The following is a 576716-nucleotide window of genomic DNA, read 5'->3' as shown; positions in this document are numbered from 1 at the left end:
ATATGAGACTGTTCAAATTCCAGCTATAAAACAAATTAGACAAAGCGTCACATTACTCGCTCTCACCTCTTGATAGATCACTAAGTATCTGAATATTTTAATTATTTGAAATAGCCCATGATTTATTCTTTGGCCCTTGAATCCTGCTTTGAATCTGTTTTTTTGCCTTTGTGCCTTGCAAACTGCATTAGAGTATAAAGGGACTGGGATACTAAAGAGATATTGAACCCTTTGCCAACCTGCCTCTGGGGGAGGCAGCCAGGTGCTCATACCCACACTGCATACTCAACTCCACCTGAAAGATTATTTAAAGCTCTTAAAGTTAAGAAAGCAGATGAATAAGGATTAATAATAATAATAAATAAACGTAGGTGAACAGAGATATTGCTTCTTGAAAGCTCCAGGTACACGTGGTTTGCTCATCCCCAAGCAGGCTGCCAGGCTCTTAAAAAACTCCAGAAGCTCCCTGTGTCTTGAATCAGAGTTACTTTTCCACTTCTGCTCTCATCTAGAGTGGGGTTTCTTATTTCTACGAACAGCTTCTAGTCTGCCACTCCTTTTCTGTGCCACCTGAGATGCCCCCAGCCATTTGAAGACAGTTCCTGTGGGTCTCTGTCCCGTTCGAAAGTGGCAGGGACAGCATCTACATGGCCATGTCTTCACGAGACTGGCAGCGCGTGCACATATGCAGCCCATGACCCACCCTGAGTTTATCTGGCTCCTAACGCAGCCACGCAATGCTGCATAGCCATCGTCTTTCCACACAGCTGGCTGCAAGCCAAAGATAAACATTTACGGCAGATACAGTAGGGGAGAAGTGAAGTAATTTTTATTAGAAAAACTGAGCCTCCTTAGACAGATCACTTTCCTGTGAGACACAGCCTCTGAGATCTGAAAGCAAGGAAAATGCTCTGATCTCCCTGATGGGTCCCTGGGTGATATACACTTGCCAAACTTTAGGCAACCGTTTCACCCAATTAGATGAAAAATAATAAATTATAATATCCCTGCCAAGGCACAGCTAATCTGAAGGCTGTCTTGAAAATTAAAAACACTGCTTTGACTTGACAGATGTGAGCATCTAATCGCGTTGTGATTCTTAACCCTACTTGAGCTGGCTTCTGAAACTTCTTCTGTTTTTACCAATTAAACTTTCCCAGCTCACCTTTTCTCAGCTTTGATTGTTTCATTAACATTCTCCTAGGTACCTGAGCAGCCAGAGCTAATTTATAGCATTCTGTGATTTCTGGCAAGCACTGAATCCATTAATGCTAGCCTGAGCAATCAAGGGTGGCAAAAACTGGACAGCACTGTGTTACGCCAAGTGACTGCTCAGCCAGGTAGAAGTTCCCAGAACAGCAAATTACTGGCTCCACTGCTTACCCTCCAAACACACTTACTTAGGTCACTGAACCTGGCAGCAAGAAAACAAGCCTCTACCAAAATGCTGTCTGTAAGGGTGGCTCTCTTGACACATCTGTTCTTCTGGAAGCCATAAATTTGATAAAGTTCAGGATTTCCCTTGTTAGCCCAGGCATTTTAGTGAGCTGGGCCAACCGTACTTTTTGCTTGTACTAGTACTAGAAGAAGCACTGAAAAAAGAAAAAGAAAAAAAAAAAGAAACAAAAAAAACCCAACCCTGGATTCACGAGAGCCTCTTTTTCTTCTTCTGCCAATATCCCAACACGTGAATGCAGCCTCCCTATCCCCCACTGGCCAGAAAAATGCTGCTTTTATGCAGCGAGAAATAGGGCAGATGGCTTCACCTTGCAGATGCCTCTTGTCTGGTAGGCAGCTGTCGACAGGCCGTGTCTCCAATCTATGAGTGGAGGACAGGAGGTAAAAAGTCTTAGAGAAATTAACTTTATGCTGATTGCCTTAATGACTCTGATTCAGTTACCACGAGTCTCCTTCTGCAATCGTGTACATGATCTGTCCAATCTCAGTGCAATCTCACACTGTCCTATCTCTGCTGCCAACACATGGCCTGAATCTTCACTGTTGTCATTTCAAAGCTTATACAATATTTTATTTCCTCTATGAAGTGTGAGCCAAACAAGGGAAGCCCAAACTTTAGCATGGTGAAGCAGTAAGTTTTCTGTGTTCATGTAAGCTTTGCACCAGTGCTTGAGTTCACCTTTTGTAGGATGCTGCATGAGGCTTTCTTCAGAAAACACAGTGCAAGGAGTTTAACCAAGTTTCTGACAAGCGTGTGCTAGATTAGGGATTGCTGTTCTGGCATTGCAAGTTCCTGAGGAAGACAAACACCAGGGCGTTCACAGGTTCCGTTTCAAATTCCCTTTATCCCAGCTCAAGAATTTTCTCATGGCCATTTGTGGGGACAGAATATAAGGTTGCTTTGAGGAAATGAAATTAATCATCTATGTCCGCTAAGTATCAGTGTGAGAGCACTTTGACGTATACAGGCTGGAGAAGGACCGCAAGCTTTTGGATGCTCTTGCTTTCACCAATGTCATACATTTGATGAGTGTCATTTCCAGGCACAGGCAGACCACACTCTCCACCCTCAACTTACATCCATCAGCCCTGTGCTGATACCACAAAGAAATGGGCCCTGGTGGGACCAGCTCGTGGGCTTGTCCTCTGTGCTCACTGCAAGGGCTTTGGGCAGAAGGCAGTTCTGCTGGAGAGCAGCTGGAGGAAGGAAAGCAAAAGTGATGCCTACAGACACAGGATCCAGACACACAAACTCGCTCCTCTGTCTGCTGCCTCTTTCCATTTCTGCACAGATGCAAACAGCATGCTTGGAATTGCCATCTTGGCACAGGTGAACTTGATAGTTACCCAACTTGGAATATGTTATAAAGCACTTCAGAACAGGGAAGATTTTGACCAAAACTTAACAAGAAACCAACACATCTCAATGCTGTTTAAGCTGCAGTTTCTAAGGAAAGAAGTTTCAGTTTTAAGAAGCTTCCAAGCAGCTCTGCCGGGTGCCTTCCAGCAGCGCTGAGCAGAGGGGAAGGCTCACCACCCTCGGCCTGCTGGCAGTGCCTAAGGCAGCCCCGGTGCCGCCAGCCCTCTTGGTGCCCAGGGCACGCTGCTGGCCCGTGCTCAGCGCGGTGCCCACCAGGCCCCCAGGGCCCTTCCTGCAGAGCTGCTTCCCAGCTGGGTGCCCCAGCGTGTCCCGGGGCCTGGGGCTGCTCCTCCCCGGGGGCAGCACTCGGCACCTCTCCTGCCTGGGTTCCCCAAGGCTCCTGCCAGCCCAGCTCTGTCCCTGTCCCTGTCCCTCGGGGTGGCCGCACGGCCCTCTGCTCGCTCCTCCTGGCTGGGTCCCCACTGCCACGTCAGCAATGAAGATGCTAAACAGCTAATTCCAGTGCTCCATACTGATGATTCATCAAATCATGACCTTCAGGACTTTTTGTTGCAGTGATTACTCCACTAAGATGCTCAAAAATACCTTATGGATTCACACAGCATTGTAATTGTTCTGGAACAAGATAACTGCTGGAAAAGGAACAACGTAGGTTATTTTGTAGCATGTTTTTTCTTCATGCAAAAGCATCACTTTTGCAGATAATTACACTCTGCTGGCAGAACAAATTTCAGTGAACAGTTGATAAAATTCATTATTAATGAGCTTTGGCTACCACAATGCTGATTCTGTTCAAAATACGCTTGCATTCCACTCTTGCTTTTCTAAATACTAACGAGTCTGCCACTAATAGAATCAAATGCCATTTAGACATCTATAGCCTAAGGGGGAAGCACGTTCTTCAGCTGTTTAGTCTCTGTCCCAGTCTGTTTTCAAGGATATGTAGAATTTGGCCTTCTGGGCACAAAATAGGAAGAACTTTCTCCTCTCTTCCAGCTTATCTACAATGCCATCTGGAGAGCAAGACAAATTTATGACAGGTGATACCCAAAGCATAAAATAGATGGCGGTCCCTATGTGAACTGTCTGTCTTCTCTGACATCAGTAGTTTGTCTCCCTCCCATGACTTGTCCCTCCTGGAGGAAATACCTACAGACCTTTGCCGTGGCTTGTCTGGAGACAAGCCCTGTCCCAGCCACGTAGCAGTGTGAGCTAAGAGAATTAGGAAGGCTTTGAGTTCTTCATGTAATGGGGGAGAGTAATTGTGAAGAACCTTCACCATAAAAGCCTTGATGGATGCCCACAGAAACACCAAGGTAATGACCTAAGGAAGGGAAGCTCAGCAGTGCAGGAAACAACATAGGAAAGAAATGGCACCTTCTGGGCCACCTTCACTGTCAGCAGCAGGGAAAGACCATCATCTCTCCTCTTTCTACTGTGGGGATGAGGGGAGAGCATTGGATAATGTCTACCTGGACTTCTGTAAGACTGTTGACTCCATCCCCCTTAAGATCCTCATAGACAAGCTGAGGAGGTAGACAGTGTCATGGGCTGAAAACTGGCTGGAGAGCCAAGCCCAGAGGGTGGTGATCAGCAGCACAAAACACTAGTTGAGAGCAAGTTACTAGCAGCCCTGTTCAACATCTTCATTAACTATATGGTTGAAATTACCTGAGAGAACATCACAAGAATGAAAGGTAACTTCAGGAGTAGACTGTCATGATTCGTTAAAAGGCAGGTGAAAAGAATAATCACACCAGTTAACACTTGATTTAAAAAAAGGCATGGGGGGATTCAAAGTGGAGGAAAGGTGTGATCAAAATTGTCTGAGAAATTGTCTTAGATAGAAAAGCATGAAGAAAAATTATGCATTGTCCAAGGCTGTTAAATGACCACAAAGCCATGACTTGAGAGAAGTTGCCTGTAGCCAAATGGGAAGTAGATAATGATATAAGTGATAAAAATTAGTTAGAAACACGGACGAAAGGGGTTTCACAGCTTCTATTTACATCTCTTGAGAGAAGACATGAGGGGGAAAAAAAGATCTATGCATGGAAAGACTAGTAAGAAAAATAACTTTCCCCATATATCGAATACAGAAAACTCCAACAATATTTCATACCACCCACCATCCAGTGTGCTAGGAATACCAGCAATGTGTTACATCTTGGATTGTACTGGGTTAGACAAGCAAGACTGTGTGGTGTGCTGACACCAACAGATGCCCAGAGGCTCTCACTGCCACTCTTCAACAGGACAGGGGGAGAAAAGAAGATGAAAAAGTTCATGGGCTGAGACAAACACAGGGAGACCTCCCCCTAGGTACTGTTACAGGTAAAACAGACTCAATTCAGGGAAAATTAACTTAATTTCCAATTAAAATAGATTTGGATAGTGAGAAACAAAGACAAAAAAAATAAAACACCACCTTCTCCCAACTCCTATTGCCCAAACCTAACTTCACTCCTTCATTCCCAACTCCTCAACCTCTTCCCCATCCACAAGTGCAGCCCCCCATCACCAACATCTTGGCACCTACACCTGGTACGAATTGCTTGTCACAAAACTGATCAGTAGGTGAGTTGTCTGTATTCAAAGAGAAGCTGTTGGGCTAAAAAAAACCCTACCTTCTTCTGAGAAGTAATAAAAGATATTAAGTGTTATTCCAGCAGTTAAAACTGGGTAACTGTGTTTTGGGAGTCCTGGAGATACTGGTTGAGAAGGTCTTTGTTTTCCACTTGGGGTTTTAACACTGAAAACATCAAGGGCCTGGCTGATGTTACAGACCCATTCAGATTAGGCAACTGAGATGACCTTCAGTTACATTTCTGTTAGACAGATAACACTGAAAAATGAGCTGTAAGATTTGTCTTCCCTTAATTTTTGTCTTCCCCTTGTTGTACTCTAATGAGAGCATAAACAAAATTGATTATTACGGAGTCTTTACTCAGCTAGGTTAATGACTACTGATAAAAACAACAGAAAGAACAACAGTATTTCTAGGATCCTTTCCAGCTGCAAAGATGTTAAAGAACGTTTTCACCGACGATGAACATTGCTTCCTAATCAAGTTCCCTGTGATATTGTGATTGAATGATATTGCAAGGAGATAAAGAAGCATTACTCAAGCTGAAGGACAGCTATTTCTCTTGTTAAGTGGAGCTCCTTCAAATAAAATACATTTTAGAGACGTGAGATGCTGGTCAAAAGGACTTGTATCATACCCCAACATGGGAGAGAAGCACAGTGGAGAATCAAATCTGAGCTGCCTGTCACAGTAGAGGAGAACTATGGCTATCCTTGCCTGGTAAGAGCATAAAACATAAACATAAAACAACAGCAGGAGAAGCAACCTCCAATTCTTAAACCCACTAAGTGGGACCTTTACCTGTTCCCAGAGGGACTGGCCTTCTAAACCTGCTAAAATGGCACTGATTCACCAAACGCGCTACAAGTTTGCACTTGAAGGGAGGGCTGCAGAACGGGCAGCAGCCATCTGTGGTTGGCTTCAACCACGCAGCCTGCCAAGGGCTGTGATTAACGCTGTCCAGACAGAGCTTCTGCCTGCTGTCAGCAGCGCTGCGTGTTGCACAGCCTGCCCAGGGCACTAACAACAGATGTCTCTAGCAGTTCAAAAGCTTGCACGAAGCTCTGAGTTTACATTTCAATTTCTGTGGCGTAAGCACTACCGCAGGAAGAGACTGCTAAAAATATTTCATAAGTCCTCTTCCCTGTGTTCTAACAAGCAACCTAAAAGCGTCCGCTTGGCATCTTCTTGACACTGGAAGAAACCTCAGCAGACTTACGACCAGATAGGACACTGAGGAAAACACACAGAAAAGCAGAGACATGGCTAGAGCTGAGCTGCCAACTCGAAGCAAGGGCCTGACACGAGCTGGATCCTCCCTCACAGACAGCTCACAGCAGAGCTCCCTGCTATTTTGGTAAGATTACAAAGCTTTTGCCTGTAATTTTCAATCTACGGTTTGGGGTTTCTTGCAGTTATTCCTATGAGTTACCATAGATCCCATTGGCATTCTCTTCCCTGTTGCTTAAATATAGGCAGCATACTGAGAATCTCTCATGAGACAGCTTTTTAATTATACTGGAAAGCGCTGTATTTGTTGGCACAGCTTGAAGTCCAGCCAGGGTCCATGACGTGTTCAAGCCAATATCAAGCCAGTGATGGTCAGAACTGAGATTCATCTGTGCTCTCCACTTGGACTTTTCTGGTGAGGATCTCACAACCCAAATGAAGAAATTAAAATGAAAACAAAGGAAAACCCGACCACAAAATAGGAAGTAAATAGCCCATGAGAACGGCAATGGCTCATGCATATTTGAAATACCAGCTGGCTCCAGGATCTGAGCTGTGCGAACAGGTCTCAGCAAAACCTTCAGGGAACGTGCTGGGTTGTACTATTTCAGAGCAATCATCACTCCTCACAAACAAACATTCCTATGACAAAGCCTCTGTGAAAACACCAATAACTGTCAAGTTTGAAAGAAAGCAGCAGGAAAGCCATGGGCAAGCTGGGGCTGATGTAAAAGTTGAGAGTTCCTGGAATGCACTTTGCTCGTCTGCAATGTAATTACCTTATGGTGCAATTGGTTATTGCTGTTAGCTAATACTAAATAAGGAGGGTATTTAACATAGTGTAAAGCTCTAATTTGAGAAGCAAAATCAGGGCTTTAAACAATCATTGGACAAGTGCAAAAAAATCTCTAGCTACATGTGTTACAGAAGGTCATTCTTCAGGTACACAGGTAGCCAAGTTAATCTCATCCCACCTAGGTCCCCAGCCAACAATACAATTTTGATGCCATTTTGGAAGGACGCACAGCGTGCCACATATGCTGGCTAGCTGAAAGGAAGTTTTGCTCTTGCCAAGTGATGTCGCTCAGAAACTGGGTGCAAACCACACCAAAATCCTGGTTGCTGTCTGCCAAAACACCCACAAATCACACAAAACACCTTCCCACCCTTTGCAAGATATCACACTAGAAGACAACCGTAGAAGATAAAGGCCTCAATATTGAATGACACGAAGGAAAATCAAACATCTCCAACAATCTGTGGGAAAAATACAGCTGTACATGGACAGGGATTAGGTATGTTGTTCAGATGATTTTACTCAGAGTGTTTTTCCTAGTTAGCAAAGAAGGATTGTGGGCCCTGAGTTGATTGTGTTCAATGCTCTTTGGGGATCCATACCTTAAGCACGCAGCTCCCACTGGCATTTATTACAGCCTACACAAAGTGACAAGAGTATAAAGCCTCTGTCCTGCTTGCCAAGTTCCTCTTGGAAAAACTGCAGTGCAAATGCAGCCTTAAAGACAGGCACCGCAGCTTTATAAAGCAAGGGGTGTTTTTTTAAGCAATCTTTAAAAAAAAAAAAAAAAAAAAAAAAAAAAAAGTGGAGAAAAGGCTGATCTCAGGCAGATTTTACAACCTCTTCATTCATGTGGAAGGAGACCCAGCAAATCATAGATGATTTCAAGATTCCTTGTAGGCTACTCTGCATTCAAGTCCTGCAGAATACAAGATCTCATAATTACTGCTGCAAAGAGGGCTTTAGAAATTCTGTCCAAGTGGATTTTGTCACCTTGGCTCAAAAGCGACAGGCAGCAAGCTGACACTGATTTTAGAACTGCCAGTTGAGTTTGAACTGTAGAATGTTATTTATTTATTTTTATTTTTTTTATTGTCACTTACTGGAAATTCAGCATTCAGTCACATAACTCAAAATAGAGAGCTTAAGTCTGATACAAAGTGGTTTGCTTTAAGGAAGCTGATGTGGAACTGGGACTGTGAGTGCAACAGGATATTTGACAGTCACTCCTCAACACCATTTCCAGATAAGAGTAATGATGGGTTTTATGGCTTGTTAGAGCTTGGCCTGACTTGTCCTTCAGAGTTAGATAGGAGGCCAGGAGTGTCAGCATAGGACAGTACCGGTTTTGTCCATAGGAATTGCTACCACCATTACAGCATTACTGGCTTGCATTCAGAATTCCTAACAATTCTTATTTTATGTAGAGGGAAACAAGTTTGGCTTTAGTAAATTGTAACTGGTACATAACTGGGTGGTAGAACAGTGTTTTTGTCACATAATGGTTTTAATTCCTCTAGTGCTCAGGCCAGGGCATACAGCTCCCAGCAGAGACAAAGGCATTGGTTCCTAACTTCTGGATGAGCTACCTCTTTCCTTGCAGTGCAGGTGAGAGATCAGGGCAGACCCTTTCCTCACACGTATTGGCCTTACAAGCAGATGACTGAAAAGAAAGAGCAATGACTCAGATTTGGTGGGTTTGCTTACTTATTTAAGGATGCAACTGATTCATGCTACATGATAAAAATTTATCTTGGGGCAGAAAAAGCTGAAGGTTGTTGAAGACAACATGTATACTTGATAACTGTAGTGATAATTTTGTGCTGAATCCTTGTCCCAGCTATTCACTGAAGTCACACCATTTACAGCCATTGTCCCTAACTCTTGGGGTTGAATGATAAACACTATATAAAGATGGTTAATGCTATGAAGAATTTGGAGAACATTACTGAGGGAAACATCCAGGGGCTCCTTATGACATGTTTTGGGGAAAGAAGGGAAGTCTGAAAGGCCTGGTTCAGGTGGAAGGATCTGCTCCCACTAGAAGAAAATGCTTGGATGCAGCTTCTGATTCTAAAAATGCCTGAGTGTTTTATTCTGAGCCTACACTTTTTTTTTTTTTTTTTTTTCTAGCCTACCTGATAAAAACAGCCAGGTGGGCTGTCAGAAGGGGATTTTTTTGCCAGAGCTATTGACAGCTGGGGTACAGGTCTCATACTGAACCAGTGCTGGGCATCCCCATGCTACAGTCCCAGTGACTTGGCCACAGCACTTCTAGTAGTACACAGCATGTTCAGTGCTTTGTGTTTTCCTTCCCCCATCAGCAACGGAGCATTGCACACGTGGTGAATGAGTTCTAGGAAAACAGCATGAAAAATAAATGACAACAATGCTGCAGATGACTTTCCAGGGCCTGAACTGGACCATTTCCACTTTCCTGCAGAGAACATTCAGATTTTAGCTCTGATGAATTTCCATAAGAACACTGGTCATTAGAAAAAAGAAAAGAAAAAAAAAAAAAAAAAAGCAAAACCAGAAGGAAGGTAAACAGGTTCTCTGCTCCAGGTATCCAACTGTTCAATGAGCCCAATTTGGTGTGATGTGGCATGGGGGCATTTAGCAGAGATGATGAACCAGGCCCAGCCTTTTCTTTTCTGAAGCAAGATCCCAGCTGCCTAGGCTGAAGAAGCAGCTCTTACAGTGGAGGCCCATAAGCAGCTGTTACTGCTGTAGTATCTGCCAGGAAAGAAGGGAAGTGGGAGGACCACAGACTCGAGTTTGCTTCGGATTCACTACCCTGGCTGAACGAGAAGCAGCCTATTTTTACCAGCATGGAGAACATTCCTGCCCACCTCACAGGAAAGTCAACCCTGCTACAAATTTCTCTTGCAGTCTACCCCCATCGCTGCCTTCAGTCACTGGGTGAGGCAAGGAAGTACAAATTCTGCAGTGACTTCGGGTTAAGTGCTAAAATCATGAATGCAGTTATGCAAATGCCAAAGTAACACGTATTTGAAGTGACAACCCATTAAGCTGTTTTAATTCTCAGCATCATAAAGGATTTAATAAACATAGCAATGCAAGACCAGAATGAACAGGGAAATACAGATTTTAAATAATTTCCAATATCACTGTGCCCTCACCTAGGACAGGTATCAATGGAAACACGAGGGAAGGTCAGGATGGACTTAGAAATTAAAGCCCCAAGACGAAATTTGTGAGCCCATGGTCCCTTGGCCAGACAAGCTTCTTATGCCTCAGACCATGTTCCCTACCACTATAGCAGCTCCGCTGTCTCTGTCCAGTACCCAGGAGGTTCTGGATGCTGCAAGTGAAATTGTATAACACATTGCCTGGATCAGCGAAGCAACAATATTTTTTCATCCTTCACTTTGCTCAAATTGCAAGCACAGTTTGGCATCCAAAATCAAACTCAGCAACAGTCAGCATTTCCCATGGCCTGAGATATGCATTTCACATCCAGCAGAATTAAAGCAGCATATAGGCAAGGAAGGAGCATGAAGTGCAGCTGCGCTACCGACTCGTTCTTAGCATCACAGTGAACTTGCAATGTGTACTCTTGCAGAAGCTTGGAAACGGTTTCAGATGAGTCTGTGAAGAAGAAAGGGGGCTACAACAATTACCAAATTCTTTAAGAATTTTGAGGACATTCTCAACATTTTCTCTTCTTCCCCCTCCCCCCCCAAGATCTCAGCAGGTACCATCCATAGTGCACTTGGCTTCTGCTGTACTGCTCTTTTGTCTCTGACTCCTGATGATGATACATCCTAGAGATCTTTGCTCTCAAGTGCTTTCCAGCCTATTCATCAGGGCGAGACAACAATCTAACGTTACATGGTTGATCGTGATTGCATGGCACTTAGCAGTTTTCCATGTCCAGGAGGTTTCAGTTTAATCCCTAGAGGTGTTCAAGACCAGGCTGGACAAGGCCCCAGAGCAACCTGATCTAGTGGATGCGAGTTGGAAAAAGATGGTCTTTAGGTCCCTTCCAACCTGAGCCATTCTGTGATTCTATGATAACGCTGACACCGTGAGCCTCATTCCTACATTTTCATATTTTCTACAGCACTGCTACTCAAGACTAAACCCAGGACTGCTTAAAAATCTACCTCCTAGTCCTTTGAGAATGCATTCCATACAACTTTATTGTCTTGGGAGATATAACCCTGGGAATGACCTTCCTCTGGGAATACAGTGCTGATTTTATGTGCAGCTCTTGGAGGCGATACAGGGCTGCAAAGCTAGCTGCCTCTTTCTCTAGCAGCAAAAGCAGGAACACAACCTAGTCCCATATTTCTCAGAACACTGCCTCAGGTACCAGGCCACAATGAAGTGTGTCATGTCAGAAAGGAAAAAGTGAAGGTATCTGACATTGCTGTATTGTGTGGTTTCTAGACAGTAGTGTCCTTCTAATCAATGACAGCTGAAGAACTCGAGAGCAAAAGGGAAGAAGAAAATCTTCTGGGTATTGGAGAGACATATTTATACCTATATGCATATATGTGTATATTAACATACACACTTAGTCTCCAGGTGTCCCTCTCAGCTGCAATTTCTTAGAGACACCATCTTTGTGGTGCAATTCAAGTAGCTTTTGCTATAAGCTTGCACAGTAGGAGGTAACCACTCGTTAGGACATGCTGGCTGCAGAAAGCCAATGCATGTGTCTGCAGTTCTGAAAGCAAGTCATTTGATGGGAATGAAGAGACTGGTTCTTTGAACTAAATCCTCATCAACAAGAGTTTGATTTTTGTATGAGTATTTTGTACTGTAAACATTTGGACCCGATCAACAGTGCTGTATTTGCATACTTACTTAGGGAAAAACTAACAAAAACCAAAAGACCCTTAAGGGCAGAGTTAGGTCATTCCAAAGACTGAACCTACTAATCTAACAGCAGATACAACAAATTCTCACAAAGTAGTCTCCAGGCTCTGAAATCTTCCCTCTCCAAGTTGATGGCAGGTGTACACAGATTGATCTCTTATTGAGACTGCAACAACACTGCTTGCAGCATTAGCTGTTATTTGAACAACTCACACCAACTTTCTGCTTTACTGAAGTAAGAATCAGCTAGGAAAAAGCAAAACAAGACCTGAACCCCAAGGTTCCAGAAAGCAGTAGGTAGCCAAGGAGACCCAAGGTTCCTGATACACCAAAATTTCTGCTCCGCTTAGGTGTTTGATAGACAGCAGTGAAGGCAAGAGCAAATACCAATGCATAAAATGACATACCTCCTTTGTTTCCTGAGCCTCCTAAACTGAGAAAGGACAGCTTTGCAGATGGTAAATCCCAATATCAGCTGATGAATCAATCCACTGGTAGTGAAGGGCATATTTTAGACTACATGGTGCAGTAAAACAAACATGAGGTTGCCTTAAGGGATCTACTTGCCTTCTGGGAAACTGTTCTTGAGCTTTCTTCTACAGTACATCATTCACACCCACACAGCTTCTCTCAATTTCAGTCTTCAGGATTCAAACAGAATTGCAATCCCATGATAGGCTAATAACACCAATTCATTAATCATTTTGAGCCCTTTCCCTAGGGCAATTCCACCTTGCCTACAGCTGCCAAGTATCAGGCTCGTTTAATCTCTAACCTAGTTTCAGAACTGCCTCATCTCCCTGCCTTTCAGCTTGTATTTTACTTGCACATTTGAACTGGCTGTCCCTAATCAGTGAAGACCAGGATGAGGGGAGGGGAAAAAAAAAAAAAAAAAAAAAAAAAAAAAAAAGGGAGACAGACTTTTATTATTGTTTTTGTTAAACTTAGTGTCTTGGAACCAGATGGTGTCTGACTTGTTTAATTCTACTCTAAAAGTGGGCTCAAAAGAATGAATAACCACAAACCGGGCAGAGCTCTGTGCCAGCAAGTATATATGTCTCTCTGATAATTGCAAAGCATTTGTTTACTGTATGAAGCAGTATCTCCATACAACTGCATATCCTGTAGTTGCATTATATGGGATTATATAGACCCAGCCACTCAGAGCACCCTTTAGCAATTCACATTCTATGATTCTGTGACTTGGTGCCCTGGCATCAAGTACCCCAGACAAAGAGATTAAAAATCCAGAGTTCTAAAATCCAGGGCCAAGTCTTTCAGTTTCTCTGGGAGCTCAGACGTGCCTATTGAGGTCACACTCCACTCCTACAAGCCAGGCTCTGGGACACAGTGGCCTCTTAAACCCCTGCAGGGCCAGGCCGAAAGCCCTGCAGTATAAACAGAGCATGGATACGAATACAAAACAGATGGAGTTTCCTGAATCACTGGCAGCATTCACATTCAAACCATGGCCGACTGCAGCCTACCAGTATGTCCCAGTGGAACTCCAATCCTCTGCTCCAAGCTGCTGTTCTCCAGCAGAGAGAATGCAGATGTCACTGCAAATGTCAACTGATGACAGGCAAGAGCGACACGCTGAATGTCTGTGCTTTTGTTCACAGTGGGACCGTGCAACATTTTCAGTAAATAGTAAGTTCTCCTAAAAATAGGGTTTTTAGGAAAACTAGATCACTGGCAACTTTTAGCAGAGTTGTTTCAGCCAGAGAAGGATGAGAAATTCAGAAGTGTCAGAACATAGTCTGTTATACAATCACAGATAGCAATGAAATAGACATTTCACTATGAAATAGTCATAATGAATAGTTATTTTAAAGAAGATTCAGTAATGTATCGGGGCAGAAAGCCAAGGTCCAGTATTTTAGCCAGAGGCTTTTTCTCTAATGTCTTGCAGTGAACCTACTAAATCTGTGACACTCTTCAAACTACAGGTTTAACAGCAACAGCACCCAAGAATCCCTTGAATGTATTCACACCTGCCTCCTGGAAATCCTCTCTTCTTCCTACTTTACTGACCAGATAGGGTTCAAAATAGGTCCCCCTTGCCTAGCTCACAGGGGTTATGCTCACATGCTGAAAAGAGGTCGCTGCCTTGCTCCAATGGCAGGAGGTAAATGGCACCACTCTATTGAATCTGCATGGTCTCTGGAACTGGAGTCACCTCCCCATTCACTTCTGGTCTTTCCCCATACACCCAGGTACATTTTCAGGCTTTGACACATAAGCTTTCTGGAAAAGAAACCCTTGTTCTGGTTCACTGAACACATTGCACATCTACAGATCCCTTTGAAAGATGCAAGCTTGGAACACTGCTCTTGTGACAGTCTTTCTTGATGCAATAACCTCATCTATTTGGAACATTTTCTCTCTGATAGGAAAGAGGGTGTGAGGTCTGGGTTATTTTTTGATACTGCCTGTTCCAACCAGAAAATTCACCATCAGGACTGGTAAATCTTTTAAAAACATTTAGGAGCTCAAGATGCTGAAATGATAAAAGGTTTGCAATTCACCAGTTTTTAGCTATCTTGGAAAACCAATCCATTCAAAAACTTACTATCAATTTTAGCATTTCATACATTCAGTGCTACTTCCCCTCAAAATAATCTGGAAGACCATTGCACTGTGCAGGAATGGTATAAAATAATCTTTAGTGGCCCCTGCATCAGAAACCATCCTAGAGGTGTTTTTTCTTTTTTTTCCCCTTATTTTTGCTCCTCTTCACAAAATACCTAGCAAACACTCTTGATGGCATTTTCTCACTGTTGTACAAAACTGCCTTCAGTATTCAAATCCCACAGACAATTAAAAACCTTCCAAACACATAAAGGAAAAAAAAAAAAAAAAAAGGGGGTTGGTACTGAGGCTTTCCCTGCCCCAGCTTGCTAACCCACAGGTGTCAAGTAGCTCTTTTTAAAAGAAATACACTTGTAAGGCCCCAAGAGAACTATTCACTGCAACCTCAGAGGTTGTCTACAACCACCACCTCTGCACTAGATGCACTTCTGAAGTGCTGCCCACTCACTTCATAATTTTGTCCATGCCAGTTTTTGAGCTGTGACTCTCCTTCACCTTGTACCTGTATCATGACTATTTCACTTCTCTAGTATTCTCCCTCATTACGGAGATATTTCTATACTCCAGGTGTACTCCCAAGAAAATTTCAGTCAAGATGCTTGCTGTGGATGCAAGGACTCCTGCTTAAATTCCAGGTTCAAATGTTTCTGACTGCCAATTCTCTGCTCAGTGCCTATTTTCAATTAGATTATGTTTTGTTGTTTTTTTCTTCCTTTTTTTTTTTCTTTTTTTTTTTTTTTTCTTCTCTCCATTTAAATCAACAGCCTCCAATTTTGGAGGCACTTTTCCCCCCCCTCCATTACCTATTCCAGACCCAGAGGCTCAGCTAGCAACAGCACCTACCCTCCTGCCTAGAACAAGATTCAGTCTCCAAAAGCACATAAGATCCTCTTTAAACTTACATTAATCATTGCCTGTAATCCCTGGGATCCTGCCAGACTCTGTGGTTTTCCGGGTGGTCTCCTGCTTCAACCCCAAGTCTCTGAGCTAGCTAATGCCCTGAACCGGTTTGGTCTCTGGAGGCCAACAAAAAATCCCAGTTTCCATCTTACTCTCTGTTTGTTCCAGTTCAGCCTCCCCATGACTTAATCTGCAATGAACGTCCAGATGAACTCCAGGAGCTTAAATTCCTTGAAAGAATAAGGCCCATGTTTCAGGCCTCCTTTTTCAGCACCGGTTTCCAACAGTGGCCTAATAGCAGTTTTGTAATGCAGACGGTCACAAAGAACAGGCAACACCCACCAAAGATTCAGAATTAAAGCTCAGTGAGGAAGCAGTAACAAAGTCAGGGCTGGAGTTTTACGTTCTGTGAAGATCGCTGGTTGTAAGTTCTTGTTTCACCAAGAAAGTGACACAGAAACAGCATGAAGAAAACTTGAACAGGTTTTCCAGAACATCACGTTCTGGAAAGAGAAGAACCAGCCCAGGCCAGGTCAGCAAAGTGCCTCCTTCCCTGAGAGTCCTCTTGGACCTTGCCTGAGGCCAACAGCCAGCAAGGCATATGAGAACATCATAAAGGAGAAGCTCACTCCTTCATGCCACTGGAAAAAACGAGAACAGCTCTCCTTAGCCAAGATCCAGCTGGGAGACCTTCTTGGGCCTTCACATGGCAGCTCTTTCAGCTGAGCCCCCAAAATCCCCTCAGCAATGGGCACAGAAGCTCCTTCAGAAAAACTGGTCTGAGGTTCAAGAATCCAGTGGTTGCTAGAGATCTCTGCTTCCTGCAGAGGACACGAGGTCTGAATGCACCATGACAGACACGACAAGCTGCCAGGACCAAGCATTTGTACTGGAGCCACCAGAAAACAGAAAATACAGTGGCAGCTGCCAAACGTGAGGTAGCAGCAATTTCTTTCCAGGTTGGGTAAGCATTAACTGGTGCACCTGAGCTTTAAAAGCCATCATGGTTGCCCTTGTTGATGTTAATCAGCTGCAGGGAATAAGCTGAGATCTTGAACTAGAGGGCCTAGAGGTAGGAGCAGGGGTGAGGAGAGGTGGGTGAGCAGCTCAGTGGTGTCACAGCAGCAATACGAATAGCTCCAGGTCAGGAGTAAATACGTAGGAATGCCTTTACTTAGATCTAAGCAGAAAGCAGGCCCTTATGCCTCCTTTTTTATTTTGTTTTTCAGTACAGACCACGCTCTACCCAGTTGGAGAAACCTCCACCCAGCTGTGCAAGAAAAACTTCAAGTCCCACTGCCCTATGTTGAACTTGTTTCTCTAGAAACTGCAACTCCAAAATTAAACCCTCTCCACAACCACTGTTTCAGTAGCTCCCCTCTTACCAAAGGTATCTTATAGCCCACAGCCCGATGCAAGGGATGGATGGGAAATCTGATTAAAAGCCATTTTACCAAAAAGCATCAGCTATCATGCAGGAAAGGAAAGCATTTTCTGTCCTTGGAGATAAAAACAAGCAAAACTACCTTTGTGCCTGGAGCAGAATTTAAACTCAGGGCTCCCACATGTAAAACAAACGCTCTAGACAGGCCAGGATTTTTTCATTTGTAATTTCTCCTCTTCTTCCTCCTCCCCCATTCTCTTCACCATCTAAACAAACAGGTCCTCCTTCCCCAAAAGTCATTTTATGGCACAGCAGGACAGAAACCACAAAGAAATGAAAAAACAAAAAAACAAAACTCAAAAGAATTTGAAAACTCATAGCCTTTCTCCCCTCTGTCAGCCTTGCATTTATTCAATTCTGACACCTAGTGGGCACCACTACCAGCGGGGAGCAGAAGTGGCCATCCGTGCTCACCAACAGCCTTATCAGTAATGCTGATGCCGCCGTGAGGGATGTGCTCCATCCTTAGCACAGCTGTGTTTCCTTAGGCCCTCCCAGGCCTCTGTGCTGAATTTGCACTTGCAGACGCATTGAGAGCTGCACGTTCTGTGGTAGATTCAAGGCTGGAAAAGGCTCGAGTGCTGATCCCAACGTCTCACTGCCCTGAGTCAGGAAACAGGCTTGGCGATTAAGGCTTATCCTTCATTTCAGAGGGATCATCCAGGGGTCAGTCTGTTTTGTCACCCACCTGAGATTAAGTTGCTGACAGTGAAGCGTGTGCCAGGAAATCTCCACATTCTTTCAGGATGAGCAGTAAGCTGCTTTTGAACAAGGGCTTGGTTCCATTCAGCTTTTGCTCAAGATGATCTCTGCCCTCGGGAAATTTTCTAGACTAGTTTCACGCAGCACTGAACCCCCGTGGTTGCTGGTAATTCTATCCATTCCCAGCCAGCCCAAGTGAACAAATTTGCTGTGGGGCTACCACAGCACCAGCACGCTTTCCATAATGGTAGAAACCAAACTAGTGTAAGGCACAACATGCACTCTGTGCAGCTATAATCACTGAGCATCTGCGGTGTGATGGCAAAGAGAGGGTCTAGGACATGAAATGCTGTGCCAGCTGGGAGTGCAAATCCCACTGTGTTTCCCCAAGCGTTGATAGAAGGGCAGGTAGGGAACCGAGAACAGGTTTTTTGCAGCACCGTATGGTGTTGCCCTTCATCAATACCACACCATGGGGATTCTTGCTTAGACACTGCCAGCATAAGAACTATTGGGGTGTACACACACACCAAAAAAAAAAAAAAAAAAAAAAAAAAAAGAAAAAGAGAGAGAGAGAGAGAAAAAATGCATGTCAAAGGAGTGATTCTGTTGTGAGTGCAGCTTTTATTAGCTTTTCACAGAAAGTAAAAATTCAATAGGTTTCCTCCTCCCACAGGGGCAAACTGAGATGCTGAAGGTCTGCATAGGACATGCTTGTTCACTGTTATGTGCAGGAACAGTTACCCTGATGCTGTCCCAGCCACAGCAGGGAGCTTTGGTTGTTCCTACTCATTCCTCAAATTATTGCACTATTCTCAGACCACATGCTAAGCCTTTTCTTCTGACTTCAGGCACTCCAAGCAAATTAATCAATAAAGCAACTTAAAATATAACTTTGAGGGGAGAAAAGTCCAAATCATCACAAACCCTCGCTTCTTTCCTTGTCCTACAATTACTGCTGCTCTGCATCGAAAGGGTGACCGCATTTTCACCTTTTGGTGAGGCAAGGCTCAGACAAACTGCCACAGAGTCTCTGCATGGAGCAAGCTCCGGTCTGATTGCTCCAGTGTCCCTTTACAGTATAGGAGAAAGGCAGCATCTTACCTTACTTACTTTCAAAGCTAGCAAACTCCCACGTAACACCCTGGCTTTCACTTAGCAAAGTTACTGTAATGAACAGCTTGGAGAGAGGGGCCACGGAGAGCCAAATGCACAGATGGACAGTATGTCAAAATATTTCGTGGTGCGGGAGTGCAAAAAGGGCTCGATGATAAACTTCTCCATTTAAGCTGTCTCCCTCCAAGGTAGGCATCTTTGGAGTCTGTCAGTGCAGTTGGAGGTGAGGAGCTGACAGCAGTGAGGATGGGACTGAATACGAACAGAACCAGGACCCCAGTATGATTTCATGCCTCAGTCCCATATTTGCTCTTGGACATGGTTATGGTATTCCAGACCAGACTCTCAGACATGGGACTTGGAAGGAAACACCCATAGCAACTATCATTAGTGTGTTGGAGTAACAAGTGCTTGAGCCAGTGATCTGAGACCACGAAAGACTTCAGTAATTCAGACAAAAAATTACTCCGCAGCCCCAGAGAAACATCTGCACAGCAGATGTCACATCAGCTTCTCGATGTGAAGGTATTTGCATACATACAGCAGGGACCTTCAAGTACCTGTAATCCATTTTGTTGGGAAAGAAGCATCAAACCATTCACTTCACAAACACTGCAGAGAAATGCACGTAGCTTATACATGGCTCTTGTATGCTGGAGAGGGCTGCTCTTTCGTTGCTGTTGTTACATCAGGGAGCAGGAGATGTGACAGCCCATGCTACCATGATGCTCACCTGCAGGTCTTGCCCCTGTTCCCAAGGGGCATGGCTGCAAAGTCCTGCCTTCTGTGATGTTTTTGCTCACGGGACGTCTGTGTTATCAATGCTAAGAGACCAGAAGACCTTTTCCACTGATTTAGCACAAGGGTTGTTTCTGGAGGCCAGAGGCAACCCCACTGTACTGGCAATGTTTCCCATGAGTGATGGACCCCACTGACCTTTTGTCCTCGGAAGGCAGATAATGGTGTTGAAGGTAGCTTCCTGAAAGAAATTGGTGCTCCCCTCTTGTTTGCTTACAGACGGTTATTTCTCCAAACACACTGTACCTTAAAGAGCAATGGTCAGGCTCTGTTCATCGTTCTGACATCCACTGGCCAGCCCTTAGCTCAAAGACAAGCTTTCTACACCAGGTCTCGAAAGATCCACTGTCAAACCCTGTGGTCTCTTCTGTCTCTTTGTCCAGGCATACAGTGCCATGACATCAGGATGTTGTAGCAACCACACTCCCCTCCTCTTCCCCAGTGCATTGGCCTGCCACTGCTCTCAGGCAGCAAAATACAGAGATTGTTTTTAGGCCAGGAAAACTGTCTGTTGGGAGCAGTGAAAAACAAGAGTGAAATAGGGAAAAGTACAAGCACAGCTGAAGCTGGCTCGTGTGTTAATACACCCATCCCTTCCAGGCAACAAAGAACAGCTCTGACTTAGAAGAACAGCTCAGGAAGTCCTTCTTCCCACCCATGCTTTTGCCTGATGGGAAGACATATATGACTGTTGCCATCCCAGAAAATTCACCTATTATTCTGATCCAGATTTGCACAGAGCCAGTATGAGCATTGCAGAAAACACCTAGCTGGAACTCCAGAGGCCTGCCTCCCATTAATTGCATCTTTCAAGCTATCAGAACAAATGGTCTAATCAACCCTATGCTTATACCAGGCAATTCAAAAGCGTTAAGCCCTGACAAGGCCTGTAATTATAAAAAGGAACAGAGTCACAGGACTCTGCCAGAAGGGAGCATTTTAAACATGAGCTGAGCTCAGTGGTCTATGTTGGTGGCTTAGGGAGCTTGATCGTGGGAAGCAGAGTGCACCTGCAGCACCTGGGGAGGTTTGGGTTGCATGGCAGGAAGAATTTCTTCATGGAGAGGGAGCTCAGGCATCAGAAAGGGCTGCCCAGGGAGGTGGTGGAGTCCCCATCCCTGGAGGTGTTTAAGAGAGGTGTGGACGTGGTACTGAGGGACACAGCTTGGTAGTGGGACTGGGTAGGTCAACAGCCAAACCAAAACACACACCACACACAAAAAAAACCACAAACAAACCCAGAACAGACAAAGCTATTTTGGCTATATCTAGCCATTAAAGCTAGATGCCTGATGGGCTAAAACTCATGCCTTTGGATTTGTGGCAGGATACCTTGTCCACAGCTGTTGCACCCTGGAGAAAAAGGAATTAAGTGCCTTTATTAGTATGAAGGAATCAATAATTAGCTACAAGCATTACAGAAAATTACAAGCAACTGGCGATACAGAACACAGAGATAGAACAGTGATCCTTTAATAGCATTGTTATGAGATGACAACATGTACTGGACACAGTTACACGAGGTGGCTGAGACTGTCCTCATACCGAGCTGTAACACACCAGAATGGTATCGGCGGACCGGTGTACCCATATAGCATCTTAGGAACTCATCCGACGACCATTTGACTTTAAAGTGATTGTAAGGAAAGACTCACTTCATTACAGAATAGATTTTCCTGCAAAAGAAAAGGAAATTTGTGTCAGGTTTGTTCTTCAACATGCTGGATCTTTGAGGCTTGGTTCATCATATTCTCCAATCTCCTTCAAAAAAAAAAAAAAAAGAAAGAAAGAAGGGGGGGGGGAAATGTCATAGCTCATAGTTTGTCTCAACAGAACTAAGCAAACGTACCCAGCCCAAGAAAAATATATTTAACTTCGCAGAATTGCTTATTAATTTCTGTAGCATCAGAACCATATCGCAAGGAATCTGTACAGAGAAATCTGCGTATGCAAAACACCACATGTGCAAAAATGTCGTGTTAATTGCTAATTAGTGGGGGGAAAAAGAAAGAATCAAACTGCTAGAAAAAAGTACAGACAGTGGAATAAGCAACATATTGCTTATACAATACAAACCAGCTCATACTGGCGAGTCTCTGAAGCAGAGGTGGTTGAGGTTATAAGCAGATATATGGTCTCCTGAGAAATGCAGTTGAATTAAGAGCTACAACATGCACAAATTTGAGATCAGTTTTTCAAGAGAACACATGACTGCCTCTACAGCAGTCTGTAGCCTACACTGTGTTTTCATCAAGTTTGTCGCCATGGCAATATGAAAATTCTCTGTAAATCAGTTTTGTTTGTAAAATTTTAGGGATGGATTTGGGCCAGAAATGAATGCCCACAGGTGGTAACGGCAACCACAGCGACCCCCTGAGAGTGGCTTGAGCAGGAGCAGGACTGGGGAAGGACCCAGGTAGAGCTGGGGGAACGAGGAGGATTTCAAGCCTGGAGCATAGGACATGGAGCTGAGCTGCGTTTGCTCAGCCTGAAGATGAAGCTGCAAGAAGACAGACCTTAGTGCTGTCTGCTACCTGGTGGGAGGATTTAGAGAAGGCCAGGCTCCTCTCAGGGGTGTGCTTAGGTAGGACGAGAAGAAACAGGAACAAGTTGGAACATGGGAAATTCCAGCTCATTATAAGAAGAATCTTCCCCCAAGAGAGCTCCAGCACTGAACCAGGAGCCTAGAGAGGATGAGGGATTCTTGAATATCCAGGGACATTCAAACCTCAGCTACGCAGCCAGATGTAACTGGCTCTGCCCTGAGCAGGAGCTGGACTTCCAGAGGGCTTTTCCAGCTTGCCAAATTCTTTGACAAGCTCATTACCAGTGCTTGCAACATGCAGTATTGCACAAGGCTAGCAGACAGCCGAGGGCCTTTTTTGTTCCTCCACTGCAGTCCTGTTGGTTTTCTTTAGCAATAAAGTTAAGGGACTTGCAATCAGGTCTTAAAGACACTGTAAAGTCTAAGGAATCCTCCAAGCTCTGTATCCTCCAGAAGCAGGAACAATTTCCTCAGTGCAGCTGTGTGTCTAATCCTTGAAAACAGATCTAAAGGAGGTGAGCAAAGGGCAAGACAAAAATCACTGCCACTGAGAACAGCAACAAAAGACTGTCACAGCGATTCTTTCTGCCATTAGATGTCTGCTTCATCCCTGCACTGTGATCTGACCTAAGCATCAGAAAAGGTCCTGCCCAGGTCTGTATCAGTTTCAGTCCTTCACCTCTGAACACACGAGGGCATGCTGCTTCTCTGCTATAGCATGTCACGAATGCCAGGTGACTCTGATGGCTTAGCTATCACAGACTCCAAGGCAAGAGGAATATAATGGTAGCCTGTCATTTCTTCCTTGCTACTAACGAGGTAAATTGCTCTAGCTCTCACTCAGAGCTGATCTGGATGTGGAGCTCATGCATTACACAGCAGATCCCATTCTGCAGGAATGTTCCTTCTTTCTGCTGCGTCACTTTTTTCCTCAGAAAGCAACAGGCTGCTTTCTGGGAACTAGATAAAGTGGGGTGGATGAATGAAGAGGAAAAAGACAGAAAAAAGTCTAATACAAACCACGACAATTAAAAAAATAAATAAATAAAAATAAAAATCAGACAGCTTCTTACTGAGAACACTGGGGATAAAAGCTCTTCTTTCTATGCCCCAGGAGGGTTATGCACGCTGCCCCACTGTTACTTTTCTGGATGAAGGACAAACGGGCATCCAAGTCTACTTGGAAGCTTTGATCCTGGATTTCTTGGGTACGAGCAGAAGAACATTACCAGTTATTCTTCCATTAGGAAAAAAAAAAAAAAAAAAAAACAAAACTCAAGAATAACAACCTATTGACTTCAGCTTCTGCAAGGCTGCTAATCAGCTAGTAACAATCACACTAGCTGCCATCATCACATCCCAGCCAGCAGCAAGCTATGCCAGGTGAGAATTCAGCCAGAGGGTCATTTTATGGAAAGACAGAAAAAGCAAGCAGGAAATCACAGCCCTTTGGCTTTATGCAGAAGGAATCTGATTATCTATTAAAAGCAAAACAAACACATTCCCTGTGTGATTAATGACAGCAAAAGAAAAATCAGTCTTTACAACCTACACATATATTGCAAGCAAAAACAAGAGCTGTCTTCTTTATTTTCCTGTTTGCAGCAATGAAGCACTGCTGGTGACCCCAGACAAGTCATAGGTCAGACTCCACCCTGCACTTATGGCAACTGCCTTAGGTGGTTGATTTTGGAAAAGCAGAGTGCTGGGGCCCTTTTCTTTCTGGAGTTCGAGGTATTAGGTGAGTTGAGCCATTTTTTAGGCTCCTCTTTGTGATTCAGAGCTGCAAACACCATTAAGCGGATTCCAGCTCAATGGAAACTGGAATTCCACACACCCCTGCACACTCAAAAAGCCTTTCATCACAGGGTGTGCAAAGCAGCCTCCTTTCAGAGCAGGCTATCAATGGGGGACAGGCTGCATTACTAACATGCCATTTGCTGACACTGTGGCAACTGACACAGCTTCGACGGGCTCTGCACATACCTTGCAGCCAGGCTAAGGAAGGACCTTAATACTTGTTGCAGGCTAAGGATCAGCTGTCTGTACAGCAGCTGGCTCTCCTGCTGTCCCCTGCTCATGTGCCTGAGTTATCTGTTGGAAAGGCCAGTCCACAGCTAGGACGTGTTATATTCACAATCCCCCCAGTTCCAGAGATGCACCAGGAAATAAATCCAGAAAATCTGATTAGCACTTGTCAATGAAGTAAGCTCATTATTCATTGATGTGGTTCTTTTATATGCAACTTGGTAACTCCTGCAGGCATCGGCAGACCAGTGGGTCTGAAGACTGCAGACCTGAAAGAGTTCGTTATGTAACAATTGCATTGATTTCTTCCTCTTGAATATTTAGTACATTCTAATTAAAAGAGACAGAAAGAGAGAGAGACAGAAAGCACCAATGAGATCATTTAGCCTAGCTTTCTGCATAGACTGGGGAAGGATTCAGGCACAGGATTCTCCTGAAATAATTCCTGTTGCCAAAAAGAAGAGAAGAGCTAGTTCATAAAATGAAAAATCCAGCATGAAAAATTCTTTCAACAACTCGCCTTCGTGATTTTTGCAGCAGTTACGCATTCTGTTGCATAAAAAAAAAAATAAAAATAATCACATTTGTTACCTGAACGTGTCTAGCTTTTCCTGTCAACAACAGGTCCTTTGAATAAAAGATAAAAGTCTTCTATTATTAAATTGCTGTTTCCCCAGCCTCCTCCTAAATATGCTCAGCTGAGGGAATATGTCAGCTGAGCTACTGCCATCGCAAAACACAGCAGGTATTTCCCATAACCCAACAAATGCCTTCATCACAGAAGGGCTTGTAGTAATGCCAGCCAGGATCACACAGTTGCAAAAACACAGGAGGAAAAAAAAAAAAAAAGTCATGAATGACCCTCCTTCTCCTGAAGCACACGGAATAATTTGGGTACAAGTGGCTCCCCAAATTTAACCTGCATATAAAACCCTTTAATTCTAGGTACACATGAAATAGAGAAACAAGCACAGCTCCAGACTTTGCAGCTTTTTATTATAAAAATAAAGAAAACTAGGAGATCTTCAAACCTGCTTAAGTATATGCCTCTGAACTGTTGTTGGGCCAAACAACTAGAACTCTGGCTGGAAACACAGCTCCACAATTGACACTGGCAACCTATCTTCAGGTTAGAACAGAAATATTAACAGAAAGTATTAAAACTGGAGCTGCACAGGGCTTCAAGAGCCATCAGTTTATGCCCATTTGTTTCATGGTCTCTTTCAAGAGGATTTCACAACTTGCTTCTGATTTAGAGATTCATTAGGTCCAGGAACAAAAATATTTGTGATTACTGCTTAATGGGGGTGGCTCCTCTTGAGTAAGGAAGAATTAACTTAAGACAGCTGGCATTTTGCAAATGCAAAGAAAAGGACGTCAGCCCATTTTGAGGACACAGACCAGCTTCCCAACAACTTTTCTGCAAGATTAGCTGAGGAAGGTATGACTCAAATTCATCCAGCCAGACTGAGACTGTTTGCTTCTCAGAAGCCAATGATAGGCACACGTTGACAAAATTTGTCCCAGAACAGAATTTGGAATAGAAAGTCAATTTTATGCTACTCTTCAGTAAGCCTCAGTCTTTCCACACTGTCTCCTTGGATTAAAGCTACCCGGAAGGACACAGAATGCACACCAGAATGCCACTGCATATGCTAGGGACGTTCAAAGGCAGTTAGAAAAGTTAAGAGATTCCTGTAAGAGGCACAAGAACAGCATATCACCTTTACTGGCTCATGGATAAACTAAGCTAACATATGGATTTAATGAAAGCATTTATAGGAAGACCTGACCTAGCAGAATGACTGCATTTTCCTTTCATGTCTGTTTTGTATGAGAGTAGGGGCATGTCTCCTTCAGCACATATAGATTAGCCACAGATATGTTTATGAGAAACATGTGTTAGTTTTGGGTGAGTCATCACTGCTAAATAACATCTAAAACTTTCCTGTTGCAAATGCAACGGGCCTGAACTGAGCTCCACACACATTCAGCATTCAGTTCTGTCCCTCTGCAGGGACGAAGGCCTGCTAACAATATGTACCCAAGCAAGTGTGTGAAGCCTTTTTAATCACACAGACATAGTGCTAAGTAGTTCAGTAGGATAGGTTTTGCCAGCTCCAGGGAATTGTGAGTGCCTTTCACTATCATTCCCTTTAACTAAGCTCCAAACACCTCCCTCACAGCTTCCCTGCAACAAACACTTGCCCTGGACAAGCTTCTTTGTTCTCTCAGATACCTTACCGCTACATTTACTTTATGTTTGCTGAACCTCATGGCCTCTTGCTTTAGATTCAGCAGGAAGACGTGGCCATTCCTGAAAGCATAAATAGATAGAACAAGCTGTGGGCTGGAGGATAGCACTGGCACAAAGGTGGCAGGTGACTTGCTGGAGCCCACAGTACAGGACTCTAAAAACTCATCTGCGTCCCTGTGAGTACACAGACAGGGCACACTCCAGGTCCCACGGTCAAGTGATGCACCCCTGCTAAGGGCAACCAGACTGGGAAAAGGACAAAGCATCCACATGAAACATGGCTCTGCCAGTCAGAACAGGCAGAGACAAAAAGACATCATAATAGCTGAAAGCTTGAGCCCCACACCAAATTCAGGCCAGCAGATTGACTTTGTTGCACAGCGTTCAGGCTACCTGCACAACCAGAACGCTGGGGTTTGCTAGAGGAGAGTGAGCAACAGCCAGGTGCAACAACAAGAGAAAGCCAAAAACATCTGCTGCCTCAACAACCGGTCAGAGCCCTAATCTGTGAGCCCTCACAGAGGCATGAGGGATGGCCACCCCAAAACACAGCTCCTGCCTGTGAGACCAGTGAGGGCATTCAGACCTCTGGGTGCTTTTGATGACATGGAACAGGGTAACTCCCACAAGAGTGCCATGGCACTAACAGCTTTCATTCCCAAAACAGGCAGTTCAGACCTGACTGGATCTCAATCCACAAAGACTACAAACCCAAAGCTCCTGCACATTTAACCCAGCCTCACTGAATAAAACGCCTCTTTTTAACCACTCTCAGAACCATATAAAAGAGAGAATTGAGGGAGCAGAATTATAATCCCTCACATATGCCTAGGGTACTGTGGATTTTAAGATGCTTGCATCCAAGAAGCACCTTCCCAAAGAGGTCCTTTATCCTGAGCAGCCACTTTATACCACTCTGGTCCGAAACCTGCAAACCTAGTGTGCATAGAAACTACACTTTGAACTGTACTCACCTAAACCGTATTATTCGATCTTGCCAGAGCTGATACGGTTGGGTTTATGCCAGTCTCCATGGATGCTGCCTCTTCCTCTTGAAGAGAAGGCTTCAGAAACAAATATACAAAGAACATTGAGACATAGATGGGTGTTACGTGCTGTCAGATGTGTGTTACATGCATTCATTCTGCACAACATTATAAGAACCTCGATGCACAGATCTGGCAATTCAGAAAAGGACTTCATAGTGTTTATAAACCACAGAATTACCCTATTTTGCAGCGTAATGCCCTCGCTGCATGCTCACTGAGAAAACCCATACACAGTATAAAAAAAAAAAAAGATTGGACGTGATTTGAGCAAACTACTAGTCTTCAATATTTTCTTCTCCCTCCATTGGATGACCTTCAGATGGCCAATCAAATGATCCAAAAGGCAAACCAACGTGTGCCAGGAATGTCCAGCATGGCAGAAATGGCTTACCTTCTCTGCGACTGCTGTCCCACTTGCCACGGTTCATTATCTGTGTAAACATCATCTGCAAATTAAATAAATTTATTTTGAAAGCTCAGTCAAGAAGTCAGGCTCACCTTCATTTCTTCAGGTACTATGTGATCACTGAAGTAATTCCAGACTTCATTATAAACTTATCTGAAAACGAGGTTACTGCTGACACTATTGCAAAGCAGTTACACTGCTATGGAAGTCTTGTGCAGGGCAGACTCTCAGGTCAACATCTTTGGTACGTTAATACTTTACCTGACTTTACTGTAGTGCAGGTACAGACAAGAAAGCAGAACTTGGAGAGCTGCATTAGTTTGTTGCACTCACACATGGCTTTAACTTATTTACCCCAAATTACTCTTTTAAAGGCTGTCTATAATCTTCTTTTGTAGGTTCCTGTCCCAGTAATATAATCCCAGCCTCAAAGATTCACAATTCCTCTCCTATCCAAATACCCATGGCACTACAGGTGTTACACTAACACCATTCACAGCTAGCCAAGCTGAGATCCTTTGAACTGAGTTACAACCTCCAGAGCAAGAGCTGCAGCCCTCTGCAGAAATGCTTTCTTTTTGATGTGCAGTAATTCTCTTTAGCATTTATTCCATGCTAAGTTTGTAGGAAATGTATTCCCCAGCATGAATATTGGCAGCAGAACAGAATTTTAAGAGATGGTTAAAGGAAGAACTCTGCTTGTAAAAGCAAGTGTTTATACTCAGTGCCCAATTAAACAAGAGTTATGCTTAACCCACAGAGGACAGACCGAACATCCAAGACTACCTTACGGATTCCAGTATTTCACAGTCTTTTTGCTCTGCAAATCAAGAATTCCTGTGATGTATTCACTACCTTACTCTGAGCAGAGGTTCTGAACAACATTTGGCAATTCAAATCAAGAGGACGCAACACAAAATCCTTTGGTACTTGAAGCTTCCAAAAATAAAAGCTGTCCATATCCTCTGGCACCTTGGTTGTGAAACTAGTTTCATTCCCTGAACATGATTCTCAAGCACAATACCCACTGCAGATATGAGTTGTAAGTGCAGGCATCCAATTTCATGGAAAAAATGGCATTGTCTGAAAACAGCTAGCAGGAATTCACAAGTTGGGTCAGCATTTAATCACACCATATAAAGCGAATTAGAGCTTAAAAATAAAGATGAATGGAACATAAATCTCAGCAGAGCAAACCCTCTTCACCTATCCTATGATTACATGCTCAGCTGAGGGATATGATAACAGAGCCAGGATCATCAATATTTGTTTCTGTCTCTAAGATGTGCCAATCACTGTTCTCCAGGCACAGACATGCTATATTTCAGTGGAGAACGAGTGTCAGATTTGGTGGATGTGCCAGACTGTCACAGAGATTCACACTCTCCCCAGGCATCCATCAAACAAGGTCAAACCTCTCATATGATGGGAAGTGAAGCATTATAGGAGACAGCTGGATTTCAAATCACATACGGTTTCCTGACAAAAACCTCCAACTGCCCCTAAATAGATGCCAGAAGCTTCCACAGCACAGAAAGCACAAAACAAGGAGGTGACTAGAAGTCTGAGTAAGGACAGAAAAAGGACACCATCCCATGTGCCACCATTGGGATGGAGAGGCCTATGGCAACATGGCCACGTGCAGAAAAAACACCCCAGACTTCAGTGACTGTTGCATTTAGGGTGGAGGAAGTGGGGCGTGGTGATGTGATGAATCATGGCCAAAATCCATGTCCCCTTGTACCTCAGTTTCTCCACTAACAACATGGGAACACTGAAGTGAGATGATACATAAAAAACCCTGAATTGCCATTCACAGTTTCAGAGGATCAGAGCCAGTTGTGAAGCCTGCCTTCACACTTATATACACGACCTCTCCTTGAAAGAGAATGAGCAGAATTTTATGGTCCTCAAACAGCAAAAAACAGTTCCTTACCTCCTCGCTGCTCATCGATTCAGAGCTGGACGTGCCCTGATGGCACTGCACAGTGACATTCCCAATCACCTCACCAGAGACTTCCACAACACTTCTGCAGAAAGCAGTTCGCTGCAACAGATAAAAACAGAGCATCTCTGGTGGAGCAAAGCTACAGCACAAACTATCTCATGGGATTTTCACTTGGGGAAGGAAATTTTTACAGGCAGTTATTAATCAAATTCCAAAAGGACAAAACTCAAGGAAGGCTCTACACCTCATGAATATTTGGAGCAGCCTGCAGCCAGGCCATTTTATTCTGGTGGCATATGACTGCACATGAGTTATTGCTCCACAACTGCATACCAGCTGTATGAAGCCTTGAACCTGCTACTGTTAGCAAAATAAATAAATAAATAAATAAAATTAAAAAAATCCAAAACCTTTTTGCAGTTGTAGCATCACAAACAGGAGAGTTATTCAGGGATATGGTGATGGCAGCTCCAGCTCTAGAGGTTGAGCTACCTTTGAAGAATTTGTCTCTATAATTTGACAGAAGCTCCAGCTGAGCCTACACCAAAGTTTGGAAGACAAACATCCTCACATTATCTTTCATTCTATATTGCACCAACAAGAAGAGAAACGGGGTGTGTCTTCTCAACAACCAAACTGTCAAGACTAAGGTGGAGATTTCTCTCTTTACAATCAATCTGTGATTAATATATTCAGTACACACATCAAGATGAATCTATACATTCACTCAAAAAGTCAGGTCGATCTAATTAGACGCCCTCTGATTGGGATGACCTGTGGGATTGGGACTTACTTCACAGCAGCCAACTCTTGTGCTTTGAAAGAAAACTTGGCAACTTTCATCAGTTCTGTGTTGTCCCAACTACACACACACAAGCTGCTTAGCTCAAGAGCAGTGATACCCAAAGAGACCTTTGCCTCTCTCTATAGGACATAAACTACCTCCTGAGGTAGTAGCACGACTCACAATCTACTAGAAAAGGCTTTGCACCGTCTGTTCCACTGCCTTTCCAGAATCCCTCCTCTTCCCTAAACTCTGTGCCCAGGAAGGACAAACTTGGCAGTCGCAGAGGAAAATGAGACAAGAACTCAGAAGAGCAAAAGAACTATGCTTAGGCTCTCTAGGAGTCTAATACTGTACATAGTATAGCAATATTGGGCACAGGGACACAAGAGCTACCCCACATGTTCTGTAATATTTGTGTTAGCAGTCAGCACACAACCACTCAGAAGCTGGCAATGGAAGCCATATTTCAAAAACATGGGCACAGATTCAAAGATGATGTATTTGCACTAAAGCTGGTCATCTAAGAATCAGCGTCCAGCAGGAGCTATATCAAAAGCCTGATCTGCCTTTATTTCAGGTTGAAAAGAGAGATGAAAACTAAAAATAAATTAAAAATTAAAAAAAATATATAAATAGCACTATTGGCACAAGGTGGGAATCAGCACTAGATAGGAAACTAAGTCTTTACATGGTACTTTCACAGCCTCATCAAAGAGCACTCCAAGCCAACAGTAAAGCATCTGTTGACTTCAAGGACACTTAAGTGGGGACAAGTGAGCCCTGTTTTCTTTTGAAAACTATACAAAATTCTCACTACGTTCATAAATGAACACGCTATCAAGGCCTAGTAGAGAAAAAGCATTTGGTCTGAATTTAGGCTTCAGCCACCCCTTAGCACTAAGTTAGAGCTGAAAATCAGCAGAGCTCTTCCTTCTTGGATATATCACCTCTGCTGTGAAAGTACTGATAATGCTGCTTTCCCCTTAGACTTCCTGGAAACCCTGGCTCCGAGAGCAGGGAGGTAAGGCTGCCAAAATCCTTCCTCATTCCTACTGTGCAGTCAACACATCATCTTCACCTCACATACAGCTCCCGGCCTTACTACTTACTGCAGCACAAAGCTGTGCCTGTGAGGATGCCCCACATCATCCTGTACAGAGAGCCAGCTCTGTTCTTGTCTCCTGCTTTCCTGACTTCTTACCTAGATGCGTGATAGACAAAAGCAGGTCAAATATCATTTTTTCTACCCCTTAACTTGGAAAAGAAGGATTCGGCCCCAAAGCACACAGACACTTTCACTACATGCTGTTCCAAGGCACACATGCTCTCTTGTCAGCTCAGAGCAGCTCCTGTATTCCCCACCGGCCAGGAAGATTTCCCAACACTGCCCCTTCCCACGTGATACCCCCTCTGTTTGGCAGGTTGTATTTGTTTGTGTTTGTTTTTGTTTTGAGACGGCCAACCACTTTTCAGTACCAGGAGTGTTTCAACATGTCCTGAGAACATCCTGCACCGAGGGGGGGTTCTCATTCGCACCAGATGCACTTACCGCAAAGGGCCCTATTTTGAAGTCACACGTGAACGGGTCTCTTCCTGAAGCTTTTGTGCACACGGTTTCACGAATGCTGAGCTGCAGCTCTAGTCTATAATCATTGCTGTTCCACATATCAACCTGGTAAAAGAAAGGTCAAGACAACTAGCACCTCACATCTTTGTCAAGCAGAAGCTGGATATAAGGGCGTTATGGGTCAGTGTCTAATTTAGAGCAGATTATGGTGTGTGACAAAGGGTATTTGCATGTGCTCAGGAATTACTCTCTTAGGCAGATTTGGTAAATGTAACACAGAAGAGCTTTTCACAGAGCTTTCACTAAAAATCCCACAGCCCGTTGCAGGAGTCACTGTAACTGTAAACAGCAGATGAGCATAGATAGCACCAGCCCTACATGCTGCTGCCCACCAATGCCACTGCAGCCCAGCACTTCTGCTGCTCCTCCTTCTTTTGTGGGAACCAGGGGCTAACCCAATTAGATATCTAGACTGCTAGGAAGTCTATTGAAAATACATGGCTTGGAAAGTAAAACACACAACTGCAAATGGTTGAGTTACTGCACCTTGTACAGACACTCCTTGTCAGCTCGTGTGCCCTAATGGGCAATGTGCACGCCACACTGCAAGCCTTAGATTTTGATTGCTTTTGTTGACATGCCAGGTTTTTCTTTTCTCCTTCTCACAGCCTAATCAATGTTTTAGCTCAAGACAGGACAATCAATCAAGCAAGCAACAACAAATCCACAGTGCTTTCAGCAATTGCTTTTGAGAACGTTTTTTTTTCCAAACTAGATCACTATAAAAGTTATCTCACCATTCACTTTTGCAGAGGACTTGATACACACCATCTATAGAAGCAGAATGATTCTAAGGATGTCCAAGCACGTGGGCATGCCATCTTCACATCAGGAAGATCTAACTCCTTAACTCTGCTCCAGTACAATATATTTAAACCAGGTGTTTTGGTGTGTGGAGACAGGTGATGTAAATGAAGATTGGCGAAAAAAATCCTGGATGTGTTTCTGGTGCTGTTTAATTAGCAGTGCAGACATTCAGCTGAGACCCTCAGATGTCAATTAGATGTAAAGCAGATTGCTTTATGCCCAAAGCAAAGCAAAGCTGTCAGCTGGAGGTATTTGAAAACATCAGCTCTTTTCTGAATGAATTTTTGAATAAAATCTTACAAGACATCTCTCAAAGGCTTCTACTCAAGAGGTAGACAATTTGAACTCCAAAAATATTTTTAATTAAAACCCAACGTACAAACAATATTTAAAGCCATAAGTTTGAACAATGCCCCCGGACCACCCTCTTCCAAGAAACATTAGAAAAGTCCAACTAAATCTGGGTTTCCAAGATCAGGTGAAAAATGGTTTTCCAACAAAGTAAAACATATTTAAAGTAAAGGACCTCAGCTGTCAGCACACTTACATTTCGAACATGGCTCCTGAAAATTCCATACAGGTTTGGCCCCCATGACTGAGAATTGATCCTTGCGATGGATGCATTGAGAGCCTCTTCTGTGATGGGGAGTTCATAATCGTACACTGGAAACCCTGAGACAGACACACACATCCATTAGGAGTTCGGTGTCACCTCGTGATTTTCCTGCCTGAACCATACGAAAAAGGACTGAGCAACTTACCTGAACACAAGGAAATGCTCAGCGTGAGGACAAAAATTAAGATCCTCATAGTGTGCCTTTCAAAATCCTCTGGTCTTTTCCCTCTCCAAGCAAGGGTTTCCACTGCATGTTCCTGTCTTTATATAAATGCAGCCTTGATACTATACCTGACCTTCCTGTGTCCAAGCTCTGCTACAAACATTGCACTTTAAACAGAATTGATCCGAGAGTAAATATTTGCTGTCAGCTTTTCTCCATTTAGCAGTATTCTCTGATAAGAGATGGACTGCTGTGCTTTTTCCTTAGCACCGTGATTAAAAAGAACCACTGGATTCCTGACGCCTCCATGGCCAAAGGCAGAGTCGAGTTATTTTGTTCGCTTTTAGCCACTCATTTTTGATTTAAGGCTGGTGAGTCAACGTTTTCCTGATCACCTTACCAGCACCTTTGTGTCCCAGCCACAACTGAAAGCACTTACAAGCTGGAACTCCCTGATTCCCTGGGACCAGAATGGGAATCCACCCACATGGACTTGTCTGAGACCACAGCACACCGGGCCAAATCATCAAACTGAGCCTCTCTGACACAAGGCCCATGGCAGACCCTTGGGACACCCAGGTCCATTTGCCCTGTAAGCTCCTGGGACCTTTGCTGTTGAGCTGTGCCCGAGGAACTCTCTCATGGCTCTGACTCTTTGCCAAGAGTGAGCCCAGGTAACCAAACAAGTAAGAGTCCGTGACCATTTAGTTTCCCCTGTCAGATCCTCCTGATGTTCAGGCCTCAGTTCCAGTGCAGAAATTAATGGGATTTTTGAAAAATGAAGACCTTATTTCAGTACTGAAAACATCATCAAGAAGTACAGGGACAAGGAAGACGTGGCACCTTAGCTTTTAGCTATCTGAAGCCAGACTGCACCTGGGCAAGGTGTTCTCTATCCCCTCTCCAGCACAAGGCATTCAGCATTTGCTAGACTTGCTTTCCAAATGCAGGCAACACATCATATGACTCTGCCACTACTACCCCATCTGCAGCACGTTTCGGGGAAGCACCTGGGTTTTAAGTGCTAAAGGCTGTCTATGGGAGTTGGGGAAGCAGGGGAGGAAACTGCTGCCTTCAAACAAGTTCACCCATTGCTGTCTGTTCATAAGGCAGAGATGTGTCTAACCATATTCATTTTGAAGATCCCGCGTGTGAAATTCCTCCATTAACCTTCAAATTCCAGTTCCACTTACATTATATGGTACTGAGCCATTGTCAGAACTTCCCAAATGACAAGCACTCAGGAAAGACATGGGAGCACACAAAGTCCTGGGACTCAGATTTTATAAAGGAGAGGATAAAGTCATTTCTGGTTCTTAGGCCTTAGGATTAAGATAGCCTAACAATACTCAGCAATGGCAATATCATGCCTCCTTGCCATTTCTCATTGCTACATCCATAACTTGTGCTAGAGGGATGGCTACAGATTCTCATCCATAGCAAAAACCTCTACATTCTTGCAACCAGAAGGGAAAGACACCCCCATCTTTATTCAAAGTAAGTCTCATCCTTGGAAATGGTGAAAGAACAAGCAGCTATGCTCCTGCTCAGCCTGGGCTTTGCACTCCAAAAGTGACAAATAAAGATGTTGCAAAGCTAAGTCAAGCAAAATCATCAGAAGAATCTCCCTTGTCCCTGGCTTTGAGCAGGGACATCTTCCAGATGAGACAAATACACAGCCAAGCACCTCAGGGCAGGAGGGACGGAGCTGGACCCAACTTAATTTACACAGCAAACAGTTAGACACCATTTAAGAAAAGAGAAAATTAGAGTTTAATAGCTTCTGTTATGTGGCTATTTTCAGACCACTCACACTCCCAGTAATCAAGTCAGCTGTTCCCAGACTACTGGGAGAAGAATAATTTATCTTTGTGAGTGAAATTTTAATTATTTCAAGATACATTTTCATTAAAAATGTAAATTGTGCAGCAATGGCACAGTCCAAACACCATCCCAGGCACTGAGGAACAATTTCTGATCACATTTTCCGAGCAGATTAAAGTAAATGATGTCCCTTTAGACAGATGAAAACCCAAATAAATTCAAAACAACAGTTGATTTTTTTTTTTTCTTTTCCTAGCTCTGGCATTGGCAAATCCAAAGGCTCTCTAAAAGTTCTCTGTGGGTAACTTCTTCCTCACAAATGCAGAAGCCTAGTTGTTGTATTGGTTTTCACTGATAGAGATAGGAAAAAAGCTTCCTGATTTTGCTCAGACTAACAAAGACTTTGAGACCTGATCCATTGTTCATTGACGCCAACAGAGACTCAGCTGCGACTCCCTTTGGATCCTGTCTGCATGTCCCTTGAGAAACTAGCCCTTGACCACCTGGGGCAGCTGGGATGGAGAACAAGTCTTGGTTCTTCCCATTTCTCTACCTGCTGTCATAAGATGGCACCCTGTGCCACGCTGGCTGCAATTCTCAGTGCCACATAGAGCTTTCTGCTAAAGCACTAGCAAGACTCTTAAAGATTTGATAGTCAACAGGGGAGTAGAGTGAAAACAAATGAATATAGTCACACCTCAGCTTCCCACGCCTACACTTGTAAGGATGAAAACAGATGGATTTCATAGGTCTGGACTTTATACCATCCAGCTTCATTTTCTACAAGATTTACTGATGCTCCAGAGAACCCACGTAGTTCTGTGTCAACACTGAAAACTACAGAACTGATGTCTTAGCAGTAATTTTACAAAGATTAAAGGCAACATTTCAGTGTGTACAGGCAGCGCCAAGCCCCTTTGTCACTGCACTTCTGAGGTGCACCATACATGCTGGTCTGAGAGACACAACCTAAACCTACAGTTTCCACTGCTGTTGCTGTGGACTTTGAGAGTGAAGCAATAGAAAGCACACATTACAGCAAACAAAACCTCAACAATGCATACCGGATGGTTATTCGGAAACATCATAGGCTGCAGCAGAACCTCAGAGATCTCTCTTCATTCCTTTGAGCCTTTGAAACTTTAAATATTTATGTTTCCTGTTTCTGCTAAGTCAGCAGTAACAGTTCTTATGGGGTCACTGGCATAACTTTGTAGTTGATGCAAGACAAATAGTACCTGCAGACTCAAAGAGTGTTACCTGAAAAGCCAAAGAGAGAGATGTCTTTTTTTTTTTTTTTTTTTTTTTTTTTAACATTTTGCTGGCCATACTGATAATTTTCAAGGTTTTCTCCCTCTTCCAAACATTGTATGCATAGGGCACATTGTCAGCTAGTTCTGCTCTTATATCCTTTTGCATTTTTAGTTACAGTTAGTTGCAACCACTGGTCAAACCAAGGCCTGGTAAAATTTGAAATCCTAGGTGAAACCAGGCAAAACATTCACCTCCCTCTTCAGAAGCCATTTTCTGTACAGTGCAGCCACCTGTGTCATATGTTCTCCATCGTGAGTCTCAGGATGTCATTTACTGGAAGTGGCTTGCACTGCACTTTCTGGTATTCAGACATGTTACCAGCATTTATTTTTAATGGTATTTCAACCCTATCCCTCAGAATCAGTGTAACTCGGCACACAAAGGGTTGTATCTGGCAGTCAGTCATGAGAAGGTGCTCATTCAGAGGAACATGAGTCATGAATTTTTAGCTTGAATTAATAAAAAAAATACAGTATTTTCTCATTTGAAAAAAGTAATATATTTTTAAATTTCCTACAGGGGTTAAGATCCATAACCTGAAAAATCAGAAACCTAAACTTCAAGGATCCTTAAACAACAAAGCTGACATTCTCATCTCTGATCTTTGGAGCCTCTGGCCAGCTACACCAGGTTTTAGACATTCGTGAGAGTCACTGGAGGTGAGATCAAGCTTTAAATCAGCATATATTTTAAATAATGACTTCAGTCATGAGTAGCAAAACCAGGAATTTGCCAGCCACGCTACTCCAGGCACTGTTTTGTCTCATGCTCTGCACAGCGGCAGTCTGCCATTTGGATTTAAAAGTCTGAGGGCACACGTGGAAGCTCAAAGCTCAAAATACGTGGGGTGAAAAGATGGAGGTGAATTGGACCACTTCTTCCTCAAACTGAGCACAAGACCAGGATTCTACACAAGTTCTCAGCTGCTACGCAAGCACTGCAGCATCAACAGAGGCTTAAACCTCCAGTTTAGCCTTCTGTAACCATAACACCAAAAGCTCAGCCACAAGTTCAGCATCTTAATTGCCACTCTAGGCCGTGAAATTGGTGCCTGGTCCTGACATTAGATGATCCATAGGCAGTAGAACAGGCACTGGCAGAGCCAGAGGCTTACTCTTCTGCTGAAGAAAGCCACCTATGAAGGCATGATTGTCATAATGAGCTCCTCCTGGCACATCTCAGCACAGAATGAGCCCAGGAGAAGTTCTCAGAAACAAACAAAACCCAACCAAACAAAACAAATTAAAACCAAACCAAAACAAAAAGCACTTGCAGGCAGCTCTTGTGCTCATTGAGACACTCCTAGAAACAGCTGTGTTCACACCAAGAGGCAGAGGTGCTGACTGCAGGAGTTGCTAACCTGAGACAAAATCCCTGGAGCAGAACCTGCTCATGCTCTTCAGCCTAGCAATAACTTTTTCTTCTTCAGTACTACTGCATGAGCAGAGAGCAAGGGAGGAGAGGGAGTACAGACACATTAGAGCTGACCACCAGCACCACCAGGTGAGGGACTTTTCTGCTCACACTGATTTATAGATATCCCATAGGAGCAGACTGAAAAATAATCACCCTAATAATGCCATGTAAATAACTATCCATTGTTTTAATTCCTTTGATGCCTTATGAGAGACAGTTGCTTTACAACTGTGATCTGCTCATACTGCTCGAAGGAGAAGGCTGATGCAGGACATTTCCTCAGGAACGAATCTTGTATGATAAGATGTGGAAGACAACCATCAGGTCAAGGGACACCCAGCAGGAACAGTACATTCTGAAGGATATCTGAATAAACATCTTTGTGCTTGATGTGTAGGTACCCAAGCAAGCTTAAATCACGTCTCAATTTCAAGGACAGTTCAGTCTTGACCAGCCATCCACCTGTGGATGGAAGCTTGCTAGGAAGTTTTGCTGAGACCTAGGATGACAGGAGTGGCTGTCTAGAGGACAACTTGTGTGCACGTAATACTATTGTCCCCTGGTTTTGTTTGTCCCCTCAAAGGAGGGACAATGCTCAAGTGTCATCCTCAAAGCAGACAAACCTTCACATGGCAACAGAAAAGAGCAAAAACCAGCCATCTCCTTTCAGGATATCTAAACTGTGTTTGTTCAAGAACATGCCCTGACTTTAAGGTCTTCTAATGAAGAGCTTATGAAAGCTTATGAAAATGTGTGCCTCATTCTCCACAAGATGCAAGTGCCAAGCTTTGGGAGCCAAAACTTCCAACCCTTACCTGAGGCCAGGGACACATCAGGATGATGTGGTGCCATACAGAGGACTCTCCTAGGTGCAGGGCCTCTGCATCTCAGTTCTGTGCTGGCTTTGGGCCAGAGCAGCTTCCACCAGGGAAGAGGCTGTGACTCATTCTCCATCTGTGTGCAGCCATCTCTGTACAGAAGAAGCAGATGGCCTAGAGAGATCAGAGAGAATATCATGACACTAAAATTATGCTCACTGAAGCTGGGGATGCAGAGGAAGTGAAAAGCAGGATAGATCCATCACCTCCTGGGGTACAGCAGCAAAAGCCAGGCAAACACATATTGTCATGGATTTAAAAAGTCTAAATATATAAGGTGTGCTTAAGTGTGTGGGTAAAGGCCATTTAATTCAGAGCTCTCACTGCTACGCTATACTGACCATGCCACAGGAGCTAGCCAGCCACCCTTAGAGTGCGTTTAATGTAGAAAAATGATTTGTGGCACAGCCCTGTCAATCGTGTAAACAGCTATGACCTGAGGCAGCACCAGGGGTGTGGGCAATGCTTTGCCTCTGAAAAGCAGCAGAGATGCTTATCATGGTGCCCCACTGAGATGGGCCACTGCTGTCTGTAACTGGGCTGGGCATGACTGCCTGGGGAAGCCCCCTGCCTCTGCAAAGGGGTAGGGGGCTTTTGGGGTGCCCTGTACACGAGCAAGGCCCCGGTCTTGAATATGGAGAGGTGTTTTCTCAACATCATCTGGGACAAAATGGTCCCATACAGCAATTACCTGGAAGGTGAGCAGCCAGGCTGCAAAATCTGCAGCGCTTTAGGAGTCGCTCGGGTCAGCTCTGGGAAAAGGGCAGGCCAGTGGGGAGAGCTGTGGTCTGAGAAAAACCATCCCCATGCAGGGACATGTGCCTGCTGTGCCACACAGATGGGAGCTCATGAGCACAACATCTCCAGCACATCACCTGCCTGGCAGAGCTCAGCTCCTCCATCTCCCCAGCACAGGGGCATCCAGGCAGGGAAGATGGGGAGCCCTGCTCCTCTGCCCAGCATCACCTTCCCCTTCCAGCGCCGCCTGCTCCAGCCCTGCTGCTGGGGATGTTTCACTGTCTCTGCTTGCCATCGTGTGGTAGAGGCATGCACTGGCCTTGTCTGGGGAGAGCAGTCCTGCGGGAAGTGTGTCAGCCAGGGACGGGCAGGACAGTGACAGCACCCAGGGAGGGAAGTGCTCCTGTGGCAGGGAGCAGAGCTGCTCCCCTCCTGCATGGTGGGCACAGAGTTGCAGCAGTGCTGCTGAGAGAACAGAGCTGACCGGAGGGTGCATGTGGGGAAACGGGGTTGGTCGGAGTTCAAGTACAGGTGGAGGTCTGCGCTACGGCTGTGTAGATGGGAACTGAACTGATGTAAGGACACACAGAGAGAAAACGAACTGTCTGGGGAGAGAACAGATGAGGATGGAGCTGCTGGATGGCTACAGAAAGGAACTGAGCTCCTGCAAGTGTGCAGGAGGAGAGCAGCAGATCTGAGGGCACACAGTTCAGTTTCACATGTGGCTGATAAGCAGAAGGGTCTGTCTTAGCTCCCAGCTTGTCCCTCCCTGTGGGGCAGCCCCCTTCTTGCTGCATCTTGCTATCAGACTCCATCTGCCCGTGCTAACCGCACCAGTCTCTGGAAGTGTGCCCAGATATTTTTCTGCCACCTCCATCTCCTTCTGCAGAGCTGAAGCGAGCTAGGCACACTCCTTCATTCCCCTAGTCATGGTTTCACCTACGATAGAGTTAATTTTCTTTACAGTTGCTGGTATGGTGCTGTGTTTTGGATTTAGGATGATAATACTGATAACACACCGATGTTTTAGTTGTTGCAGAGTAGTGCTTACTCTGAGCCAAGGACTTTTCAGCTCCTCAGACCACTTGCCAGCCTGGGGGTGCACTACAAGCTTGGAGGGGACAGAACCAGGACAGCTGACCCCAACTGGGCAAAGGTGTACTATATGGCTCCGTGATGAACAATTAATATGGGGTGGCTGGCCGGAGTGGGAGGAGACCAGTGCTCAGATACAGGTTGAGCATCAGTCAGTGAGTGGTAAGCAATTGCACTGTGTGTCACAGAATCATAGAAAAGAGTCACAGATTTAATTAGGACCTTTTATTAAGACCTTTAAGATTAGCTAGATTGCCCATTGTGCGTGCATTACTGTAGATGCACTTCGGCTGGGCTAGCAATCCCATCACCTTTTCTAGGGAGAGATCCCTAATTTCTGCATTACCTTTCCCAGGCACTTCTGTGATTTCTCATCTGCCAATGCCCCTTGTGCCTCTGCTGCCACGTGGCTCTCCATCCCCTACCTCAACTGGGATGGCAGACCGGTGGACCTTGCCAACATACCATCCCATAACCATTATCATACCAATCCAATCTTGTCTCTGTCAAGCCTGGTTTTACCCTTTCCCCCCTTCCAATCTAGTTTAAAGCCCCACCAAAGAGCCCTGCTCCTCAATATGGCTCAGATCCACCTGCAAACCTTCCTACCTCCTGCCCACCCACACCTGGGAAGGCAGGGACGTCCCTAAGGGGACACACCTGCTAGCCCAGGCAGGCACTTGTTGCCACTGCCCCTCACGCTAGCGCGCTCAGCCGGCTGAAAAGAGCACAGGTCATCCTCCATATCGTGTGTCCCTCACCAGCTGCCCTCAAGAGGGCGGCAGGAGGCTCCCTCGAGGGGCCTGGAAGCAGGAAGCCCCGTGCAAGCCATGTTCCCCCCAGCTGGGCTGCAGAAGATGGCTGCCCCCGCGACAGGGACGGTTAAATGGTGTAACCGCCATGTTCAGCGGCTTGCCACTGCTCCTGGCCCTCCCTGAGCCTCATCAGCTGCCCCCTAGGCATTGCTTTGTACATTTTATTATTATCATCGTTATAAATTCTCTCCCTTTTCGGGCCAATTAAATTGTCTTTGTCTTAACCCACGAGCTTTTACTTTTTTATTTTTTTCCCCCTTCTGATTCTCTTCCTGGTCCCACAGGGGATCAGGGAGGGAGGCAAAGCAAACAGCTGTGTGGTGCTGGGTTAAACCACAGAAGTCCTTTTAGCACCCAACGTGAGGCAAAAAGGGTTGAGATAACAACAGAACTGACCAAAAAACTTTGAAACAAAATTGTTATAGGCACTAGATCAGTTTAATAGTTGCTGATCACAATGTTTTTGATCTCTGGTCTGTGGTGTTTGTTTTTGGAATTGTGCTGTATGGCACATTACTTACCGTATGTGTTCCCTGTTGTGCTGTTTTTCATTTCTGGGGGCTGGTTTAAGATTATTATTTTGCTGGACTGTATAACATTGGCTTACGATATGAAAAATTACTGGTCATAAGACTAATCTGGTATTTGAACTCAGCAGTGCCATCACCTGTACTTTGTGAATCATCTCTTGGAAACTGTTAAAAACTACACACTTTACCTTTTCTCCTCAGGAGAACAATCTGTTGGGGGGGGACAAGGGGAAACACTTCACTTCTTCCCTACTTCTTACTCTCCCTTTCTCCTTCACCTCCCCCTTCTCCTCCAGGCTAGTTACAATAGCTCTTTAAAACTCTGAATATCTTTGGGGTGTTCTAACCTTAGTGTTCCTATTGTTATGCCTTCTGAATGTATTTCAGGTTTTGTTTAATGTTAAACAACTACTTAAGAATGCCACCCAGAGATCTGGCCTGAGGCAGGATAGTTATGAGCAGCAGGTAGTGTGGGAGGATATGGGCAGGCACCTAGATCAGTGGGCACCTCCAGTGCTTTGGAACTTCACCCCTGAACAAGTGCAGAATCCTAAACGAAAAATAGTAAAATGCTTGGAAAAGGTGTGTCATTACTCCGGCAAGTCCAAAGAGACACAAATCACTGTAATGTGCTGGGGCTTGGCCACAGTCAATGCCACTCCAACTCCTGTGACAGGCCCTGCAGCCACTCCGATCCCTGCGATGGGCCCTGCAGCAATTCCAACCCCTGTGATGGGCCCCATGGCTGGGCCAGAGAACCATTCTGAGTATCAGTCGCCTCAATACGCAAGGTGAAACAATGGATGAGAAAGTCAGGTTGTTTAGAAAGGAAAGGAAGTCTACTCAGACAACAAAGGAGGAAGATGAGGAGGAGGAGGTCCACATCTTTCTTGTGCTTTCTTGATGCAGTACTCCAGGTGGGGGCCTCGCAAAGGAAATACAGAGGAGGACAATCACCTTCCTAAATCTGCTGGTCATGCCTTCTTTGATGCAGCTCAGGATGCAGTTGGCCTTCTGGGCTGCAAACGAGCACTGGTGGCTCATGTTGAGCCTTTCATCCACTAGAAACGTCAATTCTCTCTACACAGGACTGCTCTCAATGAGTTCTTCTTCCAGTCTGTACTCCTGTTTGGGATTGCCCCAACCCCGGTGCAGCACCTTGCACTTGGACTTGTTGAACCTCATATGGTTCAGATGGACCCACTTCTCCAGCCTGTCCAGGCCCCTTTGAATGGCATCTCTTCCTTCATTCGTATCAGCTGCACCACTCAGTTTTGGTGCACTCAATCCCATCATCCATGTCATTGATGAAGATATCCGAAGACAGACCCCGTGAGGGATGGCTGCACACTGCATCAAGGCAGTGCGGCCAGCCATATTCCAGAGGGTCTCAGTCACCTCAGGACCAGAGTCACCCACGGTTTCATTGACACAAAAAAAAATAAAAAAAAAAAGACAGACAAGGTTAAGAAGCAGACCTGTTTCTTTGTGGAAGGCCAAGCAGAGGGGTGATCTGGGAGTCAGTGAAGAGTTGGGCCGAACCAAGAGCTGGATGTGCTGTACAAGCTGGCAGCCATGCAGCCTTCCATGAATATTCTGGTGGAAGGTGAAGATCACACCCCATGGGATCACAGCACCTTTGCAGGCCCACAATGCTCAGTCAGAGGGATCTCAGCCACTGTACCGTAGCCTGGGAAATCCCAGCAGGGCCCAAGCCAGCCACCAGTCCTGCCTCTGCCCCCTGCCCCTCACAGGCAGCCCCCGGTGGGCCCGGCCCTACAGGCAGCTGAGCTACAGTCTGGTGTGGGGCAGGGAGGGATTGTGGCGGCAGGCTCTGGGGCTGATGGGCCAGGGCTGGGAAATGGGGCGATGCAGGGCTCGGCCTCTGCAGAGCATCCTGAAAACTGCCATCTGCCTGGCAGCTGGCGCTGGATGGGCTCGAAAGGCTGGTGGGCCCTGAGCCATCAGGGCAGACGGGCCCCATACCTGTTGCACGCTGGGGAGCAGTTCAGAGAATCCTCACGAGCTGGAGCCGATTGAAAAACGGCACGTGTGGCCAGAAGTGCGGAAGTGCCTGGTCCCACTGTTCTGCCACCTGGACGACGATGTGAAGGAGGTGGCTGAGGTGACGATTGCTAGCCCAACCGGCTGTTTTGGGAGGGCGATGCCCTGTAGGAGAAAACCCCTGGGTGGGACTGAGCACCCAGAGCAAGGGCTGCAGGAGGGCGCAGAGCCCCCTCCCTGCGCGCCCAGGCCACCCCCCACCTTCCTCTGCCTGCCATGCCTCCATCTGCCCAGAGGGACGGGGCGGTGGACACAGGTCCTGTCTCCTGGGCAGTGGTGGCATCTCTCTATCTCTGTTGCTCTGCAGGTCGCTCTGAAAACCTTGATTTTTGCTGCCAAGTTCCTGAAGAAGAGCAAGCTCAAGAGATTGCTGAGGGCAAGACACATATATTGGGCTGCCGAGCACGTGGTAAGGACAGCCCCGAAGCCCCAGCCCTTGCCTGGACAGGCCCCCAGCTCCCCTGCGCCCAGTGTGCAGAGCAGGCAGCTGTGCCCCTGCCCATGGCTGCAGCCTGGAGCCACCAGCCTGCGCTGCGCACACGCTGCCTTTCCTCAGGCACGCAGCTCCAAAGTCTCTTCAGGCTCCTCTCACTTCTGGAGCCTGGGAATGCCGATGGGGCCCTGGCCCAGCAGGGCCTGGGCATCAGAGCGGCACCTCAGCCCTCTGGGGAGCACCCTGTCCCCCGCTCCCTCCAGAGCCCGGCCCCAGCACCAGCCAGCTGCCGGTTGGGGGTGTCCCAGCAGGGGGGCCAGCGTGGTGGTTTTACTCGGGTAAAAGCAGCCAAGCTCCACCACAGCCACCCTCTCACTCCTCCTCCCCAAAGGGGAAGGGGGAGAAAACACAATGCACAGGGCTCGGGGGTTGGCATAAGGACGGGGAGATCGCTCAACAATTATCGTGATGGGCAAAACAGATTCAGAGTAGGGAGATAGTAAGATTTATTGCCTATTGCTAACAAGCTAGAGAAGTGAGAAACAAAGGAAAGAAACCAAAAACGCCTTTCCCCCACCCACCCTCTTCCACCTCCTCTCCCCAAGTGGTGCAGGGGAACGGGGGCTGCGGTCAGTCTATGGCACGTTGTCTCTACGGCTCCTTCACAGTCACTCCCTGCCCATGCTCCACACGGGGTCCCTCCCATGGGATGCCATCCCTCCCAAACTGATCCTGCGTGGGCTTCTCACAGGCAGCAGCTCTTCAAGAACTGCTCCAAATATGGGTCCGTACCACGGGGTCCATCCCTTTCTTAAGGACGCTCTCACAAAGGTGCAAACAGCATCGCTTACTGGCTCGACTCTGACCAGCGGTGGGGCCCTCATCTAACATGGGGCAACTTCTGGGTTCTTCTTGCAGAAGCCATCCCTATGGCCACCCTGCTAACAAAACCTTGCCACGTTAACCCACTACAGCCAGTCCCGTGTCTCCTGCACCAGCCCCATGCCCATATTGTGCTTTCTGCTCTCTGCAGGCCAGGGAAGGTGGCCGGGTAGCAAACGTCTACATGCAACAGGGCATGCGCTATCTGAACAGCGAACACGAGTTTGCGCGATTGGCGGCAGTCAGGTTCCTTGGTAAGCCAGAGCCTCGGGGTCCCTCTCTGCCCAGGGGGAGGTGGGTGCGTGGCCAGGCCAGCAGGGCCTGGGGCAGGCTGGGGTAGGGTTTGTGACGGGTTTTGTGTGCCTAGGGCTCCTTGGGCGGCACATTATGGACTGGCGTGAGGAGAAGCTCCCGATCATCTGTGAGGGTGAGTGAGGGCAGTGGAGTGTGGGTGGGGAGAGGGAAAGAGCCTGGGTTGGGAGCTGCAACCCCCGTCCTGGCAAGGAGGGGCTCTGCTGCCTGGGCAGGAGAGGGGTGGTGTGGGCAGAAGAGAGCGATATTTCAGGGGCTTGTGGAGCACTCAGGGCCAGCCCCTTCCTGCTGGTCTCATTGCCCCCTGCTCCTGCCTGGCCATGGGAAGAGCTGGGTGGGACTGGCCCCAGCAGCAGTGGTTCCTGGGGTCACAACAGACATAGGCTCATAAGTCGTCTCTGTTCCTCTTTCCTAGCCCTGAAAGGCATGGCAGACGACCCCAATCCATCCATCGCCAACCTGGCCAGCCAGAACGCTTTCATTCTAGAGACTGTGGCAGAAAGGCGTAGAGGCACAATTGGAAAGCACACAGTCTATTCTCAGGTCCGGAAGGTCTGGAAGGCAATGCCCCCCTGGCTGAGCATGTGGTGCTGGTGCTGAACCAGCCAATAAAAGAGTAATATAAATTAAATCAATAGACTACTATTCAAAGTTATTTCATAAACGTTGCTAACTATGCATGTGTCTCATGTTTTTCTGGTTTCTCCTCCTGGGCGTTCTTCCTGGCACCCACCACGCTGGAGCACACCAGTGCCTGTACATACCCTCTAAACACACCTGTGCGTGCCCGGAGCCGAGGGCCCAGACGTTGTCACCTCAAGTTTGGTAACGCTGGGCTGGGCCCTGTGTGGGAAGGGGGTGAGGAGGCAGCCCCAGGGGTCCCTTCCCACTACCCGCTTGGTGGCCCTGTGGCTTGGAGAGCTGTGGGGATGGGAAGCTGTGAGGGGACAGGGTGGCGAGAGGGCTGTGGAGAAGGGGTGTGAGGCAGCGGGTCATGGGGCTCTTTGTGACCCGGCATGATGTGGGTGCTGCCCAGGTGAGGTGGCAGCGTGTCACAGAGCCCATTGCGACCCTCTCAAGGGGTCTCTATTTAAGGAGGGTAACAGCAAGCAGCAAGCTCACTTTGCCTGGAGGACATAACGGGACGGGACAGGAGGGAGTGGGACTGTGAGGAGCCCCTGCACAGTGCCCTCATTCCCTGCTGCCCCTGTTCGTGGCACTTCGCCAAGGCGTTTGCCATCCCTGTGGCCAAGAGCCTTTGAGTCAGGGCCTTGTTGAGATGGAGGGGAAATTCCCCGGCAAGCCCAGGATGGCCTGGGAGGAGGTGGAGGATGAAAGCGCCAGGTTCATGCTGTCACGGCGGCAAGGCACGGACCTGGTGGTGGTGCCGGGAGGAGAAGCTGGGGCAGGATTTGTCCCTGGAATATGTCCATGACTTTTTGGACAAGAAAAACTATGCCTCCCTTAGGCATATGGGGATAACTTGAAGCCAAACTTGAAGGTTCATATCATCCTAAATGCCACTGAGGAGGCAGCAGCCTCAGGCCACCTCAACACAGAAGAGGTCGCTATGCTGTTGCATGGCCTCGTGAAACTCCACATCTCCCTTTCAGAGCACGTAAGTAACCTGTGGTGGGGCTTGAGCCCTCTGGAGCTCATGTCTGCCCTGAAGCTGCGCTGGCAACCGCACATGCATTTAGGGCAGCCCAGGGTGTGTAAGGGTAAGAAGTGCTTGGTAGGATCAGGGGAAATGGGTCACGCTGGCAGCAGCCCCCCTCTCAGCCATTTCTCTACCACGTGCCAAAGATGGTGAAGAGCATCTACCAGTGGCTTGTGTCCAACACAGAACAGTCTGCCCAGCACCGTCTGGACAAGAGCCTTCTGGAACTGGCCGAGGAGCACCCCCACGACGTGGTGGTGACGCTGCTGAACTGCTCCCCATCATGCGACAGGTATGGGGCCCGCCTGCCCTGATGGCTCAGGGCCTGCCAGCCTTTCGAGCCCATCCAGCGCCAGCTGCCAGGCAGTTTTCAGGGTGCTCTGCAGGGGCCGAGCCCTGCATCTCCCTGTAGCTCGGCTGCCTGCAGGGCCGAGCCCACCGGGTGTTGTCTGTGAGGGGCAGGGGCCAGAGGCAGGACTGGTGGCTGGCTTGGGCTCCACCATGGCTGCCCAGGCTACAGTACAGTGGCTGAGATCCCTCTGACTGAGTGTTGTGGGTTTGCAGAACTGCTGTGGTCCTGTGGGGTGTGATATTCTCCAATGTCGAGACTTCGAAGCTGGTGATGAACGAGCTGATCCGTGTGCTGGACGACTGGCCCCTGCACAAGACGTCCACCGCCGACGGAAACAACACGTGTGTCTGTCCACTGGCGGTGAGTTTCTGGATGAGGCCTTGCTCGCCCCCTGTGTTGCCTCTGTGGATGTCCTCCCCCATCGCTACATCTCTCTGTCTCGTGGTGGGCTGCAAACCTGGCTTTGGGGCAGGTTTTGGGACGGGCCAAGTTTAGGGGTCAAGGCACAGCCCAGAAGGCTGCAGCGGCTGAGACGGGGAGGCTGGCATGGCTGCAGGACACAGGGGGTCCCCCGGGGTACCTTCCCTCCACGCCCGGGGAAGCTGCTTGTGGCCATCACAAACGAGAGCTGAGCCCAAAGAGCTCTGGTGGCTCGGCTCTGCCTGGGCAGCCTGGCTGGGTGCTCTCTCCACCAGTGTCTCCTGTGGCCCAGGGCTGTGCTTGAACCTCAGCCTTCCGCAGTGGCGCCGTGCCATGAGGACCTCTCAGCAACGAGCACTGTCTTTGGCTGTTTCTTTCAGGCAACCAGAGCAGAGTGTAAAGGTGGCCCTGGCCTTTGTGGCAGGCTTCAGGCTATCCCCATACTCCTAAGAGAGAAGGGAGAGCAGGGATGAGAGATGCCACACACCAAGAGTCCTAAGGGCAGCGCTCGGCTAGCAGGCCCTGCCCAAGGTGGTAACGGTGCAGGTACCTTTTCTTTCTTCTCCAGGATGTCACGGATGCGCTCCAGGGCCAGCTCCTGCCACAGCTCCTCCTCCGCTGCCTCTTTTGACAGGGCTGCATCTGGATTTGGTGAAGACCAGGCACACACACAGATGAGGGTCTGCCAGAGAGGCTGGGGGACCCAACTGAGTCCCCCACCCCCTGGGGAGGACGACCCCTCAGCTAGGGACTGGGGGGGGCACTGAGCCCCATCCCTCTGTCCACGCATCGGGGCTGGGGATGTCCAGTAGGTGAGGCACGGTGGGAGCATGGCCATGAGGGAGAGCCCTACGCCCCACAAGGAGCTTGCTGCCCAAGAGCAGAAGTCCCTTACACAGGATGGCTGCCTGCCACCTTGCCTGTCCAATGGAGCAGGAACAGTCCCCCTGCCCCTCTCCCCCTAGGGTCACCCAGTGGGGCAGGCCCTGGACAGTGCAGGATCCCCCATAGACAATGGGAAGTGGCAGAGCTGGTTGCCAGCTCCTGCCCCGCTGGCCAGCATAGCCACTCACCTGCCCATGTTGGCGGAACCACCAGGCGTCCCCGATGTGACAGCATGAACCTGGTGCTTTCATCCCCCACCTCCTCCCAGGCCATCCTGGGCTCGCTGGGGAATTTCCCCTCCATCCCAACAAGGCCCTGCCTCAAAGGCTCTTGGCCACAGGGATGGCAAACGCCTTGGCGAAGTGCCACGAACAGGGGCAGCAGAGAATGAGGGCACTGTGCAGGGGCTCCTCACAGTCCCACTCCCTCCTGTCCTGTCCCGTCACGTCCTCCAGGCAAAGTGAGCTTGCTGCTTGCTGTTACCCTCCTTAAATAGAGACCCCTTGAGAGGGTCACAATGGGCTTTGTGACACGCTGCCACCTCACCTGCCACATCACGCCGGGTCATAATGAGCCTTTGTGACCTCACACCCCTTCTCCACAGCCCTCTCGCCACCCTGTCCCCTCACAGCTTCCCATCCCCACAGCTCTCCAAGCCACAGGGCCACCAAGCGGGTAGTGGGAAGGGACCCCTGGGGCTGCCTCCTCACCCCCTTCCCACACAGGGCCCAGCCCAGCGTTACCAAACTTGAGGTGACAACGTCTGGGCCCTCGGCTCCGGGCACGCACAGGTGTGTTTAGAGGGTATGTACAGGCACTGGTGTGCTCCAGCGTGGTGGGTGCCAGGAAGAACGCCCAGGAGGAGAAACCAGAAAAACATGAGACACATGCATAGTTAGCAACGTTTATGAAATAACTTTGAATAGTAGTCTATTGATTTAATTTATATTACTCTTTTATTGGCTGGTTCAGCACCAGCACCACATGCTCAGCCAGGGGGGCATTGCCTTCCAGACCTTCCGGACCTGAGAATAGACTGTGTGCTTTCCAATTGTGCCTCTACGCCTTTCTGCCACAGTCTCTAGAATGAAAGCGTTCTGGCTGGCCAGGTTGGCGATGGATGGATTGGGGTCGTCTGCCATGCCTTTCAGGGCTAGGAAAGAGGAACAGAGATGACTTATGAGCCTATGTCTGTTGTGACCCCAGGAACCACTGCTGCTGGGGCCAGTCCCACCCAGCTCTTCCCATGGCCAGGCAGGAGCAGGGGGCAATGAGACCAGCAGGAAGGGGCTGGCCCTGAGTGCTCCACAAGCCCCTGAAATATCGCTCTCTTCTGCCCACACCACCCCTCTCCTGCCCAGGCAGCAGAGCCCCTCCTTGCCAGGACGGGGGTTGCAGCTCCCAACCCAGGCTCTTTCCCTCTCCCCACCCACACTCCACTGCCCTCACTCACCCTCACAGATGATCGGGAGCTTCTCCTCACGCCAGTCCATAATGTGCCGCCCAAGGAGCCCTAGGCACACAAAACCCGTCACAAACCCTACCCCAGCCTGCCCCAGGCCCTGCTGGCCTGGCCACGCACCCACCTCCCCCTGGGCAGAGAGGGACCCCGAGGCTCTGGCTTACCAAGGAACCTGACTGCCGCCAATCGCGCAAACTCGTGTTCGCTGTTCAGATAGCGCATGCCCTGTTGCATGTAGACGTTTGCTACCCGGCCACTTTCCCTGGCCTGCAGAGAGCAGAAAGCACAATATGGGCATGGGGCTGGTGCAGGAGACACGGGACTGGCTGTAGTGGGTTAACGTGGCAAGGTTTTGTTAGCAGGGTGGCCATAGGGATGGCTTCTGCAAGAAGAACCCAGAAGTTGCCCCATGTTAGATGAGGGCCCCACCGCTGGTCAGAGTCGAGCCAGTAAGCGATGCTGTTTGCACCTTTGTGAGAGCGTCCTTAAGAAAGGGATGGACCCCGTGGTACGGACCCATATTTGGAGCAGTTCTTGAAGAGCTGCTGCCTGTGAGAAGCCCACGCAGGATCAGTTTGGGAGGGATGGCATCCCATGGGAGGGACCCCGTGTGGAGCATGGGCAGGGAGTGACTGTGAAGGAGCCGTAGAGACAACGTGCCATAGACTGACCGCAGCCCCCGTTCCCCTGCACCACTTGGGGAGAGGAGGTGGAAGAGGGTGGGTGGGGGAAAGGCGTTTTTGGTTTCTTTCCTTTGTTTCTCACTTCTCTAGCTTGTTAGCAATAGGCAATAAATCTTACTATCTCCCTACTCTGAATCTGTTTTGCCCATCACGATAATTGTTGAGCGATCTCCCCGTCCTTATGCCAACCCCCGAGCCCTGTGCATTGTGTTTTCTCCCCCTTCCCCTTTGGGGAGGAGGAGTGAGAGGGTGGCTGTGGTGGAGCTTGGCTGCTTTTACCCGAGTAAAACCACCACGCTGGCCCCCCTGCTGGGACACCCCCAGCTGGCAGCTGGCTGGTGCTGGGGCCGGGCTCTGGAGGGAGCGGGGGACAGGGTGCTCCCCAGAGGGCTGAGGTGCCACTCTGATGCCCAGGCCCTGCTGGGCCAGGGCCCCGTCGGCATTCCCAGGCTCCAGAAGTGAGAGGAGCCTGAAGAGACTTTGGAGCTGCGTGCCTGAGGAAAGGCAGCGTGTGCGCAGCGCAGGCTGGTGGCTCCAGGCTGCAGCCATGGGCAGGGGCACAGCTGCCTGCTCTGCACACTGGGCGCAGGGGAGCTGGGGGCCTGTCCAGGCAAGGGCTGGGGCTTCGGGGCTGTCCTTACCACGTGCTCGGCAGCCCAATATATGTGTCTTGCCCTCAGCAATCTCTTGAGCTTGCTCTTCTTCAGGAACTTGGCAGCAAAAATCAAGGTTTTCAGAGCGACCTGCAGAGCAACAGAGATAGAGAGATGCCACCACTGCCCAGGAGACAGGACCTGTGTCCACCGCCCCGTCCCTCTGGGCAGATGGAGGCATGGCAGGCAGAGGAAGGTGGGGGGTGGCCTGGGCGCGCAGGGAGGTGGCTCTGCGCCCTCCTGCAGCCCTTGCTCTGGGTGCTCAGTCCCACCCAGGGGTTTTCTCCTACAGGGCATCGCCCTCCCAAAACAGCCGGTTGGGCTAGCAATCGTCACCTCAGCCACCTCCTTCACATCGTCGTCCAGGTGGCAGAACAGTGGGACCAGGCACTTCCGCACTTCTGGCCACACGTGCCGTTTTTCAATCGGCTCCGTGAAGTCCATCACGTCCATGTAGAACTGGATGGCCAGAAACCGCACTTTGGGGTCCCGCTGGTGGGAAGGAAGAGGGAAAGCCATCAGTGCTGGCTGCTCCAGCCCCACCTGGGCAAGGGGCTGAAAATCCATCTGCGGGGCACAAAGCTTCCCAACAGCGCCCAGCACTCACAGGGCATCAGACACACAAAGTCCCCTGCCCATGGGGAGCACACCACAGCCTCAACCCCATGCCCCCACCCACAAAGATGCCAGTCAGGCCCCATCCCATGCCTTACATGTGGGAAGAGCGGCAGCAGACTCGCAGCCATGTTCCAGGCGGTACGCCTGTCGAGCAACCTGTCGATGCGCTGGAGAATCCTCACGAGCAAAACCAGGACTAAGTACACCAAATCAGTTTCCTTGTGCTTCAGGACAGACAAGATGTCTGGCAGCACGTACGCAATTTTCCTTGCCTGTGTGGAACACAGCACCACGTTGTGAAGCTGGCAAAAACGCTCAGGCTGTTAAAGCCCATGCTGCTTCCTCGGGGCATAGAAGCCACAGGACTGCCCCCGAGGACTCAGGCAAAGACTCGGGGAGGCAGGAGAGCTGTGAGCAGCTCCCAACAGCTCCCGCTGCTCAGTAAAGCCCAAGCTGTTTGTGTTATCCAGCACCCCCTTGCCCAGCCCCGTGCTGCCAGCATGGCCTAAAACATCTGCCCCCTGCTCACCCTCCTGCGTCCATCGCACATCTTCAGGAGGCCCCTGATCAGCAGCTCCACCATCATGTCGTCCTCACTGCGCAGGTACCTCGGGAGGAGCCTCACGATGAAGTCATCCTGTTCTCTTAGGTCTTCGCAGGTCAGGAACTGAAACAAACACAGCAGTTACAGGTGGGCATGGCCGACAGGACCCCTGCACCATGCAGGGCTGGGCCCAGCCGCTAGTGCAGGGCACGAGCGGCAGCCCAGGCAGCCTGGGGTTCCCCAGACTTGAACAGCAAGAGCTGGCGCAAGGGAGGCACAGAAGACCGCTGGGGACGGGTGTCCTCCTGGCAGCAATGGGATGAACCGGAGCCTGCTCCTGCCCCAGCTCCACTGCCTGGTGTCTGCCCGCAGCTGTGGCTACGAGAGAGTGCAGCGGCCAGCGGCAGCTCAGAGAGGCACCTCTTGCCATCAGGCTCACCTCAAGGATGAACGCCATGGCAGCGATCTTCCAGTGAGGCTCTTCCCTGCTGAGACGCCTTTTCATAGCGTGCAGGATCCAGAGACGAAACTCGAATGTGGTATTTTTCAGTTCTCTGCAAGAAGGAAGAAGCCATCATCAGTGCAAAGCAGGACGGGCAAACCGCTCCCCAGACTGACCGCCCCCCTCATCCCGCTGCTACGCCACAGGCCAGGCCAGGGCCACCTTCACACTCTGCTCCTGCAACCACCAGTAGTTAAGCTCACGGAGACCTGGTCTTTCCCCAGCACCCCTTGCCAGAAGAAAGCCAGTGCTCAGCACCAGCAGGATCCTCTTGGGGTGGAGAGTACTCAACGGGCCTTCATGCCACGAAGCCTGCCTTTCTGAGGAGACTCCTGACCCACCCATGGCAGATTCGTGTCCCTTGGACGCTGCCCTCCTCAGGGGAACCCTGCTCCTCGCTCTGTGCCATTCAGCTCAAGCCCCACGGGAGAGGATACTGATGCCGCGGGAGGTGACTCACAAGCACCGATGCTTTGGCCCCTTCCAGCCCCAAGAAATGAGCCCCCCACTCCCTACCCCACCCGCAGACGAGGGCGTTGCGTGGGGCGCTGCACTGCATGGGAAAGAGCCCGGGGGAAGCAGGAAGACGGTGGCGCTCACCCAGCCAGTAGAGTCAGCCCCAAGTGGTGGACGTCAGGGCTGATGAGTAGCTCCCAGCCATTCCCCCTCTGGAAGGCCGCCTGCTGCTCCAAGCAGTCCACAAGGATGAGCAGCTCGGACAGTATGTACGCTGCAAATCTGCGTGCAAGAACAAAGCTCGGGTCATAATGGGAGCCCTTGCCCTGGCTCCGGGGCTGCGGGAGGGATGGGAAGACTGCGATGGAGCACCTGTTGTACTCGTGGCGCTGCTTGTCCTCACGCGTGCATTCCTTCCAGAAGGCTTGGAGGTCCTCTGTCATGTGCCGTGTGCTGAAGGAAATTTGGAAGAGCACAGCCAGGAAGAGATGTGGGAAACGCTTCTTCACGGCCACTTTGCAGGTGCCCATCTTGAGGATCTCCCACAGCGCCCTGGTTGCCTGAAAGAAACAGCCAAAGACAGTGCTCGTTGCTGAGAGGTCCTCATGGCACGGCGCCACTGCGGAAGGCTGAGGTTCAAGCACAGCCCTGGGCCACAGGAGACACTGGTGGAGAGAGCACCCAGCCAGGCTGCCCAGGCAGAGCCGAGCCACCAGAGCTCTTTGGGCTCAGCTCTCGTTTGTGATGGCCACAAGCAGCTTCCCCGGGCGTGGAGGGAAGGTACCCCGGGGGACCCCCTGTGTCCTGCAGCCATGCCAGCCTCCCCGTCTCAGCCGCTGCAGCCTTCTGGGCTGTGCCTTGACCCCTAAACTTGGCCCGTCCCAAAACCTGCCCCAAAGCCAGGTTTGCAGCCCACCACGAGACAGAGAGATGTAGCGATGGGGGAGGACATCCACAGAGGCAACACAGGGGGCGAGCAAGGCCTCATCCAGAAACTCACCGCCAGCGGACAGACACACGTGTTGTTTCCGTCGGCGGTGGACGTCTTGTGCAGGGGCCAGTCGTCCAGCACACGGATCAGCTCGTTCATCACCAGCTTCGAAGTCTCGACATTGGAGAATATCACACCCCACAGGACCACAGCAGTTCTGCAAACCCACAACACTCAGTCAGAGGGATCTCAGCCACTGTACTGTAGCCTGGGCAGCCATGGTGGAGCCCAAGCCAGCCACCAGTCCTGCCTCTGGCCCCTGCCCCTCACAGACAACACCCGGTGGGCTCGGCCCTGCAGGCAGCCGAGCTACAGGGAGATGCAGGGCTCGGCCCCTGCAGAGCACCCTGAAAACTGCCTGGCAGCTGGCGCTGGATGGGCTCGAAAGGCTGGCAGGCCCTGAGCCATCAGGGCAGGCGGGCCCCATACCTGTCGCATGATGGGGAGCAGTTCAGCAGCGTCACCACCACGTCGTGGGGGTGCTCCCTGGCCAGAGGCCCAATGCTCTTGGCCAGCCTGTGCTTGGGTTTCCTGACGGATGCGAGCCACTCGTAGATGCTCCTCACCATCTTCGGCACCTGGTAGAGACATGGTTGAGTGGGGCGGCTGCCAGTGTGACCCATTTCCCCTGATCCCACCAAGCTGTTCTTAGCCTCCCACCACTGTGGACTGGCCTAAATGCATGTGCAGTTGCCAGCAGACCCAGCTTCAGGGCAGACATGATCCCCGAAGGGCTCAAGCCCCACCATAGGTTACTTACGTGCTCAGAAAGGGAGACGTGGATTTCCACAAGGCCATGCAACATCATAGCGACCTCTTCTGTGTTGAACCGGCCTGAAGCTGCTGCCTCCTCGATGGCATTCAGGATGATCTGACATTTTGTGGCAGGCTTCAGGCTATCCCCATACTCCTAAGAGAGAAGGGAGAGCAGGGATGAGAGATGCCACACACCGAGAGTCCTAAGGGCAGCGCTCGGCTGAGCAGGCCCTGCCCAAGGTGGTAACGGTGCAGGTACCTTTTCTTTCTTCTCCAGGATGTCACGGATGCGCTCCAGGGCCAGCTCCTGCCACAGCTCCTCCTCCGCTGCCTCTTTTGACAGGGCTGCATCTGGATTTGGTGAAGACCAGGCACACACACAGATGAGGGTCTGCCAGAGAGGCTGGGGGACCCAACTGAGTCCCCCACCCCCTGGGGAGGACGACCCCTCAGCTAGGGACTGGGGGGGGCACTGAGCCCCATCCCTCTGTCCATGCATCGGGGCTGGGGATGTCCAGTAGGTGAGGCACGGTGGGAGCATGGCCATGAGGGAGAGCCCTACGCCCCACAAGGAGCTTGCTGCCCAAGAGCAGAAGTCCCTTACACAGGATGGCTGCCTGCCACCTTGCCTGTCCAATGGAGCAGGAACAGTCCCCCTGCCCCTCTCCCCCTAGGGACACCCAGTGGGGCAGGCCCTGGACAGTGCAGGATCCCCCATAGACAATGGGAAGTGGCAGAGCTGGTTGCCAGCTCCTGCCCCGCTGGCCAGCATAGCCACTCACCTGCCCATGTTGGCGGAACCACCAGGCGTCCCCGATGTGACAGCATGAACCTGGTGCTTTCATCCCCCACCTCCTCCCAGGCCATCCTGGGCTCGCTGGGGAATTTCCCCTCCATCCCAACAAGGCCCTGCCTCAAAGGCTCTTGGCCACAGGGATGGCAAACGCCTTGGCGAAGTGCCACGAACAGGGGCAGCAGGGAATGAGGGCACTGTGCAGGGGCTCCTCACAGTCCCACTCCCTCCTGTCCTGTCCCGTTATGTCCTCCAGGCAAAGTGAGCTTGCTGCTTGCTGTTACCCTCCTTAAATAGAGACCCCTTGAGCGGGTCACAATGGGCTTTGTGACACGCTGCCACCTCACCTGCCACATCACGCCGGGTCATAAAGAGCCTTTGTGACCTCACACCCCTTCTCCACAGCCCTCTCGCCACCCTGTCCCCTCACAGCTTCCCATCCCCACAGCTCTCCAAGCCACAGGGCCACCAAGCGGGTAGTGGGAAGGGACCCCTGGGGCTGCCTCCTCACCCCCTTCCCACACAGGGCCCAGCCCAGCGTTACCAAACTTGAGGTGACAACGTCTGGGCCCTCGGCTCCGGGCACGCACAGGTGTGTTTAGAGGGTATGTACAGGCACTGGTGTGCTCCAGCGTGGTGGGTGCCGGGAAGCACGCCCAGGAGGAGAAACCAGAAGAACATGAGACAAAGGGGAAAGAAACAATATTTATGAAATAATTTTGTATACTAGTTTATTGATTGGGGACAGTAAAACCCATTTTGCTCTCACTACAGTTGATAACTACTGTCAAGCAGTGAGTATTATGAGTATTATGGCTAGCATGTTCTTCATAGTGATGTTTCATTGACTTATTACCTTTGAGCATCTTGGCTTCACACCCTGCCAGAGAGCGATTTGCAGGCTCCATTTGAGCTTCAGGCAGGTTCACTGTAAATCAGCATACCTGGCTTTATGGCTGCCGTCGCAGAGAACGAGACCTACCATACACACGAAGCTGCAAGGGAGGCACACTGCTCGGTAGTTCTGGCAAACTAACTGGCAAGTGGTGAAGCCTTTTTATATTTTTAACAAAAAGCTTCCAATTTCCACTTCCATTCCTCTGTCTCAGAGATCGCTGAGCAGGTTACAGAAGTCTAGGTCCAGGCTTTGGAAGCCTACAGACACGATGGTTTTAAGGGCCATTTGCTTATGTCATTCTCGGCAGCCAAATCGTTGAACGATGGAAACGTCTCCAAAATCTTTTGCAAAATGATCTGTCCACAGCACACTTCCTTCCCCGAAGCAGCCACTTTCTCACTCCATGTTCACACATCACCATCACCTCAATGGGACAGATCTTCTAGGCATTTCTTTCTTCCGAAACAGCTGCCTGGTTTCCTACTCCTGACAGACCCTCGTGCTCACAGAAATGACAGCAAAGCTGGCGCACGTGCCTTTTAGTACAGGAAGATGCCCAACTCACCATTACGTTCCCCAGATCTTTCAAAAGCTTTGCCACGAGATAACCATAGAGCAAACATCTGTGTGGCAAAATAGATGTCCATGGTCACTCCTCATCTCATGACCAAACATTGTAGAGACTCCCTTGCTTAAAGGTTTCAGTTGTGTATGATGAGCTATGTCAAGGCAGCACTTTGTGGACGCCTGGTTCCAAAACTTCTGTGTGAGGGACCCAGCCAGGCTCCCCCAGACATGGGCAGGGCTGTGACAAGGTGCCAGGGAGCCCCCTGGGCACCTTGGGCCCATGTTGGGCACTCAGGGCTCTGTAGCCATGGGGCCAATTCCTGCTGCTGGTGCAGCAGCTGGGGCTGGGACAAGCTGCTGCAGGGTTTTGATTTTTCATGCCATGTCTCAAAGCTACTTTCATCGTTTTACATAGGAGCACATCACTGCATCACTGTATCTTCTGGCAAGTACACTACAGGTTTTATACGTGAAAGAAATGCACTGAAAGCACAACTTTCACTTTGAGGCATCCAAGTGACATTGAAGAAAGTTTCCAGAAAGGAGGCTTATCTTAAGGCTTAACTTATGATGTGAGCTATGTGCCACAGAAATAAGCAAAGGTCTTATCGAGGACTTTGCAATCTTTTTTACAGGAAAAGACTGAAATACTTCATATATAAGTTACTAACACTGCTATTGGCAATGCTCTAGACCCCAGCTTTGGGTAAAACGCACACATGTACTGGCCTCTTTGGTCAGTCAGTTGCACCTCAGTTGGTTGCATCTCAGAAGCAGAAACATTTCCCCACACATCCATGCTTTGTAGCCCTGTCCTGTCCTGGTTGTCTTCATCTTATGGGTCAACATGCTTTCATAGCACACAGGGACTGGAACGTAATACTACTGTGTACAGAAACAGGCTTTGTACATAGGCTTTGGTTTCTAGCCAGGCAGTAAATGGCTCTATTGGCACAAGCCAAGTTGACTAGCCTGGGGAGTGTTCTGCTACCACAGAAGTTCCCTTTCCACCACCACCAACTAGTCACTTGGAGATCTCACATATCATCTGCATAAGCACTCATATATTTTGCCTGACAGCCCTCAGACTAGCTGTAAATCATGGTAAAGCGTATGGATTAAGATAGCCATTGCCAGCAAGAGGAAAATATCAAAGTCTCCAGAATCAAACATGTTGAGAGATTGTTCCTAGTCATTGGGGATGAAGATGGATACAGTATTTTCCAAGGCATATGCATGCCATGCAGAGTAGTCTTCCTTCAGCTGGTAATGCACCATTTATACCACACAAACCACCACAAGATTGCACGGCTATTTCACAAAAGACAACAGCAACCTCACCACAGCAAGTATAAGAAGATGTAAAGCTTGCCAATCTTTGCAATTTTATATCCATTATACAAACACATGCAAACAGATGTTTGAAAAATTTAAAACAAATTACAATGCTCCAAGTATAAAAATTACCCCCATAGAAACAACCAAAGATTACACTCAAGGCCTTTCAAAACTACTTCAATAAGAATTGTATCCCTTCCATGCAAGACTGCAAGAGTTGAGCTTCTGCATTGCTGCACAGTTCCAGGTAGAGCAGGAGTAAGTTTACACTGTTCTAGTGAAGTCCAAGATGTTGATGTTGGACCAAAGATTATCTTTCCCCAGGGGGATGATGCCACAATACGCTTCGTTCTGGCATACCAGCATTACAAGCTTCAGCAGGTCTTACAGACAGACTGTATAATTAACAAGCTAGATCTGGTTACTGCATGAAGAGGGAAGGGAGATTTATTAAGACAAGCAATTAATGTGTAAAGAGTCCCATGAACAAACCCTTTTGAGTGAAATTCAAAAGCAGAGTGATTTTGGCAGCAGCAGCACAGCACTTGGAATTAACAGTACATTTTAACAGAAGCTGATAAGGACTACCTTCTGACATTGAACATCTGGGGAGATGAGGAAACAGGAAAGCTTGGGTAACCTGGGAGTTCTGACAGAAGAGAAACAGTCTTTATGTTTTAATGTCATCATCCAACAAGCAGAACATGTTGTCTTATCAAAACCAAATAATAAAAGAAATCCTATTGTCTCCATTTATTTGGTGGTAACTGCCAGCTCCAAAATTCTAGATGAATTGGTACCTGGGTGAGTAAAAGAAAAAAATTAGAGTTTGCAACCCAGCACCACATTTTGTTGTCATCCTGAAGACATCCACTTGGAGCCTTGGATGTCTTGCACAGCACTTCAGATCATGGAGCTGTCTGCATTACCTATCCAGAATATCATGTCCATAACGTTTGCCAGCTTCCTGTCAATTGGGACCTCTCCAGATTCCCAAGACCATTGGAAAATAATTGAGAGAGGTCCTGTGATAATGTCAGCCAGCTCTCTGAGCATCCTGGGATGAATCCATCATCAGTGTTGAAGACAGAGGCAAAGAAGGCATTAAACGTCTCAACGTCTCTGCTTTGCCTATGTCCTTGGTTTTGAAGTGACCATCCCCATCAAGTAGTGGACCTGTTTTCTCTGGTCTTCCTTTTACTGTTCACATACTTTAAAAAGCCCTTTTTATTGTCTCCCACAGACCTGGCCAGCTTCAACTCTAATTGGGCTTTGGCAGCACAAATTTTCTCCCTACAAAGGTGAACAGAGTCTCTGTAGTCCTTCCATAATGCCTGGCCCTACTGCCAGCAGCCATACACTTTATTTTTCTGCCTAAGCTCCACAAGAAGATCCCTGGTCAGCCAAGCCAACCTTCTGCCCTGCCTTCATGACTTCCAATATTTTGCATTTGACTGATCTTGTGATTTTAGGAGGTGGTGCTTAAAGAATGACCAGTGCTGATGGACACCAATGCCTTCAAAACCAGTGGAAACCTGGAGACCTTGCTAACTAGTTCCCTGAGCAGCCTGAGGTCTGCTCTCCCCATACCCAGGGCTGAAGTTTTGGTGGCAGTTTTCCTTCTGTCACCAAAAATTTTAAACTCAACTGCTTTATGGTCACTATGACCAAGATGGCTGCCCACTGCCACATTACCACAAGATCCTCTCAGTTCTCAAGCAACAGGAGGCTCCACCTGTGCTTCATCAGCCTCCATTGGGAGGGTTGCCAGGTCTTGGCGGCTCCCTCAGCTGCCTCAAATGGCCTCAATGCAGAAGAAAAGCCCTGTCTGCCTTGATCCCCTGCTCTGCTGCAGCACATGTCTGCACCGGAGGATTGCCTTGGCGAGTGACTGCAAAATGGCGGCCGTGCCTGATTTCAATGCCCTGCCTGTAGTCCTTCATGATACACCCTGGACTGCTCCTGAGAATGTCACTGGTATCCATATGAAATAACAGCAGTGGGCAGTAGTCTCCTGGAAATGTCCCAAGTCTCTGGTAGGCACGTACTTCTCTTGAAAGTAGTTCAGGTTGGCAAATGGGCACCTCTGTTCCCCACAGAAGAGAGACCCCTACTACTATCACAGTCACTGCTTCTTGGTTGGACTGGTCATTCTACAGGGAACAGGCTGAGCTGGCTTTGTCAACACCTGTATCTCCCCAGTGCGACAGGTCTTCTGCAGTCCCTGTTACCTACAAAGAGGTTCTACAAGGGCACCTCAAGCAACAGGGGAAGTCTCTTCCTCCAGTAGTCCTTGCCAAAGCAAGCTGCCATTCCCTCTGTTTTCGGTATCACTCCCTTCTGCGTTGTCTCGAGGCTGTGGGTTGTGGGTCTTTCTGGCTGTGGGTCCACTGCAGACTTCACATAGAACCAACTGTCTAACTCCTCAGCCTTCCGAATATTGCAGCCAGAAGGACCAACAGCACTCCGAGGTGCATCAAGCACGGCGTTGCTAGCCAGTCAAGGGAAGGGACTGACCCACTCTGCTCTGCTTTGGTGCGGCCTTACTTCTAGTGCTTTGTGCAGTTTTGGGCACCATAGGACATAAGGACATAAAACTATTGGAAGTGCCCACAGGAGGGCTTACGAGGATGGGGAAGGGTCTAGAGGGGAAGGCGTATAAGAAGTGACTGAGGCCCCTTGCTCTGTTCAGTCCAGAGCAGAGCAGGCCGAGGGGAGGCCTCATGGCGGCCTGCAGCTCCCTCACGAGGGGAGCAGAGGGGCAGGCGCTGAGCTCTGCTCTCTAGTGACATGTGGCCACAACACAGTTCTTCCACAGACCATAATGGAAAAGGACACATGGCTTATGACCAGACATTGGATGGTAGCTTGAGAGATTTGGAGTCAATTCTTCACTCTAAAGTTTATTGTATAAGACTCAGAAAGCCTATAGTGATCTGCCATAACGCCCAACTTTGATAGTGAGAAAGTAAGTGTTACTCCTACCCACACATCTGTCTCTATTTGGCTTTTATGTTCTTCAGAGTTAAAATGAGTCAACTATAAGGGATTCAGCATAGCAGCTCCTAATTTTCCAGAGGGCCTCCAGCACAAAGACAACTAAAGTAACTTTGGTCCATTCACAGTTTTTCAAAGACAAGGGAGCAGAATAAGGTATTTTACGCCTTGACAAAACATGTTAGAAACACCACATGGAAAATTATATTTTTCAGGAAAAAAAAGCAAACATGAGGAAGAGAATTTAATTATGTCTCTTCTAATATTAGACAACACCTATACAAGCATCAATAATTAATACCAATTGTTCTTCCAGAAACATATGATTTAACATCACAGATGATGGTTAATCATTCAAGCCAGAGAATGAGTTTAAAGAGGACTTACCCTGCTCACGTAGTTACTTTAGGATTTCAGCTGCAATCATTTGATTTTGCTTGAAATCTCTTTTAGGAGGCCTTTCAAATCAGAAAGCTTAAGAATAAAAAAAAAAAAAAAAGTTTGTTTGTATACAAAGTCAATCTAACTCACTCATTCCAACAGATGATCGCAGCTCAGGATAAAGTGAAGAGAGCAAAATAAGCAAACAGTTGTAAATACCTTAAAATACTCTAGAACATACGTACTCTAGAAAATACCATGCATTAGCTGATCAGCAGCAACAGGCATAAAAACCCTTATCTGGACTCCTGCTTACCTGGCTACCCTGCAGACTCTAGCAAGTTGAGAAAGCAATAACTGACTTCTCTTTGTATTCAGTAGTCACACCATGGTGGCAAATGAAGTAATGTTAATATTACTTTTCACAGGAAAGCAATACTAACAAGTAATATGATTAACAAATAATTGCCTCTCCAAACATTATCGTAAATACAATAGTACTTGAAAAGATATAACCCATTACCATTTTCAGCAACGCAATTAATGCAGTGAGACCTAATAAATATGTAATCCAGACAGTTAACAAGCAGGCATCATGACAGCTACAGGTGCCAATCTATATTCTATCTCCTTTTGCTCCTTCAAAGCAAAGGTTGCAGATCAGTGTAGTTTTGTGGAGCCAATCTATCATAAAAGTACATTTTTGTGAGTTGTTTTTTAAACACTTGTTTCATTTATTACCTGTTACACATATGTCCAGAGATGCCAAACCAAGGAACAGTTTCTAGCACTGTGATTCACATAGAACAAGACCTTATTCTTTTGGGAAGTCACTACAATTTTTCAGAAAAAAACGCTTCAGAGAAATAATTCTCGTAGATGGAACAGCCTCCAAAATCTAGGTAGAGCAGTATGGATGCTCTGTCACAAAAACGACGACATAAAGGGCTGGAGTGAACTTCAAAAGGCCATCTGGAGCAGCCCCCAGAGGCAGTATTCACTAGAAAATCCTGATCAAGGCCTTTAGCAGAGATCCCTGTTGCTCTAATCTCACAACTGCTCCAAGTTCTTCTCGAAGTCTAACCTTACCTTCCCATGCTGTAACCAATGCCCATTATACCTTGAGACATTCACAACAGCTTTAAAGAGAAGTTTATCCCATCATCAGGGCTTATGCCTAGGACTCGGTTATGTCCTCAGACTTGTTTTTTTAGATCATCATCTCAAATGAGAATCAGTGAGATATCCCTGGAGGTCTTGCTCTCAAGGACTCTACTCTTAAGCACTGGCCTCAGTACATTTCCATTATTAAAGCTGAAGGTATGAAGAGAAAAAACAGCTTGCTGCAATGCAGCTCTAAAGTATTCCATCACAGGAGAGGTACTGTTTGGGTATTGCTTTTCAGCAGAAAATTAAGGTTATCATATTTCCTCTGTTTTAAGAGCATTGTTATACACATACTCAGCCACTCACCATTTCCATTTCAGTCTTGAGAGAAAGCTATGATTTTGCAATCTAAACTATCAAAAGACGTATTTTGAACGGTATGTGGGCCTTTTCACCCTTGGACTTCTTCACACGAGTGCAACTGCTAGCCACTTCAGAGGCAAAAGTCACAAAACAGCCACTCTCTCAAATATAATACCCATTGTAAAGGTCTTTTCAGTTTCACAGTCATAAAAAGTATACTTGCATGACAACTTTGATAATGATAGGGTCTCTATTAGATTGGCAGCTTTATATAGGTTCAACACAATATGTCTCTGTGAACCAGATGAGAACTGGTCATTTTAACCATAATTACAGATCTTCCCACCCTGAAATACATACAGAACCTTCTCTATTTACCTAGGTGTTGCCTGTGCTGTCTGAAGTATCACCAGGTTTGCCACAATATCTGAACTGCCATTCCATTTTAAAAGCAGAGCTTAATTTAAAAAAAACATAGAATTACCATGTGCCTTCAGCACCAGAGGCTAAAGTTGACAGAACATGCGCTTGAGAAGGGTATAATCTGTGTAATGCCTCTTCTTCCTTTCAGTGTTTCAAAGGCCATATACACAGCGAAATACTACAGATTTATAGATAGAAGTTCTTTTTAATGCTTTCCATCCAATAAAGAGTACTGAAAAACACTTCTCAAATAGTAAGTAAGCATCTTTCTACTTCATTTTCCAGCACAATATGAAGCTACACATGGAATCAAAGGTACAAAGGAGCCCATAAAAAAGCACAATGAAGATGGGGTCCTGGCGACAGCAACAAAGACCACAAAGGGCTCTTGGTGCTCGTTTTCCAGGTGGATTGCTACCTGCTTTACCAGACAGAGGCACATCCCCCAATATGAGCAGTATGAAACAAGTACCTTTGCATCCAGCTGCCTGAATCGATGCACCATCCTGAAAACAGAAAGAAGACACAGAAAAGAGTGGCTGAGTCCAGGAATTAAAGTCTTGGCTAACCACCCTCCCATTGCAAAACTGCAGAACTGCCTTACAGAAGTCTCTGTAGCTAAGACATCTAGTCCTCAATGGCCAAAGAGTTTATGTAAGGCAACTACTGAATTGGAAGGTTTCAGAAGACTTTCTTCTTTGCATGTTGACAGAGGTCAGTTAAAAATAGAATGCCTGCAGATGCCCCTAGTCAGGAACAGTTTGGTTATTTACATTTTTTTTTATGTATTTATTTATTTTCTTACACCTGCATTAACATATGAATTACTGTTAGTGCTAACACTTTTCCATTTTTCTTGTCAAGACTTTTCTGCTTCAAATTTTAAACACGTATTCTGGGGGTATTTAACTTATTATCCAATGCTCAGTGCCTCTGTGTGGTCTTAACATAAATAAGTATTTGTGAATGGCAATGTCCACTGCATGGGCAAAGGAGCATAGAAGTCTCTGGCTTTTTCGACCCATTCTTATCAGCTCTTCCCTTACATCTGATTTAGGGAAATTCTGAAGTTCTTGGAAGCTAGCTACAAAATTAAGCCATCATACACAGCAGGCAACTGTTGCTGTTTTCTAGCTTTCTTTACTTTCTCTTTCCACTTATACTATTATTCTGAAAGTGCTGGAACAGATCCCAGAGATAATCAAAGCGTCATGATGTGGTAGTCTTCGCATTTTACCAGCTCAATCAACTATTTCTGAAGCCAGTCTACAGCAACAGATTAAAAGAAGCAGAAATCATTTTTCGTAAAAAATAAAAAGGCAAGTTAATGCTGAGTTTACTTATGTATGCATTAGTTTGTAAACATGGAGAGCTGCTGAAAACTTGGTTTCACTAAAAACATTCAAGAGAAAGTTAAGAGATTGAAGACAAAGAAGTGCAGACATACTCTTCCGATGAATCGCTTGCTTTGGTATTGATTTTGACAAGGTAGTTTTCCTTCATGACAGCTTCCCATGACAGAGTTTCATTGTCCTCATTTTTTGAGCCTGGGGAATGTACATGAAAAAAAAAACACAAACACCACCACACTAGATTCAGCTCATCTGTGTCTCCGGTGTCAAGATGCCTAAAAGGTGGGTTAACACTTGCATCCAGAGGCTAATGATTACCTCCTCTACATACAGAACATTCAGCCCCACTTCCCACCTGTGATACAGCTCTGATAAATATGACATGGATGCATGTTACTGTATGCTCCTGGCAATCAGAGTTGGTTTAAAAAACACATATGTACACACACAAAAAACAACAAATTGCAGATTTTTGTTTTTGAATCTTTGTTAGCACAAGTGTTTTGTGAAACGGAAGCCATTTCATCAAAGCATGGGACATTACAGAAAGTTGCTTTGTGGTTTTCAGCTTTGTTTGCACTTACTATTTCTACATTATCCCATATTAGAGTGTTAAGAGTAACATCTGTTAAGAATGTGTATGACTTTTCATTGAATATAAACATTTCAAAACGCTGAAATATGGTCTTCTCTAAAAAGCATCTCCTGTTGATGCTGTAAATTAAAGAATGACACAGAGCAAGACATCAAAGTCCTCTAGGATAATAATTCTGCATTTTGTCCCGTTCCAACCAGACTAGCACAAACCACATGGGTAGTAATAAAAAAAGTTAGCTACATTTTTCTCATCAATCATCAGCACAAGGCCTGTATATCAATTTTAGATTCTTATCTGTTGGCAACTCCAAACCAACTGCTGCCCTCTAGAGAGGCACTGGTGTATGTGTACCTTCAGGAGCAGTTAATTCAATTCAAGAAAAAGCTTTGGCTCAAAAACTGTAGGAGTGGGCATGGAACTGAGGCAGTCTCATGAGGACTAACACTGAAATGGTATTAAATTCTCCAGTGCTTTCTTTGGGTTCAATAAATCTACGCTGCACATGGCTTGTTGCTGTAGGACAAACATCCCTCTTCAGCATCACATAGTACAGAGTGTGACAATAATGCCTCTTTGGGAATGGGAGCTCTGAGCTGTGTTTCTCCTATGCATATGCACATTTCACACTGGGAAACCCACAACAAAAGCATTTTGTGCTAGAGGCAAGGGAGCTAGGAAAGCTCCAAAGCCTAGATTTTCTGTCAGTCATCGCTCTGCAACCCCCAAATACCCTTTCCTGAAACAAAAGAAGCCAACAGCTGACAAATGATTTAAGTTTTGATTCCTCCACGCACTGCTCCTCTGACCTCACAGAGCATCATCCGTTGTCCCAGACACCAACGGCCATTTATTCACCCAAATCCCAACCAGAACACTTTTACAAGAGTTTAGTGGGGAAGCCAGGATTTTGCAAGTCAGTGCATTAGTCTGCTTTCTCCATACAGTTCTCAGTACCCATCAGCAGCTAAACCAAAGTGATATTCTGGCTTAAATTAATTCTTTCATTTGCTTTCACTGGAAGATCAACTGTGCATCATCTGACAGAAATATCTGCAGTTAAACAACCTCCCCAGAAAGGGAAGTGCTTTGGACAGCCACGATGATTTAGTCAATGGTAAGGAATTTTATAGCCCAAAGCAGGCGTCTTTCTCCTAAATGAGTCACAAATCCTGTCTGTGCTGCAGGGCAACAGTCAGGATGCTGATGGAGAGGAATAAGTCTGTCAATTAACTCAACTTATTGTCTTTCATCTGCTTCTGAATAGCACTTAAAAATTGAAAATATTCAATTTCTTGGGGGTAAAAAAGCTTATTAATGCAATTCATATCTGTGCCCTCTGACAGAGGAATTAAGGAAGGAATAACTAGAGGGCTGAGCCACTTCTGTGCTTCTGAGTTGGTTTGCCTGCTTGTCCATCCACCAAGGCCCAGAAAAGTCTCTGCATTCTCTTTCACTCACTCACAGGCAGAATAGCCTCTGAAGAAAACTGCTCTACCAGGCTGCCCTTGCAGCTACCAGCTGTATTAGCTGGTAGATTGCAATGGAACGAAAAAAAGAAATGAAGTTTCAGAAGGTAGAGTAGCAATCAGAGACTAAGGTCACCACCTCTTTTACAAGTTACCTCAACATTTAGAGCATGCAAGATGAGGGCTCAGTGCGCTTGGGAACAGCACAAGAGGAATACGCTACCATGTGCTGATGAGAAGCTGGAGATTTTAGATTTTTCGTGCAGAACATGCAGATGACTTTCAGCTGCTGCTGAAATGGCTCTGAATTAATTTATTCAGTGCTCTTATTCTAAAAACTTTGAAAGCTACAAGCACCAAAGGCAGCCCTAATGCAATTAAATCAAAGACTTAATAGATTTACGTATTTGAGGTAAATCTGCCTCAAAACAGCTTGGACAGGAAAGCACTGGATAACTCTGCACAGTATTCAAGTGGAGCAGATCTCGTGGTAGAATACTAAAGCTCTCTGACCAGACCAAAGCCAAAGCTGATGGGGGGTGGGAGATGGGAATCTCAACACGAGCAACATTTTTTCCAATACAGAATAATCCTACTCACAACAAATAGATGGCTCTTTACTTTCATTCTTACAGCAGCATTTAAAACATTTCCTCATCACCATGAATATGTAGGCAAAGATGACAAAAGGGAAGGGGATAGTCAAGCGACTGCAGTATTCTTGGACCAAGAAATAACGCTGGAACTTCCACACCTGGTCATTGTTCTCTTGCACTGATCCCACGGTGTAACTAACAGGCAAAGAAAGAGAAAATGCATATAGCATTAGTTATTCGCCAAAGAACTGCATCAGAGGCAAGTTACACAGTGTTTCTCTTTATTATACTAGGCTAAGTTTTTGAAAAGTCATCCTGGAGCTGTTCATTTCTACTGGTTGGAAGGTTATTGAGTTTGTACGCCTTTTTAGAGAGCAATCTGAAAAGGGAAGGAACTAAAACAGTAGGAAAAAAAAGTTAGAAATAAACTGGGAAAATAAGGAACAGGAAGAAAATATTCCACACACTTTCACTACCTTAGCTGTAGGCAATTTTCTTCCAGCGTAAACATGAGAACAGAATGCTTCCTTGCAAGATACTGTCTCATTATTTCACCAGCTGACTTATTTCTTTCTAAGCAAAAAAATAAAAATAGGCTATTTCCAGAAAAAAAAAAAAAAAAAGCTCCTGAGATTTTTTAGTAGCAGTATTAATGAGAGCTTCAGGCATGGATCAAACCTACTGTACCTAAGCACTGTACAAACCCAGCAAAGCAACAGCCACAAGAGGAAGCAACTCACAGACTGGCTGACCTTTTATTGCTGTCACTAAATGGCAGGTGGATGTTTTCAAAATGTCTGTGCTGAGATCCTAATGGACCTTCACACAAGATAACCAAAGACCTTCACCTGCAAGTCTTCTGGTGGAAATTATCTATTGTTTTAGATGATAAATATAATCCTGAATTTCAGAAGTATCTAAAACATGTGAAATGTAATATGCATCCTTTTCAGTTAATGCATACTAGACATAAATAAGTTGGATTCTCTGTCATAATTACTACCAGTGATATATTAATTTTAACAACAGATAGAGACTGATTGGACTGGTGTCTCACAGACATCAGCATTATTAGAGATTGACAAATACGATGTACACACTGGTCTCTGGAGGAACCATTTCAGATTCAGACATTTCTAACTGCATCAAGAAGACATGCTGGGTTCTTGTTTGCCCACAAACCTTCCTGAGTTCAGTACTCCTGCTTGATTAAATTGTTCAGTCTACTGTTAATGTGAACTAAGGGAACTCCTATAAGGTCCATCCACAAAATTAGCTGAACTGGAAAAAGTAAGTTTTTATTGGCGTAACTGTATAACTTTTACATGCTGTTAAAATAAGTGTTCTAACAAATATCAGAGGCTTCTAAGGTACAGCTGGCTTACTGCTATGCTTTCCTTTATTAATGTGAATTGCTTTCACCCTTTCTAGGGAGTATAAACATTATCTTATGTTCCCAGGTCCTGCACAGGTTAGGAAAACACAGGTATAATAGGCAGATAGGCTTCAACACTTTCCTGGCACTCATTCTAGATGCCTTGCCAAAAATCACATTTCTGACCTTCTTTGGAGTCCAGGTCAGCATGGGAATAATGTTCAGAGCAGAGGGAGGAGCAGATCCTGAAGCTGAGGGGTTCTCAACTCATGGCATGGACCACAGCCTAGCTCTGCCCTACCCTACTAACTGCTCCAAGCTGATTAAAACAAAAAAAAAACAAAACAAAACAAAACAAAAAAAAACCTTGAGCGTCTCTGCCAAAGAGAACAGCTGTGTTAGGTTCATGAGGGCAAACAGATGAAGTAGCTCTATGTACTTCCTACCTAATCGTAGGGTAGGATTCTATGGAGCAGTACTTACAGTCAGGAAACCCTCCCACCACAGGAGCAAGCAGGGGCACAAGGAGGAAGGCTTTCCTAAACACAGGAGTCACACACCCTAAATTTTTCCACAGCATGAACTGTGGCAACACATGAAACTACAGACCTGTTAGAAACTCCGAATATAACACCAACTCTGTCTTATAGGATCCAGCTGACAGCTCTTCCCTCCAGGTGGTGATGGCTAAGAGCTGTTTAATTGTTTCCAGTTTTAAAAATATTAACGCTGTACAATACCTAAGCAGATAACATGGCATGCACTCCAAAAACTCGTGGGAAACTCAAATATTCCTGTCATAACACCAAAATCTAAGAAATCTGCTTTTCTTCCATGATACAAAGACAGTAGGTTTAATATAAAAGGCTGAACAAACCTTTTGAGGCAAACCTCATTTATTTCACTGTCCTCTTTGATAACTGCATGCCAAGAATACTTACAGAAGTAGCAAAAGGACAGACAGCAACCCATCCCCAGAACATTGTACCAGCTTCAGGCAGACTGCTGTGAGAAATGCTGAATAACCTTGCCTTTGGTCACCTTCCCACACCACCCTTAACTCGTGAGGTCTCTTGAGTTGGGAACCCTGTTCCAGACTAGTCCCAGCAGTTCGTCTGCAAAAGCGACGTGCAGACTCCAAGGCATGGCTTCCTGCCATTTTCCAGGGCTTTATTCCTTTTCCCAGAGGGATATCGATGCAGTGATCACAAGCAAATGGTCACTCCTTTATTACATACCCAAACATGGCCACAAGCAGGTTCACGAGGAGGATGTTAGTTGAGAGCATGTATATGCACACCAGGGGAATGGTAATCCACTCTGGGAAGCGGGGCTGGTTGTTGGCATCCAGTTCCACACACAAGGGCTTGGACTCATTTCCAGAAAAGGTGCAGCGGTCAAAATTGTAGGTGGTACCTCAGGGGGCAAGAGTGGAGAGCAAACAGTGAGCCCTCTCCCCTTCTTTCTGCTGTGCCTAGCCCCAGATACTGCAACTGAACACAACACACATGGCCTCTTTCCCCCCTCCCCGTCAGACACAAAACCTTGCTTTGATGCTCTTTGGAGAAAAGGGAACAAAAGGGCAGATGCTGTGCATCAGAAATATGGACAGTGGGGGAACTGATTTCACATGGCAGGCCTTGCTCCAAAGGCATTAGCCAGGGCCACCAGTCAGCTGCTGACCCCCTGAAAACCACAGACAAAGGAATTCCTCTCCCACTTGAACACAGGACTGGACAGCCACTGAAAGGGCAGAGCATTCCACCACCCACAGAAGATAGTTACCATCAACATCATCAGGGTACTGCCCGAACATAGCCAGGTACGGCTCATAGATGACAGATCGAAATATCCACTCCCAGCGATGCTCATTCTTCCTCAGGATGCCTTGCCTGGCCACACCAAAGGCCACCATCCACACAGCAAAGAGGAAGAGAAAGAAGAAGACATCTATCATCTGAAAAAGGACAACAAGCAAATACATCAGTATGCCTTTTGCAAGCCATACATGGCTTTTTTTCTGCCCGATTTGATATGAGGGTGGAGAACAAGCATCCGAAAAGCCTACATGGCTTGCATTTGAGACAAGCAAGACAAAAGCCACCAGGAAGAAAAATTTCTTATCTCCTCTTCAGCTTGATCTTTTTTCAGACTAAAATTCAACCTTGTACAGAGGAAGAGGAAAAGGCCATGCTCTTAATTAGCTCCTATTTAAATCTTAATTAATTCTGTTTAGCAGATTTAAGAGAAGGGGTGAACTTGCTGCCATCAGCAGAACAGTGGTGATGTGGCGCCTTGTCACATCATTTATTTGAACTCTTGAAGAGCTGCCAGAACCTTACCATCCTCTGCAGCATAATAATTTTGGGTCCTAGATTCCTGCTAACGGTGAAAATATGGATCAGTCTCAGAGTAAAAACTATGTAGTCCAAACAGAAAATGACTCTCCCAGAATACCAAGAGCTTTCATCAGATGAGTGCAGCCTGATGGAGACAGCAAAAGAAAATGAAGAGAAGCATTGGGTAAAGCATGCGGAAGTCACATAAAAATACACTGAAACATTGAAATGTTTTGTATAACCAGTCATTGTAATGAAATCTACGCCCATTTCAACCATTTTCTTGTAAACATGCTCACACAAATCTAGAGATTAAGAAGGGCTGTCTGATGGCCCAGAAGGATCTGAGTTTAGGGAAGCCATCTTTGAATCCAGGGATAGACTCACCTTCCATTAAACCAAAGAGAAAATATTGCATGCAGGTGGTTTATCGGATCAACTTATTTTATTTCCTTAATTGCCATTAAAAATTTAGAGTCAAGATTTGGCAGTATGCCTGGCCCTCGTAAAGAACAGGGTGTTTCAGGAACATGTTTTTTCTCAAACTCTAGTTAGGGGTTGTAGTCAAAACCTGGAAAGAAAGGAAGGCCATAGTACGGCCACAAGAAAAGGTGCTACTCACCTGAACACAATTCCTGCTATGAAGTAGAAGATGGCTAGAGTATCCATAACATTCCACAGATCTAAGAAATACTTACTGCCGTTCATGTACCACTGGAAAGGAAAAAAGATCAGAAAGTAGCCACCGCAGTTACTTGGAGAGCTCATACATCACTACATCCTCCCCTGGTCTCTCCCAGGGGATGTCCTCATGGGTAAATATTCCAACGACTGCGACATTAAGGGTTGTTCCCTTGCCCAAGTAATCTTTTATCACACACAACGGGCACAACAAAGGTCAGGTTGTTTTTAATTTCCCCCAGGAGATTTGTTTTTAGTATACACAGCAATACCAGACATTACTGACATCATTTTTTTTTTTTTTTTTGTTAACTTTATTAGGACGATAGATTGGGATTTTCTGCATTTAGGGATCACTAACACATTTTTTTCCTGCAGCCCAGGTGGCCTAGGCTAATGCTCTTGCACTGGGACCAGTTAGGCACGTCGGTGACACAAGCGCTGTGTCACAATGAGGGTTTCTGTGCTCACAGGACACAACCAGCTCACACGGATGCTTGTGCATGGGGAGAGGAAGGAGTGCTCCTGACATGGGCTGAGGCTGATGTGCTGAGCGATCACATACGTACACACATGCTGCTAGGGGAGCTTCAGAGTAGGTGACGGTATGCTCCAGCAAAACTGCTGCCAAATGGGTCAAAGGAGACTTGCTTTTGCCCCCTGGGAGCAGATAAAGCACTGGGGGGAGGCAGGAGGGTTGCTGTTTCAGGGCTTCTCTTTCTTCACATAGCTCATTCAGGGACCTGTCTCTGGCTACACACGTTTTTGATCAAAGATACACATTTAATTTATTTTTCTAACTCCTTAACTCTAATTCTGAATTGCAAGGCTAATGAGAATCTCTACACTGCTCCAGATCAAATAACTGGCAGTGCATCCTGGATCTAAAGCATGTGCAACAAACTTCTGGGTCTAAGTCAGAACTAGTTTAATCAGGAGAAACCTCCACTGGGCCTGAAGAAACAGACCAAGCCCTGATTATAAAAAACAAATCCACTGCAAAGCCTCTGCTGAAAGTCAGCTGCCCACATTCACTCCCTAATTTCATTCATGTCTGTGATGATCTGACTTGTGTGATCAACAAAATCAACTCCAACCCCTTAATTCATGTGCAGTTGTTGAAAGCAATTTCATGCACTGGCAGATAATTGGAGGTTCAACAAGCCATTACAGTGCTGCAGCCTGTGTTGGGTGCAGTCTCCTGGGAAAGCACCAGCATTCAGGAGGCAAAATGCTGGCTCATTATATCAATTTCCAGATTTTTCCCTGCATATCCCAGAGCTGTAAATTGCTACAAAGCAGAATTTTATTTTCTTCTTAATTTACATTGAAATAACCAAGGCTTAAATAATTCTCAATCAGCAGAGTACTGATCACTGAATCTCTTTATAACTAACATATCCATGGCAATTTTCTTCTCGGTACTTTAGAGGGATACACACAGATCAAAGGGAATTTTCTTCCAAATGCAGAAGTTATGAGAGCAACACTTTGCTATTCAAGCAAGTCTGTGTTTCAATCAAGTCTGTGTTTTAGCTGCCTCCACTCCCAGAGTCGAATTGGCACAGTCTGGCCACTAGCTATTAATGCAATGACTGGGATCTGAAACTGTTCTACCTGCTCAGATAAGTGGGAAAAAAATGGCATAGGAAAAAAGGTTTCTATCCCTAAGGCTTCCCCCTGGATCTCTGCTGGGTACACACAGGAAGTGCAATGACAGGTCCAGAGACACCAGAACCTAAATCAGCAAAAATAAACACTCCATTAGTGTTTTAATTGCAACAGTCTTTTACTTTTCCCCCATTTTCCTTAGCAAGTAAATTTGGCTTAAACTGGGTGCTGCCTTGACTATTCCAAAAAGGAAAAAGACTGCACAGAAATCTAAGCATAGCAACATCAACACTCAGTAATGTCATTGAAGCTCACATAAGAAATGTGATTGCAGGGTAGCCTGATTCAGCAGGTCACCCAGAAACAGTCATTTGGAGACTAACGCCTCACAGGACAAGCAGAAGGCAGCACTGCACTGAAACCACACATCCATTTCTCTTCTGATGGCCCCAGCACTTTTTGACTCATGTCTCCACTATCCTGAGCACAGTCTGGCTTGCCTGAAAAGCCTGATCCTGAAATCTTCAGAAACAGGCCAAATCCACCGTACTTAGGGGAAGGAGAAAAAACAAAACAACCAAACAAAATCCCCCAAACTCATCTAGAATACTCATCTAACCTGGAAAGTATTTCTTTTTTTAGTAGATGCCAAGCCTTCTTCATTAAGGTGGTCTTATGAAGTGAGAAGAGTATCAGCTATGGCATTGGCTATAAAGGCAGTCCTGCACACTGTTCCCACACCACATCAGTACAAAAACGTAGGCAGTCCCAGGCTGGTACTTGGGACTATGTAAAACTAGCAAAAACTGTATTTATGACTAAGAGATAAACATAAATACATAAAGATACGTTGCTCATTGAAAAGAAAGGGAGATGTGGAGAAGCAAGGGCAAGGATCACTTGACCTACAGGCATGTATCTAAGCATATATTCTGCTAAACCTAACCTCTCTAATCTCAACTGCTTTAGCAACCTCAGCCAAGCAGTCCTAAGAAGCATCTCCAGCGGCATCAGCATATCCATACAGCCTCAATAGCTGTGTGGATCACAGCTCAACAGCCTGCAGTTATTGGGACATATCTAGGAATTAAACATCGGGAAGTCCCAGGAGGTGGTTCCCCTGTAACTTAGAAGTGGCCTGCACTGCCTTAAGCTACAGGCAGCTGCCAACATAAAGCTTCTATTCTAGCATTAAACATTTTTGGTTTGCAAGCGCTGCCTACTTGTCTCACTTCATCACAAAGCAGGATGAAGACCAGCACGTAAAGGATCATCTCCAGGACAGTAGGTTCCTTCTGGAAATCCATAAGCAACACGTAGGCGAAGAGCAACAGGAAAGCAATGTAGAAGATAACATTCCAGGAGAAGACCACAAAGGGTGAGGTGAAGAAAGACACATAATACAGGAAGAGTTTCTTACTCTTCTCCACGGGTTTTTTCCTGAGAAATTAGAAGAGGGAAAAGGTATCAAAGCACAGCCTTATGCCTGGAAATATCTGTGTTTTGTCAAAGTGAAAACTAGAAAGGTACAAAGACTAGTATAGGACTAGCACTTTAAAGGCAATGCCATTCTGCATCTGGCATCAGGCATACAAGTAAATTGGCATATATTAACTCCAGATCAGAGTGAGAAAACAATCTGTTAAAAGACCTTTGAGCCATTAAATATCTTTATCTGAAAGTGACTGAACACTGGAAGAGGTTCAGTCAGAGGTTGTGGAGTGCCCATCCATGGAGATACTCAAAACCCGACTGGACATAGTCCTGGTCAATCTGCTCGAGCAGGGGGATGATCTTGAGAGGTCCCTTTCAGCCTGAATTGCTGTATGATCCTATGATTAATTTATTTGTTTTACTTCTGTTAATGAGAAGCCAGCTGATTACCTGAATGAGATGAAACCACAGCCTATTAAAGGGAAAAAGAAGAGACACAGTATAATCTTCCAATTCTTAGTATCTCTTGAAATCTCTCCATACCACTGCTTGGAAAGGAAATTCTGCAGGGAAGAAGAAAATACCCTTGTTTGTTGTAACAGCAACAAAATAACTTTGGAATGCTATTAGAGGACATTCGATTTAGGAGGGAAAAAAAAGAAGAAGAAGAAAAAAGCTTTGAGATTTAAAATAAAATAACTGGGATTCCTATTTCAGTAATAGAGAATGTTTTCTGCATCAGTAACAGTGTGCTGGTTCTTTAGTCCAGCCATCCCCTAGCCTGTCTGAGAAGGAGTTGAATGTGAGGCTAAACAGGAGCTGACCTGATTTATAAGGCACTTCACACTGGGCAGTACATCCACACTGTGTACACATATGACTTGTGCCAAGGGGGAAGTCACTTTAGGCAGTCTTCATCATCTAGGTTTTTATGATTTACAGTTCTAAATTGTCTTCCCCTCTTGACTTAGTATTTGTGGGCAAATCAGCCATCAGCTGTTAGCCACACGTTGTCCCCCACCGGGCACAATCCGTGCTCTCTGGGATGCATTTCACAGCACTGCAGAAGTTGGTTCTGTGAGCACCCTGTGGGAGAGGGCTTTGCTACAGCCACACAAAGCTCTGCATTCACACGGCTGGGAAACATCACCCCTAGGTTCTGACCTCCATGAGGGCAGTGTCTGAGCTGTGGCCTCGCACGGGCTAGTCCCATGGATGCAGCATTTTGGCAGGAAGAATATTTGCTTTTCTTATTTTAGAAGTCACCCAGATCACATGAGTTACAGCAATCCATGCACCTTCTTGTCATTGATATTACCTGCACCCCTGGCTGCGCAATGAATTGCTGGTCTTTTGCTTCCACTGCTAGTTCCAGGCAATTGCTCCCTCCCCAGGCTTCACAGGAATAGGTCAGCAGCTGCTCAGCCAGATCTTCATCATTGCTGTAGCACTCGGTGAACAGCTCTGGAGGAAAGAGGCCACCCAATAAGGAGAGAAAGCAACTCTATCAAATCTGTCCCCGACTCTGTCCCTGTTTGACAACAGCTGCACAGCCCAAAGGGCAGGAATTACCCAGCCCAGCCCTGCAGCATTAGTACTCATTCATATTGTACCTGCTGCATATTTCTACATACACTTTCCAACACACTCGCACACTGAGCTCCAAATTCCCACTCAGTTTTCCACTAACTGGGATGCAACTGCCTTTAGTGACTAAAAAAAAAAATATTAAAGCATACAGATTCAAGAACTCTTCATCATGCTGAACATTTGGAAAAAAAACAAGTATTCTTAATTCTCTATTCTTAACACACTTGCATGTATTAAGCTTTCATACAGAATTCATGTCTGGATGAAAAATTGTAATATCAAATCAGCTTGCACAGAGATAATATTAAGATGAGTTCTGCACTGAAAATCGAACAAAAATGTGAACTACTCAAATGATTCAGTACTTTTGCTAGTATCATTTTCTTTTCATTCATTTAGCACTGATATGAGTTATAGTAAGTGTCAGCAGTCCCATACTAACAGAATTAAACAATGTGGGCAGAATTTGATAGTTTTTCATTGAGAAAAATGCATTGCAAACATGGTTGTTGAAGAAGAGCTATACGCATCTTATCCTGCCCCTAGATTTTTGCCACCAACCATATGTATGGTGTGAAAAACAAAGTCTGAATTGCAGGACAATTCTGTACGGAAAGTAGCTAGACCAATGACCCAGGTAACACGTCTGGGTTTTGTGTTGTACACATACTAGGCCAGGATGAAAACTCAGGCCACCGTTTCACTACAAAGACATTTAATTGCAATAAAAAGTAATTTCTGTTTCCAGCTTTGGCCACTTCCCACTCAACGGCAGTGCTGTTGGTATATCTATGACAGGGCACAGCATGCCACTGCCTGAAGAGCAGTCCAGCCACTCAGAAAACAAACCAGCCTTTGCTAGAAGTGCTTCTCTCCAACAGGAGATTTTCCCAGGCATTTTCCTGACCAGCTTTGTTACCATAACTGCAAAGATGCACACAAACAGCAATACCTTCAGTGGTGTTACCATATACACTGCAATATGCAGATCAGTCTTGATAACAGACTTCAATGGAGCCTGTGCACTTCTCAACATCAGGCCCAGTGGATCTAGATACCTATAGGAAAGCCTAAGCTTCACCTTGTGAAGCAGGACAAGCAAGAATTTTTCAATGCATGCACTCCTTAGCAGACAATGAAATAGCTCTGTAATCATTCTGATACAGATATAAATAAATATAAGGCTAGAAGTTCAACAGGTCAATCTAGGCTCCATTAGACCTAGAGCAAGGACAAACACGGTCTGCTTTTAGGAGCAATAAAACACTATCAGTCTGTGGAGATTTTCAAGATTTGGCTAAGCAAAACCATGACAGAAGAGATTTAGTCTTGGTAAGAGCTCTACCTCAACACGAAGGTGGGACTTAAGGCCTCCAGAGGCCCTTTCCAGCAACATTTCCATGGTTTCCCTACTCAACCTGCAGGGCTATTACACCTTAACCATCACCTAATGGGACTCACGATTATGACAGCAAATTGCTTGACAGAAATGGAGTTACAGATTGACCATTTTCCATATCCAGATCAGTCAAGAGAACAAGGCCATAACCCATAATAAAGCCCCCAGAGGCAACACTATGGTATTTCCCTCCAAGTTAAGGAACTACAATCCTGCACTACAGTACGGATCACAGACAATTTGTAAACTGTGGGTGCTACAAATTAATCTGCCATCTGCCACCTGCATTGGCTTTCATTTGTGTATTTCTCTGAATGTTTTGCAGGATATCTAAGCATTAAGAAAATATGAGCATTATTGTTCCAGAAAATGGTAGTCTTAAAAAAATAAATAAAGAGCACCCACCACATCCTGTCACCAATTAGTCTTTAAATAAGAAATATTTGTTATTCTGGCACATGAGATGCAGGGCTCAGTTCTGGATCACTGACAACCTTTTGTAACAGGAGAAACTGAAGGCCATACAAAGAAAGAAAAAGGACTGAGATAGATCTGCATTCTCAGTAAGCGACAGTATCGCTTGTCTTTGGGGAACAAGGAGAGGCATGTGATTTTGTAGTTCAGAATTTAGGTATTCAATACACTTTTCAACTGTAATTTATTCTCACTCCTACTTTGCAGTACTACTACAAATTTGAAGGCGGACACTTCTCAACTTGAACGTTACTGGTACTCATGAAGAAAGTTTCTCTTATTCTGTATTCTCTATTTCTGGGCACCCTTCTTCAGCCTTGCCATTACAAGAGGCAACTCTTCTTCCCAATGAAAGAAGATCTCTACAAAAAAATGCCCGAACTCTTGCTTTTGGAGGCAAGCTGTTCAGACAGGAAACATGGATTTTAATGGGAACAGACAGTGTAGAAGCATTAAAAACATATTTTGATATTACTGGCACAGGCTGCCCAGAGAAGCTGTGGATGCCCCATCCCTGGAAGTGTTCAAGGCTAGGTTGGAGGGGGCTTTGGGCAACCTCGTCTAGTGAAAGCTGTCCCTGCCCATGGCAGGGGGTTGGAAACAGATGGTCGTTAAAGTCCCTTCCAACCCAAACCATTCTATCTTTCTATGATTTGATGATAGATATCTAGTTTTCTAAATGGAAGTTTATTTCTACTCCCTTTTGAGATGTCATTCTCTTCTTTCCAAATCAGGCTGAATTTTTGGGCAGCATTTCAGGCAAATTTAATGAACTCTCTTGCCTTGCATTCTGCTAAACAAAACCAGCATGGTTTTCAGTTTGCATTATCTGCACAAAATAAAAACATCACTGTGCGATCATCACTATACATCAGATCTGGAGATCATTAAAACAAGTAACATTCCAAGAAATGAAACAGCATCCTGATCTCTGACACGTCTGTTAAATTTCTAAAGGACTCACTGAAGGCACTTACCTACTGCTCTTGTCTCATACTCATTAGCGAGTTCCTCAGACTCACCAGCAGCATTTATGTCATTCTTCACCTTTGCCATGCTTTTCAGAAGCTTACTGGCCCCGAGGGCTGCCAAAGTGCAACCTCTGGTCTATGGAGAGAGTAAAGTCATGTAAACCCTTCTGGAAAGGGAATGTGATATATTCTTTAAAAGTTATCCTGCTCTTTTTCCAGCTGCTCAGTTCCTAGTCAAGACTGGCCAATGAAGAACCAGTTCTACAAAACGAATGATAATTATCACTGTACTGGTTTGGTAACATCTTTGTGACCAGTCTGAAAAGTTCTCCTGTTTAACAGTTAGATACCAGCTTTTTATCTCTGACAGAAGATTCACAGAAGAGGGTCTGCTCTGCTATGAGCTACGCTACCATATTTATTGTCCACCAGCCTGGACCAAATGTACTATTTTTAGTACATACCAGGGAAGACGTGCTCAATTTTGGAGATAGACCGATATGAGCAGGAGCATCCATCAGCTTTGCTTTTATTTAGCCTCACATTTGCAGCCTGTGAATTATGTATTTGATGAAATCATAACTAAAGATATTGTCTAATGAAAATTAGAAATGGATTTAAATCAAATAGCCAGAATCACAACACATCCATGTTACAAAACGGTGGGGGGAACTCGGTGGAATAGAGGGGTTAGCAGAACTGCCACCATGGACTTCCAGAGGGCAGACTTCAGGTCTGCTAGGTTAGACTAGAAGATCCTAGAGGTCTATTCCAACCTGAGTGATTCTATGAACTCAGCCTTCAAACTTGAAAACAGATAAGAAAATGTAACTATCTGTAAATGCTAGTTTGGACTGCTGACACATACCTGACATTATAAAAGGAAGATATGAAACCCATAACCAAGCACAAAATGGGTAATATTCAACCTACTTACAGAGCCACGTAACAATTATCTGTTGTGGTTTTGTGTTTGACAATGGATCGGGAGCCTTCAAAGGCCTACAGCCCAAAGACAAGGAACACCACTGTGATGTGTGTGGAGGAACAAAGAAGAACTCAACTTACTTGCTCCCAAATGACTTTGGACAACTCTTTCTTGTTCTGAAGAACTGACCAAATAAACAGAGCTTGCAATGGATGCCTTGTGATAGGGCACTCATTCTGAAAGGAAGAGCAAGGACTCCTCAGACCTAAGCTCCTGGAACAAGTCCTTAGCCTGTCATTCTCCATTCTCTGTTTTCTTCCTTTTAAAGCCATCCCACTTATTCCCTTTCCACATGTTCCCTTTCTTGGCCATCTGGCACTTGTCACACACTACTCTAAGTTACAGCAGCCTTATATTTTCCTGTTTTGTTTGGAAGACTTAGCCCCACTGCTTTTCCTAAATGTGCATTAAAGGACATTTGGGTCAAAATCACTTTCTGCTTTAACCCATGCAGTTCAGACAGTCTCATTCACAGCTTGACTTTGTGTTTAAATAACACAGATTAGGATCCTCTAAAAGGAATGCTAATTTTACACCAATAGGCGTTTTGTATTCGAGCAAGACCCTGAACTTGACAAAATCTGAAACAGACACAAAGTTCTACACTACCAACTGCTTTGCATTAGGGCAGTTTGCACCAGCAGATTGCAAAGCGGTTGTGAAATAACTCCTGAGCGACAAAACTTTTAAGAAGCAAAAAGCTTCAGTGGAAACTCTCAAAGCTAACTAGCAGTTTTAAACCAAATTTCCCCTAATTGTCACACAAGTTGCATTATGTCTCTGAAGTCCACAACTGATTTCAGACACTTAATATCTGATCCCTAGGCTCTGGTTTTGCGATTTGGACCTGGATCTTAGTGATAACTAAGAAATGCGGTTCTATCTGACGATGAAATAAGGTCCAGAAGGTGCTTGACACTCTTGCAATAAGCAAGGTTTAGAGCACAAAATACAATACTCTGTACCCAGATATGAGTCCAAATTACTCATGCCCAGCTGGTACTTCAGTACTGGGCTCTGAATTTATATTGGTGTAAAATACAAGCATCACAGCACTGATTGCTCTAATAGAAAATCTTACAACTCAACATCCAAATAAACCAGCCACTTTTCTCATAGCTAAACAATCCTTACAAGTATTTGTAATATGAGGAAACATGTTAAGTATAAAATAAGGCCTACTGTTAAAAGCAAATCCTACTATACCAGAAACAAAACATATTTTTTGCATTTTTCCCTTTTCAGGGATGCGTAGTGGAATGCAACTGTTCATCACTTACTGAAATATGTATCTCCATCTCATCCTTGCTATTTTTATCATCTTTTTTGAGACCTCTTCGGAAGTCTTCAACCATCTTCCACACAAATGTGAGAAGTGCATCATTATAGGAGTTCTTTGCAATCTGCAGGTTCTTGAACACCAAGCTACTGAAGTTGTTGGTGTACAGTTCCTTAAGGACCTCTGTGGTAAGGAATTTCCTCAGGTTCAGGCCATTTTCCAAGAAGAGACGAACAAATTTGGGCCTGTCTTTCACTAAGGCTGTGAACATGACATCCTGCAGGTCAGCAGACTAGGAAGAAATGGAAGAACAAATATTAGGAGGCATGTGAGGTGTGAAAAGATGAATTAAAGGCCAGACACAAGTAACTAACTGCCACATTTTCCTTCATGCTGGCACACTTTCATCAGAATCAGCTTTTTCCATATGCAATTGCATTTGTTAGGTGGTGTGGACTACTTCCAGCATGGGCAGATCACCTTTGCAAGCAGTGCAAGGAGGAAAAGGTGGTCTTACTTAACACAGAGGATAGGATATTGAGACAGTGGCTGCTGCTACATCTCTCTGCTCTGTTACATCACTGCTCCCCTGGCTCATGCCACTGCCCTCAGACAGAAGCCATCTGTACCTCCCAGTTTCGGTCATTGGTGAAGATCTCATCACTGGCCAGGTCCAGTTGGTTCCACTCCAGCAGCAGCTTCAGCTGCCCATTCCAGTTATCTCTGTCATGTTCATTTGTGCTGAAAGCTGCAGAGGAAGAGCAATCCTCTAGGTAAAAGACCAGACACAGAAGAGCTTCCTGGTGTACTTACTCATCTCTGCTTTTCACGCGCTACTCAACAAGACCCCTACCAAGCATCTTTCCCCAGATTCATGCACATCTTCCTGATTGGGTTTTAGGGGCCTCTGGAAACTTAGAAACACATCTAGTGCCCAACGCATGTGTATATCTTCCCTTTCATGCAGCATGCAGGAAATGGGAATGTCACCTTCCCAGAATGCTTCAAGTAACATGCCCATGTGCTCCGCACAGAGCAGGGTATAGGAATCATCTGAGAAAAAAGAAGCAAGCACGCCTCAAAGCACAACAGAGGATATACATGCCTAGGGCTGAAACTTGCTATTCAAAATCCCAGAGTAACCCATCTTTATCCATCTATTTAACATACACAAAGAAAAAACAAACAAACAAACAAAAAAACACAACAGAACAGAACAACGACTTGCCTTTGTAGAGAGCAAAAGAAATGGCATTGCTCACAATTTCATCTCCAGCTTCTTCTATTTTGATAACTGTCAGTAAATGAGGGTTCTCGAGGACTTCTTTGATCTACAAAAAGAAGAACCATTCCAAAGCACTCTAGACCGTTTAGCAGTTGATCTCCTAGAGCATCTTGAACAAAAATTTCCCATTCATATTGTAGCAATCATCAGTCCTATTTCCAAATACAGTTAAAACTTATACAAGTCCAGATAGAAGCAGATGAGATTTAAAGTCACCAAGATTAATTATCCTCTGAATATATAGCAAGTGACTGTGATTCCTCCCTATGCAGATTGTTGCTACCAAAAAGATATAATCTCAGTAATTAGAAACCACTCATAAAGAAAAACAGATTGTGACAGGCCACGTTTCAACAAATGCCTGGCAGTTTATTATAAACCACTGCTTCTACCTCCTTGTGTTTTGTCGAAACCAGATAATTTCTCACATAACTGAGCTTTCATTCTAGTGTACAGAAAACAAAAAATCTTAGTCATTCATAACTGAAGGACAAGACATCCCAGCAGAAACTAAAAGTGGCTTATCTGTGAAAGCTGCCTGCAGCAGCTCCACACTCTCCAGTGCAGGTCTTTGTGGAAACCAGAGGCTTGTGATCTGCTCAGAGTGCAGCTCTTTCTCCTCAGCATGAGATAGCACAGCCCCCAGGCTCAAAATACAAGTTCAGATTTATTTTCTGCAGGCCTGTCTCTGCAAAAGACCACAACCTACTTTTTCCTGTAAGCTTGTTAATACAGAATCAGGAAAAGGTACCTCTGGAGGTCTAGTCTAACCCTGCTGCTCAAAACTGGGGAAAGCACAGCACGTTGCCCAGCAGAACTTGTAGGATGTCCCATGGACTCGTTTTGCCAAGTTCTCACTGAGTTTTGACTCAGGATTTATCAGAAAAAAAATAGTTCCTTAAACTTCAACACCAGAAGCTTTGTTTGGTTCATATCCAAGGAAATACATGTGGAAATATGAGCGTCTGAATTCCCCTCCAGGGTTTGCGAACAACTTGCAATGCTACATCCATTAAGAATAAATAATAATAAGTTAAAGGTGGGAAGAAAAGCTGAGTGAAAGAGACATAAATGTACAGGATGGAACATACCATTTTCCATCCCCCATTATGAACATGCAATCACTCTCCACTGCCAGCTCCCTGCTGTGAACACGCGTAGGAGATAATTAAGTAAGAGAGGAAAACAGAATCAGACCCCAGGATAAAGCATTGGGCTTTTAATTGAGAAAGTCAATTAGCTTAAGTTAATGTATTGTTGAGTGGGCTGAAGTGTTGTTGGAACTAAGACTTCTGAAAAATAACAGAATAAGATTTTTTGGAGATCCATTTTTTCTGTCCATGTCATGGAGGGCAGAAATATGTCTAAAAACAGGTCACTCTGGTGGGCAAGTAACTGGAGAGTTAAAACAGTTTCCTAAGTCAGGCCCAACCAACCCAAATGAGCAAATGCTCTCCTCAGTCCTCCAGTTTCCCCAGTCTCCAGAAAATACTTAGGATCACAACAGTAACTAAATTCTGAGGGCTCTGTGGTCAAAGATAGAGAGGCAAAAGAAGATTTTGCTGGTGTATGTACAATGTTCTACCTTCAGCTGCATCCCATGTACACACTACTGGTAAGTCCACAGTCTATTTAGCAAGTGTCCTACTTGAGATGATGTAGGGATGCTACTGTGGTGAAATCGTGACCAACTAAGCCTCTAGAACTAAAGATCTTGTCCCTGGTCTGTAAGGGAAATCTGTCCACCCTGGTATCTTAAAGGATGCAGGAAGAAAGGCAAAATCTTGTTGAACTTGTTGAAATGTGAGAATCCTGGAGTAGAATTGCTACCGTTTGAACACCTGCAGGGCAGCAGCAATACCTCTCTGCCTCTGAGCGATCCAGCAGGATCTAGCAGTGTGAGGCCTGATTCAACATATCCAATTTCACTCCTTCACAAAGCACACAAGGGAGTCAGGACACCAACCAGCACATCTGCCAAGAGACACATCCAGCAACCAGTGCTCCAGAGGAATCACAAGCACCCAGAAAGCAGACAACAACCTGGCTTTAGCAATCCTGTACCCAGAACTAAACCCAAACTCAAGCTGTCTTTCCCCAGACTAGCTGCTCCTGACCTCCCATTTATTTTCTACCCTTCTGCCACGTTCAGCCTCTCTACAATAGCAAGCACTTACCCATTTGATCCAGCTTTCAGTCTCCTCTTCTGAGAGCCTTGAAATAGTGCGAGGCAGATACCTGAGCAAGCTCTCTTTGACGCATGAAGAAGCCAGAGTGCCTTCTGCCTCCATCAAGCTAGCTATAACATCAGCAATCCGTCCAGAGCCTTCCACGACAACGCAGGGAATTTTACTCTTGATGGCCACATGGATAGACTAGGGAGCCACAGAGGGAGAAATGATGTGCTGAAATGTGCTGAAAAATGTGCTGAAGTAATGACAGAAGAACCTCTAGCCCCCCTGTTATAAAGACCACAGTAAGAGATACCTATTTCATTTGCATCATTGCCACTGAGAACACCACCAGAATATAAGCTGCCTGCCAGAAAACTGTACAAACAGAGCAAAGAGAATTTATGATCAACCACAGAGCACCTATTAGCTATCAGAACAGACTCAGAGACAGCTTCACAAAGCAAAAAATCATTCTGGAACTGTCAAAACTGTGAGCAGGTTACTTACTCTTTTCAATTGGACAACGGGTTCATGACAAAAGCAAATCATTTTTTCTTGCCAGCTAGATCAAAGTGGTTTTCTTAAGAAGGGTCCAACTAAAGTGCATGTTTTATATCACAGGGAGTTTAAAACAGAAGCTTGAAACAGTTTTACCACTCCTCTGCTAAAGCAGATTCCTGTCATGATACAGGCACAGAAGATGAGTAATAGGGAGCTTTCCTGGCCAACACCACCAGGAGTAAGGCATGGCAAGGACAGACACCCACACCATGGAACCTACCGTGTCACCTTGGGCTGATCAGTCTATTCCTTGTGAATACAGGCTTAATAAATGATCAAGATCATTTACCAAAGATAAATGATCAAGAAGGCAGACACAGATGTCTCAGTGTACTTGTAACCTTGATAAATAACCCTTAATTGAACTATCATCCAGTAACTTTTCAGAGGAAGCTCTTTTCAGGAATTATGCATTCAATTTAACAAGGCTTTTATTCATACTGATTAGATAGCTGGTAAGTCTGTTATGTGTCATTTCTCAACAGTGGGCTTGTTGTCTCTCCATGCATGTAATCATAAGGCTTCTCATGTTGCTATACTGCATGCTGTGTAGAAACAACTCCTTCAGCGATGACAAAATCCTCTCTTAAAAGCTGGCAATGTGGAACTAAAAGAAGATAACACTTTCAGCAAAGCTTCACTCTAAAACCTAAATGGATGCTTTTACCTCATCTTAGGACTTCATATTAGTCCATTGAACTGTGCATCTGTATTCATCTACAGTCTACTTGTGGGCAAAGCTAGAATTAATCACGTGCATGAAACCAAAACACCAGAAAACACACAGAGGCTGGGGTAATGACCTGAAATTTCACAGAGTGATTTAGATTAATTGATTAATGTTAGTAAAGAAGAGATAACAGAAACTGTGCTTAGAATTGTTAGAAACACATTCTTTCTCATCCTGACAGCAAATTAGTTTGATTAGCCTCAACATTAAAACTACAGTTCTAGTCAGAACGGGTAGTATCAAGATCAGCTCTTCAAGTTAGGCAATTATAAATATCACCTCTACTTCAATTTTACTGCCACAAATACTAACATACTCTTTCCATTGTACCCTACCTTCTTGCAAAACCCAGGCCTTTTCTCAGATCTTTCTCAAGGTTCTTCAACCCAGGCTACGTCAGCTCTTCTATTTGCATGCTATTCAAAACCATCTCATCCTCACTCACTGTTTGTTTCCTTTCCACACATCCTGATTTCACATCTTTTTATTCTTACCCTAGCCCCAGGTCCCTTTGCTCTTTCAATCTCATATTCCTCACTCAGGTCACTCATGTTCATTCCTGCAAGGGTGCATTCTGTTCATCCTCTTCCTACCTGCCTTCTATTTGAAGATGATGCCTAATCCCTCCCCTTCTACAGGATCAGAATCAGCAGAGCCTTCCTGCCTTGTTCAGCTGTCTATATTTAAACTATGTGTGGCCCACAGTTCTCAGAAGCAGATATCAAGTCAGCTCAAGCAAGCTCTGAACTGGAGAATCTCCAACACAAACTCACCTTCCTTGCATATTGGATGAAAACACTAATCTCCACAAAGCAAGTATAGCTGAATTTTGCCAAACCAAAAAATAAGACAACCTCATAAAAAGAGGATCAAAGCTACATGGCTGACGACAATGACGACTCTGATTGCTGCTCAAATTAACTTGTTATAGAAGAACAAAGAACTGAACTGTTCCACCTAAAAGTTTTTCAGAATGTCAGCCTAAGGTAGAAACTTTGCACAGAAAATGTCAACTGAAACAAACTTCATACACTTAAAAACAGTTGCATGCCAGCATTCTTGCAAGTAAGCATTCTTCAGTGAATAATTGGACGGGATACTTTATCATGTTGCTCATGGAGTAGTATCTAATCTCTCTTAAAGATTAGATCAGTGCCCCTATTGTCAAAAAGTGAAAGAAAAAAATGAAAGAAATAAACTTACTTTCAAAGTCTCTTTCCCTCCACCTTGGGCAAAACATACAATTGGAATCTTCCCACCATAATTCGATTCTGTGGAACATGCCAAAAGAAAAACGGGAAAACTTTCAACCCATTACTGCAATTTGATCAATCCATTTCTTCTCAGTATAATGATAGTTTCCAAGCTGCTCATTTTGATACTAGTTTACTGTTGGTTTTGCTAAATTTATCAACAAATTTACTTTTTTTTTTTTTTTAAATGAAAGCTCTATTTTGGCTAGCAGTCTGACTAGGCTGGCATCAGACAGCCTTCTCCAATAGATACTTTCTTCCTCCTAGCAATCAGAGTTTTTATTAGTTCCAATGTCCCCCATACATTTGATTTTATTCTATTTACCTACTGCTTTGACCATTTTGAGCCTATATACAAGGTCCTTATAAAAAGCTGAAGGTTCAGAACTGCTGACTCTTCACAGTTTCAATTGTAAAGGATAGCTAAGACTCCCATGACTCTAGCAGCTAGTGTTTAAGAGATATATCAAGTTTCATAATAATCCTGGATGCTTCATCATGACTAATAGCACGTATGCTTCTAGCTGAGGTACACAGTTAAATATATATATATATGTATGTGTGCGTATATACACACACACAAAATATTTAATTAAGAACTTCCTGTCAATTCCTTTGTTTTTTTTTTTCCCTTCTTGGCAAAGGAACCAAAAGACAAATGAGCAGGTTACAGATGAATCAATCACCTTCAGAAATGAATATTTTTGGAAAAGCCTAATTTCAGCTCCTGTGTACCTGTGCTTCAGCTACCTGGAATTCATTGCCAGGTGGGATATATGCAGAACCAAGGATATATCCATAGGATATATCCAAGCCTCCCACAGATAGCTCAGAAGGAAGAGAAGGAAGGGCTGCATTGCTGAAACATTATTTGCTGTGTCCTACAAAGGACTATTGTCACATGCAGAAAGGAAGATGAGAGGAGATTGCACTGAGGAAGTCTGGCTGTTCCTGAAAGAGCATTCACATAATGCAGACAACACATCCCTTCCAGCCTAGCATTCACAGGACGCTACTACTACTCTTTTGTTCTCAGAAAAAAACTTTGTTAATGAGCCCCAAAGCATGCAAGGTATAAGGAGGAGGTTTGCAACCTGACGTCCACACCTACCTGGGATAACCCGCTCTGAAATGTATTTTTCTAACTGAGTTCGTACTTTTGCCTCTATCGTTGGGTGCCCATGGGTGCCATTGTCAACCAGTAAGAGATGGGTGTGATTATTATCCAGGCAATAGAGGGGGTCTCTCTTGAGATCGTCCATTATGTAATGGGCCAAGTAGTACCCCTGGAATCACAAATACAGTGTTTAACAGAGATGCATGCACAAGCCTTCAAGGACAAGACAGTGACAGCCAAACTCTGAGCCACCAACAATTCCTCATTATTTAGGAGTCTGAATTTCCTGATTCAAGACACTGCTCACTGACAGCCCCAACACACACAAAAGACAGTGGGATAAACCCCATGAAAGAGCACAATATAAATATTTGTGGAGAAAGTTTTTCTTTACAAGAGCAGCCTGATTTGAGACAATTCTCTCAGAACTGTACCTCAGGTAATGGAATAGAATGAAATTGTGACAGTTTAGTCCTTTCAGAAATCCTATTAAGCAATGCAAAAGGAAAGTAAGCTTTCTTCAGCCACCAGAAACATTAAAACTGTGGAAAACTTACTTTCAACACCTCAAAACTTACTTTCAGCACCTCAGAGAACTGTAGAAATACTGAGGTTGGAAGGGACCTCTTGAGATCATCTAGTCCAAGCCTCAAATCTCCTCAGAGCCCTCAGTAAATTAAAACTGTTTTTCCTTACCTAGCCAGATAGATTTCAGACAAGCTTTGTAACAGCTGGCAGACACAAGATAAGGGGAGTTATGCCAGTGCATCTGAGTGATGGGATGACAGTACCCTGACAGCAACAGCTGGCACAATGTGTCTTAGTACATGGGGATCCCCACTGTGGACTACTGCCGTGTAAGGATTTCACAGCAGCTAGAGTAACTGTGGAAGAGGTTATTCCCTAACCCTCTGCCATATGTGAAATTAGAGCAGCTGAACATCCACACAGGTGTGCTATGCATACAGCTGAGATCCCTTGCTGGTCCCCCCACCAGGCCTGATGTGTGACCACCTTAGACACTTGAGTTCCCTCCTGCTCTGGGAAGAGCATCTGGTAGTTCATCTCACTGCTACGTATGCTGAGGAAAAGCTGGCCCCAGACTGAATTGTTTAGGACATGCAAAGTCAGGCTAAGCAGACAGATGTGTTTCTACACAAAAACTGCACTGGAAAAAAGTCTGGCAAGCTCTGCTTTACCAGAACTTACGAGCAGAAGAGCTTGACTGACTCAAGTCAGTCACTACATGACTGATAGCATCAGCCTAGACATTGTTCTTGCTGAAAGCACCACTTGGTTAGAGACAATCTGTACAATTTACAGCAGAGCCTTGTCTCCATTTCCCCACTGACTGAACAAGTTTCTTACGTCGTTATCACCACTGCGAATCAGGCTTTCTCGGTTGGAAATCATGCCCCAGGCTGCTATGCCGATAGCCACCACGTTCTCCTCCGAGCTCCGACTGATGGTGTTGTCTCTGACCACTTCCCCGATGTACTTCATCAGCCCGTAATGTGTGCCTCCTGTGAAAATCCAGGCCCCTGGGGATAGCACGGGGGGATAACCTGGGAGAATGCAGTGGAATACCCACTCTCATAACAACCACCCTTTAAAACATCACAACCCAACTCCCTCTCAAGACCTTACCTTAAAGGAGACATTTATTCTTCAGTTAAACACAAAAGATAGAGTACACAACTTACATTACCACAGGCAGCCTGATGGCTCGTTCTCAGCCCTGTTACTTACAAACTATTCGGCAACATTTGCCCCAAGTGCATCAGCCAAGCAGAAACAAACTGAAGGCACTGCTTCCCTTCCGACCCTTTGAGATGCTTCCTCTCCAAAACCCCAATAAAATAACAAAGACCCATTTGCAGGTCTTTACCTTTGGACTGGGCAATGTAGATCAGCCTGCTGAATATCTTGCGCATCCGGGGCTTGAGTGCAAAGTTCTTTGCACCTCCAGTGACAGAGATGACAAGGTTAGGGGTTTTCAGGTGCCAGTGCTGTGTCATGAGATCATAGAGTGTTTCAGAGTCTGTGTCACACGACAAACGGATGTACTTTGGAGAGAAAAAATAAGAGAAACAAATAACAAGAGATAAATAGTGTTAGCTGGGAACAGACCAGGAATTGTATTTTATTCTCTAGTCTACACTCTCATTCCAATAGCTGGCAGAGGATGAAGTGATGAAGAACTGGAGCTTAAGTATTCATTTCTTCCTCTAAAGTATTTTAATATTCCCACTACAAGCAGGCACCATTGCTAGGACTTCCAAGGTACTTTTGTCTCCTGACAGCTCAGTGACCAGGTCTAGAGATAAGGCACAGTCTTAAAGCGGAACATTAAATGGTAATTTCAGACCAGCAGCACAGTAAGGAATGTGACTGCAGGCCTTACAATCTCCAGCTCCACCTTTTCTGGGTTCAGTCCCAAAACTTCAACCTGTCAGGAGTTTGCAACTCAAATAGTTGCAGTGCTGAAACTGCACTACCAGCTTCTGCCACATACAACTTTAACAGGGCAGAAGATAAACTGTGTAGTCCACAAAATACGATTTTTGCCACTACTACTAAATGTCCACAGTCTTTGTACAGAACCAAGAGTAGATTCTCAGAATCTACTTGCCCTCAGCTGCTTATAGATGTGAAGGCAAGAACACTGACCATGGGATGCACAGGATGAACCAAGGAAGTTTGCAATATAACAATTTTAAATTTAACAAAGCTATGTATAGCGCTTTTTTTTATGGATTAATGGTAGTATTCTTGTAAGTGAACAAAAATAATTAGAATTGTATTTTGAGTACACCGTGAAAGTCTTAATTTGACAAACTAGAAATTCTAGACTCCATATATATGGTGTTCCTATCATAACATATATATATATATATATATATATATATATATATATATATATATAAAACACATCATGAAAACTTTATCAAGTTTGAAGCAAATCTGGAATACTCAATGAGGGTGCCATAAAGAACATAAGATAGATAATCTGTCCTCAGATAGACCTACCATCTCTCCATTTATGTAAAAGCTCTGGGCTTTTTTTGATTGTTTTCTCTGCTAAAAAAAAAAATAATAAAAAAATAAAAAAAAATTAAAACTTAAGAGGCAGTTAACTTAAACTGAAGAACATACTCATCTGTTCTAGGAAGGGTTCCCAGGGCTAGTTATTGCATCTGGCTCAGAACAGCACATCACAGAGAAAGCCTAAAAGGTTCAAGGTGCTACACGAGAGCTGATGGCATCTCACAACATCTACTCCAAGGATGATCAAATGCATGGAGAACTGGGTGTTCTGCAGGAGAGGGGAAGCTGCCAGAAACAACTGCTCCACAGAGCTGCTAAACAATCCCCAATGCAAACCTTGTTAGCTCTATAGTTAGAAGGAATTTCTCCTGTACAAGGCTCTGTACTGATAACACAAAGTCCTTTATGTCTTTATGAATACAGCTTTGTTTCATCTGCAGATAAAGGTTTCCAGCTGAATAACTTGTTTTCATCTATATAAAGCAATAATAATAATAAAAAAAAAACACAACAGGTACTGAAGCTGACCTGCCCACGCAGTTCATCTTGTTCTCTCGTATATCATCAGGATGTATAATCGTAAACACACCTCAGCTGTATTCTATGCACCACCAACTATTCATCTGGCACTTCCCACCTCTAGAGTCCTTGCTGAGGCTGTACTCGGTCAGGTGAATGCCTCGGGTTAGCCACTTGCTTTCTCCAAGATACAACAGTGCCATCTGCCTGGTACACCCAAATAGTGCACTCCAACTGCTCCCGCTCACACTCATCCACTCCTCAAACACAGGCAATGAAACGTCTCAGGAGCTGAATTCAGAAAGGCATTCAAGTGCAGCACAGAATAAAACATCTTTTCCTTCACTGAAAACAGTTTTTGATTACCTTGGATTTGAAGGGAGGGGGCTGCAAGGTGAGGAGGAAAAGAGAGAGGAGGAGGAAAAACAATAAAGCCTCTGAAGTTCCACTGATATCTTATATTTTCTATGAATTTACCCTCATTGTAGGTTCTCCACCCCAGGGAATACTCAGACTTCAACTGGGCAGGGGCCTGAGCCCTGACACACAAACTGGGTGTGCTTTGAGCAGGAGTTTTTACCAGAAAAATTCAGAAAGAGTTCTAAACAAAGTTACTCTATTATTCTCCGTGCAGCACAAAAGGCCTCATTCCAACATCCCAAAGCACCTTTCAGAGTGCCCAGTACAGGGCATACGATAGTAATGTATGTAAAGAAAAGCTCTACATCCACAGACTGTGCACACAGAACCGTTAGGGAGGAAGGCAATACACATGAGTGACCAGCAAGCTCTGTTGGCAGGTGCTGAATGACATTGCACACGATTCTGAAGCCATTATAAAGCATCAATAATGATTTTGTGTCAAGCAGGCATGACAACTTGTGTACTGAAGAACACCAGTCCTCAGAAGATAGGTCTTACATCCTTACAGATTAAAGCCCTATGGTTACCTCATGGATCCTGTTGCACTTTCAAAGGTAAAACATGCTACACGTCCCAAGAGTTACATTAGTGTACATCCTCACACCATTTTCTTTCTAAAGCATAGGTTAGTCCATAGTGGAAAGGAGGAGGAAAACAATCAAGCAAACAATCTCGCCTTGGTGTTAAAGTCAGGCAGTCAGGAACAAAGTATCTTTATTAGCAACCTGATTGTTCAGGCATTGGAACTCGGCATGTTGGGTTCACTACTAAAGGTAGGTTAAAAAGTGCTGAGTTGTTCTTCAATCCCACCACATTTCAGTATAGATGAGGACCACAAAATGCTACTGCAAATGGACATTGATACACTTGGGGTACAAGAGTCCCTGTGACAGACATCACAGGTCTAGTTGAAGTTATTTCCTCCAAACTCCAGGCCTTCAGAATTGTATTAACATGCAAATTACAATAAAACTAGGTACATGAAGAGAAGAAAAAAATAAAGAAATAAATGAGCATCACCTTCATTCTTTTGCCACACTTGGAAAAAGATAACCTCTTTTCACCCCACCAACACCACCTGCCTATAAAAACTATTAAAACAAAAGAAATTATTCTTTATTATAGCTATCATGGCTTGATATCTTGTCTCCTTTGTAGCCTAAATCTTTCTATTTCCTTGAAAATAAAATATACTCCAGCTGCACCCTCTCTGCTTTTAGAAGTTTTTGCTGGCATTGGATTAAGGACTCCTAATGTGGTGCACCCAATAGGGGCCTAACACATACCTTTAATATTATCTCTTACCTTGCCTCTTTTTCCCATGTTTTCAAAGTGAATGTCCCCAAAGGCATCAGTGGGAAGTTCCTTAGTGTGCTTTTTATAATTCCATTTTTCATTGTTATTAATCTGAGTGCCCTCTATGTGTTGATTTTCAGGGTATCCACACTTACACAAGTTGCCCCTGAAAGAAGAGTGAACAGGCACCAAACCCCAGTTATTGTTCTGAGTACAGAAAAGTAAGCCCTCAATTCTTTCAGTAACTATTTTTATTAACAAGAGACAGGAATTTTTCACAATTGACACCACCTTCAAAACTTCTCCTCTACCAGGACATTTCCAAGAAGTATTGTTCTGCAACAAATCTGGAGCTTGTGAAACACAGCGTAACTACAGTAGCAGTCCCAAATGAAAAGTCTGGGAGCAGGATAGTACAAATAAAACAAACCAAGCAGCAGGAGGAGTTGTGGCACCAGTCGTGCATGGGACTCAAGTCTGCTCCTTGACTGGCCTCTGACACATGGCCTAGCAGGAAGAAAATACCCTCAGCTCCCAGCCTCCCTGATGTCTGCAAAACAAGAGAAAAATCTCTACTTACTCTGACTTGGTGTCCTTTGTAAAAAAGACACATTCTCTCTTCTTGAAGTTTTCTTGAATGAAGTTGACCAAATCCTTGGGGTGAAAAAAGAAATATTACTTCCAATAGCTCATGAAACAGCACAGACCTCAGTAACAGCATAGTCAGCTCAAGCACAAAGTGAAACTGGTGCAACTTTTCAGGTCTGCTTTCTCAACATGGATGGCTGGGGGAACATAGAAAGCACTGAGGGAAATTGACATGACACAGAAGACTACAAAAAATCACAAATGGGCATTCCCCCCCCCCCCCCCCCCCCCCCCCCCAAAAAAAATACACTAAAGAGGTAAAAAGTGGGGCTTCCTCTCATAAAAAATCCTAAACAGCAAAGCAGATTTGATACCGTTGCTAGACAGCCTACCTGAATTTCAGCAGTTGTAATCCAAAAAGACCCCAAAGAAAACTTCTTGCTTGTATCCAATAACACAATAGAGTCAGCTATAGGCTAGAGAGATTTCTATGTGCATTTATTGGCAACTTTCCAAACAACTTTCAGCACTTAAAACTGAAAATACTTTCCAAACAGTGATTAACTGTGGTCCAGATAGTTCTTAAATCACTGTAACCAACACTTTTTCTGAAAAGCAGACATGAATATCCTCTTGGGTTGGGGCTATTTCAATTCAACACAGAGACCCCAGTAGGAGACCTGAATTGAAGTCATGCTTTATGTGAGCTCAGTGGAACACAAAGTTTCTCCAGCTTGTTTAACCACATGAAACCGTCACATTAACCTTTAAACTCCAGAAGTTCAGGGGAAGCTTTCAAACTTTTGAGCTACAAATTCTTTCCTAATCTGCCTTTGCAGGCCAGGAAAACAAAACAAAACAAAACAAAAAAAAAAAAAAAAAAAAAAAAAAAAAGTTTCTCACAGACAATGGCTTGAGGTTGTTTTTGTTTGTTTGTTTGTTTGTTTATGAAGCACAGCTTAGATTTGCAATCCAAGATTTTCCTTGAGATCAAAAGCACAAGAATACAGTTACAGCTTAGTTTACCAGTTTGACAGACTTCATAGTTAAACAGAAGTTAAAGAAAGTTCTTTCAAGTGGAAAAGCATTCAAAATGAGTGTAATATCCAAAACATGAGTATAATATCCAAAGGAAAGGAAATGGAAAAGAACATAATTAGCAAGTGGTTCCCTCCACTTTTTTTCTTTTTTTTTTTTTCTCTTTTTTCATTTTTGTGGTTTTTACAGGCTAAAGACATAAGAGCTAATCATTACAGCACTTTCAAGCCTAGCAGAAGCAAGAACACTGCCAGACTGTGATCAGCAAATGACTGAGGCTTGAAAGGGATTTTAATGTAATTATCTGTTGTCAGCCTTTGCCATCAAATGAAGAGGTGGAAGTTCCTCTCTATAGAAGCAGAGGATTTGTCTCTAACCAAAACGTGAAAAAGGATTTTAAACCAGAAATGACTAACAATGAACAATAAAAATTTATACAGATCAAAAGGAATACATACACCTTTAGACTTCCAGCAAGTCAGCAAAGTACCATTATTGCCTGAAGGTTCACTTGCCTGGGAAAACTCCGTGAAAGGAAAACTGACAAATCAGTCAAACTTCTCCTGACGTGACCTATTTCATAACCACCTTGTCCCACTCCCAAGACAGTACCCAAGCTTATCAAGGATGTACCTGATACTCACACTGTCATTGTATGACACGTCCATGCTGCGAGACATGCTGGAACAGAGAAGTCTGGAACTCTCGAAATTGCCGTTTCTTCGGTGTCGCATGGTGCCTGTGGAAACCTGAAGGAGTGCAGCAGAGGTGGAAAGGCTCACTGCAATGATCACTGCTTCCAACAGGTAAAATCAACAAGGACACTCAGCGCCCTGGAAAGGCAAACGAAGACTTATTTAAATCCAGCAGAGAGATTTTAAAAGTAAATTGACTCCTCAGATGTGAAACTACCATTCAGAGATCTTCTCTCCTATTTCATTCCACAAAAAGACTTTCCCCCTTCTTTCCCCACTTCAGAAAGAAGTCCAAGTCAACATGCTCTGAGGAAGGAGTGTATGTGCCACCCTGCACCACTCAATTCACTGCAGTATCTTAGCTCTCTTTGCCTTCCCGTCTCTGATGGGCATGCTGAGGATTTGGGCTATTGTTTCAATACAATGAGCAGTTCCTAGTTCAGTGTGTTTACAAATTAAATGGAATATTAATAAGACACATTTCAACCACAGAAAATGGACTGCAGTGTAAAAAGAAGCACACCAGAAGAGCAGACGCAGCACTGCAGCACCTGAACTCAGGTCCCTCATGTCTCCATCCACTGCTTTAGCAACGATGCAGCCTGAAGAGTAGGTGGATTTAAAGTTTATTGCATCTGAAAGTTAACGAGCCAGCCCTGGAGCCGAACACACATCAGTCACCCTCTAGAGCAGACACCTGCACTGACTTCACTGCCTTTGAAGGAGGATCACTTCATTTGCATGACATCCCAAAGCACAGAACAAATTTATTTTTATGCCAACAGCAAGTGCTTCAATTCCCTTTACATTACATTTACAAGGAACAAGGGAGGGATGGGCAGAAAAGGGTATAAAAGGAGCTGGTTGCATACAAACCAGTGCTGGTTACCAGGCTTGCTTGGCTGACCACTGGAGCCTGTGCTGTTTTCCTAATTTACTCTTTCCGAAATACCTCTGTTCTGAACCACATGCCTGCTGCTGAGTGAGACTGGAGGGGGGCCGCAGCCCCTGCACCCGGTGGGTTTGTGTTTGTGTGTGCCACTGCAAATGTGCACCCCCTTGCAAACTCCTGGCAGGACCAGCCCCTTCTTAGGGTGAACCTCAGGTCTGGGCTACAGAGCTTTGCTACAGAGCACTAGAAGATTGCAAAAAGCATTCGAACTAATTCTGGTATCAGCCAAGAAGGTGATGACTGGGAGGGTGTTGTCCCTAAAATTCACTAGATTGCTTAAAACAAAAGCAAGCGTTCTCCACCACATCGCTTATGCACAGGGAGACAGTTCCAGCTAACCCAGCAAGCAGTTCTCATCATTTCACATCATTGACTTTTGATGTAGAAAAGTGTTTGTAAAAGGTATAATTTGAGATAAAAGTTGTGCAGGAAGAAATATGTGTTGGTCTGATTTTATGCAACACTTATTGGCTGAGTTTTACTTTACCTGTTGATTTGTTTAGTAAGTTAACACCAGAAAAGTGGCCATGGACATAACTGTATAGAGATAAGATTAAATGGAAACAAGGGCATTACGTTATTCTTTCAAAATACTAAAGAAATTCAAAGGTTGTCTCCCTGCATTTTTAAATAATTGCTAAGAATGAATAGACTGCAAACAAATTGAAAAAAGTTAGCAGGAGTGCAAAGGAACACTGAAAATCTTAGACTTAAATTTCAATTCAAGTTTTGATAGAACAATTTCAATTTCAAGTTTTTGATACCACAGTGCTTAGCAGATATTTAGGAGAGAAACTCATTAACACTACAAGTGTTAGGAATAATAGCAGTTGTACACACTTTAATAGATGTGACAGCTTCAGTCTATGTAACAGGCAAAAGCAATTCATTTTCGATCAGATTTCAAACCCATTAAATATATAGGAAGGCACTGTTTAAAGCACAGACCATTGCATTAAAATGTAAGCTTTTCAAACTGACAAGTTTTTGAGAACACTAAACAGTAGATAAAAGCAGGAATAATCCTATAAAGTGTAAGACTAAGTATGTGATTTCCATAGCACTTAGAGGAGCATATTCCAAGGAAATCTCCATCCTGAAAGAGTCTAATGGGGGAAAAAATAGAAGTCATAAACAATACCTTTTAATAAAGGAAACCTTAATAAATAGGCTTTTAAAAATCTCGTCTGCATCTGAAAATCAAAACCAACTTCCACTTCCAGAAAGGTTTCAGATAAATCCAACCACTATTTACATCGACATAGTTCTAGCAACTGGCTTTAAGTGTCAGCTTCTAAAAAGGAAAGGACAGTGCCCAACTTCAGAGGTACAGCTACCTCAGCCTCAGCATATGAACAGTATTTACTCCTGAGCACAGATAAAAACAAAGGCTAATCATGTACCAGTGTGGAGCACTTACCAAAGTCTCCAGAATATGCCCCAGCAATCCTACTGAAATCATTACTCAAAGAGGAAGGTTTTGATATAGTTCGGCTTGCAAAGCCCCACCTTTTTCAATCCATGTCATGCTTTCCTTTTAAGGGAGGGCACGGAGGAAGAGAAAATGCACAGGAGCAAGCACCGGCAGGATTATTCACCAATTAATGATGGAGAAAGATGTAACGGCAGCAGGACCTGGGAAATAAATGACTGTTGCAGGTTATTTGCAGGAGGTGGAGAACAGCAAAGTTTCTGCTCCACCTGCTTCCAGTGTGCTGTAGAATCTGATAACAATACTGCAGCTCATTTATCTCATCAGCAGCTCTGTTAAAAAGCTAGAAAATACAACAAAGTGCTTATGGGAATAAAGAAATAGATTTTAATGTTTACAGTTCCAAAATGAACAGCCATGTATCTCTACGCTTTGATGAAAGTAATTTCTATTGCCATGAAATTCACAGCACCTCCTTGGAGAGCCACGTTGTTCCCAGCCCACTCCTCCTGTAGAAAGCAGAGTTATCCCATGTGCTGCTGAACTACCTCCTACACCCCTCTAGTCAACCACTTGGGACAGATGTCACCCCGTGTCCAGCTCAACCACTCCCCACAACCCTATTTGACTTTGCACTGCCACGGATGAGCACGCAAAGGACAAACTGCATCCAGCTGTGGAGGACAGAAGTGGTAACCCGACAGGAACCCCAGAACCACAGGAGGAAAAGAACAAAAGCCATATTGCCCAAAAGGCCCAAGGCAAAACCAGTCTGTGGTGCAATTAAAGACCTGCTGTTGAAAACACAACTATAAAAAACAAGTAGAGGCTCACAGTGCTAGGTCCTGCTGATCAGGGGTGTCACTAAGCTGTGCAAAGGCAGTCTGAATTATGATCCCAAATCATTCAAGTTCAAAAGCCCCCTGGTGTGTGCCGGGCTCCCTCCACACACCCCGTTCCAGGCTTTTCTCCTCTCAGAAACTGAGGGAATGATGCTCCCAGATATCTGTTCCCAGCATGCAGTCCAAGTGGGCCCAGACACATATGTGGATAACCACCAGAAAGTCTCAGCAAATGTACCTCTGTTGCTTTTGCAGCAGGAGGAGTAAGGAGGTTCAGAAGCATTTTTGCCTCCTGGCACACCAAGGACTGGCAGCATGAAGATCCTGACGCCAAGCAGCACCAGCAAGAAAGAGAATGGATCCAGATTTCCCCATCCTCAGAGCAATCTTTCCTTCTGTGACAGAGACAGCTTTACTTACCCTAAATCTCACATTACCTTGTCGTACACACATCTGCATTTGCAGAAGATTTCATTTAACTCACTCTGCAGTTTCTAACGGTGACGTGCCTGCCCCTGCTAGACATACTGCACGTTAGTAATTGATAGCTTACAAAAAGGCAGCTACCATACGCTTCATTCCTTCATTTTCTTTCCCTCTTAGCTTGGTTATCCAGTTGGTTCAACTATGAAATAAGGAGCAAAAGGGCAGAAGGAACTTAGACTCTAAACGTTGCTCATTTTAATCACAGAATGATTACCGTGCAGAACTTTAAGTCCTCGCTAAAGCCAGTGCCTGTAAGCATTACACACACATCCCACTTCACCTGCTCTGTAAGAGCTATCCCATGAAGCCTACCTTAAGCTGCAGTAAAAACTGGTTGAGTCCAAAACCACTGGAAGCTATTAACGGTTTGTATTTTATTTCTTGTGCTCTGCCAAACTGAAGGAAAACTTTTCCTTTATTTAGTTTCCTCGCTCAACCTGTACCCAGCAACGTGGGATGCCATTTCACCATCCAGGAGACAAACCTGCACTAGAACAGCACATGCCAGTGACCTTTTTTTCCATCGTGAGGGATTTTAGCCTGCTTCTGCCACGTGTGTTCAGCCCAAAGACATAATTCACCTGTAATCCACTAGTTTCCAGGAACATAAGGAAACATATCAAAGATGTGCAGCTAAGGCTCAGAGGTTGCTAAAAAAACTTCTGTTCACAGGAACAGAGTTTTCAGAGGCAGACGTTAGCAATGTGGTCATGCACCAAAACCACTGAGGCACTGAAAAATGAATCTTTACCTGGGGTTTATATCTGCAGTAAGTGCCCTAGCCACATAAAAGTGGGTCTCAAACATTCTTTTGAAAAAGCAACTGCAGAATTCTGCCTGGTCCTGGGCATAGCAAAAATGGTCTTTGGGAACACTTTGTGTCTCTCAAATGTAGCAAGTCCATCTGTACCTCTGGTGAGGGAGTTTGCACCCCACGCTAAGTCAGAAATGATCTCTGAACATGCTAGGAGTTCTTTAATCTCCCTGGGAAAAGATGATCCACAGTTTCCAAAGACAAGAACTCCCCCATTGGCACTAATTCACACTTTCCAGCACATCTGCATTCTTGATTTAAGAATACATATGTAAGATGTAATTGCTATCATTTGTATTCCAAACCTACATCAAATACATGAATATCTCCTGTAGTCCAGCAAAATCAGGTCTCTACTTCCACTGGAGAAATTTCAGTGAGAATTGGCCAAACGCCACAGAACTTGCTGTCTTTCTTAATTCACAGAGAATACTAAGGAGTATTTTGACTTGACCTCCGCTGAAGCCAACTGCATGAAGTTCAACAAGGCCAAGTGCCGGGTCCTGCACCTGGGGCACAACAACCCCAAGCAGAGCTACAGGCTGGGAGATGAGTGGTTGGAGAGCTGCCAGGCGGAGAAGGACCTGGGAGTGATGGTGGATAGTCGGCTGAATATGAGCCAGCAGTGTGCTTAGGTGGCCAAGAAGGCCAACGGCATCCTGGCTTGTGTAAGAAGCAGTGTGGCCAGCAGGGCTAGGGAGGTGATCATCCCCCTGTACTTGGAGTTGATGAGGCTGCACCTCAAGTTCTGTGTTCAGTTTTGGGCCCCTCGCTACAAGAAGGGCATGTTGGTGCTCGAGTGGGTCCAGAGAAGGGCGACGAAGCTGGTGAGGGGCCTGGAGAACAAGTCCTACGAGGAGCGGCTGAGGGAGCTGGGCTTGTTCAGCCTGGAGAAGAGGAGGCTCAGGGGTGACCTTATTGCTCTCTACAGATACCTTAAAGGAGGCTGTAGTGAGGTGGGGGTTGGTCTGTTCTCCCACGTGCCTGGTGACAGGATGAGGAGGAACAGGCTAAAGTTGCACCAGAGGTGTTTTATGTTGGATATTAGGAAGAACTTCTTTACTGTGAGGGTTGTGAGGCATTGGAACAGGCTGCCCAGGGAAGTGGTGGAGTCACCATCCCTGGAGGTCTTTAAAAGATGTTTAGATGTTGAACTTAGTGATGTGGTTTAGTGGAGTACTTGTTAGTGTTAGGTCAGAGGTTGGACTTGATGATCTTAAGGTCTCTTCTAAGCTATACAATTCTGTGATATATTTTATAGTAATTGTATATTTTACCAGATCACCAGAGAGAACAAGACGTCAAATCCTGCTGTGGAACAGCCAGGGTACTTAGTAATTACAGAAACAAAAGTGAAGTGTTCCATGGAGATGCACAAAAAAAAAACAAGCAAACAAACAAACAAAAAACAAACCACCACCTATTTCTATTACTGAAATGCCTTTGGATTTATTTTACTTCGGCTATGGTCTACTAACAGTCTTGAGGAAACATTTCTACAGCTGCAGTTTCACATAGGAGCTCATTTGCTGTGCATGACTTGCCCTCTGCACCCCTTGCCCAGTGCATCCCGCCCCCTTTTATGTTTTCCTATAATGACCCACTTCTTCCCTTTTCATCCAAACTGCAGAAATTCACCTTGGGCAGGCATAACAGCTCGTATGACTCTTTATCCTGTTATGTTGTGATTTTGGAGGAGGAGACGGTACGATCCATTCTCCCCTGGGGAAAACAAATCCTTTTCATTCTGTCTCCAGCTCAGCTCAACTGTATTTCTGAAGCATTACAAGAGAGGGAGAGGAAAGCAATTAAAATTGTTTAATGTGAACTATGAGATAGGACATTAGCACTTCTCCCCAAAAGCACCTTGAACATAGTTGGCATGGACTCCACAACAGACCTGTGAAGAAATAAGAATAATTGCCTGTCATTTCATCCCATCCCCACTGTCCCTCCCATCAGTGGCTGAGGAGAACATCAGAAGATGCTGCAGGAAGGACAAATCAATATTATAGCAGCAAGGAACCCACAAATGCACTGAAATGAAGTAAGCTCTTCAGGTTAAGTAAAAGGCCAAGGGTAGACTTATACACACACACCTTTTGTGACAAAGTAATCACAAGAATCACAGGCTGAGCGTTGAGTTAGGCACCAGCTCCATCAGTGTTACAGGGCTGTGCATGAAACTAAGCATGGGTGAAGAGCATCAGCTCCTTCCCCTCACACAGACCAACCTGAAGGAGAGCAGAGAGCAATCTCTTTCATGTGGCTTGCCACCACGGAGTCATTTCAGTGCCCAAAACAAATGGAAAGGAACTACGCCAAGGCTAAAAGAGGAAAGGAGGGTCCCTCCTCAGGTTTGTACTTGGAACTTGGTTTGGTTTCTGCCTCTATTCTCTATTACCTATGCTGTAATGCTGGAAGATCTGTCCTTCTCCATGCTAAGACGCCAACTTACTCATTTCTCCCAGCAGAAAGAACTGTACATGAAGTACTGGGATGCTCTGTGCACCTACCAGCCACCACAAGAAGTCTCTTTCCTTTCGGACAATACAATTTGTTGGCTTCACTTCTTGTTTATAACCAGAAGTTACAATTACCTTAACTGAGCCTACTTACACAGCTGAAGTTTTAATTAATGTATTAAGATTACATAAAATGAGCAGCTTCAGAAGGTATTTTTCATTCCAAGAAAGGTCAGTGAAACTACTGAAACTATACCAGAGTCCTACCTAAAGCGTAGGCATGATAAATCCTGTTCCGGTGTAAGTCTGGCAATGAAAATACAAACAGTAGAGCTTTTTTGAGGTTAAGCTCTTTATGGATCTTGGAAAACCCAAAAGAGCTAAAATTGTGTCCGTGGAAACAACTGCTCAGAAGATATGGTTCTGTGAAGAAACAACACTTTGTGCCTACTCACTTCTCCCTATATTCGGGCAGGCAGGTGCACTGCTGGAGATCAATCAAAGTTGTATAAAGGTACCAGCTCCTGTGATTCTTACTCCTTTTCTGTGGAAAACCATGTAGAATGTCATTCCCAGCTGGCTGCTCCAGTCACAAGGATTTAATAGGAAATACTGAAAGCAATTTTGTTATTTTTAACCAACTGTTTTTCCAAGATGTAACACACTTCTCCATCAAGTCTACAATGACATGCTAAATGGCACACTAAAAAGAAAATAACCTGGTGTGAAATTGCTATACTATAGCAATTACGGATATTTGAACTGTTCAAAAAGGAATTACTAACATTGTCCAAATTTATTAGAATCACCTCTTACTAGTCTGAGTGTCCTGCTATGCTCACTTAAAGAAGACAAGTCTCCTAGACAAGTTTAAGTGTTACCTTGCAAGGATATAAAGACCTATTGTTATGGGAAGTTGAAAACTGGGTTATGACAGGACAGAAAGTTGTAGTCCTACCCTCTTATTACTTATTCTGCTGTTTCACTAGCATTTAAAATCCTTTTTAACAATTTAAATTCCTAAATGCAGACACTTGTATTTATAATGTGAGAGTACATCGCACTGGGAAAAAAAATGGGTGAAATCACTGATATGCATGTTAGCCCAGAAAGCTTTAAAAGCACATTTTTGTGTGAAATATTAATAGGTATGAACAGAAGAACACTGTCAGATTCTTTCTGTAAAAGCCTTAAAAAGTGAAATAAATCCACAAAAAATAATGTCATGGGAGGAGAGGGATCTTAGAAGCGCTGAACTGAAAGGAAGGATCGCTTTTCTGGACCTGATGGCTATGTTGCTGCTGACACAGCCCAAGATGTCACTGGCTCTTTTGGTGCCATGGAACACGACTGGCTCATGTTCAGCTTCACTTCCAGCAGGACCCTCAGATCATTTGGCAAAGCTGCTTTCTAGCCAACCTGTTCAAACTGTTGGGTTGGTGAGACTATATAAACTAGGGAGAGAGAAGTAACATTTTTCCCTTCCCTAAAGAAGGATCAGAGATATTTTTTCATTTCTGATGGATGGCTCATGAATCTATCCTTAAAAACATTTATTTGTGGAGATTTCATACTCTTCCTTTTAACATAGACTGCTTTCCACATTAGACCTCTCTTCCATGCTGAGATTTTCCCAATTACTATTTGTGACATAGAATATTTCTTTCTTTTTCCTGAGAATGGACCAGAGCACATGCCATCTACATAGATACTGATCAACAAGTGGAGACAGCCTTGTCTTTATACACTGTTTTGTGACATTGACCCTCAGAATCCAGCAAATGAGAGGGAAGCTCTGCAGTGCAGGGTGTTTGTCAAGTATCTTCACTATGACTTTGTTTCACTCAATAAGTATTATGTTAAAAAAAGAGAAAAGAAAAAAGGTGTTGTTCCATCACAGAGAACTAAGTCTACCTCAGGTCATGGGCTCACTTAAGTAATAATTCCAAGAGCAGGAGGGGCACTATAAACCTTTTCCCAGGCCAACCATATTTACATCCCAGCTGTCATCAACAAAATACAGTCATCTGTCCTACTCCTGGTTCCCTGTCGGATGCAGCTAGTGACACTTTTATTAAACTAGGATGGGATTTACTAGGGAATGGGCCAAAAGCAGACATAGGCAATTAATTACTCGTGCCCAGCTAACCAACGTATAAGTCAAGTTTGCTTTGCACATCCCATCAGCTTGTAGATAAATGGATGTTTTTCCATTTTCGAACTCCCCACAACTGGCAGTCCTGCTCCCATCTGTGTCAGAGCACTGATTTCAACGTCTTCAAGCTTGACTTCTGCCTTCAATAAATTCTAGATTGTATTAGACTTCATTTCATCTCGATGTGAAACTTAAGTGCAACATTTCTGGAGTGCTTTGAACATACAAGATGCTCAACATGGGGCTTCTTCTCTTAATCCAGACAAATCTGTACCCAGAAATCAAAGGTTTTTTCAAAAGAAGTGTTACCAGAAGGGACGCTTTTAGGAACATGCTGCTTACCATCAACCCCTGAATAGCAGTCAGAGATAACTCATCCAAGTCCTATTGCTTTCTGTTTTTATTTTCCTACTGCCATAAACCAAAATGGGACAGCAAGCATCCAACCCAAGGAGCTAATGTGAAGGGTGTACCAGGAGCATTGTTCAGTTGGAAAGCACAGTCAAAAATGCAGGTCATCCAGAGCAATACATTAGGGTGTCCCAGCTTTGTGAAAACAGCATTTCTGGCAGCGGATACTGCACTATTGCTTTAGCAGCTCAGAACAGATGTGGACTCAAGCTAAATTCACTTACCAGTTCTGTCAGAAATTGTACAGGTGCAAATGTAGCTGTTGTACAAGACTGAGTGGGACTGCCAGAGTCAGTGTGATAGTTCTTAGTTATTTCTCATCAGTCCAGCCACTACCTCACCTGCATACTTCCCAAGTCCTTCCTCATAATAATACAACTCCATTGTACATGTTGTGAGAAGCTAGTTAACTGGCCCAAGATGCTCCAGGATTCTGATAATTGAAGAGACAACATTAGAAAGAAGATGGGTTCATTTTTAACTTCAGGCTGACATGCATAGGAAAGAGATCAACATTAGGTGCTCAGAGACAGAGAAACAAATGCCTTCAATGCTGGTGAACTCCTGTTACAGCTGCCCATGTAGCCACAGCTAGCCTCCCCTGCATTGCAATAGCCTGACTGTGGCATCACACATTGCCCTGTGCCATTCCCTTTGAGACTCCCTGGGATACTTCCCAGTAGGTAATACAATGACAAACAGAAAAAGCTCATCCCTTACAGTCCTATAGTGACGAGTGTTGGCACCTCACTTGCCAGTGACTCGGCTTCTAGTGTGGTGACTTCTGAGCATATGATGAAAGAAGTCAGATGAACTCCCTCCTCATTAGCCTGCCAAGCTTTATGTTTCAAAAAAAAAAAAAAAAAAAAAAAAAAAAGGAAGAAATGACTTCACAAACTGCCTATCACACGTGCATTGGGTTAGTTATGTCCTCCTTGTTTTGTTTTGTTTTTGTAGGAGAGCTCTTGCCAAGTCCACATTAAAAAATAATAGTCACCCTCCAGGTTTGAGGTGGGAAAACATGACTGAATTACCTGGTTTGAGTGGCCACATAGAGGAGCTGACTCTGAGCCCTCTAAAATACACAGTACTTTGTTCTCAGCACAGCTGCCGCTGGAAAGTCAGTTTGAGAAAAGTAGGACTGATTCTTCCTCCCCAGCGATGGGAGGAAACTGTTTCCAAGAAAATTAACTAAGGTCAAATTCAGCATGAACTCTCCACCTAGACGAGACTGTTCAGAACAGTTTTGAGCTAAGGACAGTCTTAAAATAAGAAGCATTAAAGGCAACATTAGTAGACAGAGCTGCCAGCTTTGCCAAGAATTTCAGCACACAGGGAGAGGCAAGGAGAGAGATACAGTCAAAGGAACAAAATTCCCTGGAGGCTGTCAGACTGATCAAGTCACTGTTTCAGTCAATATCTGCTGAAAACCATAGCTGAAAGCAAACAAAACACTAAATACACTTCTTCAGAGTCCTGCAAGGAAAAGACACTCATGGAAAATGTAAAATGTATGCAGAAGCTTCCGAGTAATTAGCAAATATATATTTCTTTCAGTGACCATTATTTCCTGTTAATTATTAGTCAGCTGCCACTGTCAAGCCTATGTGCTTAAAAACACTAAGCAGCACTGAAGTCTTTATAGGGGGAGTTTATAAGTTCAACTTTATGTACAATAGGCAGCACTACAGTGAAAGAGAAGCAATTTAAAGTAAACCTTGAATTCAATCCACTCGTTGATATATTTCACTGTTTTCCCAAGACCAAAAAGAGTTTGGGGCCTGGGAATGTGTTTGCCATGAGGCCCTTGTCCTTAAAGGGGACTTCAAGAAGATACATAGATAGCTGAAGGAACAACACAGCAGGGCATAATAATCCAGGAGATTCTTGGTGCACATCAATAACAACTACCTGACCCAAGTAATGGAGAAGCCAACACGAAGAGGTGATCTGCTGGACCTGACACTCACCAACAAGGAGGGCCTTGTTGGGTCCCTAGTGAAAGGCTGCTTTAGCTGCAGTGACCATGTGGAGCTCAGGATCCTAAGAGGAAGGAGCAGGGTGAAAGCAAGATCACAACCCCAGACCGTGGTCTCCTGGATTCAGAAGAGCAGACTTCAAAGAGCCCTAATAGGGTAAGGCCCTGGCTGTAAGCAGGAACAAAAAAGGCTGATTACTACTCAAGGAGCACCTCCTCCAAGCTCAAGAGTGGTCCACCCAATGGATAGAGTGGAAGTCAGGCAAAATATGCCAGGAGACCCGCGTGGATGAACGAAGAGGTCCTGGCAAAACTCAGACCCAAAAGTAAGCCCACAAGGGGTAGAAGCAAGGTCAGGGAACCTGGGAGGAATACAGAGACATTGTCAGAGTATCCAGGGATGAAGTTAGGAAAGCTCAAGTCCTAAAGGAGTTGAATTTGGCCAAGGTTGTCAAAGACAAGAAGAGTTCTGTAAGCACATATGTGACAAAAGGAAGACTAGGGAAAATCAGGGCCCACTGCTGAACAAATCAGAAGACTTGGTTACATAAGACAGGGAAAAGGCCAGTACTAAAGGAAAAGCCAAACTAACCAAACTGGACTTTCATTTTTATTTTTTTAATTATTTCTGTTGAGTCAGAACCACTGTTAACTAGAGTGAAGCTGGTATCACAACCAAAAAGATACACCAAAGATGTGGCCCCAGTACTTCTGAATCTGATGAACAACTACTGTTACTGGTAATTAATAAGCCTTTAGGAATAAGAAAGGCTGCAAAGTACTGACATGCAAAGAACAATAAGACATCCCATACAGAGCTGGGGAAATGAGAAGGGTAAGAAATACTGTTAAAATCTGGAAGCATTTTAAAGAGAACTTCAAATACCTAGATAATAAATACAGCTGCTAGCAGTTGCTTTTTTTTTTTTTTCTTCTCAAATAAGAGTCTCAATCAAGACAGCATCATTCAATTTTTCACACTGCAAATGGAAGTATTAGAAAGATTTGTTCTAAACTTTCACATCAGCTTCAACTCCCCAGCTTCTCCAGTCTCCCAGATAGCTGAAACCACAAACACAAAGCATGTGTTTGGAGCTGCCACTCCCTCATTTGTGAGAGAACACATTCTTGATCAATCGAAAAAATAATGAAAGCATTTATGATTTCCAGTTTCTCTGGAACTGCTGAGAAAGGTTTTCACCATTAACAACTTGTATTAGCTAGCCTGGAATCTGCAACCAGCAGCATTTAAAAAGTAATTTGAAACTGAAAGCGTACTTTTGGAGAAAGTGTCTCAAATGTCAGACAGATCTATTAAAACAGCTTTTGACAGACCAATCTATAAACCCTTCTTTTTTTAGTGTGATATCTGTATTGATTTTTTAAAATAGCAATCCCATTACTACACATTAACAGCATGGATAAGCATCTCTCGGAGAGTATTTAGTATTGTAACAGAACAAAGCGAGAACATGAGGGCAATAATTTTCCACCACATAGAAAGCAAGGTTAAATGGTGAAAGGGTTAGATCAACACTTGGTATCTGAAAATCTCATCTCTGAAGCAAGTCTTCTGACCTCTGTTATTCAAATCCACTCTACGCATGCTACTCCACTCCCTTCCCAGCAGCCCGCTCTTAGGTCCCTCTTAATCTCTCTGCCACTGCCAGCCATGGAAATTCCCTTCCTAATTCATCTAACCCTAAGCAGGCTCCCACTGTCACAATTTTAAGGGCAAGGGAGAAAAGCCAAGAACAAATGTACATATACACGGGGCTGATTCACCACAAATGCAGGAAAAGAGACACCCTGGGAGAAGCCAAACAGGAGAGGCAGGCATTTATTTTCACTGGAGTTTGGATTTCCAGGGACCAAAAAGACTACTTCCTCCTCTCACAGAGCCCTTAGGATGCTCCACAGACTTGTCCCCATCATCACAAGCATAGGACGGAATAGATGTTCAACAGCATCATTGTCACAGGGAAAATAAATTTATGCTGTTCCATCAAATCTAGCTGTTCTCTAGAGCAGAGATTTCTTGAGCCAGCCCTGAGCACACGGGTATAATGTAGCCTCACAGAAGATGCACACTTGTATCTACCAGTTGCCAGAGGTGTGTAAGGACAAGTTACTGTGCCCTGATTTCCAGACATTTTTGCATGATATACCTGTCACATGCACTGTTGGCAAAACCAGTCCAGTAGCTGTGACAAAATTGAAGAAGTCAACCTTTGAAATTTTAGTTCAGAAACATTTGCCTAAGTTCTACAGCATGAGCAATACCAGTCATACTAATAAAAACCATTCAAGTCAACTTAGCTACCACTCTTGACCTAGAAAGTTACTTCCATTACAAATTATTCCTCTCTAGCCAAGTAATAAATCACCCTGTGAGTCCATTGCAGCCTCAATCTCAGTATTTTTTCCTCCTACAGTTTTGTGCAACCCTGTATAGCATGAAAAAGGCAACTACATAAGTGACAGTGAGACACCAGCAACACAGGGAGGGTGCTTAAAGTTTCATGGGACTTTCATTTTCCATTCGTGAAGAAGATTCAGCAGACCAAATAAGAGCTGCTATTCAGAACCACACTTCAAATGCAGCTTCTCTCTGAAAGCTGTTAGATGGCAAGCAGGAGATGCTGCTAGCAGAGATATGCATGGCTAGTCTTGGTAAGCTACCGGCATTTCAAGGTTTCAAAAGCCCACTCTCAAAAAACACTGTTCAGGTTATTATGCCACTCATACAGGCTTCTGCCATGAATATACATCTAGCTATATAGCTGCATCCAGTGCTCATTTGCAAACAAGGCTTTACAACAGTTTGGATGATCTTAAAATGCAGACCAGCACCAGGTCTGGGGAATAAAGCTCACAGAAATACAGATGTTCCTGGAAAGAGGGATGGATGTTGAGCTGAAACTAGCCTACAGTACTTTGCTGTTTGTGACTGCAAATCTTAAACTCCCTAGAGTGAAAAAGGACATGCATTTGCATACAAAATCTCTTTAAGTGCCTCAAACTCCCCTGCTGCAGAGAAAAAGGTGTCCCATCTGCCCCAACCTAAAGTTTATCTGACCTGTGGGTATAGAGAGATTGCAACAGCAGGTTAATAGGATTCCAGCATACAGGAGGAGATGGAGGCTTTACTTCCTAATAATTTGTTTACTCCAGATTACCACAAATCAGCACAAGCAAGTAAACTGTGGTTAATATAGTAAATATATAAAACATGTAGATACTAAGCTATTACAGATATTACCAGAATAGCATATATATAGTAGATATTGAGAGAATGGTGCTAATTACTAGCATCAGCAATTAGAGCTAGTAGGAAGACAATTAGAGGTAGTTAAAATCAGCAACATAGCAGCCAACATAGATTGGTATTATATATTCAACAAACCTAGGAATATTATGGCAGTGCACATACTAATTACCAATTACAAACTTGTCGATACTTTAACAGCAATATCAATACTATGCATATGACAGATTATGTACATAGATATATTATGTACATAGATATATTTCATAAAATTACCAGTACCAAATGCATCAAATCAATCCCAGAAATGAGGGGTCAAGGTCAAACTGACCTCAACGTCTAATCTAAACTAATAGTAGTCTAAACTAATCTAAATCTAGTCTCTCCTGGTTTAAAGCCATTAAGCCATTGAAGACAAAACTTCTGCATCACTTGTTCTCTTTATCACTGTTGGCTTGTGTTTCTTTGGCCCTTTTTTTTTTTTTTTTTTTTCTTCTTTCATCTTTTGGTTAATAACCCATCTTTAATGTTGCTTACTGAGGTACTTTTAACTCAACCCACAAGTCTTCTTGCTTTTGCTCTTCCAATTTTCTACCCCATTGTGCTGGGAGGGAGCAGGCAGCCGTGAAGTACATCACTGCCTAACCAGCCACAACAGAGCCTCACTGGGCTCCCACCCTCTCAGAAGAGGCTGCCTAGCACATAAATGTCCATCAGCCCACGTTCGGTGCTGTTATCATGTGGCAGGTGTGGGCTGCAAGGGGAAGAAGCGTACACTTCAGAATTTCAAGTGCAGACACCCACTGACAGGGCTCAGAGTGCTTACAGATTTCTCAGCTAATCTTTCCATTACAGGATCCTGTTACCTAAACCCCCCAAACCTTAGGGCCAAAGGGATATCAATTTACTTTCTAAATGGATGCTGTGCCGTTAGGGCTACAGGACATAATTGAAAAAAAACTCAGACAAGGTCACGTACCAGAAAGGTGATATAAACCACACCATTAGAGCAGAGATTTAAAGCCAGTCACGTTATTCCGCATCTCTGATTCTGCTATGAAATACCTGAGGCTGCTATGGCACTGGAAATTCAGGTTAGCCATGCCAACTCCAACAAAAAAGATTGCTTGCATAGGCTTTTACTCACCTAAGTAAGAAAAAGAGGCCCTACAGAGCCATGGGAAAGAAGTGAAGATGCCTGGCCATTTCTGCCTCTTGCAGCCAGCACAGGGCAGCCACCTACATCAAGGCACATCCACAGAGAAACACAGGGACCTAGCAGGATGCAGAGCAGCACCAGTGTCTGTTCCTTGTCCCTCGCGCTTATCTCTAGGTGCACACCAGGGCTTTTTTTTAAATTGCCTTTCCTCATTGACCACTGGCCTCCAATTTTCTTTTAGGGCCCACGGTGGGTCTTCTGATGCCACCAGTTGCAACCCACAACCCTCCAGCTGCCTTTTCATACACTCCAGAAGTCTCCAGTTCCTTTAAGATGTCTCAATTTCCCTTTTTTCTCCCCACTCCCAGGCCCAAGCCACTCACTCACATAATCAGCCATGTCCCCAGCTCCAGCTACCCGACATGGAGCCAAGCACATCGGGTCTGGGGAATGGCAGTGCCACTGTCCAGGAAGGAAACTTTTCAGTCCTGCCAGGCTGGCAAGGGTGGAACATACACAGCCCCTATCTACATTTGAGAAGAGACTTCGATGATTGTCAAACTGGAATATCATCTTAACTCTAAGAAGGCAACCAAGGAAGTGAGCTTTGGGCCAGGACTTGGCCAACAGATGACAAATTACATAGGACATATCAGTTGGCAAGCCTGGATTTGTTTCAGCAAAGGAATTATTCTTGGCCAATAAGGACTACAGGACAGACATAGCACCCTCAAAAGACTATCTGCTGCTAAACCACCAGTTTAGATCAGAGCAACCTTAGACTTCACTAAATCAGGGTGCAGACTGATGCTGACCTATTTAAGCAACAGAAAAGGTTGCCTGATACATTTTGTCCTTGCTTTTCTAAGTGATACTGGGAACCTTGTTTGAATGTGGAAAGTCATAAATCAGGACTTCATTGCCTAATCAATATTTGTCTGTGAAAACATTTCCCATTCTTACAAAGCCTGGGGAGCAGCGAGCTTTCCAGGTAGCATCAGCACAGGGAAAAAATCAATGAAGACACCGCTGGAAGAAAGAGAGAGCTAAGTACACAACCACAAAGATCAGCACACTGCAAACTATCAGGACCCTGAGTGTAAATAGGCTTTAATTGCCCTGAGCATATGTACCAGGAGCCTCTATCTGCAGTCCAGCCCATAGCCATGGTGGCCTGAGCCTTGCCTTGGACTGTGGCTGCAACCTTGCCTACAGCCTCAACTTCTCTGCTGCTGCTGGACCATCTGGATGGATCCTGGCCCTGCTCCATCCCCTCCTGGGCTCCAACAGCCCCAGCTCCCTGCAGGCAGCTCCAGCGTTCTGTCCTGCCTGGGCACTGCTCACAGGGGCAGCCCTCAGCTCAGGAATCCCATTTCACTCTATTCACAGCACACACAGCATCCTCCAAGGCATGGTGTGATCAAAGAATTCACAGAGTGAACCAGTCCATCACATCCCGAGGCAGAGACACAGCAGGAGGACCTTTGCTTTTACTGTTCCAAAGTTGATGTGTCTGTGACAGCTGGACACAAACCCCAGCTCCAGCAGCTTGTTGCAAGTACTAGATCAACGCCTGCCTTGCAGACAGAATAAAAGCACAGTATTGGGTAATAAGAACAGATCGAGCACATATTTCAATTTCTCTTCTCCAGATATATGCCAGCTCTGCAAGGTGTATGGAGAATTACGCAATGCATATGTCAAATATTCCAGGGATTGGTACCAACACAATCTGATGAAACATTTAAACAGGAAAAATATACTTTGCATTATTGCATCTTTATGAATTAGTACAATAACAGAGCCACAGATTAGCTAGTTGAATTCTTTTGAATAGCATTATTTAATCAAATGCTTTGGTTGAAGTTCCAAAGCTTGTAATCTTGTATACGTTTAGCTCTTTGCCTACATGCACAGACTTAGTATTTTAACAAAAGCTGTAATGTCTTCAGTGGATTAGTTTACCTTCAAAGATAGTACAGTGTGTCAGGGAAGGTCACTGTTTGGCAGTCCTTAAACTTATTTCAATTTAACCCACATGGCCCAAACCTTATTTTTCTGATTTGTCCAACATTTGACCTGGCTGGCAGTAAAACTATTTGGGGACATGTGCCAGCTTCCCTGTGGGGCAGAAGGCAGTTTTAAAATCAGCTGAGACAAAAAACGTTCACCTTCCCAGAACAGTAAACGCAAAACCTCCCACTCTGCCACCTTCTGGCAAAAAATGCATTTGCAATGTAGCTACTGGATACAGCTGTGTTTGTCCTAGATAGCTGTATATGTCCTAGAAGGGCAGTGTAAATCTTTTCATACTTATTGGAAATCTTTTCTCTGTAGTTGTTATAAAGCTGCCATGAGCTAAGGAGAAGATGGAGTAAGTTAGGCCAAAATACCAAGAGGGAGGGATGTTCTGACTTCCCTGCTCCCAAGCTTCATATTTCTTCCATAAAGCTCATATAGTTATCTACACAGCAGTAACATGTATTTATAACAGGCTATGGCCAGCGTTATTAGGGCACGTGCTTTGCAAGCTCAGAAATTAGAGAAAATCAGTGAAAGCAGAAAGCTCAGCAAGTAAGGAGATTGCTTTGGGGACCAGAGCCAGTTACAGCACGTGTGTGTATGACTGCTCTGCCTGGGGGTCCCTGTCCTGCACTGAAAGAACCAATTTGGTCACAGACAATTAAGCAGCAGGGTTTTCTGTAAAGCCTGCTACAGTAAACATGCACTGAGTAATACACAACTGCACTCAACCACCCCATGAGCTTTTAAGGAACCAAAACGAGAGCTTAAATACATGAACCAGCAGTGGGGTGAACAGCTGACAAACACGACACCGCACAGACGTTGTGTCAGCAGAAAAAGAGTCCTCCCAGCTGAAGAGTGACTGCAGGGCACAGTGTGACAGCACAGCCTCACACAGGAGTCCCCCAGCAGCCCCTCTCAGCCCAGAGCTATTCTGAGGAGTGATGGAGAGATGGTTGTGTTTTATAAGTGACTGTGTTATACCCCAAAGTTGCTTTGTCTCCAGACATTTCCAGCTCATGGGCTCCTCGGGGGCTGGAAGATCCGTGTTCCTTGATGCTCTGTGGTCCTCAAGAGCCCCATGCTGCACAAGGAGCGGTGGTGACAAACACAACCTCCAGGTTGGGAGAAGAGGCAATGTAACAGATGCAGAGATGCAAAAAGAGCATGATTTTAATATATATATTTATTTTTTAGAAAACTCATTCTAAAGCAAGGTTTAACTTTGTCCCACCAGAGGCAGCTACAGCTTCAGCAATAAACACTGTGTCCATACAGAGCCACAACTTGGTCCTTTCAATTCTTCCAGCTTGCACTGTGAGGAAGTACTTCTTATAACAAGGCTTAATATGGTCATATACAGGGCTCTGAAAATGCTACAAAGTCCTTTCTGAGCCAGCCCAACAAGCACCCTGGCAGGGATGTGTTTCCAAAGCACAAAATCAGTTTGACAACTGCTTCCCCTTTACATTTCTTATAAATTTATGAGGGAATTTTCATGCATGTAGAACAATGATAATAAAAGTAGTGGGGGGAAAAAAACACATGGAAAGGAACTATATAGTATCACATCTTCTACAATATCACATCAAGGTGGTAAGGGGTTTTCTGCTTTATTTTTTTTTAATTTACTTTGCTCAGGATTATGGGAATATGAATATTTAGGTATACACAGCCATATTCTTTCCTTATTAAAATTTCAAAAATCCAGTGTTAATATAATGTTATCCAAAAGGAAAAGTAACTGCCAGTCACACCTATTTTCCTGGACACCAATGTTACAGCTGCTCCCATTAGGAGCCCGACAGCCTGAGACCAACGAAACCAGACCCTCGAGCTGGAAACCTGCATCCAGCATTAAGGGTACAGGGAAAAGGGTAAAGTGATCCTATAGAAACAGGGGCAAAGCCAATTTCAGACACCCAGCAGGAGACACCACTGCATTTGGGCTCTGAATCAGCACTCCCTGGCCAGCCCCAGTGGCATTAAGCAGGTGTAGTTTCTTTTGGGTGTCCCAAAGATGGAGGATACAGAAGAAATACAGTATTTCCAATCCCAAAAAACAGGCTCTCTTTCCACAGAGGGAATCCTCTTGTGCATACCTGAGCACAGAGCTCCTCCCCTCTGTCAGAGGAGGCTTTGCACAATCAGCACAAAATAATCCAGAGCCCCAAGCAGCTGAGCTAGTAATCGCACACAAAATGCATGGCATGCAACACTGAACCCAACAAAAAATGTCATTGCAATTGCATGAACCCATACATAAGATCCCTGATGATAGCCTGAGATAAACTTGCAAGTATTTCCTGGAATTATAAGGACTAGATGGGCAGCAAAACTAGCTGTTGTTGCTAGCCTGCTTTATTACTGTTTCCATTGCATCTTTATTTTTTTTCCCCCATATATAATTCAGAAATATCTGCACATATATTCTGTTTAACTAAAACATGAGCTATGTCTGTCTTGCATTCGAGTGAAGTTTCATTTTGAAGGATTTGAGCTACCAACTCATGTCAGCTTCAATTTACCTGGATTAAATCTGCTGTATCCAAAGCCCACAGGAGCCTGCAATGATAAATATCCCCTGGTGCCTACAGAAAAGCAATGGGGACATTCAGAATTACCATAGCTATTGTCTCCAAATGACAAGATGCTTTATTGTTTTCATTCAAAATGTTTTGGTGCCTGTTTCACTGCAATGCCACTGACATATGAACCTCAATTCTAATGCATGTTCCACTGCTAGCTTGCCCGAGACATTTTAGCAATTCAATTCAAGTCCTATTTAATTCATCCTTTAACTTTCATTACAGATATGTAATGCAGAAGAGACATTCCACTGTGAAGCCCTCATGCTTCGAAACGCTGGCAGGCATTGCTGTAATGAAAGTAAGTTTACTCCAGGACAATGTCCAGGCAATTCTCTCTGCTATGGATCTCAGCCACACAGTGAAAGATGCGCCTGTATCACTGAATGAGAAATTAGACCCGTGCCATGACTGCATAAGCCAAATAAACCCCGACAGATAACAGCGAGCACACACTGAGACCTCACTCGAGGACTGAAAGCTCTAACACCTGCTAGGCTTCAGTAGCATGTAAGAAGTAATAACCCAAGTGTGACAGGTTGGAGAAACATGCATAAATCAGAGGTGACACGGTCCAAAAAGTTATGCAAAGAGGTGCAGCAATTGCTTTCTCATTAACCCCCGGGTCTCACAAGCTGCAAAACCTCAGGAGCTGTTTGTTGGCACTCCTCCTGACATTTCAAGGCTGCGAACCTTGGAAAATTGCATGAATGAACCAAGAGTAGCTCCAGGAGCCTGGGTCAGCTGAAAGCCACAAGAAGTGTAATTTACAAATCTACAGTGATAATGCAGCAGCAATATGGAGAGAAGAGTCGAGGGGACAGAAAAAAAATCCTAGCTTTTACTATCTGTCATTACTTGAAGACCAAGGAATGTTTTCCCAATAGGGAAAACACAAATGCCACATGTGGCGTAAAAGTCTAGTAACCAGTAATGGCAATGTCATTACGGACTGTGGACGTGAACCTAAAGCACAGCAAATGGAAGATGAATTTGAACATACTGGCGTGTTAACCATAGCGATCTCAAGAGCATGGTTTGACAGCCACATCTGACTTCAAGGTTTGTTAAAAACCTAGTACAAACTGCTCTGGTCCCCCAGGAGAAACCAGTGATCCTGAGTGCTCCTGCTCAGCCTCTCCAAACCCGTCGAATCAGATAAACCACCGTCTGCTCTTATTTGCAGGGAGAAGCACTGGTGTTGCACTCGCACTCAAGTGCCCATTGGGCTGGATCCGACCTGGCTGCCCACTTCTGCTCAGGTGGGACGCAGGGGGAGCAGCTCACCTCCTCCTTGGGGGAGAGCAAGAATCCAGAAACATGCCACCAAATCTCAGCGCAAAGCCTAATTATATCCTTTTTATATGCTTCCTGGCTTACGCATGAACCCAGCTGCAAAGACACTTTTCATACAAGGGCTGCACGCACTAGATAAAACTAGGGGATTATTCAGTGAACTGTGGACCCCACGCTCACAGTGTGCAGCATCAACATGCAAATTTAGTTTCATTCAAGAGCTCAGACCTTAATTTGGCATTTAACGGCCTGCTGCATTTGCTTTGGTAGTTTTCCTATTACTGTTGTGAATGTTGTCTGTGCTTCCACATAATTAAGAGCAGCATAATGCCTACTGAGTGCTTCTAATTTACCAGGCTGCTTTTCCATGCAATTGAAAAAAATGTAAGCAGACATTAGCAAGAGGCAGCAACAACACTGCTGGTGCTAGCAAACTTTGCCTTCTGCTTTAAGCAAAAGACCTGGAAGGACTAGCAAAGTGCTTCACTATTCAGCTGTGAAGTACCGTCAGTAATCAACTTATATTACTTCTTGTGCCTTGCACAGTTGTAATGCAGCATCAAGAAGAGACCAGCTAGCTGGTTCAGTGTGCAAGGCCTGTTCAAAACACACACCTTACTCTCCTCCAAAATACTCCGTGGAGCAAGAACCCATTGATATCAAATTCAGAAAAGCACATACACAGAAGTATATATTCTCTGCCTACAGTTAATGAAATTTGTTTAAATTAAGGGATTTCTTTGCTCTGAAAGATGAGAGATTCCCCAAGGTAAAAGACCATGAGTTGCACCCTTCAGATCTGAGGCTGGGTAAAAACAGTATTTGTCCCCTAAGAGCCATGGAAGTTACAGATGGCTATCATTTATAATGAAGTTACCTACAGCATGATGTCCCACGCTTTTGCCATTCCCCCACAAGTTTCTCTGTCACTGCCCACCATCTAACACTGGTTAAACCACTGCAGCCCTTCCTGCCCCTCCGCGTGGAAGAAGCCTCCACCTCGCTGCCCCAGGACTGCTCTTTCCACCCAGGTGGCAATGGCAGTGCCCCAAGTCCTCTGCATGCCCATTGTCCCATGTGGCAATCCCTCCTCTCCATGTTCTCCTTTCTGCTTGAACATCTTCAGTAGGCTTCTCATAGAAGGGAAGTGCTTTTCTCCACATCTCTTCTCCCTTTCTCTTCCCTTTAATTGTCAAAAGAGAAGGGGAAAAACACAGCAAGTTTTCACATTGAGTTGCTAATGGTCCAATAGTGCAGCTCCATTTAACTAAGGCAGTTTAATTCTGCATGATGTCCTGCATTACAGTGGCCAGCATAACAAACTAAACCTTGAGCAACCTAAAAGCAGGATGTTGACAGTTCTATAAATTCAGAGCCAGGCATGTAGATCCTATAAACACACACAGCATCCAATAATTCACATGCAGCTCGTATAGCTAATGTTTTGATCAAGCTGTGAGGTTTTACCTTCGCTGACGAAGGGAAAGCAGCTACTGCTGTGTGTTTATGTTTTGGGAAATGTTCATTCCCTTCAGAATCAGGCATGCCATTTTTTCTTTTTAACTCCCCTGATTAAGAAGCACATTGTTTACAGCAAACATTTGCAGAGGGTTTAGTCTGCAGCTGAGGCCAGGCTCTAGTAGATGTTTTTAGCACAGCTAAAACCAGATGAAGGGACATAGTGCAGGTTGTGCTCATGCTTCATGTTACTCCTTGTAAAACTGAGTTGTACCTGTGAAATTAAAACACAACTGATTCCAGCTTCATTTGTTCTACCAAGGAAATAAATCTTGCAGAAAATGAAATAAACCTGGCACAAGCCTAATTAGCACAGCTGCTTGGGGAAAACCTGCCTCTTGTGGCCTCACACAGCAGCCTGACAAGCAGCTCTTGTCCTGGGATGGAAACCCAGAGCTCACGAATGGAGCTGAGCACAGGGTCATGCAGCAAGTACATGCCCTGGGTCATCCAGGGCAGCTGTCCTGGCTGTGTCCCCACCAGCTTCTTGCCCAACCCAGGCTCCTCGCTGTCAGCGCTGAGCAGAAGCAAGAGGAAGCCTCACCACAGTGCAAGCACTGCTCAGCAGCAGCCAAAATGCTGGCGTGGCATCAGCACTGCATTAGTCACAAATCCGACATGCAGCACCACCCAGGATGCCATAAAAAAAAAAATTAACTCCATCCCAACCAGACCCAGTAGAGCAAAACAGCCTCATCCCCTTCCTTTTATCCATCTCACTTCTAAATCAAAAAGTCACAATTTAAAACCCTATCAGAGTGAAGGACTTGGACCGTCCTTCCATACATGTTTCCTTATTTTTCTTTTTTAAAGCAAAGAAACTGTTCTCGCCCTTACTTTCATACCGAACCCCTGAGCTTCCCAAATGAATTCCAGTATCACAAGGCTCTGAAAAAAAATCCAGCTCTTTTTTTTTTTTAAATTAGACATTAAGTTTCTTTAGCATTTATTTTCCAGATCACTCTAGTTGCAATAGAGATCCTCCCTGCTAGAATCCACCAGCCCAGCAGGGATCTGCTTTAATACCTCCCCATCCCACTAACATAATGGTTGTGGAGCAAGAGGCACCAGTGCCAGGGCTGGCCCAATAGACTGAGTGCAAAGCTTGTGAAAGCACATCTGACAGCAGGCAAAGGAAGGGTTTTGTATCAACAGAGCAAAGTAGAGCTCACTTCAGTTTGATTTCTTTAGACATCATTAAATCAGTTCTTGAACTACAGAGAAAACCATACAGTCCCCTCTTCTGACAGGCTGCATCCTTCTCTGCACCACGGACTGAATCTAGGCACAGTTAAATCATGTTAGAGCGAAAGCAGCCACAAAACCATCCTCCTCCCGTGAACAGCATCACCATTCAACGTGTGCATTGCAGCCCTGAGAGCAGCTTTGTCTATGGGTGGCAATGTGCTTCCTTCACTGTCCCGTCTTCAACAGGCATACAGGATTCGTGCACATTTGAAGCAAAGACTGCACAGCACCCACCCCTGGGAAGAAGATGAAAGCACAACCAGCATGTGACAGACATCACCCACATCACCTCGCACATTGCTGGGAGAGTGCTGGGACACCGCAGAAGCCAGCGCAGCCCAGGAATGTGTGAAACAAGCAGTTCTGCTTTCCCTTTCCTTCCCACGCTGCAGAAAAGGCACTGGGACCTCCAGGACCTGAACATTTCCCTGGAACAAAAGGTGACAAGATCAGGTAATTCGCTGCCCACGTTACACGGACCCCCCAAAGGGAAATTACGCTTTCAGCCAATGCATTCAGTCACTCAGCAGGCACAACACCAAACATTCAGGTAGGTAATTAGGAATCAGGCTTTTAAATTACAGGGGAAAAAATCCCCCTCCCCTGCCAAGCTAACAAGCTTCCTCAGCCGAACATGCCTGAAGTCTTATTTATGGCTCGAAAGCACTGAGGACAGGTTTAGATAGCCCTCTTCAGGCTCTAAAGCATACTTGTTTTCACCATTAAGTGTCTGCATCTGCAAACAATTCCAGTGGAGAGCTTAGGAGCCTGCTGTTTTAAGCCTTTCACATATAGTCAAACAGATGAATCAAAGAGCATTAGTGCCTTGGTTTAACGAAGCCCAGCTAAAAACCAGCTGACAACGCTGCTGTCAGAGCCATCCAGCCCATCACACTCAGCTCTGGAGGAAGAGATGCTATTCCTGTGGAATACAGGTACATGTAACAGATAGGCTTGAGAGAGGACTAAGAGACAAAAAGAGGATTGCAGCTTAAGGGAAGCTGTCACTCCAGCCCAGTACTTCCCACGAGAGACATTATATTTGCATGGATGATCTCATTTCTTTGGAAAGGCTAAAAGCTGAGGCCTCCTGTTTTAACACATTCCAAGAGCAAATGCAGGTTGCAGAAGAGATGCTTTTAAGCCCAGGTTTCATGCCAGTTGCATGTCTGTACAGATGGAAATTTTGTCTGTGCTGTTCTGCTGTCCTCACAGGGCAAAGCAGGGCACACTGCAAGGGCACCTCAAGAGGCCGTGTCCCTCCAGGTGCCTCTGCCCTTCGATTTGTCCTCATTTTCTTCCTGGCAAGTCATTAGCATCCTCCTATTAATGTGTTCAGTAGCTTAAGCTCAACCCAAAAGAGCCTACATCTACAGAGTACTTGCACTTCCCTGGGGTCATAGGCTTTCCTACACCATTTACCCACCAAAGCTGGGGCAGGACATTCCTGGCAGAGTATGGCCTCTCAATCAAAACAAAACAAAACAACAACAACAAAAAAAAAAAACACAAGTTTTAGGCTCAGAGCTCATCTTCGTGAATGTGTTACAAATTCAGAGCCTGCAGTAAGTGAGCCCAGCACATTCTGGACAGATATTTGCTCACATACCATCACACCCCAGTGGCAGGCTCTTCAGAAAGGCTGAATTCCTCATGCAGACCAGTCTGTGCTCGTTCTCACTTCCTTTCATGCAGTTGCCATTGTCTTTGCTTTCCTTCACTGAGCTGCTGATATTTTGGACAGTCAATGCTTTGGATATACTGTGTCACGTCTGCCTTCAGGAACAAGTAGTCATCGCCTGTGCCAACATGCTTACTGCTCGGAGAAAGGACCTGCCAAAGCAGCATCGCCAGAAGCCACTTCAGAAAGTTTGAGGTATTTTCTTCTCCACTGAGATTGGTCAAATCATTTCTGGTCTGGAACAACAATTCCCACTGAGAAGGATGCTTACCTTCTAGATGCCAAATCTTGAATCAAGGCTAACTAGTCTTGAAACAGAATTAGACCTTTTGTGTCTTCACCTGGACTGCCTCCAGTTCCCCTTGCATTGTAACTCTCCCAGACAGGCTTCCTTTGGATTTACACAGAAGGCAGAGGATAAGGCAAGCAATTACATTTTTCTTTGTAAATCATCCTGGTAACACCAAACTAGAAAGCCATAGTAAATCTGGATGAAAATACACTTGGATTTCTAATTCTCTTATTCTTAGCATTTTGGAAGACGTGCTACAGATAGACAGACGTTTCATTGGCTGCCCACCGCTCTGGCCAAGCAGCCCAGATTATCCAGTTGGAAGCAGGGTCTCCCTTCTCACAATTCACCAAGAAGGAAGCATCCATGCTTCATTACTACATGATTTCTTGATGGTGTAGCCTTCCAGCTATCCAGGATACACACTCCAAGGAAAGTGCTCAGAGGCACTGGCTGAGAGGACTTCCCTTATACACAGTCAAGAGTTATTCCAGCTGTAAACATACGGCTCAAAGAGAAGCACCTTACCAGGTCCTGGTGCTACCTAACTGCCTCTGTAGGTAAGAATAGAAACATTCTGTGTCTCTCCCATTTCAGCAAGTTTAAGCTCTCTGCTCTAACTACTAAACATCTACACTCAAATGCTGGCAGTCACAGTGGGAATCATGCACAAGTATAGAAAAGCAAGCCCGCTATTTCAGCCACCAGCTCAAGAAGCAGCTCGCATGAAAGTACAAGACCAAAAGGCAGAGAACCTGCAAGACAGAGGTGGGCTGTCACATTTTGCTACTCAAAACTAAAACGGATGGAACACAGCAGGGCACCAGCTCCCACAGGATGCCATTGATTCATACACATCTGCAAAGAAAAAGACAATCCCTGACCTAATCTCTTCACCCAAAAAAAGTTTGTGCTTAGCCACACTATTGGAGTGTGCCAAAGCTAAGAAGTTTGATGGAAGTTGTCACAGGCAGTATGCTTTGGTTGAAACAAGGAGTTACTCAGTCTCTCCTCCTGTAGAAAAACACAGACAGTCCATTCCCATTTAGAGAAAAAAAAAAAAAAAAAGATCCACCTTAAATCACAGGAAGTGAATTAATTCAGAGGACAAGGTAGTTCCAGCTAACCTATTGCCTGGGCTGAAGTGCAACAAACTCCATTGGTTACGATCAGTGCAGAGCACAGGGTTGCCAGTAAATGTTCAATGGAGCTTCTCCCTCTTTTTTTCCCCCCTTCTTTTATGTTAAAGCCCTGTATTAGTCACACTGAGCACTACTGCATAGCTGCAGGATAAAGGATTAAGTGTCTAACATACACCAGAGAAAAAAAGGTTAGCAATTTTTTTTTGAACAGCCAGATTAACATCTGCTTTTCATAGCCAAAAGCAGGTTAAAACTTTCATCCTCCCTCTGGTTTGGGCAGCAATACTCAGAGCTCACATTTTCCCCCCCAACCTCCTTCATATTACCCATTAGCACAGGAGAAAAACGCTCGCCTTCCCCACCAGTATTGATAACTATTCAAGCCCATAAAAGATAAGGGAGTGGATTTATGGCTGCCTGGGTACAGAGGTTAAGTGATATAGTACTGAGCCCTACCCAAAACATGTGTCAGTCAGTTCTTAAAACGCTTCTTACTGCTGAACTCCAAATGAGAGCTGTGCCGGAGTTGTCAAAATCCTTCTAAGCCATTTGACCCTTAGGAGAAATCAGTCTGTAGGTTCAGCACAGGGAGAAAAAGTTGACCCAGTAAGGAATTTCAGACACACTGCAGCCACAGAAGTACCTTCATCTGACCTGGTCCAGACACTGTTAAAAATGCCATCTGGTTGAATATCAGATGCACATTTAAGTCTTCAAGCATCTCTGTGCAGGAAGATGCAAGCTAGGGAGACAGGGTTAGGCAGTGCCCTCACCTCTGCCACCCTGGGGCTCGAGCCTCTGCTCCCAGTATGCTTTTTTTCTGCATTACATCAGATCAGTCACCAATCTCCTTATTTTCCATGTGCTTTAGCAGAGTTTCCAGGCGGATCTGCTCCAGGCACAGAGGTGAGATAGCCAGCACATAGCAGCTCCCTTCTTCAACACAGGGCACTCCTACTGCAGGCTGTCATTTTAGCTGTTCAACCAGCTAGGCCTTCTCTTATGAGAAAAAGAAAATTCCCAGAGACCACGAAGTCACGAGTGGCTGAAAAAGCCCACAAACTTGTGGCCAGGAATTCAAGTGAACAACCCAGATGAATTCAAGAGAATAAACACAACCACCAAGTAGCTACATCCCAGCAGGGAAAGCTCCGAGGTTAGTGCTGTTTGTGCTGCTGAACTATAAGAACTCAGCTTTTCCTGCAGATCTGCTGATATTGATTTAAAATCCACTTACATCAATACAATTGAGACTACTGGGCAGACAGAGGTTTGACTGATATTTGCAACTTGCATTTATTAAATAAAGTTCTCCTATCCATTTGTACCCAACAGCTTGTTCAAGCCACTCACACTGCCAGGTAAGCTACATTATGCTGGTTATTTTTAAAAACAGAATAAAGCCCAGTGCAGAGCCTCCTGGTGCTGGCCCTGCATCAAACCACTGGTCCAGGACCAGTCCAGCCCAGAGGTAAGGAACTGCACGCTGTACAGGCTGAGCAAGGTGCAGCTCTCTTGCTGACAAACCCTATGCACCAGCTCATAAGTATAAAACAAAAAATCTACAGTGCATCACTTGTCTAGATATATAGCATAAAGATAATGCTTTTTCATTAAAGGATCTATTCTGAGCTCATCCTCTGTCTTCTCAGGTAAAGAAGAAAATATTTCCAGAAGACAAATTGAGCTGTATTAACCTCAAACTGCTTCAGATCACTGCTTTTCTGCAGGCATTTCTGTAGATGTCATCAATAAAGAGTTATAGTTAAGATTTTTTGATCTCTGCAAGCCTGCAGAAAACCCTACTCCGTTGAGTTAGATTAATAATGCTTCCTGAGTAGATTTACATTAATTATTTTCCAAGACAAGGAGAAACAAACAACAGAACCACCACATTTTAGCATCAGATGTTTCTTCAAAACCAACTCACCTCCAGTGAGCAAATCCTTGCGAACATGGCAAGACCTAGTTCAATCAGCAGCTTACGTTCTGAGCTCATAAAACAAAATATTTGGGAGCGAAATAGGCACCCAGAGTCTCCTTTAGAATTCCAATGATTTCTGAATAACACTTGCAGACTCAGTTTGGTGTCAGACCACTTTCAAATGCCTGGAGGGGAGCAAGAGGGGGATCAATAAGAAGCCTGGCTTCTTATTTCAAAGGTGTGCAACTTCAAAACACACTGAAGGCTTATCAAATTTTGATTCAGCTGCACATGACCTATTTGGTGTACCGTATTTCAGTATTTGGGACATGAAAGGAGAAGACTTCAGAGCTGATGGAGACATCCCTATCCAAAAACCTGGAGGGGTTTCTTCAGATGGTCAAAAAAAATGTTTTTCATGTATTTGTTTATATACTTCAAAAAAAAAAAAGAGTGGCAATTACAGCAGAAGCAAGGCCAAGGTGTTCTCTCTGGCCGAACCTCCCAGAGGACGAGCTGATGGAAGGATGATCCTTAGCTGCAAAAGGAGCTCAGAGTCAAATCAATCCCGGCTGCTTTTCCTGGAAAAACAACCACGGAGCAAAAACTTCCGTAGCACAAAGCACCAGGAAAGGCAAAAAAAAAAATCTGAAGCTACTGCTGCAGCAAATCCACCTTCAGGTGGAGTTAGGCTTTGAAGTTTCACCTCCTTGCTGCAGGGATGCGGACAGACAAATGTGCGAGGGAGCATTGCAGAGCACGTCAGGAAAAAAGGAGTCTCACAAAGAGACTCCATGTGCAAGCACGGACATGGAAGAGATGCTCCACACCCCAGTGAAACCTCTGCCTGCTCAACAACCAGAGAGGACTTGTAGAAGTTCCCCACAGCCAACACCGCAGATAAACAGGTCTGGGACATCCATGAGAACCAGGCCACTCATGTTCTCGTTTTGCTGCTGAACTCTCCACGGAGCCTTACCCTCCCTGATCATTTCACTCCAAGGCTACCACACTTAATTTCCAAGGGCTAGATGTTTAAGTTATGCCTACACAGACCATATTGGACCACCAGCTACTTTTTAAAAGGCTGTTTCAGGAACTTGCAGACACTAAGAAAGCAACCAAGCCAGGCAGGCAACTCTGCTACTGTGGAGATAAAACTGTGTTGCTTAGCACATGGGAGACTGCAGCTAAGAATAATTTCACAAGGTCAGAAAGGTGCTCTGAGGTCTTAAATTCTACAGTTGCATACTTAATGGTATAAACTACAAAAAAACAAGGAATTGCAACTTGGATTTCTGCAAAAGGAGTAGAGCCAGGACTCCAGCTTGACTCCAACATGAACAAATACCTGCAAACCAGGTGGGAAATTTATGGAAACAACCTGAATGAGCAAGTTTCACAAAGCTTGATATTTGTTTGGAGGGTGGGCAGGGGTGGGTTTGAATCATGAACAGCAGGATACAAGGATCAAAACGAGCACAAAAGGGCAAGTGTAAAGCCAACAGCTGTTTCTTTCCTGCTCCTCTCAGCTCTATTTTTGTTTCTATGGCAGATGATTGAGATCATACCGTAAGCAGAAGATTAAGGCTGCTAGTGAGGAGCAGTATAGGCTGGAGTCTCATTTAAAGACAGCTGACCAGAACGGTCAAGTCCCTGCAATCACAACAGCATTAGCAATCATGTCTGAAGGCATTGGATTTCATAGCATAGTATTTACTACATCAAGCATGTTGTGGGAGGGATGCTATTTACGCCAAGTCTTCAGCTTCTAAAGGGAACAGACAAATGATTATTTGGAAAATGCTATCTACCCCCAATCTTCCTACCACTTTCATCTCCCTCTGAAAATCCCCTTTTTCATCAACTCGAGCCCACCACTAGGACTTCTTGACTCTGCAGCTGAATGGATCATCTCATGTTAAATAGCTGTTGTTTTCCACCCCTCCTACACAAACTGACATAATCACAGCACAGAAAACAGCCATTAGGCAAGCCGTGACTGTCTGTCCCAGCATCGACAAAACATCCCCTCTGCAGAAACAGAGATGTCTGTGGAATAGAATCACTTTTCAGATAGAAGCACATATAACTACAGCTACAAGCTACACAAAACTACAGCTACTCTTCACCTCAAAGGCATTGTTTTAAAGTCACTTACGGTAGCAAGTCATAATTAACTGTGGCCAGCACAGACCCTAGTTAGTGTAATTGAGCCTTCTTAGCAGGACTTCACCCTCTTCAGACCACTGGCTTAGCATCAGAGGTAAGAGATGAGTAACATGTTGGATTGGATAAGTGGTTTAATTCATATCTTAGGGTGGAGCCTCAGGTTTCCTGGCTTTTATTATTGAAGAAAAAAGAAATAAATGTTTCCCATAGCTTCTGATCAAGGACACGAACAACATCCTTGCCTGTCCAGATGTTGCTGTTAATACAAGCTCAGGTGATGTTCTGGGTTTACGTGGCAAGGTTTTGGTAGCAGGGGGCTGCAGCAGAGCCCGGGGCTGCCCCCATAACAGTCCCAGCCGGCTCCAAACCAGAGCCACTGCTGGCCAAAGCTGAGCCCACTAGCAACCCTGCTGTCACCTCCAGAATAACATTTTTAAAAGAGTAAAAAGCACTGTGCAGCAGCTCCCGTGAGAGGGAGAAAAGTGCGAGGGAACGAACTCTGCAGACACAAGGTCACTGAAGGAGGAGGAGAAGGTGCTCTCGGCATGGATCCATGCAGCCCACGGAGATGGATCAGAGCAGATATCCATGCTGCAGCCCACAGGGGATCCCACACCAGAGCCTGATGGCAGCTGGTGTGGGTCAAGGTAAGGACAGGGAGACCACTCAAGCTTTTCCATCTTATTTTTTCCCCCATCCTGCTGAGGAGAGGGATTGTGAGAGCAGTTGGTGGCTCCTGGCAAGCAGCCACGGTTAACACACCACAGGTGAAAACAGCTTTCTAGCCAGAAATGGAAAAGGCAAATATTTTTACATGATGAACAGCTTGACAGAAAGCTGCTCTCCCCAGGGAAGAAGGATTGCTAAAGGATTTTAAGGACTGACGTACTTTTACGGATTACCTTAAAAATAAGACATTTACCAGGAGCAATTGCTGCTCTGGGGTTTTGTTCTGGACTCTGCTTAGGAGAGGAGCAGTGACACTGCATGCATATTGAGTACAGCCACAACAGGTAGCTGGCAGATCAGTGATGTGGGGATTGCTCCTACATCGGCCAGAGGCTACCTGCTCTTGTCTTGAAGGCGAGCACATCACACAGGGAAGTGGTCTGGCTAACCACAGAAAAGCAGCTAGTCCTCAGCTGTGCTACTTGGCCGCACTGGCAGCTCAGCATCCTACAGGGCTTGGTTCACCTCCACCATGAAACCTCTGCAAGAGGTGCTGGCTTAGCAGGGTGTGGGGTTGCTCTGTGCCAAGGACAAGCTGTGCATGTGTGTCCTGGGGCAGAATCCCAGAGATAAAGAAACACAAGTCTCAAAAAAAAAAAAAGGGACTAAAACAAAAGATTAACATTAATCAAACTTTGATGTCTCATTGCCAATGGAAGATGAAATCACACTACAGGGGAGATGCAAACCAAAACATAGCTGGCCTTAAAGTGTGAGAGGCAGGAAAAGAGCAACCATGCTGCCAAGGATCCTTTCTATATTCTGCCCTGCTGTGAACAAGCACACAGCTGTGTGCAGCCACCAGGACAACAAGCATCTGACCTGCATGTCATTATCTGCCCTGTCCCTGAGCTGTAACTGAGAAACTATAAGAACAGCAGGACAATTGCATGAAGGCTTATAACAAATGATACTAGCTCCACGTTTGCAGAAAAGTTCATTGTGCAGCTGCCTGACCAAGTTTCACCAAAGCCACTGCCCTTGCTGTGCAGCACAGCAAAGCAATTACATGAGTTTGTGACAAGCTCTTTGCCCTCCTCATAGCCAGTTTCTCTGTCTGCGTGGCAGTGAACCAAAGCCTGCATGCAAACATTTAAATCCAGGATAAAAAGTCATTTGCCTACATGGTTCAATCACATTTCGTTTCATTAGGTTTGGCTCTGTGCAAAACAGAAACAAATGAGGTTGTTTTGCCCAGTCACTTCAGTTTAGCTGAATTCAGGAATATATGGCAGGAGTAACACTTTTGCATTAGTGCAAACACAGAACTGAAGCTTTATTTTTCCCCTGTACAAGTTTCATTCACTCAAGATATGACACAGAAATTCTGAAGGATGGAAGTAAGGCGGTACAGATCTTAATTGCAGGAAACGTTCTGCTCATGAAGCCTTTCCCAGGCAACTTATAACCAGTCATCATATAGTATTTGCTGCAAAAGGTCTTGCCAAGGGGGTGCCTCTCCTTGTGACTTATTTAATCAGAAACGGATCTCTGGGACTCAGAGAGGACAGGACAGCAAGATCCAGAAGTCCTGTTTCAATGGTTAGCATTTAGACACAGACTGCAGGTTTTAGTCATCTCTTTGACTTGCTGGACCACTGCATTGTAAAGCACCTCCACAGAAATGCAAACCCTATTATGAACTAGAGGTTCCGTGTTTCCTGTTTTCTGCAATACCTTTCCTTCCGTGTTGCACTGAATAAAACTCATCCCATCCTCTGAAAAACCTCTGAAGGGCTTTGTTGGTCCTGCACTGCCAGACTGCTTATTTCTTCTCCCAGGTGCAAAGAGGCACAGGCCTTCATCACGGAGCTGTACTAACGTGAGCAAACAGGACATGAAAATGCATAACTGCAGAAGCTCAAATAAGTAAGGATCGCATCTGGCTCCACATCTGCACCAAAAGGATGGTGACATACTGACAAGGAGACATTGAAAAAGAACATACATGGGAAAAAGGTAATCCATTCACCAGAAACATAGTAAAATAGGGCAGATGTACAATGTATGTTCAGACCAGGGAAGTCACATAATAGGTTACAAATAATCATCCTAGAAAGAGGAAAAAATGAAAAAATGAAAAACTCCTTTAAATCCTGAACCAAAGCTAGCAACACAAACACTACATTTAAAGTTTCTGATGCCACATGTATTCATTACAGTAAAGGATTCAAGGGCTTTTCTGTTGCCCCTCTGGGGTCACAGCCTATTTATGAAAGTAATCCACACAAAGGCAATCTCCAGAGTTGCTTCATCCTTTTAGGCTAGATTTAATTTTTTGAAGTGCCCTGGTGAAGCTACCGTGTAAGCCTAACAGAAGGGAGGGATTACATGGAGAGCTGCTGCTCCTGTGTGCACAAGTGGAGTGCTAACGCATTTAATTCAACCTCCACCATCACTGCAGTGGGATTACTGACAAGTCCTTCTTTTAAGGAAGACGCACCAAGCACCTCGAAGCATACACTGGTACCAGAATACCTCTGTCAGAAGTTCTTCAACCTGTTTATTAGCACGCTTGACTTGTTTATGTTATTTTGCAAGCATGACGACAATCATTAGATACCTCAGCAGCCAGCGTAATTTCCAGAAAATTAACAAGCTGATGATTATTACAGACCTTAAACACAGGAGAGTTAAAACATTGGATGGCTGTGAAAGACTACCATCATTAAAGGGATTAGCAATTCTGTGTGAAGAACATATACAGCACTTTCTAATTTAATGTAATACACTTACATCCCATAAATCACTGCCTCACAATAAGGCATGCACATTATAAATATAACAGTGTAATTACATGGCAATTACCATACAACAGGGAAGGGAAAACCCACTACACCATCCAACACAGCTCCTTTGAAATGGACCGAGCATACATCAAAAATAGAATTAAGCAGCAGAAGGTGAGTTGTTTCCTGATGGTAATTACATGACTTGGTGTATTTGCAAGTAGGTCATTTCTAAAACAGCAGCCTAGTTCAAGGGAAACTAAACTCAACTACAATTCCGATGTCTCTGTAAATCTTACTGCACAGCATTTGTGCCCGTGGAAGCCCAATTTGTCATGGACTTACCTCCCAGTCTATTTGGTTAAAGAGCTTTAATGCCAAGAAGTAGGTTTGCTCCTTGGTAAGCTTTTGGGCAGCTGCCTAATTTTTGTTTTAAAATACATGTAACACAGACTTCAGTCAAAAGCAGGACTCGCAGTTTTTGCAACTGAAGCAAAAACTCGCAAAGGTGAGCTGCAGCTGGTTACACTCCTATACATCTTGAAGAGCTCTGCCAAATGAAATGCAAACCACAGACAAGAGTAGCTGCAACTACCACATCTAAGCCACCAGGTGCTAAAAGAGGAGAGGCCGTAGGAGAGGGTACACAGTGCTCCTGGCTACTCAGTAGTCCCTGGAGCCAAAGCCAGGTTTACACACACAGCTCAAGCTGTGAAGGACTCACCTGAGGACACAAAACTGGCCTGGGAACCACACCTGAGCTCTCCCACACTGGCATCTGATGTGCAGAAGAATTTAAGGACTCCATTTATGACAACTCATTTAAACAACTCAGGCTTCAAGCACCAAGCTGGTGGTGGGGGAACACAGCAATGAACTTGGTTTCTCACTGTTGTCTTCCCAAGAAACCATTACGTGTGATGAGCTCTGCCTTCCTGGAAGTGGCTGAGATCTGCCTGCTGGTGGGAAGGAGTGAATGAATTCCTTGTTTTGCTTTGCTTGTGTGTGCAGCTTTTGCTTTACCTAATAAACTGTCCTTACCTCAACCCACGAGCTTTCTCACTTTCCTTTCCCATTTCTCTCCACCATCCCACTGTGGGGGAGCGAGCTGCTGCGTGGTGCTGAGCTGCCTGCCAGGTTAAACCACAGCAGCAGCCTGTCCCCGTTTGCTTTTTACAGCATCACAGAAATACAATGCCACAAGAGATATCAAAAACACCTGATCCAGACACATATGATCCAGTGACTCCTGAATCCTCATCAGAGGAGCTGAATTATTCCATTTCCCACTTGGTATCCCTGTCCTAGGAAGGCCATTCTATTGTCTTAAAATAGAATTTCCACATTTATTTCAGGTCCTTGCAACTTGAAGGCTCACTTTGAATTTTCACCTGGGATCCACAACATTTTGCATGCCATTTAGGCCACAGAGACTGGTGCATGCTAAGTAAGAAAAGAGGTGAAAGGTCAGAGTGCAGATTTCAGCAAAGAACACAGCCTTTTCTGAACAAAAAGCCCGGATAAAATCCAAAATCTGATTATGCAGATTACTCTCCCACGTCACATTCTGATACTCTTATGGTGCATGAAGGTTTCTAACATGCCTTTCAGAGAGCAGGGCTTTCACGGCTTGCTCAAGGAGAGCTAGGAAGGAAAAAGAGTAGATTTATTCTGCAATTCCAAAAGCCACCACAACCACAGCAGGAATCTGGGAGGGCATGGCATTCTGCCACAAGACAAAGCAGAAAGAGAACTGTGCTGCTTTTAAACCAGCCACACCAAAATTAAGCCTACAATTTCACTATGTTGAAAGCAGCTCTTACAGCTTAGTTACTGTACTCCTAGAGACCTACACTACCCAGGCTCCAAAATCAAGGGAGTAGTATGTGTTGGCTCATTCTGTCTACTACCCATCCAAAAAGATAAATCATGAGAAACGGCAAGTTTTTTTTTCTGAAAATACAACCCGTTGTCAAAAAGGGAAAAACATCAAGCTCCCCAGCCTACTCATGGCCTGCTAGTAACAGCAGAAAAGCTCGTGCCCCTCTTCCAAAAGGACAAGAAACTCAGTGGCTTCATGAGCACTGCCTATTTTTTAAAGCTTATTGTTTTTGACTTCTCAACACTAACCTCCTCTTTCTCCACTCCTCAGTAAACATCAGCAGGACAGGAACAGGCAGGTCTAGCCTCTTCCCATTAACACCTTAACCGTACTCACCTGACAGAACAAACTCAATCAGAGGCATGCGGAATTCAGAAAAATTTCCCTAAAGAAAAGTTTTGTATTTTCTCCCAGTGAGTCACTGGTCTGTTGCCATTGCCAAAGGAAAGGAAGGGTAAGCAGAGCACTGTGGTTACCCAAGACTACCAAAACAGTTGTGGGTTTGGTAACCGCTGCTGGATCCAGCTGAACTGGAGGGGCTGTGCTCTTGTCTGCTCAGCAGCATGGCAAGAAAATGGCCCCAAGAAAATGACCACCCCTCAACCCAACCCTGCTACTTGCCTTGCAGGTCTCAGATTAAAGCCATCATCTTTTTGGTAAGATGCTGGCTGGGACACCGGGCCCCGCATGAAGTACCTACATCACCACCATGGAGAAGCTGAGCAAGGCACTTGTGTGCTCTGCCTTCCCCCAGTGCCCAGGGGGGCAGTACTGGAAGGTAAGCACGAGCTGTTAGCAACTGCAGGGGACCAGTTACACACAGAGCAGCAGCACTTCAGACAAAATGGGGTTGCAGACTGGCTATGGCATTACCCTAGAAGGTATCAACAAGATTGCCCCCCGATTTTGTTTACTTTTGTACAAACTTTCAACTCCCTCTGAGACTTCCAGACAAAAAGCTGCAGTCAAGTCACTTGCAGCAGTTCAAAGTGGATAGGGCTATTTTTAGTCCATGTATTTAAGAGCTGGTTCTGATTTATTTACCTCGAGCTGCCTAAAATCTGCAGAGTTGAACCTGAATCTGTTAGACTTGGCTAACAGCCACGCTTCTCTATGGAAGCCTGTAGTGCTATCAGAAGTAAATGCCACCTACTCGTCTCCAGGTTTCTGCTAAATTTGTTAAAGAAAAAACAGGTAAGAAAGCAGAAATGGTTGCATTTGCCTGTTACTTTTATACTCCGCAAGACCATAACGCTTGACAATGCACTAATACTGCACTAAGGGTTCAGGAAAGTAATGCCAGTGACAGCTTAAGAGCACAGTTACACAAAAATTAGGAATATCACATAATAGGAGTACCGTGCCTCATATTGCTCTTTGCTTCCTGCATTACGCTGAAGAGATTGTAGGGTTTCTTCCCATTTCACAGCCCCTTTTTGTTCAAGGGACTTATTTTACCTGGAATTTGGCATTGATTGCACTCACTTCCTCCTTGTCCCCCTTACCCTTTTCCTTTGATTGATATTCCAGAAATAAAAAGGAATCTAATCCCTGCCTTTTCACTGTATTCAGTCTTTAAACTCCTTGGTCCTCCCCTCTATTCAGCCCTTGCTCCTCAGAGCTCACCCACACAGAGATTCAAGCATCTCTCTCTTTGCTTCTGCTTTCTCATCTTCCCATGCTGCAGGCTGCTATTGCTAACTCCACCTCTCTTCTCACTCTCTCCTCTTTAGATTCACTTCAAGGCCAAATTCTCTTCCTTGCTGCTGGGCTGACACAGCTGGTAGTGTAGAAAAAGCAGGGGGAGGGTAGCAGAGCAGGGAGCTTTTATTCAGCAGCACTTCCTTAAGCAAGCAGCTGCTTTGAAGCTCTGGGGTCCAATTTCAACTGCTGAAGTTGCTAGCAGTAAAAAAACAGCTACATATAACACTGCTTTCAACTGCAGTTTTGAGATAGCGGGCTCTACCTTTACAGCTCTTTGTCTGAAACACGATCAGAAGCTGTAAATACACAAAAGCGCTTGCAAGGACACATTAGAAGGAGGAATTCGAGCTGCAGTCCTCAGTCCACAAGACCTCACCTTACCCTGCTCACTCCATGGCATGCACAAGGTGCTCCCACCACGTGTGTTGTTAGCTGCTCACTTGCACACAGGTCTGCAGAAGAGAGAGAAGCGTGACAGAAATCACTGCAATGTTCAGCAGTGCACATATGCCCTCCTAAGGGCTAACGTGGTGTGATTTAAGCTTCAGTCCTCCACCTGAGGGGGATTTACGCTTAACCTCCCTACAGACTTGGACATCAGCCTCCCAGCTGGTTTGGCACTATGCTAATCAGATCAATATATTATTGGGTTTACAGTCCATAATCTTGGCACAAATGTGCTGGTCATGGAGGCAGCACTGTAGTAACATGGTTCTCTGGTACTGTCACAAATATTGCAGGTCATTAGACATTTTATCTTGCTTTTTGTCTGTGTTTTCCAGGGCCACCTGGTAGTTAACAAAGGGAGAGCTAACAGGCAAGCTGAAAACCATGAACTCAGCTGTCAGTGGAGGACTTGAAAGGTTTCATCAGAAGCCATGAATTTCACAAGGAAGTATAACATTTGTCACTGCACAACCATGTCAACACACATTGCGAAGTAGAAATTAAAGCCTTGAGGGATGCCAATTTACAACAGTGCTGCAGAGACCATAGGCTAAGTTGATGAGAGAACAGATCAGGAGTGGAGAGCCTTGTCAGGCAGGAAAGCAAGGTTGCTGTTCCCTGCATTAAAAAAATGTGGATGGTCATCCCTTGATCTTGTATCCTGCAGCGGTTTTGTTTGGGTAACATGGAGATACAATGGAGAAGGCTGGCTAGTTTGCAATGGTAGGCTCAGACACGAGGAAGGTGAATCCCACAGGCCTTCTGCCTTTAATTCACAGGATCAGCACAACACCTCTGCTCGGTACCACACAAGCAGATGACTGTTATTAGTAAAGACAGACAAGAGCTCTGCTTTACACTACAAAAGCATTACTCACCCACACTGCTACATCTCCCTGAAGCATGACCACGTTCATTACCCAGCGTATGTTTAACATTAGCAGGAGCTGCCAGTACTCAGCCTCTTCGTAAGACATTTCAGCATCGCCTCCCAAGAGCACAGGATTATCCATAGGGTTGAGTTAGCAAAGCTAAGAGCTAATGAAGACAAACTGCAGTTTTCTGCCTTTTTTTTTTTTTTTTACCTTCACAGATATAATTTTGATGGGAAAAACAGAGCTAACAACACCTCCAGGGTTTGTGTTTTTTTTTTTTTTTTCCTTTTCAAATCTACCTTCTGCTTGTCTAAGACTTGTGAGATCTCAGGTGCCACAGGTATGTGTGTGATTAGTCATCTCGGAGCAATACCAGCCAGAGGCTTACCTTCACATAAAGCTTCTGTAGGGAGCCCTTGCAAGAAGAAGAGCGAGGAGGATTACATTACAGAAAATGGGCTGTATTAAATGAATGTCCTTCACTTGGATGTATTATTCAGCAAGGACCAAGTTAAGCCTTCATACAGAGGCCTCAAATTCAAAGTCATACTAGTTAAGCTCAAATATTCTACAGCTAAAACTGTACCCTTAGCATCATGACATTGTTATTTTGCTGGAAAAGGATAGAAAGACAGCTTTTTTTTTTTCCCTCCACATTGCAAAGAAGTAGCCAGTCTTAAAGCCCTGATACTTTGCTGAGGCTAGAAATAGGAAAGTCATCTTGCCTTCCGTTCTGTCCCAGTTTCTCCAAGGAGCTCTGAAGATTTACTCAATGCAATAATGAATACGAACACAGTCCATCGTTGCTCCTTGGCAGTTATATTAAAACACCGCATTGCTTGATTAGGTTAACAATTTAATTTCAATATCTACATAAACCCTAAAATGAGCCAATTATGTAGAAGTTTTTCTACTAGGCTTGAGTGAAATGTTCTCTAATCTCTAAACACTACTGAAGTTAAGAGCTCATTGCTCTTTTTCTCTGAAAAGCAAAGTCTTCTAACCCCTCAAAGAGAAAAGATGATGTGTTATGAGAACACGTTAGATGACTGCACTGCCAATCAGTTGGGTTTCTATCTGGTTATATCACAAGCTATTGTATAAAAAAAAAAAAGAAGGTTGTACAAGCTATTTACACACAAGGGTAATGACAAGACAGGCAGCAATAACTCTGAAACCAAACAGAGTGGCGTAGACTCAGTATGAGGAAATCACTTGTTTTCTTAAGCAATTTTTAAAGGTATATTTCACCTCTTGCAAGTGCCTTTTCCCTCGCTGTGAAATACTCCCTGCTGTTCAGAAGCTGAAGCTGCATTTGCACAGCTTGCATGTGTCTTGCTCAGACCTTTCAGGATACTTCACACATAGCAAGATTTTGCCTCTTCCATAAAACACACACCTAGCAGCTTTGAAATTACAGGTGAAAACATAAGTTAGAGACACACCTGCCATTTCACTGAGAAAACAATCTTACAACAAGGAAAGCAATAACCACAAATTAAGTCAATGATTAACTTAAGCCAAATACAAAGGAGTGTTGTTTGCCAGTGGAGCATCTTCCAAACACGAACTGCGAGGCCAACGTTATTCCACTTTCACTGCAGAAAGTAGAAGTCACGCAAACAAAGCTGAAGCCCCTCTTACCTTCACATCCAAATTATCCACATTGTAAAGCTACAAGCCCTCGGCAGCCATTCAACCTCAGGTCAAAAATGGAAAGCCCGCTGCAGTATCTACACCCAGCTCTCTGCCTTTGCACACCAGTTCAATAGCTGAGACTTGCTTCCATCCTCTGCATGGAGGATGCCTTTGGGCAGTGCTACACTCTCAGCACACAAGCAGAAGGTGGCAAGGCTGCACAGTCAGAGGAGGAAAACATCATGGCTCCTGGTCCTGTGGTTGAGTTTCTCTGATTCAAACACTGCAGGAGGTGTGGTGCCTCTCCCAGGAGCATGTTCCTGGCCAAAAAATATCACAGGCTTCAACAAAACAGGAGGTATGGTAGTCAGGTCCCTGTTTGAGGTCCAGGAACTCCAAACCCACTCCCCCTCCTGCAGCAAGCTACCCTCTTTCAGCCTCATTTATAGCCTCCATGATAAATGTAATGCACCTGGGGGCAAAGCCTGAATCATCACAGCTGCCTTAACCCAAATTCCTGCAACTGAAGGATCTTTCCAGTAGCAAAAATGGCCACTGTGGTCAGTTTTTCTCTAGTAGGGAAGTATCGGGAGATAAGGAGAGCTTAACAATCATTGCGCCCACCACAACTATTGCAAGGAGACCTAGGGTAACCCGGGACTGGTTATTTCACCTGAGCCTCTGTTCCTGAGCTTTGTGAAAACAACAAAGCTCAGTGCCCAGCTCCCAGATTCAATCTTAAAAAAAAGAAAAAAAAAGAAAAAAAAAGAAAAGATTATTCTGCCTTTCAGGTCTAACATGCTATTCACACAACTTCCCAGCTTAACTTCCTTGACAGCTTGGTTTCCAAGAGGAGTAGATGAGGTGGCCTCCTTGGGATTACACGGAGCTATGGTAGTAACTTCTCTTTACTAAATTTCCAATGAGCAGCCCTACTGCAAGTTTCTTTTTATAGCTGTTCAAATTAAACTTGTATGACCTGTCTCTTCTGCAGTCAGCATCAGTGTTATCTCTGCAGAGAAATACAATGGAGAACAACAACGTTCTCTTTTCTGCAGCCAAATAATTTTTAATCACATTAGACATAGGAACCCTATTGGTAATCTTTCCTCTGGGCCCTCCCGGTTCTTAGAGCTGAGGCTTACAGAGAATTCAATTAATATTCCCCCCAAGGATATCACATTCAATCACAGTAAGTGACAAAAACCATGCTCAGATTGAAAATAAAAATAAAAATCCCAGCCCCAAACTTCCAGTAGGAAGCTTTTGTCCCGGCAGGCTGAATACCATTAGTCTCATGCGGTAGGGAACGGCTTTGGGTCTGTGCCTTGTCAACAAAAAAAGCTGTTTTCGCAAGTCTTTGTTGTTGCTGAGGGTTTTTCCCTCCAGGACGACTTCCATCTTAATCCAGGGAAGCCTGAAGGAGTTCCCAGGGTCAAAGCTTCAAAAGATCAGTGCTGGCTCTGTTGCACTGACTCAGTTTCCACCCTCTGCACAGCGACAGCTGAAGACCACGGAAATCCTGCGTCCCACCACCTCCACTGCTCAGGCTGCCAGAGCCCTGCCTGCACAGAACAAGAGTGGATTAAATGCCAACCCTTTCTGAAGGGCACCTAAACACGTTCTCAAGGGAAACCGGTATTCAGACTCAGGCTCCTTCCAGTCGGAATGCTCCACCACGAGCAAATGACAAGAGCTGGTCATGCAGACCTTGAACAAAAGTGGCATGAGGTCACTCCTGCAGAGGAGGGTGCCCAGCTTGAGCAGATGAGTGTTCAGAGTTGGATGCCACACATTAAGGGCAGAAATTAAACTGCCCTTAGCTAAGTGTTCAGATTGCACAGGCACAACATCAGGGAAGTTCCAGCAGCCGAAGCTGGTGGTTGCTTTGAAATCTCATCTGAAAGAAGAAATAGCCAAGCATTGACTACTTCGAGGAACAAATGTTACTATGCAATGGGCTGGGGACACAACACTATTCCAGCCATCAGGATCTGTGCTCTCCAGTTGCTGCAGCCTCCAAAGCTCCAGCAGCTCTTTGACCCTGCACTGACACGGCGCATTTTGCAGCGATTGCAGAAATGTCACTCTTCAGGGCTGACCTTTACTGAAGAATTTGCAACCTACCTTCATCCCTCACTCCCCACACACATTGAAAAACAACCCAGAGAGCAAATCTGCAGCTCTTGACAGATTTGCTCTCCACTTTATGCGGCCTAAATCATAAAGAGCAGCCTTATCTGTTTGTTTCCATTAGGGCAGAAGCCGTTCTGCAACTCTGAGGACTGTGGCTTTAATAACATATATTTAGAATAAGTTTCCCACATATCCTGTCACAGCAAGCTAAAATATGCAGGCGCTGGGTAGAAACACAGCTTCCTAAACCACTCCACGCTGCTGTCAGCAGCTTGAATGCTGCACAAACATACCGGCAGCAGCTGCTGAGTCACAGCAGCAGCGTCTCCCTGCTGCACAAGATTATCCGGGGTTTGAGAAATCTGGATTTCAGAACAGAAACCACTGCCATTACCGACAGCTAGCAATGAAACAGAACGCAGCATTGAGGGGAAGAAAAATTTAAAACAAAGCTAAACTGTTGGCTGTGTTGGGTAACTTTTCTAGTCTTACCAGCTTGTGACAGTGGCAGATGGCCCAGCTTGTAAATTAGCGACTACCAGATGGGCCCACTAAGTAGCTTACTGCAGCAAATTGATTTGGTCGTGGATTTGGTATTAAAATGTCCTTCTCTGTCTGGGTACCATTTGGCCATGGAGCTGCAGCTTCCAGTTGACTGTGATGAAAGCCCAAAGCCCAAGCATTCAAGCAGGGCAGTGACTTCTGCGACACGTGGGGACGACGGAGGCAGCCCCCATTCACACATCCGACAGGCATCCAGTGGATTTGTGGCTCCGACTGCCAGAGCCAGCAATAGGTAAGCAGAGAGAACAGATGAGGGGAATTAATTCTGGCTACAGATACAAAAACACTTTCCACTGAGCAGCTGGAGAAGGACACAGTGACCTAGGGAAATATCCATCTGGTTGACACAGCTCCTTCAGGACTCACCGTTGTGGCTGCAAATGTCAATAGGGAAGGGGTTGCAGCCTATCTGCTACTTCAGTGGCATCCCTCTGCTGCTCTCCTTCTTCCCTCATTCTTCCTTCTTCCACCCATTTTGGCCCCAGCTCTTCTGCAGGAGCTGCTTATTGCACTTGCAGAATTTAAACCCTTTCTTGTATACCTTGACCTTTGATGTGGAAAGGGCCCTGTGGCAATGCAATACACGCTACCTCGTTATTCAGGGTGAGGTTTGGCCTATGAATGGCCAAGGCACCTTTAGAACCAGGATTTCAGTATCTCAAAGATGATGGAATTACCAGAAAAAAAAAAAAAAAAAAAAAAGTAAACATTTTCCTCCATGTCATGGCAGAGGCTGAGAGCCAAATTTCCTAGCGTGGTTGTTGTCCTGCCAGACTTCTGCTCAGGTTAGAGGAAATTGTCTCAGCAGTTGAGAGCTGGAAGCTGGAGACTGACATTTATTGAAGTGAAATACTCCACATTCCTTACATTTCTTCATAAAACCACAAGCATTTTCATCTTCCTAGAGCTTCCTTGTCATGTCCTGGTGTGATATCCTTTAATCCTCAAACCCAGAAGCCTTTCCATGCATTTTAGCTTGTGTCGAAGTCTGGGAAATCATGACATAATACTCCCAAGTGACATGCCATGACTGCAAAGGTAATCAAGTCACCAAAGATGACTGGCAAAGAGAAATGACTCAAGATTTCTGTAAGAGCCCTGTCACATGATGTTTTTTTTATATATTTCCAATATGTAGATAGCTGGCAAAGCAAACCAAACAGCCCTCTGTCTAAAGGCTGGGTAGTTAAATAATTTGTCAGTCTGGAAGCTCAGATTTCCTTATTTTACATTGATGACAACCACCAAACGGGCAATGGAGGTTTTACCCACCATATGAGTTGTTCCATCTCCCCTTCTCCTCCAGAAAATCCTTTTGAGACAAAAAGACTGTCGCATACCAGGAAGTACAATGACCTTTTCAAGTTGTAGCTAACTTTTAGAGCCTTTAACTCTTGACCAGGATTTAAAAAAGAGTTTTTAAAAAAACTCCCCTTCTTTCAGAAGAACTGCAAGTTAGAACTCCTACTAGGAGCATCCATACATATTATTGCTCCTAAATATTATTAAACCCACCAAAACAAACAAACTTCAGTCCTTAATCCAACACTTAGTGATCCAAACCTAATCCTCATAACACATGGAAAGAGCATCAAAGGCTGACCATCCCAGTCTAGGAGAAAATATTTGTTGTCTTAGTACCTTTGGACAAAAGAAGGCATTTAGCACTAGGCCAGGCAGCATCTAAAATCACTGTTGTTCTATAAATCTTTACTGCTAAATCTTGTGTTTTCCTGCTGCAAGTGAGGTAACGAGGTCATTTCTGAAAAGTTTTTATGAGGGGAATGTGGGGTTTAGAGGGCTTTGTGCTCTAGCTGACAAGGCTGTTAAAATCCAGTGAACCGTAAATATTGTGTTATACACAAGCTAACACATAACTATTTATTCCCCAAAAAGGCATATGTTACACCAAAACCAGCCCAAGGAAACCACAGGGCTGCTACATCAAGAGAGGAAGCAAGGAAACCTCGGTCTCAAGGGAGCACTGGGAACTACAAGCAGCTCTCTTTCCCTCTTCTTCAGCTTCATGACTTTCTCTAGCACATTTTTTCCTTCTCAGTGCAGACAAGGAGAGTTCCTGCTGTAAGAATCACATCTGGGTGCAGCAAACTCTGTTCTCTACATCACAGTTCTGTTCTCTACATCACACATCAGGCCTACCTGAATTCACAGGCACGGGACAATGCATAGCGTGTGCCTTCCTCTGGTCTGCAGGGGTCATTTATCACCCCTGACCTTTAGCCTGAGAAATCTAAATTTCATGTATGCGAAATCTGACTGCAGCAGGAAGAGCACAGCACTTCACCCCGCATCTGGACATCTGGCACGTCCCATTTTCCCCAGTGAACTTGCTGTTTTCTCTGCGATCCCACCAAAAGGAGTCCTACCCTGAGAACCGAGGAGATATTTTTTTGGAATGAAAAACAATCTGGCATTTTTCAGGATAAGGTTTATTGTTGTAGCTTCATTTCCTGTTCGTCATTCTTCCTTCTGAAACTCTCCTCCGCTGAATCTCAGTTTGTCTTCAGATTTTACCCATGACCTGGTCTGACCTGCCTTCTAACCTCTGTCTCTCAAAGTGCTTTACTGTCATGTCCTCCCATCCAAAAGAAAAAAAAAAAAAAGAAAGACACCAAACAACCAAACAGCTCTGTTGGCAGTGAAGCATGCAAATTTGCATTTAGCAAATTAACCAGCAGCAACAGAAGTCCACAGTGCAGGAAATCTGTCTCTGCTGCTTGGGTCCCTGTCTGCCATTCTCCTGACTTTCTGCCTGCACTTACTCTCCAGCTACACCTCCTCTTTCTGCTGCCTTCCGTACCATCAATATCTTTTTCATGGAAGGCTAAACTGATTTTTCTGGATACTTCTGCCACTCAGGTGGCTTATTAGTGTGCTATTACCAACCAGCTCACCTGCTCTGGAGCTGCTCAGGATGAGCAGCAAAGGGACATGTTCCAGCCCCTCCTCACTGAAACAGATTTCTGTTTTTTAAATAAATAACTGAGAAATAAGTAATTTTATTTAAGTAACTTTAAATAAGCAATTTTCACTGCAGTGAAAATAATCATTTTCTGTTCAAAAAGGAGAATTTACCCTCTAAACCTGATCTGCTCACTGTACTGCTAGTCATGCTAACTCATTACTAACTACATATTTTTGCTTCCAGACACCAAAAGCACAGTACGCCCTTCCTAGATCTGAGTCATCAATACATCCCGATTCAAGTCCTTCTGGAAGAAACAGAAGCAAAAACTTGCTCATAAGATCACAGCCCAGCCTGAGCTCTGATCAGCTCAGTTTACAAATGCACACTGTTGGTCCCATATTACCTTATGGAAGCCATGTAGACTAACTACCCTTTTTAGGGGATAATAATTATCCAACAATTTCTCCCCATCTGTCATCATCATCCTCCACACTTCTAGTTCCTGGTCTTCCTTCCTTATTTCCTTTATTTTCCTTTTTTTAAGGAGTAATATCCACAGAGGGAAAAGTTTCGCAACACAACCTGGAAAATGTAAAGCTGTGGATACTGCAAGCAAGTGAAATCTGTAGAAGAAAACAGCATCTCTCCCACCATGCATGCAGAGAGCTTCCCAGTGAACATTTCTGCCCTAGTCTTGCCGTAAGGTGAATAGTACAAAAGGCTTCTCAAATTGTACCAAGAAGCTATGCATGGAAGTGTTGTCTTCATCCTCCTGCTGAGGATATTAAGTATAGGAGAATGGGCTTCAACTTTTGCCAGCTCTTGTGCATATTCTTTCCTCATGTAAGTAAAAGCAACATTTGTGCACCACACAAGTGTAAGGAAATACTTATTTAACATTTCTGAAATCACTTTTATCAACTCCAAGCTATCAAGCTATCAACAGCTACAATAAGCCTAAGTTAGTCCAATTCAGCAGCCAACAGCCCCTCAGCCCCTCCACATGGCTCGTTGCCCATCGGGTCAAACACAGGAGCAGCTTCTGCGCTGTTATTTATGTCAGCCCATGGAGGCTGTACAGGCTCGTGCAGTTGATATACTTGACTGATGAAATGCATCACTAGAGCACATTATCCAAGTATGCCCAGAAAGCTGCATACTTTGCACAGGTGGGTAATGAGATAAAAATAGGTTAAATGTTGGGATTATGAACTGCAACAATTTCTCATTTTAGGGTCACCTTAACCTCTGCTGTTCATGGCTTGATAGCTTCTTTGACCCCCTCCAGAGAGCTTGAGCTGTAACAAGAACCCCTCTGTGACACGGAGGCAGGCAGCAGTATTGTCTGTTCAGTGAGTGCCTTCCTGCAACGCAGATCATGACAGCCTGATACGTTACTTTAACTACAATCAGCTTTTATAGCTTCTCTTATGCAACCCGAACTGACAATAAAAGGCTTACTCTTCCAGGTCACAGCTCAAACTGCTTCAAAGTCAGGACAAACGACTTCTGCTCATACCTGCTATCAAACTGGTTGAAGCTGCTGATACCCATGAGAAAAGTGCCAGCCACTTTACACCTGTAGGAAGTCAAATTGCACACCGTGTCCTAACCTTCAGCACAGCCGTGTCCTATGTGTCCTATTAGCGTTCCTTGCGCTAGGAGAAGTAATGAAGCTTGTGCAGATTTGATCAAGTTTAGACATTCAGCATTCGTGAGCTCACAGTATCTAGGAGTCCTTAGCTGTCAGAGTATTTGAAAATAAGGAACAATAAGCAAGTAACTTCTTATTTTCCTGCAGTCTACGAATTGCTTGATTCTGTTAACACCAAAAAATAAATAAATAAATAAAAAATGTACACCAGCTTAACCTCTGCTGAGAGAAGGGACAAAACATGAATTATGAAATGAGTCAGGCCTGAACTTTGTCAGGCTATGGATGAAGCACTCCAGCTAAATGGTTCAACTGTTTACAGTCACACTTCAGCACAGTTTAGTGCACTTTTTTTTTTTTTTTCTTTTTTAACAGTGAAGCAATGAAGACTTGAATAAAGCCTGGTCCTCTGTTGAACTGATTCCCAGAGCAGAACTATTTAACTTCCCTCTTTAGCCAGGCATGAATTCAGCTCTGTTCTGCGATGTGGCATTCAGAGCTGTGTCTCAGACTCTAACTGTGGATGTTTAAACACCACACACCTGTGGTACACATACAGCCATGCAGAAATACATAAAACTTCTTCTATTCACGTATTGTTGTTTGACAATAGGGAAGGCCTTGTGGGAGAGGTGATGGTAGGCGGCTGTCTTGTTCAGAGTGACCATTGAAGAGCTTAATTCAATATGTTTGGTGTATGGAGAAAAAAGGCCAATAGTTTTTAATATTAATGATAGATCTTGGGCTGCCTTTGGGTGCTTGGCAGGACTGGGCAGGATGCTGAAAGTGGCTTGGGGCTGCCCCTCACCTTAGTGCCTGAAGCTGCCTTTGGGCTTTTTTTTGGCCTACATGTGCTGGGCACCCTCTGGCCCTACATCACAGCCAGACCCTAACCTCCTCCCCCCTTGTGCTTTCCACACTGCCCAGCCAGTGTTGACCCCCTGGGGCCTTGCAGCAGCACCAGCAGGACCTCCCAGCAGCCCATTTGGACCCACACGTGCCCAGCTGGCATAGCTGTACCCATTACTCCATGAAAAGGGACTGTAAAAAACTGCCCTGAGGACAGGGAATAAAGCAACTGTTTATTAATTCATGCACATAACTTCTGGGAGTGAGGATGCTGTAGTATCAGTATGCTCGTCTTTCCCCAGGTGCCCCCCTAGAGCAGTGATTGTCCATCCCATGGGGAACAGTCACCTCCTGTAGCTCTGGGCTGCAGGGCAGAGTTGGAGGGATTAAAAATACGGCTGGGGAGGAGGACAGAAGCACAGAGAGGAAAAATGGGAGAGCCAGCTGGAATGGGAATTATTAAGAGAGATTAAGGGATTGGTATTGGGAATGAGAGAGAGATGCCCCATGGCTGTCAGTGTTCGAGAGGCATTTGGACACTGCCCTCAGTAATGTGTGTCAGCTTTTGGTTAGCCCTGAAGTGGTCAGCCAGCGGGGCCTGATGAACTTTGTAGGCCCGTTTTCTAACTCAAGTACTCTAGTCTAAAAGTTGAGCTGAGATTCTTGGAAATTTAGAGCAGACAAGTGCAAATCCTGAGCCCTGAACACATGGCAAGTCCTGCCTCTACAAAGTAGCTCTGGGGCTTAGTTCTCAGCGGGCTCACAGGAAAGCATGCCTTTATGTGAGGATCAGAGAATCTGAGACAGGAGGCTAGTCTTTAAAAACTTCAAGACAGCAGTCCTGCGGTTAAATCAGTACTTCCAAGCCTGGTATACCGATAGTCACTTCTGTCAAGGAAATTATTCAAGTAAAGTACTGCAACAGAGTCTAATGTTAACCCTTGCAGAGTGATGCATACACTTTTGGGTTCACGTTACAGTCAGTTACAAGTCTGACATTTTTTTTCAAGGGCTCCCACTGGGTTAGCCCTACAGGACAAAGCTGCACAGCCAGGATTACAATAGGGTACTACTATAGGTTTATGCTGTTAAGTGCTTCCATTAGAGTAAAACACCCCGACTTCACCCAGCACCCTTTGCCACAGAGGCTGAGAAGGGGTCTTGATTCTTTTGGAGGATCTGGCCAGAAGAAGCAAGTAACTTTAGTTAGAGATTAGCTTTGCACCCACTAAACAGTTTATATTAATATTCTTTGTCCAATTTTACTTCCAGGCATTCTTAGGCAAAAGCTCTTATTGAAATACCAATTCCATCCCCTGCTAGTCACAAATATTCTTTCCCTTACTGTTTTCTTCCTGCCTACAAAGAGTTAAGATCCGCTTCTATTCAGTTGCCATTACCACCTGAAGTGTTGCTTTGGCTTTTGGAGAGCCCAGTTCCATTCCTCAAGCTGTCAGCTAAGCAAACAATTACCTTGCTTCCTCAAATTATTTCGAAAAGACTCTGGCAGTCCTCTGTTGCAGCGTACGCCATTTTCTTCAGTGTAATTAAAAGCTCAACAATTTCTGCAGGAAAACAAAAGGGACAAACCTCCAATTAATGTGCAGTTCCAGCCAGAAAAGGGGCAAAAGCACATGAAAGTGTGGAATAATACAAAAGAATATATTTTCCTGTCTAATAAAATTTGGACAAGAAAAAGTTCAACACCACTATTTATTTCTGGAGGCATCTGATTGTCTCTAATATCAACCATTCAACATCATAAAGCTAATAAATTGTTTAACCTCTCAGGCATTTAGAAGCAGCTTTTTAATCCATAGTTGGTAATAGTTACGGAAAATCAGCTGTTGGTACAAGCCTTCTCCTTGAGATTGACTGATAGCTAAGTAGTTCCTCTTTAGCCATACAGATATTTTTCTGTTGACAAGTAAGAGCATGCAAGAGAGCAGCACTTGACATTTGTGCCCTAACTCCTCCTGTTTTGCACAAACTGCTTTGCACTAATTAAAGGGTCATCAGCCTCTAGGTGATTTGACTGCACAGATCTCAGATACACACTTTTGCTTTAAGCTTAAACTTATCTGGGAAGAGAAAAATATTGGATTGTCTGATGTTGCCTACCCCAGGCTCCTCCACACACATCTCAACAGTGACTGAGCAAGGGAGCATTTCACAGCTTCCTCCTCAGAGGAAATAAATATCGTCGCAGTTCTGCATGTTTATATGGTCCGCCTCTATTTAGCTGAGGGTTAAATAGTTCTGTAAAGCTTACTCTGAGATGTCTCTCCTCTGCAGAAGACAACTAAGGGGTGGATTTACGTTTCATAATATTTTGTTTTTCACTAAAACCTGAATAAGTCTTAGTTTTCTCCTGTCAGATTGGGTAAGAAAAATACATTGCTTCTTGAACGCAAAGTATTCATTCTGCCAGACCTAAGCTTTTCTTAATCTTCTCAGAGAAGTAATTATGCTGAGGAACCACTTGAACTCCTCTGAAACTACAAGGTCCTGGAGTGGCAAGCAGCCAAATTCTATAAAAATTATTGGTATAAAGAAAAATGTATTTGATGAAGGCTCCTGCTGATGTCGACACGAGACACCAGCAAGACTGAGGGCTAAAAAACTGCATGTGCAGCTAGAATTAAAGCCAGCTCCATGCGGGATGAGTGTAATAAACTATGAAATACTGCCAGCTCCTGAGTCCTGTTTGCATCATTTTAATTTTCCACATAACACACTGACATGCTTCGTTTCAAAGGGGTTTATAGCAGCATTAAAAATTTGTCACTGCCTTGTTTTGTTTGGAGCTGTTGCCTCTTCGTTATCAGGATTGACACGGCACGGTTTTTTGCAGATTGACAGAGATCTCCCTCCCTTTAGGACATGGAAATGGAGATGTTTGGGAGCACACATTCACATGGAACCAGCTTTCTTCTGGTCCTGAAAGCAAGCAGCAGCAAGTAATTAAATGGAGTTTAGGAGTTTTATTGCTCAGGCTGACCATTGAAGCAATAGCATAGCAGATCAAGTTCTGTCTGGAGTCAGGGACTCATCAGGACAGACATCACTAAAAAGGTCTGCCTATGGCAAGGCAATCTGTGCTTCCAAGTGACATTTTAGCTGTGAAAACATCTGCAGTTCCAGTACTCCCTCTTGGTAAAAGGAGACTGATTCGCTCTCCATCCTCACAGACACCTAAGCTAGCTCATAGTCCTCAGTCTATGTCAAAACCAAAATAAATCTGTCAAGAACGGATGCTTTGCAGCCCAGCAGTCTGGCAGTGGGGGTTGCAAACTCCTGTGAACATTTCAAATTTATTGCAAATGGGAGATGTTAGCACCGGAGTATCTCAGGTTCATGAATCGCGACTCTTTTTGAGACATATGATGATATAAAATGGGGGCACTGCAGCGCAGGCTTTAGGTGAACTGCTGTGGTTATGTGAATCGCAGGGCTGCCTCACCAGCAAAGAACTCCAGCTAACCTCAGCTTCCTGAAGGGCGGCCTGGAATGCCATTTAGCCTATTTAATAAAAAGAAAAATACACCCTCAAGGGTCCTGAGCAACAGTTAATAACACCCAGCGACAGCAAACGAGTGACATTACAGAGGTTTTGGTAAGGGAGCTCGGCTAATGGCTTTAACACAGCAGACAGAGGCTGCGGTGAGCTGAGTTTGGGGGAGCCTGATCCTGCACTCTTTATTGATCCTGCAGTTGCTGAGGCAGCCTAGGCACTGTGTGACAAACTCTCTGAATGTGGAGGTACAACTGGTTGCAACTGGAGTCAAGTGGCTTGAAATCCTCTTGGGCCTGACCTGCAGCGAGTAGGAAGTCACAAATTGTGACATTACACCTTCTAAAAAGAGCAACTCGCTTCTGTTCTGCACAGCAGCTGGTGCTCAGTACAGGGTTACTGGTGCCCAAAATAAAACCTCCACTGCCTCCTTAGCTTGGTCCTGAAGTCCTGAAGCGTGCCCTCCAGGGGAGGTTTGCATTGTTTGGAGCCTGGAGCTTGGTGCTGAAGGATTCACAGCTGCTCTAGAAGCTGAGTTTTACCACCAAAGGCTGACATTTCTGGCTTGCTGCAGAAATGGGCACTTACGGGCACAGAGCTGAGCAGCTGCAGCTTTGTCAGGCTTGTTAACGAGTCAGAGGCCACATGTAATATTGCATTTCAAACACCACTCTGTTTCTCCTCTGTTTTAGTTCCTAGAACTGCTCTTCTGCTTATCTGCTGCTGGCTGGCAATGCTTGGCATGTCTCCTGCAGCCAGGCCTCCTCGAATCCCTTAATTAAGTCTGATATTTAATAGACGAGAGACAAATGGCTCCAAAACCTCTGTCAGTTGCAGGCTAAGTAGCCAAACATTTAGCCAACTGTGACAGCTCTGGGGATGCAGACTATAACTGCTCCTCCTCTGTGACTGGCAACTTCAGCATGCTTCCAGCCTTCACCTACCAGGCAGGCACTGGTCCTCCTTCTCAGGAGATGCTCTAGACAGGGAGGGTGTCACTTGCTCTCCTCCCTCCTCCTTTGCCAGCCCCTGCAGGGCCTTACCAGACTCTAAACATCTCTGCATGTTATGAACCCCCATTGCTTCGTCCCAGTAGAGCTATACCAGCCCCCCAGCAGGAGCCCCACTTGTGGCAAGGCTTACAGCTTCCTCACACACCATTTCTGCAGCAAGGTGCTCGCAACAGACCATCAGAAGGATCATGCGCAGGCTCTGTGGCAGTGGCAACAAAGAGGGAGCTCCTGCACTCACATAAACCCAGCCAAATCCATTTGTGTTTACCAGAGTGCACGGTCAACAATCGTATTCCATTTCCCTAATGACTATCAGGCTGCTGCATCTCGCTGATGCATAAGCTGGCTTTCTGCTGCTATTATAAAAACAAATTATTTCATGCATGAATGGCCTTAATATCAGTTCACGCTCCAAGCTGTTCTGCTGTGCTGACATATGTACACCCCGTTCGCCCTCACTGCAAAAGGAATATTTGCTCCGTGAACCACTGATCAGAAAAAGCCATAACTGGATGAAAAAATAACATCAGCATCGATACATTTCCCACTGTTCTGCTCCTTTGCCATGGGAACCCCTGCCTTACTGCTCAGCGTAAATACAGGGTGAGTGGGCAAGCGAGAGGGCTTCAGCATCTCTCCATCTTCACTTCCATCCCAGCCTCACAGAGCACGTATTTCTCTACCCATCACAGTTGCGTTGCTCTTTCCCCACTGAGACAGTTATGTAAAGGAATAAATTTTGACCTGAGCAGTACTGGCCACCTCAACTAGTAAACAACCATAAAAACCACCAGCTACTGACACGAGAATATTATAAATAGAAATATTCCCTATAAGCAGCTTGTGACTAAGCTCACTTTTGAGCTAATAACTTCCCATGGAGATAAACTCTGCAGGAAAGCTCGCAGAGCTATAAATACCCAGAATTCATTAACAGATCTTTTTGCTGCAAAAATTCTTTTCCGGCTGTGCCTCATGACACTGGTGCTCCCAACCCATTCTCTTTTCAAAAGCTGCAATTGTTTAACCTCCAGATCCAGCTGCTCGCAGAAATCCACAGGAAGAAAACATTGGGGCAGTTTCACATAATAAGACATTATTCTAGTGCCAAAAAAATAAAAGAAGGGAGAGAAAAAATGCTGCAAGGAACATATACTATGTCATGAACATTTCTTAAGTTTCATACCCTGGAAGTTTTAATGTTTTAGGAGTCAACCACTGGTTCCAATAAAAAATAATATATTTTAAGGACCTATTAATTTATTTTCTGGGTGCTGAGGTAATGAGAATTGAGTATTTATACTTAGTTCTGTATCTACTCTGCCCGGATCTGTTTCCCAGAATTGCTCTGCTCAGGAATGAATGCTGACCGATGGGGATCACTGGAGCGGCGCATGCTATGCTGAGATATTTCTGCTTCCATGTGGTTACCCAGCGTCAGAGCTGCACATCGCCATTTCACTTCTTAAAAGGCATTTGTGAATAATCACAGCACTACTTGCATCAAAATTATCTCTCCCTTAAAGGTCTTCTGTTGCATCCACATGGTTATGCTCCCTTGAGCAAGAGTCTATCGTGCCTAGCCCAGCTTAAATTCCTTTTATTTATTACGTAGGCAAAACCCACAAGAACCCATGACATTTTCCTATGTTGAAAGCCAAAACCAGAGCAGGCCATTATCTTTTCACCTAACTATCTGTACTGGTTTGGTTGGGATGGAGTTAATTTTCTTCACAGCAGCTGGTATGGTGCTGTGTTTTGGATTTGTGGTGGAAACTGTGCTGACAGCACCTGGATGGTTCAGTTGCTGCAGAGCAGCGCTTGCACAGAGCCAGGGCCTGCTCTGCTCCTCGTGCTGCCCCCACTGCGAGGGGACACAGCCAGGACAGCTGGCCCAGGCTGCCACAGGAACACCCCATAGCCACAGGACTGTTCAGAGCTGAGCTGCCTGCCGGGGTTAAACCACAGCACTAACCACCATTCAAAGTCACATCTGCTATGGGGCAGGTACGGGCTGCCCCTGCCATCGCCGTGTTCTCCCAGAGATGCAACTGGTGTTGATCCCAGCCCAGCAGTGGGTCCCTGCTGGCTGGAGCTGGCTGGAGCTGGCCCTGCACCTCCCTGCAGCCCCTGCCATCATAGCATCACCATGTAAGCACAATATAAATTACTTTTATATTCATTTTATATCCCTTCCTTAACAGCTTCCAAATGGTGGAATAACGTAATTGATTATCCTGATGTCTTACGGTGATCCTTTCAGCAAGTTTATTCCAAATACATTGCACCATCTCCAGACTCGCAGTAATGTGGACCACACAACCCCTCCGCGCATGAAGCATTGTGTTTGCGTTATTCCACCTGCTCAGCACACAGGCTGCAGTACAAAAACAGTGGGGAGCAGTAGAGAGTTGATTGTCCCAGCTTCTAAAGAAGCATTTTTCAAATACCTGATTGAGCACAGTTATGGGCAATTGCGAGTCCACCTGCAGCATCATGTTTTTTAGAAACAATGTCAGAAATAAACATCTGATACGTGCCCTACTGCCGCCTTTGGGTAAGACTTGTGGCTAAATTTCTACACACTGGCCTGGAACTATGAGGGTGGCAAGTCAGCCCAGCTGACTCCTACTCATCCTCTAGCAACCCATCTTGTTCTCTATTTTCTTTGGCCCTCGGATGAAGTTATTAAAGGGTCATTACGTGAACACTGATTTCACTGAAAATTACCTTCCAGTAGCTCTTCAATTCAGATGTAGTGCCTAGCTCCAGCTATTGGCAACTTCTCCATGTTAAATTCAATTTGGCTATGTCTTTCAGACAGTCGAGATTTTACTTCTCAACTCATGCTTGGCACCAGGGATAAGAGGATTTTGCAAATATTTCTTGTTGAAGGTTTAACAAATGCCCCAGATCGATCCATCTCTAATAAGGTTTTTGAAAACTATCTTTCAGGAGTTAGACACAGCTCCTTGAATGATCTTTTTACAGTATGAAATTAATGAAAGCCCAAAATGTTCCCACTTATTTCATTACAGAGGACTTCATTTACATTCCATTTAGCTGAATCATCTCTAAGCCTTCCACCCACACTGGGCACGCAGCCTACACAATTTACATATGTGTTGGTAAAAGGTGAAAAAAAGCTTTGCCAGACAAGTTTCCTAATTCGTTTCTCATAAACCCTTCCCCGAGTGCCCAGTTTTTATTATGACATTCTAAAGGTAAAGCCAAGTTTTGAACTGCATCTCCCAATGACTGAGGTAAATGAAGTCAAAATGTTCTTTTTATTATTATTGTTATTATGTTTTGGTTTGTTTTTCTGGGAAAATTAGCATCTTTACTCACTATAGTTCTTCAATAAAGTATGGAAACACTTGCAAAAAAGGTCCAGGTCTGACAGCACAAGTAAAATCAGGCAGCTTATGTTATTTATTTCTGGCCTCTGACTGTAGTCTGTCAATGGCCACTGTACTCACACAAGAGTGGTGTTTTGTTTCATCTCCAGTGGTTGCTGTGCAAGTAACCCAAACTGATGGATTTTACAGCTGGTAGATACCCAAGACAGAAGTGAGCTCATTGGGAAGTCCCAAACGACAACATCCTTTTCCAGGTAGGTATCTGAGGATACAGGAAAGCATTAATGGACAGCAATCCCACCCAAAGCAGGCATCGTGCACATTACCTGCTTTGCATTCTCACCAGTGGTTCCAGAGCTCTGCTCATGCCAGTTCAACGTAGGGTTTAATGCCTTACTCTTCATCCTAACCGAAGCCTTCCTTTGACCAAAGCCCTCCAAAGACCATTTTCTAACTGAGAGCAGCTGACAGTGAAGCTTGCACTGCATGCTGATGTGCACGAGCTAAAGCTCAGACACTTACACACTTACTCAGGTGTTTCTCCCAGGTATAATGCCAAGAGAGATGGGATGCAAGTCACAGCTAGTTCTAGTGCGTAGATTTAGAGACAAACATTCCTCCCTCAAATGCATAGAGTGTGCAAGCAAACTTGGTGCATCCAGGCAGTCTTTCATTCAGAAATATTTACAGGAGGCTGTGGAGCAGCCCCAGAGCACAGGAGATTCCTGGTTTGTGGAATGGGCTCCAGCCCATTATTTGGATTCAAGAATACCAATTTCATTAACACAAAACAGCCCTGCATGACAAAAAAATGGGACAGGTTAATACCAACAAAGTCCAATACTTTAGAAAGTGAGTTAGATTCTGTTACAAACTCATATTCTTCCCTCCTAAGTTTACAGTCTAAGAAACATTTGTAGCCAAGCACTGGCAGCTCAGAAGGAAATCCCTGAGCAGTCTTATCTGTTTCAGCACTTTGTTCTTACGGTTGATTTCTCTTCATCTTGCCATTCCAGCTTTTAGCTGTCATTTCACAGTAAAATGAAAGCTCAGACCCATCTGCTTCTGTTTTTTGCTCCTGTTTTGATCCTTTTCCTCTATTTTATAAGGGAAGGAGGGAATGTTCAGGTTGTCCTATACTGCTCTACTCACAGCATGCCGACCTTTTGTAATTTTCCTGTTTACTCCAGCTCTATACTTTTTCCCTTCTTCTTCCTGGTCTTGTCCCCTTCCACTCATGGGCACCTTCACAGTTGACTGACGATTGCACTGTACTCACTCACGGCTTTCAGCTGACAAAGTGCCACTCACACAGGCAAATTTAAATCTGGTTCAACAAAAATAATGACCGTGTACACCTGTGCCTTATCTGGACAGGACCACAAACTCTTTCACAAATTCCTGCCGTTGCAGAAGGCCAAACCCAAGTAGCAAACCAACCAGATGTGCTACTGGAGGCAGTGATGGAGACTTGGTAATCTTTATAAATGGCACCTACACTCATACAGTGAAGATCTGCTGCCTATAGGGTGACTACAAGATCAGAAAGCACTCAGAGCTCCAGAGCTGTAGCTGCTGTGGGTTGCCAAGGGGCATCACGCGCTGACACCGCTGCAGCCAGCACCCAGTTTGCTTCCCCGCAGGTCCATCTCCCCAAATCACTGCGATTTAAAGGGAGACTGGGTGAAAAAATCGAGCTCGAGTCAGCAAACAGATGGTCTAGCATAGATTGCCCAGTCGTATTCTGTTTTAACTAAAGAGGAGGTTGCACCACTATTGGTTCCTCAGAAAATTACCGGAAAATTTCACATCAGCCACTGGAAAGCAGTTTGGTTTTGGTACATTGCAACAACAAAAAAAGGCTTTTTTTTTTTTTTTTTTAATTATTATTTTTAATCTTTATTGCTTGTATTTTGACCTCTGTGGCAAAGCTGACCCTGGAAGTAGGCTATGTGTCTGAGCCGACAAGGATGTTATCCCACTGCCCTGTTATATGAACGGATAATAAGCGAGGTGAACCAGTTTAAAGATGTATTGGTTGCAGCACACTCTAAGAGAAACCTTTGAAGGTATCTCTGGAGATTTTACTCCTCCTGTTGTGTCACAGCAATGGTGTTTCTAATGTGTACAGCCTGAAGATCCCCTGACTTAGTGTGGGAAATGACAATTGTTGAAAATACGTTATCAGGAAGGATTGCAGTCTTTCACTTGTTGAGTTTAGTCACTCAAAGTCTGAAGTGCGTATAGAGAGAAATTTGTCACCAAATAAGCTGGACTTTCAGAGACTGTTGAGGATCTATTTATGAATCTGGATTAGAAACATGTGCCTGTCACACGTTACTTTGCACCCGATGCTTAAGTCACAGTGCAAATCACAACAGGTGAAATGTCCTTTTTGCGTTTACAAGTTCACCCTTTGGGAACCAGAAGGATGACCTTCACGTCACATCAGACAAGAAAACCAAGTAACCTGTGCATTATAGCTCCTATAAATATCCTCCATCTTCTTGTTAATGTGCAAATTAACAACCATTGGACCAAGGAGCTGCAAGATTTGGCTGTCAAGTACAGTTTAAAACTACCATCTTGCCCCTTGATTGCACAACATGGCTTTCTGCAGCCAGGTCTGGAAAACCCTTCCAGTCAGGGCTTGCTCTCTGGACCACTTCTTATTTACAAGCTGCCGATGGCTTGTGGAGAGGTTACTAAAGGCCATCTGTCTAAAGAATTCTTGTTTATATTCCTCTTGCTTTATCCTTAGGAAAAACAGTTGCATAAAGGCAGAGGTATTTAAAGCCTGACCCATCTTCCGTCATCCTGCTGGGAGCTATAATCTGTCTGTGCTATCTCAACTGATATTTGTGTAGCTCATTACGTTGTCCAAACAAGGGATTATGATTCTGATTTGGGGAATAAGCAGCATGAACAGAGGATGTCTGAAGGGACGAGCTTTTTATTTTTTATTTTTTTTTTCCCCAAGTAAGATTTCTTGAACAAAAGGGAGAGAGAGAAGAAATGCATCTTACATAAAGGGCAATTGTTTCCAAGTGGAACATTTCATGTTTTTCCATTAAGCACAAGCTGCTCTAGCTGTTACAGAATATTTTATTCACAGGTCTGGTAATGCAAAGCCCAGTTCCAGCACTGACTGCATGAGGAAAATAAAGCTAGCACAAGCCATCCTTCTGTCTTCTGATTTTCTCCTTTCATACACATAGGATGAATCACAATATTATCTTCTAGTTTTTATGAATATTGGATGAATATTCCTGTGTCTCTTGCATAAAAGACAATTCCTCATACTAACTTCTCAATTTCTTTGTGCAAATTTAGGGCAGGATGTGCCAGACTTGGCTTCCTGGGCATTGACCCAAGGAATACATTTGGTCTGTGACATAACCTTTGTCACACATCTTTAGAGTCTTTAGAAGACCAGACAGTCAGGGAAACAACTGCACAACATGTCTCACAGGACAATTAAGATAAAAGATAAACAAGCTCTGGACATTTTACCTGAGGATCTGGCCAATTGAAGAGAGCTATCATCATCCACGGCATGTTTTAAACCATTCAGTACGAGCAAGGACAAGCTGTGCTGTTCAGATAGCCAAGAACACCAAGCTACATTGGGCTGCACAACCCGAGCAAGGAGTCTGCCCATTTGTAGTGTGCCAGGCCTCTGAGGACAGTACATAGGGTCATATGTCTCTGCCCAAGGCCCAGCTTTCTCTTTCTAAAAGGTAGAAGAGTTTCAGATGGAGAAGTCCAAACCAAAAGCAAAGGTTGCTAAGATCTAGGATATTTATTTATTTATTTATTTATTTATTTATTTATTTATTTATTTATTTATTTATTTATTTATTTATCTGGCCCCACAAATAACAACCCTGCCTTGTCCAGACAAAAAAACAAAAACAACAACAAATGTACTGCAGATCTTGATAACTTCAGAACAAGCAGTCATTTTGGTTCATTTTTCAGAGTGACAAATTAATTCTACTGTAATTATAAGGACAAGGGCAGTAGCCATGTTGCCCCCTAAACAAATTACTTGGATGTTTGGGCTGTGCTATTAGAAAACTGAGCAAGTCATTTGTACAAGAGATCAAAGACATTGCAGCTGTGGAGACAAGCATCCAAAAGTGAACATTTGTCTGGAAATTTGGGATTCTGCCCAGCGCAGAGCACCCAGCATCAGCATAATCCACTTAAGCACAGTTAATCTCTCCAGCACAAGTATCAACTCTCCACCACAAAGTATTAAGTCAGTGCCTGAAAATCTGATGAAATGAATTGCAGATCTACTGCTACACAGCTCTGTTTCCTAATTTGTAGACTTTTCTGTGTTCTTGATTTCATGGATTGTCCAATATGTTTGTTTCATGCTTCATTCTTACAGAATTGCAACAGGAGAACTCATTGTCAGCCAGATCCAACCTTCCCAGTAATGTGCCAAGGGAACAGGAAGGTTTCTTTAGCAAACAATTTCTGTTGAAGAGTCTTGGCTCTGGTCAAGGCTTAAGTGTGTTCTCTTTGCTTTTTAAGAGCCAATTCTTTTTATTGTAGAACAAATGCTTTTATCATCTTTGAGCTCAAAGAACTATTTGACAGAGAGGCAGCAGTGGAGCAGAGGCCAGCGTTAGCACTTTGTGGAGATTCAGATACCACAGTCAATAATATTATGGAAAAATACGGTTCATGAGCTTGACCAAGGACAGTGCAGTGAGGTGGAAGGTATCTGCCCACACATAACACGGGCACCGGCATGACCACGTGGCTACTGGGCCATGATTTCCAGCATGTTTGAAAAAGCCAGGTTTAGGAAAAGCCAATGTCTTACCGTTGTAGCTGATAAATTAGAAAAGCAGCATGCAAAATTGTTGCCTGCTAAGGGGGAAGAGAAGACTGCAGGGAACACCAAAGGACACGTTGGCAGAGCATCGAGAAATCCTTCCTTGGCCTTCTGCCTCCCTGCAGCCCCCGCAACCACAACCTCACCACTTACACACAGTGGGGAAAAACTGGGGCAGAGGCAGGCTATTTTCTTTTAAATGGTCCCTTAGACTAACATGAGCAGTAGATTGGAAGATGTATGAATTGTTCGGATGCAACAGCTTTGAGTGAGAATCCCATCTCAGAGCTTAGAGGAGGGAAGGTAATCTGCTATCAGCAATTACTGAGCTGTGAGGATGCGCCTCTGTTGTTCCCAAGTTACTGTGAATCTCATTTATTGTGATGCCAAAAAATCTCGTCTGTCCTAAATGCCAGTATTAGGTAGCAAATGGTGGCAATGCCCTAGGCTTAATATGGGAAATATTCTTCCAAATATTCTTCCATAAGTTGGTTAGAGGCCATTAAGTTCTATCTCCTGCAACACCAGCAAAAAAAGACTTGTGTTAGTAGAGCTGATTAAGCAGTTTTCTGGAAGAGAAAGGTCATGAAAAGTCTGGTTTTGAAGTGATTACAACGTAGGATATAAAAATAAATGTATCGTGCACAACTGCCAGAAATTCATTGTTAATGATCTATGTTTTAGCTGTGTTTTTTCTGCAGATCCGCCTACAAGGGCAGTTATTCAACATTTTCATGATCTGTGTAGTATTAACAGAGGTACTAACACAATGAAATGCCAGTCTTGCTACTTTTGTACATGAATTTGACTAGTTGAAGACTAGCCTGCTATGATGAAATCGGAGCATGAATGTCTGAGGTCTCTGGGTCTGATGGACAAAGAGTTTCTTGCTCTGAGAACAAACAGGCTTCAAGCTCCTCAAGTGTTTGAAAGTTGTGGAAGAGACTTGGCAAATACTGCCATTAAAAAATTCTGATCTGCTCACACAGGAGAACACCAGGAAGGAGAGAAGCATCCTGTCAGTGTCATACCAGGACTGAGGACCAGCCCGAAAGGTCAGTTCTGATTCACCATGTGGACTCACCAGGTTATAATCCTCCTGCCTTGCTTCCACAGTCCTCAAGTGCTCTGGTCTGCTTGCTTTATGCTATATCAAATCGTATTTTTTCTCTCACCTAATTCTCCTTCTTCTTGCTCCCTTAATGTTAATGGACATAAGCCGTGTACCTTCCAGACTCATGCTTTGCCCTTGGAGTCCCAGGTTTTATTCTTCTCAGGAAGAACATGAGTGCAGATGGTGTGCTGCATCCTGTGTCACTTCAATGCTCTGGTACTCCTGAGGACCAAGAGAGCATGTGTGGCAGAGTCCAGCACTGTGCACACACACATCCTGGCCCCTAAAACATGTTCTTGTAAAGGCAGCAGCAGCTTGACCTTAATTTGGAGGGAGATACCACCTCAGCCCCAATTTCATTGCTTTGCTTGGTGCCATAAGGCATGTGTGTCTGGATGTACTGCAGCAGGAGCATAAGGAAGGTTGGAAAAAGCACACTCAGGAGGAGCTAACAGCAACATCCCACGAGCTCATGGGATCATCTCCCCTCCAGAAGGCAACAGGAAGGAGTGGGCAGAGGAATGCCTTTGCACTGACCGACTACACCGAACAACTTGCTGTTGCGGATATGCTCTCTATGCTCTCTTTCCAAGTCCATAAACTGAGGCTTTGCCTCCTGCAGCTTCCCAGGGCCATGAAGCTGAGATTCATGAGTTATCAGAAAGCATCAGTATTTATGATAATCAGCCATATTAAATAAAAGTGTGACACCTGGGTACAGCTGCTTTTTGAGCAACAATCAGTAACATCAAAGCAAACTGATGTTTCCAACACGCCATTATTTTCAAATGGAGATGGACAGTATAATTCTTTTTAATTAAGCCTCAGGAGAAAAGCCGGTAAGCAACTCCAAGCACAGCTGAAGAGCAGCACTGCTATTTCAATTCTAAAAATCATCATCCATCACGTTACCCCTTCTTGTAAAAGCATTATGCTTAGGCACATCTGAAGTCATAAAATCTTTAATGGAGTCAGCACAAAATGTTTTGTGCCTTTGGAGAGAATTTCTCTTTCAGTCTAATCAGTGTTGTTTGGTTATTCCTAAATTTAAGTTTCAATAACACGTTTATTTTATTTTGTCCTGTGTGTCTGAATCCTAATTGTGAGTCAGTTTCCAGCTGATACGAGTGACATTGGCACTGTGGTGTTGGTGTGATTCAAAGAGCAAATTGTGAAAAACTAGACGACATAAAGGAAGAATGGAAAATTACATTATTTTCTTGCAATGCTGGGACCCATGTTAATTAGTGAAGGTTGAATTCAAGTTATAATTACCAAAGAGCTTCTTGGTGTGATAAAATATGAAAAAAAAAAAAAAAAAAGGTCTATGTAAGCTGAGTTGATCTGTTTCCTAAGAAAGGCTCTTAAGTTTTCTGTCTGATCTTATTTGATAAAATTTTCCTTTTTATTAAGCATGGCACAGATCACTGGGACATTTGTATTTTGGCCTTTCTAGTATATATTTCACAAACCATTTTCTCTGCAAATGGCAGATCCTGCTGAACAGTACGAGTACCAACAAGCAGCTCTCAAAGCTGCACAAAGTCAACATGAAATCACTTGAACTAGTGCAGGTCCCCAGCACTGTAGCAACAGGAGCCCTGGAAGAGTTACATGGCACTATCAAAAAATGCATGAAGACATGCAGACGGATGTACACCTATACACACAGATGTGAATCCTAGCAGGGAAAGTAACTTACAACATAAAAAAAAAAAAAAAAAAAAAAAAAAAAAAAAAAAAAGCTAGATAAGTTCAAACATTACTTCAGTCTCTGACTCTCCAAAGGGTAGTAGAAAGTGTAAAAAAGAAAAAAAAAAGACAAAAAATCAAGTGTACGTGAATGTTATAGCTTTTCTCCTGTAAACATTTAAATTACTGTTCTTGCTGTCAGCTTCTGATGTGATGTCTAGTACCATCTCCTCACACTCAAGGCTAAAGCCCAATCAGCAAATAACTTCTGTTATCAGTAAATACACAATGAGCAAATATCACAGCTGATAGCTGAAATATGGCAGTCTCCAGGCGCACGCTATTCTCTTGCTCCTCCCAGCCCACATCAAGCATCCAGAACAAACAGAGCAGCTACTGGCATGTCACACCAGCACTTAGGCAAGTTTTTCTGTGCCTAAGCCCCAAAACTGTACAGCTTCTTTTACAACTCAGCTAAATGACACCACCACTAACAGTAGCTGCAAAATACCCCACCCAGAGCTTTGTAAAGCTCATTGGCTTCAAACGTTAAGTAAGAAATTTTATATAGAAGCTAAATGAGTGTTCCCTTTCCCAAATCAGTCGTAGCTTTGTGGGGGAACAGAGGTCTGTAATAGTTCAGTCCAGTGACAGCAGAGCCCAGAGAAGACATCAGCGGCACAACACCCCTGCTGTGCAATATATTCTTAGAAATTTTCTGCCGCCACCAAAGAGAAATGGGGAATATTCCCTTCCTGTGCACTTAACACCAACACTGAACCCTCCCAGCGTGGGGGTTACCTAACTAACATGTGCCTGATGAGATAAAAATATTAAGTGACTTATGTCTGCCTCAAGCCCCTGATACGGTGGCTAGAGCTTAGCCACAGCGCTTGGAGCAGTGTGATGATAATGCCTTTTAGAAATGAGAAGGAGCTGTAAGAAACTAGATAGCAGACAGCTATGATGCATTTGACTTCCTACATCTGAACCATCAGCAACAAGATTACCAAGCAGTTTCCACCACTTACTGAAGACAAGAGCCTTACTGCTTCTGCCAGGAGCTCGTTTCAGTTTTCTCCTGAAGTGTTTCTGCATTTCCCACGTGCTGGAGCCTTTTAGCCACTTTGTTACTCAGAAAGCAGCTTGCATCTTTTCTGGTGATGCAACCAGTCTGTGGTGGTTCCCTTTGCCTGGGCAGTAGATGGCAAGCCTCTCATCTGCCTGTGGAAATGAGAGCCCGACCGAGAATAGAGGTTACATCCTCATGACAGCCATAGGGTTGTGGGAAGCGAGTTGAAGAGCACCGGGGAGATATCACAGGCAGGGCTGTCAGCTGTGACGGCTCCACTCAGAGAAGAATCACCAATTCAAAGACAATTAAAAAGACAATACTCAGGATTTCAGGGGAAAAAAAGTGGAAAAGGCAGAGATTTTTTTTGCTCTGACGCCTAAGTCCGCGAAAACTCAGTATCAGTCTGTTTTGGTCCAAAAGCGTCCTTTTACTGCAGTCCAAAATGTCCAAGGGAAGTTATGACTAAATAACTGATCACCACGGATCGCTCTTTCTTAGACGGAAGCTGGCATGCCCCCTGAAACAGAGTTTGTTAGAAATTAGTATTGCCAAAATCCAGAAGAAAAAGGCAATTTCAGTTAGACAGACTGGCTCACCAATGTGGATAACAGATGTGTTCTTTAAACATGGTCATTTCTCAGAAAGTTTTGAGTGTTTTAATACACCCTTAGTAGTTTTACTCACTAATCCCTCTTTAAAAGAAGAGGAAACCAGTCATGTGGTTATGAGACAGGCCTGCCAGCCAGATTTAGGCTGTGCTGACTACCACCATAGCATTCCTGTGCAGTAGATGAGACTGTTCGCATCGCTCAAGTATCTTTATGGGAGATAAAGTTATTTCCTGACCAGAGCAATAAACGTTGCTTCCCTTAATATGCGTGAATTCCTGGCTCTCATTTAAGCCAGGCAGACTGCTAATCGGGGTATTCTCTATTCATGGGCTATTTGGGAACAAACTGCTGGGGTGCCCCCAAGAAAGAAAATCCCCTTTGCCAAAAGCGTACAGCTGCGCCACGAGTCAGCCCTTCCAGCACACGGCTATTATAACAGCTCAAGGAGTACAGCAGCAGTCAAAACTCGAGCTGAAATGCCAGCTGGGCACGCTGAGGAGCAGGGCAGCAAGCAGCAGGGTCAGGGGCTGAAGGAACGTTTGGCTGGATCTGGAGAGATGTGAGCACTCACTAGTGAAGCCAGCCGGCATCTCACGTAAAAGATATTTAGTGTGGAGCTCATGCAAGGAAACTGATAGAAAATTTTGAAGGAAACGTAGACAGAGGAGACTAGGCTTGCAGAGTAATGAGTGCTGGCTGCAGAGCAGACTGCAGGACAAGCTTCTCAGCCCGGTGTGTCATTTCATTCAGGTCAGGCCGCTATGTTCCTGTGCTGGCACTGCACTGTGCCAATAAAAAGTTGCATTCAGGGTTACTTTCTCTGCAGTAAAGTATGACTTTTCTTTTTGTGTAAGGCCAGGGGAGTGGTTTTACTAGAACAGTGAAAACACCTTTCTAATATAGCATAAAATCTGCTCATCTAATTATTTCCAGCAGACTGTACCCAGCTCCATCCTCCAGTCTGATGCTTCAGCAAGCCGTGCTCTCCCTCATACCAAGCCTGGGTTCAGTCATCATTTATGCTACTAAATGAGTAGAAGTTTGTGCTTTATTGCTTCCCCACTTAGATGATGTACCCAAGGGGTAGATCTTTTGATGCCAATCAAATCTCTAGTGTTCAAGATGCTCTGAGCCTTCCACATTAATTCTGGAAAGGGCACAGCACAGGACACATGAGAGCTGCGAGGCCATGAAGCATTTTCAGCTGTTACACCCAAAGGTTGGACAGCAAAACACTGGCAGAAGACACTTGATTTTGCTTACAGGCTCCGGCTATATCAGAGGAGTGTTGTCTTTGAGTGGCTACCTGCTAAATTGCAGGTCATGCCCCACATTAGGAATCCTGATGTGGCTCCATTGTGCTCTGTGTATGTTGGATGGCTTCACATGAAGTGCTAGATAGTTAGCTCTCTGTAAGAGCTCTCATTGTGAACCATTATAAGCTTTCCTCCCCTCTTTGTTAGCAGCTTTTTTCTTTTTTTTTAATATATATATTTTTTAAAGATTCCATTTGATAGCAAGCATTAATCACATCCTGTACGAGTTTCTGTAGGTCTCATGAGAGCTACTGCTCTGATCCAGTAGCCTGTTATCCATTGTATATCTACAGTGCCATTGCCTCCTGCTCCATGGTATTGCCCACATGCTCAGTCCAGACACAACCCTGTCAAGCGAAACAGCACTGACTACACTGTTTTATTGCCTGGAATGACTTTCCCTGGCAGTCATCTGCTGAATTTCACGTACTAATACTCCAGTCAGGGCCTGGCGGAGTCTGTCAGAGGCAAAAACATCAGACCTAAATAAGACGGTTGCCTTAGCTAGCTGTAAGCAGGGCATCAAAGCAACAGACACAAGGCAGAGACAAACATATTGGTGAAGTCTGGTGTTTGCTCTCACACCTAGAAAACACTTCTTCATGCACCAGATTGGAGAAGACTGACACGAACAGGGGAACTGGGAGGGAGAATGGCAAAACAAAGTTGTGCAGCTATAAGAATACGCTCGTGTTTATGCTGTCGTTCCAAGCACACTATGTGTATACCTTAATCTTGAGTATTACGAGTTTTCTGAACTCTCCTTCTGTTTCACTTCCAAGTTTTAAGTCCAAGAACATTTATATTAATAGAAATGGAATCCGCACTTACAGCTGTCATTCAAACAATCTGTTCAAGGGCTCCACTGCTCCTATTCTATTTTCAAAACCTCAATTGCCTTTCTACTTGATGCATCATTTTAGAAACATACCAAGCCCATTATAATCTTGCACATGGATATTTTTGACTTTATCAAGTGATATAACCTTGAAAAACCTTCAAGTGTGTTCGATATAGAATCATTCCCTACAAGACAATCCGGGCAGATTGCACCCCTGATAAAAGATAAGTGGTAAAACACCTTGCAGTCAGTGACTTGAAAAATTAACCTGGCATTTGTCTAGCTGTCTAGACAGCTGGAACAAACAAACAAACAAACAAAAAGGTTAGCCACTTAAATACAGCAATCTCGGGTGTCCTTTTTCCCAGTTTGCCTTCCTATGCCAGCTAATAATTGCCAGGGTGCTGGATAAGTTTTACCTTTATTAGTGCACCACTTTCCCACTTTGGCTGTTCGTCTTTCATAACTGTTAGCATAATGAAGCGTTTAACATCGCTGGAGTACAGTTAAAGCTACTTAGAAGCTGCATTAAGAGCTCGGTGGCTCAATCTGGTCTGCATACAGTGGGGTGACAGGGACATGCAACTGGATCTATCCATTACTGATTAGGTTTCTGCTCGCTCGATGCCATGCTTATTTAGAGATCACTTGAAGCTTCAGCTGGAGCATGGAGGACCTGTATCATCTAACAAGCTAAAGCTAAAGATGAATCCCTAGGCCAACTTCGAAAAGCATTTTGCACCATTCTTACATTAGTGTTGATCTCTTGCAAGCCAGGGTTATTACATTATCACACTTTTTGTCAGAGCCATGAGTGGCTGATTGCATTTGAGGACATCACTTGACTGCATTCATTCGCCCAGTTCCGATCATAATTATTTAGCTGTCCCAGGCAGGAAGAACAAGATAATTAGGGACCAGAGGCACAGTTCTTTAAGAAACTTGAAAAAAAAAAGCTAGTATGTTTCTCTGAAGGACACCCACTAATTAAACTCCTGTAGAGATCTTCATCTGCAGCTTACTGTTTCCTCAGGGACCTTTTCTAGAAGTAGGTTATTAAACTGAAGCATGCTCTCAGCGAGGCAGTGAGAGCCGATTACTGTTTCTTCTCGGGTTGTTGTTACCTGGACAGCACTAAACCTGGGCTGAGCCTCCTGCCTTCCTCAAGCCTGGCATCAGGCAGTCTCTCTAAATTAGATGCAGTATTTGGTTAAGCACAAAAGCCGCATGCCACTTTCCACATTCAGGGCACTGTTATTTAGCTAGGGAGCAAGTTGTACAGCCTTCTAGATAGCAACTGCATGATCTCGAGCTGCAGCAGCCCATGGCACATTAGGAGCCATCGGCTCCTGGTCTTGCTGTACAGGGGAAATCCTTGCTCTCTAGGGCCAAACCACAATACCTGCACCAGGTCACATTCAGGGAGCCATGCTGAGGTGTGGCAGATTGGCAGGCACTGGATACCAGTTTGGAAAGGCACTTGTGCTGGATCCAAGTACCAAGAAGCATTACACCTCCTGAAATGTTCAACAGAGGGAGATTTTTCTCTACAGATACCAGGTCATCCAGCAAACAGAAAGGATGAGCACTACTGACTTGCTACTCAGCATATTAAATATGTTCAGCTCAGAAATCTCATTTATTTTGTCCATTCACTCCTCCAGCTGACAAGGTCAGTCAAATATCCCTGTATGCTTAATCAGCCAGAATGAGTTTATCAGCATGCTAAAGACTAAGTATATCTATATTTTATATACTTTATTCTTGTCTCTTTGTACACGGTTAGAGGCCATCCCTCCTCTCCCATGATCTTTTTGCAGAAAATGATTATGTCCTGCTAACTAGTGATGGCAAGCTGCATCTTTCTGAGTTTTAAATAAGCATGACTGTCCTTTCCCTTGGCCAACACAAGTTAGTCAATGTCCAGCCTAACATCAGTACCAAGAATTACTGTCTTTAATGCTCAGAATTGCTCAGCAGTATTCCACTGCATCACTAACCACCCTACCAGATCACAGAAAAGGTTGGTCCAGTCCAACACCCTATTTCAGTACAGCCAGAAGCTGTTGCCTAAGGAAAAACATAAAAAGTCACAATATGACTCGGTCACAACCAGTTTCAGCTGAAATATGGTTTCCTGTACTTAGTAACTTACTTTAGAAGTCCTGATAAGAAAGCAAGAAAAAGAAAGAAGGAAAGAAGGAAAGGAGGAAAGAGAAAGAAAGAAAGAAAGAAGGAGAAAGAAAGGAAGAAAGAAAAAAGAAAAAAGAGAGAGAAAGAAAAAAGAGAGAAAGAAAGAAAGAGAGAAAGAAAAAGAAGGAAAGAAAGAAAGAAAGAAGGAAGGAAAACCATATCAAAGCAGATCTACAGCCTTGTTCATTCTGAGCAATTTCCTTTCCTGTCTTTAGATGCCATATGCAGTATTCAAATGCACATGTGCTATGAATTTATGCAAAGCAGCATAACGCTCTGCTCAATTCCTTTTTTGAGTTTGGTTGCCACAGAGCTGATGTTTCCATAGAACTAACCATAAACTCATCTCAAAATGCTAAATCATCTGACGAGAGCTCATTGCACATGAAAATTAAGAGGGGGTAAAGGAGGAAGGTGACCACACCGCTGTTTTTCTCTCCAGACTGCATTGCTGCAAACCTAGTCCTCCAACATGTTTTCACCTGGCGTGCAACCAGCCTAGTGGCCACCAGGCAGGGTCAAAGTGATAGTACAGCTCCAAGCTCAGGCCAGAAATTACTTTTTATTACAATCACTGGAGTCTATGGCCAGGTACACAGTTTAGCAGAGCCGGGGCTGAGCTGGGGAGCATCTCGCTGCCAGTTTTGCTCAGGAAGGGAGCGAAGTCCCTGGACTGAACTTAAATAGGCTCCTGCACAGCAACTAGTGCCCTTAGGGTCATTGCACAGCACAGCTGCCAGCTATAGGCAGATGCAACATAGTGCCCAAGCTTAAAACTAACAAGAACCTCCACTGCTGAGTTTCAGACACGTTCACAGAAAGCTTTATCTGGCAAAGGTTCATCATTCTCCAAATCTGTTGCTTTCAGGCTAAAAATTAGGTCTTCAAAATAGGCTTTGTTGCAATCAAATCTACCCATAAGAAAAGCTTCTAAGCATGTGGAACTCCAAAATGGCTTCTCCAGTTATTTTATTTCCTTTTTGAGCTTTTTGCATTAGACACCTGCAAGCAGTCTAAATGAGACAACAGAAATTGTTGGATCCAGAGCAGGAGCTCATATAAAGTGCTGGGACATTTTCTTTCTTCCAATTGAGAGAGATGAAGTCTGAAGTCTAATTCAGGGGGATAAAAATTCTCTTGCAAGAGTTCATCATTAGCTCGTCTAGAACCGATCCAGTCAATTTTTAACACATTTTTACTTTTTATTCCAATTAAACAAATGCTGGAATGAGTATCACCACCAGGACTCACTCTTCAGAAGGCAGCCTGCTGACTCGACACCCCAGTGAAGCTATGCCAGGACGGATCATGTCAGCTGGCACTGTGAACTCCGCTGTCTTCTTACCTCAAACAGCAGGTTGCAGCCACAGAAAAAGTCTGGCAAGACATAGGAGCTACTCTTCTATCATATGCATTATGGCAAATCATTACAACTCTTCAGATGATTAATAAAGTCTCAGATCTCTGACAAACTCATGATTTTATTAAAGCCCATTGCATCATGGACAAAAACAAGACTGAAAGTTGAACATTAACACTAGCCTTGATATCACTTATTAAAAAAAAAAGTTTTTTTTTTTTTTCTCCATGATGTTCTCATTACCAATCACAATTTGGCTATTGCTGGGGTGATTTTCTTTGCAGCAGTGCCCTATTTCTGTTGCTGTTACACAGGGATTTTGACACACCTGAGAGCAGCTTACAGAACTTTTGGCTGTTTCACAGTTCGTTTACTTCTTTTGTGTTACGTTGATTTACGACACCCATGCGCCATACAATTTGAATTTTGAGCCCTTTGTACATCTCTGAGCAAACATTTGATTAACCATTTCCAGACAGTTTGTCCTAGAAGACAGGTAGAAGGGGGAAGCAAGCCTGTAGGTATTCCCCCCCTTGGAAAAGACCCTGAGTTTCTTTCATTCCTCACATTGCCCACATCCGTGCCGCACGTTTCGATACAGATCAGGTATGATTAATGCTATTTAACCTGAGTACGCCTGCAGACTACACAGTTCAGCAACCAGTCAGATGCATTTTAAAACACTGTATGAGCAGTTTCAGTATTACCTTTTTACACAGAAAACAACTGCTGCCTGCTTTCTGTCACCCAGCTGTCTAGCAGCAGAAGCCAACTCTCCTTCCCAAGGCAAATGGTAGCCTAAGGCTCTGTGCAAGTGAGTGTGCTTTTTCCTTACAGGCCCAGGACTGATCCACGTATTACGTAGCTTTCACATCCATTTTGCTGTGAACACTTCCCACAGATAGCTAAACACTGAACCAGAATTTTGACTCGAGCTTAAAATGTCACTTCAAACCAGGCAGGATCTCAGCCAGGAGGTGGTCACACAACCCCTGGAGTCTCCTGAAGAAAGAGTGCTGCTGACTACCTGTTTTTAGTCCTGTTACAAAGGCAGCCATGGACAAGTGTCACCAGCTCTAGCGTTCAGCTTCCCCATTTCCCAATGAATGCTACATTTCCAAGTGAATTATGGTTTTGCTTTTAGCTTCAGAGGCAGTGGCAATTCCCCTACTGCAATACAATGAAAAATGCCTTTGAAATGTTTCTAAGCAAACAGTTTAGAGGAACCAACAGCAGTATATCTGTGTTTTGGTTACTGTGATAGGGGAAGCTCCAAGTCACTCCAAGATTACTCACTCTTGCCATAGTAAATGAAACAAGAGCTACAGAAGGAAATCTCTTCTGGGAACATGACTTCTCTCTATTTCTTTGCAATGCTGCTCCTGTTTTGGTTATGAAGTTGCTTTGCTTTACTCTGTCACTCCCAGCTATTTCCCCTATTTTCATTCCGAGCCCCACTTCCTCTTGGTATTGTTTTCACGAGATCAGAGATGCAGAGTCACTGCATCATGTTTTCTGCTTGAGGCTAGGCACCCAAGAAAGAACAGGCTGCCATGAGTACTGCACCAGTCGATACACCCCAGTCATGACCCGAGAGAAAAGACTAGGTCCTTGACTTGCCAGGAACAATCAATGCAAGCAAAGAGTGCAGCATACCATGCAGTTGTAATCTCTGCTGAAGCTGTGCTCTTCATTGTTTTTTCTATCCATTACCAGACCTTGATACCTTGCAGTGATCCCTGGGGGCTAGCTTTGCTCCTAGAGAAGTACTTCAAAAACGAAGGTATTTGCAGAACAGCGTGCCCCCAGAGCTTTATAGCACAAGAGGACACTGATCCTTGCCATGAACCCACTCCAGCTAGTTACACTGCTACTGAATTTAAGGATACAACCTTGACCTCTGTCCGCCATAGGTGGGGTATTGGACCATGAAATCCTTTCCATCCACATAAGTAATTCAGACTGGCATCAGACAACCAACTGTATGGGCAGGACTGGTAGATCTTCGGAGTACCTTCTTATCTGAAGCCGTGAGATTATTCAGATGTGAGAGCCATGAAGTTCCTGATATGTGCAATTTAGTTTGGCCTTGGTGACTTGTATCCTGAAGCCCTCGCTAGACATTTTATCTCAGTTAATTCCTGCAACCCTAACTTTCACCAGCAGGAGCAATGCTATTCCTAAAAAGCAATAACGTTTTTTATCCTTCTGTGCATGATACTACTAACAAAAGTATTAGCTGCCAATTAAACCTATTTCCCCTAAAGAACAGAGTAGAGAGCTGAAATTAGCTTTTGAGACTTCTGCCAAGTATTTCGTGTTAGATAAGCATTTGTCTTCCAGATTTCATGTTCTGCAAGACAACTGCAATTCCAAGTCTATTTAGCATGCACAGCTCCAGCAGATGTGCAAGTGTTTGTCAGCTGTATGAGTGTTGAGTTTCCCATCCCACCTTCCAGTCTAAAACCACTGCTGCAAAAATGTATCTCATCTTCAAGAGTACTTTATCCCAAGTCCCTTTCATTTAGCTTAACGCTCCCCTGCCAACACACACATCAAAAAAAAAAAAAAAAAAAAAAAAGGAAAAAAAAGGCTCAGGGAATATCCAAAGGTCTACTGTGCCTTTTCAAATCAAACAGTGAATCAATAGAGCTACAAGTAAGCGTTTACAGTTCTCAAGATAATATACCTGAAGCTATTGGAGACCACAGCAGAAATTTCTCACTTTATTAAATTTTATGATGGCAGAATTGACCTTAAATCTTTCTGATCCAAGAGTTTGCAGCCTTGTGTGGGGTACTGAGGAGTGTGTAGTGGCAGCTTCAACCATTTTCCATGCAGGTCATCAAAATTCAGCAGAGGGCCCAAGGATAACGACGTGGTCGTATTTGTAACAGCTGAGATGATTGAGAAAGGAACAAGTAACAACCCATGACATACTTTCATCTTTCTTCATTCAGCCAGCTATTCTGAAAACGAGTGCCAAAACTTCACTGCTTTTTTGGCCCTTAAGATCTGGGACAATAGCAGTCTGCTGCATTCTGTATTTGACTAAGGACAGGGTAGGGACAAGTCTGCATCCTAGCCCCTTGCCCGCAAAATACAGGTCCTTCATGTCTGTAGCTTCCTCAAGTCAGTTGAGTTCGAGGAGACCTATGTCTATATCTGGTTTTGCATTTCAAAGTAGTGACACCAGTTTAAAAACGTAGACAAGATAAGGTGAGGCTAAGCCTTGAGGCCTTTCAGCTTCATGTGCTGTCTGAAATCACTCCATCCCATACTGGGGATGCAGTCGTTTTTCCACCATAGGAACACTTCAAGGACAATAGAGCCCCAGGAGCTGTTCTAAAAGTAAGAGCTGAGCTTTCTTTGAAGGCTGTGATACTTGTTTTTTGACTTTAACTGAAGCACTGTGCCTAAAATACTCAAGACCCCTTTTGACAGCTATTGCGCTGCACTTGACCTCTCTTCTTAACACACTGTCCACCTTCAGATGTGAGCAAAGGAGACCAGCCCTTCCCTCTTCACGTGTCAGGAAAGCTAAGGCAAACTTTGCAAAAAAAACTCAAGGGCAGGAGAAGGGATCTAGTCAGCCTCTGAAGAGTAGAAGAAATGTTTTTCAGCAGAGAAAATCCATCCGAGTCTGTACATCTGAGTCCTCACAACTGATGTCAGCAGATTACTGCAGCACTTACAGAAACTGTGCCTATGAGCAATGTCCAGCTTTTGGAAGCTTTCCTTTTCAAATGTTTTGGTGTAAAGCTGATGGTAGGGGGTTTTGTTTGTTTGTTTGTTCTTCAATTGGTAACAGTGCCTCAAGGCCCTGATCCTACTTATTTTTCAAACTCTTCTATTCTTCTTCATTTCCAGTGAGTTGGTCTCCCTTTAACATGCATACAGTCCAAGCACAAGACCTTCCTTCCCCTCCTAAGCACACCAGTAAGGCCATCTGCATTATTTGCCCTTGCCACTAGCAGACATTTAGTAAGACAATTCCATTTTACACAGGGCATCTCTGGTGAAGGATGAATTTCTGATCCCTCGGGGCACTACGTAATGGAAGGCTGTGGGACCAGTGCTTAGACCCTCTCAGCAACAACAAAAAAAGCTATATTATAGTTAATATTTTGTAATATCAGGCTTTAAGAGTTCATCCTGCAGATTGTTTTATGGATTGTACAGGAGCTAATGAACAACAAAGAGAATTCTGTCACTGAGATACCAGAATTATGCATAAAAGAAATGATGCTATTTGTTTTGAAGAAAGGGATGTACACTATGCAGGGAAGGATTCATACTTCTCAAGTAGAGACTTGTGGTGGTTTTATTCAGGTAGGACACCTCGAACCTAGTCACTTCCATCCACATGAAGAAGCACTCTTTACACAAGATTTCTGGCACTTGGATGACTAAGAACTATGTTGACTGAGTTGGCCTTCCGTGGTATCAAACCTGTACCTCAGGTTGTGTGTCTTGACTTGGAGCAACTTACCTGCCCCAGAATGCAAACTTTCAGAAAACCCTTCCTCCTGGGCAGGTACCCAGCGGCTCCCAGACTGATTGTTGTACCAGCTCAGGGTGCTGGCTCCACGGCTGTCAGTAAGCTGCAACCAAGTGCAGCCGACGCAGTGCAGGTCTGGCAAGCCTGCAAGGACCCACCTCAGGACCTGCAAAGCCAGAAGAAGGTTCCTCTGCAATTCATGTAGCAATTCACCTAATCCAAGCACGTACTATTTGCTCCAGCAGAATCCTATCAGCAAACCTCTGTCTATTTATAAAGCAGCAGAATCAATAGGCTTTACAATAGTATCCTGCTCTGTCTGCTAAGGATGTGCACACTAAATGGCATACTGAGACAGAGTTCAGCTATTCAGGGAGATCAGGCACAACATTTTGAGCTGCAGGTTGAATATTCTTGACAGCAAGCACAACATGGAGACTTACTTTTAAACAGTAAGAGCTAGGGAAGCTTTCAAAGTTTAGGACCTGAGGTCCTTGGTGGGGTTTTAGTGTTCTGAAAGTGACCTGAAATTTGGACAAGTCCAAAGTATTTCAGGATTAAGCTAACTCCACACGGAACACAGAACTTTACCGTGTCCTTTACCTGATTTAGATCTAATGAGTATGATTTTGGCACCCTACGTTCAAGTAAAGGTTGCCTCCTTTCTAGAAGTTTAGTACTAATGAACCTCCCTATCTGTAATAACTGCTAAGCACTCTCCAGGAGTTCAAATTATTATTGTATCACATTTCAATTAATTACACTTTTTCCCAAATTCCTTTGTAGCAAATGATGGCAAGTTACTCTGGAATGAAAAATCTTCCCAGCTTAGCGAAAGCAATGCAAAGCTTCATTCTATTCTGCGATAACAGTTCTGTAACGGGTACACAGGAAAGAGATTTTCCAGTTCACTATGTTCTTAGCAGCAAGGAACTGATGAGCGGGGTCCCAGGGTACCATTGTGATATTGAACATAAGTCTCGCCAATGTAAGGAGTTTGTTTGAAGCTTAAAAATCACAGAGGACATGGTTTGTTTGGGTTTTTTTAATTGTTATTTTTTTAATGTTAATGTTATGATGCGTGGCTGGCGAAGGACTTTTGCACTGCAATTAATTACTGCAGAAGGAATAGCCTGACTTGAGCAGCTGGGAACATTTCCAGGACTCCACCATTAAGCCCAGTTAACGAACAGAACTAGGTCAGACAAACCTGGTCAAACCATAAGCAAAATGTGACAGTGGAAATGTGCCAAGAGCCCTTTCTTGTCTCTAGACAAATAGCCCACGGGATCTTATTACATCTTTGTGAGAAAGCTACGGCTGCTGAGAGGAGGGCATATAAGGCAACGCACACAAGCAGCGAGCACCAGCCCCTTCTCAGGGAATTCTGCCCAGGATCTCTGCACAGACCGCACCGCACTGCAGTGCAGGCAGGCCACAGGAGCCCTGTGTCTGCTAAGAAAGGTGATTTTGAGTCACGCTGACGTCAAAGGCAGACAGGAATAAAGGCTGTCAATAGAGCTGCTGCCGTTGGTACAAGCAGCAGGGCTCTCCTCCAGATGTTGCTGCTGGGAGTCCAGAGCCATCCTGCGAGTACAAGCACCAAAGTGGGCAACCCTGCTGGCCCACCAGGTCCTCCCACGGAATTTGGTGCTGCCTCTACCCCTCGGCCAGGAAGCCTTCTGCACAGCTACAGCCGAGTTCCTGCTGCTCCCTTCTCAAGTGACAGTTTGCTGCCCGCTGGTTTTCTGATACTAGCATTGAGAAGCAGGACTTCCAAGATCCCAGCGGCACACACACGTACCTAGGGCATTTAGGGGAGTACCATGACCCCCCTGATTACCATCCTCAGCTTCATTTCCATGCTCTTTCACACCCCTTCACTGTTTAATGATGGCTTGCCCTCTTCCCCAAAACAAGAAAGAAAGTTTTGCTTTCCTACCAGAGTAATGTGGAGATGATAGCTGTGCTCTGCAGCTGTGTGTCTCCAGTTACTATGTAAAATATGCAATCTGTCACCTGGGCTCCACATTAGGGGATGCTGAGTGAGCCGTTTTCGCAGCGTCATGCTCTGTGGGATAAGTTGCACACGATCTTCGCCGACAAGTGAGCACGTGGTTCTGATTTCTCTCTTGCCCTCAGACCAAAGGGAACATTTGTGGCAGCACAAAGCCTGTGAAAACTCCCGTGCTACCTTCTTTATCTGGAAAGGGACAGGGAAGTGCCAGCATAGATCATGACCTCTGTCACACCAGGAATATCCATACAGCTCTTTAGACCTTCAGAAGTGGAGTGCTCTTGGTGTCTCACCAACACGTCTCGATGTGACAGTCCTGGATCATCATCTTCCTTGATGGTCACCTACAGGTCCTTGTAGTATAGCATCCAGGTGACAATTCTGCCAGACCAAGTTGTTTTGATGCATTGTATCATTTTCTCATCCTGTTTCTCATTCCTTATCACACGATATTAGAGCACTATCCATGCAACATGCAAAATTAAGGTCATTGTTCTAGCAGATTAATTTGAACTAATCTAGAGTGTCCTCTCCTGTTTTTTCTGCATGAAATCAGGAGCACATTTGAAAGTTCAAAGGTGAGCCCACAGGTTTCCCTAATATTTAAAGCCCCGCCAGCATATACCACAGCTGAAGTGAGATCTGAGCTTAACACAGAATTATGTGATGGATCAGGCATTGATTCTCTGTCAACAAATGTGACAACAGGAACAAGCTCAGAGTCACTTCCAGTGTAATCACATTTAGCGATGATAAGGCTCAATAAAGTGCTGAGAGCTCAATGCAGTCCTGAGTATCCTGCATCTGGGATATGAGGCCGTCATTGAACCTGGGCTGGTATAAAATTCAAGATATTAACCTGGCTCAAGGGTACCAATATCACCAGGCACATAACCTACAATCAAACAAGTATTTTACTGTGTATTACTCAAGTCTTTGATGAAATGAAGCTGTCTAAGCTTTGGATAATGTGCGTAGAACTTTACATTTAAAACCATTGTTCTTTCATCATCTGAAGAAGCCATTTATTTTCACTGTGAACATTTCAAGTCCTTGCTTTAAGACTAAAACACAGGGCTTTATCAGCCTGAGCAAAGCTGCAGCACAGCTCCAGACCTGATAAGTGTTTTTGGTTTCATGCAGATGGTAGTTCCATAAATCTGTAAATACTGCAGATGTTTTTACAGAGAAACTTAGATTAATACGAATCATAGAATCATGGAATCGAAGTATCATGGAATCACAGGATCCCAGACTGGCCTCAGCCCCGCTCCAGCAGGGACACCCCGAGCAGGGTGTCCAGCCCCACATCCCAGCACCTCATGAAGCTCCCCAAGGAGCAGACCCCCCAGGCTCAAAAGGATATTCTTAGTTCATTGCTCTGCAGCAGAATGCTAGCATGTTGATCACTTCTAAGCAGAAGACACTTAAAGGAGGATTACTTGACATTGCAAGGAATTTGATTCATGCCCCCTCCTTCAGAAATGCAGGTTGCTTTTCTCATCCTATCTTTTTTTCTTTTCTTTCAAGCAGATTTAGTATAGAATAGCATTTTCCCAGTTATGACAGGAACACTGAGGAACGAGCTAGTGCTTCGAAAAATGCTTGTTGTTGCTACCCCATAATTAGTATTGTTTGAACTAGTTGGCATTTATCCTAGAATAGATTTCACACTCTGTGAATGAGGTTAATTCATTAGTTACATTTGTTTCAAAGCCTCTTGAGCGATATAATCACTCTGTAATAGTAACTGACTAACCCAAATCTTTACCCTGTAAAATAACATTGTTTATTATCAGAGGAAGCATAACCTACTTAAGTTCTATACTGACATTTCACTGCAGAATATGACCAAAAATTATTCAGGAACACCTGATGTTTCCATATTTGCTTTCCATATAGGTTTGATTTCCATTTTTATGGCAATGTCAGTATCAGCAGGCACAAAGATGCATCTCTAACACTCTATCACCTGTTTTTTTCCAGACATGCCCCGCATATTAAGCACAACACTGCTCATACCAAACATGAACAGTCAGGGTATAAGATAATGGACAAGCCACAAAGCAGGCCAAGTGAACTGAAATGTTTCTTATGACTATCAGCTAGAATTCTCTTATAACCATCCTCCCTTGGATGATCCAGGAGTTCTTACATTCTCCATTCTGTCACCTAATCCCCTTTCTGCTAGGTCTGGAAATGAGCCTCTGTGTCTATTTATCTGTGATGTTTGAGCATACTTACACCAAATCCTGTCACAGATCAGGACAGGATGCTTCGGCTCTTTTCAATCAACATTCCAGCTCCTGGTTTAGGAGCTGAAACTCAGAGCTAGTCCTGCCTAGTTCCTATTTCACCAGTCAGGAAAGCATGTTCCATCATGCAACAAAACAGCAGAGGATGGTAACAGTTCATGCTCAAAGGAAATTCCACGAGAGTTCCTCATTTCCAAGATCTGTACATAAACATCAGCTGCATGGATTGCGAACCCCATTTGTAACTTCTCGGTGGAGGTTTTCTACAATCACACTTTCATTAAGGTCTAACTGCTTCTTGTTTTTCCTGGCATGCTTGGGCTCAGTTCCAAAAGCAAAATTTAATTGTCCACATGCTTTAAGTCCAAGTTTACTAATTGCATATCCTCAAAATTTTTTCCCACACTTTCTGTAGAGTTAGGCCACTGGGAATAGCACAAAGTGCATAAACAGAGTCATCTGATAGGAGCTCGAGATGTTTGGGATGCTGATTCAATGCTGCTTTCCACTTGCTGAATACCTTCAAGGAATAACAGTACTGAAATCATAATGAAACATGTAATTTAGCTTTCTGTAGTCACGGCAATGAGTGGATTTGTCAGATAGGGAGGAGGAGTAGGAGGCTGGCGCAGATGGCACTTTGTTACTTACCTAACCACAAAGCCAACTCTGTGGGAGCGTGGTGTGATGGGAAGCTCATCTTTGGAAAGCTTTCACCTTCAGAAAGGAAAACTGGGCTGAGCTCCAGTGCCAGCACAGGATGCTAACCTGTCCTGGCAATGGGACCACTCTCTGTGCTTCACTTAAAGCCCATCAGCACTTCTATACTTGTAAAAAATAAATCTGGGTTTCTTGACCTCCCCAGATTCAGAGATGAGCACCAATTTCAGCAGGCATATCACCTTTGACAAACACAGGCCAAGAAAAGCTGCGAAGTGCCCCAGCTAGCCATGTCCCAGACCAAAGTAAAACTAGATTTGTGAATGCTCACAGCAGTGCTGCCAAAGCCATTCTCTTTCCCAATTTACATTAAAGGATGATGGAGCACTTCTGATGCCAGACTCCCTAAAGCCGAGTTTAATAGCTGAGAGATGTATCCAGCATCGCTCTGTGCATCACAAGCAGCATTTAAGGATAATCTCTACTACAAGCACAGGAAAATATTACTTATTGTTACAGCCTTCTCATGTGAGAAATCTGAGTAGGCTGCAGTAGTAGCTTATATTTTGCTTTTATTTTACACGGCTTGCATACAAACTGTAGCAGCAAAAAAAAATCAGAATAGCAAAAGCTTCATAGAAGGCCTAAGGATCATAGCATTAGAGAAGTATTATTAACACGGGGTTTTCATGCTCCAATTATTTGCATGTAGTAGTTGCGTTCATTTGCAGTTGACACTACTCTGGCTGGGAATTGTTTCCTGCATCTTAGCCTCCCACGAATTTTAGAGCTGGAAGAATACAAGGCATAAGGCTGCAGTGGAACTAGTCAGCCTCACATGCAGCAGAGGCTCCTGCCTAGCTCCCTGCTCTGCTCTTGCCTTAGGCATTTTCCAGAAGGACCAAGTAATGTGAGGTACTTCTGCTCCAGATCAGGACGGAGGGAAGAAAATGAGAGCGTTAGAGCTTACATTTACTAGCTTTCTACATACCATTGACTTATTCAAACAGTCTAAGGTAAATAAAAGCCAAAATCCTCTTATGCTTCACAAGTTATCCTCATTAATACCACGTGTAGTTCCCACTAGTTAAAGCAGTGACCATATTCCTCTTAAAATTTTTGCTGTCTACTCAAGAGTTTCCCAATAGGATTAGAAATTTAAAACAAGAAAGCTAATAAAAATACCAATCCCTATTGAGAAAGAAGATGGAAGAGAACACAGCCATCTATGAACATTATTTGTTCTCTCCCCCTCAACCATTTGAAAGAGCAGAAGACAACTCACACAGTAGTCAGCGATCAATACTGAGAAAGCTTTAGTCCTTCTGCTTGAATTAAAGACTTCCCCATTTGAGAATCGGAATGGGAAAATTGGCAGTAAGTGGTTCTCTGTGGAAAAATAAGGGTTCTTTGGTAACCACTGTTTGCTGCTTCCCCACCCACCCCAGGAAGCAGGGACAAGGGAAAGCCACCACAGGGATGCCCTGGCTGCACTGGGCCACTTACCCCCTGGTGACACGGGGATATCACTGAGGCTATCCCACACCGCTGGCACCCTGGAGATGTAGTGACAAGCCACAGTGTTGCAGTCTCCCTCTCCCCTACCAGGTCCCCAATGTGTGCCCATCTGCAGATAACATCCTTGGAAGTTTTCCTGTCAGAATTCATAGGCATAGACCCGATGAGTAGACTGGGTTTCAGAAGTCCCTCCTCTCCACTCCCATCCCTGTCCCCTCCACTGGTTGCTGACGGAAAGGCAGTTTATTTCATACACACGTGAGGGTGAAAGCTATTTGCTGTTAATTAGTCAATGTCAGTTCTCCAAGTAATATATTCAGTAGTACCCCAAAACTCCATCCCACTTCTCAGCTTCAGTTTTCACCTCTGTTGTGTAGTTTTGTTTGTTTGTTTTTGTATGTGTGAGCCATCACATTGAGAAGGTTAATGACCAAGTGTTACTGGGACTATTTGCAAGTGAGATACTAGTTAGTATGTTCATGGTACAAATTGGTAGCAACTGCTTACCTCAGGCATAATAGCTGATGTATTACGTGGCAGAATTCACTGAGAGGCAACTGACAGAAGCAGCACCACAGCCATTATCTGGAGGATCTTCATCATCCACTTACATTCCCAGATGGTTTAAAAGAAAAAAAGAAAACAAAGCAGTTTGACTATTATTTTATTTTATTTTTTTTTTAATGTGGCTCAATGAACTTGATATATATGTTAAATTTTCAAAATCTTTGCCTCCTCTGTCCTTAAGACCTAACATTACCAAATAACCAGCGGTCAAGACAAGGATTACACAAGAAGATATTTTTAAAGCCACAAAAAACGCTAGTTACAAGTATCATAGCAAAACAACTGCACTGAGAAAAGAGCTTAACAGCTCTGCGAGGCCAGAGCTGTATGCCCAAATAATGACAAACTGTTTAAGCATTTTGGCAAAAATAAGTAAGTTACTGAAATTATTCTATTCACTGCTGTGGTATATGTCCATAGAGCTAGTGGATACGTTTTTCCTGAGACTATCCCTTACCTCATGCTAAAATGTTTCTTCTGTTAAAGTTTGCTCCACATTTTACAGTTTTGGAGCTTAAATCCATAAAATAATGATCCTAAATATGAATTTTTTGAGGTGAATTCCCAGCTGTGTGTATAGCTGGTTAGAAAATATTTTTTTTTTACTTCATAATACTTGGTTTTTACCTCATAATACTTGTTTGGTCTGGTGACAGCAATGTTTCATCACAACATCATTTTCTACTTCTTTAACAGGGAGTGTAGGGATAGGACAAGAATAGTTTTAAATGGAAAGAGGGGAGGTTCAGATTAGATTTTAGAAGAAATTCTGTACTATGGGGGCGGCGAGGCCCTGTCCCAGGCTGCCCCGAGGAGCTGTGGGTGCCCCATCCCTGGCAGTGCCCAAGGCCAGGCTGGATGGGGCCTGCTCTGCTTGAGGGGTGGCACTGGGTGGGCTTTGAGGTCCCTCCCACCCCAAATCATTCTGTGATTTGTAACTTACGTTAAGTAGATTAGATATTTATTACAGAATCCCAGAGTGGATGAGGTTGGATGGGCCAACTGAAGATCACCCAGTCCAACCCCCTGCCAAGCAGGGTCACCCAGAGCACATTGTGCAGGGTGGCATCCAGGTGGGTTTGAGTATCTCCAGAGAAGGAGACTCCACAACATCCCTGCAGTGTGCTGTCACCTCGCAGCAAAGAACCGAGCAGTTATTACTGCTCTAGGTGTTTCTGAGTGAGAACGGTGGAGTTTTTAACACTCCTTTTTCTTTTACTGGCACCACGAACAAGTTTTCAGAGCGATTTTACACCCTTCATGACACATAGAACCCCAGAACCATTTGGGGAATGGGCTTAAGTTGGGCCAGGGGAGTTTTAGGTTGGATGTTAGGAAGAACTTCTTTACCGAAAGGGTTGTTAGACACTGGAACAGGCTGCCCAGGGAAGTGGTGGAGTCACCATCCCTGGAGGTCTTTAAAAGACGTTTAGATGTAGAGCTTAGGGATATGGTTTAGTGGGGACTGTTAGTGTTAGGTTGGAGGTTTTACTCGATGATCTTGAGGTCTCTTCCAACCTAGAAATTCTGTGATTCTGTGATTCTGTGATTAAGGCTGGGAAAGCCCTCCGAGACCACCTGCTCCACCCTGCCACCAATGTCACCACTATACTGGGAAGGGTGGGGGGGGCTTTCAGGACGGCGCTCCGCGGACTACATTTCCCAGCGCGCCCGGCGGCGGGCACGGCCGTGTGACGCAGGGGAGGGGGGCACGGCCTGCGTGTGCGTGAGGGAGGCAGAGGAGAAAGACGGGGGGCGGAGGGGAGGAGGAGGAGGAGTAGGGGGGGGGGGCAGCCCGGTCCCGGGGCGCGCGCGGAGCCGTTAGGACCGTTACGGCCGTTGGGAGCGTTGAGGGCGCTGAGGCGAAGGGAGAAGGAGATCAAGGGGAGAGGGAGAGGGAGAGGGACGAGGGGAGCCGGCCGCAGGCTGCCGGCGGGACCGGCCGCCGCCACGGAGCTGAGGGAGCGGGGCCGGCGGCCGGTCCGCAGCTGGCAGGGGGCCGCCGCCTCGCCCTGCCCCGCCGCCATGCAGTGAGGGCGGCCCCGGCGCTGCCCCCCCGGCCCGGTCCCTCTGTGGCGAGGCGCTGCCGGGGAGCGGGGGGGGGCCCGGCGGGGCGGGGAGAGGGGACGGGGACGGCGACGGCGACGAAGAGGAGGAGGAGGAGGAGGAGGAGGAGGGGAGCGGCCGCACCATGAACTACCAGCAGCAGCTGGCCAACTCGGCAGCCATCCGCGCCGAGATCCAGCGCTTCGAGTCGGTGCACCCCAACATCTACTCCATCTACGAGCTGCTGGAGCGCCTGGACGAGCCCGTGCTGCAGAGCCAGATCCGCGAGCATGTCATCGCCATCGAAGGTGAGCCTCTGCCCCCCCCACCCCCCTCCCCCGACGGCTGGACCCCGGACCCCGTGGGGGTTGTTTGTTTTTTGGGGGGGGGCTCGGTGCTGCTCTGAGAAGTTGCTCTGCTGGTGTGCAGGCGGAGCGGCGTCCTGCGAGCAGCGGGGTGAGGTGAGAAGGACGCTGCCTGCCTCGGAAGGGCTTGAGAAAAAGCGATATTTGCTGTTCCGTACAGCTCCCACCGAGACACTGAGTGCACGGGCTCCGTTTCGGTGTTTTATCGAGTAAACAAGATGCACAAGCGGATCACGGGGCAGCACTCCGTGCAATAGTGTAAAAAAAAAAAACAACAAACAAACCCACGGGTTCGATAGCAAGATGGAGTTAAGTCTTCTAAGCTTAGATTTATAGGTATCTGTCCTCAAAGCAGTGCTACAGATGCACATCCTAAGCACTTCAGGAGTGCAAAACGAGAAAAAAATCACGTTGGGAACTCTGTAGATATTTTTCTTTGCTACCACTGGAGTTAAAAAGAGCAAACAGCATTGGCTAAGAATGTGTCTTTAAGAAGAAATCTTTAAGTTATTTTGCCTAGTCGTTTAAAGCCTTGTGTTGTGTGCTTTTGCCATTGAATTAGTCTGCCGCTGTTTTGGAAGGGATTCAAGCAAGCAGAGTATGATGTATAGCATCTGAAATAGAGAGCTGGTTACAGCCGTCGGGTTTTGATGGCCTCTCTCCTCCTTAAAGCATATATCATAAAGAAAGTAACTGGGATTGTGACTTCAAAAGCTAACTGATTCATCTGACTGGAGCCATGCGGCTTGAACGAATGGGCAATGTGGCATTAAACGGGGTACCATCAACATTTTAGGGGGAGGGGGCAATAATCCTTGTTAGTGTCCTGCATAGCAAGCCGGGGAGCCTGGCAGCGCCTGTCACGTATTGAAGAAGGCAGTTTGATGAGCAGACTTGGCTGGGGACTGAGTATGCGGTGGAGGTTTCTGCGTGTTGCCTATTGTACTTGTCACTTGTTGAGATGATGATGAGTGGCTGTCAGCTTCTGCGCCCCTCCTGGGAGTCCTTCCATTTGCTCTCCTCTTTCATGGAAGAGATGGAAACTTAATATATGTTGTGGGAAGGGGACACAGGCACCACTGTTCCTTTTGCAGTACTGCTGGTGTTTGGATTTCTGTGGGATAGATGATGTCCTTCAGGGGGGAAAAAGAAGATATATATTTAGTGGTAATTAATGCATGTCTATGTGGTTCTAAATGTCATGTTTCTTGATGCTTAGTGATGCAGCCAAGCTTGTGCAGAAGTGGGAGGAGGATGTGAAGTGTTCTATGTAGTTATCTCGCTAGCATGTGACTCGCATTTGTCTTGTCAAGTATTAATGGCTTGTTACCTAACTGGAGCTCCGTTCCCTTGTCACTCACAAAAGCTCTAAAAACAAAACAGCAGCCTGCAAATGTCTTTCAAAGGCAAAGCTGATGAGTAAAATTTTTGGAGACAGTTTGCTGTCTAACTTGTGTTGGACACTGAGTCATGCAACCAGCACATCTGATTCATGGGAAAGATTTATCTAGAAAAAGTGCCTATTTTAGGTAATTTTTCATTTGGAGGGCTCTTGGAGTACATGTAACCCTGAATTTTACATATATGCAATTTTTAGTAACAACAGCAAAAAGAAGAAAGGCTAAGAAAATTCACCTCACTCCTGGGTTACAACTGCACCAGGTTGTGTATTTTGGTAAACCTCCTTTGACTATTTTTCTGTAAAATTAGCTCCTAGCTTTACATGGTAACTCCTTATTGCATGTTTGAGGGTCTCATCTGTTTTGCTGCTGTTGCAGTCTCGGAAGTCCTTACTGAGCTGAGTTGAGTGTAGTAATGATAGCTCCCTAACTCACATGAAGCCTTTTGAGTTCAAGGTATTCAGCTTTTTTTACTGATAGCGAGGAATTGTGGTGTTGGCACGTGGCTGAGATGAGAAAATATTAAGTAACTTTGTGCTGAAATAGTTTTTTCCAGTGGAAAAAGAAACCATACCCTTTAAAGAAAAGAATGTAGTCTCGTTAGTTCAGGCTGCTCTAAACCATAACTCCAACCAGCATGTGCGCCTTGATCAGCTCCGATAATTCATACTTGCTCGAGAGAGGTTTTTATGGATCTGGAGGAGAACACACTTGGAATCTAAAGCAGTTTGAGACTCAATTCAGCAAAGTTACACTATTAATTATTCTCAGAATTTCTTTTTTGTTATAGATGTCACTGACTTAGTCTACTTTTTTTTTTTTTTTTTTTTTTTTAAGGATTTTATTGGCAGTGTAAACTATTTTCTAGGCTTTGAGCTCTGTTAGAGGAGTGCCTGGGCACACTTGCTGGATCAATGACCGTTTCAATAATGTGAAATGAAGCTGGTCTTCCAGCAGCAACGATTCCTCGTATTCAAGGGCAGGAGTTGTATCTAGTCCTAAGAGAGCAACTGCTGACTGCTAATTGTGTCCTGAATTGACGCTTTGATTTGATTTTTTTTTTTTTTTTTTTTTTTTTTCAGAGACGTCTTTCCTTGTGTTGTCCTGAGTTTGGTGTGATAATTGCTAAAACATTTGTGTGATATTGGTTCGTTAGCTTTTCTACACAGGATGAAAGTGCTAAGAGCTGGTTACTTTCAGGTTCATGCATTTCACAGTTGCAGAGTTAAAATTGGAAAATTGAACAGAAGTATGGGTTTTGTTATGAAATTCATAAGTAGCCAAGGAACTTGAGGTGCTGTTACCGGTTCTGTGGCTCATGAGCTGAGCTCCATCAGTAGAGGCATCAGTACTTGATCAGCATTCAGCGGTTCTTGTATCAAATATATAGAGTACTTAGCAACAGAGAGAAGGAAACACAAGTAGACTTCAGCAGTCTTTAAACTGCTGGAAACACCTTAGGTTTTTGAGACATGATGCTCTCGAGGTGTGAATGTGGTTATGTAAGGGTAGGTAACAGCTGGGTGTATCAGTTCCCTTTTCTCTTGTCCAGAATGAGGCTAGTGCTGTGTTGCTATAAAATCTGAAGAGTGATGCGAAACCAAAGAAAGGGAGTCAAGCAATCTGAAAATTTCATTTCTAATCCTTCATGAAATAATTTTAAAACAACCAAACAGGGTCAATGTCGTCTTCTTGGCTGATAGTCCATAAAAATACTTTTGCTAGTGTACTTCACTTGGTACTAACAGGCACTAATGCAGCAGGCGTTGAACATCTGAAATAGTTTGCTATCCTTTTACGCAGTGGCAAGCCTGTCAAAACACTCTGCTTCAACATGGGCTTTGAGCAGATTTTTGTATCTATGGGGAAGACAAGAAGTATCTTCAATCCTCTGCTAATAAAACAAAGCCTAACAACCACACTTAAGATACTGGCTTCAGTGTGCCCTGACAGTGATTTGAAAATCTCTGTGGTCTGTGGTTTTTTTTTTTTTGAGAGTTTTTGGAGGTTGCTGCTTTGAATCTTACAGATGCTATACCAAACAGTGCTCGGCTATGAAGAGCTGTGCTCCAGAGCATCTTGTGATTTCTATTTTAATCTTTCTGTTAAAGAAGAAGGAAAAAAGAAGGCATTTCAAAATTGTTTTGTGAATGCTAGTTTGGGTTTTGAAATTATGATTAACTATTTCCTTTCAGTCTTGGGACTTCAGAAGTCATCTCAAGCTTACAGAAGAGACGAGATCTGTGTGCTTGGAAATAACATGTTCAGGGCAGTGCAGAGATCCTGGTGCATTGGGGAGTGGGTGCTAGAATGGGTAGGTTCTTTATTTTTTCTTCAGTCACTTTGAAACACATTTCTTGATAATAAAGAAGCCCGGGGTTGAGTGAAGGCTCTTGAAGTGCAGGTTAAGGGCACCTGTCATTGCTGTGGGTTTCCAGCTGTGTTTTTTTCCCTGCCATGGCCCTTCTTTCCTTGGAGCCCTCTGCTTCATGACTCCTTAAGTGGTGGTACTGAGGTTCTCTGTCTCCCAGGAGCTATGTTCGCTTCTGGGGTTGAGATAACAACAGTATTTTAACACATATTGAGACTGAGCAATGAGACAAACTGGGTTTATGTACAGTTTAAAAAAAAATCTGCTGTGCGATATGAGACTACAGGCAGAAATGACAAGGATGCCAGCGATGATCTTGTTTTGTCTCCCTGTTCTGGAAGGGAGGCTGCAGCGAGGAGCTGTGGATATCTTAGTGACAATGGACAGGATGTGAGCAAGGAGTCTCAGGTTGTGCCGGGGAGATTTAGATTAGATGTGGGAAAGGATTTTGTCACTGGCAGGGCGATGGAGCACTGGAAGGTGCTGCCCGGGGGTGGCAGAGTCCCCATCCCAGGAGGTGTTTGGGGCATGGGGCTTAGGAATGGGGCTTGGTGGTGGGACCCAGTGGGTCAGCCTGGTGGTTGGACTCGATGACCTTGAAAGTCTTTTCCAACCTATGATTGTTTGTTGAAAATAGGGGATTTGTCCTTAACGTGCCTGTTTGTGATGAGGCAGGGCTGAATCGTTGCGGTGAAGTAGACGCTCCTTGATAATGTACAGGGAGCTCGTGGGAGGCTGCCAAGGCTGTCCTGCAATCAGCTTGTGCTGAGAGTGATATCAAAGCTGCAACTTGAAAACGATTATAGCCGCTCTGAAAGCTGAATACCGGGCACCCCTTTTACTTAGCTCTTTGGTTGAAACAGACTTAGGAGATCAAGCATCTGTGGATCTCCCTGCAAGCAAATAATTAAGTCAAGCAACTGGGAAGGAGAGTTTGGGAGTACATGTATGTTGTAGTATTTAAATAAGTCAAAGGAATGATGGTGTAGTTCAGATATTTAAGTGTAAATGAGCAAAGCTGAAGAAATTAGTATTGATGAGACAGTGGCATCTTGAAACCTTAGTACTACTCACCCTATTCAAGCTGTCTTACTGCTGTGCTTTTTTAAACTGTGGATCAGTCCATGGGATTTGTAGCTTTATCACTACAGCTGATACTCCAAACGCTACAAACAATGATGCAAATCCATTTCGTATGGGTGCCAAAATGCTTTAAAATGGTTTTGGAGGCAGATTATGACATCTTAGCATGCAAAACAAGGCTACTTTTTGCTCACTTTGCTTTTCAGGTCTGCAAAATAAATAATTTAAGATGTAGTAATTTGTCTGGCAGGAGTCCGTAGTCTTGCACTGAATTTTACTTTGAGGAAAACTTTTAGAGGCCGTGCCTGGGGAACAGTTTTGTAGCGTGGCCATCTTGTTTCAGATTTGTGGGAGAGAGGGCAACAATAGAGCATGCCAGGAATGTGCTTTTTTTGTGTTTTGTTCCGGGGGATTCAATTCATGTGGTTCAGTCAGATGTAGGGAATCCAGTCAATCTGCACCTTGAATATCGTGCTCAGTTTGGGGCCCCTCACTACAGGAAGATGTAGAGATGCTCAAATGAGGATGCTGGGAAGGGCCTGGAAACAAGGCTGAGCTGGGGCTGCTTCATCTGGGGAGAAGGATGCCAAGGGGAGGCGTCGCGGCTCCCTACAGCTACTGAGAGGAGGCTGTGGCCTGGCAGTGCCCGTCTCTTCCCTCAGGTGGTGAGGAGATGGTCTCAAACATTGCAATGGGCAGCCTGGGGCAGTGGTGGAATCCCTGTCCTGGGAGGTATTTCCGAGCCGTGTGGATGTGGTGGCTGGGCTGGATGCTGGAGGTTTTTTCCAACCTAGGTGATCCCGTGAGTCTGTTACCCAGGCTGCGAGGTAGCTGCTCTCTGGCTGTGAACTCTACTGAGTGAAGCAAGGGGGTTGAGCCTTGCAGCAAGTGATAAAAACTGTGAAAATACCATGTATTCCATTAATTCCCAAATACTTATGGGGTATACTTAAAAGTAGCCCATCAGACTACAGTATACAATGGAAAAAAAAGCATACTTCTCTGGAGAATGGTGGAGTTTGGGAATGGTGCCAGGCAGATGAGGAGTGCCTCCACAGACCTCAGGAATACTTCGCTCTCTGCTGCATCACAACTGGGAACTTGTTTTGTCCTTACCGATGAGAAGGGTAAATGGCGCTGTTGGTATTTAAGATAACGCGAGTGCAAAATAACGTAGTAGCTGAAATAGAGAATTCATTTGCATCTTAACTGTGTGACCTTTTGCTTACAGCGCCTTTAAAGCATCGTTTCTGCAATTGTTGCTTTTTGTGTTAAGGTTACCCTTTCTGACTTTGATACATGCAGCTTTCTACCATTTGTGGAAAAAATCAAAAATGGTTTCATACAGTCAGTGAAAATTGCAGGGGATAAAGTTCCACTATTCTGAACAAGGAAACATTGCTTTAAATGTTTTTGGTAATCCTAACCTCCATGAAAATAGGAGATTTGTCTTCTGTAATATTAGTTTTTGTCCTTGACCAGCTTCAAGGACTGCTTGTGCTTCATGTTACCTGTACTGGTGGGGAGCTATGCTAAGCTTCTCTTTTGTGCTCTGGCTTGTCTTTATACCATGCGATAATCGAGCAAGGACTGCCGGATATGGATGGGCTGCAGGATGTTGCTTGCTTGTTTTAAGGGCTCCTGGGAATCAGGCACCATCAGGACTTAAATATGGCTTTGTGGAGAGAGACATCTCTGCACGGAGCCCTGTGGCGAGGGTGTGCAAGTGTTGCTGCCTGGGTGGAGGCAGGAGTACTGGGGGCCTTGGGACAAAGACCCCAAAGGGTCTGGGACCAAGTTGGAGCAGGGGGCAGTGACACAGATCCTGCAGCTGTCCCTCTACCCCCTGACTTCAGCAGCCCTTTGCACTGCAGGGCTTCCCGTGGTGCTGAGGCTTCCTGGGAGGCTGCAGCTGGCTGCAGACCCCTGAGCACCAGGCAGCACTGCTGGGCTGGGCGGGTGCCGCAGCCCTGGCACAGGCTGCCCAGAGCCTGGGGGGGCTCCTCCTTGGGGAGCTTCAGGAGGCGCCGGGACCTGGGGCTGGGCACCCTGTCTGAGCTGAGGCGGGATGGAGGAGGTGAAGCAGTTGCACTGAAGAGTTCCTCCCCGGGGGCAGCACTCTGCACCTCTCCTGGCTGGGCTTCCCCAAGCTCCTGCCAGCCCAGCTCAGCGGCCTGTCCCCCTGGGGGTGGCTGCATGGCCCTCTGCTGCCTCGGCTGCTCCACGTTGTCTGCAAACATGCTGCAGGTATGCTCTGCCCTGTCATCTGGGGCATTCATTAAGATGTTAGATGGGATCGGAGCCAATATTGACCTTTGGGGTGCACAGCTGGTTACTGGCCTCTGTGGTGGCAAAATTGTTAGTATTTCAAAGCAAGAGGTTTGGCTGAGAAGCTTATCCTAACTAAAAGAACATTCCTTTGAGCTCAAAGCCAACAGTCTGTGGTTTTCCCAGCTCCCTGCTTCTGAGCTAAGACAATACTGGGTGTGCCACTCCTGTGGGCTCCACCAGGAGCCATCTCTCCCTGTCCTGTTATCACTTGATTGATTCCCTAGACTTGTGGCAGTTAGCAAGCTTCTTAAGGAGTGCATCCCTCCCAGGGATGCATACCTGTCCTTGTTAACACCAAGATGATAGTTTTTCCTCACCTCTCTCTCCAATCACTTGGCAGAGAACAGGAGAGCAGAGGATGAGATGGAAAAGACAGCATTTACATGCAGTGAAGGGAGAGGGTTCAAGGGTGTTCATGAACTCCCCAGCATGAGGGTAGAGGGTGGCAAATAGTTTTTCGAGTGACAAGATTAAATTTCTTTTAAAAGGTTGTTATAAAGTCAAGAGTATTTCAGTTCCCTGTGTCTATATATCTGGAATGGCTTTTCAGGAACTTTTTAGTCATCTGTACAGCTTTTGATCCAAATTTGCAACTAACGTGTACTTCTGTTTCATTTTGATAAGGTTATAAATACTGCAGGAATTTTGTGATTAACCCTAGAAATTAGGTAACGATGTGGTCTCACTGTGGCGTGCTCAGGCAGCTGTGGAAATATGTCCTCATAGAAAGTTCCACCTTGTGATTACAAATGCAAGAGGAAGCAGGCATTGTTTGGATTCCCTCGTTCCTAGTGCATCCATTGTGGTGCAGCTAACAGCTCCAAATCTTCCTGGAAGTGTTTAGTGTTTCTTTCAGAAAGAAGATGGAAGCAGATGCATTATTTATCCGGTCTATACACATCCAATCTCATTAATGCTATTTCAGGGTTCTGACTAACATCATCTTTGGAGGCTGTGCAATGCCACAGATGAAGGGCTATTGAGATGACAGTGCATTTCCAACTCAGTGAGCGGCTTGGCTTTCTTTCCCCCCCCTGTTGCTTCAGTGAGCCACTTGAAGAAGCAAGCACAAAAATACAGGGTTGATGTGACCGAGGTGTATAATTTTTGTGTCTCGTGTAGCAGCTTTATTTGCTTACATACTTGGGCAATGAATGTAAGCCTAATGATTAGACAACTATTTTATTTGCTAATTTCCCCTTCTGTGCTTAAGGAAATAAATACAGGCAAGCAAAGTGACTCTTGCGAACACTGTAATTGAGTCCGTGGCTTTAGCTGTATTGCAGTACATCTGTGGCCTTTTTATTTGTTTACATATGAGAAACTTCGGACTTGTATTGGTTTTTATCTTTTTTTGTTTCATTTTGAGGGAATTGAAGGGCCATTTGTAGCCTAGATGAGAGCAATTGGACATAATTTAATATGAAACCTGGAGGAAAATTCTCCTGAACTTGAATTTGGTAGTGTTTACAGTTTCTATTAAACTAAAGCTGCAGATGATGTTCTTCCTGTTAGTAATTTTTCTATGAATTTATACCCCTATGTCTGTACTTCAGAGCTACAACTAAATGTGGGCTGGCAGTGTGCCCAGGTGTCCTAGAAGGCCAGTGGCATCCTGGCCTCCATCAGAAGTAACGTGGCCAGTGGGGCTAGGGAAGTGATCATCACCTTGTATGCAGCAGTGGTGAGCCTGGGGTCAGGGGTCTTGGTCTCTCCCCTCAGGTAACAAGTGATAGGACACAATGCAATGGCCACAAGTTGCGTCAGGAAGGTTTAGGTTGGGCATTAGGAAGAATTTCTTCATGGAGAAGGAGGTCAGGCACTGGAACAGGCTGCCTGGGGAAGTTGTGGAGTCACCATCCATGGCGGTGTTTAAGAGACGTGAGGACGTGGCATTGAGGGATGTGGTTTGGTGGTGGGAGGTGTTAGGTCAGGTTGATGGATGGACCTGGTGATCTTGCAGGTCTTTTCCAACCACATGACTCTGATTCTACATTTTTCAGTAGCAGAACCAGGAGGACACAGCAAGATGGGCACTACTGCAGGATATTTTAGCGTCCTGTAACCAGTAGTGTGAGAATGTGCAATTTCTATTATTTCACTACTTCACTTAGCATGCTCAGAAGAAAAGCCAGGAAGCCTGTCTTTTAGGTATCACAGCAACTGTGTTCTCTAGGGGAAATGTGCTAAAAGCATGCCACTGGCTGCCAAGGCAGCAGTCATTTAAATGTATCCCACTTAACTTTGCAAATGTTTGTGTATCAGAGTTAACTAATTGTGAACCAAAAGCAAGGCTTTTTGCATCACTTGGTCAATAACCCAAGAAAGATTTCCTGTTTTTAATCCAGCAGTGAATTTCCCCAGAGATACCAGCCGAACTCAGGAAAACACACCCAAACCAGAGATGTGGGGAAAAGGAGAGAGACGTTGAAGGCTGTGTATGGATTGATAAAGCACAGTTTAAATAAATCTCCAAATGGTCCCTCATTTTCCCTGTTTTCTAGAATGTCACCGCCAGAATTAGTCATTTGGTGAACCTACTTAAAGTGGTTTGAAGCTTTATAATCATTTCAATGTCACGGAGACAAAGATCCAGTCGTCTAGGCAGCCTTCCTGTGGCAGCTGTCCTAACATTACAGCTCGGTGAAGAGAGGGTGCCAACTATAGCAGTCATGACCTGCAGCATTTCTGGTTACGAGCTTGCCCTGCTAAATTACCTGTATTGCTTTAATGTTGAGCTGCCTGCACAGGATACAGAAGTTAAATTTTCTTACGCATTGTATGGAAAGCATTGTTGCGTAATATTGGACTCTAAATTTATCTGAACTACAAAGAAACAAGCCTTTGGTTTTATTACCTTGCTCTCCGCCTGTGAGATGAGATTACAGTATAATGGGGAAAAAGCATTCAAGAGTGTTCAACCCTTCCTGAATTGAAAGGAAGAAGCTTTCTTGGATTTCTTTGCAGAGTACTTGAGAGACAAGATTTGTACGTGGGTGTTTGGAAGGATATAGTAAGAACTGAGAAACTGGAATTGATGGAAAATAGAGCATGAGGACAGCAAGGAAGGCAAGGGAATGACAAGCATAGCACGGCAAGTGCTGAAGCAGTTGTGGCCTGGGTCATTTGCTGGAGTTTAGGTGCCTGCATGATGAAAGCCTGGTGTGTGTGTGTCACCTGGTACGTACACGTATGGCTTCCACTGCTGCAGCTGCAATCTTCTGTTCTGCACGCTTAATGCTTTCCTCTTGAGCAGCGTAACTGATGATACCAAGACTGATTCAGTTTGTAAGTTAGATACAAAGAGGCGTTTCAGTTATCAGCTCCAAGCGGCTGCCTTCTGGGAAGCCTATTTTTAATGCCGTGGGATTATCCTGACACAGGGGATAGATGCTCAGCTCCTCCCAGCACTTGTCCTGAAGGGTAGATGGATCTAACTGGAGACTTGATGCTGTCAGTGAGATATAAAATGTTCTAAAAAGGTAGTGAGTGACTATCCCTGGAGATGATCCTGGCTGATTTTCACTGTTAAAATGGGGGCTTTGCTGTTTTCACATTTCCATTCTTAGAATCATAAGAATGAAAAGAACTCAAAATCTATTGCAGAGAGGGAAGGAACAAAATCTCCTGAAAACTAAGCTGTTAGACATTTTGAAGGTGTACAAAGGAGCAGTTGAGCTGACATTTGATTTTCTACTTAGATTTGAATATTGCTCTCTCTTCTTTTTAAGCCTAATGTGATGAATGAGTTAGGCTTTAGTGTCTAAATGCTTCATGATAAGATGAGATAACCAATGCTTCTGTCATAGTAAGCTGTTACGGTCTTCGTAGTGCTCATGATCATCTGTAGCACTGGCAGGCTTTTATGATCAGGCACAGGTGGAGTGCTCTTGGAAAAAAACAACAGCTAGGGCCTAGAAAGTGGTAGCTGAAAGTCAGAGGCCTGCTGTTCAAGGTGCCAGCTCTCAGGTTCTTCAGAGAAAGATGGGCTATGTGCATCTCATTTGGATAACTTTTTGTTATCTAATTGTTAGAAATAGAATGAGAACAGTAGCTTGGAAAATGATAATAGATGTGGGCATTGGATAGTGAAAAAAGCAGTTAGTAATCATTTTGTTGCTAATTGCATGGTCCCTGTTTCTGGCTAGAAGGTGTTACTGGCTGTGTTTCCAAGGGTATGTGTGTCAGCTAGGAGAAAAACAACCTACTATATAACAGCAATGAAGGAAAATCATGTTCCTTTCCTTGTGTGAATATAAAATCAGTGATGTAGTAGAGGTTTGTTTTCCATTTTTTTAAGCCTTTATAAAGTATTTGCATAATTTCAGGTTTTTAAGTCTTTTTTTTTTTTTGGTATCATGAATAATGTTGAGTAACGGTGCTCCTAGTCCTCCTTCAAAATGTGTTCCTTGTGGAAAATTCATTTTAGGTTGTTGTTTGAGGTTGGAGTCGAAAGACTTTTGTGGGTCTCCGGGCAAGCTTCTGCTCCGTTTGCACAGGATGTTGACAGTGGTGGGTAGCAGCTTTGTATTACGTGAAATTGTTAGAATTGACAGTGCTGCTGATATGCTCCAAACATCAAAGCCAATAGCTGGAGCCTTATTGCATTTCCAACTCTTCCATAGTCATTGATCATCTTCCTAAGGCAATCCAGCTGCTCCAACATAAATCTGTAGGTTGGAGTTCAGTAAGAGAAGGCAGGCAGAAATAGAAGCAAGTTGTGCAAAGCTAGTTCTGTGCCCTGTCGGTAATGCATCCGTTTCCTTGCTTTCTGAATGCAGAAGGAGACTTTGATTTTAACCTGTGTTAGCTGGCCTTTTGAAGTATTTCGCTGTTGTGGGACTGCAGCGTTTAATAGTGTTCAGATGTATAACGGTGTTAGCTTCTGGATGGGGCTAAAGACGGAAAGGAGGTGTGGTAATCCTCTGGGGCCAGCAAGGTGGAGGCACGAGCATTGACAGCTGGCACCTGCCTTGGTAATGCTGAATGTGGTTGAAACCAGGATTTTAGCTGAAGTCAGGAAACCCAGATGACTCTTTTTTTGGGGCATTATGCATATATAAAAAGACAGTACTTCTCAGGGAATATTTTGCTAACTGGAACATCTTGCTTCCTGCATAATAGAGTGAACTCAGTTAGAGGATTGCTGGTTTGATTTATTATGCTAATTGATGAGGTAGTTGATGTGAACTGCATGTACTTATTACTCACTTGCCAGCAAACTCCAAATTATCTCAGAAAAGCTTTTAAAATGGAGCATTGCGTGTTTTTTAAACCTGGTCAGTGTACAAATACAAGCAAGCCAGAAGCCACCAGCTGTTTGTAAGTGCTCAATCGAAGTGTGACACATCTTAGTCACTGGAATGTTTCAGGGAAAGTGAAGTGGCTCGAATGTAGTCTCATACTTGCTCTTCACAGTATTTAAGCAATCCTGGAAGATTTTTTTTTTTTTTTTTTTTTACTTTCTTCAGCTGGATTGTTACTGTTACCCTATTTTTACTACACAGATATGTGAAACTTGATTGGGCATTTTTGGTAATAAAAGATCTGATGTACCATTTGAATTTGTATTCAGGCATATGTGCCAGTCAGTGCAGCAGAAATCCCAGATTCATAGGAATAAAACGGGGGTAACTCATGCAGTGGTGTTGAGGTACTATGAACATGCTGACAGTTGCCTGCCTGGTAAAGGAAGTGTTCATTAGGTATTCTACTTCTTGGGCAAACATTCAGCTGAAATGCAGGATGGAAAGGTTTTGTATTTCTGGGCTGATAGGGGAAATGTTAATGTCAGATTATGGAATGCAGGAGGCTGAAGGGATGGCTTATGGACATCTACATGAAGAAAAATCTGCTCGAGGAGAGCGCTGTGGTAGCCGAATTTTTAGTTTGAAGAGCTGTGTGGGCTGCTGTCTGCACGAATGGGGTAGCTGGGCAGAGCCTCCTTCCTGCTGGACTGTAGCTCTGTCAGGTGCTGCGTGCATTGTGTTAGCTGAAAACTCCTGACCGACTGCGGTTTGACAAAACATCCATCCATCTACCTTGAACTTGATATGCCAAAGTGATTTAGACACGTGAATGAATTCAGAGCTTCCTGATTTGTAAGGCTTGCTGTGGGGGCAGGCCAGTAGGTGTTGAAGTGAAACTACAGAAAGCTGAAAGAGGCAGTCAGCTGGGAGGGGAAAATACACTGAGGAACTGGTGGTGGGCTGGGACTTGAATGTAGGCTGTCAACAGCAAAGTACCTTGGTGACCTAAAAAGTACTAGTATGTCCCTTTAGGGATTGCCTGATGTTAGATAGTGACATGCTATAAAAATTAAAGTACAAGTATATATCCCTTGGTTTGCTAACTAGGTCAGGCCAGTAGTGTTTTTTTCCTCCTTTCAGACACTGGGAGATAAATGGGAAAAATCAATTTTGTCAGTGTTTGTAAAGCGCCTGGAGCAGCAAGGTAGCCTACAGGTGTTCTCAGAATTTTTTTTGGAAATTACTATGTAAATAAGGTGGCTTGCTCAGAATGAACCAGCTGCTTGTTAGTAACTTGCATATGGATATCATCATCTTGGAAGGAAGCAGCACCAAAACAAGGCCTCCTAAATGCTGTCTGGGAGTCTGTAACTTCAGTGAAAGGTGCTGCCAGGGGAACCTGTGTTGTCCAGTGGTGACACACTTCTTCTGGATCATTAATAACGTGCGGCAATTTTTCTGTACTTCTTGTAACTGTCCTCTGCTTAGCAGATGGGGATATTGCGTACTAGGTACGGGGTGATACCGGATGAATGCAGGGTACCCTGCTGTCCTGTGATGACAAGCTAGGTAAGTCGGGTACTGAGAAACAGATCCAATCACAGATGGGATTAGTTTTTTTTTAAACAGGATCAGTGAAGTAGTGATATTAAAAAACAAACAAAAACGAAACAAACAAAAACACATTACAAACAGGTATGAGCACAGCTATATAAATCTGTAGGGTTCTCCCTGACTTGTATATCTTTATTTAGATATATTTAATTATAATCAGGAGGTGGCTCCAGATGCTATTTTACTTGCTGTAATAAGTCAAAGGTACCCAAACCAGCTTGTTCCACAATTTGCTTTAAAGGATTTGGTGACAGCCTTTTAAAAAAAAAAAAAAAAAAAAAAAAAAAAAAGCACTGAGTGCAGTAGTGTGTTAGAGAAAGCAGTGCCTTAGAAAAGTCGCTTGTTTCCCATGATCTACGTGGTGGTTGCATATGTGATGTGGAGGTGTGTGCATTTATTTGAGTACTGAAGCTGACACAAAACTGGTTCACTTGGATGGAAACGTTAGTGCCAGTGCAGAGGCCTCAGTGCAGGTGGGGGATCAGTCAGGGTCTAAGTAGAGGCTGGGGTTAGTCTGTTGGCATTTCTTGCTGTCAGTGCCACTAACACTTGACCTAACTGGAGTGAAGTTGGTTCAGGTGTGCGGAGAAACCGCTGTAGTTGTAGTATGATTCATTTTGAGCTGCGCTTCCCTGGTAATTCTGGAACAATTGCTTTATGAAAGACAGTAAGTAACCCAAATATGAACTGTCTTTATTCTGCCAGCATCAGTCTCGTTTCCCTCCATTAACTTGTTAAGTCAATAACAAGCCAGTTCTTATCTAGGGATGTCAGCAGAACGAGGGGATGGTTATTGACCTCAGCAGAACATATTGCCCAGACAGTGATTAAGATAAAGGTTTCTCTGGGTATAGTGTATGGAGAAAACTACAAGATGCCACAAAAACCCTTCGAGATCTCATAACTCTTAAGGGAAAACAAATGGATGCATAAGAGGTTAGTATGAGACAACTGTATTAGGCTTAGTCTTCTCAGAAAGGAGAACTACTAGAAACCAGGGTGCTGACAAAAATGAGATTCAAAATCCTAACGTGGAGTGGGAGAGAAAATGCAGGGTTTATTTTTTAACCATATCAGCTTGACAGCAGGTAAGTCCTATGTAGCTATAAAAAATGATTTTAATGGGTAAGACAGCTGTATGTACTTGAAGTATGGGATAGTTACTGGTTTCCTATTTCGAATAAATCTTTTTGTTTTGTATTTTCCTTGAAGCAGGATAAACAAACCATGGAAGTGTAGGTGTTCACTGGAATATAGAGGCTTTGGTGTCTGTTGGTTTTTACTCTAGCAAATGGTTCAGGTGATTGCAGGATGCTGACTTGTGCAAATAAAGAAGCAAAATCCTCATAATGCTTAAAGACCAGCAGCTGGTCTTGGGAGACTTCAAGGTAAAAAGTAAAGCGACAGAACTTGACAGAATTCCTAAGAATTCTGGAGCAGCCCTTTGATCTGCTTTGAATACGTTAAGGGCTTTGGCTCTGATCTGGTTCTGCTTCTGGTCTCCATCGGTGTGTATCCATGCCAAATTTAAGAGTGACTTTGATATTTCAATGTTTATATACTGTATCATAATGAGCATCTGATTTAAAAGCAAAGATTCTTAATGATAAGTTGTCTGTGGCACTTGTTTAATTTGTGCCTTTCAGGAAAGTTATGAATTCACAGTTAATGCGCTATGGCTTTTAAGCACAACTTCTGCAAAAGAACAGTGCTTTAATTTATGTTGTACTCAAGTGAAATGTGACAAGGGAATATTTGTAAGAAGGATTATATAAAGTACCTCGCTAATGACAAATTGTGATACGTTTGAAATGAGATTCATAATCAAATGTATTTCTGATCCTACTTAGTGAAGAACATTAGCCCAAGCAGGAGTCAAGCACTAACTCTGTTTCCAGCTTCTGTAGAATGGCAGCCCTGACCAAGGCTGATTCCACATGGCTCTTCCTCCCATGCAGCTTTACTGTGAAGATGCTGGCGATCCTGCGCTGCTTGTCCTCTGTCCTGTGTGCTGCCTCTTGTAAGCCCCCCGCTAGCTGGAAGAAGGCAACAAGTGCTGGGGCTTCACCCAGGCCACCTGCTTGCCTGTGGGGTCAGGGCTCATGGGCAGGTTGATTGGTGGAGGCCAGCTGGGGCTGAGCAACACTGAGCATTTCCAGTGCCCTTCTGCTAGCAACTTTGATTTGAGAGCAAAAGTCCAGAAAACAAGCTGAAAGTGGGTGAAGGACTCAAAACTTGTTAAGAGGTGTTCTCATCTTATTTAAAAGACACCATATATATATATATATATATATATATATATATATATATATATATATTTGTGTGTATATATATGTGTGATGTGTTTTATCCAATGGCTAAGTTGACTTGCATAAAAAGAGAAGCTGTTTTAACTTGTGCTCTGTTTGCTCTGTAAGAGGTTGAAGCTTTTTGTTGAGAAAAGTATACAGTATTTGCTGCCATGTTGTAACATGCAGCTGAATGCTGACCTTACAAAAATAATGTTTTGAGCCAGTGAGGCCTGTATTACAACTATTAGTTACTACTGTACTATCAGACCCTTTTGAAAGAATTTAAGCTTTTTTATTTTCAAAAAAAAAAGCAGAGTAATGTCTCTTCAGGTTCCTCAGGCAAGCTGAATCTGTAGTTTGGGGCTGTATTTCTGTGCTCCTTTTTCTTGGAATTATTGCAACTTCCATTCATGTTGAACTCAAAGGGATGTGGTGTGCCTCAATTCCCAGTTCAATTTTAGCTGAAAAGAATACCAAGAATGTGAAAAGGTTTTGGTAAAGTTGAGCAACGACTCAAAAGGAGAAGAATCCTTCCATCCCACCAGCTCCCTCTCACAGGTTCCTACCCTTCCTAAACCAGATGGGCGTACAAGTGAGTAATTGTTTTACTGGAATAGCAAGCTCAATAAGCTTGCATAAAACTTAGGTGAGCTCCAGAGCTGTTGCCGGAAGGGGTGTGTGTCTGGGACAGCTTGTTAGGGTGCCAGAGGGCTGCTGGATCTGTTCAGTGGATTGTTGGCCTCCATCCAAGCCTTGTTTTTTCTTAAGCAACAGGGGCAGGTAGCTGGATGCTGCACAGAAGCCATCGCAATGGAGCTGATCAGTAGGCTCCAAAATAACTTGGATGCTGTGAAGGAGATAACAAATGTGGGTTCCCTTTGTCTGCAGCTGATCGTGAGCATGTGGAACCTGAGTTGCTCGCATAATTAACGGTCTAAGGTTTCAATTTATATTGCCAAAGGGCTAATATGTATCATCCTTGTGATTGTTCTTTCATTTGCATAATGTGCAAATTAAAATACCGCTAGAGTTGTAATGCATATAAGTCATGCAGCTAAGCACAATTTTTCTTTCAGCAAGAAGAAATTTATCATTCCAGAAAGTGCTAAAAATGATAAAACACACTTACCTTTGCTCTATGTTTAGGATTTTGAGCTGAGCACAAGGAGACATAGTTGCAATTATTGTTAACTTGTATGTGTGTTACTTTCATAAGTATTCCTTAATATTTGTAAATAGTACCAAAAGGAAGTCTTGTCTTCAGTACTTCTGAGACAATAATTTTAACTTTTTAATGTAACTCTTGACAATCTGACACTGTTCCTTTTTTGGTGGATGCCCAAGTTGTTTGTCAGGGACTTGTGAGCTGGGAACGTGCACCTTTAAAAGATGGGGAGTATGAGAAGGGCAGTTGCTGCAAGCTTGACAAATGCTGTAGTAAAGAACAAAGGTTTTCTAAAACTTGGTAAATGTGTACTAGGCTTGAATGAAATAAAGTGAGCACATTTCTGAAGTCAAATTGTTGTCTTAAAATACTACTGTTTGTTGTTGACTATTTTGTTCATTATAATGTGAGTCATCTTTTGCGTAATGGGCAACTGTGCTAATTTGTGGATGTGAAAATAATTGCAGTGCTTACGGGAACAGCTGTTGGCCAAAGCTTTCAGTTGTTACACTCTGAATGACAGCTTTTCAGAAAATGCTTGCTTATCCCAAAGTATGAGAGTGATCCAGTACCACATACATTTCTCTTGGTCTCTCTTCTACCTTGTCTGTTTGTGCTGTGAAACCAGACTGCTCTGGAACTGCTGCCTGCGACAAGTTAGTGCTGGAGGCCATGGAGTGTTGTAGAGGAGATCTCTGCCACGCTTACCAGGAAATGTTACTGAATGAGAAAACAAGCTAAGGGCCCACTGTAGGTCAGCCTCCTCTTGTTGATGTTATACTTCATTTTTCCTAGTTGTCCTGGTAATGAAAGGTTTTGGAGATGTCACATCAAGTCATGGCAACAATATTGACCTTCTTCATGTTTATTCAGAACAAATAAGAAATTGTCAGGCTTCAGTCCAGTCTAGCTTCCCTTGTCAAATCTGACTCCTTACAGACCAAATGCCTGCTCTGAAAGTAAGGCAGCAGGGGAGTTCTGGTGTTCTTGCTGGCATCAGACTGTGTGCTTTGTGACACAGTGATTGCAGCTGTGACGGTGATGATGCAGCAGAAAGTAACTGAAGTCTCTATAGGACTTACCGACTTTGCAGGAGGCTTGTTTAATTTTCTTGATAGCAACCTAGGTTTTCTATGCTACTGGGAGTACCACATCATTTTATTTATTGGATTATTTCTGAGTCCATTCCAAAGCTGTGTGCTTTAGCAGAGTGAAGCTGTGTGCTGCTGTCCCATGGTGGATGCACAGCTGTGCATGGAAGATACGATCTTGCTGTCAAGGGTCAAGAACAGTTCAGTGATACAGAAACAGGTGCTGTCTGCTTGGCTTCCATGTGGCATTGATAAGAGTGAGCTCTGTGAATCAACGCCAAGTAGTCCTTTGGATTTAATCAGCTCTTGGAGAGCCTGAGCCTGGTGTGCTTTTTGTTGTGGGAAGAATGAAGAGAAGTTGTACGTGACAGAGAAGTACCTGCAGAAGAGGAACTGACTGCCTGTGAAGGGACCAGGAATGGTGTGGTCAGGTTACTTTCAGGAAGCCTTGTAAATGGGATCATTTTCCTCATGACGTGTGCTGAAGTGCAAACAGTTCTGGCTTAAACGTGACCGTGGTGGCAGTGTGAGAAGGGCAGGCAAGGCAGGATGCCGTCCTCTGAGCAGCCAGCGCTGCTGCCTCTGGCAGGGCTCTGCTTCAACTTAAAGTCACTTTTAAGGTGACCACAAAGAAATTAGTGCCATGCTATACTCATTCCTAGAAGTATTTAGCAAAGTAGTTGGTCTGATGCCCATCTGTGTTAGCATTGGACAGAAAAAGAAACCTCTTCTGGCAGAGGAACTGCATTCAGAACTGGAACCCTGGCTTGGGTTTGTTTCTGGACTTGGCAGGTTGGGCGGGACGTGGTGACCGGTGACAGCCGCTTGTCTGCAGACTGAATTACAGCACGATGGGAGCTGAGCAGGCCTTCCTGTGCGAAGCTGTAACCTTCACAACATTGTTTAGAAAGCCAGTGCCTATGAATGCAGGTCTGCATACAGGGCACGTATGCAGATCAGAGACAGCGATCAATCTTACCGTGCTGCTGCTACTTGGAGCTAATTTTTATTTCATTATGTCTTGTGAACCATGAGAACTCCTTTGCATTTGAGAGAGTGATGTCTAAAGTCGGTTGTTTGTGACCGAGTAGCTTGCAAAGCTAGGTTGCAAAGGTTGTGAGCAAAACAGTAATACATCTGAATCCTTTGTAAGGTGCGTGCCTGGCTGTAACTGCTGCTAGATAGTAACTGCAGTAATAAATACTGCAGAGAAACTGGATCGCTTTGCGTTCTCTGAACAGTTGGTATGGGATTTATTGAATTAGAGTTCTGGGAAGGGCATGAAGAACAAGTTACTATGACAGAACAGGAAGAAAAAGACTTTGGTTTAGGTCTGCTCTCTGTGCAGTGGAAGAAACTTGCACTAAATCAGAGCAACGTAAGTGAAATATTAAAAGTCAAGATACCAGGAGATTCCTGGACTGCTGTAACTAATTAGGAGTTGAGTGTTATGTATTTTTTCACTTTCTTTTGGGAATAACAGAATTGGGCTAATGATTACTAAACAACAAAAAAAGGAAAGGAAAGAGGAATTACCACGAGAGAATGTCAGATGCGTATTTCTAAGCACTGGTGAAGAAAACTTAAGAAATATTGTAATGTACTGATGCTGTCCCTTTGAATTAATGTTTTCAACTTATACTTCAATATTAAAGGGAGTACCCTTATAGGTTATAAGTGGGTCAACAAGAATCTGATGCCTTTAAGATCTAGCTATAAAAGCTTGTTACTTTTTGCATTGTTAGAAATACTAGGTTGGTGATGGTGATGTTACAGATATTAAGGTGGCTGCTTGAAAATGAGTTTGCTTATTTGTTTGTAAGCCAGCTGTGTCTGATTTTTTTTTTAATCTGAAATTCTGATAATGATCTGAATGAAATAGGAGAGCAGGCTGGAGTCCTTTTGCACACGGGACATGCCTTTTTCCTGTTTTAAGTTCTGAAGTAACTGCTGCGTGGCCGTATTGACCTACCCACCCCTCAGCAGAGCCTTATGATGAGTTTCCTTTCAACTTGCCTCCTTCGTGCTAATAGCTAATGAAGATGGACAAAGGTTCTTCAGAAAGGTCTTCAGGATATTTCAGGCTCTTAGCAGCACTTGCGCTTGCTTGGAAGAGTAGATGGTAAGCAGAAAAGTGAACCTCCTTTTACAGGTAGGAGGTATGTAGATGCCCAAGCTTTTTTTTGCTTGGAAGAGGTACTTTCCCTTTGTATGGAAGGGGAAAAGTGAAGTCAATTTGCAGCCATCCCTCTGCACTCAAAAGCTTAGTGAGAGCGATTAATTACTGAAGGCAAACTTTGAGTGCAATCTCAATCTGTAGCCCTGTGCTAGTAGAAAAGGTGGTGAGCAGCCCGACTTCGTTGTCGGGTAGGGAGCAGATACAGAGGTCAACTTCTTAAACAGCTGGGAATTGTGGCTGTTAATCCTCTCCCCCCTGAAGCCTTCTCTTAAGCTTAACAGCTCAGTCTGTCTTGAATTGCAAAGCCCAGCTGAAGAAGGCCTTGCCTGTCTTGTGTTCTTGCTCTCTTGCTTTTCCTGTTGAGCTTTTCATTCCAGACCAAAGACACAAAGAAATAGTCTAGGGGCTTTTCCGTATAGAAACCTCTGCTACAGAGGAATTCCCCATGCTAGAATGGAGTAAGCTTTTTGAGGCATAGGATGTGGCAGCCGGAGTTGGCTGTTGAAAAATGAACCAAATGGTCATAATTTAGGAGAAAATTGAAAATTCTAAAATAGATGAAAACACAGTATGTTGGACTGTAAATAAATAGTAGCTCTGCGTTGATCAACTTCCTAACGTGACTGGTGTACTAGTGAAACTACAAAACTGAACCTGAACCCTTAATTTTCAGTTAATCTCTGAGGCTATCAGCACATTTTTAGTTAGTATATGTTTTAAAAAAAGTTTAAAGTCAGATTTAGTGTGCCGTCAAGTAATTGTGTCAGAAAAGAATTTTAAGGGCACTTGTAATCTGAGGAGTGAGTAAACAGAAGGCTAAACTCTGCCAGGTCTGTGTATTCGTTTTTGTGACTTAAACAGGTAAATCATTTATGACTTGTAGCAGCACTTAAAGTATAGCCAAGGTCATATTTTACTTTCATGCTGTGTACTGTAGAACTGGCTCTTGAAGTACATTGCCTACACTTCATAAGTTGAGCTGGAACATGCGTGAAAATCATGCTGAAGTTGGAATGAGACAGGAATGAAAAGGGAACTAAACAGTGGATGTCTGTAAGAAATAATCAGAGTATGGCTTCTGTGCCTCTACAACACTTTCCAGTTAGTAGTGTGTTGGGTCCTCTGTTCCACTTTGCCTCATCTGAGGCATGCGTAGAAGCCAGGCCTAAAACTAGGCATGGAAATAGCAATAAACTTGTCTGTCTAGGAAAGACAAAACACGTGATGGAAGTGGAAGGACTTGCAAATCAGAAGGAGTTAACTTGATCTGCGTTACGTTGTCCAGCCAATGAAAGTGGGTGGTGAATGTTAATGAAACACCCAAATTACACATAGTGTAGGCTGGCTAATCCATAGCAAGCCTTGGTGAGGCTGACTTGGTCCCTACTTAACTATGTCGTTAATGAAAGTGGAAGCACCAGGTTATGGCTGTGCGTTAGGGCTTCAGAAATGTGAGACTTTGTGATACTGGTTGCTATTCCAGTGAGCAAGAGGCTGTAATTACTTGAATGAAATTTAACCAACACCTGAACAACACCCAAACAACTGTAGTTGCTGAGGCCTTATTGCCAAATGCGGATTTGTACTTAAGTAGGTAAAATTACATGGACTTTGTACTGGATTGTTTAACAGATTAAACTTCTGTGATAGTGCAAGATAGCAGTAGGTCACAGTCCAAAAGTAAGGTCCTGAAGAATATTTATTCACAGCTGTGGTGTTAATGTGATTAATTGAGAACTTCATAACAAATTCAGGTTACAAATGCAAACAAAAAAAAGCCAGCTTTCAGTGATGTAGGTGTTAAGTCAGCGTGAGGTCTGTGCAGTGATAATGGTCTTTGGCAGTAGCGCAGGTAATATTTGAGTGGGGTCTGCACTTCTTTCACCTCTTGGGCTGCTGCTTGGAGCCTGAAACAGTCCCTGGTCTCCTACAGTCTGAAGTAGTGAGAAGTGATGTGCAGTTACGCTAACAAGAATTCATCCTGGTTATCAGGCTCGGAACTATGTCATAGTAGGCAGCTGTTCACCAGCAGACACTGAATGTGATGCACACCTGTCTGGCTGCTGTATTGAGTAAATAGGAAGTCTTATGTGAGGCTTGATCGGTGATGATGGGTATTGAGCACGTGGATACCAACTGCAGCTTGTTCTACTTCGAAAAACCTCTGAAGAGCCTTGATCTGAAAGCACTGATCTGCTAGCCTCTTAGGTCAGCTTGTGGGCATGCAGCAAGGCTGTGGAGCAACTGGTAGCCCGGCTGCATGGCTGTGTGGGTGGAAACAGGCATAGCTTGGACTTATGCAAGAGAGGAGAAGCTTGTTCTCTGGTATAATGCAAAAGCTGAAAGTCTTTGGGTGGCTGAAGCTGCAGCCACAAAGAGGTTCTTTGAGAAGTTCGTATAAAGTCTTGGCAATGTGTTTGAAGCAGCGTGAAGTGCACATGGATAATGCACAAGCTGCCTTCTGCACCTTGCTTTTCTTGGGAAGGATGTTGATCATTGCAAAGGGATTTGAAGAAGACAGCACATCAATTACAGGCTCTTCATGCATGCTTGTAATTTTATGCTGGTATTGATGTTCTTGCTTCTGGAAGTGATAACCTGGAGATGTGGCTGATGCGCTGAACTCTGGAGTTAGAGGCTTTTGGAAAAGCTTCAGCAGGATACATCTATTGCTTAAGACTATGTGGAGAGCAATGGATTTCTATGAAGCCAGGGTGAACCTTTTCACTTAAAAGCCTGGGTAAACAAATGCACTGTTAATAGTTATAAAAGAGCTTTGGACCTGAAACCTTGGAGGAACACTCATTTTCAGTTAAAAACATCTGGAGAAAGGTAATGGTTTGTAGAAATGGAGTGTTTGGAAACGGTTAATGTAATTCATGTGTCCTCATTGCTTGTCTGGAAAAAGCTTTTAGAAATGACTGCAGACATCTGCAGTGCTCTTTAATATTTGATGGGCTTGTACAATTCTGCTTACAGAAAATTCATGACCTGCTCTATTTCTGAGCCTGGTTTGGAGAGGGCATGAGTAAAGAGGTTAGATGGATTTTTTTATCTTTGTATTACAATATATCTACTAAGACACTTAATGTTTAGTTCTAGATTTCCTTGTAAAATGTTATTTTTTCCTTTTCTTTTCTTGTGTCCCTTAGCTCTGTGTCCAACAGATAATTTCTAGGGATCTGGAACTGAATCACGTTCTGCCAAGATGCTTGTCCTGCTCATGGTTGTAGTAAAAGATTTGGTAAAACAGTTTTGCAGCCTGATGCTGTTGAAATTCGTATTGTCAAAGTAGTTATTTTTAAAGCCACAGGGAGACCTAGCACTAAGATTGCTGAGGACCACCTCAGCATGCCTTACGTACAGAAAGGCTTTTAGTGAAAGTAGATGCAAGCCAAGTATCGGATCTGTAACAGGCTTCAAGGCATGATGCTTTCAGTGTGAGGAAATTGTGGAAATGTGGACATGCTTTCAGTCTGTGGATCCCTTTAAGCTTCCTGTTTGACATGCTTTTACCTTTTCTTTCCATTTCCAAGCAAAGGGAAGATTGTTGAAAATTGATTTATCTTGATCACATAGCATTAGACTGCTTAGAAAGTAGTTGGGTCTCTGTGGTAGTAAAGTTAGAGAAACTTCCTGATGTCACTTTTGTCATCAAGTCTGGAAAAAGGAGAAAATAAGCTTTGAAATCTTCCGGAAGAGCCATTTGTTCATAGCATTTCTTCCTGAGCTAATGAGAATAATGCTGAATTTACATACTAAAATTCTCTCTTCTCAAATACATTCAAATTTTTATTGTGCCTTGTTTAGGGGTATCTTTTGTATACTGTGGTTGCAAGATACAACTGAACTTCAGTTGTAGAAAGGGTGTCCTTTGATGCTTCAGATGACCATGATATGTATTAGCTAAATACACAGTGCTGTATTTCTGATTCTTTTTTAACAACATTTTGGGCAGTTAGGACTTAATTCTGTAGCTGATGATGTCGGTTTCCCTTTCCATGGGTAGCTCTGATAGCCGCTGCCTGTAGTCTGTCATGCAGAGTAGTGCAGATGGGTTGGGTCTGGTCTGGCCAGGCATCTGTAACATCAGCTGCGTGTTACTAAAGTAGTTCAGGTAAAGTTATTCTGAAAGACAAAGCAATCTACTTCAGGGTTATTTCAGGTAACAAAATCCTTGTAAGTGAAATCTGCTGCTTCATGGCATGGTTGCGATAACAGCAAAGATGAACGTCTGGCAGAATTTTGCGGTGCATGCTGTGATCTCACTCCTGTGCAGCGGAGGCAATCTTGCAGTGACAAAGTTTGAGCTTCTTTCTAGGAAGCTTTTATATGGAAAATATCTGCAGTTCAATTACAGTGGCAATAGTTAAGAGCGAGTAATGTCTGAAGATTTTTCTGAGTGTTTGAATGCTTGCTCGAATTAGTGAATATTGAAAATTGGATGTGATGAAAAGTTAGTAATCCATGATGAAAAAGGTCATCTGCATGTCCAACAAAAACATGAGCTCGTTGCTTCCTAGGACCTTAATGTTACAATTAGTTTGTTTGTTTGTTTGTTTTTTTCTTGTGGAATATCCACATTAAGGAATTCCATTTTCTGGGAGCTCAGATGAATTTTAAACCTCGTGTGCGTTGTTGTTTTCTCAGTAGTAACTGGTGGGAGTGAGTGCTAAGGTAGTAACCATGGGCAGCGCTCACTCTTTGCCATGGGATCTGGTAACATGCCAAACTTTATAATTTTTCTTCAAGTTGTTGTTTTAAAAACAAGTAAATATCCCAGACAAATCCTGAACACAACCTTTTGCTTTTTTCTGCTATTAGCAGTAAATGCTAATGAATTTCTTCATGATGTTCAATCTGTTGTGCTTAATTCTGGTCAAAGCAGTGTGTTCGGTGCAATGCAAGGAAAAAAAGTAGAACTAAACCCAGGGATGCTCTGATGCTGTTACCAGTTCTTTGCTGGGTTGTAGGTGAATGTAAGTACATGCTGACACTGCTCACTGGGCTTGTCGAGTGTGGATAAGCAATGTCAGCTTGTGTAAGGGTCCCTGAGATACAGACTGAACGACTTAGTGGATGTTCATCAGCTTATTGACGCTGTAGCTCTTGGCAGCATCAGTGCCTCCTATCTTGCACCTAGAGATCTTGGTGGTGAATGAGTTCAACAACCAGAGCTGGTCAGGAGATAGATGTTGACTTCTTCTAAGGAACTGTTCACCTTTCAGAAGGTAGGTGATGTGATAGCAATGGAAATGTCAGATCTGTAGCTTTTTCATTTGTTTTTCTCATATGTAGATTATAGCTGCCTGCTAGGGGCTGAACAGAGGCAGCGCAAAGTGTTGGTCTCAAACATAAGTAGTGGAATTACAAATGAACTGAGGCCTTTATGAATTCTGCTCTATCAAAAGGAATATTGTCAAGCTGCTAGAAGCGGCCTGGCTCTGGAAATGGAGTAGGAATTTTGATGAACTTCTGAGTGTTCAGGCTATTCAGAAGAATTGGAGCATTTCATTTTTGCGGGAAGCTCGATGATTAATTGAAAGTATTTATATGCTGGGAACTGCAGTAAACTAAGGAAAGGGAGGGAGCTCTATAATGAGGAGAAGAACATTCAAGTTTCGTCCAAGTGTTTTACCGTAAAGTTCTAATGTAGTGTTACATGCTTAATGCTTTTTAAAAATTATATTTCTTGTGTGAATTATAAATGAAACCTGGCACTTAATGGTGGATGAGGATTGTTTCTGGTGTAATTAGCAACGACTATGATGGTCTTGTCATATGGAGATTGGCAAGTGAATGGTCATGCTGCATTTTTTCTTTTCCTTGTTTGTCTGGCAATATCTACTGTCTAGTGGTGGAACAGAGGCAAGATGAGTAATGTGCTGCTGGCAGGTCATTCGTGATGGATGGGTTGTACCTGTGCAGGAGAGAAGGCATAAATACTGCTCCTGATCTCTGAAAGTAAAAAAATTGATTCCCTTTGTGAATCATCTCTTCTATGGGGAGGAACTACGCTGGTGTGAGAATCTCTGCCTAAGTAGCAGTTACCACTGCCAGTACCAGAACATGGACTACTCATGCGGTTAAGAAAGCGAACAGAAGGGCTTGTGCGTCTGTTTTCAGTCGAACTTTGTGTACTCATACCATTCCAGTGTCGTCAGGCACGGACTTCTATAAATAGGGGTATGGCGAGTTAATTAGCAGTAATCATTGGTATGTTAACAAATGCAGAGAGGCTAAATGGGGGTTGTACAGGAGGAACTACAATACCAATAATGCTGGGGACGTTTGGAAGCAGGTGAATGTTCAGGTGGATGATTTTCCTGCGGTAGCACTGCAGTGGAACTGAGGCCAACTTGCAAATGAGGTTCAGATCTTCCAGTAACAGCATCCTGAAGAACGTAATTTGCTAATGGGTGTCTGTGGGGTAGGACTCCCATAAACTGTAATATTGGCTCTAGGTTCAAACATCTTTTTTTTTTTTTTTTTTTTGTCATTTAACAGAGAACACAGCTCAATGGAAAGTACAATGCTCTCTTAAATGTAGCTAATTTTCTCCAGTCAGAAGAGCAAGTATATTATATTCCATAAGAGGCAAAGCAATCTATAAATAAGGTATTTGCTATGTATAGCAAGCAGAACGTTTTATTGATCATGAGCTTTGACTGTGTTAGGAGTATGTGCTGTTGGGGGGGGGGAAGGAGAGGAAAGCATGTGTGCTATAGGTTAATATTCAGTAGTGAGTACGGAAGGATTGCCTTCCCAAACTTGGGAAGCTCCATTTTAACAGAGGAAGTCAGGCAGAAGTGCTGCGAGGCTTGTGTGGATCAGCAAGCTGCTCCCAGCCAGACTTAGAGGGGAGAAAAGGCCTGCCGGGGTGGTTGATGTGGGAAGAACAGTGAGACTGTGAGCATTCAGGGGTGAAGCTGGAAAAGCCAAAGCCCTGGTGGGATTGAATCTGGCCAGGGATGTCAGGGGCAACAAGCAAGGTCTCTGTAATTATGTCAGTATGAAAAGGAAGAGGAGGGGAGAGGGGCGCCCACTGCTGAATGAAGTGGGCGATCTGGTGTCACGGGGAAGAGGCCGAGGTGCCGAGTGCCTGCTTTGCCGCAGGCTTGACAGGCAAGGCTGGAACTTGGGAGTCCTGGGCCTCGGAGACTGGAGCAAGGAGGACAGATCTCCACCTCTTCTGTGGGTGGGAGAGGGCTGGGTCAAGGGATCCTGATGCAAACTGGAAACGTTCAAGTCCATGGACCCTGCTGGATGCACCCACGAGTGCTGAGAGAGCTGGCAGATGATGTTGTGAGATCACTCTCCATAACCCTGAATTGATCAGTGACTTTAATAGCCACTTGCCCTGGTGTCTTAGTTGTAAGCCGGTGCAAATGCTCTGCTTGGAGCAGGAAGTGCAGTTCTGGCAAAGCAGCTGGGGGTCAGACCAATACAACACTGAGCTCTTTGATCTTGGGCTTGGTTCGTGATTATTTTTTTGAACTGCCTAAGAGAACTGCCTGCTTAATTAGCCCTTAGGGACATCTTATGCAGACATGCTGGGAAAAAATGTGAAACTTGATGTCCTCTTGGTGGTGTAATGCCAGACCAGAAAAGGACAGCTTGTATTCAGAGTTTCCTACTAGGTTACTGGAAAGAGATGAAATTGGGCCTAGAGCATCTAAGCCAGAGTTACGAAATTAGCGTGGCACTCCCAGTTCAGCTTCTGTGGCTTGACTTGGTGCCTCCTCCTTTGCCAAGTGCTGCTCAAGTGGAGACCTCTGAGCTCGAGAAACGTGCTCTGCTTCTCTGAAATGTTGACTTAATTCTGAGCTGAATCTCTTCAAAAATGAAGCAAAGCTTTTTCTATTTTGTGTATGGCATACCTTAAAAGCTTTTTCGGTGGTGTATGTAAAATTCTGTGTTGATTTAAAAAAAAAAAAAAAAAAAAAAAAAATTTAAGAATTTTAAAAAATAATCATCACTTTAATAGTTGGTTCTATGAAAACAAGGGGTAAACGTTTTCAAGATTCTGATACTCTGTTGGGATTCCAAGCATTGTGTCCTCACATCCACATGGTGCAAGAAACATTTGGACTGATCTAGCAGTTACCACCATAATAAGCATCAGAATGCATTTTGTGTTCATTAGGTTAGGGCAGGTGACAATTACAAACAAAGAAACAGTTTTCTCCTGGTCTGTGAGCTTCCCCTGAGCCTTCAGGAACGTGTTTTTTGCTTTGTCCTGCTGCTTTGCTGTGTCCTTGTCCCAGTGGGCACCAACCTGAGCGGTGCAGCACAGGCACATCTGCTGGAGTCCTGGGGCTGGGCTCCTTCAGGGGTCCAACCCAGAGCTGCACTTACTGAGCACAGTGCCATATGGACAGCCTCTGTCTTGGGTGTGGGGAGCAGCTTCAATTAATCCTCAGACGAAACTTGAATGGTATTCCTTCCTTCAAATTTGTTTAGTGGTATGGTCCATTGCAAGTTCTGACTTACTATTTACCATGTTTGTTTTTTTTGGAATTGCAGGTGAAATAATCAGGGAGTGAATCCCACAAATTGGTTTGCATAAATTGGTTTGTCTTTTTTGGGGAGTGGAACCTCCAAAAGTAATGCAGCATGGTGGGGAAAAATAAAGCTCTCTTGTTAGGTGAATCCTAGGTGAAAGGTGATGTGATAGTGTTTAAATTCTTTCTCTTGTAGATTCTGAAACTCTTTTTTCCATTACAGTAGCGTTTCTCTCCTGCCCTTCATTTTCACCTATTTGAAACAGGCTGTTTAGAAACCGGAGGAGCTCTTTGCCACTGTTCTCCACAGTGGTTTTTTGGACGTTGTTCGTTCTCTGAAACATCACCATAGCAGCATTCAATGAATTTTTCCTCTCAGCTTGTGGATCAGTAAGCACTACTGTCTTGAAATGAGTTGGTCAGAGCACATTTTACTTGCTGTATTTCAAACAACTAATTCAGTTTGTTTATCATGAGACAAAAATGTTTCTGCAATAAGGCTCTGCATGTTCCATTTGCTGGATTGTTGTTTTGACTTCAGTGTGAAAGTTTAAATGTGTTGCGTGAAAAAAGCTTGTGCAGTGGCAGCTGTGCTAACTGTTCCTAATTTAGGAATTCAGTGAAATAGAAGTGCTTCAGGAAAAAAAAAAACTATTTCAATTAAAATTCAGCGTGTGAAATACTGAGTGTAGGCATTTCCTCCAAGCTAACAGTGTTTCTATGGCATAGTTGCTGTGTGAAACTGAAGCATCGTAGTGGTGCACTGGAGTGCTTGTCGTGAAACTGAATTCACTGCTGCAAAGTTTTCCGATCAAATCGCTCATCCGGAAGTAGAAAGTAGAAATGCATAAAATATCTGACAGATTTTTTTTTTTATTATCTCTTCCTTGTGATATTAAAGGAGGAGCTTTGAGAAGACATGATGACTTGGTATGAATAAATACATCAGCTTGACAATTGAGCAATTGGGTATTTGTTATATACTACTTAAAATGTTGCCCCCTTCTGGTTGCTGACACCTCTGTGAATTGGATATGGGCAGAAGAATTAATTGCAAGTATCTGAAGAAAGGGAAAGCATACTTTTTTGTTAGAACAAGTACTGTTGATGTCTTAAAATATGCTAATACTTGAAATTAAAAAAAAAAAAAAAAAAAACATTAAAAACCAAAAACAGACAAGGAAAGCTTCCAGGCACATACACAGATCATGTCCAATAAAAAGAATGAAGATCGGAGAAACAAGATTTTGGAGGCTGCCATACAGTCTCCTGTAGGATAAAATAGTATTTTAATGTGTCCTATTTGTATCGTGTTACTTGAATTCTCATTGGCTTCACTGAACTCTTAGAGGACTGCTTTGAAGGATCAGTGTGGATGAGCACTGCGGGGTGGTGTGAGGCAGCAGTCGCTGCGTGCTGTGTTACCTTGCACTAGGAAAGATGCTGGCGGTTTATTGGAACAGAAATTATGATTGCTTCCTGGAGATAGTGCTTGGCAGGGGGCTTGTTGGTGCTCACGGACTAGCACGTAAAGCTTTGCTTTGCTTTCTGTAGTAATGCACGCTTACTGAGTGCTTCCATGCAGTCTTACAGTAAAGAGATGGCTATAAACAGTGATTCAAAACCTAACCTGGGTTTTGAGTTCAGCAGAATAAATAAATGATGCTTGAGAATTTTTAAAAATAGTAATATGTAATGATTTATTCACAGTTGTGAAGTTATCTGTCATTTCGGTGACCCACTGCAGGACTGACAGGTGTAACCAGCAGTGCTGGCCAGTAGCTGCATCATTCCTTATCCTTAATAAGGTCTTCTTGAAGTTCTGGCAGGTTAGCATGCTATGTTTCATTTAATGTGTGCATGAATTGGAAAAAAATAAATATATATATAGGACTTGTAATTGAAACAATTGTGTTTACGTAAACTGTATGATGATTATCATAGAAAACACGTTGTAAGAACACTGAAGGGTAATGGTGCTTTTCTGGTCAAAAAGGAACTGAAATATTCATGATGATGCTATATGGGGAGGAATATGTTTAATGTGTTACTGGTAAGGGCTGTGAAGCTTAATGTTAAATCACATTGGTCTCTTAAGAGTTCATGTTATAAGTCAGTTTAGGAATTAAACAAATACAGTCAGTGTACACCTGGCTGACTCCAATTGCAATCCAAAGATGAATTTACTTGCTGCTACCAGTGCAGGAAATTTTGGACATCAGAAACTGGTAGTGTGTGGTGTACTGGCTTGTACCTTCTGGTTTTTGAGTCGAAACTTTGCATTCTCCTATTTTATTTCCTTAACTTTTTTTTTTTTTTTTTTTTTTTTTCTGAAATGAAAAAGTAAAAAATAAAACTGTGTGAGATGGTGTCTTTGGGTGGTGGTGGTGTGTTTTTTTTTTCCTTTTACAAGCAACGACTCTCACCAGTAGGTGGAGGTAATGAGATATGTGAATCAAACCCGTCCTGTGCGGCTGGTATGAGAGCTGTGGTACACAGCAGAAATGAGAGTGGGTACTTTGCGTTTCATTGGGCTTCTAAAGAAATGCAGAAGGCCTGTTTTTTAACAGGACTTGAACTCAAAAAACACTAAGTATTTCTGCATCATGTGGGTTTTTGGTAGGTTTTCTCCTTTTCCCTCACGGTTTGTTCAATTAATTAGAAGCTCTTTTAACGGCATGAGTCATGATGAGAATTGGATCTCTTAGAGTAATTTTCCAGTGAGCCTCCTGCTTTATAACATTTCATCCTCCTTTTTAAAATTAGATAATGGGAAGGAAACTGTTTTTGCTGAATTCAGACTCTTTAGGATACATGTCTAAGTACTTCAGAAATTGAGCTTGTGGGACAAGCCTGTATGTGAATTGTTCACAGTATAAAATCCTCTTGCCACCTTCAGAACTGTCCTGTTATGACCCTTTCTGACAGCGGGATGTTCTTAATTGTGGTGATGACAGTAGCTGTCCCAGCACCATGCTGCCATTCTCTTCAAAGGCATCAGGACAGTCTTTTTCAGTCAGAGTTGAGGATGACCCTGTAAATTAAACTTGTGTTGCAGTTCCCATGGCTGCTTTATAGCTCAAGGAAACGCTTGCAAGCAGTTCTGCAAGTGAAGAATTAAAATTTACATAGTTTTGTGGAGGCTTTCAAAGGGCATTAAGACAGCTTGATGTCTAGAAGCTCTCTTATGATCTGCGCTGATGGCTTTTGATTTAAAAACCTGAGGTTATTCCCAAGTCGCCTTGTGTTGTTGCTGCAGAGTACGAGATTTGAGCCACGGGAACGTTACCAGGAGGTAGCAGCAGCCGTGGTCTTCAGCACAAGGCTGATATCCCACCAGAGACATCGTTAATGCGTTGGACAGAGAGTTCAGTACCCTGCTCTCCAGCTATTAGAACTGCTTCCATGAGAAAAGTTGCAGAATGTACGGCTCTTCCTTGCTTAGAGGTTGAGGTTTAAGAGAAACAAAGCAGAGATTGCAGTCAGCAAGTGAGCTGTATGTTTAAGGAGTAGACTGTTCCCAGGCCACTTCTAATTAGTGAGATGCTTATGAGCATGACTTTGGAGATTTTCTGTGAAGAAAAAGTGCATGCCTGAAAAGTAAACAGCATTTCCCTAGAATTGTCACCAATTTCATGAGTCAGCACCAGCTTTCTTCCCTGTCTGCAGAAGCAGAACTTGCTGTAGGTTAACTGTTCTCTGTCCATCCATCTCTCTCCTATGGCCCTGTGACTTGTATGGCTGATATATATTGTTTTGTGGAAAGTTACCACTGAAAATGAACTGTTTTATGGCAATTATGCATTCTCTGTGGAATAAATGACCTTAATACAAGCAGTTGATGCCTGGGGAAAAAATAGGTGCGTGTCTGTGTTTCTCTTACCCTGTTTCACAGCTGTGTAAACAATTGCAGACTTCGTAGAAGCTTGGTCGTGCAAGGCCAAGTGGAAAACGATGCTCTGAGAGGAGTGGTATTTGATAGGGAAATGTGCAGAGGGGCTTCCCCCAGCAGCAAAAGGTGTAATTGTAATTTAGGGATCTGCTCTCAGCGTATGTGTACCCTGACATACATACGTGTTCTGTGGGGCTCTGTGGGAGTCGTAGTCCTGCACATCCCAAAAAAGCTCTCAAGGTAGATGTTTGTCTGTTGGCACTTAAACTAAATAAAATGAAAATAAAGGTATTGCCATAAAAACGTAAGACATTCTCAAGTCTTTCTTGCCACGTCTTTCCTCTTTAGCTTTGTAGACACAGCTTGTGTGCACAGTAGTAGAGCTTAATCCCTGGAAACTTCCTGCATCGCCTACCTCAGACTTGAAGTGTTAAATGTGCAAGGCGTAACGCAGAAATTCTGATTTTTGGACTGAATTATTTGTTTGTTAGGTCAAATTGTTCTGTTTTGTCTCTGCAGCCATTATGCTTTGGGTAGATGGAGCTAGGAGAGGAGTGGTTGTGTCGGAGGGACTCCTGTGCCTGGTGGGGATCGGGGCTGGCACTGCTATCTACTAGGGGAGCACTGTGGAGTAAGCCCTGTTCTCCTCGACTCTGGCTTTTGATGTGGTCCAAGTAACCTCAAGTTCTGTTTTCTGCTTGTTCCAGCTTCTTAGGCTTTGTATGACAAGCAACTTTATTTCTAAGAATGCAGTTTTTCTAACATCTGTTAAATCTGGTTGTAAACTTGCAGTGATGAACTAGCAATGCGAGGTGTGCTGGTCCGAAGCCGATGAATTTCGGTACCAAAGCTGCATTTCCCATTAATGCAAAGTAACGCTGGAAGCTCATCCGAACAGTCGCTTGAATTTTAAAACCATGGCCTTTGATTCAAACAAGGCGAGCAGTTAAGTACAAAAATACAGCTGTGTACAGAGGCAGGAGCCAGGCTCAGTAGCTCCTATTTCCTCTCCAGCTGGGACAGTGGCAGGCCGTGCTTTGCAGAGGAACAGCTGCGGCAGTGTGCCTCCAAGCCCACGGATTTTGGGGCACGAGGCGATTGTTAATTGAACACGCAGAGTCCTTTCTTCCTTGTCTCGGGGGAAAGAGCTCGTAGAAGGCAACTGGTGGCTGTTGCAACAGAGGATGTAATGTAAAAAATGAAAGGTCCCTTTAGAAAGGCTTCAGAGGAAAGCAGGTGTTCAGGGAGGGGGTTGAGAGCTTGAGTGATGGGAAGTGCTAGAGGGAAGGAGCCAGGCTGTAGGCAAAACAAAATGGCAAAGAGAGGGTCTCCAGCACTTGTGTCAAATGCACTAGTAGCAGAGTACTTCTAATAGGCTGTTTAAAAAAAAAAAAAGACAATTTTTGCATTTGTACCAACAGTTTAAATATGATATTTTGCTTATATGTGTGAGCTACTGTTCTTTGTGTCTGTTTGATGTATGAATGTGGCTTTGTTTGATTTGGGGGAAAATAAATCCAAACACCATGAGCATGGCAAGTAAAATAGCAAAGGTCAGAACTGCTTTGTTTCCAGGTGCTATCTGTATTCTCCTGTGGTCGCTTGACTCAGGAGGTACCCTGATGTGGTGTTCTATGGCTATATCTGATTTCTCTTTGGTTGATGTTTTCGGGAGGGCTTGTGAGCATTAAATCCCATTGCTTTTAAAACATCTCATGTAACATATCTAGTTTTGTGTTTAAAATTAACAACGTAGAGTGCTTACAAATCCCTAGAGGACATGTTTCTGTTCCCCACTGGCTTGATCACTGCTCCTTGCTGTGTTATGCTTGTAAATACCTGCAACTTGATAAGCAGTTGTGAAGTTCTCCTGGAAGCAGATGTTCCTTTTGGCCTGCCTGGTTCAACTGCAGGATGGCCAACGCAGGCATCCCTTTCCTCCTCCCTCCCCCTTATACCTCCCGGGCTGCTGTGCAAAATCTGTGCATATTTGCCATAAAGAATGAGGGGAATGAGCAAATATACCAAGAGTTTCTGAACTTGTTACTATGTGGAACTGTGCTTTAAAATACGTATTGGGAGCTGAGCTCCTTCTGGTGTGTACTGCTGCCTACGTGACTTCTCTTCTACCTCGGTGTCCGGGCACTGTTGACTAAACATTGGAATAATGCCTTGCAGTGCAATAAGTTTCCTGAACAGGAGCAAAGGTTTCTGTTTTGTACATATGAAAGCTTTTGCAGAAAAGGAGTCAGATTGCAATATTTTTTTTAAAGAAGTTTGTATCCATGTACTGGATTTAGCTACAGGTCAGTATTTCCTGCACCAAGAGGTCATTTTTTTAAAACTTGGTTCTCATGTCTTTTACTTGCTGCTGTAACTTCTGGAGCTTTCTTCAGTTGTATGAAAACTAACTTGTGGGATCTTAAAGCTGCCTAACAGAGTGATTGGAATGACAAGAGAACATTGATGCGATAATCATCACCTGTTTTTTTCATTCATGAAAACTATGTTGTATTCATATATACTCAGGTTGCTTTTCAAGCTAGCATTATAAATACTCTAAATACTGTTAGATGAGGTTATTGCTTCTGAATAAGCTGAAGATGTGGATTTAATACTGAAATGGAAGATACCAAGTTGATCTTCGGCAGTCACCTTGATGGCTTTTATAGACATGGAGATTACTTATGAAGACATCTGACTAAAGTGATGTTAATGAAATGAAAGTGGTAAATGAACCTATGATTGTGTGTGAATGCATATGTAGCATGGTTCAAGAGCAACAAGTCACATTTCAGGGTATTTGTTTTAATGACACCGCTGTCAGGTAGCCCATTTCTGCTTCCTGATAGAGAAGGAAGAGGAAGGAAAAGAGGTGAGGGAAATTCCCTTGTTGGAGTTTCAGTGCGGCAGTCCATAAACTGTCAGAGTGTCCCAGATGAGTAATAAATTTTCTTCTGAAATCCCATTGTAGACGGGAGAGACAGGTCTGACACAGGTGAATGCAGCAAGAATGAGTGTTTTAATGTCTCTGCATCTCCCTGCGTGCTGTCACTCAGACAAGTGAAATAGATTACCATGTGCTTTGGGTACACACAATTAAGACCCAGAATTTTACTTTCTGTCAGTGTGTCAAAAGAAAAAAAAAAAAAAAAGCATGTGTTCTCCAGCCTATTATCATTTCTCTTCAGGGTGTATTGAAAACATGTGTATTATCACGTGTAAACTTCAGCTTATCAGCCAAGAGCATCATCTTGTTCTGGGGAGTGGATGTTGTATTTTAGCTTGGCTTTGTTTCCACATGACTGTTTTAAAACTAGGGCACAGATGCACCTTCAGCATGTAATGCGTGTGCATAATCAAAAGCATGGGTTTGCAGTAAATAATTCATGTCAGCTGGGGCACTTGGTTCTGATAATGAGATCTCAGGGGCTTGGCTCTTTCCAGATGATACATGAAATATTCTTTGCTGTTAGTCATTCATACTGACAAGTACTTAGTTAGTAGGTAATAGGATTTGTGTGCTGAGAGAAAGGAAATTCCTGAAGTTTGTTGTTGCTTCTATGGTTTCTTGATGTCTGTTTTCCCTGTGTGCCTCAGCTTTGAACAGCCCTGCACATTAAGAGTAGGTAGGGCAAGTGAGTACCACCCGGGGTTAAAATATCTAGGAGCTGGCATAGCTAGGGATATACGTCTAAATAGTTTGTTTGCCAACCAGTCAAAACGGAATTGGAAATCCTTTTTAAATGGGGGGAAGGGTGATATATGTAAGGAGAGGTGTTGGCTCTTCTATATCTTAAGAAGGGTTGTGAGCATGTTGATGGGGAAAAAATGCATTTATTTATGTAGCCATTAAACATCTAGGAATGTGGAGTTTGGATTCTCTTTGGCTCCGTCTCCAGGTGAATTTCAGTAGGACAGATTAAGTAACTTGTGTTATGTTCAACAACTGGCGGGATGTCAAGGTAAGAAGTTGTGAGGTAAGCTTTTGTTTCCATCTCTTGGCGTGTTTTTATTACCAGCTTGTGTGTGGGAGAGGTGATGAATAACTACCTTTGCTCAAACTCTGTTGATAAGCTTGAGCTTTCGAGTCAGCAGCCTGAAGTTTAGTACAGGAGGGTGATGCAAGGAAGGATTATTTAGGAGCAGGCTGTGGTGAGTGTTCAACCCTAAAACAGTAATGATTAGTTTCAGGATTTGTGCTGGTGCCTTGCATATGTCTCCTATAATCTCATGTTCTGTGTGCGTAATAATCAACTCGATCACTGTAGGTTTCCCACCCTATTATGTTGGTCATTAAGAATGTTATATTTGATCAAAAACTGTTTTTACTCAAATCTTCCTTAGTGAATGTGTTCAACTGGCACCCTCCTTAGTGTGTAGTACTGCAGTAGTCCTGAAAGCTTGTGCAATTAACAGCAAATTGGCACGTGGCCGTGGTTGGTGCTGAACCTTATCCCATCTGCTGCTCTTGATGTTGGCTTCTGTGCATGGATGGGTCTGTTGAGGGTATTAAAGAGAAGGTCCATCTTACTCCCTTCCAGGATCTCTAAAATATGTTACGTAAGTGAGCAAGGAAGAGATTTCTCTGACTTCAGTTAGATTGGTTGATGCTCTGTGCACTTCACTGGCCTTCCTCAACAGCTGAAAGGTCAAAAGAGGTCTGCTGGGAGCTTCTGTGCTGCTTCTCTGCTGGCAGCCACGTTCACGTTGGTCACCTTGTGTTTAACACTACTGTGCACATAGCTGTCTGGGATGCTGAACTGGAGCAAACACAGAATTGCTCTTCCCTACAGCTGGTTATGGTGCTTTCAGTGACTTTCTGGTTCTTATGTTCCCTGCCCTCCCTTCCCTTCTCCTAGTCCCTGCTTATGGGTGTTATTTCTGGCAGCAGACTCTGTGCAGCAGTGTTAGGAAGTACAGAGTGAGATAGGTGTGAGGGGAGCTGGACCCAGGGGGCAGCTTTGGCCATTGGTTTTGATCCAGGTGTGGAGTTCTTGATCAGGTTTTGGGGTCTGCTGTGGCTTCAGGCCAGCTGGGGTCAGCATGGGGCAGCCAGCTCTGTTCTTTGACCTTGAAAGTCAGGGGCAGGCTTTGCTTCTGAGATGGAGGGGAGGAGCAAGAACGGATCTGTCACCAACAAGGTATGTCAGGGGAGTGGCTCAGCTTCTGCAGGTTGAAAAAGAAGAATGGAATAGTTGCTGGATGCTTGTCAAGTGTCATGTTCTCCTTGAATGTGGAGGTATCCTATGAGCTATATGTAAGCTTGTATGCCAGTGGCTTCTTTGTTTTGCTATTGAAATTAATAAATAAATAAATAAATAATAAAATGCTGGAGGTGGTATTCCTGAAAGATGAAGAGCAAAGCTGCACGTGAAGGAATAGCTAAATATATGCATGTACCTTGCCTTTACTGTTGTCATTTTGTTATCCTGATGAGCTTTTATATTCTCAAAAAGAGCTGTAAGTATTCCATCTGCATGCTGATGATTATCCATTGTAAGTCTAACTTCTGCAGCAAAGTAACCCTGGTGGGAATGGTAGAGGCACTGCTGTTACAGTGAAGGTTTCACCTGTGAGTCTTTTTATTTCTTCTAAGCTCTTCTAGCAAAACATTATCTGGCACTTTTCGTCTGCAAATAATTTAAAATATTTTCTCTTATCAGAGCTGAGTTTTGAGATGACATGTGAAGAGAATTAACCCTTAGATTCAGTTTTCTGCAGGCAGTGAATTAACAGAATAGGGATGCGCTCTGTTTATGTGAGCTTAATGTGGAGTGCTTCTATCTCCCTCTGCAGAAGTGGGTCAAAGCTATTTTCTTTTTTTGCCACTAGCCATTAAGAGAAGAGAAAAATTGGATACCTGGCTTTCAAATATGCCAGATATTTAATGTCTGTTTTAACATGCCTTAACCACAAAAAATACAGGTCCTTTCTGCTCACGTTCTCTTAAAAGAAAAACTTAAATGATTTATATCTTTTCAGTTAGTGGTGATGATAAATTTTTCTGTGATAATTGAATAAATCATTACTTTAAGTCTTAAACAAACAAACAAGAAGAACTAAACACACCACACAACGGCACTCCAGGGGCTTGGAAATGCTCTTCAAATTGAACATACAGCTGTGCTTGCAGAACAGGTACACCTGACTTGGAAATTAAACTAGCAAAATGATGTTAAAACTGATAGAAGCTGGCTTGACTTTTAAGTAGCTTAAAATACAGCACAAGACTTAACTGGCCATTCAAATGGTTCAAAACCAAACTTGTTATCAGTGTGCTCTGTCCTTGTTTGTAAGGCAACAAGGGGTAACAGCACTTCAGAAGGAAATTAAAATGGAAGTAGGAAGCATATCTTCAGTCTCTTAAGAGTATCTACCAGGTTTTTGTTCTGTGTCCCTCTGCTTCTGGGATGCCCTCAATATTTGTGGTTATGTCGTGCATGGGCTGCAGCAATATGCTGAATTCAGTATGTAATAGTAATTTGGAGGTGTTGGGTAAAGCCTCAAACAACTAGTGCTACATCAAAGGGGCTTGTGATGTGAACAAAGCTAAAGAATTCATTGTTTAAAACTGTGCACAGAGAAGTAGGAAATGCTGGTTTTGGGGCAATACAGTAGTAATACCTATTAATAAATAAGTCTGGTTTACAATCAAGCTGTACTGGGTTGATTGTTGCCTCCAAACGCTATGATCCCACCTTGGCGTGGCTGCTGCCCACTGCGTGTACAATGACCACCCGAGGTGGTGGTGCCTCCATGCGGCTGTTGCCCTCTCCAGATCTCCAGCCCCTGATTCTTGCTCAAGTACCTGGGGCCACACTTGCCGCGTTTTAGTGTTAGTGAGACATGCAGAAGATACACTGCTCGAGTGCATCCCTCTGGATTAAATACTTCCTCTTCTTTTTTTTCTCCAGTGCTCTGGGCTGTTTAGATATATTTGCCTTCAGTAAACATATAAATACTTGGAGAGTAAAAGTAGCGTGGGAGGAATATGTAAATTATACTGATAAGCCATATCAAGCCGGACTTGTGAAACTGTCGAACATTCATGTAACTGTCGGAGTGCTTTGTGCCTCTTTTGCTGTGAAGGAAGCATTAGGGTATGTTTGAAATACAAGAATTTACATAAAACTTAAAAGCGGACCACTTCAGCAGGTCATCTGCTAATAGCAGTAACGTCGGTCTGAAATATGACTGGTTTAACACTCAAGCTGTAATGGATCATTTGTTGCCTCCAAATATTCATTCTCCAAGGTGCTGTGGATACATTTTATTGTGCTGAATTTCTAGGCCATTAGCTTATTCAAGTTCAGAGCACTGTCAGTACTATCACTAGCTGTGATAAATTGCGTGGCTTCCACCTCCCAATGTCCAACATGTTGTTGGTTTCTGCGCTGTGGTTCAGCTGCCCTGCGTGCATTGTGTGGGTTCAGGGCTGATAAAGGTGAAAAGTGAAAACATTCAGTGTGGTTTGATTGCCTGCACTGGTGTCCTGCATAACTACTCTGAACTTGCTTGGTTGGGTCCTGGCTTCCTCATTGGTACCAAAATTCCTGGAAAAGACGGTTTCAGGAGGTTGGTAAGGATTTCCCTGATTTGTGGTTCCTTGTAGCCAAGTACTTGGACCAAGCCAAGTTTAAAAAGTTGCTTTTTATTCAGATGTCTCCAGGACAGTTTGTCTGTATTATGAAAAACACTTCAATTCTTCCTATACAGTTTTAACTCTCTTTAATACTGCTTATGGACATAACAAGGGATTTCACTTTCAGCCGTTCTTGCAGACTGACTCTATCATGTGTTTTCTGCTTGGCTGTAGAGTTTTTTCCTATGCTTAAAATCATTTCAGGAAGGAATTGGCTTGAACCATGTTTCCTCTGTTCTTAGCAGGTACTAATTCATCTGCTATACCCCAGCGGGAAATGCTTAAGTAGTATTAGGATAGGGAGACTGTCATATTTAAAACCCATCTGGTGCATAGCTGAGTGTGTAAGAGGGGTCATTCTAGGTAAAGCCACGTACACATCCTGTTTGGGGTGAATGCTGCTGCTGACATGCTTTTTGGTACTACATCCTGAAAAGATGCTGCTGCTTTCTAGCTGGAAGGTGAAAGCACAATGTAACTGAGGTCTAAAGACGAGCACAGCTGCACAAGCACTGTAGTTTGCTGGGTGAATGGAGGATTGTGAAGCAGAGCATCTTTTGTGCATTGAGCTTGGTTGGTTGGTTCGGGGAACATATCTACCTGGCGTGAGCCCTTATGTGAAGCCTGGGGATTGTTATGCTCTGAGTAAAGCATCACAGCGTTATTTTGGCTGTAGTCAAAAGGTCAGGGGTTGGCTCTTGTAAATTTACTTTTTTGTCAGCTCTTTGGTGCATCGTGGCAGTTTGCAAACTGGTTTTCCACAATGCTGTGAGAAAATGGAGAGCAATGTGGCATGATGAAGGCTCCTGCTGCAAGATGCTGCTGTTGATGTACCAGAAGAGGCAGCGTGCATATGCCTAACCTTGGCTGCAGGAAATCAAGAACTGGGAAAGAATCGCTTTTTCTTGTCTCAAAGACAGTGAAAAGTAGTCAAATTCAAAGTTTTCATGAGATCAGATGTACCCTTTCTAAAGCCAGAGTCTAAGTTCCCTTGGAACACCCTTGGATGTAGATGTTTTGTATGACACACTTGTGACAACTGTACCTTGTTTGACTTACCGTGTTCCCTAAATATAACACTAACTGTTACCTTGTTAATGCATCGTGCAGCTGTTTTAAGTCAGTACATGTTATTTGAGAATGACTTCTGAAATGTGACGATTTGTTTTCCATCTTTAAGTGAGGGTGCTTGGCTTGCCCGCAGTGCCTGTACCATTAACACCATTAGCGGCAGCTCTGCTTGCAGCATGGTAGCTGGGGATGGGAAATGGTTGTGAAACAGCAGGAGTGACCTAGTTCTTAGAGGCATTTGCCTTCTGGCTATTTTGTGCATTCTGTGAATTCCCAGATCCCTTACGTGTAAAGACAATCTTCTTTCAATTTTAATTCTCTGTAAAAGTCAACAGACATCTAATTTTAAATACAGGAATAAAATACTGCTTGTTTGTACAGTAGCCACTGCACTTCCTAAAATGTGTTCAGAAACAAGTGTGGCGTGAATAATAATGGTTCGTGTGCAAACGGCATAAACTGAATTGCCTCCTTGGGTACAGGGAATAATTAAAAGCAAAATCTTGGTATATTCAGACTTGTGTTCCTGTTGTTTTAGGGCACTACCACTTAAGTTGAAGAACAGTGCCTGTCTGTTTCATGCTTGTTTAATGATAACTATACCAACCCTGGATTTTCACGATGGATTTAACTAGGCTGGCTTGTGAAATACTTAGGCTGGAAGTGAGAGGTGATTCCCAGTGCTGCTGTAGCGCTGGTCCTCTACACCATGAGCTCTTCCTCACTGACCAGAAGTTCCTGGGATCACTCCATTTTTTTTGGTGGTGTTTTGCTGTTTTATGTTTTTGGTGTGCTGTTCCTGGGGGACTTAGGTACATTACTAATTCCTGGGTGAGCTGCCCAGCCCTTCCACAACATCTTTGTTTAATGTTATGGATATTCATCAGGTATGAGTTTCTGTTAAGCAAGGATAATGTTTATTTGCAAAGAATGTCATTTACCAAGTTAAACTAGTCTAAGGTGTGGAATGAGGGCAAAATAAAGTGCATCATCTGACATTAAATGATGCAGGTAGGGTGAAAGTTCAAAGCACAGTGGAGGTCTAATTATACAGTGAGGAAATGGAAAATGCTTGGTAGACCTCAGAGTACTCAGGGACACTACTGAAATTACCCTAAACAGGTTGGCAAGGGCAGTAGCTCCTAACAATGGATTGCTGAAAAATGCCCCATTAAATCTGAAACAAGATGATTAAAACAGAAGACAGTGTAAAATGACCTGGCTTCGTTATCAGAAATATAAAACTGGGAGAAGTTCCAACTGGAAAAAAGTCCAAAGACTTTCTTTTAATTGTTAGAAGACCCTCACCTAGAAAAGGTTATGGGACGCGCTTCTCCCATCTGCACCTCCCAGAAGAACTTCAGGTATGTTCTGCAGGGCGGAGGCACTGATGTTCAGTGAGAGGCTGCTCAGCGTGGGGGCCCCAGGGCTGCTGCACTGCCCTGGCTCTTACTGGGCTCCATCAGGAGCCGGCTCAGCAATGCCAAGAGCAGCTGCCCTGGGCCCCTTCCCTCTTTGTGCTGGTTAGAAGCAGTCCTGGCTCTCTTCTCTAAGGGTGGTGGGATCCTCCGGAGATGAAATGATTGGAGATGGGGAAGCTCGCGGGTTAGGTTGATGTAATTTTTGAAATGATAGGTTCCTGTTGTTTCTGATATCCTTAAATTGGTTTTGCAAGATGGAGAGTATTTACTGCTCGCTTGAATTGTTTTGGAAAAATGAATCTGAATGTAACTTGTCATATCGGCAAAGCCTCAGCAGGCACCTTCAGTCTTAGCAGCAGGAAGGGGAGGAAGGATGTTAATTTAGCTGCCTTTCAGGAGCGGAGCTTAAGGCCAGTTCTGACCTCCAAGCTCAACCTCTGTGCTTGCTTTCTCCCCTATAGATGCCCACTATCACTTTGAAAAAATCTCTTCATTAGGCCAAAAGCCAGCCTTACTTCAGATCCTTGGGTGCAGGAGTCTGACCTCATCAGCTCTTGGGTTTGCATCCTTGCCCCTCCAGTGCAGGCGGCCCTGGGCGCTTCCACGTGCGGCTCTCAGGCTGCTGGGGCCTGCCTGGCACTTCTGCACCCCAGGGCTGGAAGCAGAGCCGTGCACTGCGCTGGTTTGCACTCACTCCACATGTCTTCCTCCTGTTCTTCGTGCCATAGAGGTGCTTTTCTACAGTAACCAGTCAAAAACATCAATTTTCAAGTTTTTGGTTTAATGCTAGCTGCGTCACGCTGGCCCAAAGGACTGGACTGTGAATTCATTGGGCCTGTGCCCTCCCACCAAGTCGTGAGGCTTAGCTGGCCTTTGCTACACAGAGCAGCTCGAGTCCTGGGGTTGAACTTGTGCCTGAGAAGTCGACCTCTCCGATGCAGGAGTACCTGGGTCTGTTCCCCGCTGTTCAGCTCCTGATCTTGGCATCTGTGCCTCCATGGGCACGTGCTAATGTTTGTTTTGGCTGCCATCCTCCGATTTGCCTTCCAGCAAGTGCACGGCTTTCTGCAAGCCATTCTTCTTGCCCAGTGTTTATCAGCATACAGCAAATGGAATTGTCTTTCCTGTGGACAGTGAGAGCGTGTTACTCCCGTCCCTTGTGACTGCCAAAAAGAGCCTTTGTCTGGGGCAGCAGGATGTATTTTTGTAAGTTTTTGTTTTTGTTTTTTTTTTTCTCCCCCCTTTTTTTTCCCTTGAACACTGAGGATTTTAACTTAAAGGAGGATGGAAAAATATTTTGTTGACAGTTTATTTTCTGCAATATTCATGAAAACTTGGTGCAGTGGGGTTAAAGGTCTTGGAGGGGGAAAAAGCATTGGCATGCTGGGTGAACACTTCTCCTCTTATGCAGTATTATGGCCAGAAAGGGAAGACATTCCATAAGCTTCACTAAGATAAAGATTCAGTTAAAAGGAGGGGAACCTGCAAATGTTGCTCTCAGGAATTCAGTGCAGAAAAACAGGCCTCTGAAGGGCTCGTAAGAAGGATGGAAAGAATAGATAATTTGCTGAAAATCATATGAATGCACCTGCACGGCATGGGGGTAAGGAAGTAAAGATCTGTTTTCTGTTTGAATAATGGAGAGGGAACTCAGCAATTTCAAGTAGCTGATATATTCACAGCTACGAAGTTGCGATGAATGCTCAGATGTTGCAATGCAGTTAACAAAATACAGATCCAGAATACCATTAGACTGGAAGGCCATGCTACTCCTTCTTGTTTCAGGATGCACATCAGCGCATCAGTCTTGTCCCCTGTGCTGTGTGTAGCAATGCTTGAACTACAGGAGAATATCGATTACCTGCAGTGTTTTGCTATCACGAATGCCTGGCTTTTTCCAGCTGGGCTGCTAATACAAAAGGAAATGCAAGTCATTTCCACTGTCTTGATTGAAGTGATTGCATAAGTCTAGGAATATTCCTTTGGACATGAGGCCAATTTATGCACTTGAAAATAGTCCTCGGGGTGCCAGGTGATATCATGTAATATTGCAAACCGACTGAGTTGGATGGTAGTAGCTGGCTGTAACAAACTTAAGATGGCTTAATCCGGAATTGTGATGAACACAGGGAAACACATCTATGGGGACTGCTGTGATGAGAGAGTTCACAAACCCCTAAGATCTTGTGAAGCATTCTACAGATTTATCTTAGTGGTCAAACCTCTCTTAAAGCTTGGTTGGGAAAGGAGACAATCATTGTTTCAGTGATTGCTATTGTTGATAGCAATCACTCTCTTTTTGTTGTACAGACTTTCTGATACGTAAGCTGAAAAAATTTAAGAATGATGATTTCTTTAGCCTTGGCAGGTACACTGCCAATTTAAAGGAGATGAATTTCTGTTGAAGCAGCTATTTGCTAATCAGGCATATCAAGTATTGCCTGCTATGTTGCGAACAGCGAATTGGGCAGTAGACAAAAATGGTTTGCTGTTGCTGTGCTTACAATATAGATATAATTTTTTATGGTTTGATGTTTAGAAATAGAGCAAATTGAAAATATCTGCAGTATTTGTAGATAGGCAGAAATCTTTGCCTAAAGTTCTGAAATGCCTGTGAATTTAAGTGTTCACTCTCCTGGCTACTGCGTGGCGCAGTGTTTTTTTATGTTTTTCCACTGTCTTAAATCTGCTCTCACAGAGGTGCAAACAACATCACTTACCGGCTTGGCTCTGATCAGCAGCAGGGCCTTACCTAACATGGGGCAGCTTCTAGATTCTTCTGACAGAAGCCACCCCTATGGCCCTCTGCTACCAACACCTTGCCATGTAAACCCACTACACCAAGTCTGCTCTGAACTTCAATTACGTGGTCTTTCCAGCTCAATTGGAAAAAAGGTGTGTGTGTGTGTTTTGTTTCCTTTCAATTACATTAATTTGAATTGACACAGATCACACAGATCATTCATTTAATTTTGGGGTAATCCCGCCCTTCCAAAAAAAACAAAAAGGGCTTTAACAGATGGAGTGAAAGCAAGACTTGACCAACTAAAACTCTAGGGAGAGAAAGCTCATGTTTCCTTTTTCCCATCTGAAGGAAGATGCAAAGGTATTGTTCCTTGTCTCCTCCACAGACTGGCTTTGGGAGGAGAAAAGGTAAAACACATACTTGTTAACAGTTTCCAAGGGATGGCTCCCAAAGTACCGTGATGACAGCCGTGCTGAGCACAAATAGGCTCACAACCAGAGCTGCTACCATGTCCTAAGCGAGTGTTGCACAGCATGGGTGGAACCAAAAGCAACCTTTGGCCAGACCTGGGGGTGATAAACAGCAAAACGGGGACTGGGTGCAGCAAGAGAGTGTTACCTGAACTGACTTTGAGAGCAAATAAATCAACACCGTGAGCACCAACTATTAAATAGAATAATTTAAAACAATATAACAATAAATTATAACAAATTTTGAGCAGATGAGTTCTCTAACATGCTCTGGTGAGATTGACCATTATTTCAGCCCTTTGAGCCCCGTGGTTTAACTTGGCACCATGTGGCTGCTTGTTTGCTCCCCACTCAGCAGGATGGGGGGAGAATTAAAGGAAGAAGTGTGAGAACTTGTGGTTTGAGATAAGGACAGTTTAATAAGGAAGGGATTGGGTGGGTGATGCACAGAGCAGTTGCTCACCACCAGCTGACCCAGAAATTTTACTTGATTCTACTTCTTAAATTACTCCGCAAATGATTTTCCTTTGTAAGGAATTTCGTGCAATTAGACACTGATGAGCTGAACATCGGGAGTTGCGCACATATTGCGCAATTAGCCACAAACTTTGTATTTCTCTCGCCTGTGTATTGATCTCTTCAGCTCGTCACTGCAAGCACCTGAAAACGCCCTGCTGATAGCGCAGTGGCTTGCTGAAGAACTGCTCTGTTCTGCTGGCTTGCAAAAGATCTCAAAGACAGAACATGTTAGAGCCTGAAAGGGATTTAGAACTGGTTTAGAGACATCCCATCATCCCATCTCAGACCGGGTTTTGATCTGAGAAACCCTAAATGAATATCTGATCCTCTTTGGTGATGTGTTTTATCCTCATTTTGAAACCTAGCCTTCCACTGCCACATGTGACTGGAACAGCTATTTGCAGCTGTGGTTGGACATCTGCCAAGCAAGATATCTTGATATATATTTCATTTTTGGCAAGTAAAAAACATGAAATGTGAGCCAGAGATAACTTCCTAATGTTTACAAGCAAGTAATGTGTGTTACAATAATGTTGTGTTATTTTGGGTTTACCTCAGTATTTTATTTCTCATGCTGAATGAAGCAAGGTCTGGCAAGGACAAGAGATTAAATTTGGCGTACGCAAATGTTCTTCTAGATGTAAGAAACATATGTAGAAAGAAACATGATATGGTAGTCCTTGACCTAGCGTTAGCCTTAATTATTCCTAACGATTGCTATGGCTGTCAGCAGAGAAAGGCACGAGTTCGTGCCTTTTCTCAAGGAGGGCTGAAGGAGGCTGAGCGGTGACCTTTGTCCCTGCTTGGCACTGGTGGAGCCACATCTGGAGCCCTGCTATTAGTGCTGGGCTACCCTGTACAAGAAAGGTACTAATTCACTCAGGCAAATCAGTGCAGGACCAAAAGGTGATTCAGGATCTGGAGCATCCTTTGTATGGGGAGAGGCTGAGAGAGCTGGGAGTTGTCAGCCGAGAGAAGAGAAGGCTTGGAGGCTCTTAGCAATGTGTCTAAAGTACCTGTGGGAGGGAATTAAGGGGCAGACTTCGCATTAGTGCCCACTGGTGGAACAAGAGGCAGTGGGCACAAAGAAAAACATGTGATGTTCCATCTGAACCCAAGAAAATACTGCTTGAGAGTGATCAGATGCGGGACCAGGCTGCCCAGGGAGGTTGTGGAGCCTCCATGTGAGGGGAGCCCAGCCGGGCACGGTGCTGGGCAGCCTGCTTTTGGTGACCTGCTTCAGCAGGGGGCTTGGCGTAGAGGTCGGGGTTTCTATCCCGTGTGTCTGTGGACAGTGTAGGGAGGATTCCTATGACTTCTAAATGCCTTTGGAACTGTTGGCTTCGTTTGTTTGCTCAGGTACTCTAGCTGTAAATGTCGAAGTTGCTAACAAGTATGAAGATATCACCTTTTCCTATTGAGTGGGCCAGTTTCCACTCTTAGCAAGCTTATCCGATTTAATGTACCTCTAAACATTATGCTGTTCAGAAGCTTGAGTGCTCTGTCATTTAAGCTTAGATTTCAATTGCTTAGATTTTGACTACCGCGAGTGGATTTTGAAGCTAGTAACTGAAGTCCATATGCTTAATATATAAAGCACTTATGTGAGAATCGTGCTGTTATGAGTGATGGTGCTGAAGTCCTCAAAGCTGGTATTTCTGTTGTGCACGCAGTGAGGTTGGAGGCTGATTCATAGTTTTCCCAGTTGTATAAGTGCGGTGGGAAATTTGTGGGCTGGAGCAGATTGGAAAGACAAACTTCCTGGGTATCTCCTCCTGAGAAAAATTTCCTTTTGACTGAACATCTGTTTCCCTGTCTCAAGAATAACCTTTAGCATTATATTTGCCTAGCAGTTAAATCACGAGTACATGTGAAACAGCTAGATTTCTCTGCTCTCTGTTCTGCATATAAATACAGAAAGTAATAGATGAGCAAGATTGTAGCTTGCTGTAAAATCGGACTATACATCTTGAATAATATTTTAAAGCTAGGACTGCATGCTTTGGAGAAGGCATGAGCTCTTGAAATGAGTAATGAACTTCAGCAGGTATCTTTCGGTATCTGCATGAAACCCTTCCTGAATTGAGATGCTTCAGGACAGGATAATGCTGGGTATGAGCATCAGCCATCAGTGCGTCATCTTGAGGCCTGTGAGAGGAATAAAATATTTGTGTGTGTTAAATGATGGAAAGAATGTAAATATTTAGATAACTTCTTTTGCCTCTAGTTCTGTAAGCTCCCTAAAATGTAACTGTATTCAGTTTGAGAGCAGTTTCTGTCCTTGAATTTCTGCTGCCAAAACCAAGAAAGCTTGTTTATTTGCGGGAGCAAATTGACTTCAGTGTGTCTATGGAGGTTCTCCATCCCTGCAACTGGTCCAACGGGATGCATCTGAGGGTGCTGAGGCTTTGCCTGTGTAGTTGTGGAGCTGCTGTCATCTGTGACAGCTTGTGCTGACGAGGGCAGCTCCTGGTGGCAGGAGAAAGCTCAATGTCAGGCTTGTTTTTTCTTTGAAGTGCAAGGAAGATCCAGGGAGCGGTGGGCTATCAGCCTTACTGCCCTCCCTGGGAAGGTTACGGAGCTGCTCCTGGAAGCTGTGTTGAAGCACATGAAGGACAAGAAGGTGAAGGGGAGCAGCCAGAGCAGGCTTACCAGCAGAAAACAATGCCTGACCCCATTCTATGATGCCAGTGAGATGGACTTGAACGCTCCCCTTCCCTTTAACAGGAGAAGAGAAATGTCCTGCACAGGGCAGAAACTGATGAAGAAATTTAGATGTGTTTCTGCTTGCACAGTTGGACTTCTTGCTGTGCCAGCCTGTTTGTTGAATTTGAAGGAGCCTCTTCCTTCATCTGGATGGCAAGATACTCTTGTGCTGAACTCTGAAACGCTTCCTCCCATGTGGAAAAGCATGAGTGGGTTGCTGGCAGCTGTGCTCAGTCTGGCAGCTGATGCTCATTGCTGAGCGTGGGAGGACCTACAGCAGCCCGAACTTTGAAGTCACTTGTCCAAATTCCTACTTGGGGTATTTTAAGTGTCCATTGCTCTTCCGTGGCAAAATCTAGCTTTTATGTGGTGTGGTGTGGGAGCCTGTGTTGCCCTGCCTCTTCCAAGCAACGTAAGAATGTGTGAAAAATGTTAATTGGAATTAAGAAGGTGACATTTGCCAACATAGCTATGTAAATATTTGAGTGGTAGGGGTTTGATGGTAATATTGATGGTAACAGATCAGCTGTTTTAGGTTTGATTAGTTAAACAGGTAGGAAGAACTGTGTGAGGTTCTTGCAGAAGCTGTGGTTGAATCTCGTTTGCAGTTGGAAGGAGTGCTAGCAAAGCTTAACTTGGTGTACATCTGTTTCTGAAATAGGGAAGGTCTGGTGCTGTGCTTACAGAAGGATGCTGTGTGAGAGGGATGACTCAACAGCACTGGTGGGTGTGTGGGGATTCTCTTTTAGGGTATGATTATGGTTGAACTGGGTAGAGGAGCACAGTGTCTGGCATGAGTTTTCCATCCTCCCTAGACGACCAAAGGTTTTGCTTCGCATTTAGACTGCCTGATCGCATTCACAATTCAAAACCAAACCAGAACAAGAAGGCAGTGTTACAGATTCACCGGTTGTGTTTTCTGTTTAAGAACTGAGAAAACTAATGAAGGAAAACTGTCGTATGGGTTGTTGCAGAGATGCAGGCAGTCTTGGTGCTCCCTGAGGGAGGAGCATCAGTGATCCATTGATCACTTTACTAATTTTGCCAATGAACAAGATTTGTGTTGTTGCAATTGAAACTACTTTTTATGGGAGAATTCATCTTTGAAATAGCTATATTAGCCTAATGATTAAGCAAGCTAGTGCATCGTATGGGAATGCCTATATCTTTTAGCTGCTGTAATTGGTTTTCTTTGCTGAAAATAGTGTAGCTAATTAGAGTTTTTTAATAGGCAAATAAAAAGTAGGAGCTAAACGAGGTAAATTACTTTGAAGCATGAAGGGACACCTGAAGTTCTATGTTAAATCAAGGGTGTGGAGTCCCACCTGTAGAGCTGCTGATTTAGCAGAAGTGGGAATTGAGGAGTTGAGGTACAGCTGTACTTCCCACCCTGAACAGCTGGGAGAAAGCTGGCTTTTGGGGAGGGGCCAGTGGGAGGAAGAGGGGGGTGCCACCATACATATTGGGAAGGTTTCAGGGTAAAACATGACCTATGGCCAGAGGGTTGGGTCAGAGTGGGTGCAGCATTGCTTCTCCAAAGGTAAGGCTGTAAGTTGTTCCTCTGAGCACTTTTCTCTCTGGGAAGCAATGGGAACTCAACCTAGCGGCCTTTCACATGGTGGACGTGGTATTGAATGACCTCTGATTCCACACAGTAATATCCAGTGTTTGATGTAAAGCCTTTTATTTCTGATAGTGAGCGTTTTGGAAGCAAAAACAAACAAAGATTTTAAAAAGATAGTTCAGAGTCTTCTGTTAAGAATGTTAGTCTGGACATGGTTCTTCTCTTCTGTAAACAATATTCCAAAATAAAAGCCAATTTAAGCTTGTTCATTTTTGATTACTTATATCACAAAACATTATTGCAATATCAGCATGGCTTTAAAGAGATTTTTTCACGTGCCAGTAATGTTATGGATAGCCCTTCTGTTTTTCTTAAGCTCAAACCTTTGTCAGAAGTGTGTGCTTATTATAAGGGGTAGAAATGTCTTGATTGCTTCATTCTGTAGGACGTGGTCTTCTGTTGTAACACGCATTATTGAATTCACTAAAGAAGAGGGTGGATAAAAGGGTTAAGAACAAAAGGAGAGGGGAGTATTGTATCATCAAGGAAACTGATTTCAGTGTTAGTGATTCAATAACCGTTTATCCCTTCTGCTCTGGTAGACTTTCTTCCAAATTCTGCTAGTACTTTGTGGGTACTGTCCCGGTGTTGGTAAACTTAGTTGAGAGATGCTTTGTAGTGCAATAGCACGTGTTCAGCCTCTCTGCCTTCAGAGGCAATGTACTTCAGTTCAAACTACTGGAATTTAACATCAGGATTCAGAAAGCAGGGGAGAAAACACTTCCAAGTAGCTTTTGTCTAAGAATCTTTCACTGCAGACCAACTGGAGGGGGGAACACAAAATGTGTTTTGTCTTCAGGTGTGAAGTGGGTGAAACAAGGGAGCAAAGTTAGAAGCAGAAGTAATTTCTCAGCATGCTAGGAAATGTGGATGTGTAGTAGATATTCTCTTTGCCAGGTTAAGATGACCAAATGTATACAGGCAGCATGGACTCTGAATTCTGTGAGGTGATCCTTCGGGGTTTGCGTATGCTTTGAAAGCATCTGCAGAGTGGCTGATATTTTATTTTTCCCCCTCCAGCAGATGAATTTAGAAAATTAGGAAGGGGGCAGCTATGAGGGAGTTTTCCTTCCACTATGTAAATATTCAGATTGTTTTGGTGAAACAGAACCTAAAATAGCAAAACTGTATTTGACCAGCTTCCAAACCTTCACCTGTCTGTCATAGCATCATGGGAAATCTCAGGTTAGAAGAAGCCTCAGGAGGTCGTCTTTCTGTACCATTGCTCTGCTTCCCCTGCAGGGAAACAGGAATATTTAGGAAGACTTGGATTTGAAGTGGAGTGGAACCCCTGTAGGTTGCAGCTGGCCCAGATCATCACCCAGCCATGCATCAGCTACCTGGGGCTGAGCTGTAGGCACTGACACTAAAGGACGATGAAGGCAGCAGCAGTCTGTGCTTCCCTGGGAGGGAGTTGTGAGCAATTTGTTATAAGGTGGTAAAGGGCTAAGGGGTGGAGTGCATGTAAATTGTCCACCTGTGTTGGTGTTGTGATGTTGATTTTGGTGCAGGGAATTGTTTTTGTTGGTGGAAGTGGAGCTTGTGAAGGCTTTGTGATGAGCTGATGAAGAGGCAGAGGTTCTGAACACTGCCTTTGCCTCTGTTGCTTGGTTAGTTGTCAGTATTTGGCTTTAAAAGCACCAAGAGTAAACTCGAACTTGGGTGTCAAAGCTGTAGTAGAAGTTGGGAGTGGGTGGACACCTGAAAATCCTTTCCCAATGATAAGGGAAGGAAAAATACAGCCACTTGCTGTTACTCCAGGTGGACATGATTTGAGTTTCAGAATGAAGTTCTGACATACCATGTTCTCTCCACTCAGGAAGGCAAATGCATTTAGCTTTTCAGCTTTCAGCTGTTATGACTGACCTTAATTTTAAAGCAGCCTGTTAGTCTTCAGCTTCAAACTGTTGTTTGTTTCCTTGTGCTTCTCAGGATCTTCAGGATTTTGGTTCACAAACCTTGACCCACATGGAGGTCAGAGCTTGAGAGCTTCTAAGGCAAAAGTTCATTTCTGTGAAGTAATCTGAACCACTGGAAAATGCTCTCACTGAGCTAAAAGCACTGGTGATGGTAAGAGGAGCAGCGTATTTAGTAGTAACTTTGTTTAATGACTAAAGGGCTCTCCTCTGACTTGTTCCAGCACTGGACTTGTGTTCTTGCTGTATTTCCTGTTTTCAGCTGCAGTTTAACTGCAAAATTATTCGACTTTTATTTTATTTCTTCAAAACCAAGGAGTTGTGCTTTTGAATTCTGGGATCTGGTTTCAGCTGGCGATGCTGTCTGTGACAAGCTGGGAGTGCAAGGTGCTGAAATGTCCCATTACATTTCTAGGTTTATGCATGTTTTAGTGCATAGGACGGTTTCTTAGTGTTGTCTTTGTTGCAGCATCGGTTTGTTTACTTGCTGCTCTGCGTTGTGTGGTAGGTGTCAAAGGGCTGAGTTTTCTCAGTTTGCTCTGAGGGTCATGGAGAAGGTGCTGGCCTGAACTGCTGTCAGGCAAGGGAAGTTTGGGTGTCTGTGCACTGTTGGCCCTTCATTTCAAGCTGCGCCCAACTGTTCTTGACCTTGTTGGCTAGAAACATATGTGAAGCTTCTACAGAGTTTTCACAGAACAGATATAGAAAATGTACTGAAGCGCAAACCGCTCTAGCAGCCTGGAAAAAGAAATTCTTGGCTAAAATGAGCTTCCATCCTCTTTAAGGTCATGTCCTCGACAGCTAGAACCTGTCTCAGTACAAGCTGTTTCCTTGTTTAAACTAGTGTCCCTGCAACTTTCAAAGATTCATTTAGGACAAGTGCCCCCTTGGAATAACAGATGGCGTGTTGTGATGAAGAAAGTAAGCCTGAAAACGGTACTTTAAAGACAAGGAGACAAAGAGTGGAGATGGCACTGTTTGTTCACGAGTGGCTTTGTGTTATCTGCTTCACGTTCTCCCTGGCCTGCATCCAGAGCTACTGGCAGTAGTGTCAGTACTGTTCCAGCTGTATTTTGGTTGATGTGGCACAACTACAGATTTAGTAAATCAAATGGACTTTTCATAAAAACAATGAGTTGAGGATTTCTAAGCTGAAAAAATGGTGTTCAAAGTATTCTTTTTCTATAGAGAAATAATAATATAATAAAAAAAAAAAAACACCCTGCAGCAGCCAAAATGAGTAGTTCCATTACAAGTTCTCAGTGTGCTGGTGGAGCAGTGATGATGACAGAAGATGAGTGCTGGGAAGGAGCTGAAACGTGTCTTGCAGAAGCTCCAAACGCAGAGCTGGGGCCTGTTGTCCATGAGCTGATGAGGAGCACGTTGCAGACTTGAACTCTTCCTGGAGGCTGGACCTTGCTGGATGAATCTGAAAACTTGAGATAGCATAAAGAGAATTAAGTAATGGATTGACTTTTGTGTCTACGCATGTTTTGCTTGCAGTAACAGAACTGTTGTGGAACAGAACCTGGCTGAAACGTGGCCTGAGCAGGCCTGATCATTGTCAAGTGTATTCAGCATGTTAGCTGGCAGCAAAGAGTCCTGATCTCTGTCCTGAATCAAGTCTGGAAACATATAGCTGATGAAGTTTGTGCTGAAATATGTATTCAAAGGTGATGCTGCAGAACTGTCCATGCCATCTTTAAGTCTTTCCTGGTGGTACAGCTGATAAACAGTTGTAGACAAAGGTGAAGCTTCCCTGACTGAAGATACCCTCTGTTGCACTGTGTTAGAAATGGGAATTTCTTTGAGTAACACTTGAGTTATCCATACCACTTAGGACCTTGAAGACCTTTAAATAAAATAACTTCGAGTTGTCATATCCTACTTGATCACAACTACTAAAGATTCATTTTATTTAAGTGGCATTTAATGAATGGTCTTGGCATGTGTGCTTGTCTGAGCCCAGGGTGGCTTTTGGACTTTACAAAAGTTCTGTGTGTGAGGTGATTTGTTGGTGAGTGTGTGAAAGCCAGTGTCTCAGCAGTGTTCCTGCCACCAGTGCGCTGTTCTGGATCTCACGTGGAATTCACACTGGATTCCTAAACATGACAGCACCAATAATAACACAATATTTGCTCAGCTTCCTCAAGCTGTGCCAGTGTTGACAGAATTATTGGACTTCCTAGTGCAGGTGTGTCAGATATTCTGCTGCTCACGAGCCTTTTTAGTAGTTGATGTGAAAGGCTGTGCTTTTACTGTGTTTCAAGGGATTCAGACATCTTCCTTTGTTTAGGGATCATCCTTTTATAAGCTGCTCTTAAAGTACCTGTTCGTTCATTAAGCTTCTTTGATGACAAAATGGATATGTGCTTCTAAATACACTCCACGAAAGAGAAAAAGCCCTGGCTTAACTCAGATGCTACTGTGGATTTAGTTGAGCTTAATGTCTCAGGAGCAAATGAATGAGGTATCAGCGTGGAGTGGAGTTTAAGGGCTGGGTACGCCTGTATTAATGTGAAGTCACTGTGACAGCTCGTCAAAAACACTAAGCAGAAGGTTTTGGGGAGCAATGGAGGAGGTGGGGGGATAAGGAGGTGGATGGTTGAGCCTACTTTTCTGTTAAATAAACTGTACCCTTTGGGTTGATATCTTCACATGATGCAAAAAGTTGATCATTATTTTCCCCATGGAGATGTATAGTCCTTGAAGGAGGTGGTACTTTTGGTAGGTACAGTAGAGTAACTAACCCCACAGGAGATGCAGAATACATTAAAAACTTCAGTTACTGTAAAATTGCGGTACTAACACCCATAAGATGATCCTGCAATGTGGTCAACACAGCTGGGTGAAAACTGGAAAACTCAGCAAATCTGTTGTTTCAGAATGGTAATGGAGGAATATGTAACCTAAAAGAAGTTCAGTTGCGTAATATACTTGTTTGTGTTGCAAGATCTGGACTGTAGGACTTCATAGAGGATGGCGGGTACTCCTTTTGTGGAATTAATAACAATCCCAAAGATGTACTTAGAAAAGGAGCTGTATAGGCAGGTAGATTCCACCTCTTGCTCTTGCAAGAGAACAGACTTGCTGGAGGTGTTCACCTCTAAGTGGCATGTCATTATGAAAATCATAAGCAAAACCATAAGCAAGCCAGTCTGATGTGTTGGGGTCTGAACGTAGGATGTGTGAAATTTGTTAATTTGATCACAAAATGGGGGAAATCATGAGTGACCTCTGGAGCTTTGTGCTCACCCCCTGAGAAGCAGGGCCACCTTCGTGCGGGGAGGCTTCACAGCTTCTCGCAGCAGTCTGTGGCCACCTTAATGGGGAACTTAACGGGGAAGTGTCTTGTTTCTTTTCTCTCTTTGTATTTTTTCCCCTTGTTTCTAGTCAGTATTTCACTTGGCACCAGCTGCGCCATTCCTGTGCCTTGTGATTTCAGCATGCACCTCCAAGACAACTTCTCTTCTCTGTACCTTGAAATTAGATAGCTAAAGGTGCTTATAAGATGTACCTTTATTCTTCCGTACTTTCTTTATTCTTCTTAGCACTGATGAAAGTATTAATTACATTAAATTACAAAACTTGAAGATTAAAAGAAGTGGATCTGTTTAAGAACTTTCCTAAATTACAGTTGTAGTAGGTAGTCTCTAGCAGCTGTAGGAATCCTGGTATCATAGGGTTCTTCATTACTGTGAACTGAATAAGAAACCTCCAAAGTGTTCATAATGAGATAGGATTAAGCTATCCTTTAAAATAGTTCATACTTGGTATGTTGTCAACAAATTTATCACTACAGAATATAAGATGAAAGCAGTCGCAAAATGAATAAGCTTTCCTATGTGAAAGGAATTAATTTCTATCTACAGTTTTTTCCTTGGTTGGTTTGGAGCAAATGCAATATCAAAAAGCAGAGGTGTTAGCAATGAAGAGTAGCTCACATCTGCCTATTGAAATTACTGTAATTCACTTCTTTTGCATGTGATCTAAAAAAAAAAAAAATTAATGATGTGCCTGACTCGTGAAAGATGATGTTGTTTAACATGGCTGAGAATTGTTTTGGAAGAGCCATTTGATTTCTGGCCTGTTTGCAGCATGTGAAAGTTTTGACAGGAATCTCGATTGATTCTTCCATGTTCAATAATGTGTTCATTACAATGGTATTTCCTGAGCAGCTGGCCTTGCTTAGCTTGGGAGCTAAAACAGCAAAAGTGAGGAAGTGAATTTTCCAACCCCCCATCCCCTTTTTTTTTTGTAAGTACGAAAATTATGTTAATTTTCTTATCCTGTTGATGAAATGGCATGGAAACTATTTCACTAATGGTGGAGGGCAGGGAGGACGAGGGGACCGTGACTGGTTGTTGTGGTCCTTGTGTAGGGTGAGAGGCCTTGGGAACGAGCTCATCCCTTCAGAGCTATGCTCATAGCTAGGGCTGTGTTTCCACCTGGTGCTGGGGTTAAGGGCTTCTGTTTCAGGCAGATCTTCTGAAGTCACAGAAGATGAATCCTTTGTGTTCAAACACTTGGTAGATATTTGGGTAATGGGCAATGGCCATCTTAAAGGCTCTTAGCAGCACCATGGCCTAATAGTATGTGGAATGGTGCTCATCTCTAAGGGGGAGCTGGTGCACCATCTTAATTCATTGGGACAAATATTGATCTTCTACTGCAAAATATCTTTCTTAAATGGAAAATACTGTCCTTAAGCTTTAAATCGTGTCTCAGTAGTGTTCATTACGCAGAGACCGACTGAACATACAGAAATGTGTTGGAAGTAGAGGAGTGCTGCTCTTTAACAGCATTTTCCAGCTGATGTAAACTTGTGCATCAACATGATTGCAGTGGTTATTTTTCTTCCTATTTTCCCCTAGTAGTGCCTCTCTGTGTCAGGTCTGGCCCATGCTGCCTCTGACCTGTTAACAACCCTGCAAAGCAGGTAGGAAACAGTTGAGCCCATTTAGTTCCCTGGAGTGCTTTCTTGCACTGTTACACCCTTGGAGTAACGAGGGTTTGCCAACTGTCGGTGCTCAGGTACCACACTACAGCATCTCAGCAGGAGGCACAATCCAAAGGTTATGGAAAATTCTGCATCTCAGTGGAGCACCGTGTGTCCTCTCTGAGATGCTTGGAGTACAACTAGGCAGATCCATGCAAGCAGGAGCTCAGCAGTGGGCTCTGAAGCATGGCTGTCTGTCTGTCTGTCCTGCTTTAAACTTCCCGTAGTTTTGACTAGGCAGCTCCAGCCTGCGATTAGCTGGCTTGTCAACAAGCAGCAGTTAACTAACTGCTGGCTGGGTTTGGGGGGAATTGTCCTTCAAAATAATGCATGAAGGGCAGACCCAGGCTGGTGTTGCAAACATGGCAGAGGTGTGAAGACAGCGGTAGGTGTTTGGGTATAGCTGCTGGGTAAATAAAGGCTTGAGCAAGTTGCGTAGGAATTGAACCTGTTTAGGTTGGCTGATTTTTGCATGCTCAGTTTTCCCACTCTGCTTTAGGTACCTCATTGCCCCTTGGGTTAGTCAGTAGCTTTCAGCGCCTACCCAAACCCTGATCTTTGTAGTTACAAAACCTTGGCTTGTTAGCTTTTGGATGGCTTGAAAACACTGCTACTTGAGTTGGTTACACATTTACCTTCTTTATCCTAGAACTACATTTTTGAAAACAGAAGCTTTAAACAGTTTCAGCAAATGTTAAAAGCTTTTACAGATGTCACGATTTGTTCAGTTGCAGAATGGCATTAAGCAGGCTTTTGATGCAAGCCTTCTGTAATACACAGGTGGCTTATTGAAATACAGCGGCTGGGGGGTTAGGGGTCTAAGCCCTTCCCATCCATCTGCTTTTGTATTGAATCAGAAGGCATGCTGGTGTAATTCCATACCACGTCGTAGGCTTAGCACGCAGATGTGGATAAGACAAAATTATCTATACACTATATAGAGCTATTTATGTATTGTTCTGGAGAAGACTGTAGTTTGAATCAGAAACAGCTCAGAAGTCTGGGGTCAAACATGCTACGTATTGTGGCATTGAGTTTGGCTGAGATACATTGCATACCTGGTTACAACAACAAGATTCTGCTCACTAATCAGGAGCAGAGTTACTACTAGCACCGCTCAGTTAGTACTGGGCTGTGTCAGTAGCAGGTGTTGTAACATCCCTCTTTCTACACTGATATTTTTATGTTCGTGCTTTTGGAGTTAGCACACTTTCATAAAAAATTAAACCTCTGAATTTATGGCACTTCAGAAGTGCCATAGGCTTCATGCAGATAGTAACTTGACTTTAAGAGCTCAATTGGCTTGTGCCATTAAGGAAAAATTCACATGCTTCCAGTACTTGTTATAGGAAACTCCAGGCAAAAGTAGTTTAAGTTCTGATGGTTTTTCCTCCCTGCAATGCAGTCTATCAAGGTGTAAATGATTTGAGGAGAAAAGTGGCCTGCCTAAAAATGAGTATCACTTGATAGCTAGTAGATATCTGAAAATGTTCCCATTTCATGAGCTATTGAAATACCCAATGTAATAAGCAAAAGTTGCAAGCCTGAGTTTGAGGGATTGGAGCTGTGTGTTGATGCTGCCTGTCAGAATACTTTATGGTGCATGACCGGGGGATTAAGGGAAATGAGTAAGTTGGAAAGCACTTAACTCTCAAAAATGAATAATATCAAAAAAAAAAAAAAAAAAAAAGTAAAAGGTTTTTCTCAAACTTCATTTTTTTGTATTGAGATGGGCATGGCTTTTGCATTGAAGAAATTCAAGAATGGTGCATTTAAATGGGATTTTGAGGTGATACTGTACATGAACTTTGCTAACAGCCTGATGAGGGACCGCTGGGTATGTAGGAAGGTGAGCTGCCTTGCTTCTTGGAGGAAGCTCTGCGATCTTTGCCTGCCAGTAGCTGGAAGGCACCCAGGTGAATGGGACAATTCTTACAAGCTGCACCTGCTTGTCATTCTGTGAGCTCCTGCCTCACCAAGTGTCACTGGTGGTCATCTGTCTTGATAGACAAAATGGATAGTGGGCCGTTAGCATATCGTATATACGTAGGTTACATTGGCAGCATACCTGGAAGCAAATTTAAAATTCTAGAATTCGTATTTCTAAGGTTATCCTTCCAGATAGATTTGTCATTGGCTTAGATCAACCCTTTTTGCTCTTCAAAGTGAAGCCAAGTTCTGGAATCACCTGAGGGTTGACTGCAGGGATGCAAAGAGCAGCGACTCTTGTTGCCTCCCCAGGAGAGCAGACTGAACTGCAGGTAACTCAGCGTTAGCTCTGCAGGGGCAGCGAGAACTTGAGCAGCTCTGAGTGCAGTAGGATGATCACAAAGGCTCATAATGTTACTGCCTGCTACCCCAGTTTTAACACTGAATGTTTGAATACGAAGTGCTTTGGTAATTTGGTTTTGTGCAGGTAGCCTGGGTCATCTACAGCCTCTAATGGAGATCGCTGACAAATGTATTTGCACTTTACCGGAATGCTGCCTTGGTACCAGCTGAGTACAAAATGGGGATGGGCTTTAATATTGGCTATTCCATACCGAGGGCCTTGGGGGATGATAAAATGATAAAACTTAATTGTCACCTTCACTTGGCAGATCTGGCTCTGAAGATTAATGGTATAACTGTAAGGATGGGTACCGAGTGTGTAGTGTGCTACAGGGGAACTGCATGTTTGCAGCATCTTAGCTTAAAGTATTAATGAATGTAAAAGTCTAATTGGTGTTCTTTTTTGTTTGTCAGCTCTGCTGTTTCATTAAGTTCTGTAGCAGCAGAAGGCTGTAACTCTTCTGTCAGAAAGCGTGATGTGATCTGTGCTTGGAATGGGCTGCTGCTCACTTCTCCTGTCCTGGAAATGCAACCATTTTATTTTGGTCCTGGTAACAAAGGCAAATAGTTGTCTTGCATTTCTGTTGCACACCCCATCACCCTTTTTCCCTTTCCTGCTCGGCATCCAGTATTTCCAGGACGTGAATGTAATTTCACTGTGCTGATGGTAAGACTGTTATTGGTAGCAAGTGCTGACGTCTCGCTGGTAACTCCTCTTCTCTGTGGTGTTGTGAGATGTCACTGTTCTTTGTCTTAGCAAAGAATTGCCTACAGTGGCTTTGGGCCTATTTTAATGGACAAGTGCATAGTGACAGAAGAACACAGATCAGTGGTTTAATGCAATAACCCTGTGGCTTGACAGAGACCTTGGGTTTGGTCTCTGTACTGCCGGTACCCTCCAGCAGAATGTTGTTCTCATCCAGATGCCTTCCCTCGTTTCCTCATTGAACACTGATCTGTAATGACAAACAGCGGATAGAGCACTGTTTCTAGAAGAGGAAAGAGAAATCACATCTGAATTACTGTAAGAATTGTTCGGCTGACCTAATTTCATCTTCCACAACAAAGCTGTTAAAGGAGCACCTACTTGAAATAATACCATGCATCTAGAGTTTAATCTGCCTTCTACAAAAACAAGGAAATAGGGCCGTTCGTCTTAGAGCAGCCAAGATTGGAACGACTGGAAGTCATCAAAAACAAAGTGAAGCATGGGCATATAATCAAAATGGCATCGTGAGGGTTGTGCGCTCTGAGAGCTTTCAGTCCAACAGGCTAACCTGCCTCCTTGTTTTCAGGACTGAAATTCTAATGAGCAGGTGCTACTGAAGTATGAGCCCCATACCTTCTCCTTGTTGGGGCTTTTACATTTGAATGGTGGTTGAGTTGAATCTCCTGGCAGACTGAAGTTCCTGTAAAGAAGAAGGAATTGAAGAATTACTCAAGAGTCCTTTTGCCCAGAATTGTTGGGAAAAGAGTAAATAGAAGTGATGTAGGAAAGGCTTCATAATGATTCAAGAATTATTTGCTTTATCAAGTCAGAAGCGTTTGTTGCTAGCAGGAAATTTGCCTTCATAATGCCTCTCCTCCCAGCACAGCTGTCTTTGCTGTAGTTCGTGTTCAGCACTGCGTGCTGGTGGTTCGGTCAGCAGTGGCATGAAGCTGAACTCAGGAACATTGTGAGCAGCAGCTTGGCTTCCTCCTGCTTGTTGGGAAATAAGCGAGCTTCCTGCGTGAAAAAAGATCATACTCAATGTATCCAGAAAGCGTTACATTGCTTTGTGAGATGTGTTGGGGTTTGATTTTGTTACAGATGAAGACCTTAAAGGCCACATTGGTACACTTGACCTTGGCAGTAGTATGCAAAATGGCAAATACGGCCTTTAAGGGGCAAGTTGAACGGGGCTTACACAGCATCGCTGTCAGTGTAAATGTCTTGGAGAGACGGCAAGACTTGGGAGCACGGCATTTTGGAAGCATGTCTTGAAGGTGGTGGAAGGCAGTGTAGGTGTTAGTGATGGTGGAGTTTGGAGGAATAAATGAGGTGTGTATGCTTGTGCCATCACACCCTGCTGGTGGACCTGCTCCTTTTTGGAAGCCCCTGGTTCACAGCATGTGCTCCTTGTGCTCTCCACTTCTAGCTGCTGGCTGGGGAAGAGGTGCCTGCAGCTGGCTGCCGGGAGCCCTTCAGGACACAAGGAGAAGGCTTGAAGCCAAGTGACTTGTTTGGGTTGGCTGCAGGCACTTCTGGCTGCTCTGGTCACCGGGCCCGAGGGACATCTCCTATTATGGGACAGGATCTGAGCTTGGTATGTGACGGGGCAGCAGCGGGGCAGGAGGGGATGCTCCACTGCTACTAAAACCCCTGTGGGCTGCTGGGCTGGGCACCAGCCTCCATGGCAATGTGAGGGCCTGCATGGAGCCTCCTCTGGTGAGCAGCACCGTGGCGATTTCTGGGTCTCTGGAGCACCAGTGGAGGTGGCCGCGTTAGCAGCCGGCTGATGGCAGTTGCGGGGTGGTGAATAATTTATGAGGAGTCGTGGCTTGAATAGCGGTGCAATCTCTTTGAGTATGATTTACTAGGCATGGAGGGGTTGTTACAGCATGGCGAGCCGACGATTAAGATCTATTCCCACCATCCAGGGGATAATAGCATCCCGACCGAAGCACAGCCTCTAGAGGACAGCGGATGGATGCTAATGCTGGGGGGAAAGCCAGCTCCCCAGCTGCTGCTACACCCAGCGAGCAGCACAGCCAGCAGCCCGCACATCCCATCCCCGGCATCGGGCTGAGGGCGGAGAGGAGCCCGAGGAAGGCGCGGGCTGCTGGGCCCTTGTGAGCGGCTCCCGAAGGGCTCCGCCATGCAGGGCCGGTGGCGATGACAAATGGTTTGCTCCACTCCACTGCTGCTCCGCTAGGGAGCTGCTTCCAGCCGCTGGCGTGCTGCAAGACGTGGCGTGGAGCTGTCCCCGAGATGCATGGGTCGCAACGCTCGGCTTACATGCTGCACCGGGTAGCTAAAGGGCTGTGGTTTTACCATGGGGTTTCCTAAAAAGCATGATTTTATTTGAATACGGCTTTCGTGTGTTTCTGATTAGGCCCAGTCTTTGTTGCAGGCTCTGCTCCCACACCCCCAGGTTGGAAATGCGTGTTGGGAATGGCCTTCTGGGTGTCGGCAATGGGAAATGTGCTACAGTCCTGTGTGAGCAAGTGTTTGGAGGCTGTGTTCAGACTGGGCGAGTGTGAGCTCAGGTTGATTTTAAGGCTGTTTCTCTTAAGTGCAGCTGGTTTTACCTGCTAAAGATACATCTGCAAGTCTATTCCGCAGCGTGAACTTGTGAGCATAGATGAACAGTAAATGTTAATTATTCTGGGTTAGAGACAATAGCACCTGTCATATCTGGAGAAGTGGCTTAAACCAGAAATTTGCGTCCCTACTAGGAGCTGTTTCCAAAGGTGCGTTGCAGGATCCCAGTGCAGTCAATAAAGCAGCGTTGTGTGCTAGCTGTAGCCAACAGCATCCATACTTGTTGGGAGGAGCTGCAGGAGAAAGTACTGTGGTGCCACCTGGACATGGTGCTGGTGCCCTCTCCTTATCCCCTCGTGCCACCTGCCTCCTGCAGTCTGGAACTGCTGTACTTGTCTGAGCAGTGCCCAAGAAGGTTTTTCTCTTCTCTGCTTTCTTCTGGCTGATTTTGAAGCCATCCTGGCTTGCCTTGCTAGCTTTGGGGTTCACTTCTGTTTGAGATACACTGCTCTGCTCTCCTTTGTTTTTACATTTACTGCTTTGAAACACAGCTAGCAGTGATTAAACAACGAGTGATTGTGGTGTCAGAGGCACTGTGCAGAGCAGCTGAAGGTAGCTTATGCAGCTCGACTCTTCTAATACCTGTGCGTATTCTTTTAAACCTTTTCCCTCAGTGTTGAATTTTGGTGTCCACCATCATGGCTGAGTGGTGCTTTTTTCAGTACTGTGAGTTGTTGGGCAGCCTGGTCTAGTGGGAGGTGGCCAACCAGGATGGCTGCAATGGGGTCATCTCTTAGGGTCCCTTCCAACCCCGGCCTTTCTGTGATGCAGTGATGACTTAATTGTGACTGCTCTGGAGCACTGGAGGATTGGTGAGCTGGGTGTGGAAGGAGCAAGCATCACCTTGTTGTCCTGCTTTGTAGGAGAGGCAGCTTCTGTTGAAACCCGTGATTGCAAGGGATGTGGTAGGGCAGACCATACAGCACGGAAACCCCCAGTAACGTGGCTTATTCTGCTTTATTCAGGTTTAAAAAACAACAGTTCTGTGTGGATTTGTCTCCCCATCTCCAAAAAGGCGGTGTTGCCCTCCCACCCCTCTGCACCCAGCATCTCGGGGCGCATCTCGGTTGGGCTCTGCGCCCCAGTGGGAGCTCTATGGGCAAAGTCTGCCCTCCCTCGCCTGCTCCCAGCCTGTAAGCCCTCTCTCCTTCCCTTTCTCCCTCCCTCCCTCCGTCCCGCTCCGCTCCGCGCCGAGTCCATCCCGCCTCTTGCCGCAGCCCGGCCGCCGGGGCTGAGCGGCCGCCGGAGCGGCGGTTCCCGGGCCGGGGCCGGGGCTGGGGCTGGGGCCGGGGCCGGGGCCGGCCGAGGGGCGCCGAGCCCGGCACCGCCCGGCGGGGAGGCGGCGGCGCTGCGCAGCCCTGCCCCGTCCCGTCCCGTCCCTGCCCGGGGCTCTCCGAGGCCTCCCCGGGTCTCCCGGAGGCCGGCCCGGCACCGCGGCCTCGGGAGGGAGCCGGGCACGGCGGGCTTCGGGGGCTGCTTTTCATTTTTTATTTTATTTTTTTTTTTAATTTTTTTTTAATCGATCCTTAGCGTTATCCGCGCTCCCCAGCGGTCGGCGCTTCTGCCAAGGGATTGGCGGTGCCAGCAGCGGCTCAGGGCTGCGGTGGGCGGCAGACATGTACCTCCTGGACAGCAGCGAGCCCCCCGCCGCCGCCTCCCCCGACAGGATGCAGCGAGGGACCCCCCAGAGGAAAACCGTCTACCGCATCTCCGTGACCATGGTGAAGAAGGAGCTGCTGGGGCCGGAGGGTGGCGGGCAGCCCGGCCCCCAGCCGCCCAAGCACGGGCGGTGGGGCTGCGGCCATGCACCCGGCTCCTCCAGCCTCACCAGGGCCGGGCTGCTGCTGGTGGAGGAGGAGGAGGGTGAGGAAGAAGAGGGCGAGGAGCAGGACCGAGTGCCCAGCCCCTGCGGCTTCCGCAACTTCAGGACCCTCAGCACCGGGCAGCTGGAGCTGGGCCGGCTCAAGGTGCCGCGGAGAGCGGGGCAGCCCTTTCCCGCCGAGCTGACCTTTGGGTGGCCGCGGCAGCAAGCCTCCACGGCACCGAGGAGCAGCCCTTCCCTGGAGGATGCCACCCTCACCCCGGAGCCGGCGGCCACCTGTAGCCATGAGGAAGCCAGAGCTGCGACGGAGCCGGTGGCCGCTTCTCCCACGGAGGATGCTGGGCTCCAGGCCCGCCGCTGGGCTGCAGCCGTGCAGCTGGGGGAGCCGGGCCACAGCCCCGGGCGGCAGCCGGGCCTGCTGCGGCGCAGCTTCAGCTTCAGGCACTGGAGCGGCGCGGAGCTGCTGCGGGCACGGGCGCTGAGCCGGGTGCGGCGGCACAGCAGCTCGGGATGCCTCCCCGCGCCACCGGGGCCGCAGCCCAACGAGGCGGCCGGAGCAGCGGGCTCGCCACCCGCCGAGCCGCCTGCCGCCGAGAAGCGCAACACACTGGACGTGGGTGAGGTGCTGAGCAAGGCCGACCCACTCTCCGAGCTGGAGCGCTGGGAGCGGAGCAAGAGCAAGAACCGCACGCTGGATAACAGCGACCTGCAGCGGCTCTCGGAGCGCCTGGGGCGGGACGGCCCCACCGGCAGCCCCGCAGCCCACGAGCACCGGCTGCTACGCTTCTTCAGCGGCATCTTCGCCCGCAAGGATGGCACCTCCACCCTCTTCGGCAGTCCCCACGGCCGCTCCCCACGCAGCAGCTTCTCCAGGTCCAGGGCTTATTTTAGCAGCCTCAGGAGAGCCACCGTCGACATAGAGTCCAGCTCCGAGAGCATCGATGGGTCCCCCCACAAAGGTGCCTGATCTGGGAGGCTGGGCGGTGGGGGAGGCGAGCGGGAGCGTTTGCTGCAGAGCTTTGAATTGGTGGTAGGGGATGTAGAAGGGCCTTTATGTGTGAGGAGAGGGAAATGCTGTGCTGGGAGTGCAGGTACGTGAGCTGACAGTCGCTGTTTTACGCAGTGCTGTATGATTTGAAGCACTCAGTAGTGTTTTCTGCTCAGGTGCGTAGCACAGCAGTTGTGAGGAGGGCCAGTTAGGTGTGCTTTGTGAATGAAAACGCACTCTGGGTTGATGCACTGTGCCTTCTAGGATAGTTGGGTGAGACCAGCGTGGCTTGTTTAATTATTCAGGGGAAGCTGAGCTCCTGTGCTGCTGTAAGTAGGTCACTGGGTGACCCAGTGCTGTGTGGCGCCGGGCCGTTCCCCTTCTGCAATCCCAAAGATGGGTTACAGTGGTCAGAAACATCTGCTTGCCTTGGAAGGAGTAGGCAATTACTCTGTAAATTATTAAGTCCTATGCTACTTCTGTCTCAAAAATGCTTCAGCTGAGTGATATTTTTGAGAACACAATGCAGCACAATCGTACATGGTGCGTGTAATCCAAACCTTCAGTAGCTGGGTGCTGCTAATGCTGGTGGAAGCAGGTTGGCAGTTCTGGTATTCGTGAATCCTTAGGGTGCAGGAGGACCTCAAAAATGAACTTTACTGCAGGATGGAAGTCGAGCTGAATAGCTGTGCTCGGTGAGGATCTGAAAGGCTCGTGGTGGTGTTGGCTGGGACGTGTCAAACCAGAAATGCTGGTTACTGACTTCGACATAGGAATGGCGCGTGTGCTTTCTCCCTGGCTGTGCTTCTCCATAAGGTATCGGGGATCAAACGCTTGCCTCATAATTATGCTGACCTGTTGAGCACTAAGTGCTAATCTGTAAGTTGCTGCCATTGTAAAAACCAAGTCCTCAATGAAAAATACCTGAGCTTTCCTTGAACCACAGGTCCAGCAGTAGATCTTGCAGAAAGCAGCCAAGGTGGCTTGTAGTGAGGAAGTGGTAGCAGGGGAGCTTCCCTGCACCACCAGCCTGCTGCAGCTCCCCCAGCCAGAAGTTGTGCTAAGAGAACGCCCCGAGTTTGAGGTACAAGGAGCAGAGCTGAATATGTAGAGCTAGTAACTGCGGATTGTAATATTTTATTGATGTAGAGGCATTCATGTGGGTTTATAATAATCTTGGCGGAAATTGTGGTCTGACCTTGGTTAAAGCCTGAGGTAACCACAACAGAGAGTTGCTTCATATGACTATTTATGCCTGCCCTGCGCCAATGTGCTTAAGCTGTTACTCTGTTTTAATGGTATATGACCGTATATATGTGGAGCACAGCCTTTGCAGCCTGGGATAAGCTGAAGACTTGAGTTAATCAGTAACCACCAATATGAAGCATGAAGATGTTCCAGAGATGCTTGTGTGGACGTGCTGGTATCAGGTTTATCTGGCCCAAGGAAGCTTTCAGTCTTGTTTTCCAAAAAGCACGTGTCCTGGGGACAGCGGTGCGGTTACGCACTTGTAGCTGTGTTGCAGGCTTCTGGTAGAGATTAGCAGGTCTCCTGCCAGCCCAGCATCTTTGGCCACTTTCTCCTTTTCTTTTATCCAGAGAAGCACGGCTTCTGCAGAAGTGCAGCGAGCCATCCTGCCGTTCAAGGCAAAACCGTACGCACAGCCTCTGTGCGAAGTTTCGGCTGTCACTTGTTGGTGTCCTTCCAGAAAGCTTAAGTTGAAATTTTTGTCCTGAACTTCCCCTCTTGCTTCTTAAGAGGAAAAGTTTCATGACATGTTATGATGAGCATGCCAAATGCATTTTAGTATTTTAAGATTGGAATGAGCTGCTGTTCAGCCAAGACTCGTGTGTTGACAATTTGGCTTCTTATAGGTGAAGTAAAATTGGTATGCTCTTGATAATCCCGTGCCTAGATTTTAGAGTAATGATGGAGGTATGGGAGAAACCCTTAAATGTTTTTTTGCCTGCGTAACCAGTTGTAAAAAATAAATAAATCATTACTTGAAACTTGCATCCCATGTGACATTGGTATTTAACATGTTTGGTGCTGTGCGCAAGTCCTTTGTACTTCCTGTGCAATGCCTGCCTGAGGTCTGTAGGGAAAGAACGAGTTTAAAAACATGCCCTTGACATTTTCAACTTGAAATAATCACCCAGATATCCCAGTATCAGCCCGTATGATGTACATTGCAAATCTGTTCCTAATTATCGTAGTCATGTAATGCAATTCTGGAGAAGCTGAAGTCCCAGAATTTTTAAAGCAAGAGGGAAGAATAATTAATCCTGCGTGCGCTTCTTGGTGCTGTGATGTGGGAGAAGGTTGACTTGGAAAGAATTATTCTTGATGTGGTCAGTAAACTGTCTTTGGGTGTTTTATTTGCATTCTTGCAAACCCACTTGCCATGGCATCGCTGGCCTGAAGCTCAGCGTAAGCTGACGGAGGTTTTGGGTGGTGGTAGCAGGCGGCTGGCGGAGGTGGTTCCAACACCTCCTAGCAGGAGCACTGCGAGTGGCTGCTGATAGCACTGCATGCCAGCTGCTGTGAAGGTTTGAGTTGGTCTTTCTTGAGGAACCTGGTGTTAAAGATGCTGCCCAAGGTAATGGAAAATGAAGGGTATGTTTTTCCATCTAAAATATCAATTAGTTTTTGTTGGAAGTTCACCAGTCCCTATTTTAGTGGTCTTTGTCATGGTATTCAACCTGTAGATGGAATCAAGAAATACATACTCACTCCACCCTTACCTCCCCCTTAAAACTACTTGGAGGAATTGGTCAAGGGAAATTTTGTTCCTCATCTAAACATTTTTTCCCTTTGAAGTTTTCAGGATTGCTTCTCAGAATCTGGGAAATTATCGGTGCTTCTCTGGAGGAGCAGGACGGCACCGGGGCTGCTTTAGAACAGCAGGGTTCCTCTTGGTGGTCCTCTCTTGTTGTGTTTGTTTTCAGACAGCTTCAAATAACACCTCTTGAGGATGTATTAAGCAGATTTGTGGATCAGGATTGTAGACTCAAGAAAAAAAAAAAAGTGGCTTATACAATTATAAACTGCTCTTTTGATTTTTGGTGATATTCTTGAGGAGGTAGATTTGAGCTTTCATCTCAAATTCTTCACAGCTCATAGTGGTGGGAAGCAGAAGGAAGCTGAAGTGATCTGTGGGAGTTCTGTCTTTGTACAAAGCTTCACCTGGGAATCCTTGCTAGTTCTGTGTTGTTTCTTGCTTGCTACCCTGATATGTTTTTACACTGTTATGCTGCTGGCACCAGCCCCGTAGACTCACATAGATGAGCAGGCTAAGCTTCAGATCACTTGAATTTGGGTGATGTGCTGCCACTGTGCTGGAATTGGCTCCTCTTGGTGTCCCATGTTGGATTTGGAGGTTTTGGTGATGTGCTGGTACAAGTCTGTGGTCTTTCAGCACTGGGGAGGCTCTGTAATGGACTCAGTCTTCTGGCTGGTTTGGTTGCTGTGAACGAGTGTTGTCTAGACACTGTGAAAAGAAAATCCAGTAGGTAAAGGGATTGCAGTTGGGCTAAGCATTGTTGAGTATTGGCTAGGAGGGTTTTTCATGATTATTTATTGGGCAGTCCCGTGTCAAGCAAAATGAATGCCAGCTGCACTGATACAGCCAGATGATTAAGAACTGAAGTGGTATTAAGGTCACTGGCTGAATTAAAGAATGAGATGGATTAATGCTTGCACAATATTAAAGTGTATGCCAGATGCTAGCAGTCATGGTCTCTCCGTTAAAATTAAAAAGAAATGTAGAATTTTCATGTTGCTCTATATTAACTTGGCAGTTACGCACCTAATGACAGTAATGGATAACTTTCTTGTGATATATCACTGAATACTTATGTAAAATCATTGTAGAGGCATTTATCTCCCCTCCCTCGTAACGAAACTCCATAATGTACATTAGCATATAGGTACTTTGCCAGAAATCTGCCTATCGCTTCGTTTACCAGTGTTGGTAAGTGCATTATGTTGATGTAATGAAGCTGATGTGGAAGTGACTAAAACAGAATTTGCACAAAGAAAAGGGCATGCGAAGTGTCATTGTCTTGTACCTTTCTCTTAATTACTTGCTCTGAGTTTGCTGCTCAGTGTGACAGGAAAGATGAGGTTAACCCAGAACTGTTAACTAAAGAAGTATTTATCTTTCAGAAGTGGATTGTGCCCGTGGAACAGCACGTGGGCTCTTCTGAGACCCAAGGAAAGGTTGAAGTTGGTCGTGGATACTGCTTACAGAGGAGAACTTCAGCATTGCTTGTTTGGCCATTAGCAGTTTGTTATTGGATTTAGCAGTTCTGTTGCACAAGAAAGATGGAATCGTTTGTACCAGATGTTGAACCAAATCTCAGCTGCTGTACTTGGCAAAATAGAGTTTGAAAGCACTGTGCTGTGCGCACACCACCTCAGCTCGTTAGGGTTGTGTTCAGATCTCAGCCTCTTAGGTCAACGCGGAGGAATGACGCGTGAGCTGTGAGTGATGGCTTGGCTCTGCTCTGCAGCCAGAGCTAGTCTCGATACTACTGTGCTGATGACCATTAGCAATTTAATACTGATTACTGAAGTACAGCTATTAGGTTGCCAAATGATTTGTGAAATAGGGTGCTGCAAGAGCGTGTAGCTAGTGTTTTGTTTGGCATGGTTATAATCGTAGAAATAGATACTTGGAAAGTGGAGAGGGAGTGCAGCTCTATTTCAAATGCGTGTGCTCGTGTTCACTTGGAGCCACACAGGGTTAAAAAAAAAAAAAAAAGCTGTTGTTAATGCAGACTGTTAATGTAATAGTGTTGCTTTTGATAATTGGTGTTAGGATTTCCCCTAGGCAACTGCAGTAAACACACAGCAAAAGGCGGCTTCTGCCAAAAAAAACAGAATGGGCTTTTTCATGTCTGAGGAAAAAGAAATGTCAGTATATTGAACTTGAGAAACGGTAATCTATGCTGTTCATGAACAGCGTGCAATATCAAGCTCTTATCTCGATGGAATTTTGGAAACGGAGCATTTGATGGTTTTCATGTTCCAGGCTGGTTTGTAGTGACAGTGTTTGACATACTTCTGCGTTATTGACAAAACAGCACCAACTGTTTTCTTACAACAAAACAGGCAACAGATAGCATAAAAACAATAAGCACGCAGCACGCTACAGCTTTGTACAATTTCTGTTAACCTCAGAATATGTTAATAAAACTTAAACAGTGGCCCTTGTGATTTGTCGAGGCGATGAGTAGGCAAGTGGGGCTGAGCCCTGGCTGGCTCTGCGTGCCTCCTGCAACCCGTGTAACCTCACCCCTGCATGAGGCTCTTGCTGGGGGTTCATCTTCATTTACAGCTCCAGGTTTTCACAGTGCGGTGGAACCAGAAAGCGAGCGAGCCTTGGCTTGTAGCTCCGGCTGGCTCGCTGTGCAACAAGAGCTGTCAGCTGTGGAGGTTGCTCAGGGACCTGGGGCAGTGTGCTGGGTGTGAGGGCTGATTTCTGCCCTGGTTACAAGTTGTGCTAGCCCTGATCAGTCCAATTTGAAGGAATATTCATGAGTGATTTCTCCTAAGTTTAATGGTGTCTTCATGGGTATTATTTGTTTTGGCTTCTGGTCTTTGAGGTTGCTCAGACAAAGCTGCAAAGGTCACTTGTCTGAAGTTGAAGTGCAAGGTAAATATCTAAGAGCACAAAGGCAGTGTAGAGAAGTTTTTATGAGGACTCTCCCATGGGGTTTGGCCCTGATGTCAGCTACAGTAATTGGCATTTCTGGGGTAGGTGCATTATCTGTGTGATTCCTGGTTATAAGTATTCCACCTGGATGGTACGCAGGGTTGTATCTAACAAACATGGGGGGTGTCATTTGCAAATGAACTGGGACCTTTTACCTGTGACCTTATTTTCCACTAGCTTATAGAGAGAAGGAACTAACAAGTTAAATAATTTGTGAAGTCAAAATTTGTCTGTCAGTTCTAGTTTCTCAAACAAGGTTTTGGTTTTGGATGAAGTGGTAAAGGCGTCCTCTCAGCATCTGGACTTGGTGAAGTTGATTTCAACCCTGCAGGTGCTTAAGTAATCTGAAAGATTGTTGGAAAGAGTTGTGTAGTTGTTCCTTTCCTGGTGTTAGCATTTTAAACACCAGTCTTTGCAACTCAGATGTGAAGGGGAGCTAAAATATTGTGCTGACTGCTGCCAGCTCCTGGCATGTCCAAGTTGTATTTATTTATTTATTTACTTCATTTGTCTGCATGTATTTGTCAGTAGGCTTCTCTGGCTGGTTTGCTAGAGAATACAGTTTCCAAAACCACTGTTTGGCTTGTGTGGGGCTTAATGTGTACATGCATGTGCATGTGTTTTGAGGAGAAAATCCTGTAATACCATGGTATGATTTTTTTCCCTGCATATTCCCATGTGAGCAGTGACTTAATGGCAGTGCCTGTGATTAAGACACGAGGGACAACTGTTTTGCAAAGCAGGTGCTAAAGCAGTCGGTGCAGTTGTAGCTGTAAGGACGTGCAACACCTCTAGCAAGCTGTGTGCAGTCCTTTCTCGGTTGCTCTGCTTCCTTTAATGGGTGCATACATTTTGGGGGTCTGAAAACCCAAATATTGTTTCATCCTTGTCTTGGAGTGCAGTTGCATTAGTGCTTACTGTCACTATAAAGTGGCACTTTTTCTCAGATTGGTTGCTGTGAGAACAGGGCTCCCCAGCACCTCTAGTGCTGCTGTTATGGAGCATTTTTGCAAAGATGATGCTCTCCCTTCAGTTCTTGAAAGCTGAAGCCTTCTTTGGGATAAGCATCAGAATTACATACTGCCCCAACCATCTTCTGCTCTTCCAGGACTGTGACTGCATTTGTATCACGGACAGGCTGCCTGGGAAACTGTGATGTTGACCTAACTGTTCCTTATGCAACATCCTAATTCAGAAGCTCCTCTGTTCAGTGATACAGAAATATTTATGTTGGCAAGGCAACAGCTCTTCTGCCTCAATCTCCAAGTTCTGCAGCGAAAAATCTCACTTTGTGCTCGTGCAGCATCCAAGGTTCAATTCTTCTGTAGTCGTAATTATTGAAGCTGTTACGCTCAAATCTGTAGTGCTCTTCACAACTTTCAGGGTATTGTGTGCAAGACTTGGAGAGAAATCTGCTTTTCCTTCTAGCCTGACTTGACTTGAAAACCACCTGTTCTGCGATATCCTCAGGAACATGCTGCTGCTTTCCTTGCTCAGGCTGTTGCTTCTCACAGTCCTCTGTGGCAGATCTGTACTGGCTGCCACTGGGATCCATTTTGGTCTGTGTATCCTCTTATCCCCTCTTCTTTGGCAGCCCTACATCTTCGTGAATTTGGTATGCTTCCTGATTTAAAGTCTAGATTATATTTTTCTTCTAGTTGCCTTTCTGGTCCTATCTATATAGATAGCCCTGTTGTCAACCTCCTGTGCTGTGTGAAGCCCCAAGGACTGTTTAAGCAGACAATAAGTAAGTGCAGGTAAGTCCTGTCCAGACAATCCATGATTTTCCATGCTGACATCCACCTTCATTCCTTCTTCCATGGAGCTGGGGGTGTTGCTTTTCACTGGGCACCTAAAAGGAACCAGGCCTTGCTGTTTTGTGGCAGTGCTTCAGGGAGACAAATCCACCTGTCTGGCTTGAGTCATTGTGCTGAGAAGGGAGAGCAATTTATCCTCCCTGTTTCTGGAACTGGCTTTAGACTTCCGTGACTCCAGGTGCTGGGTGATGACAATCTCAGAATGCTTTTGCTATTGAAAAAAACATTCTGCTTCAGCCTTCTGAATAGAAATAATTTTTCAGGTAAACTACGCAATTACGCTTACGTTAAAACAGGTATGATTTAGTTTGTTGTCAAGTAATTCATTAGCTGTTTATGATGTGCTTTTTTTGTCACTGCTATTATGTAATGGGTGTTGTGGTTTGGTACTGTAATCCCTGTAAATTTCCACAGGTCACTTTCAAGATGATTTTATTCTTAGGGAGAGCAACAAGTTGGGGTTGAGTTGCTTAGCTCAAACTCAGCAAACTGGCATCTGTCACTGCTGCTTCAGAATCCACCCAAATCCTTTATCAGTGTACTGATACACGATGTGACTCTGTTTGGAAAGCTGCGTGTATTGCACTGCTCCTCTTGTAATTGTTGAGATGTGTTCCTGTGCCCCTTCTTTCTTGTGTGGGCACATCTGTACGTTGTCACAGGCCACTGGCTTTCTGTGTTGCCGAGCTCCTTTTGGCTTCATAATACGTGGTGAGCAGGTGTCAGTTGTGCCACATCGAGTGAATAGAGGTACGAGTGTTTTCTTCCATACGTAACCTTCCTTGAACTGTTCCTAAAGCTTTGCTCGTCCTTAATCTTTGTGTTTCTTGTGTTTAAGAAGTTGTACTAATGTGCTGTCAGTTCTGTAACTTCAAGTGACTGGTACACGTCCTTAAAACTGAACCTCTGCTGTTGAACATCTGCTGATGCTTTGTACACAGGGAATACTCTCTGCAGAAAACTCCTTGGCTGAAGTCGAAGGCAGGCCTTGAATTATTTAGGAGGAGTTCCCCAGGCACTGGAGATACTGGGTCAAAAGAACTCGAAAGCTTCTGCTGGCCTGCTGTAGGTCTGCAGGTCAGCGCGTAGCCAGCAGTGCCTTCGGGTTGCCTGGCTCCGCCGCTGGCACTGGGAGGACACAGCTGCTCTGCTCTTCCCCCGTTCTCTCCCCTCACCTGCCCCATATCCCGGGTAGCCAGGAAGGCGCCTCTGCACCTTCTGATGGCACTTCGGTGCTACGAGTGAGTGCTGAGGGACTCCTCTTGTTTCCTCGTGTGAGAAACGAGCCGAGTGCTGCCATACAGACACATACCAGTGCTCAAGACACACCTTGTGGGACTTGGTTGGCCTGACACCAAGCAGTGCCCTTTGCTGATGAAGTAACTCAGCCGAGTGTGTTTCCAAGTGAGATTTTTTTCACACTACTGCTTCATGATTACTTCCAGAAGTGCCTTCCATGAAAAAATCCTTTTTTTGATTATAAAGGATGCTCAGTGTGTTGTCTTCAGTACGCCTCCTGTGCTGGCTGCCAGTTCCCTAGTACCCAAAATGTCCTTGTTAAATTTATCAATGAATGGTTGGCTTTAATGAAGAGAGCCTAGCTGCTGTCCTCAGGAGAGCACATGGTTTGGCTTTGTCGTGTTGGCAGTGAAGTTCCCTTGATTTACAACCTTGTATTGGACGGGCTTCTGATAATCAGGCAGCTGTTCACACCCCTGTTTCAGCAGCCATCAGTAATACCTTGCTGTATTTGGGACCTGGTGAGGAAGTTGTGCTTGGGCATGGGTGAAGTGGCGAAGGCAAGCAGCTCCCCTTCAAAACACCTTCATTACTCACTTTTAGTCTTAAGTGTGTGAGCATATCTCATGTCTCAGAAATCCCTAGATATTTTCAGGTTAAGAAAAACCAGCGCTTTCTGCAGCTGATGGTATTTGAGCTCATAATGTTGCTGTGAATGAGGAGTGAAGCTCATAGGAACAAGCTTCAGGCTCTGGGTGAGGGCACGAAGCTCTCAGAGGGGATTCTTGATTTCCAGTTGAGATAGCTCCGAAACTTCCTGGGTGACTCAAGGTAATGCTGTTAGGAATTTGATTGCAGGCCCCAAATTTGTGAATGATGCTCTACCAAAAAGAGTAGGCTGAGATCAGATAATTGGATCTGCGTGTGGAGCCCTGGTGGTGTACAAAGACGTGTGAGCAGGCCTGCTTCTTGCTGTGCTGATGTAGGGGTGGTAATTTCTCAGTCGTGTTGAGCTGCACTGAAAGCTTGGTTGCAGGAATCCTTCCCTTTTCCTATTCCCTTATCTCCTGCTGTTGTGAGCATAATGGGTGGGAAGCACAGAAGCAGAATGGTGTTGGTGGTTTGCTTTGTGCCCGGGTTTGGTGGCTGAGCCTGCCAGTTGGTCCGGCTGCCCTGCCTCTGGGGTCTGGGGGAGCTCTGCAGCAGCAGAAACCTGCGTGTGCCTTCTGATTCCTGCTAACCTCCAGCCCGTCGTGTTTGCCTATTTTTAACCTGAAGCAGGGAGGAGGCTTACTGGTAAGCAGGGGCTTATCACAGGGCACTGCAGGCATCTTAAGGCTTGTGGCTCTGCCATCTTCCTCCAGCAAACAACGCTGATACAATGGACAAACACTTGCTAGAAATCATTTGGAAGAGCATCCCGTGTTGTGCTCTGTTATCCTCTCAGCTCTGAATCACCACTCGTGCTTAAACGTCGCGTGCTGCTGAATTTCTTCTCCCTCTTAAACTATTTCCAAACAGAGTTGAACTGAGCAGTGGAGGAACAAAGGCTGAAGCTAGCCAGGTGTGGTGTGCGGCTGGCACGGCACCGTCTGATTCCTGCAGGCTGGATCCTCCAGGAATGCGCGTGGAATTCCTGCTGCCAGGCAGCCCCCTGCTCAGAGGTCAGCAGTGCAGGGTGCAGAGGAGAGCCAGAGCCTGCCCAGCGAACGCACTTTCTGGAAAGGATTTTGAGGATCCTGGACTATAACTGAGCCTAAATTAAAATGGAGATTTTTTTATTAGTTCCCTGGAACCGTGATTTATAATGCCAAATGCCCTATCCATTCCTGCAGCTTGCCAGCAGAAACGAATTGTCTTATCTCCAGGGACAGCGAGGATTAAAGTACGGATCTGTTTGTCGCTCGGCTCTACTTGCATCTTTCAGAACTGCCCATCATTCAAACCGTGGCTTCTGGCACTAGGTCCTGCAGGGTAGATGACTAGGACTCTTAATATTGTTCATGATTTTTCCAGAATCTTCCGTAACACAGACTCAGCCAGAGCAGCCAGCCACCAGGATTGTCTGCACTGGCTGCGTTGCTCAAGGGAGAGAATTTCCCTTTGGGTGCATTTTACCAAAGTGTCTGTGGGGGCAATTTTAATCTGAAATTTCTGAAACCGTTCTGGATGCAGGGTGTAGTCAGATATTAGGAAGCATTAAAATCTGTGGGGTCTCCTCCTTGGGGAGCTTCAGGAGGCACCAGGACGTGGAGCTGGGCACCTTGCTCAGGGTGGCCCTGCTGGAGCAGGGCTGGGGTGGGTGGGCCCAGGGGTCCCTCCTCACCTCAGTGTGTCTGTGAAGATCTGGTTTTGAAGGAACCCTGATGTCCCTTTAATTTTATATCAAGGCAGAAGGTCTGCAAGGAACGAGAAGCTGCTGCTGATTTTTAACTGGAGAGCGTAAAGCCTACGGGTTATTTTCATTAGCCCTTTTCTTCAGCTCCCTTGCTACAGACACGCATTCCCAGCCCAGTTCCCTAAATTCCTGGTGGCTGTTCACCCTCGTAGGTGGCAGCAAGCAGGTGATGAAACTGCCTTCCCACATCTGTCTCTGCACAAAATGGATTGTTACTGTCACGAGAGCTTCAGTGAGCATCCAGGAGGGGCGGCTTTCTTGGGCTTGGTTTGGTAGGGGAGCGGAAACCTGCCTTGAAAATAAGGGACTCCAGAATGAAGGGGGGTTTAGTTGCTTTGCTAATTATAGTTTTCCTCCAGGTAATCGTTAAGCGATGCTATGTGAACTCCCTCCTATGCTTATATGCTTTTTCCCATCAAAACAGAGGTTTCGTTGTGCTTGTGGATTATGTGCTTTCAGTCGTGTTAGTATTTAATGCGAGTATACAGTGTTGTTCAAACTTAATTATAGCTATAAAATCTCTGTAGGTCTTTAATGTGCTGGCGGGCACATTGTGGGCATTCACCTAGAATTCCTTTTATTCAGCTGAAGTAGAAAAGAACTGAGCACACCGGAGGAAACTGTTCTTTGGGTAGCTCCTAGCGGTTCTGTCAGAGGTACAGGCAACTTGCATCCAGGTTTTCTGCAGTAACCTTGCGTCCCCTCTCCCCTCCGAGAAAAGGTGTTGGGATTAGGCTCCTCTTCTCTGTACTTACAGAGTACATATATCACAGCTTGCCTTAACCTCTACCCTTGCCAAGTATGTAAGGAATTGCCTGATAACAAATCCCTTCCCATCCCCAAATAAAGAAGAAATGTGGTGTGTTTCAAGCAGGCATGCTGGTCTGTATTTTTAGGGCCCCAGGTTGAAACGTTAGCTTTAATGGACTTAACGTTGCCCATGAACAGTATAGATAAAGTATGAGCAAGGCAAAATACCTATTTTTAAGTGAAAGCAGCTCAAGCTGAGGGCTCAGCTTGAGTACTGGGTCATGAAGCAGGTTCCTGCGTACTGCTGATTTACCAAAGTGCACACAGTCCTGGCTCCGTGAGTGTAAGACGTAAAACAAGCTTCCTTTGGTTCTAGTTTCCTTCCAAGTCAGTACGGATCCTGTCCCCAAATGCTCTGCTTCTTGTGCAGCTGTAGTAAAAATGTGTATAGCTGAAATAAAACATTCGTTTCTTTTTGGACCTGATCTGAGTTTATTGCACAATGCTGGGGATGTCGCTGTGCTCATCAGGGCTATTGCTGGCCTTCCTGTTTGCACGTGCTGCCCCTTGCCCATCACCTCATACCAGCACGACAAAGAGCTCAGGATCCCTCCTTAGGGGAGGTTGGTGCAAGGGTTCCTGGCAGAATCATGCCAATTCAAGTGAACAGAAATGAAATCCTGTATATTTTGGGGCATTGGCCTGTAATAAATACTTCAATAAGAAGCCTTGAATGTTGGGCGTGAGCTCAAGGAGCTTCAGGTGGCAAACAGAATGGTTGGGGGGAGCTTGCACCTTCTGAAATGTTTGCAAGGTGGCTCCTTTGCTTTGCAAGCCTGTAACATCCAAATGGGCAGCGTTCCTCCTGGTAGTCCCAGTTCTTCAAAGAATCATTTGCAATATTTTGGCCATACCAGAATATGTGAACAACTGTTCACAATGTGTCCTTTGACTTGTTTAATCACTTTTTTTAGCTTTGCTTGTGATTGCATGTAGTATTTGGGGGAAGGAAGGGGTGAGGAGAGTCTTGTTTCAGGTGAGAAAATGTTTGTCCTGAAATATTTTCAGTTTGATTTGTTCTGGACAGGTACGTGCTCCGAAAACCGGCACTGTGCTACTGTTTTGAAAGGAATCCTGGTGGTAGCACTGGCATTTGAGTGGATTTGTCCTAGATGTTTCACATGTAACAAGATAAGATTGACGGTGTCTCTGAAAAAACAGGTTTTATTACATTTTTTTTTTAGACCAGAGATACCTAACAGAGCAGTGACTTACAATAGGCAGTTTTCTTGATCTTACTGCATGTGGTTGGTTTTTCAGCTGACTTCCACCTGTGTCGCAGCTTTTCCTGAATATTTTGACTTCTAGTAAATGTTCACTGATGCCAGAAAGTGAAGTTTACAACTGGGCTTTGCTCTCTGGTGAACCCAGGTGTGTGTTTCAGTTTCCTTTTTACCTCCCGAGCTACACAAGTTGTGGTTAGGGTTCCTCCTCCTGCACTTGGCCGTGTGGCTCTCAGTGCTTTGCCCATCCTGGCCATGCACTGGTGTGAAGCAAGAGCATGCATTTGTCACCGAGCAGTGGTTTGTCTTTAGACTTGGTAAGACCAAAGCTCAGTGTATTCTTTTTCCAGCCTGCCACTGCTGCCATGGCTACGATGAGCTTGTTGGGTAATGGTGTGTTTTTCCTTAAGTGTCTGGTTTGGTTGTAGGACCTTCCTAAGCTCATTGCCCTTGTGCCACAGCGGGCATGCTGGGGGCTGGCATCCAGAGGACTCCTCTCATATCTAATACATAAATGCATACACAATTCAAGTCTGGTTGCAATGTCTTTATGTGCACGGGAGCTTGCTTGAAATCAAATAATCTTACGTATGTGTCTAGGCTAGTGAGCTCCTGATGGGTTTTGGGGTCAGAAGGTACATCCTGTTTTTCTTCACTCCCGTGCTCTCTGTTGCTATGCTTAGGAGAAGCTTTCTGTGCGAAGGAAGCTTGAAGTTACAAAAACACTTGTGTTAAACTCCTGAGCATAAAATCCCTTTAAGTCAGTTTTACCAGCCTCATTTTTTTCATCACGTTTGCTTTAGTGGAATACGCACCCAGTGGGCTAGGACTAGGAAACTGTAATTGTGGAACCAATAAAATCAGCGGGAAGTTCAAAGGTATTGAAATAAGCAGTCTTTTTGGCACTTCTTTTTAAAATTTATGAAGTCTTGTTTTTTTTCCAGCAGATGACATGAGCTTAAAACCTCAACCCTCAAGGTGGTTGTGGGTATAGTGGTGGCGGTTTGTGTTCTTCCTTCTTTTCGAGGGCTTCCACCAGAGATGCTGGCAGTGCTTCTGAGGCACGTCTCTGGGGCTCAATGTATAGCCAGCACCTGAAGCCGAGACAGCTCGTGTAAATCCAGGTTGGACCACGGTGTAGATTTTGGAGTCTTTGGGTTCCTGGTCAGGTAAGAAGCTCCAGGAGTGCAGAAGTGTCATCTAATTTCCATAGCATTTTTGTGAGCTAGAAACTCAGGTGGATGTTGAATTTTATATAAAGCAGGAGGTGATCTTAGAAAGCAAGAGGTGATTTTAGCATTGGCTGTTCATGGAGAACTGCAGCAGCTGCATTTCACTGAACCTACTGGAGGCTGGCAGGCCAAACGAGGTGCTTACGTTGACATCTTGAAGCATCTGACCGGGTTGTGCAGAGGTGTTCACTTTCTGGTGCTGCTATTAGGACAGAATACTTGAAAAATGAAGCCTGAGTCTAGTTTTCAGTACACTCCTGTGCTACTTGCAGCTTTTGTCCCTGGGCATGTTATAAATAACTTCTTTGCAGTAGCTTTTGAATTATTTCAGGAACTTCCACAACCTTCAAGTTACTGCAAGGGGAAAACATCCTGTGCTGAAGCAGTCTTGAAAGAATGGCATCGTATTTCTCCTTTACAATTAAATCTATGCTTGGGGGAAGTGGGGGGATTTTTGTGGTTTGGAATAGTTTGGGTTTATGTATTGTTTTTTGATGTATAAAAAAAAAAAGTTCTTCTTTAAGATAGTTTGAGTATCTCAGTGTTTTGTTTTTTTCTTTTCGCGAGAGTATTCGCATTTTTACGGCAGTTACAGCATGTTTAGGCTGAGTGTTTTGTCAGTACTAGTGGAAAATATTTTCATAACCAACTTTCTGTGGATCGAACTGGCAAACGTCTTCCTGTTAACTTGAAAATAATTAAAAATGACACTTACTGTATGTCTGTATTGCATCCCAGGGTCATATACCAAGGTTCAATTACTTACACCTAAAAGCTTGACTAAGCTTTCCCATTTTTTTTTTCCCAATTTTGAAGTGGCTGATGCTGGCTTTCCATTTTCTAAAACACGTTTTCCAACAGAACTATGGTCAGAAATTTCAAAAGGTTCTGTTTAGCAGAAAAAAAAAGATAATAAAGATTTGAGTGACTTTTCTATTTAATATGAAAAATTGCGTGCAACTCTTGTGGACTTGTGAGTTATCCATGCCAATCACCTTCAAGTGTGCATAAGTTTGCTTTTTCTTTTTTCTCTAGGTAAAAATACCCCTGGCTTTAGTTGTAATTGGGCTGCAGCTGCCCAGTTCCCCATCCACCTAGAGAAATGTTTGTTGGAGCCTCGTCTGGGTGCATGGGGAGATAGCTGTCTGCTTGATGAGCAGCAGGTTGGGTCTTCCTACATTTGTTCATTTCTCTTGACTTTGGGATTGTATCCAACCAGATTTCTCTTGGCTTCATGAATATTGAGACTTCGGCAGTATTTTGTACTTGGAAGAGAGAAGTAAATTTTGAAAGCATCATCTATTGATGCAAGAAATCCACCAGTAGTAATGGCATTTTCCTCTGCCCTTGACAGCAGCTTTTAGTTGAAATTCAAGCTGGTGTGTGTGTGCTTTAATGAAAAGAAATTGAAAAAGAAATTGAACTTCAGCTTGCATTCCTCAGTTCAGCAGGTTTGGGGTAAGGGCAGGAGGTGATTATCAAGTCTGAAAGACAATAGGGAAGTAGAGTGACTTGTGTTTACAGATTTATTCACTACTAGCATGCTGAGATTAGTCCAGATAAGTCTTCTAATAAGTTCTTGCAAAGAAATAAGCTTTGCTGCTGGTTTGATCTAGCACAGCAGTTGATAAATATGAACACTTGGGAAGGATGGGGGGGCAGGCATTGCAAAACAAACTATGTAGATAGCAAGGCTGAATGCTTATGGAGAGGGAGATTATTTGAGTTCTGGAGATGTTAGATGTGGTCATGAGCAGATAGGTAATCGAGAGATTTAACTTTCAGCCTAAAATCCATAGCATGTTTGTATTCACTGCATTTATCTCAAGCCTTTCCTTGATAGAGACTTGCCTGGACAGAGATGTCTGCATTCAGCTCTTTGTTTAGAGAGCCCTGTGCGGCTGCTTGCTGCTTTTTGTTACAGGGTGAACGGTGAAGCTGCTTGAGTTATTTAAAAGTGGTTTGGGTAAATGAGTCCAGTAGTCACGTGTGCTGTGACACGTCTGTTAGCGTGGTTTTGTAATCGTCCCATGAGACATTCCCCATGACACATTTGTCAGATGGGCAGGGTTAATTTTGCTATTTTATTTTCTGCAGGCAGTGCACGAGGTTTTTCAAAAGCAAACAACCCCCTCCACACACAGACACAAACCCCTCTCGTGGAAGAGGCAGCCTGGATGATAGGATTTTTTCATCGGATGCAGATTTCTACTGCAGTGGTGGTTGTGCATTGTTCTTCTGCTGGGTAATTCTTGTGCATTATGATGCATAGAGCCATTTAATAGGCAAGTGTTCAAGTTTTCCAATTCAGCTTCAGCATAATTTCCAATGCTCGTAATCATTTCAAATTGCTATAGGTGACAAACATGCCTGTGATTGTGTACACACTGCAGCTATTTAGAAACCGGAACGCAAGCAATTATTGGTGTGTACAGATAGTGTGTGGGATAGAAGGGGAATGGTGAACATATGTCATCTGTAATGATGGTTTAATTAAAATTATCTGACTAGAAGCCGCAGAACAAAGCATCTGGCCGGCACGCAGGCAGGATTGGCAGCGCCGGAGGCGTGTGCTCAGGCTGGGAAGTGAGCACTGGGCAGGGGAACGCGGTCTTTTGGAGCAGAAGGGAAGGCTTCGGGTCTGCATGCCCCGTACCCAGCTCTTGGCTAAAAGCAGAGGCTGCTGTTCAGTGCTTAATTCTGGCTGGCCACCTGGCAGGGTGACCCAGCATGAAATGCTTTGTGCTTTTTCACCTTTTTCTTCACTTCTTTATCTTTACATATACCGGCTTATTCACACAGCGTCAATTTATTTAGCTTTATATCCATCGGCTCCAGCTGATGTTTAAGGAAAGGGCAGCATTATTTGATAGACTTCTTCCATTAGGTTTCCTCACAATCTGTAGCCTTAGTGACTTGGCCTGAGCCCATGGCAGCGTTCTGTAGCAGTTCCTAACAACACAAATATTAGTGTGCTTGCACTAGAGGCTGGCACCGAGGCAGATAAGCTCGGCAAATTATGTCATGTGAGCTGAGTGAGAGGAAAGCAAGGTGGACAGTATGGATTATCTCAGTCAGTTGATTTTGCTGTTTTTGTAGCACATTGTACTACCTCAAACAATGATGCTATAATGGAAGTACAAGCTCCTAGAAATGTGCATCCTGTGTTTTTTTTTGTTTTTTTTTTTGTAGTGGATATTCTGGCATAGAACCAGGTATGTGTTGTCAAATCATTCATGGTCAAACGTGGCCTTGCCCACAGTGGATTCATGGCAATTTGTGTATATGAAGGAACACCACCCTTTAAAGTCTGATTGCTACTCCTGTGAGTCAGCAGAGGCATGAATAAGGGGTGGTTCTCAGCCCATAAGGAAATACTTCAGCGAGTGATAAAGGTGAAGTGCTAATTGGAGCCAGCTGACTGTGTTTCCTCTGCTTTCTGGAGGCTTGTACTTCAGATTTTGTGTATCCCTTACCCCAGACCACTTTGTGTAAAAGACTTGTGTTTTCTTGGCTGGCTCTTGTTGCTCTTCAGGATATGAAATGTTTTATTCACCCATAAACGTGAAATAACTTTGCAATTGTGAAGTGGAGCGATCTTGCTAGTGAGAATATCTCACTTCTAGGGTTATAACTGGAGACCAAGGCCTGCCCCTTTATTTTCCTGCATGTATGGTCAGTAAGCACATCTGCTTGATATGAAGACTTGAACAGGAATCACTTGGGACCAGGTGTCAAGCTGAGACTTGTTAGAAAAGCCAACCCATGGGGCTGCAGTTGCACTACACAACCCTGCTGGCTGCCTTGCTGGCCGAGGCAGTTGTTAGGCTCATCCTCCGGTGTCATTTGTGGCTTAGATTTGAAATTTGGCTGCTTTTTGTTTTTTCATCCCCTCCAGGCTGCATGAAGGACTTGGTAGTTGAGTATGTTTATGTGTAACAGTGGACAGCAGTAGAAATCTTCAAAACAAGTTTCGAAAGGTACCTATTAAAAGCACAAATCAAAGCAGAACTGTTCTAGCACCAGTGAAATCCTTAATAAAGCACGATGTTTGTACTTGGTTGATATCTGGCCTTTCGAAAGCTCGGCTTCTGTGTACTTAAGATTGCTTACTCCAGCTGAAATTGCCTTCTGTTGGTTCAACTTCTGCATGAATGTAGGAAAAAATAGCATCTTAAGCAATTTAGGATCATCTCTTTGTTTCTATATTGGTAGAAGTAGAGCAGCCGGGATCAGTCAGCTTTTTCTGTCACTTGAAACTTCTTGGAAGGTAATTATATTGTGTGAATATGTCAATTCTCTTTCCCGTTTGGTTTTATTGTAAAGGCTTTTTTAATCTTTCCGGTCAGATTTTCTTCCTGCAGAAGTGAGTTTGTGTTCCTCGTACTCTCAAAATACCACAGGTCAGCATGGAGTTGTGTATTTAGCCCAGTGGCAGGCAAATGCTCTATAAAGCAGCCTGGTATGGCCTCCTTGAGCTGCGTTGGTCCCATTCCTGGTGGTGGCAGTGACTTGGAGCCTTGCTGAGTAGGTTCTGTTCCAGGCAATGTTTGTGCAGGGAACTCCTGATGGTGGAATGAAGTTTTCCTGCTCCACAACGTCATGAACACGATTTCCTGGAGCAAGGTTCCCCTGGCAATACCTGCTCTCCCTGCCATTGCAAGACCTTTCTCCTCCTTTTGCTGTCAGGATCAGGCTTTTGTTACCCGATGACGAATATCACTAATTGGCATCGTAGCCTGCAGTATGGCAAAAACTCACTTGTATGCAGCAAATGGAAAGGTCAGCGATGACAACCGAGCGTGTATTTTTAGTACCCTGCCAGATTTCTTGGACTAAACTAGGTGTATTTGTTACAGTTTGAGTTGGGTGCTGCTCCAATGTTTCACCTAGAAGCAATACTACCCCTGCGATGCGCTGCGTGCAGCAGGCAGTACGTTGTATACGCAGTATGTTGTGCACACACCGCTGTGGGACAGAGCCAGATTTCACATCATTTGCATTTCAGATGCATCCCGCTGCTTCTGCGTGGCAGACATTGAGCTTCATGCTTCTTGTCAGAGCAGGAAATCTCCAGGTGAAAAATTACGAGGCAGAATCCCTTTATAGGTTATCGCTGGTATCCACCGGTGCTTGTTAAGCTGCTCGTCGGTGCCTGACCCAGGGAGAGTGACTCGCCAGCAAAGGGAGATGCAGCTGAAGATGACTGAACACTTGCTGCTGTGTAAGGATTAAAAACCTTGGTTCTGGAGAAAGAAACAAATCCCATGTCGCTGAGATTCAGTGTGTTATACAACTGTCCTGTGACATTTCAAATAAACTCACATGAAAACCCACTTCCTAGAGTTTTTTCATGAGGTTACATGGATGGTCGGGCTCTGGCTTGCTCATATGGTCCCTGTAAAAATGTTGGAGAGATGGAGCGCTAAAAATACTTTCTAAACCCCACAGCAGTGGTTTATGTCAGCCTTCCTGCAGGAACGAATCCCTTTAATTAGTAAGACAGCGAGGTTTATTTTTGGGTTTACTTTGTTTTCAATTTGGGATGTGAACTCCTATGCACTGTAGTTCAAAAATAAAATTAAAAAAAAATATAAAAAAGAGCTAGTGCAGCTGTTAGCAGCAGCTGCAGCGTGCACTGTGGCTGTCCTGTTGCCTGTCCTTGCCTGGGAAAAAAATAAATCCTTTTTAAGAGGGAGGAGGAGCCAAAAAAAAATTTGATCCGCAACAGTAGCTGACTTGATGCGATAACCACATTTGTTGTCTCCACGCTATCAAAAGGATGGTTTCTTGTTTCCCTTTCTTTGTGGAAGTTGTGCCTCCGTAGCACCATGGGAGGTTGAAGTGAAGTTGTCCAACTTCAGTGCACTGATTTTTTGTGCTTGCTTCCATCCCTTCGCAGGTTCACAGCATCGCTTCTGACAGATCGTCTTGCTTCTGCTCCAGGCTTCTGAACGCTGCAAGGGTGGAGGGGGGACAGGTTGGCTGTGAGGACAAAGTGGAGCAAGAGCTGTTGGTTGCAGCTCCAGGGATTTGGGCAGTTTGCTTTCCTTTTTTTTCCCCACAAACTAGTGGTTTTGTATGGGGATGGGAGTTTGAAGAGGATTTCTACTGTAGTTGGTCACTGAGTCGAAAGCTCATCTGAGAAATGTTCTGAGCTTCCAAAATGAGTGTTTCCTGTGTGCATAGGTCTGTTTGCTGAAGTGCTCTGTCGTAACTGGTGCGTTTTAAAGAGGAAGCTGGTGAAGGAAGCTGCTCTTCTAAAGGACCATTTAGCGATGTGCTAACTCCTTTAACCTTTGCTATAAGTACTTCTAAGGCAAAAGGTAATGGTAGCCCTCAGACCTCTTGCCTGGTTGCTTTCTGCCTGTTTCAGGACATTTCTCCTGCTCAGCTGTACAGTGTGCTAAGATGTGCAGGGTTTTTTTGATGCTTTGCTGGTTTTGTGCTGTTTCAGTGTCCTGATGGGTGAACTGTCTCTTAGGCAAGAAAATAACAAAATGGAGTAGGTGGGCATTTTCTTTATTACAGGAAAAAAAAAAAACAAAACAAAGCTAATGAGGCATTTGAAGGAGCACTGCAGTTGGGTGCCCATCTGAGGCTGGTTCCAGACTCTGGGAAGAGATGAGAGGAGGACAGGGAGGTGCTTGTCCCGTGAGTGTTGGGGGATAGATGTCTTCTGACCTGCAAAACGGGGGTGTTTCAAATACCTGCCCCCACCCCAGTTTCGTGCTTGAGGTTCTCTGTCCCAGCTATTCAGAAATAAACCTTTCCATCTTAGCGGATCTATTTGCAATTGAAAAAGGGGCCCCTTTTCACTGCTTCCTTGGGGCTGAAACTAAGGCTTTCGTATTGGTTCCAGTTCAGCATTAATTCCCTTTGAGAGCATGCCTTGGATTGCATTAACATTTTTTTGACGTTTGACAAAAGCCTTGTTTAAACAAGTTAGATGTGCATCAGGCTAATAAATAGAAAAACATAAGATTGTTCCTGCTGTGCTGCTCTCTGGAGAACAGTGTCTCATTTGTATATTTTCCACTAATCATCTCCAAATCTTGCATGGGTGATATCAAGTTAGGGAAAGTGGACTTAGTCTTACATATGGTGGAGTCAGGGAAAAAAATGCTCTGTTTTGACAACCAGCGTAGCGATCTCTGAGACATGACTTGAGTTCTAAAAAATGTTTTTAGAAATGTGTTGCATAAACAAGTCATAATTTCCCTTGTGGAGAGGAGAGATGTTTTTCTAGATGTACTTCTGTGCAAACATGCTGGACCCATTTTCTGCAGCCACGAGTGGAAGAACTGAAGGCAGGGCTGAAAGCCACGATGCTGGAGCACAGACCTGGGTCAGTAAGCAAGGGGGCTGGGACACGAGTCACCATGAAATTAACTGAATGTGGGTGCAGAAATTTGCTCTATCAGGGTGCTGGGGTTTCATTAGACGGTGTGGGCTGCCCTTGGTGCCCTGCGGAAGAGTCAACATCCTCGGCTGCACCGCTGCTCCTCTCACAGTCTTGTCCAGTGCTGGTTCCTTGTAGTGGTAGCAGGCAGTGATGCTCAGGAGCTGGTTGTGCAGAGCTGTGGAAAAATCCTGTGCTGGTTGGTGGTTGTTGAACTGGTAGGTTGAACTGAAACATGGCTGAGTGCAAAGAGTTGTACAGGAAGAGAGCAGTCCTAAATAATGTATCAAAGGCTCTGCATCTTTGCATTTTGTGGAGAATGAATGAATGAAGTGCCCAGGATAGCTCAAAGCAGAGCAGAAATCAGAGCAAGCTGCTGTGCCTCCATGGTAGGAGAGCAGCATGCCCACGGCTGGGGGCTTGGGGGGATTATTGTCCTTGCATCTGGAAGTCAGTACGGGGAACAAAAAGTGCATTGAACAGCAGTGAGGTGGGGCCCTGCAAGAACCTTGCAAGAGAAGCAGAACTGTGCGGGGAGGGGAAGGCGGAATCGCTCTTGGGGAGCCCTTCCCTCACAGGAGCTAGGGGGCATCCTGGGGGACAGATCCAAAAGCAGCCCTATAATGGCCCTTAATTCTGTTTTGTTACCCAAAGATAGCTGAGCTGAGGGGCCCTGTAGGACCTTGTGAGTTTCAGCACTGCTGGTAGCTGAGGGATCAAACATGTCAGGGGCTTCTTTGATAAGAAGAGGAAGCCAAGGTGTATGATACCTCCTCATCTATTCTTTGCAAAAATTGTTTTTGTTTTACCCGTAGAAATTATTTTTTCTTCTGACAAGCAGCCACCAGTTTTCCCCGGTTCCTCTTTTGCTTTGTGTTTGCTTCTTACCTATTGGAAAAGCTGAAACTATTTTCAGCCTGCCAAGCAATGTGTCTCAATCGTGTTTTGTATCTTGGGTGACTTACTTCTTTCTGGCTTGCCAAATAAAATCTTTTTTATACTCATTTAGAATCCACTTCATGTTTCTCTCACTTCATCATTTCTTAGTTTATATTTTGATGTTGATTCTTCTGTGTCCTTTAATCCATCCCCTTTCAGCTTTTGTCATCCCTCGTACAGAAGTCTCTCATTAATGCTCAGATCTGAAGGCTAATTCCTGCTTGTGTCATAGTCAAAAAAGGCAACAGATGACAATTTCCTCCTTTTGGGTACTTTGGGCATCTTTGCTCAGACATGGCTTTAGTTCAGTATTGTCAATGCTGATACTCAGCAGTTTTTGAAAAGCATGTCACTGCCTTGTTGCCCTGAGCATGGCTTTTTGCAGCTCAAAATCTTATTGCCAGGTTTTCACTCCATTACACTTTGACATAATCTTTCTGGTGTTGCCTCTGTCCTTCCCTTGAAACAAGAGACGGCACGAAGCAGAGCTAACCTTTGACACAGACCTGCTTGCCCCTGAGACCAGACAGAGTAAGACACTTACCAAACATTTCATCTCCAGTGGCTTCTTTTTCCTCTTGGAGTTGAAATGTACCGATTACTTGTTCAGCTGCATCCTCTGAGGCTTTGGTGCTTACAGAAATGCTGTGATGCCCAACAGAAATGCTGTGTTTTGTGTCTCATTGCCTTGGAGGAACAATCGAGCGTTAAGGAGCTTTTATTTAATTTTTGTAATCCTGATAGCCTTTGCTCTTCCTTTTCTGAAGTATGCTTCTGTTACCTGGTGGCAGCGTTGCCTCAAGGGAAAACCTCCGTTTTATCTGTGGGATTTGATTTTTACTTAAATAAGAGCTGTGCATCAGCTCCAAAACCCTACCTATTAAAAAACTTTGCTTTCCCTGTGTTTTTGCTTGTAAAGTGTCATTTATTTAGGCTGCAAGCTCTTCATGATGAAAAATATCCTTGCTCTCCGAGAGAAATGGTCTCAGTTGGGGCTGCGTTACGTTTGAGGCCAAATCAAATGTTTTGATGGTATTAGCTGTGAAACTTGAGGCACAAAACTGCGTTGGGAGATGTTGTTTGGAAAGATGTTTGCCATCCCTTTCCCATCGGAGCAAAAAGAGGCAGTGCCCAGCTGTGGGCAGGGAGCGCACAGCCTGAGGTCAGGCTTTTGGGCAGCTTTGGCAAGGCCAGGCCCAGCCCTGGGCGCAGGGTGGGTGAGGGAGGGACTTGCAGTTCATCAAATACTTCACAAAATTACTTTCCGACTTCAACTCTTAAGTTTTCGAGCCAAAAAGTGTGTTAGAAGAGGCTGCTGTGTCGCCCATTGGCGTTGCATAGCTTCTGCTGGCTGCAGAGGCTCAATACCAAAAGCTGATTTTTTAACTCCTTCAACAGCCTGGGATCCTGTGAAGCTGTGCTGGAGCTGAGGTGGTGCTTCAACTTAAAACGCTGGGGGCTGAATCGGGGAGAGAGTATGCTGAGAGATTACCCTGTTCTTAAAAATGCATGTTTTAGTGGTGTCGGGAGTCTCAACCCAGAAGTCGCTATCTCCTGCTTCGCTGGGGGAATTGGCACACCAGCTTTGGGGAAATAAGTTCTGGAAGCACTCCTTTGAGAAGGCTCCAAAAAGAGCAATGTGTGCATCCATCTGCCTCTGTGTGGGCAAGCGGGAGCTTGTATGCATATTTTTTGTACCCCTTTGGTCTCAGGTTTTCATTTCAAAGTAGGAAATAGCTCTAAATACTGCCTGTTGTGCAGATGTTCGGGGTGGCGGGTCAGGGTGTGATGCAGTTGGTTCTTTGTTCCCAGGTTTTCAGGGGCTCCTGTTCTTAAAAAGAAAAGGATCTTTCACTGAGAGTTTCCAGAGAAATCCCCCAGCTTTTTTTAATAGCTTTTCCCCATTTAAAAGGACAGCAAAGGAACTTTGGGATAGCCTGAGTGAAACTCTTAAGAAGTTGTCCAAGATTCATGGAAGATGTGAGTCTTCATGTCCCACTGTAAGCACTCCTGCCAACTCTTTGCTCAGTTCTCCTTTGGACACATTTGTCATTACATATTCATCTTGATTAGGAAAAAAAGTAATTCGTGAGCTTTTCAGGCTTTGGTTTAAACTGCTAATCAAGAGTGAGATACTTCAGTATAAAGGAGAAAACAAGGTTAGTGGAGCAGGGGACAGCACAGTGTGTGGAATGAGGCAGAGGCTCCTGCACTGGCATTGGGGTCGGTGGGCTGCAGGGTGACATGGTGACATTAGGGCAGGTTGGGTTCTCCCACAGTGTTCATCAACAGATTTTTTTGTTATAAGGTGGACAAGAAGGATGGTGAGGGTGCTGTAAATCTAATCAGCCCCCGCTGTGGGCCATTTGGCCAGCTTGCTGTGTGCATCTCATTTTGGTGTTGGCAGCTGTGTGTCGGGGGCGGTGGTACCTGATGGAGGGGACCAGGCACCTGCAGGAGGCAACTTCTTTTCTTCCCTTGCCTCCATGGGCTGTGTTGTGTCAGCAGGGTCTTTTTTTTTTTTGTTGTTGTTTTAACAGATAAAGTACTTGGAAATCCCTCATAGGGAACCATCATTGGTTTTAGTAAAACAGTCAGGGTTTTTGTGGTTCAGTCTGATGGAAGAGACTCCTGAGTGAAGTGCCCTAGAAGAGTCTCCCACCCCTTCTGCTGGGTCTCTGCCCGCAGCTGTTACAAGACAAGCTGGGTGCTCAGCACCTCATAGGATATGAGAAGCCTCCTTGGAGCTGTGTGGTTATCACACCTGCTGTTACCTGCTGCTAGAGCTTGGCGGTGCCACCTACCAGTAGGCACCGTGTTTTTTGCTTAGCCCTTAGTTATTCTCTGAAGATCTGATGCTCGCTAGCCCACGCAGCAGCCAACAACTAAATAAAAGCAACTGGGTCTCATGGAAATTAAATTTAAGCTTTTTATGCAATTAGGCTGTATTTCTACTTAAGCAGTGATTGGCTATTTTGCTTCTTTGAGTTCTTCATCCTCTCATCTCCCGGTAATGCTGTGTTTGCAGGTGCACTCCTTATGCACTTGCTGTTAATGACATAGATCGTGTTTTCACGTGGGTATTAATTGCATGGTGTGACATTCAAACCTCTTGCCCAGGGTAGTGAAGTGAATGGACAGACTGAATTTTGCTAATGTTTGTTTAGCTTTTCAGTGATGGCTAATGGTTTTAAAGGGGAAAGTTGTCCGTGGTTATTCTAAGCAGGGCTTCTACGTCCAATGCGTTGAAACGGACCTTTTTGGAAATCTGCCATCGTGCTAAGCTATGGAGAACACAGATCTTGCCAAGAATGGCCATTAAGTCCCAGCGTTGCTCCACAACGTCGTGTTAATGGGGAACCAAAATAGCTCATACACCTGACTCCAAATTTCGGAACTAGCAGAGGAGGCTCCTCTGGCTAGAGTTGAATCACCAAGCTGAGGCTGTAAAACAGCGAAGGACCTCGCTAGTTCGTGCATTACATCAACGTAACGATGTGCAAGTAAAACACAGACCCTAAATACAGTGGTGGAAATATCCAAAAGGAGGGGGAGAGAAGGAAAGTAGAAAGGGAAATACGAAGGCTATTTTGTGGAAAACTTGGCTAAGAAAATGAACTGAAGTTAGCTGGGTGTACATTTTTAAAAATAGCTGGCTGACACCATGCATATTTGAAGCTTTTGATCATTGACGCAGAAGTTAGATGAACAGGACGCACAAGTGTGATTAATTATTGACCAAAGTACTTCCCTTTGTACGTACAGTCTGCAGTTGGATGTGGAGGTTGAGTTCACTTGAATCCGCATCAGAAAGTAATGCAAACAAGGCAGTTGGTCAGCCTCACACACGTGGCTCTGTTTGTTATGCAGATCTTTGCCAATACATTTAAATCGACACTCAGTAGTGGGGTTTTGTTGCTCTGGCAGGTTGTGGACTACCCCACTTGTGCTGTGTATACTTCAATTTGACGCATTGGATGGTTCATACTCATGCTGCAGCTTCTTTGCTTTAAAATGTAACAAACCCACCCTGAAATAACCCCCCCAGAACCACAAAATCCCCAGGCTTGTGTGTCATGCTCTATCTGCCAGTATTTGACCTTTTCGCCTTAACTTCCATGGGGTTTGGGGATTAAGTCAGAGTAAACCACTACTTAAAGGCGTTTATGCTACAAGTTAGCTCTGTGCTTCAGTGTTTGCATGAATGATGGCACGTTAATCTCTGTGCTGAAGAGACCAGATACTCCTTCATGACATAATCTGGTTTTAACTATAATTCATTATTCCTTGTAAAAAAGCCAGTGTAAATTATACTGGGGGAAGGAAGATGATTTCATAGATCTCCTAATAAGCTTTTTTTTTTTTTTTAAAAAAAAAAGGGGCAATAAAAGAACTACCCAAATTATAGCTGTATAACTGCAGGCTGACTAATCAGTTCCCTTTTAAAATGAAAAAAAGAAGTAATCCAGAGCATTGGATCTCTAAGTAGAAATTAGTTGGTGTCTCTACTGGGAAGGTAGTTGTGGTTGAACACGCAGTGGTAGAATTTACATCAGCACCTGCAGGTTTTCTTGCATTTGTTATATGAATCTTTTTTACTCCTTTGCAAGTGAGGACCACAATAATAGATGTGTGATGCTCCAGAAGCATCACCTGGGGAATCTGTACCTTATGCAAGGAAGAAATAATAGAAAGGAGCTGCTGGGTTTGTTAGCTGTTCTCTGCGGCCAGTTCTTTCCTTTCGTGGAGGAGTTCAATGGAAATTTTTTCTCCTTTTCCAGTGCTTCCCAAATGAACGGCAGCTCACAGTAAATCCAGGAGAGCTGTAGTAGCTCACTGCTGGGGGAAAGCAGGATGCTTCTGGAGCTGGAGTTGGATCTGCTGCAGCTTTGGTGGCTGCACAGCTATGGGGGGGCTGCTGGAGAAGCGCTGGGAGCTGGGGTGATGCTGTCCCACCAGCTGCGTGCAGTGTGTTTGGCACTGCTCATGTGCAGCTCCGCACTCCAGCTCTAGTGCAGGAGCCACGGGCAGGGCCCCCTGCTCCCAGCCTTGGGCACTGCCAGGGATGGGGCACCCACAGCTCCTTGGGGCAGCATGGGCCAGGGCTTCACCACCCTCTGAGGGAAGAATTGCTTTTATAGCATTCTGGAGAAAGGTGTCCCTGGCTCCTCGGGTTGGAGACTTGCAAAAACCATGTTGCCTGATTCCAGCTTGTGTTCTGTATGCAAGGAAACAGGGCAGCGCTTGCTCAGGTCAGGTACCTGCCCAGGTTGAATCCTACCTGGCTCTAAAGGGAAGGACAGCCTTGGCTCAAGGAGTCAGTGAACTAAACCGCTGTCAGCCTGGAGGAGATTTAGATTCTCCTCTAAGTATCTTAATTCTTTACCTAAGTCTCTGCTATTGGTCTCTGCTGTAGAAATAGGGCACTGCCATAGCTGACTCTTCGGCCTGATCCCCTGCAGCCTTTTTATATACCAACATGGTAGTTACTAAGCAAGGAAGGAAATCTGTTCCAGCTGCACTGAATTACTTAAAAGCAAGGAATGTTTTGGAGAAGACTATTTTGTGATGGCTCTTGAGGCGTGCATTTTTTTTTTCTCTCCATGCGAACAAAGCACTGCTCGTTCTTTGCTGTCCTCATCTTCCCCTTCCTTGGCTTGGGGTCTCTTTGGTCTGAGGCTGTGATAGTGTTTGACAAATGCCTGCCTGCTATGCGACATAAACAGCTCTCTCTGAGCTCAAGATGAGGTGATAACTAGAAAATGCTGCTCATTTTTCACCCTGTCACAGTGCTTCAAGTCATTGCTAACCTGATAATTGAAACTGTAATGCTTAAACCCAGAAATGCTTAGTTTGCTTATCCAAAGCCTATTTAGTAATCCTCGGTGTTCTTTCTTTTGTAACTAATACCTGCATTGCCATAAAGGCTGATACGGTTCTGAAGGAGAAAAAAAAAAAAAAGAATAATTTAAAGCTGTATTTTCTTGCTTAAACCATGAATAGATGAAGCAGAATTTAGAAGCATCACGTCACAATAAATGACTCGCGTGCTGCCTCCCTTGTCAAACCCTGTCAAAGTGCCAGCCAGTACAGATGTAACCCTGGGACTTCAGTTCTTGATTACTTCTGACTAGTTCAAATCATAAACAGGAGCCTGGTGACCAGGGTGTCTTCTCTTACAGCTTACTAAAAGGCTTCTGCTGTCTGGCTTGGGTTGTAGTAATTAGGTAGGGTTCAGGGCATCCCAGTTCAAGCATTATCTTCGAAATAGTGTTCTGTCTTTTGGGGATACTGCTGCTAAAGAGCAGTGAGTAAAACAAAACAGTGGAACAGCAAATGCAATATGACACAACAGAGCAACAGTCTTCAGAGTGTCTTAATACAAGCCTTTGGTTTTCCTTCTCCTTCCACTGAGTGACTGGGAGACAGCTGAAGATTGGGATATACCAAAATAATTCTCTTTTAAAGAGTCTTCGTGTAAACGCATGTCCTGCTAGTACACACGAGCTTCTACTTGTATCTGAAATGTGAAAGGATGCATTAAATAAAGATGGAGAAGGCCTCCAAGTTAGTGGCTAATGCGCCTTTGTAATATCAAGCAAAGTAATGTATTAACGGGGAATACAGCTGTAATGCACAATACAAGTTGGCTTTGAGGCTTGTTATTATGTAGGTAGGGGAAAGCTTGCTTATAGCTGAGAGTTCCTTAAGCTGGTGAGGACACCATTTGGGTAAGAAACTGCTTCTACTTTGTGCTCCGGATGGAGACAGAATGCAGTAGCCCCCTTCTGTTTGGGGTATTGGCCCTGAAGTAGCTGCATTCAAAAGCTCTGCATGTGTATGGACATCGTAGTCAGGTGTAACTTCTCACCTGTTAGTTCCTGTAACACTGGGAATTGGATCTGTTGCCCTGGTGGTACTTCTGTGCTGTTAATTACTGTAGAGTTTAATCTGCCGGGTAGGAGTATTCTGTGACCGGGACACGCAGTAACGTAATCAGGGTGCATTGCTTTGGGAAATGGTAAATCGTGTTGCAGAGTAATGCTGCTTGACCTTGTAACTGGAACATGATTGTTGTTTGGCTTTCAGTTGATTAGACCGTAACAGAAGGAACCAAATGAGACGTTGTTGGAGGTAGAAACTGAGCCTTTTTTTTTTTTTTTTTTTTTTTTTTTTTTTTTTTGGGGGGGGGGGTTGTCAGTGATGTTGGACATTGGTGCAGCTCCAGTGAGTGACTTTCTGTTGGGAGCAATCACTTAACTTGCCAGTTGACCAGAAATAAATCCCCTCTTTCTCTGTTTTCTTTACGTCTGTAGTCAATGTTTCTGTGGTTTATTTAAGTCTAAACTGCTTTGGTTTAGTTTACTCTTCAGTGAAGTTTTCAGAAGTCAGGGACAGATGACATCAGAATCTAATCAAAGTGCAGTCAGATTGTGTATGGTGTATAATGGTTTGTGACCCTGTATTTCCTCCTGAAAAATAGCACGTTTTTAAAAGAAGCCAATGTTCTCCCCTTCCCAAGGATGCAAGTTACTGCTGCTGCTAGCAATGGTGGTTGTGTGATGTGCAGCAAAGAAGCTGTGTGTCTTCCAGACAGATGTTATCACTTGCCTGGGTGCACAAGCTGCTAAAGGCGGTAACAGCAGTTGTTGATTTTTTGTGTCATATCCAGGACCTTCCTTGTAGAGCACAACTTGTGTCATGGTGGATGGGAAGCAGTTCAAGTAGTTGTGACTGGGGAAGTATTTTCATAACGCAGAACTGAGCTGGTTCTAGTCTTCTTAATTCCAGCCGAGGTGGTACCCTGAGGCTGGCAGAATGTTAACTTCCAGTTTTCTTGAGGTTTTTGTATGATTTAGACCAACGTTTGGAGCTTGGATATCAGTCCTGTAAGAGGAAATGTGAATCTTTGTCTTGGGTATCCAAGTCCTTAACATGAAATTTTGGGCAGCAGAGCATTAAGTGATGATGTACTGATGTTGTGAATGTTGTTTGCTTTTACAGATGCCTTTGTAAATAGCCAGGAATGGACACTAAGCCGATCTGTACCAGAGCTGAAAGTGGTGAGTTTTTTTTTCATTTATTTCTCTCTCTGAAAAACATTCTGAAAACGCTATGCACAAGTGAAAAGTCTTCTCAGGTTCATTACCTTTCCTGTAGGAGAAAAAGCATAGAAAAAGATTTTTGTTTTAGAAAAATGGTTCACTTTTAAAACTATCTTTCTGAAGTTTATGCATTTTCTGGTTTTGCAAGCATGCTTCAAAGACCTACTTGTGTTTTATTTCTGCTTCAACTTGTTTGCCTGCTGGAACTGGCTTCCTGGTGTGATCTTCTGAGCAGGGGAGTCTTACGCCTCTGTAAGAGGGGAAGTGACTGTTAGCAGGTGATATCTAATGCTCCTTTTATCTCCCTGTAGTAATGTTTCACAATTTCTTCAAGGACTAAATGTCTTTCCTCCTCTTTCCTCCCTGTCTTAAGAGACTTTAAAAATAAATGTTCTGTCTGGGGGCTTGCTTGCATATATTTCCTGGAGCTCTTTATTATACTTAACAAAAATGAAATATTTGGGAGGTTCATTTAGGGAATTGAAAGCAACTGTTTAGTATCAGTGAGCAGTGATTTAATAGCTGCTTACAATAGCTTTTTCATTGGCTGAGCCATTTCACATATAGATGGAAGAAAAGGCAAACAAAAAGACAGATTGGGGGAATTTCCCAGATTTGTTCTTTCCAAGTTGTAAACGTGGAGGCTGGAGATGGGGGTTGAGACCTCCTAGCAGTGGATATTTAACAGTAGACAGCTTGTCAAGCCTACAGCACAGAGTTGTTGAGGTCAGATCACTGATGTTTGCTAGGTGCAAGTCCAGATTTAATTAAATATGATCAATTTCTAAAAGCCTAAATAAAGAAAACCTATGGTATCCAAGATATTGTACTTGGTGATAGCTTTGGACATCCACAGTCTGCTGCAGGTGGTCAGACGTCTGGACAGCACCTTGTGCCTAAATGGCTTCTGGTGTCTTGTAACACTCAGAGCTGCTCCGATCAAATGTCCACTTGCTGAGCAGCAAAGTGAGTTGGACAAAACCATCTCAGTTAAAGAATGGGCAGCTGGGGCTGTGCTTCATTAGTCCAGTTCTCACGTGGTAAACTTATTTTTCCAAATCTGAGTTGATGATAACTTTTATGAAGACGAAGGGAAAGCGTAGATCAAACCTGACATGACAAATGCACTTGATAGCAAAGACATTCCAATGGGAACAGCTTTCTCCGAACTGGAGCTGCCTTTATTTCAGCAGTGCACAAGGTAAGTAAAAGAGAAATCTCGTAGTCAATGGATATAAATACATATATATACACATATATATATATATATATTGCACCAGAAGGACCTGCAGAAGGTTTACCAGATTGGGTTTAACTGATGGTATGTTTTGGAAGGTAAATATCTCCCAAAATACATTGCAAAAGAAACTCTGAAGAGCTTAGGACCGGAAGGTGTTGGCTGGAGTCCAGTCCACTGCAGCGGCTGCTAGTTTATGCTGGGAGTTTATCTACGGGGGATTTCCTTGTTGTCCCATCCCTCCAATTCCCAACACCCAGTAATGAACGTGTGGCTTGCAGGTCAGACCCAAGCTGTAATTCCTGTGCCCTAATACGGAGTTGCAGGGCATTAGGAATGGTTTGGGGGCACAGTCACCTCTTGTGACACCAAGGCTGCATTATCTGAATACTTTTCCCCACGTTGCGTGAAGCGGTGGCATGGAAATAAACTTGTGCTGTGTAGCTGCTGTAGAGAATTGATTTGGAGTGGTTGGCATGCGTGAGCCTGAGGATCGCTGTCTAAGGCTGTAGCCTGCTTAGCACCGGATGAAAGCAGGACTCCCACCGTTGCACAGATAATAATTTGGTTATACCACAGCAAATGACTGAAGCGAGCAGCGCCAGCTGGAGCTGTGAACTTGGGTCCAGCAGAAAGGGCAAACTAGGTCTTCTGTCTGCAAAGGGATCTGCTCCTATAAATCTGCCCTCATGGAGGAGCGCGTGTAGGAAGTCATCCCCGCATTGTTGCCTGCTCGCGTAGTCCTTGGTGGCTCTGGGCTGGGGCAAAGAAAGGAAAAGGTCATGCTGAGAGCCAGCCCTCCCTTCGGCCACAGCACTGCCATCGGCTCACCGCCACGGAGAGCTGTGGGCATGTTGTTTCATCTGGGCTGTGCTGGGCTGCCAGGGAAGTATGAGGAGCGGGATGTTGGCTCCTGTCACCGGGCAGTGCAGGTGGGACGGTCAGGCTTTGTGTCACTGGGTTGTGAAGGAAGCCCTGCCTGAGTCAACACTGTCCTGCAGGAAAAGGTGGCTGGTAGCTCGCTGGGAGAGGCTGTTTAAGGGCTGCCCAGACACTGCAGTAAATTGAGGCTAACGGTTTTATAGCAGCTGCTGTTATGCTTCCAGGCCCCGCGGAAGTTTAACACAAATAGAAAAGGACTTGGGGAAAACACACAGGGAGAAGTCTATTGGATGGTGATGCTCCTGGATCCTGTTGATGGAGATGCAGAATAAGGGCTTGTTCTCCTTGCAAACCGTAGCAAATTGCGTGGCACAGCTGGCTAAGCTGCTCGGCCCCGTCTGCTGCCTTCAGCTGCTGGCCTGTTTAGGAGGTAACAGATTTTGGTGTCTGGAGGCTGGCCTGCAGCAGGGGGATGGCCTTCCCATCACTGTAGCAACTTGAAAACATGGCCCAGTGGTAGGCAGAGTAAACAGGAGAACTTTCTGGACAAAATCTTTCTATTTATTCAAAAAAAAAAAAAAAAAAAAAAGCCAGGTGCAGTCAGTCTGCTGTGCTGAATAGCTTTAAAATGCCCCGTGCTATCAATACGTGAGGCATTTTCATAAATAGGCTTCAGCAGGGTGTAAGCACAGTGGTTTGGGGTTGTATAAATTGTGTCTGAGCAGGCGTGCAAATAAATGATTCAGTCATCCTGGTGGGGCACTGTGTTACGTCCTCGTCAGAGGGACTTTGAGTTTCGGGGCTGGGTGGTGGCTTTGTTCCTGAAGGTGCTGTAAGGACGTGGTGCACTTCACGTGGACCTGCAGACAGACATGGTTTGGGGCTTTCATGTCTAGAGTTGAGGGGACAGGAATACACATGCTCTGAAAGCATGCCGGGACATTTGTCATAAAGTGTGGGATCGTCCCTAAAACTACTAGAAATCCCAACTGAGGGCAATTTCGTGGTACTACAAGTCAGAATTTGTCAGCGTGAGATCTGCTGCTCCTAATCTCTGAGGTTAATAGCAGACAGAGTCTGGAAGTGGTATCACTGGGTGACAGGAGGCTGGTTATGCCAGGCTGCGATCCCACGGACTGCCTCCATACCTGGCAGAAAAGCCAGGGGAGACTGAAGGAACCCTCTGCGGGCAGACAGGAGGAGCTCGGTGCCTTGTGCCTGCCTCCTGACCTGGCTGTCTGGGGAGAAAGCGAAGCGGTGTCAGACATGCAAATCTCGTGGGCAGCTCGGAGGTGACTTGGGGTTCCTGTGGTTTCGAGAAGTTAGCGCAGTTTTATGCTGGAATAGCAATGTTAATGGCTTCTCGTGTTGGCTGCTTTCAGTTTGAGCTCAGTTTGTCAGGTCAGTGGGTAGCTCAGAAGTGATTCCAAGTACAAATTCAGGAACTTCTCTGCTAAGAAGCAGTTGGCCATTCTGACCCAGAAAATCAGTCCTGCTTTATCTTTAAAACTCCAACACTTCTTGTGTTTTATATTGAAAACAGCTTATGAACATGAATAAAAAAAGAAAGAAAGGAAATGCACTGCCTTTCTTGGAGGCTTATGTGTGACCTACGTGGCAGTGGTTTTAATAATGAAACTTATTAGGAAGAAGGCTGTAGGTCTGCTACATACATGACGTGGCTTCTCAATTGAAATACACATTTTGTTCATCCCAATCACTGTTTTCTGCATCATTTTGTAGCATCCTGTGTCATGGTGCTCTTCTGGCCAGGCAGACGTGTCTCTCTGGGTGCCTGTAAGGAGGAGTACGCTGGCAAACCACCAGTGCTGTAAGATGTCCTATGCTGGCATGGCCTTTGGGATGTTAGAGGGGAAAACACCAAACTGATTTATATTCTGAAATCACTGAATGTCCTACAGATATTTGGGGTCTGGCTAACAGTTATACCACTTCTAGCCCCAGGCCAAGGACCCAGCAGCTCCCTCTCACTGCGGCCTGAGCTGTTGCTTTTCTGGTCCTGGCAGTTTTGCCCTCTGACTAGTTAAGTTTTTGGCACCAGTGCAATATAAAATGGCATTCGTTTGTGCACAGGCGGGACTACAGTCACTTGTAAATGAAGGTTTAAATACCTGCTGGGAGTTTCTGTGCCTGTGGTTGTACCTCATGACATAATGGCTTTGTTCATAGGTGGTGTTGCTGCATTGGCTACAAAGTAGGTCAGAAATTGCATCAGTGATGTTTCCAAAGTTACAGAGTTTTGGTTGTAAAGTGACAACACAAAATGTTCTCCTCTCTCGTTATTTTCCTAGTGAAAACACGCGAAGTTCGCTTGCTTCCCAGTTTTTCAGAAAGTGTGTTACTCATAAAGGGCCTTGGCCAGGCTGTTTATCTGCAGGGGAGACAGCTGAAATGGCATCTCCAATCTCCTGATCCAGAGATAGGAGTTCTGGTTTTCTTGCTATTCTTGGTGTAGACAATCATTATGCAGGGCTGGTGCGGAAGGACGTGGGGAAGCTTGCCTTGGGACCGTGCCGATCTGCTGCTCCAGTGAGTATCGCGTGCTGGTTAGCTGCTTGCTGAAGGTACAACAACTAGCGAGCACCTCTATCTCTTTATCAATAAACACTAATCCCTTCAGCGTAGCTTTTTTGGAGTAGATTGCCCAGGGGGACTTAAATAATGTGTGTACCCAAAATCTTGATTTGCTCCAATCAAGAGTCCTCCTTTCTAGACTCAAAACCTTTGATGTCAGCCGGTGAGCGTGGGCATCTTGCAGGCCGTCGTTGCCTTGCATGTCTGACCTGCTTGCGAAGCCAAGCATGTAGAGCAGATTAATGGTTTAAGAGGATTGAAGTATCAGCTGTATCCTTTCATTGCTGCTGTTTGTCTTCCTACGTGGTGAGGCTTATCAGGTAGATGAAGTTGCACACCTGTGGAAGCTACCTGCTTCACAAGATGGAGTTTTGCAACTCCACAGAAAAGAACAAGTGACTAGTAAAAACTTGTAGGGAGAAGGCTGTCTCCAGAAAAAAAGACGCTCCTAGTGAGGAGCCTTGCTACAGCCAGGATTTAAGCCAGCCTGAGAGATAAACCAATGAATATTTAGTTTTTTAGCATTTATACATGCATGGAGTAAATCTTAGATGATTTCTGAATCTCAGTGGTGCAGCTGTGCTTATAATTTACAGCTCACTGGAATAAGTTACTTGTTCCTTAGCCCTGAAGGGGAAAAGGAGGTCTGGTCAGTGCTGTTGTCATGGCCAGCCCTGAGCAAAGCTCTGCTGTGTTTCCAGAGCCGAGTCCCATGGAAGTGCTGGCTGAGAACACAAGGTTCAGTCATCTGTGCAGGTGGTGTTTGCGTCTGCCACATATCTTGCACTGACCCTTAGATGCTGACATTTTGGTGTAAGCTTCACTTGGAGGGCGGTGAGGCCCTGTCCCAGGCTGCCCAGAGAAGCTGTGGGTGCCCCATCCCTGGAGGTGTTGAAGGCCAGGCTGGATGGGGCCTTGGCCAACCTGATCTGGTGGGAGGTGTCCCTGCCTATGGAACGAGATGGGCTTTAAGGGCCCTTCCAACCCGAGCTGTTCTGTGATTATATGCTAGCATGGCTTGTAATTGCCTAGATGTAAATTAAATTAAAAGCTTCCAGCACAGTGGGTTAAACACTCATGAAAGTCAACTCAAAGCCCAGTAAGCAGCTATCTGGTGTATGGCTGCTAAGGCTCTGGTGTCCTTTTTGATCTTGTATGACTTCTCTGGTAGCAGCTACACTTGCAGTGGGTTTCTTGTGTTGTGTTGAGATTTTTTTTTAGTTCTACCTGTATTCTGTCTGTTTGAGCACTCTCCCACTAACCCGCATAGAGGAAGAGCAAAGCTTCCTGTAGTATTAGGTCAGAATGGGATCTGGAGTTTCTTTTCCCTGCTTTGCACCCTCAAGTTATGCCACGTGGTGTTCTTGTTTCCTGATACTTCTGAAATCTGTTGGTGTTCTTGGTTCTTCTCCTTTCACTGTAGCCCACGCTATTCATTGCACTTAAAGCTTATGCTATCACAGGGGTACAAGGGAGATGCAGCACTGCCTTCCCTTTGCTCCTTGCCTAACTTGGGCTTTGGCTGAGCCCTTCTTGCATGCCAGCTGTAGGGAGAAGGCGGGCATCCTCCAGGTGCTGTTGTATTTGTCTTAATTGCAGGCTGTTCATAGTTGTAAAGAATAGATTGTTTTTTGCTGCCCCTCCCAACCTACTGACTCTAAAACTGTCATCACAGGTGACACCACTCTGTTGGTTTAAGCAACTTTTTAATAAGGAGGATAGCTTCTCACCACTTAGGATTAAGAAAGTGGAATAGGGACTGTGCATTAATGTGGAACTTGTTCCTCCGGCCTCTGTTTGGCAGCCTTAAGCCAGCCAGCTGAGAGTTCATCCTATCTCTGGGGAGCTTCTGTTCTAAACCTCTTGGTTAGGGTCAAGATAGACATGTACAACAGAGCAGGGTTCGGTTTGTTTAGAAGAGGAAGCCAGTTCCCATCTCATCCCTAGTAACTGAGGAAGTGCTGTGTCTGCAGAGCCCTGTTCACAGGGAGATCTGAATAACTGAGTGACTCCTGAGCAGGAAAGCAAGATGTATAATTGAAACATACAGGTGTGTTCTCCAGGCCCATGTGGCCCTCTTAACCATGCAGGGCAGGCAGCCAGGCTTGGATCTGGCTGCGTGTCACTCACTTCACTGTGGGCTGACTGGCTTAGGCCCGTAGCAGCAGGAATTGTTTTGTCTGCTAGCGCGGATCTGCATCAGGAAGGGTCAGGCTGGTTTGGGACTGTGGGAGTACTGCAGGAGGACTTGCATCACACCCCTTCTGAAAGAGCAAGAGTCACAGCTAATCTTTGGCATTTGAGCACCTCGAGGAAGAAAACTGTTTGTCGTTGAGCTATGTTCTACCACTTCTGCTTGTCCTTTAAAAGCAATTGTGAGAAAACCAGCTTAAAAAAAATGGTTTAAGATTGTGTGCTTACATTTGTTTGTCATCCGTTCCAGAGAAGGTGTTTGGGCATGGACAGTTTGACTTGTAAGCTTGTTGGAAAGTTCAGCTGGTGAAGTAAGGACTTCAGTAAGTCCTGGTAGACATGCCCAAATCTGTATTTCTATAGCCATAACTATCTGCATCTCTGTAGCCATATAGATCATGCTTAAATAGAGAGTCAGCATGAATCACATGGATGGATGGTCTGTAGAGGTATTTCACAGTACTAGGATTTTAAAGCTTCTTTACATTTTCAGTACAGCAGTGCAAACCTTTCTCCAAGTTTCAGCTTTCTTCCTTGAAACCTATACATTGCCTCGTATTCTCACCTGGCAGTAGTTAATGGCAAGAAGAGTAAAGGAAGGCTACATATCTGTTTTATGCTATATCATTTATATTTTCTGTTGCAGCCTTAGCTTTTTGGCAGATGATTTAGCTGTTGACATATTTTGAGGTGCTCCTGTGGCATGGGCTTTTTCCTCAAGTCAGAGAAATTATTTGTGTGTTAAGATCTTGCTTGAATATACTGTTTTTTTATGGGAATTAATTGCAGTTTAACTTTTTTCCTTTTTTCCAGGGGATTGTGGGTAACCTAGCTAGTGGCAAGTCTGCACTTGTACACCGGTATCTGACTGGCACATATGTCCAAGAAGAATCACCTGAAGGTATGTGGATATGCAAATTTCTTTATTTTTCCCCACAGACCACATCTTTATTAATTTTTAATCATGCAATTAAACGAATTGGTAAAGAATCCTATTTGTTCTTTCCAATGTTCATGGACAGTTTTTCTTTAACATTTTCCAGACTGAGATAAGTACATGTGATAAGTGTAATTTTACCCTTTGCATAACTTCTTGGCATCCTTAAATGGTTTTTCATCCCTTGTTTGTCCATAAGAGAAACTTATAGCCATTTATAGAAAAGAGTTCATTACCCTCAGTGCAGTTGCTTTCAGCTGGGCTGTAGAAAGACAGAATTGTTTTATCTGGTACTGGATTACCAGATTTTTGCAGAATTGGGCCCTTCAGCTTGTCATGTTGGAAAAGTAAAATAAATAAAAACAAACCTCACAAGCTAAACCAAAGATCTAAGTTGTTCTTTGTTTAATATATTAAATCTTTGGTCTTGAAATTTAAAAAAGGAAGAAAAACAAAACCTGTTCTGATGCCACAGAAAATTAATGTATACCTGGAAAGATTTTAGTGTTTAACAATAATCCAAGTCTAGCTTGAAATCATGAATATCGTAGTACCTTACAGAAGCGTGTTTTACACTAAATACTTTTTTTGATTTCTTTATTTATTCTCCTTATGAACTTTTAAATCCAACTCTGAGACACTGAATTTCTGGTTCCTTCTTTTCCTTACTGGCTGTTCCATTCTTTGCAGATATGGATGCAGGTAACTATACATTGTCTTCATGGCAGCTCTTGTTTTGAAGAGGCAGAAGGCGGTTTTTGTACTGTAGCGTTTTCCCCTTGTTCTGTGTATCATCTTGATTTGTTTCCTTTTGATTTCAAGTCTTTAGTACATCTCACTGTTTTTGTCCCTTGCTGTAGTTGTCTTTTCAGCAGTAGTAGGTAGCTTCATGCATCTCTGATAACATTTGTTTTGAATTAACTCCTACCAAAGGAAGCTGTTAAGCATTTTACCTGACTTTCTAACAGTCTTTAATTGTAGTTAAAATGGGAGGAGAAGGAAAGGGAGGGATTGCCATGGCTGCTCCTGCATAATTGTAATACCAGTTTATAACCTTGCTTTATGTGGTTTTGCTTCTTTGTAGCTAGGACTGAGGGGGTGATAACTCAGCCTAGCAACAAAATTGCATGTAGATGACATTTATGTTTGCAGCTTCTGGGTGCTGATAGCGGGAAATAGTTATGCAGCATGTAGATCCACAGAACACAAGTGTTCAGAAAATAACGAGCATCTCTGCTGATTTTGTTCCTCATTTGATGAACAGAAGATATTTTTTCTTGCGAAATTTAAACATACTGATTATTTACAGGGTTAATACTACTCTTCTCCTAAACTATGAATATTTTAGATGGTGTTCCTTGAGAGTGTTGCCATCTGTCCTCTTTGTCTTCAAGGATTTTTATTTACAGTGCTTGAGTGACGTTCAGACTGTTTTCCCCGAAAGGATTAGATTTCAAAAGCAGTGTCAAATCATTTCTTTGCACATAAGTGTAGCTGACAAGCCTCACTAATGACACCATTCCATCTCATTAACGGTAGGAAAACTGAAATAATTAAGAGCTCTAATTCACCTCGTATGCAACACAGTCAAGATTTCTAATCAAGTTAGTATTAAGGAAATTCAACCCGTATAGTTTCTCTCGAGTAAATATCTACTGAAATTATTTGTTAGTGTTTTATTTCCTTTTGTAACCAATTGAAGTCCAACCACTGTCACTGGGTGTAAAAGGCAGCATCAGTGTGGAGGGTTCTGTTGCGTTGCAGTGTGGGCCCAAGGATTTTTACATTCTGCATGGGAACGGAGCATTAGATAAATCAATGCAGTTCTGCCCTTTGTCCTTTTCTGAGGTCTTTTAAATGTGCTGGTTTCTTGAGTTGGATAAAGGACTTTTTCTATATGAGGCATAAAGGTCTCAGCTGCTTGACTAGTTATGAAGAGAAGTTTATTAACTGAATGGCTTACTAGCAGCAAAATTTATCAGGCATCGTGTAAGTGGTATCTAATTGGTAGAATGATTGATGCATACTTCATGTGCAAGCGGTGATTACAACCAGGGACCACTTTCTGCTATCCTTTGCCTTTTAAATTGCTACAATTACCATGAAACCTGCCCTAAATTAGACGAGTACCAGATCTCTTTTAGGCCTTTAAGGTAGCTTCAGCATTCCAGTAAATGAATGTTCAGTCTATAAAGATGGTTTCATGTTTCCCTCAGCTCTTTTAAGATGAGGCTTTCTTCTTTTTTTTTTTTTTTTTGTCCCAAACCTTTCCCCCCCACACTCCTCACCAAGAGGAAGAATCATATAACATTAAAGCATAGAGCAGTTTTCTCTCAACGTTTGACCCAATTTTATTCTCTACTATAACTTGTAAACCTTTGGATCCTTGGAGTAAATATTACCCGGAGAGAAAATTGACTTTTAGACTCTTCTTATGCATATTTAACATGCGCGTAGTTACATTCCTGTGTGACAGGTTTTTAAATCAGTTGTATTTTGATGTAAGAAAACAAGTGATGTATATCCTTATAACAAGTTGAAATTACAGTAGTTTGGGATGTACATTTCTTTCCCTATAATGATACAGCAAGAAAATTATTGGAAGTAGAGTATTTATCAGTGATTTGTGGTCTTTTTGGAACATTCCAAGCTGTTGGAAAAAAACTACTGTGCAACTTTTTTTTTTTTTACATAGTTGAAACAACTGTAAGAGAGCTACAAATAAGATGTGTGCAACCTAATGTTTTCTTTTCATTTCTTTAAAACTTGATCCTACCTCTAGAGACATAATGAAACGTGTGTTTGCAATTTGAAACAAATTTGTAGACCAAGGTGAATTAAACTTTGTTGGAATACTGTGTATCAGGGTTATTTGGTACTGGTTGGGTTTTTCTTTCATAAAAAGCCACAGAGGCATGGAATGTGACTTAAAGACCCTGGCAGATCTCTTGTATGCCTGTGAGTGCTGTAATTCATGTGATGGTTATTTCAGTATTCTTTCCGATACGCTTAAAAAAGCAGAAAACGAAGTTCTGATCGTGTACTTTGGACAAAAGTATCTCCCCTAGGATGGAAAGAAACAAGGTTTTTCTCTCCCACCTTATTGCCCAAGTAATGTAAAATACTAAAACAGATGAATGTGAACATGAATTGCTGAACCTGTCCAGCAGTTTATGAAAATATCTTTAATTTACAAAAACAAAAATTTGTTATGAAAGATGGGTACATGAGTTTGCATTAACACAATCCCCTTAAAATAGAAAATAACAGAATAATTAAAATGAGAGTTGGGAAGAAAGCTTCCTTGTGGAGGAAGCAGTTAGATTTAAGGTTGTGGTACCTTTGGGTAGGCAGTAAAACGTAAGGGAGAAAACCAAAGCAGTAGGTACAACTGCTGTGGTTTTATTTGTGGTAAGCTTTGAAGAATTTTTATAGCTGCACATCTCCAGTATAAAGTATGCTTACGAGACTGGCTTAAAAGTAATGTAAAGCATTAACTTCTTTCCTGACATTGAAAATTACCTTATTTGCTGCTAGTTTTCTGAGAATTAGTGATTAGTGTCAATTTGCTCTAGAATGTCAATTTGCTTTAGAATGAGGGGGCATATATTTTAAGTTAACTAAATTTGTGGATATAGTTAAGATTCCTTTTTCCTGGAAGAGTGAAATGTTTTTGTGTTCTCAGCTGCATATAAAGCTCATCTAACGCCTTGCCTCCAGAGGGCAAATAACTGCTGCAGTCAGTGGAAACTTTATGTACCTTTGTCTGGAAGAAGGTAGAGTAGAAATTAAAATGTCAGATGTCTCTGCTGTACTTGCTAGGCTGTTGGTGCCTAGGCCTCCTGTGCAGTACGCAGTGCAAAGGAGAGGCTTGGGAAGCTCTCAGAGTTACTCCAGCCACTACTTCAGCAGAGTCTAACTCTCCAAGGAAGATTGGACATGACTACTTTATAAATTTAAACTGCTTGTGTTCAACATCCCCTTGTGAGATTTTTGTCTGACCAAAGAATATTATAAAACACGTATACAGAGAATCGAAGTATAATCTGTTAATCTAGATAACCTTCCCATTTACGTCATTCATAGAAAAGATCTAATGCTTGAGTTGCTCATCTCTGTGATAGAAGCAATGGTGGAGCTTGTTCCCCTAGTGAGGGGAGGGAGATGATGCTTCTTGGTTTGCAGTTGTGTTAAACTAAGTGGACAGACAAGGCTGTTTTCATGGTCTTTATACCTTAAAGTGCTGGGAGATTTAGTAGAGGTAGAGATCACAGATGGGAAGTTAAGCTGCTCCTTGGTGCTCGCTGCCACCCCTGCTCTGGTCTGGGACCTTCCCTGTGTGGCCACATCCACCCACTGTGCCCAAGCTCCTCTCCATGGGCTGCAGCACGGAGACCTGCCCCGCTGTGGGACCCGTGGGCTGCAGGGGGACAGCCTGCTCCGCCAGGGGCCTCTCTCCTGACCTCCTTCTGCACCGACCTCACAGGCTGGAGCTGGCTCTGCTCGCACACGGCACAGCACCAGGGCGCTGTGGGCAGAGGCCTCCCCGCAGCCCCCATCACCAAAACCTCCCCACATAACCATAATCCAGTAGGCTAAAAATGTGATTGTTTCTTCTGTGAACGATTAAGCTCCTAAATTCAAAACTCTGTTCACAGAAGTCATTTAGTGATTTTTTTTTATCTGGCTAATGTTTTTCAAACATGTAGGAATCTGTAGTCTGTATCTACTAAACAACCAAATAAATCTTTTATGTATAAAAGAAGGGGATCTGTCCCAGACTAAGCCATGTGTTCTGTTCCTGGTGAGCAAGCCAACTGAAATATAAATGTGAAGTAGTAAAATTTGTCTTCTGAAATATGTGTGTATGTGCTTTTCTTGAAGAGTAACTTCATGCTTTTTCACTTGTTGTTTCCTGGAATTCCATAAAATCATCCTCGTATTTGTAGCTTATACACAGAGCTTATGCCGTGAGACCTGGTGAGAGTTCCCAGTGCGTTTAAGTTCAAAATAACATCCTTTAGAATCCAACTCCTCGCAAGGAGCTGGATGTTGCATCCATTAAAACACCTGCACCACAAAACAAAACCATGGGGGAGCTGCAGTTTTTCACATTGTGTTTAAATCCTTGATGCAATGTTTGATGGGTTTTTGGGGCAGCTGCAGCTGTGGAGTGCTCTCTTCATCTGTGGAAGCGCTGACTGAGGCTGCGTGCAGAAGGCACTGATAACATTAGACATGGGTTTCAGAGTGATCTCCTCTCTTAGTTCTTTGTCCGCTATCTCATTATTACAGTATCAGCTAATTATTTTTATTTGGCACTTCACACTGACATCCAGATACCAAGTAACACTTGTCTTTTTTGATCACTTTAAAGTGTTGCTGCAGTTGGCTCTCCTGGGCTTTGGGAGCCTTTCAGGCTTAGCATAAAAGAGCGTGTTTATGTATTCCGAAATCTCCATTCTGCATCCCATCTTCCTCTCTTTCCCTCTCCTCATCCCCTGGAGACGAGCTGTGTGGTTTAGCAAACCCTTTGAAAACCTCTCTGTTCCAGCGGGCAAGTCAACGGCTGTTTTAAGTGTTCCGCAAATAAGGAAGAGTTATTTAAGGGAGAGGTTAGTATTTGCTCTTTTCCCAAGGAGAAGATGCTGGAGACACAATTTCCTCAATGGGACTTCCTTTCTAGGTTGCGTGCCTTGAGGACAGAGTGATCTTTAAGATAATGTCTTGAATGCACTGTGGTTTGAATACTCCAAGATTTTGATGACTTACGTCTGTAGGATTGGTTGTCCGTCTTATAAAAAGGCTCCTCTGAAGGCTCCATCCCAGCTAAAAACTGGGATTTAGGTTTATAGCTGTTGTAACTTCGGACTCTTAACAGTAGTAAATGACTCCTAAGTCCCCATTGTTCTTCGTTTTGTACTGCTGTTGAATCAGAATTCAGCATGGAGTGGCTGTAGATGGAAGAAAGGCCTGTTTTTCCTTATCTCTTTCAAATTTTAAATCTGGATTTATTTTAAAATCACAGCCCAACATTTAGCTCTCAGTCTTGAAGCAAAACATAAACATGTTATTGAATTTATTATTTTTTTAATGTTTCGAATTGTTTTTCTTTGACACTAGCTTTTTGTTGTTTTGGGGAACAGTACCAGAAAGTAAGGCAAGTTCTCTGACTGGATTCATACTATGCCTAAATCTCAACAAACTGGAATTTGCTGCTACAGCAGGCTGTCACTAGTGTTTTCTTACACATTTCAGGAATTGTAAAGGCCTTCCACCTTGCAGGATAGCAAGATTATATCTTGACAGCCTGTTGTCTATGATGACAATTTTTAAAACCTTCCAGTTATATTTGTGGGGCTGTCACTTGGTATTAGGTAGGAGCATCTGAAAAACTTGTGGTTTATTTCATGTGGAAAGAGAACACACTAAAATACAACATATAGATGGAAAACATTTCCTCTTACCTGTAAGATAAATAGTATACTATTATACAACAATTGTGTTCTCATATATGATTTAGAATATTGTGGGACACAGTTAAACAAACACAAGAAACCCTAAACCTGAGATGATGGTAGCTGATTTGGTGATTTTTCCTTAGTAGATCTCACCATTTTTTTTGGTTTGTGTTCTGATAGGTAGTAGCATAATTGCACCTGGATAACTCCAGTGTTTAATTCAGGGCTACTATTTGCAATGTAATACTGTAATGAAAGGACAGATATCAAAGAAGTTGGCTATAACCTAAGTATAAAAACCCAAGGAATATTTAAACAAAAAGCAATCAAACAAAAGCCAGGAATCTGCTTCTTTGCTTGTAGGAGCTTTAGGCTTATCTTGGTTATGCAGCTTAGGGTTTGCCATGTGTTAATATCTTTGAAAACACATTGGAAGCTTGTAAAGTTCAACTCAGGTAGAGAAATTTTGAGCAGATGCTGTCAGGGGCCAGTTTGTTACCTTGAAAGGTAGAAGCTGAGTGAACAGGCTGGTGTCTGAAAGATGAACTGTGTGATAAAGCAATTTATTTTTTAAGGAATTGCAGTAAAGAAGAGCCATGCTATTTTTAGTCATGCGGCTAAAGATGTGAAGAACATTGTTTGGAAAGTGGTATTTTTGTGTGTAGACTCTTAAAGCAAACAAACAAACAAAAACCAAATACTTGGCCGATGGCAACAGGTAGGTAGGAGTGTACTAAAGTAGCATCACATCCTGCCCAAAGAAGTTGATTGCTGCTTTTTGTTGTTTGTCTCCAGCTGGCTTGAAAAAAATAAATGTTTAAAATTAGACTTGCAACATATGTGCAATTAGTGGGTGTGATATGTTCAAGCATCTGTCTGCACCTGCTGTCAATAAAATAAACGAGAAAAGTCAACAGCAGGTGAAAAAGGCAATCAGGAATGCCAGGCTTCCTATTTTATGAGTAGAAATGGGACTTTAATGTAATCCTAGGCCCTATGAAAGTACAAATACCTTTTTTTTTGCTTTACATTTTAGTATTTAATTTGTTATAGCTCTTAAAGTACCTCAGCGTGTTTACCTGAAGGGTTCTGCTGTCTGATAAAGCTTGAACAGCCGCCACCCATGGCTCTGCCTTGCTGTGCGAAGTTCAGAGATTATGGTGCTGGAAGGAATGTTAAATACAAGTCACAGAAGCAGCAGCGCAGGAAGTGCTGCGCTAAGTCAGTCTAAAAGCTATTTCAAGCTGTAATCACAGGATTCAGCATACAGAGAAAGTCGTGCAGGTGTTGGGATAGTGGGGGTGCTGCTGAGAGAGGTCTCCTGGTGCTTGGGAGGTGGAGGCAGACTCGGGATCTGGGGGACTCTTGGAGGAGGGAGATCCTTGCAGGTTCCTGCTGTTTGTTTTCCCTCGTTAAACTGTCAGAGATATCTTCTCACTTGAGAGAATTATGAGAAAGGGCATACTTAACACATAAAATATTACTCAGCTTCTATTTGCTCAGTGTCAAAATTTTCCTATGTTTGTGCAGTAAATGGATGAAAATATGGTACTTCGTCACGTCAGCCTGATGGCTGTCTGATACCTTGCTAGTGCAGTAATTTCCAAGGTCTGAGTGCTCACTTGCAAGGCACAGGCCTTTACCACTTAGAAGAGAATAATTTAGAGTTTTGTGTGTTCAAGCTAGAACGTTGGACAGTTAAAATCTCAAGCCTATTTATTACATACAAAAATCTCACATGGGTTAATATGCCTGTCTTAGGGGGAAGGATTCTTTACTTTTAGACCATAGGTCCCAGGGCTTACACCTCAAGTTTTGGTGAGCCGCGAGTAGAACATTGTCATCTTCCATTCCATACTTTTGCCTGTTTACCTGGGGTCATAATAAAACAGGAACTGAAAAAAGCACCAGGTCTTTCCCGTACTGTAGAATGGGATCTGCAGGTGATTCCTCAGCAGGAGCACTCAAGTCATCTCTTTTCCTGGTCTGTTCTCTTCAAGTAACCTCAGTTCACTCAGGTTTTTTTTGCCTTACTGTTTATTCTTACTGTTTATTTTCTCGGTTGTTAACTTTTTTTTTTTTTTTTTTTTTTTTTTTGCAAGTGCTTGTGAGCTCCTTTCCTCCCTCACAGTGCGCTACCCAGAGCACTATGAGGAGTTGTGGCTGAGGTTTTTTAAGCTCCTGGCTGGAACAAGCTTCCTGCCTGCAGCACTCAGTAACTCCCACCTGCTCTTCCGCAGTGCCGGTGGCTTGCTGTCCTACCCATCTTGCTGCAGCTGGTTGTTTCTGCTCAGGTGGAGAACTGCGTTTGTCCCTATGATGTGGCTTTTATTTTCTTTCCACGCTGTTTTTCTAACTCGTTACAGCTGTGTTGAAGTATGGTCCAATTTTCTAATATGGTTGCAGTCCCCCTGGCTTCATTTTTTTTACAAACTTATCTTGTTAGTTCCATATTCCAGGTTATCAATAAAAATACTTGCGTGAAGCTTAAAACTCCTGCAGAAGCTTTTCTGTGTCATTTGATGAGTACCAAGTATGGCTTACTCCTACTGCTGCACTCAAATTACTGCTTTCATTGCGGCTGGGCTCCTCTAACTGCCTTGCAAGCAATATTCCACTGACTGTCAGAAGCTTTATAAGGGAAATATATCATGCACTGCTCCTCTGCAAGCCTGTTTCCAGATAGAGAAGGAACCTTAACTGTTCATAGGCTTTTCCCCCCCACAGTTATCTTGGTAGTTAACTCATCCTTTTGTTTTCCTTCTTTCTGAAGAATAATATTGGGTGGGAATCCCAGCCGGTTTGCTGTGCTTGTAGCTTCTTTTCCTTTTGCCAGGTTCCTCTAATGGAGCAACAATCTGCACTGGAAGTATTCCCTGCACCCAAATTTCTATTAACTGCATTTCTGAGGAATAAATTTCTGAGGAATAACGTGGTTGGCTCAAGTAAATGTTCTTCCCGGACTGGGCTGTGAAGCAGCACCATGTTTTGTTTTCTCTCTATAGCCTGGCAACTGTTTGAAGTTAGTGGAAGCAACTACTGAATATTTCCTTCTACTTGGCTGGTTGGCTGAGCTAAGAGTGTGTGGCAGCAGGACATCACCCTGTCAGGGGGCTGTTTCTTATTTGCTTAATTTGCAGTCCTGTTCAGGCAGTTCAGGGCTTCTCTGCTCTGTTAAATTTTTTGCCACGTGGGAGTGAGACTGGCACCTTTGCAGAAATACCATTCAGCATAGGTGTGTCTGTGTGTCCTCCAGATGAACACCCCCCTTTTGTTTTCTTTCTAACCGTATTTAAAGGCATCAATTACAGTCTGATTCTGTGCGAGTTGAGTGGTTAATACTTTTCTGAAGTATAAGCTATAATTTTCCTGGATGCCTAAAATCAGTAGGTCTCCATTCAAATCACCACCAGGTTTTGTGGACCCATCCGATACAGCCTTCTGCAGAAGTACTGCAAATACGTCAGGGAATGCATCTCGAATGGTTGAACATCACTGCAGCTTGCAGCTGCTGCTAAGGTTCCAGCAGTAAAGACCTCTAAACCTTCTTCCATGGAATTGCAAGAGGAGAGATTAGTGTTTCCGTGGCAGTTTTCATGTAACTATGCAATTATCCACATAACGTGGTGATATCATACAACACGTGGTTTGTGCCCATGGGTGTACTTTGCTTTAATAGTAAAAGCGAGCAAAATGGGTTAAAGATCATCAGCAGGAGTTAGAGAAGAATACATCTGCATGGGTCATTACTATTTACTACCTACTAAAAAAAGCAGCTGATTTTGGTGGGGAGGGAGGTGGTAACATGCTGCCATCTGAATTACTTCCTCTCCACAGTGAGGTGTGAGGGGGCTGTGGCAGCTGTTCTGTGTGCTTCAGTTACCAGGAGCAAAAAAGATGGCCTGGTGTAAGTAGGGGTATTGCTTCGTACCTCAAGGAGAATGCTCATATTCTAGCCCAGGAATTGATCCATGCATTTCCTGCAATGCAGTGTAAATCTACATTTCAGGATAAGCAGATGGTGAGTTTTGAAAAGCCCAGACTAGGTTGCTTTGGGTTTGTTGTTTTTTTCCCCCCGTGCACTTTTCTGGAAAGCTAGTGCCGTTAACTGCTTGTGGCTAATTCTTCTGTGAAAGTGGTGGTTCCCCAATCTTTGTGCTTACATGGTTTATACGCTCAACCCAGCTCAACCACAATTTGGTTTCTTAAGTATTTTCTAGCACAGTTTTTGGTGTTAGGGGAATACCCAAAAGCTGACTTTAAGTGTGGCTGAATAATAGTTTGTGATGGCTTCTCAGCTGCTGACCCAAATTGACATCAAGCACAGAGCACATCTAGATGTGGGTGAAAATTAATTTCAGTGCTTTTTGTATGCTTTGCTTCCTTAATGTGATTTACTGGGAGATGCTGAGTGGAAAAACAAAGATACTTTATTGAAATCCAACTTCCAAGTAACATTGTGAGATGCTAGCATTGATTTACTGGACTGCTGAAGTATTTTTTTCTTAGTTGCAGAAGATCTTGTGGGAATTTTATTTCTGAGCTTAATGAAAAACGTTCCTATATGTATTTGGTCCTAAGATGATGGATGTATGAAGAAAGGGAATAAATGACTTCTGAACGCATTTTCCTGAAAAGGAGTCAATTCTCAACATGGTTTTCTCTATCTTAAGAAAAAAGAGACGGTCTCTGCTTATAACACTTGTCTTACTTGTAACCCCAGTTGTCAAAAATCCACATGTCATAGGGAACGCAAAACAGAGGCTTTTACAGCAGATTCAGCCTCATCTTGCGCTCTCCTTTCCAGCCCCTGCCTGCCCTGCCCCCATGTCGTGGTAGGCATTCAGCTGCCGCATGGATTTGTCATATGGCCAGCCCCCCAGATTTATCTTTCTCATACGGCCAAATAACTTCCTCCCCGTGGCAATTTGCTTGAATAAAGGGTCTGGCAAATGAAGTTGAGCCTGGGGATATAGTATGAAAATCAGCGGTTGCTTCAGCGCGCAATTGCTCAGTGAAACAGTTATCAGCTAGATGAAGGGGTGCCCAGGCTTTCCTAACCGGATGAAAACCTTCATCTCTGGAATTCCCTCCGCGACACAAAGATTTCACAATGCAGAGCATCTCTGGTCACAAACATGTGCAGTGCTTAGAATCGGTATTAGTTTTTACTGGAGGACGTGGTTTTTCTCTGCCTGCTGATTCAAGCCACTAACCTTTGTAGAACTGACACGCATAGAAATGAGATTAAGAAGCTTTTGTTGATTCCATCAGGCCGCTGTTCTGACTTGTGCTAGGTCTCTAGCCCTGGCTGCACGTTGCTGATGCACAGCTTTTATTTAGCTTTGCGTGGAACAAAGCTGTATTTCTGTCAGGAGCATTTTGTATGAGGAATCGCACCTAATGCACATACCAGGCTGAGTCTTTTTGTGGGCTGCATCATAAGCACTGCTCTGTGTCTTCTGGTAGGTATTAGGTGTACTTCATATGGAGAAATAATACTTGCCTTCTGATGTGAAATGTCTGCAGATGAGCCTGTATGAATGGATACCCATCTTTCCCAGGAAAGCTCAGAATAGTGCAGCACTGCTTAGTGCAGAGTTTCAGAGAGGAAAATAAGCCACATGCTAAAATCTTAGCAAATTGAAACTTCCACACAGTTTCAGTGATTTTGATATCTAAATTTGTTATATTTCATAAAAATCTTTTCCAGCTGCACTTGGCTGTAGAGAGCTATTTAGGTGTTCATGGAAAAGTCTTTTCCATCATTTTAAGGATGAGACTGGGGCTGCGAGTGGGTGCAGTTCAGCTGTTGGTTGGTGTCCTTCGCTCTGCTGTCTTTGTGCTTTGCCGTGCCTGCTGGGGCATGGCAGGAGCGATCATCCTGTCCTTCAGAGCTGTGGTCCACGCTGCCAGTCTTGTTATTTCTGTGACCTCTTTTGGCAGGTACATATGGGAGCTGCGAAATTTCCTCATTAAAAAGCTGCATGTGTCATAATCGTGATGTGACTAGAACAAAGCTAGTTGCCTCCTTTGGGACTACTTGATATGTTTCTGAGACTTTCTTTTTTAATTTTGAAGGTCATTTCTTTGTTTTCAGTGTCTTCAGCTTAGACGGTGTCCTGTGACTCCATCGTAGAGGATATTAGGAAAATAGAGTGGTATTTTGTAGCCATGGGAGACCTCTTGACTTCCTCCAAAGGCAGTGGTAGTTCGGTATTCCGACTGGCTGATCTGTCAGATTCGTTGTGCCCTGTGGCCCTGTGATGCTTTACAAATTCCAGAGATGCCTTTTACAGAAATCACTAGTGCAGTGCTGTCCATGCAGAAGCATACCGAAACAGCTGCCCTTGCACTGCTGTGCGCTGTGTTTAGTGTTGGCGCGGCCTCACGTTGGGTATTGTGTGCAGGTCTGGGCTCCACAATCCAAAGAGGATGTTGGAAGCACCCAGAGGAAAGCACCAAAGCTGGTAGAAGGGCTGGAGGGCACGTCCTGTGAGGTAGAGGCTGAGGATACTGGGTTTGTCTGGCCTGGAAAAGAGACGGCCAAGAGGCGACCTCGCTGCTCCCCACAGCTCCCTGAGGGGAGGCACAGAGGGAGGCGGCAGCCTCTGCTCCCTGCGACCCGATGTTGGGACACACGGGGTCCAGGGGAGGCCCAGGCTGGGCATTAGGAAAAAATTCTTTACCATAAGGGTGATGAAGCACTGGCACAGGCTTACTAACGAGGTGGGTGCTGCCCTGGGGCTGTCAGTGTTCAGGAGGCATTTGGGCACTGCCCTCAGTAATGTGCTTTTGCTTAGCCCTGGAGGGGTCAGCCAGCTGGGCCTGACGGTCTCCGTAGGTCCCTTCCAGCTGAACTTCTTCATTCTAGGGCATGGCTTTAAACACTTGGGTTTGGGGGATTTTCAGATTTAAACTATCTATCACGAAATATCTAAATCTAAACAAATGTACTCAAATGAGTTCATGGGGGTATACAAGGAACAGATGAGACTGATGCATATTCCAGACGATGAGTGTAGTCAGCGTTTAAGGGCAGAGAAATAAGCCACTTAAATCTACTCAAGTTCACTGTGTGCTGCTTGACTGCAGTACTGCTCTTCCAGCAAGACAGACCTTATTGAAATGGTACAGTGTGTTAAGATTTGAACTTCATGCTGGAAATAAAAATAAATTATCACACTGAGCTCCAAGCACAGTGTTTTTGGAGAAGGCAAGGAACAGGTATGTTTGTTAAATATGGTACATTTCTCAAAGCTGCTCCCTTAAAATAAATGAATAAAAATTCAGTGACCCTGAAGTGACTCTCACGAGCAAATTTCATATCATTGCTCATGTGTGATCCGTATGCATTTTAATGCTAAGTCTATGGATTATTTTTTTTTCAATTTTCTACTTAAGCCTTCTATTTCACCTTGTCTGTAACTTCTTTATGCCTCTGAGGACTGTGTTTGAAGATGCAGTGAGATTTGAAAGGCATCCTATTGACGAGGGGAATAATGAGGTCATTCTTAAATGTGTTCATGGTATTTTGTAATTAGCTGGGTAAACTTTCAGTATTAAAGGAAACAGGAAATGGTAATTATACAGAACTTTCACTCTTTGCTCACATCTGCTGCATTCCCATTGTTACTTAAAGCTTTAAAGTGTCCCTCTGGAGGGCTGTGTATTAAATAATTCATTTTATTTAACTCTTCTTTATGAAGCATATACCATTAATTGATAACAGAGCAATAATGATGTAGTTAATTGAAACTGAGATCCTGAGAGCTGAGGCTAGTTTCTTTTCAAAGTCTTATATTTGGTTTTGATTATTCTTTTCAAGTTCACTAATGGTATATGTTTATCGGCTGCTTGATCTTGGAAGGCAAAATTGAATTATTTTTTTAACGAAGATAATGAAAGCCTGTCCATATGTGTTCTCGTCATTCTGTGCAATTAAACAGTCAGAAATGTGACATTATTAATTGTTGCAAGCTTGGTACTGCTGAGCTGTTCTTTATGGGGTAGATTTAAAAAATGAGAATGTAGGAAAATAAAACAGTACCGTTCTTGTGTCTTTTATTAAACTTGAAATGTGTTTAAACATGCTTACATACTGCACATAGCTGAACTGTTGAGTGATCTTGACTTGAAGCTTACTCTGATGGGCTGGGGGATAGGTGGGTCTAAGCCTGTGCCTTCCTCTAAGGCTAATCATTTCTGTGTGACTGCTTGGAGGATCCAGGTTAGGCTGTATGTGCTGACGTGGTTGCTTGAAGATCCAATTTGTAGAAGAAGTGAGAGCTGTTCAGTCACCCAGCAAGTGTGTAAATGCATTTATTGTGACAGTATTGCAGGTTTTGAAGCAAGCATAGTTGGGAAGTCGGGTTCAAATCTGAAAATAGACCTGATTAAAAAAAAAAAAAAAAATGGGGGTGAGGAAATAATTTTTATGTTAGTAGATATGTTTTGTCTTAGTTGTAAGTGGAGATGTGCGATGGCTGGACAGTGTTCAGCGTGGAGGCTTTAGGACCTTTGTGGCATGGTTGGTGAGATGAGAGCCCTCTTGGTTCCCGGAGGGGGATCTGAATGCAAACAAGATGCAGAAGCAGGCCACGCTGTGCTAATCCTGGTTTAGGCTCAGTCACACCAGAACCCCTAAACGTGATTTGTCATTGCCCAAAGTCTGTCAGGAGAAGCAGCAGGATGCCTGAAACATACTTAACCCCAAAGGAAAGTAAGCCCAATTCTGCCCTTGGGTCATGCTTGAAGGCCCCATTAGGACAGTGCAGAGGGAAGGCAGCAGTGCAGCTGCCTGTCCTGCCCCAGTTTCGTTCCTTGAGCTCAGTGCCAGTTTGTCTTCTCCAGCACTCAGTATTCTGCATTTCAGTAACAGGCCCAGGAACAAAATGGGGGTGGCTCTGCTCTTTTTATCTAGATCTCCAAAATAGATCTTTAATTCATCCTGCCAGTTAGGGCACATCATTCTCTGTTAGTTTAGCACATCTCTACACAGGTACCACCATTGTAGTTTTTTGTCTAACATGTGTCTGGTATTTTCCCCTAACTGTGATTTGTGACTATAGAAGTACCATTTTCATAACATTACGTGTGTGCTGTAAGAACTGGGCTTCTCTTGAGGAAAATCTAAGACCTACAGCAAAGTATTGTGGTTCTAATATATACATTAGACATCTTTTTGTATCCAACTGTGACATAGTTGCTCTTTGTAGAGATGCATTTCTCATCATTACATAAAAAAAAGACAACTATCTTTTACCTGCATATATCAAAACAAAGTACATCTACCATGAGAATTAGTGTTTGCAATGAAGTTTTGGCTTTTTTTCCCCACTAGCCTTATTCTTAAAATACTCTTAAAATATGCAACTTAACTTTCTTCAATGATTTCTATGTTAACGCATAGGAATTGAATTTATTCAATTCAGCAGTTCATGTATTTGTGAAAGATCTTAGATGCACTCTTTCCACAAGCGAAGCCTTTTTCTATGTTGTGTTTTGTTTTACTTTTCCACTTGTGTAATGAGTTATTTTGTGTAACAGGTGGGAGATTCAAGAAAGAGATAGTAGTTGATGGACAAAGCTATCTGCTGCTGATTAGAGATGAAGGGGGCCCTCCAGAGGCACAGGTGAGCATTGCATTTCTAGCTTTATTGGGCTAAAATCAGTTTCCACTCATTTTTCGTAAATGTACCTCAACCTTTCTTTATGAGAACTTGCTATGCTTTGTTATTTTCTGTGTCTGCTTATCTTTCAGCTGGTAAAATGCTCTCAGGTAATAAATAAATAAATAAAATATTGCATATTTTGAGTATAATATGAAATTATATTTATAGATATAGGCTACCTTGCGTTGAATGCCTAATCATTATGATTCCAGTGACCACAAAATTGCATGTTATAGTCTTGTGATTTCTTCTGAGTTAGAATCTCTAAATTCTTAAAATACAGATCAGGTAGATGTGTGCACAGTGACAGTCATACTTGTGTATGAATCTGCATTCCTTATTGCTTCCATGTCTTCCTCCCTGTGCCATTGTAAGCCTCAACCTTCCAACTTGCAGCTCACTGTTGAGGTTCTTGGGTTTGCCATGTGGTTTCTGTGTACTGCCACCTCCTAATCCTATAGGAGTCTCATCAGAAGAAAATTGGGTTCGTGTGCCTAACACTGCTATGCTATTTAAGTGAAGTGAAGCATTTGCTTATTGCTTAAGCCTGTGAAGGTTGTGCCAGCCTGGCTGCAGGGCAGTGTTCTTGTCTTCAGGCATCCTCTTGGTTTTCCCTCTACCTCTTCTTAGGTGGGCACTAGCGAGGTTTCTCAGGCACTGGCCTGTTCGGTAGCGGATTAGCAGCAGGAGCTGTGCTGTTGCCAAACAGCTGAGTGGGAGCGATGCCAGCGGCGGCAGCTTGGGTTTCAGTGCTCCACTGTTGCTCCTTAGCTGCAGGAGGATGAGAGCATGGGGGAAGGTGGCTGGGCAAAGGAGAAGAGAAAGGAGGTAGGGGAAACGGAGACCAAAAGGGACATCCTGGAAGGAAGTCTGGTTCACACATCTGCAGCCATGTGAGGCATGAGCCTAAATGAAGTTCTCTGTTTTGGTCTGTGAATGACTTGGCTGAAGTACACAATGGTTCTCAGGCCTCACAGCTTAGAGAGCATTCACTCATATAAAAAATAAAATAAAATAAAATGGTAATACTGCAATTATAAAGGTACACACAGCCATCTAAATATTTGTGTACCTGAAGAATTGGTTTTGCAGAGCTCATTTGAACTAACTGCAAACTAATGATCAGGCACTGTTTTGCCTTTGATCCACACTAGGTAAATTGGGGGTGTTTAATTACTGCTGTGGCTGAGATGGTTCTTCAGAAAAAGAATGAAAGGCCTAAGGTGTTAGTGCTGTTTTGCTTTTCAGAAGACACATTTCACTTGTAAATTCTCTTTGTTGTGTTGTAGGCATAATTTCAAGTTGCATGTATAGTAAATATCTTTAATCTGCTTATTAATTCCCACAATAAAAAGTTTATTTCTGGGTTAATGAATATTTATAACAAAAATCTAAAGAAAAACGTTCGCCTCAATATTCATTTATAATACAGAAAGGGCTGGTTATGTCAGCCTCGTGGCTCTGCTTTTTGCAAAAGTATGCTATATTTTTGTGGATAATTGGGGTAGAACCTCGACCTCCATGAGAAAGAGCTGAACTACTGTCAGCAGAGCAGAAACAAAACTGCAGGAGCTGGTAGGGCTGAAGTAAGTGCTTACAAACCTAGGCTAGTTATGTAAAACTGCAAAATGTACCAAAATGTTTCTCAAACCAACCTGCTTGCAGCTCTGTATGTTCATGTCCCTAACCTACCTGGCATGTTGTAATAGTAATATAATAACAAGCATGAGTTCCGGATGGCTGAAACTTGTTTCCATTGGTCTAAATTTGGGTAGGAATGGAATCACTTAGGGAAAAATAAAGGCAGTGAGGTAAGCTTAACTTTTTTGATGTGCTATATACGTTTACTGTTATGTTAAATGTGCTTAAACTGTGTTGTTTCACTTGTGAGCTAAGTCTTCTTCACTTGCATGGTCACTAGAACAGCACCCTGCCTTGGCGTGTGCGCTCTCATGTCTTTTAGTGGATTACTGATGCCAAGAGAGCAGAGTTTGCTTTCACACTGGAAGCTGAATGAGACATTCAGTACTGTTTGTCCAACCAGTGTTCTAATTATAAACTCACAGACAATTTGAAATTAACGTTTTTGGACGTTGAGTGAGATGTGAGAATTATTTTCAATGCTTGGAAAACCACAGCCATATTTGTCCTGGCATTGACAGAAACACCAGCATGCAAGCACATAAAGCACAGGGTGGGGAAAATAATGCACTAAATAAGGCATCCGAATACTAAGGGTAGGTATTTTTCATTTCTAATTCACAAATACAGAGATCTGAGGCTGTGGCATCCTCTTTCTGTGAATCAAAATCAGTGTGCACTGATAGCAGTTGGGCTTACAATATCATATACCAGTGAAGGAGAGAGACAGTTTTGAGTGTGAGGGAAAAACCTTTGCTTATCCCAGATACTGCCTTGCACAGTGATAAATGTTGATTCATCATTTTATAAATAATACACCACTTTTTTTAAGACCTGGTTATTGTCACTAACAAAGCTTCCCTGATGTATGTTGCCTATTTCCCTGTATGTCAGATAAGAACGTTTTTCTTTTTTCCTCTGTATTGCTTTGCGCTCAGTCTGCCTTTTCCATTTTTTATTCCGCAGTTTGCCATGTGGGTGGATGCTGTTATATTTGTCTTCAGTTTGGAAGATGAAGTCAGCTTCCAGACCGTTTACCACTACTACAGCCGTATGGCTAACTATCGCAACACTAGTGAAATTCCAATGGTACTAGTGGGAACTCAGGGTAAGTGCAATCTTGACCACAACATTTCCTCAGAGTGTCCTTTTGTGGCCGTACAGACTGTTCCAAGCTGGCAATGCCATGTCCTGCCCTTCCCTATCAGCAAGGTGATTTCCTAGGTTTCCTCAGCTGGCTTGGCACAGGGTCTTGGCATTGCAAGGACTGGTTTAAAATGGGAGACAAATGTCCACGCAGAGCCCTAGGGATGCTGAAAGCGTGTAGGGCATTAGCAATGGTGATTTAGAATGGGTTTCTGTCATGATTTAAAATGGTTATACTGTGGTACTCAGCCAAAAATTATGAAATATGTGACAGTGCACAAAAGCCATTTAAAATATGCATAATTTGATCTGGCTTCTTCCATGACCATCTGAGAATTAGATTTCCAAGGCACTCTAGTGTCTTCCAGAAGCTAGTAAATAGCTGTTTTTCTCTCATTAGATTTAAAAGTAAATATATATTCAGTGTTTGCCTGTCATGCTCGCTTTCTTGGCCATCAGACAGATGCTAACACTGAATTTGGACAGGTGAATCAATTGTGTAAATTGTGAAGATGAACCAGTTTGCACAACATTAGCAGTCTGAAAGTGGTCAGTGCTGTAGCATTCCTAGGAGGCAGACAGATCAGAGATTGAAAACCTTCCACAAAATGGGAATGCAGCCTTTTGTCACCTGAGACAAAACACCCCAATTGCTTTTTTTCCAAAACACACTCTGAAGCAGCAGCTGGCTTAAACTATTAGAAGAAGAAATCTAGTTTGGGAAAGCTCCTGGTAATATTTCAGTTTCTTTTGTGTCTAGTTAGGGAAAGCTCCTGGTACCATTTGTTTCTTCTGTGTCTGAGCTGTCTGGTTCATACTCTCCGCCTTGCTTGACCGTGGCATCAGCTTCATGGTGCAGTAGCGTTCTGCACTGAGGATGGTTTGCTGTGTGTTTGGGCTGGAACAGAGGCAGAAGAGTTGAGGCTTCCCTGTGCCTAGTCATGTAGGTGTCCTGGAATAACTCCTAACAAATAGGACTTGCTGCAGAGATGCTTTACTTTAGAGACCTGCTGTTTTGGAAGTACAGTTTAAGACACGTTTGTGTTCCTTTACATTGAAGCGCTGGTTGCTGCATATTGCTAAGTTCCTGTGCAAAGTTAGAGGGGAAAAAACAAGTGTCAAGAGCTACTCTTGTGGATTTGGGTGGTGAAGCCCTGTCCTAGGCTGCCCAGAGAAGCTGTGGGTGCCCCATCCCTGGAGGTGCTCAAGGCCAGGTTAGATGAGGCCTTGGCCAACCTGATCTGGTGGGTGGTGTCCCTGCCATGGCAGGGAGTTAGAACAAGATGGGCTTTAAGGGCCCTTCCAACCCAAACCTTTCTATGATTTGACTGTGGGCATCTCAGTGTACACCACAGATTTTAGTGCTGCTGCTGCTTTTGATTGCTCTCTTTGGTTGTGGTTGTTGTCCTGTGGTCAGAGGGAGAGGGATTTGCCTCCAGCCCGCAGAGCTGCGACACCAGCCCTGTGCCACAGGAAGCAGGGGGAAGTGTGGGGAGCACAGGAGGAAGAACAGCGACGGGGCTTCAGGGCGGAAACAGATGATAGAAACATGAAAAGGGAAGTAGGTACAACAAAAGTCTTAGGATAGCAGAAATTAGAGCCAAAAGCAGAAACGAACTGCTCTGCAGGGCCACACAGTCCACTTGAAACTCCAGAAAAATGGGAGGGGGAAATGCTTCACTGAGATAGTTTTATGCATTTTTGTCGCTGGACTGTGCTCTCATCTCCTTCCAGTTAGTACCAGAAAGGAATTTGTTTTGTAAAGCTCATTTTCTGTTGCAACATCGATGCAAAGGGAATTGTTAATATGTGATTAAAGACAGAAATATTGCCAGTTTTTGGAGTAAGCGTCAGCAGAAAATAGAGCCTTTTGGCTACAGCAACTGTCAAACTGTGCTGTTTTATTACAAAATTTACCTGTTTGACACCCAGCTTGATAGATACAGCAGTATTCTTGAAACAATCTATGAAATGAAAGCTTTTCTCAGACATCAGCACCTGCTTGGTGCTTACAGAGGTGTGTGTGCTGCCATCTCCCCTGGGAAGTGAGGGGGAGTGGAGGTGCTCTGCCTTGCAGGCGCGTTCCTACCTGCAGCACTGCCTTTGCTTTGCAAGTTGAACTTCTTGGAGCCATGGCGGTGTTTATCACTTCAATTCTGGTTACATGTTGTCAGCGCCCTCTGCTGCTTAAAAAAAAGTCTGCGGTTAGCTTTCTAGATCAACAGCTCTGCTTTTATTAATAAATCAGATCCTGTGCATGGAGCAGTAACACCAGTGGTCTTATCACGCTCAGAGCTGAGCTTCAGCTATAGCATTGCAGCAGTCACTGACTTCACGATGAACTGAGGCTGTTTTGTCCTGAAAACGGTTGCCACTGTGGAAAACAGCAGATTTTAGAAAAACATCCTGAGCACCTCTAAATGCTGAAATCAGTGCCTGTTGTGGTGGCCAGGTGGTAGCTGCAGAGCTTTGTAGATTGGGCTGTACTTTTGTGGCTCCTTGCAGCTTTTTTTGCCAGTGCTAATTAACTACTATGATATTCCTGGGAGGGAAAAAAAGTTGCTTTTGAAGATTTGATCATAGTGCTATCACTCTGTAAATAGTCAAGTATAACCCTTATAGAGTTCTTTGCTACGATGGAGGGTAGTAGTGAAGAGATTTCTCCTTAGCGTGTTTTTTTTTTCCTGGTACATTTTTTTTCAGCTCCTATGGATAAACAAACTAGAAACTGCAGTTGAAAAGCACACCTAAAACATAGCTCTTGCAGAGAGGTTGAAAGTATTGTCATTTAGCTCTGAAAAATGAATTACTGTTTTATTACTAGCTTTGCAGTATGTGCACACTATTTCATCAATATGTTTAAATCAAGGTTTGAGACTCATTCAGAGCCATTTACAAAGAGTTTACTGGATCCAGTCTTGGCTGTGACTTGAAAGTCAGGTCAGCAGCAGAACATGAATATATGGACAACCCCAGTTTTATACTAACCTGGGCAGTGGCTGCTTAGGCGGAGGTGTGTGTGTGGTAGGCATGTGCAGGGGTGGCCTTAGGTAAGAGGAGCCCTGTGCTCCCACCTCAGCCTTGCTGGCTGCTGGCTCACAATGGCTAAGTGTAAAGTGCAGAGGGAAATAACCTTGCTCACTGGGAAGGAATCGACCCAAAAAAAAAAAAAAGCATAGTTACATTGAGTTATGCTGAGGAGCTCAGACAAGAATTGGATTTCAGGTTTTTAGCAAAGCTTTATTAGCAATTTCATACAGTGGTGTTATTTCTTATCTGCCATCTTGAATTTTATTTCCCCAGCTGTCTTAGTATTTCTTGTTGTGTTTTTGTTCTTTAGAAAATGGTATCTTGTGCAAAGCTCTTTCTGAGTGTCACAGTAATGCATGGTACTATTTATTCACTGCATTTCATTGTTTCGTTACTGAAAGTGTTCTGTTTTTACAAACATGAGATGTTTCATGCTTCATGCTACAGCTGAATGTTACCTGTGAGCCACTGCTGGTATTTATAGGAGGCTTAAAATCATATGACATGTTTATAATCATCAGCCACTTGTTTTTTCTATGTACACTTTACTTCAGAGGCCATGTTCTCTTTTGTAAGATTATGGATTTTATTTGAGCTGGTGATCCAAATATATTTTAGAGTAACTTAAAACCACTTTTTTTTCCCCTATCTTTTCAGAATGAATCAGTGTGCTGTTGATTTTAAATATTTTAAGATATAAGTTGATTTTTTTGAAGTATAAAATTTGGAGTTATATCCTCTTTTTTTTCTAAGAATTCTAAAAGTCACATGGTTTGTATTTAAATTCATTGTTCGGGCATTGGTAATTCTAAGATGTTGTTTTCAAATTATGTTTAAATCTGTATGTAAATATATTTTACCTCTGTTGCTGTAGATGCTATAAGTTCCAGTAACCCACGTGTCATAGATGATGCCAGAGCAAGGAAGCTATCAAACGATCTCAAGAGATGCACTTACTATGAAACCTGTGCTACGTACGGCCTCAACGTGGAGAGAGTCTTTCAAGATGGTAAAGATTACTTTTTCTTCATCCAGCATATCACATAGTACTGCACTTGTTTTGTAAATAGCCACTGATGTCTGACAGGTCTGGTGTGTTCCCATTTTGCAAGTATTTGTTAATGATTAGGTAAAGAAAACATTTGTTTCTAGGGATTTATTCATTTTTTATAATACCTTAAGATAATTAGAGGCCTTATTATGCTTAACATGGCACGTGCACAGTGTTGTGCTGTCTGCTACCTACCACCTTTAGTTTTTGGCATCTTAAGCTACTTTTAGTCTTTATTTTTCTATTTTCCTTTGTGCTTGCTTTATATTAATAAAGTTTACTTTGTTTTGATTTAGTGATTGTGGAGATGCTGAGAGAGTGTTTGTGCCAAGTAGTTTAAAATTGTCTTTCGCATTTGAGAAATCAGGAATAAACTGAGACAATTGGTAGGAATGGAATAGTCATGAGAAGTAACTTGTGGCATTCATGGAGTGTTTAAAGCTGGCAGTTTTGTAGGTGTTTAGAAGTAAAGTTGGCTGCTGATGGATGATTTAAAACGTGAATAACAGCAATGTTCTGGTTTGCCTTGTAGGAGGTATTAGTGATCATTGTGTACCATCTTAAAAAATGAATAACAGAAGCCTTGTTTTGACTATTTGTAACTATTTTGGAGAGTTAACCTCTTGGAAGAACTTTTGAGGCTGGAGAAGCCACGCTGAACTTAATCCTTGGTACATGAAATGGACTTTGTGCACCCTCTAGTGGAAATTCAGCCACGTGTCTTGGGATTTTGTTACCTTCTGTTCTAGTGATGGGTGTGTAGTATCTGAATATGACAGTTCTGCCTTTAGAAACCTTCATTACACTGAACTACTGCTCAAAAGTCTTCAGTTCTGTGGGATTTTGTTTTGTTGTTGTCAGCTTTTTGTTGCAAAGACCTGCACTGTTAGTGGTCGTGAGATGGTGTCACATCAGCGTGTATCATTGCAAAGATCTGTGTATCTGCAAAGGTGGCTTAAAAAAAAAAAGCCAAACATTCTAATTTTCAGATGGAAAACACTGACATATGCTGCACTGTGCTTGATTCCAAACGAGGGTATGCTCAGCCAGCCTGTTGGAAGTATCTCAGAAAACTGTTTAAAGCTTTATATTTGTAATTTTCTCAATGTTTTCTATTGAACTAGTTGCAGAAATTACTGTTTTCACTGCCTGCATTTTCTGTATTGAATGAGTTTCAAACAACCATTTAGGGTTTTTGTTAGTACATTTATTTTTGAGTGCAAGCTATAGTTAGATTTATAATTATATATTCTAAGTGTTGGTGTACAGTCTATTTTTTCAAGGAGCTTTTGAGAGAGAAATCTCTTCGCAAAAAGATAGTGTGATAAACTCATAAGCTTCCAGGAAGCTTATTTATCTCTACTGAATTTCAGGAGTAAGTAGAAAGAATTGATAAATGTGCTCAAGAAATTTCAAATTCTGTTTTACCTACATGGTGGTCAACCAACTACTTAATGTTTACCAACTAATGGAATTAGGAATGCTTCTGTACAAATGTGTTACCGTTGCCAGACACGACTGGGACCAAATCCAATTCCTGGTAATTTTTGCTGTTTTTTTCAGCAAGAAGCAAAGGAGCTTCTTAACCCCATTAAATGAGAGGGTGTGAATGAGCAGTACAAGTTGTTAATAGGGAGGAATTGATTAAATGACTCTTGGTCTATGCAACTCTGGGTTGTTCAGGTTGAATGTAGGCTTAATTTTTTTTTTAGTGGTTGATTCAGAGGGATTGTGTAGTCTACAAAACTGCAGACCTTTTGAAAGGCAAGGGATAGAAAGGCAGAAATTTGGGGACAGTTTTCAAGTTGTCTTTCCTTTAGTAAAAGGAAACCTGTCAGAACGTGAGAGATCCTTGTCCTGTACATCAGCAGGCTGACTTCCTGGGATACAGACTGTGTCATAGGGAGGGCTGTCACTGGGGCACCAACTACAGCTGGGGGTGACCCATGGCTCTGTCACCTTTGCTTGAATGATCGTTCATGCTGTGAGAGCCTGTGACTTAGTGAGAATAACTTCGCATTTTTATTCAGTATGAAATACTAGCTAACATCGTGAAATATACACTAGATTTACACACACACACTGATTTTATTTCAACTTCTTCGTATGTTGATAGGCAAATATAAAATGTACAGAACAGAACACACCTGAAGTAATTCTGTGAAACTGCCCACGATGACGTGTGAGTTGATCTTGCTAGCAGGCAGTTACGAAAAGTTTTCGGTTCCTCGTGGTTCTGACTGTGTGCAGCCAGCCTGGTGCCTTGCTGGGGTGTGCTTAGCATCTTGTGCTCTCTGAAGCTGGTGTTCAACTGGAGCAGCTCTTCCTCCCCTTATCATAAATTTGTCAGGCTGCCTCGTTAGCAGGGTAGCCAGACACCTGCCTGGTTGCTTGACTTTGACCCCATACCCATAGTTAACTTTTCTTTTTAAAGCCACAGCACTTCTTGATGTAGATACTAGCAATGAAGAAGGAGAAGAGATGAGGGAAGGATGGATAGCTCTTCACCCAGTAAGACAACACTGTTGAGCATTTCTTATTATTTGAGGGAACCCTGAGTCAGTGCTAGCAGCCTTGATAAAATTACTGCATTTTTTCAGCGAACATGAAAGGGGTACAGACCAACTGTTACATTAAATAATGTAGGACAGGTTCTTGCTGTTTTTTTTGCTAAGGAGAAAGTGGTGTTGACCACTTTTTTTTCCCACAAATATGACAGTATGCAAGACACGAAGCTACTATTCCTGTGTATTTCTGTGTATTGGAATTGTTTCTAGACTTTGCTTCGAACCAGGTGGATATCCATTCTTGGAATTCAGGTTTAGGATTTAGCCGCTTGCCATGGTGTTCTAGGGTAGCTTTTGCTTGGTATTGAAATGCTCCAGGGTGTCTGCTCTGGTAGTTCTGTAAGGGTGCCTCACTGTGTTGTCCAAGAGTAACATTGATTGCCAGGGACTTTTTTGTTAAACATGGATGTTATAGAGGATGTTAAACGTGGATGTTATAGAGGATGTAGCAGGAGAGGTCAGTTTTGTTTAATTCCCGTTAACTTCAGTGCTCTTGTTTTGTATGCTATGACTCCTGTTCTCATCAAGTCCAATGCTGCATGTAATGATTTGCATCAGCTGTGATTTACATGTGTAGTTGGTGTTCCAAACCCAAAGCTGCTTTTCAGGAAGTCTGAATTGCCAGCAGGGTGGTGTTAAATCTCTAACTGTAAACTTCCGTGTCCAAAACCCTGCTACGAGTCCTAGTCCCGATAGGCTTTCCTTAAACATAGCAATTAGTAGTTTTGTTCCAAAAGGTGCAGTTTTACAAGCTTTTCTAAAAATTTAGTGTTTTTTTTTTTTTTTTTTTCCTTTAATATGATGTAGACCTACCTTTCTGCTGAAGAAACTAGAAGTTTCAGTGACGGGTGTTTTACTCACACCTTCATTGTACTCAGATTAGAAATCAAATTTCTAATTTTGATCTGTGCAAGCACTGAACTGTTAGTTATAACTCAGGTCCTGTTTTTTCCCCTTGTTGAGTGTTAGAATACTTCAACTTGAATGATTATTATGCAATTACTTCATTCTTTATATAAATCCCAATATATTGTTTACAATTCTTCCTTTCCTTACACTTGATAAGCTCACTGATTGCAGCGAAGTAGGTTCATGCTTTTGTAATGTGAGCAGTTCTATTTTTGTGTGCAGAAACACTTCATGGAAGCTGAGGCATAATTAATGTACTTTTATATATTTTTATTTGGTTGTTCTTTAAAGTTGGATGAAGTTGAAAACTAGATTTGTAATCAAAAATTATCAGTGGGGTTGTTCATTGTATACGCATCTCAAAAGACTAAGATTTGCTCGTTGTCCTATGTCCTAACAATCTACAAATTAAACTGCTTTGATACTGTGATACAGCTTGTAAATTCTGAAGTGTGGTAAGTATTCAGATACACAATTTGACAATCTGCTGTAAGAGTTTGTATGCTAAAGTGAAGCAAGGTTTTGTTGAACACTTCAGAGGGGTGTTTGTAACCCTCGGCGTTGTCCCACTTGGGTCTAATCTCTGATGCTGTTTGAAGTTGGATCTGCACAAGCAGGCCCTGCATTTCAGTCTTAAATGAAAAAAAAAAATCCAGGTTAATAAAACATCAGTTACTCTTGATATTTGGAACTGGGGATTGCTGGACAGGTGAGTTTGGGTTTTAAAGAGAAAATTAGTCCATTTAGTATTTGATCTAGCTTTAGATTTCATTGTTAAGAATTAGAGGGGTTTTCCTGCTTATCAAAATGAATTTTATCAATGACACTGGAAATGATTATTTTAATATTTCTTGTCAGCGCAATATAGTAATGACTCTGTACTGCCTCAGGATGCCTTTTTAATGATTTTAGCCTTCTTGAATTAGCTTGATGTACCATTAATGCATAAGGATTGCTTTTATTTTTGTTCATGATGTATTCATAATTGCACGTTTCTCCCTAGTTTGAGTTCAAATTTTTGACCCATTTAACTGTGTGCTATGCAACTCTTAAATCACAAAGGAAAAAGAAATGTTCAAATATTTATAAGAGAAACTTTCACCATCAGTGCAACTTTTATTGCTGGGTATGAGAAAAAGGGTTTGAATCTGATTTCAACTCAGTGCTGAGTCTGGTTCTTAATTGGAGGGGATGGTTCTGAAGCCAGTCTTAAGGGCTTGAGGTCTGACCCACTTGCATAGGTTGTAGCAATGTATTTTGTGGGGAAAAAAACAGAATTTTGTGTCTGTGTTACTTATGAGTCTTGCTGGGACGGGATTTTGTGATGTTGGTGTTCAGAGCCTCATTGTTAAGGTGTTGGCAGATGGATTAGATCCTGTGAAGGGAGACTTGATGGAAGCTTTTTGATGCTATGTACCCGTCTCAGATACTGAGGATGGCATTGCTGCTGTCACGTCTTAATGAAAAATTAATTTGTTTGGGATGGGATTTGTTTTTTGGTGTTTGGCATGTGCCCTAAACAAGGGAGAAGGTGAAAGTTCAAATTGCCAGTTGTGTTGTACGTGCAATAGGATATAGGGTATATATACATCCTCTATACCTGGGGTATAAAACACAGATTTGGGACGCTTTACCTTGTACAGATAGCTGTAACACAAATTTTAACGCACAAAATAGCAATAAATCCCAGGATATTGGGGCAGGAATTAGGTACGTTATGTCAGTGCGGATGGAGCAGGTCGGTGCTGCCTCACAATTTGGACCTTTAGCTCCATTGTTGTGCTGTCGCAGGTTTTTTGCAGGTTTTCTTTGCAAAATTGAGCTAATCTTGTATTAGGGAGTGTAAGTTTATAAATGTTTATCAGATATTTATTTCCAAATCCTTTTTGGGGAATGTTTTATGTTCAAAACCAAATAATATTTCCAGTGTTTTGTTGAACTGTGTCTAAAAGGGGTACCTTAAAAAACAAACTGTCCATTAGAGGATAGAAGATGACAAATTAATCCTTTTAGGCCTGGATTGCAGGGAATGGCTGTCACTTGTCATCAGTATTAACGAGTCAGTTTTTATAGATGTATTTTCATTAAGAAATGTTAATCAGTCTAATGGGAAGTAAATAAAGTCTTACTCCTATCATGCTGACAGATTTTTAGGGAGAGGCAGTATTGACTCTCGCACTAGATATGGCCCTAAGGGTTCTTCAGTGCCGAAGTCGGAGGCTGGAGCTGTGTGCAGCCGAAGTGCCATGCGGAGCTCGAGAGCAGGTCCTCTGGCTCCTGTAATTACTCTGATTTCAGCAGCGTACAGCTGTGACCTTTCTGCAGAGTGCTTATGGCTGCGGCACGGCATCAGAAGTGACAAGCGGCTCTGATTACTCATTAGTTAGACTTGTCAAAGATGGACTCTATCAGCCTGATAAAACTTTGATTTTTTATTTTTTTTTCCCTCATGCTGCAACAATACTGGGAAACAAATCTGTGTTTTTTGAGGTCCAGCTATTTTTATTTTCTGAGTTTTCTTGAGGAGGAGCAACAAAAGGGACAATTTTTTGTCCTTAGTACCATGGCTTTCCCTGTAGCAATAAAAACTCTGACCTCATATGTTTTAAGAACTCACTGGCATATAAATAAAACCAAAATTAGCACTCGAATATTGAATTTTAGTATAAATAAAACATGGGAAGAGTGAGCTGCTGTTGGTTGATGTGGACTTTTTGAGACTTACATCCGGAACTAGGCTAAACATTTGTGCTCAGTACTTGTTCCTTCTGAGCCGAGTGCCCCTCCCCATGCAGTGGTTTAACCAAGGGCTCCTCACATCTTTCCAGGAGCGGTGATTTCCATAGGGATGCCAGCACCATCACCTCCTCTAAACACCAGGTGATGCGGTACCTCTGCAAAAATCGTCAAGGTGTGCTGGTTTCGCACTGATGGACAGATAAAGTCCTCCCCGCTGCTCTCTCACACACCCAATCCTCAAAAGAATAGGGAGAAAATACAACGCTTGCTTATTAAAATCAATAAATAAAGAAAATTTAATCCTGCATGGAAGGAGGTCTTCAGGGTTCAACGAACTAAATTCAGCGTGGGGCAACTCTTTCCAAGATCCTTCACTTGTTCAGGGATGTGCCTCTTCTGGTTAGTTTGTCTTCAGGAACATATGGGAGCTGAACATAGAGGCAGTAGTAATTTATTTGAAAATAAACCACTATGTTGTGTTCTTTCTTTTCCTATTTTGCATTGCTTTGGAAAATATAGCAGATTTTAAATAGGTGATAATATATTTTATAAACTGTATTTACAGACTGTAATCAGCTATGTATAACTGAGTCAAAGTACTTAGTACAGAAAGTCAACAGGAAAAAGTTTGCTACAACTTGTTTTTCAAACTCCATTTCTGCATGCATATTTTATTCTGAACTTGCTGTTATTTTAATATTGAACTTTGCCCTTACTCCAGACTGTCCATAACTTTTAGGCACCATCAGTAACTGCGAAGATGTGGTTTGTATGGTTCTGGAAAGAGGAATTTCACTTGGTCAGTGGTTTTGTAGTGGCTGCTTTTATGGCTGTATACATCTCTCCCAACACTTGCTGATTTCCATATGATCTCTCAGACCCATGCCCACAGGTGGGACCTTCACTGTCAGTTCTGATACGGTGGTATCATAAAGCAGATTTGGCATTGTTATGGGAGGGTCCCACGGTAGTTGGTAGGAGGACATTTTTCAGTATATCTGAAGTCAGTGTCATATAGAAAGCCTTGAAATGAGCTGTACAAATTCCTCAACTTCCTGCAGAGAATAGCAGAAGAGTGAAGAACTCTTCGTTCTTGAAACAGCACTGCAGACTGGATTGGACTAGAAAATGACAAATATTGGTGTGAGTTGGGTAAGAAAATACTGGAACCCCCCTTTTCTATGGATTTATAATTCCTGATTGACTGATACTCAGGTTTTTTTTACGAATTAGAGTTCAAACTTTTCTTTTGTCTGATTTCTTGGGGATGTAAAGGTCACTTCTATGCATATTGTGTCTGTCTTGCTTACTAATTACCTGATGTTACAGCCACTGTTCGGACCTTTACATGTCCTTTGCCTAGTGGTATAGCTGCATGAGAGTTGCAGGGACTTTGAAGCTCTTAGTGCTCCGTCAGGTTTCTTCAAGTCTACCCTAGGATTCAAAAGTGAGTGGAGAAGAGAGAAGGATCTCCCAATGACACAACTGCATCCATTTTTCTTGGAACTGAACAGTGGGATCAGAAGGTATAGTTCTGGGTACGTCACTTAAGAAGTGACATGTACAGAGGAACTGAATGCTGTAGTGCTAATAAAGTTCCAGAGAGGTTCAGTCTTCAGTTGTTACAGTAGGTGTGTCATTCACTAGGCTATATGTAGAAAACAGTACCTTAAGAACTTCTCATATGCCTACTTTTATAGTTAGTTTTACAGCGTTTTCTAATAGTTAATTTGAAGTATGCAGTAGGCATGCTACTTGAAATGTAGAGTGCATGGTGATGAGATAGTTATGCAGTAGGTGACAGCTGCTGTGTTTTCTGAGGAGTAGAATAAATTAAGGTCCTAGTTCATCCATGATACTTCTTCACTGAATGGAAACGATGTTGATACATTTCATTAAAATACAAAAGAATATGGTTTATATTACTGAAGATTCAGGATTGGTCCATTAGGTTTATGTACTTGGATGCAAATGTGAAAAGAAATTCTGCGGAAGGAAGCACGATGGTCGTTTGGTGGTTGGTTGCTTTTTATTGGCAATGGACCTGAGCTTGAGAGGCGTAAGCAGCATGTTTTATAGGTTCACGTGCGTTTGGAGTTACAACATGTCCTAAGCAGGTTCATGAAGTGTCTTGCAAACAGGTAAAGGTTGTTTTCCATTAACGCCAAAAACTAATGCAAATGCAAGCTCTAGAAGAGGGAGAAAGCTAGAAAGTTCCTGATGAATTCTCTGCATTTTCTACAGTTGAATATTTAAGACTTTGGTATCTTGGTTTTGTGTGTTGTCCCTTCTTTGCTTATGCAGTCAGTGCGATGAATAAATTGTGATTTCTGTTATTATCCCAATGTATTAGCTTGTCCTCCATCAAGCGTTTAAAAATTGCTTTTAAATGTGTATGTGTCAGTAATGTCAGTACTTGAGCCATAGATGAGATTTTAGCTAAGTGTGATGTGGATGTGTGCGCTGATCTGAAGGCATGTGGTGGGTCTGTCTGCAGAGCTGCAGGTTGTGGCAGTTCTGTAAATGTATCTGAAGAAACGACAGCGTCTGCTCTCACTTTTTAATATCAAGTATCACTTCTAATCTGATAGCAATCAACTAGTGCTTTTTTGAAATGCAGGGTATTGTAGCTATAAGCCTCTCTGAGTGCGTTGCACTTTTTGTATAATGCTGAAATACACTGCCAGGTTTTTTGCTTATATTTTCAGGTCTAATCTGTTTCTGCTTTGCTGTTCTACAGTCTGCATTAGACATTTGTGTTGCTGTTGTGTTTAGTACCTGGGGAAAATAAAACTGCTGCTAAATTGTCTTGCATCCTGCAGAGTCCCAATAGAGGGGAAAAAAGGGAAACCAACAAAAATAAGACAGGTGTCTTTTCAGGTTGTCAGGAGGCCTGTCTAAACTGCGACTCATTTGCTGTGTGTTGGGGGTATAGCCTGCCCTGCTAGTAGCTCCTGCTGTTCTTACTGCATACTGGTATGCTCTGTGTTGGGATATCATCACTTAACCTGTTTTTCTTGATTTTGAAAAATGTTTTGAAATTAGATTTTTATTGACAAATCTTAAGGTTTGTCATCTGCTGTCTTACAACATGTGTTCCTTACAGCTTGCCCAACAACTTCTGAAATGCAGAGGGCAGCGTGAAACTTCTAAAATCTGATCTCTTTAATTATTGCCAGCATGCTGTGCCTTGGTCATTGGTTTTAAGTCTGTTGTGGATTTAGCTTTGGATTCGTTAGCACAAAGTGACTTTGCTAGCAAAGTACTGATGAATTAAGGGATAAGACCTACCATGCCACGTGTCTCGTCTCAAGACAGATGCAGGGAAAAACACCTCCCCTCTGCCCTTTGCTCTAAAACTGACTTGGAGAATAACACCGGCCTGCTCAGAGCATCACCAGAGCCTTACGGGACACCTGGAAATAAAATCTCTGTTTTGCTGACAGAAAGTGCCTGCTTCCAGAATAAAGGCAGCAGGCAATGCCAGGCCTGGGGAGTCTCCTGAAGAACACACCACCTTCCCTTGAGCAGCAGCCCTCAAATGCTCCACTTCTGGTGTATCAGGCCTTGGGATTCCTGGCCATCTGTTGAGTTGCCCAATTATTATTATTGCTTTGACATATTTGTTACTTACAGCATACAACATACTGAAGCTCTTCGATCTGGGTTGTAAAACAAGCAAAAAGCTCTGCCAAATTACTGATACTACATTAATATGACTCGTAGTTTCCATAATTTCTCTCTATTCCATGGTGTATTTGTAGTGTATTTTGTAATGTGTAGAAGTGAATGGCATTCTTTTCCTCTTACGATAAAGGGATGGTTTTGTCTGAGCTATCAAACACTTCCAACTTGTGTAGTAAACATCATCCTTCTGTCATGTTTTCTGTTGTGTAACAAACACGTTTTAAACTTCAAAGTTTATTATTAGCATGGATTGTTCTTCTAAAGCGATTTCCGAAATGCATTGCAAATCATTCCCTTTCAACTAATCCGTATGCATATGCAAATCCTATTGAGGCCGTTTGCTTCTGTGGGATTAGCACGGGTGTATGCAGAATGCAGAAGCCTGAAAGAAGGGATGGAGGTGGCGCATGTGGAGTGAGCCAGGGTGATTGTGGGCATCGCTCCCTCTGAATTCCTTCCTGTGCCAGGAAGCTCCAGCACTGCTGCAGGATTGTAAAGCTGTTTTTTTCCCCTTTCTGCGTAAAGCAGAGAATCCTCAAACTGCTTGCCTATAAATTTAACTTGGAAATTAGCTTTTGATTTGACGAGGCTGCTTGCAATGCTAAGTCCCTGCTGTTGCAGGAGGAAACTTGTGAGCATTAAAGGTGGAATTCCCCCTTAACAGTTAAACCTCAACATTAGCACCACTCTTGTGATGTAACGTTTGTTGGCATTAAATGTACAGTTTTATATCTGTAAGCTACTCATTTCTGTTTTTAATTAAGATGGCATTAGTCTGCGTGCTGAGCAGTCTTACAGAGCGAGCTGCTTAACGAGCAGCGTTATTTGCTGCCATGCACTGACACCGCGGGTGGATGGTCAGACCCACCAAGACAAGGGAATTTGGAGATATAAACTTCATTGGGATGCAGGATTGTGCTGGGATAGCTGTAGCCACCTGGGCATCCCACATCCCCTGCAAGTTTGTTGTCCTGTTCAGTAGTGACACCTGGATTCTTGGGATGTCGCAATATTAAAAGTGTGTTTCAAAAATGAACGTTTTTCACTTCTGTCAAGATCTCTTGTGTCTTTCCCTTAGTTATTTCTTGGGTTGTCATTCAGACTTCTCATGGGATGCCTGGTAAAAATTTTCCAAGAGTGTGTGAGAGTGCCCAAAGGAGCACAGCCAGACTCTGTTCGTTGTAGCCATGCTGTGTTCCTTTGGCCCTTAGCTTGCAGGTCCTTGCTTTTCTTTGGTGTGGATTTTTTTTCGTTTGTGTGTATGTTAGCTTATAGCTGTTAAGTGGAAGTTTCCTCGAGCTTTTAAAGCCTTGAATTGACTTCTTCAGAAATTTTTACACAGATAAAGAGAAGGCAGGTTTTCTGAGCATGCTTTAGTCATGTGTCACGTGCATTGTCCTTTCATCATCCCAATTGTTTATAGGCTTCTCACCAAGGTAAATTCATGTTGTGCCCTACACACGTGCATGACTGAAGCCTTCATTTCCAGTAGAGACTCTCCTGAGGAAGACGACAGAGCTGAGATGTGAGCTTCTGCCAGCTGGCGTGGTGTGGGCTGTGAGGGAGGCAGTGCACCTCGCGGGGCAGAGTCCTGCTAATCACCGGGGAGAGCTTTTAGTCACTTTGTCATGGGCTCAGGATGGAAGGAGAAATCATTGTAAAGCTGACACACAGCCACAAAAGCCAACACGTTCTTTGCAGTGTCAGTATAGCAGACCCCAAGATTTCTGGGCTCCCGAGGTGCTGCTTTGTTCGGTACTTTCTGGGCTGCCCTGCTATGTGCGTGCCCTTTGAAAAGGCTGAAATTGGTTTTCAGCATCACAAAAACCATTCTGAATTTAGAGCTTAAAAAAAAAAAACAACTACCAACCCCCTTGCCTATCTGCAGTTAATGAAGGAATGTTATTGGCAGATGCTGAAGAAATATTTTTTTCCATAGAAAATTGGATTTTGTGCATAAAACTTGTTAATATCAGTAAAGACAGGTCATTACTGGTTTCAAGTCATATATACAAGCTCCAAGAGATGTAGCGTGCTAGTGAGGCTTCTGTTGGTGATGCTTTTGTATGTATCAGAAAAATAATGATAATTGAGGAGTAAATCAGCTTCAGTTCAGCATATATACAATTGACTTGCTCTCATCATTTATGCCTCTTCTGATGGCTGGTACTGTTGCTTGTGTCTTAGGCATCATAATTTACAGTCTTACGGAAAGGTATATTTATATTTAAGCTGTGCAATAGTGTAACTAATGAGAAATATAGGAAATTTATAGCACTTGGTGATTGATTGGATAAGGATCTAGATGTTAATTGAAACCTGAGGACTCCCAGCTGTCTTTCAGTTTAAAAAATAATTTAAAATATATTCTTGGACAAGTAAAACCATTTGCTTTGTAGTATTTTGAAAGTACTTTTCATGGTTGTAGTATTTTGAAAGTACTTGCCATGGTTATGGAAAACCTGGTTGTAACAGAGAGCTGGGAGGCTGGTAACTCGGTCTCTTGTTGTAATAATTTTCTCGTGCTTAAATAACTGTTGTATAGCTGCCTGTAGGAACTAATTTGTACATACAGGAGTCTCATTTGGTTCCTAATTTTACAATCTGGGTATGAATTCAGCTGTCACTTCCCAAACATGTCTCCTAGGGGATGGTGCATTTTGGCTGCAGTTCAGTACAGGGATGTGGCCGTAGTCAATGTTTCAGGCACATCGTTCCCCTCTCCGGATAGCAGAGGGGTGCACAGCTCCGGCTGTTGTGCACAGAATTGCCTGGATAAATCCTTCCCATTTCTCTCTCTATTAATAATGCTGTTGAACTGGTCATCTCTAAAGAGATGGCGTAGCTGTCTCCTGTGCTGTCATTTTGTAAATGTACCATTCTTGCTGAAGCTTAGTCTTGTGAAAATGTCTAAATTTTCCCATTAAGTGCTTAGAAAGTAATAAAACTGAAGTCATTAGCCTTCACTCGTCAGATCTGTATCAAGAGAAATATTCTTCAGTGCAATAAATCTGATCAAGTGTTCGACATTTATATCATTCAAATTCATTCTCTGGAAATGGACCTTTGAAGGTAAATTGCATTAAGTAGGGCAGTTTAAATTTTTAATACAACCTTATTGTAACTGTTAGCAAATGATTAAAGTGTGAAGGTGGGGGGGCTTATGTGTTTTGTGAGATTTATGTAAAAAGCTCTATGATGCTTCTGCTGTGGAGTAGAGATTTTGACAATTGCATGTACATAAATGCCACAAAAACAAGTGAAGAATTTAGCCTTTACTATAGAATATATGACTTTATATCTAGTTTTGGACTTAGTGAGATCATTTTGATAGGGGATTATTTCACCTGAGTTCATTAACAGTCTTAGGAACAATAAGATTAACCCTTAAAGCAGCAGATTTAAGGCAAAAGGTACTGTATTTCTAATAGGAATTAGTGTGTCTGAGATGGATTTTGAGGCATGTTATCCGGTTTGTTTTGAGAAGGTTTTTTCTTTAAAATACAAGAATATTGTGCTATTTCTGGATCCTGATGGTGAATGATGTATGTAACTTGTGCTTCAGAAGACATGATGCAAGAGCTGGTGCACATCTTCTTGCATGCTGGTGCAGTTGCATTTGCTTGTTTGTGTACATTATTATATTACAACTCCGTTTTATATGGGAGATTTTCCTTTGGCTGTAGTTGCATCAGTATTGTAGTAAAGAAGTTTGAATGTCGTAAGAGTACTTCAGATTTTTATTCTGAAAAATTCTTAAGGGGTTAACCAATGTGTGGTGTATATCCAGTGTTCAAAAAGCCATCAAACTCATTTTAAGATGCAATACATCTTAGAGTTGTTGATCTTTAAGACAGCAAGCTGGAAATACTCTGCATCAAAGATGATACCTGATTTTTTTTTCCTTCTGAGTAGAATATTCATATCTCAAGGAAGAAATTCCATATTCAAAGTGAGGGGAATTATCTTTGTGCAAATTTCTGTGGAAATAGAGTAGCTTGGGGATATAGGATCTTATTGCTGATGTTGCCATAATTTTAGAACCAACGAATGCCATGGGAGCATGAAATCTTTGGTGTATCCCAGAAGCTGGGTTGAAACAGAAAGTTGAAGTTGTTTGGTTTTTGTTGCTGTCATAGGTTTTTTTGGTTTTGTTTGTTTTTGTGGTTGTCTGACATGCCCAGATACTTCTAATTAAAGCATAGGTCACTCCTCTGCTTGTGAATAATCATTTTTGTGGTATTCAGCCTGCCATATGAATGGAGATTGTGTCTACCAGAAGTGCCAGGAGGGCAGGGGAGGGCAGAAATAGCCTGCAACGAATTTTGACAAGCCGCTACAGAACTGAAATATTCCATCAGTTCTATGGTTGTATTCATCAAGATGCCATTCAGAATAATATCATCATCCTTGCATCACAAAGTGACAGGCAAAGCTAGCTATGGTTGGAAAAAGGGATACAAATAACAAATTTAGGAGACAAAAGGCTGGTTTTGATTAAATATACTCATTGCTATTTCTCTGCATGTGTAAAGTTTGAGATTAAAAGCGTAAGGAAACAACAGAGAACCAAGTTCTTTACAACAGAGCCACCTCTGTGGGTTATTTCAACTAGATACTTGCTGAAAATGAATTTTGAAGAGCATGAAGAAGTTTTGACAGAATACCAATGCGAAGTCTTAAGTATTTGTTGGTTAACTAGATAATACCCAAATGCAACAGGCTTGTCTTGCTTACGAACAAGCTGGCTTTCTGACCGCTGTGATCCTTCACACTTTGTGAACGGAAATGATGCACCTGCAAACTGCATTTTCCGCTCCTCCATGCTCTGTAGGCAGCCCTTGTTTTGGGACCATACAGCTCTGTGAGCGCGAGGGGTGCTTGCACCTTTGGATTCAGAGACTTGGTCTTTTTAGGAAACTATTTCAAGTCATTTTGGTAGTTTTACAAAAAATCACTGATTATTCTAATGACAGGCCTTTGGTTTTGGTAGCAATGAAAACCTTTTCACAGGTGAAGGAATAATACTCTCTGAAATGAGGCACAAGTGAAGTTGAATTTATTTGATATAGATGATATCAAATATCATCTTCTATAAATGATAGACATACCTCAGTCTTCCTAATGAAATCCAGAGCTTTCTGTCATTTTATGTCCTTGGCTGTGTGCTGTTAGTGAGTTTATTGGATGTGTATTAATCTTTGGTGAGTACAAACATTCATCTATTAAAGCTGTAGTTTAATAGCATGCCACAAGAAATAAGCTGTTCATGAAGGAAAAGGTAAATATGAAATTTTGTCATGTGCCAAAACTCTTGTTGTACATTATGTTGTTCTGTGGTTCAAAAAAAAAACACACAAATATTTATGGGCATTTAATGAAGACTTAATTTGACATCGTTTTATTTGAATATGCTGTTTTCTAAATTGTTTCCTTATTCTTGTGTTTTAACATTTCTTAAACTTTTCTTTAAAATTGTAACTCTGAGTGGAAATAACAGGATTTATGACTTGATCCCATTGTAATGGAAGGATAAACAGAGCTTCGTGATTTACAGATTAGGTAAATCCATGTGCAAAATTCTTAACCCAAATGTCTGAGAGTGTTTGCCTTAATAAATCCTGAAGCCATATGCTTTTACTGGCAGCACAGTTTGTGTACTGAGGCAAACTTAAGTTTATTTTTTTTAATTTCTTCAGATGCCAGATGCTTTCCAGATTGTCTAGCAGATTTATTGGCATATTTGCTTACCTAATCTTGGGAGACAGTGATTTGCATCAAATTTATGAATAAGTGACATGCGGTGATAATCAGTTACATATGTAAATAAAAATTACATTTATATTGCCATTGATTAGAGATATTTAATTCTGAGACTTACTTATAACTGTATTTTTGTACCAGGTAAAGCAAGAACAGAGCCAGAGCTAGAACATGAATTTCAATGATAGCATCAAACAAAAAAATCCAAGTAGCATTGAAGTGCAATGCTACATTTATTTTAAGGGGAATTCTATTATAATTTTCTAGAAAAAATAACATTATCCCACTGTACCTGAAAGTGTTTAACGGTGGTGAACATAAAATGGTGTTTTGTAGCATAAAATTCATGAGGTCATACGTGTGTGTTCTAGTCACTTAACTCATGACATAGTTGTGTAGTTCTTGGGAACTATTTGGATGTGCGTAGGTAGAAAAAAATCATTTTAGTAGGGTGAAAGAATTATGGTTTTAGCAATAAGATGCAACTTCAAGATCTTTTGAGGAGCCAGTCTAATATATATAGTAAAACTATGAACTTTTCTTTGTCATTTCTTATTCTTGAGCTGTGAAGGATGGATTTGGGTTGCACGTGGAGCTCTGTAGGATGCTGAGGGTTTGCCTTCTGAACTATTCCAGCAGTTCAAATTACTGTGACTGAAATTTCTTAGTAAATGCCTAGTTCTAACCCCAGTGCTTTATCTTGTGGGTGTACTTACCTGGCTCGTTCCAAACCCAGATCTTCATTTAAACAAACAAAACCACCTCCACCACCAAAAAGAGCAAGCGACTTCTGCACTGTAGTGATATTGGAAATGCAGTTATATGAGCAAAAGTGTATTGTTATGGGCAAAGTTATATTAGCACGATAACCTAAACATGAAAAATAATTTGTTCTGTGTAACTCCATTCAAGGTACTAATTCAAACGTACTCATATCAGCAGGGGTCCTGTTGCATATGGGTGAGCACAACACTTCTGGCAGAATCCTGCATGATGGACTTAATGTTAATATTTGCAAATGTGAAGCATTGCAGAGGGTTTGTACACATGCTTAATTTGAGAATCTCATTTTGAATGGTTCTTCCTATTGCCCTTACAAATTCCTGTAATTGTGATGTGCAATGACTGTGTGTAGCTTGAAGTGTTTCAGCCATCACACATTACAAGTGAAGACTAATACAGATCAGCAAAGTACATAGCATTAGTTGTCTTGTATCCTGCTAACTTTGTTCATGCTTCACAGGAGCTACATTTCTAGCTTTGTAGCTGTATACTTGGCTGCCATTTTTTATTCCATAATTAATGTTAATACTGTTGACTTTGTTCTGTCCTGAAGGTAACTGTTTATTACAGGCAGCATTTAAATCCCCCAAGTAATAACAGCGATTACACAATAGCTTCATTTCCAGCAAATTAACAGCCCTGCAAGGTAATTGAGACATAAATGAAGATGAATTTGTTTTAATGAAATGAGATAAAGGAATACCTGCTTACCTTTGGCAGGGAAGAGGGCTGTCTCGTTAAATGCTTTGCTTCCTGAAGCAGAAGGAAGCCAGGAGAAGGTAACCGAAAGGTTTTGGTGTGCTTTTCTTTATAGGTTGTACTTGGGTGCTTGATAAGTTATAATGCAAAATAAATTCAAGAACAAAACAGTACAAGAACAAAAGCTATCTGGCTAATATGACTATCCAGTGCTTCGAAGTGAGGTGTGTCTTAGTCAAGTACTAAGTCAAGTATTGTGTATGTAATCACTTTTTTTTTTAAAGTACAGATTTGTTTGCCAAGAACTTTGTCCTGTAAAACTTCCTAGTGCTTTTTGGTGCCGTGCACTACAGCCTTTTCCATCAGAGTGACTCCTTTCTTGCTATGTGTGATGAAGGTACCTGTACACTTAATTTTCCCACCCTTGTTGGTCACCCTGTAATGTGAAATACAGCTTATCCTGGCAAGCATCGCCATAGTCTTCCCATGTCCATCCCCCTCCTTTTAAAGGAAGAAGTATAAAAGTTGTCTAGCCTGGAAATTGAATGGGATTAAAATAACAGGCCCAATGGCTTTAAAAGTGGATGCTTATTTTTATGCTTCCCATTGAAAGGCATTTGTGGTTAGTGCTTGCTCTGGCAGTTATTACTGCTGTCCTGTAATATGTAATTGTGGAATAAATTTACTTTTATTGAACACATTTATTATAAACATGGAATATTAAGCTAAAATGGAGCTACTGTAAATACATAAGCTGCTGGCTGTCTTAAATTCCCATAGTGTTTTTCTGAGGTAGTGCTTTCCACGAGAAACAAACGGCCATCAGCAGGGCTTATGGGCAGAAGCAGATTAAGTTTGTTCATCTGATAAAATGTGATTTATCGATGTCAGTTACACTAGCGTTTAGTTGTGTGTGCGTGGGGAGGTTTTGGTGATGGGGGCTGCAGGGAGGCCTCTGTGCACAGGGCCCTGGCACTGCCCCGTGTTTGAGGAAGGTGAGCAAGAGAGTGGTGTGGTGGTGCTGAGCTACCCGCTGGTGTGGAACCACCACAGCCACTTGTGCCACTTCCACTCTCTCTGTCCTTTTCCCTGCTAAAAGAGCTTTTTATAGGAACCGTGACTGCTGTAGGAGTTGGTTTAAATACATCTAATGTTTTTTGTTTCCTGATGTTCGTATTATTGCCTGGAGATGTTGGCTAGGATACTTCCTCATGTAAGTTTTTTTTCTGTTCTGTAGGAATTTCAGTAATAAACTATGGTGAGCACTGCTGGTGTTATAAAATACCTTATAAAACGGTTAGTCCGGGGAAGTGTTAATTGATGAACAAGAATGAGGCTGTGACAAGGAGAGTGTAAAGTACTGGACATGAAAAGTGTGTTCTCTCCTGCCTCTTAGTCAGAAGGACTTGCAGGGGCCTTTTAGCTTCCGTACGGGCAGATGCTGAACACCAGGACATGCACGAATAACATTAGTCTCGCTGCCATGCAACTTACAAAGCCTGAAATCTGGCAGGGGAGGGAGCAAGTGCAGAGTAGGGATGCTGGCAGTGCCGGATCAAGCAGGGTGCTGGGGTTCCCAGTTGTCTTTATGCTTGGTGTCCAAAACCAGATGGTGACAATTTTTGTGGTGTTTCTGAGCCTGTTTCCCTCTCCTGGAATTTTAAGCACTAAACAAATATTTTGACCTTGTGCTCACGTGAAGATTGCAAAAAATGAATTTAAAGAGAATCAGATTTCTCATGTGAATCAGATTTGTTATGTAAGCCTGGTGATGAAGCATTCATTTTCTCTTACTTAAAAATATCACGGTGGCCTTTGATGATAAGGAGAGCATGCCCTTTTGAAAGATTCAGTGTAGTGCATGCACAGCTTGGCCTTCCTAATAAATCATCATCTTATCAAGAGCCATCTTTGGCACTGGTTGCATTACGGCTAACAGTCTGTGCTTTTTGTAGGCAGAAGTCTCATCGTGGTCTGCAAAAGCAGCCAAATCAGTAATTGCCATGAACGTTTCCTTCAAAACGCTCTGTGTGCGTGCAGGGGAGGGGGTAAGCTTTGTGTAAACTCCACAGTTTTTCCCAGTAGTAAAATATAGGTTGTTTGTCCTTTCTGTTGTTTTTCAGTCAGCCATGAGCAGTCCAACTTCGGCTGAAAGCTGGTTTTTTTCAGTAAGTGGAAGAAAATTTAGTGCCCAATTCTTGTATTCCCATCTTTTGCCTGATTCAGGTTTTAACCGAGTGTTTTCTCATACTGAGACACTGAAAATAAATAGTCTTGGATGCGATTTTATGGGAAACCCATTTTTATTTAAATTAGTGGTAATTCGAGAAGACTGTTTTCATCTCCTCTAAACACACGATGCTTTTCTAACAGTGTTAAATGGTGAGGATCACCACGTTTCACAGGTAGTGTGTGCCTGGAGTCTTCCCTTTCATTATTTCGAGCGTTCCTTAGTAAAAAGCGGTGTCAAAGGCGCAGCGGTAACCCTATTCACAGCCTTCTGGGCAAGGGAGCAGCGATCAAATTGTTGATACCTCTGGACGTTTTCCAGGCCCTGCCTTAAAAACGGGCAGAGAGCAGTTCTCAGGCTAGATGAGATTTCCCGAAACGCATCCATTGTGCGGCGCGGAGCTATCTTTGTACTTGAAGTTTTAGGAGGTGGAGCTAGATGAGACGGTCTTACCTTGTATCTTGAACTTCTTGTAAGGAGCGTTTTTCCCTCAGGCCTCTGACTTTCTTGTCCTTATACTTGAATGGAGCTGCGCTAATGAGATTTTAGAGACCCAGCTGCCCCTGCCAAAGCAGCCTGACGCTGCACAAGAAGTTGACATATGAACGGCCCTTTGAACCAATGAAAGACAGCTCTGTCAGATCAGTTACTCTGGCAACAGTGTTTCTAATGGTGATTAGCTCAGAAATTGAGCACAATGAGGAGTTGGTTCATTATGGAGGCACAGTTCTTGGTTTCGGGGAGAGGGGGTGACCCGATGTGCCCGCCTCGAGTGCGTTCAGCCGGGTGGTGCTCACCCGTCCCCTGCCGCCTCTGTACTGCAGAGAGAGGATTTGGGCAGCTTCAGCTGTCAGAATCGCTCCAAGTTTCCTCTCCAACAGGGAATAACTTCTGTGTGCATGGCTGGGGCAGGGGAAGAAGTGGCGGTGGTCTGCATGCAGATGTGCGGGGCCGCGGGGAGCGTGCTGGCGCTGAGCAGGGCTTTCTGGCTCACGGGCTGCTGCAGTGCTGAGCTCTCCCGCTTAGCGTGGCTGTCCTTCCAATCAAGATGAAATAAATGAGCCGCTGCGAAGTTGGTAGGAGCTGCTTACAAAGGAGCAGTTTGACTAACAAAAAGTAGTGTTTGAGATGAAAGTGGCAGGGGGTGGGAAGGTTCGTTTTGTTTTGGTGAGCTAGGTCAGGCATGGAAGAAGAGGCATTCAAGTCGAGAGCTTTCTATCCAAACTTGAACATTTTATTCATCTCGCAGATCAGGAGTTTCACATGCTTTTGATTAACTAAACCTTACAGCAAAACACATACTCAAGTCATTCTAGTTTGTGAAATTAAATGTACACGTGCAACAGGGAGGCATCGGTCTTTCCTAACGACCGAATATTTGCTAAACATCAATTCTCCTGATTTGCAATTCTAAATATTCTTGGCATTTCCCTGTTTATTTGCAGAAAAGTTCTTGACTTCCCAAATCCATTTTGTTCAGCTTTTTTATATCTGGATAGATGGCTTCCAGGATCATCATCTCTGATAGTTTGAGTATGTGAATGCACAGAGAATACAGTTGATTTAAAAAAAAAAAAAAAAAAAAGTTAAAATGTTTGTCTTGATTATTTTTGGTCCCCGCCACACAGATTAAGTCGGTATTGATTTGGTTTAGAACCATCCCTTAGCAAATATACTTACGTTAAATTCAGAAGTGCTGAATAATTTTTTGGATTAGATGACACGTGAAAGCTCCAGGGCAAAAATATTTCTGCTTTCCTTTCTCTACTTCCTTTGTAGAACAGCTTTTTTTTTTTTAATTGTCTGGCTTTCTCTGGACAATGTTTCAATTACAGGCACTTCAACATTAATCTGAAGATACATAGTCTTAAACTGGCTAATGATGTACACAGGTTAGCTTCTGTTAACAGCAATAATTTGTGTGTATCCACAGCTTACATCGGGCATTCGTGAAGAACAATTCTTACTCTGTTTTCAGCAGAGGTCCCACATAGCCACTCAGTTGCCTAAACTGTTTTGTTGTTGTTGGGGAAAAAAATCATGCTTGTGGACATATCCTTGTCTAGGAATACTCCAACAAAGATGCTCGCAAGCCCGGTGTGAACCTATTTATAGTTGCAGTTGTGGAAACAAAGTGTGTTGGTTTAAGGATTTTTCCTAGCACCGAGTGGCTAATGAGTTGTCACTTTGAGTCCTGACAAAGACGTAATAACAGAAACAGGTGTGGAGGCCGAACGGGCAATATAGCTTGACTGTTCTCTGGATCCAGTGTTCTTGTAATTATGGTGTATTTCTCCTGCTACACAACCATTTAACTGTGTTTTTTTCCTCGCTAACTACTGTGTCTGAAGATCTCAGCAGCAGGAGTTAGCAGGTCTGTGGGGTTTTTAGTGCCAGCCATTTTAAGTTTTGTGTATTTCAGGGCTTTTTTCTCTAGAATAGAAGATGTAGAAAATGTGATTTTGCAGCAGCACTGCTGAGGAGATGTATGCTGAACCCCTTTTGTTGACTTCTGATAGGCAAGATTTAGGTTTCATCTCTTCTCTCAAGGTAGCTTTAGAAAGAGCACAGTAGGTCTTTTGACAGTCCGGCGATTGCCCCACAGATGATCAGTCACGTCTTTCATATGTTGCAAACTTTGAAGGGTCAGGGTACTCCTTTAGGTACTTCAGAAGCTCCTATCCCCGTAATATCCAAGGGCAAGTAGCCGCCAGCACTTGAATATTGAATGCAGTCTAATTATGGAGTGCCAGCTACATGACTGCACTGAAAGAAGCAAAAACTGTTTGGTGTCTCAAAGGAGAGCGGGTCGCCTAATGAAGGAGGGGGAGAGGCAGGAAGAATCGTGCTCTGGTGGGGCACATTAGGCTTGTTGCCGAAATGGAGGAAGAATTGGGAAGGTTTGGCAGCTCAGGTGGGGATTTCCATTAGGGGGCATGTCATCTCTCTAACAGAGGGAAAGGCTATGAAATTTGAGGATAAGAATGGTCTATTTTAGAATTTGTAACGCAATTTCAAGAAGGTAACGTTAGATCTTCCGCTGTAATTTTACCATTTTTGCAGCACACAGGATAATTTACCCTTTGTGTTGCTCTGTGTAAGCTTTGGAGTACAGTGTCCAGCTGCTTTGTGGGTTGCTCTTCACATTTCTAGCTATATGCTAATCTACATAATTCTATTTTGCCTTTTTTTTAAAAAAAAAAAAAATCTTGGCTCAGCTGTTGAACTCATCTTGCATCCTTTGTGGTTGTGTGTTTATGAGCTTTGCAGTTTGAGCTAGGGTGAACGGAGCAGCTGAGTGTCCCATCTTCCTCCTCTAGGAAGCAGGAACTCTCCTTTGCAGCCAAAATCGGCATTTCTGTTCAAATGGCACTGAAAGGAGATAATAAGAAAGTGTCTGCTTTTGTGGTACTTCAGCTAGCATTCAAGTAACCCATTTGAGCTGGTGAGTTCAGACTGTCGTGGTGGGTTTTCTACTGAATTCCTAGAGCAATAACTGGGCAAGATTTGCGTTGTGTCTCTTAACTGCGATGCTGCAAACACCTATATTCAGACTGAAGGCAAGAGATAAATATTTTCCTTGACTAATTACCTCTCCCATGTGAGAGCGGAAGCTTTTGCTGAGAAGGTAGTTTTCATTTGTGTGTGGTTTTAATTCAGTTTTGGTCTTAATTTAGGTCTTTACCACATGTGATGACAAATCTATGTGCATATGTTAAAATCTGACCTTAGGTTTGCTCTCTGCATTCACTAATGTGATCTAAAATATTTTTATGTATGGCTTTCCAGGCTCGAGATCAATAAACCAATGGTTCTGAAATGACAGAGTGCTACGATATTCCTCTGTAATTTAAACATGATTAGCTGATGAAGGTTATGATCAATATGGCAGGGGAAAATAAATTAATTAATATCATCCTTTCAGGATGATAAGGGGCCTATTGGAGGTGGGATGTAACTAATGAAGCTGCTTCTTCATATATACAAGCCATTTTTTATACAATGTATTTGCACTAAATCATCATTATGCCATCATTCATTTACATGAAAAACATAAGCCCGCAGACCAGTGTGTTATTAAAATTATATTTGAGAAGAAATTGTATGCTTATGCTGCTAAACAATATCTCTGCTTATGTTGCAATGTATTGAGTCAAAGCAATCATGGAATTTACATAATTATCTTCTTACATTCTCTGAATAATACAGATTGAATATTATTAGTTTAATCACAGCAAGTTTCTACGCAACTATGCCGAAGTCATTGCAATTCTGCCTCACTGACCTGTTTTGGTGGTGACAGTCCAAGTGACTATGGACTCCTTTGCAGAGTTTTAGTGCAGTCAAAATAAACCCATGACTTGATTTTGGAGTAATCAGTAAGTGTTAATGTGATCCAACATCAGTTGGTAAGCTCGAAGGAATTTGAAAGTTGGGGTTTGAATTTTGTATGTTTGGTTTGAATTAAAGTCCTGGTGTACTTCATACAAATTAAAGTCTCTAGCAGTCCTGAATTTCAATGAAGCTGATTTTTAGGTAGGAAAAGATCTTTTGATCTTGAAATATTTGAATGTTTAATGTGTGCAACGTAATTTTCACCCCCCAATTTTTTATTTAAAAAAAAAAAAAAAACAAAAAAAACAACATCCTGACATTTAAAAGTCTTGTCATTATCTGTCTTGTCATTATGCCGTCCATGCTTAGTTATACTGGCCTGTCCTGTGTCATATACCATGGCAGGAGTTAATATCTCATTGCCAAAGGTGGCTTGCAACCCTTCAACTCTCCTCAGTAGACATAGTCCATAGAAAATCCTGATTTTTCTCTGTGTGCCAGTAGATAGTTGTTTAAAAAATAACATCTAAATTGCAGCATGCAACTTTCCAAGTACAGGAAGATCTGAGCAGTATCCCTTGTGGTAAGGAAGGCAGAACTTGCTGGTTCTTAATGGCACAGAAAAACAACTGCATGCACCATCCATTACTTCAAGATTGCGTGGGGAAACCCCATGTATTGTAGCCTAAAAACATCCCTGCGCTACATCCAGTGGCACAGTGCATGCCTACTGTCTTTCCATTTTCCTGTAGATTGATGACTGAGGATAGGCTGTCAAACTGTGGAGGAATAAAAGGAATTGTATCTTCAGAATCTGCTGAATTTTCCTTCAGGGTCATATTTTGCCTTTTAATATCACATGGCTCTGTGCTCCCAAGTCTCTGCTGTCCATGTGGAACAAAAGGTGCTGCCCATGCCTTGCCTCCTTTGCCTCAGTTAGTTGTTTATAAAATCTTTATGAAAGTTGTGTAGTCAAAAATCACTTGATGAAGATCACTATGTGCACTACTAAATTTTGTTAGTGTTTTTAATTAACCATTGCACAAGTCTCTGTTTCTGAAGATGGAAATTTTATTTAATTTTTAATTTGTGAGCTAAGAAGGTGGGTGACAAATATAGCCTAAGGACTTCATTTTTAAAAATTCATGACTTAAAAATGCTTTTAGATCTTAACTAGTCCTTAACAGCAGAATGAGCTGGAATTCAAGAGTCTCTGAAATAGTTGGACTTATTTAAATTGAAAAGTTATAGGAGAGGTGTATGGATTTTGCTGCATTTCAGATCAGCTCTGTTTCCATTTGTTATTACAAGTGTGCTAACCTGTATATGGAGATACTAATGAATCTGAATAACGTTTCCATTTGGAAAATGCTGCTTTCCTTTAGGTGTTGTAGAAAACTTCTTATTAAATCGCAGAATAAATCTGGCATTTTTCCAGTGGTGCTAGTAGTGCTACATAATAAAAGCTAAAACTGGAAATCACATCTTCTTTTTGTAATTAGTTGAAATCGGGTGCAGTGTGCATCACAACTAATCCAGGTATTGTGTGTCAGGGACCCTCCCTGTTTTATTATTCCAATTGCTATTTCAAATTCAGTGAAATGCACTCAAACTGGATTGTGCTAGTGAGCATACTTCTTGTGTGAATTCCTGGTATTGCTTTTTGTAACTTGCGCACCTGTCTTCTCCCCTTCTGCTCCATGTTACTGGTTTAGTGGCGCTAACCCAGTGGATTGATAGTTCGGGGGCAATTTCATCCATGTGGAGAACAGAGGTGGAGTCTCATGTGGAGCATATTGTAGCAAACCAGCATCTGTCATCCTAATTGGATGTATTGCAGTCAGTTTTTGGAGCAGCCTTTGACAACGGAAAAACTGCTTAGTAGCCATGCCCTGTTTAGTATTTTGTGTATTCTGTCTATTTTTGACTTAACTTATTTTTCAGTGTAGTCTGTAGCTTATCTGCCCCTGTGTTTTGTTTCTTTCAGTTGCTCAGAAGATTGTTGCAACAAGGAAGAAACAGCAACTCTCGATTGGACCCTGCAAATCCCTACCGAACTCTCCAAGTCACTCATCTGTGTGTTCTGCCCAGGTTTCTGCTGTACATATCAGCCAGGTACAGGCTAAAATCAATGCTTGCCTGAAAAAGGAGCCGATAGGTTGCTTTTCATCTACTATATTTAATGCTATTGCTCTTTTTCTTGCTCGATAGGCAGTTGGTATGTTTGAAAGGTATCAGTGATCTGTAGTTTAAAGCAGCACTTTTAATTGTCTTGACTTTGTTTCAAGAAACTGCTGTGGTGAAGTAATTTGGCTTTAAAACCGTTTTTGATAGTTCTGATTATGCCCAGCAGCCTGCTGCTCTGAGTAGACCAATTGTTACAGTAGCAGGATTTGCTGTACTGCTTTTTAAAATTACCTCACAACGGTTTTGGTTATTGTTCTCATTCAGTTGTATGCTGAGAAATAATATCTGGTGTATCGCAGTGGTTGGCACAGTAGAATTTTACATCTGTTACCACTGTGTGTGGTTGTAATTGCCTGTCTCCGTTATGCTCAAGTGAAATGATTCCCTCTAATGGCCTAGTAGTATATGTTGCTAATGATTTGTACATATGCTCTTTAAAAAAAAAAAAAAAAAAAGCCTTTATGGCAGGAAAATCTGGTGGCCTTGATGCCGTAGATATGTTATTTTGGGAAACATTTAGTTAATACCAAAATTTGCCAATGTGCAGGTTTTTTTACCCACATACATTAATACTGTCTTCCATGTTTCACTGTGATAATCCTCCCTCAGTTTCTTTTTCTGTTGTCAGGTGATAAGCTATGCACATGTTCCCAGTTTGGGTATATGCTCATACCTGAGACCCTTGCAGCCAGGAGAACCACTGTGCTCTCTCTTGGTAGATGGATTTATAAGGCCATTGTACTGGCCCTTACAGTCTGCAGCCAGCACTGTGACCTAGCTTCCTGATATTCACTGGAGCAGACAGAAATGTCTGATACCACTAGCTTTTCTAGCATCTTTTTCAGTCTGAACTCAATAATATAAACTAGTAATGCTCCTTAAGGTTATGTCTTGAACAACCCATTTGACATTTTGTTCTATCTGTGGACTCTTCTCCCATGCTGAGTGTCTGCTTGTTGGCAAAAGCAGTATAGTGAAGAATTGTTCTATCTTTGTGGGAAAGGTATTTTTTTCCCCTCTCATTTCACATGTCAATGTCTTCTGGGAGCACTCTGTTTAGATTTATACCACAGGGTGAAGGTTCTGGTTCTGCTGTTCTTGTAGTTACTGGTCTCCTTTTGTGTCCTACTGGAAACTTTGACCATTGAGTTAACTCTACAGATACAGATGCCAGTTTGTTCTTAGCGTTCTTTGCTGTGAGATGTTCTGCCTTGAGCTCAGCCCAGATACCAGCCTCAGGCTGTGACTCTCACTTCTGCTGATTGTGCCCCAATACGGTGTTGAAGGTCAGATCCCTCTTTCTGTAAGAGGTACTAAGGCTTGTAACTCCTCTGAAGAACCACAGCACCTCATGGTGAAGTAACAAGCTCCTCACATGGAAGAAGTTCTTCTATTTCTTCACATATGTGACATTAAGAATGTTTCCTCTGCCACTTTCTTTCTGACCAGGTCATTGCCATAAGTACTTGGAAGTAGCCCAGTGTGTGAAATGTTTTTTTCCTGAACAAATTTCTCCAGACAGTTGTGTATGTTCATACTTCTGGACTGAGAAGACTTACGCTTTGTGTAGAGGCTGTCTTTGGACCCATCCTATTCAGTGGTGGAGGAGGAAAGTTACTGTAACAGAACTGTAGAGAATGAATGGCACCATTTCCAGTAGCGATCTTATTCTTGGATCCAATAAAGATCTCTTTTAATCTGATGATTGCATAGTTTTTCAAGATTTTCTAAAGAGGATAGGTGATACTTTGTACAACCCAGTTTTAGCCAGGTGCGTTTCTGTTCTGCATTTTCTTAAACCAGTTGAGGTCATCCTTTTTGTTGATGAAGCTCATTTGATTAAGGACATGAAACATCCAGGTCCTCACCATGTTCATACTCAAGTACAATTTTGATACCAGCAGCAAATATAAAATTCTATGTGAGCAATTCACCTAAAGAGTAAACTTGCCAGTGATAAGAACTACTTGGGAAAATCAAGGTAACTTGTGATAAGGATCCCTGAAATCTTTTTCAATAGGTATGAAATAATATTCTTCACCACCTTTACCAGCTGATGCAATTTTTTAACAGAAGCAATGGTAATTTTGACCAAAGATGTCTGTCTTGTGAGATTGATGTCAGCCTTAGACCATAAACCTGAGTCACCTATTGTCTTGGTGCCACACTTGGTCTGTATGACCTTGTTTAAGGAAAGGGAGCGGAATTCTTACTCTAGTTCTTGAAAGAACATTGCAACTGCAGTTCTGAGTTTAAGATAATCTTGGGGAAAATTTACCATCTCTGATCCTGACAAGAAGATTGTCTCATGTTCTTTAGAACATCTCTTTTGACATAACGATGTTTCAGTGAGGATTTCCCCCATGAATCAAAATGGTATCATTAGAGTGTGCTGTCACTTGCATTCTGCACAGGAGTTAAGGTTTTTTCAGAAGTCGTGGTTTTACAGATTACCTCATATAAAATGAGACGTTTCTTCTTCTCTGGTTGGATTACTTTGGTGCAAACTCTCCAGATGATTATGCAGTCAAGAACATAGGCAACAGAGAACAAAAACAATAGTGTCACCTACCTAGACTAGCCCTTAGCGTGTCTTGGGGAAAATTCTGAGGCTTTATACACACAGGGGCTTCTCCATATCACAGTTTCTGTTTTCAAACTGTGGAAGTGCTGTTAGCGTGTTTGGATGTGTATACACATGTCCAGTAGTCCTAAGTGATGAGCACCTAGGTTGCATTCCCTGATAGAAAATGCTCTCTGATATGTGTACGTTCAGGTGTCTATGTATTTCCACACAGTTTCACAGAATGAAATACTTCCTACTGCAGTTACCAAAAAAAAAAAGGAAATTTTTGATAGTCAGGGTCAATAACCCTAGATATAAGTACTTCACATCCATATGTCAGCTTTCAGGGCAATACAGAATGCATGCAAAAAATTTCTTTTCAAACCCAAGGATATCAGTGAGGATTATTCACCCTCAGGTCTTTCTGAGTGCTTCAGGAGGTAGATAGAGTTGTTGTTGAGGGGAAGATGTGTTAATTAATGAAGGCCTTCAGTCTTCAGTGTATTCCACCAAAGTTGAAGATGCACCAGAAAACCCCAGTGCGAAGTAGCCCAGCACCTGATATCCTGTTGAGTGGTTGCCTGGAGATGTGCCCATTTCCTTTGCAAAGCTTACACTGCTGTAAACATCGGAAAACCATGTGGCGCTTGATACCTTGCCGGCTCTCCTGGAATTCAGCTGTTTGAGTTCAGTGAGAGGGAACAGAAGTGGCAACATGTCCTTGCCACGTGTGCCAGCACTTTTCCACATGTGCCTGTGCTACATGTGCTCCACCATGATAGAGAGGGGCCTTAAATGCCACACCTTCCATGCTCTGAGTTTTAAAGTATTGCTTGGATGAGTATTGAGTGGTACCATGTAAAGTCAGCCCCCAAATCATTATACATGTGGAGTGCTGCCCAAAGAAATGTGTTCAATGGTGCAGCAGTGTTGTTCCCCTAGGGAGATGTGTTATGAAAGGTATGGAGCTTAATGTAATGTTAAATTCCTGCTCAGTTATGGCCAGCATACAAGCTTGCTCCCTGCTACCTGTTGCAAACTTGTAAAGATGCATTATTTATGTGTGCATTAGGCCTCTATAAAGTTTTTACTACAGCGAGACTGTCTAAATATGTAAATTAAACTATTAAAAGGAAAGCACAGTCTGCTTAATCATCCATTATTTTACTGTATATGAGACCTGATTATGGTAAACACTAAATAGTAGGGCACCATTATCTTATTTATAGTGGGGGTCATTTAGGATGAAATGTTTTGTTATATTTTGCACATCAGATTAAAGAAGAGAGATTACATTGCTTAGTCAGTTTTTCGTTCTGCTTTTTCATGTAAAACATAAGTTTATGCAAAACATAAACTTAGAAGTGAAAACTGTTTGATACCATTGGAGCATGCATCATACATTGTAATGCTTTTTATTTACACAACTATTTCTAATTTCTAATGTTTATTTAAAATAAGCAGTCTTTACATATTTGCATTCCTCTTCTTTCATGTGCACAGTAAACATGTGTATGAAAGGGCATTCTCCAGGCTTCACATGTTAAATTTCAGTGCATCTGTTACCGTACTTCCTCTTCCTTTCTTTATCCTCACAAGACCTTATTTATATTCCTATTAGTTTTTGTGGAGCCTACTTTTATCTCTTCCTTTCTAAGATATCTTAAAATTTCCATTTCAGACTTTATTGTTTAGATTTTCCAAATAGTAAAGCAGTTGCTGCAACTGTAGAATTGAAGCCTACTGTCACATTTTATTAATTAAAAGTCATTAGTGTTTTTTCTGAGATGATTTTTTTCTATGTGCCAGCTTATTTTTGCCAAGTTGTCTTAAGGTTGTCTTGGTGATCAGTCTTTGATAGGTCTAATAAGACAGATCTGCCTTTTCCCCCTCTTTTTCATAACACAGAAAAGGCAAAAACTCTTTAGGTGGGCAATTTCTTAATAGGTCCCAGAGGATGAGGTTAAATTGTCAGAATTACTTTCCCTTACTGTGGAGGGCTAGACATACTGAAATCTCTGGAATCATTTTTCTGGACCTGAGTTTGAAATCCAGTGTAAAATTTGTATTCCATGGCAACACAATCAAAGCTTTCTAGCTTTTGCTGAGGCAAGGACTAAAGAGTTTCATCTTCAATCCATCTTTGGATGTGTGCCTGTATATGACCAAGATCCCTTGAATAAATTGGATTCCCACCTATAGTGGTTTCAGATGAAAGACTGAGATAATAGGTCTTTCAAGAACAAAATTGTACACAAGTGGGCGAAGAAAAAATGTGTCCTGACTAGAGAACCTTCCATGGCTCTTCTGTATTTCTGCAGAAATGCACTTTTCCCTTCTTTCTTCAGGAACAGAAGGTACAGAGAGTGACTGTGTTCTGTCACAGAGTATGTAATCTCTGCTTTTGATCAAAGTTTGCTTTATTCCAACAGTTTCTAGGCTCCTTGAAGCTGTGGCAATCTCCTCTGTTTTAGATGTAGTACTTGCCACCTTCATTTTCTCCTCAAGCAGTGGTTAGAGATGATTTTTCTTGGAGGGTGTCCTGTTATATCTAGAGAGCAGAAAAATGTTGAATCCATTATGACTGGGTTACTTGTCAATGAGAAAAAAATCAGCTTTATTCTTCATTTAGTGTTTTCACTTGATGTTTTTACTATGTATGCTTTATGAATAATTTGGCAACACAAGATTTATATAAGGCAAATATTTTGCTGCCTTTGTATAACTGGTCAGTCTGGAACATGCCCCTAGCAAATCTGAGGATACGTCCAACTTCATTAATGCAGGGCACAACTGAGCTCCTGATGTGCAAGGTAAACTCACTGTTTTTTTCCTAATATAAGAAGAAATATGTAACAGTTGAAGTACATCCATGAAAGTGTGTGATCTGGCTTGATTCACTCCTTTTTTTTGCCATAGAACCTGTGGACAGTGTATACAGCGTTCTCTTTTTTAATAAGGTATCAACAGGAATCTCCTAAGTTTTAAGTTTTATGGTCCATATTGGCAGTATTTTCCTTTGAGGCAACTGTATTGAATGGACCCAGTTGGTCAAGTGACACCAGAGTGATGGGTTCATTTGAGTTCTTAAGCAGGTTACAGTGTAATGACAATATTCTACTAAATTTGTGCTTGCTGTCATGACCTTGTGTTCTTCTTACAGTGTCAGTCCACGTGGTAACCAAGCTTTAAGTGTATATAGATGCTAGAGTTCTTCTGTAAACGGAGTATTGGACGTTGATGCCAGGTGCATTCAGGAAATAGTGTATCTGAATAGCTTTCTGTAGTAGTGTGCTGAAGTTCACTGGCCACCATCCTTTTCCTAGCAGGAAGAAAGGATATGGTTGCACCGTGTACTTCCAGAAGTCTAGCACATTTTAGAATGGACACGATGCCTTAATGAGGACAGGAAAGTCCATCACCCAGGAAAGCCAACAGGGATGTATCTGTATAAATGCTGCTTCTACCGGGGCTAATAATTTCCCTACCAAGGTTCATTTGGTTGACTTCTGTCCCCATGGCCAAGACTGTGGTTAGAGCAGCGATGCGCAGAAGTGGCCCTTTGTACTGATAAATAAGGTATGTTCGTGTCTTGAGAGCAGTGGAAAAACTTGACTGAAAAGGTAATGTTAAGGCGTGTGATGTCCCTGAGGGGAATTAGAGTGCTAATTCGTTTGGTTTTGACTGCCACAAATGTGGTTTGTCTATGGTTAGCAAATGAGTTTATATTTATTATATGTTAGATTACATGTGCTGTACAGATTCACTGACTTGATTTTTAAGGCTTTGGATTCTAAATTCTGTGAATTTAAGTTACTTGCTACATGCCCTAAATTCGCTACTTCACTGCAGTGAGCTTGTTACTAAATGCTTGCATACAGATTGCAGGAAGTTGCTTTCTACAATCTAATATGGCAAGGTCACTGGACTCTTACTTGATGCAAACAACCTGACAGAGACCACTCACCATGCTTTATTTCCTTCAGAGTATTAGGCTCAGATGTTACCAAGGATATGCTTTCCAAGTGCTTGTCTGGTTGCATTTTTCATTGTTTCTGTCTGCGCAGGCTATAACTTGGGAGTCATGTCAGAGCTTGTTCTGGTCAAACCCACTCTCTCTATTCAGGTGTTTCATAGCAGCTAAGTGGATTTATTTGCTAATTACTGGTAGTCTTGGTAAGAGTTAGAGCTTGCTTAGTATTGGTATTCAGTGCTTTCATGCTGTGGAAGCTTTGAATTTTTTTTTCCTTTTAAGTCTTTTATTGAAATAGTTTTTTGTTTTGTTTTCCAAATGGTATATTTTAAAACCACTTCAGAATTTTATTACAAAGTTGATAGTCTGGTAGAGGTACACATGTGTGAAGAGAAACATTGCCAGCAGGACTTCTTTTATAGAAGTTCGTATCTGAGCATCTGTCTTTGGGGACTAGAAAGCCCAACATGTATGTCTCTTTGTTCAGCAGTTACTCCTTGAGAATAGATCGCTTCAAAATCCATGAAGTAGTACTTCAGTGGAATAAATATAAAACGTGTATTAGATAAGAAAATATTAAAAAGGTAAAGTTTCATGGAATCCTTAAAGTCCGCTGTCTGGTAAGTGAGTATGTAGGGCAGGAATCTGTATTGTTATATTTGATTTATGTGGCAAGGTTGTGTTGAGGAGACGGAGTGGGAGAGCAGCATGGTGGAGCTGAGCCGCCCTTTGGTGTTAAAACACCACGGTCCTTTCTGGTGCCCAGCAGGAGGGCACAATTTGGGATAAGGATGATAAGTAGGAGAGTTAACATGCAAAATGTGGACTGGACACTGCTGTAGTGTAGTAACTGTGCAGAATTTGTTGTAAGATGTTGAAGGGACAAAAGGTGGAGTGTGTGTAAGCTGTCCACCTTTGTTGTGATGTCACGTTGACTTTGTGTGGAATTATTTTGCTGATGGAAATGAAGTCTGTGGATACAGCATGATAAATGCTGTTGAATGTGTATTTTAATGATAATTCCTAATTGTGCTTTTCACAGAGGTGAGGGGTGGCCTGTATTGTGTGTATGTGGTGAGACTGGCGATGGGGGCTGCAGGGAGGCCTCTGTGCGCAGAGCCCCGGTGCTGCCCCATGTGCGAGCAGAGCCAGCTCCAGCCTGCGAGGTCGGTGCAGGAGGAGGGCAGGAGAGAGGCCCCTGGTGGAGCAGGCTGTCCCCCTGCAGCCCACGGGTCCCATGGCGGGGCAGGTCTCCATGCTGCAGCCCCTGGAGGAGGCCGGCTGGAGCAGGCGGCCAGGACCCAAAGGAGGCTGTGACCCACAGAGAGCCCCGGTGGAGAGGAGCCCTGGGCACAGTGTGGTGTTAAACCACCACGGTTATCTGCTTCTAGTTGACAGCTGTATGTCTTCACCTTTTAAAGTTGATCAATATTATTATGAAACAGAACATAGAACAGAACACACTCCCCCCCCCTTTTTTTTTTTTTTTTTAGAGTTCATGGTTCCAATCCTGTAATCAGTGTACCTGTATTTTAGTCCATCCTTCTTGCTGTTTTCCTGTCTCTTCTGTATTAGAGGCTTCTAAATTTTTGAGACATAAGCTTAATGTGATCTTTCTTCTTCCGTTGTTTTCATTGTGTATTGTCATCTTTTTTCCCCCCTCTTCCCTTGAGCCTTTCAGCTGCATGGTTTTAATCTTAAATGTGTTCAACCTGTTCGGTTCCCAGTGTTGGTTGCTTGCTTGGATTTCCTACTCCCTCGTTCCCTCACACATTTGGTTTTGTCATGGCAAAGTGGACAGTGGGTCCTCACCATTCTGACCCAAATGCAATTCCTTTAGACCAGTTTCTTACTCCATTGACTTAGGTCTTCATTTCTAATGCTAGTCTATTGTGGCTAAGTTTTCAGATCTCCTCCTTGTAGACCTTTCATCAGCCATGGTCCTTCCTGTGTTTCTTCTGAGGGGTGATAGCCGGCTATCACAGATTCCAAGTGTCTTCTTGCAAGTACTGACATTCTTGTCCATTTGGTGTGTTACTTGCAGTCTCAGCATGAAGTCTTAGAGAAAAGGGGAAGTGAATGTGGTGTAGATTAAGGTCAGCTCTTCCCAGGTAGTCCTGCTCATCACTCATTATTACTCACTGTTAGGACACTAAAAATGATAATTCCAGTTCTTGTTCTTTCATCATCTTTGGTTTATACGCTTGGTCCATCTGCAAATTCTGCTTGCTACTTCTTTGTACTTGAAAGTGTTGTTGGAAAAACTTGGTCAAAATGGTCTGTTATTTCCAGTATGGCTATCTCTGGCTTCCTTTGATTCAGTCAGAGTGAAAGGGAGATTAAATTTAATATCCTTTTCGTAATACTTCAGGGGGAAAAGAGAACAATTTTCTCCATTAAAAAAAGTTGATTTGGAAGACTGTAAGTCGTATCTTATCACATAGAGATGAAGAAGAACATGTGGTTTCAGAAGTGATGTTCCTGGATTTCTGGCTGCATTGACCTGCCCTTTAGTCCAAGCATGAGTTTCTTGACTTGTGCCTCTTCTTTTTTTACCATCCTCTTCGTGAATTTTAAAAGAAAAAATAAAATTGTAAATGCAAGAAGAAACTTCAACTGGATGATGTAAAGAAGGATTGTCTTCTACCTGGATCTCCTTCAGAGGTCTCATTTTGATGGCTCACCACTGCCTGTGTTGTGTGAGGTCCATACAGTGACCTCTAACGTGTGTGTCACGGGAGGTCCTGGTCCTGCTGATGCCTCTCAAGCAGAGTGCCCCTGCATGGCAGCTTTGTGTGCATGTGTAAGGTCAGTCACTGGTGGAGGAGCAGTGCTGAAGAGGAAACACTGGAGTCCCTTATTTTCCTGTTAAGCAACTTCACCTGGTGAATTCCTAGCTACAGCAACTAAAATTAGTTGCCTTATGTCATGGGAGAACCTTTCCCCAAGGCATCCCACAAATACCCTGTTTTATCCTCTTTCCTCACCTCTTTTAGACAATTTGACTACTTCAAAGATACTCTTGCACCTTCTCACAAGTGTTACAGACCTTTATTTCTCCCCTCGTAAGTTACCTGTGAGTTGTTGTCCAAAACCTGTGCACGCTGCTGCTCTCCTGTTGAGCTTTTCTTCAAAGGCATACAGAACTTTCAGTCTTTGCCTTGCATCAGTCCCTTCTCAACGTATGCAGTATACCCTCAAAGGATAAACATGCACCTGATTAAAAAAAAAAAAGTGCTTTTGTGCTTCCAGACCGTCTGCATCATTTTTAGTACTCCTTTATTATAGCTAATAAAAATCAAGACTTTAATCACGTTTTGGTACTTTCCAATCTGTCTGTTTTTTCACTTCCCTGCTATTAGTTGCTTGTTGCATCAATTCATTAATTGGTTTATAGGCTTACTGAGTGACTATTTCATTTCTCATGAGACTATGATGTAACTTTACATTTTTGACTATTTTGAATAAATTGGAACGTCTTCCTTTAGATTCTGTATCCCTGTACTAATGGATTTCATGGCTTCAGCAAATGTCTCAATTACCTACTACCACCATAGGTGTTCACAACATTGTTTTTTTTTAATTTTCTTGATTACTTCTCAGTGGACTGATGATTCCAGACTAGGATTTAGTCCAGTTACGCAGTTCTATTGCACTAGGTATTTTTTCTTAGGTTTGAGGCAGAATTTGGGCTACCAGTTTTGAAGTAGAAAAATAGAATTTACAGCTTTTCCCTAGCGTTTTACTTAACTTTTACATTAGTGAAACAAATGAAATTGTCGTTCTACATAATATACCCATAACTGGATATAAACAATGTGCCTACCACATTTATTCAGCATATTTTATAAGGGAGATAAAAATATCCATCAGCAAATACCTAAGTTTTCAAAAATTAAGGCTATGGAGAAAAAAAATTATGTATGTATGAAGGCTTGGAAAGGAAATGGGTGGAGAAGTGGCAGTAGGGCAGGCCTGCTGTGTTCCTGAGCTTAGGCTGCTATTTGTAGGTATCAGGGCTAAATAAGACAGCTGTGGATTGCAATTTCTTGAAAGCAGTGTATCACTGTTTAAAACTAACTTTAATCCTTGCAGACCAGTAATGGAGGAGGGAGTTTAAGTGATTACTCCTCCTCTGTCCCATCAACTCCAAGCACCAGCCAGAAGGAGCTACGGATTGATGTTCCTCCCACTGCCAACACACCAACTCCTGTCCGTAAACAGTCCAAGCGCCGATCCAACCTCTTCACGGTGAGTGAGCCCAGGAAGAGACTATTGCTGTGTTTTTAGTAGTGCTCTGTGGTGATGGCCTGAACTTCAACCTGGTTGAGTTGAGCTGGTCTAATCCAGACAGGAGTGGTGAGACGGATCTGTAGGCTTGAAAACAAAAGCATTTTAGAATTACAACGGGGCTTAAACAGAGACTAAGTACGGTGATGGTGACATGTCCATACTGGGAATTTCAGTGGTTGAATTCTGGAGCCTTTGTCTGAATTGAATTCTGAGGTCTGTCTAGATTCCCAGGTTTGGCAGCCTTCCTATCATCAGTAATCAAAGACAAAGCTGCGTCTCTGCTCCTAAACCCTGCCTGTGTGCTGAATAATACTGCTGACTCAGGGCTTCCTTGTGAAGTTTCCAGTGTTTATAGAGAGGTCACAGTGTTTAGCGTGGGAATTCCACTGGGTACTGGAAAGTAACCACCCCTTGCTAATTTTGTTACTATACAGTCTCAATGCACTTATATTTTTCCAGGGCTAAAAGATATGATGGAGATTAAAATGACTTTTTCTTCCCAGACCATGTGATTTTTGCAGAGGAAAAAAAAGTTACTGAATAGAAAGTGTGACTGGTCCACTATGATCGATCTTTGGTATGCACAATTGCTTTGGGAAATAATGAAGCCTTGAGGGATGATTCCCTTATTTTAGCAGTCTTGCTGAAAGCTTTGTGATATTTTTTTGATACTCCCCTAACAAATCCTTATAACAAACACAAATGGTGATGGTAGCTATACATCAGTTGCATTTAGAAAGCCATGTCTTCCCAGTCATCATAAAAAGTTCGTACTTTGTATTCTAAAGATGACCCCATGTTTACTTCCCAAAGCTAGCTAGCTCCTCAGTTTTATCCAGGAAACACTTACAAAAATGTTTTTTAAAAAAAAGTTTTGCAATCTAAACAAAATCTGTCTTTCAGCCTTTAGTAAGTAAAAAGTTTTGTTATAGTTATGGATTGCTGAGTGACAGCACAGAGTCCCGTAGACCACCCTTGGTGTGTCCATCTTGTCAGTGATATTTTGATTTAAAACTGTACCTCTTCAAACTCCTATGAAGTAATTAAAATGATGCATTTTTGTTCCAGGAGTTTTAACAACAAAAATGCAAAAGTGTCATGCGAAAGCTTGTCAAATTTTGACACTGACATTTTGTAGCAATTGTGAGGATTTTTCCCCTCTGTTTGCGGGAATAGTGGCTCCTGTTGAGGAGTACTCATGAGTTATTAACTCCACTAGATGTCAGTGTCATCCTAGAAACTGCGAGCGCAGTCATAAATCTGGGAAGAGAGCCGAGACCACTCCAGCGTCTGTCAAAAGCATTTGCCGACCGTTTCCTGTCTTAAGTATGCATAAAACGCTGTGAGGGCTGTTTAGATGTTGTTGACATTTGGAAAACTGGGGGTGATTTATATTTGAGTAGGTGTAAATTTGAGAAAGTGAATAAAGAGAAACACATACATCTACAGTCGAGGCAAAGGTCTGAGGAGAATATGAAATCAGCTGTGTTTGCTATAAACAGGCTAAACTGGCTGGTTTGCGATAGCTGATAGCACAGGGAGAACCAAATTTTCTAATACAGAGGATATTGGCAGTTGTCTTAATGCCAAATAACTGGGGAAAAATTAAGGGAAAAATAAGTGGTGCGGGGAAAAAAACCGTCTCTTCAGAAGTATTTCTGTCTTTTAAGATCTGGTCACATTGAATGCAGTGCAAAGAGTTGCCTTGTAATCCCTGTCCTGAAATACTTTAATACCAACCCTGCTCTAAAAGGTTTCATACCATATCAACCAAGTTGTAGCGCAGAATTATTTAATTGAATAAATAGATGACTAGTATTTCCTGTCTAGTTATGAAAAGAGAGGGAAATCAAAAATACTTTAGCTGTTTTTTTTTGCTGTGCTTGTTTCCTAGCTTGTTACTTGCTTATGACTTTATTGCTTACGTTTGTTTAATTGCAAATTGACCCTTGTTATGTAGCATAGGTAATAGGTTTATTTTTCTCCATGAAGATCTTCCAGTGTTAGAAGAAAAATTGGTTAAGCAGAGAACAGATGTGATTTTTTTTCTTAAATCTATGACAGATTTTGAATTGGAATAGGGTTGAGAATTTTAAATGTTTGTGTTTCAGTGCACTGTATGCAGTATGTGATCTTTTCAACTGTTGGATATTCATGTTTTCTGTCAAGCTATCGTAGCAATAGCTGACTTTCTACTAGGGCTTTAAAATAGATCAAATAAAGCAGAAGGGTAAATGTCTTGTTTTGTGCACTGCACAAACAGGAACAACTAAATAGTATTGTGTAGCACAGGTGAGGATTCACACTTGAGCAATGCACTGATTGTAACTACTTGTCGGATTATGTATGGGGCGAATGAACATGAGGTGCAGTAAGATGCATCTCCTTTCTCATATTCAATACTACCTGTCTTACATTATTGCAGATTTGTGAGAGTGTCTCTTCTTAAAAGTTAGAGTTCATTTTATCTCAGTATATTGGAGATCAGTATTTGTACTTTTTGGGGCTCTCTGGACTGTTGAGACAGGATTCTGGTGGTGCCCAAACCCAGCTGCTGTATCATTCTGGGTCTGAAGCAATCTTGTTTCACAGTCCTGATTGGAGTAAGGTAAAAATAAAATAAATCTGCATATGGCTTGTAATGCAAAGGGAAAACGGGTCAAATGATATTCATGCAGCTTTGTTCTGTTGTGTTTTTTTTGGACTTTCTCTGGTTTACTTTAATGAAGCTTTAAATAGAACTACTTAATTTGTAAACATGACATCAGAAAAAGTCCTAGCAAATATTGATACACAATGGTTTAAATTTTTTTAGTCTCCTGGATATAAGATGAAAGATGTGCGTTATGGATAGGTGCAAAACTATGAAAGAGCAGGTTATCTATCAATTTTACTATTTTTTTTGTTTGTTTTTAAGCAGTGGAACCAGATAAAATTCTCCCCTTGAAAATTGTATGTATTCTGTAATTATCAGCAGCTAAGACAGAATTTGCTTAATATACATTCCTATATTTCTGTACTTTTAGCACTTGGCAATATTTTGTATATAGGTATTTCCCTTCTATCTGCAGTGTTCTTTCCTGATGCGGTTACTTGTATGGAATACAAAATGTGATGATTTAAAAACAAAATAAAAATTAGTGCATAGGTATTTATCCCTTTCAGAGATGGGATCCTTTCTTTTTAAAAGTCAAATAAAAAGAAACATTCAAGTTGACAACTTCCCTCCCAAGGATTTGGCTACCTTCACTGAGTTTCTTTAAAATGTCACTTAGGGACGCTTTGCGCTATTGAAGTATTGTTTTGTGTTTTATTATTGGGAAGTGGCACTTTCAGATTCAGAAATCTGTCTTGAAGGAAGAGGAACAATAGTTATCTTGAACATCGGATTTCACCCCTCCCACTTGTTTTGCTTTCTTTCATTTATTCTTTGTTTAATTCCCTGGCATGTCATTCCATTGCCCCTAACCATAGTAACTAGTGATAGGAGCCTACTCCCGGCAGAGCCAGGAAAAGCACGGCTTCCCTGCTGGGTAAATGTGTTGCTTAGAACGGTGTTACTTGAAGTCTTCCTCTGGGCTTTCTTCCCTCCCCTTCCCTCCCCTCGCCTCCTAAGGCAACTGCTTTGGGCATTTTCCTCCTTCCATCCCTCCGCCCGCTGAATGCTAGAATACGGAAAACGGGTATTAGCTATCCACGATTCTGATCGCTCCCCGGATCCCGGTGTCTTTCAAACATCCCTTTTATACTGCAAATCAAACCCAGTATCTTGTAGCACCCTGGTTTTCATTAACTTTCCATTGTGGTACTGGACATCGCAAATGTATTCGTTTCATATATCATCTGGGATTTGAAAAGCGCATGAAAATGTTTTCCCATTTTCAATATTGTGTGAGTAATGTTCCTATTGAAAAGTAATGGAGTGAAGTTGTCACTTGTCAGTTCAGTTATTAAGGAGGATGACTCTCAGCTCCTTTTTTTTTTTTTTTTTTTTTTAAATAAAATAAATCTGTCAAAATGATTATACTTGTGCGTTCTTTCACAATAATGGACCAGAATCTGAATGACTTCTTAAAATTCCTGTAGAGTCATGAAGTAGGCACAGAGAGCTTACTCCTCAGGGCACTCCTATCTTTTAAATTTCCTTATTCTGGCTTTGTGTCATTTTAAACATTGGTTTAATTTTCCTTATGCTGATATTTATTTACTGTGTGCAGAAAACTTTTTTTCAACATCAATTGCTACCTTGTCTTGAAATTCCAACTTTCTAACCGTCCAAAAGCAGAGAAAGAGTTAAAATCAATATGATCGAAGACCGCATCATAAAATCACATTTCTAAATAGCTGATAGCCTTTCTAAAAATCACACAAATCTGTTAAAAATGTACAAGTGTATGTATCAGATTTTTAAACGAGAAACTGGAACCTTCATTCTTCTTTGGATCTGCTATTGGAAACTTCAAAAATGTGTCTTCTGATCTGCTGAGTCTTCAGGCAGTGAAATTTTAACTCTTTAAACCTAAATCCCATTTCAAACAAGTGGATGGTTAAAAATTAGAGAGAGTATGTGGGTATTTGGAGTATTCAAATTTTGGGACAGTCATGTACTCGTGTAGGTTCTTCCCCTCCTGCTTTGTGTCTGTATTTATGTTTCAAAATACTTTTTAATTGCTTTTAAAAAATAAAAAATAAAATTGTCTTCTGTGTGAATAGCTACCTTTAACGGAGCACAAACTTTTTCTTTTTCCTCTGCAGTCTCGGAAAGGGAGTGACCCAGACAAAGAGAAGAAGGTCCTGGAGAGCAGAACAGATAGCATTGGAAGCGGTCGTGCAATCCCAATTAAACAGGTATGCCGAAACACTTTTTTTGCTTTCCGTAGTTGGAGACACACCTCGGGTCTTAAGCGCTCTGATGCCGAGCCTGTGCGCCAAGATTTGTTTGATGTGCTCCGGTGATGAATGTGGAAGTCACTCACTTGACATCAATTAGGAGAGGTTCCTATGTGTATTAAAATAGGATCATTAGAATAAGAAGAGGGAAAATGTGACAACAGGCCTAATGAAGTGCAGTCTGCCGGCCTGCATATGGAGCGCGTTTCTAGGCTGAGCTGGCTTCAAAGCCTGCCTTTGTAGAGCGGGCTTTGATTGGGCCGTGTGCTGCCCGTCGACAGGGGTAAATCAGCGCGCTGTACAAGAGCCCCTTGTGATCGCAGAAATAGCCTGATGTGGCCCTAATTTGCTATTGCAGACGGACATCTGAACACAGTTTCAGGCTGGTTTGTAACAACGAGGCAATTAGTTGTGATAATCATAGCCGGTGTGTCAGCTGTGCACTCTTGTTTGTAATTTGCTAATGAAGGAATTGTAACTTTGATTAGGTTCAGTTTCATTTAGACCTTATTATATAAGAGAACATTTACAGCTGTAATGTGTGGCCTTAATTAAACTTCCTCATTACACAACAGGACTTGAATTCAAGGATTTGTTTTGGTCTGTTTTACTAGCCTAGATGCACTTTCATTAGCCCGGAAACTGAATGCTAAATTGTAGCTCTGAACGCTCCTTTGAAAGGCAAAAGCAATACTGGAATCTAATGCAAAGTGTTTGGGTAAATGAGATCATTTACTTTTTCAAATTAAATTACACTGAATTCATGCAGTTACGAACACCGCACTAAGCATTTGTATGGGATGCTTTACAAATAGTTTCTGCAATAGCGTTCGCAAGTATTTGCTTTCATGCGAGTTACTGTGCTGTAGACAGCAAGAGTGCCAAGTGAAGGGAGCTCATTTTCTTCCTGCAGTCTTTTCCAGTCTCCTTTGGTTGCTTTCCTACCTTCCAGAGGCTCACTTTGCCTCCTCCTGGCATGTTCCCAAGCCTTTCCTCAGTCAGTGCCTCTTCTCGTCAAGTGGCCACAGCTCTCCTGTTGGTGTTGCTTTTGTGTGTTTGGGGGGCTTCTTCACGTTATTTTTTTGTCGGGAATGAGGGGAAATGGCTTTGTACTCTTAATTATTTGTAGTGATTTCCTTTCTAAAGGCAGTTAAAAAGACCTTTTGGGACCGTCATGCAGCAAAAGCACAGTCATGTCTATGAAATCTTTAGCAGACAAATTTTAATCAAATGCTGCAATTCAGAATAGCAGTTTGAAACCAGATAAGCTCAGTATTTGGCTCTGTGTTCAGAGGAGGAGATTGCAGGCATGTAAAACAAGCTACAATTTTTTCTACAGCTTTTGTGTCCTATGGAGATGGGTTAGACAGGCTGGAATTCTTTTGGGTAATGCTAATTAAACAAAACAGTCTGTGGATACAGCTGAGGATAAAAAAAAAAAAATCAGCCAGAGGAGCTGACTTTTTCCAATATTTATTCAAGATGTACACACTGTTCTTTTCTAAAATGGTGTTGTATGAAATTAATTTGATTAAAAACGCCCTTGTAGGACAGGTAAGATGGGCAATGCGAGTGTGATCACAGTATAATGCAATGGAATGAGATATCCTCCACAATCACCTTGAATTTCTACATTGAAAAATTCTCCCTCTCACCCCCACTTTATGTACAGAGTGTGATCAGTTTTTTCCATAGTGTCTGCTTTTGTTATTGATCCCAATCGTGGCAATTTCATTTTGTCATGTACAGGCAAGTTTAAACAAATAATTGAGTGGGTCTTCAGTCAGTAGATGCATATCCTACTCGTGGAGGTATCAGAAAGGGTGCTGCAAGAAGTGAAGCTGAATGGCACGCAGTGTTGTGGGGGGCTTGTCTCAGTGGTGTTCCGCATCATATGCGGTCTGTGTCAGGAGAATGGATTTCTACATTGTACACAGTCTTCAGTGAAGGTTAGGAGGCCATCGTCACCCAGCAGCTGAAGTAAAAGAAGATGGAGTAGAAAAGAAAACACACTTATTTTTTTTTTAACCTGGAATTTAATTTAAATTGGAAAAGCAATGTGTATTCATGCTGACAATGTTTCATTACAGTGTGAAACTACGCGTTAGTTTGAAGTGGTTTTTGATAATAAACTATACAGTTATGAGCTAGTATACGTCTTTCACAATCAGAAAAAGCTCCTGAAATTAAGCACTGGGGTAGCTTTTTGTCTACCCGCTATTTAGAGAGCTCTTATCAGTAGAGGTGGTGATGAGTTAAAAAGCTGATATGACTGTATTATTGGTGGGTCCTACAGGTGCGAGACACTTGGAGATTTCTCTGAGGAAGTAGCAATTCCTGATAGAAAAGATGGTGTCTCTTTCATTTAGTGCATTAACTATGAATGAGACGGAGATGTGAAAAGGAACTTTTGGACCTAAAAACTTCAGTAATATGTCATGCTACTGTGCTTCTTTCAATGAGAAACCCCTTCCATCATGATATGTTTCAGTGACAAATGGTCACTGAATAGAAAGAGAAATCTCCTTTCAAGAAGTTGAATGCAGATTGTAGTATTCACAGTGTTGCTGTGGAAAAGCTATCTTATTATATTCTTAAAAGACTCTTTTTAATCTCTTTGTCCTCATGTTTTCCAGTGTTTTTCCTCCTATTAGCCCGCGAGTCACATTGCCGCACTACCCATGCTGCAGTCGCGAGTAACCTCCAGTTAGGAAAAATGCCCCGTGACTTCTTGAAGCTGCTGTTGAGCAAGATGCCTTTGCCAGCTTCAGGCACATACTCTCATCTTCAAAAGCATGTAGTGACCAGATCGTTTTAATGCTTGTTGTCAGCACTATTTTTTTTTCTTTATAGCTACTTACGGTATGTGCATGGCAGTAATAGTCCTTACAGACTGCAGGCAAGACAGGTACTTGCAGATCGCTGCTTGTTGTGTTGGTTGAGCTTATTAGCAAATTGAAGAATAAAAAAGCCTTAGACTTCTGGTTGAAATTCAAATACCATGGATTATGTATGCTTAGTTTAGTGGAACTTGAAAACAAGGTGATTCAAAAACAGCTGATAGAAAAAAGAAAAGTTTTGCTGACTGTTCAGATGGTGAAGTCAATGGCTTGGTTCTCTGATGCATTTCTTGCTGCCTGACTGTAGGTTGTTCTTTTGGTGTCCCAAAAGTCAGAAGCAGTATTTCCCAACTCCAAAAAAAAAACAATTGGACATTGGAAATGTCGAAAACTCTTCCAAGCTAGAGGGGTACACGTAAGTGGGGAGGAAGAACTGTTATTAAGCAGGTACGTTTCTGGTTGGTGGGGAGAGAACACAGAATATTCAAAAAAAAACTCACAAGAAAGTGTAGAAAACATGAGATGACACAAAGTCCCCATCAATCACTTTTTTTTTCTCCAGAGATGGCTCTGTTGTTGCAGTTTAACCAGTGTAGCTGTGGTTGATGTATATAACAGCGATGCTTTTTTGTATTTGGAGATGGTTTAAACTGGTAGACGAGTGCTTTTTTTTTTTTTTTTTTGGGGGGGGGGGACATTTCATTGCTCTCCTGGTTGCTCTCTAAATGCACATACATACACATCATGTTAAGTGAGCTGTGCTGGCATAGCTACAGATTTACTCATAATTCTGTAGTACAGCCTTTCTGTGATACAGATACCAACCTGTACAGCCACTGGAGTCACATCAGCACAAGGAGAGCTTGGTCTGAGCTGGTTTAGTCTGAGCATCAGATCACCACCGCAGAAGGGACTGTAGCATGCCTTGGACACCTGGCTGGGTAGGTTTCTGCTGCTTTTTTAGTCTAAAGAAGCCAAGAGTTGTAACCTTCTGCTTAATTCCTGTTGTCTGCCCCTGAATCCCTGAGGGCGTGGGGTAAATAGGCAAAATTGTAAATGGAGTCTTGTTGCCCTGCGAGGAAATAGCTCAATCCTTCATGGCTTTTTCTTTAACTTGAAGCAATCTGGTTGAAAAGAGTTAATTTTCCTATTCTGTCTGTCCTTTCTAAATGTTAAAAATTACTTCTTGCTACAGTGCTAAACATGGTTTTATTCAGCTAAGTCATTTAAAACTGTTCTGGAGATCCTTCTGGCTTCCAGCAGAAACCCAAATGTAAGCAATGAAAAGTTTTTAACATGTGAGTGTTAACTTTTTTGCCAAAATACTCTAGGGTGAATGAAATTTCAGGAAGGTCAATTTTTGGGGTAACTTAAAAAAAATAAAATAAAATTGTTGTAAAATGAGAGCCTAGCTTTTGCTTATACAGCAGGATCAGCATGCCTTAAATTCTGTGCTCTCAGCTTCCTTTGAGGACTTTGAACGCCTTAACTTTCCAAAAAGGAAAAAAAAGGAGAAAAAGTGAAAGAATGCTAAGATTGCATTTGACACCTTCCATGTTTTGGGGGACATTATAGGGGACTGCAGAGTTTCTTCTCTTTTGCTTCATTTATTTGTCACAATCTAAAATGATTGGTAACGTAATTGTTTTTTCTGCAGTCTTACTCATATCCTGTCTGAATACCCTCTGCTAATCAGAGGGAGTCTGAAATTGTCTGGAACAATATTGGCCCAAAGTTAAAATCCACAGAAAGTTCTGTACTTCTGAGAAAGAGGAGCTTACGCTAAAAATATTCAAGCTGCTTTCTGTAGCATTCCTAGTAGTACACTTAGAGCAAAATTAGGGTGGATGGCTTCCTTGATAAGGAGTATCCTCTGTTCAAAACCCATTTATTCTGAAAATGAAGACTCGTTCCTGGTGGTTTGAGTGAATATTTTGAAGTATGTATTAAGCTGTACGTTTTAGGGTGCCATACTTTCTAGCATGTTGGTTTTTTTTCAGCATTTTGGGAAGATTACTTTGTTTTCTGCAGTCTTGCAGTAGGGCATATTCAAATAATAATAATAAAAAAAAAAAGACAAGAGAAATAAAAGCAAGAAGCTCAGCTCAGCGGTGAGTGGGCTTGTCATGTATTAATTTTTCATTGCTGTGGAGAATTGTACATACATAATCACTTGATTGCAGTGGGAGTTAGCGAGCTCCTATGGTGTCATTTGCATAAATCTTGTTAAGTCAATGGCAGTTAATGAAGTACAAATGAGCCTGGAGAAGGTGACATGCAAATCGTGGGTGGCAGATGGGAGGTCTGTTTTTGGGATGGCAGCTGTGTGCTCTTTTTTTCTCCTCACCCCCTCCCTCCCAGATTAGAGTGTAAATAAATACGTAAGAGCTGGCCTTGACTTTCTGCTTTCAGCAATTCTTGTATTTGGCATTTGCACTCATAGCAGATGCTCATATTATTATATAGCTGAACTATATAACCTTGACTGCTCTGGTACCAAAAACTGCAACACCGAAGCTTTGGCCAGGGTTTGATTTTGACCGGTTGCTCGAACCCTTGGCTTACAGAGGGAAGTGTCCCCCAAATTCCTGCGTAGTTCCTGTGTACGTCATTTAGGAGCAGCAAATTTGAAGTCTGGCTTAAAAATAAATGTTCTAACATTGAATATTACACTGATGACATAATGAAAAATTTGCCATCCATGACTTGCAAAGGTGAACTTCAGAACCCATTCCCTTCTCTGTTTGCAAATGGCTATATTAATGGCGAAAGCCGAATATCTTATTGGCCTTTACTTTTAGGTGATATTTCAAATGACCTTTGCCTACCAGATTTGTGCATTTAAGAACATTAAGGTAATCTTTGAAATTACGTATTCTTTTTTCCTCTAAAATAAAATTGGGAAATATTTTCAGGACCAAGATACCTGTGGGGCTTTGGCAGCAGGTTGGATGGTGTAGCTGTAGCTGAAAGTGATTTACTTAGGAGAAGGAAGAGTTTGGTTCCTGGCTGTGCAACTTGCTGTTTTTCCTGTAGAAGAGCATAAAGAAAACTGAAGTGTCATAATGTGCATCTGAATTATCTAAGAGAGCAGCAAACTTGGGGGGAAAAGAAATATTTTCAAATTCTTTTAACAAATGGGAAGCGTTGTCTCAATGTCACTTTGTTTACAAAACTTCTGAAACAACTGAAGTTGTGTTGCGATTTGCAAGCCATTATCAGTAATTCTTCAAAGTAACTTTTAAATCAAGTTGTGTACTCCCAAGAATTTCTTTTTTTTTTTTTTTTTTTTGCGTTAAGCCCAGCCATTGCGCTGTCAATTTTCAAGCCTTTCACAAGTGCCCTGGTCTTAGAGTGTAACTGAAGCAATTGAAACAAAATTCTAATCAGGGAAAAATCTGTGCTAGTTTTAAGATGTACTTAGAAAAGCTGAAGCACAGAAGTTGCATTTAATTGTTTTTTGGTAGTGACCTCTCTTAATACATCGTCTGTGTGCTGCTCTGTGGAGAGAATCTCAGGGAAACTGGGATTTGCTTTAATTCCAGTGATTTTCTTCCAGCCCCGTCCCACCTGGGCACCCTGCTTCAATCACAGCCCCTGGCCCCAAGGACCCAAGGAAATGCCTGTCACAGGGAGGCTCCAGTAGCAGTGATGAGGCTCTTGATTAGTAAATACCAAAATAAGCTAAAACACAGCGTAACAAAAAAGAGGATTTAAATACAGGTAGATTCCAATACTGTAAAGCCTGCCTGATTTTTGTGCAGAATAACACAGAGTGCTGTCTAATCTTGGTCCTGGGTTTCGGCAAGTATGGCGGTGTCTTTGAAATCGGTTTTGAGAAGTGATCGTGTGCCACATCTAGTCAGTCAGACCGACTTGCTCACTTCTCACTCGCTGAAGAGCGCCGTGGTGCTCCAGGCAAGTGTCAGACCTGAGAGCCACCATCGACGTCAACAACAAATGCTTTTTGCAGCAGGTTTCGTAAATGTAAATGTTTGCTTTGCCTACCAAAAGAGAGAACAAATAAGCAACCATCTTAGCATCTCTTCTTGCTTAATTCATCTGACTTGACAGGGTGGAAGAAGCTGGTGTAGCTGGAGTAGGACTGCTACCCACTGCTACCACCACTGCTGAGCGCTAAGGCTCATCCCAGGGCTCGTCCCTTCCGTCTGCATACAGCATCAGGTTATTGTGATGTAAAAATGGCCCATACATGGTATGACCAAACTCATATGGGTCTGGAGGAGCCATACAACTCCAGGATTTGCTTGCCTTCATTACATGCATGCCTGGGGTAATTTGGTGTGCTGCAAAGCTCCTGTGATGAAGCTTGTGCTTCACTTGCCCGGAGACCCAAACCACTGGTACGCTGCTGCTCGGTCTTCTACTCCAAAGGGCTTACCAAAACTGCTGCTGCTTTGGTTTTGTATTGGTGGCGTTTGTGTAGGTTTCGAAATAGCTCTTTGCAATCGAGGCTTGGTGTCTGGAGGGTGGCTTTCCAAAACGCAGAAATGACACAAGTAACAAGGAACTGGCAAATGGCATAGTTTTATTTATTTATATCTACTGTGAGGTGTAATTTACTCTGTCACACTTCTGTCTAATCACAGTAATCAGTATCCAGATATGCTTGTACAAACACGAGAATATGGTTTTTAGCCAAATACTCTTAGTGCTGAAATCTTCTGTGTAATTCCTCTGCAATTGTTTATAATCAGAGCATACACATTTTTGCTGTGTTTTTAATTAGTTGATTACTAGTTATAAAATGTTTTGTACTCACTCTGGTTCTGTAAATTGTTAACTGGTAGCTACCAGTATAATTAAATATTTCAGAGCACTTGGCTATGGTTGCATTGAACTGTGAAGAAATAATGTTATATAGCCAATCAAAAAGAGATACTTGTAAACTCATTTAAAGCGTCAGAGTGTGTTAGGACTATCATGGTGATGCTTATTGCAGGAGAAATTAAAGATACAGTTTTGTGCTAAGAGGCAATACAGAAATTAGTTCCTGAATTAGTTGTTAATTGATTTGGTAATTCCCTCGGGTCTGCATGCTCTTTTTTCCTTTTTCGTTGTTGCATTCAGTTAACAGTGACTATTCCCAGTGCACTTGAAATATTTTTTCCAATTAGATCAAATGTGCCCTTACGTCAGAGGAACGGCTACAGCTTTACATTTACCTGCCTCGAATAATGTTTCATTTGGTCAGGAAAGCTATTCTTGTGTGTTGCTGCTGCTGGTGATTTTCAGATGCTGTCTCAAGAAAAGCAGTAGTCCTAAGTATATTCCAAATGAAATAGCATTAAAAAGTTCCTGGGTTTAATGCACTTTTTTTTTGATTTCAGAAAACTTGCTTTCATTTATGTCTCTGTTTTCCAAACAGTGAAACATACGGACTTCACTGCCAAATGAAAATGGCTTAACTGCTAGGAGGCAGAGGAAGGGATGAGATTTCTGATCGGTCAGGGCGGGCAAAGGCTGGCAAAAGTGAATGTTCTTTTAGAACAAAGGTTTTGTTATAAGAATTACCATTTTCTATTTTGTTCTGTTAACACGGATGCGTGCAAAGGTTTGTTTTCAGCTCTGAAATATAAAGACCTGCTATTTTCACATCTTGGTGTTCTTGTCCCAGTGATCGACATGGTTCAGCTCAGTGCACTGCTCTGTTGGAAACCTGGCACCCAAGCGTTAAGCCCTCCCCTGCCTGAGGTTAAGGTTTCTATCTGTCAATCCAGGGAAATCACCTCTTTGGGCTCTTAGCCAAAACAGGCAAGCTAAGGCAAGAAACACCACCTATCAGATTGAGACAATTCTATTTTTTTTCCCCTGTCTGTCAGTGGGTCAGCCATCTCCAAATCCTACCAAATCATCTGATTCCTCCTGCTTTCTGGATTCTACTGTTTTCCCTTCCTGAGATGTCTAATTGTTGCAGGAAAAAAAAAAAAGCTGGAATTTTCTTATAAGGACCGGATTTTTATCATATTTCTTTTAACTGATCTCCTCCTAGTATTTGAGAGGCCCTAAAACACAAGTTTTCTATCTCCCATCCTATAAATTGCCCTTATTATGTCTCTAAGTGCCTGCAAAAATTGTAGTGATAGTCCCGAGCACACGAAGATGAGGTGAGCGGTGTACGGTTGCTCTACAGGCATATTTAAAGTCATTTTATCAGTTTCCAATTAATGTTAGGTAGGCTGTTGAGGTGATGTTCAAGAGTTATAGAGGCCTTACAGTAATATTATTTTCCTAAAATTGACGTCTATAGTGATGTGCGTATTGCTTTCAAACCTCTAAGGATCTATAAATGAGATTATTAATACATTTTTCAGAGAAATTAACTTTCTATCAATTTTTTACTGCCTGTGACCCTAAGAAGCTCCAGCTGTTGCTGAAGTTAATGGGAGCCTCTCTGCTCCTCGTAATAGAAACAAACTGGTGGCCTGTGGTAGAGAGGTGCTGAATTTGTAAGTTTCATTTCAGGCTGGCTTGCTCATAACTCTTCCCAGCTTAAAACGGTGTTTTCATGGTATAACATGCATTAAATGTAATATATTTATTTTTACTGAATTTACATAAAGAGTATGATTTAAATGTTTTTTACTGCCAATTATGGCAGAGGACGTAATTTCAAAAATAATATCCACTTGTGTGATAAAACCTCAGAAATGAGCAAAAGTAAGGCAGTGATGAAAGGAAATAGTATCAAACAACTTTAGGAAAGATGTGAAAACTTTTTGTTTTGGTATTCAAGTTAGTGCTGTAAGAACCACAGATTGCTCTTGACTGCTAGCAAGAAGCATTCAACTTCATCCCCTTCTTCATCTATTCTGTCCAAGTACAATGCTGTTGATTGTTTGTTTCTTTGGGATAAACCAGTCAAATCCTAAGAGAAAGGACAAACAAGCAAGTGAGTGGCTCAGCAGAAAGGATTTGCTTTTTCTGAAGCTCTGAACATCCCCATAATCTTGTGCCCAGTGCTTGATGCTGGCAGAGAACGGCATCCCCCAGCTTTGGAGCTTCCAGCCCCCTCCAGTGGGGCAGCAAGCAGGAGTTGAGCCTGCAAAAGGAACACCAAGCAGGTTTCCGAGCAGAGCTTTGGAGAATTTAACCCACTTGGTCTTCTTGTCCTTTTCTGCGTGACGTTTTTGGGTGTTGCAAAGCCTGTGCATGTTGCAAGCAAGTACAGAGCACAGTGAAGAGGTGTCAGAGTGCTTTGGAGGAGAGGAGGAGGGAATGATCGAAAGCAATGTAGGTATAAAAGAGAACATCAATAAAGAAAGCCATAATATGACTTTAAAAAATTTATTAGAATTTTCCAGTGCTGAAATGGTGTAATATATCAAGGTGGCATCTCAATGTGACATGCAGGGATTGACAGGAACGAGGTCACTAAGGTATCTTCACTGTTGCCCTTAGGCTAAGAACTGGCCCCTTGCCAAAAGCCTTTGACTGTGGTTGTTGGATGTAGCTGCTGCTTTAATAGTTTTCTCCAGACTGCATCTAGAAAATGCTTACAAGAAGCATTCTTTTTATTTGAGCCATCTCTCCCCAGCTAATTAAAAACAAAACAAAAAACACAGCGCTATGGAATCACTCAGTGGCCTGTTGAGTGTGTCATTTTATAACTGGTGAGTGGAAATGATTGACCTTTAGGTATTTGTAGCGGATGAGATCTGCAGATGCCTTCATAGTAGTGATCCTTCATTGAGCGATAATGGTTGTAAAGAAAATTACAGCAAATCCTTCAGGACCGGGATCTGCTTTCAAAGCTGTGCATGTTGCCTGTTGGTTCTCAGTTCATGGAAGCTTGTTCAAGGTATCAGTGCAAAACAAACAATCCTCTTGCACAAACATCTTTGTTTCGAGGAGCTGCTCCATTTTAGAGGTGAGTCTGTGTGTATCTGTGCTAACTTCAGTGGCTAGAGCTCTTCCTCTGAGGGCATGAGGGAGGAATTAGGAAGGAGAAGTGACATAAGAAGATTAAGTAGAATGCTTATGACAGTTACCAAGTGAGACTGCCTGACAGACTTGGGTTGACAGAGTGATTATTAATATGTTGGAAAGATGTTTTGGGGATTCCACCATATTTGTATGGTTGCCAGCAAAATGTTGACAGTTGCATTGTGGTTAATAAATTCATTTAGATTTATAAGCATTGTTTACAGAACCTGTTCGCCTGCTGAAACTCTAACAGCATCTGTTCCTTCTTACTAATTAACTGCTAATTACGAATGAGCTTTGTGTGTTTGTCAGTATAACTGGCTCATGCATTTTGTAAGGAACATTAACAAATTGATTTACATAGTGGTAAAGCAATCAAAAGAGTAAACTGAACAGCACGCATTTAAAGCCCTTTAGCCTAATTTTTTGAATGAGGCAAACTTTGGGCATTCGAAGTATTTTCATAATTCTTTTGCTACCTTTACGTTTTTTGATAACGCGCCCCTGAATCAGGGGTGTTGGTCCAGCATCCCTTCTTTTGTTTTACTTACAAAATAAAATAAAAGCATTGGCACTATTAGCATTTAACGCTTGTGGGCAAGTATTTATCTACAGTATAAGCAGCAGTGGCAAATTCAAAATAGTAAATTGAGTGAAGAAGGAATATTGCTCTTGGAGGGAGGTGGAGGGGCAGGAGGGTCTTTGAAATGTAGGTACTCTGCTATAACTTATTTGTAATTAATCTTGGAAATACCAACTATGAAAGTCATTGCACTTCTGTTAAAATACAGTTTTCTCCTATTCTTCAAAAACCTTCTGACTCCAGTAATTAACAATACATCTATGGAGCAATCCCAGCAGATGGGCCAGATGTTGGCACTAAAATATTTTGAATTTAAATGGAATAATTCAGTAGCGCAGTTCTGTAAAAACAAAACACAAACACCAGTTTATTTCGCATGAGTTAGAAAAAGGAGAACAAACAGATAACAGAATGATCTGTTTTCTATACAGGATCCTTTACTGTATGATAAATTTCAGGTGAATGAGATCATTATATGACAAGGATAAATTTCCCTTACAGTTGTCCCAGAGTTGTAAAGCTTGAAATGAGCCAGCACTGGGGAGAAAACTGAAGTAACTCAAACACTCAGCTGCAGGATTTAGTTTCCCAGAGCAGCTTAATATAAGTGTGAGAAACAGTGGTTTACAGAGAATAAAACTTGCCAGAAAAAATTGATTGCTCTTTTGATAGAATTTCAAAATAAGTGCATAAAGCAAATGTAACAGATGTAAAATATTTGGGTTTTAGTAAAAACATTTTGATAATGCCTTGTTAAATCTTAATTGAAAAATTATTCAAATTCGTTTGGCTAAGAACTGTGGTATGGATTGAGAACAGTACGATCATAAACCGAAGATGAGGCTAGACCACAGTTGAGCTGGCTGGAAGCAGGACAGCGCTTTGTTCAGCATTAGGTCTGTTTCCATTCAGCAATATCATCAACAACAGGGCTGTAAGTGGAAGCAAACAAATAGCAATCAAATTTGTAATCTGCATTATAAGGAGTAGAGAGAGGCATATCATGAAGGGGATGAGGAGTAGAGCTGCTGACAAAATAAAACGAGATTTTACTTGGAAAGATGCAGTCTCTGTTAGCAGAAGCCAAATAATCCTATTGTGTCCAGACTGGTTGCCTGTCAGACTTTTCTTCTTGTTTCACGTTTGCCATTGGTAGCAAATTCTTGGCAAAGCACTGGGTGTTGTCTCATGTCGCTGCTGTGTGCCTGCTTGACAAAGTGTATTTCTATCCTCTCTTAACAGTGGGATCAAGGGCAATGTGGTAGAATCGTCTTGGCAGGAAGATGGGAGATGAACTCAAGATGCTAACCTGAACTGAAATCCAGCTGCCCTCATTTATGCTCTTTTAACCTGAGTTTGGGATGTACACTTGTGATGTGATATCCCACTTCTGTGACAGCCCTCAGTGGCATCGAGCTGCTGATGTGCTTGGAGTGGGCGTTCACCATTGCAGCCACATCTTTGGTAGGCTGCGTGGGGCAGTTGGGTGGCTTTCCTTCCAAAACAACCACACAGTTTCTCTCTCTCCAACTCTAAAATAGGCCCACAGGTGACAAGTCCTTGCAAGTTTGGCTTGGTTTTGTATCTGAGAAGTGAGTGCAAGAAATGGTGGGTATGCTCAGAGGGTAAAAAGCCAGCGCGTTGCAATCTAAAGGAGATCTGACTCGAGCACTAGAAATGGCACATGGGCCATTTGAGAGTCATGCGCTGCAAGATGCATGCAGCCCTGAAAGAAACACACTGATGAGGCAAAGTATTGGAGGCAGTGCTGCAGAGAGAATCCCGACTGTGCTGCTGCATCCAGATCGGTCTTGGCTACAGGTCTTTCACACTGTCCATCACAGTCATCGGTGTACACTGGTCCTAGTGATGCAGGTTCTCGTGTTAGATCACTGCTTAAGAGATGATGGGAAATTATTGCAATTTTAGCTAAGCTATGACAGAGCAGTTGTAGTTGTTTGCAGGAGTTCAGAGCGTTTGCCACTGGTGCTGAGACACATGCGCACAGATATGGGGTGATTAGGAGATTATTTCAGGCTTAATACTAAGAGAAAGCTACTGGACTTAGGGGGCTGTCAGATTGTAAATTTTTTGTTATAAAGAAACAATAAAAAATTTAGTGACTTAGTGGACTCCCCCCCTCCTTTTTTTCTAAGAAGCTGTTGAGACACACAAACAGTTTCTGTAGGTAAGTGTGAGCACTGAGTCATTTCTTTCTCCTTTATGATGAATATGATTCTTTGTCACAAAAGAAAAATACCAAGAAGTACCATTTGCAAAATGGTTTATAGTACAGTATATCACCCTATTATGAATGACAGTATTTAAATGGTTGGGTAGAGAACTGGAGAACTGCAAATCAAGTAGCTAGGCTAACATCTCACGTTCTCTTCTCTTGTGTGAATATTTCATGGGGGGGAAAAAATGAAGAAATCTTTGAGTGCAGGAGGTATTGGAAAGAAAAATCAATTAAAATAGCAGTGTAAGTAGTTGAATTGTTTAGAAATTCTACAGTCTGAAAGTGAGCAACAGAACAGAAGGGAGCAGGGAATGTTTAAGAGGACAGGTGTAGCATCACTTAGGGAATCAGTTTTAGAAGCTGCTTCATGGCCAAATTAAATAGAAAATTTAATTCAAAAACTTTGTGGGGAGAGTGATGCTCTGTAAGCTATAGACTAAAAGCATAATAGTGAGCTCTGAGTAAACTGAGTGGGGAGGAAAAAAAGGTCTTGGGATGCAAATAGAGTAAGTATAGGAATATATGGTTGGTGTGCTTCACTTAAAAAATACTCTGGTCTGGTTGTTAAAAACAAAGAAGTACCGCTTGTGCATCACCTCTCCTGAAATACATAGTTTTTCAGGTTTCCAGCACTGTGTCTGGCAGATGAGCTGTGCAAACCCTTCCTGATGCTGTAAGAGAGCATGTGCATCCAACCATTGCTGACGTGTACTCAACATTTTGAAGATTGACGTGTCAGTTTTGTTTAAGTTAATGGCATGGCAGAGAACTTTGTCAGAATACTTTCTGAATTGGATCTTTATACGGTAAATGTTGCTGTCAGTTTGCAGTTCATGGCAATGTTACATTTGTAGATGAGAAATAATATATGCATGATCACTGTTAGTGCTTTAATCTTGCAGCCTCGTGATTTCTGGAAGTCATTCCTGATACAGATTAAGTCACACTTAATTCAAATTAAGCGACACTTCTTATTGTCAGTGTGATGCAGTGAAGAGAGAGGTTTCTTGCACGTTTATTGAGTACAAAGATGGCAAACTCCCTGCTTCTTTAGAAGTGAGCGGATTTAAGGGTAAGAGAAGATGGGAAAGATTGCCAATATGATGGATAACAGAAAGAGAGGAGCAGAACTCATGGAAAATTGTGCTGCTGTGAGAAGCCAGGTGAAAACGAAAGGGAAACAAAATCCATACTGAATTAGAAAGAGGACAAACAGTGAACAAAGACTATGGCAAAGGTAGGAAGCAAAACCAAAAAACAGGTGACACTTTCAATAACATTTAAGAACCTTAAGTGTCTTTCAGAAAGTGGCACACCAGTCCCTGGAGGTGCTTGGTTCATCAGGTGCCGATGCCTTTAACCATGAAGCATGGTGATCGATTGCCATCTTGAAGCAATGCATCGGTGCTTCTGGTGCTCTGCTATTTCGGCACATTGTCGATGCCTCTGAGCTGTTTCCAATTGAACAGTCTTGGGAGCTTTCAGTCTATAGATTTCAGTAACAAATGCATTGGAGTTGATGCATGCAAACTGTCAGAGGATGGGTTTTCCCACTGTTGGAATCTGAAGGCAAAAAATCAGCATCAGTTCAGAATAGTTCTGATGCTGTTAAAATAATTGCCTGAATTATCTAAGATGGGGGTTTGCTGGAGGAAGAACAAAGTGTCTGAAAAGAGTCAGCATCTCAGTCTAGGGTGCAGAACACCTCCCTGGGCCTGGGCAACCTTCCAGAGCAAGGTTTTATGCTCCATGAACCTTCCAGCACACGGCAACACTGACCTCTGGGTCAAGGGAACAGGCTTCATGAGGTTGGCTGTACCGGGCACAGGCTTCAGAGAACAGCAGATCTTCCTGGGTAATGCACTGGTCTGGTCGGAGAACGGCTGCAGGAAGGGACTTGTGTCCGGGTCACAGGGGATACAGGCCGACCTTAATTCAGGGACTGCAACTTGGAAGCTAATAGGAAATTCACATTGCCAGATAACTTGCATTTATTCACAGATATTAAAAAAAAAAAAATAAAATTCAGTAGGTGCTATACAAAGCCAAGTGCACTGTCCTTAGCAAAGCTGGGTTTTAAGAGTACACAATTCCTTCCATGATTTTAAATAATTTGGTGCCACAGATACATTTGTATGTTTTATATTACTATTAGCAATGACTGTGTAATTTTATTTGAAATAGGATCTATATGATGTAGAAATTCTTGTTTTTGTTTTTTTCCTTGCCAATAGGGCACTGATCAGTAGGTAAGTGTGTTGGCCAAAAAATTCTCCTGTGCAACTTTTCTTGTTTATTTGTAATTGTTTCAAGTTTTATAGACAAGCTTTGAGATTTGAGATTTAAAATTCAATCTTTTTGGAAGATGAACCAGTGTTTCCTGTGTGTGTTTTTTTTTTTTTTTAATTACAAATAGAATATGAAGAAGTTGAGATCCTCTAACCCTCGAATTAGAAAATAACCAAGATGCCCCATGAACAGTGGAGCCATGGAAGACTGGAGCCATCTCCAGTCTTCTCACCAACCACGTTGCCTAAACCCACCTTGGTCTTAAATTCCCATAAACAGCAGAGGCAGAAGTGACATTTTTTTCACCTTGCCTTGTTCAGAGATAGGAAGCAACCATGTGCCATGGCTGGTCCAGCTATATGTAGGCAGTCTCATGGGTCAGCACCCTTGAAAAGCAAACTGAGCTCAAGCTGTGGTCGTTTTTTAAGTCAGGGACTCCTTAACTCTTAAAGACAAGTGCTGAATTTCACAAAATTTGTCAGAGCATCCCTTTTGTATTCCTGCACCCCATCCAACTTGGCTGAAATTGAGCTTAAAGTCAGGACCGGGAAGGAGACCTAAGCATTTATACCTTGGAAACCTGCTGAAAATTGAACTTGAAACACCCCATAAAAAAGCTTTTAGTTTGTGTATGGCAGACACGATTATGGCATGCTTGCCAAAATGAGGAAATAAAAAGCCCTTTTAATAATAAGGGATTTCTCTCTCCCTGGGCCCTTTTCTTGCAAATGCCACAGGTATTATTGCAACCCTAAGTTGGCCCCTAGGAGATGCAGACGGCGGTGCTGCCGTGCGCTGTTCCAAACTCAGCATCCAGCTAACGCAGCCATCACTTCTGTCAGCAGGAAGAATAATGCTGGGGTTACAAAGCATTCGGCTGAAAAGAAGTGTGTATTTACATGTCTGCTTGGACCAGCTGCACAGTCAACCTCGTTTTAATCATTTTCTTTCAGCAGGGTGGTCAGAAATTTGTAATAGCAGGTCTTGAAGGCATCCAGGTCCGAGGTAACTGCCCATTGTATGAGTGATGGCAAATCATTGCTGTTCTTTCCCCGTGCAGATGTGTGGGCCCTTCAGCAATTACCCGATAACAAGATTTCGGTACAAGTGCGTGGCAAGGGAGTTTGTGCCCTCTGTGGGCATCTTTTTTGGAGGTTGGGAGGAAACAGAGCTGGGTAGCTACGCTTGGGTTTAGTTTCCTTTAATTATCTGTCCGTAGTGTACAAGTGCTTCCCAACTCCTCATTAATAGGGATTTTGTCTGGTACTGTCTGTGAAGAGTTGTCACCATTAAACTAGTTATAATAGTGACAAATTAGTGCACATCTGTGCTTTTCCCTATGGTATGTAAAGAATAATATGTTAATACAAGCTGCTCGGAGAGAACATGGTTTAAATATTTCAGTGATGTGATATCTACTACTTATCTGACACATTTCTAATAATTTACGGGTAGTGTTTGCTTTGTAACGTAGCTGCACAATAAATGTAGCTTTTTCCTAGTTGTGTAGTTGTGAGGATCCTTGAATTGGTTCCCTTTCATCTGAAAGGTATCCTGCAGAATGGTGTTTGCCAGAGCTCTAAGTAAAAATGACTTTGTTCTCTGCTATGTTAAATTGGCTGGTTAATTCTGGTGTTATTTACCCTGTAATTCATTAGTTTTACTCTACCATTGGCAGCTGACAGGCTGTAATTTCATGCCTTGCAATAAAAGATGTCTCATAATCTGCTTCATTTAGCAGCAAGAGAATTTAATGAAATTAACTGCAGTCCTAATTATGCCAGTGAATACTAAAGACTGCTATCAAGTTTCCTCAGAAAAGGACAAGGTCCACCTCGTGAAGGATTTAGAATATAATTTCCTGGGAAAAGTTGCAAATGTCTCCTTCTATTGGCCAACAAGGGCCAATTACAAGTGCTGATATGACTTTAATGAACTAGTTTGTTCTGAGTATATCAAAAGGAATAATCTGACTTTTTTTTATTTTTTAAATTTTTGAGCAAATTTTTAGAGGGCTCTATCCTTAGCAATAACTGATCTTTGAACATGTGTTTTACTTGCATTTCAAGGAATTTGTCCACCTTTTTGTGGCACCGTATTGCTGAATGTTAGCCTTTCACTACCGGGGAGGTAGCTCAAATAATGTGTACTTAGATGGAGTGAGGATGGTGGTCTTTGGAGATCTACGTCCCAAACAGCATTAAGAAATTTGTTCTGATACACCATGATTCATTGGAAGTTCATACCTCAATTACACAAAAATGAGGTATGGAAAAAAAAAAAAAAAAAAAAAAAAAAAAATCTGAAAGAAACATGACAGAAGAGCACTGAAATTGCATGAATGGAAAAGAAATACTGATACTGAGGAGCATTCCTAGGGTGGTGGAGACAATGAGGCCGTTCTTCACCAGTTTGTCAAGTGTTTCTTCCAATTTGTGCTTTTTCGTGCATATTTGTAACTTCATATTTATAAGACCTTACTCTGTTTGTGGCAGGGTTTTCTTGATTTCCATTTCAAAGTATTGGTTGATGTATTTGCCAAATGTGTGCTAACTGCTTTCTAAGCACTGCCACACTTAAACAACATGATGTGAAATGTAACCACCATTTTATGGCTTAAATGATGTTAAATGTAGTTAATTGGAAAAACTTTTAACTGCAGAGAATTTCCCTATGAATAGCCTTCATAATAACCATCTCACTATAAAACGCAAAATGCTTTGCTCACAAGGACAACTGTACTATAAAGGTGAAGTGTATTGATCAAATTACCTGAGATAATAAACTTCGGATGAATAACTTCTATATTGATGAATGGGAGAAGTCTTCCTTTTTACCTAATATTGCTAGTGTGATGGGAAGGCAATTGAGAGAACAGTATTATAGTGTCTGTGTGCGCTTGTTTCAATCATTGTTTATATTTTTAAGTTAAATAGCTGTGTGAAATTGTTGATGGGAAATTGCATTGGAGTTTGTAGTGTTCCTGTTCCTTTTTTTTTTTTTTTTTTTTGAGCTTTAATTTGTTCTAAGAACAATTGTCTTCCTTCAGATAAAAAGTGATAGGTCTATATAAAAGTGAGTATGTTTGGGCGAAAGACTTAAATAGGTCTATATTTGCAGCAACTTGTGAAATTGAATAAAGAAACAACAATGAACTTCATCTCCATACGTATTAGTGAAAAGTGGGGTCAGGACACAACTGGACTCAAGTACTGGAGATGTGCCTGCCAAAACATGGAAGAGTTTAGGACCCCAGAGAAGAGAAAGAAATGTGCCAGAATGTGTTGAACTCAGAAGCAAATAAGGTGTTCTGGATTTTGTAAATGGTTGCTCAGTGTGTCATGTTCCCCTGCTCTCTGTTGAGTCGGGATTTCATGAATTTTGTTGGAATTCTGAGAAAGAAAAGTAAGATGGGTGGATCTGCCCCTCTGATTTGACCACAGACATCAACTATCCACACAACTTCAGATATGCAACTTACAAAACAGGTCTGCATTTAGGTTTATTGCATTTCAGAATACAAACAGAAAAACATATTTTAATTCAAGATGTAGTAATCACTTTTTGTGTTTGCATGAAAAAGTTAAATGACTGCTGCAGAGTTGGAGAGACTAAAAAAAAAAACACAACAAAACACTTATTACTAGAACATCTTTGAACATCCTCAGAATCCTTGACTAGAGCAGAGACAATACAAAGTATTTAATATTTCATTTGATGTATGCAAAATGTGAAAAAAGTGACCTAAGAGTCTGTACATCTTGAATGAACTGAAATATAATGTCATAAATACACTTTACAGTAATTTGAAGTAGTGCTTTGTGTTAGAAACAGACATAAAGGATATTCCTTTGTTCTTACGTATGGGAAGAAATTATTTTTAGAAAAAGTTCTGAGATGGTGTGAAATAATATGTGGGTGTGATCACCTTGTTTCATATATGCATAAATAAAATCTGTGCCTGTTTCATAATTGTGTGTGTGTGTGTGTATGAAAACCCCATATAAAAATATCTGTCGAAATGGAAAAGCTAGAGCAGAGGGCAGCCAGAGCGAAGCAGGGATTTGAGAATCTCAGTTTATTCAAAAAGGTGAGAGAGACAGGTCTGCAGTCTTTGGAAAGAGATTAAGAGGAGCTTTCTTTTAATGGCAAGGATGGATTCCGCGGGGCTGTTTGAGCTTGTGTCAAGAGCAGCACAAGGGGGCAAGAACTTGAGCACGAGGAAAGGCCAAGCACCACAGGAATGGAGATGGAATCTGAATAGCGATCAAACGGGAATTTTTAATGCGTTACATGCAAAATTCAGTTTGGGTTATTAGCAGCCATTAGCTTGGTTAAGGGTTTTTTAGAGTTCACTCCTTAAATACGATTCATTTCTGCTGGCTACCTTCAGACTTCGGGAGAATAATGTTCAGTTGATACCTGTGAGCTACGCTGCCAAACTTCTAGCACCCAAAATTAAAAGCTCAATTTAAAATGTGGAATAGATCAGAAGCCCATGGAGGCAGAAACTTGGCTGTGAAAGGGGGCTTTGATGTCCATTATGTCTATTGTTTAATGTCTGGTTTTTGCTTTTAAATGCCAATGCACAGCATGGAGGCCAGGCCCTCCCATTGTGCAACAGAGGGTGCTTTGGGTGGTAGGGGAGAAAAAAAAAAAAAAAGAGAAATGTTCCATCCTGTGAGCACAAAGTTGACAGATACGAATGCTTTTGGAGATCTTTTTAAAGAAATTGCGTGTTAAAGTGTGCAAATTCGAAGTAAGCACGCTGTGTATGTGTGCAAGAGAAAGTTAGCAGTCAGTCAGGTTTTATCTCTTAATGAATAGAGACTGCTGAAGTAAGGGTTAGGTAATTGAGTTTATAATTAATTAGCCATAACCCTCATCAGATAAAGCAGTTGTCGAGATTTTTTTTATCTCCTTTCTCTCCCCAGGGCCTGCCCTTCTTTGTCCTTGCACTGACAGCCAGCACTTATCTCGGGCCTTCTCCAGGCCCGTGCCCATCAACCCCTCCCCCTGCTGCTGATTTTGGTGGTCAGCCGAGACCCGCATTGTACTACAAGGCTCACAATCAGCCTAGCTGTCGGGCGCCGGGATGATGAATTAGCGGTAGGAGTTAACGTGGAGGTGAACTCCAGATTGGACTCCTGATAGCTCGCGGAGCGGCCTCTGTTTGTTAGTCACTCTCGGCGGCGCTGAGGCGCTGCTGACACTTCGCAACAAAGAGGTTAAGAAGGGGGATTTAGCAAAAAACGGCGCACCTCTCCAGAAAGTTAGGACGCTTACAAAGAACCCTTAATTTCTTCTGCTGTGCAATTCATTATAACAATACGGAGGAAATAAATTAGATCCTACGCTGGTTCTTTTGGTGGCCTTATCTCCCTTATGCTGGGGGTTGAGCTGGTTCGCCTGCAGTAGGGGCACAAACCTTAGATACGTATCTGAAGAGCATCAAGATTGTGAGAGGTGTCTAGCCTCTCTTCCTGTTGAGCTAGATTAAGGGGATTCGGACGTTGAATTCATCCTCAAAGCGCTGTACTTTTACGGATGTATTGGAGAAAAGGAGCTTTCTTGCTGTGTTTACAGTAGGTTGTGGCATTGAGCTGTTTTTTTTTTTTTTTAGACGGGTTTACCTGCTGGAGAAGAAAAATTTTCTGAAACAAGTCTGTGGGTTTACTCTTCATCTGGAGTTTTTGAATTAGAGATGAAGACTCCTCTGTCTTATAATATTGATTTCAGGTTTCGAATGAGCACATTTCTTCTTAATCTGAGTGGGAGCACTAGAAATGTAGCTAAGTCTCTTGATGTAAGATAGGGTTGGATCTTTTTTGAAACTGTATAAAGCATTCTTCACCTGTGGTCACCTTAATTTTCAAGTAGACTGGTAAAGCTTTCCTTTTTCCTTCTCATTTCAGTGGCAATGTGTGTTTTTAGTTTGACTCCAATTCTTTGTGGACTTGAGCACCACAAGTTTCCCTGGGCATATGTATACCCCTCTAGGATCTTTCTGAAAGTTAAATCAGTAATATATTAGTTAACCTCCATTGAAGATGACAGTGTAAGTACATAAAAGATATTACTGATGTCAGAACAAACCTGTTCCATTGCAGAATAATAGCTTAGCAGTTGCCATAGCGAGTCTTACGGCTCTGCAGCTGCTGTACTGTAATGCTTGTGGTTTGTCAGGCTCTTCACTTATGCAAAACGTGTACTTAATCCAAGTAAGGGAAAGCAAAATTTCACATATCTCACTGCTGATAACTGACTGAATGGAAAGGAAACAATTCTGTGAATGATGTTTTGGCAGGGGAAATTCCAACTAGATTCATAGAAACGTTATTTTCCACCATGATGATGTTCAACTATATCCCGTCCTTGGAGATGCTTGGGACTCAGCTGGATGAGGTGCTGAGCAGAGGTCTGGACTGGATGGCCTGCAGGGATCTTTCCAACACACATGGTTCTGATTGTGTAAATCTAGGTGGTACTCAGATAATCTAATGTGCAAAGTCAGGTTTTAAACAGTGATGACATTGGCAGTTCTGGAATGGTAGTGACATACGTTTGTACTCCAGTGAATAGATCTGTAGTCACGTCAGTTAAAATCAGAAGAAAAGATTACTGGAAGAGCATTTCAAAGAAGAATACAAACAAGTGATCCAGCATGTAGAGTCCTGCTGCATGAGAGGTTCTGCTCGTCTCTGGTGGAATACTGCTGCCATTCAGATGGGCTGCGTGGAGACAGCCTGCTGTCACTCTCCACTAATGCAGAGGTGCAAGGGAAATGTAGATGCCCAAATAAGCACAAACCCCAAAGTCTTTTATACATGAGTCCAAAAAACTGACATCCACTAATCTTAATGTTGGTGATGAATGATCTTTCTGCCTTCTTTTAATATGGCCAGGGGAACTTCTTACAGCATGCATGGATTTTCCTCCATGCAGCTCCTAGTGATAGGCCAGAATGGGTGGGTTTGGATCTAGCAGTTGGAAGTGAATTGAAGGGCACAAAGAGCCTTCCCATCCTCAGAAGAGGCAGTTAATAGTCTTATATTTGAGAAAGGCTGAGTGTGAATACAGTAGAAAAAGAAAACATAATGATCATCTGTATAAGACCTGTACCGAAGTTTTTTTTCCAGGTTGAGAATTTGTACTTCAAATGAGTATCAACTTCGTATTAAGTTATCTCATGCAAAAGGATAACTGTTTTATTTTTTTTTAACGCTTAATTCTAGGAAGCAGAATGGGGATGGGCAGGAGGATGCCTTTAGCTTTAAATTTGAGTCTGAAATATAAGATGTTTGAAAATATCCCTGAACAATATTTTTAAAGCAAAGCTGACAGACAGTGTCTTCTGGAAAACAGGTGTGGATTAACAGCAGTGATTCAGTATGGGTTGAGCTAGTGCTTATGTTTTTGTTTTTTTGGTTTTTTTTTTGAAAGAATAATCTTGTTTGTTTTTTTTCACTCAAATTTTCTGTTATCAAAATTGTATTGTATAAATGCATATAACAAACTAAAAATATATATAACTAATAATACTATATTAACATGCCATTTATTGTTGGAAGTTTTGTTTTGAATAGAACACAATTGTAGGATGGTTTGGGGTCGGGGGGACCTTTAAAGGTCATCCAGTCCAAACCCCCAGCCTTGGGCAGGGATATCTGTCACTAGATCAGGTTGCTCAAAGGTCCATCCAATGTTTTCTTTTCTAATATCCCTTTTGCTATGCTATCAGAGAAAACTATGTATAGTAGAGCAACTCAATTTGAAGCTTCTTAGCTGCTGGCAAAGGAAAATGACGTGCTTTTGTTCCTCAAGAAATGTTTGAGGTTCTAGCTCTCATCTTCAAACATTGTTCAAAACTTCACAAACAAGTGGAGTGTGTTACAGGATGTGTTAAAGAAGGTCCGTGCTTTAAATCAATACTGAGATTCTCTCGTTTATGCTAGAGAACTATGGAAGAAAACATAATAAAAGCTGTGCATGTAGCCTTTTAAACTTCAGAAAATTGTATTGTCTACAGGAAGATCCCAGGGATGATGTGTTTAAAGCAGAGGACTGCAACTGAGAAATAGCTTACTCCTGTTGACTCGGCCATAAACCATGGCCTTTGGCCAAATGAATCAAATTCTTGTTTCTGGTGTCAAGGGAATGGGAACTTCATTTATTTTGCAGGAGCGGTGAGAAGCACCAGTTGAAACTTTTCATGCTACCCATACCTTAAGTCATCTCGTCCTGATGATGTGGCGCCTAGCTAACACCCTCACTGCAAAATTGAAGCTGCACTTAGACAAGGTTTGGTCCCACGTGCATCTAGGATCCTTACGTCTTCTGTGCATCCATGTGTCATTTGTTGTTACTGCGCAGGACTATTGTGATACGCTTCAATGAAGCTTCAAAATACAGTGGGGATTTGAAAGAAAAACTGCATTGAAAGCAGAGAAAATAAGGCCTCAGGATGGATGGTGCAACTGGTTTTTGGCTTTGCTGTTTTCAAAGCTAGTATTTTCCTGTTTTGTTTTGTTTTTCTTCGCTAATTGTTGATAAGTCTATCGTTGTTTTAAGTTTTCTGTGCTACATCCAGGTACAGTGTTTGGAGGACAGGACAATGTTTCTGCAAGACTGGGCAAAACGGTCACCAAAGCAAGCAAACATCTCTCAGAAATTGAGCCAGTACTGATACTGATAAGAGCTAATGTCACAGTGAGAGTTCCACAGTGTGTGCAGTCCTGCTGTACTGAAGGATATATACTGTGTCACATGTAGCACTCAGGTTTCTGCTCTTCTGGAGTACAATTGTTATCTAAACCTTTAGAATACTCCCTGAGGTCCTTACTGTATGCTGTTGTTTTCCTTCTTAAACACCCAAATTACAGTACCATTTCACTAGGTGTTCTCCCAGAGGTTGCTGGAGGAAGTGCTGAAAGTTTTCAAATGCTGAAAGTTTTCTTTAATTTATTTATTTTTTAATAACAACCTTGAGGTAATAAGGCAGAAGTTGCAATGCCTGGACCTAAGATTTGCCACTTTGCAGTTACGAATTTTTCTCAGTGCCTTTGAGGCGTTCAGACTTTCAAAGAAGCAGTTTATGAAGACCTTCTGCCCTTGCATCAGGCAGGCCAGATAGACTTGCAAAGGTAATTTAAATTATGCCATATTTACAAATATGTTCCCTTTGTAAGAAACAAAGAGACAATTTTATCCTTGGAAGGTATTTTTGAGAGAAAGCCGTGGTTTCCTGGGCGACATTGGTGCTTTCTACCCCACTGGTGGCTTCAGAGGATACATTGAGGGGATCGATGGATCCCTCTTCCTTAACGAGTTTTCTAAATCTTCCTTAACGAGTTTTCTACATTTTGATCTCTCCTTTTTGTCATTTTTGTAGGACTAACATCGGAACTAGGGGGGCAAAGTCCAACTGACACACCCGAGCACAGGGTACTGAAGTTGGTAGTACCAAGTATCATCAGCAGCCATAATTGACAAATAATACCCCTCATAAATACTGCCAGTCTTTTCAATTAGTTTTCATCTAAAATTCGGGATGCAAAATGATGGCCTGTCAACTGACAATGGATGACAAAAATTAATAAATTGTCTTCTAAATAGTATGGACACTTAAGAAAAATTGGGCAGCCAATTTAGCACAGCATGAACCGGGGGGAACCTTTTGTACTGTTGCCGTGCCACTAATGTTGTCTGGGTCTTTATTAATGGTGCTTGGCTGCTGCTGACAGTTTTGTTGCTACTGGCAACTTTCTTCATTAAAATTAAAGCCAGCGTCAAATCCCATTAGCTGCACTCTGGATACCTTGCATTTTTATTTATACTTTTTTTTTTCTTTACAAACACATTCTTTATCTATGGGAAGTTGGAAAAGGTGGCTAAAATTAGTCCATCTTGTCTGTGGCCGATTACTTAACTAAACAATAAATTACATTTTTTTAAGGGATATCATCTCCAACGTGTTATAACATACCTGGTGTATTGTCCAGTAACTGCACACAGAAATCCATAAGCGACCTTTTGTGAACATAGTGTTCTTCTCTATCACCTGCAAGCTAGCTGATTTTTAGAAACTCTTTCATAAAACAGTAATAACCTCTGAAGGAGAGCAATTCAGTTGTTTGGCTTTCTTCAATTTCTCAGTTGCCTGTTAAACTAAAATATTAATGATGATGCATACATGCTTAAAATAGAGTGATCAACATGTGTTTGAAGACTGGTCTTACAGGAAAACGATGCTGTGTGCATCCCCATTTTTTTTTTTTTTTGAGTGAATATTGTTTCTGGCAATATCTTTTGGTTTTCTGCTTCAGAAAGTCCAGGGTTGAGTCCTTTAGACATAAATCCTCATTCTTAGCAGTGTATAGCACATGCTAACAGCCTTGTACCTCCTGCCACTGCTGAGTATTGTAGAGTATTGAAGTGCTGAGTGACCATTGCATTAAATACCTGAGATATGACAAAGCAGTTCCTCATATGCAATCTGTAACACAGAATAAGAGTTCTTGTCAACTTTAAGGCTTCATGTGAAAAACCTGAGGGTACCAGAAATGTCTCCAGCAGACCTTGTGCTTTTACTAACAGGATGCTCTTGAAGGAGTATCACACATTGCCTCCTGTGTGATTCAGCCTTCTTGCATGCCAGCTCACTCAAGAGAATAGAAATTTCCAAAACAATTTAGTCACTGCCACCTTTGTTAAAACAGTAGGCAAGAATATCTTCTGCTAATCATACTCCTTTGTACAGTGAGCGCATGCACAAGGATGCTCTACCTAGTTTCATACAACGTGCCTTTTCTAACGTCCTTTGGGTATGAGTCAGTGGAACAAAGTTGTATCATTGGCTTCCTGATTCTTGAGGCTTCTGCTACACAGAAACACCTTGAGAAATGCAAAATAAGAGCTGGGTTTGCAGGCAGACAATATCCATGTGATGGAAGCCCAAAGTGTGCTGAAACATCCTTCTGTGAGCGCAGGATGGAGGTCTTCTGTCATCACCTATTTTCCCTTGCTGCCAGTAAGAATGTCCTGCATTCAATGCAGGAAGAGAGGTGTTGCCTCCCATGCTCAGGGTGGAAGCAGTAGCCCCAAAACACTGCAGGTAACGCAGGCAGAGAGCTGATGGGCTCATTTAGAAACATGGCAAGTGGCTTCAGGTGCATTTGCCTTCTGGTGCACTGTTTTCTCACCAGCATAAATAGAGCAGGTACTGTATGCAAAAGACCATTTAAATATTCACCTCAATGTTTATTTTGGGGAATGGTTTTATATGGTAACTTAAAAATGATTAATGGTTTAAATGGCATTTTAAACATGTACTTACAGCAATTTTTTTGACTACAATATGTGCTATGTGGCGCAAATGTGAATTTCCATTCAGCTGAAATTAAGTGACCCTATCATTCTGAAGAATGGATGCTTTCCATAAAGAAAACAAACTGGTAACATTGAATTAGTATCGATATAATAAATCTAAGTCACATTTTAGCTTATCAACTGAATCTTTTTGGCTTAAAAAACAAAGTGTCAGAAGGTAATTGTTGACTGAAGTTTAATATCTGTTAAAGCAAATGAGGCATGATATACAGTGCATGGGAAGTATTGTATCTGGAGTGGTTTTAACATTAAAACAATATATTTTTTAACTTTCTGACACAATAGACTTGGTAGATGGGGGAAAGGAGGAGTGTATGTTGTATATAAGGCAAATCGGGCCCAGGTGAAATAACTTTCTTTTTCTCAGAGTTACCACTTTGAGGCACATTAAATATACTTCAGGCTGTTTCAGGTATTACTCTATGTGCTAGAGGAATCCTAATCATATACTTGTCAAAAGCATCGATTTATAATTTCTCAGAAAACTTCCCTTGAATGACCGACACCGGCAGTCTTTCAAGTTTTGTTACTGTAATTTCTGTAACACCTATCTATCGCAGTTCTGCTGGATTACTTCTGTTAAGGACAAAAGTAGCTTAGCCCCTTTGTAGTAATGATTTAAGAACACTGTAATAAACCTGTATTTGGAAGATGTCTTTAGATTGTTGCATTAAGGCACTGGAAATGACCTTGGATAGGTTTTTCTTGGTGTTCAGCAAGTACCTGTAGATGCAGAGGTACCTTGATATGGAGCAGCCGTGTGGTATAAACTGATTGGGTAAGTGAAGAGGCTTCAGAAATGTTAATTACAAGTTTGTTTTGAAGAGACATACCTGCTCCTTTGCTGCTGTGTGTAATCTCTAGGGCTTCTGGCAACTGGGCAAGTTTTTCTTCAACTCTAGACATTGAGTTGGTCTTTGACAAAAGGCATAAATTTGTTTTCCCTCTTCTGGAGGCTTCATGTATCTGTTTATCTGCAAAAGTCACCTAGGGTGGGGTTGTTCATTTGTTTTGAGGGAAATCTTACACACAGTAAAATACATTTCTTCTTCCAATGCACCCAGCAGTGTAATGCAGGTAATGGCCCTTAACCAGTGCTACAAGATTTGGGGGTGAATACCTACACCTCTTCAGAAATATCACGCTGAATATCAAATGATTTTGTTTTCAGATGGTACAGTGCAGATTGATTTGTCAGCACAATCAGAAGTCATTTGCTTGAAAGAGAAAAAGATAATTGTGACTGTTCTGAAAAAGGATTATTTTGAAAGACATAGCTGTGATGCTGCTAGTAGCTAATGTATCTGCACCTGTACCATCTGTACTGTTTTGAAAGGGTATTCTGCTAGGGAGAAAAATCAAATACAAGAGAAGACTGTGTTCAAAATCCTTAGTCCTATTTAAATGTTGCTTAAGATGAGATTGAGAGCACAAGTGCTTCAAGACTTTCACATGAACATCAGCTATAACTGGTAGTTCATTTTGTCCAGGATGGTCTGTGTTCCTCATGGTATATAGTGCATACATCTCAGTTGTTGCAAGATGTTTCCTTCACTCTTCTTCCCACGTCCTCTTGGAGCAGCATGATGGTATCCGTGTAAGCAGCTCACTCTCTCAACATGGAGTATGGTAGTCTTTATTTTTTTCTTCTTTTCACAAAATATGAAAAGCTGGACCAGAGTCCATTCTAAGGAAAAAAAAAGTTTGTGTCTGTTACAATTATATCAAAATATCCTGTCTGAAGTGAACCCTCTTGTAGGTCATGCTTCAAATGATCCAGGTTATACAAGAAATATAGTTATGACTAAATGGATTTTCCCATTTTCTGCAGCTTTTTTCAGAACACTAAACATGGTTTTATGAACTTTAGGAAGTAGGATCGAGTTTAAACCCAACTGCGTTGTGTCTGACTGGACCATTCCAATGGGTAACCCTGTTACCCAGGCCTGTTGGTGTGTTTGCTCATCTGACTGCTCCTTTGACTTGCCTTTTATTAACTTCCAAGTCTCTGCAGGTATATACATACCTCAAATGAAGTATGAAGGGTTTCTCCAGTAATTTCTGGCGGCATACATAGCACTTGAGATCCATCTCCACAGCAAGCAGAACTGCTGCCTGTTGGATTTTGGATCATTTCTGACAGCTATCGTGCAGGGACATTGACACGCCTTCCCTAAATAAGCCAGCCATACATACCATCTTATGAGGCCAGCATGGGAATGTGCCTGGTGTGGAGCAAAACACTCCTCAAATCCTTCTGTGGAATGATGGGTGCCTTTTCAAACTTTTCTGTCACAGAAGCAGCTGCCTCTGGAAGAGGCTAACTCAGTATGAACCATTTCCCATAGCGGGTAAGGTGAGTCAGCTAAAGGGCTGAAGGAATGTTTTCTCAGCGGGTTCTTTTTGTCTTCTGTAATGGTGAGAGGATGCTGGGTGCCTAACATGTATTAGCTGCATCTCTGAAGTTGTCATCTTCATTCCTGTTCCTCTGAGTAAGCATATGTTTACACACATGTATGTATGTATATATTTTGTCCTTGGTCTTGGGAGAGGTTTGAGGGGACAAAAATGGGGTGGGTGGAAGGAAGAGTGGTGGAGTATCTTTGCACCCTGAATCCATCACAGTGAGTCCTGGTGTGATGGTCACATCGTGAACCAGCCCCAGGAGTGTCACTATTGAGCAGATGTAGGACGGTCACTGGTAGCAAGGATCCTGTGACCAGAGGACAAGGTGAAAAACAGGAAATATTGCTAAGGAGGATGAAGAAGGTACCCTTCTACTGTCAAAGAAAAAAGATTTTTCTTATCTTACCTCCACAAGGATTAAGGGCCAGAGGTAAAACTGCCCAGCAAAATTATTATTATTTTTTTGTAATGCAGGACACTCCTTTTGACTTAAAAACAAACACCCCACAACGACAACAAAACAATGCATTGTTGTGCAGAGTTTCTAGGGGTTGTTCATGATGACCTTTTTGGTCCCCAAATTTCACAATATGAAGTGTGAGTTCTTGCTGCACAAAAAGATGGAATACAGTTTAAAATAAAAATAAAAAACCTCCACTTTTTTTTTTTTTTTCTCCTGACGGTGTTCTTGGTTTTGTTATTCAGTAGATGCTGTATTAAATTGGATTTTGTGTCCATCATTATTAAAATGTGAAGTGTGTCGGTCACAAAGCATACATTTCAGGGCAGTTAGCTGAATAATTCTTTTCTTTATTATCCCAAATTACTGCTGAGCTCTGGAGAGGTGAGCAGTTTAGCCAATTATTGCCATTTGAGCTGGATTTGTGGGTGATTAGCTCCTGGTCGAATTCAGTCCTGGCAAGGGCTTTGAAGCCTTCGCTTGTGTGATTTTCACAGCAGTGAGGTAGGAATAGACGCGGCTAATGACAGGAAGGTCGCGTGGGTTATGTGACCTGTGAGGGGGGGGCTCGGGTTTAGCAAATAGGGCATCCACAATAACAAGTGTGTCACTAACCCTGCCGTGCATAATCGGAGTTTTATAGGATTGTTGGAGATGCTGACAGCTCAATTAAAGTGTAACCCTTTGTACCATATACCCTGGCAGAATGACAGAAATATTACCAACAAAAAAGGGAGGGTGCCACAAGGGAACTGGTTAAAGATCCAGTATTCTTTTTCTTCCCCCCTTCATCGGAGCCTGCACAGAACAAGCTGCAAAAAGCATCCATTTGTGAAATAATAGGTTGTCCAGGGGAGGGGTATGGTGCCAAACATGGCTACAAAAAAAAGCTGCTCTTAAGTGGTCTTCCTGATGTTTCTATGGAAACACAATAGTATCAGGATAGAAAGTTAAAATTGGTTTTTAAGCTTTTCATGGCTTTCTCCCATGGACCCCCCTCCCCCCACAAAGCCCTACTTTATCTAAAATATGGTAAAGAGGATTTCAGGGTTCAGGGAACGAAGCGCTGCTATAACGAGAGCCCTATCGGCTACCTGGAAGTTGCAATGTCTGCACAATGAATCCCTTTTTGATTTCCTTCCCCTCCGATGCTGGGTTTGTTTCTTCAGGGGAAAAAAAAAAAATGTTTTGTTGCTTCTTTTTCATTCCTGACCATACAGCCACGAACATTTCTGCTCTCAGAGCCTTTTCCAAATTAACCGTGCCTTGCTGCAGTGTTTGCTTGTACTGAATCAGTTTCCCAAGCTTGTTTTTTTTTTTTTTTTTTTTCCTTTTAATTTTAGCCTAGGTAGCCGTGCTTCGCCAAGCTGATTTGTGTAGATGTTAACTTCATTTGTGTCCAGTGCAGTTAGAGCGCAGCGCCTGATGTTGAGCCCTGGCGAGAGGTAGGAGTTCAAACGGAGCTGATCGCTGCTGGCTCCTGTACTCCTGACTTAGACCCCTTGGCATCAGCTGTCTGCTTTCTCCGACACTAAGATAATGATTTGCATCGCAGCGCATTGCACATCAGCACTGACGATGGTGTCAGGGAAACCACAACTGCCAATGCCAAGGGGTTAATAAACCAACTACTTGAGATTATTAAGGGCTGTGATTTTTTTTTTTTTAGCAGTCCAGAGGAAATGGAACAAACCTCAGAAGGCAATGGAGCTCTGTATACAGGGCAGAAAAATGTTGTCACTTGTTAGGTAGTTTGCCTTCATTCAGAGTGATAAACTGAGTCTGGAGAAAGAGATGTGCCTGTCCTTGAAATATGTAACTGTCTGCATTTTGTAATACACTTGAATGTTCAGCTTTGTAGAAAATACATGTAGATAACTACGGAGAATGAAATGTGCTATTGAATTTATCAAGTCGAATTTTGGAAATAATCAGAAACTAGGGCTTCCAAAAGAGTGACCCTTTCACAAATTTGTCAATGGAAGGAGTCCTTGAGAAGCCTCCTGCTTCACTAAATGTTTTTGACCTGTAAGTATGAGTGCCGTGTTTCCTTATGGCTCACCTGTTGGCAGTCTGGCGTATTGTCTATCCATTGTGCAGGCAGGTGTTCCTTTACTTTGCCGTATCAGCATGCCTGTTGCTCCATCTGGATGCTGCAGCAGGGCTGGTTCTTCAGCTTTCCATTCAAATTCTTCAGACACGAGGGTGGCTGCTCTTCCATGGTCATATTTTTGCCTCTTAGAATAAGAAAGCTCCTTGTTAGGTGGGTGAGTGGGATGTGCCACTTGATGGCTCCCAAGTCTCTAGTCCACAAATTGCGGGGTGGTCCTCTCTTCTCCATCACGTAGTGCTTGTGAGAAAGACTGGTAGGTTCTTGTACTCAGGGCATCCTGAGGAGTCTTTGTCCATGCCGTGCTGGAAATACGTAGCCTACAAACAAACAACAGCAACAAAAAAAAATTGCAGCTGCGAGCTGGGGAGTTGTGAAAACCTACCTTAAAATTATTTGCTCAATATTGGAAGAACTTGTGCATTACCCAGTTAGTGGGTAAGGTCACAATCTGTAGGTTGAATTGCTGGACCAGTCATTAGATATTAAAACACAGTAACCATAAGCACTAAGCTTGTTCTTCTGATTTACTGTGTCTTTAGTGACGAGGTTCCTTGGAGGAATGCAGCAGCCATTCCTTGTGGGTGGCAGCCTGCGCTGCTGGTACTACAATGAACTGTAGGACTCACCTGTAAGCATTAGAATGATTTTCTTAGTAAGGGTTTTTAATTTTTGTTATAGTAGCCTGTGTGCCAAGAGCTTGGAAACTTCCATGCTGCAGGTTCCTCAAGTTTTAGCAAGGTTTTTGCTCCAAGTCAGATCTTAGATCCTGTCTTTCCTTTGGCTCTAGGTGGAGCAGTAGCTGATCAGCCTCAGCACCAGGTAACCACTATGGTATAATTACCTCTTCTGCTGAGTTACATCCCTGTGTTTAGGGAATGGCAGAAGAGAATTGGATTCTGTGTTCTGAATTGATTTCATTATAACGCTGGTGTATAACATAAATTTGAATAATTTCCTTCCCTGTGGAAGCATCATGGAATCTGCCATAAAATTGTAATACTGTAGTAGTGGCAGGTTTTAAGGAAGGCACATGTTTTTTTCTGTGTGCCTGACTGCAATAAGAATATTCAGGGTATTTCGTTTTTGGTTTTGTGTTATTTTGTTTATTAATTTTACTGTTAGATACCGAAGTTTAAGAATATCTCAGGTCTCCTGCTCAGAGACAATGCACTTTCACATAGCATTTTCTCTGTGGTTCCATTGGTCCCACTGCCCTTTAGTGCTAAGACTATGGGTATCCTATTTTAAAGTGTAAAACATTTCATAGCTAGTCATCCAAAAGACCAACCACCATTCCCTTAAAATCCTGGATAAAAAGACTTAAATTTGGGAAATCGTAGGGGAAAACAATGACTTTTGTACACAAAGATTCCAAATACATGGGACGTTTTCAGCAGTTTATTCCCTAAAGGATTTGTGCTGAGATGAGTTGTTGGAGGGAGCAGTAACTACCATAATCTTTCTGTAGTGTGCAAGTATTGTTTGCAGGTGAGGTGGTTTCAGCTGGTGCCTGCTATGTGCTGGAGGAATAGACTGTAAGTCTAGGAACCTGTTGCAGTAAAATACTCTGGATGCAAAAATCATCAGTCAAGAAATAATCTTGCTTGCTAGGACAAGCTAGAGCAGTCCCCATACTACTAGCCAGGCTACGTGGTCTTGGCTAGTCCTGCAAACCGGGAGGCTTTGCCAGCATTTGCTTATGATGTTAAGCAATTTCAAGGAAGCACGTTTTATTGATTAGGATTCATAGATAACAGTTGTTTGAGATCCTGACTACGAAAGGTTGCCATTGCAATTATTTGGGTGAGGATGTTTGTGACAAGTGCGTTGTTGTTGTTTTTTTTTTCCTTTTATGAACAGGATGCAAATGACAGAGCTGTAGAAAATTCATAGCATTGAATAGAAAATGAAGAATTTATGCTGTTAATGATTAAGTGCAAGATTGCATATTTCATTCTGTCAAAACAACATCAGGGTAACAGTATGGGGTTGGCTTAAAATTAAGGAGGAAAAAAAAGAAGCTTGCATGATGCTCGTACCTCTGCCATGGCAGTGGTGTAAGTTTCCAAAAGAGAATAGAGAGCTAAGTATTGTTCCTTTTTATGAAGGTGCAGTCTTGGCTCTGCAGCCTTCAAAGAGGGTCCTACCATCTCAGCTTGACATGCTAACAAAAGTCAGGTGTACCAAATCATCTTTAAAATAAATACAAAACTAAATAAAGTCAAATGCTATGGCTGGAGCCAGTGGGAAAACAACAACAACAACAACAACAAAAAAAACAACACTGCAGTCAGTTAAACTGGGATCGCTGGTATTATTACCCTGTTTGTGAAACGTTCTTCATTTCTTGTGGCCCCTGGAAAATCTAAAACACACTGGAAAGTACAAAAAATGGAGCACAACAGGGAACGCAAGGTATGCTGCTCCCCACGCGGTATTGATTCTGCAGGCCATGCAGTGGCAGCTTTGATGCAATAGTAAACAACTTCAGGAGGTCGCTCTTTTAAATGCTGGTAATTTGCTGCTTAAAACCTGAAGTATTTCCATAAAACAAATCCGTAATTGCTTCGCCATTCGTCTTCATTTGTAAGCAAGGTTTGTAGCTCACGGGAGGGCGTCTGGAGCGCCGAGGTTGAGCTGATTGCCGCGTATTCAGATGAAGTGGGCGCATTATGCACAGTGGTCCCTTGGCCAGTGGTCTCTTCCCGTCAGCCCGATCGATCCCGTGCTGGAGGCCTTTCATTAGCTGCTTGTACTCTCGCAATAATGATCGGGCTGCAGAGCCTGATGGCAGTCTGTAACTTCTCCTGGTGCCCTGAAGCTCAACAACATAAGCTGATTGACTCAGTTAGGGCCCCAGTCTCTAACAGCAAATGCAATCAATAAATCTTTGTTGGTAAATAATTGCTATTGAACAGAGTTTTAATATAAATTTATGAGTGGTGTTTTATCACAGCTTGAGGCTACAGCAAGCCACTGAGTGATGGATTTCAGATAACACTTACATTCATTACATTAACTTTGTAAGTTATTTAAAGCTTGTACACTTAACATTGCTTTTGGCTTGCAATGACCTCCTGGGACTAGACGTAGCATACACATTACTAATAAAGAGATTGCTGTACATACAGACAATTCATTCCTCTGTTTTCTTTGTACGGCGACGCCGATGGTTGGGCAAGAGGCGAGAAGAGAAGTTTGTGCACTCTGCTTGAGCGTTTTTCTTGTAACTCATTAAAAGTACAGCTGCGCTGTCTGCTCGAAGAAGTGGTTCTCCGCTAGATGCAGAATTGCAGTGTTGGAGGGAAGGTGGTAAAAAATTAATTCAAAGTGTTAAATTCTTCTGTTTATGAGCAAATCGGAGGCGTTACATCCGTAGTGTTGAATCTCGAGGCGCAGGTCAGCTGCGCTCACTGCAGATGGAAGAACGTAACGGAAGGCTTCATGCAAATTAGGAGAAACAATGTTATCCGATTAATAATAATTTGGGGCAGAGATTATTAAAAAAAATAAAAATAACATTTTGATCTTGGGGTTGGCTTACTTAGTCCCTTACTGCATGGCTGGGGCTGCATTGAGGCATGGCGAGCTGTCTGCCTGCTGCCTCATGGGCACCTCAGGGCTCATTTCCCAGGCAGAGCATCTGATGTGCCTTAAAGGTAGGCGTAATGTGACCAAAGTGAAGGCCTTTCTTTTTCTTTTCTTTTTTTTTTTTTAAGTAACATTTCTTGTCATATCTGGGCCATTTATTTATATATCTATTTTTTAAGTTTAGTTAATGTTAAAGTGCATTTATAGCAGATCTAAACTCCGATACTAAGAGCATTTCTCCAGACCATTCTATATAATTATCACAGACAAAGTGGCGAACTCTGGCCTTGGGGGGAAAAAAAAGTGTGGCTTATGTGCTTCTCTGCTTCATAACACTTTGTTAGCTCCTTGTATTCAGAGCAGCTTTCTCCACAGATACTGGAAGATATTTTTAAATCTCACATAAAACAAAAAATCTATTCTTTATGCGTGGGAGGAAGTGCCTTAAAAAAATGGATTGGGAAGTCTGATTTGTTAGTTAGAGCCAAATAGGTGAGTGATACATATTTGATAATGAGTAATTTTTTACATGAAAGCACAGAATTGCACTTGAAAAGCAAGGTGAAGCCCCATTTTGAATTCCTTCATTTAGATCCATAATTCACACCTAGATACTAACAAAACATCTGTAGTAAAAATCATTAAACCTGGAAGTTTTACTATTTATTGAGTTTATAATTGGCAAGAACTGAAAATTACGTAATAGTGGCATATTTTCTGTATAGCAAAGGGACGGGTAAAAAGGTGTGAAATATATTTCTACTTTCTTCAAGACTTCAGAAAAAAGACAAGGAAAAAAAAACACAGTTGTGATCCTTATGGCTTTCTTCCCATTAAAAGGTCTGAAGAACAAACACATCAGAACCAGTGCAGGGAAACAGCTTTAGGAGAGTAATTTTTGATCCACATAGCATAGTGATAACTGAAATTGGGTCCCCCTACATGTGAGCGAATGTGCTATAGGTGAGGTATGAAAGATTGGAAAGGTGAAGTGACAGATCACCTACTATAGACAAACATACAAGTCAAAGGCTGGAATAAGCTTTCATTTTTAATGGAAGAAAACAACGTTTCTAACCACTAGAAGACAGTAATTGGGATGTGTAACTCACGCTCACAAGAAGCTTTTGTAAGAAGCCCTTTCAGAAGCCCCATTCTGTTTTGTAAAAGTTTGAGGGTGAGCCGCCTAAGTGTAGCAAAGAACAGCACAAAAAAAGAAACGTGACCTCCAGATGGTCAGAAAGTTAGGGGTTTGCACTAGTTTGTAATTCAGTCCTCCGACACGAGCTCTTATTTACAGTCCCGTCCACTGACGGCTTTGAATTGTGAAGGGTTGCTTATTGAAGTTTTATTCCAAGAGTGTGTCCAGGAACAGGCGGTTGTGAACTTTGATTTTCCGTAGGGATCACCTCTGTGGCTGCAGAAGGAGAGTTGTTAGTTCCTGTGGATTGTGGCAAGGGTCTTCAGCTGAAACTTTTCCCATCGGGAACCAAGGGAGGAAAAAATACGTATAGCTCTGAAAGAGTTCTCGTTGTGCAGTGGCATAGACCTACCCCTGGTCCGTTTTGGTCTTGGGATTTGGTCTGGAAATGGACCATTTTATAAGCTGCAGGTTTAATGGGAAGGCAGATAGCACAACTTGCTCACAAAACGTGACTGCTTTAACAAAAACATCTTGAAATATTTGGAAGCACCATGCTTAATGGTGCATCGCTTTATGTTCTGCCTCCTTGGTGATGTTTTTTCCGTTTTTTTCTTTAAATTCCATCAGAATGGGAAGACTGTTTATGGGGATAAGAAAACCGAAACTTGTATTAGTTTAGATTCCTGATGATGATTTATTGAAATTAACAGAAATGAATGCTTTTTCCAAACTTAACCTGTGAAACTGCTACCTGTGGCAGTATTGTGTGTGCTGAAATGTCCTGGTGGAGAGGCTATGACTTCCAGTAACCAGATTACTGTGTGAATTCATCAGAGAACTGCCTTCTGACTTGGCTTTGGAAATGAACACTTCCTTGGGAAGAACAACGCTAAAGCATTGTTTGATTTACTATCAATCTGTGGTACAAGAGGTTACATTCTGCTTTTCAAAGTGAATTTCTCTTGTTATGCTGAGAAAGCAGGTTGGTATGTGCTAGTAGTCCTTGGCCATTTAAACACAATGATGACTTTTAATCTCAATTATTGATTGTTGAAATTCATCACTGATGTGTAGATTGACTATGATTTATGGAAAAGTGAGTCATCTCGCCCACCTCCTTTCCTTATTGACTGTACCTTTTTCCTCCAGTTATCCAGAAGCTATTGGAAAAGCTCTGTACTTGGCCTGTTACCATTTTGCTGCTCTTGCCTGGCATTAGTGTCATCTCTTTTTGTTTGGAATGAGTAGTTAGGAGAATTTCCATTGTAGTGTCACCTTACTGAAAACAGGAATGGAAACATAAATGAGCACCATTCCCTGTTTGTGGGAGGCCAAGACTGAACAACAAAGGAACCCACAGGTACGTGCTAAAAGGAGCACGAGCCGTATAGTATGACCCTCACGCACCCTGAGATTCATCATTTATTTCAGAGTGCAAGGAAGTGCACGCCAAGTGTGTTGTCTTTATCAGCTCTGTGTGTGCAGAGGTAACCTACTCTGTGACATGTTAAAATGTGCTTTCCGGAGGAATGAAGTTGAATGCAAAATGATTTTCTCTACCTGTTGGACAAAGCTGACATTACACAGTCTTTTCTGTTTACATGACTTGCTATATAAAAGCTGTGCTTAGAGCTTTTGCTTCTAAATTGCTAGCACTAAAGCTTATGATGGAGAAAAATGTATTATGGGAAAAATATGAAAATGAGGAATTTGTAGGAGAAAACATATCTCAAATTATATTTAGTCCTTTTCTGTGCCTTAAATAGGTGTGCATTGGCAAAATAATGCTTAATCTTTTTTCTTCTGTTCTCTAACAGGGTATGCTGCTAAAGCGAAGTGGCAAGTCATTGAATAAAGAATGGAAGAAGAAATACGTGACGTTGTGCGACAATGGTGTACTGACCTATCACCCTAGTTTACATGTAAGTGCACGTGCTCTCTGCATTCAGCAACCACCAAGCCCTTATAAAGTAGTGTTAGCAAGCTCATCTGGGAATGTTTTTGGTGAGCCCATGTTGGTGGGGGAGCTTCTTTCTCTCTCTCTTCATTCCCTTCTCCTTCCCTTCAAAAAGGCATAATTGGAAATATAGCTCCACAGTGAGACAGTGTGTCTGCAGTCAGGTTCCTCTGAACACCTTGGAGTAGGGGTACCCTTGGATTTCAAGAGGCAGCTGAAAGAGTTTAAGCCTTCAGTTTGTACTGATGCTTTTATGGACTTGCTGTCCATTAAAAAAGAACCAAGGCATTGTAAAAGGAAAATTATAGCACAGTACAACTTCATAGATGTAGTAAGGAATGAGAAAGTTTTCTGGTATTTGTCAGTGTGCAGTGGCTATGGTTTAATCAGAAAATAATTCTGAACAGCGTTTTGGAAATGACATTTCTATTAAAACACGTGCTGTAAAATGTATTTATGTTAAGATGTCTGTCATTGTCTGCCCAAGGACCCTGTCAGTCCTTCTCAGTATGTGTAACAGTCCCTGGGTTTGGTTTTGGGAGTGGAAGGAGCACAGGTCTGAGACTCAAAACTGGCCCATCCCATCAGTCCCAGACAGGCCAGCAGGAGTAAAGGTGAGAGTTGTCAGAACTTGTGCCATGTCAGAGCAATTCAAAGAACAGAACCTATATAGAGAGTCAAGGTTTTGTAATTCCCAGCGAATTCCAAGCTCCTTCACTTGCTCTGTAGTACAAGCAAGAGTGAAATACGGAAAACATAGTATGACCCTCACCAATATCTTTAGGATTGTCTCAGGTTTTAAGCTTTACCATCGTATTCTGAAATTAGAGGGTGACCAGTTGTAACGTTTTAGGGCCATTTGACGCCTATTGCTGTCATTGTGAGCTCCTGGGCAAAGTTTTCATTAAGGGAAAAAAAACAAAGGTTTTAAATAGATGTATTTCTGTAGATGTGCTCTGGGTCTTACAGACCTCTCTGTAGATCTGGCAGAAAGCTTCTGCTTTCAGCGGGTGATGTCTCAGGAGCATGGCCGCGTTGATGCTGTTCTTGCACCAACTTGCTCTTCCTGTCTGCTGAACATTGGCATTTTCTCTGGCTTGTCACGAGACTTAATAGTCTTGCTTCCTGCCATAATCATGCTGTGCTATTATTTCTCATGATTACTTCTGTATTTCTTAAAAATTACATGGCAACTAGCTTCAAGTAACTGCTGCTTTCCATCAGAAATCTCGTCCCTCTTACCTGTACCGTCTGGAGGAAGTGACTGTCCAGTTTTTCATTTTTCCCTTTTGTGGAACCGGCCACTTTGGCCGTTCTTTTAGTCTCCAGTGTGGGGGGAACTCTGCCGAGAGGTAGTCCTGAAACACCCAACTTGTGCCTCAGCGTGGCTGGCAGAAGGGAAGCACGGACACGCGTGCCTTTGAGGCAGCCCCCGTGGGTTTGGGCTGCGACGGCCATTCGGGGTCAGCGAGGGAGAGGAGGCAGGCTGCCGCTGTGTGCGCCCCGGTCCCGTCCTCGCTGTGCAAGTGCTCTATTGTTCCTGACGGTTTCTGTGCACATATGTTAGTTTTTCATCGCTCTTTGCAGACAATAGAGTACTTCTCTCTCGGCTTCCCTGGAGCTGCTTAGTCTTCCCCAGAGTGAGAATCCATTGAGATTAGAGGTAATTACTTTGAGATTAGAGGTAAATCCATTGGAGATTAGAGAGAATCCATTTAAAGAAGAAGTAATTACTAGCCTGTAATTGTTTCCCTCTATCCCCCACCGTGCCCCCCCACTCCCAAGAAAAGGTACACGTCCATGTACTTCATTTGCTCAGACCTCCTTTCATAGATGAGAGAGGTTTGTAACTTACTACTTTTCCCTTGGCTGTGTTCTGGTAGATCGTGGTGAGGGACCACGCTCGGCTCCTAGCTGCCAAGAAGCTACTGGGCAAAGCCTAGTACTTGTTCTCAGGCTTCTTGAGACGCCTTCACTAAATCCACTTTCTAGGAACATGTAGGCTTATGTTCATTCATGTTAAAATCTTTCTGTGATGTGATTTATGTTATAAATGATGCTGGCTTAATGTTTTATTTCTATTGATTTTAGCCTTCCAAGAGCCGCTGCACTACTTGAGCAGTGCAGTTCGGTACTGTCAATAAACTATTTATTGTCAGTTAGCTGTTGTTAATATACCCTGCAGAGCGCTCTTTATGCATCAGGCGGCTGTACATCCGTCAATTACCATACATGCATTTTTCACTTAGACTTGGGTTATTTCGAATCCGCAGGTAATTTGGGTTACTCCATGCTTTGCAGTTGCAATTCTGTGAAGCGCGCGGTGGGCTGGCCTCTAGTGGTGGCAGGAAGAAACCCAATTCAGAAGGTAGCTTGGTCCTTCCGGTTTGTGGTTTAGGTCAGAACATCCAATTTTGTTGATTTCTTGCTTTGGAAGAAGCTTTTTAAATACGTGATGGTTGTTAGCGGGCACTGTATTAACTGGTGCTTGAGATCTGGCCAAAAGCGGATCGGTCGTCTCTGCTGTCAGATGTGTTCAGCAGCATGTCAGACGTGAAGAAGGTGTTTTTTAATATAGTGAATGCATCAGTGTCACAGAAATCAGTACTGTTGTCCTTGCTGAATAAAGGATTGCCTACAAAATGAAAGATTTTGGGGTGGGGAGTGAAAATCAAATTAGTATCATACTTGCAGAGGAGGTATCCCTGGAAGGGTCAGGCCTGTTTGGCAGGGTAGTGTGCTGAAATGACTGCTGCATTGTGCCAGCTAAATAAGTAACTACAGATGCCACCAGGTTGACATTTTACACAATAGCTAAATTCGTATTCCTTCTTCTTAAGAAAGTGGGGGAAGAGAAGAATGGGGAAAGAAAATACATGTACATAAGCACCCTACTGTTTTCTGACTTGGTCATGTCAGGTTTTTTCAAGAGCCTCAAACATTCCCTTCCCTTGGGATGCTGAGGAGCTGTACCAATAGAAAATGGTGGGGATAATGAGAGAGAACTTTGACCCGCAGGCTTCAAAGTTCACCATAGCTACCTATTCATCATACACTTGTGGAGTGTAGCCATTGAGTGGATGACTAAAATTCTGGCCGACAAATTCAGTGTCAGCCTACCCAAAGGCACCCATGGGAATTTGTCTCGGCATCTCCTGGCTTTTAATGGCAGAATGCCATGTGTAAGGGCTCCTGAAATGTATTCACTGGGATACCTGCTGGGCAGTGCTACGTGCAGCTTCTTTATCTAAGCCTTATCCTGATGAATAGATGGTGTTTCACCACTGTCTGTCTTCCAGGCTGTTGCCGTCATGCCACAGGTCAGTAGATGACAAAGTTTTAGCTGTGGATGTCCATTCTCTGCTGTTGCATCCTCATCATCATTGCTGCCCCTCATTTATGGATGGAGTGATAAATTTTAAAAAGCTGAAAACAGCTATTTTTGGGAAGGATTTTTTTTCTTCCCTTTTATGTTTAATCTATTCTAGACTTGTTTTCAAATAAAAGCACAGCACCATGGCAACTTACAGGGAAAAAGAACAGCCTCTTAAATACATGAGAAGGAAAGTCTGATGCCTATCACTTAAAACCCATCTAGGACATGCATGCTATGTAAATACCACGTACCTTCATAGCAAGGTTTACTTTTGCTCACTGACATCTGTATTGCCACAATGCTGCTGTTAAACCTTGCTCCCATCATCACTGATCTGGTTTGATAACCTGTGCTAAAGAGTGTAGGATTGTAGCAGTGGTCGGGGGCATGAACCTGTCCCTTACCTCCGTGAGAAGTATGTGAATTCACACATGTAATTCTGCTCAATTAATTTGACAGCAGCCAGTTTCAAAACTCTTAATGGGTGAGCAACCCATGTAAGCAAATGCAAATCAAGCATTAGCAATGGTTTATGTTCAAATAAAGTGACCGTACTTCAACCAAATAAACGAAATTTCAGCCTGGCAAAGAGTCAGATCCAATACTAGGCTTCACTTTGCACAAGGGCTTCAACAATATGCTATGAAGACCCGTCTTAGACGATGATACAAAACAGACCCAGTTTTTGTGCCTGCCGAGTTCCTTAGAGCCTTGGGGTGGGGGACTGGCTGTTTCCTACAGGAAGAACACGCTTTGTGAGCAATGGAAGGCATCTGAAAAGACCTCGTAAGTAGGTATCTTGTAGTGTTGCTGATCCATGTGGTTTTCTCAGGCTTTTCGATGTGGTTTTGCTTCAAAGGAATGTAAAGCTGGACGTTGGCTAGCTATGCACAAGTAATCCCCAAGTCAGGCCTAAGTAAGTACTACGAACTCACAAAATGATACGTATGTGTTGTTTTTCCACGTCACGTGTAGCTCTACCATATGGAAAGAGCAGTGATCAAAGCAAATCCTGCAGAGCAGAAATGGGGATATAGTTTGAGGGGTGAGGAGGACAAATCTGTTAGACGCATGTCATACTTAAGATTTTACTATAGTTATGGTATCCATTAGTATGCCTAAAACACTGGTTGAGATAGAAAAACAGAATGATAGGAACAGTTACAAAATAAGTGTATAACGATTGCTTGTTACAGTTGATGAGTTGATGCCACATTTTCCCCCTCACCACAGCTGGCAGTCTTTCTGGAAGTGTTTTCATCAAAGCTGTGCTCAGAGCAACGTGCTCCTTTCTACCATTAGAGATGTGAATTTCTCAGGGCTTGGCTTTCTTAATTCTGACTTGGTATGTTGCCTATTTACGTTGCTGCTAGTAATAACTAGAGGATAATTGACCTTTATGGGAAAAGTGGGAGCCACTCATGCTGCTGTAAATTTATTTTTTAAGATACCCAACAAAAAATATATCATCCACAATGCTTTGAGAAGCAAAAGGCCTGACAGAGATCCACCTATGGCTTTTATAAAGTGGCATACCTCTACCTCTTAGAGGTCAATCACTCACTCTATATCTTCCTGCCAAACTGCTTAATTATCTTAAAAAGGTAATGGAGTGAAGTTCAGTTTGGGAGAAAACTTTTAAAAATAGATGGGAAAAAAATACAAGCTAAAATGTGTTTGCAGTCCTTAAGTGAGACCTATAATTTGGGATAGCTGTCAAGGCAAATTATTTTGACCCCCCTGGCTTTGTGTCCTTTCAAACTAAAAATAGTCTTGCTTGAAAGTGCCATTGCACCTGTTCTGCTCAGTGAAAAATAAAACTGTAGTTACTGATGGTCAGCAAGCGACACTCTGAAATACTCCTAAAATACATAATCGCTGTCTGTGTTGAAGGAGAAGAAGACTGATTATTCACAGCAACTTCTTATAATCACTTCTGTGACTTGTTACAGATATTCACAGGTCAGTAAATGCACAAACAAGGAGAATGTGAAGCATTTTTTGTTTCAAGTCCATTCATTTCAGAGGGTATGACAAGATTTATCACATCATTAGTGTAGGCTATTGTAGCAAATGCAGTACTGCTACTTGCAGAGCTGTGCAAACTTGCAGTACATAGTAAGGAGCAGCAAGCATATATTTCATTGTTGTGCCCCCCCTCCAAAAAAAAAAAAAAGGCAGAGAAGATTTTTTTGGTATCTGAATGAGTTGCAAATTAATGACAAAAGCCAAGCTATTAATTAATCACAGGGTTTTATAAAATTAGAGCTTCCTGTCCAGCAGAGCTAACTGCTGTGGATATAAATGCCTCATAAATTACTCACGATGGTAAAACTCAAATTTGTCTTTTACAGCAGTTCTTGTTACAAAGTCTGAATGAGAAGTGAAGTGCAGACAGAGTTGTCTTAACATTTCATGAAAATGAGTGATCCATTTAAAAAAAAAACGTAATTTTTTGAAACTGCTTTTGTGTTGAAACTGTTGCCACCACCACTGGAACACTGATTGGACTGATTAATATTGTGGTATAGACATAGTCAATGCTTTTTATTACTGAAATTTAATGTTCTTTATTCCCGATTTGAATAAAGCAGATTCAAGATGACCTCCTTTTTGTCAGGACAGAGTGCTTTAGGGTGATCAGCGTCTTCCAGAACGCATTTTCATTCCCATGGTCTCCTCAGAAAATGGCATTTCATTGTTTTTCTTAAGCTTAACTATATATTATGAAGCTGAATGATATTATGCCCATGTTTATATGCAAGAGGAGAGGATGGCTACATTAACAGGAAAACTTGATGAATATATTCCACTGTGGCTCATAACCTGATCGTAGGTTTCTTGCCGAGGTCCGTGCAGGGAAGAAGGTGGGGAGAGGAGTTGGAGACTTTTCTTTCTTCTTAGGTGTGCCTGTGGCCCCAAATGGAAACCAATCAAGGAGCGATTTATGTTCATTAAGTGCTTGTCAAAACTGAAAAATTTTCTAATCAACAGCAATCTAGCGGAGGCCCCTCAATGGCTGGGAGTGTCGCCTCCGCAGTATCGGCTATTTGCCTGTTACAACTCTAGGCTAGAAATCCGCTGATGATTACATTAGGCTAAGCTGCGAAGTAAATGAACCATGTCTTATTTAGGTGCAACTAGCTTCAGTGTAGTCCTGCCCCGCAGGGCACTTTATAGCGTTTTATGGCTTTAAAATTAGTGTAGCTTCCCATTTGCTGCAGGGTGCTGCATGTTATGCCTTTGAACTCAATAAGCAAAGGGAAGGGGGCCTTTTGTTCCCCCCCCCTCCCTTTTCTTCTTTTTGCAGTTTAGCAATTTTGTTTTGCATCTTTTCCAGACAGCGTTTTGCAATAAAAACGTCTGACTGCCGTATACACGCACAAAAGTAAAGGCTTCAGCCGATCCCAGCCTGCCTGGAGTTTGGGGTTTGCTCTGCCTGGGAGGGAAGGGGCCGGGGCTTTGCTTTTCCAGGCACTTGGTGCTGAACAAAGGCTGTGCGGGTCGCCACCGTCAGCTCCAAAAGGGGAATCGTGTTCAAAACACGTGCTACCCTCAGACTTTCAAATGCCATCCAGAGATGCAACCATGAACTTTCTTTTCTGTAAGCACGTGTCTTTGTTTTATTTTTACTTCTGATCAGGAAACAGCATCTCAGCTAAATGGCACAAAATAAAGGTGTTTTCTTAGTGGCAGGTCTGGGAAGGAGTATGTAGCTGTCTGTGCTGGGCCTGGACCTCTACCTAGCATTGGAAAAACAGGCTTGTTCTGAGATGTTTTAATAACTCAAAATGAGAAAAAAGTGTTGTATTCTTACTTCGATATCATTAAATACATGGAAAGGCCATGTTCCAAGGGGGGCAGGGAGCTGTCTCGTTTTGCACAGTGTGCACTGGAAAAGGGTGGTAGTGGGACAAGTACATGGTGGAAGAAATGTATGCGAGAGGAAGAAGAAAATGTTTCTTTTAAATGTTAATGTAATGGCACATGGCCATCCTGAGATGAGAGGTTTGGGTGCAAACCTGGAGCAAAAGATGCAACTCCAGCAAAAGGGGTTTCTCTGCAGGACAGCTCCATTTGCCATCCAAGCCCAACCAGAAGAGCTCCTAAGTACTGTCTTCTACAGCTGATCTTGCTGTCGTCTTGGTGAGGTGTCTTGGCCAAGACCAGCTTGCAGCATTGGCCTCCTCACTGCAATCCCAGCACAAGAGTAAGGTCCAAAGCATTTCAGTCCAAAAGGGTCAGTCTTTAAAGTACTAGTTGATAAATGCTATATTAAGGAATTCAGCACATGTATGCATTATCTTGCTTAATACACTGATAATAAAATGCTGTGGTTTTGGAATACAAGCTAGGCAGCAGAGAGACTTCCCCCCCCCCCCCTTTTTTTTGTTTTTTTAATCAAGGATGACTCTTGTATTAGAGCCATCTGAAAATCCTCATATTCCATGACGTTTTTTGATATCCAGAAGCTTACACACCTAGTGCGTGTGTATTCATATATAAAAATATTTGAAGTAAGTTAAGGATCGTTTTGGGGAGGAACTGTGCTGCCGTGTGCTCTGATGTCATTTAGTGAAGGATTTGAGACAACTGTGGTAGACTTGAATGCTGTGAGTTTGAGAACCAGCTTCATGGAGGAAGGGGCCAGTGGGCCACAGGAGTGTTAAGCGTGGCTGTGGAACAAGAGTTGTTTGAGTGGGTATTGCTGGGAGAAAGCGAGCAGCTAGCTGGAAGCATCACATCATCTAGTTTTAGCCCTCAGCCCTTGGTGGAGTGTCTTCTCTGGTTTTGAGGGCCATCAGAAGCCATTGCAATGCATAGCAGCAAGGTTGTTTGCGGCCACTGGCACTGAAAAAAAAAAGGGGAACCCCAAAATACCCCTTTATTTTTGGTACGTCTGCTTAGAAAGCACACCTATTTGCCCAATTTTGATGGCTGAAAGGTTTTTATCCATTGAATTGGTTAAATTAATTTCTGCTGCTATAAACGGAGAGCTGTATTAAGACCAGAACTAAAGTAATTTTACTTTACATTATTCTGTGTCATGGCACATCATTTCTTTCTTACTCAAGGCAATTCATTTTGTAGTGCCGTCAAATAATATTTTGTGTCATCTTCAGTCAATGTAGTTTTTATGACTTTCGCTGGTATTTTAACAGTTTATTTAGTCCTATAGATAATGGTCAATGGCCTTGAGTAGTCAAATTAACACCTCGGCAGCCCTATATTTGAGCAAACTACTAACAGTAACCTCAGGATGAAAAGCAATGAGAATCAATATAGCGAGGGTATTTTTAGGGATTATTGATTGATTGATGCGTTCTGGCCTTAACTGGAAGCAGCAGCATTGCCCCACAGCTGACTAAGATTAAGTTGCCAGTTACTGATAACTGTAGGCCATTACCTGTGTAGTATTTCACAGGCTCGCAGATTAGATGGAGACCTTTCACAGTCCTCAGATAAAGAAACCGTGGTTTTCAGCGTCAGGAGTGCCTACCAAGCTGCAGGAAAACGCCGTGTGCCTTTCCCCTTACTGCGCTGCTGCGAGACCTGGAGCCGGCCCTGCCTGGATCAGCGCTGCCCATTGTTCTGTAGGGATGCAGGTGGGACACCGAGGGGGACACCGAGGCACCGATGGCTCGGCTCGCCCCTCCGCAGGAGGAAGCAGCCATGTTAAGCTGCGCTTCTGCCGGCGAGCTGAGAGCCGTGGGTCTCTCCGACACAACTCTCAATTGCTAGCAGGTTTCTCTCATTGCACCTCATTTGCATCTGGGACATCAATTAGCATGTTTGTTGAGGCTAATTGAATGAAACTCAATCATAGCTCTTAATTGCTTGACTATGTGAAAAGAAATCACATTAATGCAGCTAATTAAGTGTATGGCAATAGATGCAACATAATTAGGAGCGAAATGTAAAAAACAAGCGATGGCGAAGGTGCAAGAGCAGGGGTGCGGGGGACTCAGGCGCTTGGTTATCCTGTTATCGACACGTTTGGGGAGGGTTCCCTTAGCTTTGCTGCTTGCTTTTTTTTTTTTTCTCCTGCATTGCTGAATGATGAACATGGACAACTTGAGAAGAAAAATGCAAATGGCTTTGCAATTACTACTTTTTCAAGCTGTTGAGGGGCAGAAGATGGCACTTCTGGGGTGGCCCGCTGTTGAGTAGGCTCTAGGGACTTGTTAAGTGCTGTTTAAAAGTACTTGGCTTTGAATTACCCTCATGCCTTGTTAAAGGGTTTTTACCCCTTTTTTCTCGGATCAGCATTTTCTACAACTAACATCTAGGGGAGTTATATCTGTAACATTTGCATATCAAAATCAGGCTTGCTGTCTTCTCTTTAACACAGCATATTCCAGATGACAGCAAGACCCTCATCTGTTCTAATCTGATCAAACCATACATCGCACTTCTGAAGCCGCCACATTATTTTGTAGTTTTAACTTTTATTCCCCGAGTGCAGATCTGAAGGAGCATGTGCAAGGCTGGATGCTCTGCTGACTGGAAACTTGGTGCTTTCCTCTCCTGCTTCTCAGGGGAACGCGGAGATTACCGCTATGCATCTTGCACACAATGAAAGAGTCTTTATTGTTTACATTTGATATATCCCTATAAATATTTAAACTGACATTAATACCTACATGGCATCTGTTCTGTTCGGGCACTTTCATATAATAATGGTATGGCTGCAGTGCATTTATTTCCTGTTTGCCAACATTGACTTACTCTCTTGAATTGTTTATAGCTCACCTAAGCCTGTTTTACTCTCAATTAAAAGGGCTTTAATAATGCCCTGTCACATCTCACAAGTTGGCAAGGTAGCAGGAAAAATGCGCACTCTATTCATCTGAAGCATTTGGAATAAAGACTTCATTATGAAATCTAAATGGAATACACTGGTTGTTGTAAGTTAAATAAAAAGTGTCTATTAAAAGGAGTACATGCTGAGGTTTAGTCACCATCTGATTAAGCCTCGTTTTACAGCCCATAAGCAATAAATGCTCAGTTATGTTCTGGTTATTGTATTTTAATTTGGGAAGAACTGACACTGAACAAGAAAGTTATGCCAACTTGATAATTTATAGATGAAACTGTTTCGTTCGTTTCTATCTAGCAGCCAGTGAATTGAGTTTTTATTAATGGATTGCCTTTGTTTCTTTTGGAAGCAGAGCTCTGGCTGCTTTCTCAGCCAGGGAACTGTTCAGACATCCCTTCCTCACTGTTAATAATTCCCAAGCAGCAGGGGGAGGGGGGAAAAAAAAAGAAAACCAACGAAAAATCCCACCAAAGCCAGCTCTGGTCTTGTTTTTTTTTTTTTTTTTTTTGTTTGTTTTGTTTGGTTTTTTATCACAGATTAATCTTAGCTATGAAAAAATGAATACTAGTCAAGTAGTAGATTTTGATGTGTTTTGAGCAGAATATATAATTTGTGTTGTACACACTCTCAGAGGTGGAAGGGTTTTTATGAGAAAGTTGATTGTTCCCTGTATTGTGCCAGGAGTGGTTTAGATTTGGAGTGAGCTTTTAGTCCATTCAGGTAGATTTACTTGTAATGTTGATGCTTTAGTGGTACACAGAGGCCCATATGCTGCAGGTTTGGAATCAGCCTAATGAATATTTGTAGTCTTTTATGTAATACCTTGTGGCTTGACTAAATTTCATCCTGGACACTTGGAGAACTACAATAAATGTCATTGTCAACATGTCTTTGCTTGCACAGGCTTCACCCAGTCTTCTGTAAATTGATCAAGTCCTACCTGAAAAGGAGCTAGAACTTTTTTCCCCAGTTTCTTCCCACAGAAGATTGTTCAAGGCTAACATTCCCTTGGTTTCCAGCTTAACTCAGTTATGCCAATTTCTTTTTCCAGTCTTTGGTACAAAGTGCTTTTTTTCTTGTAGTGTATATCCTCGGACATACAACGTTTGCCTTTCATTTCGCTATATTGCATGACCTGTCCTGCATTTCTTTTCATAACATACAGTCTCTTTTTGTGATTGTCCTCATATTTGTTCCAGTTTCACTTGCATTGTCTGGAATGTGAGTAACCATAATCGTGTGTACCAGGACATGAAAACTTGTTAACGGCTTTAGCATTCACCATCTCTACTGGAAGTATCTCTTCTGATGTACCCCAGGATTGCAGATTCAGTGGCTGTCTCACCTTAATGAACTGTCATTTGTCCTCTGATAAAGAAACCCATGCTCATTTGCTTTTCTGTTTTCATCTCAAGAAGCCCACAGGCAATTTAGAATATGCCATTGAAGCTGGAAAGCAGAATTACGAGCCTGTTCTTCCAGCAGCTTTTTACAGTTTGTAGAACTGCACAGCTCACTTCCTCCTGAATTTCTCAGAAAACAGTGGCTTGGCTCCAGTCAGTTGGCCATTGTCTTTCCACAAGTGATGGTATTTGCTTATTTCCCCTTTGTGTGCTTTCCAAACAAGAATTAGGAAAAGCCTTTTCCACTTCTGGCTTCCAGCTTTTAGCGTGTTTACTCTAATCAGACATGATTTGCATAATTTTCTCCCTGCTGTGATTATTTTTTTTTGGAGGAAGGATCACATTCTAAAGAAACAGTGTTATAATTTCAGAAACCTTAGCAGTACCCTTTTGTAACTTTTGTGCCTGTCAACCAATTTCAGCCACATTTTACAGAGAAACAGATAAATACATAAAACACTGAAATAGAGAGGAGCTGCAAGTAAAACATGCTCATGAGAGACAGTCAGCCTCGTCTTCTTGTTCTGTTTGGGACCTGCCAGCTGCTGAATTTGTACATGTGGCTCAGAAGCAGCCATGGTGTGAGTTACCTCTTACCTTGCCCACCTAGCTGTTGGTGGAGGATGTAGTAGAGCTCAAGACTTTGGGGTGTATTTGTTAAAAATGTGGGCTGTATTACCTAGAAAATGGAAGGAAGGGGAAAATACTGTGGTGGATGATGGCAGATGTAGGACAAAAATCTAATGTAAAAAAGTCTTATGAAACTTTGTCATTAGTTCTATTGCTTACAGAACTACCTGTTTGATATTGCTGTTTTTTTTTCCCCTCTTATCAGGACTATATGCAGAATGTTCATGGGAAAGAAATCGACTTGCTGAGAACCACTGTGAAAGTTCCTGGAAAGAGGCCACCCCGAGCTACGTCAGCTTGTGCACCCATTTCCAGTCCCAAAACAAATGGCCTCTCCAAGGACATGAGCAGTTTACACATCTCGCCAAATTCAGGTAAGACAACTTAATGCTTGGCAAACAAGGGAAGGACTGCTTTTCCAAATGTATTTAAGCAGTTGTACCACTAGGATGGGAATTATTTCTGTTACTAATTTATAAATCCAAGTAACCACTGATAGGCAACTTTTAAGTCCTCTCTGATTACTGATCTGGCCTCCACAAGAGATTCTGAATTTCTGAGTATCTTTCAACATCCATGTTACCTTATACTTGCATACATAATTCACAGAAGTTAATATTTGTGAATAATTGTTGCTGCCTTTCTACTGACTTGTTAAGTGTAATACTTTGGAAAAACAGTTGTGTCATTTGAAAGGGCTGTTTGTGGCTTCCTGATGACATCCACGCTGCTTGTTTCCGCCTTTAGAAGGATGCATAGTTTTTGGACTTTCCAGCAGCAAGATTCTTCTGTAGAAAGCTATTTTATTTTGTTTATGGAAGTGGTTTATAGTTCCTTGTGAGCTCTAAACAAAGAATTTTATCGTTCACTGAAGTACTTGTCCATACAGCTAAATGGATTTAAAAAATTGCATTAAGGAAAAGCGTTTAAGACAATTTATCTTGTAAAACACGCAGCTTATACAAAGCACATAATGGTATAGCGTCAATAGAGAAGTTCTGTCAGCATGTTTGGGATGACGTCCATAAAGCACCGAGTGCCTTTTCCGTTTATGGGTAACGTAGACATCTCCAGCACAGGCTGACAAAACCACGCAAGCACGCTTCTGTCCCTGCGCAGTCCGCACCGCACAGGTAGGATGAGCAGCCGCAGGAAGGAGCTCGGTGACCTGCTGTTCAAGTGTCTTCGGTTGGGTGGTAATGGTTATCTTATGCTTCGAGTCAAAATGTGTTCCTCTGCTTTTTCACAATGCAAATTACCCTGCATTAGGGCAAGAGGATTTTCCTTCCAGCTTCAGATGCTGCTCTTTGAGATGAATGTTTAAATAAAAATAAAAAATAAAGCCTTGCAGCTTTACAGTGGTGTCACAGAGCAGACATCCCTGCAGATAAACAGTTCTTGTATGGCATGTTGTATTAGTTTGGCTGGGGACCTGAAGCCATGATTTCATCAGGGCCTTTTTCAAGTTGTAACCTGTGCTTCAAGAGGCGTGGAGCTGGCATTGTCACTGGAAGAGTTCATAGGACAAAATTATTCGTGGTTGGTTTGCTTTTTCCATTTTGCTTTTTAATGTAGATGACTGGGAACAGGGGGTGTTTTTCAACATATCCCATTGTTTGGGGAAGAAAAGTGCTGGAGTGAGTCAATGTATCAACAGAAAAGGCATGTGTGCTTTTAAGACATCCAAACACTCTGAAACAGGCGAAAGTAATTTGATTGCTCCGGAGACGTAAGTTGTAGAAAACATGTGGTGATGCATACTTGGAGGTTTATGACATGGAACTGAGATATTTTGGCCTATGCTTAGATTTCTGGGTAAGAGGGAAGCAGCTTGTACGTGGCTTCAATGAAACTGGCAATATTCCTTTTATTTCAGGGGTTTCTGTATATGTATTGCTATCTGTATGTGAAAATACACAGTAGGCATCTGTATCCGCTGGTAGTGTTAGCCACTGTGTAGGTATTGTGGCTAGCTTGAGGTTTTGTCACACAGCAATTTATTTGAAAGAAAAAAGTGAATTATGCTAGAAAGTGCAAATGCTGGAAAACAGCTCTGCTTTTAGGCAGTTTTTCAAATACCATGATGGAGATAGTTGCACCTTGTCTTCTCTAGGTTTCTTTGTCATGTTGTTTAAAAATACTGAAAGACTTCTCTGTTGATGCCTGGCTACCACAGCTCAAAAGATCTGCCACAATTAAAGTTTTAATTAATTAAATATCTCCTACAATTAAAGTTTTAAACTGATTAATGCTTTCCTAACATATAAAAGAGTGTATCCAAGGAAAGGCGAATCTGGTTTCTTTATCATTACCCACTTGAATGCCTTCATTTCCCCTCTCATGCAGCTGGGAAGCTACACTGATCTTTCTTTAACCTTAAGCAAGATCTTGACCTGCTTATCTTTGCATGGCTCTCTTCCCACTGATAAAGCAAACAGTGATGTATTAATTATATTACCCCTATAGCTGGCTGGAAGCATAACTGGAAGCATCTTTATAACTTACTGGGGGGAGCAGGTAAAGGCAGGTGGGACTAAACAGCTTGGTGCTCTACATGGCAGCAGTCAGCATGCTCATACCTTGCTATCTGCTGTCTTGTGCCCACTTTGGGTGCAGAGGGTGTAGGCTAAGGTTTTAGTGAGAGAGAGGGGTCAGTTCAGACGTGCACATCGGTGCGGTTGCATTTTAGCCGTTCAGTGGCATGCATGGTGCAGTAGTTTCAGACGTGCTGCAGTATTTTTCCACATAGTCATTGCTTCTAAAAGTCAGGCTGGTACATTTGTTCGTTATCAGCCATATCTCTTCTTTCAGGATTTTTCTTTACAAAAGGAGTTTTTTGCTGAATCACCCCCAAAGTTTGTTGTTGTTTTTTTTTTTTTTTTTGTTGTTGGTTGTTTTTTTTTTTTTTTTTACGTAAAATTTGTTTCTTCTGCATGAGCTTCTTTGATTGAATCTTCCTTACTCCAAAGGCCAGATCTGAGATCTGTCTGGTTGTTGCATGTCTGGGCAGAGTAATCATGAGCAACAAGTTAGAGAAGCTTTATTGTGAAAGCCGAGTAATGTTTTCCAAGCCTACTGAAATCAATCAACAGCTGATTGATCCAAGCAGCGATTACTAGTTAAAAAAAAAAAAAAAAAAAAAAGGCATTACAGCAGACTAGATCTAGGAAATACCTGGCAGCAGCTCAGCTATGTGTCGGTCCGTATGTCATTCCCAATACTCTCACATTCAGGTAAGATTGAGGAGAGCTGCATTGCAGACAGCGATTTTAAAATATATGGGGAGTGTTAGTATTGTAAAAATACATTGTTACAAGCTGTGCTTGGCTTGGTAATCTCAACTTTCATGTGCTCAAGTGTATTGACAGTGGTTTTTATGCAGAGGGGTCACAGCTTCTGATCAGTGGGACACCTGTAGGAATTCACTGCTCAACTCCCACAGTGCCAGGAGGAGTCCGGGTATCTCTGCAGTTATCTGTCATGCAGCTAAAGATATTTGCAAATTATCCCTTGTTCTGTCTGTCATGCTGTCTCAGAGCGTTTTCTCAGTTGTTAATACGGGCACAATGTTGTCTTCATTTTGAGTGATGTTTTAAAATTGATCTCAGACTGAAATTGTCTGTTACTGTTTTCCCGTTGACAAGTTTATGTACACAGATCTGCTCTGTACTGAGGAGGTTTGGACCAAGCACAAAGAAAATCAACACTTGCTATTTTTATTTGTAGCCATGCAAATACCCTGCATTCTCACTGCATTACATTTTAGCTCACTCCCAAAACAGTCATGTTTTGTATTTCTGTGGTTTTGCCAATGTGTATTTGATATGTGGAGGAGAGTAGTATTTTCCATGCTTAGAACTGAGGATGGTATTTCATTTAGTTGTTCCATGTGATCAGGAACAGGCTAATTTTCCTTCTGCTGTTATATAATTGTGTACAGTTTAGTGAAAAAGTTATGATATTACAAGAATACCAGGACTCAGTTAAAATGTCCAAGATTGCTCCTGGAAATCAAATTCACGTTCTTTGCTTATACACAGTGATAAGCCCAATACCCCTAAAAGGATCTCTTTGATGAAATTGCATATTTTCCATTTAGTATGTTCTTGGAAAGGGTTGAACTTACTTTCAGGCAAACATTAAAACCAAAAGAGTCAGTTTGCAAATCTTTACAGAGCCTTTGTACTGGACTTAGAGTTTACTGGTCATTATCCTTGTTGACTTCTACATATTAAACAATGGATAGGGAAGAGGAGATTTCAACTTTGTTGAAAAATAATCAATAAAATTAGTCTGCATTTTAAATACTGTGCTATTGAATCTCAGGCCTGACTGCTGTATGTAGTCATACAGGAAGAATGGGAGAAGGAATTAAGCTAATTAGGGGGATAGTCATGAATTCAGGAGGGATATACGCAGTTATTGGGTAATATGAGTTGAAATATTCAAGTAGTAAGAGAAAGTTTTATGTTAGATCTGTTAATGCAGATGTCACAAAAGAAAAAAATTAAAAGCATGTCATTCCCAGCACACTGAATTTCACGTTGCTTTCGGGCACTTCTCTGAACAAGATTGTTTCTCTGGTTTTAAAGACTGTTTGTTAAACACAGACATATAATAAGCATCTCTGTGACAGCTATCCTGATCTGCAAGTGTGCTTACATCCCAAACATCTGGAAGCAGATCTCGGGGAAATAATCATTTCAACAACAAAAGCCAAGTTCCAATCCTCACAGGTTTCCATTTCAGAGACATAAGAAAAATAAAGGCCAATCTGAGAATATATGAAGGAAAATAACATGATTGTTTCCTGCTAGGCTTCCACTCCGGCACAAGAGCTGGAAAAAACATTTCCTTAGCATGTATGTGGTAGGGCAGTAACCAATCTGGAATTGAAACGAGTGCGAAAAGGTTATATTCTCTGTAAGAAAACAGACAAATTAGTGGAAAGTAAGGCTGCTTCCCCTCTTGCAAAGCCAAAGGGCTTACCTGGCGGCAGGTTCATTTTCACTCTCTAGAAGTTTTGCCATGACACTTTAAAAGTAAAACGTGGTTTCTGTACTTTCTTGTTTTCTATGGAAGTATAGTTTGGGGTTTATCTTCTAACAGCTGAGATTGTGTCTGATTCTCCTAGGCCGGTGCAGAGGGATGGGGCTGTCTTGCTTTTGTTACGTAAAGGTTTTAAATCACAAATTTCATACTAGGGCTTTATGAAAGGTGCTTGTACTTGTCTGCTAGCTTGGGAGGGAGCTGTGAGTCGGGGGAAATGGAAGCTCATTGCTTTTAATATGCAATTCTGAAGTTGTTACTTTTAAAGCAAAGATGTTTACTGTTGCTTAAGTCACTTAAATAATGTAAATTTAAATTTAAATTTGAATGGTATTGGACATCATATTGTTGATGTGCCTAATCTGGAAGTACTTCAGAAGAGGGTAACTTGTGGACTTGCTCAGTTCCAAGTTCATCTAGCAGTTGGTAGCTTATGGGAATGCTGTTAGAGCCAGCACCACAGTGAGCCAGCGTCTGGACAACTCTCTACTCCTTTAGGAAGCAGACTTGGTTCTTGCTGGCTTTGGAGCAGGGACAGGACTGGATTTCAGTACTCCCACCTTAGGTTAGTTTTGAACTGGCAACCTGAAAGTGATCTTAATCCTGTAATCTCTTCCAGGAGTCATTTATTTCCAAGCAAACCAGAGCCCCCAGCGAGCAGTGCAGTGCAGCAGGCGATGGCTGGGGGCTGCAGCGAGGCCCTGGGACGTGGCTCCACTGCTCCTTGGTGCTTGCTGTCTGCCCCTGCTCTGGCCTGGGGTTCATCCTGTGGGACACCGGCCTTCCCTGGCCTTCCCCTTGTGGCCACGTCCACCTGCTCCAGCCGGCCTCCTCCAGGGGCTGCAGCATGAAGACCTGCCCCGCCATGGGACCCGTGGGCTGCAGGGGGACAGCCTGCTCCACCGGGGGCCTCTCTCCTGCCCTCCTCCTGCACCAACCTCGCAGGCTGGAGCTGGCTCTGCTCGCACATGGGGCAGCGCCAGGGCCCTGTGCACAGAGGCCTCCCTGCTGCCCCCACCACCAAAACCTCCCCACATACACACAGCACACCTCTGCAAACAACCCAAAGCCTGAGCTACAGCAGGAGCCGCTGATGTAGAAAGTTCACATCTAAAAATAGCATCTGGTGTAGGGATAAGTTGTTTCCTGATTAACAGTTCATTTAAATAATTCGGTGCTATTAAATTTACTTATGATAGTGGATGTACAGTATTTGAAGCCTCCTAAAATGTGTTAGCTCCATAGCCATCATTAAGTATGTTAAAGGTTGTTATCTGCTAACGATATGTGACATTTTGGACATGTTCAAAGAACACCATCTTCACATTTTTACAAATGTGCGTTTTCTATTTGTTATTAATTGTGAAAATCTATCAAATCAATGCAGTGGTCATTAAATAACCTTATCTCACACTGAAGTGCTTGGAATCAGGCTGAATTGTAATGGCTGCCTTCCAGATTTTTCTTTTAAGAAGGTGGAGAATTGATTTCTAAATTAGACTGGTATACCTTCAGTATATGACTTCTGATCTAGTGTCTTTGGATTCTAATACATCTAATAGTTCTGTTCTTTAAACACAGCATTATTTTTTTCCTTTTAAGCCTATTTTATCTGCAGTCCTACCTATCATGTTGGGTATCCATTTTCAATGGCACCTGAATCGTAGCTGCTGAGTCCAGAGAGAGCCAATACCCTCTGATGTGTGGCATGCCACATGCAGGAGGGGAAGCATAATGTACAGCTGTGGGTCTGTCTTTTCATAGATTATGTTATTTCTTTATCAATTGGAGGTTACTGTGATAATTTAGCTGTTATGATCAAGCTGTTAACTAGGTTCTGATTAGTAAAAATGTATGTCAAGCAAAGAACTTGCTGTCACTGGCAATTGCTCCAAAGCCTGTAGGTCTTGGGTGTATTAGCAAATGTATGCAAAACTGGGTCCAAAAGTCTTGAATCTGCTCTTAACTCCTTACTTGTAGGTGACAGAGGCTTTGTGCTGGTGCACTGTTTCATCTCTGGTTTGACAATGCCAGAATTTATCTGGTTGAAGTCTTAAGAGGCCAGAGATTGCTGGTTAGCATTTTACTACTAATTTTGTAGTCTAATGTTGTACATGAGAAGACTTACCATGAAATGTTTTCTTTGCTTTCACTTGAGCATGAGTTTTACGATTCTATCACAGATCACAAACGCAAGTTTGTGGCTTACTTTTGTCATTAATCACCCAAGTCAATTTTCCATTCGGTTGGGTTTGCTGTTAGTTCAGTGATATACAGCTGTAGTGAATGAAAGGAGAAGTTGTCACTTTGCACGTTTTGAAGGGAAAAAGAAGCCCAGTTTTTAAGTGCATTGGAGATTTCCCTTTCATCCCACTAGAGGGTGATCCCTCAAGGTCATCTCTTCCAGTTTGTTCATGCCAAGATTTGCTCTTTCCAGAACCAGACAGAGAGAAACTTGCAATTTCAGTTCTCTCTGTTCCCTCCTATCAGGGATAATATTAGTGCTAAAGAAGGAAATATTTGATAAAAACACTGCATTGGTTAAATCTTGGAAAAGAACAAATTAACTTGGATTTTCAGGGCACTCTAAGTTGTTTCATTAGAGCAGGAAGGAAACAACGTGCTGTCTTAGGATTCCTTCTTTCTTACATGGGCGAATGGTGTCCATCTCCTGACGATGAGCTAGCTGAACAGCAGAAATGTGTTGCGAACCTTCCTGCGGATGCCTGTAGATGCCAGACAAGATGCAGGCATTGCTGATCAGGCTGAGCCTGTTTCACTCTGGTTGATTTTATGCCTCTGTTGCGCCGTATCCTGCATAAAAATCACGGATCTGTCTTGTCCATCCGATGCAATCTTGCCGAGTTTTGATGGTTACACGTTGTAATACTAACCAGTTGGATGTTAAGACCTTTGCAAAATTGCTCATTCTTTTTCCCCCAGTGATTTTAAAATATTAAAGCCATCAGGAGGGTTGAAGCTGATTTACCAAAAGGGAAAAAAAATTCACAAATGTGTTTTGAGTATTGAACTGCCGTTGACATCTAAAGTCCCAACCATGCTGTTTTCCTCCACACTCCAGCAATCAGGACATCCAGCAAACCCATAAAAAACCAAACTAATAGCATGAATATTCAGTGACCTAGAATACTAATTATTGTCATGAATATTAATGTGATCGGACTTGCTTTTTCCTCTTCTCTTTCTCTCTGGCTCTTTTTTTTTTTTTTTTCCACTCAGCCGGCTCTAAAGATGGGCCATAATGAGAGCATTTAAGAGAGAGAGCGCTCTCCGCCGTGACAGGGACCGGGGTAATAAGGAGAGCTTGATTAACGTGGTGCACTTGGGGGAGAGATGAGAAGATTCACGTGGGCCTGTTGTGGGGGAGGCAATGAGGCACCGGCGGCTGTGTTGCTGCTCCCTCAGATTAATGAGGCCTAAGAGTGCATTAGGAACAGTGACAAAGGTTTGATCTAATGGGCTCAGTCATTTTTCCTTTGAGTGACAGACGCACAGAAGTAATTGGCTGTGCAGAATGGCAGCTCATTGGCAGTACTTAAGGATACATTATCCCCGTTGTGTGGCCCGCAGAGGCTGTTTATCAAAACTGCTCACACTGCAGACATGCATTCACTTAGCTGCTGTTACAGTGGCAATAGCTATATGGAAAGGAAGAGTAATATCACATATCTATTGTCTCTTTTTCGAAAAGAAAGTTTCTTTGTTCCAATTTCTGAAGAGTCTGGAAGATACTTGAATGCTTACGGTCTTTCCCCCATCTCGATGAGGCCCTGGTTACAACTCGTAGGATTTGGGATGGCTTTGTAGGCTTGCGGAAAGCATCCAAAGTTAGTTTGGTTATACTCAGTTTCAATATAGATATGGTGTGCAGGTGAAGTTGCCCATCCCCTTTCCAATGTTGTTATTATGAACTTCCACAGACAGCCAAAGGCATTAGGAAGCATTTTATGTCATTTGCCTGAGGCCCCTACACGTGCTTCACTGTACATGCAAGCAGCATAATGCCTCAGAATTAGCTGGTTTTGTGCAGTTATTGTTGCAAAGTTAAATTCACAATTGCTAACAGGATTCAGCAATACATGTATATTCAGCAACTCAAATAACAGCAATATAAAATAGACCATTTATCAATTTTAAATGGTCACCTCTGGGTCTTAAAGCTTTACCAAGCAAGAAACTTCTAGCAGGACCCTAGAAAGTGAGGTATATCTTATTTATGGCTGTTAAGCCTGCCAGGAAAGGGAAACTTACCTACAAGCACGCTTTGATCCCAGAAGAATAGTCTGGCATCTTGAGCAGAAGCATTTCATGAAGATCTTGGGTTTAACTTTCTTTTAGAAGATATATCTTCTCAGATGACTTAATTTTCCCCTACTCTTGCTGTGTTGGCTTGGCACGCTCTGAGAATAATAGCTTCTCTCGTTATACTCCCAGCACCATTTCCTTCACCGCCAGGATGTTTCTTGGCATTGCCTTGTTTGTTCATTAGTATTGACCCTTCTCGGTTTGTACGCTACTAATCAAGCCCCGTTCTGAGAGGCTGCCCTGCCAGGCTGTGAGATGGAAGGTCTTCCTCTATTAATAGCTGCTTATCTTTGGGAAATTTGTTCAGAATGTAAACAGTTCTGAAAATCTTAAAAATGAGTAAAACCCACAAGCAAATCATTTGCTAGTATTGAAAATTATTATCGGCATATTGAAGAAGAGTTGTTCAGTGCTGAAACCAAGGAGTGTTTTGGACTAATGCTATAGTCTCACTCTTTCTCATTCCCCATACAAATAGTCTCAAATTATTTTAGGTCCCTGATAAGCCCAAGGCCAAAATGATGTGCTGTTTGCATATGGCAGTCAGCTCAAAATCAGATCAAATCCGTAGCAATACTTAGGCAGGTTTTCCCCATTAATAACCCCACTCAAGAACTAGATTAAGGAAGATTGAGCCCTGTAGCTTCGGTTCCTCTGCTGCTCTTCCTGAAAACACGGCTGGAGTGCTCTGCAACCTGGCTGCTTCCCTGCCCTTCAATGCTGGCTGATTTGACTTGATCAGACAAGGAGGTGCTGTTGGGATAGGAAAACAGTGGTTTAACCAGATTTCAGTGCTGGGCATGAGATAACTCTAGAACTGGCAAAGAAAAGAGGATACAAATTTAAAAGCTGGGTGCTGGGATCTGAGATGACAAACTGATGGGACCCAAAGGAGTCATTCCCAAATTTTCCTCAGCAAAAGCAGTGGTTGTTCCAACGTTCATACTTATTGGAAAGCCAAAAGCAGTGTAGGCAAAGAGTGGCACTGCTTCTTCATAAGCTGCTACTTATGAAAGTTTCATCCACTGGAAAGATTTCTGTGTAGTTCTGGGAATTAATTCATAAGCATAGCACAGAATTGAAGAAAGGGGTAGGGAATACTTTTAATATTTTTGCAGCTAGCAAGATGGCCTCTTTCTTTTTTCTTCTGCACCCTAATGCCTGAGGAAACTTCAGGGAGCACTATTGGATATGTTTTTTTAGCAGGGAACTAGCAGCCGATCTAATCTACTTGCAGTGCCTTTTACTGAATTAGAGGGCATTTCAAGAATATGCAGTATACTTGCAACATAAATTGACCCAACATGATTTGAAACAATTAACCCTCTGATATCAAGAGTCAGGATTTCCTGACCCACAACTCTAATGTATTTTTCATTAGTTCTAACAGCTGGTGAGCAGAGCCCTCTGGCCTTCAGAGGTTTATTTCTTTTTTGGAAGAGAAACTCACAGTGAACATGAAGAGCAGAACACAAATAAAACATGGCCATGGTGAAAGCGTAGCAATAGGCTGGTGCATCCGATTCAGTCCTTCTCTGCATCTGTGCAGCCATTCCCTGAAGGTCTCATATGCTGTGGCTTCATGAAAAATATAGTTCTGCTTCACAACTCTAGCAGTGTCTGCTCATCTCAAATTCAAAGGCATTAGATGCATTCCTGAACAAAGCTCCTTGCAACTTGGTGATCTGTTTGGGAGTCGGTGGGAAATCACAAATATGTATGCAGCAATGAGTGGAGATCACCTGCGTGTATTTAAGACACTTTTATCTCACTTTTTATGGTACGGTTGTGAATTATATTCATTCTGCATTTGTAATTAGTGGGCGGCATAGTTGGTGAAGGCTTAGAGTGATGTGTCCATTAAAATAACCTGTGCTGCCCAGTGATGATTCACTATATTATTTTTGTTAAGTTGAAATACAGCAAAAGAGGAATCGCTGAGATGCTGTCCACTGTGCTGTTCTATTACAAGAGCAACATGACAAGGGGGAATGGTCTTAAACTGAAAGAGGATAGATTTAAATCAGACATTAGGAGGAAAAGCTTCACTGTAAGGGCGGTGAGGCCCTGTCCCAGGCTGCCCAGAGAAGCTGTGGGTGCCCCATCCCTGGAGGTGTTGAAGGCCAGGCTGGATGGGGCCCTGGCCAACCTGATCTGGTGGGTGGTGTCCCTGCCCGTGGCAGGGGGTTGGAACGAGATGGGCTTTAAGGGGCCTTCCAACCTGAGCCTCAACCAGAGCAAGCTCCCACTGCCCCATGTCCTGCTGGTGCTGCAGGGGGGTTCTCATAGGAGAAAAGCCAAAGTCACAGCACAGGAAAATGAGATGGGTTCTGCCCCCAGTGTCTCCATCAGCCTCTGAATTTGTACATAATGTGCACACGTACGCGTTTGTCTGCTTAATTCTTCTTATGCTGAGTCCATTGTCTTGACTTGCTGTTTGTGGCTATTTACACTGAATAGATGGATTAAAAAAAAATAAAAATTTGTATGAGCACACTGACTTTTCTCAAAGGCTCTTCTACTGCGCATTGAACAAAACTGAAAATTACCTTGAATCTTAATTTGGGTGGTTTTTGTAGAGCTTAATTGTTTGAACATTTTGTAAGTCGGATCATAACAGGGTATTTTATAATATCAGAAAAGATAGTTTTAATAAAGCTGTCTAGAGCTAGAAAAAGGAACTCTTCCTTTGATGCTCCTTTGGTAGATGAAAACATTTTTGTTCAATAGGAGACCAGCATCTTTTTTTTGCTCATTTGAGACCAGTTCTGGCAACATACTGATATTCATTCAAATATAAATGCCATATTCACTTTGAAATGCAAATTGTTTAAAGAAAAATAGCATATGGTAGAGGTAAGTACCTTTTCAAATCAGCTCCTACACTTTAGGGATGTGAGTACAGCTAAAATTATTCTTTGGAAAGAATCTGGAGCCTTTGACACATTGAAGCTTGAACTAATCAAGGCTTCCCAGTAAGCATATACACATATCCATATCAAGGAAACAGTGCTGAGAATACATGGATTAGCATAGTAATTTAACTGCCCCCTGCTAATCAACTTAAGCAACCAGCTGATGCATATATGATGTATTTGAAGAGGCGCTCTTTCAGAACTCCAGAGTGGGCCAGGTAGCTGACCATGGGTTTCATGGCAATGATGAGATATGTATTTATATCCATCTGTGTACATATAGGTAGACGTAAATAGATATGCATGTGTGTGTATACATGTACAGATGGGGAAGACAACAGATGCAGAATGAGTTGTCATCGCTGGTAAGAGCTTAACATGAAGGCTGCATATACCTGCAGGGCTTACCTTCCAGTGAGTATTGTTGCTCTCCTATTTTTAACTTGTCTGCTAAAAGGCTGAGATAATTTCTGCTGTTGAAGCTTCGTCTTGAAGCAAAAACAAGGGACAGTTGCTTTGTGGAGGCGAGGACTGGGGTTTTCCTGGTACAGAAGGGAAAAACCATAGGACTGTTTGTAAAAGCCTTATGCAGGAAGAGCACAAGAGCAGCAGTTAACTTCCAGTAGCCCTTGTTTGGGTGTGACAGCATGCATTACTGCATACTGCTGCAGTGGAATACATGTCTTGGGCATGCTGCAATTAGATTGAGAAATGGGAAGAAATAGCAATAGATTGGGAAATTACAATTTTTAAATAATGTTGTAACTACGAGTTTGTGCTAGAGCTGAACCCATTTTGGTGGAGCAGAGAATGGACCTGTTCTAGGTGTATTCTGTAATCAGCCCTTCTGATGTCTGCCTATGGATCCTGACTTGCTTAGTCTGACATGTTGAGAAAAGATCTTACAGTATGTCAAAAAAGTGGAATTTAACCTTGAATAAAAGGTATCGCAGAGGACAAGCTGGTAACAGGGTTATCAGATGGTGGCAGCAGAAAGAGCTGAGTTGGGTTGTACCGTGGATCACTAAGGTATAAACAATGAGACTTGGCAGCTATTTCTTGCTAACAGTCCGTAGCTTTCACAAATATAATGTGAAAAATAATTCCCATTTGGTTTGTAGTTTCTCAACAGATGAATGTCATAACCTGAGCTGCAGAGTTTCAGGAGGTGGCATTAAGGCAAAAGTAAAGCGCTTGGTGCTGCCGTGATGTGTAAGTCTTAATGTTATGCCAGATGTCCTTTTAAAGTTTTGGTTTTGCACCATGGTCAGAAAGCGACTGGACACTTGATTAAAAAACAGAAATCTGTGAACTGGACAAAAGCTGTCAACATTGTTGGTCTCTGCAATTCAGCCACCCAGCACAGAATAACGGTGATGTGTCAGGCAGAGATGTCCAGTAATTGTTTTCCGTTTTGCCATGATACCCAGGAAATGCTCCATCTCAGCTTTCACATCCCAGTTTTCTCCTTCATGATCTTTGTTACAAAGATTCTCTTTCAGGAATTCATCAAATGTAGCTCCCCGTTTTACCAGGCGCAGAATGAAAGATAGCTACAGGCTAAAAGTGCGCTTTGCTCTTCTGTCTGGCAGGGTAGATGCCATTTGTCAGGCACTTGATGGGAGGAGGCTTGTGTGTGTTTCTCAATAGGAAACCTAATTGTTTGTGAAAAATAAGTTGTTTCCAAAGCCATTTACCAGTAATACTCTGAAGGTGCCGCAGCAAAAATAAAGCAAAGAGTTTGGATTAATCTGCCACATAATTGTCACCCGGAAATTCGATTTGGTAAACTCAGTCAGTTGAGTTAATTGCAAAGTGAAAGGCTAATAAACAAATTCAGAAACAAGCCTAGAATAGTTGGTAACTTTTCTGTAAGCTCATTTTAAAATAATTAAATAAAGGATCTGTAGGGGTTTCTTGTCTTAAGTTTTCATCAGAGGACCATAAGGCATCGAGAAAAGGAAGAGAAGTCATTTTTCTGCTTAAATTAAATGTATCAAGGTGCAAATTGTTCAAAATATTTTGAATCAAATGGGAAAGCAGAGTAGCTTCTGAGCTTGAAAAGCTCAGTCTTGTTTTGCCTTGAGATGGAAGAAAAAGGAAAAGGCAGTTTAGTCATTCACAGAGCCCTGCACACGTTGGTTGACAGGAGCTGTGGAGATCATTCCTGCCGTCCTCCTGCCTGAAGCAGGGCTGTTAGCAGTGCTGGGTGGGTTCAGCTGTGGGTTTGTGTAGCTGAGCTTCGGAAACCTGCAAGGACAGAGATCCTCCAGCTGCTTTCTGCAGCCTGCTCCACTGCTGCATTTGCCCTTCCAAGCTGCACTGTTGCTGCTGCTTTCTGTCATCTCCCACTGCCTATCGTTTGGCTCCCTCATCTTTATTAGTTTCTTTCTGGTAGCAGTCGGTGGCTATTAGATCAGCCATTCACCTCCTAACCAGACTCACCAGGCAAACCAGCCCAGCTCCTACAGCACTTGTAGGCCTCGCATTGCTAGAACTGTGACCATCTGGGCAGTTCTTTGCTGGATCTTTTCTTGTTTCCTTGGCCTCTTGAACCCCTCTGGGGGACCCGTGACTGAGGACAGTGTTTGAGATGCCAGTCAGGGTGTGCCCAGCTCAAAATGCAAACTGTCAGCTAGCATTTCCATTTCCTATTGCAGCTTCAAGATACTGAGCTGTAATTTGAAGCTCTGCTTTGCACTTCCCTTTCTGTAGGCCTGGTTTCTGTGGTAAACTTGTTTTGGACAACTTGCTTTTTGTTTCAGAAGGTCCTAGAACACCAGCCTAAGCAAATTGCTTTCGGTTGATGAGTTGAGCACGCAGTGTCCTGAAGGGGACCAGTTGGAAGCATGAATTTTTTTCCATAGTTTGGCAGATGACGTTCTAATCGTGGAGTTCTTGTGAACAAAAGAGTTGTCTGGAGAAGGTGATTATAGAGGGAATACGGGCCAGTGGCTAAAGTGGTGTGCCCAATGCAGTTCCAAAATGGCTTGGTGTAATTGAGCAAATTGTTTTAGTATCTCTGTATGTGTTTCACATCTACAAAATAGAGATTGCTGAACAGAAGTTCCTGAGACTGAGAAGTACATCCAAGACTCATGCGGACAGGTACTGTAAGAGATGGATCTGTGTTAAGGGCTAGAGTTGAGATTTAGTCGTGGGAAAAGGAGGGAGAGAAAGGGACAATTATGCCAACTCTAATAAACACAAAGTAGTTCACTAAGCTCTGCTGTCTTCCCAAAGGCTGCTCTGGGAAAAGACATAATGATAGAACTGGGAGTCAGGAGATCTGGGTTTTATTTTCATGTCTGCCACAATCTTCCTTTGTGGCCCTGGGTCATTTAACCTCTGAAAAATGGGGGAAATGATAGCAGATAATTAACAACCTCACAGGAGCATTGAAAATTAATTCATTAATTTTTCTGAACTCATCAGTAGAAGGTGCAATGGAAATCCAAAGTGTTATAGTATCTTATAAAATTGTGTCTGTTTCTTTCTCTTTACATATATTTTAAAAGGGTATTCTTAAAACCATATAAGACCTGTGGGGTGTCTTCTGAGAGTAGTCTCTGAAATTCAGCAGTGCCTGATGCCCTTAGGAAGATCCTGCCATGAAGAATGAAACTAGCATTGTAAAATACTTGTATTTTATAATATGCAAGTCCAACACCAAGAATGGCATAAAATGTGGTCAGAAACAAAAACTATAGAGCAGACTTTTTTTTCTTTTTTTTTTTTTTTTTGCCAATGTCAAGTTTTGAGTAAGACTACCAGAAGTCTCGGTTTCTGGAAAAGTTTCATTCATTTTGACTTAAATTTGATTCAGTAAAATCACATTTCATGTGTTCTGTGGGGAGAAAACTGTCCCTGTTGCATTCCTCCATTCTGCCCAGCATTTTATGGTCTTAGCCCTCATGGATTGTGAAAATACTAAAATTGTTTCTAGTGCTTACTCTTTAACACTGCTTTTCTCTGTATCTCACCCTTTGTGTATTAAGCTGTTAGAATTGTGAAAGGTGCATTTCTGTGGGCTGGGACATAGGAATTATATTCACAGTCTATGGAAGGAGCCTCCATGGTGTGCTTTTTGTGTCTCGATACTGCTTTAATATTTAAAAATCTGGAGAAGTTTTTGCTTGGTCTTGCAGCAGTAGTAGTTACTTGCTTGCCATCCCCGTATCTTGGCTTTGGGGGACATAATTATTTGAAATTTTATTTAGAGTTCAATCGTTTTAAGCTCCTCAGGTTGAGTGGTTGTCTCGTCTTGGTTGCTAGTGTCAGCAGTGAATTTCAGGGAAGAATTTCTTTTCCATGCTCAGTCTGTCTTCTGTGTTATACCTGTAACAGTGGAGAACCTATACAAAATGTGTCTGGTCATAGGGTTGTCAAAGCTTGTGTTTTCCAGTAGATGAATGAACAGAATGAGCTGAAATCTGGAAAATTTAGGCTATTTTATTGTCAGAAGTACCTGGCGAGCTTTGAGTGGGCTGCTGAAATCTGTGGTGCCCCAAGCTGGTTGCTGGACTGTTGTCTTCAGTTTCAGGGAGGGCTGTGCTGGTTTTTGTGTTGGTTAAGTACTTTCTTTTTCTGTTCTGTTAAGATGCACCCATCCATCTTCATGTAAATCAATTTTTATCTTCTCTATTGACACGATTTGTTTTCCATTTATGTCTAGGGAACGTGACTACTAGCACATCTGTGTCTCAGATGGCCAGTGGCATCAGTCTAGTCTCCTTCAACAGTCGTCCGGATGGTATGCATCAGCGCTCTTACTCGGTCTCCAGTGCAGATCAGTGGAGTGAGGCAACAGTCATTGCAAACTCTGGCATTAGCAGTGGTAAGAAACCTGGAGCTTGTGGGGGTTGTCTGCTTTGGGGTGAAGGGAATTTGGTGTTTTGCAGTTAAAAGAATAAAAAAAAAAAAAAAAAACTGATGGTGTTCACGCAGATGTTCTGTTGGAAGCCAGACTCCTAGCATCTGAGAGGAAAAGGAGAAATTACATGAAAGAACAGATCAATATTTTTTTTTTTTCAGTGGGAATAACTAATGTAATTATAACAATGCTCAATTTTAATTTCAGGTACGTAATGTAGGTTATTCGCTTTGTATTCTTATTTGCTTATTCTGTGTGGTAGGTATTAGCAGTAAATTATCCTGCACATCTTTTCAGTGGTGTGTTTCACTGTGGTCTTGCTTTAAAGGATGTGAATGACTGGCATACTTTTTTTTTTTTTTTTTCCTTCCTTTTAGTATTTTCTCTGCAGAGTGTTTAACGGCATTAAAAGGAGTACACGCTATTCTGGATGGCATTTTGCAATGATGGCAACAGTGAGATAGAGAGGGTGTCCTTTTTAAAGGATATGTAGGATAGTAAAAAATAAAAATAAATACAAAAATGATTACATCTGACCTCAGTGGAGGGCAGAGGGGCAGTGCAGTGCAGCTCACATGTTGCTGGCCTGCTCTCAACACAAATTCGGACACCCCTGGGGCACCCATGGCAAGTGGGCTGGGACTGGAGAGCTGCTGGTGGGGTGTGCTGAGGCACGTGGGTCTGAGCATGGGGTTTGTGATGGGCAATCACAGAAACCATGGAAATCTCATGAAACAGAGGGCAACAGGTGGAAAGGAGGTGTGTAGGAGAGCACTGAGAAGAAACTGAGAGAGATTATGGATAACGTGGGGGGAAAAAGGTATGTAAGGAGGGAAGGAAAGTATGTAAGAAGGAGGCAGAAGCTCATGGTTGTGCCAAAAATACTGAGAATTACAGGAGCATGAGAACTATTTAACGTGTCCTGTATATGCTGTGTACGGTTTGTGTCTGACTGTAGCCCTCTCTCTGGGAGGGTTTAAGCAGCTTGGTACAGCTTTTCAGAGCAGCCTTCTGAAAACAAAGTTTAAAATCTTGGCCACCTCAGCTCTCAGGTTTGTAGTTGCTTAAGCACGGCTCTTTCTGGAGCTCTCAACTTGTGGCCAGCATCTTCAGGAGCATGGTGTTTGCATCAGGATGATACGGATTTTGATCAAGGGTTTTCTCAAGCCATCATCCTGCACTTCAGCCTACATGACAGCAAGAAATGCTTCTAAGCAGAGTGATAAAATTCAATGATATGGTTCACTTCTGTGTTCACCCAGCTTACCTGTTCCTTTGGAAACTGGTTAGTCTCCTAGGGCAGTCAGTGTTCTCCTTCTCCAGCTTGTTTTTCTTCCAGCAAGGAGAGTATTTTCTCTTTCACCCTGTGCTAATGTACACGGCCCTTTAGACTAAACTAGTTTCAGTTAAGGCTGTGTACTCGACTCTCTTCTCCTGAGCTGCTTTGTTATTTTAACCTACCTCAATTCTACCCTCCTTTTTAAAGGTTGTACCAGACCTTCAGCTTCTTTGTGCCCTTCTTTTATACTGTAGCTCTTCAAAGAAAAGTTGCAGAACATTGTGTGTTTTCACTGGAATGAAGGCAAGTGAAAGACAAGATTTAGTGTCTGGTCTTCTACACCTGCCGTGCCTCCAGACAGGTGAGCAGGTACTGGTCCCTAGCCAGCTGCGGAAACTGAGGCTGTAGTGGGACTCCTCCAAATGCAGAATTCAGTGACTTCCTAGAAGTGCAACGTAATTAATATGTTGAAAAGTAGAAAAACAGCATCTTCCCTTTCCCTTTACTTTGTAATGCTTCGGAAAGATTTGCTGGGCTTGTCTTTTGCTCCTGGTACTATACCACAGCTAGCTGTAAATTACTGGTGAAGGGAACCTATTCTCCTACACAATCTCTGTACTCCAAATAGATGCAGTACCTTTTTTTGACTTGACATTCATATGTGATTACTTCTGGATCAAAAGAGATGACAGCTGGAATTATCTATGAAATATTAATTCAAAAAATGAAGATGACTAGTGGGTAGTTATGAATTAGCCTGACTTAATTTCTTGCAGAGGTTCCACTTTTTAGAAATAAGGGAAAGTTGCTTTATTTTCCTACGTGAAGGAAATTGTGCTAATAGTGAATTTTAGGCAACTAAATGCCAGCATAAACAGAGGTATTGTAATAAAACTGCTGCAAAACATCAAGAATAATTCATTTCTATCAGTGTATCATCTTTCAGTAAGCTCATAGATGTGTCCTTTATGCTGGCAAGTTGACGCATGAAAAACCCTTTTTAATTTCAGGGTTTTTTTCTCCATTAAAAGATTTTGAATTTTAGTCATAAAAAGATAATACTGTGAAAGCAGCAGGTATGGAGAGAAGCTAAGCATCTTTTGGAATTCAAATGCCAATGTACTGGAGGATATGTCTGCTTATTGTCACATGGTTTTATTGTAGACAAAATAACATATTGGGATTCAATTTTTCTCTGCACCTTTTTTTTTTTCACATTAAATTAATACTTTGTGTGGCTCTGGAGAACTTTTCAAAGTCTTCCGAACCAGACCTTTGGTTTCCTGGGGCTTCTGTCTTTCAAGCAGCTGTGAACATCTCCTAATTAGATAAATTACTTTGTAGTGGGCAGAGCCACAAAACAGGAGGTGCTGGATAAATTAAAGGGGAAAAATAGAAAAATCCATTCTCTGAAATGGAATGCCCCACTGCTTTATGACTATTACTGTTGTAAGGTTTTACATTTAAGTACCTGAGGTTTAAAATTAAATGTCTAATATAATTTGGCACTGGTAACATGAAGCCTGTGACTGCCCTCAGAGAAAATCTAGACAGCTTAGTTCAGTGTTTCAAATTGCTGTCTGCTTGATAGTGAGCGCACCGTGCGATTGGGTCACTATTTAGCTAAATACCACATGCTGTTCGGCATAATTTTAAATTCAGTAACATATTTGTCTTAAAACTTAGAAATTTAAAAAGACCGTTCCAGTAGTACATGAAAAATTAATGCTTTTTACATTTTTTTCTTACTCTTGTAAGTACTTGACAGAAGTAATTTTGGCAGCAAGAGAGAATAAAAACTGGGGGCAGTAAATCCCTGTCCAGGAACCTCTTGTGTGGATTCTTTATGGACCCAGAATTGATCTACATGTCAGATCCTGATGTAGTTTAAACTGTTTATCACCCTAATGGTGGTAGAGAGACCATGAACATCAACTTATAATCCTCCATGAAAGAAATTGGTGTTTGCAGTCAATGAAGGAGCAGCTTAGCTTTATTGATAGATTTAGAACAATTACTGCAGCTGCAACTATTGGCTGATAGGTTTTCCTGGATCGGATTGGAAGCCTGTGATTTCTTTATTTATTTATTTATTTTTGATAAATCTTGATGGATAATTTTTTCACCAGGAATTCTCTATTGTTGCTCTCTGCTGGGGAATAGCAGGGTCGTCTGGTGTCAGGAGAGCCGTTTGTAATCTGCTCAGGTGTCAAAGTTTGGTTCAAGACAAGGCATTTCTGTGTTACAGATGTGCCTTTGTGGCACACCTCTTAGGTCTCCTGATCGGTACGGGAAAGAGATGTACATCTGCATGATTCCTCTTCTGCACCTTCAGCTCTTACTTTATTCCTTACATTCTGCTTGTTTCACGAGCTTTCTTAGCTAGAAAAAGTAGGGCTGTTCTGAGGAATCTCGGAAATGCTGGCTGGGAATACTGCTGTGAAGCATCTGAAACTTGAGCAGAAAACAGCTTTCCAATGGATTAATGATTAATATTAACTAATGGTGTTGCTGCCGTTAATGAAAGATGGTGCTGTCTGTTCTTCAGTCTTTCACAATTTGCACATCTTTTTAAAGAACTTGAAGGACAGGTCCTCAAACTTAACAGCAGTGTGTGTGTGTTTTTTTTAAATGGAAGAAACCACAGCCAGCTGTATTAGATAGCAAAAAAATTAAGTTCACAAGACTTAACTCACAGAAAACTGAGGATGAAGAATTAGCGTATTCATTCTCTTCTTAAATTTTAAGATTTTCGGTTTGGCTTCTGTGCCATGAGAAATATCAGTCAAGAATTCTTTAGAGAGACAATCTTTAGTGTTTTGCATGGGACGGGGATTTCTTTACTCTGGACTTCCAAACTCTCTTTTGAATTCCAGCATGATATAAAATTCTGCAGATATAAAATAAATCAAATATGTGTTTAAATATCATCCACTTAGGTTTTATCACTATATGATTGCTTCTACAGGCCATTTGATCTCTGCTGTAATTTATATAAATTGTAATACCTGGTGTCTTTTCAGTTTCTAACAGTTTGATGTTAGGGTTTATTAATGTGAAATTGAGTTCTCACTGTGCCATGGGGTATGAGAGGTCATTGGAGTGTTTATATTAATGCAGACCTTACAACTTGCCTTACTTTTCTGTTCGTAAGCACTTGGAATGATTAAATGGGGAAGTCTTGTGCTGTACGTTGTCGTACCACTTCCATTTCAAAACTGAACCAGAAAGCATGTTTTAGAGTTGTTTGAATTCAATAGGCAAGTTCTCGACTAGGATAAATTACGTAATTTCAAATCCATTTATAGAATTTCAGAATTGTGTTAAGTGGATATAAATGGCTGAGGCTGGAAAAGCTTTTTCATCCTTCTTAAAGAGGAAATAATTAACTGAAAAGCAAATACAAAGAAAATTCCTCATTTTTCTAGCTGTTCTATAGCTGCTCTGGTGTTTCCTGCAGTTTGTTAATACATAATACTGTAAAATTCACCACATATTAGGAGGTATGTGTGCAAGGAGTTTACATTGCCTTCAGGAAGAGGAAAGAAAAAGGAACATTCATATACTTTTTACGCCCTTTAGTGATCAACAAACAAATCACTTCAGGGTAAACCCTGCTAACAACCACATAAACCTATTGCCTTTATTTTCTAAACAGTCTAACGTGCCTTGAGGAAACCTGGGTTTTAAAGGACTGCTTTTTTAGCAGTTTCAGAAAATCAGCCCTTTCAGCCTGAAGTTTCATACTCAGAAAGTTCCAGGATCACACTCCAGGTGACGTCCTTGACAAGCTCTTACCTGAAGCACCTCAGTCAAGCAGAAGGATTGCACAATCAGTGCCTATGCCTTTACTCAGTCTCAGGAGGGAATAGGAAACTGTTTTCTCACAGCTGCTGTGGCACCTTCTCCCCAGTTAGCTGTGGCTAATAACACATGGCAAGAATTATCCTGCAGGACTTCAAGGTTCAGATTGACTTTAGTTTATACACAGGGAGATGCAGTTTTGTGACCTGTGGTTCCCCAAAATAATGTAAGACATGCTGGAAAGAGTAAGTGCAGAGTGTGGATGTGACAAGTAAGTTCCTTATAGTAATAAGTTGATCTCTAACTTCATCTTTGGTTTCAAAGCCTATTACAAGTTGCTGTACCTCACTCTTGAGGAAGAGGACAGGAATCTTCCTATTGTGTTTCCCTGGTCAAAGAAATTTGCCCAATTCCCCAAGCAGCCTGCCACAACCGCCTTGTTTTGCCTGGCCTTCACTTGCACAAAATTGGGTTGTTTCTAAGCATCCTGTACCTCACGCTAGGATCCTCACGATGAAGTGGGTGAGGTAGGGGTCTTGGTGCTCTCCTAGGAGCAAGACATTGCAGCGAGATGTTATTCTGTGGTGGTCTTGTAGGTATGCCATGTGTTGTGTTTCCATTGCAGCATGATGAACGGGAGCCTGATGATACCCAAAGCCTCTCTGAAATTTAAATGAGAACCTATAAGACGTGTTGTTTCATGCTAGTTTCTATAACTCTTTAGAGGAGAAGGCAGCGTATCACTTTGGTGCTTGGCTAGAAACGGGAGGTCAGCAAGGAAGTGTAAGTATTGTCTGATCGAGAATTAGTTGGGAAGGTGGCACATTGCCTGTGCCCAACCCGAGCTGGAAGGTAAATGTGGAGAGGAAATGGGAAGCTTCTGAGATGTGGGCAGATGTCCCTTTTCTCTTTGCAGTGAGCTTTCTTCTCCAAAGAATGAGGACAAGTTGTCTGAGAAAGGCTTCAGAGCATTAAACCAAATGATGTACCTTGTATTTTCTGGGTACTTATTTGTTGCCCAGCTGATGTGCGTGAGGAAAACCTGTGCTGTCATGCAGATGAAGAACACTGTGAGGCTGTACTGCAGGCAAAAGAGGAAAAACCTCTGCAATCCACTCCTCTGGTGCAACGGGGGTTCAAACACTGCTGGCTTGCTTTCTGCTCTCAGCATGCCTTTTTTGCCAGGTTATCCAGGCTGGCGTTGCAGTTCAATGGACCTCAAACTGCAGACGAACCGTTGCCATTGGGTCCCACTGGACTCCACATCCAGCACAGAATGTATTACTGCAAGATGAGCTGAAAGGATGAAATACATGAGAGCAGTTCCTTGGTCCTTGTATCCATGATGAAGGGGGAGAGATGGTGCTGATGCTTTGAGTCATTGGCAGTGAGCTGCTGCTCGTGAAAGGCTTAAACTGAGCTGCACTGAGGTTTTAGTTCAAGAAGGGTTTTGGGAACATGGGCATTTCTGCACAACTTTGGGTTTGAACGAAATATTTCTATACTTACTTAGCGGTGCTGGTTAAATACTGCGTTATGTTATATGGATTTTTACAGTTCTGCAGCTCTCCAGAAAACCATCTGCTTTTCCTGTTTAAGATCATCTTCTTTCCAAGCTCCCCCCACCCCCAATTAAAACATAAAGAATTGTTGCATGTTTCAATTACATCCTGTGCTTGGTTCCACAATGGCAAGAAATGTGAGTTTTCATCTTCAGATAATTTGACATTGGCAACCTCATGCTCATCTTAATCTTGTTCACAGCCTGAAGTGCCAAATGTCTGTCAATAAATTGTTTATGTGACTAAATTAACTTTGTGAGTGGAACTATAAAGCTTTGCTTTTCCCGACATTTACTTACGGATGCTTAAATGCATATTTTGCATTTAGTTTAGCTTAGAATTTAAACAGAAATAGGAACGTGTACGGCATGTTCCACCTAGTGGGAGGGGAAAAAATCTGCTTGCTGATGTTGATTAATCTGACGCGATTGTCCAGCTTTGGTCAATGAATCTGTGCTTTTTCTGCCTGTGGCTGGGTTTGGTTGTCGCACCTTCTCTTTTTGTCCCCAGACACTCCCCACCCAAGAGGAGAAAAACCAAACAAACCTCAAACCAAAGCAGTTCTGTTTGTTACGGAGCATAAACTTTAGCCTGACAAGGTTGGGAGAACAGCGAACGTGCTCTTGATCAGGCTTTAAGCTCCAGCCTCGGAGAATGCTGCACTTTTCTGACCTTTCAGGTGCGGGGTTAGTGTGGTGCAGTGCCACTCATGGGATGTAACCATCCCCAAAAGCCAGCACTTAAAAAGAAAGGAAAGGGGATACCTGGCACTGATATCACTGGAAACATGTGGCACTTTTACCTTCAGGTTGTGTTTAAATGTGTATCTCCACAGCTGCCTCCCCGTCTAACAGCATCTACAAACTGGTTGTCTGTAGCGCAGATGCTTGATGTTTGGCAGATACAGCACATAAAAGTCTGTAAAATATACTTAGTTCTCTGTTTCTCTGTATTAGTATCTGTCAGAAGGGAGGGTTAATGCTGCAGATGACTGTGCCCCTGTACAAGATGAGTTCTTCATCAGGAAAGCAGTCCTGTAATCTCATTTGTATAAAGAGGGAGTTTAATCTTTCAGATATATTTTTTGTTGTTGTTGTTTCTTGTTTAAGATTGCTTTAATCTTAAATGTTTGTAGTTCTGGAATGAGTTTTGCTGTGATCTTTCTTGGCAGGTGAGTCACCAGATGGTGTGAGATATACTATCAGCTGTGATTGTTTTTCCCAGTATCTCAGAAATAAATGTGACCTGTGGTCTTAGAGCACTGTAATAGTGACAGAGGCATCAACACATTGACTACATCCAGCAGCAGCAGGAGCACAGATCTTTTGGCACGAGCTATTAAAAGTCGAAGAGCTGCATTTGATTTAAGGATGCCTATACACATTCAGGAGTGATATATCTTGATAAATTATAATTGTAAGGAAATAAGTGCACAAGCATGATTCACACAATATCCTACAGGAGCTTATGAACTTAAAAAAATAACTTTATATTATTTTCCACAAAAAAAAAAAAAAGTCAGAGAGAGATGTTCTCAGGTCAACCTATGGGAAAGACATAACACTTCCCGTATCTTAGGACCTTTTAATTAAGACTTAATAGAGGAAATGAGTAAAATACCCAGGTTAGAACACTTTTATTTTTCTTAACCATTCAGTTTTATCTAAATTTTTATCATCTAAATTTAGATAATAACAGTAAAATAAATGTTAAATTTAGGTAAAGTTTAGTAATGTTTTAAACACAAGGTTGAGAAGGTAAAAGGTTACATTGGGAATTGAAGTAATTCTCAATTTCAGATTTTTTTTGTGTCCGTACTTTTGAAGTTGAAACAGCTGCTTGTAGTAATTAGACTTCTTGTTTAATGTATGTCCAGAAGCACAGTGCTTTGTTTTGCCAGTATCTGGATGAAGCGTGTGCAAGAAACTCAGAAGATGCTTTTATTTCTTCTCAGGCTTAATGAAGTTTCTGTTCCAATTAACATGAGTGCTTGCCTCATCAAGCATGTCTGTTTGCAGTCTCGGTTTCTTTCCAGTCCAGATCACAGAGCACTGGGTACGGGGATGTTGTGTATACTTTACCTATGGAATCCAACACTTCAAAGCTTCTTCACAGTATGTACGGATCAAGGAGTGAAAGAAGCCTCTGTTAAATCTGATACACATCCCCTTCACAACCTGCTGATTGTTGGGGGACAGCTGAAGCACGGAGGCTCGGACTTCCTGCAGGTGGAAGAGCATCTCCTTTCAAGTCTGCGGGCTGTTCATTTGTTACAGTTGATCTAATCCCTTAATTCAGTGATGGTGTGTGCCACCCACAGTCCGCACTGATGAGGAGTATCCAGTTTACAGGTCTGTCAGTTGAGGCTGTTTGTGAGTGACTTTTCTGAGGCACGGATATTGGGAGACCAAAAGAAGGGCCCTGACTTCAGTTATCCTAAACTCTCAAAAGAGCTGGGAAAAGCTGTAAGCAGTACTTGATAAAATAAAAAATAAAAAATAATTAAAAAATGTTTGTCAATAATATTTGTATCCTCTGACACATAAAAGGGAACAAGGACGTAGTTTTACGTGAAGAGCAAGATGTGTTTTCCTTTTCAGCTACAGCCTGTTGTAAAAGTATGGGTTTTTTTGCCTTTCAGAGCATCGTTGGTGTTGCTGTCATTATTTCTTGTCCTTTCTGATGCTTGTGGCATGCATTACCAGGAGAGCCGTAGCCTTTTCCTACCTAGCATGATGTACTTAGCTCTCTATTTAGAATACAGCAGTTGTCCAGCTTAAGTTGGAAAATGTTAACAGTAAAAAGTCTCTTGGCTTTTCCAAAATGCTGATATTCGGGCTTGTCACAGAAATCCTGTGGACTGACAGTTGAGTTTGCTGATCTCTTCTCAATTACCAGTGACTGGTTTTGATGCTTGAAGTTATGCAGAGGTTATGCAGACTGAAGGTTAAAGTATAAGGCTAGGGCCAGAATACATGGCTCTTTTTCTGGCTCTGAGCATTTCTTTGAAGAGAGTCAGTTCTTCCTTTATTTCAATGTAAGCAGAGTAAGGCACACAAGGTAAATATTTTAGTAGAAATTGGTTCAGTAAGGCATACATTCATTATTTCCCAAGTGCCTTGAGACCTCAAGGCTCTGTTTCAAAGCAAAATGTTGATGAATGAAGTTTTTTGCAATCAGAAGACAATGCTGATTGTTAGATCAGGGCGGAGCTCTGACCCCGTCTTTGTAGTTGAGGTGAATTTATTATTCACATCATTTTGACTGAGGATATAAATTAGTATTTTTTCACACAGTCTACTATGTACTTAATCATTATCTAGCTTGCTCATCCAGGATGTGTTTTTTTTAGTGGTACTCCAAGTGTTTATTTTCCTGCAAATCACCGTTAATTGGGATGGTCTTGATGGGGTCACTAGGTACAAAAAACAGCACTTGGTAATTGTTGCTGAGTATCTGCCTGGCTTTGGAGGTTTCAAGGCCATCGAGACCAAGAGGCAGAGAGACTAGCCAACACATATCCTGGGATCAAAACAGGAGATTCTGCCCTAAAACCAATCACAGCCGTATGGTCTGCCCTTAGAAGGACCATCCATCCTTCGTTGTCAGTGGGGTGGCTAGGAGCTAGTTACCTGAATGAGCTAATCCCCAGGGCAGCTGTATTTTGTAACACTCCTTGCCTCTCCGTTTTGCATGAAGGTGACGGGTGGGAGAAGCAATCCCTGTAGCATCATCCACGCTGCTGTAGCAATTCACGGTGACACCATGTAAGAATCACATCCATCTTCTCCACAGATCTGAGCCTGCCCAGAAAAAGCTAGAGAATCAGACATCCCTTATACATCTAGACTCTAAATCCATTCAGTGAGAGCTAGGACGTTGCTTTGCCTTGGTGCGTGGTGGCATCCAAGACTTTTTCTATTTCGTTGTCCAAACAGCTTGTCACATTTGGTCTTTCCACAGGGCATATTCAGCATACATACAGCTAGTCTTCACCGCGTTGGCAACGTAGTGGGGTCACTTAGGGAAAGATGCTTCCTCTCCTTGTATCAGGTCATAAACTTCTCCTGGACACAAGGAGCTCGCTTCGTGAGATGGCTTTGAAAGGAAGTTAACTGGATGTGGTTTCCCCTTTTCTTGCTAGCAGCGTGCAGATTTCTAGGGAGCAAATGTGCTTTGCGAGCACAGTAATACATTGCTCCTTAGGAGGGAAAATGTAGTGAGCAACGTTCTTTTTTTTCCTTTTTTTTTTTTTTTTAAACACTGTGTTGTATTCTTTGCTTTCATGCCTCCTTTATGATGGCCAGACGTTGCATGTTAGTAGGAAGTGAACTAGAGGTAACTTTGTCTTTCCTTCAGATAAGAAAGATTGTAACAAGTGTCTTACTATCCTTGAAATTATTGAAGCCAGTCCTTCCGATGTATGTGCCATAGTGTGATGAGACTAACTTTCTCTCTCAAGTCTGTGGATTATGTCCCTTGCTTGTCGCAAAGTGCCTTATTAGGCTGCCAAGTGGAAATGATCCTTTCATGCCAAACATGCCTTCAGGTCTGCTTTGCTTGAGGCATGCTAAGATGTATCAAAAGCCAGAACCTCCAAAAGTAGGGAAATCTTTTTTGTCAAGAAGGAACCTTTGTTTTTCTTATTTAATTGAAATTGCCATTAGAGGAAAGGAGACGGTAACTTGGGCATTCAGTGGGGCTTTCTGTACATGACAGGATAGCTTTGTGATTTACAGGCTCTAGACATAAGGCTGGAAAAATGGTAGACGCCGTGGAAAGAGAATACTCCTGAGGCTCTTTCATCTCCATCCCACAGTTCTGCTCAGAGCTTCCTTTTAATTTCTTTCAGTGCAGCAGGTTAATTTAAGCCCTCAATAGCTTGAATGTCCGAGCTAAATCCAGCTAATCAATGACCAAATGTGCCCGATTTCTGCTGAAGGTGTGAGCCGGGTGTACTGGAAAAATATTTGCATTTTTTCCTGTATGCTAAAATCTCGTGCCACCCTGTCTCCCCCACTCACAAGTGTTTATCATCGTCTGCAGGCTTCTGCCGAGCTGCACTTTTGACAGGTTTTTAATGTCAGCCCTGTACATCCGTGCCTGGCTCCAGCCTTACGCAGTCATTGTGCAATTGCAGCATCCCTTTAACTTCAGTTTGAGGCAGAGTAGGAATATAAAGAACTTGATAGAACATTTATGGTAATAGCTGTAAAGAGAAGCTGTAGAGCATTGGATTTCACAGCCAGAAAAATCTCAGCTCAGGGAAATAGGTCTGAAATACAACTACAGATGGTTTTAGTCTATTGCTTCCCCGTTTAAATAAAAGGATTGCTTTTCTCGCCTCTATTTAAAACACATGTGTAGAAGATGAAAGTGTCCAGCTATTTTTTTATTATTCAGTCCACCAGCTACCGACATCTTTGGCTTATTTCATTTCAACACTAATAGCATAGTAAAAGTTCTGAAACACGCTCGTTGGATTCAGCCTTCCTTGGGTCGTGGCAAAGATTCCTGCTGCAGCCAGAGCTGTTGCTGTTGTTTTCGTCATCAGTGCTTTCTTTCTCTGTTGAACCTGGCGATGTTAATTGTGTTGCTGCTTCTGCTCTTTAATTGATCCCATTCACCGTTCCTGCTTTTGTGTAACGTCTGACTTCTTGTCACTTCGGAAAATCAAAAACCCAAATTAATCAATCTCCAGCCTCTTGGGAATAAGGCCGCATTAGGGAGCTGGGCTTGACAAAAAGTCTAATTTCACTTTGAAAGCCTGTTGGAAAATTTTAACAAGAAGATGCAAGAAAAATGTAAACCAGATCAAGCTTGACTTTGGTCTGTGGAGAATAGTATCACCTGTTGAGTTTGTTTCAAGTTTTTGTAAATAGGTGATTTGACAAAAATATAAAATAAATCAAAAGACACAAAGATAGAAAAGGTCAGAATATCCTTGTTTCCACTTTAAATTGTTACACAGGAGAGAAAAGGTTGTGTGTGAGAGAGAGAGAATAGGAGCCGTGGGCCAAAGACGAAGCTTCATTCGCACACTTTTGTATCTCAGCTCAGCCTTTGTGCTGTGCTATTCCTGTACAATTTATGTTGCCCGTTTTCCTCAAACTTAGGTCCCCCCCCGTCTTTTTGCCCTGGCTTGGGGCACTCCCACCTGCTTTTTCTTCCTAATTTCTCCCCCCTCTCAAATCCAGCAGGGCTCTTGCGACGTCCTTAGCACAAATGGAGTTGTCTTCGGGATGTTTGTGGAGTGTGTTCCCCAGAGGAGAGCTTATAAGGGAATAAGAAGTGGGATTTTTGCGGAGTGTTAACTTTTACAAACATCGTATAGTACTGAGAGAGGCTATCAAATGTGTTTCAGATGGCAAATAAAGTGCAGTACAACAGCACAGCCCTTGAGACTCTGCCGAGGATTGCTTGATTTCTTTTTTCATTTAATGTTCCATCTCATAATTCTGGATTGTAGTTTTAGACAACGTATTTCTTCCCTTCTGCCTCTCATTTCTCCTACCAGTATTTGTCATAATTGAACGGAATTTCTTTTATGACTATAATTAAAAAATGCATCTAGGAGAGAGGCAGGCAAGGAACTTGGTTTGCATAATAACAGCTGCATTGGCTTTTTTTGCTTTTGTAATTTCTACCAAATGAGTGATAGTCTTGAACAAGGAGACCCTTACACCATGTGCCATGCACTTACAAAGAAAAATCCACACTTTGACAACAGAGTGATCATTTTTGATATCCCATCTCATGGTAACTTGAGGGTAGCAAGCTTCACTTGTTGCTCCAGATCATGGAGTGAGGTACTGAATGTTTTAAAAGGGCCTCGAATGCTTGTATAGATGTAGACTTACTCTCAGTATATGGTACATTGACTATTTTAACATTTTTCTGGAATGAGCACCTACACCTTTTCATAGCATTTTGTTTAGCACTTCTCCCACTCCTTGGTATAAGCTTGTTGGTGTTTCATGAACATCAGGCTAGAAGCTCCTGTTTTGTCATTGGCATGGGACGTCACCAAACGTGCATGTGCAAGCCACAGTGCCTTCCTGAAGGCATCACGAACGTGCAGAGGCGAACCATGAGGGCCTGTGCTACACCAGCTCTTACAGGTGAGCCTTGTTAACTGCTCCAGCCCCACTGCTTGGCACTGGGGAGGGACAGGAGAGGCCCCGTGCCTTCTCAGCCATCTTCTGCAGGTGACGGCTGCAGCCCAGCCATGCTCCGTCCTGCAGGACACGACACTTCAGCAGTGTTGCTGCATGTCATTTACAAACCTGGCACGGCAGTTCGGGAGCAGAGGGTGTGCTGGTCGGCATAACTGGCTCCCAGCTACGTGGCAAGGAGAGAATTTTGTCCTTAATGCTGTATAATACAGACATACACCCTGCAGATGATGACCATCATCGAGTAAAGCTGCCCGTACAGTCCATCAAAAACTGCAAAGCTAATGATGGGCTGGGCAGATAATCGTGGGAGAGTTAATTGTAAGGTTCGATATGCCATCTTGTCAGCAGAGATAAGTTGTCACGTTTTCCACTTGAGCTGAAACTAAATGATTGTAAAATAAGTTATGAGTGTCCTTGGGCCTGTCTGCCAGAATGATGGCTAAGAATACATTCCTGGCCCATCAGTCTCAAGCAGCCTGCTTGATATTTATGCGAACTGAATGTTATTTTATTCCCCCTCTAGTCATGCTTGTCAGCTTCCCGAGTGAAAAGTGAAACTGCTTCTTTGACTCATACTTCAAGTATTGAAGCTCGGAGAGGCTGCAGATTGTTATTATTATTGCTAGTATTATATATTTTTTTGGGTGTGCGTTGAACATTGATGCCCGATTGGGAAGAACTAATGGCTGACATTGAACGTACAGGATGGCTGCAAAACAGCCCATCCCAGCCCAGTGAGACGCGTCTTATGAGTGCTCGTGCCTCTGTCAAAGCTGGTTTAGATGTGGAGTAATGAGGCGCTTGCTTTTTTAATTTGGCGTGCCTTTTTCTTTTCCTTTTTTTATATTTAATAGCGCCGGCAGTGGTCGTCTGTTCTCACGCGTGGTAATTGATACAAAATAAAATGCATTATTTGTATTCAGTCAGGAGTATGAAATTGCTTTCAGCGGGCTGAAGCCTGAACTCATTTACAGTTTTCCGAAGCAGGGCTTTCAGGAGCCCTCTTTTCAATTTGAAGAATACCTTGTCAGGCAAGAGAAGTAGTCGGAAATGGGAAAGCACGGCGCGTAAGCCTAGCACGTTTTGATTGCTCATATTTTAAGCTGGTGGAATGTTAAATAACTCCCATCTCCAAAGGGTGGTCCGGGAAGCTGGGATGCAATGCGGGGCGTTCGTGCACCAGCAGCATCAGCTCGGCACCTGCATACAGGCGATGCATTCCCCTCCTGGTTAGGGGGAGGGAATACCTCGGGCTCTTCCCGTCAGCTCGGCGTGACCCAAGGACAGCAGGTTATTACCAGGCTGTTATTCCCTGGAAAGGGCTGCGGAGCACGAGGATTTACCGTAGTAGGGTAATTCTTCAGGTCCGCAGCGCGAGTAGTTGGACTGCACGTTTATAAGCATCGTCGTTTTTCAGAGCTCATAAACAGGCTTTGTTTGCATAATTTATAGCCCGGAAATTGGACTAAGCTGCAGTAAGCACACAGGTTTACATGAGTGTTTTTTAACAAGGAAGGGTTTTGGAGGATGCCCCTCCGTGTGTTACTGGGAGGGCTTGCAGATGTATGCAGAGCTGTTACGAATTTGCCTTTTTTTTGGAAATCTGACTGTAGCTTACAACAAGCTCTCAACCATTGTGCCTGTAAGAGTGCTGAAACATACACTCTGCCGTTCTGTGGCACAGTGTGGTTTCTTCTCCATTTCGCAGGTCCTGCTCAGGGCATCGTGACTGACGTTCAGGCTGTCGTACGGCGATGAACGCAGCATGCGTACTCCAGCCCCACACATGGGAGCACTGGCAAACTCAGGCATGCAGCTCCAATATTTGGGAGCAGCCTTTTGAAAGGCATGGGGGAGACTGGTAGCGATGAGTTTTCCTGGATGTTTTCTCCCCCGAGTAAAATGGGATAATTTTTTTTTTTAAGTGAAAGCTGAGAACTAGAGGCCTGTCTGTGTGCTACATTGCTCATATTTTCTGGGGGGGGGGGGAAGCGAAGCATTTTTGAGAAATTATATTACATTCTTGCTGGCATACTCTCTGGGATTTGTCCGTGATATTTATGAATTGCCGTGTTCTGGTGTGTTTTTCTTGATTTAGAAAGCAAATTAAAATCAACGAAACACAGAGTTTGCTACCACAGATGAGCAGCACCTTGCAGTATCCAACTCTGCAGCTGACCTGTCTCAACATGAGAATTTTTGTTTCATTGCTGCAAAGTTTGGTTTTTATTTTTGTTTTATTTTATTTTTGTGTGCCTGATGTAGGAAGCCTTCCTAAGTCTCTAACTGGAGGAAAATATTTAGACCTGGAAGTAATGAACTTGCGTCCTTGTTCATGCCTCTGTATTGCTGTCACCCTCTTGTGAATCTCCCCTTCTTTCAGTGTCAGGGAGTAAAAGGTGCCAGTAGCCCCTTTGCCAAATGCATGCTGAGCACGGGCTTGGATTCTTGTCAGGGTTTGCCTTCCTCTCCACTTGGAGAGGTGGTAAAGCTTTCAACATTTCTTGTTCAAATACTTAAAAAAATCTCCTGTACAGGTATATACTTCCTTTTGTGGGTAAATACTTGGTTATTGGATTCAGAATTGGAGGCATAGGGGAAAAGAACAAAAATCCTTACTATAAAGGTTATGGATGGACTTTGATTTGGACCTCATTGACAGCCAATTAACTATATAGTATGTCCTGCACCAATAACTTGCAGCTCAACTTTAATAAAACCTATTAAATAAACTTTAGAGCAATAAATAAATAGTTTCTTTGCCAAATTGACATTTAATTAACTACTCAAAAAATAACATGAAAAGCTACTTTTTAAATAGTCTCTGACTTGACATTTTTGTAATATATGAATTCATCTGAAGTGCAACCCTGGTTTGGTGTCTAACCAAGGTTCTGGAGACGGCTTCCCTTTAAATAATATCCAGCACTTCAAGTAAAGTATAGGAAGTTACATGGAATTAATATATATTGAAATGTGTTTAGCACTAATCACAGCCAGAAAATCATTTGCTACTAAACTAAAATCCTTGGGGAAAAATACTAGATTAAGGTTACTTGAGTACTTGCTATGTAAAAGAACTCAGGAAGTGACTAAAACTTGAAGTACGTCCTCATTTGCTAAATTTTTGTTAAATATTACTGTTAGATGTTTCTTGGCTTAAAAAGAGAGAGAACTAGCTGTGTTTCTTGCAATTGTTCTTAATGTCCTTTCAGTTCGTATCAAGATATATGTGGGTTTTGAGATTTTTTTTTTTGAGTTCTTAGTGGGTAAGAGATGCTGAGGATCACAGTTCCAGTGCATATCAGGTGATTTGTTCTTTTGGGGTTTTATCCTAGCACAGAAATTAGAAGATTGGTTTGTTGTTTATTAAAAATGCACGACCTGTCTGAGTTGGCCTTCGCTTCCTTTGTCACTTTGATGTCAAGCAGAGTGGCAGGGAGTGCTTGATCCACTGATCTGTCTGTCCTCAGCCTGGGGGGAGTCTGCTGGTGCCGGTGCCTGTTACAGCCCTTTGCACTGAGATCCAACAGAGATCTCAGTCAGTCAGTGTGGATGAAAACTCCTTGGTTATTGCACAGCAAGTTTGTCCTGGGACATGCTGTGGCCCCAGGGAGGTCATTTTATTTTGTGCTACTCGGGTGTTACTATAGTGTATTACTACCAGCCAGTACATGGGCCAGGGAGTGGACTGCGGGTCTCTGCTGATGAGCAGGAGGCATCATCAGCCTTTCATATTTATTTGGTTATATGGGCTACTTTGTGGGGATGCGTGAAAATTACTTGGTCATTAGGTCTTAAAACTGTGCTATGTTGTACGACCATAGAAAATACAGTGGGAAACTAAACAAGCTACTGAACGTGGGGTTTTTTGCTTATTGGGAGCATGTAATAAGTGACCTGTTACCACACAATATTAATTGTACCAGGCATATGTGAGATGCACACATGGAAGAAGAGAGTTGTTTTTCCTCCTTGATTACTTCTACCACCTCATCCTTGTGTGTCTGTCTCTAATATTAAACAGAAGCAGATAGTGAGCGTACAGTGGTTGTTGTGGTGACTCTGTACCATTTTGCATTAAAATGTCCTAGCACTACATGAGTAAATTTGAGGGTTAGTAAGATTTTTGTAAGAAAGAGCAATTGAAAGTAATAAAGTGATTTCCAAGTTGCGTATCTGTACATTTTTGCAAAAGTAATGGATATTGTTAGAGGCTCTCCTGTAGTCATTGGAAGTCAAAGAGCTCAAGAAGTTAGCTGCTAACAGATAGTAAGGGGTTATATCTTGGATTCCAGAATCATTAATTTAAGTGATGCAGTATTTTTCCTTTTTTTTTTTTTTTTTTCCCAAACTGCAGATACCGGGTTAGGAGATTCTGTGTGTTCAAGCCCAAGTATATCCAGTACAACCAGCCCCAAACTCGATCCGCCTCCTTCACCTCATGCCAACAGAAAGAAACATCGCAGGAAGAAAAGCACCAGCAATTTCAAAGCTGATGGTATCTCAGGCACAGCTGAAGGTAAGCTTACTGGAAGGTCTGAATTTAGATAATATTTTGTCATTTATTCCAAAGGGCATTGTTAAGTACGACCCAACTGTGTTGTTGGTTTTGCATACAGAAGTTAAACAATTATATTTAAACAGATAAATTAAAGGCGGATCTTCTAATGATGAAGCTCAGTGATATGTCGCATGACAGCGAGTTCTGCTGTCTGAAACATGTTTGGAACCAATTTTTTTAATTAAAAAAAAGTCTCCCCAGGCTGATATGGAGCATCATTAGTGGTAAAGGTAAGGTACAGGCATACTTGTAAGGTTTAAAAAGAAAGAAGTCAGATTCACTCAGTAGCCTGATAGCATCATATTAGAATTTGTATATTTTCTCAGTGTTATTAAATCTAGTGTTACCTCTTCTGCTTAGACACATCTTGTGCTCTAGAATTGTGAATGCTTCTGATGCCCCTTATTGTTTGAATATTCAGCTGCTCAGGGAAAGATTATGTTATTTGAGGATAAAAAGGAAAGGGGAGAGTTTAAATGTTTGGGTTCTTTTATAAGAACCAGAAAGCAAAAGCCAAAAAGAACTTCTTTTTTTCCCTTAGTTTAGCTTACTATTTCCAACATGAGCACTGCTATAGCTGTTCAATGCCTTTCTGAAGGAGTAACAATGTGTACAGTGGCCAGGTATGATATAAAACATGCTTGTATCTTTAGAAAAGAAGAAAAGAAACATGCTAGGATTCAGCCAAAAGAGCTCCAGAAAAAAAGATGAACAAGGGTAGTTGGAAAGCTCAGAAACTGGGGAGTCAACATATAAGGAGAGATGAAAAAGGGAGACAATGGAATAACCTTGTTGGAAAAAGGGGAGTGTTAAGTAAGAAAAAGATGTGGTTGTAAGCATTGGAGAGTAAAAAAATAAAAAATAAAAAAATATAAAAAAACAGCAAATTCAGTATCAAAGAGTGTTGGAACAAGTTCTGAAAAAAGGATGACAATTGCAGACAGCTGAAGAGGCATTAAAAATAGATGTGATAATAGTATACAACTGAGAAGGGGCATGTTAACTACTACTTAGTCATCCTTATTTTCCATTTATTTAATTTCCCAATTGCACTTCTATCACATACAGAATTTATTTCCTCAACTATCTATACAAATCCTTTTCTTAAAAAAAAAAACAGCCTTTTTCATAATGGCTCCTGTTGTGTTCTCTTTCCAGTCATTTAACTATCTTTACTGTTAGTTTCCCCCTAGTTATGGCCTGCAGCCAAATTTTATTTTAAACTTCCATTTTTAATTTATCCTTTTTTTAACAATCCCCTTTACACCACTTATTTTCATACCTCAATGGCAAGTTACAGAGGGGATTTTTCAGAGCACTCACCATTTGTCCACGAGTATTTTGTGGAAGTCAATATGAATCAAGACCAGCTGGGTATCAAAAGCCTTTGAAAATCTCTTTCTAAGTAGTTAATGCATGTATGTTTTCTTTCTCCTGGTGAGCTTATTTTCACAAGTCACTGGAGCCTGAGCCTGTGTGGTCCTGGTCTGCAGGGAGACTTTTGAAGCACAGCAAGCAGTCAGGGATTTGCAGTTGTTGTGCACCTTGCCCTGAAATCCCTCTTCTGATTGGAGTGAGGAGTACGGGGCTCCTTTATCTGTCTGTTTTCTCTTGCTCTTCTCCTACTCTTCCAGCATCTTAACATGCTGGTCTGAAATCCTTTTACAATAACTTTACAAAACTGCCTCACTTCATATAAATGGGATAAACATGCTTTCAGAAGGGCAAGGACAAACTGATGAGCAAAAACAAATCTTACATGGGCAGTTCTTAAAAGTAGCCATGAGTGCTGACATCTGCTATTACAGCTTTTCTATCTTGACATTAGCACGTTAGCTTTCATTGACCTGCCCCATCGTGCTGCATGTCTTCTGCCATGGGCACCCTTTGGGGTTCACAGCTGCCTGAGTGGTTTTAAGCTGTCTTGGGTGGGCCAGAGTGGTTATTAAATTATTTTATCTTTAAAATATCTCAGAACACAACCCAGTGAAAAGCTACTGATGGCCACAAGATCATTGCGAGGAACTCTGGGCACCTTCAACAGGTGACTAATCTTCCTGGCCTTTGAATTTGTAGCAAGGTTGGAGGAGATGGTTAGGACAACCAGCATTATCTGCCAACAGTGAAAGAGAAGCAGTGACACCTGCTTGAGCTCCCTGCCGCTTGAGAAGAAGGGTGTCTCAGAAAAACAAGTACATGTTGTAGATGCCCATAAAGTACTTTCTATAAAGACTAACAAAGGACAGAGAGGTGGTTTAGTTGTTTTGTTTTGTGGGTGTTGGTTTTTTTTTGTTTGTTTGTTTGTTTTTTCTTTCAAATTGTGGCATGTGGCTGCTTGCAACCTTTGTTAGTGACAGTTCGTCTTTATTTTCTGGTGCTCATGTTAGTGCAGGCCAAGAGTCATGTTTGATAGCCTTTGTTGTTGACCATAGTGGTAGTGTTGATCTCTCTGAGGTTGCAGTGATGCTGAGCAGTGGGAATACTTCCAGTCCCGGGACAACCTGTGTCACAAGCCAGCCTGCTGCTAGGGCAGGGTAGTCAGATGCTTCAGGTTGTGACACGTTTTTCTCCAAGATGGGGAAAGTAGCATTTTCACGACTGTCCTTTGATGTGAAGTAGTTTTCAGGTCAGTAATTCCGGCTTTTCTCAGGAAAGGCTGGGTTTCTCTTTTTTTCCATGCTTATCTAGAAATCTCCCCAGTAACCTGACAGATTTCCATTTTGATTTTTTTTTTCCTCCACACTTGCAGTAGGCATAGATTTAAACCCTGTTATGTGTTTGGATTGCTGTAGTTTTGCAGACTGATCCAAATTAAGCAGTTTAAGGCCGATGCTCTGAGAGATGCATGCTTAGCCTTGGCAACTCTGATCAAGTTTCTGAGATAAGGCGGGTAACTTAGTGAACATGGGGTACACAAAAGTGTGTTGATAATGGTGGAAGAGCTACATCTTCCTTCTTTCCTTCATTCTGGAAATCCTGAGCTGGTAGGTGGGCCAGAGTTAAATGATTTTAGGTAATTGTAGTTTTTATGTTGCTTTCCTTTGAGCCCAGGCATGTTCCAAGTGTCAGCTTTCAAACAGAACTTCTGGGTTCCTGCATTTCTGTCTGTAGCGGAGCTTCAGTGAGGTTTGGTCAGGTTCAAACCTGGTCTTCAGTGAACTGTAGCAATTCTGCTACATTTGTCAGTCTTTTTTTCTTCTTGAACGTGCCTGCTTTGATTGTTGACCTCTGCCCGAGTATTCAGGTATCGTGATGATGGACACTAGTGTGCCCAGGGTGGTATTAGTCAGCCACTCCAAGGACTGATGCTTGTCTCTTTTATACCCTTCCATAAAGATTATGCCGAATCTTTCTCCATGCTATCTGCAGATGCACAACCCTCTCTTTCTGGGATTTATTCTTTCAAGTTCATTTCTCTTCCTACTGGTTTTCTAGGAAGGAGGTTGCAGCAACAGGAATGCCAAAGCAGCTGTGCTGCAGTTGGGTGAAAATTAAAATTCAACTCCTATTTTGGAAAATCAGGTTCTTGTGAAATTTTCCCAAGTGCAATGAAACCCAGAGAGAAGGGTTTTTTATTTCTCTATACAAGACTTGTCACTGAAAAAAAATCCTCTGTTTTTGAGGGTAACAGCAGGAATGCTTACATTAGGCAAGGTGCCAGAAACCAACAGTGTTTTTCCCACCATGCTGTCTATACTTGCTCAGAGCAGGATTGTACAGTGCTGTGTTTCAAAGAGGAATAGCTGCTCAGAGCCTCGTCTGTTTTGGTACCCTTGTGCTACCGCAGATATGGAACAGCCAGTGATAATAGGAACATTTTTCAGCTTGAAAACAACTAGAAAAAATGAAAAGCTTTCCTGTAAGTACTCTTCACAGAAATATATTTGCCAATGTTTTATTTTTCTTACTCCTGTTAGGATCTGTTTTTTAAGACTTCATGGCTATGGCAGCTTCAACCTGCCCACTTTCAGTCCATGTCGGAGCTGCAGAAAGCCCATTTCAAGAGCTATAGAAAGCTCAAGGCATGGTATCATCAAGTCTTGGATGATCAATGCTTTGCAAGTGTTTCCATGATCAGAGCTGGCCAATGTGGCCAACTTTTCAATCTGTTATAGGGAGCGGTCTGACTGTGTCCAGGTAGATGGGTGAACACGTTTCTCGAGTCAGGCAGATCCAAATCAGCTGCAGGCACGGTGCTCTTAATTTATCTTCTTTCCCAGCAGTGTAGGCAAAATAAGTATAGCTTGGCATTCCCCTTTGTGCAGACGTAGCCTGAGAAAAAGGAATTGATGGTAGAGTAATAAATGTGATTAGTGGCTTGGTAAACTTTCCAAACCCTGTATTTTCTCTGCAAATCCATGTTCCACATTCTTTATCGCTGGTTTCTAAAGAACATGTGAAGGACAAGGAGAGTCCTTTTACGTTTCTTTTTAGAGCTGTTCTCTTTACACAAAGATGGTTTGTTCTCTGCCCCTTGTAGAAGTGATTGTTTTTCCCTCTGCTTCTCTGATCCCTGTAGTCTAGCCCTATCCCCTAGGTGTATACTTCCTGGCTGGTAACATAGGATGAACCCAAGTTTACTGATAAATTGTGGGTTTTGTTTTCCTATGGTAAACTAACGTATGTATTTGAAAAGCTTGTGTTCTTCTCCATGTTTTATAACACTGAAGTCGTTCTTGTTACCTGAATCTCAGGGAGCATTGAAAATGAGATAGTTGCATTTGAAATGAAAATACGTTTATTTGTTTTCTGCAAAAATAGGACTTAGTCGGACCTTCGTACTTTCAGCAATAAGCAAAAAACTTGACTGCTTTCATCTAGTGTGTCAGTTGAGGGGGGACTTGAGTCCAGGAGGGTAAGACAATGTGCAAAAAGCCAAGGGAGACAGCACTGTATTCCCAGGATGACTTGTCCTTTTTCAGGCATTCCAAAACCAGAATGGCAAAGCAAAATAGGGAAATGCAGGTCTTAGTGTTTGTGTCTGGAAACTGTATAACAGCTGAAAAATTGACATTTTGTGTAAATTGAAAGCAATATAGCAGTTAACTGACTGTGTAGTATATGATGCATGAAAAAAAAAAAAGTGTGCATTTTACCTGCAGCTTCTCACCCTAAGCTTTCTTTAGTCTAATCCTTCAAGCTGCCTCGTGATTTACCTGCTGGTGTTATTTGTGGAACTGATTTAAATATGCTTGGCTCTGTAAACAGGTCAGTGCATAGTCTCCTCCAGACAGTTTTAACGTACTTCCCTCGGGTGCAGAGTTCTGTTCAGTGTGCTGTGGTTACACTGAGCTAAATGGAAATACCTCTGTCCGTGTACACAAAAGCGTTAGTTGGGAATTCTGGAAATCTAGTGGAGACACCTCTGAGACCTGCTGCATGGAACAGCTGAAAACAATGAGCTGTAGTGTTTGTGGGAGAGTAGATCCTTCATTTGACAGCTGGACTTGGCACTGTTAATGCTAATATTTATTTATAATCCGTTGAATTAAGAACCATGACAAAGGAATATATATTTTACTTCGTGCTCTTTATTTTTCTTCCTGGCTTTTTATGGTCTGGAAGAAACCTTCTGACATTGTCAGAGGACAGCATGTTCAGAAACCTTTCAAGCACAAAGAGTCACAGCATCGTCACTCCCTGTTCTCTGGAAGGAAGATGTGAGATGTAGTATCTTGACCTGCAGCTGCAATGAGGGCAAAGCTACTCACCTATTAAAGAGTTTGTAACCTTTGGAACAAATCTGTTAGATGGATTGCATTGCTTCAAGTAATGCTGCCACCAAAACTTCAAGTAAAAGCTCTTTCCAGTTTGTTGAAGGGTAATTAAGTATACTGCTGAGGTTGTACAAGTAAATAGTTGTTGCTATGTAGGAACTCCACAAAAGTTACTCCTGGTAATCTTGTCATCCTAATTACTTTACCTGGTTCCTGTAAAATACATATCATTAATTACAACCCAGTGTGCAATAGGAGTAGATACGGAGGTGTTCATGGAAGTGTTACTTCAGTAAGAAGAAATGTTTTTGATACTTGTCTGGAGACACTGAGATGGGTAAACATGAAAATGAACTGAAACTTGGCATTAAGGGGGAGTTCTCACCTTTACTCTCCAAATATTCCGGTGCCCTACATGTGGACATATGAATGTTAATTAAAGCTAGGTCAATTCAGAACCTGTTAGTAATGTAGCTGTCGGTCCATGCCGGCTGCACAGCCCCTGGCACCTCACTTGAGGGCTCAGCCTGTGCTGGTAGCAGCAGCTCAGGGTCAAGACTGGGGACAGCTCAGCAGAGGAGATCAGTTGCTCCTTAATTGTTTCCATGCCTGTTTGTTTGCAGTTACACTGCACGTAGCGATATCTTAACAAGATTTTCTCCTCTCAAAAAAAAAAAAAAAAAAGTGCAGACCCGTGTCGTGCACGGGAGTAGTGGGTTTCAGTCCTGTTACACAGTATTTATATGCATCTCGTGATGCACGGTTGGTGAGAGCAATTTGTTTCTATTTCTGGTCTCTTAAGTGCCTGAAGTTTATGAAGTAAATGTTCCGTAGTTTTCAGAAAGAGCGCTGTTCTGCAGTATTTGAAGTGAGATTGATACAAAAGGGGCATTTTGACTGCAATGTTGGTTTTACATAGTATTAAAAAATGAGGCAAAAACCAGCACAATATTTAACTGCATTTTCTCTGTCTATGTGGGAACTTAATCAACAGGATGTGATCATATGTGTTGTCTGTAATGCCAAAAGCTTGTTTTGATTTAAGTATGCGGCAGCTGTCTCAGAGGTTACCATCTATTCAGTGTCAAAACATCCTTTAGTTGTAATTCCACTGTTCATCAGTAACTTCATTCACTGCCTCGTAGGAGATACAGCACTGGACAATTGCTGTACACCTGAGAAACAGGAGGGCAGAAATTAATAAAATCTAGACCGAATCTTCAGAGACTTGCTTTCAACCAAGGCATAAAGGTCACTTGTTGGGAAACCTTCAGCCTTAGTCGTCACAGCCTATCTGACATGAAAGGTTTGCTGCTGAAAGACATTTATGTTGATGCTGAGGAGTGAAAGACAAGGGAGGTGAAGCTCATCTATTGTTTTAACCTACTTCATTGCAGGCTAAACAAGTTGAAAGATTCCTTCTTCTCTTTAAAACTGCTGCTAGCTCAGGGTCGGAAGAGGCTGCATGTTCCGCCTACCTGCTTGAAAGGAGAAGTGGCGCAGTGGTGGTCAGCAGAAAAGAGGATTCTGGAAAGGATGAGGCCCAGAATGAACTGGTGGTGGTTGTACGCACTCATGTATCTGGGTATCTGGAGACAGATAAAGCTTATTTTTTTCCTACATTTCAACGAAAAACTCTCAGTGCAGTAGGTGTGCTACGTTGTGGTGACAGAGGTATCCTTACACTGTGTATCCTCAGTGTAAGTGCTGCGCTGTTTTATGGCTTGGTTTTTCTGGAAAAGGAGAAGCTTTAAGTAGCTTTAAAAGTGAAAGGAACCAAGTGACACCCTAGTGTTTTACTGGCTTCAGGTAATGAGTGTCTCTCTTAGAGCTATTCTGTCAGCCTGAGACGGAGAGCTTGATTAGGAAGAAGGTTCCTGATGTTCACAAGATGGTGTTTTACAATATGACCAGAAGTACTTGTAAGATATTAATACTGCTCCAGAAGTTAGTCCCATTTTGTTACGTGTTTATTCTGAAAGTTATTTGCCTATTTTTCCAGAGAGTAAGACTGTGTAATTTCATTATAAATCTATATACCTAAGTTAAAATTCCTAAAAAATATAAATCAAGATGATTATCTGTTAGGAAGGTATAGTAAATGGGGGGAGAAAAAATAAAGTCATTGTATTAAATATAACTTAGCTTCAACTCACCACATACATGAAGTCTGGAGCCAAGGTGTCTCAATTTAACTGAACAGGCTATTTTGGTATGGAAGAAAGATTTATTTTATGAAAAATTACTTGTCCTCAGCTTTCTGTGCATTTGGGTTCATCAGCTTGTTTGGAAGTCCTAAGCAATTTAATTCAGAGGACCTTAAGCAGCTGAAACAGAACTACTATCTGTACTAGATCAGACAAATATGATAAAGAAAAATACCTGAAGGTCTATTAAAATGAATATTACAGCCTCCCCCAGGATGTCCCCAAACCATAATGCCATGGAAGGTATATCAGGGTGCATATTGCTGTATATGTGCTGTTCTTTTCTGTAGGTATCCCCTACTAGTTGCTGATTAAAGCACAGCAGACTAGATGGACCTCATGCTGTGATCTGTGGTGGCCCTTAGTGTGCCCTGCTTCCTCACAGCATTCTTTGTTAAACTGAAGTTTGCCTTAGAAGGCACAGGGTGTATTACAGGCATGCTTTTTTTGTTTATAGCTTGTAATATGAAATTAATGATAATGTTTTGATTGTGGAGGTTGGCCATGTATATTTCAAACCTGGAATTCAAGGGGGAATGTAGTCAGTTGGTCTGATCTAGCCCTAGGTGGGGCAAACATGCTCTTGGCATTATGCGACGAAGAACTGGGAATCAAGGGGCGCACATACAACAGAATCTAAAATTCAGAAGTTAGTCATCTATTAAATAATAAATGGAACTAAATAAAACTAATAGAACTAAAACACAGGTGATTCAGTCAGTTATGGATAAGCACTGAGGAGTATACAGTGCTACTCAGCACACTGGTAGGGCTGAGACCTGGTCTGAGCATTGAGTGCCCTCAGGTGCGCCTGGTGTACTCAGCCTCCTTGCGCTAGGCCCAAGGAACCGCAGTGGGCCGTGAAGTGTTTCTCACTTCTTTGCATTAACAGATGTTAATCCTCACACACGGTGGTTTTCAGGGGTAGGTCGGGATGAGCTGGGTGTATTCAGCCTGCCCTGGACCCCGCCTCGCAGTGGCAGCTCTGTGTGCTCACAATCGCTGTGTGCCCCCGGTTCTTGCGCTGTCATGGAGCGTGTCGTTGCCATGCATTGGTGCAGCACGATGTGCTGGGCTGTGTGGAGCCTGGCATCGCGTCTTGCCCTCCGGTGCAGTCTCCAAATGGTGTTTGTTGGAAAGGTACAAACCGGCACTTGAGGGTGGGTTCCTGAAAGTGAGATGCCAGGCAGGAGCCGTGGTGCGGGATTTGCTTTGCTGTAGACACAGATTGTCGTGCAGTCACAGCAGCCTTAACCATTTGGAAAAAAGCAGAACTGGAGCAATTCCAGTTTTTATGCTGTTTGGTGTTAGTGTCACACATTTATTTGCAAGACAACCCTTAACGGTAATGTAGACCTCCTTTTAATTCCAGCTCCTGACCGGTCAGTCACTTCAAACCCATGTTGTTTTTTCAAGTTTTAATCAAATGTTTGCCTTAAATTAGCTGTCAAAGTCTGTGAGCAAATACTTTCTTTCCGTCTGAAGTCTATAGGGTAGATACACATGCTGTGCATGAGATGCTAGCAGTTAGCTTGCTGCATGTTTGTTTTATACTCTGTGCTTTAATCTACTGTTTTCAGTCCCTCCACCTTTCTCTTTATAGAGATAGGCTACTTCTGAGAGATGTTATGCATTGCATGTAGTGTGCAACTCCAGTGAAAGGAGTAGGTAAAAAGAAAACTTCAACAGACCTCATCATTGACATTTTCCAACACTTCTCCCCCCACCCCCCAAAAAAAATTTAATAAAGGATTCTTTTGTGAGTGTGAGATGGAGGAAATTGGCCGTTTGTCTGTGAGGTAATAGGCTTTGGTGTAATATGAAAATCTATCAAATGATTAAATTCAATGACATTAAATCACAATTCATGAAAGGAGAATACTGCACAGTTTAATTCTATTTAATTTTCGAGGGAAAAAAAAAAAGCAAAAAAAAAGTTTGAGTTTCTCTTAAGCTGATTTCTCTGTGCTCTTTCTTAAAAGTGCCTTTCTAGTTGCCACACAGTGATGTGATCATTATCTGTCACCTCGTCGCCTTGCTGCCTCAACACGCAGTAAAATACAAAAAAAAAAAAAAAAAAAAAAAAAAAAGACCAGAGGAGCTTGTGAAGTATGACTTCCTATCCCAAGACTCATTGCCTGCGATTCGTACCGCTTGACAGTAATGATCTTATTACAGTACTCTGGACCTTGAAGAGATTTCATGAGGAGAGTGAAAGGACGTGCCTCCATGTAATCAAGTGGCGCTGAATATTCCACGCGTTTTTGATCACACACTGATTGGGCACAGTTTTAGCCCATCTTCTAGTCAATTATGCATGGCCCCTTGTGCTCCTGTGATAGTCAGAAACATTGATAGCTGTTGTCTGGGCTTTGGCAGCCAGCCAGCAGTTTGAAGTGCCTTACGCACAGTCATTCCAGGATAAGTGCTTTTTAGTTGGAATTGATTACCTTTCTTTAGGTTTTGCTTAATAGCAAAACTGTATTGGAGAGGGCTTCAGGTGAAAAATGGACATATTAGCCATTTAGAGTATCTGAACTCCTAGTCAATTTTTAGCTTTCCCCTGTTTCCATCTAATTTATATTTAATGATGTAACGTTTGATAATGTTTAAGATATTTCATTTCAGTTGCTGCTGAGCACACATGTTGAGCACATGTTAAATTATAGTGTATCAATTTTCAGGTTTTCTAAATTAATCCAGTTTAACCTTCAGACTGCAAGAACGTGTCTTTTTTGGTGCCTGTTCTAGCGAGCATTGGGTTTGTCTGCAAATGGCACAAAGATGACATTACTAAGCAGAGCGAGTGCTGTTTCGAATCCCGTAATGAGGATAAATCTGCATGCTTTAAAAGAAGCAAGGGAAGGGGTCGGTAGCTGGGTGCTTGGTTTACATTTCCTTGTCTTAGAGGCTGATTAGGCTTCCATTAATTTCTTGCCTATAAAAATGTCATATCTTTCTTAATTCAGATTCCTCCTAACATAAGAAGACAATCCTGAAAGATGTGTGTATCAAGCACAAAGCACTGTATAACAAAATACTTAATGCTAAGTGGTGCTTATTGTTCCACTACCACAAGTCTGTTCTCGTACTTGAATATCCTACAACATGTAATGTTTTAATTCAGGGAATAAGGGAAGAAGGATGCTATTTGCTGGGACTCTTCGCCCAGTAGCAACCTCATGTCTGCACACACGTGTGGCTCGGAGAGCGAGGACTTTAAAGTAGGCTGAAGCACAACATCGCATCAGCCATGTGTCCGATGAAGAGCTCACATTTCTCCGGGTTGGTATTTGCCAGTCATGCTGTGCCTGTCGGTGAAAAGAGCCAGTCAAAGCACTCTGGAGGCACCCCAAATTTCTTTTTCTGCATGTCTGCATAATTCTGCCCTACCTGTCTACTGCTCGCTGAAATAATGGAGCAGTCCAGCAAAAGGCATTGCAGGCTTTCAGCCTTTTCTGTTGGTGTTTCTGCCTCTAAACATCTCCCTCAGGGGGACTGCTTCATTCTGAGGTCCAACAGAATTGACAGCATGGCTTCCACAGGTGAGATTGGAGCAAAAGCTCAGTGCTCCTTAAACTTGCAAGTGACATTCCTTATTGACCTTCGCCCTCTTTTATTGCTTCCCTTTTAATTGAATTATAGTTCAGTGTTTGTTTTTTGTTTTTTTTTTTTTTCTGTTAGTGGTAAAACTAATCCTATGCTGGCCAATCCTAAAATTGCCCTTAAAAAGCAGCTTTAAAATACTTTGGTTTCCTCTGTTCTTCAAAATCAGTTTTGACTTCCCATTTAAGGGTCAAACCAGGATTAATAGTAAAAATAAAATAGTCAATCTTGGTGGCTTTATGCTCTTTTAAATATAGCTATTTAGTTTTCTCCCACTGATTTAGGGTTCAGCTGTTGTCTGAAACTCCACATTCTAGTCTGGGGGGGATTTGTGTGTTATTTTGTAGTAATGTTTTGCTACTACTAGGCAACCCACAGGAGCCATGAGAATCTTTTTTTTTTCCCCTTCTCCTTTGGAAAAGAAATCTGCCCTCTAAGTCCGTGTGTTTGGTGACTTCTGTGTGCTTGACCCCTGTGCCAGCAACCAGCAGAGACACATTAGTCTGTGCAAACCTTGCCTTGCCTAGAGGAGGAGGACCTTAAATGATGAACATTTTAGTGGAAGAAGCTCCAAATGTTTGTCCCTAATGACTTAATTTAATTGGTAAGACTCAGTTTATGCCCGCTACCAACGTTATCTAGGGAAGTAAGTACTTTCTCTAGAGGATATTTTTCTAAGGACTGGGAGAAGACCATGATGGAACTTGTTCCTCTGCAGCATAAGGTGTCTTTCAAGCATCTCGTGATCTGTTTAACACCATGGTGTACGCAGTGACATCAGTGGTTTGGTGAGGCTGATTCCCATTGAATGGGATGCTGAAATGTGTGAAAAAACTGTTTTAAAGGAAAAAAAAAAAAAAAAAAAAAAGAAGAATAAAATGGAAGGCAACCATTTGTTGATCCTCTCTGGCAGGCTTGTGTTTCCAGGGTACATCCCAGGGGAGGCTATGTTTGACGCTTGCTGGCATGAAGCTTGTCAGCCTCTACCGCCGCATACACATCTTCTTCATTGGTATTTTCTAACTGATACGGCATTGACTTGACTTTGACTTCCCTTTTGCCTCCTTCCCCAGTGCTTTGAATCTGTCTTTTTAATCTGGGGAGGAAGTGCTGCAGTTCGTGGTGATGGATTACAAAGCCAGGCTGGAGTATTTCTGACTCTGCTTCATTTGACAAGGAATTGGCAGCTCGCTCTGAGCTCCCTTTTTATTTCTTCTTCCCAAAGCTCCTCCTCTTGGGGCTTCGGTGGTTGTGTGCGCAGTATGGAATTGTCATGCAAGGTGGTATTTCAAGGGGGAAAAACGCATGTTTTAGTTTCTAAATTATTATTTAAAAATTGTTAATGACAGTAACTGGTTTGTAGTTATCCTAAATTGTCCCAAATGCTGATGCTTTTCAGCCAAGGTAATACCTTGTAGTGATAAACAAAACACCAAAGTGAACATGCCAAAAGACAACCTGAATGCTTTAAGCAACATATTTATACATAAAAGTACAGTTCATGATTTACTTAACCTTAAAACTGGAAGCTATCCTATTACTTTGGGCTTAATATCATCATTGTCAGACACATAATTACTTTGTGGTTGGATGGCTGCCAGTCAGTAGGCTGTGAATGGGGAGTTATAAATAACTTTTTTTGAAAAACCAATTCAGATTTTATGGTGAGACATGCTGTTTATCACATGAATGTTGCAGTCTGAGCTTAGAAAGGTGGATTTAGTGAAGGAAATCATACAGTACTTATCCAGTGACCGATACACGTCTTTCTGCTCATCAATGATTGTAAAACATTTTTGCAGTCTCTGTTCTGTTTCAGCCAGTACTGTTAATTAAGTGACTTTTTTTTTTCTTGGCACTCTTTATTTGGATATTGTTTGGTTAAAGGATACAGTGGGTTTCAATTTCTAAAAGAAATAATGAATAAGAAATTATCAAATATATTTTCCATTCCTGGTAACTCATTGCTTTAGTGCACTCTTGCTATGTGTCTTCCTCAGCTGCAAGGGAATGTGAGAAGTTGTTTCGAGCATGACTTTACACAACTGGAAGAATCGGCTGTCACCTGTAAGAAAATTTTATACGCTGATTTTCTTATTCCAACTTCAGCTGCGAGTTCCTGACTTTAGCATGTGAAGGGGAGGTGCTGTAGGTGTAGGGCTGATGTTCCAGCATCACACGTGTGATGTAACCCAGCCATGTGAGCTTCCTTCTCCATCCAGGGCCGAAGGCGTTGTGCCAGTCAAAATTCAGTGTATAGGCACCTTTAAAACCGTATATAAAATAGTTGGGTAAGCATGGGATTTTGAGGGGAATATACTTTTTAGAAAAGGCATTGTCGAAATTGAAATCTGTTTCAATACAAACTCTGTCTGTAGGTGGAGTCTCAGATGAGAGATTCCACTGAAATACTGTAAATAACAATCGTGTGCGTTTTTGTCCATAGAGTATAAAGCTACAGATGCTAGCAAATTCAACTGTGAAGCGAATTCCTGCTTTCTGGTATATTTGCTTTGAGCTAAACTGACTTCCTACTGTTTCTGACAAAACACATACATTAACTCCCCAGTGCTGAGTTTTTGGTATAAGATGCAATCATCTGAATTGATCCTTGCCAAGTATGAAACTTGTAAGTTTCATTCAGAAGTAAAATATGTCAGTGAGATTTAAACTAAGCACTCATCTACTCATGGTAGGTAGTCCATAATCAAGCTCTTTAAAATGTTACCAAGGATTCCTGAGGAATTATTTACAGAAAATCCACACTTGCTAGGCAGCATACCCAAGTTCCATAGAGCATGTGAGGCCTCAATATTTAATTAAATCAGAACAAACTTTGTTGTAATAACATGGATTAATATGTGCTTAATGTAATTAATAGTAAGTTAAAAAGTAAATTACTGCTTGCCAGTTTACATAAAAAAATTTGTTGTGAGGATCCATAGTGCTTATTAGCAGAATGTGAAAATAGATGCATTTTTAATGGTTTGTCTACTATTTATGGTTTCTCACAAGCTGTCTGTATACTATAAGATACCCGTTTGCCCACAAAACTCTCATTAATAATTAGGTCACCACTGCTTATAGATAACATTTTGATTCCCTGATGCTGAATGAGAAGGTAAAATTCCTATGAAGGAATGGGATATACGTAAATTCTGGAGAGTTATTTCATTGCAGAAGTGAAAGCTTGGGCTTCAACTTGTGTGCTGCTCTTAAAGAAAAGAAAAAAAAAAAAAAAAGAAATCCAGCATTGCACTAGTAGAACAGGCAAAGTCTGTAAAGTCACTGTATTGTTTACTCAGTCAAGGCCTGTTAGAGCAGATGGTGTTTTTACTCCAAGATCAGTGAGGTTTGGGACCTGCGCTGTTTTGTGGATACGTGGTTGTGAGCTACGGCTGACATTCCTGAGGGCAGGTCGTCTTCAGATCTGCTGCTGCAAACTGTACCAAAGATTTCCAGTGCAATGTTCTAGTTTATTGCTAGCTAAAGAGTACAAAATACGTTCTGAGCCATCACTTACTGTACTGTGGCATGGAAAAACTGACATAGAGGAGATTGGAAGTAGGGTTTTGCTTTTTTCTTAACCATATCAATAACCACCTTTAGTAATAAAAATTTCAATATAGCTGACAGGTTTTTTTCTTTTCTATATTTTATGAATGCTATTAAAAAGCCATTCCCCGGTAAACAGCTGATGACACTCAGAAAATATTTGCAAATAATCTATTAATAATGAACTCTTTATTCTCTTTCTGATGTACTTTTAATTCTTTGCTGGGAGATTTTTTTTCCAGAGGCACTTGCAGTATTAGACTGCTGCTTCTCTGCCTGCAAGATACCAGCACAGCTACTTCACCAGCAGGTTGGTATCACAGCTGGCTGCGGGATGCTTTCAGCCCATAAAGGCAGGCACAGGTGGACTCCAGTGGAAATTTTGACTTCATACAGGTGATCCCCATCATGAAGCCTGATAGCAAAAAAGTACAGAAAATAGGATGTAAAGACAACTTCGCTTTTAATAAGATGATTTTCAGTTTTTTCAGCTGTCAGTACGGCTCTCCAAGCAGAAAAATGAGTGTGACCTTATCATGCTACGTGTCCCCGAATGCTGTCTCAAGTGAATACGGCCCTTGTGTAAACCCTACCTCACGGTTAATCAAAGTATTTCACCATCTGCAATTCCTTATACTAATGAAGAGGAAGAAGTTTTGTTTTTTTTTTTGCCAGAAATATTTCTTCTAGGCTTTTTCTTCTTCCACAGCCTTTGACTGGCGTAGATGTTCTGGTTATATACCATCAGGTCCCATAATTTGTCATAATGCTATTCAATGGCTCGTCTAAAAAATTTAAAGGGATGTTGTCAAGGTTGTTAGGCCCCAAGTTTAACCTGCAATACTTCTGGAAAAAAAAAAAAAGATTGACATAAACTGTCCCCCAGAGCCTGCGCATTTCCACTGCATCCAAAAAGAAAACGGCAGCTGGGATAAAATCCAAAATTACTTTTTGAGCAACACAGAAGCCAAAAGGTTGGTCTCTTTGAGGCTTTGCTTGTGAAAATTGTTCTGTGCTTTGGTCCTGCTTGTAGGAAGACATTGAATATACAAGAAGCTTACTTTACAGTGAGTGAAGGGGACAGGGTTTGTTCCAGTCCTCCTTCTGGAGTGAAGGAGGTCACAGAGACCCTGCGAGGTACAGAGGAGTTTTGTCTTTTCAAGGGCAGCTGCCCTGTTCAGCTCCTGGGAGTTGTTGTTTCCTAGCTCTTACAGTCCCTACCACGTACACCATTTTTCAGGGCTTTGCAGTTCTGCCCTAACATATCAACCAGTGCAGGACATTGAAGCCTGAGTTCTTGATCGACAAATCCCAAATGAACATTTGCTACCTGTGTATGGGGGGAGGAGATCAAGATTATTATCTGCAAATAAAAGGTACTGTCAAATGCTGTGGAGCCTCCTTAATGGCAATTCAAGTAAGAAGCCCAACTTCTTTTGCAAGAGGGTGGAAAGAATGGACTAGGTTAAAATAAGCACTGTGCAAAGGATAAGAGATTTTCAAAGAAAAATTTCAATCCCTGTTTATATCTCAGCTATATGTCTCTGGGGGTAGGTTTCCTTATTTCCCCTCCTGGTTCTGGGTGAGCAAGCAGTCCTTAACTTGTGCATACATGCACATATGCACAATAAAAGGAAGAATCTGCTAGTCCATCAACCTTTATTATATTTGATTGCACAGTATTCTGACAGTAATCTTGTACTATTATGTGTCATGTTTTTTCTGTGCTATCAATTACTATGACTACCTGCATGTTAACTCCATGCAGAAGGTGGAAAGCCTCTGCTTTCTTTTAGAGGACTGATTGATGGTTTAGGAGAATACAATGGGGTCGTGTTAATACCTTATGATGCCTGGGAGGTGCAGAGTACAAAACAATGTTGTTAGTCCCACTCCACCTGGGCAATAAGGCATGTGCCAAAAGCTGAGATTGTATAGTACAAGACAAGTCTAATTATTCTGCCTTGAATAAACACAGTGCAGTTTTCAATTTGTATCTGTATATATATATTATATATATGCACAAATTTTAGGCCTTTAAATGGCTTGTTCTGCATAACCACAATCAATAGTAAGATAATTTATGTGGGAGGAAAGGTTAAACATAATTATGTTGAATAATATGAAGATGTTTAGGAAATACTTTTTTTTTTTTTTTTAAGTGTAAAAACCATATGGTTTCTCCACTTAACAAAATGCTTGTGTCTTAAATAATATGATTAAGAGTGGAAGTGAAGGAAACAATTCAGGAAAGTGTGAATTGGAAGGACAGTGAACATGATAGCAGTGAATATGAATCAGTAGATAGAAAATGATAATTGTTGATAAAGAAAATTAAAGCTGTTAGAAAAAATTGATGGTCTGTAGAATGTGAAGTCTACAAGGATGGCGAAAGGAATTTAAATTCATCAGCAACAAATTATAGCCATGGTATGAATGAAATACTTGACAAAGGAATATAATACCAAGTCCTGAATTTAAAAAGGAAAATCAAGAAATTTTCTATTCATAAGAAATAATTTTAATTTTATTTTACTGTAAGTTTCTACTTCTAGTAAACAGCTAAGCAGCTGCTAGGCACCATCTACAGTACTTATTTATTTGTGTACTTATATTACATCTGCATAAATGCATTAGTTGTGCTCAGGAGTATTGCAGAGTTGGCTTAGAAGCTTTCTAATCAATTGTCATTTAATTTTTAAGAGATTTTATACCAGTGGGGATGGTTTAGAAAAATAGTTAAAATGGATATTATGCTTATATCTGAAAAGAAGAAAGGGATGCTGAAGAATCTGTGTATTATTTAACCTCATACTGATCCTGAGCAAAATCATGGGAAGGCTGATATGTGATATAATCAGAAAATAATTTCCAGTGAGGGAACAAGTAACGAACAGTTATCTAAATCTCTTACAGGAGATTGTGAAGTGATAACAAGCTGAGCAGTTTTTAATGCTGTGTTACCACAAATATCTTTGAAGAACAAATACTCTGAGTTACATTATAACTTAAATTGAAAGGGTCAAAATGGCTAACCATTCACAGGAAGGACTTGTAGAGGTATCCATCTCCCAGACACAGGGAAGAGTTGACTTGGGTTTTGTTTTCAGCCAAACCCTGCTTGGTGTTAGGGGTGATTTTACTTCTCTTCAAGTTACGTTAGTCATTTCCGTACTCCATCTGCTTTTCTCCTGTCAACGAGCCTGCAGCCTATAATGTTTTACCTCTCTGGGGAACTTTTATGCGTTTTGGAGAAAACTCTTGCTGCTTCTCCTGCTTTGTCAGGTGCCCTTCTCCTCTTGGTTGTGTTCTCTGAACAATCCCACGTGGACTCCTGCAAATGGAGCCTTTGTCATTCTGTAGCTGACTCGGAGGTGTTCATCTCCACGTGGCTTTGTATTCTCCATCTGAACAGGACACTGGGCGCACATGTCCTCATGAGGCTAACCTTAAGGTCCTCATTGACCTTCTATGTCACTGTGACTGGGGAGAAGAGCCATTTTTAGGTCTTGCAGTATGTGCTCTGGGCTTCATCTCCATGTGTCAGTCGTGTTGTGAGCATGGTGCCTTATCTCTGGTGTTCTTGCCTGTCTTGGTCATTCAGCTAAGACAAGTTCACACTTTCACAACCCCATATCTCAATTGCTGCAGCCCTGAAGAACATGGTACATACCCACCCAGACACTGCTACAAGGACTGCTCCCTCAGCCTGTCACTCTTCCCATGTCACCCTTCCTGTGGCATCCTTCTCAGCAGCTTCCTCTGCTGTTGCACAGAAGATGAGCTGCTGCTTTTTGCTCTGAAGACCCTTCGCAGCATCCACCCTGATTCACTTTCACCATATTGGTGTCTGTCTCACTTAAACCTCAGCATCTGTTTGTTAAAACTGTTCTCTTTCATGGGTAGAGTGCAGGTGATCCAAATAGATTACTGGAGGGTTGCTGCAGCCTACAAATATGTGTAAAATTGCAATGTGCTGTACTACATCAAGGCCTGCATAAGTACAAGAGAACTGAGTGAAAACTCCACTTGTCTTTGTAAGCTGTAATCTAAATAGGCACTTAAGGTATTGTATAACCTTTAAATATGATGGGACTGCTTGACCTCCGGCACTCATACAAAAGCTGTTTTTTATTGTGGTTTAGGAAGATTGTAATGTGCTGGTTATTTTGCATTTAACTTCTTTAACAGCAAAATGAGGAAGTAAGTTATCATCTTAACTACTGCTACTGTATGTGAAACTGCTCTTAAATCAAGTGGGATTGTGTTGGGGTTAATCATTTAAAAGGTGTGAGCTGTAGCGAAGTACACACTACTCCAACTGTGTTGCATGAATATAAAAATCTTTGTCAGTATTTTCAGTTTGCAATATTTCAGTTCTCCATCTACATCTCTTCCCATAAGTTGTTCTTCCTTATTGAAGTGGATATCGTTTGTTTGGTTTTGTTGTTTAATGAAAAGTTGAAGCTTCTGGTTGCAAAGTTGCAAAATAATGCAAGAAAAGGCAAACTCCAGGAGGCTCAGCACTCAGGTTTGCTGCTCATGAAAGACTGGCCTGATGAAACACATTTGACTTCTGCAGGAAGTAGGATGTTACCGACACAACCAACGAGATAACGCTACTATTGATGGGCTGCTGATAAATACAATGCTTCATTTGTTTCTCAAGAAGGGGGGGAAACCCTGTCTCATACTGACTCAAAAGAAGCCACCTCCCTCTCCTATCTGAGGGGGAAATAGGATTCGCGGTACACAGCAGGCGATGCGGTATTCCACCACAACATAACAAACAGTCTTGACAGCTCTGTATGATGCTGCAGTTCGGATTTTGCCATCAAGAAAATCTATAAACTATACTGAGCTTTCTGAAATCATTAATGCCTTAGTTGTATTGATGATTTCATTTCTGTGTTACAGGAGCGTGGCCTATCCGCCTAGCTGCAAGCTGCGGCTTAGCGTTTTTATGATGCTCTTTCTTGCCATGCGCTCCCTCCCCCACCAAAAAAAAATCCATTGCGTAAATTGATTTGGGGATCAGCCTTGATAAAATACCAGCATTCAGCCCCTCGCGACAGCGTGGCTGTATTGTTAGCTGTTCTTGATTATTTGGATGCTCCGGCAGAAGCTGCCACATCAGAGTTGGAGGTGTGCAGAGATTAACTGGTGTCTGTCCAACCATTTGTCATACAAATAACAGTGCCAGTAGAGTGAAATACTATAAATCACTTTTTTCCAGGATTGAAATCTTTTATCAGTTGTGTCAGTTTCATTATTCAATAAGCGATTAGTAACAGCCATTGTCATTTACCCATTTAGTAGTTAACAACTCAGATCTCCAGCTAGTAAAGGACCATATGACACAAGCATCTGATGTAAATGCGGGATTTAATATTTATCTTTTCAGGCAAAATGCAGTTGTTACTCAGTGCTTTGCAGAGGGATGAAAGGCAGTGGGACTTAGATGTGAGTCTCTTAATTTGAGCCTCCTGGTTTTGCTTTATCGCACAGTCATATGTGTTTGTGTATGCCCTGACAAAATGTGCAGTATTTAAAATATGCAAATACACAATTGCATCCTTCTTTTTCTAACTTTTTAACTCCAACCACAGCATCTCCCCAGGGAATTTCTGCAACTGCAGCTTTTTGACAAAAGGTCAAATTACAGAAATTCTAACTTTCACATAAGAGCAGCTGCATAGGGTCAAAAGTTAACCTTGATCTTGCTGGTTTTGTTCAAAATAGTATCTGGGCAATGGCTGGGTAATACCACATCAAGTGTGTCTTCAATTTATTATTTTTTGCATTTTTCACTGGTTAACTTCAAATTAACAACTTTCAGTAGACCTGAAGCCCCAGTCTAATACAAGTATAGATAGCTTCCTGCACTTGAAACCCTTGAAATCCAGATGCAATGTATGGAGAAGACACACAAAGATGAATCTTCCATAGGAAAAAAGTTTTATATTCCCATTAGTAAATTTAAAATGGACAGGTCTGAATAGTTTCCTTCTTCCTAAGAAGAGTCCTGGGTTAAGACTACCTGCCCACAAAGACCTTCGTGCTCTGTTGCAGGTCATTGTGGCAACCACTGGTCAAACAATGGCTTCTGCAAGTCGGCTGGTCCGCAAACAAAAAGATTCTTGGTCCCATTGCCCATTGTTTTAGCAAGGAGTTGTGGTTGTGGTACCAGATGTGAAATGCTACCTGGATTATCCCAATGAACCCTCAGTGCCCCCGGTTGTCCTCGCGGTGTAGGACCCAGAGCTGGGGGGCTGTTTTCTAAGAGGCCAGGTGAAGGGGGGGGGCGAACTGAAAGTCATCTTCCAACTGTGTCGGTGCAGAAGCTCGGTCAAAAGGGGGGAGGTGGTGACCTTCCTGTTTTAGCACGAGCATTCAGGTTTATAGAGAAATAGTCATTACAGATGGCTTGGTAGTTTGTAGGAAAAACCTTGACACAATAAATCTCTCCAACTTGAATATATCTCATGAGGAATCCCTATTCTAACATGGGAAGTTGCACCAAAAACAAAGTAACGTGCTTAACAATTGAACACATAATACTAAGAAAATGTCTAGTGCTTATTTTTACAAGGGATGAAAATTAAAGAGTGCACGTCCATATAGCTCCAGTGGAAAGCATTGCTGCATCTGGTCACATATGGATGTCATTCCCCAAGAGCAAACACGAGTTCAGTGTGTGCCTGCTCCTCCTCTGCCCTTCAGATGTGCCCGTCACTGCTCACCGTGCTGGAGGGCAAACTGCTGCCAGCCTGGATGATGGGGTGGGTTTCACAAAGGACTAAAACTCTTCAAATAAGCCCATTTCTAAGTTGCTTCGTGGATAGACTTTTCCAAGGTGTTCCTTTGCACTACTTGGACTAGCTGGTGGTGTTGAGCAAGTTGTAGATGCTCTTGCCTTTGTTTTACATCAGCTATATGCATAGGCTGTATCTAATGATCCTTAGGAACTGATAAAGCCAACAATTGCTTTTTCAGAAGAGTAGGCTGTCTGTGACATCTTACTGCAGCCATGACTTTTACTCAGGTTTCTATTTACATAGTGTGAGTTTACATTTCATAATAGTGCAGATAACATGGGTTAAATGTGATGAAAAAATGTGCCAATGGTAGGAACAGAAATTGTGATTTCTTTTCCATTTTATATTTGCTTTACATTTCAGAATATGTAGAAGGTGGAATTCACAAAATTACCATAGTGCCTGGTCTGTCTTTATCTTAAAAGACTTCTATGGACAACTTAGATACCTCCTTTGATAGCAACGAGTGTGGTGGGAAGTCTCCCTTATCATCTCATAAAATGCTGAACAAAATACATTTTTCTTTGGAAAAATCTAACCTCTTATGATCTGTATCTAACAAAAAAAAAATCAAGAAAATGAGAACTGTGACAACTATGTAAATATTGATGTTTTTTACTGCCTGCATCTTGCCTCAGCTTTCTTAAGTTTCTTACAAGGTGCCTTGACAGAAGTTGCTCTGAAGCACATTAATCAGTGCACAGAGACCTTCCTATCTGACTTGGTACGTATGTGAATATATATATGTACATATATATATATACATATATATATATTTGTATATATATAGATATTTATCTTTGAACACGTTACGATTTTTCTACCACGTGAGAAAACAAACGTGCTCTTTTGGGCTTTAATTCAGCCACTCACAGTAGTTCAGCTTAATTTAGGACGTTTTGGTTTTAGCTTGCAATATTTCCACTGTGACACCTTGTACACATTGGAAAAGAAATTTTGTGGGAAATCAATGGCCAAATACTTCGGAAATTCAGGATTCCTGTGCTGGGAACCATTTTTAAAGTGAGCACTGAAAATATAACTCCATTGAGCAGAAACAGCTCTTTCTGTTGTTTTGTAACAATTACTGCTGACAGTAATTGCTTGCACTATCAACAAAACGTGGCTGCTTTTTGTTCGGAGAGGGAGAAGGGTACAGAGCAGTGCATCTCTGGTTAATGGATTTAAATGCTGCTTGTTTATCAGCCTATAACGGGCAAGATTGTCGTCTCCCTGTCCATAGATGAAACTGATGGTCCGAAACAAGAATAAATCCATCATGCCATAAAACTAGTGGTTCTCTGTGGGGCAGGCAAGGAAGCGTTTTCTCTTTCCACTGAGCAATGCTGTGTCTAAACAGCAGAAAGGAGGTGGGCTGATTGCGAATAACACGTGGCCCCCATATGTCCCACACTTGCTCCTCTAATCTTTTCTTTTGTGTCCCAGATGCTTCCCTCGCACGGCGTTTCCTCTTCAGCCCTCTGCTTTCTCCTGCTCTTCTTAAAAATGCATTGCTTCGGTTTTAGCAGCGATGCATTGTACATTATACAGTGGGAGCGTTGCCAGGAAGGACCAAACCCAAGAGGGTTTCTTGTGCAATTTGTGCAGTTTTACAGGGTTTGTCACAGGTGTTACTCAGCCAGGTGCAGCGGTGTGATCAGGTCGCAGTCAGCTTTCCCTCGTGCCCCTGCTGAGCCTGGAGGTGCATCGGGCTGCAGGGTAGGGCTGAGAAGGGCGAGTTCCTCGGTGGTGTCTGGTTCAGAGAGCAGTGTCCCAGGTGGTGCTGCCCTCACTTGAGCTCCCACTGTACTAATTACAAGAACGGGACTGATCTGGAAATCAAGACGTTGTGTAGCTAATTGGATAGGTATTCAGATATCTTTGAAATTCCAGAGGGGCCAGTGTCTTGTATCAAATCTAACAGAGGGGAGCATAGCACCACAAAATAAGTGTAATAGTAGTTCGTAATTAGCATTTAATGTTAAAATATAGTGACCCGAACAGCTTTTTCATACGTACTTTTACTAAACCAAAAAATAAACCAACATGCACTGTACACTTGCTTAGCTTCTGGATGGCTCTGATAATAAATACTTGATTCTAGATTATTTTTCTCATGTTTCCAATTGTACAAGACATGACATAAACGATGAAACAGTGTCAGAAGGCCCACTTGCATACTCTTCCACCTATTTAGAGTAGATTAATATGGACAATAAATATTAAAATAGAAATAAAATATAATTTTTTATAGGCACCTTTTGGGTTTTTATATTTGAATTACTAGAATGGAGTCAGCTAGGGTTTACAGAGAACTGTCTTGTATCATTAAAAATGAAAAAAAATCATTGATTTTTATAAATAGCATTTTGTCAGGGTAATATTTTTGCATGCTGTTAGGCTTTTTTTTTCCTCTGTAGTTTTTTTCTTAGTACAGATGTGTGCACAAAAAAAAAAAAAAAGAAAAGAAAAAGGAGGCAGTTTGACAAACTGATTATCTAATTCTGTAATAACTCAGCTAGCCTTGTGAAGTCAACCCAATTGGAGAAACTAACCTTAGAAATTGGTCGATCAAATGCTACAAGCAAAGTACTTGTTTTCCAGTATTGAAGCTGGTGGTCTAGTGATCACAGCCAAGCAATTATGGCCCTGTTAGATAGCATGAGTAGTAGTCATTAAATAATTATACCTTTGATTAGCTGCTTTAACTGTTCGTTGCCTTTGAAATATGATAGTATAATTTAAAGCTTTTATTAAAAGATAATTTTTCTAGGTGGTTGAAAAGGATTTTGTGTGTGTGTATAAAAGACCCATAATTTTCTGCTCAGATAATGAAAAACTGAGAAAAATGTTTCCAATTAACATTTACGTTTGTCGATTTGAATCTAGTATATTTATAGTGTATTTGAAATACACTGAATAGTTTAGTTAGTCCTGTACCTGCTGCAAAAGTTTCTGTGGAGAAATGTGAAGGGGAAAAAAAGGAATTAAAAACATTTTTTAGAAATGTTTAATTAAACTAACTCCTAACTTTCTTCCCTGCCATGAGTAGAAGTATGAATGTATTTTCATTTTTTGTCTTCATTCGAAATGTTCCAAGCTGAATCTAAGCCAAATGTAATTAAGTATTAATGTGAATTGAAGTATTACTTTTAGAGTCTTTTGCGGGTTTCAAACAGAGCACTGGAAAGCATTTTAGTTTGGGAGGAGAGGGTTTTTTTTGTATCAGGCATAAGGTTTTACTTGTGTTTGGGTTGTGTAACTTACATAACTTGGCATTTCTAGTAATTTGCTCAGAAAAACAAGCTGCTTGGTATCCTGGTGTTCAAAAAGAACCCATTTGATATATTAAGGGCTATTATTGTCAGACTTTGGCTTCTATTTTTATTGAATAACCATCAGTGGCTGTATTTTTTGTATTTCGGCTCCATTTTTTTGGTCTGTTGGGATGCATGTCCTGTTAACATCAGCATACAGAAGGAATGTAAGTTTTGGAAACCTCAGAGTTGCACTGAAGTGTTTAAAGATATTTTACTTTGGAAATCTGATTTAATAGATCTGCTGTATGCAAATATGACCATTTGTTAGGAATTCTACAAAAGCAGTGTATATATTTCTGAGATCCTTGCACTTGGTATTTTATTTTAAAATTTAGTGTTGGTCAGATCTAGAAACATTAGGTATAGGTAATTTGACTTTCTAACTACGTCATATATTATATATGCCCTTTTTGTAACCCTTTTTAAGGAATTTTCATCATTGCTGCTTCCATATAGGGTAAAAGAGACCGTCTCAGGCCCCTTCACAGCTGAAGGAACAAGTTTAAGTGGTGTAGGAATCTCCTAGGCTGCATCTCAATGAAATAATTTCAACCCTCTTATGAAGGAGTATGATCTTGTTAAGCAAATCGCTGTTCTGCTGACCAACAAAAAAGGAAAATCCCCAATCTGCAGTTTCACAGCTCCTGATGAAACCACTCATGATGAAGAGTGAGCTGAAAAAGAGGGTGAGGGTGGCTGAAACGTAGAAACATTTCTGCAGTGTGGTGGCAACTTCATGTAGGTTGTCCTGGAGTTTATCCTTAAACACCCCTCTTGCGTCTTCCCCAGATCTTACATATCCCTATTTTTCTAGATAGATGTTACACAGGTATTGTATGTTTTAAAAAAAAATCACCTGGTGTATGCTATGGCAGAAGGTTTTTCCTCATGTATCTTCTCAGTCTTTATCGTTACACAATAAAAATAAACAAATGTCCCTACATGAATGAACAGTATTATTATTTTGAGCTTACGATGATGAGATATTCTGAGAAATGAGTGGCATGCTGACTCCATCCCCAGCCCCCTTCCTCCAGTGTAGGTGAAAAGATCCTATTATTTCTGATAATTGATGCTGAGGGCTGTGGCGTGCCTCATTTAATCAGCACTGTTCAGCACACTCCAGGGATGTAATTCATGCACACTTTAACATCCAACATGGCTGACAGGGCTTGGACACACAACCTAACGGCTACATCATTTTTTAATCAGCTATCTGAGGACTATTTATCTAATCAACAAAGAACTCTGTCACACGGAGACCAGAGGTGATATTAGCAAGTCTGTAGTTTCTCAGTACAGCAGTGGAGGAGGATTTGTAGGGTGAGACTCTAGATACTGAGACTCCCCTAAGAAAGAAAGCATATTTCTGCTTGTCATGCATCAATAGTGTGGTTTAAGCAACTTGAAGGGGGTTAATGTCGTGTTTAGGTGAGTGGCACCTTAACCATCCTTCAAAAACTTCACAGGTATTATTAAACAGGCGTACCATCAGATGTGCACATGGTTTATACAGTAGATGCTTTTAGAAATAATGGTATGTGATCGTAATGGTGGTAAACATGTTTAGTACAATACCTAACTAATCAAAATCAGACAGGAAAAGTAGATTCATTAACACGGAATAAATAGCATCCCTATTAAAGAAAGCAAACACAGAAGAAACTCTGTCTGCAAGGGGTTGGTCACAGATGTAAAGTTATTGCCTGAACAAATACAAAGATATGCAGTAATTGGGAGTCATTAAGCTTAATTGATTCCCAGTTACTCCGTATCTTAACAAAAGGCCATTCCAAAGCCTAATTTTCTTCTTCATCTGCTGACATGCCTATTCTCACTTTATGATATAAACATTTAAAACATGACCAAGCTCATTTTACATACAGCATGTATGTTGAGTAAGTATAATTCATCTCACAAGGTGAAATATTCAAAATTAACAGCAAATGGAGGATTGCCTATGCCTCCAGATACAGCTGGATGTCCTCCCAGAGCTTCAGCTGAAATGACAAACTGTTGCCACCATTTTATCATCAGGGCTTGCTGCAATGGACAGGGACCTAATGTTTAATCATCTCCCACTAGTTTTAACTATCTTCTATTTGGATTCATTTTACAAAACTCTATTGCAGTGGTGTTTGGATGGTCAAAGACTTGTTGTGCTATTAAATAACATGTACAGCTTCCATTTCAGAGTGTGTGCATTGCAGTCTGTGCCTTCTAAACTGCAAATGTAAAGATAAGGACCCAGAAAATTGAAATAACAGAGTGGAATTGCATCTGGTAAAGTACAGTGAGTCTCTTCAGCACCTGAAGAGTCATGACAAGGGCTTCATGACTCCTATGCTCCGTGTGCTCTGCAGCCACACACAGCCCTCTCTCTGTCTGTTTGCCAGGCTGTAGCATTTCTACACGTTAAGCCACACGTGCCCTAAGTCATGCTTGATTTAAGCAGTTAAGGCTTTTCATAGGAAACCCAGATTTTTATTGTTTTGTAAGGTCCAGGTTGTAGATGTGGGAGCTTTGTGGTTCTGCAGCTGGTAAAACAGAAGGAGGAATGAATTGGTGGGAGTAATTCATTTAAAAAATAAACAGGAAAAGCTTGTTTAGAAAAAAACAAACAAACAAACAAACAAAAAAAAGTGTGAGGTCAAAGCCTGTGTTCTGAAAAGATGAGTTTATCAAATCAAGATCAACTCCTGAAGGCAAGCCCCACTAGCAGTTTTTAGGTAGCTAGATGCCAAGGATGTTGTTTGGTGAGCTGCAAAACCCCTTTGCCTGCAGTTTGTCTCTAATTAATCACTTTTTCCCAATGTTCTTAAAAATTGCCCTTTCTAGGGGCTTCTCTGATGCCCTTATGACATGAGTTGGATGCTTCTCAACACCCTTTTGTGGCAGGGAGTTTGTCTTGCACTATTGGCAGGTGCAGCAGAGCTGGGGGAAAAAATGGATGTATGGACTTTGGAAACGCAATCTGTCCCATTTCAAGGCTCTACTGGCACAATGAAGTTGAGTTACATTTGCAGAGCAATGCATACGAGAAGTTTGCCTTGCAGCTTCCCTGTAATGGCGGTGCTTTGTTCAGCGGGGCTGTGTGGCTGGTGAATCAGCGTGAGGTTTTTGAGGTGAGAATGAGGGCTATGTGCTACCCCTTTGAAATGACTTTCATATAATGTTATGTGCAGAGCGAGCAAACCTTGACAGCTGTCGTGGGTAACGCAACCCCTGCTGACACACGGACCGCTGGTACGATAGTCGCATTTGATAGAGAGCACATTCTTCTAAAAGTAGGTGTCAGCCCTCATGAAGTGCCAAGCAGCGGTGAGTTTCGGCGTACTGCTTTGCAGAGCTGCGCTTGGTACCCAGCTGTACGCAGGGACGATGCAGCCAGCACTGCACTCTGCATTTGCTGACAGAAACTATGCAAAAGAGCATTTTTCTATGTGGCTCAACCAAGAATTTTTTGAGCCCAGGCTTAACACCTGGCACCAGGAGGCATCCGTCCTGGCCAGGGCTTCTGCAGGCTGTGAATTCTTGAGGAGCAGGAGACACTGGACATGTCATGTCATGGACAACACCTGAAAAGGGTTTGAATTTTTTTGTGTATCTGTGTTTTGTTTTTGTTTTTGTTTTAATCTTACAAGGGGCCATAGGTGAGGCATGAATGAACAATGGCCGGTGTTTTGTCTTACTGGACTTATGGTGTTTAGGTGGAGACGTGGCAAGGTACTTTCTAAAAGTGAGAGCTACCACATTCCCTGGTGAAACACAAAGCTGATATTAAAAACACCCATAAGATGCTCTTGCAACTCTTTTGAGTGACCCAGAAGGAGTGAAGGAAGGAAATGGGAGTGCTTCTGGAGAGACTGCAGGGAACACATCCAGTCCTCCCTTCTGGATGCAGAAATGTCTGGGGATGTATCCTTCCAAAAATGCAGTTCTACCCCAACAGAACTTTGCAATTGTGCACACCATTTGTTCGCCATAAAAATTATGATGAAAATTAGGATGAAGCAAAGAGGAATACAGGCGGTTTGAACTGGTATGTCTGTTCAGGTAGCATGTGGTTCTTTTACAGTATATGGAGATGATTCAACGACTGCTGACCTCTGACTACCTGGGGAGTAGTTCCTGCTATAAAAAATAAATATCTGTATGGTCCATTGTAACACTTGACACAGTTATATAGAAGCACATCATTCTTCCCTCCTTACAAATCAATACGGTAGGCTCTAGTCCCTCAAATGGTATATTTGAACTAGATGTCTGAGTGTGTATGTGCCACTCGAGTGACGCATCAGATCATAGATGGTGAAATTGAGAGTAGCTTCCTTGTAAGAGCTCAAGAAATCATTTTAACCCTTCATCGTAAAACCACATGTCAGGCTCCAAGAGTCAACGCTTTCATGGTTTGTTGCTTTGTGATTTCTCCCTGTGGTAACCACTGGGAGGAACTGCCGGACGATGGCCTGCACCAAGTCGAACGTTGCAACAATCAAGGCGTTGTTTTGCAGGTTTGTTAAAAGCAGAGCTCAGAGCCATCGGGTGACAGATAATGACTTATTGTGCTAGTCCAGATTGAGAGTTTGGAAGCACAAATTAATTTGCCTGGCAAAGGTAAGAGTTTAATCTCAGTAATCTAAATTCTGGAGTTAATGAGCTTGGTGAAGATCAGAAACTGTGCTTCCACTCTGTGCCGACATGCTAGTTGGGATGGGGCCCTGCTTTGATTGCTGCAAGATGTTGTTTTCCTGTCAGCATTAAAGCCAGGGATCAGGGCAAGTGTCGATGTTAATAAGATTTTCTCAAAACGTTACTAAAATACATTAGTCATTCAGATTGTGGTAGTCCAGCATACTAGGTGGAATACTAGTTGCTGTTTCAGGACAAGCTAAATCAAATACTCGTATCTTTTGGGAAATAGTTATCTTCATTCCAGGTATTTGTTGTTTGAGAAAAGTGTTTGTTGGTTTCTTTTTAGTATCTCTAAGTAGATATGCTTCTTAGTAAGGTTATTCTAAGAAAACAGACTTCCAGAAAATACTTCAACAGATAATTCACCTTAAAGATCTTTTCTAATTACAAAGCTTTGTTTCTGTTAAATAACGAAGTATTTTTAATAACTTTTCATTGGAAACCAGTTCTGGCTTTCATGGTTTTCTTTATCTATGCACATACATATACAACACCAGAGCTGGCAACCAGAGATCACAATGAGCTAACTTAAAACTGGGGAGTGAACCCAGACTGGATGGACTGAATATTCCGGCATGTAAGTCAAAGACAGATCAGGCAAACGATGACCTCCAGTGCCTGCTGAGGCCTTGTTGGTAGGTAGCAGAAATTTATAGTCAGACTGTAATTTTGAAGGCAGTCAGGGTGGGATGGCTGGGCTAGGCCCTGGTGGTCGCACGCACATCAATCACCCGGCGGAGGCTGAGCTTGGCACTGTCCAACCCTGCTGCTGATCATATTCGTGAATTTTCAGAGACCGCAGAGCACCACCAAGAAGCAGACTGGAGTCTAATCGATGCTAAAGGACACACTAGGATGTATCAGGACCTCAGCTTCACTGAGAAAAAAAGTCCATTTGTTTAAAAAGAAGAAAAAGGCATGACACTGAACACATTAAAATGGACTATTTCATCAATAGGTTAATAGAAAACCAGGCTGCAAGTTCACGTCTTGCTTATATGTCCGTACTTTAACATGCGATTAAAGTTTGAAAAATGAAAACAGACTGGGAAAGGGTCTTTGTATACTGGAAATGGTCTTCCTTTCCTGAGGGTGCCAAACCTCGATTTTGCCTATTTATATGTAAATTTTTTTCAGGAAAAACAAGTTTTCAGCTGGGAAATTGTGCCTCTCTAGTTGCTGGTACCTGCTGGGACTAGTTAAGTATTTCTAAAACTGAAGATTTTTCATATTGAAGGATGCATACAATGAAGATATATTTAGATTTGATGAACTTTAATTTTTAAATAGATCTAACTTAATCTTCCAGATAACATTACATATTTTAATTTCAGTGATATATAGTCTAAAGGATGTCACTCAGATGAGTGACACGAGCCAGCAATGTGCACTTGCAGCCCAGAAAGACGATTGTGTCCTGGGCTGCACACACACGAGTGTGTGTGCACACTCTGGGGAAGCCTTGTAGCAGCCTTTCAATGCTTACAGGGGATACAGGAAAGCTGGGAGGGACTCTTCATTAAGGAATGTGGTGATAGGACAAGGGTGATGGCTTTAAACCAAAAGAGGGGAGGTTTAGTTTAGATGTAAGGAAGACATTTTTCACTCTGAAGGTGGCAGTGTCCCAGGCTGCCCTGAGGAGCTGTGGGTGCCCCATCCCTGGCAGTGCCCAAGGCCAGGCTGGATGGGGCCTGCTCTGCTTGAGGGGTGGCACTGGGGGGGCTTTGAGGTCCCTTCCAGCCCAAACCGTTCTGTGATGTAAGGTACCCAGTCCTCCATTTTCCCTCTCAGCATAGAGCACTAAAGCCTGCGGATCACTTTATTACAACAGGACATCTAGCTTAACAGTCCAGGGTGCTGAGGCATTTCTCTTCAGCTGCAGTAATAACTTTTTTATAGCTGTTTTACTGTCTGTGCAGTTTGAAGTTCTTTCTCGGTGTGTACATGAGGATAGCTTTAAACAGGCAACTTTGAGATAGGGGCTGGAGAGAGAAACATTCTCCTTTCAGTGCCTGAACACATCACCTCCTGCAAACACGAGCTCCGTGCTGCTTTATGACAGGTATCCGTGTGCAGCAAACAAGTGCTTGTTCCAGCCTTAGATCTTCAGCCGAAAATCAAGCTTTTTGTTAAGCATTTGAATGACTTTGTGTCACTGTTCCTTTTCTGTGGAAGCAGCTGTTCAGTCTGAGTTCCATGGGACATTAAAAAAAAGTTCTCTGTTAAATTTAGAAAGAAAAATTCTTAAATGCTTTATCACCGTACTCATTATGTTGTGTGATGTTCACGTTATCCTAAAGGGTGAGGAGCGTCTGTGCTTAGGGGGTCTGATTCCAAATTCATCACAAGTTTCTCCATAATAAGCTGAATCAGAGTGGTAGAATGTTCGGTTTTAAAACGTCATGGAAATTAATCATAATTAATAACACTGTAACCGATACTGTCCTTTTTAGAAGTCTCACACCTGAGCTCAGGCTCTCCACTGTCTGTGGGCACTAGGTCTGTGTGATCTACTGAGACAAGTCACAGAAGGAGGTCTTGATGCTCTTCCAGTTCTCACTGACCACAGTGATCTCACCCCTGATCCTGTACAACACATTTTACAAAGTTATTACAGGCCAGGCAGTGTTGTGTTATTATTTCTTGAGTGGGTAAGCTGATGAGGTGGTTGAAAAGCTTGTAGAGATACCACTTCCCGTAGATATGCCATTCCCTCCTTGTCCACAGGTAAAGGAGAGGGGACGTTTCTATTATTTCAGCCTAAGTCACTGTTAGAGGCCAGCGGTACCATGGTGTACTTGGATGTTTCATGCAGTCCTGTCTGATGCAACTGAGTCTAAGCATGTTGTTGATTGAATGCGCTTCTCATGCTGTGAATTCACTTTCGAGGCAAAACATGTAGATTTTGAAGAACGTAAAAATTTAGTCTCTCTTAATGAGCACAGGAATTGAGTGTTTTTGAGCAATATTTCCTGCTAATTGTAAAAACAGCAGCTGGGATCTCAGAAAATCTAAAAAATTGTGGATTCTCATAAAGCAGTGGTGGTGTCCATAATATAATATATATATATATACATTTGCAAGTTCCAAGTAAAACTTGTGTTTTGCAGTGATTTGCCAGGGGTGAGGGGGAAGCACAAATAAAATTTACGCAGCATCAATGTCTACTTGACAGTCTTCAAAATAATGAAGTAATGCCTGTAAGCTCAATCCTGCAAATAACATTCATTCTTGTTTTGATGATTTAAGCCCATTGCATCATCACCTCAACTTTCAAAGGTGTTGTAACTACAGGCATCAAGTGATTAATATAGGCTTTTGGAGAAAAAGAACTCCTCTGGCTGAGTTTGAGTATTAAATAGCATTTTACAGTAGTTGTTTTGACAAGTCTGGTATCCTCTGTACAAATATGTTGTGCATTTTTAGTTCTACTGGTCTGGTTTTGTCTGTTCTAATAGCAGATTCGTCTAGTCTTGCCAAACCTTGTCATGTTTCAGAGTTTTAAAAAACATTTCCAATAAGGAAGAGGCTTTCCATATTGTTTGTGGATCTGAGAGGCTGTATAGTCCTGTGTGCATTTTCTGTGTGTAACTCTTCACATGTAACAGGCTTGTGCTTGTATTTTACTTCACATGCTATTTTGATGTTTCTTTTTTTCCCCCCTCCTCATTTTTTTTCTTTTCTTTATTTTTATTCTATTCTCTTTTTTTTCTCTTCCCCTTCTGCTCTCTGGATGCAGCCAAACGCAAAGCTTGGAAACTAAACCGTGTTGGTAGCCTGCGAAATATATACAGCAGCAGCAGCACCAACACTGAAGGTAACAAAACAACACGTTTTAGATGAACACCTCCTCTCTACCCCTTTTTTAACCCGCTTTTCTGAAAATTGTCCTCATTCCGTCTCTCCCTTACCAAATGCAGGAATGGAAATCAAATTTGCCCAAAGCATGCGTGCTTTCATCTTATGTTTGCAGAGTCATTCCAGTGGTCTTTTCATCTTTTTGTTTGTGCATTTTATTTTACCATTCATGTTCCTTTCAGCTTACTTAAATTTTGACCTTTCCCTCTAGTCGTGGAGTGGTGATGTTTAAATTACTTCAAGAACCCATTTTCTTCTTTTATTTATTTATTTTTTTATATTCCCTTTATACATGTGGGCACTCAATGTAATATTTCCCAAGTTATTACAGTTTTTAAAAGTGTTAGTATCAGGTGTAATGATCTGTAGCCAAATACAATAGTGTGCCGTGACATTTAAGTAACAGTCTTAATTTGTTTTGTGAAAGCGTTCTCCATAATGCTCTTTGCAGCTCTAATCCAAAGGCGAGACAGTGCCGGGTCATTTGCATGTGCTACTCTTGCTTGTAAATTCTGTATATTGTTGTATTTCTAAAGGTCATCTGGTGCCAAAGTTCACAAATTGACTTACATTGCTTTTTTTTCACCGAAGACAGCCGTCATGGCTTTTGTATAATAGCACATTGAATTTTTTTTCCCCCTCCACCTTCATTTGAACAACACAATTATAAACTTCCTTCTTTTTTTATTATTACAAATGTCAAAGGTCAGAATTACTTGGAAGCCAGGAGAGGAGAAAAAACCTCTGCCACCATCTCCAGCGGCATGTAAGAGGGATAGTGTAAGAAATATGGAATGCAAAATAGGTCACAACTCAGTAATCTCAATATAATGGGGGGGGGATTTTTTTCACTTAAGTGCGAACCAAATGGGTCAAGTAATCGCAAGCGCATGCCCTAACACTAATTGACTTATTTTGGAATGATTATAACTGTAATATTTTTCTTAATGTCACTGTTTTCTGGGCTGTTGATTTTAGTGATTGCCAAGCAGTGGCATTAAATCTCTTGTAAATTTTAAATTGCATGCTATTTCTGTAAACAAGTCCCTCTGTTCACATCCTGATCATTAACCTTTGGTGATTTATATCACCGTCCTTTTTTGCACAATTACTGCTGTATTGCTGTTGGATGCTGTGCTCTCACTGCCAAATAAAGTATATGTGGGAAACAAAAGTGTAATTTTCCTGCAGCTTGTTAAGGAGGCTTTTTTAATTATAATTTTGTTTTATTTCTCAGTGTAAATGTAAAATTATTACCTTTCAGAGCAACAGTTGCAAAATTCTGCCTATTTTGATCATTTTGGTGTCTTTTCAAGTGCAAAATATGAAATGAGAGAAAGTGATTATTGGACATAAATGTTTTCTTTTTCCATTTAATAGGAAACTAAGTAGATACTTTTAATAATACTTAATTTTGTATGTACGTGCTGGTTTTTAATCTCTTCTGTTAATCAGTGCACAGACATGTTTGTTACAGGTATGCTCATGGAGGAGCTGGTGATTTTATACCTACTTGTTATTAAATTGTAGCAGTGAAACAAGTGTAAAGAATTCCCTTGTGTCTTACAGATGAAGATCTCGGGGTGTAGGACCTGTCTAGTTTAAAAAATCCCATACTGCACTCATCAAACTAGCTGTCGAAGGCACACTGAATAAGCTTATGGGAACGTGTTCCTGATAGCTATATGGTCCAAAGAGTTTTGAGAGATGTCATCAAAGTGAAATTCTGAAATTAAACAAATGCATCTTTTTTTGGAAGTATAATCCCTGCTAAAAACTGAAGATCCACTGTTCTCCATAGTTTTGCATCTCTGAGCTTGTATGTTTAACCTCGCTGTGATAGCGTGAGTTGTGAGACTGGCAAATGTAGAGTTAATGAGCAGTGTAAGTATTAAAAGCCACATGTTTAGATAATTATGCCTTCAAAAAAGAAAATGTTGATGGGAAATGACAGTCCAGAATAACAAATCTCCTTTAGTCTTTAGCTCAATTGCACTTACACGTTTTTACAGAACAAAAATATTCTCATCATGTACAATTCTCATTTTTAAAAGCTTGATCTAGAAAGCAGTTTCTCAGCTAGTTTTTAATTCCAATCCTATTATTTAGGGATTCTGTGCGCTTCCATGTAGCAAAATCTCCAATTAAGATGGGCAAAGCAAAGGTCTGCACACAGCAACTCAGATGCTGCAAAGGTTTCATCGATGCTTAGCAGCAGCGAGTGTCTGCGTGGTCCTCCGCGTGGTGGGTCGGTCACTGGCGCCTGGTGCTTGCACAAGGTCACCTTTTGTTACACGCCATGCAAAGCTGAGAGTCCTCCCTGGACGTGGCTCTTCTCAGCTATTTGATGCCCAAACCATTGCATTTCTGTCGTGTCTGTCCTGGCCGGATTTTCACAAAGGTGACTGTCTGGGTGTAGGATTCACAGCTGGACGACTCTAACTTCTGAGGGCAGACAGAAGCGGGCATTGTACTGCTATGCCCTTTGCTGTTCCTTCACCACTTTCGTACTGATGTTATTTAGAAAGATTATTTCTTAGATTAAAGAAAGTAAAATTTCTTGCAATTGTAGAGTTTGACTAAAACTGCTCGTTTTCAGATTTTTGTGTTTGTTTTTTTTTCTCATAGGGAGTCACTGACAAATGAAAAAGTCGCACCTGCTCCTTATTGCAGGCAGCCAAGATTTAAGCAATCCTTTGATTTTCTAGGGGGAAAGCATGTAATAGCATGTCGCACTTAAAACAGACCCTGCTCGATTTCACTCTTCTGAAGCTGGCATCTGGTGTACCTGCTCTCAGAGCAGGATTGTTAAAACATGGAATTATTTTTCCTGTAGCAATGTGTAAAGAAGTAGCTTTATGAAATGTAGCAACTGTGCTCTGCATGCTTTGGTTAAACATTCAAAAAGATACTAAATCCTCATTTTTCCACTCTTCATGGTTACATGGGACATGTTAAGCCGTGCTGCATCGGAGTTGCCAGGATCTCATGGAAAACTTGTCTTCTGCATATTCATTAACTCCCAAACTACCTTTTGTTGGAAAGGTCGCAATGCTGTTGCTGCCGTGATGCTGTGCCAATGCAGGTAGTTAGCTTTGGCTCAACCACAGCAGATGCAGGGGGAGGCTGTTCATTCACAACACCAAAGATAAGCTCTACCCAATCGACAATTTAGAAAGTGAGCTGTGGGCTTGAGATGTATTGGGGAACACCTAGTGCAAGTACAGACTTAGGTACCCTATGAACTGAATTTAAAAATGACTTCATGCATTTCTTCAAATCGTGTTGTCTTAAAGCGAGTACATATGGTGGGGGGGCTGAGCGCCTTGAGCTAGAAACAAGCCTTTCATCATCAGTTTGTCATTCACGGGTAGTGATATAAAAGAGTACCACTGAAAAATTCTTCCAGTGGAATGCAACCTTTACCAAGAGCTGTGGGCAACTGATAGCAGAGCTATATTGTCCTGATAGGGTTGATTTTCAAAACTAATTAGATTTAGACACTGGGTTTGGAAAGGGGAGAGAAGTATTAGCATAGTCATGCCCAGTGGGACATGGCACAAATATTTCCTTAATTGATGCTGCTAATAAACATGCTTATCTTCCAAGTTACAGGGATAATTTACACCAAGTGGCAAAATGTAACGATAGTTATCGTTATGTAGTACATAAATAACATGCACCTTCGTTGTAAACAAATTGTGTATTGTAAACATCCAGTGTTGATTGCTGGAGCACCTCAGCAGTTTTTCATTATCATCCTTTTGAAAAGATTGAGGGTTATTAAGGAAGGATGCTTGAGTGGAAGTGGTTTTTGAGAGATAGAAGAGGATGTGATAAAAAGGGAGTTTAAATAGGTCTTGGTGTTACTTCAGGCAGGCTTGAATAGGTCCGAACCTGTAACCTCAACTCTAGAAGATGCTTTATGGGTGTTTGAAATATGCCATTGAATCTCTTGGTTCTACACTTGCTGTTTCTGGAAAGTATATGCTGTGCCATTGGCATCTATTGCTATTAATTTACCAAGGTAGCATTAGCACCAGGATCCTCTGGCAGCTACATTGTGCAAAGATGCAAATGCACGATCTAGCATCTAAGGTAAGAGGCTGGTTGTAAACCACTGACTTGGAAGTCAGAAATCCAGTTTTATTTCTGATTCTTTACAAATATCCATGTGGGCCTATGAAAAATGCCTTAATCTTGGTAAGTCGTCTTTTTATGCCCTTTGAAAAGTAACAATACTGTGGTGTTTTTTTTTAAAGTAAACATTAGGGATGGGTGTGATTTCTGATTGTAGAGTGCCTGGCAGAAAAGGGGGCCTTATCTTCCACTGATGTGAAGCTGTGCTTGTGGTTATCCACCACTGGTGCAAGGTGTCAGTAGGTATTTGTGCAGTTCTTAATATTGAGAATAAAAGATCTGAGAAGTGAAAACTGCAAACAATTATATAAGCACATTGTTTAGAGCAGCTCTTACTGGGATACCAAGACGTATGTTTTCCCTACATTTTAGTGGACTTAATTGAGCTCTCTGGAACAAGTTATAGACTAATTGTATCCTGTAGTTATTTTCAGTGTAGATTGCTAAATCTGATCTCTGTTATGTACAATGAGCACTGGCACTGGTGTGGGAATGCAGTGGATGCAGTGTGACTGTGCCTGTTTGTCTTCCCTTGCACAGCACTTGTAAGGAATTGTGCATCGCTCTCCATAAGTGGGTGGGCTGTAGCAATGTACGTTGTTTGGCAGGGGAAAATATTCATGCAGTTCTGCTGAATGAAGGAAACTTACTATGAAAAGGTAAAGGTGAAATCAGCATGTGCAGCATCAACCGTGGTACCGTGTAGTTCCTAGAAAGTGGTGGTGCTAATGGCTTCCGTACCACTATATGCAAGGCTGTGTAGTTTTCCTAAAACTCACTGGTTGCACATCCACTGCTCCTCTAGTAAAATCCAAAAAAGTCTCACGTGTTATCAGCTGTATCACCACAGTCCTACAGTTTGGGCTTATTTCCCATTTTAGCCACCCCTTCCCACTTAAACCAAAAAAAAAAAAAAGAAGGAAAAAAAAAAAAGAAGAAAACCCACAACATTTTAGACATCTCATGTTGATAATAACTTCCAAATGTAAATCAGTTGCAGCTGTTTCTTAGCACTTTAACCCTTTGTCTGCTGGGCTTCCAGGAAATAATTGATGACTGATTGGCCCATTAACCTTTTTAAAAAAAAGTTTGACAGCCCGGACTTGTGTAATGAGGAGGGATTCTTAGTGAAATCAGTTTGATGGCTGAGTTGCTTGCCCCTGAGGATGAAAAATTAGCCCCATGGGACCTCGTCTGCATAGAAACTGGACACAATTAGTGTAATATCCGGTGTTATTAATGTAGTTTGGAGTAATTGGGCAGGTTGATTTCGACAGGTTGATGGTGCTAAAATACTATTATAGTGGACCTTTCTATGAATAACTGTTAAACATGGAAAACTGTTTAATAAAATTTTGTGATTGGGCTCATAGGGATTTAAATAGCACAACCCATAATTTTACCGAAGAGTAAAACTGAGCAATTTCACCCTGCTGCCTGGATTTTTCTGTTTGTGTTTGCGATGGGTGAGGATCTACATGTTTGCTACCTGCGTGCCGTGCCTATCTTACACATTGCTCTGCAGGTGACGTGGCGTTGGCTCTGGTGTTTTGTTTTGCAGTCGTGTCTGCAAAAACAAAAATCCCATCACATTTAAGCAGCAAATGTGTTATTGAATGCATCTTCAGCTGGTGCTCTTGCTTCTTGTCTGAGCTTTTTAAGGAATAAGCCTAATAAAATATGCAAACTTGTGCGTTCTTAATGTGTTGTCAACAACAACCAAGTTGTCAGCTCGCTTCCTGATGACATGGAGATGCCCTCCCGGCCCAGCCTTAGGACATGCTGCAGCCCTCGTAACCCGTGGTGGGGCTGCATGGGGACAAACACACCAACACGCTGTGCAGACCTGGCAATCCCAAGCCACAGCGGCTGCGAGGCATTTGCAGCTTTTGTCACAGTGTCATCTGGTCACCACAGAAGAGGTCAGGGATTAAACAAGAGAGCCTTTCCTTCGGAAAAAGGATACTTCATGTGTAAAGGAGCACCGACAGGAAGCAGCTGGCGGTGTTCCCCCCATTTCACTCGAGTCGCCTGGATGGCAGGGTTCACACACCACGCAGGATGCCTTCCAGGAGCAGAGGGTAACTTCAGTGCAGCATTCCTTGCAAACAAAGCCTGCAGGGGCACTGTTGTGAGTGAGGACAGTATTTCAAACTTGCTTTTAAAGGGCAGACTGGCCGGATTGCAGAATTTATTTCTCATAATAAATTCCTAAGTACGCAATCAGGATTATTGGCAAATACAAGATGGGAGAGTTCAATCATGCTGAGTCTTGGCTTTATGCACTTCTTTCAGGTCCTGGAATTGTGATGCTGGGAAGTCATGTAGTTCTTAGATGCTGAAATTTTGGGCTGGACCATGACAGGATTGTGTCTCTGCAGAGAGTCTCTCTAAATATATAGCACATACACTTGTTGATCATTATGGATGAGAAGCTAGCTCAGTCCTGTGTGCTTGAGGAGTCACCTCTCTCGTAGCGCCCTTGTTTCTTTGCATCCATCGGGCTGTACTCCCTGCTTAAAAAGGAGGCATGGGGAATTCATTTTCCCTGTAGTGAAAAAATGACCCCAAAGCCACACGCCACCCCATGCGATAGCTTTATCTTCCAGCGCCCACTGAGTAGAGGAGAGATGAAGGAGAAGGGCACAATGCCTAAGAATGAATCTCCTGAGCTGGATTCTACCACAAGCTGCTTCATGTGAGATTCATTTTTTTGTGTTCTCTTACTCTGCCTGCGTTCCCTGGCTTTCTCAGGACCCTCTTCCCTCCAACAAGGCTTTCTGGAGGTGCTTCAGTTTTTATTCTGCAGCACTGGGTTGTCCTGCAGATGACAGTGCCCAGGACTGAAAGCAGTTTTAGTCTCTCTGTTGGACTTAATCTTACATCACCTTCATAAACTCTTGAAGCTCCATTTGATAAATGTAACTTCTTTTTTTTTGTGATTTAATCAGCATTTTGCTTTGTGATCCTACCTGCTTTTTACACAATATTGCTATAACAAATCTAGTTATACCTGCGCAATTGCATTTCTCTCCTCTTTCTGTTTCCACTTATTCTACACATATTTCTTTATTTATTTATTAGTGTAACTGCTACTTCAGGTGTTCTCCTGGAAATAACCTTCAGCTCTGTGTGTGTTCTCAAGGTGCAAAGTAACCTACTCTGTTTTTTGAGAGTTCATTAAAGCAGCATAAGCAATGGTCTTGCTAGCATGGAGCTTACCAAGAAAAAACAGTTGTCCCACAGGTAGAGAAAATGACTTCCAGCGAGCAGCAGTGCTGTCTTTAAATCTAGTGCTAGATTGGTCACTTATCTTTACATGCTCATGGATGACAAGGTAATGCAGGAGGTTCATGGCTCTGAATACGTAATAAGTCATTAGCAGACATGTGAATGTAAATGCTCTTTCTAAAGCCCGTTACGTCTGATGTTCACCAGAACTTTGTGCTCTATTATTACGTTCCTTTCATGCTTCATGTCTGCTATTCCCAATTCCACTATCTCTGTTTCAGCTTCTTTGATTTTTTTTTAATTTGACTTGGCTGTCCCATGTGCAGTTAGTGTGCGTACTTTTGTTAATGTTTTCATATGCTGCAGTGCTTCAGCCTGAATACCAGTCCTTATGCTCCAGTGGCCCTAAAGGTTTTTCACTGACCTTTTCTGCTAGCTTCTCAGGTCATTTTATCATCTTCCATGTCAAATGTGAATGTTGAATAAGCTGAACTGATTTTAATCCTGTATAATCCGGTGTATTTGTGCTGTAGACCAGAAAAGCACATATATTTTTTTAACATATCTGTGCGTGTACACATGTGATTGAAGGAAGAATTGACAAACTTTGTGTTGTCACCTCTTTATAGTCTGTCCATTTTTTTTTAGTTATTTTGTGACACATGTAGCTCTTAGCACCTCAAGTTAAAGTCTAAATAATATTTGTTGGCCACTTCGTGTTAGAGAAATGGATAGACTCAACACTAAATACTCAAACACACAGAGGAACTGAATATTTATGCATAAAAAAGTACTTTATCTACATAGCATTTAGAGAGAAAAAATTTGCATCTGCAAGTTGTTTTGGGATGCATTGTGCAGCTTCAGGGTAGTTGGATTTACTTAGCCTTGAATTTCAGACATTCAGACCTGCAATTCCTTGTTACATTGCAGAAATTCTCATCAAACAGGATTGCTTAGGCCTATCTATCGAGATCCTTAAACTTTTCTTCCTATTACATGTTTTTTTCAGAACAAGAAGAAAACTTCGAGTTTATCATTGTCTCTCTCACTGGCCAGACATGGCACTTCGAAGCTACCACATACGAAGAAAGAGATGCATGGGTACAAGCCATAGAGAGTCAGATCTTGGCCAGTTTACAGTCATGCGAGAGCAGCAAGAACAAGGTATGGCACACAGAGTAATACTGAAAATAAGTTATGGTGGTTGATGATTAAAAGGAAAGCAAAATCAAGAACCCTGAGTTTTAAAACTTGTCCTCCTAGAGACATGCATGTGCTAGGCACATGGCACAGTCGTGTTAGAGCTGTATACGTTTCTCAGATATTTCAAGATAACTGGTACTGTAGCTTGTTTTGCAGTTTATTTTTGAGAGCAATTGAGTAAATAGAGCTACTGGATTATATCTGGGTCTTCTGGATTGCTCTTAAAATTTGACTGAAACTTGGAGCAAGGTCCCTACTGAGAAGTTATATTGTGGATTCACTACTGTAGACTCAGGTTTGTTTCAAGGTAGGGAAGGGCTGCAGAAAGTTCTTTAAGAAGAGCCTGTCTTGGTGAAGAGTGGAGACAGACCCAAAACCCAGCTTATTGACTTGCCAAATCTCAATTAACATTTATTTTGCTCCTGCATGGCAAAGTTTAGTTAAGCATTCTAGTTGGCCTAGCCATAAATGTGCAGTGGTGTTCAGGCACCGGGCTCCGCAGTGATAAAGTGATACAAATCACAGAAATCAAAGATAAGCTATTGCCTTTTCCTAAAAGGAGCTGTCTTTCTAATTTGCCATGCTTTCACATTACGACAGAAGTAATTTGTTCTTCTTTCCTATTAAAATACACGTTTAAAATCTGAGAGTACTTGAGCTGTTGCTCATTGTTGGAGGGGCAGGAGAACCTGTGATTCCTGAGTCTTTGTGACTGCAAACAGTTCACAACTAGAGAGCAAGGTGTTGAGCGGTAAGGGAGAGAGAGAAATGGGGAGTAATTGTTCAGACCTGTAGACCCCTTAACCTTATCCATGTGAGAGATGTCTTTAATGATTTCATATTGCAAGAAGGAGACTCAAATTTTGAAAGGAATGCCTGCTTTCATTACCCCAACCTACCAGAACAGATCAGACATCGGTAATTATCATCACTGTAACATAATTTACTTCCTATTTGGTTAAAAAAAAAAATGTTTATTTCTAATATATATTTCTGAGAGGGAGAAAAATTACTGCCTATTTGGTTTTGTGTCTGACTTTCATAGATTTGCACATTTTAATGTGTATGTTAAGAGAGCATAGCAGAGGAAATGAGTATACTAACACCCACGTTAAAAGAGCCCTAATAGAAAAGAGGGCAAAGAGTGGCTGTTAACATTTACTGTGTGATACCTACAGAGAAGATTGTCCTTTGTGTATATTAAATACATGTATTCTTTTGAAAAGGAGAATCCATTGATAAGATTTTGCTTGTTCAGAGAGCTTTTTTGGTTATATATTCAACCTGCTACAATGCTCCAATAGATTTTTCTGTAAAGTATTTCCAAGGTCTCACAACAGAAGAACTAACCAGAACACCATAAGCACAGCTAATTGGACAGGTTTAGTAAGCCTCCCATTGACAGACTGGGAAGACATATCTCCACATGCCCATATGTAAGACCTGGTCCTAATCCTGCTTAAATTATTTCAAAAAAGATTGACTTTCATTTGAAAATTAATTTCAGAGAGCCTATAATTTGGTACAGCTAACAATTTTATTCTCAGATAACCCACAAGAAGGTTTAGTTGGATAGAGCTGAACTACTTCTACGTGGTGACAGACACTCCGGGTCATCGGCCGGTCATCATGGAGAGAATCTAAATGGGAGCCATCTGATTAAATCTGACCTTTTGACAATAAAAGGGTTTCGGTTTCTTTCGCAAGCCATCCCTTAGTCTTCATTAGCAAAAGCAAAAACATCAATAAAAGAAATTGATTTGATACAATAATATTCTTATCTAATTTATCTGAAGAAGTAAATCTATGCTGTGAGTACCTTTCTTGTGAATAGCAGGGCTCATCCTGAAGCTCAGTTTTCCTCTGTGCTTGCTCCCCACCAGTTAGATTCCAGGCAAGAGTCCCCAGAGTGCTGGGAGTTCCTGTGCAGGGTGGGGACAGCTCTGGGAGAAATCCCAAGCTGACAAAATTAGAGGAGGAGAGAGGGAATTTCTGCTTGGCAGGCATGGTCTTGTGGTGCTTGGAGACGCTATTGAGGTTGTTATTTCTTGAGAGGCAATCCAAAGGCTTCAGGATCTTTCAGCTTATTTGTTGAAACTTGATCTAAGCTTTGTTTTGTTGCCTTTGCTGACAATTTTTATCTAACCCTTTTTTATTGGGCTCTTGTTTGTTGCATACGTGTTTCTTCGAATCTGCACAGTCCCGTATGACGAGTCAGAGTGAGGCCATGGCCCTTCAGTCAATAAGGAACATCAGAGGCAATTCCCACTGCGTGGACTGTGAAGCACAGAGTAAGTACAGCCATTGCTGAAGGCAGCACGGGGTGCTTGCTTGCAGAAACTGACCTCACTCATCTCCTTGGCCGAGACTTGGGTGTACACCCACCGCAGGCTTTGTCTTTTTTGGTATTATATTCCATATGTTGTTTGCACGTTTCTTCTTCATTATGGAGTTTGCTTAATCAAGCTTAATTTATGTTAATTTATACTTAATATATGCCATGTCAGATGAGTCCTAATTTTTCCCCCTTGTTGTACTTGTCTCTTCAAATGTGAACATTTTTTCCCTTTCCTTTGAAGAAAGGGAAAAAGGACTTTGCTCTTTGACATCAGTTACTTCCATTTTCTTCCTACTTTGGGTGGAGAAGGGCATATGTACTGTGGTAATATTTTCAGAGAGGTAAAGCTTAATTTGTGGGTTTTGGGTTTGTTTTTTTTTTTTAGGGTTACTTGTCAGAAGAAACGAAGTCATTGCTCGTTATGTCTGGATACTAGAAAACTGATTTGGGAATTTTTTCCCCTTTATGTTTCTTTCCCTTTTTTATTTTTAAACATATACCTAATGTTCAGAAAAGTGTTCTCAAGAATACTTTGAGCTGCTCGTCACCTCACTAACCCCAGCTGAGGTCATTATTCTGGTGCTCTTTAGTTCCAGAGGTTTGTAACAAAGCCATAAAAAGGAAGTACTCTTGCTCTAAAGCAATTAGCTGTAGAAGCTGAAGGATTGAGAACTTGCGCATTTTTATTTCTTTGATGTTTGAAAGTCAGAACTTTTTTCTTGTGATTTTACACGTGCTTAAAATGGAAAAATATTCATTTGTTTTTCTTTGGATACTTTTTTTAAGACTTACTGTTTAGGATTCTGACTATTTGTCTAAGCCATTTAAACTTTCCAGCTAAATTTAAAATGAACATTCATACAAAAGTGTCAGTGCTTTTGCATGATTAATTTGCTGTCTGCATAGTTAACAATTCAGCTGATTCGGTCATCCACCAAGCAAGCCTGCCTCATCCTCAAAAGGTTTGAAGAGAAGGTGGTTAGCACATTAACAGGCATTTAAAATGACAAGTTTTTTCCAGTCCATGCCATCAAAATGTTCTTCACACTCAGATTGATTTTAATTGATTCTTTTGAAAGATATTAGATGTCAGATATTCGTATTCTGTCCATAGGCGATGGATCGAGAACAAAGGCAGGTAGGTGCTCTGTCCTCAGCATACAGGGATATGAGCCTTGACTGGACTAGGCTTTGAGCACCAGGATTCAGATCCTGTCCAAACAGCTCGATGACCTGCTTGTAGGAGATCTCCAGTATAAATATCATGGACCTTTCACAGACAGACAGAAAAAAATATCAACCTTGATGAATTAAGGTCTTTACATTCCATGGGCTAGTAATCCAGAGTGTGATAAACAAGGAAAAATGTTAGTTTGGCTGATATTTTAGCACACACAGATGAAAGTGACTCATTTACTCATGTTCTTTCATATTAACCTGATAGTCGTTCAGATTTATTCCAAGGCTTTAGTATAGTTGTAGCAGTATTCATATAAGATGCAGTGCTGCATATGAGAAGGGTGGGGTTTTCAAGTGACCTTTAGCTTCTCTGAAGTCTTCTGCAGTCTATCTGTACAGCTGTGGGTAGCATTTTCCAAGACCCTGCTAACCAGTCACCCAAATAGAGTGGAAAAGTGTAATTCCTTTATGGCAAACAGGTTTCCACACTCACCCGTGTCCTTGCAATGTGCCCATGAACCGTTTAAGCTCTACCCAGAGTGCACACTATCCCCGAGGTATGTTTCTCCCCTAGTCTTGTACCCCAGTATTTATGCAGCTCAGCTAGATATTTAATCAGAACATGATTGTGCAAAAAAATCCTTTTTTTTTTTTTTTTTTTTTTTTTTGTCCTTTTCCTTTCAGCCAGGTTGTTTTTCATCCAGATTGCTTCTTGGGTCAAGCTGGCCACACGTGCACGGTGCCAGCAGGGGCTGTGCCAAGAATATGTTGCAGGGAGAGGGCAGGATGGGACCACCCTTTTTGGCAGCTGTCAACACTTGGGGAGTAGGGGGCAAGTTTGCAACCTCAGCTGGAACCTCACTGAATTGTTTGTGTTCTCGGAGATGATTTAAACCTTCCTTGTCTCTTCTTGTCATTTGCCCTTCCTAATTTTAAGTCCTCTATTTCCTTTGAAAAACCTGCGTTAGTTCCTAAGCAATGTATCTTAAAACGTAAACATGCACGCACACTGTGTGAACCTCAGCCTGCTGCTTTTTATGCCAGGCCTTGCTTTATTCCCTTCACTCCCTTTCTCTCTTGCCTGGGCAAGCCCTTACCCCGGAGCATTTTGCATCACAAACACCAGGGCCCTTGTGGAAGGCTTGCATAGTTTGCATCTTCACAAAGCCAGATGTTTGGGAGCAAAGGAATATGAGATGTTGCTGTCCCTCACTTCCATTCAAGGGCCATCAATCTTCCACTTCAGAAGTCTCATTCTTCCTCTTTCTAGAACGCTTTGGCTTTTTAGCACTTCATTACAGCACTTTGTTTCACTGGGGAATTTCTGCTTTGTTGTATGTTAACCAGCAGCAGTAGTACCAGGAGCCCTTGAGTGCTTCAGCCCTCTGCCCCTTTAGCAGTCTCAGACTGCAAACTCCGTATTAACTTTCCATCCCAGGAGAACAGAGGTGACACTGAGGCACGGAGGCCTTCAGGTACTGAATTTTTAGCCCAAGAGGACTTCATGCTGGTTTCACAAGGAGACAAACCTTCCCTTTTCCCGGGGGCCTTGCGAGCAGCGAGAGGCCCAGTTCCAGGTGGAGAAGGCACTGGAGATGATCAGATTGCTTATGCAAACGAAGCTAAATTTCTGCCTCCAGATGCTTTTTGCTCTTCCAGTTGTAATGCTTAAAGAGCATATTGGAAGAGAAATATTTCACTCTTGTAAGGTATATGGAATATTAGATCTTTTCTGTTGCAGAAAAAACCAAAGAGACTCTCATTATGTGTTTCCCAGTCCAACAGAGTTTAGTGTCTAGACTCTACCATGGTGTATTTTGGATTTGAGAGCCAAACACTGACATAATAACTTCAGCGTCATTGTCAAGCCTATCAAACCCATCACAAGATACAATTTTCTATAGGTAGAATAGAAGAAAATTCTCAAGGAAATTAAAAGATACGAATTTTTCCCTCTCTTGCTACAACCCTGCAAGATGCCTTCACCAGCTGCTGCTGCTCCTTAGTTTCCTTGCTCTTCTGTTCCTTTCTTCAGAGATTTCCTCTGTTCAGCCCAGCACTATCTTTGCCATGCTGAATCCAGATGAGTTTAGCATGTGCAAGTCTTTCATCAGCCACCCCATGTCCAAAGGGATGAAGGAGATGGTGTGAAGAGGTTATTTTTCTAAAATAGCTGTGTTAAGAGCTTTGGCTTTCACATGACCAATTTGATTGAGGTGCAAGTCAAAGTTGGGAAGAAGTTTTTTAGAGAAGGAGAAAACTGAACATCTTTAAGAATATGGACAGCTGAAAATTTAAATCTGGGAATATTCAGTGGTATAAAAATGCTTGTATTTTGATTGACAAATTATAAGTAACAAAGAGAGAAACTAGCTTTATAGTACCTCCAGCTGCACAGAATGGGCGTTTTCCTTCTACCATCAAATTTGGGTGTATGCATACTGAAGAAGTGCCTACCATGTGTACTCTAAGCATCCTCGAATTCAAAATTACTGTTGGTATCAGCAAGAAAAGTAAGCTAATTCTTTTATCTTCCTCTTCTTTTTTTTTTTTTAATAAAAATTTTAAAATTAAAAAAAAAAAAACAGTAGATTGTTTACAGCTTAAAATTTCCAAGAATTAGATTAAAAATAAATATATATATATATTTTATGAGATCAAGAATGTCAATTTACAATAGCTCGCCATATTAATTGGTCAGTAGTGACTCGTAATCTAGCTTATACCCTTTTGAGAACAATTTTTCATGTGCACACAAATTGAAACAGAAGTCATCAGTGTCGTCATATCATTTTTTCTCCAGATACCAAAGACCAATGCTGCTTGTCCAAGCTGCTTATTAGAGCTCTGCCATGCTTTGCATTATCCTGTTGTGACCAAAATCAAAAAGTCTGTTTTTTAACTGAATGTCTGTAATGAATTCAATACTTTACTTTTCTGGTTTGCCACCTTCTTGCTCAATTGTGTGTTGTCAGATTGTTGAAATTTAAAATAATATCCTGACAGATTTTCTTGGTTACTTCGTAACTTCTTGGTTATCTGTTTGTTGGACTAATTCAATCTAACTAGTGCTGTTATTTGGAAGTAGACAAATATTTTAGAAATGTATTTAGTAGAAGATACACCAGATGTACTTAAAATGCATAGATGTATTTCTGGAGGGTGTGGGGATCAGGTCCTTAGCATCGCTTCTGTTGGAATAATTATAAAAATATTAATCAGTAATTTTTCTCTTGCTTCGTTCTGAGTTAGTACTTCTTTGAATTCATGACACTTTTTATGTCTGTGAAGATAACCCTGCCCTTTGCAGGTTAGGGGCAGAGATTTCATTCCAAGTCACAGTTTGTAAATTTTAAATGGATACCTGCTCTGTTTAAGCTTTTACAGACAAATTAGTGTTTCAGGGGTTTTAGTGTATTTCAAATACACTACTTGAGTTCCCCCACTGGCAAGACACCAAAAGTAACTTGTGGAGGTGACCTGGAGAAATATGCAAGAAAGGAGTGTTTCATGCTTGTCTTACTAAGGACTTGTAAAGCATGGCAGGTGTTTTGTCTTCTGTAGTTTTGGAGATCTGAAACACCTGCTGTCTGTTTCTAGAGTAAGACTTAGTATAGCTGAAACTTTTTAAACAAAAGATCTGTTTTTCTGCTTAAGTGAAATAAGATGGGGGAGCTTTCTTGTTCTTTATTATTTCTAAGGACTGACAGAAAAATGTCAATCAGTCTTTTCAATGAAATGTTGAATTTTGCCATTAGAAGTATCTGCTTTCATTTAATATTTTTGACCAAAAGTGATACGGCAAATAACTAGGAAATATTTTCTTTCCACTTATTTTGGCTGCCAAAAATAACTTTTTCAATTTTGGGTTGCACAAAATAGAAATGAGTCCTTTGATGATATTTGCAATAACAGAAAGAAATTATTTTCCAGTCAGCTCTAAATTTTGTTTAGATTTGAATAAAAATTGCCTGCCTTCTCAATTAATCATGACTTTCCTGCTTGGCATTTGTGATAGCCTACTTGTTCTTTGGGAGGCCTAGGGTAAGGAGAGAAGAAAAGATGTGACAGCAGGTGGGAAAAAAGCCACCAAAAATTCCTCCCATAAGTCTTTCATTGCATTTGTTGAAATGAATGTTTGTTGAAGAGGGATATTCATACAAATCTAGATTTAAATAACACAGGACAGTGACAAAAAGTGAACCATCTTGGGAAATGACTTTGAATTTCCCGGCTTTTGTCAGGTTTGTCACTGCCTTATCATTTGTGGGGTTATTTTTTTGTCTGTGGAATCCTTCTGGCTAGTACACTAAAACTGGCACTGTTCAAAGTATCACATTTTCATCTTAGTACTTATCTCCCTGATCTTAGAGATGAAAACATACCCCATAGTGTGTTAGATGTAAAAGCCATATGTAGGTGATGATATAGATGGTTATTAAGGGAGTTGATATAGTTAGCAACAGCGACATTGTATCTACTCTTTTTTTTTTTTTTCTTTTTCTCTTGTAATTGGCTACGAGTGGCTCTAGATTCCCAAGGAGGGACTTTTTCTACTACTTCTTCATAAGCTGCCTGCTACTCAGTTTATATTTTCCTTGTTTCTTCTTTTCTTTCTAATTCACCCTTTACTTTTGACTGCAGCTGGAACAACACATCTTTCATGACAGACACACACCCTTAGGGTTTCTCAAAATGGCTGGGGTCTTAAGAAGGCAAAACTTACCCTTCTGCCAGATCTCCTCACTGTGCTTGTGAACAGAACACCAGATTTTTTTTCCCATTGTTTTTGGAGGCAAAATCTTTTTCCACAAACATTAACGAGAAGGTTTTGTTAGGTGTTTTGTTATTCTAATGGCTTTTCTCCTTTTTCCTGTAGACCCTGACTGGGCCAGCTTGAATCTGGGAGCCCTCATATGCATTGAATGCTCAGGTATACACCGAAACCTTGGCACACACCTCTCCCGGGTCCGCTCTCTTGACCTGGATGACTGGCCTATAGAGCTCATCAAAGTGATGTCTTCTATCGGGAACGAGTTGGCAAACAGCGTCTGGGAGGAGAACAGCCAAGGCCATATGAAACCTTCGTCAGACTCCACAAGGTATGCTTTCTCACTCCATCTGACACTGGCATGCACTGTCAGGTAGCATGTGATACTTACTGCACATGGCAAAGACTGTAAACTATAAGGCTGAGCACATAATTCCTCATTTTGGCATTTCAGTCAGAGGTGGTAGGGCATTACAACATTTTACAACATAGTCTTTTAAAATTCTACCTTCAAGTACCCCTTGTAAAAATCAGAAGGTGTATATCTTCACTGCATGCCCAGGAAGAACATATGTCAAATGAGGTGTGTGTCAAAAGCAGAGTGACCCTGTTATGTTCTCATGCTCGTGGAGGTTTCCTCAGCAGCTCTATGATTTTTTGTTCAATTGACTGACCGACAAAACAGCGGGAGATTGAAACCTCCCACCTGGTTATACCTCAATCTAAATTACACTGTAATAAGTTTCTTTGTTTCATTAAGCCACAAAGTTCCTGGCTCTTGGACTATCAGTTTATGATTAATGATCTGCCTTCAGTAGACCAAGCTCACCCAGGACACTGCTGTGTAATTTGTCCCTGGCTATCAGGTCTTTGGGTTTGCATCACAGCTGTCCTGAAAGCCCTGCTCAGTATGGACTTGCTTGCTTTCTTTATGTGAGATATATATGATGCCATAAGTTGGTGGGGGAGTGTGTGTTTCCTATGAGAGCAGTATTTTACCTACCAGTCATAGCTCAGTATAGTGAAAATCTTTCCTGTGATACATTGTCCTACTGAAAACTGAAGGTTTTTATGCTTAAGTTGTCTGATCACTGTCAAAGGAGGAAGATTTTTTGAAAATACTTACTGGATTTTAGTGGAGGTAGGTGTTAATAGTTCTAACTAATATGTTGTCTTGGGGGATCCGAAGTGACCTCTGGCAGACTGGGTTCAGCACAGTGGGGTTCACACAGGTGGAAGACCTTCTGGACCATCTTGCCCAGCTGGGCCAATCTTTTAAGTTATCTTTGGAAGTGTGTTATAATTGTCTTAGTGTGAGCCCCGGGGGGGCAGCCTGCATCTGAGCAGTGTTCAGTCCCCAGGAAGCAAATGGAATGACAAAGGTTTAGCTCTCAGCGTTAGCCTCGTGTATATAAGAGAAATCAAACAGAGGTAATTGTGGTCTCGTTTTGTTTATGTATGTTTCTGGATTCTGCTTTTTCCAATATCAGATGAAGTGAAATTATAATGTGGGAGTATATACCAGGGACACCTCCTACAGTACAGGAGTAGGTTTGTACTGTTGTCTGTAATAAAGTCAACTGTTTCTTATTGCATTATTTCGTTAGCACTGAAAAATGAATTTGTGGTGCCACCTTTGGTTCATCTTCGAGAATGAAGCAAAGTACATTAATCAGGCTACTTGGGTGAATTCCTGTGCATATAAATGTGTTCAGGGAGACCTGCACAGAGATTTTGTTAATACATAAACTGTATGTCAGCTGTGTATGTGTATATTATTATACAGCTAATATAATGATTTCATCAGTTAGTTTGAAATCAACTTCTTGTTGTCTTTCAGTCATTAGTATTACTTTGTGCTTAATCCAGAAATCTTGTATTGTTGCATCTAACAAATATATGTTGCTCCTTACTGTTGAGGTGAACAGAAAGATATCTCAACTCTAAATATTTAAAATGAAAGGCATATACTAAATCGGATTTTTTTAAAACATGATTTTAGAATTTATATAATAAATTTAGGATGTTGTCATGATAAATCTGAAATTCATGTGATGAAGACAAAAAGAAAGCCATCCGTTTAAATTAAAAAACTTGTTTTTTTTTGTGTGTGTGTGTTTGAAAGTGAGACTTACATATATAAAGTCAACTTTTTTCTATCTGATGCTCAGTTTATTTTAATTCATCTTCGTTTCTGTACACCATATTTGTGGTTGGCTGTTTGTCAGTGACATCATTTTTTTTTTTTCTTGGGCTATAGCATTTTGGGACAAAGGGAATAAAGATTGGTTTTGTAAATATGCATTTCCAGTTATGAGATCAAGTATGATAGAAAAGCTGGTAGAAAAAAAATAGAAGTAAGATTATTTGAAATTTTGCCCACAAAGCAATTCTAATCGTGCTTTTCTACCCCTGTTTATTTCTGCTGTTTGGAACAGGATTTAAGTGGTATTTTTCACGTGAATATATGAAAATTCTGCCTTTTCAAAGTGTCTGCTTCCTTTTGTGCTTTACTTTGGTCTCCATTAGCCTCATGATCCTTCTGTCCTAGCTATGGCAAGAAATAAATCCGAGCATCTCTAGATATAAGTTGTGTATTTAGTTTTCTCTCTGTTGTTCTGAGTTTTGCATGAGGAATCCTATCAGAAGCAGCTATAATAGACCTGAAGTGGGGTTAAACAAAAAAAAAAAGTGGAGGAGAAGGCAAGGAAATACCTCAGGGGTCACTACTGGATGAAGTCCAGCAAGCCCCCAACCAGGAGGAGCAAGCAGAGGGCCGTGCGGCCACCCTGAGGGACAGGGACAGGGACAGAGCTGGGCTGGCAGGAGCCTGGGGGAGCCCAGGCAGGAGAGGTGCCGAGTGCTGCCCCCGGGGAGGAGCAGCCCCAGGACATCCTGGGGCACCCAGCTGGGAAGCAGCTCTGCAGGAAGGGCCCTGGGGGCCTGGTGGGCACCGCGCTGAGCACGGGCCAGCAGCGTGCCCTGGGCACCAAGAGGGCTGGCGGCACCGGGGCTGCCTTAGGCACAGTGCGGCCAGCAGGCCCAGGGCCTGGCCCAGAGGCCCTGGGCACAGCCTGGAGCCCAGGAGGCTCCCTCTGAGCACCAGGCAGCACTGCTGGGCTGGGCGGGTGCCGCAGCCCTGGCACAGGCTGCCCAGAGCCAAAGCCCCATCAGACTAGAGGGAGAAGTAATTTCATGTAATTTCAAAGGCTTTAGCACAAAGCCTCAGTAAAAGACCTTAGACAAATACAGTTTTCACATGCTTCTGTGTAATAAGTTGATGATGACAACTGATACACGATAGCAAAGCCAAAAGTTGTCAGCACGATGATGGACCCTCTGTTAATAGACGTGTAGTGGGAATCAGGTAACTGAGGGTTTCACCATTTTGTGTTGTGTCTTTCTCTTGGAGATGAAGCCATCAATGGAAACCCACGGGCTATCAAGGGCAGAGAAGGACTATTGAGTGCTCCACAAGTACTCAGGCTGTTGGACTGGGAAGCTCAAGGAGCATTCACATGTTGGACTAAGAGGAATCTGAAAACCTTGACATATGCGTGGCTTCAAAAGCAGTCCCTTCAGCTTGTGAGAATTTGGCACTGAATCGTTGCAGTGTATTTCTGTTGAGCAGAGGGAAGGGTGAAGGAGGGGTTGATGTTTTGCAGGCAGGACTGCCAAACGGCTGACTGTAGGCCACAGCATAAATAAGGAGTCTTACCCAGGAAAATGTCACCGACAGTTATAAAAATTGAGCTATGCCAGCCTTGGAGTACAGCTTACATTTTTTATTTTGTACCCTCAAAAATAAGTTAAACTAATAATCAAACCGCATCGCACATACCATACTGCTGGCCTTTCCCAGTGCACTCAAATTCACTTAAAACTCTTTCTCTGAGAAAGTCATGGGAAAGACAAACCTGAAAGCATATTCTGAAGGTCAGAAAGGCTCTCAGATTGGAGTTTAGGAACTCAAAGCCTGAAAGCTTTGTAGCAGAAGTCCTTGCTCCTGCTACTTTCATCAAGGATATTGTCCAGGTACGCTCTCTAATGTTAACTTGTGCCAGATTTTGTAGAGTCCGAGAGATGGTTTATAAAATAATCAGATCTCTAGGTCATTCAGCGCCTCTGGATCAAAAGCAGCACCTTGGATTGCATTAAACTGGAAACCAGTGCAGATAATGGGAGCACAGGTGCAATAGGATCCCCCAAGGAAGCAGCATAATGCGAAGCAGTAGCGTGAGCCAAAGTTCAGATTGAGGGTGTTCGCATGGTTACGGCGAGGGAAGAGGAATTAGCATGAGCTCCTGGTGAGTAAGAAAAGTTGGCGAAGCAGCAGAAAAACCAAGCACAGGAGAATATGTGAATATAGAAGAAAAAGGGGACCAGCTGGCCTCGGAGTGTTGTCCGTGGGCCCCTGATTAGGTCAGCTTTAGAAGGCTGGTAATTGGTTCCAGCAATTACCAGCAGCCCTGAGAACCGCCGCTCAAACTTCGGGAGCCTTGTGACAAATTGAAGCTGACTGCTGGTGAAGGAGTATCGACTTCCCATTTCTAAACAGGGGGATCATTAGTCAAGAAAAGCATCTTTTAATTACTCGCAGGAAGAAAAAAAAAAAAAGGAAAAAAAGGAAAAAGATCTTTCAGTATGGATCCTGCAACAACTGCCATTTTTTCAAGTGTATTCAATATTAAATTTATTGTCTTGGAGGGGAGGGGGAGAGCGGGGAGAGCTTGCCTGCAGTCCCTCCTTCAGTAATGTGGGTTTAATTTGGAGTGAGAAGTCAAATTAGAGTAAATCAATGTTGCAACAATTAACTGGGTCTGGGGATGAGAATGAGGATTTTCCCCTGTAATTGCTATTGATACTATTTAAGCACACTCTTAAAACATTGATTTTGAGTGGTGTGACACAGGACTAGTCTGAGCGGCGCAGTGGGGCCAGGGCAGAGTTTGCTCCATGGAGGAATGTTGCAGATGTTGTGAAGCCAGCTTCTAGGGATCAGTGCTTTGGGTGTCTGCACCGTGTTTTGCACCAGTACATAGGTTTCCTGCCAGGTATTTAACTTTCTTCTGGACACACCGCATATGCTTTGCTTTGCTGTATCTATTCTTGCTCGTATTGTTTCTGGTTTGCAGACTTGCTTGTCACCGTTGGGTTCCTCAGCTGATGTTGGCCTTCTCCAAAGGAGAGGAGCTGTCACCATCCCTCTCCCACTCCAGGAGGTGATTGTTTGCTCCCCAATCCTCTCGCTCTTTCTCTGAGCTCCCAAGGGCTCTGACTCAGTTTTGCTGGGAGGGCTGGGATACACCAGCAGCAAGGCTGCCTCCACCAGCTGGAAGCTGTTGGCCAAGAGGACAAGGAAGGGCAGCTTGCTGTCCAGAGCCATATCCCAACCATGCTTTTTGTTCTTCTGCTGAAGTGATGCTCAAAATTTGCATTAGCTCTCTGCAAACCACAAAGTTGAAGGGCTCCACCATTTCAGTGTCTTTCTGAGAACTTGAATAAGTAGAAAGAACTTCCATCTCCATGAAAAATGTATTACAAAAATGAGGGATGAACAGTTTGTAGAAGCTCAGCTGTTAGCTGCCCTTTACGTCAGGCATAGTTTTAAGCTCTGCTGAGGCTTTAAATGGAGCTTGAATATTGTGGTTTACATCATGGTGAATATGGCATGTTTCTGAGCTGAGATTTAGATGTTGAACTCTACCTCCTGGTTTTTGTATTCTGGTTGATACAGCTAATTTAGCAAAAACAAATATGCTTGAAAATGTACATTTTTTGCTTTCCTGTGGATGACAGGGTAGGGGGAAGACTTCAGATGACAACGTGCTGAGTATTAAATATCAAAGATGTACATAATCCTCCCATTCTGGAGCTTTCTGTTTTTAAGAGGTGGTCTGGATCGACGATGCAACTTTCCAGTAACTGCAAGTGCCTGCCAGGGTGTCCTTGCAATTTTGCTCAGGTAGTTTGTTTGCATAGCAGTTACTGTGTTTATTCTGGTTAACAAAGGTCATAAGAAAACAGAGAGGTTCTTAACGCCGTCTGAAAAGTCGTGAGTTGGGAGCTGGCAGTGTCGGGAATTGACTTTCACCTTAAGATGTAAGATCCAGTTTGATCCCTCGCTCACTAATGAACTGAATTTAATGGTGTCAGAAAAAACATTATGCAGCTCGACTATAGCAGACTTCCACAATTCCACGCTGAAGCCTGGCTTGCCGTTTCAAGGCTAACGTCCATTACGCTGGCGAGCAACTTCTGTGAAAAAAAAATTAAGCCGTGCTTCCTCTTTTTCATAAAAATAATTATTCCTTCATTATTTGTACTCGCAGTGAATTTTGATAAAGGGCAAGCACAGGGAAACTGCCTCATTACATCCCCGTATCTTGTCCTGAGCCTTGCAAAGGTTCTCCATTTCGGCTCTTTGATTTCTCGCTCATTCTGGCCATCAGATTGCTGTTTCAGTCCTGTTGGTCTCCAGTTTCTGGCATAAGGACGCACCGCTACAGATGCAGCCCGGGGGAACATTAGTACCTCTCTATCCACGACTGTCAGGTCTGGTTTCGTAGCGGTTCTTGGCCTGATGAGGTCAGTGTTTTGTCCCTTTTGAATGCTCCTCCATGCTTGACACCTTGCCCATTTTAGGGTGGGGGAAGGGTTTTAAAAAAAAAAAAAAAAAAAAAGATTTTATTGTGAAGGGCTGACCAGAACCCATCTGCAGTTGGGTGGCATCTGCTCCCCACATGTCACTTCCCTCATTAACAAGCAATTGAATTAATTAAATGCTACTCAGAACACGCATAACAAGCTACCGGCAGTGTCCAAATTAGCACTGATAATCAAGGATGATTTCCTTTATTATCCTGCTAAGTGGTGTGCAGGCTCTGATCTCCCTGTCTGCCCTCATCTATTTACATACCCCCAGCTTCTGCCTTTAGAAGCTGAGGTTATCTTACCTAGTTAATTTGCCACGATCACCAAGCATGGCGGATTGATATTCCTGCCTCTGCTGAAGCACCCCCCCTTCTCCCCCTTTCCTTCCTCCCCAAGCCTGGTCCTTTGTATCTCAAGCTCACTGATAAATTAAAAGCCACCCCTGTGGTCTCTCAAGTGAGTAATAGAGGCAGAAATTTCATTTTGCAACTGGCTGATTTAATGATCCAAAGGGTAATTAATGGCCTGATTATCTTAATGTTAAATATGTCCGGCAGCAATTACTGTGACCTCCCGCTTGTCAAGGTCCAGGCTATGCTCTTCTTTCAATTAAGTTCTCTGGGGCTTAATGGTATGAATAAACTCCTCTGATTCTATCATTCCGGACTCTGAGATTTAAGCGAGCTAGGGGCTCGTTTGGAGTTTTAATCAGCCCGTCTTCTACTTGAGCGATCAGAGTTAACAATTATAACAAGGACAGTTTAACTTTCTTCCCCCCCACCCCCCACCCTTTCTACTTCTTTATATTTTTCCTTTTTTTTTTTTTTTTTAAGCGCTTGGAGGGAATTTTGTTGGCTGCAGAAGCAGCTTTGCTAGGCTAGTCTCTCCCTATATAAATTATCATGTGAATGCTGCTGTTTTTCCATTTGACAGGCTTAATTAATTGGCAGGAGCGCCCAAAAATGACAGTGCCACTAATTGCAACTCAAAGTAAATTTCTGTCATTGTGGCACGCTTGTCAGCGGGCATGCCCCAGTCCTCACCGCGGCCAGAGTTTGTTGACGTTTTCCATTTCAGTTTTCACATCTCGTCAGGGAATGTGATCATATGTGATAGCACTAACGGACCAAGATGTGCCTTTGGGTTTTCCAGGCATGCAGTTTGTGTGCAAGAATGACATTTACTGCCAATAAAGTTTAGACAGCTGTGCTTCTGCCGACCAAACAGCTGCTAGGGGACTTAAGATTTTACTTAAGATATTTCAGCAAGTCCTATTAACTGGGAGACTTTGGGAAGGAGTGGGGAAGGGGGAAAAAAAAAACAACACACAAACCACCAACAAACCCTGAGAGTTGTAACTCACCCCTGGTCGTCTTCGTGGTTGAACTACACTAAATAGCACATCTCCCGGTGAGCTGGAGTTATATTAGCTCTATTTTAGACAGTAAATATTTCATAAAGATAATGAGGAAAATGTATAAATTATTAGTACAAGAGTATTGCATTTTCAAACACACACACACACACATAAATAAAAAGACTGATTCACTACTGCCAGTAAACTAAAACCTTTCCCCATATTGCTGTAGAAATGAACTGATTCTGACATGTTGGATTGCATGCTTTCAGATCAGAGTAATTGTAATTGTTTTAAAATTAAATTTATTAAAAAAAAAATTGTCACTTACCAGTAGCTTCCAGGAAATGCATATAATAACAATAACTAACTGAGCCAAATGAAATGTCAGCTTGGGTGGTGGCTGTTCGTATTTCACCATTTGGAGGCCTCAGAAGCTAAAATGAAATGCTCAAAAGATGAAGGTTAGTGGTACGACGTATTTTATTGTCCTTGTAGCTGCTTGGCAGACCTTGTAATCCAGGATCTGATCCAGTAAAACACTGGTGCCTATATAGCAGCGTGGGAGATGCCTGAATGATTAAAAATAAAAACAACAACAACAAAAAAAAACCAACCCCAGTTGTCCAAGTTAATGAGCAATTTAGATAAAATGCTCCCTAGTTCAACTGCACTTTTCTTATGTGCAAATCTGTCTTTGATAAAAACTCAAACACTTTGTAAACAGAAGCCTAGTTTGCAATTATTATTACAATCATCATTCTCGTCATTGTCAGTGAAAGAGAAACCTACAAAAGAGATATTTCTGTCTCTCTAGCGCATTAGGGCATTCATTAAAAAGCAGAGGTGTAAGAGCCACCATCTGAATAGCATAAGTACTGCTGTTAATACATTATCAGAATATTTGGTGTATTCAGAGCTGGCACACTCGCTGCCTTCTGCGTTCACACCTCACGTGGATTATATGCATGCTTTGTGGATACAGTGACATGGTATGTTACATACCTGCGTGGCATGTATTCAGCAGAGATTTCCAGTTACGATGCTTTTCTGGCACGTCCTTTTAATTCCATTTACCAACTACCTTCTGGATGGTCTGCCCAAGGATTACTGCTGTTATCTGGAGTTTCTGGAGAAAAAAAAAAACGAAGAAATTCTCCTTGCTTTTTGTCTTTTTCTCATTTTCTCTGAAGTGTCTCACATGTTAGATTACCCTTACCCCCATTTATTGTTTTTCCTTTTAAAAATATCTTTGAAGAGGACAGGGGAAAAGCAATATGTTACAGCCTTGTTTTGAAACCTGCTAGCTAAGATACTAAGATCCTTCCTCAAGCCCAGATTTTACGAGTCTTTTGACAATATAAAAAATGAAGACCTGAATGAAAATAAACTGTTGAGACCCAGTCGTTTTAATGTTGTATTGATGAAGAGGTGGTAGCTTCCAAAATGAAAATGTGGTTTCACAAACGGTAAAGATTTAGCCCAGCCAGCATCAAAAATATTTTGTTCTGAAACTCTTGTGAATTAGCCATGGTTTCAGGCAGCGATGGACTGATGAAATATGCCTCCTTATTAAAGGCAGATCAGGAGGCTGCAGTGATGTCCTCAGCCCAAGTGCTAAATACTGTAGGATTGCATTTGCCGTAGTTCCTAATAGTTTAGACTGTCCCAAGTCATTTGGTTAGCACAATAGTAGATATGTTTGCATTGACAAAGCATTTGGGACCCTTGAGGTGACTAACCCCGCTGACAAAAGGCTGTGTGCCAAGAGAGTCCCTGCCCCAACTCGCTGTGCAGGAGTAAAATGGTTCGATAAGTGGGGGTGTGCAAAGAGACTCTTATTTTTATTGCTCGGGCAGTCATCTCATCATCCCCTAAATCAAACCGGTGTTTCTTTGTGGATATCTCATCACTGGGGAATTTCAGGATTTACTGGGAGCTGTTTCTCACAGGCGAAGGAGCACTTCTGGGGAGAGACCATGAATTTGTTTGCTAGAAAATTGTAGGAGTGGGGTCAGTTTAGTCAAAGATCAGAACGGTGGGCCAGAGGCAGCAGTCAAGCTTTGAATACTGAACCAAAAATAATAAAAAAAAAAAGAAGGGACGGGCCTTCAAAGAGAAAACAAGTAGCTTTTCTTTCATGCAATAGAGGAAAGGAAAAGCATCAGTCCATACTATTTTATCCACTTTGTCATTTTTCTTACAATACCTGTGACTTTCATTGCATGGGGTTTGTTTGTTTGTTTTCTGTTTGTTTGTTTTCCCCATAATGTCATTCCAAGGAATTGTGGAAAATGCACCTCTTGTTTTTGACGGTAATTTCCAGTGTTGACAAAAAAATGAGAAATCCACTCTGAATACACCCAGAAGATGTAAAAACCGACTGGTGTGAATGTATTTAGCTTACAAATCAGAGCTTTCTGTTGGAGAAGGACGCCCTGCCTCTAGAAATTCCTGCAAGAGGACGGGTGACAGAGGCTGAAATGTTTTACCTTGGAGGTTTGATCAACGCTGAATACCTTTATTCTGCTGAGATTCTTGACAATTTGTTGATTCTACTTTTATGTTATGCTCTTTGTTTAATCTATTTGGCTGCCACACTGAAAAGCAACACGTTGAGCTGAAATTCCCTAAAAAATAAGTTGATTAGCTTTGTGTTTCAGGAAAGCTTAGGATTTGAGTTCAGGACTGAAGTTAGGAGGATTTTGTGGTGGGTGAGACAATAGGTGGATATATTGGAAAAACTTTATTTGTAAGTCATAAATAGCTGTCAGAAAACATCATTTTGCTCTTACCAGAACAGAAACAGACTGTTAGCTGAGAGCGTGTTTTAAAGGTCTCAAAACTGTTAGGATCTTAGCTGCAGAAATAATTTTCAGTTTAAATATGGATTGATTATATCTGTTTTTGAATCAGTTCTCTCCAAAACACCTGACAGAGCTAGAGGGTTTCTCAGATTTGAAGACTCAGAGTTGGACTCGATGACCCTTGTGGGTCCCTTCCAACTCGGGATATTCTGTGATTCTAAAGACTCAAGTATGGGGTTGTATCTGCTTGGCTATCACATGCTTGAACAGGTCAACCCAGAACTTACCAGTAGACGATAACCATCACTGTGTAATATTAGAAACTTCATGGACCAGTGTTTAACTGTGTTCCTACAACAGAGAAACGGAAGGGCTAATTGGAATGACAATGTGAATTTCGAGTGACCAATATTCGATATACGGTATTAAAAAACAGCGGGGTAATACAGATGAGCTGACATTAAACTAATGGCCAAAGGCCAATACCATTTTAAATATGTCGGATCCAGCTAAGGTGGATTCGTCTTTCACCAGAAAATTCTCTGATACCTTTCAAAACACTTAGAAAGGAGAAACGCAGAGGTTCAATGGCCACAGAAAATTTAGCTGTAACAAAGATGGACAAAGGAAACCTGTGTGGTGGTGACGTTTCCAATCCTTTGGTGGTTTAGTAGTTTAGGTTTTACATCTAACTGCAGCCACAAATCATTGCAAACTCGCAAAGGGACAGCTCCATAAGGAAATGCTGGATGTTAGTCCAGAACACAGACCAAGATCGTAGTTCACACTTCTGCAGAGTACAAAGACCAGGTGAGTTTGTTTTCGGCTAGGGTGTTGAAGAGATCTGGAAGCCCAGGGTAGCAGCTGGTGCCTTTTACTGAGGAAGAAGCTCGGGTAGCATGAGTTATGTGCTGAAGGAGGCCCTTCCTTTTTCCCTCTCTCCACCGAGAAGTGCATGCTCCTGTTCTTTTCCCCCATAGCCATACAAGCGTGAGTTCAGTTGTCTCATAGATCCGATGAAGTGCAGTGTAAATGAGTTTAAAAAAAAACAACCTACCTCCCTCACCACCACCCCCAAAAAATCCCACCACTAACAGAAGTGTCCCACCACTAACATTAAGCTCATGGGGTCCTGCGTTTCAGGGGCTAGCATTTACTGTGAAAACCACAAATGTTCCTGTATTCCTTGTTCAAAAGCACAGGAGTTATTGAACTTCACAACAGAACATACGCAGAGGAGTACATTTACATCAGCTATCCTTACTTGAATGCATTTTTATCATCTATTCTGAAATTACACTGCTCAGTGTATGTGTGCATGCACATAGCTGCTGCTCTGCAATACCCGAGGAATAAATACAGAGAGTTTTGTCCTAAGTACGTCAATGCAAAAGCAATTGAAAAATTAAATTTACTCTTTAAAGCATTGGGCAGCCATGCCAAACAGATCTTTGCCCTCCCTATCTTTAATAATAGCTATCTAATCAATTATATCCAAAAGGAAAATCATTTAACACGGCTGTTGCTATCAGCATTCAGACGTTTCTGGGGCTGAAGCTGGTAATAAAAATGAAAAAATAAAATAAAAGCAATTGAGGAAAAAAAAAATCCCAAATGCCAAACATCAGCTATTATGAGGTCCACAGGGTCAGATCAAAATCTGAGATGCGTTCAGCTTAGGAAAGTACTGTAAGTTGGGCACTTACTGCTGCAGAGCACACAGGTCTGCGTATCAGGAACTCAACAGAGCTGCTTAGCTGGCAAGGAAAATACCCAGCATATTAAAGAATAGTTGTTTAGTTAGAGATTTTATGTAAAACATTTTATTTGAAACTTTTCTGTGTACGTGGTGCTTAATCTGTTCTCTTCATTTCTCCTGCCTTCAGGTCCTGGCTCTGTCTCTCTCAGGTCTTACCAAACATGATGTTGTTTAACTAGACATATAGTTGAAATTGGTTGCTATACCTACTATAAGAGCAGTTATTCTAAAGCCAGTTTATTCCTGGCTTGTACTGTTGAAGCTTTTTTTTAAGTTCATACACAACAGATTTCTACTGTTAAAAGAAGCCTGTGCATATGAACCAATTGTGGGTAAATACACGGGGCAGGTTGTCAATGGCTGGGCTGAGTGTGTGACAAGGTGGTCCTCACATTACCTTTATCCTGGTAAAACACTCAGACAGCTATTACCAGGAGCATGCACGTGTTGTTGCATGGGCAAAATCCTAAAGCTTTTAGCAGTGGTCACTACCGATGGCTGGAAGTTACGTAAATTCAGCCACCTGCATCAGTTTGGGCCATTTCTGCGTCAGTAGGTTGTTTGGACAGCAGATAGCTTTGTTTGAGCTGGTGGTACAGCGCAGAAACGAGCATGCCAAAAACCAGCAGTGGCGATGCTGAGCAGTACTTGACAAAAGGCAGTGCCTTGCCGTGATACTGGTGGCTGCGCTGGCCGGTGACACTAGGTACAGAAGCAGCAGCATGCCTTTGCTTTGGTCGTGGCTACAGAACCTGCAGGGCTCCATAACAGTAACTGAGACCAACTTTCTCTCTTTTGTGATTTTTTTCCTTTTTTTTCCTTTGTTTAAGACTCAGCTTTGTTTCTGGCTCTGCAGGAAGCTGGTAGCCTATGGCAAGGGACTGGGGAGATAAGACTTCAGTAAGATAACTAAATGAAAAGGGCAGCAGTGAAAAGATGGTGCTGGCTTTTGACTGGACTGAAACTTGATATACACATCAGCCCAAATACAGTTTCCCCACGGTTCTAAAATATCCATTTGACAGAGGCAATGTGCTTACTGTGGGATTTTAGACGTGCGGGTGCTGGAGGGGGAGCAGCAGTGAACCCCTGAAAGAGAGGAGTGACCACAAGAAATAAGACCACCATTGCTCTTGCTTTGAAGTAATTAAATAGCAGGCTAAAATGTGTTAAGGTGAACACAGGTGACAAATTGGAGCCTTTAGAGAATTGGGATTACAGCGAAATGAAATGTCTCACTGTGCCTATTAACTAGATTGTGCAGACAGTGCAAAGTCCTGTAGCTGAAGCATTTTTGTGCAAGCCTGCAGACGTACAGTAGTGAGCTGAAGCCATCTCTAATAATTGGTAACCCTCAAAAGGTACGGATGGGATATGCTTCAAAAAGTCTTCGTGCTGAACAGATGATTGTGTCATGGCCTAGAAATCTCCCAGCTAACTTTTCTTTTCCCCCAAAAGATTTAAATTTTTCTGGTTTCATCTAGGTCAGAATTTCTAAGTGGCAATTTTGTTGTATTTTCACTTGACTGCAACGCCAGCCAAACCTGGAAGCCTGTGGTGTATGCACAATTAAATCACAGCCTCAATTAGCACTTGTAGGAGTCCTCCACAAGTGGAAGGGATAGGACTGTGTCACTGCGTGCTAAAACTGAAGGATACTTTCAGCCTTGAGTCTGAGTTGAATTTTTCTTTCTTGACTAAAGAAGCAAATATTTGCAACTCTAGTCCTTTGCTAATGGCATGCACGTGCTCCTCTCTGAGCCAGCTCTGCTTTGGCCACCTTGTGCAACTCCAGCAGCTCAGCCCAGTCACAAACAGATACTTGACATTGCTTGGATTGTCCTGTTGCATTAAGGGGAAGGAAAAAAAAAAAAAAAAAAAAAAAAAGAGAGGACAGGGATTTGCTGGTGTGCACATGCTGCATGCACTCTGCAAGTGATCCATGTATAGGCAGATTTCTCTGGGAAATGCCAGACCTCTGCCTGTGCATGGGATAACTGCATCACAGGTTTACTGCATGCAGCCTTTCCTTGCTGCTCAAGTCATCGAGTAGTTTGTGAGATGAGAAGGGTGGAGAGCCGCAGCCTTAGCTAGGGCTGGCCTGTGATCTGCACTGAAATCTCCAATAAATGACCCGTTTTCTGGTTGTGGAGACACACAGACCACGTGCAACATGCCAGTGAGCCGTGGTGGCCTTAAGAGCTGCCCATGCTCTAGCTAAAGACTGGGACCCTTTTAGGCACAGTGAAGCCATTCAGCTTATCGGTCATTTCTGGAAGTGACAACCCTGTCCTTCTGTGGTATATTGCAAGTCCTATGCTGGATTATAATGTGGCTGGATCTTTCTTTGTTCACTTTCTTACTTAAAGAGAAATCCATTGGCACTGGAATTTTGCAGGCAGGATGTGGATTTTTCTCCGTGAAGTCCAACTGGAAAATATTGCTTAGTTTACACATTTAAGAACCATGTTTGTTTATTTGTTTAAAAAAGGAAATATCAGCTTGTAGTTCCAAATGTGAGTAGGGTAGGATCTGTGTAGAGACAACTTGCTTTCTACTTCTAAGAGTTCACCAACCCCATTGCTAGGTTTATTGCTCTAGGGCAAGTTAATTAAAGCCAATGGAGAATTTAAAAATGGGGAAGGGGAACAAAGCAAGGGGGAGCATTTCTTAATTATGTTGCGGATTTTCTCTTTAATTCATGTCCTTTTGAAACCTTAGTAAAGCACCTGCCTGTGGCATCCCAGAGAGATCAGCACCAGGACCCTTAGAGCAGCACGTAGCTGGCACGCAGGTTTGCTGATGACTCAGTGAAACATATTTGGAGGCAAGGCAAACTCAGCTGTGTAAGGTCCTTTTTAAATGCGAAGTATCTGTTTGGTATGATTGAGTGCAGTTCTGTTACAAGTAAGTCCTCCAAAATTTGAATTTTCTTCTTGTGGACATAACACGATTTCACAAGGGGTCTTGGGATGTTCGGAGGGAGGGCATGTCAAAGGAGAGCTGGACACCCAGCTCCTGCTGATTAGCAGTGACAGCTGAGTGACCAACTTTCTGTCTGCCTTTCAAACATCACCCTCTAAAAATACATCTGCCACAGGCATTTCTACTATTTAAATGAAACACAGAGTAACATGTGATTTAAATTTACATCACATGAAATAGCCTAAAAAACAGTTCATCTCCCATGGGTTATGTTTCTGTAGAAGCGTTGCCTCAGAAGCATACTAGACCTATGGATGCACAGAATGAGCAAAGGAAACTCAAGAATGAAATGAGAGAAGGGAGAGTCTAGGAAGTGACTCTTCTAATGAAGTTTTGGGCTCAAGAAATGAAGATATGCCTTTCAATTGCCCGATGTCCATACTTAATGTTTTAATTTGCATTCCTTTTCCCATTTGCATTTTTTCTGGACCTAGACAGCTCATTCAATGCCAAAATATGTTACAGTGTGGAATAAGAGAGGAGAATATGATGTCACTGGTAAGCTTCAGAAAGGATATTTCAGTAGTGCAAGGAAAAAATTCTTCCATCTCACTGTTATACTGGGACATAAAGAATCGACCCAATCTATAGAGAAGGCTTTCAGAATAAAGCAAAAATAGCATTCACAGCCAAAGAAATAGTAAAGTGGAAAAGAAAACACTCTTATTCCTCAGATTTGAGGCAATATCTAAAGCAACAGAGCTTCTTGTAGCACCAGAAACTTAAATAAAGCACCAGAGCTCTCACTTGCCTACCAAAAGCAGGACTGCTAGGTCAAAAATCCGCCAAAGCCTAAGGTGAATTTAGGAGTGAGGAGGAGAATTGGATGCAGTGCCTGGCTCCTGTGCAGGGAAACTGGTTGAGTCTCAAGTTAATCATGAGACCAATTTGTCAAGCAGTATTTAATGGACAGCTTATGAGCATGTATGTGGGCAGGGTAGCTTGTAAATTTGAATGTGCCTATTTTCTTTGACAGCAATCAATGAATGTGCTATTTATTAATGTACTTTGAGAGGTCTTCTCAGACTTTTTATGATTGTTCTGTGCTCTCTCAGATCAGTCAAAAAAACTGACAGAGCGGAGCAGGATTTCTGCATTTACAATCAATATTACACTTTTATTTCTTTTGTTTTCACGCAAATAGAGGAATCGCAACGTGTTTTGTAGTGGGGCCTTTATACCACTGCAAGGGAGCAGATTTGGTGAGGAAGGTTGCATCGCAAAGTAGGTGCCAATATCTGCATCAGGTAGTATCAGGGTTTTAAAGCAAATCATCCACATGCTCCCAGTTCCCAGGTGTTGGTTTGGTTCATGGGATGGTTTTGGTGTGCTGACTAGATTCCCTTTGGAGAAACCAAACTGGAAGCTACCTGTGCACTCAGCGTGCTCCAGACCCTACTTTGAACATGAGCATCTAGTCCATGGTGCTGTGAACCTCTTCTGTCATCAGGAGCATTTAATTCAAAGGACTAAGCTAGATCAAGTAAAGGTAACCCCCCTGGATCATTTATATATAAGGTTTTTGGCAACAGCTGCTTCAGTCTACCCGTCTTCTTCCTGTTGCACCTGTTTATTTGCTGGTGTAGACAGAGCCTAATTTTTCCACAGAAAATAGTAGTTTGAATTATGCAGCCTGGCCCAAACCCAGCAATCATGTCTCATTGCAAGTGACAGTTCCACTGCTTAAACAACCACACACAAAAAAAAAGAAAATATTTTCTGAAATAGGCAATTTCTGTCCAAAAGTACGGTTGGTAATTGTTCGCAATGCTTGTAAATAAAACTTGGCTCAGTGATCGGGTTTGTGCGTCTCAGGCATCAGTGAGACAGGTGAGCTGCCTCTAAGCCAGAGCTATGTCAGCAGTGGAAGTGGGATAAGAATCATGTCAGCTTGATACGGGGTCAAGATCGTTGCTTGTTGTGGTCAAAACCTTCCAAAATGAACGAGAAGCCCAGAAAAGGGCTATAAGAAGGATTTAAACTCTAGTATCTTCGAGAGGAGACGCTAAAGGGCTCCTAAACTGATGATGATTGTGCAGGGATGAAGGGGTTCATGAACATTTGGAGGTGGAAAATAGGTTCTTGTAGTTCAAGCACATGCTCCAAGGAATAGCAGATAAAACTTGAGAAGTGCTGAGGCTGGTTATGAGGAAAATTGTTCCACCAGCTTTCTTGAGCTGTGCAGTTATCTCCCAGAGAAAAGCAATAAATCCCATCAGCAGTAAGCACACGATGGGCAACAAGGCAAGGGGATGAATGATCTAGAAGAGCTCTACTTTCTAGGTTTGCTGAATCTCTTGTAAGAGATAAAGCACAGAGCAGCTCTAGCAGATTTTTTCAGCGTTGCTTTCTGTTTCATGTTGAGTCCTCCACCACTCCAGAAGACTACAGAAATCTGCTCTCAGCTGAAATAAAGAATCTAATTCCAGTGCTCTTTCCTCCCATGTCCCCTGCTCCCCTTTTGCATCCGCTGGATGTCCATTTCAGTAAGTTTTCCCTTCAGAACAAACCTATCATTTTTCACCACAGGATATTTACGGCTTCAATCAGTGCCAAATTCAATTGGCTTCTGATCTCATCGCTGGAAGTTATAGATGCAGATATTATTTGCACTGCGGTTAATTATGGAGCAATCAAACTTTGGCTTTTCCACTGTAATTTCCTCTGCCAGCTAATTTAATTAATCACCCCCAGCTCAGCTCTTCCAGCTGCGACCGGCAGGGTCATTAATTAGACATGTGGTGGTAGCTCATAGACCAGTTCCTGTTAAGGGGCTGCTGCCCACTTGATCTCTAAGGGAGCGATAGCATTTTCTAAGCATCCAGGCAGGATTAGAGGTAGCTAACACATTAGTGTATTCCTCAGAAGTGAAAGCAATTCCCAAAAGGTGTACCGCAAGCAAACAGCGTGATTGCTGCGACTGCTGGCACTTAGCTCACCAGACGAGGCTTGGGGAGGCAGAGGTCTCTGCTTCAGGCAGGAGCACGATCAGATCACTGCTGTGATGTGACTTAGGGCACAGCTCCTCATCCTGCAGATCGTCCTCGTCCTGCAGATCATGCTCACTGTGCTCTTAGGCTGGTTTTCATCGCTGTGTCGGTGCAGGTGCCTGCTGCACGTGTGCTCCGGAATGGAGACTGCCAGGTAGACCTGTGATTTCTCGGTTTTCCATCCTTTGTGACCCAATCCATGAGCTTTAAAATAAAAAATGCTCGGAAACTTGAAAGGCATCCTTCCCACTGTTTCTGGGAGCTGAATGGCTTTGATCAGATGGAAAAATACAAAATTTCCTAATGGAGAAAAGAAATTGAACATGAATTCTCATTGCCAGATCACATCAGTAACAGGAATATATTTTTTTGTTTGTTTTTTTCCCCACTATAAAAGTTGTATAAAATAACCAGCTATGTCTGTCATGTTGTTTGAATCTCAGAAAAGTCAATAGATTTCAGGGGGCAGAAGAAACTTTTACGGTACACAAAACAGTTTGATTGCATCCAGCTTAAGAATCTCATCCTGAACATTATCAGCAGAAAGCACGTGGTCTGGGATGTGTGACGGGCCTAACAGCCGTGAGCACTTCACACATTTTGGGAGGAACACAACTGAGCATTAATCTTCACTCTCACGTGTTCTGACTTGATACTCAGCAGTCACAGACCCTGCCATTGGGTTCTCCTCTGCATCCCAAATATCAAAGCATCTTCCAAACCTCAGCCTGCAAATACAGTTTTAAACTTCCTTCGTTTTCTTAGCAGGCTCTTCTCCATCCTCCTCGGAGTACCAGCAAATCCCCCGGTGTTCCTGTCACACCATACATAATTGTATAGTTTTTTGGAGTAGGTAAGCTAGAAAACAGGATAGCTGTAGCTCTCAGGCAGCTTTTTCAACAACATATGACAGCAAGGGAGTTCTGCTGCAGTTCGGTTTGGAACCTGTTGCAGAGCTGTCATTTCTAATCAGAGCCCCTGTCTGAGGTAGATTGCCGATGGTCGGAGTCTCCCCCACTTCTTTTCAGAATAGACAAACTCAAGACAACTTTTTTAATCATCCTGGGTCACAAAGCCTACTTTCAGATTGCTCCGTCCAAAACATCCGCCAGCCCCAAGAGTAAACTGAAAATAAAAAATAAGTTCTCTTCCCCATGCAACTGTAGCTGTGCTTTTTTTTTTTTTTTTTCTAATAGCAAAGCATCACTGTGGGCTCGTGAGCCTCCCTTTCTGAAGGAGGAGAAGGTGCTGCTCTGATGCAGCCCTCCCTTCTAATGCCTAATACTCTGCACCGGTGGCTTTCTTCTTCATTGTATCTCTCAGAAGATTCCCTTGGTCTGAACTGTTTTGGGAAGGTGCTTTCAATACAAAGTCCCTTCCTTGTGCGCAGTCAGAGCGAGCTCCGGGGATTTTCACAGAGATGCAGTTCAGCAACTGTTTCAGAGGGAAGGGGTCACATCTGCTTTTACCATCACGAGAACACAAGGAGGATTGTTGACAGGTTATTGCCATCGAAGCCCCGCATAGGAGAGATGTGTAATTGATAAGAAAGCAGCCTTGTCTCTTCACAGAGGCTCTGCACCTTTCCTTGGCACAAAAGTTAGTGCCTCTGCTAGACATCAGTGTGCACAAACTTCAGTAGGTAGCTACGAATGATCTTTTTGGAAACCCTTTCTCAGCTCAAAGACAATAGTCTCATAGCTGGAAATGATGCCACTAGAAGGAGAGGGGCCCAGGAGGATGTTGGTGCTGCGGTTTTCACTGGCTGTCTGCAGGCACAAATCACAAATCCTCTGCTTGCTGGAGGGAGAGCAAGCAGGATATTACAGAATGAGACTTTTTTTTCTGACTGAGCTGATAAATGCCATCAATTACAGTGTCTCACCAAAACCAGAAGTATAACAATGAAATGATTTGGTACAATAGACCCTTAGTGGAAGAATTGAATAAGAAGTACTCAGTTTGTCAATTTTGACAAATTGAAGAAATTGGGTGATAAATTGTTTCAAAATGGGCATATTAAAAAATACTTGCAAGTGTCTTATATCTTTATCTTTAAAACTTACTGCTAAATAATTTACAACCTGACAGTAGAACAACTGCTAGAGTTAACTAAAGATAATTTGCTATGAAGGCCTGAATCTGATCCTCACTGAAGAGACGCAGCACCTGAAATTCCTAAAGTAACCTTCACTGTTCTATAGGCAAGCTGCAAAATGAGTTTGTTTTTGCTCTGCAAAAATCGGAATTATATTTGATCTTGATCAGCAGATTGCAATCACCCCATGCTACTTCACCTACTCATCTCACTTGGTTTTGTTTTATTTGAGCAATAAATATCTTAAATCTTCCCAGAGCTATTGCGTGTCTTCTGTGGAGACTCATCATGGTCCTGCCAGGCATTCATCAAGGCTTCCAATGAACCACTGCATTAAGTATGCCTCTGCTCCTTATCAATCAAAACAGTTTACTTATAACTTTACTTTTTCTTCCTGGAGTAATCAAAATTTGATATTCCACAGATTGCAGAAAATTGTCACTCCTATATTCTGTGCTAATCCATCACATGAAACAGCCATAATTTGGGCATCAGAAGAGCATTAAATGTTTAAATAAGCAAGAGCCAGTCAATGAGAGAGTCCATTAACCGCTCCAGATGACAGGGCAGAAAAATGTTTGGATCGCAGGTATATTGGGAATTGCAGCACAGACATTACAGAGCAATGGGGCATCTACATTCTGCAACAGGCAAGGTGTTTTCCGTGTGTTTTCACAATACTGCTGAAGTATTCAAAGAAATACATAAGCAAACAGCAGAGCATGAATTCTCCTTCGCTTGAGCTGCAATACCAAGCTCGTTCAGCTGTCTGTGGCTTTTTAGAGTATTAAAGCCTGGCTGCTTCTTACCACCGTTTTTCCAGGAGGTAGTATGGGACTGGATCATTTTCTTCTGCTGTACACACTGGTAAATGCTATCAGGAGAAGCTTGTCTACTGATGATGAGAGGAAAAAAATCATCTTTATTGTGTAGACTTGAGCAAAACTCATTGGCTATCCTCAGTTCTAGAAACAGCTGTTCTGATAAATGCAGCGGGCAGGCCCTGTGGGATGGGACATGTATATAAGATGGTCCACCACTTGCTGAGATGTGCTGGGCGACTTAAGTGATGGAAGGTGATGGAGAGGCTTATCACAGATACTTGTCCTTAGCTCAGGCTGAGGGCAGCTGCAATAATGCTCTGCTAAATGCCAGTTCCAGGGGGTTTGGGAGAAAATTCTCCCAAATCACAGAGAGGCTGTGGATGTGGGATTTCTTGTGCCTTTATTCTAGGACAAAGCACGCTGTCCAAAAGCCTCGTTGGTGGAGGAATGATGGTCTTCTAGTCAGTATCAGGATCATCTTGTGACTTGGCAAAGCACGGGCCGGTCGATGTTCTGTAACACTGAACCAAGGATGTGCACTGTGCGTACTCGCCGCCCTCAGCTCTGCTGTCCTGTCCTATTTGATTCAAGTTGGATTCTAAGCTAATTTCCCCTTCTAGTAGTAATTACGTGTATACCATTTCCCTTCACTTGGCATTGTAAACTACGATCTTCCTTTCCAAGGGGAATAAATACTCGGCGCAACCAACGGAGTCTGCAGCGTGAGGGTATTTTTCACCTATCCAGGGGCACTTCTTATCTTCAAAACAAAAAAGACCTATTGTAATTAGAGTGTAAGCCTTCTTTTAAAAGGGCGGCTGGCAAGAGGAAATTGTAAAGACTTGAGACAGTAATTATCAGGCACTGAAACAGCAAATCAAGCTGTCTATACCAATATCCCAGAGCAACATGCCACAGAAGCCATGGAGTGGTTAGATCAGAGCCGCCTGGGCGAGAGCTGTCTGAGCGGCGTAAGGTGCTGATTGTAGTTGTCAGTTTGCTGCTGCTATAAGCTCTCCTGTTATAAATACACCCCAGCCACTGTCATCTTAAAAGGTTCCTTAAAACCTTTCCTTTCTCCCCTTCCACTGCTTAAAAAACACAGCGGCTGACAGTCCAAATGTTTGAAATAATTGGATTCTGCATTCTAATTCATCTGTAAAGTATTCGTTGATTAAATTAGCCTAATAGATATTATTTCTTACATGACTGCATAATTTCATCCTGATTGGATCACTATGGCTCTAACGAGTCCCCCCCCCCCCGCACGTTTACTATTGACTTGAGAATCACAGAAGGCTAGAGATAACTATCATCTTGTTTCCATTTTTTTTTTTCTTTCCAGGCTAAAAGTTAAACTGATGTGTACCAAAAGGGCATACAGCTAATGCTCAGGTACAGTTGCACAGCGTATTCCAGTCTCCAAGACCAGCGTTAGAATGAAAAAAAAAAATACTGGTTTATATAATCTCAAGCCCTCTTTTATTTACTCAGTGGGTTGTTCTGAAGCAGAAAGATTAACTGACCATTTAAACTCCTTTGGGGGAAAATTGAAATATTTTTAAATAAAATACATTTTATTATCTCATCAAAACAGACATACACATTGCAAATGAACCTCGTAAGGACTGCGCGCATTCAGGGAAATGAAAACACTCCTTTAAAGATAATGTTTCAAATAAAGCGGTTTTATCTTCTATTAGTAAGATTTTCTCGGCGCTGCAATTTTGAGTGTAACCGAGAGGGAGGAAGGGCCCCCAAAGCGACATTTTCTCGCTAAATAAGAGCAGAGACTTCTTTGCAGGGCAGCAGCGAGCGAGAGCCTCGCAGACCCGCGGCGGAGGAGCTGACGGCAGAAGGGGTTAACAGCGGGGTGCACGTCCCAGCCCGACCCAGTGGCTGCAAACAGCTGGTGGGTTTTGTATGGCGCCGGTGAACTGAGCAGCCGAGAAAAGTTTTTGGCAAACACTCGGGACAGAAGAGGTGGGTCGGCTCAGGAAACTGCGTGCATGAGGGAACCGGGGAGACAATGGCCGCTCAGCAGGAGCAGGGGGGAGACCCGCTCCCGCTGAATAGCTCCCCAAAAAACCCCGCTCAAAAGGAAGAGGGCCCGTTTGCTCCTGGGAATCCAATAAATTGTTTCAGGAAGTGAGAGCCTGTCCAGGCTAATGGAGCCGTGATTGGCAGGTGGTTCTCATTACGGTGCCCATCAGGGGACAGAGTGAATTCCAGTGTTATTTAAGAGGTTAAGTAGAAATAAGATGCAGGTGACAGCCCAAGGCTGGGGCATCTTGCACCGCTGTTCTTGAGGTGTTTTTTTTGTCGGGAGTCTGCAACCTCTGAAATGAGTGGGGGCAGGGGGTGGTAGTTTGGCAAACAAAATTTGGTCCTACAGTGACTAAAAATGAGCTTACCTGGCCACATGTCAGAGGGAGCAGGGAAACAAGGTGCTTCAGCTCTGAAGGTTGCTTTGGTAGCTCTTGTGGGGAAGAGTTTTCTTTCCTTAGCACTAGGAGTGGTGGTTACCTCTGCCAGGTGGGCACAACACGGTGGCCAGGTATGTTTTCAGCACGTGCCTGGTGCTGTCGGGCATCCTAGTGCAAGAGGAAGAGGATGAAGCATTGTGGAAGAGAGTCTGTGCTGTTTTTTCTTGGCACAAGCCTGGTATCCCTTCCTGTGCCCCCACAAGGATGTTGCCTTAGTGCTCAAACCAACTACAATCACTACTTTTGTCTGCCACTGGTGCTCTTACTGTGGCAGCTGACAGTAAATCACAAAGCGTTTAGCTCAATCAGAACAAATCTGATCAACTGCTGGCACAAATGCAACATAATTTTGAAGTGAGATGTGCAGGGGCCACCTAGGGTTGGGTCAGATTTCTGGGGTGTGCTTCTCTGAGGTCTGAACCTAGCTTGAGAAGGAAAAGAGAAATGCTTTAGTAGGGATTCAGATTGCCTCCTGTTCCTAACCAGTAGGTATCTTTCTGCTGCCTTAGATTTCAAAGCTGAAAGTGAAGTCTATTTCTAGCCTTATTCAGCAGAAAATGAAAGCAAGTTTGCTTTGCAAAGCATCCAAACCACAATATTACTGGCGTAGACTATAAGCACCAAGATGTAGTTTACTCTGTGACCAGGGTTGTAAGGTAGATTAGCGTGTATGCTGAACACTACAGGCTATGTATTTCCCTCTGCTTCTGTATTTTCCCTTTTTCTGACAGTGATTCCCAAGTAAACAGCATCGGGTGTCTTCACACTTGTGGATGTCATCGGGTGGGGATCTGCTCTGAGTCGCTGTATTGATAGAATATTGCATGGTGCATGGTCAGATACAAGGATGTAATTTAACCAACAGATTCACGGATGGCTTGTGAATGACGGTGAAACTCCCAAGTATGACGCGTGTAATAAATCTGGTTCGATGCAGAATTAATGTGGTATTCAGAATGATTATTTACCATTTGAAGTTTGGACGTGACTGTGTGCGAGAAGTAAATAGCTGCGCGGAAGGGCACGTAGAGGGGAGAAGAAAAATACCTGCTTGCATTGTTTCACAAGTGCATTCCTCGGTAATACTAATGAGAATTGCACACTAAATGCAGGATTGATTTGTGATGAGATCAGCTCTAAAGAGTACATTTGTGGGATGATAACCTGATTGGTGGCACTGCCTCTTGAATGGCTGAAGGGGTCTAATTGGCATATAACGCACTATAAATTTATTAGCAGGTTCTGCTCTCTCATTGGCAGACCTTCTCCTGCTAACCACCAGGAAATTACCAATTTTCAGGAGTTAGTCACTCAAGTCGCACTGTGTCAGGGTTTTAAAAAAGAAACCTACATCACTACTATTATAAATCCTGGGCGAGAGCTTGTACATCAATAGCCGGCTGAAAATTGGTCACTTGTGCTGTGGACAACTTGATCAGAGCAGAGAGCCGCATGTTTGCTGTTCAACTTTTATCCTCCTTCGGCCGTTCCTCCTTCCCACCTCCTTGTTGCAAATCCACGGTAGACCATTAGAAGCTAACTAATCCGTTTGGCAGCCCTTGGGCTGCAGCTGCCACAAACCAGCATACGCGCTTCACAGAAATTACAATTTTTTGGCAGTTCGCATTCGGGGCTTTGATGTTCTTATTGATACATTCAGCCCTGGGGCACATCGGGCAGAAGAGGACATACCCACATTGTTTTTTTTCCAGGAGCATAATAGAAATATTCAGGAGTCAATGTAATTATTTCAGTTACTTTGCTTTTAAGAGGCACGTTGGGAGTCACAAATTAGAAAATAATATTCACGTGTTTCTTCAAATTGGTAACAGATATGGGATACTTCATCTTTTTTAAATAATTTCCAAATGTGTCCTGAAAAGGGATTGCAGAAAAGTGGCTGAAAGAGAGAGGCACTTATGTACTGGGGGCGCTTTGGCAAGTGGCAGAGGTTTTCATTTTGGCACGTGGTTTTTAAATTCCCACACAACTCTCTCCAGAGGTGCTCTCGAGGTGAAACTTGCTGTCACTTTTGGCAGGTGTCTCCTGAGCTTATTTTTTTTTTGCTGTTGGGTTTTATCTGGGTTTCTCTTTGTTAAGCACCGACCATATGGCTTGTAAATCATAAAAGCCTAAAGGTTTGCAAGCGATTAATAGCAGTAGGCTTGCAATTAGAAATGCCTCAGCAGTACTTGAACACTCGAGTATCTTCTGAGAGCTGAGCCTCCTTCTAGTCTCTTCTCTTTGGGCACCCCGATGGCGTGTGTCCTTTCTGGCAGTTTTGTCCACTGGTGGTATTCTACCTAGGTACAAGGCGTGTTTCCCTTGTGTCTCTTCTCCCCACTCACGTTTTTTCCTAACGCTGCCTGGGTGATGTCTTAACACCCTGATGTGTCATGTACCAGGAATGGCATTTCATTCTTATTAAAAAACAAACAAACAAAAACAGTAAAAATATGTAAACTAAGAAAAAGAGCATTGAGGTTTCATTTCCTAGGTACAGAGGAAATCCTAAATATTTCCGTTAACTTCAACTGTTGGTGATTTCTTAAGATTTTTTCTTTTTTTATCTTAATTACTGAAGTTAATGCTTCATCTCTTGCTTTCTAAGCAACCAGTGTTCATTTACCAGCAGCCTTTTTTAAACTAAGTCTTGTTTGTGGTTGTAGAAAGGCATCAAACACTCGCAGTCCACTAAAAGAGAGGTAGAGGGAATTCCCATCACTTTCTGAAAGGAGAGTTACATCTCCCCTGGAGATCTAGCTTGGCAAGACAGGCATCATTTTCATTAAATGAAAGTAGGAATGAAATATGAAACTAATGGAAGAGACTGATAACATTAATGATTTCTGTAGAGCTCGTAGAATTGGCGAGAGTTAAGGGGAGGCCAAAGCAATGGATTAAAGAACGATAGGAGTAAGCATAGTAGAACAGGCAAAGATGTGTTGGAGAGGAGGAGGAGGCTACAGGATGCATTAGAAATGCTGATAAGGAGACACTGAGAGGTGTTTACAAGCAGAGGGGAGGCCTCCAGGTCACTAGGAAGGAGATGGAAGCAAGCGGGTCCCTGTGGCATCTGAAGAACGTGGGTCATGAAAATGCTGCCCATGGGGATGTGTGGGTACAGGTGCTTCCCGGCCCTCCAAACCTATAGCTGCAAATATTCTGTCTTTTCGCTGCTGACTTGCAGAGAAGAATCATTTTTTTTTATTTGCTTGTTGTTCCAAATGTGTTTTTCTTCACAGTCTATGCTTGAATACAGTGTTTATTACTTCTGTTATCTCTTTTATGTCTTACATAAATTCAGTGTGGTGGTGTTTTTTTCCCCTAAATACTCCAAAGAGTATCTTCTTATTGCTTCTGCTGGAATTAAGATAATATTAAAGCCCCCTGAAAAGGTTTTTATTTTTCCTTGTAAACCAAAGGTAGTATTGCTTGAGAGTTACTGGTAATGAAGAGTCAAAATTGTCAAGAAAAATTTTGGATGTCTTTATGAAGTATTGTATTTAGACTTTCCTCTTGTAGTTCCTGATCCTCAAGTAAGGATTACATTCACATTTTGAGGCCAGAATGTGCTTCTCCATTTCAGGTCATCGAAACCACCTTTGTGTACTAAGCAAGCTCACGTTTGAAATCTCTTTAATGTCTACACAGCAAGTTCGTTAGCCCTTTGGGTAGACCTTGGAGGTGTTTTCCCATCTCATTATTTATAAGGCATTGGTGCACTCCTAGTTATGATACTTAGCCACTTTACAGCGTTATGAGCAGAGGAAAGGCTCCATTTCTCTTCTTTCATCTGTTTATGATGTGATACGTTCCAAAGCAGATCACATCAGCGACTGTTATGGTATCCTTAATGCACTGTGATAGTCGCATCGCGGGAGGAGCTGCTGCGACGCACGTCGCTGATGTACATCCCTGTTATATGCCACATTACACCGGGCTGTGGGAACCGTACTCGGCTACCTCGCTCTGCCTCTCACCTGGCACAGATTATTGAGATTTATGCATGGAAATATTTGTATGTCACTATTTTTCTCTTTGAATATTCGGTCTTCCTTTAGACGTTGAATATAAAAGCAGAAGCCTGGTTTTAGGTGAAAATAGCTGCATTGTTAGACATACATAACCAAGATTACAGACTACCTTCATTTTCACGAAACATTCCCTAATTGTTCATTGTAGTACAATTATCTGCTCAAAACTACTTCCATGTTTTGTTTGAAAATTGATTTCAAATAGAATTTTCTTATTGTTCCCTAGAAAAAGGGGGGGAAGTATGTTGTGATTTCTGAACTATATTTAAAACAATATTGAATTAAGCATATCCTTCGTATAGGAGAAAATTAGTGTTAACAAATGGGAAATTAATGGGATCCTTTAATCTGAGTGAGTGTAAGTTAGACTGTAAATTGAAATTTCCAGACTTTATTTGTGTACTAGCACAATGCAATTTGGTCTTTACACTTAAGATAACAGGTTAAATATGGCCATTCAAGAATAATAAAATGTATTCGATAAATGTTTGCTGTTCTCTGCATATATTTAGATAGATGTTACTGCAACAAACAAGAAACAAATATACTCCTTTTTAATATTTTCATGCAGCTGTTCTAGAACAGCTTTTGGCTTTTTTATTTTTAGGTATTTTTTGTTTCCCTGAGTGTTAAGGTTGACCACCCAAGAAATGGGAGCAGGCTCTGTATGGTCTATGCATGGTCTAGAACCACACAGTGACAGCTCGACTTCTTTTTGGTAGCTAACGCAGTGATAAGTTTTGGTTTAAATTTTGCATGGATATTTATGTGCTTGTCCATCGATGTCTGGATAAAAGTAATGGGGCCGTGAACACAACGTTTCTTCTGTCGGTCAGTAAACAGTTGGTGGAGGTGGTGGGCCTTCATTGCTGTTGTATTCCACATTCTCATGAGGTCTCTCCTTGCACATCTTAGCAGAAACCCACCTTCCTCTGCTGTTTGCAGTGCTTTTGGAATTGGTTTCACAAAGTGAAGTGCTTATAGTCCTTAAAGTTCACCATTGTTAATTTTTATTCTTTTTAAATGTTGTTGGCAGTGCTGTTTAAAAAAATCCATGAGTTTTGGATTTAGTAGAAAAGTATAATTTTTGATGTTCTTCAAGTTTTTGCTTAAATCTCTAGGGGCTGTTTTCATTCCACATAGTTACAGAGAACAAAAAAGCTTGGATTTGTATCGAGAAAAGACTTAAACATCTTTCAGAGCTTAGAGTTGTCACTGCACAAACTGTATCTCAACTTAATAAGCCTTTTCTTAGTATCTGCGGTATTCCCCACCGTTGTATATCACATAACTTTTTCTTTGCTTTATACAGAGTAATCCTCAGAGTTGATATATTTTATTGAGTGTACCTATAAAATTATCGTATTGAGCATTGTGCAATGAAGACAAAAGTTTGCTGTAACAGTATGTGATATGTCAGAGCACACAGCTGAAGGATGTTTATCTAGAAAGCCTAAGTCAGTAAACCTTTGGTTTCTTGTCTAGGCCGGTAATTAATGTTGTACAATAATAAATCCTGCAGGTGTCTTAACACCTGAGGGAGAATGCTGGTTGCTCTATGGCATCACTGAAAAGCTGACCAAGAAGTGCAGAAATTGCAGGTATTTTGGAGCCCTCCCTAGGGAGGAGTACTGCCACAAGGGAAGGCAAAGAAAGTGGAGAAGCTCCACTGAATACAAATTCAGATTATACTGGTGTCGTTCAACACATGATGACTTCGAGAAACACGTTCAGCTCTGTATGTAGAAGCAACATCTGCCTGTCATCGTGTGCAGTAGGGCTTTTCTTCCTTACACAGCTATAAAAGAAAAATGTGAAAGTCTAGTGGCAGAGCTAAAGGTAGAGAAGATCCTGACCTGTGAGGTTCATAGAATAGCTCTCTGCAAGTGTGAGGGAGCTTTGGGCACACTTCCGATGTGAATTTGCCTTGATTTGTGTCGTTCAGGAATGGTTTGTTTGCTTGAGTAGGCCTGACGTCAGGAGGAGAAACTTGAATTTGGACTGCTTTCGTGGCATTGAACTGCTTCTTTATGACTCTCCTGGTGGACAACACTGCAGGTTTAACAGCAGTTTGAGCTCTGTCCTCAGCCAGATAACTATCCTGACAAAGATGGCAATTAAACCATTCCCAAGCTGAGCTGATTGCCCCACCGGGCCTGGAGAGGGCTGGCCCGGTGTTGTAGGCCGCCCGTGCCTGCGGTCAAACCCAGGCATGGACACGCGGTGGCTCCTCAGCAGTTTTCCTCGTCCATCGGGGATGTTTAACTTGTAAGAAGTAATAAGCTTAATAGGTTGACTTTATTTAATTATTAATGATCCCTTTCTGTCCTTACAGCTCATAAAACACCCTCTAGGTTGGCAAAACACTCATAATATTGATCAGGAGCCAGAGAGATATTTATTTCCTCTTTGCCCCAGTGCACATAAATCTTGGTCCTTTGCCTCCTTTTCTCGGTACGTGGGGATTTACAGTGGCCCGCTTCTTGAAAGCTTTCTGTAATTAAGGAATAAATACCCATCGGTCTTTGTTTGCTGTCTGGAGCCCTCTTGTTTGCCAGGGACCTCTATATCCCCGGTGGGCCTGTGCGCCTTCCCCCTTAGCAACGCAGCCGGGGAGAGAAGGCATGCGTGCTAGGGGCAGTCAGCTGCTACGCACTCGCTTTGCTATAGAGCGGGGTCTTCTCCTGCAGAGAGAGGAAGTCCCGGTGTTTTCTCAGCACATTGTTCCCAGCTCCTCTTCCATGCCTCTCCTCCCAGTTCCTGCTTTGCTCGGGGCAGGAAGACACTTTGGAAATTCCTTGCTGCTAGCCCTTTCTTCTCGCCTTCGCTTCTTCTCCCCCCCTCTCCTTCACTAGTTGCAATTAAAAACATCACGAACCTTTCCAGACTTTGCAGTCCTGTCCCCTGCAATGTTTCTCTTCTCTTTTACCCATCACAACATCACAAAGCGATGCAGTTTATCAGACATCTGTGGGGTTGTTGCAAAGGGTTTTGTTTGAAGGGCAAGCCCCAGCACAGCCAGCCACCCCGCTCTGACAGCACTGGTCATTAGGTGATGCATGCTTCTTGCATGCTGGACCACGAAGCTAATGACACATTCTGGGACGCTCCCAGAGTTTGGGAGTTATGGGGGTTAGATTTACTTCATTTTCTTGGAACAGACCCATTAACCTTGTCAGCTGTCCAACAACAGAGAAAATCTGGCAGTTCTCTTGCTGAGCTAGCCAGGTCACTACCGCGTCAAATGGCTGCACTTCAGTGAGCATCCAGAAATGGCAACGTGCAAGCATGGCACCTGCACGGCACGGAGGTTTGGGTGAATGGCACTAGAGAGAACATTTAGGGGCCTCCTCAGTTGCAGAATTATTCTCTTCAGCACGAGAGAAAAAAAGATTTAGTATTGTTGGAAGCTGTAAGCTTTTAACCAAGGTGGGCAAGCCAGGCGATGCACTGGAAGGGGCTGAGCTGTGCAGGACACGAGCTCCTAAATGAGCATCTCTGGTGCAAACTCGCAAGCAGAGAGCACAGCGTAGCTCCAGAGGGAAACTGTGCTCTAAGCTAATCTGCTTTTTATATTCCTCATGCTACCTAGTTAACCCTCCCCCTTACAGTGCCCGGTATTTATGTTTCCAGATAATAATGATGTGATGTGGCTGGCAGAGTAATTTAAATAATTGGACATTATCTTGAGAAGCAAGCACCTAATGAGTTCAAAATAAACTGAGAAGTGAAATTTTCATCTGTTTCTAATAACCCTTACCTATGTACAGTATCATTGCCGTGGCAGGGTTTTCATTATTCATACCACTGTGTACTTAGAGTTCACTAGTGATGGAGACTCCTGCAAGAGCTAATACTCCTGGTATTTTTTGGCCAAGGCTTAGTGGATTATCCCTTTCCTGCAGAGTATTTTGCAGTCTTACCCTGTACTTTGGGCCTTGTACATCCACCGAGGTTTTAAGTTTATATTTGCAGCCTGGGTTTGAATGGACAGCTTCAGAGATAAAAAAGATCAAAGTCTGATCTTACTAATTATATATTTTTTTCTTTCTAAAAATCTATAATCTATTAATCAGGAGTTTATAATCTATTAATTCACATGTGCATTAAAAACACAGGCAGCTAGCCTGATTGCTGTAGAAAATATATATTATTTTAGTACATCTGAGGAAAAGGCAGCTCAGATATTCTCCAGCATTAGGTATCATAGGGAATGTCTGAGCACCTGGTGATGTTTCCTCTCCAGTACACTGGCTTTAATCTGGTCCTGAAAAGAGGATTCCACTGAGTTTAAAATCCCAGTAAGTAACCAAAATAGTCTTGTTTTGGCTTACAGGTGTCATGTGGAGACAACTAGAACTGAAAGTCATAGTGTTGAAGGGGTTGCATGGAAGTTGCCAGGATTACAGGCAAGGGAAGAAAACAGAAATATTTACTAGCAGATGTTTAATTGTGCATTTCTTTTATTTTTAGGGACTGGCTCAGTATCTTTCTCCTGATTAGTCACTCTTCCTCTCATTTCTTTGTACTCTTATTCAGTTGATTTATTTAAAGGTATGTCAGTGCTGGCTGAAGTGAAACACTGTGCCTCCTCTTCCTGCTTATTGCTGACCGCTCCAATAATTCATTTTTTAGCTCATTAGCTAACAGGGGATGTGAACAGTGGTCCTCCAGGGGACTGGAATGAGGTTAAGTGATCTACTGCTGACAACTCTGCTCTTGGACTGGCCTGCCTTTGGGGAAATGAAACCTCAACCAAGACAAGCTGTGGATCCCAGAAGTGAAATTGTGGCATCAGAGCAACAATTGCAGTGTTTATGTCTTGTTGTCGGGATTTCTAAGATGAGTGTGTGTAGTGGAGCTGAAGCTGACTTCCAAGAATGTCCCAGAACTTGCCTTTCAAAATGAAGCGGTCTGTGCCAGAGATGGAGAGAGGATGTCTGTGGATGTTGGCTTTCTAGATACTCATTCAAAACCTGTCCTTCTAACTTTTGGTTTTACCAGTCCATGAGGCATGGGCAAGCGTGCTTCTCCCCCTTCCTCTGTTATTAAGTACAGTTTTCTATGAGGAAATCCAAGCAGCATATCTTTCTTTGTGTACCCAGTTTGGGCTGTTGAATAGGATCTAAATCTCATTTGATAGCCGATGTCAGTGACATGCTGCCCCCAAATGTCTGAGACTTTTAAAACACCTTTATTTTTGTTTGTAGAGTTTGCTCTGTTCCCACCGTGACCCTCAGGTAGAGTTTGGGGGGTACTCTCCCAGTCAATTACTGTGACTGCAAGGGTAGAATTTGACCTTAATGAATTAAGTCTATTGGTGCCCTAGGTGGTCAAGAAAAATGAGCAATTTTTTCCAAGAAGGAAGACGAAAGTAAGGTAAAAATAATCATGTGAGAAGGTCAAAATTTTAAGTGGTTGTAGCCCAGGAGCACAGTCCACTGCTGGCTGCAGGGTCCTGCTCTGGCCAGGCATGCATCTCCCAAGGGACTCACTATCTCTTCAGTTGCTGCCTGGTTGCAACAAATTTCTTCCAGTTAAGGGGTTTTTGACAGTCAGTGTTAACGCAGAGCAGTTACGGGTTATACTGCAGGACAGTGCTTCAAGGAAGGACCATTTGCCTCCAGCTCTTTCCCTCTCCATCACTAACGCAGGTGTCAGCACGTTCCCCTTCCTCAAATTTATTTTTAAATGGGCTTTCTGTTCTTTTCCCAGCCTTTTGAGACAGTAGGATAATCTGAGTAGGATTTGGTTGATAATGTCTAGCCTTGCAGCTCCCTTGCAGCCTTCCAAGAGCAGCAGGATTGCTTTGTCTGACGTGCCTTTGCACTGCTCCCATGCAACACATGGCAAAGGGGAAAGTCATGCCAAGGAATTTTGTAAAGCAGCAGCCTAAAACTCTGAAAGCCTCCACCTGAAGTTGGCATTTATTGTCTCTGTTCAGGTATATATAGGTATATATATGAACTGTGATTAGGGCTGGGAGATGTGTGTAAGGCAGCTTGGTTTTTAAACAGAAAGGGAATTCCACGCACTTTAGGGTGCATGGGCATACGAGAAATAAATTCCCGAAGCCCAGACATGCACTACTGTTGTGAAGCAGCGCAGGTTGAATCACCTCATTTTTCAGTCTGGCACATTGAAACGTGGAGTGGAAGCAGTGGTTATACTCTCAGTACCTCGATACAGACTTTAAAAACTCAGGAGAGCTTTATTAAATACTTGGGGTGGATACTGGACCTGCAAGTGTTGTTGCAACACTGCAAGAACACACATTTTGTTGGTAATAATTGTATGTTACGTTACTTCATTGTCCTCAAAGCATTGCCTGTGTTGTTTTTTTACCTTAAAACAACACAAATAAAATAAAATATAAAATATAATACAATCAAAAAGCATAAAACAAAATATAAAATAAAATAAAATAAAATAAAATAAAATAAAATAAAATAAAATAAATAAAGAATTAGGGATTGCAGTGGTAACAGAAATCCTTTTCTTTCTCCTCTCCCTCTGGAGCACCTGAACTGATGCTCGGGTTATCAGAGCCTGCCATCAAAGGTTAATTTGCAGCTCCCTAAATTTTTTGTGTGTGTGTCTTTTAGCTTTCAAAGGTTTCATTTAAACGAGGCGCTTTTTGTGTTAATTTTCTGTTTGCCCTCTTTCTCTGAAAAAGCCCGTACCTGTCTGCAGGGTGAATTGCCATTGGTGCAGAGAAGTGCCTGCTTTGGAAAGCTTTGCATGAAAGCATCCAGGGAGGTCAAAGTAAGGTCACTCCACATGTACCAGGAAATGATGCAAAACTAATCCAGATTTGCTGTTGGAAGGATCTGTTTACATAAGTATTTAAAAACAGATTAGGGCTAACCTGACACTAGATTACTGGGAGTAGTGTAAACAGTGCTGAAAGGGGTAAACAGAGCTTTTCCTTTTGTACTCCAGAGGAAAAAATATGTCACCAGTAACAAGTTGCCTTGCTAGGTGATGCATATGGTTTTCACAGGCTGAACAGATTACCTAAGGTACTTCTAAATGGGACTTTGTCTAGGGCTAGATCTCTTAGATCATATAATTGTATGTTAATTTTTTTAATGGGCGGTTGAGGCAGTTGTTTGTAGTCCTTGTTATCCTGTAATATAATAGCATCCAGAAAGCTTTTGATAGTTATTTGACATATCAGGAGGAAATGGTGCTTCAAAGTGTTGTTTTGGTAGTTTGCATTTTGGAAAAACAAACAGGAGAACCCTCCATATGTCTTTTGCATTTGGAAACATGACTCAACTTTTAGGGAGAAAAAAAAAACAAAAAAAAAAAAAACCTGCAAGCAAGGCTGTGTCTTCCAGGGGGTCGCAGTCCTGTCTGAAATGCAAACCTGGGTGCAGGAAGGGTGGCTGAAGGATGGAAGCGCCGTATGGGTTAATTCAGGTGTTAGGGATGGAAATTCTGCACATTTTCTGTGATGTATTTTGCAGCACAGCTGAACCCCGTGGTGGAATTGCTCTGCCTGTTTTCCCATTTAACAGCGAGGGCTCTTACCTGCTGCCAATCCTCGTGGCAGCTCGGGGTCTGAAGACCTCGTGGCCGTTGTGATCTTGCCACCACCCCACAGCAGCTGGAGGCTGGGGCGTGCGCCCCACAGGCAGCTCAGCCAGCGTCACGGCGATACAGCTCAGTGGTGGCACAAATCCTGCTGCAAGGACAAAGTTTGAATGAACTGCCTCTATAATGGCTTTTTTGCCAAAAATAATGGAACAGGGAATAATTTTTCTGTTGATTAACTGCCGTTTGCTAGCATATTGGTAGGCAAAGCCAAGCTGGCGCCGTTTTACACATTCCCTTTTGCTTTTCCAGGGAAGAAAAGGAGCGCTGGATACGTGCAAAATATGAGCAGAAGCTCTTCCTCGCCCCGCTGCAATGCCTGGAGCTTACCCTGGGCCAGCACCTCCTGAGGGCTACAGCCGAGGAAGATTTGCGGACGGTCATCCTGCTCCTCGCCCACGGGACGCGGGAGGAGGTGAACGAGACCTGCGGGGACGGGGACGGGCGCACTGCCCTGCACTTGGCGTGCAGGAAAGGAAACGTGGTGTTGGTGCAGCTCTTGATTTGGGTGAGTACCTGCTGCCTGCGGAGGGGGCCTGCGGCGCTGGGGTGGCTTTTGCTGGGCCACGTTCCTTCAGCAGGGCCTCCCAAACCTGCCGCCTGCGAATTTCACCAAGTGTCCGCTGCTGTCCTGAGTCTGGGTCTTGCTCATTGCGTGCTCTGTAAAGAGAGCAACTTAAATTTCTGCCTGTCTACTGCTACTTGATAGAAAGCAAGCAACAGTGTAAGAGATGAGGAAGGAGAAATTTCCCTGGCACCGTTTGAAATGCTATTTGAAATACCACTGCTAAAAATTTAGCTCCAGGTAGGAGACACTCCCTGTAGAAACCTTTTCATGTGTAGCTCTGTGCTCAACGAATCTGCACAGTCTCCTGACCTGTCCCTCTTTTCCCTTTCCCCAGCCTTGTCCTCAGTTACATTCAAACCCTTCTGTCCTGAGTTTGCTCCCTCTGTTTTAATGCTCGGTTTGCACCAAAGCTTCAGACGCCATCTCTTCTTTCTCTGTAGTATGGCGTTGACGTGATGGCACGCGATGCCCACGGGAACACGGCGTTGGCCTATGCCAGGCAAGCCTCCAGCCAGGAGTGCATCGATGTTCTCCTCCAGTACGGCTGCCCCGACGAGCGCTTCGTCCTCATGGCGACTCCAAACTTGTCCAGGAAGAACAATAACCGGAACAACAGCAGCGGAAGAATGCCCACCATCATCTGAGGAGCTTGTTCGTGCATTCGCTGACCTGAATTACATCCGCAGCCTCATATTCCTCCATTCCCGTCACAGCTCTGCTCTGTGAGTCTGACAACTTCCCTTTTTTCCCTTTTCCCTTCGGTGCATCCCTGTCCCATCCAGAAACGGCGCGTCTGGATAGCGCAAGGGGGTGAGAAGGAGCGAAAGGGGCTGCAGAGAAAGCAGTTGTTTCAGTGACAGCTCTCCGACGATGACAAGCGGGCAGCAGGAGCGCACGAGAGCGCGTGGGTTCTCTAGGACACGGCACGTGGCACGGGACCGTGGGGACAGCTGTCCCTGGGCACAGGCTCTACAAGTGCGGAAGGAAGGGGCGGAGGGAGACGAGAGCGGGAGCGAGAGGAGAAGAAAGGAGCGATGGTAACTTTCCGTAACTGACAGTTAAGCACATCAGTACATTTCACCTCTACCAAACGGAACGGCTGGATTTCATTCTCTTCTCTGAAGAGCTTGACGGCATAAATCAGAAGCAAGCACAGAGTTTGTCAGGTTTGAAGCTCCTATGATGGTATGTGTCAAATCAGTTGTAGCTAATCTGTCCAGGGAGAATACTGGCTTCATTACACTTGTATAGTTGAGTTCTTCCAGCATTACCGCTGTTTAATAGAACATGATTAGTCATCACGGAGAAAAAAGCATATTAGCTGAGGAGGTAGTTACATGGCACGCTTCGGTGATTGCTTGGATGTGATTGCAATATTCTTAGAAGCATCATATTATCTCAGACATGTTCTTTCAAGCCCTTGGAGCCCTCCTTTCTAAATTCACTGTCATAATTTAGTATCTGTTTAATTTTTCAGTCCAAAGAGAGGAAATGAGTTGCTGAGTGTTATTTGACTGCAGTCTCCTTGGTGTAAAAACAAAATGGAAAAAATAAATAAGAGTAACTATGAAACACAAAAAGGAATAATGAATACTGCTAAGGAAAAACATTTCAAGTACATTTAGTAAAATTAATAAATGCATTAAAGGCTAATATTTTTTCAGCCAGCAGAAATATGTTCTGTCATTTTGCCAAGGTAAACGTGTTGAGTTTTTGGTCACTCCTGTGATGCATTGCCTAACTTATACAGATTTTGTATTGTGTCTTTAGATTATATGTATGTAAAATCTATTTGAATAAAAAAATCATAAATATGCATTGATTTTTTTTGTACAGAAAATGACATCTCTGTTAATTTATAAACTGTAATGGATGTGTACTAAATCATGTGCAACTAGTTAGGATCTGTGGAGTACAGATCATTGTACATTGAAAATCTTCCCAGCAGTGAACCCTATTTCCATTGCAAGCCTTTGAGGAACATATCAGAATGAGATTGTGGCACGCTTGGCATGAAAAAAAAAATGTATGAGACCTTTTAGAAAGGAAAAGAGGCTGTTTCTCAGCACTGTAAATATATTTTACTTCAGAAGGCATGAAGCTTTCACAAGCCAAGACAAAAAGCCATAGTCTGGATGTGTGAAGATCAGATTTGATTAATTTCAGAATTGATAGCCTTCACCAAGGCGGGCAGGGCATGGCTGTGCTAACTCTGAACTTGGCTGCTCTCTGGAAGAAAAATGGCTTGTGAAAGTAGCCTGGACAGTTCATTTGAATTCCACCTTTTAATACGTAATTTGATTTTTTTTTTTAATTTTATTTTTTTTATTATTTTGGGTATTGCCAGACAGATCCTAGCTTCTGCCATTTTCCACAACCTAGGATTCTGGCACAGGGAAGCAGGCTGTAAGGCTTTTGGCAGACAGAAAAGTGATTTTTAAGTGGCATATGGCAATGTGAAGATGGGGGAAGGGCATATCACAGAGAAAGTTGAAAACTCAACTGAATTAGATGGCAAAGGAGCAATTATGTGAAGTCAGTGAGGTGCACACAGCATAGTAATTTGCAAATCTACCTGCTCCGTCTGTATTTCCCAAGCCTCCAGTGTTGTTCTTCCTTGGGGCTCTGTATTTCATTTGACATCCAAACGGGAGGGGGATAGCAGTCGCTAAATAAAATATAGGTCAACAAAATGTGAAGGGAAAAAAAAAGTGTTCAGCGTATCTTAAGGGAAAAAAAAATAATCAGAGAATTACAGATTTGGTGTAAAAATCGTAAAATCTTGGAAGGAAAGCATGCCCCGAGGTGAAAAAAACTAGAATACTGACCAGTTTTTTCCTGTTCTGTGGTGTTGTCATTTTATAGCTTGTTACTGTACAGACCTCTGGCTGTAGGGAGATCTTTCTTTGGCTGCACCAGAGTAACGCTACATCCAGTTCTGTTCACACTGGGAGGTTTTTTTATTTTATTTATTTTATTTTTTCCCTTGAGGAAAGGTGTCTGTTGTAATTGCTGTTTCTCCACCATCACCGTGCAGCTCCCTGATCTTTGGTACTGACGGGTGGTCCTACAGGACAGCCCACATAAATGTTCGGCTGCATGGGATGCTCGGAGCCCACCGCGTCCCGGTGCTCACGAGCCTTACACCTGCACCAGGGGACGCGGGGGGAACTCAGGAACTGCAGCTCGTGTGCCCAGGGGTTCCCCTGGGAACATATCGGAGAAGCAAGGCCGATGTTTCAAACACGTTGTCGGCAGATTTGCCATAAGAAGTTCTCATTGCATGTTCCGTTTCAGAGCTGAAAATTTCCTGTACCCAATGTTCTCTGTGGGCCACCTTCCTCTTACGAGGCTGGGAGTGATGTTGGAGAGACGAGGGCAGCCAGGCTGCCGTGCAGATTTCAGGTAGAAGGGTTGTACACTCCTTTCATACAGACTTTCTGAAGGTGAACCTTACAAAATATTTTTTTTTTAGGAAAGGGAATTCCACTGTATTACAGGAAAAATGATGTATCCTGGCTAGCCAACTAATAACCTCATAGTTTAATCAAGCGGTAACACTTGCTTTTAACCTAAACAAAGCTTTCCCTTGGACACGTATGCGTTGGCAGTGATGATGCTGAAGCCGTGCTTTTGTAGGCTACGTGGTGGCTTCCCCAGATGCCTGGGGGTCTGCAGAGAGGATGCCCAAACCCTGGAAGCCAGAGGACCGTGCGCCCGTGGTGGTGGAAGCACGGAGACAGGCTTTGGTGGCTCGGGTTTTTTTCTCAGCCATGGGTTTCCCTCTTCTCGCAGCTCTGGAGAGAGACGAGGTCTCGGGCTCTGTGTGCTTTTCAGGGGATGCGTTTGCACTTTGCAGAGGATGTTCTTGAAGCCGCCCGGGTGCGGCACCAGTATCGGCGCTTTGAGAACCTGCAGGAGCTGTTCCCGTTGCTCTCTCTCTATTAACCTGTCCCTTTTCTGTTCCTCATCCCGTGTCTAGCCCCTCTTGTTGCTTTTATGGAACCCACTTGCCAGGCTGTTTACGCCCTTTGAGCATGTTATGAGCAAATTAAAAACAAATTGAAATCCAGTCAATAAGAAATCCCAGCAGAAACATGCTGGCTAAATCTGTTGCTGTTTCTCAGAAAATGGAGTTTGTGGCAGTGGTTCTCACCGAGTGCCCCATTTAACCCTTTGCATGATCCCAAATACTTTTGAATCCCACTTGCTCTGCACTTTATCCACCATGACTACAACACATGGAGTGAGTGAGCCTTTGCTACCAACATCAGCACTTTCCTGCTGTTGACACGAGGCTAATTGCCGAGAGTGGAGATGAGCTGGATGTGTTGTACCCGGCACCTGAGCCTCGGTAGTCCAGGACTTCAGGAGGGTTTACTTTTTCCTCGCTATTTGTGAAGAGAGAAGACCCAACCTTGGGAAAATCTGGGGTCTTGCCAGTGCAGAGATTTGGCCAGGGGCTCTTATTACCAGATTTCCAGTTTCGTTGCTGAAAGGGGGCAGAAAAAAATAGCTATTTCTGGTGTGACTTGGCGTCTCCTGAGCTAGGCACAGCTCGGAAAGCCAGGCGAGCTATTGGAAAGGAGAGAGGGTTTTTAAGCATTTCTACTTGGGCGTAGTGTATAATAACTGTGTAAACATTAATATTGTTTACCTTGCTGTCTTTCCCCATTTCCCTAAATTATGTGTTAGTGCAAGAGGCTTTAGCTGCACTTGGAGATTTCCCCTGGCAAGAGGAAGCTGAGTAATGTAGGGAGAGAAGTAGAGGTGTGAGTGCAGATACACTTGTAGCGATGATCTCCAGCACTGTAAATGTAGTATAATTAGCCGATGCGGTTTTCGGATAGCTTCATCCTTTATATTTGTATGGAGATCATGAAAAATGAAGTAATTTGTAGTTTCTAGTGTAAAGTAGTAGTAGTGGAGACAAGCACAGATTTCACACGAGGGCTCTGAAGGGGCCCTCTACAAATGTCTCGGGGAGCCGTGTTTGCACCTTAATGGGGAACAAATGTGCGTTGTGCCGGGAGGGACTCGAGGCGAAGAAGGAAAGTGTTGGGGACCAAACGTGGGGCGTTTTGTGTGGATACACGAGAGCTTGCCCGTTGCCATTCATCGTCACGATTCTTTGTTTCCCCTCTGATGCCTGCTGCAGTTTTTAGCACATGGGATCTCTGGCTGTTAGTCTCGGATCCTCCCTTCAACATCGCCTTCCATTTGGGTTGATTTTGGGGTAAAATGTATTGCGGAAAAAAAACTTTGGGCTATTCTTGTGTCTGCTGCATAGCAAAAGAAAGCTCGCTCCAGATTAAAATTCTTTTTGAGCGAAGTAAAAACCAAAATCAAACAAACAAAAAAACACAAAATGTCCTGCAATTAATTTTGACTTCTTAAATTCTAAGTTACAAAAAGAAGGTTGGTTTAAATGGTTTTATTCAAAGGGTATCTGTTGTTTAAAAAAAAATATAGAGGTAATAGAGCAAACTATCCAAAGGTGTAGGTAGGTAGGTCTGTTGTAGTGCGATATTCTAGGTTTCGTTTTGTTGTTCATCATGGGCCAGTTTTTAAGTGGGTATTTGGTGATCTCATCTTGACTTGACTGAATCCGTCTCACGTTTTAAATAGAGGGTAGAGTGGGGTTGAGCCAAGATTTTCCAGAGCTGTGAGTAGTTCTCGTTTTGGGAAAAGGATTGCATGATTTCTGAAAACAAGATGGCTTTTGTTTGTTGTTTTTCTAAGAGCCACAAGTCACTAGTCATGCCTTTGGTAATCTTGGCCCCCATGTTTCATTTCAGGCGACAGCAATATGTGGGTGAGTTACCTCCCGTAGTTTACTCTTGTTCCCTGAGCGTCTGGGGGACTTTTGTTTGTGGGCAGATGAAAGGCAAATGTCTTTGTACATTTCAGCAATTTTAGCCCCTTCTTACGTGTCCGCATCTCTCTCAAGTCTCTGTAGCGTATTCACGTGGTAGTGGTCAGCTCTGCTGACGTGCAAAGCTTCAGCTTTCTCTTGGCCATGACCTGCTGGACGTGTGTTTGCTTCCAGTACTAAGAGTTGACTATTTTGCAATGCTTCAGAGCTCGTAATTTTTACCTGTGTGTTATGTACAAAGCGTGGAGGGGGGTGGGGGGCTTGTCGAGGTCTAATGGCATGCGTTTGGGATGACCGTGTTGCTTGCTGGCAGTGAATGCACCATCAGCTATTTTGTGCACGCCACGTTTTACGGAGCCGATCGGTGTTTTGTGTCTGACAACTTCCCATTCTTCCCCTCTTTCTCACCTCCCTCTGCCTGTGGTTAGGATAACCAAAAACCGTGAGTGCAACCACGCAGGGACCTCGGAGCAGTCCCAGCTCCTCTTGGGTAGCTGAAAACACTTTCCGAATTGCAAGGTGGAGGGAATAAAACCCCAACAGCAGACGTGGTAGCACCCGATCTTTGGTAGGAGTGAGGGAGGGTTTGGGTTCCCCCACCTGGAAGGGAAGAGGTTGGGTTGACGTGTCCGTGCAAACATTTGTGTGTGACACAAAACCCGTAGCTAGAGCCCGGTGTTCAGGCAGATGTTTATAAATTTCCCAACTTAACTCAGCCCAGCCATGTTCTGGAGCACAGAAGGTACGCACAGGCCGGGGGTGCCATCTCAGAGGGCAGGGAGAGGCAGGAATAGGAGGAAAGGGCTCGCTGTGGCTCCTGAAAGCCATCAAACGCTCAGGATTCATAAAGATAACCCAGCTCAGAGCAAAAATACAGCTCGTTCAGATGGCAACACCCAACTTCTGAAGCCCTTCAACTTGCCTACCGGGACTGAAAGAGCCACCTTGCTTCGGGGTGGGAGCTGGTGCTGGAAGGAGATGCAGAAGGGAAAAGGACAGAAGAGGAGCTGCTCGGAGGCCCTTTCTTTCCCATACATTTGCTCCAGCCTCAGCTTACCAGCTGAATCTCTGAGGAGCACCAAGCGGTCCTTCCCCAGGTGTTTGGGGCCCCAAAATTTTACTTTGAACATCAGCTAATGTGTGCTGAGGCTTTGTGCGTAGCGAGGGGCCCAGGAAAGCCTGGCCAGCTGTTACCTGTGCCATTGCTACTCCTGCTTTTGGTTTAGGCGAAATTGATAGGGATTAGGCAGGGTCGGCACACTGAGGACTGTTTGCTGGAGCTAGGCAGGGTACTTACGGTGGAAAACACGGCTGGGTGTGCCAGGGAGGTGCGGGTGCTGTTGAAAACCCCTCCGAGCATTTTTTCCTACTTATCCACAGTTTCACGTGGGTTCAAGACTTGTTGAATCCACTGGCATCATTTTGCCAGCCCGCAGGGAGAAGAGGATGGTGGTCCTCTAAAAGCACAGCCCGTGTTTCTCTGGGGAAATACAAACTTTCCAGGGGGCCACGATGCGCCCTGTGCATTTGGTCCAGTTCTCATGTACTAGTGTAATCTCGTGAGCATTTTTCACTTGTGCACAGCTCGTACGGATGGGTGCACACACCGCAGGGCTTTGGGGAGGGGTGTCTCTCCAAACTCGAGGGCTCATTTCGTCTTTCCTTTGCGTTCTCTCACCTTGATGTCTCTGGCTCAGGATTGCCACGGGGCTCACTCTGCAGCTAAGTGAAACCTCTCGACTTCACCGGGATTTGAGCACATCCCCAAATGCTTTGCCAAACCCGAGGTGAAGCTGTTTGGGAGAGGCAGAATCGGGCCTGGACGCATTAAGGGCTGTATCCCAACCTAGCTGAAGTCAGAGTTTGGTTTCAGTGGGGCCGTGGTTTGGCGTGCAGTCCTAGCCAGCACCTTTGTTTTGGGAACTGGCATCATCACTGCTTGGAAATGGATGTGAGCTCTGTTTCTCTCAGTTTCTTCTTACCCTGTGACCGACCACACGGCTAGATGTCACGTTCACGCGTGCTTAGCCCCCAGGTCTTTCTGTTTTTCTGCTTTGTGATGTTTGTGTTCCTGGTTAGGATGGGGAGAAAGGGAGCCCAGGTGAGTAGGGACACCTGAGAACTGTGTTTGGGGTAGAGGCAGAAGATACCTAGCACATGGCAGACTTTATAGCAAGGTTTTTTGTTTTGTTTTGTTTTGTTTTGTTTTTCTTTTCTGTTTCTGTAAATAGTAATGTATAAATGATGACAAGACAGTGTGGAAATTATTAAAAAATACGTCTTTTGTTGTTGTTTTTATATTACCTCATTCAGCAAGTTTGTTTTACAATGACTCAATGATGCTTTATTTATATTGTTTGTACTGTAATTAAAACAATTGACAAACATTTCACTTTGCTTGTTGTTTCATATGATTTTGTTTTGATTAAGTATGCCAGTCTGTATTATGTTTCCCTTTACTCTCTCTTCGCGTTGAGATTTTTGTGTCAGCTGTACAGTATTCTGAATAAAAATAAATAAATAAATAAATAAAAAAGGAAAAAAAGTTGTAAAGTACTGCAGAGGGAGACTGCTATATTGTATAGGTCTCTTTCTAATAAAGACAAGAAAACTTGTTCGTCACAGCTTTGTTCTTTGCTTGAGTCCCGGTTGCGGTGTTGCTGAGAGGTACCTGCCCCGGCCCTACTTCCTCACAGTATTAATGATGAGATCCTGTCACTCTTTGCCAGTAATAAAGATGAAGTATTGCCCGAGACCTGGGATGTCAGAAGAGCTGGTAATGGTGCAAATTGATAAATTAAAAAGCAATAAGTCACCAGGCTGTAATGGTGTATATCTAAGAGTTCTGAAGGTGCTTATGAACTAGATGACAGATCTCCCAGCAAAAATAGGCAAGCTTTCATTAAAAACAGTTATTCTCCCAGAGGAAGGGAGAGTAGTAAATGTTGCACCTAGGCTTTAAGAGTCTCTGGAGGAGATCCAAGGAATTAGGCCAGTAACGGTTACATCTGTATCTGCTAAATTGGTTGAAATGATCATTTAAAATAAGAATAATAAAACATCTTTAAGGTCATGGTATGGTATGGTCTAATCACTTCTTTGAAGGAAAATCATGGCTCTCCATTAGGCTCCCCCAAACCAGCCGTTTAAAGCACCGAACAAAGGGCACCTGGCTGGCATTTATTTATGCTGTTAAGGATCTGTGCCCTGGTACGTCGTGAGAAGAAACAGGGAATGGAAGAAGGCCCGAGGAGAGGAGAAAACATCAGGCAGAAGGCCAGGAGGTGGCAATCAGGGCAGGGCCGGGGGGACCAGAGGGTCTCGGAGAGCTGGCAATGGTTGGCAGCACTGGGGAGATGGGAAACCCATGTAAGAAAAGAGTTGAGTGGCATTTTGGTTAAGTATTATCTAGTTCAGTAGAGAATAACATAAAATTGAGTATTAAAAAAATGCCATTAAGGGGAAAAAAAAAAGAAAAAAAAAGGGGGGGGGGGAAGGTGGCTTAGCATGCTCAGGGGTGAAGAAAGAAATGGAAGATTTTAAGGTCCATACAGGCACCATGAAACAAGACAGCCAGTGCTCCAGTTAGGCCACCTGTGCTTCTCCCACCTTATAAAACACGGAGAAATTTGGGGATGTTCAGCAATTAGTAGGGTTATGTCAAGGGCAAAAAAAATCAGTGCCTGTGGCTGTATGCTTTGTGTCTGCTGGTACCTGCGAGGAGTCACCAGTTCTGTAGCCATCTGTCAGGGACTTGTTTGGGGTTTGGGGAGGTTTTCCCTTTCCTTTCCTTCTCTCCAGTTCTCAAAGTGCTCCAGGGAGGCTGTGCCAGCAGCGTGGGGGATGAAAAACTGCAGGACTGCTTGTGGATTATTTTTTTATTTCTTTTCCTAAGGGTGTTTTGGGGCTACATACCCCATACCATGGTTTTCCCACCGTGTTTAACCCTGTCGCGTGTCAAACCACCACCTAAGCAGGAGGTGGGTGCCTTCTCTTCTGCCCTCCCGAATTTGAAATGGGAACTTCAAGCGTGAGAGCTTGCTTTGGATTCCCCCTAGGTGTGAGGCTGCAGCAGTGCTTTCCCTAAGGATCGTCAGCCCTCCCCTCTGTCACCCCCCAAAGCGCTGTAGCTGTGATTTTGCCGTGAGCATGGCTGGTTGCTCCCCGCAACAACCCTCCTAAGGTCTGAATTATTTCGGAAGATCCCGGTGCCAGGGATGCCTGAGCAGCTTTGAGGCTGTCTTTCATTCCCTCATTCCCCACCTACCCCGATCCCGCCCCTGTGTGCCCCTGCAATGCTCTCAGCTGGTGGCACTCGCAGATGCCGTGGAAGAAAAGAAAAATATTCCACTGGAAGGCAACAGAGGTCGGAGAGAGATGTTGAAGGAAAACTATTGCCCCCCGTAATAGAAGTAGAGGGGACCCATACACACTTTTATATATATATATATATATATATATTATTATTTTTTTTTTAAGAACAAAGCAGTAATTGCTGTAGAGACCCTGTGGCTGCTCTGCCACGAGGCCTTGCTGTGTCTCCGTACCCTTGCCTACCAAGGATTAGCTTTGATGGAGCCTGGGAGCAGTCCCTGAAGAAACCTGCTGCAGAGCCCAGAAGTGTTGCTGTAGGTACTGTGTGCATTCATTTCCTTTAAAATCATCCCCTTGGCATTTTTTCCTCTTCCTTACCCTTTCCTTAACAGCAACCCAAACTGGTGCAGGGGCCGCAAGAAGACGAGACGAACGGCAGAAGGAGGCAGAAGGAGCTGCCTCCAGCTTTGTTTTCCAGGAAAGGCCCAACCTCACTCAGACCTGGCAGTTTTTCCGAAACACACAAAATCAAACGTTTTACACTTCATGAAAAATCAGGTGAGAGGAGCCTCCAGGGGCGGATCCTCAAAGAGACACATCCACCTCCACTGGGGCTTTTCCTCCTTTGCTACATGTTCCCCAGCCACTCGTGCCCCCCATTGCCCACAGACCGGGCAGCAGAGGCTGGATGTGGTGTCCAGTGCTGCTGGTTGTTCCCTGGCCATGGAAACCCTGCCGAAATTTGGGCTGGGAGCAGTGCGTCCAGCACAAAGTGCTCCTGAGCACAGCATCGCCTATGACCGAGCTCTTCCCTTCGCCCCTTCCCTTCTCTCCCTCGTTTCTGAGGCTGCTCAGAGGCAGGAGGATCAGTTCATGGTGTGGTGTCGCCCTGATGAGGGATTCCCCCTGCAATTCCCACCCGAGCGATGCCCAGAGTAGGACTTTGGGGACTGCACGGGTTCCTAGGAGGGGAAACGCATTTTCTCCTGGTGAAGCCACCAAATGTGCGGCAGGAAAACCACAAACCCCTTTCCCTCCACACCAGGACTGGGAAACCCACCAGGCGGTGATTTATCTCGCCTAATGTCCAGTAAAGCCCTTAATTGGCCAGTAAATGTGGTCGCAATAACCGCGCTTGACACCCGGTGCCACCGCCAGCAATTAGCACTTATTTATTTGCATACTGCCCCCACCAACCTCTCCACTGCCAGACCTGTTTGTTTTTAAGCCAGGGAGGCTCCTTGCCTTTGCCAAAAAGAGGATGAGAGGGGCTAAAGCAAGGAAAAGGCCTGGTGTGCATGAACTTTGGGGGGACGAGGAGCTGCAAAACCCTCTGTGGGGCTGTTCCTGTGCTCGGGGATTTAATGTCGAGCTCCCAGGGACTGAGACTTGCCTTTAGGAAATGGCTCAGCATCGCTGCTGCCAAGGCGCAGGGCTGCTTGTTGCTCCACCAGAAGAGTACCTCCTGATCACCTTCATTTGTTGTCGTTTTGGCACGGGGACACGCAGTTCACATCATTTCTGAGGCTGAGTGGAAATGGAAGGCCGGGTATTTTCATCTGATGAAACAGGGGCTGGGAGCCCGAACGGCTTCGAGTTGCCAGAGCCAGAGGGAGGAGGTGGCAGAGAGAAAACCCAGCTCCCAGCTGCAGCTGGAGGGGGTGAGGGGTCCATGGGTGCCAAAACGCCTCATCCTGCTCTGCTGACAGCGGGTGGGCATGAGTCTGGAGACAGGTCCTGGGTCCCCAAAATGTTGGCAGGGTGCAGGAGGGAACAGGAGCGAGCCTGCAAGCAGCAGGTAAGCAGATCCACAGGAAAAGGGGGAAACAGCCAGGTCCGGCCAACAAAATCGCCCCACAGCCCTGGGTTTATCCTCGTGAATGGGCCCTCTTTGAGATTTTGCATCCCGAACGGGCCCTTTTTGGAGGCATTTTGCAGTTTCTCAGTTTGTGGACCAGAAAGGGAGCACGGTGCCAGCAGCCCTGGGGCTTAAGCATTGTGGTGCAATCCCCCCACACATCACGGGGCAGGAGCCTGGGGGCTTCAAAGGCTCTGGTACAGACCCCCAGCTCCGAGCACTGCCGAAAAAGGGGGTTTTGGTGCCACCTTCCTTCATGAGCTGCCCCCTCCCAGCACAGAGACGCGTCTGCTGCTCCTGCTCCGCGTGTCCGACTGCTCACGGCCGGGCTGATTGACTGCAGATCTCCCTGTAACTGAGCTTAATTAGCAAGCTAATCAGGTCTGGAGATGGTTCCAATTTATTTACTGGCTGCCACGCTGAGGTTCATGCCAGGTGAACAAATATGACAGGGTTTTGCCCTTTCCAGCACTTGGAGCTGGCAAAGCCTCTGCAGCCACGAGGCCAGCAGGGCAACGAGGTGCCCGGTGCCTGGGCTTCGGCGTGTGGCTTCCCAGCCCGCTGCCTGCAGACGGGGACAGAAAAGGGACACACTCAGCCCTTTGCACACCAGCAGGGCACTCGGGGAACATCCCAAATCCTCCCTGTGGCAGGGACAGCACCAAGACGCTGTTGTCCGTGGGTCCCCTCTTTTTGAAGGTGTCCTAAAGCAGGGTTCGTACAACTCGTGCTTCTTAGTTTCTTCTGGGTGCATGAAGACAACATAAAAGAGTTTATTTATTTATTTATTCGTTTAAAGAGGGGGGATTTGCTGGATTTCTTTCTTTTCCCCTGGAATTAATATCAGGAACGTCGCACCAGCATCCCTTAGGTTTGCTGGAGCATCTCCCCAAAAAGGCAGCGGGCCCTGAGCTGCAGACCCCTAGGGTGGGGAACCCCCCACCTTGCTGGTTGGCTCTGATCTTTAATGGCCCTCCATATTTTAAGCAAAAAGCAGGAAAAAAAAAAAAAAAAAACTTGCTTCTAATTTGAATCTGCCTGGTTTGAGCAGCCAGCATTGATTCTCACCGGGCCTTTATCCCATTGATTAAAGAGCCCTTTAGCACCCGTTTTTCTCCCCACGAAAGCACTTAGGGACAATAATTGAGCCATTTCTCCTTCCACAAGGGGTGCGAATTTCACTCCCAAAATGCAACCAAGGGTACAGAGAGGGCCTGCAGCCACCTCTTTTGGGGAGTACAGGCACCCCCAGGGGGTTTCGGAGCTGAGACAAGGAGGCCATGGTACCAGTGGGGCTGGGAAGCCCTGATGGATGCGGCAGCACCGCGGGAGCCGGGGCTCTTCTGAAATCTCTTGCCGAATGGAGACAGTTATTAGAGGGAGTAATTGGGATCACCTTACTTTACAAATGTTACTTTGCAGAATGAGGCAGGAAGACAGATCGATCTCAACTATTATTCATTAAGGAAAGTCCTTTATAAATCCCAAATTAACAATTTCTCTTGGAGAGACTTCCTATTACCCTTCTTTCACGGGAAGTTATTGCCGCTTTGGAAATGTTGAAATATGAAAATAATTGGGGAGGGGGAGAAATAGCAGTTGTGGGCTTCGGAGCCGAGCATCTGCTTAAAAAAAAATACAGATGTGTGTCTTAAAAATGACCATTACCCTAATTCAGAAAGGTTCATTTTTGATAGATATGATTAGGCGGGGGACATAACGACGTTCATAAAAGCCCAAGTGGCTTCTCAGCAAGGAACGGGCTATTTGTAAATGTTCAGGGCTCGGTGCCACCTCCACAAGTGACGGTGGTTTTTGGGAGGTCTGTGCTGTCCTTGCAGGACAAGCCCCATGGGCACGGGGGTCCCAGGGTCTGCGTGGAAGGGACCAGGGATGCTCTGTGGATGCTCACGAGGGGATGCTGGGGAGCGAGATGTTGCCCAGAGAAGCCAGCTGCTTGGCTTCTTAGCTGCTTGGCTAGCAAAACACTATTACTTTTATCCCGTACATCCATCCTCGTAGCTTCTTTTGGCTGTTTGGGCAATGCCAGCAAGGCAGACCAACAGTTCTGAGAGCATCTAGGGGATGTACACACATTTTCCTTGTCCATCAGCAGCTCGGATGCTTCCTCGGCAGGAACAGCCGTCCCTCACAGGACCACAGGCAGAAGGAAAACAGCGAGGGTTTCTCTTTAAGCTCAGGCAGATGCAGATTTTTCACCCTGATTTCCCAGCACAACAGGGTTTGTTACCTTTTATTAAATAACCCCTGCTGATGCCCCTTTTCGGGAGGACAGTTTCGGGGTATTGGGGAGGGATCTCAAGGTGGCTCACTGTGCAGCTGGGCACACAGAAATGCTTTTTCACCCTACAAGCTTGAGTTCCTCGCTGTCAATAACATGCTCCTAGATAATTATGAATGGGAATCTCCTGCTTTGCCTTTCTCTCTGTTAATTAATAGGATTTGGGCATTAAAGTTGCCCCCCTGGCGCTGGCGATAGGCCCCTCGCTGCCAGTTCAGGCCCCTTGTTGCTCCCCCAGCCTTCCTCGCGGTCAGCACAGACACCCCATATTTTACTGCCATTTCTCGACGAGCCCCCTGCCTCATCATTATTTTCCCCGGGGACAGCGGGGATTAATCCCAGGCCCCGTTCCTCCGCAGGTGGTGGTGTGCCCCAGCACCGGGGCGATGCCGAGCAGCTGTCCGCTGGCAGGGAACAACGCAGCGCCGCGGATTTCGTCCCTACACCCGCTGACGAGGAAATGTCATTAAGCCAGGGCTGCCTGCTGCCGGCGGGAGCTCCTCTCCTGATGGCTTTTTCCTCTAGGAGGGGATTGGGAGGGGAAGGATCCCCCCAAATTCAGCCTGCCCGTGACGGTTACCAGGTCCCCTGTGCGCACAGGGAAGCGGGGCATCAGCAGGCAGATGCTCAGGGAGCTGCTTGCAGCTAAAATGCCCCTTTCTGTGTTATTTATCTGGATTTCCTCCTGTATTTTCAGCTGGGGCTGGGAGCTAGGGCACCCAACGCGATGGGGAAAATGATGAATTTCTCACTGGGAGCTGAAAAGCAGGGCGTTAAAATCCATGTGGCTCTGCAAAAAAAAAAAAAAAAAAGAGCCTCCAGCCCCAAGAAAGCCTCCATCCCCCCCAAAAAAGCCTCCATCTCGCCTTCCTCCAGCAGGCCCGACAGCAAACGCAGCCCTTTTGCTTCTGCGCTCTCCCGGGCTGAGCCCCGGCCGGGGAAAGTTTTGTGAGTAAGTTTGCAGAGCCGGAGGGAGGGCGGCACAGATCGATTGGCGGGTTTAATAGGATCAGGTCAGTGTAATCCTGTTTTATCCATTGTAATTCAGGCAGGCAAGGAGACCTCAAACTATAGGGGAAGGGGCTTTTAAAACCTCAGCGGTCCTGCCACAAAGCCAGAGGCTGGGGCCGGGACAAAAGCGTGAGAGAGGATGAAGTGGCTTGAAATAAATAGATTAAGGCTCTCTATGGGCCGGGCATAGCGGGAGGGAGAAAAGAGCAAGCGAGGGGCGGCCCGTGGCGGCCAGGGGGGGACAGGAAGGGACCCGGCACCCCCAGGGGGGTTTTGGGCAGCCCAGCAGCGGGTCCCCTCCCTCCATGCCACGGGGGGGGGATTCGCCCCTGGATGGGGAGAGCTCCCCCCGCACCCCCCTGCCCCTCCGCGCGGTTTCCGAAGGGTTGGGGCAGGCAATCAATTTTTATGATGCAATTTATAATTCATACAGGTTGTCTTCGTGCATATGGTGTTGCTTTTGTGTGTCAGGGTGCCGGGTGCTTTATGACGGCGGCGGCGCGATTTGCATTCACGCCCGCTTGCCGGCCTCATCGCTCTCGCCGCCGCGGCAGAAGGGGACGCAGATGAAGATGGATACGGCCCCGTGGAAACCTGGGGGGGACCCCTCGCTGTGCCCTGGCCCTCCCGGAGGAGGTGACACCCCCCTGGAGCCAGCCATCCCACGATGGGGCCTCCCATGGGTGCCACACATTTGGGGATGGGGGAGATGCTCGGTCCTTGGAGTGCTTGGTTCCCAGTAGACCCCCTTTGCACCTCTCTCTTGACCCCCTTTCCCACCTCTCCAGGTCCCCTTTCCAACCTCTCTGGACCCCCTTTCTCATCTCTCTGCACCCCCAGGCTCAGCCCCCGTCCTGGGGATCTCCCCCCGAAGGGTCTCCTGTTGCCAGCGGGGTCAGCTCTCATCCCCCGGGGGCCAGAGGGGCAGGTAAAAGGCACAAAGCCTCCCCTCGCCCTGTCCCAGCTGAAATAATTAAACCAATTAAGTCAACACAAACAGAAACAAGACGGAAGGTGGCTGTGGGTGCCCCCCTTCCCCTTCATGGGGAGCAGCTGTGCCCCCCTGGGGCGGCCCCAATGTGCCCAGCTGGGCTTCCCCCTGAGCTGCCCACCTGGTGGGGGGCTTGGGGAGGATATTTAGGGGTGGGGGGGACATTTAGAAGCAGTGATGTCTCAGTTAAGAGTAGGGGGAGAGCTGCTGGAGAGGGCGTCCCTCCTGCGGCCACATCCTGCTGCTGACCACGGAAAGGCATCGCCCTATGGGGCAAGGTATGGGGCGATGTAAGAGGGTGCTCCTGGGGAGATTTGGGGGGTTTCGGGGGGGATTTCCCCCCCCCTCCAAGCCAGGGCTGCTCGGAGCAGGCCGGTGCTCCTGCCGCGCTCCCCGAGCAGCGCAATTATTTGATCTGCAGATGTAAGAGGAATTTATTGTAACAACAAATATAGTGATGTCAAAACCCAACCTTGGATTAAAGCCGGCAGCCAAAGGGGAAGTGTATTAATTTCAAACAGCATCAGAGGCCAGTGCCTATTAGGACGAGCTATTCTTCAGACCCCCCCATCAGAATTAATCATTGGGAGTTAATTTGAAGCTCAGACAAGTTGCTGTTAATTTAGTGCAGGGAGGACGGGATGGAATAAAAAGCTGAGGTGCTGGCCGGGCCTCCTGGGTCTCATTAATCAGCGAGCTGAGACGGCCTGGCTTGATTACAATTTGCAAAAAAATTCATTAGAGCCTGGGCGATTGACAATTTTTCTCTCTGCCTGTGATCTGACTCATTAGGCAGCCAAATGAAAGCCATGATGATGGTGATGATGACAGCTATCAACCCCCTCGCTTGTTTATCTCCTTCTTCTCCTCCGGCCCTGGCCCGGGGCTCCCCCCAGCCCCACTGCTGGGGGGCAAAGGGGACCCCAGCCCGCGGAGCAGACAACTTCCCCGCGCCTGGGGCAGGTGCCAGCTCCGCTAGCGAGGGCTGCTGGGCTTCCCCCAGCCCCTGGGGGGGGACACAGGGGTGAGGAGCAGCTGCTCCTCCCTAAAATGCCCCCCCCTGCACCCGCGGGTGGGGGTAGAGTTGGGCTGCAGCTTGCCCAAGCCGGCCCCAGAAAGAAAAAAAACATATATATATATATAAAACAATAAAATAATAATAATAATAACGAAATAAATTGAAAGGGAAAAAATACTACTAAAAAAAAATCACCCACGAAGAGCGCTGCCCCACGCGTGTCCCCGCCGCTTGCACCCGCGCGGAAAGGCAAGCCGCAATTAGTAATAATAAATTATAATGGTAACGAGGAGAATTAAAGCCGGAGGAGCGGGCGGGGGGATGCTGAAGGGCCAGACCTGCCGCCAGCGCCCACGGCCCCGCGCGTCTGCGGTGGCTCCGTCCCGTTTTGGGGCCCCAAAGAGGGGAAAAAAGAAAAATTAAAAAAAAATGGGAAAAATAAAAAAGCACAACTGAGCTAAATGATGTCAGTATCGGCACCAAACGCTGCCTCCCCCCCCCACAGTCAGCTCACTGAGACCCCCCCCCACTCTCCCTGCTCAATTTTACCATTTTAAAGCAAATCCAAGCTTTTTATTTCCCCCCACTCCCTCTATCCCTGCCCGGCCCCAACGGCTGCTGAAAGTGGGGCCAAAAAGGGGCAAAATCGGGCAAAGTGGGCAGCAGGGGTCCCCCCCCAGCCCCAGCCCCCCCGACCCCCTCCGTTCACAGTGGCCGCAGCGAGGAAAAAATCAGATCAACGCCAAATTCGGGACCGAGCCGGCAGGGGAAGCGGAGGGCTTGGTGTTGTGTTTTTTTTTTTTTTTTTGTCTTTTTGTTTCTTTGTCAGTTTTTATTCACAAGACTGAATTTGCTTTTTAAATTTCATAACTTATAAGGAAATAAGCTACATTGAAATAAATTAAACACAATAGAGAAGATCGTGCTTTTTTTTTTTTTTTTTTCCTTCTTCCTTTCCCCCCTCCTCTCTTTCTCTCTCTGTTTTAAAACATGGCTCGGTAGAATCGGCAAACCAAATCGACAGAAAGCCAGGCAAAAAATATATTTAAAAACCCGTCGCCCGGTGCCTGTCCCTCAGCCATCCGAAGTAAAACAAAACAACAGAAAAGGCATGAAACCAACCCCTCGGCTTCGTTTCGTTTCGCTCTCCTCTCCCTCTCTCTCCCTTGTTTTTTTGTGTTTGTTTTTTTTAATTTTATTTTACCTTTCGCACCGCTAAGAAACAAAACCCCAAAGCTGGCTACGTGTGCGCTGCGGGTTTCGCTGGGGGGGGGCTCTGCCGGCGAGGGGGGCACGGGCAAATTTCGGCTGGATCCGGCGGCGGCGGCGGCAGGGCTCTGCTCGCCGGGTCCCGTCGCAGCCGCGCCGCCGCAGCACGACCGTGTATGTACAACGTGGGGCAGCACGGTAATAATAAATATCTGCGCGTCTCTCCCAGGGTTTGGTATTCCCGCTTCCCAAACAAACAAACAAACAAAAAAAATTCAGTTTCAAAGCCTCTTCCCTTCGCGGGCTCTCAGGACGTGGAAAGTTTCGCTGCAAAGTTCGCTCGAGGCTGGGGTTTGCTGCGAGCTCGCGGAGGGCTTTTGCTGTCGTCAGGGGCTCGGGTTTTGCTTCTGTGTTTGTTTTTTTTTTTTTTTTCCTCTTCTCTTTTCTTTTCGGCTGGGTCGCTGTCAAACCCCGGCTGGGAAACTTTTCCTCCAAACCCCGTGGCTCTGAGGGCGGGGGGGGGAAATCAGGGTCGGGCTTGCTCCAGCTGCTGGTGCTGACTCCTGATGGCAAACCTGCTGACGTGCACCGGGATGGGCACCACGATCTTAGGGTTTCGGGAGGGCTCCCCCGTCTTGGAGTTGGCGTTGCCCGCCTTGACCCGTTTCCATTTGGCCCTCCTGTTCTGGAACCAGATTTTCACCTGCACCTCGCTGAGTTTGAGGGCGTGCGCGATCTGGGACCTCTCGGTCAGGGACAGGTACTTTTTGCAGTGAAACTCCTTCTCCAGCTCCAGCAGCTGCTCGCTGGTGAAGGCCGTTCGCCTCCTCCGGTTTTTGCCGGTGGACGTGGTGTTGTTGGAGTTGTTGGCACTCTGGGGGTTCTCCTCCAGCACGTTGCCAGAGTCCTCTTCCTTGTGAGCCGCCTGGCCGGGGATGTTGTCGTCGGAGCTGTAGTCTAGGTCGCTGTCCATGGAGAAACTTTCCTCCTTGCCCTTTGCGTCGTCCTCCCCCTTGGGGTCCTCCTTCCCCTGGCCCCGCAGAGCCCCGGCTGGAAGCGAAGCAGAGGTGGCAGAGGCCCTCGGTTAGCGTCTGGCCCCTTCCATCCCGCGCCCCACGACCTCGGAGGGGGGGATTTGGGGGTGGGGAGCGGGATACGGGATGGGGACCCCCGGGGATGCAGGCTGGGGACCCTTGGGGTTGGGGGACGCAGGATGGGGACCCCTGGGGCTGCAGGATGGGAACCCTTGGGGTTGGGGGATGCAGGATGGGGGCTCCTGGGGATGAGGGCTGCGGACCCCCGGGGCTGGGGGCTGCAGGCTGGGGACCCCCGCCGCCCCTCGCCCCCCAGCCCGGCGCCGTCCGCCCCGTCGAGGCGTGCGGCTGCTCCCCTCGGGCCCCCCCCCAAACTCACCGAGGGAAGCCTGGACGGCGTCGGCGGCCGGGAAGGGCAGCAGGGCGCCCCCGTCCTTGCCCAGGAAGGCTTTGCCTTCGTCGCCGCCGCCGTCGGGGGGCAAGCCGTCGGCTTTGTCGAAGTTGCCCGGGGGCGCGAACTTCCTGGCGGCCTCCTGGTGCTGCGGGGAGGCGGAGAAGGCTCCGGGCAGCGTGGCCATCAGGGTGGAGGTGAGGGCCATGCCCTGAGCCAGGCCGGAGCAGAAGCCGGAGGGCAGGCTGGGCAGCTGGTGGTGGTGCGGGTGCGCGGGGGGCAGCGGCGGCTGCAGGGCGCCCTGCGGCAGCGCGGGGGGGGGGCGGCGGCGGCGGGGGCAGCACGACGGGCCGGTAGGGCACGAACATGGGGTAGCCGGTGTAGACGAAGTGCCCGGGGGCCGGCGGCGGGGGGCTGCCGATGAGCGAGTCGATGCTGAAGGCCGTGCTGCTCCCCAGCGGGCGCTGCATCATCATCAGCGAGGGCTGGAAAGCCGCGCTCATGCCGGAGCAGCCGCCGCCGCCTTCCTCCTCCTCCTCCTCCTCCTCCTCCTCTTCGTCGTTCCTCGTCCCCGTCCTCCTCAGCGCCGCGCAGCGCCCACGCGTGGGGCACAGCCGGGGCGGAGCGGGGCCGCTCCCCGCCGCCGCCGCCGCCGCCCGCACATGGGGGCCCGGCCGCCCCCCGCGCCCCCCGCCGCCCCCCGCCGCTCCCCGCCGCCGCGCTGCCTCTGCCCGCCCGCGCCGCCCGCGCCCATTCACATTTTGCCCGGCTGGGAACCCGCACCGCCCCACGTGCCCGCCGCCGCCGCCGCCCATTGGGCAGGGCGGCGGGAGGGGCGGGGCTTGGCCGCCGCCGGACACGCCCCCCCGCTACGAGGCCACGCCCCCTCCCCCGGCCCACGCGTGGGGGGCGCCCCCCGTGGGGTCCCCGCGGGCGCGGCGTGGGACGGGCCCCGGCAGCCGCCCCCCGTTTCGCGATCGTTTTTTAACTAATTTATTGTGTCTTTTTTTTTTTTACCTTTTTATTATTTCTTACAAAATTTTATTATTTTTAGACTATTTTATTCTTTTTTTAAATTGTTCTTTAACTCTTTCCTTATTTTTTCAACTTTTTATAACTACTTTACGGTTTTTTTTAACTCTCATTCTTATTTTTAACTCTTCTTTTATTTTTAAATTACTTTATTATTATTTTAACTACTTTATTATTATTATAACTACTTTATTATTGTTTTAACTGTTTTATTATTTTTTTGAAAAACTATTCTATTATTATTAACTCTTTTTCTTATTGCTCCCAGCTTTTCTATTATTTTTCTAACTTTTTTCCTTCTTGCTATTAACTTTCTCATTTTTTAACCTATTTTATCCTTTAACTATTTTATCACTTAACTATTTCATTACTTAGCTCTTTTATTATTATTTTAAACTATTTTGACTATTATTTTTTAAACAATTTTATTATTTTTTAAACCATTCCATTATTGTTTTAAACTATTTTACTGTTTTTTAACCATTCCATTATTTTTTAACTATTTTAGTATTTTTAACTATTCTATTATTACACTTTATTATTTCTTTAAACTACTTTATTATTCCTTAAACTACTTTATTATTTTTTTAAACCACTTTATTATTTTTTAAAGTACTTTATTATTTTTTTTTAAACTACTTTATTATTTTTTAAACTATTTTATTCACGCTTTTCTCTCCCTCTCCTTTTTTTTTTTTTTTTTTTTTTTTTTTTTTTTTCCCCAATCTGAAAAGCCCCCAAATAGGCTCCATGTGGTTCTGGGTAAAGTCAGCCCCTGGCTTGGCTTTGAAATTGCTTCTGCAATTATGTAAAAGAGCCATTCAGCATCACGGCGGAATTAAAAGCGAGCGAGGCTGCTCCCTTTTCTCCGGCGAGCCTCTCATGTTGGCCGGCTCAAAGCCTTTCCAACACGACGTCTTTGCTGAGGACAAAAGGCGGAACAAAAAAAAAAAAAAAAAAAGAAAAAGGAAAAAAAAAAAAGAGGGGAGAAAAAAAAAAAAAGCCCCCAAACTTGTAAATTGAACGTCAAGGGAACTTTACACAATTTCAAAGGCCATAAATAATGATAAAGGGACCAGGCGAAGAGGCAAACCCAGGCAATTAATGGAGGTTCCCAAGCAAAGATCAAGTGGTTTGGAAAATAAAATTAAATGAAAAAAAAAAAAAAAAAAGTAAAGAAAGAAAAAGAGCTAAAAAAAAAAGAATAAAAGGAGGGGGCTGCCCAGGGCGGGCCCCCTCCTCCCGGGACAACGGCACTGGCGGCCCCTTGGGGCTGGTTTTGGGGTGCCCTTGGGCGTGTAAGGCTGGGGAGAGAAGAAGTGGGGGCCAAATCCTGCCCTGTGGTGCTGGAGGGCATGTGGGGTGATGGGGGCACATAGGGAAAAGTGGGAGCATGTGGGGTGTGGGGGGCACACAGGGGTTGGGGAGCATGTGTGCCAATGGGGTCATGCATGTGGGGTGAGGGTTGGGGCACCTTTTGCCCCCCATCACCCTCCTGCCCAGCTCCTGGCTGCATTTTTTGGGCCCTGGCACCAAAACTTTGTCACTTCTGGGCCTGGTGGCGGCTTCACTGCCTGGCCAGGCATGGCTTTTGGGGTGCTGAGCTCCCCTCGATGCCTCGAGCTGCTTCAGCCCCAGGTGTCCCATCTCCAAGTGTCCCATCCACGCACCACAGAGGCCACTTTGAGCGCATCTTTGACCTCCATGGGCACAAACGGGGCTGGTGCCCACCAGTTTTCCCCCATCCCATGACTCACCAGACGTTGGGGCTGACCCCAAAGCTGTGCTTGCTGAGCCCACCCTACACCACGGTGGGGATCCTGCCCTCCATCCCCCCCAAATGGGGAAACCCTTTCTCCATCCCCCAGTGTCCACAGCGGGCTCTGAAAGCTTGAGGAGAGGCAAATCTGTGCTGGCAAGTCATCGTTTCAACAGAAAATTTAAAAACAGAATTAAAAAAAATAAAAAATAAAGTCTTTTTTTTTTTTTTTCAGGAAACAGCCTCGGATGGAGGATCTGGGAGATAATTAGGCACGGTAATCTGCCGGGGCATGGAAATGTGTACCAACACCCAGCTCCTGCAGCTGTTTTTTATTGTCAGCCCTCTTCAAAATTTGCCCACAAACAAGTGCCTTTGCAAGACGGGCGTATTATTTCGGGCGAGAATAGGCTTTTGTTCGGCACATAATTAGCTGATTTTTCTCCGGTGAAGAAACGCCGGCGATCGCTGGCTGTCGGAGCAGCAACCGGAGCGTGGTCGTGCCTGGGAAGTGGGGCAGGGGGGACCCTCGGCGGCCCCCACGGCTGGGCCCACGCAGCAGGGGCCTTTCTGGGGGTCCCAGAGTGGGCACAGGGTGGGAAGGGGCGTTTTTGGGGGACCCCGACACGGAGGTGATGTTTGGGGAGGGTCCCGCACCACCTGGGGGCCAGGCGGCCCCCTGGGGGGGCATTGGTCCCCAAAAGCCTTCTCGCCAAGGGGTAGGGGGTCATGCTTTAAATAGGAGGATTTTGGGAGGGGCTCCCACTCCAGCTGCTGCCCGGACAGGGGGGAGAGGCTGTGAAGTGCATAAAAAGAGGGATTTTTCCCCCAAAAAAGAGCCAGCACAGGGAGGAGAAGGAGCTTTTTGGAGCAAGTAACCGTGGGCATAGTGGAGGGGGAAATGCATCGGGGGGAGCTTGGGCCCCTTTGGGGGGGCTTTGGGGGGGGGTTCAGTGGTCAGGACCCCCCTGGTGTGGTCAGGACGGCCCCCAGTGAGGTTAGGACCCCCACCCCGTGTGCTGTGGGTTGTTTTGGGGTGCATGGGGTCAGCTCCATCCTCCCATGGCGGCTGCAGGTGGGGCAGAGCGGTCCCGGTGGCTTTATCAGGGTCTTTTAGAGCCCCCCCCAGGTGACTCCTGCGAGACCCTCCCCCTCCCCCGGGGAAATGTTTAATTACACGGGAAATGTGAAAAAAAAAAAAATCCCTTTTCTCAGGGAGCCCCTGGGCTGGGGAGGGCGGGCAGGGCTGCGGCGGGAGGGGGGCGCGGGGCGCGGGATGCCCCACGCGTGCCCGTGGGGGGCTCCCCGGGAAGCCGCCCCCCCGTCCCTCCGCCCCCTCGCTTTGCAGGCGGGGAGGGAAGCCCTCGGTCGCTTAATCCCATTAAACTCCCTCGCAGGTTCCCGTTTGAACTCATTTCGGGCTGGGAAACGCGCAAGGCGCTGATTTTTTAAATTATTATTATTTTTTTTTTGGTGGTGATACGTTTGTCTTCTTTCATTTCCCCCCCCCCACTTTTTTTTTTTTTTAAAGGGCGTGTATTTATATATATATTTTTTATATGTGGTTTTATTTTATCTATCTATTTATTTATTTATTTCTATTTTTTTTTTTTTTTTAACAAACTTGAAGGCGCCGCCAGGCGCTCCCCTCCCCGGGATGCTCGCTATCGGAAGAGGATGCTAAAAGGAGGAAAACGACGCCGTGCCCGCTTTTTCTTGCTTAAAAAGAAAGAGACCCGGCTCCGGTAACCCCGCTTAACAGCCCGAAATTCGTTCGGATGAGGGGCTGCGGGTTTTTATTTTATTGCTTTTCTTCTCGATTTCTACGTGTTCTGATATCCGGAGCCAAAATATTTTAGGAGCTCCGAAGGGGACCTGAGCGAAGCGCGGCGGTACGGAGGGCTCCTCTCTAGCGGTGTAAACCCGCACCCACACGCGCACAGATCGCCGCTTTTCGGGCAACGTAGTGCAGAAACCTGCCGGTTTAAAACCCCGAATAAAAGTCTAAAATATTCCCGGGTCAGGGGGGCACCGTCTCATTAAAACCACCACGGTCCTGAAACTGCACTGCAGACATTAAAGTGCAGTATTTTTCAATTAGAGCTGACGAATTCAATCAAAATTCCATAGATTAGGATGAAATGAGGCATGGGTCATTTACAGGGGAATTTAATTGCAGAGCCATTAGACAAATAGTATATTTGCCATTCTCACATTATCCATCATTTTAGACATCAATAGAAGGAACAGCATCTTTACTAATACAGCAGCACTTCCCAATCTCTGCCTGTAAACACTCCCTTTCCCCATAGCTCCTGATTATATCTGATTTCATTTAAAGCCATGGGGGATTATAAATGTTCATGCAATCAGGTTCATTAGGACTTCAAAAACCTCATTTCTGATTTGGATTGCTTTGCGGATCGCCCGCCTCGCTGCAGCTTGCGCGATGCCTCCGCTTCTCAAATCAAACGCCGCTTCATTACCGGGGCAGCTCGGGGCTTGATTAACCCCCCCTCCTCATCCTCTCGACCCCACGCGTGTCCCCCCCACCCCACGGGACCCTCACGGGACCCCAAAGCCCGTCCCCACCCGACCCCGAGACCCGGAGCCCCCCCGGGACCCCGCGCACCCCCCCCAGCCGAGCGTGGGAAACCCACTCGGGACTTCCCCACCCGTGGGAAACGATCGCGGAGCCGCCCCACGGGGGGTGCAGGGAGGGAAAACCACGGCCCCGCCGCCAGGAGAGAAGGTCCCTGATGCTTTCCCCTAATAGCAGCTCAGTATTAAGCGAGTCCCATAAACCACGCGCGTCCAGACAGACCTCGGGAAAAAAAATTAAAAAAAAGAAATTAAAAATAATAATAAAGAAAAAAATAATAAAACCCCTCCCGGAAAGCCTTCATTTCACCCAAATGCCTCGTGTGCGCAGCGCTGCGTTAGCTGCCTCAGTAATTTAATTGGAATGAAACGTGAAAAATGTGTCATTTTTGAAGAATTTATGCATCGCTTCCTGGAAATCTCATTGTCTTAACTAGCAGCCTACTGCGTTCTGTTTAGCAGTCATAATCGCGTTTTTATGCGTCTCCGTATTACAAGTTAATGTGACCTCCTGTCTTTGGCTGCCGAAAAAAAAAAATAAAAAAATGAGCCCTTCCCATAACATCTGCATCAAAACAGGGCGCCTTTCCCCAACTTGCCAACTCTTCGCGGGGCCCGGAGCATCCCACCCCGGCGGCAGGACGGGAAAAAAAAGGAAATAAACCCCCCAAAAGCAAACAAACAAAAAAAAAAATCAAAAAACAAAACTACCCCCCTTCTTTTTTATTTTTTGTTATCCAGGTAGAGTGCTTTTCTTTTTCTTTTTTTTTAAACATATACATGTACATATTATTTTTATTTTTTTATTTTATTATTTTTCTTTGTAATTTATTTTATTTTTTAATTTCATATTTTTAAGTTTCATATTATTTTATTTTATTTTATTTTATTTTATTGTTTCATTTTATTTTATCTCATTTTATTTTATCTCATTTTATTTTATTCTTTTATTTCCATCTTTATCTTATTACTTTATTTTGCGTATTTATTTATTTATTTTTATTTATTTTTATTTTTAATTTATCCCCCGCCCCCTCGCAGCCCGGTGTCGGTGCGCGGCGCCGTGCCCAGCGCGCCCCCTGCGGGCCGCGGGGAGCCGCGCACCCGGCGCCGCGGACACGCGTGGGGACCGCAGCCTCTACCCCACGCGTGTCCTCCCCGACCCCACGTGTGCTGGGGTTTCTTTAAGGTTTCCCCCATTTTTTTTTTCTTTTTAATTTTTTTCCTTCTTTTTTCTTTATTTTTTTCTTCTTTTTCCTTTTTTTTCCCCCTTTTTCTTTTTTTTTTTTTTTTTTTTTTTTTTTTTTTTTCTTTTTCTTTTTTGTTTTCTTTTTCTTTTTTTTTTTTCCTCCTTTTGATGTGGATTTGTTTTCCCCCAACTGCAGGACAGCGAGCCCAGGTCATGTTTTTTGGGGGAGGCTGCGGGCACCTGGTGGGACTCTATCTCCATGCCAAGTCGCCCCATAGGGATGCAAAACGTGCCGCTCTTCCCGCACAAAAGATGAAAGCCTCATCAGAGGCACCAAAATTTAGGTTTAGCCAGGACCGGTGTGCTGTAAATCCCTTCCAAGGAAGGGACTGACACAAAACGGCGAGGTGAAGCTGCCACCGAAGCGGTGGGGTGCTGGGTGTCGGTGTGGGGGCACCGAGCAGCCCAGGAGGGCGAGGGAAGCGCAGCAGGTGGAAAGTCGGGGAAGAATTTCCTTGCCCTCCCCATCTCTGTGCTGCCTGCTCCAGCTGTGGGTACCAGGGCTGAATAACCCACAGGTGAGTAGAGGAGGGGTGTGCCGACCACACGAAAAGGCTGCATTTCCTTCCCTTTTTAATTTTTATTTATTTATTTATTTTTTACTAGGGAGTATAATTAAGCAGTGGAGCAATTTGGCGAGTGCTGTGGCAGAGCTGCTAACAGGAGGCCAGCTGCTCTTCCAAGGGGCACATGCGCACGTTCACTTTGGCACCACAGAAATTAATTTGGGGAGCCAGGGGGCTGGGAAAGCAAATCCTCTCTGCTGCAGGTGCCTTTCACCAAGCAAAATCAAGCCCCAGCTCCCCCGGGCTGTGCTCCCTGGGTGCTGGTGCAATGGGCACAGGGGTGCCGTGGTGAAACTGGGGCAAGAAATGGCCAGCCCTGGCTCAGTGGCTGGTACACCAACAGTAGCCTGCGAGGTTTCAGCTGATTTCAGTCAGTTTTATGGTCTGTGTTAATGCTCCTGGGTAAGCATCCTGCTGGTGGCCTCTGTGCTGCACCCATAGTGGCAGTGCCACTCATCCTGGTCCCAGGGGAGGGGTGTGAGGCCCCCGGCGGCTGGTTTTAGTTGTCTGCTGCTTGTGCTTGCCTCTGCACACCTGAGGAGCCCCATTGCTTCGTGAGAGCCTTCGTAATGAATATTATTCATATCCGCAGCGTACTTGTAGCAGCTACTAATCATTTTATTACTCTTTATAATCTATTTAAAGCACAATTAGAAAAAAAATCTATACAAAGTTACAGCTCGAAGCACATTTTAGTTACGTTATAAATCCCTGGAAAACAACAATCTATCATGAAAACAGTCGCTCCTTAGCCTGGCTGACAGAAATGGATGCTGCTGCAATACACCACGGGAGGATGAGTTAAGGGAGGGATGCTCGGCGGAGCTCGGCTGGCGTCTCTCAGCCCTTCAAAACACGACTCCTTCGGGCTCCAGCAGCAGGTAGTCGTGCAAGGGCTTGGGCACAGGCAGCAAGGGGATCAGGCAGTGGCATTTGTTGCCAAACTTTTTCCGAATGGCGAAGCGGCACAAGTGTTGCAGGCACCGGACTGTGCCTGACAGCCGGAAAAAGGACTCGTAGAATAACTGGTGCTGCTGTAAAGAGGGAGGCAGAGAAAAAAATAAGCATTTTATTTTATTTTATTTTATTTTATTTTATTTTTGTAATTTTTATCCAGTTAAACCAAGCAAGCCAGAGCTGGAGAGTGAAGGGGAAGAGGTAAGAAATCCATCATTTTCCCATGGCTTAGGGGTCCGTACGCTGCTACAACTCCCTGCGTGGGGAGGACGGGGATGGTTCTGTGTCCTCCACCAGCAGCAGCAGCCCTGCAGAGAGCTGTAGAGCTTTGCTTTTGCTTGACCCGCTCATTTCTCAGATGGGAAACACGAAGGCAGAAGGCAGAAACAGGCTGTGCAGCCTCAGCCTTTCCCAGCTCAGAATAAAATCATTTCTCACGCCCCCCAGAACATACTGAGGTGTATTACGTGCATTTTGAAAGCGGCCCTCTCGCAGACAGGCTACCCAAATTGCTGCAGGGGCAAGATGGGGATTTGAGTTAACTCAGCAGTGGGGTGGCCCTACTTGTTGCACAGCTGGGGACAGCTCTTAAGTTTTCTAAAATCAAGAAGAGCTGAGCGGGGTACTGTAGGGCAGCAGTCTGCCTCTCGGGTTTCCAGACACTTGTGTTGTGTTTTTTCTCAGACCAATGGTGGTTTGGGGGCTGAGGGAGTTAAAGTGGTACAAAGCTGTTGAGATGATGCAGGAGTGCTGTGTTGAAGTGGACTTTAACCATTAGATTAGAACTACTTCGTTGTTATTATTATTATTATTATTATTATTATTATTATTATTATTATTATTATTATTATTATTATTATTATTATTATTATTTTTCCCACTCAAGCTTTGCGTGTTTTAATTTCTGTCCTGGAACCTCTTTGTTCTGGATTGTTTGGCCACCTGGGAGCTGCCCACTCATGATGGCATTTCAGTTTTCCTCAGATTTTATAGCATCACCCCCAGATCAGGAGACCATCCCAGGGCCCCCATTTCGGTGCCATGAGGTCAAAACCCCAGACACACCATCCTCACCTGCATCACCTCCTCTGGCACGACCTCAGCCCACTTCTCAGAGATGGGGATTTGCGAGTAGGAGTTGATGAGGACTTCAATGATCTCCGGCACGGCTGCGCAGGACTTGAGCACCTAGTGGTGGGCGAAGAAGCAGGCTTTGTCTGGGTGCGGCACTTGCTTCTCATTTACATTTTTGGCTTGTGCATGAGAAGCCGGGATAATATTTTCTTTATTGTTGGGTGTAAAATCAATGAGACGCAGACTCATTGACTAACCAGACTGCGCTGATGGCTGGTGCGCCAAGGCTGTGATATTAGGATGTGAGGAAACAGCCTCAGGTTGCACCAGGGGAAGCTTAGATTGGGTGTTAGGAAGAACTAGGGATGGAGAGGGAGGTGGTGGAGTCCCCATCCCTGGAGGTGTTTAGGATTTGTGTGGACGTGGCACTGAGGGATGTGGCTTGGTGATGGGACTCACTTGTGATCTTAAGGGTCTTTCCCAACCTAAGTGTTTCTGATAGGCACGAAAAAAACTAATTTCTACCCTTTGTGCCATCACTATCCTCATCCTACCCTTGACCCCCTGTCTGCATCCACCCATCCCTCACCCTCACCAACCCCAACCCCTCCAACCTCCCCAGTGTCATTTACCCACCCCGTCACACCGGGGGTACCTTGGCGAAGGCGGGGGGCCATATCTTTTGCGACCCATGGTTGAGCAGCAGCTGCACAGCCCGGTGTGGCCTGCGCTCCCTGCGGAAGGCCGCAGCCTGCAGCGCGCAGCCCAGTGGCGAGAGCCCGTCGTAGTCGATGGCGTTGACATCGGCCCCGCGCCGCAGCAGGAACCGCGCCAGGGCGGCGTTGGCGGCCCCGCACGCCTTGTGCAGGGGGCTCCGGTGCCCCTCGTCCCGGGCGTCCAGGTCGGCGCCGTGGGCGGCCAGCAGCTGGCAGAGCCGCAGGAGGTCATCATCGTCGCCGCTGCTGCTGCCAGTGGTTGTGGTGGTGCTGGGCGCGTGGCTGCAGAGGACGCCCATGGCCGTCTCCTCCCGCGCGCTGCGGGCGTCCACCCGCGCGCCGTGCCGCAGGTAGAGGTGGGCATGGTCGTAGAGGCCGTGCCTTGCCGCCACGTGCAGTGCCGTCTCGCCGGCCTCCTCGCTGGGCAGGTCGACGGCAGCCCCGTGTCTCAGCAGCAGCTTGGCACACCTGCAGGGAGAGCGGGGTGAGGATGAGGAGGAGGAAGGTGTGGCGGACACGCGCGGTGTGGGTGTGTTTCTGGGGAGTGGGCAGCGGGTGGAGGGGGAAGCATGTCAGGTATGGGTTGAGGATGGAGCTGGGGGACAGAGGGGTGATGGCACCGAGGAGCAACCCTGCATTAACAAACCTCGTTCAGGCTCTGGGTGATGTCCTCCTCATGGCCCTGACCACCATCATTGGTGAATGGTCACCCTTGGGACACTTGGACCACCAGGCCCCCGTCCCAGACCCAACAGGGGATGGATGGAGGTCCTTGTCCCCGCTGTGCCCCTCCTATGTCTGGTCCAACTGATGAGGGATGCATGGGGTCACTGTGCACCCATTAGCAGCAAGCAAATAACCCTGAGATTCTCAGCCACAAGCACCCACGCCACTGCCTCGACTTTAATCCAGCACAATTCATGCCAGGAATGGGCTGGCATGTGGGGAAGCCCCGGTAACACCTCCGTGCAGCTCCATGTGGGTTTGCTTTGGTATGAAAATTGCATTCTCCTGCTGTTAGGGGCCCAGGCGCCTGCACTGGGCAGCAGGGTGGCACCAGGCACATCGTCCTCGGCTCCTCTCACACAAAGGACCCAGCTCCCTCTGCCCTTGGGGTGCAGCCTGGGTCCCCATCTGGCAGAGTGAAGCTGGGGCTTGTTTGGTGCCCCGCTTTGGAGTGATGGAGCAGGAATAACTCCAAGATAAGCAACCCTCAGTGGTCAGGGGTGGGGAGGCAGGTTCAGGGGGGCATGAGACCTGTAAAACGTTCGCACATTTCCCTCCCAGGGAGGTGGGAAGAGCAGTCCTCCCCCAGGTAGCATTAGCAGCAGGGAGGCAAGCAGCCTTCAGGAAGCTCTGGCCAGCTTTATTCTCCTCTAAAACACTTCTCGTTCTGCTCAGGGGTCTTTCAGGGCCCCCAGTGGGAATCTGCAGAGGTGGTGAAGCAAAATGAGGGGGAGCAGCATGGGGGCAGAGCCCTGAACTCATCCCTCTGGCAGGAGGAATGGGGAGGAAGAGGAGCCCTGGGGAGGAAGAAGGGTGTGAGGGAAGTACTCGTTCTGCCTGGCCCAGATGAGTGATAGCTTATGTGGGGAAGATAGTAATAATAGTAAAAATATTGATTAGAGTGATAATATTGATAATAGTGATAATAACGATGATGATGATGATGATATAAAGGCTACTTGAAGCTCTCTGGGACTGCAGCACTGCAAGGCTTGACAGGCACTGGGGAGATGTTTCAGGATCTGAGCACACTTCCTCAGCTGCTTTCCCCGTGTGTCTCAAGCCCCATTTTGTGGGGAGAGCCACAGCAGGACAGCATGGCTGGGCTGTTCCTGCCCATGATCTCCCTGGCAGGGCAGCCATGGGTGGCTGCGTTAAGTGTGGGGTCACACCAGCCCCGAGTCCCAGGGGTTGCAAACTGTGGCTTGGCAAGGAAATCACAAAACTGCTGTAGAGATCACGAGGCATTAAAAGGACCCCAAGCCCTGGCCTTTCAGTTTGCCTCTTGGCTTTGAGACTGAGTGTAAAAGGTTTGGTTTTGAGGCTGCAGTGTGTACGAGAATCTGGTGCTCGATATTTTCTCCATGCTAGCCCACCGTTCCTTCACTGACGTTTGAGACTGTTCACCTAAAATAGTTGTTCTCCAAACCAAGGCTTTGCAAAAAACATAGTCTGGCAATGCAGGTGATGAGCTCAGGGGCTGGTCATCGCGCATACTTGTCTCTGTGTTTTGGAAATGACTGAATTTGCCCAAAAGCTGTTGCACGTACTTTACAATTCCTCTTTCACTCTAAAATGTGCAGAATCCCTTTTTCAAGTAATGGCTTGTCTCACTCTCTCTCTCTCTCTCTTTTTTTTTTTTTTTTTTTTTTTGGCTCTTGCAATCTGATGATGGTCAGTAAAACTTTGTTTTTGCTGAAGCAAATCACACCTTGATTACCAGTCTTGCCTGTTCTTGACGGCGAGGAATTTGTAACCCTAATTATAACGACTCTCCTGGGACCTCTCTGGGTTGCCTTAATGCTAACGCCATGTCCAGCTCTGACATCCTAACATAATGTGCTCTGGGTGAGCCAGCTAATGGCTCTGCAGGGAAAAAACATGGGAAAAAAATATTTCTGACTTGGGTGCAAAATATGTAGCATCCTTGGCGTGGGGAAAGGGGACAGTGGGGAAAAGCTGTGCTGAAGGGGCCACATCCCATGGAGCAGGTGGGAATTGCAAGGAGCTAAACTCCTCTCTACAGCCAAAATATTCATCTAGAAAGATTGTTGTGGAATCCCCTCCTGGGAAAAGGTGCTACTTTTGCAGATCAGTGACTCTTTTTTGTTATCGATGGCTTCATCTCATCCAACCTCCTGGAGGAAGCCCAAGTTGTTTTATTTCTGAATTTTCCCCCTGGATGCTCCTCCCTCAGCATAGAAGGGAAGGTTGGTGAGGGGCTATAAATAAGGGGTGATCTCCTCTGGAAATCGTGGGCCCCTGCGAGGGGCACACGCCTCCTGTTTCAACGTATGGGGCAAAAGCAGGTGCTGCTTAGCGGCCCGCCTGGGGCCATGGAGAGGGGAGATGCCATTCATGTTTGCTGGCTATATGCTCTTATTTTAGCCTCTAATCTCTGCTGCTGAACTCATACTTTCTAACACTTTACCAGCATTTCTGGCTGCTTGATTTTTTTTTTTTTTTTTTATTCACGCTGCATTGTTCACCATAGAGGCAGACTAAACTCCCGTTGCATCAGGCTCAGTTAAACTTGCTGCTTTCTGGGGCTCCTCCATACCCTGTTTTTCCAGGAATTTTGCAAGAACCATGGCTTCAGTTCAGCAAGACTTAAAGCAAAGAGCCTGTCTGAATTTAAGAAGAGATTGGACTGTGCACTTAGTCACATGGTCTGAACTTTTGGGTAGACCTGTGCGGTGTCAGGAGTTGGACTTGATGATCCTTAAGGGTCCCTTCCAACTCAGGATATTCTATGATTCTATGATTCTATGATTCCTTTTCCACCCATCCAGAGACCATCTCTGGGCAGGCAGGGCAGGTGGCCAGCATCAGCGATACTCATGCAGTGAGCCCTTAGGAGATGCACTCAATGCACATCAGCTGTGCCTAATTTTGGCTAATTTCTGCTCCCTTCCAACCACTTCCTAACACAGTGGCAGGGGTGGGGTAGCACACCTGGATGTCTCACCACTTGTGCAAGCCACTTGTGCTCAAATACACGCAGATTTGTGCTAACTGCTGTTACCACAGCTCACCTTGCACTTGGTTCCTGGGGCGACTTGGGCGTTCAAGTAGGAGAGAAGATTTGGGTTTTATTTTCCTTCTTCACCAGCCAATAGCACAGATGCCAGTACTGCGGGCACTCTCCAAAGAGCTCTTTTTTGCTTCCAGCCCTGGCCGCTGGCTGGTGGTGAGAGGGGAAACCCCACTAACATCCACACCTGCGGGATGGCTCCTTCTCTCCTTCCCCAAAGCTCAAGGTGGGTCCTGTTCCCCTGCCAGCAGGCATGAGGACTGTGATCCCCAGGACCTGGGCTTGCTGTCCTTGTGTACTGTGCCCACTTTTGGTCTCCTTCCTTCCCACTTGACACCCGACAGACAGACGGCTTTCCTTTGTGGGGGACCAAACTCCAAAAGCAGCAGCCCTAAGTGCTCCGAGTTTTGTGTTCTAAATGGAGCAGAGCACTTGCTTTAGCACTAGATGATGCTAAATGCTGCCTTTTAAAACCCACAGTCCTTTTTATTTATTTTATTTTATTTAATTTGCTGTAATGCCTCCTACACAAAGCCAAACTGGACAGCCAAAGAGCCTCTGTGGTTTGGGAGCTCTGGTGTCCCAGTGGCATTCCCCTTCTAGTTGCAGCCAACTCTGCCATCCTTTTTGTCAGGGGTGCCACGATGGGAGCTGAGGGCTATGTCCTGTGCCCCCCACCAAGTCCCCCACATCTCCCTGCTGCCCCACCATGAGCTGAGGCTCTTCTTCTCCCCCTCAATCATTTTTATTGTAATTTTTTTGGGGTGCCAATAAAGGTACTCTCCTTTAATCATCCCAGCTTTAGAGGGAAACGAGAGAGAGCCTGGGAGAGAGTGCAGTGAATTTAGAGACTCATCTTACCCCACCATGTTAATTATCTCTGCTGTAAAAAAGAGGTCAAGGAGAGGAACTCTACTAAATAGGACGACGTTGGCATGAACAGCTCCTAAAGTGAAGAAGGTAAGACTGAACTTTACTGGAACTTTTTTTTTTAAATCTCTTCAAAAAGCTCCTAGATTAAAGCTCTGATATCCTTTTTGTTGAAATCTCATGGATTCTGAAGCTCAAATGGCTGGAAGGAAGCCCAGATAATTTTTTTTATCCCAGTCACTGAGAGGCTCAAAGGTTTTAAGTCCTGCCCCCATGGTGAATTGCCGAGTATATGGGAATACAGAAGAACCCGGCACATAGGTGTTCTGGCCATTGTTATCAAGAGGGAGAAAAATAAAATAGCTCTCTATGTAGGTCAATGACCTGCTCTTTATTGTCAGTAAAAAATTAAGGATGACCTAAAATCTACTACTTAAAAAAAAAATAAAAAATAGGCAGGGTAAAGTAGTCTCCCCCTAATCAAAGAGGAAATGTTTGTGTTACCTAAAGCTTGACCTCCTCAGTCTCTAACTTTAGCAAAGTCTTTGCAATTGAAAAGCAGTGGTCGAAACCTCAAAACCTGTCTGAAATGTCTATTAATTTTTGATCTTTCAAGGGAGTTGGCTTAGTTATTGTAGAAGCCCCCGTAGCGCTGGGTAGCGTAGTTAAGGGTCTCTCAGCATTTCCATTATAAAGCCCCAATATTCAAGGGCTTATAACTCAGCTGTTTCCACGCCGTATCGCCCTGGTCCCTGTGCTGCCGTTTGCTGGCTCACCTGCCATCCCCCTCCGCTGTTACGGGGGAAATAACATCCCGACTGGTGACGATGGGATGCTCCCAGCATTTCATCCGAGCCAGACAGAGCCTGTCCAGCCTCTCGGACCTCTGTGGGGTGAGGGGATGGTTTCTGAGCCCTCTCCTCCTTTTCCCCAGGGGTTAGAGTAAGTCTGGGGCTCTTCAAATACCCCCCAAGGCTGATGGCATGGTTGGGAGACCATTGGCTCTTGCTACACATTTTAATTCAAGCGATCCATGTTGTGCACGCCGGCACAGCCCTTGCCACATCGAGGATGGGTTTGATTAACACCGGGATTTGGGCTGAGCAGTTAATGCCATTTGCTGTCTTGCAGAGGCTCTTATTTGTGCGATGGGTTTGAGATATTTATGTCTGAAAACCTTTTCCTCTCTGGCTGCCTTTCTCTCGCAGAGCTCCTGCTTGAACAGATATCTGACATCTGGCCCACAATACGTGGGATCTGTAGTGGGAACCTTGCCTTCAACACCTACTTCTATTTAAGCTCGCCGCCTGCCTAAAGGGGAGAGGTTTGAAGCCAGGGTGGCTTTTCACTGAAGCTGGCAGGCAATGAAATTCGCTACAGCCCTAAGCAGTTTCATCAGGATATCAAGGGGCTGAGCTCTTTTTAAAATCCCGATTCCCTGGGCCTAATGATTCAGGCACTTAAAGTCCTACTGGGCTGAAACTAGACACAGGCGCGCGCGCACAAAGCCCACGGCGAGGGCAAACACACGTATTTTTAAAGGCAACGTTTACACCTGTGTCTGAAGTGCTGGCACCGCTGCAGGTGAACGGGAGCAGATGCACAGGGTGATATAAACTGAGGTGGCCTGAGATGAGCCAAGGTAAACCCACAGAGCACAAGAGTGAAGCCCTCTCCCAGCGCCGTGAGCATCCCCGTGCTAGCTCGGACGCTGCTGGCAGCAGTGAGGAAGGACGCCCTGAAGCAGGAGCTAAAATTTCGGCTGTGCTGAGCCAGGAGGAGAGGCAAGAGCTTTGCAGGGTGGCTTTGCAGGGACCATGGCACGGTGCTGGCATTGCATGTGGGGATGCATGGCAGGGTATTTTATTGGGGGTGATAAGGGATGGGATGGGGACCTCTCCTTACCCCAAGGAGCCGCGGGTGGTGCAGAGGTGCAGCGGGGCCAGCCCCTCGTCGCTCCGCAGGTTGGGGTCCGCCTTGTGCTCCAGCAGCAGCTCCACGCAGTCCGTGTGCCCCCCCCGGCAGGCTTCGTGCAGGGGCGCGTGGCCCCCCGGGGCCAGGTTGGGGTCGGCGCGTCGCAGCAGGAGGTGACGCAGGCAGGCGGTGTGGCCATGGCTGGCGGCGATGCACAGCGGGGTGGTCAGCTCCTGCTTGTACTCCAGGGACCACAGCCCTGTGGGGATCAGGGAGAGGGGTTGAATGCACCAGGGATGGCACAGGTGGGTGCTTGTAGGGGTTTGCAGCAGGGAGATGGGACACGGGGAGGTTTTATGGCCCCTGTGTTGGGAGTGCACACTGGGGTTGGCCAGGTCCTTATGCGAATGAAAGATCTGAATGCACCACATTTTGCTTTTTTAAAAACCTCTCTAGAAACCTTTTGTTTTGGAAAATGTGGTTAAGGTCGGTGGCTGCTCCAAGCACTGTTTGCAAGAGGCAGCAAACCTTGCCTGGAGAGTTCACATCAATAGTATTGGTGTACCAATACCATTGGTACCTTGGGTACCCCCATTCCCGCAGGTATTTAGGGGACGTGTGGACGTGGAACTGGGGGCTGTGGCTTAGTGATGGGGCTCAGTGGGTCAGGCTGATGGTTGGGCTTGCTGATCACTCTAGGTGATGCTCTATTTCTACAAGGCACCAGAACTTCCTCCTGACAGGTACACCAATGCCCTACCTGCCATGAGCTCCAGATGGGACCCCATTTGTAGGCTCTGCTCCTAAAAAGCAGCCCATGGATTTCCCACCTGCAGCAGGGCAGGAAGAGCTGTGCCAGCACCCCACTGCTGCCAAACAGGACCAAGGGGACCTTTCCGAGCCACCACGCGAAGAATCTGGCTGTAAGCCCGCTTGCAAGCATGCCTTAAGCCGTGGGCCACCCCATTCCAGCCTGGGAGAGGTGGATGCATGCTTTTTACATGGCCCTGCCCCTCTGGTGGGTTAGTATGTGCAGAAGAGAAGCAAGCAAAGGAAGCACCAAGCATTTTTGGGTGTAGATCTTTAGCCAGGAACAGCCAGCCAGGAGCTGGCTGCACCAGGGCAGCGCCTCTCCCACTGAGGTTAGTCAATACTGGGGTTTTCTCCAGACTGGTCTTTAAATAAAAGGTACCTGAGAGTCCGTAAGATGACTGGCTTTTCACCTGCCACTCCATCTCGTTTTTACTGATCTCAAACACCAGGTTGACGTCCTCATAGTATCTGTCGGTCAGCACCTCCAGGCTTTTCAGGTCTCCATTGATCAGGGCCGTGTAGTACTTGTTGGCCAGAGACCTCAGCGGGTGCTCTGAATCCAGTTTGGGAGAAATCTGCACCTTTTCTCTCACCGGTCCTGGCAGCTCATCCATTCCAGTGCTCCCCCTGTACAAGTCCTAGCCGAGAGAATGGAGGGGCTTTTATAGTTCATTGTTTCCATTGTCCTGTCCTCATTGTCTAATTATAATCCCGTTAAGGCTCTATTGTTGTTGTATTTATAACGCCAGAGGGGTCAGATGATAATGGATACTTGATACAATGAGGGTCAAATGTGCACAGAGCTGTGTTGTGTCAGCACCTCTTTGATTAAATCGCTGTTTTAATTGCAGGCAGCAGCTTGGGACATGCGTGTTTAGGCTGGGAGGGAAACTTGACCTATCACTTAGTGGGGGGAAATTGAAATTTCACCAGCTTCTGTCTGTCCAATCCCATATAAACTTGTCCATGTGCCCCTGAGTGCTGTGAAAGAGTTAGAGAAACTGAGAAATTGCTTTTACTCTAAGATTATATATATATATTTTTTCTGCTTTCCTTACCTGCTTGCAACCTTGCTGCATGGAAAGACTGCAAGGAAGGCATTGCATTCGTGGGCAGCGCTGTGCAGCCTGGCATGCCAGCGTCTTACCGCAAGGATGCAAAGCACTTGGCAAAGGCCAGCGAGGTAAAAACCTCTTGGGGCTGTGGCCAGCAAGCTGCTTTTCCCAGCAGAGCCTTGTATAGCAGGGAGAAAGCGCCCGGCTTCTGCTGCCATTTAAGCACGGGGCAGGTGCCGGGGTGGCGGCGAGCCCCCAAGGAGGGGCTCGTGGCTCAAGGTCACCCGAGAAGTCCGTGACGGTGACAATTATAGAGCTGGCATCCCGTGAGCTGCTGCCGTACAGCTTCAGCATCATGCTCCAGGCACGGGGGGACAGTAGGGTGGTACTCAAGGCTCGTGTAGCCTCAAAACCCCATCACCTCCCTTTTTTTTTAAATTTGATTCCTTTGGGCACGTGTTGCTATTCCTCTACCTTTTCTTTTTCCCTCCACTCACCCTTTTGGCCCTGACTGACCAGCAGCATGGTTTCGGTCTGAAGAAGGATCCGTTGTTATCCCTTGGGTTCCCTCAGCTGCAGCAGGAGGAGGTTTGCCCCTCGCCTCTCCCCTCCATCCGTTAGCAGCCACGCAGTCATATTTTGGCAGTGCCACGGAGGAGGCCTGGCTTCACGTGCCCCCGCTCTCACTGCCTTCCCGAGGGCATCGCCTTCCCCAGCCTGCTATATTTAGCACTACGTTAAATACTACTTTTAGTGTAGTCAATATTATATTTAGCCCGGACCTTCTTGGACGTGGGCTAATTTTGCAAGGGGTGTGCACGAGATATTACGCTGCCATCGGGAGTGTGTTGAAATCTCCACGACCCCTCCTGGTGAGCATCTATTTGCACTCACGCCTTGGGTCACGGCGATGACAGATTCAACATCATTTCTGGCAGGGGGGTTAAAAAGAGCTGGGGAGAGAGAATTGGATGGCCAGGACACCTGGGATCACCTTCTGAGTAGGGGGTGGCTCGACGCAGCAGGGATGGCCTGGCCAGCATCGGGCCCCCAGCAGTGGGGAGCCCAAGGATGCTCACTCCATTAGCAGTAGCCTTGCAATCATTAATCTCTAGCACGGGGTAGTATCTTAACCTTCTTCCCGAATACGAATGTTTGCAGAGTACACCTCATTTAACAAAACATTAAGCATTTTACTTCCTCAGATCAAGTGTATCTATTAATAATGACTTAAATTGTCTGCGCCGGCTTCGCATTACGAGGAAAGCTCATTCCTGTCACATGAAGGAGCACAATATGCAAAACCAAAATGACTAAAGTGAGAGCTTGTTTCCCAAGTTATCGCCCTAAGCTGCCGCATAACAACTTAGTCGTAACGCTGCAGAGACTTCAGACCCTGCTAACTTGTTCTGTCGACCCTGAAGGTTCAAAAACCGAGAGCTGGCTGCCTTAAAAATCGTCAGGGTCCGGATGTGCATGTGCCGAGAGCCCTGCCTGCTCCTGGCATTCCTGCCGTGATTTAAAGCTGCCCTCCGGGAGCGGAAAATGGCATTACGTATTATTATTTTTTTTACCCTTTCCAGCAAAATTTCAAGCACGTGTGTGCGAAGCAGCCCCTGACATAGCTCTGCCTCCGCCAGACACAGACTGAAGCCCACGATGGATTTAAAGCTCTCCCCCTCCCACCCACCCCCTAAAAAATAGGAAAACCATCTGTCGGGGGGAAAAGAAAGCTTCCAAGCTCCCCGCGATGGGTCCAAGGCTGCGCCCCCCAGGTGCTGTCCCAGCCTACCTTGTGGGGCTGGTGGTGTGAGGGCGGCTCTGCCCGCTCCCTGCCCGCCTGCCCCGCTCCCTGCCAGCCTGCCCTGGGTGCCGGCATCCTCCGCTTGTCCCACGGGGCCCGCTGCTGCCTGCCACGGACACAACCTGCCAGGCAGATGTCACCACCTTCATATCCCCTGCGCTCCTCGCCCCCATGTGACAGCGCCGCTCCGGTGCCCCTCTGCCACCGCCGTGCCACGAGCAGGGGGATGAAACCCCCCCCAGGGCAGGGGGAGCAGCTTTGCTGCAAAAACAGCATCCCGGGGAAAGATGTGCCCTCCAGGAGCCTGCATTGATTTTGTCCGGGGGTTATTGGAAATGAGATAATATTTAAATAGTGCCGAAGCATTCTCCTTTAAGAGCTCTATATAATATGGTCAGGTATTCTGCGCTGTAGCAGCCCCGCTATCTCAAATGCAAATAACTTGATTCAATAATAATGATAAAAAACCTTTCCAGTTCTAACCACGTAACACTGCAGCCTTATTTATTTATTTATTTAAGGTTGTCAATTAACTTGTAGACAGGAGTAAAAACCTGCAGCCATTAGCTGCACTAAAAATACCAAGTGCTGGCTTCCCCTGTCCCCCCAGCTGCCCTCCCCGCTGAAGAAATGCGGCTGTGCTAATCACCACGTGCGAATCTGATCCTGGTGTGCATCCTGTTTTAAGGGGAGTCACATTTCCACGGGGTGGTGGTGGTGAGGGGGCGGCCAGGGGAGCGCTACCAATTATTTAACCCCTCAGCAATGCGGCCGTGAAATGTCACGCCGAGCGCCAGCACGGCAAACGACATCAAACTGACCTTCCGTCGCACGGCCCCGGCACCGCAGCGGGTAATGGCATTTGCTAATTAGCAGGCGCACGGCGGTCTCGTCCCCCTTCCCGGCAGTGGCGAGGTCTCGTGCTAGCCAGGCTGGGTTATTTGTGGGATCACCTCGGGGGGGACGGCTGGAGCACGGGAAAGGTCGTGGGTCCCCCTTGGCCGTGCGTCTGTGCTGGGTGAAGCTGTGGGTGGAGGGCTGTGGGGTGGGCTGGCAGCAAGGGAAGGGGTTTTGGTGTTGCTAAAGCCATGTTTTGCTGCGTTTTGCTTCGCCAAGGAGCAGGCTGCATGTTGCTGCATGAGGCATTTTGGAGGCAGAGCCCTGGGCAGGTGCAGCTGCAGGCCTTCCCCACGTGGTTTTGCTCCCGAGCTGGAGCAGCTTTTGCCACCTGAAGGCGTAAAGCATTTGTGGAGGGAAGGTATTTAGAGATCTGAAAGTGTGTTTCCCAAGTGCGCCCTAACGAGAAAGTTAAGGGGATAATTGCTTGCCCTCTGGGACACAAGAACAAACTCAACTATCCCTTTCTGGACATATGCATTTCTGGGGGATTGATTTATTCCTGACCAGTGGACACATCTGAACTTCACTTGACAGCATTAATTAGTGGGGACTCATCCCGATTCATTATGGAGACGACCTCTCCTTGGCACAGCTGTGCTTTAACGAGAGGGCCATCTGGTTTGCTTGCTGGTCCCTGCCCCTCACTCACCGGCTACAGGCAGAAAACACCACCTTGGAAAATTATGGGTTGCTGGAGCATCGGGATGAGGCAGCAGGTTTGTGGGGCTGGCCGTGGCACCTGGGCTATCCATCAGGGCAAGCTGTCAGCAAGGTGCTGGCGTGGAGATGTCCCAGCTTGGCAGTTCTTCATCGTGTGGAGTGTGCTGCATCTCCTGGACAGGGCTAACCGAGCCCTCATTGTGCCCCCAAAAGCATCGTCCTACCAGTTCCTTGCTGGAGATGTCCGAGGGCACCGTGGATAAGAGCAAGGACATGGACAAGTTACCCCAGCTTTGTGCAGAGTGCAGGGATACTGGCTTCAAAGGGCTCGCTTGCTGTCTATCACTTGTCAAACCCTCCCATCTAGTTGCTGCTCCAATTGCTCATCAGGCGAGGGCAGGATCGTGCCCAGCCCTTAAACCTGTGTCAGCCCTGCAGGGGCTTGGCCGATTACAGCAGCCTGAATGGCTCAGGCCCAGATGGGCTCGTGCTCTTCAACTCATCGCTCTTGGTGCTCTTCCTCTCCTTTCATTCCTTTCTCCTTATCCTTCATCCTTTTTCTTCCTGGAGTGCGATCGTGATTAATTTTTACTTAGAAAGCTCGCGTCCCGCTCCATTAAATAGCCCTCGGGTGGGCAGGCTCAGCGGCTGCTCCTCGCTTTCCAGGATGAATCGGGACACCAGGAGCTGGGGCAAATGAGGATGTGCCTGGGGCTGAACAACGGCACCCCTGTTTCTCTTCTGTAAGGGTTTGTGGCCTCAAGCATGGATGAAAACACTGCTGGAGGCAGCTGAAGGGGCCAGGGGCAACCCGAGCTGTTTGGCCCGCTAAACATCCCTTACCTTGCTGCTGCTCCCCTGGGGACAAACAGCCTTGGCTCATGCCTCTGTTTCTCTCTGGTGCCTGTGTGTTCTGGATTTTACCCTTTACCCACCAAATAAATAGTTGTTCACTTATTAGTGGGAAAACCTGAGGGTGAGAAGTCTCTGTTTGGTACTGCAGCCACGGCGTCCAGCTGGAGGAAGCCCCCTGCTTTGAAGAGCACAGCCCCATGGACACCGGGAGTGTGCAAAGAGCCCTAAATCCTAAATGATCTGGGGATCTTATGCAGCTTGTTATCTTAGGCATGTGCCTTTTTTTTTTTTTTTTTTGAATCCCAGCAAGAAATAATCCTCTTTTCCTGGCCAGAATAGAAATGGCTTGATGCCATGAGGAAAAATAAAAGGAAGCTCTACCTGGTGCTGTGATGATTTGCAAGGCTAGTGAGAGACTACACAAGGCGTTTTCAAATAGACTCCGATATTTTCAGTGCTTAAAGAGGACCAACTACGTGCCACCTTTTTTGAAGTCCTGATTTACAATGGGCCCAGGCTGAGTGCATTATAATTTGCTGCGAGAAGTTCCAAAGTCACAGTACTTTCAATAATGAGGAGAGAAACCCTAATATGATGAGACTTTTTGTATTGTGTTTAATGAAAAGCTAAAAATGTGCTAATTTGTAAGTCCTGTTGTGGTAGTGGCATCAGAAGCTTTTGAAATGCATTACTGACTTAGGAAGTATTAAGAAAAAATGACATTTTGCTACTAGCAGAAAAGTCAATTATAACATTTCCACACTTTAGAAAATTGCTGATGCAGGATGGGAGTTAATAGAACAGTCAGTTTCACTTTGTATTACAGGATTTGGGGGGTTTTGCTGAGAAATGTCTTTTTTTTTTTTTCCTTTTTTTTTTTTTTTTTTTTTTTTTAATTCCAATGGCAACTTAAACAATAAACCATTACAAGAACCCTGTGGCTGGGTCTTGTCCCTGGCTGGGGTGTGCTGCGGGTGGAGGCATTGCCTTGTGTCGAGCCCCCAAATTGAGCTGAGCCCAGCACCGTGCCCCTTTGGGGTGGGAGCACCACAGGCTGCCCAGAACCGGGGTAAATCACCCTAAATAAAGATGCGAGCAGCATTTTGTGCATGGCCTGATGCCATCCTGGTGGCAGAGGAGCACGTACCAAACCCGCCAGGTCCCCCGCGGTCTATCCCCGGCTCCTTGCAGAAGAGCCATGTTAATTTATTTAAAAGCATTTAAACCAAGAAACTGAAAAGCAGCTGTCCTTACCCACCGTGCTCCTGAAGGAGCCTTTCCTATTTCCATGAGAAGAAAATATTTCCTGAACTTCTGGAGGCCGGAGGCTCGCGGAGGCTCACAGGGATTGCCAGAAAGCTTCGGCGATGGATGCAGAAGTCCCCACACCGGAGGAGCCGGCAGCAGCACTCCCAACAACCCTGTCTCTAAATCAGCTTACCAAGGAAAAACAGCTCATGTGGAGTTGGCAGGGAGCAAGGACAAGTGTTGGCACTGCTTTTAACAGGAGTTGCAGCGCCTGATTAGAGGGCTTTGGCTGTAGTGGCACAGCCCGAGCACTTGACATAAGCCAGGGATCTAATAATACCCGAGGCGCATTGTGAGAGCGTGACTTCACGTCGTCTGCTGCCTTTTTACCCAGCGAGGGACTTTTTTTAGGGGCTGAAAGCTCGCTGCCAGGCCAGAACCCCTGCTGGGGACAGTCAGACATGGGACGTGCTGGTGAGGACAGTGCTGGGGTCTGCAGGAGCCCAGAGGCTGTGGATCAGCGGGGAGGTGGCGGGCAGCACCTCAGGCCCCTGGGTACTGTGGGCAGCTGGGCTCTCCTGGGGAGTTTTACTTGTATGAGCAAATGGTTTTAAAGGAATTACCTAGGAGAAGAGATTGTTTGAAGGCCAGGAGTGTCAAAAATATATAAGCCTTGTAACTCTGCAAAGACAGCTGTGCTCAGTTTGGGGCTACAAGAAGGCTGTGGAGATGCTTGGCACATGTGGGGAAGAGCGAGGACACTGGGAAGGACCTGGAAATGAGGCTGAGAGGCAGCTGAGGGAGCCAGGGTTGCTTGTTTTGGGGACAAGGAGGCTGAGGGGAGGTCTTGCAGCTCCTGCAGCTACTGAGAGGAGTCTGTGGGCTGATGGTGCCCATCTTGTCCCTCAGGTGATGCAGGGACGTGGCCTCAAGTGGTGCCAGGGAATGTTTAGGCTGGGCATTAGGAAGAATTTGTTCATGGAGAGGGAGGTCAGGCACTGGAAGGGGCTGCCCAGGGAGGTGGCGGAGTCCCTGTCCCCGGGGGTATTTAAGAGACATGAGGAGGTGGCACTGAGGGACGTGGCTTGGTGGTGGGACTTGGTGGGCCAGGCTGATGGATGAACTTGGTGATCCTGAAAGCCTTTTCCAACCCTGATAATTCCATGATTCTGTGACCGTTTACAATTTACTTGTGCACGTTGGCTCACGTGAGGTTTTCAGTATGAACAAGGATTTCCTATGAAGTCCCAACCCTGAGAATGATCTCCCTGCATTTTCTCTCCTGCTCAGTGCCTTCTGACTTAGGGATCAGCTCGTTTTTGGTTTCTTATCTGTCCTATTCTGCGTGCTTTGGTAAACTGCTTATGTTTCTTAGGCTCATCAATAGTGTTTAAATCAGGAGACAGGCATCTCATCTGAGGCAGGTTATTTGCTACACACCTACAATCTTATTTATGGCACTTTTCTTAGAGAGGGTCTTGTGGCAAACCAGCAGCCACCCACCTCTCATGGAGCACGTTTGGCAGGTGCCACCTCAGCCTTCAGTCCATTTGATACCCAGGGGATGGGAATTGGGGGTCAGTGCTGTTTTTGGGAGGTGAAGACAGCCTGGTGAGTTTAGGGAAGAGGGAGACTGTCAAGAATGGCTCTGAGGTGCATCCCTTGCCTTGGAGGGGCCAGATCCGCAGAGGCCCCAAGTGCTGGCACCACTGCCTGGGCTCCTGCTCCAAGCTCAGCACTACACCAGGCCATAGGGACTACATTTAAAGTACTTGAAAACTTGCAGGGCAAGGATGTGCCAAGACTCAATGGTCCCCAGGAGAGCGAAATCACACTTTGCTCCCTCATCCTCAGTTTTTCCTCCCCATTGTCAGGAGCCTGGGTGTTTTAGAGGGGGGTCCCGCTTGGTGTGGTTGAAGCAGAAAGACAAGGAGCGAGCATGAACACTTTAAAAAGTCATGTCATATGTAGCTCTCCCGGGTTCGGAGGAAGCAATTAAGCCAATTAATTTATTGGTAAATTATCTTATGATGAAGTACAAAATAACTGCAATGAAACGCTGACATTCACATTAATACCAAATTAGTTACTGTATTATGACTGTTCTTACAATGAATGCCCAGTAATTTAATAGTAATGGGACATTTAAATAATTTAGCTGATAATTCTCTAGATCACTTACATATATAAATGAGCGTGACAGCTTCTTTTCTCAACTTTGCTGGTGCTGCTGGATTGCCTCCCACTGCCACGCCAGGAGGCAAAGCAGCCTGGTGCCCTCTGCCACAGCCACTTGCTGAAGACCGAGGAGAGGACAGGGGTAATAATGGGGATTTTTCTCCCTTATCCCATTTCGGGATCGTTGTGCCAGGAGGCTGCAGCTGGCAAGCATTAGTTGCCCTGCAGCTAGGCTCAGCATAGCCATAGTCCTTTTTATCTGCAGCAGCCCGAGCCCGGTGCAGCACCTCTGGCAGCACGACGTGTGAGAGCACTATTAGCCTCACAGCGGGACGGGCGTCGGAGATCCAGCCAGGGCCACTTAATTGAATAGTTCAGCCATTGACACTGAAATTACTGCCTGTTGGCTCTGCTTGATGCAACAGCTTCATTTTCAAGGAGCTGCACTTTCTGTAATAATAATTATAAATAGCATTAAAATTGCTCCTCACCCCCCCCCAAGAGGACAAAAGGAGAGCTTGAGCTTGACTAAAGGCAGTTCCACGAAGCAGAATTTGCCTGCTCTCTGCTGGTTTTGCCCTGGGAGTTAGACTGGTGAGGGTTTATCCCCTCTTCATTGTACCCCTCACCCACAGAGCTGTCTGTAGATACACCAGCTGTGGTTTCCAGACACTCCTGGAAAAAACAGAAATTCAGCTTTGCACTTTATGCCACCAGCAGCCACCGTTGCAAGCTATACTTGGAAGATAAATTGTTCCAGGGCTTTTTTTCCCCCCCTTAAACTGAATACTGGGGGAAAACTGCAGGCTTCTGCCCTGCCAAGCCCACCTGAGGAGGTGAGATGTTCACACGTCCTTCCTGCATGGGCTCAGAGTCGTGCCCCCAGAGATGGATGTTGCCTGTCAGCGTATTACTTCACTCTCGAGGCTGCACTGAACATGCTGAAATATTATTTAATGGTCTTGCTTACATCCAACCTAAATGCAGTCTTTTCATCACATCACGTTCTGCTGTCAAACCTGTTGTGGAGAGGAGTATTCCACTGTCTGCAAGATTGAGGACAGAATTATCCAAATCAGTTTGCCTGTAGAGGAGAGCAGCGAAGAGGCTTTTAGCGTAAACCCTGCCACTTCTCTCGAACGTCTGGCTCTTCTCACAGAGGACGAAGTTGCAGAGACCCTTTTTTAATTTGGACCTGCTGCCAAATTTGTTAAACCAGCCTGCTGCAACCAAGCGGGCGTCTGCAAAGAAAGAATAAGGAGAGGAAAGCCAAATGCTGTAGCTGCTCTGCTGCAAGTGATTAAATCCAGGGCCTGGCAGCTCCTACTCGCTGGGTCCCTGGTGTCAGGGTTACTGCTGGGGTGGCTGGAGGCTGGTGGTGAGGACTCACACGCGAGGAGCAGTCCCGAGGTTTGCACAGCAGGCATTTCCTCTCCTGGGATTTGTATCCTCTGGGGCAGCTCTGGGGACACAGGCTCCAGGTGGGATGGCTGAAACCCAGGGGAACCCCACGCCAGGCATCCAGGAGGAACCAGACAAAAAGGACCACGGGAAGCCCGAGTCAGGGCAGCTCTAGCCCATGTGTTGTGTGAGCACGACAGCCTGTTCTTCCCTTCCCTCAGGGAGAAAATTCACTTTATTAACCAGAGCCATCCAGTTCCCTCCGCTGTGCTCAATGATATGATTACTTGAATTGTTTTCTCTACAGTTAGTTGCCTATAGGAATCTTTACGGGCTTTTGTTCTGACTTCACCTTCTCCAGGAGCATCTTTTTTCCAGCTGATTTCTCATTACGAGCAGGAAGGGCTCAATTCCACCCCCGTCACAGCATGCTGTGTTACAGCAGCTTCTCAAGCAGTTTTCTGGGTGGGTGTTCGCCTTTCTGCAGAATTTCTGTCCTAAAACATCTTATGTATGAAGCACCTGGGTCAGAGCATATTTTCTACAAGACCCTGGCCAGTGTATTTTTGATGAAAAGACTCTGTTCCAGCAGGGAAGCGGGGCAGCAAGGGGTTGGGAGGTACACTACAAAGATACAGAAAGGATTAAAATGTGATCATTCCCTTTTACCCAGAAGACACATTAAAAAGATGTTAACACACAGTGAGC

At 43.5% G+C, this 576716-nt stretch overlaps 5 protein-coding genes across 13 annotated transcripts; 1 reads left to right on the top strand and 4 right to left on the bottom strand.

Annotated features, from left to right (window-relative positions):
* Positions 1–27666: 27666 nt before the first annotated feature.
* On the bottom strand, positions 27667–34143 carry SPP2 (secreted phosphoprotein 2). Its single transcript, XM_032190680.1, has 6 exons — positions 34068–34143; positions 33854–33978; positions 32422–32544; positions 30074–30184; positions 28123–28177; positions 27667–27746 (listed from the first exon to the last, which is right to left on the bottom strand). The coding sequence occupies exons 1-6, from the start codon at positions 34114–34116 to the stop codon at positions 27667–27669; spliced, it is 543 nt and encodes a 180-aa protein (XP_032046571.1). The 5' UTR covers positions 34117–34143.
* A 23723-nt stretch (positions 34144–57866) lies between these two features.
* TRPM8 (transient receptor potential cation channel subfamily M member 8) lies at positions 57867–100565 on the bottom strand. 3 transcript variants are annotated; one of them, XM_032189759.1, is made up of 26 exons: positions 100488–100565; positions 98065–98169; positions 96375–96448; positions 95804–95960; positions 92397–92574; positions 91877–92049; positions 90503–90677; positions 89342–89409; positions 86851–87048; positions 84617–84719; positions 84018–84136; positions 83390–83680; positions 82190–82285; positions 81128–81257; positions 78006–78151; positions 77138–77250; positions 76477–76693; positions 73584–73675; positions 72965–73106; positions 72408–72579; positions 71861–72038; positions 69252–69442; positions 66683–66782; positions 65708–65741; positions 63349–63435; positions 57867–60764 (listed from the first exon to the last, which is right to left on the bottom strand). In XM_032189759.1, exons 1-25 carry the CDS (start codon positions 100527–100529, stop codon positions 63385–63387), a joined length of 3345 nt encoding a protein of 1114 aa, XP_032045650.1. In that variant the 5' UTR covers positions 100530–100565; the 3' UTR covers positions 57867–60764; positions 63349–63384. The 3 variants fall into 3 exon arrangements, with proteins under 3 accessions (XP_032045650.1, XP_032045651.1, XP_032045652.1); XM_032189760.1 differs by having other exon boundaries at positions 76486–76693; XM_032189761.1 differs by having other exon boundaries at positions 98065–98253; positions 100488–100550.
* An 84162-nt stretch (positions 100566–184727) lies between these two features.
* On the top strand, positions 184728–530130 carry AGAP1 (ArfGAP with GTPase domain, ankyrin repeat and PH domain 1). 7 transcript variants are annotated; one of them, XM_032190224.1, is made up of 20 exons: positions 184728–184911; positions 282484–282542; positions 290305–290392; positions 291119–291130; positions 306439–306524; positions 309171–309312; positions 313255–313389; positions 339131–339258; positions 349965–350120; positions 354918–355010; positions 393870–393974; positions 406444–406612; positions 423204–423365; positions 441585–441746; positions 475446–475523; positions 483948–484102; positions 486342–486432; positions 492538–492760; positions 528278–528533; positions 529034–530130. In XM_032190224.1, the coding sequence occupies exons 1-20, from the start codon at positions 184749–184751 to the stop codon at positions 529235–529237; spliced, it is 2667 nt and encodes an 888-aa protein (XP_032046115.1). In that variant the 5' UTR covers positions 184728–184748; the 3' UTR covers positions 529238–530130. The 7 variants fall into 7 exon arrangements, with proteins under 7 accessions (XP_032046115.1, XP_032046116.1, XP_032046119.1 ...); XM_032190225.1 differs by lacking the exon at positions 291119–291130; XM_032190228.1 differs by lacking the exon at positions 349965–350120.
* A 17567-nt stretch (positions 530131–547697) lies between these two features.
* Positions 547698–549099, bottom strand: GBX2 (gastrulation brain homeobox 2). Its single transcript, XM_032190553.1, is given in 3 exon segments — positions 547698–548221; positions 548585–548918; positions 548920–549099. Coding segments are annotated over 3 exon segments (1038 nt in total).
* Positions 549100–556651: 7552 nt separating this feature from the next.
* ASB18 (ankyrin repeat and SOCS box containing 18) lies at positions 556652–568939 on the bottom strand. The gene is made up of 8 exons (XM_032189978.1): positions 568858–568939; positions 568755–568814; positions 567437–567441; positions 566287–566431; positions 565086–565353; positions 558490–559018; positions 557835–557948; positions 556652–556837 (listed from the first exon to the last, which is right to left on the bottom strand). Exons 1-8 carry the CDS (start codon positions 568937–568939, stop codon positions 556652–556654), a joined length of 1389 nt encoding a protein of 462 aa, XP_032045869.1.
* Between the last annotated feature and the right edge of the window lie 7777 nt (positions 568940–576716).

The sequence above is a fragment of the Aythya fuligula genome, chromosome 6 (assembly GCF_009819795.1).
Source record: "Aythya fuligula isolate bAytFul2 chromosome 6, bAytFul2.pri, whole genome shotgun sequence".
NCBI lineage: Eukaryota > Metazoa > Chordata > Aves > Anseriformes > Anatidae > Aythya > Aythya fuligula.
The sequence above is the reverse complement of the archived record's forward strand: the minus strand, read 5'-3'. Positions and strand labels throughout refer to the sequence as shown.

Coding starts and splice junctions, on each gene's coding strand:
- SPP2 (XM_032190680.1), bottom strand. CDS start 34,116: ATGAGGATCTTAATTTTTGTCCTCACGCTGAGCATTTCCTTGTGTTCA. Junction 30,185..32,421: donor TCAAAATAGGGCCCTTTGCG/GTAAGTGCATCT, acceptor TATCTGTTGCAG/CGAACTGCTTTCTGCAGAAG. Junction 28,178..30,073: donor AATCGATGAGCAGCGAGGAG/GTAAGGAACTGT, acceptor TTTAATTTGCAG/ATGATGTTTACACAGATAAT.
- TRPM8 (XM_032189759.1), bottom strand. CDS start 100,529: ATGATTTCAGTAGGATTGCTGGGGCATATTCTGGAGACTTTG. Junction 92,575..95,803: donor ACATGGGAAAAAGAGGCAAG/GTAAGAGATAAT, acceptor TTCTCTCCAAAG/TACATCCGTTTGTCGTGTGA. Junction 82,286..83,389: donor AGATGGAGATACATATTTCA/GTAAGTGATGAA, acceptor TCTTCCTTTCAG/AATGAGTGCCCTATCACAAG.
- AGAP1 (XM_032190224.1), top strand. CDS start 184,749: ATGAACTACCAGCAGCAGCTGGCCAACTCGGCAGCCATCCGCGCCGAG. Junction 355,011..393,869: donor GTGCAATCCCAATTAAACAG/GTATGCCGAAAC, acceptor GTTCTCTAACAG/GGTATGCTGCTAAAGCGAAG. Junction 484,103..486,341: donor GCGAGAGCAGCAAGAACAAG/GTATGGCACACA, acceptor GAATCTGCACAG/TCCCGTATGACGAGTCAGAG.
- ASB18 (XM_032189978.1), bottom strand. CDS start 568,939: ATGGGGGCGAGGAGCGCAGGGGATATGAAGGTGGTGACATCTGCCTGG. Junction 559,019..565,085: donor ACCACCCGCGGCTCCTTGGG/GTAAGGAGAGGT, acceptor CTCTCCCTGCAG/GTGTGCCAAGCTGCTGCTGA. Junction 556,838..557,834: donor TGCCAGAGGAGGTGATGCAG/GTGAGGATGGTG, acceptor CCCTCTTTACAG/CAGCACCAGTTATTCTACGA.